Source organism: Macaca fascicularis, chromosome 18 (genome assembly GCF_037993035.2).
Source record: "Macaca fascicularis isolate 582-1 chromosome 18, T2T-MFA8v1.1".
In the NCBI taxonomy this organism is placed as follows: domain Eukaryota; kingdom Metazoa; phylum Chordata; class Mammalia; order Primates; family Cercopithecidae; genus Macaca; species Macaca fascicularis.
Window position 1 is genome coordinate 9756058 of NC_088392.1, and position 546144 is coordinate 10302201.

At 38.7% G+C, this 546144-nt stretch overlaps 1 protein-coding gene, 1 long non-coding RNA gene and 1 pseudogene across 3 annotated transcripts; 1 reads left to right on the forward strand and 2 right to left on the reverse strand.

Annotated features, from left to right (window-relative positions):
* Window positions 1-34310: 34310 nt before the first annotated feature.
* LOC135968203 (uncharacterized) lies at window positions 34311-467805 on the reverse strand. Of its 2 annotated transcripts, XR_010582796.2 has the most exons (4): window positions 467675-467805; window positions 442575-442716; window positions 399276-399368; window positions 34311-34435 (listed from the first exon to the last, which is right to left on the reverse strand). It is a non-coding gene; the product is annotated as an uncharacterized lncRNA (long non-coding RNA). The 2 variants fall into 2 exon arrangements; XR_012427191.1 differs by lacking the exon at window positions 442575-442716.
* Window positions 280297-300199, forward strand: LOC102144127 (Gilles de la Tourette syndrome chromosome region, candidate 1). Its single transcript, XM_045377970.2, is given in 6 exon segments — window positions 280297-280363; window positions 283903-283920; window positions 284005-284021; window positions 287516-287620; window positions 287622-287692; window positions 300034-300199. Coding segments are annotated over 6 exon segments (408 nt in total). The 3' UTR covers window positions 300164-300199.
* Window positions 467806-503749: 35944 nt separating the features above from the next.
* LOC141409045 (small ribosomal subunit protein uS5 pseudogene) lies at window positions 503750-504643 on the reverse strand (annotated as a pseudogene).
* Between the last annotated feature and the right edge of the window lie 41501 nt (window positions 504644-546144).

A 546144-nucleotide genomic window follows, 5' to 3' on the forward strand; every position in this document is an offset into this window, starting at 1 on the left:
AAGGAAGTAATTAGGGAACTGGACAGGAACCACGATTTGGAATGAGACTGGAAGGAAAGAAGCAATTGTGAGTTATTGTGTGGTTACAATCCAGAAAATAGCAATGGACTAGGAATGCATGTAGTTCAAAAGGGCTAAATAAAAGGTTAATATGAAGCTTTTGAAATTAAGTGCCTGAGAAGATATTGTCAACTTTAACAGAATAATAATTCAGAAGGGATTGTTGATTTGGGGTTGCACAGATTAATTATTATATAATGTTTGTTATTTTTTTACATTTTGACTCAGCAAAACTGTCTAAGAAGGTTTTCTCTTAGAAATTCTTGTCACAGTCCCTGAGACGTCAGGATTACAGAGAAACCTTTCTACTCCTCAAGTTGATTATCAGAATTGAAAGCAAATTTGAACAGTGGAAGAAAGCAATCCTAGAATTGAAGGTGCTCCCTAAAATCTATCTCAGGAAGACATCTTCAATGGCATTTGTTATGTCCATGCTATTCTAAAAAGAAATCAGGTACATCGAACATTTACAGTGCATTACTAGTTATGTAAAGAAAAATCAACAAACAATTGCAAATCTGTTTTGACTGATACAGTGACAGCATGCAATATATTCAAGTTAGTGTGAAATACACAAAGGCACTTTCTTTTTATATACACAAGTGTGGATAATAACATGGACCTCATCCATCACATCATATTATTATTGTTTTATGGTATCTTTAATGTACTATTAATGCAATATGGGAAGTTTCGTCTCCATTCATCAAGTTCTATTAGTATTGTTCCTTGTTATTATTGTATTAAGTTAACATGATACAGTTCTTAATATAACATCATCAAAGTCCATACTGAATGGTAGCATTAATATTAGGAAATTTTCAAGTGCATTTCCACACTGCTTGTGAATCTTTTATGTGCCAAGATGTAATAAGAAACTCAGAAATATCTGTTGAGACTGCAAGAATATCCATGAGGGAACATTATGAATGTATTATTTTTCGTGTCTGCTTACATTCCCATGGAGGCATGTCCCACATGAGCCAGTTAATGTACTTGAAGGATAAACAACATTTTCTACCCCAATTCTCATATTGGAAGAAATAACTTTATATTATAAAAAATGTAGGTTGTACATTTATCCTTTTAAAGCCTATTTGGTTTTGGTGCCTATTTACCATGTAGGGAATTATAATCCAGTTCAAAAGACAAGAAATGCAAACATAAAGTAGTTAACTACTCAGTTATCAAAATGTTAGTGCTAATTATTGGAAAGACAAACAAACCCAGACGTAGTTGGAGCTATGAAAAATAATTTTAATACGAAGGAGCCTGTAATTTTATAGACATCTGAATAACTCCCCATATAATGCAGCATGATACTCATACTTTAGAAATCTAAATAATTTTTTTTGCAGATGAAAAATGATAAGTTACATGAAAGAACAATGTGGGTAGGATGACACAGGAAGAAGGGTTAAGACTAATTGTGGTCCTTTAGTTTATAGTAAAGAGACTAGCTTGTTACTAAATAGAAATTACAGGGAAATAGGAAATACAGAACTAGATTGTAGTTTTTGAAACTAATCCTATAGAAATCTGTGAAGCTATCTGAAGATTATTAGTATAATGTAAAGTATATAAATAACTATCTTAGGTTGACAGATATGTCTGTGTTCTTGTAAGTAGGAAAAATATATAAGAAATGAGGAACAGAAGAAGAAGAACAATTGCTAAGACTAGACGAGAGGAAGTAACAGGGTGGGGAGAAAAATAAAAGTTATTTTGGAAAAACGATTCACATATTTAAGAGCTAGGAGACCTTTCCAAAGTTATGTGTGTTGAACTTCTCTGTTTATTTACAAGGTAATGTTGTATTGAACATTACCAGAATTTGGGGCTATTTGTGTATTGCTAATAAAAAATACAAGGCACTTATTAAATATATATGTAGATAGATAGATAGATAGATAGATAGATAGATAGATAGATAGATAGATAGATAGATGATAGATATATCACAAACTCTGAAAAGAAATGATGGTTAAAGAAAAGAGCATAAATTCTCCTCTGGAATATTGATGGAGTCATATTATGCTGATAAGATGAAAACAAATTTATGAGGTAAATTGTGGTTGTGAACATTGATTTTTGAATCCAGTGACAACTGTAGTCATAAGTTAGCATCAACTCAATTGCAAGCGAGCATTAAAAATATAAGAGCAGAAGGTTGAGGACGCTTGCCTCCCATTTATGGTTTCACAATAACATAATTTCTGATGCGAAATGGAAATCAAACAAAAAGACAAGGCTCTGTAAATTACACATTCAACATGTAGAGTCAATACTGAGATATTTCTAAACCAGGTACATAATGTGTGAGGCTCAGTTCCAATCATAAAACTGGAAAGCTCCTGTAGCAGAGAAAAATCATCATATTTTATTTTCATCATTTTCAATATTGACCTGAACAGAAAAGAAAGAAAAAAAAATCCCTGTGATAGCCCCCATTTCTTTTAGGGGAAAAGATTTGTTTTCACATTTTGACATTTATTTAGATCAAGACTTTGTGTGAGTGTGTGTGTGTGTATATATACGTATTGCTTACATAGTCCACTGGGTACGACGCCTTTTCTAATGTCAGGATACATGCTATATCTAATCAGTTCTGCCTTCTGAAGAACATGTTCAGTCAAGTAGTAGGAGAATTCCATCTGGTTGAATGCATTTGGGGGGTAGATGGTTTTCTGCACAGCTGATGCAGACAGAGCCCTCACAAGATGACTGAAGTAGTTACAAGAGAAATTTATCTATATATCTCTTGTCATTTAAAACTGGAAACATTACCCTGGAAGCAAAGGACTAAGAACCTATTTTTCTAACATCTCCAGTATGTACATGCATATATATATATATATATATATATATGCCCAATATGTGTGCATATATGTATGTATATGTGTACATATCAAAGATCTTAAAATAGAGATTTCCCAGAGAGTGTGTAAATTTGAACTTTTGAACTGTTGAGGGAACAATCCACTACATCTTTATTGTTCCTATGCAAGAGTCATCTTGAAGGTGTACCTACATCCTAGCCTTGAGTTTTGCCATAAAATCTCAAATTAAATTTTTATATTCTCTTTACTTCTGAAAATTAGGGGCATGCGAAGACGTATTAACCATGCAGCTTCTTGTATAAAACATTTTTCTGAATGTAACTTGATATTGACCATGAGTTAATCGTGTGTGTGTGCATGTGTGTGTGTGCGTGCATGTATGGGTGTTTACTTTTAGGATACAGTTTATTCTACCAGAAATATTGTGCATACCTTTTCTATTTGACATTGGCCTCTTTTTTACTGTCTTTTAACCAATTTTCATGATCCCTTCTCTATTGAATTCCTTTTTCTACTCAATTGTGTACTTTGAACCAATGCTCCAAAATGTTGAACAGTTGCTTTTATGGTTCATAATTTCCAAACACATACATGCATGCAATGAAACACTTACGTTCCAAATGTAAGTTCATTTTAGTGAACATTCACAAAGTATTTATTACAGTAATTTTTTTTCTAAAACACATATTGCATGTTTATCTTTCATTTCTCTCTTTTGTCTATGTCTATAATTATACTCAGGCAAGTTCATTGGTTATTTTTTTATCCTTTATGCTCTCATGAAAATGACCAAGTCCTATATTTCTGTCAAATTATCTCATTTCGTTAAAACTAAGATGTAACTCAACTTGATAGGGATAGTGCATTCCCATATGTATTTTGTTGTGGCAAAGGGAACAGTCAACAAAATGAAAGGTAGCTATATTTGTGGATTGGAAGAGAATATTTGCAAACCATATATCAGATAATGTGTTAATGGGTTAATAACTACAGTATATAAGAAACTCAACCAACTTGATAACAAACATACTCCCCCCACACACACACACACACGCACACTTGAAAAACTGGGCACAGGACCTAAATAGACATTTTTTCAAAGAAGACATAAAAATGCTCAACAGATATATTAATATAAAAAGATTCTCAATATCACTGATCATTAGGAAAATGCAAATAAAAACCACAATAAGATATCACTTCACACCTATTGTGACGCTATTATCAGAAAGACAAGAGGTAACAAGTGTTAGTAAGGAAGTGGAAAATGAGAATGAAAATTGTTACTGCCATTACATAAATCAAAATGGAGATTCCTCAGAAAATTAAAAATTTAACTACCACAGACCCAGAAATCCCTCTTCTGGATATGTGCCCAAAGGAAATGAAGTTAGCAGCATGCAGAGCTATCTGCATCCCATGTGCATTTCCCATGTGTTATTCCAAATAGCCAAGATATGGAATCAATCTAAATGGTCATCAGTGAATAAATGGATAAAGAAAATGTGGCATTTGTCTATACAATGGAATATTTTTCTGCCTTAAAAATGGAGGAGATCTGTCACTTATGACAACATAGATGAACCTAGAGGACATTATGCTAAGTGAAATAAGCCACACACAGAGAAATAAAAGTGATCTGACTTATATCTATAATTAAAAACAAATCGTAAACAAAAAACTCAAATAAATAGAAACAGAATTGAACAGGAGTCACGAGGGGTAGAAAGTTGGAGGAAATGGGGAGATGTTCATTCATTAAATGGTACAAATAGTACTGTTACATAGAATGGAGAAGTCTAGAGACCTAATGTGCAGCATAGGGACTATGCTTAATATCATACCCCGAAAATTTGCCAACAGAGTAGAGTTTAGGTACTTTTACCACACACAAAAAATGTTAACAATGTGAGATGATGGTTATGTTTACTTGTTTCACTGTAGTAATTATTGCACTAGGTATAGGTATAACAAAACATTATGCTATACATTTTAAATATATGTTCAAAAATTTAAAACTTGGAGTGATTTTATATACATTTTATGTACTTTAAAGGCATTTCAAAAGTTTATGTAACTACAATATCAAGATAGTGAAGCTGCTGTAAAAAACAGTTTGGCAATTCCTCAACGAGTTAAACATAGAATTGTTATATGGCGCAACAATTCCTTTTTATGTATGTACCCAAAAATTGTAAGCAGGGACTCAAATAGATATATGTATCCTAATGTTCACATTAACATTATTCATAACAATCGAAAGATGGAAAGAACCTACATGATCATCAGCAGATTAATGAATGAACAAAATGTAGTAATATACCTACAATGTACTCTTATTTGTCCCTAAAAAGCAATGACGTTCTTAAACATTGAAAAACCGTAGATGAACATTGAAACCATTATACTAAGTGAAATAAACCAGACTCAAAAGGACAAATATTATCTGATTCCTTTTATGGGCAAATTCATTGAGACAGGAAGCAGACTAGAGAGCTACAAATAAAGGGAATGGAGAGAGATTCTGAAAGGGTACCAAGTTTCTGATTGGGGTAGTGAAAAGTTTTGGAAACAATGATTGGATAGTGATAATGGTTTACAACATTGTGAATATAATCAATGCCATTGAATTACACAATTGTTAAAATTGGAAATTGTATTCTATATATATCTTACCACAATCATACATGCTATGTAAATAATAAAAAAGTTAATAGAATCTTTGAAATCAAATTTTCAATTTTTCATTAAACATTTCAGCTAACTAATTGTTGTCAGTCAGGAAAATTAATTTTAAATAGACTAATTTACATTGTTGCTGCTACTATTTCTTATTTAGTTAAGAATTGTCACAGAAAATCATCTTGTAGTCACTACAGATAGATGTAAGTGTGCTGTCTCCAACCCCACTCCTCCAGCAGACTCCAGTTGTGACCACCTCACTTGTATGAGGTTCAACAAGTGACTTTGAATCTATAAAACACACTTACTAAGTGGAGTGGTCATAATCACTATGTCTGAAAAAAATTAGAATATCATTAAACAATGGTAGTCATAGTTAGAAAGGAAAACTACCACTTCTTAGTAGTTAACAGGAAAAAAATTACAATCACCCCAAAGTGCATACCCCTGAATAAGAAGGAAAATGATAGCCAGGTGCCTGCAGTCCCAGCTACTTGGGAGAATAGCTCAGGCATTCGAGGCTGCAGATGGTTACCAGACTTCAGCCTGGGCCATACAGTGAGACCTTGTATTATAAAATATAAACACATAAGAAATAAGAAGGCAGGGAAATGGGAAATGGTACCTAAAGTCATTTATGCTGTTCTTTTTTTTTTCTTTTTTTTTTTTTTTTTTGAGTTTTGCTCTTGTTGTCCAGGCTGGAGTGCAATGGCATGATCTCGGCTCACTGCAACCCCTGCCTCCCGGGTTCAAGTGATTCTCCTGCCCCAGCCTCCTGAGTAGCTGGGATTACAGGCATGTGCCACCATGCCTGGATAATGTTGTATTTTTAGTAGAGACAGGGTTTCTCCATGTTGCTCAGGCAGGTCTCGAACTTCCAACCTCAGGTGATCCACCCGCCTCAGCCTCCCAAAGAGCTGGGATTACAGGTGTGACCCACCGCACCCGGCCACTTATTCTATTTGTATTAAGGTGATCTTATGCAGAGATATCATTTGTTGGAGAACTGCAAGTATTGACCATGAAGAACTGCAAATTTGGAGCCCCTTTTGCTGAAATAGGATCATATTCCCTTGAGCAGCCAGCGCCGTCTGTGAATAAACCTGGGTCCGCATCACTTTGAATGGATTATTATCCACAGTGCGGAGAAGAAACAACAGTGTGGGACTGATCAAATCTTTGTTTTCTCTCTAATTGGAAGGTAGAAGCTGTATTGGTTCTCACTCCTTTGAAATATAATGGCCTAGATTTCCTGGAAACTTGTGTGAAACAATGGAAATCAAGAGGATTATGAGACCTGTGACAAGAAGGGCTTGAGTACGTGAACAATCATTTATGGAGAAACAGTGAATGAGGCCCATTTGTGTCATATCCTACAGCTGTTCCATAACATGTGCTGAAGTGTGACACTTTAGGAACAGTACAAGAAATATCCAATTCTCATTTTACCTTGGAGCAGGCAGTCATAGAGGAAGGGCTATATTGAAAGACATTACACATACAAGCTTCTTTATTCAGATCAATAACTGTAGCTGGTGATTGATGCTGCATTGCATCTCTTGGTGTTATTTGGATTTCATAATTTTTTTTTCAATTAACTCTAAACCCAGTTAGATACAATATGTGTCATAATCTGTATCTTATGTGTTTGGATATATTTTGAACCTATTAACTTTTGACTTCTCTAAGTATCATGAAGAGTGCAATATTAATCATTGTATCTCCAGTACATGAGAAGCAGAAGCTTTAGATTTGTTTAATTTTCATGATAAAATATGTGGCTACGCTTGATTTTTTATTTCTGCTTCAATTTTAGCAGAACTTTGGCAGGGTTGAACTCTCTCATTTCATGACAGAGTTGGCTATGCCCATGTGTCAGAATGACAGCTTTGCGCTTCTTATGAGAAGGTAGACCCTTCTACCTAATATCAGCATTATTCTGTTAGTATGTGTTCATGTTAAAATGGAGAGAGATATGATGATTTTGTGTGTGTGTGCATTTGTGTCTATGTTTGTATATATATGTCAATATGTATACATAAATATAGACAGACTAAAATATAAAAGATAGCTGAAGAAAATGTATACAGTATTTTGCCTTTTGCCTTAAATAGTTGTAATTAATTAAATAATTATTAAGTCTCTGGTAATGGTAGTGTCTACATAGTGTCAAATGATGCGGAGTATATTTCCTCTCACATTAACAAATGTGCAAATTATTAGATTTCTTTCGTGATACAATTCTGTTGAAAACTATCTCTTAACAATACATGTCCTTCTATCACATAGTAAGACCATTTCAACTTTTTACTTCTAATGTTTTACCTTGCTTAATTGTTGTTTTTTATGAAGTAGCAACATTTTTCACCCAGGATGGGTGGTAAATTTTAAGCAACATTTTTAACCCAGGATGGGTGGTAAATTTTTGCAACAGCAAGTAGATAAACCATACCCAGCTTAAGGTGTAATTGTAAAATGGTGACATTATGCTTTCAGGGTAAGTGTTATGTGATGCAGCTCAAAAAGAAGCAGATTTGAATTTTCCTCATAGTAAAGTTATGAATAATAAACTTAAATAATTCTTTACATTCATGCTAACACTTTGAATATCTAATTGCTCAAGTCAAAAAATTAGTGTATTTTCAAATTATTAATTTTCTCACTTCTGTTTAATTGATGTTCTATATACTCATGCTCTGTACCAAAACCTCCTGAATTTTCTGTAGAAATTGCGGCTATTCTACATTCTTTTTCTGTTGCAGAAGGGTAGAAATAAGACAGATTAATGTGTTCATTAATTTGTTCAACAGTTAGTAAAATAGTAAAAACCAGGAGTGCTTACATGGAGCTTATATGTCTACTGCAGTGAGAGAGAAACCGTCAACAAAGTGAAGAATTATAAAATATATCAAATGGTGATAAGGCATACAAAGAAAAAAACATAGGTTAAATATAAGATGTGATACAAAAGGAAAGGAGGAAAAATCTATATTTTGTATAGCAAAGTCATAAAAGATTCAAAATAGATGTGGAGAAGTAAATTATGAACACATTTGCTTTGCTTGATTTTTTTGATGTGATAATTATTTTCCACAGTTTCTTTATCTAAGAGGAAAAAGTTTGAATTCAGTTACAAGAAAAAAATGTAGAAAACACTGGCTGCCAGTTATGAGAATAGCTGATTTTAGTATGAACGCTATCACTCTAAGCAGCTGACATAATAGAATGGTGAGATGGCCTATTGAAGATTGAGTGGCAGCACCAGATGTTGATAGAAACTTGCCCAGTGCTGTCTGCTAAGGTGGAGAGTAAGTTTTCACCTTGTGACCCATATATAGTGCCATCTTTTCTAGAAGAACACTTGGCTCTGCAAATCAAGCAATGGAAGAGACGGCATAACTCTTTTCCTTATCGTAAATCCTCACATCTCATTTGCAAAATTTTTCTTTTATCTTTGAGATTTGTGGTTCTAGATGTCATAGTAATCAAGGAGAAATGCTTCTGTCAGGGGATCCAAAATAGTTGAATGACCCCTGAAGCTGGGACTGATAAACTGGCCACTTTGGTCTCCATATACTGTGCTGTCAAAAGTAAACGTGTGAGGGATGACCGTACAAACTGGGATGACTGATTGTGATTATCTGGAAAAATAATGTTGGTGTTCTGAGCATATCTGTAAGCCAAGGTATTCCCTCGATTCCTGTGAGCATTGGTAAATATTACTAAAAGACAATAGCAAACCAATTTAGGTAGAACCACGGATGACTTCTTCTATTCAGGAGCAGGAGTTTGCAGTCAATGTGCCAGAAAATAAAGTGTTGTCAGCTGAGGAACTTGCTCAAACCAAAGGAAACATTGATTGGGTAGGGAAAAAAGTTATACAGACCAGCTGTTGTCATAAGAACAGTTACAAAGAAGAGAACTGCAGGACTACAGAAATACATGTATATATTTAATTTCTCTCTTTAAACTCACACATATATACATCTATGTATACAAATGTTTATATATTGAGCGATTGATGATAGTATATTTAATAAATTTGTAATGTTTGTATTTTAATCAGCGTTTCTTTTTTTTTTTTTTTTTTTTTTTTTTTTTTTTTTTTTTTGAGACGGAGTCTCACGCTGTTGCCCAGGCTGGAGTGCAGTGGCGCGATCTCGGCTCACTGCAAGCTCCGCCTCCCGGGTTCCCGCCATTCTCCTGCCTCAGCCTCCTGAGTAGCTGGGACTACAGGCGCCCACCACCGCGCCCGGGTAATTTTTTGTATTTTTAGTAGAGACGGGGTTTCACTGTGGTCTCGATCTCCTGACCTTGTGATCCGCCCGCCTCGGCCTCCCAAAGTGCTGGGATTACAGGCTTGAGCCACCGCGCCCGGCCTTTAATCAGCGTTTCTAACAACCTTCCTCTACTCTTCTATAAAGCACTGCTAGTGATTAAACGTATAGCTCTGTCTTTAAGTTGCTGGATATTTGAAAGACATCATGTAAATGAGATAGAAGAAAATAAAGAGTACTCAATGAGATGTATAGTGACTCATGAGAGTGCAAACTTTGCTTTTTGAGATGGAGTCTTGCTCTATCACTCAGGCTGGTGTGCAGTGGCGCTATCTGGGCTCACTGCAACCTCTGCCTCCTGGGTCCAGGCAATTCTTGTGCCTCGACATCCCAAGTAGCTGGCACTACAGGTGCATGCCACCACACCCTGTTAATTTTTGTATTCTTAGTAGAGATGGGGTTTCTCCATGTTGGCCAGGCTCGTTTTGAACTCCTGACCTCAGGTGATCTGCCTGCCTTGGCCTCCCAAAGTGCTGGGATTACAGGCGTGAGCCACTGCTCTCAGCCAGCCTTTGCTTTTTGAAGAAAACTTACCCATATTTGGCAGGCACAACATGCAGTTTTTAATGGTTTAGTAGCTGAAATGTTGTTAAAAGTTCATATATGGATGCTGAATTGACAAAGGAATGAATTGTGCTGGGCTTTTTATGGTTACCCAAGCATTTCTGACACCCCTATTTAGAGTCTCCTCGGATGGCTGAGGAGAATCTAGGAAGAATCTTTCTCAGTATCTGATTTCCAGCGTAGGTCCAGATAAGATTCTGCCAATGAGAGGGCTTCACATGAGATTTAGAAAACGGAAGAAACAGAGAAGGTATTATTATCTGAACTCATTTGCAAGCACCACCACGCTTGCACATAGCAAGTCACTCACACCAGTTTGATGTTGCAAGGTGTTAAGGGTGGTTCCATCTAACCACCACCACCGCATCCCCAGCACTAACATTCAAGAGTTTCACAAAAGCATCTTAGTAAGCGTCTAAAATAGTGAACTCCTATTTATAATATTGTCCTTTGTTTTCACTCAAAGTCATTCTAATAGTGTGTAATAAGTCTCCAATTATCTGCCTTGAAACAGGGTCCACTTGGAATACTTATAGTGTTTTCATTTTCCTTACCAAATCTCAACTGAAGCATCTGTGAAGAGCATTGCAGGCAGAGGAAAATGCTACCCCCACACGACCCCGCAGAGGGAGAATGCATCAATTAAGGTCCTGTCTCATTTTCCTTTCACTTGGCCTTAAATGAACTTCAAGTATCACAGCTTCTTTGAAGGTATTCGGTAACATATTTCCTCAGGCAGAGTACTTACAGGATGTTTGCTGGATTCTAACAGTGGAAACTGTAGAATAATTCTGTACTTCATATAAAATAGTTCTGTTTTAGCCAAGCCAGTTGCCTGCAATATCAGAACCATTTTCTATGACATAAATAAGCTACTTCTCATGTCTCAATGTGATGACCAAAACTTCTGATTTGAGTTAATACGTGACTTCTTTTAGACTTAAATGAGACAACTGGACTGAAATGTTGTAGTTTTGTCAGTTGACACCATGAGCATATTTGTCAGTATTCCGAGTAGATAAACTGTGCTTATTGGATTGTTTCAGCACACTAATGACTACTCTGATTGCATTAAAAAAGGTGCTTATTGTCATGATGGCCAATGGGATTATTTGTCAGTATCTGCATTCCAACCCAAATAATTGTTGTGTTAAAGGAAATTTCTTGATTTTAAATGGAAGATACCCAGAAACACTCCTTCGTCATATTATCGTAAATAATTTCAAGAATTTTGTTACTGGTGGTGTCAATTGTGGATGAGTAGATATGGAAGGCATCTACATAGCAAATTACTTAATTAATATGCAGAATGTTACCTTGGAACTCTCTATAGGCTTTAGAAAAATGAAGATATCAGCAGAATCCAAATGGTAGTTAATAGGTTTACCTCAGTGTCAGGGGTTCAGAATTCATAAGATTATGTGTCCTTGTCTATAATTAGTGTAGATCTTACTTACTGTTCATTCGTTATGATGTGGGAGCCATCTAAAATGTGCTACCTTATTGAATGCAATGTTTGTTTGATAATGATTGTGTGTAAAAATTTCTGCTTTTAGACTCACCAGGGATCCAGTACAAAGTAGTTAAAGTTTTACTGCACTTAAGCATTAAAGGCTTTATCTGATAAAGAACATAAAATAATCAACATTCTCTCTACAAATTAATTCATCTGATGTAGCTCACTCTTAAATTGAATTTGAAGCCATTGAGTACCAGAAAGATTGTAATTTATATCCCAGAGCTGGTTTGCTCAGAATAGAGCTCCCAAGAGGATGATACTCAGGAGGGAAGATATGGTTTTAGTCCCAGTTACAAGAAATCAACATAAAACATGTCCATGCTGTTGGAAATTTTGACCTACAATTGGAGTCCAGTTTTCAAATATGTGCTTTTACTAGAATGATTATATCACTTCTTTATTATTTGACAATAAATATTGTTTATGAGATACTTCTGGTATCTAATGACACAATATTCTTGTCAGTCTACAATTGCCCAATCCTATTTTCTACTACTATTTACAGGCAGTCTAGACTCCAAACAATGCATTACTACATAAAAGTTTGGATGTCCCATATCCTTAATTATTCTCATTTCACTCCCAATACTGACAATAGCTTTTTCTGTTTAATTTCTTTCTATTGAACTTCACTCATCTCTTAGATTATTCAAATTTTATATTCTCTACTCAAATAATTCTTTGCATTTATCTGTCATCTTAATTGGTTAAGCACTCACAATACCCTTGACATATCTTGCTGTGTGTTATTTGTACAAAAATTGATACCACTCCCAGTAGATTATACATTCCATCTAAGTATGAAGGTTGTATTTTATATATATGTGCTTTATAGTGCACTAGTGTAAATTATTATTTTTTTTTATTTTTTAAATTGACAGATACAGTTATTTATTGTGGACAACATAATGTTTTGAAGTATATATACGTCACGGTTGACTAAATCTAACTAATTAACATATGGATTACCTCGCAGAGGTATTTTTGTGGTGAGAACACTTAACATCCACTCTCTTTGCAATTTTCAAGAATATATTGTTACCTACTATAATCGCCATGTTGTACAATAGATCCCTAATAGAGACGCCAGAAATAAATCCATCATTTATAGCCAACTTGTTTTTGTTAAAGGAGCTAAGAACACACAATAGAGAAAGGACTGACTCTTCAATAAATGGTGGAGGAAAATTTGGATATCCACATACAGAAGAATGAGACTAAACTCTACCACGCCGTGTTACAAAAATCAACTCAAAATGTATTAAAGATCCAAACATACATTATTCTTGTATTAGGTACATTCTAGCAACATAAATTGCAGGATCTAGAGCAAGATAAAAATTCAGGACCAATGCTAGGGCCAGAAGTCAATGTCCTCTACTCATTGTCCTAGCCCAGAGCAGACACAGGAAATTAAGGAATTGCAATCTCCACACCAAAAACTCTCAGGACCTGTATCAGGTTTGGATGAGGCCCCCATAAAGTAGCCCCTGTGAATGTACTGTGTCAAGGTCAACCTGGAATGAGGACAGGCACCGCCTTTTCCTGCCTCTGCCAAAACATGCAGGGGACCCAAGTCTGTTTTGCATCCAAGCTCCCACTAGGGGTAGAGGTTAATGACAGAACATGAGTTCCCTGCTCCCAGGTGACCTAATTACCTCCTTGGGCAAAGGCAGGTGGAGGTGGTGATGGGGCTGGAACAGGTAATAGAAGGGCAGGTGGGACTTGGGAGTAGAGGCCATGAAACAAGCAGCCGAAATCCACCTGTGAGACTCTGGGAGGAAATATTATGGTTCTGAGGGACTAGGATTCAAGCTCCAGAAAATGCACATTGTTCCATCAAATCTCACCTTCAAAACTCAAGACAGTGACTTAGAGCCTTAAACTCAAAGCAGAAGCCTTTTCTGAGTGCCAGGCCCTGGGTGACCACACAGGCGACTGCTCTGAAACGGACCCTAGAGTTGATATGAAGTAAATAGTGGTTGCTTAGGGAAGGTGTTTGTGGGAATTCACCTTATCTGAATCCTTAACAAAGTATATAATGCAATTACTGAAATGCAAAAATATTTGCACTTGACAAGACGAACGCATATTTTTATAATTCTTTTAAACTTGACTGTTGCATAAGGAAGTATCATTTACAATTACTTCAGATATATTGAGGCCAGCAGATTGTGAATAGAAGATTAACTGAAAAAATTACCTAGAATAGTGTCATAACTTTACTAGCACATCATCTTATAATTCTGATATAAAATGATGAAAATAAAATCTGGGTTGGCAAACTTTGAAATAATAATTTAACTTCTGTTTACAGCCTTAGAAAGTGATAGCTCATTTTAGTTATTAGATGTCTTAGGTCTAAATAAAACGATTTTTTTTTCAAATATTTTTGACAATGCCTGCTGACACAGATTCACTGTATGTGAAGAAGTAAATATAGACTTAGCTGTAAAGAGTTCAAAAATTAGAATTTCTTCAAATATACTCTATCTTGATAATCATTAAATTTCATTAATTTATAGTTGTGAATTATATTGATACATAATGTTTTCACATCACCTGCTACCCTTCCCACACTGTCCGTTCTTTCTACATAAAGAGCCTTGCTCTTACTAACAGAATGATTAGGTATCAACAACTACAGGATATGTTTGTGGTCAATCATGTCTGCCATTACTTATCTAAATACATACATATAATGGTTATATACATCAAGAAGTATAAATAGGGGTACAGCATTTGTGTTAAATATAAATACATATTACTTATAAAATTATATATAAAATATATATAAAATATAATATTAAATACAGATAAGATTTGCCACAGAGTTAAATTTGACTCCATATATTATGTATACCTCATTGCCTAATTGACGAGAAGAGAATTAATATAACTCATGTAGCCCTTTGCTCTAGATTAATTTCAAAGTACTGAGGAACCACTAGTATCAATGTTGTGTTATATACTTCTTATGCTCCGATATATTTGTCCCTTTGTGTGAAACTTTATTTTATGGTTGAATCTGCTACCGTTGTATTTTATAATTTATATCTATTAAAGTTCCATGTGTTTATTATTTTGATGTTTCACTCTAATCAAACCTTTATTTTGTAGCAACTTACCTATTTTTCAAAAATAATATTTAAACTACTAAATTTTAAAGCTATTAAGCTTATTATTTTGGATTGTTTTAAAATAAAACCTGCCATAGCTATTATGAATATAGAATTTATTAGTGACTGGTAAATTCTTTAAAATAGAATTTAAGAAATTCTGAGAAAGAAAACTATGTTATGTATAAATTTATATTTTTGTCATTGATGGCTAATTGTTATTTTTCCTATGAATATGAGTTAAACTAGCTAATCAGAAAAATCAGTAATCTGAATATAATAATGTATAAGAATCCAATCCCAATTAATACACCAATTCAATTATTTATTTAAAAAAACATATCGAGTGCTATATGCCAAGAATGTGCTAGTAACCAGGACGACAAAGTCAAAAAAATGTCAACTAATTGATTCTGAATTGTTAAGAAAGGCAGACAAATCAACTAACAATACAGCACAGTGTATAGTGAGAGCGCATTTCGTACTTGAGCAGGATCACCTGAGACTGACTTTGAGATCAGGATGGAAAAATACCATGCCAAAAAGGAGACTGAAATTAAGTTACCTAGCCAAGTAAGTGTTAAGGATATTAAGGTTGATTTTACCAAACTTAAAAGAAGATCTATTAAATTTGTTTGTATTCAGCAAAGGGAAAAAAGTAAACACAATAAATTAACCTTTAATAAAAACAACTTACCTTAGTTTGGCATCCCCATCTATAATGCTGAGTGTGACTGAAATGTTACCCCAAAAATTATCTCTCCGCTGATGGATAAGGTTGATTTAAGTAGCGTGACCAGCTAGACAGCTCCAGAAAGTCAAATCTGTGTGCTATTTATTACATATGTTTAGCTATCAGAGTGTAGGGCATTTGTAAAAAGAGTGTCATATTTCCATTTTTAGTAATTTTATATTCTCGAATACGTGGTCTTTCTGCAAAGTCTAGATTGTTTTAAGATTAGTTGAACCCTGAGGGCAGTGCGTATTTTTATTTGATCGTGGATTAGGAAAAATGTGGATAAAGTTTTGCAGCTTGTTCAAAACTGTATCCCATGTATCAATGAAGAAAATATTCCAAAGACGAAAAAAGTAATGTCACTAAAGTGTTTGTATTTTTTTAAGCTGCTTTTATTGGTTTGTATCTCTTCATAAGGAAACGGCTCCCAGTTGGATTCCTCTAAGATTGAATGCTAGGTCTTTCTTGGAATTAATGCGAAATCTCTGTTTGGAAGATAATATGTCTGATAAGTCAGGCTGATTCCAAAAAAAAGAATATATTTTTATTACAGCTCAGTGACCCACCCTCAAGCAGTGGTTAGCAAATAGTCCGTTGAAGCAAACAATGACCCAGTTCCATGCAGAAAAACTTACTGCGTTTCCGAGGGAGGAAAGCAGAGAAGCTTATTCCTGCGTATTACCCAGAAACTTCTGATAAACTCGTTAGAATTTCGTGGGGTTTTTATTTTAAGCATTTTCCTTGTACCCAGGCTTACTGTTTTATAAATCCTGCTTGTTCTCTATCCCCAGATTCATTAGACTCTGAGAAGCTCAGACTAAAAAATGCAGAAAATCTTGGGAAGAATATAAGTTTTCTGTATTTAGTTATTTTTAAACTTTATGCTTTGCACACTGAACTGATATTAAACTAAGAAGAATGCAGGTGAGAACACTTGTTTTAAATATATGCTAATGACTGCAGTTTGGCCCAAAATACACTGCTGTTTCTATATAACACTTTGTTACTGCTGGGAAGATTTTCTCCTAAGTGGTTCTATAGTTAATTATTATCCTCTTCATATCTTCATTTGGATTCTATACTACCATTCAGCACCTTTTCAGGCTTCCAGTATCTAGCAAACTAGTTCGTAGTTTTATTACCTACAGTGAAAAGATTTAGAAAAGAAATTAAGGACCATTTTCTTCCCAGATTTGATTTTCATGCCTTGGAAAACGTTTCAGAGAACATTAGAATTTCTAATATCTTGTTATATTACCTTGAAAATTGGAATTTAAAATAAAAGCCAAGACTTTGAACTAAATAGAAAGAGTGAATATAATCTAAAAACCCAACGATGATTGGTCCAACCTCCATGAAATGGAAATGAATGAATAGAAATTTTCAACATAAAAATTATTAAAACAACTTTTACACTTTTACTTATGGAACCTGAGGGTAGTGGTAAATGTTTGCTTTATCTGTTGTGGGACTTAAGCTAAATCTGTAGAGCCAAAAAAAAAATAGATTATTTTAAGCTGTTTTATACTGTACCTTGTTTTTTGCTTAGTGTTGCAATAGAACTAGGAATAAATTATGCCAACAGATTCTATGCATGGAATTCCTTATAATTGTCTCTGAAGAAGTTGTGGCATGGTGAATCTGTCAGTCAATAGACCAATTTCTAAACTTTCTTCATAAGATAACTCTACAATATGCATTCGAGAGGAAACTGAAGCTCTTTTGATCTCTAGTTTCTCCTGTGTTAAATGAGGAGAGAAGAAAGAGAAGAGGACTGTGGGTGAAGGGAAGTCTTTCAAGTATTGATATTTCATGATTAGGTACAAACCATGATTCTTGTGTTTAATTTTTTTCTATTACATTTTTGTGTGATTGGTCTTTTTCAGCTAGCAGGATGCCTGCTATATATTGTCATCTATAAGGAAAACTGAATGTTGAAAAATTTTGTGTCTCCTGGAGGAACACTGAAATGTTATTTGCCGTTAAAACACAACATTACACTACACATGAACACAGTGTATCTATTCCACGACAGGGAACACAACTCTGGCAAAGTCTATAGTGATGAATCTCTACCTACACATTCCTTATTATAATTTGCACTAAGAGCTTGTTTCAAGATTGGACAGGAACAATGTAAGTTCTCACTTAAGACTAATTAAAAAGCTCAACCGAGGATATATGGATCAAGTAGTTTATTATTTAAAGGATATCTTTCAGATGTTCATATGTTGCTAGAGATTGGTTATATGCAGGAAATAAGTCATAAGTGTTTGTAAAAGTAGTAACAGTCTAGCTGGCTGAGGAGAAAGACAGAAAACATAAGTGTAAGCTGGGATGATATATGGAATGATAGAATCATACATAGTGTAAAGTGGCAGTATGACGAAGCAAAAGTCGAAGCTTCCAAAAAGTCCAAGTAGTATTTTTCTCTCAGGTGATCAAATGTTTGGAAAGAGCTGTGACAAAAGACAAAAAAAAAAGAACAACAACAAAAATGAGCACTGTTGAGGATACAGAGAAAAGGGAACTCATACACTATTGGTGAAAATGTAAATTAGTACATCCGTTATGGAAAGCCGTGAGGTTTCTCAAAAAACTGAAAATAGAGCTACATGCGATCCAGCAATCCCATTACTGGATGTTTATCCAAAGAATGGAAGTCAGTCTGTCAAAAGGATACCAGCACCTCTATGTTTATTGCAGCACTATTCATAATAGGCAACATATGGAATCAACCTAAGGGTCCATCACAGACAAATGGATAAAGAAAATATAGTAGGTGTACACAATGGAATCTTATTCATCCATAAAAAGAGTTAAATCCTGTCATTTGCAACAAAATAGGTACTGATGGTCATTATGTTAAGTGAAAGAAGCCAGTCACAGAACAACAAATATGACATGTTTTCACTCTATGTGAGGGTGAAAAATGTTGATCTCATAGAGATGGAGAGTAGGATAACAGTTATCAGAATCTGAGAAGAATAAGTGTGGGGAATGAAGAGATACTGGTTAATGGGTGAAACACACAGTTAGAGAGAAGGTATAAATTCCAGTGTTCCCTAGCACAATTAATGACAATTCATTGTATATTTCAAAATAGCTAGAAAAGAAATCATAAATGTTTGAGGTGATGGATATCCTAAATGCCTTGATGTGACCATTACACATTGTGTACATATATCAAAATACATGTAACCCATAAATTTGTATGTTTAATATGTACCCATTTAAAAAAAATTAAAAACAACTGTGAGGGTCTGAGATTTTACCCTACCTACAAGCTAACAAGTTAACATGCCAGCTTCACAGATGCTGGGAGAAGTAAGGTTTCTGGTTTAGGGAAAAAGTAATGTATTACTCAAGGCAAAAAAAGTTCGCCTGAGCAGAATATTTGTGTCAGTTTCTCTTGCACCAAAATCCCACAAGGGCAATGCAGAATGGTTTCAATGAATGTCCTCACACAAAGCAGGGTGAGCTTTGGAAGAGAAACCTTGAGCATAGGGAACCTGAATCTGTAATAATATGCAATAAGCATGTTTGCCCTTCGCTCCAGAGGTAAACACTGTCTCTATCTTTCCAGGCTACAGGCCAGCCTACCCTTCACCCTAATGGGAGACACTACCTCTGCCTTCCATGGCTGCTTCCTACATAGATGTTCCTGCAAAGATCGTTTGGAACAAAGGCAGCAGGTGGCTGTTCTAAGACTTGTAAAAATGGCGATAGACCCACACAAATTTGTCTTTCAACAAGTTGTAGGCACTTTAAGTTCAGCAATTCAGAAGCAGACCTGGACCAGAATGGTGTGTTTTAAGTATGTCATGATCTATATGTTGCAAAATGGATAATCTTAGATGACTCTAAGGTGATGGAAATAATTAAATTTTATTTTGGTTCAGGAAAATGGCATGATACAATTCAATAGCTATGTGCATTGAAGGTAAAATTTTCATAATAAATTTCATTCTTTTCTGTTGATGAAGGTAAACTACAAGAATTCTATTAAATTGTAAGCTTAAAATTTGAGATATAAAAGTAGCAATAAGTAGCTAATATAGATTATTTATATAGGCACCGTATTGAGACATGATTTTCTTTATGATTTTTTTTTCTTTGAGACTGGAGTCTGGCTCTGTTGCCCAGGCTGGAGTGCAGTGGCACAGTCTTGGCTCACTGCAACCTCCGCCTCCTGAGATCAAGCAATCCTCCTGCTCCAGCCTCCCAAGAAGCTGGGATTACAGGCAAGTGCCAACATGCCTGGCTAATTTTTTTTTATTTTAGTAGAGACGTGGTTTCACCATGTTGGCTAGGAGGGTCTTGATCTGATCTCGTGATCTGCCTGCTTCAGCTTCCCAAAGTGCTGGGACTACAGAGGTGAGTCACGGCGCCAAGCCATTTTTTTTCTTTTGAGACTGCAGTCTCACGCTATTGCCCAGGCTGGAGTGCAGTGGCACAATCTCGGCTCAGGGCAACCTCCACCTCCTGGGTTCAAGCAATCCTCCTATCCCTGCCTCCCAAGAAGCTGGGATCACAGGCATGTGCCACCATGCCCGGCTAATTTTTGCATTTCTTTGTAGAGTCAGAGTTTCACCACATTGCCTGGGCTGGTCTTGAACTCCTGAGCTCAGGCAATCCCCCCGCCTCAGCCTTTCGCCTTTCAAAGTGTTGGGATTACAGGCATGAGCCACCATGCTCAGCCTGAGACATAGGATATTTAATGAAAACAAACAAACCAGTAGTTACAAGGAAGCTGATTGTGAAAAGCTTTCCACCAGTGCACATGCATTGAGTGCCTGTATACTGAGTGTACATTCTAGGCTTTGGGAAATTGGGAGAAATAAGAGAAAAGAAACCACATAAATATTTTCTACATTTTGTCCAGTTAGAAGGAGAAAATGGGAAGGCAATGTTGTGCCAAATGCGGGAAAAAAAAAAAAAAAAAAAAAAAAAAAAAAGTCGGACATGTTGTAGAATAGTCTATCAGTGTTATGGACATGAGAAACAAATGAAAGCTAAAATGATAAAAGTTTCAGAGAACACTTGACATCTAACTGAGCCATGAAGGAAAAAAGATGATTTAAAGAGGCAGAAAGAAGCAGCAAAAATGACATAAAAATTAAAAAGCACAGCATTGTAACTATTAAGGGGAGTGACTAAAAAGGGAAAATATCATCGCTTGAAAAGATTTATACAGTGTAGAATTGAACTGTAAATGACCTTGATGGAATCTGGCTGTACTTGGACATTCTCTGGTGGAAATTAAGAGCCACGGAGAGTGCATTTTGCCACAAAGGCTCGTTAAGCTTATATGTACACAGTGGCCTCTTGTACAATGTAATTCACAATGTGTCCACATGGTACAGTAATTTTGTAAATTTTGCTAAAACAACATTTTTGTAGCCCTACTTTTGGAAATTCCACTGCCAAAATAACAATGAATAAATACATAAAACAAAATGAAAGACTTCAGTTCCCTCAGAATCCTGGATGTTTTTGGAAAGAAGGTAAAATATTAAAATCATTGGTCACGATTATAACTGAATTAGGTAAGATACCATTTGTGTTTCTTTAGATTTTCAGGGCCTCAGATGTCACTCTTCCTTTTACTATGCTTGTGAAATCTTCTGAATTAGATTGTATTCAACTTTTAGAAGTTCAGTCATTTACTTTTTTTTATCTTCTTAATTTTTGAAAATGCCCAAGAAAAATTCACAGGACTTAACAAAATGTTCTACGTGTTTCTTATTTCCCTGGATGGAAATCTCCCACCAAATGTGAGAGCCTATTCTTGGGCTCATCCTTTGCTGACTGAAGTGGGTACTGTGGTGATCTGGGGACACTCCTTGTCTAGGACAGAAGCCCTCATTCCCTCTCCTTCAACAGAGCCCATATTCAATGTGGGGGTACAAAGTCTTTGAAGGGCCAACTCAGTTCCTGAGATCTCCACTGGGCTTCCATTAGCCAAGAAAATGTGCTCGATGATGGCAAAGAAGAAAAGCAGTTGAAGCATGCGGGGCAACTGCAAGCACACCTGTGAGACATTGCCACCCAACAGCAACAAAGTCAACTTCACAATAAAGCTAGTCATACGTTTCTGGGTGTTCCCATGCATACCAAAGTTATGTTTGTGCTACACTGCAATCTATTAAGTGTGCTCAATCGGTATGTTCAAAAAACGGTGTACATACCTTAATTATAAATACTTCATTGTTAAATTATGTAAGTAATGAAGGGAGCCTTCAGCAAGTCATAATCATTTTCCTGGTGGAGGCTCTCACCTTGGTGTTGATGACTGCTGGTTGATCAGGCTGATGGTTTGCTGAAACTGGGGTAGCTTTGGCAATTTCTTAAAATAAGACAACAATGAAGCTGATTGATTCTTCCTTTCACGAAATATTTCTTGGTAGCATGTGTTGCTGTTTGATAACATTTTACCTACCATAGAACTACTTTCAAAATTGGATTCATTCCTCTCAAATCCTGTTTTGCTTTATTGACTAAGTTTATGTAATATTCTAAATCCTTTATTATCATTTTAACAATGTTTACAATGTCTTCACCAAGAGTAGATTCCATCTCATGAAATCACTTTTTTGCTCATTCATAAGAAGAGACTCCTCATCCATTAAAGTTTTGTCATGAGATTACAGCAGTTCAGTTGCATCTTCAGCCTCCACCTTTAAGTTCTCTTGCTGTTTCCACCATATCTGCAGTGACTTTCTCCATGAAAGTCTTGAAGCCCTCAAAGACATCAATGAGAGACAGAATCTACTTCATGCAGATTCCTGTTAATGTTGACATTTTGACGTTCTTCCATGAGGCACGAATGTTCTTGATGGCATCTGCAATGGTGAATCTTTTCCAGAAGGTTTCCAATTTACTTTGTCCAGACCCATCAGAAGAATTACTATCTATTGCAATTACAGCCTTATGAAATGTATTTCTAAAATAAAAAGTTTGGAAGTCAAAAATACACCCTTGATCCATTTTTTTGCAGAATGCACATCCTGTTACCAGCACAGAAATTATGTTAATCACCAAATGCACATCTACATCAAATATCTTGCGTATTCTGTTACATTATCAATGAGCAGTAATGTTTTGAAAGGAATCTTTTTTTCCCTGAGCAGTAAGTGTCAATAATGGGCTTATAATATACAGTCAATCATGCCATAACAGATGTGCTGTCATCCAGGTTTGTTGTTCCTTTTATAGAGCATAGGCAGAGTAGAGTTAGCATAATTTTTAAAGGCTTAGGATTTTCAGAATGGTGAATAAGTATTGACTTCAACTTAAAGTGACCAACTTCATTTGCCCCCAACAAGAGAGTTGGACATCTTTTGAAGCTTTGAAGCCAAGGACTGGCATCTCCTCTCTAGCTATGAATGTCCTAGATGGCAACTTCTCCCAAGAGAATGTTATTTCATCTACGTTGAAAAGCTGTTGTTTAGTGTTGCCACCTTCATCAATTATCTCAATTAGATCTTGTCAACCATTTTGCTGCAGCTTCTGTATCAGTACTTGCTGCTTCACTTTGCACTTTTATATTATGGAGATCGCTTATGCTCTTAAACTTCATTTAAAAACCTCTGCTAGCTTCATACTTTTCTTCTGCAACTTCCTCACCTCTCTCAGGTTTCGTAGATATGAAGAGTTTTAGAACCATGCTCTGGATTAGGCTTTGTTTTAAGGGACTGTTGTATCTGGTTTGATATTCTATCCAGTCCACTAAAACTTTCTGCATAGCAGCAGTAAGGCAGTTTCACTTTCTTAACATTTGTGTGTTCATTTGAGTAGCACTTTTAATTTTCTTCAAGAAATTATTCTTGCCGGGCGAGGTGACTCACGCCTGTAATCCCAGCAATTTGGGAGGCCGAGGCAGGTGGATCACCTGAGGTCAGGAGTTTGAGACCAGCCTGGCCAACACAGTGAAACCCCGTCTCTACTAAAAATACAAAAATTAGCCGGGTATGGTGGCGTGTGCCTGTAATATCAGCTACTCAGGAGGTTGAGGCAGGAGAATCACTTGAACCTGGGAGGCGGAGGTTGCAGTGAGCCGAGATCACGCCATTGCACTCCAGCCTGGGTGGCAAGAGCGAGACTTTGTCTCAAAAAAAAGACATTATTCTTGCATTCACAACTTGGTTAACTGTTTGTCCAAGAGGCTTAACTTTTGGCATGTCCCAACTTTCAACATGCCTTCCTCATTAATCTTAAACATTTCCAGCTTTTGACTAAAGTGAGCGATGTGTGACTCTTCCTTTCGCTTGAACACTTAGAGGTCAATGTAGGGTTATCCAGCAATCTAAATTTCGTATTGTTCTGTGTTGGGAATAAGAAAGCTCGAGGAGAGAGGTAGGAGAAGACCCTGTCAGTGGGGCAGTCAGAACACACCGGGCAGTTATCTGTTAAGCTTGCTATGTTACATGGATGTGGTTTGTGGAGTCCCCAGACAATTAGAATAATAACATCAAAGATTATTGATTACAGATCATCACAACACATACCATAACATATAATAGTAATTTAAAAGTTTGAAATATTGTGAGAATTGTCAACATATGACAGAGACATGAAGTGAACACAGGCTGCTGGAAAAACAGTACTAATGTATTTGCTCGACACAGGATTGTCACAAATCTTCAGTTGGTAAAATATCCCCACAATACCTGTGAAGCGGAATATAGCAAAGTACAATAAACCAAGGTTCTCCTATATTGACTGGGGAAAATTTTGTTCCAGACTGAGGAGCCACGTGTACCAGGGCCCTGCCAGGAAGTGTTGATTAGTGACAGATTTAAGTGAGGTGCCCCTGTACTTCCCATGCAGGTAGAGATGAACCTGTCATGAAGAGCCAGGGACACAGACAATCACTAGAAGGCAGAGGCAGTTGTTGTTTAGCAGAGGTACTTGCCTTAGGCAAAACTGCATCAAAAAACATTGGAAAATAATGTCATATGCCACAACAGCATCATGTAATACAAGAAATAGTGAAATTTTATACACACACATACATATAATGTCATAAAATTAATATTTTCTTTTGGAATAATGAACAGAATCCATTAATAAGAATTTAGTATTTGACTGTAAAGGTTTAATTTTAATTATGATAGGTTATAATGTCATAAAATTAATATTTGACGCTGTGAGCTACCTTGGTAAGTGCAGATAAGGCAATGGGGTGGAAGATAATGCTACAATGAGGTAAAGGGTGAATAGAATGAAAAGATTTAGGGGCAAAAATCAGATCTCTCCAATAGGGCAAATTGTTCTCACAAAGGAAGTTCCAGAATCTGTTTTAGAGAATGCAAGAATGTAGTGCACACCAGGCCGTTCTTGAGCTACAAGCTTATCACTTATGCATTGATACTTATTAGTTCATTTACTTTTCCTTTCAAATGTTTACATCTTTTGTTTCGGCCTGAATATGGCCCCCAAAGTTTGCATGTTGGAAACCTTATTGCCATTGCAACAATAGTGAGGTGGGAGCTTTGGGAGGTGACAGCGTCATGAGGTCTCTGCCCTCATGAATGGATTAGTGCCATTATGGTAGGAAGAGGGAGCCCCGTAGAAAGATAAGATTGGCCTTCGTTTGCTTTCTTTGTGTTGTGTGCTCTTTTTCGCCTTCCATCCTCTGGCCAGGACCTTCCCCAGGTGCCAGCATCATGCTCTTGGACTTTCCATCTTCCAGAACTGGGATAAATAACAAATCACTTCTGTCTATAAATTACTCGGTCTGTAGTTTTCTATTATAGCATCAGAAAACAGGCTAAGACACCCTTGTATTAGTTTGCTAGGATTGCCATAATAAAATACCATAGATTCGATGGTTTCATAAGTAGATGTTTATTTTCTCATAGCTTTAGAGCCTGAAGTTCAAGTTCAAGCTGTCAACAGGTTGGGTTTTATTTGAGGCTTATTTCTTTGGCTTGCAGAGAATACCTTCTCACTGTGTCCACGCATGGCCTTTTTTTTTTTTTTTTTTTTTTCCTGTGAGCATGATCCCCTGGTGTGGCTTCCTCTTCTTCTAAAGACGCTAGTGCTTTGGACTAGGGCCCCCCTCTTATGACCTCATTTTACCTGGATTACCATCCTAATGGCCTAATCTTCAAACACAGACACTTTCGGGGAAACGCAATTCAGTCCATACCAATCCTTATTTTCCTTCAACGTCTACAGAAGACAATTGAACCATCAGTATTATTTTCTTTTGGAATAATGAACAGAGTCCATTAATAAGACTTTAGTATTTGACTGTAAATTTTATGTACTTCGTAATTTATACCAGGTTATCTAATATTTATCATTTGTATATTTATCATTTTATATATTTTTATCATTTTACATATTTTGTAATTTATACTGGGTTATCTAATATTTATGTTCTTCTGAATATTGGTCATGATTAAGGGTCTTCAACATATTTTTTAAATGAAGAATCAATATGATTATATTTATTATTAGAAGAGTCTCTGAGATACAATCTGCTACAAAACTCTTAGTGACTTCCATTCCCTTTAACTGGAGTTTAAGATATGTAAAGTGGTGAGAGACTGAATTGACCACATAGGTAAAGCCTGGGTGTCAAGGAACTAGAGAACATTCTAAGGAAGACACAAGTATCCATTGAGATGCTGAATTTCAATTTAGGAAAGAAATCAGTAATTAGGTCGTAATTTTCAAAGTGGTCATAACTAAAGGGCATAAGACTTACAGTGAAACATTTCCAGGGAAATGAAAACTAACCAGAAGTAAACATTTTTATTTCTTATGCTTATTATAAAATTATTCAAAACAACAATGTTTAGTCAATGTAAAGTGTTTCTAAACTAAACCTTGTCTTAAAAGCCACATCACTACTAGTTAATGAATCATTAGGAAAAAAAAAAAAAAAACACTAACATAGAATCATGTAAAAGTAAGTGAATATTTATAGCCATGCATTAGAAACTCTTGAATCTTTTACAACAATGCCAAAATGTGAATGAGAAATTATTGATGGGATCCATAACCCAGTAGGTGAGATAACCGTATCACTCCGATTCAGCCTTTGTTGATGCCTGTATTTCTTGTAGTAGATATGAAGAGCCAGGAGTGACACTCACAGTGCCCTCCACCCCCTTGGAAGTGTTATACTCATTCACTTGTCCACATCTTGTGTTCACATAGGAACTCTCGCTGCAATGCTGAAGGTGGCCCGGCACAAGTCACAGCCTGCTTTGGACGCAGCAGTTGGGGGTCCATGGAGATGTCTACCTGAGGCCAGCTGGAGCGATAGATGCTGCTTCAGGTAAGTTGAAGTTCCTTCTCGTGGGGAATGTAGGCTCAGTTTACTGGTCGGGTTCTTAGCGAGGTTATGCAAGCTTCTTAGTCTCATGAGGGCTGAGGAGCCAGCCTTGAGTACTCAGGCTCTCTAGCTTCCTGGGCTCCTAAACAATGCCTGGGCCCACCCACCTAGCTTCCTAGACAGTGTATCTAATCACAGGCCTGTAATGCTCTCCAAACTGTTTTCTTGTGTTTTCTAAATATACTATTGCTTCTGGAGTGCTAATGAGAAGAATAAAAAACAAGTGACACAAATACGCTGAAATAGGTTGGACAGCTACATCCAGCTACGAGAGAAGAACACCAAGTATTTCAGCCACCTTGGCTCTGGTGGAGCTCTTATGTTTTCTTTCGTGTAAGATAATAATAATAATGGTGGAAGGAATGTCTTTTTGTATTCATGGTATTTGGGATTCAAATGTAATTACAGATTAGAGTTATTTTTTTTCACTGTCTCATGGAAACAGATATTGTGCTAAATCAAGAAAATTACATAAATAGGGAAAATGTCCTATTTTAAAAACCCTAACATTTACAAGAGTTGCCTCCAAAATTTATTATTTTTATCCCAGAGTAAACCAGGTTACTTTGAAAAGCAAAGTCAGGAAGTCTCCTAAGGCCCACATCATGAATACTTTCTATCGGCCATTTTATGACCCAAAATAGCACTCATAATATAGTGTAGAAAACACTAGAGATCTTAGGTTATTTGAATTTTACAAATGCCAGGGTGGGTTCTCGGCCAAAATATTTTTAGCTTAATTCATCAGTATCCTTCAACAGAGCCAGGAATCAAAAAAAAAAAAGTTAATTCAGGAAAGGGTTAGTACTTACGTAAAATTAGTATTTTATTTCACTACCATACACGAATGATAGGTAGCTTAGATTACCATTCAGCAAGTAAGGCATTTCTTTTTTTTTTTTTTTTTTTTTTTTTTGAGACGGAGTCTCGCTTTGTCGCCCAGGCTGGAGTGCAGTGGCCGGATCTCAGCTCACTGCAAGCTCCGCCTCCCGGGTTTACGCCATTCTCCTGCCTCAGCCTCCCGAGTAGCTGGGACTACAGGCGCCCACCACCTCGCCCGGCTAGTTTTTTGTATTTTTAGTAGAGACGGGGTGTAAGGCATTTCTATAAAGGGGACAGTGAAGAAGCCGTTAAGAAGTGTTAAGATGGACTATTCAAAACTGCTTGTTTTACACTGACAACGGTGAATATTTGTCAAATAGATGCCCTCAAATGAAAGTTTGACCAAATATTAAGAGTTTTTCCAAGGTAAACCTGCATCCAAGTCTTTAATATATTTAAAAAGATAAATAGACTGGGCACAGTCACTCACGCCTGGAATCCCAGCATTTTGGGAGGCCAAGGCGGGCAGATCCCTTGAGGTCAGGAGTTTGAGACCAGCCTGATATTCGAGACCAACATGATGAAACCCCATCGCTACTAAAAATACAAAAAGTTAGCCAGGTGTGGTGGCACATGCCTATAATCCCAGCTACTAGGGAGGCTGAGACTGGAGAATCATTTGAACCCAGGAGGCAGAGGTTGCAGTGAGCCAAGATCACACCACTGCACCCCAGCCGGGGTGACAAGAGTGAAAACTCTGTCTCAAAATAAATAAATAAGAAGAAATAACAAAATAATATATTAAATACTATTTTTCAGTAAAGGTTATGACATTTAAAACTTTCCTTTAATATCATAATACATAGGCCCTTAGTGACTTAGGAGAATGTTTGGGTAGGTGCAAAATAAAAGCTGCTTTATTTAGCTAACTAATCAAGTAAGTGACTTTCAATTTGATGCAGCTGTACATACAGTGAACATCCCACATCACTGAACAGTTAATGCTACCTTTTATCCTTTATCATTTTCTTTATGAGCTAAGGGATTGCTCATTCAGATTCTTCTAATCCTCATAATACCTGGGCCATTATTACAAATCCTTGCTGTTCAGATAGCATCCAATTTCTTATGAATCTCATGAGTATTAAAGATATCTTGTTAAATGAAAAAGGAGGTATCACATCTTGCCTGGAATTTCATTTGCAATTCAATAGTTTAAGTGCTAACATAAAGAGAGGGCTCACTTGAAATGCACACTAATGTGTTTCTTTCTCTATCTGTAGGTATGACACATTTAGAGGACTATCTCTCATTCAATATGCAACAACCAGAAAAGTATTACTTTTGAGCCCTTTTTCTTATCATGAGTAAGACTAAATAAACTAGAGAATAGGGGGTAGGGAGAGGGATTAAAAGAGTTTGAAATTCTAAGAGATATACATATATGCAATCAGTGCAATAAAATGTGGAATGTGGAATGTTGTAGTTGAGACAAGTTTACTTAAAATAGCCAAAATATACTTATGCTTATGATCATACTTCAGTATAAGCATATATATGGTTATATATATATGCTTATATATATGTTTACAATGAAATATGATCATAAGCATAAATTATATATGCTTATATATGCTTATATTGAAGTATGATCATAAACATAAGTATATTTTGGCTATTTTATATATAGGCATAGATATACAGCTGTTATAATATATATACATATATACATATGCTATAATATATACATATATACATATATACTATTATTATAATATATATACATATATACACATATATATAAGCATATACCTACAGCTATTATTACCAGAGAGGGGGAATAAAGTTTGAAGCCTATGCAGTTATCAAACCAGATAGACACTGACAGCATCATCAAATTCAGTCATCATCTAATTTAGGGTTTGCCGTATTTTAGATTTGAAAACTAAATTTTGTCAATCTACTAGAGTTAGATTGATATATAGCCTGTATCATATTCAGTGGTCTTAAAAACTATAAGGGGAATGTCAAGCTAATCCTAAGTCTCACACTACTTGATCATCACGTTATATTCATGTAGGAAAAATGAATGCAGAAACAAATGATTATTGGAACATTGCACAGTAACATCTAAGCAAAGGGAATATTACAGTGACTAATGTTTTATGTACCATTTTCACAGAGACATATGTGACAAGGAGAACACAATGCTTGCATCTTTACCAAGAAAATTCTTGGATGAACAAATATATACTTTGATTTCTGAGTTCAATTTAATAGATATAATACAGGTCCTATTACTTTAGATTCCATTCTTTTATTCAGAAAATTATTTAACATTTCTTAATTACTATGACTTTCTTGTTAAGTTTAATCTAAAGAGGGTCACCTTCATTAAATATTGGGAATTTCAAATGATTGTATATATTAATTCCTTTCCCTAAATTATATATCTGAAATCAAAGGAGCGTACTAAATATTCCCATCGAAATATTTCACATGCCTCAAAAACTTGACATACACAGATATAAACTGTTCCCTGTTGAATCCAGTTCCATGTCATTATAAAATGGCAGATAATTCAGTTCAGGAAATAGTGAAGCCAGAAAGTGAACTGGAATCTAGTTCATTCCAGATTCCACCAACCTGTTTCCTATTCTCCTCATCTTGGTAATGACACACTTTCCTTGGTACTTAGGCAAAGAACTTAAAATTTTTCTCCACATCTTCTTTAGATTTAGTGCCTTTGATAACTTTCTCATCCTGATAAAGAATATCTATGAAAAATACACAACTAACGTAATATTTCTAGGTTACTGTCTGAACCTTTCCTTCTAAGATCTGGACAAAGATAACAATGTCTGTTATCTTCACTTACCTTCAAAATTATATTGGAAGATAAAAGTAGAAAAATTAGGCAATAAAAATATTTAAAAGTATCCAGATTGGAAATGGATGAATAAAAATACTTCTATTTGCAAATGGCATATTCTTGCATATAGAAAATAGTACAGATTACACTAAAACTTACTACAACTAAATAGAAAGTTCAGCAAGATTGCAGGATACAAGATCAATATTCAAAAATCAGTTTTCTGTATAGTGGCAATGATCAGTACATCGAGGAAATTACAAAATCGTTTCAATTTACAATAGCATTGCAAATAATAAATATGTAAGAATAAATTCAGCAAAATATTTGCAAATCATTTACATCAAATAATATAAAACATTAGTGAAATTATTATAAAAAGACATGGATAAAGGGAAATATATCTCATGTTCACAACTAAGAATACTTACAATCTTAAGATGGTAATATTCATCAAATTGATCTATAAATTTGACATAATCTGTATTATGATCACAGCTAGCTTCTTTGTATAAATTGACAAATGATTCTAAAAGGTATGGAATGCAAGGAAATGTATGGAATGTAATGGAAATGCAAGGAATACAAAATATCCAAAACAATCTTGAAAACGGAAAACAAAGAGGACTAATAGTAGCATATTCCAAAACTTATTACAGTGCTGCAGTAATCAAGACAGTGTGTCACTGCCATAAAGAGAGACATGCATGTCAAAGAAATAGAATACACACTCCAGAAATAAAATTGTACGTTCATCTTCAATTGTATTTTTGAAAAGAGTGTCAAGAAAATTCAGTGGGAAAATAACAATCTTTTCAACAACTAGTATGGGGATAACCACATGCAAAATAATAAATGTGGATCCCTGCCTCACTGTGTCCAAAAAAATTAACACAAAAGAAATTGTAGACTCATATTTACAAGAAAAAAATCAGAAAACTCTTAAAAGAAAACACAGGATAAAATCATAATGAACTTAGGTAAAACTAAGTTTTAATAGACAACAGTAAAAGTACAAGCAACAAAAATATACATAAATTGGCTTTCATCAAAAAAATTTTAAAAATTATTCTTTGAAGACAGCATCAAGAAAGAGAAAAGCCAAACAATGAATAAAACACATTATTGGCAGATCTTAGCTATAGGCTCCCTGTTGCTGCTGTAGCAAGTTAACACAAACTTAGTCGGCTAAAAGAACAACAAATGAAATATCTTAGATTTCTGGAGGTCAGAAGGTTGCGTTCCACCTGCATCTCTGGAATATCCATTTCTTTACCTTTTCCGTCTTAATAGAGGCTGCTCACATTCCTTGGCTTGTCTTCCAGGCAGCAGTTGCCTCATTTCAAACTCTGCTTCTGTCCTCACGTATTTGTTGTAATCTCCTGTACACTCATTTCCCTTCTAAGCACCCATATGATTATCCTTTCCATCTCAATATCCTTAAGTGAATCAAATCTTCAAAGTCTGTTTTGCCATATAAAGTAACATATTCAAAGGTTCTAAGAATTACCATGTGGGCACCGTTAGTCAGGGGAGGGCATTCTGCTCACCACACATCACCTATCTGGACTTTCATCCAGGATATGTAAAAAATACTTGCAACTCAAAAATCAAAATACTTATGGTCCAATTAAAAGGTAGACAATGAGTTTGTGCAGACATTTCTTCAATGTAAAAATAGCAAGTAAACACATGAAAAGATGCTTAAAGTGATTAACCATTAGGCAAATGTGAATAGCAACCACATTGAGACACTTCTTCATAACCATTTGACTATCGAAAAGAGATCAGACCTCCAAAAAAAATTGTTTGTTTGTTTGTTTAGAGGGAGACAGTTATAAATGTTTGCAAAAATGTGGAAAAATTAGAACCCTCAGATATTGCTTAAGGTTACATGAAATTTTACAGCCACTTTCGATAATAATCTAGTCCTTTCTTATAACATTCACTATAGTGTTACCTCTTGACACAGTAACTGCATTCTGGATATATACTCAGGATAAATGAAAACATGTTCACAAAAACTTGTTCACATATGTTTTAACATTGTTATTCAGAATAGTCAAACTATAGGAAAAATGCAAATGTCTATCAACTGATTAATAGATTAACAAAATGTGGTAAATTCGTACAATGGAATGTTATTTGGCAATCTTAAAATTAGAAGCACCAATACACATGTTGACATGGATTAACCTTGAATACGTTATCTAAGCAAAGAAAGCCAGTCTTAAAAAAGCATGTGTTATGTGATTCCAGTTATAGGAAATGTCCAGAATAGCAAACTTAAAGAGTCAGAACGTAAACAAGTGTCAGCCTAGAGTTGGAGTGAGTGAGTTAATAGAGAGAGACGGCTAATGGATATGGGCTTTCTTTTGCAGTTAATGAAAATATTCTAAAACTGATTGTGGTAATGGTTGTATAAATCTGTGAATATACTAAAAGCATTGAATTACACAATTAAAATGGATGAATTATTTGATATGTGAACTGTATCTCAAAAAAAGCTGCTTAAGAAATGGAGAAACATGGAAGGTTTTCACAGTCAAGAGGTTGCTGAAGAATTTGATAAAATTATAAAGGATACTTAGTACAAGAGAACTGTGGCCATACAGAATTCGCTTCTACATTCATAAATTAATGGGGGTGGTGGTAGGAAAATAAGTTTATAAATATTACTGTCTTTAAAAACACCTCCTATATCCTTTAACGCCAATCATAACATTTCCAGAACAATTTTCCTCATCCTTCAGAAAAAGCTTGGAGGTATTTCTCCAAGGTGGCATTAGTCATTTGTGTCACTGAAGCCTTGATTCTTTTCCTTGAATTGATTCAGTTGTTACTTCAACATGTATTTATTCAGTACATAAATCCTAAGTAACCAACTGGAGGTGGAAGGTAAAATAGTGAGCGAATGCAGGTATGTTCCTTACCTCTTGGAGTGTCCCATCAAGCACTGATGACAAACATTGTTCATTCAACGATATTGACAAAAGTATCACTGAAAAACGAATTTAGAGTTTCTGTGGAAACACAGGCTGTTTAGGGACTGGACTTCATAGGAGCATATTTCTAAAGAAAAATGTGTTCATTGGAGAATTACTGGCAATTGAAAGAGGTGAAAGTGGGTGTCTACTGATCTGTGAGGGGAGGTATCCAGGCAAAGGCAAGAGTCAGTGGAAAGGATTCTGCCTAGCAGGAGCAGGACATGTTCAGGGAACTGCAGTAAGACCACTGAAGCTCAGTACAGCAAGCAGAGAAGCAAGCAACAAGAGGAGTCCAGCAAACTAGGCAAAGATGAGATCATTCAGTGCTTAGTCGTATATACTTAAAAATGTCTTTATTTTGAGAACAGGAAGCTACTAAAGAGTTCTTGTCAAGTAAAACAAACTAATGTTTAAAATTTCTGGCATTTCCACATCCTCTGTCATACTTTACCTTACATTTTGGCTCATTTCTGGTGTGCTCATTTTCTCAGAGAGGGAATATAACACTGACCAGGCTAATTTTTTCTCCCTAAAGTATAATCACCTATAAAGAAAAGAAAGGACACACGTAAGCATTTGGGATTATACATAATAAACAAAGCAAAAATCCCCTGCCCCAACCTGCCCCATGCCATGTTGTGGCAGGGTGAATACATGGATAAAGAAGGGAATGCGGAATTATTATAGCACACAGTTAGTTGACTCCTAAGGAAGACGTCACAAGCTTTAGATGTCAGCCTCTACCCATGAGCATTCTATGAAAGCAGAGAGCAGAAGCGGTTTATAGGTCATAGTCTGTGTAGATTCTTAGGTAATCGCCAGATCCCAAAGTTCCATAAGCATTTCACAGACCATGTTTATCCTCTTATGCTCACCAGCGCTATGTGAGTGGGATACATAGTAGTCTACTGGTCTGTCCCAACATCTTTGAAAATGATCCTTGATCTAAAATCTCTGAGGTTCATATGCTGTGCATGACAAACCTCAGTGAAAAGTGGCAATTGGTGGTACAGCTTCTTATTAAGGAGCCTACACATTTTACAGTAGATTTCAGGAATGCATTAGGGGCTTTCAATAATGAATTTCCCAACCTCGCATTGTCGCTTTCTTCTGAAGACATGGAAAGAAGCATGTAACACTCAAGGTTGACCCAGTGCTTACAAGTCTTCTGGATTGGATGCTCATGGGAACTTACAATTCCATGGCCTGAAATATGCGTTTTCAGGGAAAAAAAATAATGACTTCTTTGATCAGCAGTACATTTTTTTTTTTCTGAGAAATTCATAGAGGAGACGGTTTGAGGGTAGAAGAAACAGAGGGCAGCAGAAAGGGACACTCTGTAAAGCTACAAGAAGGGAAAGCAAACTGGAAAACACGACCCCATTCTCTCCTCCAGTCCTCCAGGATCCTTCCTTTGTCCAGTATTCAGGGAAACTCATAGGGAATCATCTGAAAAAGGAGAATGTAGTCTGCAGAATAAAAGTCCTGGCATTTCAGAATGATTCGTTTAGAAGTGAAGGAAACTTAAAAGGAGCTCAATTTTAAGACTGAGAAGAAGTTTCATTGTAGGCCTTGGAACAAATAAGAGGAGAGGGTGTGAAAGAGGAATTGCAATGGTATAAATGAACCTGGGTAAACACACACACACACACACACACACACACACACACACACACACACACACAAAATATAAAGAGGGATTGCAATGGTATGAATGAAACTGAATAAACAGACACACACACAATATAAAGAGGGACTGCAATGGAATGAATGGACCTGGATAAACACACACTCTCTCTCTCTCTCTCTCTCTCTCTCTCTCTCTCTCTCTCTCTCTCTCTCTCTCTATATATATATATATATATATATATATATACAAGTTACACCAAGTAAGTGGACCCCGGCCTTGGTCTGAGCTAGGGAAACACAGTAAGTGCCACCATCATCTTCTCTCTGTGAGTCCTTAAGGAAGAGCTTAAGAAAATTGAGAAAGGAAAATAGGTGGCTTCTTCCTTTTGTGTCTTGAGTTTTACTCTCCTTAGTATGACTGACCTTTAAATTGAAGTGAAGATAAGAAAGTCTTAATGTAACACAACAGAATGATATTGTTGGAAGTTAAATAACGCTGCAGGCTAGCCCTGTTAATAGGGACATCCCTGCTGCTGGGATGTGTATTAATATCAGTGTGCTATGTTAGGGCATCAGCCATTAACACAGCACTGTTGAAAGAACATCAGCTTCCAAGTGAGTGACATAGTCTGAAACTTACTGGTTCTGTGCCCCGTAGGCAGTTATTTAAATCCTCTGAATTTAGCTTTGACTCTACATTGGGGGAAATTATGTCTACCTCACAGTAGTTTTGGAAGTATTAATTTATATAATTAATATAATATATAGAGAGCAGTTTGAGAGAACTTAACACTACATATTCAGTGAATCATAGCTGTTATTATTATAAATGGAACCAGTTTTTCATATTAAATAATTGGCCATTAAAAGGTTTGTGAAGGAATTTGCAATGGGTAAGTGAATTTTTAAGGTGTGTATAGAGCCAGAGAGAAAAATTGCTGTATAAAACAGGCAGAATAGCTAGCTAGTGTAGGTTCAAGTAGGCACAGAAACTCAATGGTACGTAGGTAATTGGAGGCTCCTACTGATAACATAAATTAGATGCCTAATTGAACTAATTATATTAATGAAGAGGAGAGACCAAAGCACAAGAAGGGAAACATATTCACTAATTTGGCAAATGGTAGTTTTGCTTATATTTTTAATTAAAAACTACTTTTAATTTTGTGAACAGTACCAAACTGAGATAGCTAATTATCTATCTATCTATCTATCTATCTATCTATCTATCTACATACCTACCTGTCTATCTAATATATCATATGTACCAATATAATAGTTCTATAGATGTATAAAAAGTTTTCAAGTAAATTTATATTAGGATTAATCTAAATAAAATTTTAGATTATTTTAAATTATTCTAGGAGAGACCTATGTACACAGAAATTCTGTTTTTTCTTCACTTTGGACTTAAGGTAAATATTGGTTGAAATATATAATAATACAATTATCTTATTTAAAAAAATTTCATTGGCATCATTTGAATGGCTTTATCTTCCAAAATTTTCTTGTATATTCACTATTTAAAAATAACATAAAATAATAGCCTATTAAAGATATCTTGTCATCAGCATTATCATCATTATTATCATCATTAAAAAATAAAATGAGAACACACAAAATATTTGTACCACTAGGTTAAGAAATAAAACTCTGCCATATAATATAAAATGTCCTTATGTATTTGTATCCATTTTGTGTAACCTATCCATAATTTATCTGTAACTATTATGCAGACTATCATAGTATTCTTTCCTAGCATTTTAAATATATTTTATCACTCAATTGTGTACCACTTTTATTCCTATTCAGTTTAAAATAACTTGTAAGTCTCTTTTAACCAATAAGTTCCCCTTCATTTCTATCTTTTTCTTAAAATTGCTTTTTAAAAGAACCTGAGGTATTTGGCATCTAGAGTCTTCCACAGCTTAAATTTTGTTGATTACACAAGGATTTCCTCTGTTTTCTTTATTTTTTTTCAAAGAACTACTCAATCCAAAGAATCCAGCAGACTCAGGTGCAATTTTTTTCGTGAAGGTCAAATGTTGATGAAATGTCATCTTTAAAGTATAAAAGAAAGAAAACAACAACAAAGAGATAATATTCAATCTAAATTTTTTTCCAAGAGAAAACGTAATTTAAATATAAAGTTAAAAAACTCATCAAATTTTAAAAATTAGATAAATCATTGTTAGCGTATTCATACTATAAGAAATACTAAGCTATATGCTTTTACATATAAAGGAGAAATAATACCAGAGAGAAATTTGGATTACATAAGGGAATAAAAGTGATTTGAATGATAAATAAAACATAAATATTAAATACTTATTCTTAACTTTTAATTACTTAAAAAGAATTTTACCCATTCTAATTATAATAAATAATTTTCACTATTTATATTAAAAGTATTGTAATGGTTTTGGAAGTTTATAGCATATATAGAAGCAAAATATACTACAATAAAAGCACAAATGAAGAGGTATAACTTGAACGCAGACTATGTTAGACATGCACATTGTAAAATACATAGTTAAGTGATTGGTGGATATTAAAACAGAATAATAAAAGAATTTCCAAATTCAGACATTAATAGAAGGGAAAAGAAATAGAATCATATGGCACAAATGTAAGATAAAAAAGACACATTTTTAAGTCAGATGTCTTTATAATTATATTAAATTTAAATTGTTGACACATACCAAATAAAAGGTGGAGATTATCAGATTGTATAACAATATAACATCCCTCTACTCTGTAGAAGAAACTATTTTACATATAAAAATGTATCACTTTCAGACAGTTTAAATTTAAAATAGTGAAAAACATATATATCATAAAAACACATTTTTAAAAACCGTAATGGACATATTAAAATTATATTAAGTGGAATTCAGATATGAAGCATGTGCAGAGATAAAAGAAATATTTTGTAATGATAAAAATATAAATTCACCAATAAGTCATACAATCATATATATGTATGCATCTAATAACAGTCTCAAAATATGTGAGGTTAAAATTATTTTTAAAACTAGAGTGTGAGAGACAAATTCAAAATACTTGGAGGTTTCAAAATGTTTCTCTATACAATATATGTATTCAGTATTCAGGTTACAAAAATTATGTTTCTTGTATTATTATATAATTCTTACATCATCACCATATAATATGTAATATATAATTCTTGTATGCTGAGTACCAAAAACATTATTGGGAGGAATTAAGGAAGATCTAGTAAACATAGAAATGTGCCTGTTTCATGATGTGTAAGATTTAATATGTTATAATATTAATTTTCCATTTGTCTATAAATTTAGTGCAACCATAATAAACATCCCAGCAAATATTTTTACAGAAATTTATACGTGAATTTAAAAATTCACTTATGAGAACCAAAGGACAAGAAAGCCAAAATAACTTGGGGAAAGAGTTTTACATTGGCTGTCTTAACCTAACTGAATTCAAAATTAACTTTAAACTGAAGTAATCCAAACTATTTGGAATTGGTATAAGGATAAACTTACAAGCAAAATACAAGAAGGGAGATTCCAAAGTAGCTTCACACATATCTATTCAGTGGATTTTCAACAAAGGGATCAAAGCTAATTCAATGGGAAAATCAGTTGTTTTTTCAAGACATGTCTTGGAAAAGTTGGATGTTCATTTTCAGAAAATTGAACCCTGATCATCATCACACCCTATCCACAAAAATTAACAAAAAATTGGTCATAGATCTAAAGCTAAAGCTAAAAAATTTCCAGAGGAAACTTTGTGAGAATGTCTTTGTGATTGAAGGGGTGGCCTGCCCCTCCACACCTGTGGACGTTTCTCCTAAGGTGGAACTAGAGACTTGAGAAAAGAAATGAGACACAGAGACAAAGTATAGAGAAAGAAAAAGTGGGCCCAGGGGACCCGCGCTCAGCATACAGAGGACCCACCCCGGCACCAGTCTCTGAGTTCCCTCAGTATTTATTGATCATTATCTTTACCATCTTAGAAAAAGGGAAGTGGCAGGATAATAGGATCATCGTAGGGAGAAGGTCAGCAGTAAGACATATGAATAAAGATCTCTGTGACAGGAATAAGTTTAAGGAAAAGTGCTGTGCCTTCATATGCATATGCAAACATCTGCATAAACCTTTTTAGTGCATAAAGAGCAGTACTGCGCTAGCAAGTCCCACCTTTCGCCCTAAGGCGATTTTCTCCTTTCTCAGTAAACAGAACATACAATCGGGTTTTACACCGAGATGTTCCATTGCCCAGGGACAGGCAGGAGACAGATGCTTTTCTCTGTCTCAACTGCCAAGAGGCCTTCTTTCCTCTATACTAGACCTCCTTAGCACAGACCCTTCACTGGTGTCAGGCTGGGGGACGATTATGTCTTTCTCTTCCCACGAGGCCATATTTCAGACTATCACATGGGGAGAAACCTTGGACAATACCCAGCTTTCCTAGGCAGAGGTCCCTGCAATCTTTGGCAGTGTACGTGTCCCTGGGTACTTGAGATTAAGAGAATGGTGATGACTTTTCACAAGCATGCTGACTTCAGGCACTTGTTTAACAAAGCACACCCTGCACAGCCCAAAATCCGTTAAACCTTGAGTCACCACAGCACATGTCTCTTGCAAGGACAAGGTTGGGGGTAGGGTCACAGATTAACAGCATCTTAAATACAGAACAAAATGGAGTCTCTTATGTCTACTTCTTTCTATACGGACACAGTAACAGTCTGATCTCTCTTTCTTTTCCCCACAGTGATCTTGAATTTGCCAGTTTTCTTGAATAGGTGAAAAAATGAATAAAATTGGAAGATTAAGAAAATGAAAACCATTTGTATAGTCACTCTTCCAAATAAAATCTACAAATAGAAATGATGCACATATTAAGATTATCAATCACATGACTTGTCATTATGGAAATTCATATTAAAACCACATTGGAATGCCACTACACACCCGATAGAATGCCTGTAGTTAAAAGGACCAGCAGTACTACAAAGTGCTGGTGAGGATGTGATTCAGTTGGAACATTCGTACCTTGTAGATAAAAATGCAAAACCGTACCACACTTTGGGAAATATCCGACTACTTTCTATAAAGCTAAATATACATGTGTCATGTGAACCAGAAATTCCACTTTTAGGTATTTACCCAAAAGTGGTAAACATGTATATACAACACACAGACTTATTCTCAAATGTTCATAATCTGTGTCAAAAGGCAAAAGGGGATGCTCATTAGCACTGTGGTCTAGTGAGTAAAGTGGATTCCTACAGATGTACAGGAAACTAAGCCTACAACCACTTTGTGTATCTTGGAATTGAATAATTAAGTAAATAGATGACAGACGGTGGAAGCCTAGATTCCTACCCTTCAAGTGGGAAGTTAACGACCAGGAAGGGAAGAAGCTAGAATCACTGGTACAGTAATGAATTAAAATTGAAGACATTAGTACGAGCTTGTATTGTGCATAGTACAGATACGTATGGTTACATAGAGGATGTTCGTAGATGCATGTGTATGCCAGTTGGTACACAAACATATATTTCCTTGCTCTGTCAACTGAGAGGGTCCACAAGCAATGGCACCCAGTACCAATAAGCACAACTAGAGCCTCAATCTTGGTTTTTAATACTATTAATATCCTCCATCAAAGGAACTAGGGCTCTTTGGAGAAATGGCTGATTCTATGACTGGAGAAGACAACATCCACAATAGGCTGAGATCTGTGTCATCTCAGAAAGCAAAAAAGTGGCATTTTTTTAACCAAAAAAAAAAAAAAAAAAAAAAAAAGCAAAACTATGGAGCCTGCCAGAGACCTCAGGAGCCTACTCCCACCAATAGACTAAGCTGGAAAAATTTAGGCAACAAAATACTGTATCGTAACTCAAAGTATTAATATAAACATCTGTGAGTTATTGCTGATATATGAATGAATGAAAAATAAATAAATATGGAACAAGAGACAAATACCTCATGCAGAATTCCAGATAATATGTGTAGCTATGTCACTCACAAGAAGCTGGAATATAACTCCCTCTTTCCAAGTGTGAGTGGTGTCTATTTACTCTTTCCAAAGAGTGCAGTTGTGGCAAGAGGGGTATGAATAGTGTTAGAGTGGAGAAATGTGACAAGTAGTCCCTCAGGGGCATGATCAAGGTGAACAGCAACCATCCACAGCCATGTTCATAGCACATATTCTTGATATGATTAGACTAAAATGTCACTATTCCTTAGTGATCTTTTTTTCCACGAACCCATAGTCCTAGTCTAATCATGACAAACAGACAAATCTCACTGTCGTGATATTCCACAAAATACCTCATCTGTAACTCCTGAGACCTGTCATGGTCATCAAAGGCAAGGAAAGTGTGAAAATTGTCAAGAATGAAATAAGCTTAAGACAAAATGACCAAAAGCAATGTGGTATACTAGACAGAATACAACAGCAACAAAAACAAAAGATATATAGTAAAAACTAAAAAATAATCTGAATAAAGTATGGACTTTTTTATATAATAGCATATCAATATTGGTTGGTTCCTTAATTTCGACAAGTGTACAATACTAATATAGAGCAATATTAATAGGGATGAATTGCTTTCAGGTATATAGAAACTCTCTGTATTATCATCTCAATTTTTTTAAAAATAAAAAAAAAAATCAGTTTTTGTTCCCTCAAATATTTGTTTTCCTAGTATCTTTTTTTTTTTTTGAGATGAGGTCTTACTATGCTGCCCAGGCTGGTCTTGAACTCCTGACCTCAAGGAATCCTCCTGCCTTGGCCTCCCGAAGTGCTGGGAATACAGGCCCTCAATATCTTTTACCTCCAGCTCTTCCATGGCATGCTCTTTAATCTTTCTAACTAGAAATTCAACTGCTCTACCTACAAAGTTTTCACTTTCATTTTTGAAATGGTTTCTGCAATTAATATTTTGTATAGTTTTCCCTAATTCCTCACTTCTCATAAATGTCTTGTCTCCTACTATGTAGTTACTACTTTCACCACCACATTAAAATAGCTAGGGTGACGGCCACACCTGACATCCTTTCAATATCTTGCCCAACCTGCCTGTGGCACTTGGAATGAATTGGCTCTCCTCTACTATTTTCCAAAATCCTATTCTTTGGTTTTCCACTTGGCTCTTTGACTTCCTACTGCAGTTCTCTATTTTTTCCCAAGATTCTCTTATTCCATTTTTCCCAAGCATGTGTGTGATCTCTAAAGTTGCATGAACTCTGGACACTCTAGTCTTATTTCCCAGTAATTGATAATCACTTTTAGGAATAATCCAAAATCTGGAATTCTGGTCTCATATTTATCTTTTGATTGCTAAACTTTTATAATTAGTTGTCTGATTTTTCCAGCCCCTTCATTCATAAACTGATTATTAGGGGACTATTAAAATGCAAATATTTTATTCAGAGTTCGTTTTGCATAACTGCAATACTTTCATTAGTGCATCAGAAAATGCTGATAAACAACACAGCAGTGTTGACAGCTAAACAAATAGGTGATTGCCATGCAAGAGCTTTGCATGACTTTCACAAAACAAAAGTTAGTTATTCCTCTCAACACACTGTAAATAATGCTTCATTGTCTTGAAGATTAAGTGTTCTTGCTAAATTTGAGAATAGCATGCTATGCAGCCATCAGTACTCAAGTCCTAATCTTGTCAGGGTACCTAGTTTTTAAACTTGATTATCTCAAATCCTTCTATTCATCATTTCAAATAAGTTAACCAGAGCTTGTATAAATTATTTTCCCTTTCTATTTTAATATGTATTTTTCACTAATCTTGCAATATGTAAAAATGTTTTACTGTGTTTCTAGAAAAAATGTTACTATTAAGTTCACAGAGAAGTATTCCATTGCATTAAGTAGGCTTTCTACTTCAGGGTTCTCAATTATTATTATTATTATTATTTTTTTTTTTTTTTTTTTTTTTTTTTTTTTTTTTTGAGATGGAGTCTCACTCTGTCGCCCAGGCTGGAGTGCAGTGGCGCGATCTCGGCTCACTGCAAGCTCCGCCTCCCGGGTTCCCGCCATTCTCCTGCCTCAGCCTCCCGAGTAGCTGGGACTACAGGGGCCCGTCACCACACCCTGCTGATTTTTCTGTATTTTTAGTAGAGATGGGGTTTCACTGTGTTAGCCAGGATGTTCTTGATCTCCTGACCTCGTGATCTACCTGCCTCAGCCTCCCAAAGAGCTGGGATTACAGGCGTGAGCCACCGCGCCCGGTCCCAATTATTTTTTATGTTGGATGATGCTTGCCTATGCTGTTATTTTAGGGTTTTGTCTCTAACTGGTCCGAGAGCTTTGTTATTTTCATGTGGATTCATCTGTGGTTCTATTAAGTCATTCTTCTATGTCATGAATGAGATTTTCAGCTGCGGTTATTCTATTTCATATAGTCCTCTTTGTTTCCTATTATTTTTATAATCCTATTTTCCTGACTGTGTTCCCCTAGCTCTGCAATCTCTGTCTCATTAAATTCTACCATTTATCTCATTTTTAAATTTAGATTTTATTAAATTATTCAGAATTTTGAAAGTTCCTTTTTTGTATGAGACACAAGTGTATACACTCTTCATTTTTTATACAACACATCTTTTTCAAAATTAATTTTACATGGGCTGCCCATGCCAGCCTTGCCTTCTCTCCTGCCTTCCTTGTGATGCAGAATTTTTCCTTGACCCCTTTGTGGAACTAGCAACTAGGGTACCCTGTTTACTCAGCCTGCCACATTCAACCACTTTTGGGAGGGAGCACAGAGCAAATGAGTGCAGGAACTGGATGGTCGCTTTGGTGCTGGCAGGAGCAAACACTGTGGAGGCCCCATGGCAGCATACAGGTGTCTGTAACCTCGAGGCCCCCGAGGGACTGTTACAACATTCTCTTAGCTCCACTGTCTGTGGACAGCAATGTGTTATCAGCTCAGTGGGCCCTTTGCCTCATCACACGGGCAGCTGCCCTCCACCAACAAGAGCAAAGGGCCAGTGTGACAGCCCTTTTGGGTATCTGCACTTGGTAGGGCCAAACTCTTGTCTTGTGCCTAAGAAGAATGAGGTCATGCAGATGAACTGAAGGATGGTGAAAGCAGAGAATGTTACTGAGCAATTAAAATGGCTCTCAGTGGAGATGGGGGCTGAAAAGGGGACTGGAAGGGCAGGTCACTTTCCCCTGAGGTCAAGTTGCCTCTCTGCCTCTCTCCTCCAAAGTCAGGTTGCCTCTCCCTGACATCCAGTGGCTTCTTCTCTCTACCAGCTGAGTCTGGGGTCTTTATAGGCACAGGATAGGGGGCAGGGTGGGCCATAGGTAGTTTTAGAAAAGGCAACATTCGATTGGTAAAAAGGCATTATTCAGAAAGAACCAACTGGGAAACAGCAGGCAAACAGGGATAGTTGTTCTCACTTTGGGCTGCGAGTTTCAGGTTTTTTGGCTTGAAGGTAGGATTTTGCCTGAGTTCCACCCCTATCTGCCTAGAGTTTCTCTGTCTCCTGCCTCTATCACTTGCTTCCTCCCTTTTTTCCATCTTTTCTTTTTTCCTTCTTTTTGCTTGTAATATGTTTGCGTGTCACACCAGCCATTTCATTATCTTCCTAATATGTAAAATGGCATCTCTTTATATGCCATTCATTTGTGCTCATGGATTAAGGATGGATCTCTCTGCATTCTCCCAATTTATCTTAAATCTTTTTTCTATTTTTGTGAGAGTTGTAACCAGGCCTATATTATAATATAAAAATCATAACATATTCGTTGTACTTATTTTCATTTTTTTCCCTTTCCTTCCTCCATGGTGGGTAGCTTACACTTAGTCATTCAGTAGAGGGTGGTCACCATTTGACTAATAATTATTACCTTCATATCCTGACCCCCAGAGGCTGCCCACAATGGTGAATGAACTTGTTTTTCTTCCAAATAACAATGATCCTGAGGTCTTGCAAACGTCATTAATTACATCCAGAAGTTTGATCAGTTGAGGGGCATAGGAAGCCTTGATCATTGGGATCCCACATTCCTACCTTACTCATGAATCCCCAGTTATTTTCAAAGGCAGGAAGGATTTGAGAGTTTGCCTCCCTTGTCCTTTTGCTTTGGCCAAATTGAGTAAACTTTTCTCTGCTCCTAGGTGCTGCTGTGCCCACGTTTGACGAATTGAGCTTTGGGTATTTGAGCTTAGCCTTTGGGATTCTACAACGGCTTTGTAGTTTATGAACCAATGCTTTTGATTTCCCAGAGGAGGTATAGAAATTGGGCAGACTTAGCCACTGTTTGTATGCCAAAACTTGGAAAAACTGAGCTCCAGAATGTTTCCTTTTCTACTGATCTGAGAAAGTCTGATTTCAAAGGAAGTTACCTTATATTTATGTATTTTTACCCAAAATGAACATGAGACTGGAGAATCTTTTGCATCCATTAGAGAAAAGCTAAGACACTTTTTGTCTGTGTTCCCAGAACTAAAGCAGGATGAAGACACGTGAATGTTTCCTTTTGGATCTTGCTTCAATAGTTTATAAAAGTGGGGAAGGGATTATAATTAGAAGCTCTTTCTTCCCCCTGCCATTCCTAAAAGAGATCTTATTTTTGACTTTCTTTTGTTAGCCGTTTTGCTACATTTCTGTTTACTATTGGGGATCTTGCCTGTAAACAAGTTTTACTTATCTCTTTCATTTTCCTTCAAGTAAAAAGTCATAAAAATAGCCCTTATCTGTTGTGAATCAAAATGGCCAAGCTGCCTCTTTTTTTCTTTATGGAAAATGTTTAGATTATGAATTGTCTACAAATTTTCCCTTCTGCTTATCTTCTAAAGCCCATTTGCTTGCCTTCACTTATGTGGAATCTAAAACAGTTGAACTTATGAAAGTAGAGAGTAGAATGGCAGTTACCAGGGGCTAGCATGGGGGTGGGGTTGGGAGGCTGTTGGTCAAAGAGTCAAATTTGCAGTTCCACAGGAGGAGTAAGTACAAGAGGTCCATTATACAACATAGTGGCTACACTAAATAACAATGTACTGTCATCTGGAAAATCACCAGGAGAGCAGATTTTAAGTAGTTTTACACTCCCCCACCCCCCACCAAAAATAAGTATGTAAGGTAATGCTTCTGTTAATGAATTCCATTTAGCTATTCCACAATGTATACATATTTCAAAACATCATGTCACACATGATACATATCCATACTTTTTATTTACCAATTTTAAAAGTACAATTTACTAATAAATATTTTGTGAGTACTTTGTTTACTCACCTGTTTCTTACATGCTTCTGTGCAGGAAAAGTTAAATTCCAAAGAGTTATACAAAGTTGTATTGTGCATAATTTAATTTGTTATTTAAGTGTATATGCCACTTATATTTAATGTAGTTACAGAATGTTTTTTGCATTTAAATATGTGATCATACTTCATTATATCATCTATATAATTTGTCTTCACTTTTGCATTCTTTTGATTTGATTGAGAAGTACTTTATTTTGTTTCACCCCTAAATAGGTGTGTTAGTTGTACTCTCTTTTGTTTTATTTGTTTGTTTACTGTGCTTTTAGCATATTGGATTCTTCTTTGTGCTGCTTCCATTAGAGAATTTGTAACTGCTATTTATTTTCCTTTCAATTACCACCTTTATGCCTAACTCATCCCCCATAATCCCTCTGGACTGCCTGCTCCCATAATCCCATGCCTGCTCTTTCAGAGATACTATATCTCTGATACAAACATGTTGCTACTTTCACTAAGACCTTTGAGTACATTGCATATTTTGAACATGGCAATTTCTGACATTTTTCCAGGTAAAATCTTCATTTCTTTTTCTCAGAGCCTAGTTATAATTTGATGGATTCAAGTTGGATTTTTCTTTGTTTCTTTAAAAAATACGTGAAGCCAGTATTCAAGACAAGATAGGAATAATTATGTCCTCATCTAGCAGGAATGCTTCCTGAGTCACAGTGAATCATTTAATGGTATCTTACGGAGTGTGTGTTTGTGTGTCTTTGTATGTGTATGTACATATGTGTGATTATACCTGTATCTACCTCAGTGAAAGCAAATCTGCTACAAAGCTTCTCAGCATTCAAACACTAGGACACTTATTTTCAGAAAGCTTCTTTTATGTGTAAAGAATATACATTTTCTCAAGCCCTTCTACATTACCAGGTAGTGTCAAAATTAACTTTAAAAAACATATTCTATGCAACCGATTTTTCCAGAGTTTGTTGGTTTTACTCAAGGTACGGTACATCGCGCAGTTTATTTATTTATTTGAGATGGAGTCTTGCCCTATCGCCAGGCTGGAGTGCAGTGGTGCAATCTCAGCTCGCGGCATCCTCTGCCATCCAGGTTCAAGCAATTCTCCTCCCTAAGCCTCCCAAGTAGCCGGGACTGCAGGCATGTGCCACATGCAGTTTTTAAATGCATTTTATCACTTTATTTGAGAGATGCAGCTACAGTCTTCCATTAGTGATACTCTAATTCCTCCAACTGAGTCTCACTGGCCCTGTAGTCTTTTTCCCATGGAATAATTTAAGGTTACTAATATCAAAAAAATTTATTGAAAGCGGAATTTCTCATTTCTTTTATTCGGGGTTAATTTCCTAGAGATAAATACTCTTTATTCTAGTAACTTATAATTAGAAAGTTCCTTTTTTTTCTTAAAATTTATTTATATCTGTATTACCACTAAATAATTTAGATGTAGTACATAGTAGATTACAAAATGGGTTGTACTTTAAAGTGACTAAAATGTCTAGTTAAATTTTGTTACATAATTTATTGATAATTATATGTACTTAAATAATAACTTTAAAACTTGTAGAATAATTAAACAGATTTTATCTATCATCCATCACCTCTACAAACAGGTAAATAGTACCAACACATGTACACTTAAAAAGACAAAATGCATCTGACTTGCCATTTTGCAAAGGGATTTCTTTTTTAGGAACTCAGAAGAAAATATTTTGGAACCAGATAATTGAATAAACCCACACACTTGTTTATTTTGATTTGATTTTTGTTTAAATAAAAATATCTTACGAACAAAATATATTCAAGACTGTTTCTGGTAAACTGAACTAAGTCTCATTAAAAAAAAGAGAGAGAGAAGAATGTACCAAAACAACAACAAAAATGAACTTGAAACATTTCTGATATAAGCTAACAAATTTACTGTTTTCTCTTCAATTATAAATTATTGTTACAGCTCTATTTTTCTGTGGTCCAACTTTCTCTGTGAAGTAAAATTTGATGGTTCTATACTTCTTGACATTTTAATTCATTAGAATTACCTAAATTAATAATCATGTATATCCTTCTTAGTACCTGGAGGAATTGGCAGGCGTCATTCTTTTCCCTGATGCTGTGCTATAGATACTAGATGTAATCATTTGAATGTGCCCGTTGGGCCACAAATACCAAAAGTAGGCAGGGGCAGAAACAGAAAAGATATATGCTTTGCACATAGTGGCTCTCCAGTACTTATGTGTTTAATCAAATATAATTACAGCTGTATGACCTATCTTGATGGGATATTAGAAAGGGATAATATTACAGGGTGGGTTAAATTAGTTTTGCCTCCTGTGAAAGCTGTACAGTCTCACTGTAGGGCACTGAAGGCATGCTGTCACTCATAGAACTTGAGCTGCACTGTTATGCAGGCCCAACCACTGTGCCAATTGGATGGAGATCACTTTGCCTGAAGCATACAAATGAGGTGTGCTGGTGATTAGATGAAAATGAGAAAAATGAACAGTTTATTGCAACTTGGTTAACAGTTAATCTATGAAGGTTAAAGACATTAGTTCTAATTTACAAGAAAATGTGAAAAAAAAGAGTAGATTTTAACAGAAAGAAGTAAGCTAGTCAAAGCTACAGGAAAAAAACAGATAACTTTGGAACTTCAGTTGAGATTCTAGTAAAGGAAAAGTAACCTTTTGGACTTGTATACTCTTTTTGTAACACACAAAATATAGGGCATGAAGTCATTAAATATTTATGCTCCTTAGCTGATGTTTCTGGGAGAATATTTAATTATAAAAGAAGTGTTATTGTCCAGCACAGTTGGGGAAAGGTTCAGTGAGACAAAAATATTTGGCAGAAATTAGGGTATAGATCATTTCTACATAGTAATGAGTGGCCCTTAACTGAACAAGCAAAATATTTTATGAAAAAATTTAAGGGTATTATTTTGACTAACACAAGGATAATCTTTAAAATAACACATTAATTTCTATTATGTAATGTCAACAGCGGTGCTAGCTTTAAGTCCAGCTGTAACTATAGGGACAAGCATACACGCTGAATTGAAGAACAAAATACAAGGTACTTGGCACAGAGCACATTTGGTTTGTTGCTCATTGGTGTACTCTTTGTTGTTACTGAAGACCCCCCACAGGAGATGCAAATCACAGTCTTGTGGACACCAAAAAGGTGACTTCTCTCTCTGCTGAAGGAATGGCACTTGGGCACCATTATGGAATTCATGATGGAGGCCACATCGTCAGGTCTGCAGTGGTCTGACTGCTAGGACACCTGGTGACAAGAGAGTTTGCACCCAGTCCCTGTGTACCTGGCCTCACGTCTCACATACACCTCATGTTCTCCCTCCTCCTCATGCTGCTTCCAGGAACTCTCCAGACACCCACCCTCTTGCTCTTTTGTGAGGATATGCAAAAGCTGACTACAGGTGGATTCGTGATTTCAAGAATACATAGGAGTTAAATCAAGCTTACAAAATACAAAAGAAGAAATAATAAAAGATTGATAATGTCAACTGCTTAAGGGTAAGAACTTCTGTTCTCCTAAATGAACTCCCTATTAATAACCCAATTTATAAAGAAGGAAGAAAGAGACAACTTCAAGCTGGTGATACACTCTTTCTTTCATGGGACATTGGGAGAATGATGCATCTGGAAAAGACATTATTGGAGACTTGCAAAAGTGACGCTTATTAGTAGAATGATATCACATGAGAAAAAGTTTTTAAAAATCCATTTTGTAAAAAGAAACCTGCCTGTTCTGATTAGATTGCCTATTGCTTTAAAAAACTAGAATTTATAGCTTTATAGACAATAGACATTAGTCACAAAGATATTTTCTATCTGTTTGACTAATGTAGTATAGAACTAGGAAGCCCCCCAAACTGAACAATATTCCTCTGAACACAGCACTTCACAACCAGCATCGGGCCTTCACTTGTTACTAGAAAATAAAAAGGCATCATAGCATGAGAAAAATGAACATGATTTGGAAGCTGTATCAGATCTGTCTCCCTTGCTGACTCTGGTCCTTCTTGAAACCCATGAATTATTGGTAATGTTTATGTTGAATGAGATCCATGTTTCAATGGAGTCTGCTTTCATAATTTATCCTATTCAGGCATTGAAATAATCATGCCCTGTAAGTCAACAGGAATTTAAAAAAAAAAAAAAAAAAAAAAAAGGCCTCACAAAAAAAACAAGAAAAGGAAAATAAATATTTCAAAAACAAAAAAATACAGCTTTGAAAAGATGTTCAATTCTTTATGAATCAATATAGTACCAATTCTAAATATTGGCAAAATAACCAGTACAGGTTAATTTTTCAAATATACTGATAAGAAATTCATGCGAAATAAAGACAAATTGTAGAAGAAAACATATAACACTGGCATAAAGTTAAAAATTAGAAAACCAGGAAAGACCAGACAATATATTGCAAAATGAAACACATGTGGAATCGAACTATTAGGAAAAACAAGAGAATTACACACATGAATTCAGAATTATGATTATCTCGGGGTGAAGGACCCTGTGGCTACAGGATGCTGTATAGCTAGCTAACGTATGGCAATGTCTTGGTCTTTACCCTGACATTAAAGGGCTCAAAATTCTTTGTCATGTTACTTTCCATAACTTATATTTAAATGTTACGCACATATTATTTTGGTATTTTCTATAATCATGTTCTGAATAGGTCTAAAAGTATCTTCTTTCAGGTAAGGTTACCAACAGAAATGATATTTGTCAAACTTGGCATTTATTAAAAGACACACACACAGAGACTCATTTTCCTACTCCTAATTGTTTTTCCTTTTTTGGATATATACTTCCAGGACAAAAGGAAATTTTTACTTTCAAGAAATATTTTGTGTGCCTTGCCAACATTTCTGGGAAATATGTCAAACTTTTCACTTTTTGCAAATCTCCCCAAAAAATGTTTCTGACAGGTTTGAGGAAGTTTTTTCTTTCCTTTCCTTGCAGCTGTAACTAGACATATTTTCAAATCACCAAACATGCTATTCCAATATATCAGCTCAGAATAATCATGTGTGAATAAAAGTATAATTTTAAAATGTTCACGGTGGTATCTAATATGGGTAAAATATACATTATTAAATAGTTAATTTTAAAATATATATCTACATGTTATTTATTAGAAGTTTGAAGACTAAATAACATTTAAAGCTGATGTCCTGAACAGAAAAAATTAGATGCTGGCATAAAAAAAGAATATTTGTACCATGTTTTAAAATTACTTTTATTTACTTTTATGATTAAGTATAACTAAATTTGCTTTTCATGCAAATTCAGAAACATTTACCTTCTTAAATAGAAATAATTGTGTGCATGTATATCTGTGAATATATATATAATTTGCTAATAAAGTATAGAATAAAATTATAACCCTCACAAACCATTCCATAATTAGATATTTTTATAAGACTTTTAGTAGACAGCCAAGAAGCTAAGGAATTTTTCATCAGCATTTGCTAATTGAGATAATTTTTATAGTCATAATGCTGATTTGAGAATTTTGTTTTGTGATTGACCTGATTCTGTGGGTTTTCTCATCATTAAACATTGTTTTTGGCAAGTAAAATATTTAACTTTTGGCAAAATTATTTCTAAATACTTTTAATTTGTCTTTGTTATTTGGCTTTTTACTTTTTACAAATTATTTCCACATCACGTGGTTATTTGTTGAACAATTTGATTGACTTGTTATGTTAATTAAAAAACAAAATAAGGCCTGGCCTGGTGGCTCATGCCTGTAATCCCAAGAGGGAGGCTGAGGAGGGCAGTTCACTTAAGGTCAGGAGTTCCAGACCAGACTGGCCCACATGGTCAAACCCCGTCTCTACTAAAACTACAAAAATTAGCCGGGTGTGGTGGCGGGTGCCTGTAATCCCAGCTACTCAGGAGGCAGAGGTTGCAGTGAGCCTAGATCATGCCACTGCATTGCAGCCTGGGTAACAGAGCAAGACTCCATCTCAAAAAGAACAAACAAAACACACAAAATAAAACAATTACGTCCTATATTCAAGAACTTATGCCTGTATTCATTGGCAAGTAAATCACTTTCATAGCCACAAGTCCACGGTGGTCCATTTAAAAGACTTATCTTGCAATGTCTACATCTGTCGTGGTGGTTGTGAGGGATGAGGACAATTAAGATGTTCATTATTGTTAGGGTTTCTGAATCCAATCAGATGTATATCCTGAATGGAATGCAATATAGCAGTTAGCAGCATCAGCTTTACCCTAAGAAACATATGTTTAAACACACACACACACACACATTTTGTTGAGAAAAATCACACTATTTACCAAAGGTGCTATTTCAGTGAGACATACCAAATGCATGAAAACAAACACCTATGGGGAGTAGGTATCAGGCAGGAGGGAATGATGTTAAAAAGGAAGGAGCGATTTCCAGTTAAAGCGGAAAGACCTCGCACAGACGTAATGTAATTCAATGTGTTGGGAGCACAATTAGTGCAATGCCTTAAATCTGATTTTAAAAAATAACAATAAAAAAGAGGATCAAACTATTGATGATAGAAAAGCTTTGAGGAGAAGCAAAACTGTAGCAAAACCTATAATGCCCCTGTTTGAAACTATATGGGACAGAAGATCATAGCAGCCTACAACTGAGAAAGTTTCTTGGGACATATTATTGTCAGGTCAACTTTTCATTTAATATTCAAAGTCTTAGATATGCATGATATGGTTTACATCTGTGTTCCCACCCAAATCTCATGTCAAATTTTAATCCCCAGTGCTGGAGATGGGGCCTGCTGGGATGTGATTGGATCATGGAGGTGAATCTCTCATTAATGATTTAGTACCATCCCCTTGGTACTGTCCTCAGAACAGTGAGTGAGTTCTTGAGAGAACTGGTTGTTTAAAGGTGTGGGCCTGGCGTTGTGGCTCATGCCTGTAATCCCAGCACTTTGGGAGGCTGAGGCGAGGGGATCACAAGGTCAGGGGTTTGAGACCAGCCTGACCAACATGGTGAAACCCCGTCTCTATTAAAAATACAAAAATTAGCCGGGCTTGGTGGTGCATGCCTGTAGTCCCAGCCACTCAGGAGGCTGAGGCAGGAGAATCTCTTGGACCCGGGAGGCAGAGGTTCCAGTGAGCCAAGATAGCACCACTGTACTCCAGCCTGGGTGACAGAGTGAAACTCTAAGAAAAATTTTGAAAAGAGTGTAGCAAGCCCCCGCTCCCCTCCGCAACTTGTTCCTGCTCCCACCAAGTGTGACACCTCACTCAAACTTTGCCTTCTGCCATGATCAGAAGCTTCATGAGGCCTTCCCAGAAAGAGAAGCTACTGTGCTTCCTGCACAGCCTGCACGGTCACACCAGTTAGGTCTATTCCCTTTGTAGATTCCCCAGTCTCAGGTAGTTTTTTATAGCAATGCAATAATGGATTGATACAATCTTAGAGAAATGTTCAAGACGAGCGGTGAGTCTCTTCTCCACACAACAGGAATTCAAAGAGCTAACTAGAGGGTCATAACACAATACAGTCAGCATTGAAGGGACCAGAATTCAACAACAACCAAAAGACCAAGAGGAGAATGAAGAGTATCCCAGGGAGCCTTTCTGTCCAGGAATGTGTGATGGTTAATTTTATGTGTCATCTTGACTGGGCTAAGGGATACTCAGAAAGCTGATAAAACATTGTTTCTGGCTGTGACCATGAGGGTATTCAGGGAGGGTGTTTACTGAGCATGTGAGTCAGCAGACTGAGTAAAGAAGACGTATCCTCACCGCTGGGGAAGCACCCAAATCCCTTTAGGGCCTGAACAGACTATAAAGGTGGAGGAAGGATAAATTCTCTCTTTGTCTTCTAAGCTGGGGCACACATCTTCTCCCGCCTTTGTAGCGTCTGATTCTTACGTCTTTAGAATCAAACTGGGAGTTAACACTGTTCACTCTCCTGGTTCTTGGGCCTTCCAACTAGGACTAAATTATATCATCAGTTTTGCTGGTTCCCTAGTTTGCAGACAGCAGATGGAGAGATTCTTAGGCCTTCATAATTGCTTGAGAGAATTGCCATGACACACAAACACACACACACACACACAAACACACACACTCTTTGTATACATACAAATAATAAATGCCACATACATGCACGTATGTATACACACACATCTTATTGGTTCTGTCTCCAAACAACCCTTACAAATAGAGAACATAATAAATAGCACATATTAACTTTGTCATAAATATAATTGAGAAATAACTATAGTCAGTTAAAATATTGCATGTTCACATTAAAAATTAAAATAGAAAACCAGAGCTGGAAAAATTCAGATAAAATTTCTTTTGAACTATAACATTAAAAATAATATAATTATATATGCAGCATACAAAATTCAACACTTTTATAAATCAGATGTATACTATTCAAAAACTGTTAATTTTTGTCAATGGAGACATTCTGCTGAGTGTGGAATATCATGTTCTTTGACGTATTTGATAAATACTATGTCATATCATTCAATAGCTTTGAAACTTTGGATCGCTTCCTTTTCCTGAGCTGATCTATTGGATAACAAGTTTAATGATTTGAAAAGATATATCACTACAAATGAAATATTGGCTCATATATTTTGGCATAATTATAATTCTATTGAGAGCACATGTACAAGTCATTTAACAATATTTTTAAACATTTTATGTGCAAAATTTTAAACATAGCAGTTTAAAATATGTGTTACAAATATAAAAATAGTACAAACAACTGCCATATGTACTTCACCCAAAGAGACTCATTATTATTTTACTATTTGTTTTATAGTTTGAATACTATTTCACACATGTGTATGTGCATATATATTTCTGTTTATATACAAATACATACACATAAATTTTTTCTGAACCATTTGTAAGTTGCACCCTGGACATTTTCCCCTAAATACTTCAGTATGTGAATTTCCTAAGAATAAAGAATTTTTTTATATAACTAAAATATTTCAGTATATTGACATATTTTATTTAATCTATCATTCATATCATCATTATTATTATTATTATTACTATTATATTGAGATGGGGTCTCACTCTGTCGCTCAGGTTGGAGTGCAGTGGAGTGATCTCGGCTCACTGCAACCTCTGCCTCCTGGGTTCCAGCAATTCTCCCACCTCAGCCTCCTGACTAGCTGAGATTATGGGGGTGCGCCACCATGCCCAGCTAATTTTTGCATTTTTAGTAGACAGGGTTTCACTATGATGGCCAACCTCATATTGTTTTTAATTGGACATATATGCTTTGTAGCATTTTATTTTTCTATAAGTCCAAATCTGATCTAGGATTAAATATTACATTTCACTGCCACATAGTTTTTTTGCTCTTAATCCTGGAACATTCCCACAATGTTTCTTTATCTTTCACAGTATAGTACTTTAAAATAGACTCATTCTCCCTTTTTTACTTTTAATATAAAATGTTTTTATCAAGGATTTGTATGACATTTCTTCATGGTTAAATTTACGTTCTGCATTCCACACTTTTATGCTGCATAAGCTATGTTGTGTCCTCAGAGAATCACATCTGGAGCCACAGAATGGCCCTCTGTCCATCACTGATGATGCTAATTCTGATTCTCTGGTCAATGTTATTAGATCTATCCACTCTAGACTTTTCTCTCATGTAATTAATAAGCAATACATGGAAAGACATTTTAGGATTGTGTGCATATCCTCATCAATATATTCCCTGAAATTTAGCATCCATTAATTGGTTTCCCTGAGCCAGTCTTCATAGCAATGTCACAAAATAATATTTTTCTATTTCAAGCCTTCTCTACAAATTTACTTATTGGCACTCAAGTTTATGTTCTATAAATAAGAGTACTCTTAAGTCACCATTTAATTGAATATTATTTATTTACTTATTGTAAATTAAAATGCACAGATTTCACATATTTAATACTTTATAATTTATTACTGTACTGACTCATGATATTGCTCAAGTTGACCCAGATGTGGCTAGCTCCTGTGTCCCCCTGGCATGTCCTCTTCGTTTTTAGGTCTTCAAATTACTTTTTGTCATAACCAAATAATCCAGTATTATCTTGTATCTATTTTGCCTTGGTCCATTATTCAGCCATTTCTCCACGGAGTCCTACTCAAAGCATATCTTTTAACCTTAGAAAATCAGAAAATTGTTTAGAAATAGTTGTAGATCGTCTATATCTTCATAAAAGACCCACTACTACATCTGAAAAGGTAGATAATCAAATGCCCTGCATACATATATATATATATATGCAGTATTTTATATATATATATATGCAATATACATATATAAAGTATTATATATATAAAGTATTTTTTATATATATAATACTTTAAGTTCTGGGGTACATGTGCATAACGTGCAGGTTTGTTACACATGTATACATGTGCCATATTGGAGTGCTGCACCTGTTAACTTGTCATTTACATTAGGTTTGTCTCCTAATGCTGTCCCTCCCCCTGCCCCACCCCATGACAGGCCCCAGGGTGTGATGTTCCCCACCCTGTGTCCAAGTGTTCTCATTGTTCAGTTTCCACCTATGAGTGAGAACTTGCAGTGTTTGGTTTTCTGTCCTTGTGATAGTTTGCTTAGAATGATGGTTTCCAGCTTCATCCATGTCCCTACAAAGGACATGAACTCATCTCTTTTTATGGCTGCATGGTATTCCATGGTGTATATGTGCCACATTTTCTTAATCCAGTCTATCATTGATGGACATTTGCGTTGGTTCCAAGTCTTTGCTGTTGTGAATAGTGCTGCAATAAACATACGTGTGCATATGTCTTTATAGCATCATGATTTATAATCCTTTGGGTATATGCCCAGTAATGGGATGGCTGGATCAAATGGTATTTCTAGTTCTAGATCCTTGAGGAATTGCCACACTGTCTTCCACAATAGGTTGAACTAGTTTACAGTACCACCAACAGTGTAAAAGCGTTCCTATTTCTCCACATCCTCTCCAGCACTTGTTGTTGCCTGACATTTTAATGATTGCCATTCTAACTGGTGTGACATGGCATCTCATTGTGGTTTTGATTTGCATTTCTCTAATGGCCAGTGAAGCATTTTTTCATGTGTCTGTTGGCTGCATAAATGTCTTCTTTTGAGAAGTGTCTGTTCATATCCTTGGCCCACTTTTTGATGGGGTTGTTTGATTTTTTTCTTGTAAATTTGTTTAAGTTCTTTGTAGATTCTGGATATCAGCCCTTGGTCAGATGGTTAGATTGCAAAAATTTTCTCCCATTCTGTAGGTTTCCTGTTCACTCTGATGGTAGTTTATTTTGCTGTGCAGAATCCCTTTAGTTTAATTAGATCCCATTTGTCAATTCTGACTTCTGTTGCCATTGCTTTTGGTGTTTTAATCATGAAATCTTGTCCATGCCTATGTCCTGAATAGTATTGCCTAGGTTTTCTTCTAGGGTTTTTATTGTTTTAGGTCTAACATTTGAGTCTTTAATCCATCTTGATTTAATTTTTGTATAAGGTATAAGGAAGGGATCCAGTTTCAGCTCTCTACATATGGCTAGTCAGTTTTCCCAGCACCATTTATTAAATAGGGAATCCTTTCCCCATTTCTTGCTTTTGTCAGGTTTGTCAAAGATCAGATGGTTGTAGATGTGTGGTATTATTATTGAGGGCTCAGTTCTGTTCCATTGGTCTACATCTCTGTTATGGCACCGATACCATACTGTTTTGTTACTGTAGCCTTGTAGTATAGTTTGAAGTCAGGTAGCATGATGCCTCCAGTTTTGTTCTTTTTGCTTAGGATTGTCTTGGCAATGTGGTTTCTTTTTTGGTTCCATATGAACTTTAAAGTAATTTTTTCCAATTCTGTGAAGAAACTCATTGGTAGTTTGATGGGGATGGCGTTGAATCTATAAATTACCTTGGGCAGTATGGTCATTTTCACAATAATGATTCTTCCTATCCATGAGCATGGAATGTTTTTCTGTTTGTTTGTGTCCTTTTTTATTTTGTTGAACAGTGGTTTATAGTTCTCCTTGAAGAGGTCCATCACATCCCTTGTAAGTTGAATTTCTGGTATTTTATTCTCTTGGTAGCAATTGTGAATGGGAGGTCACTCATGATTTGGCTATTTGTTATTGGTGTATAGGAATGCTTGTGATTTTTGCACATTGATTTTGTATCCTGAGACTTTGCTGTAGTTGCTTATCAACTTAAAGAGATTTTGGGCTGAGACAATGGGGTTTTCTAAATATACAATCATGTCATCTGCCAACAGGGGCAATTTGACTTCCTCTTTTCCTAATTGAATACCCTTTATTTCTTTCTCCTGCCTGATGGCCCCGGCCAGAACTTCCAACACTGTGTTGAATAGGAGTGGTGAGAGAGGGCATCCCTGTCTTGTGCCAGTTTTCAAGGGGAATGCTTCCAGTTTTTGCCCATTCAGTATGATATTGGCTGTGGGTTTGTCATAAATAGCTCTTATTATTTTGAGATACATCCCATCAATACCTAGTTTATTGAGAGTTTTTAGCATGAAGTGTTGTTGAATTTTGTTGAAAGCCTTTTCTGCATCTATTGAGATAATCATGTGGTTTTGTCTTTGGTTCTGTTTATGTGATGGATTACGTTTATTGATTTGCATATGTTAAACCAGCCTTGCATCCCAGGGATGGAGCCAACTTGATCATGGTGGATAAGCTTTTTGATGTGCTGCTGGATTCGGTTTGCCAGTATTTTATTGAGGAATTTTGCATCGATGTTCATCAGGGATATTGGTCCAAACTTCTCGTGTTTTGGTGTGTCTCTGCCAGGCTTTTGTATCAGGATGATGTTGGCCTCATAAAATGAATTAGGGAGGGTTCCCTCTTTTTCTGTTGATTGGAATAGTTTCAGAAGGAATGGTACCAGCTCCTCTTTGTACCTCTGGTAGAATTCGACTGAGAATCCTTCTGGTCCTGGACTTTTTTTGGCTGGAAAGCTATTAATTATTGCCTCAATTTCAGAACCTGTTATTGGTCTATTCAGGGATTCAACTTCTTCCTGGTTTAGTCTTGGGAGGGTGTATGTGTCCAGGAAATTATCCATTTCTTCTAGGTTTTCTGGTTTATTTGCGTAGAGGTGTTTATAGTATTCTCTGATGGTAGTTTGTATTTCTGTGGGATCAGTGGTGATATCCCCTTTATCACTTTTTATTGCATCTATCTGATTCTTCTCTCTTTTCTTCTTTATTAGTCTTGCTAGCACTCTCAATTTTGTTGATATTTTCAAAAAACCAGCTCCTGGATTCATTGATTTTTTTGAAGGTTTTTTTGTGTCTCTGTCTCCTTCAGTTCTGCTCTGATCTTAGTTATTTCTTGCCTTCTACTAGCTTTTGATTGTGTTTGCTCTTGCTTCTCTAGTTGTTTTCATTGTGATGTTTGGGTGTCAATTTTAGACCTCTCCTGCTATCTGTTGTGGGCATTTAGTACTATAAATTTCCCTCTACACACTGCTTTAAATGTGTCCCAGAGATTCTGGTATGTTGTGTCTTTGTTCTCATTGGTTTCAAACAACATCGTTATTTCTGCCTTCATTTTGCTATGTACCCCATAGTCATTCAGGAGCAGATTGTTCAGTTTCCATGTAGTTGACCGGTTTTGAGTGAGTTTCTTAATCTTAAGTTCTAGTTTGATTGCACTGTGGTCTGAGAGACAGTTTGATATAATTTCTATTCTTTTACATTTGCTGAGGAGTGCTTTATTCTAACTATGTGGTCAATTTTGGAATAAGTGTGATGTGGTGCTGAGAAAAATGTATATTCTGTTGATTTGGGGTGGAGAGTTCTGTAGATGTCTATTAGGTCCGCTTGGTGCAGAGTTGAGTTGAATTCCTGGATATCCTTGTGAGCTTTCTGTCTCGTTGATCTGTCTAATGTTGACAGTGAGGTGTTAAAGTCTCCCATTGTGTAGTAGTCTAAGTCTCTTTGTAAGTCTCTAAGGACTTGTTTTATGAATCTGGCTGCTCCCACATTTGGTGCATATATATTTAGGATAGTTACCCCTTCTTGTTGAATTGAGCCCTTTACCATTATGTAATGGCCTTCTTTGTGTCTTTTGATCTTTATTGGTTTAAAGTCTATTTTTATATTTTTATCTTTGGATATTCATAAAGAGCAACTTTCATTATTTAATATGCCATCTAAAGTTCATAGAAGAAGATAATATCCATGATGTTATTGTAGACTTGTAACCATTTTGACAATTTAATTTTTTAAGAAAAATGGCAAGTCACAAAAATTATCAAAAGGCCAACACCATCTAAACCTGTAAAATTATTTCAAATGCCAGTTGCCGTCAGATGTAGTTTTATGTCTTTTTGCATTAAAACCTGTTATCGAACTGTAGAAATAAATATTCCTTTTCATTATCACATTTTATGTAGTGATTCAGAAAGCAGTTGAATTTTGTCATTTGATTGTATTAGCAATTGTATAAAATTCAGGGAGACTCTAGACTTTAATTCAGACCCTGGGGCAGTCTGTATTTGTCAGAACCAACTCTCAGGTAAGGAAAATCAGCTTATTTCAGTAGGAGAACTCATTTTTTTTTTTTTTTCGAAATAAGTAGACATTGACTTGCTCTATTTCAGGGTCACAGTTTTAGCAAGAGACGGAAGCAACAAAGGCATCTAAACCTAAAAATGCTTCAGGAATCTTCTCCAATAAGCCACTAAGTTGTATGTTATGAGTGAGACAAAGGCAGCAATGGCTTCTCACCACCCCACATATACCCAGCAGGTTGTGGGCACCACCACAGCTATGTGCTATGGATGAAAATGACTGTATTTGAGGGCTGCCTAAAGGGTGGGGTACCCCCTGGTCAGATCAGGAAGATCATGGGCTGATCTTTGCTGGTATATTTTTATTGAATGTGAAATATCTGTGTCCTAAAAAGAAATAGTGATTTAGGATATTTGCAGGTTAATTAACTTACATTTTTAAAGGAAATAAAACCAGGTATACCTGCTTAAACAGGTATCTGTTCACCCGTGTTCATTGCAGCACTATTCCCAATTGCCAAAATGTAGAATAAATCTAAGTGTTCATAAGTGGAAGAATATGTAAAGAGCATGTGGTACCTATACACAATGAAATAATATTCAGCTTTAATAAAGAAAAAATCTTGTTATTTGGGACAACACAGACGAATCAAGAAGATATCATGTTAAATGAAACAATTCAAGCCCAGAAAGAAGCAGGGAGTAGAATGATGGTTACCAGGGACTGAGGGTGAAGAGAGTTGGGGACATGCTGGCTAAAGAAGGGGTCCCCCAAGCTCCAGACCACAGACCAGTATCAGTCCATGGCCTGTTAGGAACCAAGCCACACAGCAGGAGGTGAGCGGCAGGTAAGTGAGCAAGCATTACTGCCTGAGCTCTGCCTCCTGTCAAACCAGTGCGACATTAGATTCTCATAGGAGCATGAACCCTATTGGGAACTGTGCATGTGAGGGATGTAGGTTGTGTGCTCCTCTTGAGAGACTAATTAATGCCTGATAATCTAAGGTGGAACAGTTTCATCCTGAAACCATCCTCCCAACTCTAGCTCTATTTGTGGAAAAATTGTCTTCCACTAAACCGGTTCCTGGTTGGGGACCAAACCAAAAAGGTTGGGGACCCCTGGGGCAAAGGATACAAAATTTCATTTGTATAAGAGGAATAAGTTTTAAAACTCTATTGTACAGCATGATGACTATAGTTAACAATGTATATTGTGTTTGTAAAACTTGCCAAAAGAGTAGGTATTAAGTGCTTTCATCACAAAAAAATGATAAGTATGTGAGTAAAGCATACATTAATTAGCTCAATTTAACCACACCACAATGTACCCGTAGTATAAACAACATGTATGTGATACATCTATATAATATTTTTGTCAATTAAAAATTAATTAATTAGAAAATGAATTTCACCCTTTCTTTCCACCCTATCCTAAATTCCCAAACTCATAATCCATGCAGTATCATTATACTCACTCCTGTCCATGATACTTTTCCCCCTTGCATACAACTTAGTTTAACTTTTTTATTCCTTTACCATGCTCTCTTGGACAAGCCACACCATTTTTAAATGTATCTCTCTGACTATTGTTATCAATGGTCTCAAAGCTGAACTTGGGAAAAAATACAAAACCACGAGGACTGCTCTCCCTGTCAATTTATGATCAACAACTCCAACGAGGCACTCAAAGTTTCTGGCAATCGGATGATCCTTCTGTAGTGCTTCCTCTCTCTCACTCTGCCAGAAGACTGTTAAATGATTCTAGCCTTTCTACAAAGCTCCCCTTCTCTTAGTTTCAGTTGCTCATCAGGTTTCCTACTTAGCTAAGAATTTTTTTTTTATTTTTGTATTTATTTATTTATATTATTATACTTTAAGTTCTAGGGTACATGTGCACAACGTGCAGGTTTGTTACATATGTATAAATGTGCCGTGTTCATGTGTTGCACCCATTAACTCGTCATTTACATTAGATATATCTCCTAAAGCTATCCCTGCCCCCTCCCCCTCCCCACAATAGGACCCGGTGTGTGAAGTTCCCTTTCCTGTGTCCAAGTGATCTCATTGTTCAATTTAAAGCAGTTTAAAGAGAACTTTGAAAAACAACTAACCACCTGCTGCTGAGCCCACATATTCCCCCATCACTCTTGGATAAATTTTTGCCATGTCCACGTAAGATCCACATCTCTGATTATGCAGAGAACCATCGTCTCTTGTTCGATAAAAACCTCTGATCTTCTGCTTTAACGTTTTTTATCTCTTACTGAATTATTCACATTAGCATACAAAATGCTGCTATGACTTTTATTTAAGATGAGTGGCTTCTGCTACACTTCCCTTTGAGCCACAACTCCGTTTCTCTAGTCTTTTTTACACAAAAGCTCTCTCTAAGAGTAATGTGTATTTTTTCTTCCTATTTTTTTCTTGAACACATTCCATGCATGATTTTTTTCTTCCACTAGAGCAAAAATGCTATTGTCATGATTAACATTGCCCAATCCTTTAATAAATCCAACATTAATTTTTAATTCATCATTATAGTTTATTTATAAGCAATGGTTGTTAATTATTCCCTTCTCATTGAGTCATTTTTTAAAAGTTTTGCTTCTGAAATGCCATATTTGCCTTCCTACCACTTTTGTTTTTTAAAAAGATTTATTTTTCCTTTAATGTTTCTTTATTATCAATCTGACCTGTGTATTTTTCCTTTAATGTTTCTTTATTATCAATCTGACCTGTGTATTTTTCCTTTAATGTTTCTTTATTATCAATCTGACCTGTGTATTTTGGAGCACTTCAGGATTCTGTTCATGGACAGTTTCTATTTTCTGTCTACATTCAGTCCCTAGGTGATATTATTCAAGCTCACATTTCAATTTTTGGATTACTCGTGTGGGGTGTGTGTGTGTATGTGTGTGTTTAATTATATATCTCCAGTCTAAATCTTTTCTCTGAACTCCAAAATAACCACTCTTCCTTCTTTTCCTCAGTCATAAGCCGTGGTATCATCCTCAACTCTTCTGCTTGCTTCCTACCCCACCTGTAGTTTATAATAGTATACCCTCTCAATATATCAAGGATAGGAACACGTCTCTGCCATCACTGCCTAAACCCTCATTCAAGTCACCATGAGATCTTCTTGCCTGAAATATTGCAAAACCTTTCCAAAGAGTATTCCTGCTTTTAATACCTGCTTCCCTTCAGGATATCCTCAAAATAGAAGCCACAGTAATCATTTCAAAACATATGGCAAATCATTTTTATTTCTTGATTCAAAATACTCCCAAATGTACCCAGAAAATAACAAGAGCCAAAGTTATTAACATGACCACATTACCTTCCATGTCTATGTTTACTATGACCCTTTTCCTTTTTCAATTTGTTCTGACAAAGTAATTTTATCCTTACTTACTCTTTTGAGGTAAAGTAAACGCCCAATAACTTTTCTTTTTTTTTGAGATGGAGTCTCGCTCTGTCGCCCAGGCTAGAGTGCAGTGGTGTGATCCTGGCTCACTGCAAACTCTGCCTCCCAGGTTCATGCCATTCTCCTGCCTCAGCCTCCTGAGTACCTGGGACTACAGGCACCTGCCATCATGCCTGGCTAATTTTTTTTGTATTTTCAGTAGAGACGAAGTTTCACCCTGTTAGCCAGGATGGTCTCGATCTCCTGACCTTGTGATCTGCCCACCTCGGCCTCCCAGAGTGCTGGGATTACAGGTGTGAGCCATCATGCCCAGTCTAAACACCCAAGAACTTTCTAGAACTCAGTGTCTGTTATATGTTTCTTCTGCCTGGAATGCTCCCTGACATCACTCAACTCTTTTTTCTGGTCACTTTCTCTGCAAAGATTGTGCTATAAGCCCATTCTAAAATTTCAATACTGCCCAACTTGCTAATTCCCTTCCCTGGTTTATTTTTTTGTTTAGCTTTTCCCACTGACATATTATAAATATTCACTAATTCACTGCATATTATATGCATTTCACTGTCGAATATAAGCTCAATGAGGCCAGAAAATGTTGTCTATTTTTTTCTCTTCTTGTGTTAGTCTGTTTTCACCCTCCAATAAAGACATACATGAGACTAGGTAATTTATAAAGGAAAGAGGTTTAATGGACTCACAGTTCTACTTGGCTGGGGAGGCCTCACAATCATGGCAGAAGGCAAATGAGGAGTGAAGTCACATCTTACATGGCAGCAGGCAGGAGAGTGTGTGCAGGGTAACTCCCTTTTATAAAACCATCAGATCTTGTGAGACTTATTAACTATCATGAGAACAACATGGGAAAGACCAGCCCCATGATTCAGTTGCCTCCCACTGGGTCCCTCCCACTACATTTGAGGATTATGGGAGCTACAAGTCAAGATGAGATTTGGGTGGGGACACACCCAAACCATATCACTTCTATAACCCTGCCCTTATAAAAGTACCTCGCTCAGATGTATTTGTTTAATTAACTACTTAAAATTAAATAGACAACACATACTTTATTGTTATCTTCTAACAACACTTCAAGCAAAATGTCCTTTGATATAATGTTTTATACCATTGATCCCTTATCCAAAAAATGAACACCTCCACCCCACATTATATATCTCTATCAGATTTGGGGAGCTCTACCAACATTCACTGGCAAGTATTTAACTGAAAATAATGCTGCTAGGTTTTCTCAGTCTGTGTTACATGTGAGGAACTCTTGAGTTATAGATAATTTTTAAGCCACATTCAATTGTATGACTGTTTGATAGCTTATGGAGAAGACTACCTTGAAGAACATTAGATTATTTGTTATTGTTCTTGATCTTTACATGACCTTTGTTTCTAAGAAAAGTAATTGCTTGCAGCCTAAGTTCGACTAGCTAAATATAGATTCCCACTAACTTTATCATGGACACTGATGTACTACTGCAAAATTATGAGCCAGTAGGAAAGTGTTGGGTATATATTTCAGAATTTGTGGGGAAGGAAGGGTCCTGTCTTGCCCTGCTGTTCTTTCCACTTCCTCTCACCCATTGTTTATTTTTTTTGGATAAGGTAGCAGGACTGGACTTTCTAACACCAGCATCAAGATAAATTTATAAACATTATTGTTTTTATGTTTCCCAAAAGTTACAGATACATAAATGTTCTACTAGATGTGGAGTGAAGAGACAACTAAGACCCTTGACCATCCATGAGCATTTGGAAGGAATAATTAAAGATCAGCCATTTCCAAGATTAAATTACTATTTTGAGATCCTGGTAGTGTTTAGCTAACTTAGAAACTTACAGACTGTATGATCTTAAACTATTACACTGTTCACTTGATGCATATTTTGCAAAAAGTTTTTCCTGGCCAGTCAAGCAGGAAGTTGCACTTTCCTAAGCTCAGCAATCTCTGGTTGATTTATTTGGAATTTGGAATGAGATCCTAACTTTTTTATTTTGGATGAGACTAATGTCTAGTTCTACCTTGTCAGGATTAGACTGACATAAATTTGATGAATAGATGAAAATAATGTAAAATGAGGAATACAGTGTTGCTTAATTCTAGTTTCCTCACATGGTTACTTAATTCACTGATGAAGCTTGAAATATTTTCAGTCCTCAAATCTAACAGATGCCTATATTTCAAATATACCTTTGCAAATGAAATAGATTAAGAAACACTGGGCTGCTGGATGATGCTACACTGCTTGCCACCAACATTTACATAAAATAATTATTATACACATATGCAAACACTCCTATGCTTACACATTTTCTTATGTTGTAATGTATTCATCTAACTGAAACTTTATACCTGTTGAACAACAGCCCTGCATTTCTCTCTCTCCACCAGCACCTAGAAACCATCATTCTCCTCTCTGTTACTATGAGTTTACTTTTTAAAAATTTTTTATTTGTTTTTATTTTTTGAGATGGAGTCTCACTCTGTCACCAGACTGGAGTGCAGTGGTGCTATCTCGGCTTGCTGCAACCTCCACCTCCAGGGTTCAAGCAATTTTCCTGCCTCAGCCTCCTGAGTAGCTGAGACCACAGGTGCCTGCCACCACACCCGGCTAATTTTTGTATTTTTAGCAGAGATAGGCTTTCATCATGTTTGCCAGGATGGTCTCGATCTCCTGACCTCGTGATCCACCCACCTCGGCCCCCCAAAGTGCTGAGATTAAAGGTGTGAGTCAATTCCCCCTTGGTGAGTTTTACTATTTTAAATACATCTGATATGTTTGGCTTTGTGTCCCCACCAAAATCTCATCTTGAATTGTAATCCCCAGGTGTTGAGGGAGGAAACTGGTGGGAAGTGATTGGATCTTGGGAGTAGTTTCCCTGATGCTGTTCTCATTTCTCATGAGATCTGATGGTTTATAAGTGACAAGTTCCTCCTTCACTCACTGTCTTCTCTCCTGCCCCCGTGTGAAGAAGGTGTCTGCTTCCCCTTCCACCATTATTGTAGGTTTCCTGAGGCCTCCCCAGCCATGCAGAACTGTGAGTCAATTAAATCTATTTCCTTCATAAATTACCCAGTCTTGGGTATTTTTTATGGCAGTGTGAAAACAGATTAATACAACATCATATACACAGAATCACGCAATATTTGTTCTTCTGTGACTGGCTTATCTTACTCAGCAAAATGCCCTCCAGGTTAATCCATGTTGTCACTTACACAGGATTTGCTTCTTTTGTAAGTTGGAATGACATTCCGCTCTATGTATATACCACATGTCCTTTATTTATTCATCCATCAGTGGACATTTTTAATTCAGTCAATGCCATCTTGTTTTCAATCTTTGGTGCCTAATTGTCTTACACTTAGAATTTCCCCACTTTGAAATTACTTAAGAATATTTAAAATATTTTATAAGGTTTTAATATTTTAAATCAATATGATTTAGTCAAAATTCAAGTCTTAGGTAAAATCTATAAACAGTAAAAAGAGTATTGTAAGTGTACAGATTAACGAGTTTACAGAAATGTATGCAACACGTAACTATACCCTGATCGAAATATAGAAGATTCCTATCACCCCAGGAATATTCTTGACTTTTTAGATGAATGCCAAAACAATTCTAGTATTTCATTTAAGGGAATCACGCTGTCTTTACACTTCTGTGTCTGGCTCCATTCATTCTGCATTAAGCTTTTGAAGTTTATCCATGTAGATGTGTGTGTCACAAGTTCAATACTAAGTTGCATTCTGTTTTAGGGATAGACCACAATTTATTTATGTATTCACTGGCTGGTTGACATGTGGGCTATTTTCAGATCAAGGCTTTTAAAAATAAAGTTTAATGAGCATTCAAGTCCAGACCAGTATAGTATTTCAAGTATGGTATTTCAGTACATATTGAAAAATACCCTCATAATGTATCTAGGACGTAATTGCCTTTCATGACAAAAAATAAATATTATCTGCAGATGTGATTAAATGGACAACCTTGAGATGAAGTAATTATCCTGGATTATCTGGATGGGCCCTAAATTGCCAAAACAAGTGTCCTTATAAGAAAAAAGCAGTAGGGGCTGGGCATGGTGGCTCATGCCTGTAATCCCAGCACTTTGGGAGGCCGAGATGGGGGGATCATCTGAGGTCAGGGGTTCGAGACCAGCCTGGCCAACATGGTGAAACCCAGACTGTACTAAAAATACAAAATTAGCAGGGTATGGTGAGCGTGCCTATAATCCCAGCTACTCGGAAGGCTGAGGCAGGAGAATCACTGGAACCCAGGAGGCAGAGTTTGCAGTGAGCCGAGATCATTCCATTGCACTCCAGCCTGGGTGACAGAGCAAGACTGTCTCAAAAAATAATAAAAGAAAGAAAGAAAGAGATAAAGGAAAAAGAAAGAGTCAGTGTGAGACACCATACACAGGCTGAAGAAGATGCAATGTGGCCATGGAGGTGATGGAGGTAGAAGTTAGAGCACTGACAGCCATCAGTAGTGGAAGAAGCAAGAATCTAGCATTCTTTACTAGAGCCTCTGGAAGAAGTGCAGCCTGATTTTGGCCCAGTGAAACTGATTTCGGGCTTCTGGCCTCAAGAACTCTGAAGGAAAAATAAATCGTGTTAAGCCACCAAGTTTGTGGTAATTTGTAACAATAATGTGGAAAAGCAATGCATGCATGCATATTTTTATCTGTCTGGGGTTCATACCTAGAAGTAGAATTTTTGGGTCATGAACTTTGACAAGAAACTATAAAGCTGCTTTCAAAAAAAACAAAAACAAAAAAACAAAAACAAAAAAACACAAAAAAACATGAACGTACCAGAAGCAAAGTGTGAGCACCAGTTGCTCCACATCCCTGAAAACTACACATAAGCTGAGAATACAAGTTGACCAAGATAAGCCACCACGCAAGTCATTAATCCTACTTCTAACTGTTTACCTAAGGAAAATTAGAACATACATTTTCACAGACGTACATGCGAACACTTATAGAAGACTTAATAGCCAATAGCCCGTAATTGGGAAAAAAGGTCATCGACTACAGAATGGATAAACAATGTTTAAACACATAAAATATCAACATAGCATTTTGATGTTGACCTTGATCTCTTGACTGAATAATTTTCTAATTGAAGTGCTTAGATTATTTGCACATGATGTAATTAATACTGAACATAAAAACATTATCATACTAGTAATTATTTTTAATTGACTCATCTTTTCTATTTCCCCCTTCACTTTTATTTTGTTTAAATTAATTTTTTATGGATGATTTCCTTACTTTTGATGATTTACCAGCAATTTCTCCTTTTTTGTTGTTTTATACTTTAAATTTTATAGCATTAAATATAATTTTAGATTATGAAGTAATTTGCTTATTGTACTGCATTTACAAAGAAAGGAAGTAATGCACTCAGTAGAAATAATAATGGGCTGGGCACAGTGGTTCACGTCTATAATCCCAGCACTTTGGGAGGCTGAGGTGGGCGGATCATGAGGTCAGGAAATCAAGACCATCCTGGCCAACATGGTGAAACCTGTCTCTACTAAAAATACAAAAATTAGCTGGGTGTGGCTTCACGCGTCTGTAGTCCCAGGTACTTGGGAGGCTAAGGCAGGAGAATTGCTTGAATGCCGGAGGTGGAGGCTGCAGTGAGCCGAGATCGCACCACTGCCATTCAGCCTGGGCGACAGAGCGAGACTCCATCTCAAAAAAAAAAAAAAAAAAGAAGAATAAAAATGTATTCACGGGTCTATCTTTAAAGGACAGCAAATAGAAATCCTTTAGTGAGCTCATGGCAATTTGTCAATATTGTAATTAAGCTCAGTAAAGGCGTATGGTGTACTTAGAAGATCACGTTCTACAGGTGTGACTTTCTACCTCTTCTAATTCATCTGGTTCCACAGATGACAGGGGGAAAGCCCTCATTTGCTGGAGAAGCATTTCCAAATGAAGTTATGGGTTCTCTCTCCTTATTAAAATGTCCTGTCAACTGTGAAAACAGGGCCTTTTGTTTGTGTGTTTTTTGGTCTGGCTATAACCCCCTGCTGACATTTGGAACCCAGCGTGCATGGCCTTTGAGCTGGCCACAGGTGACTCTTCGTTTGAACCCCTTTCAGGGGAAGAGCACACTCAAGATGAAGATCACATTGCATTGATCACAGAACTTCTGGGGAAGCTGCCTCACAAGCTCACCGTGCCAGGGAAACATTCCAAGGAATTTTTCACCAAAAATGTGACCTGAAACACATCACAAAGCTGCAAAGCTTGTTTTTATTTTGAGGTTCTAGTGGAGGAGTATGAGTGTTCTCAGGAAGAGGCAGCTGGCTCCACAGAGTTCTTACTGCTCATGGTGAAGCTGATCCCTGAGAAGACAGCCATTGCTGCCAAGTGTCTCTGGTGCCTTTGGCTCAACTCCTAAGCCCCTGCCCAGCACCAGAGCAGAGATCAAACACTGACCCTCCACCTCCCCTCCAAGCATTTTCCTCTTCCCTTAGCAGAGTGAAGCTCATCCTTCAAGGGTATATACAAACACACACACACACACATATATACATATATGATACATACATACTTTGAAGAAAGGTATATATAGGAAGGTATAGGGCATCTTAGGTGAATTTGGCCTTAATTGGGCTCTGCCAAAGACTAGTGAAATCAAATGTGAAACTGCTTCTTGCCCTGTACCCTTGCCTTTCCATTAGGACTTCCTTTAAATTATGAGCATCCTGTTTAAGAAAAGCTATGAAGATTAATGAGCCCATTCTTTTATTCATTGACTCTAAGAGTCAAGTTTTCTAGTGCAGATCATATTGCCAGCAGAAGGATGAGGAGGGAAAGGGTGTTAATTCTGTGTACAGCATTAACAGGGACATTAAACTCGCTGTGTCTAGGCTACAGTATAATTTTTAATTTATTGCAGTCTTTCTTCAAGGACCATTGTATCAGTTACAGTGTAATGAACTTACAGCTGTGGACGCCATTTTCTCTCTCAGCACTGTGCTATTGTGCTCCTACATGCTACTTCTTTGTAGGTGCCAAACACAACAAAAAATATTTATAGTTCATATTTTTGGCTCTCTTTGGTTAATTATCTTTTAAATACTTTAACTAATGTTAATTTATTTTCAATTTACCTGTATTAAGACTGTGAGGTAGTTTTCATTCTTTGTGCATGTACATGTTTCCATCTGATGTCGTTTTCACTCTATTTAAAAGACTCCCCTTAACTGTTTTTTAAGTACAAGTGTACTGATGATGAGTTTTTTCAGCTCCAGTATTTCTAAAAAAGATTTCATTTGGCTTTCTCTCTCGAAATCTGTTTTTTCCTGGTTCTGTTTGGTTGTCCCTCTCAGAAACTCTCAAGCACTAAGCTAGGGCAATTATAGGGCTCATTTTGTGAGTTTCTCTTTGCTCAGTAATCTCTGCCTTGCTCTGACTGATGTCCAAGGTCTGAAAATTATTGTGTAATGTGTTTTTCCAAATTGGCTTGCTGTTTAACAAGGGAGAGTACATCCACTTTCTGTTACTCCATCTTAGATACACCGGGATTCTCTCCCTTCTAGAAAGTTCTTATTTAAAAACTGGACATTCCAGGTTATGTGTTGAGACCATCCTGGGCAACACGATGAAACCCAGTCTCTAACAAAACTACAAAAATTACCTGGGCATGGTGGCTCGCGCTTGTAGTCCCAGCTACTTGGGGACTAAGGCAGGAGGATTGCTTGAGCCCAGGAGGCAGATGTTGCAGTGAGCCATGATCACACCACTGCACTCCAACATGGGTGACAGAGTTAGACCCTGTCTCAAAAAAAAAAAAAAAATTCCACTTCTTGCAGTTATATTTGGAGGTTGCTTTCAGCTCCCAGATGCTGCCCCTACTCCCTGCTACTGTAGTCCTCTCAGCAACAGTGTGTCAATATACTTCTTGTGCTTGCAACCTCTGATTACACCTCTCTGACTGGCCAGAGGAAGCTCTCTGATTTCAAAGGTCTTGTGTGATTAGGTCAGGCCCAGTTGTGTGATCTTCTTGTCTTAATAATTTAGTTTCATCTGCAAAATCTCTGAACAGCAACACCTAGATTTGTATTTGATTGAATACCTGGATGAAGATGTGTGAACAATAGTGGTTGGAAATTTAGGGACCATCTTAGAATGCTATTTACCATGCACCTCCAAATTCTACCAAACATTGTGTTCCATATACACACACAAGGTTGTGTCCTGAGATGGCTTTTTCCCCTGCGATACACGACAGAGGAGCTCTGTCCTGTATTAGAATTCAATCACAGGACTGAATCTAACATCCTCATGGAAAGAGCCAACTTCCATAGTTAAGCCTCCCTGGGCTTAGGTCCAAAAGAACACAAGCACTTACCAGAGCCCAATGTGTGTCTCATTTTACCTTCTTAATAAATATGGCTCCCACAGGCCCTTAGTGAAATATTTGGTCTTCTTGCTTCAGGATAGAAAAACTCTGGCATAGCATATGGAGAAAACTAAGTTGCTAGTTTTCTAAATGTTTATGTATTTTCATTGACTAGTTTTAAGATACCTGTTCTTGGAATCAATAAAGAGTATTTTATAACATAAAGTGTTTAAAAGACAACTAATACTCAACTCTTGGACATACAGAGTTTAAACCAAAGGTATTTACAAGAAGCTAACATAAATTATATTTTTAAAAATCACATGGAAATTCAAGGGCCTCATGTTTGATATTTACATGTATTAACATTTAGTAATATCCTACTGCTTTGTAATTGGAGTTGACTCCCAAGGGGTAGACCATAATTGCTCATTTTGTAGATGTGGCACTTCTGGATCAAGAAGTGATTAAAATATTTATATTGCACAGCTTGTTCCATTCACTTATATTATCAGATTAATTTACTTTGATTCTCCGTGCATCAATGTTTTCACTTTTTTTCCTGTAAAATGGCACTTGAAAGAAAATAATTTTTCACTGTAGTTTTAATAGCACCCAGTTGTGCATCTGGAATAACTAAAATGATGATAGATTAATATTGAGACTTTTCTACATTAATATATTACAAATAAATTTTCTATGTACAAGATATAAAATACAAAGGGACTAATAGTAAAAATCATGTTTAGTAGGACTCCCCTAATAGATAAAATTTGAATTAGTAATTTGCTAGTGATAGATTATTTCAAATTTTTTATCTATGTTAGGAAAATTTATTTTCCACGTTTAAAATATTGCTAATCATAATGAAAATTAAAGAATACGAGGATATTTTATTGTCTTACTTTTTGATAATATAATGTGAATATTGTTTCAGTTCTTTTCAGGTATGTATCTTTGCATATTTGTCCCAGAGAATATTAAAAGTGAAATTTGTATGAACACTTTTATAGCTTTAATAAATTTATTTTTATAAATATACCACCAAAATCACACTGAGCAAAGACCTGTATTTGAAATTGGTTTTCAAAGGGCTTCATTTCATATTACCTGTGTTACAAGGTCAAAAGCTAGTAAGGAAAATAATTATCCAGGATGGAGAATGTATAGCCAAGGCATCAACATAGCTAAGAAAATTAGCTTTGGGCACTTCTGACTTGAGCTAAAATAAAAATGAAGTTAGTATGAGATGCTTAATTAAGTGACCAAAACACAAATCCGCTTTAAGTAATTTGTATAAAACTATACTACTGAAAATCAAATCTGCTCACAATCAATTTTACTGTCGTTTTTGAAGTATGTTAACAAAATACAGACTTCAGCCTAAGGGCCATTGGAGGCAGTGAGTTTATATCTTTGAGCCCTAAGGAGAGGCACAAAAGATGGAAGAACTGTCAGAACTCCAGGCTCCCATTACTGTTAAACATTCACTGCCCGCAGTGTCTGACAACATGAAAGGAAAGAAAATAAAAGCTTGTCCAGTTAGACCCTAATATCTTCTAGACGACATTGTTGTAGTCCCTTAAGCAAAATAGAAAACAAGAATTAAGTTAGGAAAAGGGACATGCCAAAATATGAACGCACAAAATCTCTAGCCAGCGAAAGACCTTTCGGTCAACCATTATTGATTTCACCTGGAGGCACAATTGTCCTTACTGTAACAAACTAACCAAAAGAGTAATTTCCAAAAACAGAGGGAGAAAAAAAGCCTGTAAAAGATGGGGTGGGAAACATCTGAATATAACCAGATAACAAGAAGGAATCTAGTACAAAAAAAAAAACTTTGAAAATCAACAATCAACACTTCAGTGCAGAGATGTAAGCCAAATTTGTCCTCACTTTGAATACGCAATCTGTCATTATTCAAAACAGAGTAATAAAGCAAAATTAAATTCAGTTACAAGTCACTGCTTACTTGGGTAGAAAGTTCAAGCCAACACTAAGACAAACTTCGCAGTTTCTCTGAAGCCCCAGTGCTTCCTTCAAGCTGGAGGAGAAGAACACACCAGAGAACCTGTCTAAACCTCTAAGAAATCTGGATAATAGATCAGTGCCTCCAAGGACAACTGACGTGTTGAATGGATCTCTCTTCATACGCATGGGTGCATGCACATCAGCGCCAGTTTTCACGGAGGATAATAGCGAGATGTAGGTGACTCTTGCCCCACCCCAAGACATAGATAGTCACTCTCTTGCCATTACTACCACCATCATGGCCACCAACCAGCTACAGCTGGTTATTTCTGCCTGTCTCTACCGCATTGCTCTGACATTGCCTTCAGTCCAATCACTTCTTCCATGCTGTCACCAGAAGTTGGTAGAAACTGAAAAATGTACCATAAGGTACCAGTAGATAATAAGCTCTCTTAAAATAAGTCATGTCCCTAATCTTTGCCATTTGCTGATTTCCATGGTCTAAACACTGACTATGGCTAATGGTAGGCTGCCAAGCTGACCTCACCAAGGTGGAGCTGGGAAGAGATGTGCACAGCTTCCTCTCAGGAGGAGCCACTGCAAGCTGGCTGCAGCGTACTTCTGAATGTAATCAGGGTTCCATTGAAGGAAGATTCAGAAATTAACCACCAAGAGTTGAGTGCCGTATTCGTTAGGGTTCTCTAAAGGGACAGAACTAATGGATAGATGTATATATGAAGGGGAGTTTCTTAGGAGAATCGACTCACACGATCACAACGTGAAGTCCCACAAGAGGCCCATCTGCAAGGTGAGGAGCCAGGAAGCCAGTCCGAGTCCCAAAACCCCAAAAGTAGAGAAGCTGACAGTGCAGCCGTCAGTCTGTGGCCAAAGGCCCGAAAGCCCCTGGAAAATCACTGGTGTAAGTCCAAGGGTCCAAAAGCTGAAGAACCTGGAGTTTGATGTTCGAGGGCAGAAAACATCCAGCATGGGAGAAAGATGAAGACTGGAACACTCGGCGAGTCTCCTCATTCCACTTTCTTCTGCCTGCTTTATTCTAGCCATGCTGGCAGCTGATGGCATGGTGCCCACCCAGACTGAGAATGGGTCCGCCACTCCCAGTCACATGTTAATCTCCTTTGGCAACACCCTCACAGACACACCCAGGAGCAATACTTTGCATCCTTCAATCCAATCAAGTTGACACTCAATATTAATCATCAGAAGTGCCATCAAAGGCTTATAAAGATTATAATCCAGACTTGCTTTCTTTTTCACAGACTGGTGCAGGATTTAAACCTCTTAAGAGGTTATTTAATGAATGCACCTCCTCAAGCTGCATCAGCTGTCTTTGGAAGTGTGTGGTTTTTATTGGGAATGTACAGACCTTGAGGACGGCCTTTATTATCACCCTAAACAAACATCTCTGCACAAACCCCTTTCTTTACTGGAGATAACAGCATGCATAGTAAGGCAAGGGGAACTGACCTGTATAAATGCCATTATTGTAAGACACCAAGCTAAGCATTTTATCTCACTCAGTTACTCCTCATGCCTGTATTCATTTAACTCTTCAATAAATACATTTTAAGAAACAGAACTAGTGTTTCTTCACTTAGAAGTTTTTTTCAACTTGTTTTTGTAGAGTTCTTTGTTGCTTCTTCCACACCCCTGCAGATCCTTTTTTCCACTACACTAAAACTTGTAGTGCACTGGAATTACTTAACAAAAGGAGACTGTAATCTGTTTAAGAATAGGAGATATCGGCCGGGCGAGGTGGCTCAAGCCTGTAATCCCAGCACTTTGGGAGGCCGAGACGGGCAGATCACGAGGTCAGGAAATCGAGACCATCCTGGCTAACATGGTGAAACCCCGTCTCTACTAAAAAACACAAAAAATTAGCCGGGCGAGGTGGCGGCGCCTGTAGTCCCAGCTACTCGGGAGGCTGAGGCAGGAGAATGGCGGGAACCCGGGAGGCGGAGCTTGCAGTGAGCTGAGATCCGGCCACTGCACTCCAGCCTGGGCGACAGCGAGACTCCTTCTCGGAAAAAAAAAAAAAAAAAAAAAAAATTGGAGGTATCTTTCACTTAACTTTATATGCTCAGAGTCTAGCACACAGCCTGGTGCAGAGCAGTAACTAAAATACTTTGACCAAGGCTAGTAGACAATGGAATATGCACCATCTAGGAAGTCAGCAGGTCTGAGTTCTATGCCCAGCCCTGCTGTTAACTGGTTTTAATTACTCACCGTCTTAGTCCATTTGCATTGCTATAACATAGGCTAGGTGGCTCTAAAACAACACAAATTTATTTCTCACTGTTCTGGAGGCTGGGAAGTCCAAGATCAAGACATTAGCAGATTCTGTGTCTAATGAGAGCCATCTTCTTGATGTGTCCTCATGTGACGGAAAAGGGAACTTCAGATTCTTCCGTTCCTTGTAAGGGCACTTATCCCATTCACTATGGCTCCACCTTCATGACCTAATCACCTCCCAAAATTCCCACCTCCTAATTCCATCACCCTGGGAGATAGGCATTCAAGATTTGAATATTGATGAGATATAAACATTCAGTCTATAGCATTAATTTCTCCTCGGGCTCCAGTGACTTATTTATAAAATGAAAAGATAAGCAGATACTTCACAAGGACACTTTTAATATTACATGTTTACAAATTTAGTTTATACTTCCATCAGGGATGACATGAATATGTAATTTAAAAAAAAAAAAAAAAAGCCCCTCTTTCAAATCCCACTAAGAAAACAGATATTGTCAACTGACACTGGAAATAAATCTTATAATTCTCAACATTATGTGATTTTGGTATTGTACAGCCTCACACTGAGCATAGCCGGTACACACAAAAAGAATAATGGCATGTGAGAGATATAAGCAGGACCACCTTCAATTCCTTAACCAACCATCTGTGCTTAAAACTGGCTGAAGCTTTGTCACAGTTAAAGAAAAATCATTGCCAAAACATCAATCTATATTCTTGAATCAGCTTTTATTTTTCCACAGCCAGGTAAAGGAATCAGATGAACCTCATCTCTTGTATTTGATAAAAGACACTATCCGAAAGTCATCTTTCAAAAGTCAAAAATATGTTTATGGATATCAGCTAAAATAACTTATTTTACATTTTACATGCATATATTTCCATATTTTTTTAAGCTGGGATAACTTTTACCTTGTAAATAACCCTGAAGGAGTTAACTCTAGTGGTATGCTGCTGCAACCCCATGCTGGAGGAGAAAATTAAAATTCGTGATTTGTAGCATCGGCCATTTCCATGTTGTAAATATTTCCATCAGAGCCAATTTCAATGTAACAACAGCTTAATAACTGGCTCAACAACATTTCTAAATATTTTGCAAGGGACTCACATAGGCTGGTATAACAAGGCTTCAGCCTACCACTGGAATATAACTCAGAGACTTCATCAAATTGTATACATTGCTACTCTGAACTTCTGCTCTATCATCTTGCTGCTCACAGTGCAGTCTCTGAACCAGTGACATTGGCAGAATTTAGGACAGGTGTCAGCAACCTTCAGCCACCCTGGACCATCACTTGTTTGTAAGTAAAGTTATACTGGAACAAACCATATCTATAAATGATTGTAACTAATATGTTTTCATGTTGTCTATGTCTGTTTTTGCACTGCAATAGCAGAGAAGAGCAGTGCTAACAGAAACCATGTGGTCCACGAAGCCTAAAAAATTTACTACCAGGCATTTTGCAAGCAAAGGCCACCAATCTACAAGCTAGGAGACTGTTGGCAATGCAGATATTCAGGCCAAACCCCAGACTAAACAGAATCTGTATTTTTCAAGATCCTCAGATGCTTCTCTGTAAATGAATGTTGGGAAGCACTGCTCCAGGGCAGGCTTCAAGGGAGGAGCACACTGAGGACCTAAAAAATTAGAAGGCATTTATGATCAGGCAAACTTCACCAGAGAAGACAGAGCCAGAAGGAGATGTGTGCTAAGATATATACTTTAAGGAACTGGCTTATAAGACTGTGGGAGCTGGGAAGGCAAGTCCAAAAAATACAAAGCAGGCCATCAGGAAGGGCTGGCTGGAACTCTTGGGCATGAGGGTAGAGCTTCTATCCAAAGGCAGAATTTCTCTTTCCTCAGATAATCCTCAGTTCGACCCTAAAGCCCTTTCAACTGACTGAATCAGGCACACTCCAATTATTTAGGGTAATCTCCGTTAGTCAAAGTCAACTGATTTGGGACTTTAGTTGCATCTACCAAGTACCTTCATGGAAACACCTAGTTCATTGTTTTGCTGATTAGCTCAGGACTGTAGTCTCACCAAGTTGATACATAAAAGTTGTCATCCTGGTGTAGGATAGGAGAGTTTGCATTAGAAAGAGCCAATTGAAAAAGAATATATATACAGGATATACAATAGAATAAATGTGACAGGGATAACTAGCTAAATATCTCCTAATTCATAAGATTTCCGAGAGACAAATATGACCCTCTTGGTCTGAAACAATAAATGCAATTATTTTCCCACTGAATTTTGATATCATAAAATGATTTGAAACAAAGTATGGTATAAATTCTAATAAACCTTGGTAAAGGTAACCTTTCAAAGAAACTAGGTGGTAAAAAACAATTTAAGAAACTGGGCCCTTGAAATAGCTATGGCCTTCAAAAAAATTATTTTTTTCCATGTAAAGAATGATAGCAACTATCTCTGTCCATCAGATCAAACATAAAATATATTTTATTTAAAGAAGACACTGATCGTTGCTAAAGCCCAAAGGATTATTCTTGGAACCAAAGATCACACACAAAAAATTTGAACTTCCAAACAACAACAACAACAAAACAAATATTTTCAACAAGTTGAAATATTAAAAGTTTTTTGTTCATAATGAGATGCTAGTTGAAATAACTCTTTAGATTTCTCCTAGGATATGTACTTGCCAAAGACAGACATAATATTTTCTCATTATTAGCCCTGCAGCAGAAAGGAAACTGGATAGCATGTTCTTTTCCATCTCACTGAGAAAAGGACATTTTGCACCAGTAGTTTAGAGCGCCAAAAAGAAGGAAAGATGGCTACAGAACTTACAATGATACATAATTAGTTCTCTGAAAGAGACGGGCTGTGAATACTTGTGCTGATTGCTTCAAGAGGTGTTCTCCTGAGAAATCTGATTTAGGAAAAGGGAAAATAACTGGAACAACTCTCATGCCAAGCACAGACACCTCATTTCTTTATTGTGTCTCATGGTGCTGTAAGAGGATATTTTCATGACTACCAAAAGGAGATGTTAAATAAACCAGAGTATATTTAAATTAAGTCATCTTCCCACATTTCTGTGTGTGCTAATCTCCCTATATTTTTTATACAGAAATCTACATCGTTTGAAAGACTATATATATAAATGTGTGTATATATACACATATGTGTGTGTGTGTGTGTGTATGTATTTTTTTAGGCCAGAGTCTCACTCTGTCACCCAGGCTGGAGTATAGTAATGAGATCTCGGCTCACTGCAGCCTCAGCCTCCTGAGCTCAAGTGATTCTCATGCCTCAGCCTCCTGTTTAGCTGGGATTACAGGCATGCGCCACCACACCTGGCTAATTTTTGTAATTTTGGTACAGATGGGGTTTTGCCATGTTTGCCAGGCTGGATTCGAACTCCTGGCCTCAAGTAATCCACCTGCCCTGTCCTTCCAAAGTGATGGGATTACAGGTATGAGCCAACATGCCCAACTGACACCAAATATATTTTAATATAGACGTTTCATCTTTAGGAAAATTTCACATTCATCTTAAGATATAATTTAAGGATTGGCCCATGTGCTGACTTACATAGAAGAAATCAAAAGGACTAGAACAGTGGTTGTCAGTTGTGACTGTACAATGGAATCTGCTGGGGCACTTCATACAATAGGAATAGCTTCTCTGTATCACAATCACATTGACTTCTAGGGTGTAGAGCCCAGGGTCAGGAAATTGGAAAGCTCTCCAGCTGATTGCAATATGTAGTTATAATTGCCTGGTGGATTTGTCTGGCCTGCTGCACAGATAAAACCAGTTCACTGAGACAACAGTACTGCAGTAGAGAAAAAGTTTATTAATTGTAGTACTAGCCAAGCAGAAGGACAGAAGTAAGTACTCAAATCAGCCTCCCTGAAAATAGGAAGGGTAGGACTTTTCAATAATAATTTGGGGGCCAGGAGGCTAGGGAATTGGGAATGCTGATTGGTTGGGCTGGGGATAAAATCACAGGCATTGAAGCTGTCTTCTTGCGCTGTGTCAGTTCTGGATAGGATTCACAGGACCAGGACCAATTGAATTCTGTCCTTGGTATAAGTCAGGGGTCTGAGTGGAGTCAGTTGTTCACGAGAACGCAAAAGTCTGAAAAATAGCTCAAAGACCAATCTTAAGTTTTGACAATAGGGATGTTATCTAGGGAGATTTGGGGTAGTCACAAATCTTGTGACCTCTGGTGCAGTAAATGATTATAGAAAGGCAAGCTGGGGAACAATGGTTGGTTACTGTTCACACCTACACCTTAGCAGAATTTAGAACCCTCTCATAATATTAATCTTGTGGGGTCTCATTAGTTTTACAAAGGTGGTTTTTGTCCCTGAGCAAGGAGGGGTTAGTTTTGGGAAGGGACTGTTATCGTTTTGTTTTAAAGTTAACAAAGGTAGGTAGTTTGTGAGGTTAGAAGATGGAGTCAATTAGGTTAGATTTCTCTCACTGCTACAATTTCTGCGAAGGCAATTTCGCAGTCAAGGTGGACCAGAATAATTCAGTCAATAGCCTGAAAAGTATGGAATGCTCCACTTTTACCTCTTAATTGTTGCTTTTTAAAAGGAGTACCAGAAATTCCAACTGCCCTTCAATTAAGCACTAAATGCACACAATCTTCAGATAGAAGCCAGGATTTCTGAAGTGTACTGTTTATGAGCACAGGCATTCACTCCAGATAGATCAGCCCCTGCTTCCTATACTTTCATTGCTGCCTTGCTTCTCATCTCTGAATTTTAGCACGTTGCATCCCCTCTTACTTCCCCTGCTTGCTCTTTTCTACACTGTAACTAGAGGGCTGTTTTTAGAATGTGAATAGGATCACATATCACCTCCCTCTAACTATAAATTCTGCAATTTCTCTTTATTGCTCTTGGACAAAGACCAACAGCTGTAACATTACCTACCACATGCTCTTATAGAGCCTTAGCTCACAGGTCAACCTTAACTTTCCTCCTCACTGTATACTCCAGCCACATGAACCATCCTTGCATTTCTCAAACTCAGCCATGAGTCACAATGACATGTAATCACATGAATACATAAAATTTAAATTGTATAAAGGTTACTTACTTTGTCTATGTTTCCTTTTATATTAGAATGTACTGTCTAACTGATTGCTATTAGCCAAACTATGGCAACCTTAGGGTATGAAAAAGGGCAAAGCAGCTTACCTGAAAGAACTTTCAATCTGTGTCAATTTGGGCAAAACAATAATAGTAATGAATAATATCCTATAGTATAGAAAAGAATCCAGGAGAACATACTAGTGTAAATAAATAATAAGCAATCAATAAATGCAGGAGAAAAGACAAGTCTGTCATGTAAGAAAAAATCTAATTAGCAAATATAAAAGGAATGATCAAAATTGAAAAAAAAATCACCATTTGGGAACAGTCACAGTAATGATTGTTTCAGACAAGAATAATCAGGAACACTGAAGTCAGTTAGTAAGGTAATCTGATGAGATACAAGATATTTATATTATCCCAAAGAATCTCCGTATAAGAGACACTTAATAATTACAAAGAGAGAAGATAAATTTAGAGTAGACTAGGCAGGTAACACCTTAACCAAGTGATCAAAGTTAGTACCACTATTAATTGGACAAATCAATGTCATATGTCTCCTGATATAATGCACTGAAAGGGATATATCATCACTTTGTGATATTCTTGTCAAAAATGTGTGACATGAATTTAATCACAGGAAAACATCAAACAAACAAAAATCAGGAACATTCTATCAAATAACTGGGCCAGTACTCTTCAAAACTCCAAGGACTTAAAAGACAAAGGGTGAGGAATTGTTCCAGATTAAAGAACACCAAGAAACCATAAAAACTAAATGCAAGATACAACCCTAGTTTTGATCCTGGTCCAGAAAAGGATCATTACTGACAGTGGGCAAAATTTGAATAAGTTCTATAGCTCAGCTAATAGCATTTTATCAAATGATGTTTTTGTAATATGTTAATGTTTTGTGAATCTGGATAAAATTTACATCACAAATCTTTATACTTTTTTGGGTTTTCTAAAATCACAGGTGCAAAACAGGTGTGTATATATTTATGGGGTATGTGCGATGCTTTGATGCAGGCATACAATAATAATCAAATCGGGTAATTGTGGCGTCATTTTGAAATTTTATGTAAGCCTGAAATAATTTCAACCTTAAAAGCTAAAAGTGTTTCTTTAAAAGATACAACTCAACAATAAGAAAACAATCTGTTTTTAAAAACTGGCATCTCTGAGCAGACATTTCACCAAAGAAGATATATAGCATCTAATAAGGTGCTCAACATCATTTGCCGGTAGGAAATTTCAAGTTAAAACATCAATGAGATAAAACTACATACCTATTAGAATGGATAAAATCCACAAAAAACTGATAATACCAAATTGCTGGCAAGGATGCAAAGAGGCAGTTACTCCAAAATATTGCTGATGTGAATGCACACTGGCACAGCACTTTGAAAGACTTACAAAACTAAACATAGATTTACCAAAGAAACCAGCAATTGCTCAGCTTGGCATTTATCCAAATGATTTTAAAACTAATATCCACATAAAAATCTGCATGAGAATGTTTATAGCAGCCTATTCATAAAACTGCAGTCAACCAATATGACCTTAAATAGGTTAAAAAAAATCATGATATTATATCCATGCAGTGGATTATTCTTCAGAAATTTTAACAATAAGCCATCAAGCCATGGAAAAGCTATATACTATATGACTACAATGGTATGATGCTCTAGTCAATGCAAAACTGTAGATATAAGCAAAGATTAGAGGTTTCCAGGTGTTTGGAGGGATAAAATTGAATTGGAATAAGTGAAGCGCGCACACACACACACACACACACACACATATATATATATAAACAAAGCCCACAGTGATAAGGTATGTGAAAGGAACACAGGAACCAACTGAAAGAGCTTGCAAAGACCAAAGCTGAAACAATATGATCAACAAAATAAAGTATTATTATAACACAGCATAAAATAAATATTCACAAACACATGGCATATCATATTGATCATATATGCTTTTGATGTGATCTGATGAGAATGTCACTTTATGGTCTTCCTCTGAAAAGTGTACTACCTTGGCGTAATCATTCAAAAAGAATCAAATGACCTCAACAGAGGGGCCAATATTACTGACCATTAACATTATATATGTGTGTGTGTGTGTGTGTGTGTGTGCTCTCCCTCTCATTCTCTCTAGTTCTCTGTCTATATCTATATATAGATATAGCTAATTTTTGTATTTTTATTAGAGACAGGGTTTCACCATGTTAGCCAGGCTGGTCTCAAACCCCTGACCTCAGGTTATCCACCTGCCTCAGCCTGCCAAAGTGCTGGGATTACAGGTGTAAGCCACCATGCCCAGCCCACGTTGATAATGCAGCAGAATATATTTTCATGTTGAATATGGGACATTAAGTTTTTGTTAAAATCCACAGAACTTTACAGCACAAAGAATAAACCTTAATGTATACTTTTTTAATATTAGGAAGTTGGGGTGCTCCACAATGGAATAAAGAATGTGTCAAAACAATGTAAACGTGTTTTTAAAAATCACAACCTTTTGACTTAGGTCAGCACCTTTTTCCGTGACCCCCTTCAGTTCACAACCTTACTGAAGGCAGTCAAGGAAAAAGGTACTGACCTAAGTAACTTTGGAAATGAGTCTGTCAGACTAAAGCAAAAGGAATTATACATAAGCACTATATTCTACTTGATAAAGTTGTTTTCAAGAAGGGTCTGGATTAACAGTTCTAAAACCACAATGCAAATACAGTTGGTCCTTTTTACCTGTAGGTTTTGCATTCGTAAGTTGAACTAAATGCAGATCAAAAATATTTGAATAAGACTATACCTGTATTGAACATGTATAGACTTTGTCTCATAATTATTCCCTAAATGATACAGTATAAAAACTATTTGCATAGCATCTACATTATATTAGGCATTATAAGTAAACTAGAGATGAGTTATATAAATGAGAGGATGTATACAGGCTATATGCAATATTATGCCATTTTATAGCAGGGACTTGAGCATCAGCAGACTTTCCTATCTGTAGAAGGTCCTGGAATGAATCTCCACAAATACTGAGGAATGACTATATACTGAAATTGAAAAAAAATACGTAAATGGATTTCTCACTGTTGGAGTCAGGTGTCACGGACAAAGAAGAGAGGAGGATAAAATTATTCATGTAGTAATGGATTAGATTTGAAGCTTAAGTATACACTCCTATTTAGGACACAATATAGACACAAAGGATTAAGTTGAGAAATATCTATAGATATGTATATATTCATGGGTTACTATAAACACATATATCTCCTTGCTTTCTCAGCTGAGAGGACCTAGAAGCAACAATACCCAGTATCAACTAGCATACCTAGGGCACAAATCTTTGTTTCTAATACTATTCTCCAGTAAAAGAAACTAGGCTCTTTGAAGAAATTGTTGATTCCAAGACCAGGGCAGAAAATATAAAAGATGAGTGTGTAGCATCTTATAATGGCAGAAATAAGAAAGGACTAAAACAAAGCCCACAGTGATAGGGTATGTGAAAGGAACATAGGAGCCAATTGAAAGACCTTGCAAAGACCAAAGCTGAAACAATATGATCAACAAAATAAAGTATTATTATAACAGAAGCATAAAATAAATATTCATAAACACATAATATAGTACATTGACCATATATGCTTTTGATGTGATCTGATGAGAATGGCACTTTACCTCTATGGTCTTCCTCTGAAAAGTGTACTACCTGGGCGTAATCATTCAAAAAGAATCAAATGACCTCAACAGAGGGGCCAATATTACTGACCATTAACATTCAGACTCAAATTAATTTCTATAGCAATAATTAAAAATTAACTAAAATAAAACATTCTACATCTGCTAAATTTCTCTTCCACAGACATGAATTTCAATTCCAGCTTTGCCACATACTAGCTATGTAATCAGAAAAAAAATTCTTTAAATTATCTAAGAATCATATATCTGCCTTTGAACAACAGGGATAATAATTGTTTGGAACTTCATAGATTTGTTTAAAAGTTTAATTGATATAATTCATGCAATTCACTTAATGGAGAGTCAGACAGTGGTACTACACATGTGATTTATTGTTTATTAATTTATCAATTGATATCTTTACATCTCCAAAGTATAATATCAAGTCAGTGAGAATTATAAAGCTAGAAAAGCATAATGGAGTATCTAGTAAAATTCTGCTTTATTCTAAATCAAGATAATTTTTGAGGTTAATATTTTAACATATTCCTAAATTATCTACAGATAAACTTTTATAGTACATGTAAATAATGTATGATATTTTCCATCAATGGACATCTCATCTTACATACTATTAAACGTGCCTGACACAAATAATTTGTCAATACATGGTAGTTTGATGAAGAGAATGATGATAATAATTACAATGACAATGATGAGGAAAGATTAAAAATGTGGAGGAACATGGCAGGAAAAGAAACCATAGGACATTTTCCCCAGTTATAGTTATACACATTCTAGTCCCACAATAAGGAATTGTGAGAGTTATAGTCATTGTAATGGACAGTCTATAACAAACTGGCAAAATCAATTCAGTCATAGGAGACAATTTTCGAGGTAAAACATTTCCTTTGTGAAAGTCTTTACAAAAAGATTATATTTTAAATTATTAATTGAGGCTTTAACATCATTCTTTCTAGCATTAGAAAGCCCTTTCATATTAGAGATCCTGAGGGTTAGGGCAACTATTCCTGATTCCCAACTGAGAGCATTAGTCAGAAGTGGTCTTTGCTCTAGAACTGGCATTAAATAATTAGGAACTCTCACAGAAATATTATACTATGATTACAAAATCTGTCATCCTTTCTCCAGGAAAGATAAATATGCCTCCTGATGCTTAGTCAGGAATTAGAACACCCACCCCACAGTGAAGAATTCTATAATTATTCCAACTCACACCACTTCAAATGCATAGCAGGGTGATTGCATTAAAAATCCCAAATAGGGGGTCCTAGCCAGAGCAATCAGGCAAAAGAAAGAAACAAAAGGCATACAAATAGGAAGTATTGAAGTCAAACCACCTCTCTTTGCTGACAATATGATTCTATACCTAGAAAATCTTAAAGAGTCTGCCAAAAGGCTCCCAGAACTGATGAACATCTTTGGTAAAGTTTCAGGTTACAAAATAAATGTACAAAAATCAGTAGCACTTCTATACACCAAAACCTTCAAGTTAAGAGCCAAGCCAAGAACACAATCCCATTTATAATAGCTACACACACACACACACACACACACACACACACACACACACAAAATACTTAGGAATGTATCCAACCAAGAAAGTGAAAAATCTCTACAGTGAGAGTTACAAAACACTGGTGAATGAAATCAGAGATGACACAAACAAATTGAAATTTGTTCCACACTCCTAGATTAGAAGGCTCAATATTGTCAAAATGGCCATACTGCCCAAAGCAATCTACAGATTCAATGCTATTTCTACCGAACTATGAAAGTCATATTTTACAGAATTAGAAAAATGTATCCTAAAAATCACATGAAACCAAAAAACAGCGTAAATAGTCAAAGTAATAGTAAGCAAAAAGAACACAGCTGGAAGTATCATATTACCTGACTTGAAACTATACTATAAGGCTACAGTAACCAAAACAGCATGGTACTGGTATAAAAATAGACATATAGACCAATGGAACAGAATAGAGAACCCAGAAATAAAGCTGCACACTTATAGCCATCTAATCTTTGACAAAGTTGACAAAAATAAGCAATGGTGGAGAAAGGATTCCCTATTCAATAATTGATGCCAGGATAACTGGCTAGCTATACGCAGAAGAATGAAACTGGACTCCTTGCTTTCACCATATTAAAAAATTAACTCAAGATGGATTAAAGATTTTAATTTAAAAACCCCAAATCTATAGGAATTCTAGAAGAAAACCTGGGAAACACCATTCTGGACACTGACCTTGGGAAACAATTTATGACGACGTCCTCAAAAGCAATTGCAAATAAAACAAAAATTGGCAAGTGGGACCTAATTAAACTAAAGAACTTCTACACAGCAAAATAAGTTATCAATAGAGTAAACAGACAACCTACAGATTGGGAAAAAATATTCGTAAACTATGTATCTGACAAAGGTCTAATATCTATGAGGTCTAATAGTAGACCTAGTTGTAATCCTATTACTGGATATATATACAAAAGAAAATAAATTGTTCTACCAAAAAGGTACATATACTTATATGTTCATCACAACACTATTCACAATAGCAAAGACATGGAATCAATCTAGGTGCCCATCAGTGATGGATTGGATGAAAGAAAATGTGGTACATGTACACTATGGAATACTACATGGCCATAAAAAAGAATGAAATCATGTCCTTTGCAGCAACATGAATACAGCTGGGTGACACTGTCCTTAGCAAATTAATGCAGAAACAGAAAATCAAATACCACATATTCTCACTTTAAAGTGGAAGCTAAATATTGGGTACTTATGGACATAAAGGTGGCAACAATAGACACTGGGAACTACTACAGCTGGGAGGGGAGCAAGGGCTGAAAAACTAACTCTTGGATACTATGCTCACTACTTAGTTAATGGGATCATTCATATCCCAAACTTCAGCATCACACAATATACTCAAGTAACAAACATCCACATGTACCCTCAAAATCTAAAATAAAAGTTAAAATTATAAATAAATAAAATAACACATGTTCCATGTATAGTGTTGATTTTAATTTGGAACATGTAAAAATTTAAATATTATAGAAGAACTGTAGACTCTAATTATTTGGTCTGAGTCAGGCTTGTATTTGCCTTACATGTTACAATAATCTAAAAATTCTAAATGTAAAACACATATAAGAAGATAATAAGTCCAAATTAAGTCAAGTTGAGACTATTTTTTGGATAAGTATAAAAGCTAAAATAAAACACCTCAAACTTTGAAGAAAATAAAATTTGACAATCCCTCAAATTGAAAAAAATAAATCCATTTTAACCATGACCAATACAGTATATACATCCATTTGACATGCGGATGCAGTGTTTATTATGATGCTGTATTAGTTTTTTACATTGTTGATAAAGACATACCCAAGACTGGGCAATTAAAAAAAAAAAAAAAGACATACCCAAGACTGGGCAATTAAAAAAAAAAAAAGACATACCCAAGACTGGGCAATTAAAAAAAAAAAAGGTTTATAGGACTTACAGTTCCACATGGCTGGGGATGCCTCATAATCATGGCAGAAGGCAAGGGGGAGAAAGTCACATCTTATGTGGATGGCAGCAAGGAAGAAAAAGAGCTTGTGCAGTGCAACTTCTGTTTTTAAAACCATCAGATCTCATGAGACCCATTCACTATCAAAAGAACAGCACAGAAAAGACCCGCCTCCATAATTCGGTCATCATTTACTGGCTCCCTCCCACAGCATGTGGGAATTATGGGAGCTAAAAGATGAGATTTCAGTGGGAACACAGAGTCAAATCATATCATTCCACTCCTGGCCCCTGCCAACTCTCATATCTTAACATTTTAAAACCAATCATGCCTTCCCAACAATCCCCCAAAGTCTCAACTCATTTCAGCATTAACTCAAAAGTCCACAGTCCAAAATCTCATCGAGACAAGACAAGACCCTTCCATCCATGAGCCCACACAATCAAAAGCAAGTTAGTTACTTCCTACATACAATGAGGGTACAGGAATTGGGTAAATACAGCCATTCCAAATGGGAGAAATAGGCCAAAACAAAGGGGCTACAGCCCCCATGCAAGTCTAAAATTCAACAGGGCAGCCAAATATTAAAGCTCCAAAATGATCTCCATTGACTCCATGTCTCACATCCAGGTCATGCTGATATAAGAGGTGAGTTCCCATGGTCTTGGGCAGCTTTGCCACCAGGGTTTTTCAGCATACAGCCTCCCTCCTGACTGTCTTCATGGGCTGGCATTGAGTGTCTGTGGCTTTTCCAGGGGCATGGTGTGAGCTCTCAGTGGATCTACCATTCTGGTGTCTGAAGGAGTTGGCCCTTCTCTCACAGCTCCACTTGGCAGTACTCCAGAGGAACTCCATGTGGGGTCTCTGACTCCACATTTCCCATCCACACAGCCCTAGCAGAGGTTCTCCAATGAGGGCCCCACTCCTGCAGCAAACTTCTGCCTGGGCATCCAGGCATTTCCATACAACTTCTGAAATCTGGGTGGAGGTTCCCAAATTCCAATTCTTCACGTTTGTGCCCTTGCAGGCTCAACACCATGTGGAAGCTGCTAAGGCTTGGTGTTTGCAACCTCTGGAGTCATGGCTGAAGTTCTACGTTGGCCCCTTTCAGCCACAACTAGAGAGGCTGGATGCAGGGCACAAGTCCCTAGGCTCCACACAGCATGGGAACCCTGGGCCCAGCCCATGAAAACATTTTCTCCTAGGCCTCTGGGCCTATGATGGGAGAGGGTGCTGTGAAGACCTCTGACATGCCCTGGAGACATTTTCCCCACTGCCTTGGGGATTAACATTCAGCTCCTTGTTATTTACGCAAATTTCTACAGCCGGCTTGAATTTTTCCTCAGAAAATGGGATTTTGTTTTCTAGTGCATTGTCAGGCTGCAAATTTTTCAATCCTTTATGCTCTGCTTCCCTTATAAAACTAAATGCCTTTAACAGCACCGAAATCACCTCTTGAATGCTTTGCTGATCAAACATTTCTTCTGCCAGATACCCTAAATCATCTCTCTCAAGTTCAGAGTCTTACAAATCTCTAGGGCAGGGGCAAAATGTCACCAGTCTCTTTGCTAAAACATAACAAGTCACCTTTGCTCCAGTTCCCAAGTTCCTCATCTCCATCTGAGACCACCTCAGCCTGGACCTTATTGTCCATATCACTATCAGTATTTTTGCTAAAGCCATTCAACAAGTCTCTAGGAAGTTCCAAACTTTCCCACATTTTCCTGTCTTCTTCTGAGCCCTCCAAACTATTCCAACCTCTGTCTATTACCAGTTTTAATACCGCTTCCACATTTTCAGGTATCTTTTCAGTAGCACCCCACTACTGGTACCAATTTACTGTATGAGTTTGTTTTCACACTGCTGAAAAAGACATACCCAAGATTGGGCAATTTACAAAAGAAAGAGGTTTATTGGACTTAAAGTTCCACATGGCTGTGGAGGCCTCACAATCAAGGCAGAAGGCAAGGAGGAGCAAGTTACATCTTATGTGGATGACAGCAAGCAAAAACAGAGCTTGTGCAGGGCAACTCCCATTTTTAAAACCAACAGATCCCAGGAGACCTATTCACTATCATGAGAGCTGCACAGGAAAGACCCACCCCCTTAATTCAATCATCTCTCACCAGGTCCCTCCCACAATACATGGGAATTATGGGAGCTACATATGTGATTTGGGTGGGGACATAGAGCAAAAAATATCAGATGCTAAATAAAGAACATGGAAAGATAGCTAAATAGATGTTGACTCATGTTATTAATAACTAATAGGCAATATATAAATAACTTCCAAGTTATATTTCTACACCTTTGATTCCCAGGGCCTTAAAGAATGACCAATAATCACACTGCTCAAGGTGGGAATATGTGAAATTTAACCTGACCAATCTTTAATACTGAAATAATAGTCTACAAATTTAGCTGAGTCCTGAAAACATATGAGTTTGAAGAGTTTGTCTAATTCTAATATGTTTAAAATTCAATTGTAATAAAATGCGATAAAAATCAGTAATTTTACTTTCAATTTCTATCATAGAGAATACAATAATTTTTACAATAAAGTTTTCATATTTCATTTTCATATTTCAATAAAGTATGAAAGTTTTCATATTCATATTTTACCACTTTTAATACTGTGATATTTATTGCTGTTTTCAAAGGACAGCAATTAGGACATTCAAAAATAACTCCAAATACACTGAAAGCTCTTGGATCTATATAGTTATAAGTTGTGAATAACAATGCCAAAAATTACATATGTCAATAACTAACTTATTATACTATTCCAAGATTCTGAATCCTGGATAGTATGGAAAACATATAACATTCAGAAATTACAACTACCTGAGAAACAAAATAATGTAAAACAGCAAGAGCAATAACGAAAAGATGAAAATTTTCTTCTAAAAGCACCACTTATTTTTGGCCTTACAAAACTTTCACACTTGGTTTTGAATCCAAGAGGGAATAAAAAGAGACGAGAGAGAGTGAGAATGAGAAAGAAGAGCAGGCAAGACCCAGAAGATCCTGAAAGGAGGAAGCATAAGAGAAACACCAATTGCCTCACTAAAATTGTCTTTCTCAGCACATTGGTTAAGCCTTGCATTTCTTTCTTAAAAGGATTTGTTTTAGAAGTCCACATTTGAGCAAGGAGAAGGAGAACCTCTGACATGTACAAGGTAATGTAAACTTGTCTCTCACTGCTCTTCTCCACTAAGCACAAAAAATAAACCCTGAAGTAATGCACAAAACAGCAAAAATGGAACTACAAAAGGTGGAAAGACAAAGGCAAACTAGTTGGAAACTCAGGATTGGAGAAATGATATAGCAGCAGGGCACTTTATGTTGTCCCACCCAACAGAAAAAAGAGACCCAAATCACAGAAGGCAACCTAGCAACAGAAGGCAGCCCAGGTGTGCCCATCCTTCCATAGGATTGAGTAGGAATCCTGCGAACAATGCCAGGCAAACCCAGTTCCTCTGGCAAAAGTGATCAATAGTCACTCAAGACAATGTTCTCCTTCCCTTTCCTCCACTAGGCCTGAGACTCCCTTCCCATGCTAAGAGACACAGGGAAGCCAGGGTCACCAGCAAAGGAAATTCTTTAATGACAAGTCCATGCCTGGGAAGTTTACTTTATACTCCACAGGCAGAAGGGTCCTTCTAGTCAAAAAGCACCTGTACTGGGAAACACGATTTTTCCCTGTGGGCCAGAGACTCCTTTCCCCCATTTAAAGGCAACAGGCATCCCAGACTGAGAAAATCTGCTTTGGCTGCTACCTCAAGCATCACTAGCATGGACCAGTGGGAGCCGATGTGGCACAAGATAAAGCAAGCAGACAAAAACAACATGACAAAGTCTGAAAATTAATTGCCATTAGGACTACAGCCAACAAAAACAGGCCAGGGCCTGTGTGCTAAACCTAAACAAGTGAATGACTGCTGAGAAGATAGATAGATAGATAGATAGATAGATAGATAGATAGATAGATAGATAGATAGATAGATAGATAGATAGATAGAATCCAGATTGTAAGAGCCAAAATTTGCAGAATACATATGAAAATCACCTATTATACAAGGAACCAGGAGAATTACAAGATAAATTTTAAAAGATAATAAACTGATATTAACACCAAAGTTACTCAGATGCTCAAATTGTCTATTGAGGATTATAATGCAATCATTCTAAATATAATTCAGCAAGTAATCACAAATTCTTTTGAAATAAATTTTCAAAATAGAAAATTTTAGCAAAGAAAATGAAGTTACAAAAGAAGAATAAAATTGAAATTGTAGAAATGAAAAAAATAGAAATTTTTAAAAATGCAGACTCACTAAATAGGCTCAAATATCAGAATGGAAATAACAGAGAATATAATCATTGAACTTGAGGACAAATCAATAGACTTCACTCAATCTGAACAACAGAACAAATAGAGTAGAAAAAAATTAACAGAGCCTCAGGTGGGACAACAACAAAAAGTCCACATACATGCATTAGACTCTCAGCAGCAGAGGATAAAGTGAGTGGGCTTAGAGTATTCAAACATATAAGTCTGGAAACTTCCCAAATTTAGCAAAAGTCATACACACACAGATTCAAGAAGCTAATCAAACTCTCTATAGAATAAACCCAGAGAAATCCATGTCAAGACTCATTATAAGTGAACATCTAAAAACAAATGATAAAGAAAACATCTACAAAGCAGCCAAAGGGAAGCACATATTACCTATAGAGAAACGCAATTTTGAATAACAGCAGAAATTATCTGAAACCATGCACCAGATAATGTAGCAAAACAATTTTCAAGTGCCAAAAGACCTGTCAACTACAAACTCTATATCCAGTGAAACTATCCAAATGAATGAAGGGAAACAAACATTTTCTCTGATGAAAGAAAACCAAAACAAAACAAAAGGCTAATAGACTGACCCTTAAAGAATGGCTAAAGGACTTTGTGTAAAAAGAAAAGATGTGATAAAATAAAGAAACTTGGAGCTTTTTCGTATTAGTCCATTCTCATGCTGCTATGAAGAATTTCCCAAGACTGGGTAACTTATACAGGAAAGAGGTTTAATTGACTCACAGTTCCCCAGGGCTGGTGAGGCCTCAGGAAACATACAATTATGGCAGAAGGGAAAGCAAACACATCCTTCTTCACATGGTGACAGGAGAGAGAAATGAGTACTGAGCAAAGGGGAAGGCCCCTTATAAAACCATCAGATCTTGAGAGGCTAAGGTGGGCGGATCACAAAGTCAAGAGTTTGAGACCAGCCTGGCCAATATGGTGAAACCCCATCTCTACTAAAAATGCAAAAATTTACCAGGCATGCTAGCTGGCACCTGTAGTCCCAGCTACTCCGGAGGCTGAGGCAAGAGAATCGCTTGAACCCAGGAGGCAGAGGTTGCAGTGAGCCGAGATCATGCCACTGCACTCTAGTCTGGGAGACAGAGTGAGACTCCATCTCAATTAAAAAAAAAAAAAAAAAAAAAAATCTTGTGATAACTCATTCACTATCATGAGAATTGCATGGGGGAACCACACCCATGATTCAATTACCTCTCACTGGGTCACTCTCACAACAAATGGGAATTATGGGAACTACAATTCAAGATGATACTTGAGTGGGGACAGCCAAACCATATCACTTCACCCATTGCCCCTCCCAAATCTCATGTCCTCACATTTCAAAAACACAATCATATTCTTCCAACAGTCCCCCAAAGTCTTAACTCATTTCAGCATTAACCCAAAAGTCCAAGTCCAAAGTCTCATCTGAGACAAGGCAAGTCCCTTCTGCCTATGAGCCAAAACAATGAATCTACAGGTCCCATGAAAGTCCGAAACCTAACAAGGCAGTAATTAAATCTTAAAGCTCCAAAATGATCTCCATTGACTCCATGTCTCACATCCAGGTCATGCTGATGCAAAAGGTGGGCTCCCACAGACTTGGGAAGCTCTGCCCCTGTGGTTTTGCAGGGTATAGCCCCCTCCCACCCAGTTATTTTCACAGGCTGGTGTTGAGCATCTGTGGTTTTTCCAGGCATACAATGCAAGATGTTGGTGGATCTACAATTCTGGGGTCTGAAGGATGGTGGATCTTTTCTCACAGCTCCACTGGGCAGTGCCCCAGTGGGGACTCTGTGTGTGGGTTCCAAGTTCATATTTCCTTTCTGCACTACACTAGTAGAGGTTCCCTCTGAGGGCCCCACCCCTGCATCAAACTTCTGCCTGGACATCCAGGTGTTTCCATACATACCCTGAAATCTAGGTGGAGGTTCCCAAACCACAATTCTTGACTTCTGTGTACCCACAGGCCCAATATCATGTGTAAGTCACCAAAGCTTAGGGCTTGCACCCTCTGAAGCAACAGCCTGAGCTGCACCTTGGCCCCTCTTAGCCACAGCTGGAGTGGTGAGGATGCAAGGCACCAAGTCCCAAGGCTGCACAGAGCAGGGAGGTACTGGACCCTACCCACAAAACCATTTTTTCCTCCTAGATCTCTGGGTCGATGATGGAAAGGGCTGCCATTAAGATCTCTGACATGGCCTGGAGACATTTTCCCCGTTGTCTTGGTGATTAACATTCTGCTTCTCATTACTTATGCAAATTTCTGCAGCAGGCTTGAATTTCTCCCCAGAAAATGGGTTTTTTCTTTTCTATTACATGGTCAGGCTGCAAATTTTCCAAACTTTTACCCTCTGTCACCTCTTGAACACTTTGCTGCTTAGAAATTTCTTTCAACAGATAGCCTAAATCATCTATCTCAAGTTCAAAGTTCCACAGATCTTTACGGCAGGGAAAAAATGCTGCCAGTCTCTTTGCTAAAGGGTAACAAGAGTCACCTTTGTTCCAGTTCCTCATCTCCTTCTGAGATCATGTCAGCCTGGAGTTCATTGTCCATATCACTATCAGCATTTTGGTCAAAGCCATTCAACAAATCTCTAAGAAGTTCCAAACTTTACCACATATTCCTGTCTTCTGAGAACTTCCCGCCTTCTGGGAAGTTCCAAACTTTCCCACATTTTCCTGTCTTCTTCTGAGCCCTCCCAGCTGTTCAACCTCTGCCTGATACCCAGTTCCAAAGTTGCTTTCACATTTTTGTGTATCATTATAGGAGCACCCCACTCTTTATGGTACCAATTTACTGTATTAGTCTGCTCTCACAATGCTATGAAGAAATACCTAAGACTGGGTAATTTATAAAGGAAAGAGGTTTAATTGACTCACAGTTCCACAGGGCTGGGGATGCCTCAGGAAACTTACAATCATGCAGAATGGGAAGCAAAAATGTCCTTTTTCACATGGTGGCAAGAGAGAGAAATGAGTGCCAAGAGAAAGGGGAAGCCCCTTAAAAAACCATCCGATCTCATAAGAACTCACTACTATCACTAGAACAGCATGGGAGGAACTGCCCCCATGATTCAATTACCTCCCACTGGGTCCCTCCCACGACACATGGTGATTAAGGGAACTATTTAATTCAACTCAAGATGAGATTAGGGTAGGGACACAGCCAAACCATATCATTTGTTAAGCAAAAAACAACAGAAATAGGAGAAATATATGTAAATACAATAGACGATCCTCCTTATGAGCTTTCTAAATGAGTTGTGATGTTAGCAACAAAAATTATAACACTATCTGATACTGATGATGTTTAAAAGGGGGGACCTTTACCCTTACCTAAGGGGACCTAAATGAAAATAAGGTTTCTACACTTCACTCAATGTGGTAAAACACTGACACCATTTATATCTGTGTTACAATATTTAATACATAGCATAATCACTAAAAATATCACTTACAGGATATGCACATTAAGCCAAATCCTTAGTTTTCAAGATCTCCATGACAACTTTAAGTCTTATTTATGGCTAGTGTATATGGTTTCTTTATGGTTCAAATGAAACTTCCTCTCTTTCCAAAATCTTCTTAAGTAATCCCAATATCTGAAGATAAGTGAAAGTCTATAAAAGAGATCATCTGCCCCACTCACATCAGCAATATTGCATGATAATGTAAACTGTTATCCTTTTTTCTTATATGTCCTATATTCCCAACCAGTTTGGAAATCTTTAAAATATAATTGTGGAAAATGTCTTTGTGAATCCTTGGTGCTCATCATGGTGTGAAGTATGCACATAATCTATATTTAATAAATGTGTGATAACCAAGGAATGAATGGATGCCAGTGTTTGAATGACACCTAAATATTATCTAATAAAACATCTCAAATTTCAGAGATAGAGAAAACTGAGGCCATAGAATTTTTTATAAGAATATAGAGTTCAAGCAGAAAAGTAAATAATACAAAATGTGTAAGACTTTAATAGTGAGATAGGATCTCAGCAGGGTACCTAATCATGGTCCAGCTACCCTTCATTGTGGTGACATTGGATCCAGCAGAGGCTGGGTAGGAGCTGTGGCCTTGGTGTAAGTCCTACCATCTGAGACTTAGAAGAGGCTGAAAAACTTGGATCATTAGATAAACAGGACAAAATCTAAAAAGTACCAACCATAAAGTGACAATTTCTTCTGCATAAAAGGTTAGTACATACCCTGCTAGTTTTTAAGTGTTTTATATATAAAGCATGTTATAAAGATGACGTTACATTTCACATTTCAAAAGTACTTTTATTGACAAGTCTTCCAACTTAGTTATGAATGAAACTGGGTGAATTTTGGGGCTTGAATGCATAGCATGGTGACTATAGTTAATAATACTCAATTGGGTACCTGAAATTTGCTGACTGTATGTTCTCACCATAAAAAAGTAGTAACTACGTGAGGTGATGTATTTATTAATTATTGTGATAATCATTTCATCTTAAATATGAATATCAAATTGTCATGTTGTATACCTTAAATATATATATTTAGTTTTCAGTTATGCTCAATAAAAATATAAACCAATACATTTAGAATTGCTTTGTTCACTTAATATATTAGATAATGCATTACATTATTCTTCAAAAGTAAAATAGTATTAATTTTATATATGATTGTCATCAAAGGAAATAATTTCCTTCCACCACATAAACTATACTTATGAATGATGAGATGTAAATAATATGAGTAGAAACGTGATTTTAATCAAGTATCTATCACATCAAATTACCCAAGAGAGAGGCAATAAAAGAAGAATGAGAACATAGAAACATTCATTTACATAAAAAAGTGATGATCAATATATAAAGTAGACAAAAGAATAAGTAAAGCATTTGCTGAATGCAAAAGGAAACATTGGAGCTAATAATCAATTCTTCTGAAGTTGGAGTGGATATAGATTACCATTTTACTTCTATTGAAGGGACTGATCCAGAGCCTAACTTATAAAGATGCAGCCCACAGTACTCATGTTTCCAGTTTCATGATGTGTTAGAGAGGGATACAAATCAAAGCACAATGAGAAAGTCTCAGAGCAGAAACAGTTCCATGTCTGTCTTTGGATAAATAGATACACAGTAATTGTGGGTGATATTTTGCATCAGGTTTTCTGCTGAAATTAAAGGCAAATGATATAATGTTCTCTGAGAAATAGCAAGTAAGAAATTGAATTTAAGACATAACATGATTTTTAATATATTTAATCAAATGCATTCTTTTTATACTTTTCATATGCTTCGATCTCCAAATCATGCAGGAGAATTGATGTGCTACAATATCATCAGCACGGGCAAAGAAAAGCCACTCAAAGGCCTCCTCCCTCATCTGTACTACAGATATCTTTAAAAAGCTACCTGAATAATTTCTTGCAGCAAGTTAATTTTATTTTATATTGAGAGTGAATGGCTAACATGACAACTTTATGTATCACTTCCTTTCTAAACCTGGTGTTTGTTACTATCAGCCTTAAGCCAGAACTGACTTAGATTCCTTTGGGTAGAGGTTGGTATTTGCTGAAGAAGTCTGCAATGGAGGAATGCTAACTACTCCTCCACCTACCAAATTATAAGCAATGCCACACAGAAACACAATTCTGCCAGTCAAACAGGGATTTGCTAACTAAGTATTTATTATCAATTTGGCATAAAAGGTAGTCTTATAGCCCATTCTGTAAACTGGAGAAAGTTCCAGGTTTTTGTCTTTTTAACTTTTCTAGTCACCAGATCACATTAATTGTTCAGTTAGAGCAAATACCCAAATCCAGAGAAAAGATGTGTGTGCCTTAAAGGCTGGGTAGGATCAAGCAGTCAGAATCCCCAAGATTACTTGGCTGGCATTGGGACCATTTAGGGATTCAGCCTGTAGCATTACTCTCATGGGTTGGACATAGACACTTTAGTTTCCATCCATGCATAGGTGGAATTGCCTTCAAAATATTTTTACCCAACTCTGTATGTAAAATTTTCTTAATGTCACCAAAAAGAGCCCATTTATAAAATTCATCATGCTAAGTAATAGGTCATCATTTCAACAACAAAAATTCTGCTTCAACATTTGTCATGCTAATTAGCAAAGTGGGATGGTGGATGGAACTACGTCAAATACACTGCTCAGAACGGCCCCTTCAGAAGTTATGTTCCTCCTGATTAGAACCATCCTAAATTCAAACACCCTAATTTCCTGATTAAAACTTAGGTAACAAACACATAATTTCACACTGTGTATGCTGAATCATCAAAAGTAAATTATGCAACCTATAGCAAAAGTTTTAAACTAAAAAGAGTAAAATATGCTCATAATTTTACCCCCAGATATGGTATATGATCACTATTAATGTTTTGACATTCAACAAATACCCATGTACACTCATATTTTGGCATATACAAATATACTTAAACATGCACACAAATATAAAAGTAAGCACTAAGTGACCACATTTTTCACCATCCTATGTTTACAAAGGATGTCATATTAATGTGCAAATGAAATTTTGCTATCTTATGAGTACCATCTGTACTTACAGGGGCTTGAGCTCTCTTTTGAGGATGCATCTTTGACGCCATTATTTCTGGAGTCCCTAGGTGTCCGTCACATGAGATCCATTTTCATTACTTTGCTCTTGCTATTTTCTTATCATTTGACTTAGACTATTTACCTTACAGGTCTATTAATTCTCAAACCAGAATTCTTGCCAGAGGGCTCATCTGCCCAACACCATAATCTGAGAGAAAATTGATTGGTCAGTTGGTTGATTGTTTCACTCATTCATTCATTTATTAAATTTGCAAATACTTATTCATCTCCTACTATGGTATTGTACTGTTCGAAACCCTGGGGCTGCAACAGAGAAGAAAACAGAAATAAATTCATTATTTTCTGGAGTTCACCTTTGGGGTAGGTGTGAGAGATGACAATAAAAAAAAAGAAAAAAAAAAAAACTAAGTAAAACAGGTAAAAACAGGTATCATCTCACCCAGCAACAAGTAATAAAGAGAAAATTTAAAAGAAGGAAAGATAATAGGGAGGGTTGGGATTAAGACAAGTTCCAAATTCAAATAAGGTGACCAAGGGGAACCACACAGAGATGAGATTTAAGTAAAATCCTTTAGAAAGATGGGGAGCGAGGCACATAAAATATCTTGGTAGCTGGATCGAAAACCTGTGTACAAAGGCTCTGTGTCCAAAGCACATGTGTTATGTTCAAGGAATAGCAAAGAAGTGTGTGTGGTTGGAGCAAAATGAGCTGGGAATGAGTAGAAAAAAATGAGGTCAGATAAATTGGGATCCAGATTACACAAGGCTTTGCCAGCCATGGGGGACTTTGGCTTTTATCTAGATGAGATGGAACCATTTTCATCAGAGAAGTTACATTTGTGTGGTTTTACCTTAAAAGATCAACCTACCTTTTCTATGAGAATATAAAGAAGAGAGCAAAGGCAAAACAGAGAAACTACTGGACTAATAAAGCAAGAGAAGATGGTTATATAAACCCCATTGACAACAGTGAAGGTAGTGAGGAGTGACTGCATAATAATATAATACAGTTTGAAGGTTAAAACCAATAGAATTTACCAATAGATCAGATAAATAACTTGAAAGGAGGGAAAGATTATGTTTGATTTCAATATTTTTGCTGCAATTTTAAGACTGGACTTACCATCCATAGAAATTGAGAAGACTGCATTTAAAGGCATGAGACTCTGTGAGATTACCAAGAAAGGAAGGGAATGCAGATAAAACGAGAAGTTCATGAGCATAACTTGTGTAAAGCAAGGGAGATGACAAGGACCCGGTAAAGAGGATGGAGAAGGAACTGCTAGAGAGCTGAGAGAAAAATCAGGAGAATATGACTGTCTTCTCTCCATCCATGCCTTCTCATTCATTCCCCAGAGCACAGTTGAGATCAGGTTTTAATGTGTTATGTAACTTTGCTAAAAGCGCAATGATACGAGAATGCAAGTTACAAACAGGGGTTAAGTAAGAAGGGCTACATTACCTGATGGATGCACATGAACTCAGGTGCAGTTATCTTTATGAGGAGCAGCAGTTACAGTTATCTAGCACCCAACCCACTTGTATACAGGACAATACGCTTTTCCCCATTGGGCAAAAACTGGAGTACATCCAGACTCCCCGAAAATAAGACCAGAGAGAAGGTGAACCCAGTGGGAGAAATGAGTTGCATTATAATGTCAGCCTATTGCTTGAGTCCAAGACCTCATTTCTTAAAATTCAAGATATATCTTGCCCCACATAGATTAATAGTAGAAGTTGATTCTTTTGTCCTCCATTTGCAGACCTTCATATATGAGCCTACTTTTAGAATAGTTTTTCAGAACACAATGGACAATTCATAAGCCTATGGTTAACAGGGTAAAAGTATTGTCTTCTATTTTCTCATTCTAAATTTAACAATAAAAGGAAGGAAATGCCTTTGAGTGTCAGCATTGCTCCAAGTCCTCATTGTGTCATGTTTAATATCACCACATGTAGATATCACTTGTCCAGACTGGGTCCATCTTATTTAGACCTTCTTCCAGTCTTATATGAAGATGACAATTTAACTTCGCTTCTGCAGTAAAATGACAATTGGACTTTGGTCCCTTGACTGCTGATATCCTGTAAGTCACATCACAAACATCCTCACAGGAACAAGCCAAACTTTGCAGCCATAAATTCACACCGAGGAAAGACACCTTTCTCCCCTGGGAACATAGTCTTCAACAGTATATCTGCATATCTTGGAGGGGAATCACTTTTTTGAGAGGCTCTTAGTAAAATTTCTCTTGATAGGTTTCAGCCCTCTTACTATACACCATATACTTGTTTTATTGTTCCTTCATTGGAAAAAAAAGATGAAGATGACAAATTGATACTGTTAAGTATTATCCCTGGTAAGTAAATAAGTTTTTTGCATACCATTTAAACATGAAAAAAAATTACCTTATTGTTATAAATGAGCATATAATGTTTGGAAAGCTACCATGAGAAATCACTTTTCAAAACTCGGGCCGGCATATTGTTTAATGTTACTTCTAAAGTGCATCCATTCATTCATTAACTTACTCCGGCTACTCTTCTCAGTGTGAGGATAATGCAGTGAACAAAACAGACAAAGCCTGTTTTCCCTTCTAAATGATATTTTAGTGAAGAAGGGAAAGTGCCAGGAATCTGTCTCCAATGAGGTAATGGTTGTCTGAGTGCAACTCACAGCACTCGTTCGTGTGTGCCTAAAACTGGATGGAGAGAAAGCTTATTCGCGTGTTAGTCCTGGCCCTGGCTGAGTTAAGGAGGCATGAGCAGTTGGATAGTGTCCTTTCTCCCTCTTGGGTCGTTCGGTGATTGCCTCCTGGTGCCCTGGCAGGGAAATGAAACCCTGACAACTGCGACACGAGTGGTGGGTCCATTCATGAGACCCCACCTTTGTATCCAGTCACTTGGCCCCAGCAGGAAGCAAAGAGAAAATAGCTGCTCACAGGAGCTGAACCATTAGAGACAGAAGACAAGAAGTTGAAGACTCTGGACAGGAGCTTAAAGGAAGGGATTGTGCCAGAAGATGGCAGATGAATGTGGAGCAGGCACCAAGGGAGCTGCACCATCAAGGCCCTGTGCCTTATAATTTATCTGTTGCAGGGTGGAGGCCATGTGAAGATAGGGGAGAGTTGGTGCTTCTGTCACACACGAAACTCCAACTGAGAAAATACCTAAGGAAAGACTCTATCCAAATATCAAAAACTCAGAATGGAAACCTGGAATCACCAAGAAAGGAAACATCGAGGGGTCCTTCCTGGGCTGGGGGGGCGTGAAATGCATGGAAAGGGGTGATGAGATCCTGTTTAGGAGTTAATATAAATGCCAAATAAGGAATTCTGACATGAAAAAAGACATATGGAAAGTACATTTTCAGAATATTTTGGAATTAACTGAACTAAAATATCAAAGCAAAACCTCGGATGTTAGGCTGCAAAGAAAAGGAGGAAGTAAAAGTGTTTCGAAGTTATCCTAGAGTTGGAGAAAAGAATGCAGGAAATCATCTTATTAAAAAGGTACTGTCTTTCTAGGCTCAGAGGAAACAGTGGGAAAGCTGTCACCATGTAAAGAGTTGTTTTCCTTCCACACTATACTAAGGAAATCCATGTATGATTATAAACATGGGGAAAGAGAAGGTCATCGGTAAGAATAAACGGAATGACTGTGTAACACATCGTCTACACAAGAGCACCTCTGAGAGTGAAAGGGGGCCTATGTTAGTGATCGTCCTGCTAAGGTGATGATCGCCTTAGCAAAAGGGACTGTTTCTGGGCAATCTAGATGGATGACTAACCAACAAAAATGCACACACACACACACACACACACACACACACACACACACCCCTCATACGTTTAACGTTTTATCTTTCCTGTTTCATTGGGGAAAAAAAGATGAAGATGACAAATTGGTATTGTTAACTATTATTCCTGGTAAGAAAACAAGTTTTTTGCATACCTTTTTAAAGGAGAAAAAAATTGCTTTATTGCTATAAATGAGCATATAATGTTTGGAAAGTTACTATATATACATATATGCACATATGTGTATACATGTATGTATGTGTATGTATACTATATATACATATATACACATATCTATGTAGCAAAATGAATTAAAGAGCTATTTTAACCAGCCCCGCCCCCACCCCCAAAGAAGGATGTGGAAGCCCAAAGTAGCATCAGCGAGAAACAAGGCAAGAACGGAGAATAAAATTAAGTATACTGGACTTCACATATATTGTAAGCAAAAAAAAGAAATTATATTCAGAGGCAAACTGTTACACTGGCTTTAAAAATAGCTATTTTTAAGAACTACATTGAAAAGAAACTATCAAGAAAAAAGGCTGAAATAGTGAGATGGACAAATAGATATCAAAAAATTAAAACAAAAGAATGTATGAATGAGAATAGTAAATCAAACAAAATTAAATTAAGGTCAGAAACACTAAGTATAATAAAGAGATATCATATAGTGAGGAAATAACAGGCACCCTGAATGAAGGAAATGTAGCAGTCACAATACCCAAAAGAGGAGAGCAGTTGTTTACATAAAAGTCTTATCTAAACAAAGAACACTCGGAAAAAGTACACCTCCAGAAGGGGATTTTAGTACCCTTTTCAGAAATCCGGAATAGTACAATAAACCAACCTGAATTAATAGATAAGTAGACCCTCGAAATGTGTGAATGATTATGTGCCTGCTTCAGTGAGTCTATGAAATGTTCAAAAAGTTAAGATACTTTGCTACAAAGAACAATTTAACAAAGTACACATTTTCCAGTCTAATTTCTTTGGTGGAATCCAATAAATTAGAAGTACGTAATATAGTTCAGATAAAAGATATTAATAATAACCTTGTTGACCAAGCAAAAAATACATGTATGTAATATAAAGGTGACCAAATAGATTATTTTGATATCTAAAAACTTGCTCCTAAATTATTACGTATAAACAAATATTCATACTAAAAGAACTGTGCTCAGGAGGAAATAGTTGTAGAAGGCTCAATAATTAAAGAATAAAAATTAAAAATAAAAGCAATGGCACTTAAACTAAGAAACAAATAGAAAATAAATAATAAATTACACAAAAAGAAGTAAATAAAAGGGAATAAGTATAGCCAGATGTAGAAATTGATAAAATAGATTTTTTTTTTTTTTTGAGACAGAGTCTCACCCTGTCACCCATGCTGGAATGCAATGGTGCGACCTCAGCTGACTGCAACCTCCACCTCGTGGGTTCAAGTGATTCTCCTGCCTTGGCCTCCCGAGTAGCTGGGATTACAGGCACACACCACCACGCCTGGCTAATTTTTCATTTCTTTAGTAGAGACAAGGTTTCCCCATGTTGGCCAGGCTGGTCTTGAATTCCTGACCTCAAGTGATCTGTTCACCTTGGCCTCCCAAAGTGCAGGGATTACACGCGTGAGCCACCGCACCCAGCGTATTCCCTGTAATTTAGTTTTTTTAAATGTGATTATATTATTTCTCCTATTTTTGTTTTTATTTTCTATTAATCTTTACTTGTTAAATGGTTAGCCTTAATTTTCCAGGTTTTCTTCTTTTACAGAAACATTCAAATGTATAAAACATCCCTTTAAAGTATCACTTATCTTCATCCCACAGTTTTCATTTATCCTAATTCCTTCAGAAATGTTTCTTTACTAATACTCTATCTTTGGGTCTAATCTATCCTTCACTTCCTCCTATAATTTTTTTTTTCTACTTCTTAAGGTTGTTTTCAGTTATTTTCCAATTCTTCTTAATTTTTGGTAATCTTTTATTCCTTGCTTGTTGTTTTATGCTATCTTTTATTACTTTAAATATTTCATGTCTGGATGATTTATTCACTCATTTTTAATATCTGCAGTCCTTGAGAATCTGTTTATTTTTCCTAATAACTCTCACTTATTGTAACTGAATTTCTTATGTTTTTGGTGATATTTGACTGTTAACTCATATTTAATTAAATTAATTCTTAGAAATCTGTGGAACAAAATTGGAGTTATTTACCTCCTGAAAAAAAAAAAATGTACTTGCTTCTGTGTGGTGCCAGATTGTTGACTGACCTGACACGGTATTGGCCAGTTATTTTGGGTAAATATTGGTGTCATAGAGAAACCAGCTGTATCCATCTGCTCAGCCTTCTTTAAACAATTAGACTGTACAGCTTAAATAGCAAAAAAATCATTTTCTCATAGTTCTGGAGGCTGTGGAGTGTGAGGTCAAGGTCTGGCAGGGCCAGTTTTTGGTGAAGGCTGTCTTCTTAGCTTGTAACAGCCACATTCCTTCTGTGTCCTCAGGTAGGATGAAGTGTGGGAAGAGAGAGAGGAACAGGGATGCAAAGACAGAGAGAGGGAGAGAGAGAGGGAGAGAAAGAAGGAGAGAAAGAGAGCAGTAGTGCCCCTCACACCCTCTTGTCTCTTCTCATAAGGGATTTAATCCTATCAGATTAGGGTCCCACCCTTATAACCTCATTTAACCTTAATTACTTCCTACAGGTCCTGTTTCCAAAGACAGTCACACTCAGAGTTAGTGCTTCAATGTATGAATTTGGGGAGTAGGTGAGACACACACAATTCAATCCATAGCACCAACAGAACATTGCTGTGGGCTGAAGCTTCATGTTTTAATCTCAGTGCTGAAACTCATCCATGTCTCAAAGACAATCTTGAGTTTAGCATTTACTGACTACTTTCCATTCTCTTAGTTTACTTTTTGTTGTTGTTTGCTTTCTTTTCTCCCCTGGGACATTTACTTCACGTCTTTATGAGCCTAGATATGCTATAAAGAGTATGTTTTTGCAGTGTATTCAAGAACTAATTATATTGTGATGGAAGTGCCTTTGAGAATATTTTGTTGATAGCACCGCTGGCAGAAGAAGAGTTATAGCCTGTTGAAAGCTTAGAGGATGCATATGCAAGTCTAACTTAAACTGTTGCTGTCTGATGTGGAATGTTATTAATAGTCCAGTCCATTTTGCTCATCTATTCTATAAGCATTGTAGTGATCCTTAATTCTGTAGTCACTAATCATTCAGAAAATATGATAAAAGTTACCAAACTCATCTCCACAAAAACATGCAAATGCATATGTGATTAATATTTTGCATGTAATTTCACAAAGGTTGCAGGACACTTGAAGCCCATCTGTGTACCCTTTATGGTTCCAGGTCAAAAGACACTAGATGGGAAAACTAATGAAGTTTATAAAATTATCGTGAGTGATGAACTTAAAGAAGATGTACGGTCAGTATGTAGAAGGGAATAAGAAACTTGTTACCCTCAGATTCTATCAAGGGTTTCTTTGAAAGGCAAAGTAGAGTTCAGCAACAGTTTGGATTCTTTACATATGAAATCATATAAGTTGGATCGGCTTTACTATATATGATAATGATTTCAGGAAAGAACAATTTTATCTCCCCTGTTTTAGGCAAATAAGAATCAAAGTCATTCATGTGCCAAACCAGATTTTAATACTGAGACTCAAAACTGTATAGTGTTGGCATTTAAGGGACTGATTTGAGGAGTAAATCAGGGAGAAAAAAAAATCTAAGATAGTTTGCTGGATATCCTAATGGATACCCTTCCATTTAGCCAAAACCATGGTGCTATCATCAGAAGGAAGGTAAGTACTTCTTCGTCAAGGGCTTCGATAATGGAGGCAGCAGGAAATAGATCGATGCATAACAGAACAGGTTGCAGAAATCACTAAGCCAGCACTCGTTATGTGCGGCCAGGAGGCTCTAGTATCAAAGTCAGGGAAGGAAAAGTAAAGTGGATGCCAGAGTGCTGTGAGAGCATCCAAAGGGTCTCTTAGTACAACAGCACCTTAATTAGCTCAGTCATGGGAACAATTGCCATAAATGAGTATCAATTCCTATTTACAGATTTTTGAATCAGGGGTGTATTGTAAGGAACCTGCAATTATGAGACTATAGCTTGTGAGTGACTTATTGCTCATGTAAATTATAGTACATTCAAGACTGTCTCTTGAATTTACTTGTATTCCAATATGCCTTTTTAAATAGGAAAGTATTTCAAAACACAACCTGAAAGAAGGCTACGAAGTCTCACTGTTAGGTGCACGGGCCTCTGGAGTTGGGATGCCGACATTCAACTCCTGGCTCCCCTACTTCATAGCTGCTTGGCTTAGGGAGACGATTGACAAAACTGAAGCAATAACTATGAGTAGCAGATGCATTTTTTTGTAATGCAAGCAGCTTTATTTTATTCTAATAATCAATCAATGACCAAATATAACATTACCAGGTCAATGATACTAATTATATGAAAAATACAATTATAAATCTAAGCACGATGAATTTTGAGGAATTTTCATGTAACACGCAGAATTCAGTCATCTTGCAGTGAATTTTCAAGCAAATGGACTCCATTATGTTATCTTAATATTATAGGTGACAAAAAGACCCCGGCAGGGTTAGGCTCTGTCAATGTGTATATACCTACTCTAGATGCCTCGATGCTAATTTTACTGAAACCACCTTTGCAAAAAGTATAACAATAAGAAAATTATGACAGTGAAAAAGATCTGACCTAACAGACTCCATCTTGCCTTAACCTCCAAACTGCCCTTGTTCATTCCAGGGCATGAGCTGAGCTACCTATAGGAAGAATTTAGTTTATAGTTTAACTTTGAAACGACGATGGTAGCTCTTTACAAACACAAAGGGAGCAGACAGCCTTTGTAAAACTAACAAATTAGCTTGGGACTAGACAGTCTGTGTAAAACTAACAAATTACCCACAAGATTAGAAATTATGGTTTAGGAGTCATGCAGCCAGAGGCTACAAGATTCCTAACCTCAATTGCTTCTATGGATAACATCACTATTATAAAATCTAATATTAGTGTTTGAGATATTTTTCAGACCTTGCATTCTGATGCACCAGCTGGTGCTAACCAGGCTGGTAATCTGGCTCTACTAGCTCTGGGATCTCACCAAGGAACACATGACAGCAAGAAGAACCCACTTTGACTCCCTATGATTTTATCTCCAACCCAACCAATCAGCACCCTCCACTACCTAGCTCCATACCTGCCAAATGATTCCTTAAAAATTCCAGTCCCCAAATTTTGGGGAGCCTGATCTGAGTACTAATAAAATTCTAGTCTCCCATTTAGCCAGCTTTGTGCATATTAAACTCTTTCTCCATTGCAATCCTTTGTCTTGATAAATTGACTCTATGTGAGCAGCAGGCAGGAAGAATTCATTGGATCATTACAGTAGTACTGTGCTGTACATATATAGTTATACAAAAATACTTTTTGTGTTGTCTTTAATCAATAGCAAATCATCTCAAATCATAAAGCAACCATAAGACTTACAGATGAGTGACACTTTGTAGAAAACAAAATCTCTTCATTAATACTTTAAGACAATTGAAATATTCCTTTATTAAATGGAACTAAGAAAGGATAGCCATATAAGGATTTCAGGAGGAGTGGGATGTTATGGAAAGATAATATTGAGGAAATCTACCCTTACATTTGAGTGATCCAAGTTATTTTTGAAGAAAGTTTGGCGACTCATCTGCCTTATGAAAATAGGAGAGCAAGAAACATTCTCTGCACAGTGTGAAGTTCCTCTGTCTTTCATATTTCTAATTCCAGGCAGCATGCTGTCTGCTCCAAAGAACAGGAAAACAAATGCCAAGCTTTAATCAGAGTGGTATGGGCTGTGTGGGGACTTTCAGATCCTTTGCCCATTACTAACAATGTCATGCAGATTCCCATCAGAATATCAATACCTAGACCTTTGCCCTTGCTGCAAAGGGAAGGTTGCAAAACACTGAAGAGCAGCAATGCTGGATTACCTTAACATTCCTTCTCTATGTTGAAGAAAAAAAAAAAGGAAGGTAACAATTTCAATCTAATTTAATTCTATAATGAAACTAGGAATTAGAATCTCTGTGGTGTTAAGCTAACCTTTTTCAAGGATCAGGCTTTTTTTTTCCTTCTTCTTTTTCTTTAACTGTATCTTAGTAACACTGATAGCCCAAGGGTATCCAAGGAATTGGGGGAAAAAAAGTCTATTAGTAAGAGAAATAGTTTAAATTCTCTTGAACCTTAAAAAGCTGCCTTTTAACAAGGATCATTATTTTTGAAATGCTAAAGCACTAGTTATTTTTAACAACAAAATCTTTGATTATTTTACTCTGTCTATTCTTTGGGAAATTGGTGAGAGATGTTTTTGTCAGAGGCCTGTGAACCAGAGCAACTCCATCTTGAATAGGAGCTGGTTAAAATGAGGCTAAAACCTACGGGGCTGCATTTCCAGATGGTTAAGGCATCCTAAGTCACAGGATCAGATAGAAGGTCAGCACAAGATACAGGTCATAAAGACCTGGCTGATAAAACAGGTTGCAGTAAAGAAGCCGGCTAAAACCCACCAAAACCAAGATGGCCGCAAGAGTAACATCTCATCATCTTCACTGCTACACTCCCATCAGCATCATGACAGTTTACAAATGCCACAGCAATGTCAGGAAGTTACCCTATATGGTCTAAAAAAGGGGAGGCATGAATAGTCCATCCCTTGTTTAGCATATCATCAAGAAATAACCACAAAAATGGGCAACCAACAGCCCGCAGGGCTGCTCTGTCTATGGACTGGCCATTCTTTTTATTCGTTTACTTTTTTAATAAACTTGCCTTCACTTTACCCTGTGGACTTGCCCTGAATTCTTTCTTGTGTGAGATTCAAGAACCCTCTCTGGAGATCTGGATCAGGACCCCTTTCCTGTAACATTTTTACAAGACTTGAAACCTCTGTTTCTCCACAGCACATAACTTTGAATTCTAATATGATTTTTTTGGATGTATTATGTCCCCTATGATGTTATATTTCTTGTCTCCCAATACTATTATTGGAGTTCTATTTCTGTTGAAATAAAATTTATTTTTTTTTCTATTGTCAAAGAAAAATTGCACCAGGCAAGTTAAACAGGAAAGGGAGACTTTATTCAAGGTTATTTTGATAGGGGAGAGAAACTGAGTTCAATTCCACTGAAAGAAACTGTCAGGAGGTTTTTAAGCACTGGCATGAATTTGTGGGAAAGTCCTGGAGGACATTAGGGTGAAGGCTGGTCACTGTGATCAAGCCATCTCTGTTTACTATTTGGTGCTTATTAGAGCTAGGCCCCTGCTCCCCATAGAGACTGAGAGATGGAAGCCATATTTTCCTTGATGATTCCTTTTCAGGGAAGGCTCCCAGGTCCTTCAGAAAGACATTCTGGTGTCATAAAATGATTGACAAGCTTTTAAAAAGAATTACATCTCAAAGGAATTTCCTTAAAGGAAAGAATTTAGAGTTTCAAGTTTTCTAAAATAAATGTCCCAAGAAGAGGAAGATCAGGTGCCTGTAGTCAGAAAGAAACCGATTTAAAGTTTAGTCAAGGTAAGGGAAATGTTAAGGCCTTTTAAATTTTTAATTTAATTTAATTAATTTATCTATTTTTGAGACAGAGCCTCTCTTTGTGGCCCAGGCTGGAGTACAGTGGTGCGATTTCAGCTCACTGCAACCTCTGCCTCCCAGGTTCAAGCCATTCTCCTGCCTCGGCCTCCCAAGAACTGGGACTACAGGCATGAACCACCACGCCTGAGTAGTTTTGTATTTTTGGTGGAGATGAGGTTTTGTTATGTTGGCCAGGCTGGTCTCGAACTCCTGGCCTCAAGTCATCTGTCCACCTTGGCTTCCCAAAATGCTGCGATTATAGGCGTGAGTTACCACACCAGGCCAGGCCTTCTTAATCACTATAGTCACTGTAAGATAAAAGAAATTCTGCTTCAGGTTAATATATCCACTTCTGTGTGCTAAAACTTTAATTAAGATGAAGTCATTTAGGAGATGTTATAGGTTTGAGAGATAACAAAATAAGCTTCCAAATATTTCAGTCTTAAATTCAAATGCTTAAAATATTTATATAATCAAATTAGATAATATATAAAACATGATATATTCTATTACTTTAACAACATATTACAGATTGTGTTTGAAGTTTGATTTTTTAATGTAGAATATCATAAATACTTCATTTATTTAATTTAGGATTTACCTTTACAATAAAATAGCATATTCACTTTACAAATTATGTAATTCAATATAAATCATGCTATATTCAGGACCATTTGTGGTTTGTTAGTTTCTAGTTAGCTACATCTGGTATGCAGCAAAGATGGTATTTCTAAATGATATACCATGAGTGTCTTATGTAATGAAAACACCATACATAAGTTTATGGTGGCTTTTAAAACTTATATGGGATTTCTTCTGCTAGTCAAACAACAAGAAGCATAGTTTAGAGACTTGGTTAAGATGACATGATCTTCTGGTGATTGAATAAAGATGTAAGAAGCTTCAGGAGTTTAAAATTTCTTACCAGATCTATTTGATCATCACAGTTTTTAGGCCATTTTTATGCTTAGATTGTATGGTTATTGTTAGATCTATGGTTATTATTGTGTTTGTATTTGGATTAATTTTTATTATTATCCTGTTCTATAAAGAATTAGAGTAATTGATGAAAAACATAGCAAATTGTGGTTTCCTTTCCATTTTTTCCCATTAAGAAGGAGAAAAGAATATGGAACGAGAACATATCTCTCTTTGGAATGCATGTCTGGAAGGACAGCTCCCCAACAATGTCCACATCTTAATCCCAAGAACCTGTGAAGATGTTACACTATAAGACAAATATAGTCTTATATACTGCATATATATATAGCATATATATAGTGTATGTATATTGCATATATATATAGTATATATATTTTATATATAGAGAGAGAGAGAGAGAAAGAGAGAGTAGCTATAATTAAGATTATGGACTTTAAGATAGGAAGGTTATACTGGATGACCAAACAAGGCCAATGTCATATCATAAACCTTTAAAAGCAGAGAACTTTCTCTGGCAGAAAAGGAGATGTCGGAAAGATCCAAAGAATCCGAGGACCTCAGCTTATCCCCGCTAAAGGGAGCCCCGAAGAAGCATGGGGAGGAATGTGGGCAGCCTGTCAAAGCAAAGCAAGGAAGTGGCAAGCTCAGCCCTAGAATGTAAGGAACTGAATTTAGCCAACAATCCAAATGATCTGGTAAGGAGATTCTTCCTCTAAGCCATGAACAATGAACTAAGCCCTGATGACACCTTGATTTTAGTACTGTGAGCCCTCAAGCTAGGAACCATCTCAGTCACACCATGCCCAGGCTTCTGACCCACAGAAATGAAGGTATAATTAATGGGTATTGTTTTTAAGCACAAATTTTGGGTAATTTGTTGTGGCCACAGTGGAAAACTAACATGGTAAGTATATATAACTTATCTCCACATTGTCTTTTATCTTGCTTTATGAATCAACTATATTTTCAAACATTTTACACATAACAAATATACCTTGCAATGTTTTCAGTTTTCTTTCACCTCTATTGCCCTGCAAAATTAATGCACAAATTTGCTTGAGGAAAAATGATACTCAAGGTAATTTAAAATCAAATATGGGCTAGGCACAGTGGCTTAGGTCTGTAATCTCCACACTTTGGGAGGCCAATGGAGGATGACTGCTTGGGTCCAAAAGTTCAATACCAGCCTGGACAACCCTGCCCCCACAAAAAGTTTCTAAAAAATTAGCTAGGTGTAGTGGGGCATGTCTGTAGCCCCAGCTACTTGGGAGGCTGAGGCAAGGGGATAGTTTGTGTCCAGGAGTTTAAGGCTGCAATGAGCTCTGATTGTACCACCGCATTTCAGCCTGGGCAATAGAGTGAGAGTCTGTCTCTAAATAAATACATAAATATCAAATTAATCCAAATATGTATGCTTACTTTCAACAACTTCTTTTCTGTAGATTCTCAGGTGATAGTAATTTTATTCTATTATGCTGAAACTTAAAGCTTCAAATAAAAAAATAACATATTGATTTTTTGTATTCCTTTGTAGACTCAAAGATTCATCTTTATTCTTTGATCAGCTTTTTATGAGATTAATATCTCTGAAAAGCCACCTCCAAAAGATGTGAGTTTTATAAATACATTTGTATTTGTCCTGGCAGTATGCATTCCCTCACCAACTCTGCCAAAACTGATGAGAAGAAACAGCAACTGAAACATGCTGTTATGCTTAATATACAAATAATGAATCAGGAATAGGGTATTTTAAGTAACTTATGCTATCATTTAAGTCAAAGTACCACAGACTGGGTGGTTTAAACAGCAGAATTTTATTTTCTCACATTTTTTGAGTCCAGGAGGCTGTGATCAAGGTATCAGCTGAGTTAAGTTTCTTTCTTTCTTTTTTTTTTTTTTTTTTTTTTTTTTTTTTTTTGAGACAGAGTCTTGCCCAGGCTGGAATGCAGTGGCACAATCTCAGCTCACTGCAACCTTTGCTTCCCGGGTTCAAGCGATTCTTGTGCCTCAACCACCCGAGTAGCTGGGATTACAGGCGTGCGCCACCACACCTAGCTAATTTTTGTATTTTTAATAGAGACAGGGTTTCACCATATTGTCCAGGCTGGTCTTGAACTCCTGACCTTGTGATCCACCCACCTCGGCCTCCCAAAGTGCTGGGATCACAGGTGTGAGCCACCGCATCTGGCTGAGTTGACTTCTTTTGAGACCTCCCTCCTGGGCTTGCCTATGGCCATCATCTCCCTGTGTTTTCACACGGTCTTTCTGTTATGTATGTCTGTGTTCTAATTTCCTTTCTTAAAAGGACACTAGCCATATTGGATTAGGGTCTACCCTAAATGACTTCATTTAAATTTATTCACTACTATTACGACCTTATCTCCAATTATAATCACATTTAGACACTGGAGGTTAGGATCTCAACATATAAATGGTTGAGGGACACAGTTTACCACGTAACAGGACATAATGGCAAGTTACTTTTCTATACTTCACTCAAACTAAAATTACAGCAGACACCATAAGTTCTGTATATTTAACATCTAGAACAATGACTTAAAATGCTATCCAAAGAGATACACTCAAATACACCACATACAAATCAAAATGAAATACTAAAAATTGTTCAGTTAAGCCATAGGAGAGCAGGAAAAAAATAAAGTATTAAAAGAAGAGAAACAAAACAAAATGGTAGAGTTAAACTATAAAACACTAATAGTTAAATTGCATATAAAAATACTAAACACACTAACTGAAAATGGAGATTAGCATAGTGGACTAAAAACCATTACCCAACTGTAAGCTCCCTATAAGAATTGCATTTAAAATATCATGATAAAGGCAAGTTAAAATTTAAAGGATGGCAAAGAATATTTAACACAAACAAGGAAAGAAAAGCAGGAATGGCTATATTAGTATCAGATAAAGTAGAATTTAGAAAGAAAGATCACTAGAGGCAGAAAGAGACATTCTATAGTGGTAGAGGGCCATACATCAAGAAAACATAAAAATCATAAATGTATATGCATTTATACATTTATAAACAACAGACCTACAAAATATGTGAAGCAAAAGCTGATCTACTGACATGAGAAATAGCAGAAAAATCCCACAGTTATAGCGAAGGCTTCAAGACTCATCTTTCACAAAATTGAAGAGAAAATCTAGAACTCAACAACACTGTCAACCAACAAGATCCGATCAACATTTATAAAATAATTCACTCAACAACAGCAGAATATATATGCTTTCTTTATATGTCCGCAAAATATATAACAAGATATGCCATATTTTGAGCCATAAAACAAGCCTCAACAATTTTTTTAAAACTAATATCAGACACAGCATTTTCTGTACCAAAATAAAATAAAAGCAGAACTCAGTAAGAGAACGATGACAAGAAAATCTTCACATTATTGCAAACTGAACGACACACTTGTAAATAACCTTTGGATCAAAAAGGAAGTCTTAAGGAAAATTTAAAAACACATAATGAAGATGAAAATACAGCATGCCAAAGTATGTGCAATGCAGCTAAGGCTATGAGAGGAAAATTTGTAATAATAAATGCATATATTAGTCTCAGCTCAATAATCTAAGCTACAATGTTAAGATCCTGCAAAGAGAAGAACAAAATACATTCAAAACAAGCAATAGAAATAAAATAATTAAGATACAAGCAATTTCATTGAACAGCTACAGAATATAGTCTTGTCATCAGCATGTGGAATGTTCTCCAGGATAGACCATATGTTAGGCCAGAAAAAGTCACAACAAATTAAAAAATTGAAATCATATTAAGTATCTTCTCAGACCACAATAAAATAAAATTAGAAATCAATACTAGAAACTTTGGAAACTGTACAAATACTTGGAAATTAAACAACATTTCCTGAATGACCATTGAATCAATGAAGAAACTAAGAAGAAAATTTAAAAAATTCTCAAAACAAATAAAAGTAGAAATACAACATACCAAAATGTATAAGATACCACAAATGCTGTACTAAGAGGAAAGTTTAGAGCAATAAATGCCTATATCAAAGAAGTAGAGAGATTTCAAATAAGTAGTCTAATGCTGCACCTCGGGGAACTAGAAAAGCAAGAATGAGCCAAACCAAAAATCAGTAGAAGAAAAGAAATAAGAAAGATCAGACAGATCAGAAGAAAACTAAACAAAACAGAGGCTGAAAAAACAATGCAACAGAACAACAAGGCCAGGCCCAGTGGTTCATACCTATAACAATTTGGAAGGCCGAGGAGGGCAGATCACTTGAGGTCAGGAGTTTGAGACCAGCCTGGCCAACGTGGAGAAACCCCATTTCTACTAAAATACAAAAATTAGCCGGGCATGGTAGCAGTTGCCTCTCATCCCAGCTACTCAGGAGGTTGAAGCACAAGAATCGCTTGGACCTGGGAGGCAGAGGTTGCAGTGAGCTGAGATCATGCCACTGCACTCCAGCCTGGGGGACAGAGCAAGACTCCATCTCAAAAAGAAAAAAAAAATTTTATTTTAAAAACTTTAAAGAAAATTAGCTGGACATGGTGTTGAACTCCTCTGGTATCAGCTACTTGGGAGGCTGAGGTGGGAGAATCGCTTGAGCTCAGGAGGTTGAGGCTTCAGGAAGCTGAGAGTGTGCCACTGCATTCCAGCCTGGGTGACAGAGTGAGATCCTGTCTTTATTTAAAAAAAGAAAATCAACAAAACAAAAAGTCAGTTGTTTGAAGAGATAAACAAAAGCAAAGCACCATTAACTAGACTAAGAAAAAAGTGAGAAGAGCCAAATAAATAAAATTCAAAACAAAAAATGAAACATTAAAACTGATACCATAGAAATATAAAGGATCAGTAGAGACTGCGATGATCAACTATTCGCTGTTAAATTTGAAAACCTAGAGTAAACGGGTAAGTTTTGGGACACATACAACCTACTAAGATTGAACCAGGAAGAAATAGAAAACTTGAACAGAACAATAACACCTAACAAGATTGAGTCAGTAATGAAAAGTCTCCTAAAACAAGAACAAAAAATTCCCTAAGGACCTTACTCCTGCATTCTCCAAAGCTTATAGAGAACAAACACCATTTCTTCCTAAACTATTCCAAAATATTGAAGAGGAGGGAATTCTCCCTAACTCATTCTACAAGGGCAGCATTACCAAAACCAGATAAGGACAAAATAAAAAAAAAAAAAAAGGCAATATCTGTGAAGAACATATATGTAAAAATCATCAACAAAATATTAACAAACCAAATCCAACAGCACAACGAAAAGATTATACACCATGATAGAGGGATTCATCCTTAGGGATATAAGGATGGCCCAGCACACACAATTCAATAAATGTGATCCATCACATCAACAGAGTGAAGAACAAAAACTATATGATCATCTCAATAGATGCAGAGAAAGCACTTAATACAACTCAACATCGCTTTTTGATGAACAAAAACAAAAACAAACCTCTTAACAAATTAGATATGAAAGGAAACGATCTCAACAAAATACAGGTCATATATGACAAACCCAAAGCTAGTATCATACTAAATACAGGAAAACTAAAAGCTTTTTCTTTAAGAACTGGAAAAACACAAGGATGATCACTTTCACCACTCTTATTCAACATGGTACTCAAAATCCTAGCCAGAGCTCTCAAGCAAGGGACAGAAACAAAAAGCATCCAAATTGAAAAGAAGGAATTCAAATGATCTGTTTGCAGATGACATGATGTTATATGTAGACTACACCAAAAAACCTCTTAGAACTGATAAATAAATTGAGTAAAGTGGCAATACTACAAAATTAACACATGAAAATTAGTAGTGCTTCTATGTATCAATAACAACTGAAAAAATAAGAAAGCAATCCCATTTATAACAGCTATAAAACCAATCTAATAAAATTAATCAAACATATAAAAAAAACTCTACAGTGAAAATTACAAAACACTGATGAAAGAAATTGAAGAGGACACAAAAAATAGAAAGCCATCCTATTTAATGGATTGGAAGAATTAATATTGTTAAACTGACTAGCTATACTATCCAAAGCATCCTAGAAACTCAATGCAATCCATATCAAAATACCAATGACATTCTTAACTGATTGAAAAATAAAAAATCCTAGAATTTATATGGAACCACAAAAGGCCCCAAATAACTATGAAGGGAGAATAATTGGATTTCTCTGAATGGTTCTAAGTTGGAAACAAAGGCAAAAATCAAGGAAGCTGGAAGTTAATGTTCATATCTTGGCTGTTTTGAACCCAACTAATGCTAGATTATGGTTTGGCTTCTTCCAATGGTTGCTGATGGTGTGGTCCCGAGTTCTATTTTTAACTATGATCTGGCCATTGTCCACTTGTGTATTCAGTTTCTCATACCTGCTGTCCATCATTTTCTCATATTATAGAAAAACCCTTTCCTTCACTTCTAGGATGCCACAACCCTCCTGGGTGTACTTTTGATCCCTTTTAACCTTCTCCTCCATGGGAAAATCCTTTCTCTGCCTATTAATTTAATTTTGCTGTGAGCCAAATGGCTCATCATGGCTTGGAACCTTCTTCTCTTTAGCTTCATCTCAAATTCTTTTTATTGAATTCTGTTCCAGCAGACTGAGTTGCACAAAGTTGCAGCTGACTTGAAACATCTTTCTCATCCTCTGAGTCTCTACCTCCTCTTTATTTGAAAATCTCAGTTTAGATATCATCTCCTCCAGAAAACTTTCTGTGAACCTGCAAAATGCCCACGAGCTGTCATAGTCCCCACTCTTAGGACGCTGCCTTTCAAATATTTATGTCATTGTATTTGTCATTATCTATTAACTTACGTTTTCTTCCTCAAACTCTAAGCACCTCTGGGAAGAGTCACCAGTATAGTGCTCTGTACAGCAGACAGCCAGTAAGTATTTATTGCAATAATAATTTGATCCAGAACAGAATAAAATAAACTAAAGCAAAGTTCCAGAGGTTTGTAGAATCCTTTGTCAGCTGGAGACGGTGGGAGAAGGTGCACTTCATAGAAAGCTTGCTTTCTAAGCTTATGGACACTCATCATCAATTAGATGGAAACTGGACATTTAAATCTTTGGAATATAAAGCAAATGACTTTATATGATTTTTGAAATGTGGAACCAAATTATAAGGCAGGTACGTGGTGTGCCCTGAGGCCAAGTTGAAAACCAAGGAGAGCTGAGAGGGCCACCAAGGCACCTGCTCTTCTGGCTTACGCTCCCTTTGGTTTTCTAACCATAGAGACCTGCCAAAATTAAAGGCTCACGATAAGCACTGTTTACCAAATTTATTTCACAATACATATTTACAGACAGACAGATAGACTAATGTATTACATATAACAATATAGCGGTATCAACAAGGGAAAGCAATACCTGTCTTCCATCTCAAAACTGTTTCTAAATGATTCTCAAAGAAAAAGACCCAGGGATCAGTGGAGAAATGGCTAATTCTAGGATTGGGGCAGGAAATATGTGAGATAAGCATGGGACATCTTGTATATCTGAAAAGTAGGAAAGTGCTAAAAAAACATTCCTGCAATTATGGATGTTACGTCAAAGACAGGAGCCAAACGAAAGAGCTTCCAATGGTCAGTGGGAAAAATCTGAGTTAGAAAATGGATGAAGTAGTATTGGATCAGAATACAGAATATAAAATAAATATCAGGCATACTGATATAAATTATTATGTAAGTAAATGAAGAGAAAGAACAAATTTCTCCTGCAGAATAATTTAAATAATGTATGTAGATACTACACCCTCAGTGGGGAATCACAAATCCTCACCACCTCTGCGTAGTCTGTGCATTGTGACTGCTTTCTAAAGAGCAGAGAATGAAGGAGGGAGGAAGAGAGTAACCTCACAGTGAAAAATCCTGATGGACACTACCCAGCCAGGGGGGCAAGAACATCCAGTGATAAACCCTGTTGATAGTACGTACCCTTGAGATGACGTAGTGAAAATGATACTTTATCTCTGGGCTCTTCCTGCCCCAAACCCATAATCCCAGTCTAATCATGACACCCAAAAAGACAAATTTTAATAGAGAAGCGTCCTACAGAATACTAGACCAGTACTCCTCAAAACTGACAATGTCATTAAAAGCTAGGAAAGTCTGTGAAACTGTCACAGCCAAGAAGGTCTAAGGAGACATGAAAACAAAATAGACTATTCTGTACGGTATCCTAGAAAAGAATATTCTGTATAGTATCCTGGGTAAAATAGAAAATCTGAATATAGATTTTAGGTAATAGTAATGTATCGATATTGGTTCATTAATGATAAAAAAATAAAAATTCTAATATGTTAATAATAGGGGAAACTATATGGGGAGTACATGAGAACTCTCTGTACTATCTTCTCAACTTTCTGTAAATCTAAAACTGTTCGGAAAAACAGAGTTTACCAAAACTAAGTACATAAACACAGTGGTCAATTCAAAACACGACACACACATGCACACACCCGAGAAGGTCAGCGCTCTGCCCTGCCATGGTGCCTTTCTTTCCTCTTGGTGCTTTACACTGACAATAGACTGTTTAGCATCTCAGTATGTGCCATATTGGTTGCCAGTGGTGTTGGGCCATGGACTCAGCTGGTTCGGGGATGTAATTAATAGGTGTTGCTCTGAAGTTCTGGCTTTTGGCTACTCACAAAATGCTTCATTCCAAAGTGGGAAAGCAGAGGTTTTCATATCTGAACTTTTAAGTACAAACTAGCATTTTATTTCAATAGAAAGTTGTGCCAGTTTTTTGGTAAAACATATAGCAGATAATCAGTATTGTTTTCTATAATGATTTTAATTTGAGGAAATATTAGTGTGAAAAGTGTTTGTCATCCATTAATTGCATACATGAGTAAATGCTTTTTTTGAAGTAATCAGTCTTCATTATCACAAAGGATGTTTGTCACTTGTAATTTACATATACCTTTCTGTTTGCTGCACACAAGTTATTAAGCGAATACTGTTCTAAATATGTATTCATATGTAAATAATGTCATTCCATTCTCATGTTAAAGTAGCCATGCTTGTGTTACAATGTGGATTATCCAACACAGAAAAAGGAAATATCTGATGATTTTAAAATGTCAAGAAGTGAATCCATCCTTTAGGAGAAAAAAGAATTAATTATGTTGCTTAGGTACAAGACATTCCCTATTTATTATTTTTCCCTTGCTTAAAAATATCTTCATATATAAAATTAGTCATCTTTTATTCAACAATTTCAATATTCTTTCTTAACACTGTCATTAAGATAATTATATTTATGTCCTTGTTGTCCCAAGCTAATAATCACAATACATAAAACAGAAAATGAAAACAAGTATGTGTGTAATTTTTAAATTCAAGATTCCTTGTGTTTAACCTTACAATATATTTAAAAAGTGAGGAATGTTTTGAAAAGGTCTCAGAAATACATTATTCTGCTATCTGTTAACTATACCAGATAATTTAGGAACGTTATTAGAAAATAACTGCCTCCATATTTTGCTCTCTGACAGGCAGCCAATCATCTATAAATTACAGTAACTCACTCATTAGCACCCCTTCAAGGCATTTGTTTCACAAACATTTATCAATGTTTAAAAGAACAAAATAAAAATTAATAAAATACATGTATAAATACCTTATAATAGAAAAATTAGAAAAGAGATGATTGAGATGAAAATTATAAGTAATTGATTTTTTAAAATATGTTGTTAAGTCAGTCCTCATCCTGCATTTTAAATTTCTTATCCAGGAAAATCATTTTTGACAATGTATCCTGACAAGGCATTTGCATATTGTATCCTGACAGGCATATCCTGTATCTCTATATCCTGTATATCCATACAGGTTAATGTATCCTGACAAGGCAGAGCCCAGCCAAGGAGCCAGGCAATACGGGGCCTGTAAAGCAGAGGCAGGCATGGAAACGGGGACACCCCAGCAAAGGGAGGTCAAGGCAGAGATGTTTATCAGGACCCTAATGGAAAACAGCACTTCAGGGCCTTTGAACCAGTACAAGTCACCGAGTCAGTAACAAAGTCGGCCCTCGGATTTCAGTTTAGAGTGTGAACCCATCCATACCACAGTCATGGACTCAGAAACCCACAGGCCCTGGAAGTCAAGGGAAGAGCATATCTATTTCACATGAGGAACTGAAAAGACTCAAATACTAGAAAAACAAGCGGAACGAACTCAGGAAATTCCCAGTACCTGAAAGGGTAAAGCGAGGCAGAGGGAGAGCTCACAGGGAGTGGCTCTGGTTCTAGGCAGGAAGTTGACTCCAGGTTGACTGTCTGGTGTGTGTTTCCTAGAATCCCTGAACAGTCTCGGCTTAAAAAGGTGAGGCAGAAAAGCCCACAACCAACCAGAGCACCACAAAAGGGAAGCAGAGCTCGCACACTGCAAAGTAATAACGTTCCTAATTCCCTGCATCACCCCACGAGCTGATTACAACAGGGAGAAACTGTGGAGCTCAACCACATTGCCCAGATTAACCCACCCAAGAGAAATTGGTGTTGTATATCTTTTCTTCTCAGAGGTTTATCTTCTCTTAGAAGTAAAACTCTTCCTAAAGCCAAGCTCCTGGATGATGAACGGTAACTTGTTCATTGTGCTCCACTATATGATCTCTTTCCTTTTTTGTTTGTATCTACAAACAAAATAAATTGAAGAGTAATTTTTTGTGAAGAGTGACTCATACCACAGGACTAAAGCAATTCAAATCATCTAGAAGGCACTGAAGATAACAAATCATAGGATATTCTCTGTGCTGGAACAAAACTTTTTAGCTATTTTCAGATAACACATTTTAAAATTTCTAACAAACTTTTGAGATGGAAGACAAGTAGTGCTTGCCCTTCACAAAGACACATATTTTTTTTTGTCTGTAATAAGCATGATGAGATAAACCTGGTACATAGAGTGCTTATTGTGAGCCTTCAATTTTGGCAGCTCCCATGGTTAGAAAACCCAAGAAGGGTAGGTGCCCTAAACCAGAGGGCAGGTGCCTTGCTGGCCCTGTCAGCTCTTCTTGGTCCTCAACATGGCCTCAGGGCTCACCACATACCTGCCTTCTTATTTGGTTACATGTTTCAAAAATAGTATTAAGTCATTTGCTTTCCATTTCAATGGTTGAAACATCAGGTTTTCCATCTCATCGATGACAAGCTTCCACACACTTAGAAAAGAAAGCTTTCTGTGAAGTGCACTGACTCCCACCCTCCTGGAGCTCACAAAGGATTCTGCAAACCTCTGAAGCTTTGTTCTAATTTCTCATATTCTGTTCCAGATCAAATCATTATTGCAATAAATACTTACTGGCTGTCTGCTGTACAGGGCACCATACTGGTAACTTTCCTAGAGGTGTTTGGAGTTTGGAGGAAATATATGTTAACAGACAATGACAAATACAATAAGATAAATATCTTTAAAAGCAATGTCCTAAGAATGGCGACTATGAAAGCTCACACGCTTTTTTAGGGTTTGCAGAAAGCTTTGTGGAGGAGGTGATATCTAAGGTTTTAAATCTCTAAAATAGGTTTTAAAAAAAGAGGAGATAGTTACTCAGATGGAGGATGAGAAAGATGTTTCAAGTCAGCTGAAACTTTCTATAGTTTAGTCTGGCTGGGACACAGAATTCAATACAAAGAATTTGAGATGAAGGTACAGAGAAGAAGCTTCTAAGCCATCATTAGCCATTTGGCTCACAGCAAAATTAAATTAATAGGCAGAGAAAGGATTCCCCCACGAAGGAGAAGGTAAAAAGGGATCAGAAGTAGGCCCAAGAGGGTTATGGTAGAGGAAGTGAAGGAATGTGTTTTTCCAGAATGTGAGAAAATGATGGATAGCAGGTGTCAGAAACTGAATACACAAATGGACAATGGCCAGATCATAGATAAAAATAGAACTCAGACACACCGGCAGCAATCCTTAGAGGAAACCGAACCATAATCTCTTCAGCAGTTCGTCTAAAGCAGTCAGGACATGAACAGTAACTACCAGCCTCCCTGATTTTTGCCTATATTTCCAACTTAGAACCAATCAGAGAAATTCAAATATTCTTCCCTTGGCCAATTATATAAGATGACCCACTTCTACTTAGCCCACCAACAGCTTTCCCAGAGCCATAGTCTCCAATTAGTGCACACGTGAAGTCTTCCTTTTTTTAATTTTTTTAATTTTTATTTTTTTACTATCTGGGTAATTTATAAAGAACAGAAATTTATTTTCTCACAGTTCTAGAAGCTGGGAAGTCCAAGATCAAAATGCTAGCTGGTTTGGTTATCTGGTGAGGGCTGCTCTTTGCTTCCAGTGTGGCCCAGACCCCCTTGTTCTGTCTTGACCCTTTCCTTAGAAAGCAAAGCATAGTAATTAAGGCATGAACTTCATACTCAGCCTGCATTCAAAATTCCAGCTCCACCACTTGCTAGATATGTTCCTTTAAGAAAGTCATTCAGTATCTCTGTTCCTTGGTATCTCTCATCTGTTAAATGGGGATAATAATAGCACTCGCATTTGAAGCTGTTTTGAAGTTTAATTTCTATTTGTAGAAGCATGTAGTGCCTGGAACATATTAATTGCTGTGCAAGTCCTTCTTTAAGAAATAAAATCATTCCCATCTTATATCTCTAAGTTTATATCTTATAAACTCATATCTCCAAACTGGACAAATCTTCCAGAAAACATTGCAGTTGTTCCTATATCTATGAAATAGGTTACATCGAATAGAAACTTCTACAGTAATGGAGAAGCACTAGGATCACATCTCGAGGTTTCCTTGAAAGCTACTTTCCTCCATCTCCATAGGAAGTTGCCTTCGGCTTCCCCAGCAGGTGTTGTGGGAGGGAGTGAGGGAACCTTTAAAAGGGTAGGAAGAACACTATGGGAAATGCCCTGGGATTTTTCATTATTAAGTACATACATGCTGATGAGAATAGTGTCCAGTTGTTATGATCACTGATGTACTAGACGCTGATGCAACGCTGATGCAGTTCTGAGTGGCCTCCCAAGTCTTTGAGATTACTTTTCTAAAGTCGCCTGTGTGGTGATTTCATATCCTCAGATGAATGACAAATTTGAACCAGGATTCTCTATTTCCAGCATGCTCATTAGGCTCCACTATTTTTTCTAATCTATAGAAAGACACAAACACCAGGCTGCCCTTCGTGCTGCATTTGCTCGCTCTGTAAATGGCATCAAGAAGGCGTCAGGTTGCCCTTGCACAGACCTGCCAGTCACTCCTGAGCCTACGCCTTCACATCCAGTAACTTTCTCAAAATGCTTTTCAACTCAGCTTAATGTTTCTCCAATTCTTCCATTTCTTGTTTTGTCAAGGCCACTACCTTGATCCAAGCCACCACCATCTCTCACCATCACAGCTCCTGTGTTCATACTCCTGCTCCAATTTCTCCACTAACAATCAGAATATTTTAAAAATCAAATTTCACCTTGTTCCTTCTCTGCTTAATACCTTTAAGAGCTCTCTATTTCTCTTAGCATGAAGTACATTACTACCCTTTGCTCATCCTAAATAATAGCCTTCAAAACCTGGCCCCTGCTTTCAGCACAGGTCTCTTACTGTTATTGCATTTCTGCCTCAAGGACTAGGCATAAGTGGTTCTTCATTTCTGAAGTGACCTCCTTGACTTTGTCTAATTAACTCTTTTCAACATTTCAATGTTCACTCAAATGCTGCTTTCAGCAAGAAGACTTGCACCTCATTCTTTTACTCAACATGACTTATTACAACTGCGGTATAACAATTTATCTGCCATGCGTGTTTGATGCCTGTCTCTTCTTCTAGACTATTAGCCCCTGAGAGTCACATCTAACCTGGACCGGGTATTTTTAAAAGGTTTGTTGTATAAATAAGAGAAGGTTATGGAGAAGAAAGAAGGATTTGGACAGAGAGATGATGACACATCATGGAACAGTGTTAAGGGTCTGCTTTAGGCTGGAGCATAATTTAGAATGACATCTGCAGGGTGTGGCAGTTGAGACAAGTGAGGAAGGGTTGAGTGAGTGAGTGTACTGGAGCAATAACAGAGCAAGATAGTTAAAAATCTGTCAACAAATACTAAATTGATGGAGCACGGGATTTAAGAAAAATGAATAGCTAAGGAAAAAATCTGTTTCTGGTCTCATACATTTTTGACTTAGTAGTATATGTAGATACATACATTTGGTGGAGAAACTTTAAATTTTATTTCAAGTTAGACCACAGCAGATAAAACTGTTGAAGAAAAAGTGATAACATCTCTGTTTTTGAGACTGTGTTTTAAACATCTATTGATCCAATACAGAAATAAGTATAGTAAAATCAATAAGAAAATAAAATTGCTCACAAAGGAGATAATGATGATTAGATTACCTATTTACCTACAGACTGGTTGATTAATATAAACTCATTATTAAAGTTGTAGATACAGACACTACTAATCTTTTTTTTCCTCTCAAATAGTATTTTTTAAATAAATAGATATAAATAGTGTAATTTACTTTCAGGTTGTCATTTCCAAAATGATATGCATAAAAACAAATTGTTTAAAAGACCACTCTGGTCAATGTTAGATTAAAATTCTATTAATTGCCTACACCAATGATATTTTATTTAATACTAAGAAAATGCTCAATTGGTTATCAAATTATTTAGGTATTTATGGTTAGGAAACTAATTTTACTGGAACAGCTGATGTTGTACATTCATTTAAGAGAGCCATAGGACAAGTAAACACTCTACCAGATGTTTTGTGTCAAAGCGACTGGGTTTTGTTTTAGCTGAGCCCAGCAACTCTTCCAGGCTGTCCTGGGAGGTGACATCTCATGTAGGGCAATATATGAAATCAGGTGTTGAGCACACAGGGAGTACAATTTACTATAAACAGTTTTAACAGTCTCAGCAAAAAAATCTGTCTCATGAAGAGAAAAAAATTCAACCAACCTCTCCTTGCAAAAGAGGGTGTTAATAACTTCAGAAGATAAATGCTTGCCTTTCTTTAGATTTCATGCCATTTTTGTGCAGGCTTTGGGGGATTTATAAATGGGATTTTAAACTCACTTTTTGCATCTTGATGTCAGAACCCTTAAGCCCCTCTCCTAGAGTCACACATCTACATTGTGGGGCAGGGAGGAAGGAACATGGCTAATCTATACGACTGTTTAAATTGTCCAACAGCACTGAGGAAATAATTTTGTAGATTTCCTTTTCCATCCCTTTCATTTGTATGATCTTCCTGCTCTACTGTTCCCTACTTCAATTTCAGGAAAATGCCTGAAAACTGACATCTATCCAGAACATGAAAGCACCTCAGGCAGTCAAGCAATCAAGCTGTTTACATGGTGACAGTAGCTATCCAAATACCACAAAAAAAGCTATCATAAGTTATTGTGTCATGCTGTAATTCTACTTTTTGCGGGGGCATTGAGCAATCTGGCAAGAAAATCACAAGAGATAATAACGTATTTATGTTACTCAGTCTGGCTCAAAATTACAGCTGGCAGTTAGTAATATCTTAGCTCATTTGTGTAACTCTTTCTGGAACTCTCCAAACTCACAACTGTAGCAGTAGTAAAGTAAAAAATGAACCCACAGATTAATTTCCTCAACATTTCGGAAGATTGGAAGCTCAGAGTAAAATGAGCAAGAAAATTTTTTAAAATTGTATATTTTGAGTTACTGACAATAATGTTATATGTATCAATGTAATCTCTCTCCAAATAACCTCTGTTCATAGTCTAAATGAGAAGGAATTTTAAAGTTTATTCAGAAAGAATGTAGACAAGTGTTTAGGTGTACGTTTTAGTATAACATTATTTTCTCTTTAGGAATATACAGAAAATCATCAGGAAAGAAGGAACAGACTAACCCTAAGCTGTTTCTGTAGCACAGAGAAAAGGCAGCAATTCATAGGCCTGATCTGTGTATATGAGGTTCATAAAGGATTGTTATAGGTTAAATTATGTACCCAAAAAGATATGTTTAATCCTGCACTTGGGAATGTGATCTTATTTGGAAACAGGGTCTTTGCAGATGTAATCAAGTTAAGATGAGGCCGTTAGTATGGACCCTAATTTAATAAGACTAATGTCCTTATAAGAAGAGAAGAGACAACCAGATATGCACAGAAGTTGACGTGCAGATACATGGGGAGAACACCAGATGACAACCAAGGCAGAGATTGAAATGACGCATCCACAAACCAAGAAACACCCATGACTGCTGCAACATCCGAAGCAAGAGAAAGGCCTGGAATAGACTCTCCTGGAGCCGTCAGGCAGTTTAATTCACGGCCCTGAAGACACCTCAATTTTGGGCATCTCACCTCCAAAACTGAGAGAATTTCTGTTCTTTTTAGCTACCTGGTTTGTGGAGATTTGTTTTGGCAACTTTAGGAAATATGAACAGGGTGTGTCCTTAGAAGCAACACTCATAGGAAGTTAGGACAGCAGAATGGACAAGGAGAAAAGAAATGGAATACAGCCACCACAGGGGCTCAGCCAATCCCACGAGGAGCTCTGGGGCTGCAACGGCCCTTCAAAGTTGCCCCAGTGGAGGACAGGCAGCTAGGCCTTGTAACCCTGAGCACTCCCTAGATGTGGGCTACACCAGCATGTTAATCTTCCAGCCCAGAATAATGCCCAGAAACTATATCATACTGAAACATTTTGACACATACATTTTTCAAGGTAATTTTGTTGTTATTTGTGACTCTCAGATGTCAACAGATAATTGAGGAATCCATCTCTAGGCACATATCTTAAGTGTGATCCTTCAGACCCCACCGTGAGCAATAAGGCTGTACCTGGCAGATCTCACAAGGGACGCTGCCCTCGGCACAGGAGACTCCACGCACAGCCGGTGCATTGTTGCTTCCAGAGGGAGTTGCAGTCAAGGATCAGCCCCACCCCAACTCCACCCTCCCCATCGCCACCCCCATCCCAAGACCTCCGTGTCAGAATTGGCCTCTGCTGAGATTGCCTTATTCAGGAGACTTGAAGATACCTTTCTCCACTAGACCTCAGTACTCAGGAGTTTTTCTCTCCTAGTGCTTCTCCCTTCCTTTTGTGTAGCCTCAGGGTCCATAAAATGTTAGGGGCTTTTGTCTGGTGCTCTCTCAGCCCCAAAAGGGAGAAAATCTCTATCTGCATGGGCACACCTGACTCACACACTGGTGCAGTCACATAGGTGAAAATGAAACACAAGAATATCTTGTTTCAGGCCTCCTACTTATACGATTGCAGTGAGTAAGGGCTTGACCATTACTTTCAGTTTGGCTCTTTTTTTTTTTTTTTAACCTGGTCAATTTTTTTTAATTGGCACACAGATTTATGGAGTACATAGTGATGCTTCGATGCATATAATGTATAGTGATTAAATCAGGGTAATTAGCATATCATCATCTCAAACATTTATTCTTTGTGTCGGGAATATCCAACATCCTTCTAGCTGTCTGAAAGTATATATGATTGTTAACTATAGTCATCCTACAGTGCTACAGAACACCAGAACTTATTCCTCCTATCTACCTGTGCTTTAGTTGACCACCTGGCAGCTCAGCTGTCTCTCAACTACCTCTCAGCTCTTGACAGTGATAGAGTTTACCAAATCTTTTCTTGGATGTTTGAAATGATAATATGATTCTTCTACTTTAATCTGGTAGTATAATTAATTGCATTAATAGCTATCTTAATGCTGAATTATACTTGCACTCTTGGGATAAATCTCAGTTGGTCATGTGCATTCTTTTAAAATACAGGAAAATTAGCTTTTTCTATTGTATTATTTAGACTGTTTACCTCCATATTTATCAGTGAGACTGATCCATGGTTTATTTAGCTTAGTTGAATCTTTCTCTCTGTACAGTCTCCTTGTTTTGGTGCCTTTTACACCCAATGGACATTTCCCACTTGGTCCATGTTCTGAGATAAGTGAAAGAACATGGTTATTAGAACTTTTATCATGCAGTTGTGTTTGTTATTGAGGTCCATTCATAACATGTGGGATATTGGCTTTCATTTTTGATTTTCATTTAAAACCATCTGAGAATCTTTGTACTTTAATGGGGAGGTTACACCATCATTTTTTTTTGAGAGCTGAACCTTCGAACCTATTTTTTTCAATTTTTGCATTTATTGTTCATGTAAATATTATTGTTTCCTTCCCCCTTCCTTTTTTTTCCCCAGCATGTTTTTTCTTTATCTTTTTTTGTCAGTATTTCAGTCATTAAATATAAGATTTCTATTTTTTTTCCAATTCTCTTTATATAATAAAACTTTTACTTCAGCCTATATTTTTCTACTGATGTTGAGAACTAATCAGTATCCATGCTCAACTCACCAAATAGAAACATGCTTTTACTTAACATCACAAAAGTTGCAAAAAGTTGCATGGAATTATTTGGAACTTCTTTTTTTTGAGAAGGAGTCTTGCTCTGTCGCCAGGCTGGAATGCAGTGGTGTGATCTCGGCTCACTGCACTCTCCGCCTTCCTGGTTCAAGCAATTCTCTGCCTCAGACTCCCGAGTAGCTGGGATTACAGGCACCCACCACCACACATGGCTAATTATTATATTTTTAGAAGAGACAGGGTTTTGCCATCTTGGCCAGGCTGATATTGAACTCGTGATCCACCCGCCTCAGCCTCCCAAAGAGCAGGGATTACAACCATGAGCCACCACAGCCGGCCTATTTGGAGTTTTTATTGGAGACTTTTTTCCTATTATTCTTTGGCCATTTTAGAAATCCTTTCTTAACAACTGCAATAGACTTCATATCACCCAGTGTCAACAATTACTTGCTTTGTATAAGGACTTTAAATTTCAATGCACTGTGTTCTTGGCCATGTGCCCTTTCCTGTATTCCATGATATCCTTTTTCTTTCACTCCTTTTATGTTTGGTTACTTTCTGTAATTTTGTTTTGTTCCTGCTTTTGCTTTTAGGCAGTGTATAAATGGGAGGTAAAATTTAAGATTCAATACACATTTCAATTTTTTATACAAATTAAGTGACAATTTGCTGGAGTACAGCATTGTGAGTTGTTCATATGCCTGAAACAAATTAGAAAATTTCACAATGCAAAATATATGCATGTATGTGGATATAGGCAATAGAAACCCTCATGCACTGACTTTGGAAAGTAGACCAGTGTAGTCATTCTGGAAAACTGTCTAGCACTATTTAGTCAAGTTGATTGTACAAATAAACTATGACCAAGTAATTCCATATATATATATATATATAAAACAATGAAAATTCTACATAGGGCCAAAAGGAGATGTGTATAAGTAACTGTCCACAGTGTTATCTGTTGTACTATTCAACTAAAGGCAAATAAGTAATGCACAATGGAATATCACGAAGAAGAGACAGCATGTACAAATAACCATAAAAGTAGACTTTAAATATGTCCTGCTTAGTAACAAGCAAGGTAGGGGAATGAGATACATAATATGAATAATGCTTATGAGAATTCATTAAAACAGCTACACAAAAATATATGTAATTTAAAAATACACAGGAAACATATCAAAACAATGGGAAAGAGGTAAGTAAAAGGACATGGTTATTAGAACCTGTTATAAGGAAATTGTCTCAGGTCCTGTTATATTGAAGCAGACTCTAAGACAAGAAACCTTGTGCAAGTGTGATTGATCAAGGATGTGCTTCCAGAAGAAACCATTAAGAGATGGGAAAGAACAGGATGGGAAAGGGTCAGAAGCCAATTGAGGGTGTGATTCTAGATAAGATCCAGTTGTAACTAACCCGAAAGGATGGATACTCCCAGTGCTATGTTTAATAGCAGTGGTGAGGGAATATTGTTACCTAGTTCCTGATCTTAAAGGAAGAGTGTTTAGTCTCTCACCATTTAATATGATGCCATCTGTAAATTTTTTTGTAGTATCCCTTCTCAGGTTAAGGAAGTCCCTTTCTATATCTAGTTTGCTTAGAGTTTTCTTTTTTATCATAAAGGAATGTTGACTGTCAAATTCTTTATCTCCATCTATTGTGATGATCAGTTCTTTGGAGTGATTATATGGCCTATGACATTGTTTCCAAATGTTGAACCAGCCTTGCATTCCTTGGATTAACTGCATATGGTTGTGATGCATAACCTGTTTAATATTTGACTGTCAAATATTTTGTTTAGGATATTTATGTCTAGGGTTTGTGAGGGTGATTGAAATGTATTTTCCTTTTCTTGGACTGTCTTTATCTGGTTTAATATAGGTTAATTCTGGCTTCATAGAAGTAGTTAAGAGACATTCTTCTATTTTCTGAAAAGTATAAGCAGTATGATTTATTTCTTAAAATGTTTGGTAGAATTCACAGTGAAATTATCTGAGTCTAGAGTCTTCTTTTCTAGAGGGCTTGTACAAACAAATACAATTTATTTGATTAATATAGGATAATTCACATTATCTAATCCTTTTTGAATTTTGGCAGTTTATCTTTCAGAGAATTGGTCCATTTCATCTCAGTTTCAAACATGAGATCTAGAGTTGTTCACAGTATCCCGTTAACATTCTTTTAACATCTATTGGATTGTAGTTATGTTCCTTCTTGTCTTCTTTTTGTTTTTTTCCCTCCCTTTGAAGCCTGGCAAGGGGTTTATCAAATTTATTCACCGTTTAAAAGAAACAGCTTTTGGTTCTGTTGATGTTCTCTATTACTTCTGTTTTTAATTTATTGATTTCTTCTCTAATCCTTATTAACTTCTTACTTTTGCTTGTTTTAATTTGATCTTTCTCTAGTTTCTTAAGGTGGAAATTTAGGTGCTTCTGTCTCCTGAGTTTGAACAAGTCATTTGTTTTGTGATACGAATTTTTTCTTGGGTTCAATAAAAGTTATTAATTTGCATACAGTTTGTCTGTCTTTCCTGTAGTATGGGTGGAAATGACTCTCTTTCTAGCTTTATATCTCCTAATGAAAACTGGAAGTCTAGATTTTGTCTCACCATAAAAGATTGCCTTTTGACTTTATTTTATTGAAGTCATTTCATGTCTCTGACATGATTTCATGATAGGGATAGTTTTTCTAATATTAAAACATCTTTTCTTTTACAAATAAAACCTACCTGAAATAGAAAAATGTATTTTAAAAAAATTTCTATTATCATATCCCATTTATTCAGAGACTTGAAGAAAAAGATTGTGAAAAATATTTTCACAAGAACCTTTCCAATAAGAAATATTGAACGTGTTTTAGAGTATGATACTTGTTTTCATTCTGGTATATACATTTGGTTAAACAAATAGATATTTGTTTGCCTGATTATGTGTTTGTTTGCTATAGAACATTATATAATCAAATGAGTTTATTTTGAAAACTTAAAGATCTAACCCAATAAAAACATTGAGTTAATTGCCTTTTTTCAAGATTTATTTATTTATTTATTTATTTATTTATTTTTGAGATGGAGTCTTGTTCTGTCACCCAGGCTGGAGTACAATGGCTCGATCTCCTCTCACTTCAACCTCCGCCTCACAGGTTCAAGCAATTCTCCTGCCTCAGCCTTCCGAGTAGTTGGAACTACAGGAGCACACCATTACACCCAGCTAATTTTGTATATTTAGTAGAGATGGGGTTTCATCATGTTGGCCAGGCTAGTCTCGAACTCCTGGAGATAACTTTGTATCACTGTTTTAATTTATTTCTGCGCATAAAGTGCTCAGTGTTTACTTTTTATCTGGACCCACAACTATGTATTTTATTACTATTTTATTTCAAATCTGCCTTAAATTTTGCATAAAATTGTATATTTTACATACCTTTAGCTCTTTCTTTTATGTAGTTTTTCTTCCTTTCTTATTCCGTTTTTTTGTTTTTTTTTTTTTTTTTTTTTTTTGAGATGGAGTTGCACCCTTGTTGCCCAGGCTAGAGTGCAGTGGTGGGATCTTACCTCAACACAACCTCTGCCTCCCAGGTTCAAGTGATTCTCCTGCCTCAGCCTCCTGAGTACCTGGAATTACAGGCATGTGCCACCACGCCTGGCTAATTTTGTATTTTTAGTAGAGATGGGGTTTCTCTAGGTTGGTCAGGCTGGTCTCGAACTCCCGACCTCAGGTGATCCTCCTGTCTGGGCCTCCCAAAGTGCTGGGATTACAGGTGTAAGCCACCACACCTGGCCTCTTATTCTTTAATTTGCATATCTTCAGGGTATTTTATGAGTCTTCTCAAAAACTTATCTGTCTTAAATGAGATTTCAAAACTGTTTTTAGATGTACTTATCAATTTCACCTTATAAATGTTTTATTATCAATATATTACTTTTAATTCTTTATTAATTTATTCATCCTTCAGAGGTCATTTATGAGGATTACAGAAATAAATCCTTCATATTAAAATTATTGAAAATAAAATATTAGGGGCGGAGCAAGATGGCCAAATAGGAACAGCTCCAGTCTCCAACTCCCAGCGCGAGCGACACAGAAGACCGGTGATTTCTGCATTTTCAACTGAGGTACTGGGTTCATCTCACTAGGGAGTGCCGGACAATCGGTGCTGGTCAGCTGCTGCAGCCCGACCAGCGAGAGCTGAAGCAGGGCGAGGCATTGCCTCACCTGGGAAGCACAAGGGGAAAGGGAGTCCCTTCTCCTAACCAGGGGAACTGAGACACACAACACCTGGAAAATCGGGTAACTCCCACCCCAATACTGCGCTTTAAGCAAACAGACACACCAGGAGATTATATCCCACACCTGGCCGGGAGGGTCCCACGACCACGGAGCCTCCCTCATTGCTAGCACAGCAGTCTGTGATCTAACTGCAAGGCAGCAGCGAGGCTGGGGGAGGGATGCCCGCCATTGCTGAGGCTTAAGTAGGCAAACAAAGCCGCTGGGAAGCTCAAACTGGGTGGAGCTCACAGCAGCTCAAGGAAACCTGCCTGTCTCTGTAGACTCCACCTCTGGGGACAGGGCACAGTAAACAACAAAAGCAGCAGAAACCTCTGCAGACGCAAACGACTCTGTCTGACAGCTTTGAAGAGTGCAGTGGATCCCCCAACACAGAGGTTGAGATCTCAGAAGGGACAGACTGCCTGCTCAAGTGGGTCCCTGACCCCAGAGTAGCCTAACTGGGAGACATCCCCCACTGGGGCAGTCTGACACCCCACACCTCACAGGGTGGAGTACACCCCTGAGAGGAAGCCTCCAAAGCAAGAATCAGACAGGTACACTCGCTGTTCAGCAATATCCTATCTTCTGCAGCCTCTGCTGCTGACACCCAGGCAAATAGGGTCTGGAGTGGACCTCAAGCAATCTCCAACAGACCTACAGCTGAGGGTCCTGACTGTTAGAAGGAAAACTATCAAACAGGAAGGACACCTACACCAAAACTCCATCAGTACGTCACCAACATCATCAAAGACCAGCAACAGATAAAACCACAAAGATGGGGAAAAAGCAGGGCAGAAAAGCTGGAAATTCAAAAAATAAGGGCGCATCTCCCCCGGCAAACGAGCACAGCTCATCGCCAGCAACGGATCAAAGCTTGACGGAGAATGACTTTGACGAGATGAGAGAAGAAGGCTTCAGTACATCAAACTTCTCAGAGCTAAAGGAGGAATTACATACCCAGCGCAAAGAAACTAAAAATCTTGAAAAAAAAGTGGAAGAATTGATGGCTAGAGTAATTAATGCAGAGAAGGTCATAAACAAAATGAAAAAGATGAAAACCATAAACGAGAAATACGTGACAAATGCACAAGCTTCAGTAACCGACTCGATCAACTGGGAGAAAGAGTATCAGCGATTGAGGATCAAATGAACGAAATTAAGCGAGAAGAGAAACCAAAAGAGAAAAGAAGAAAAAGAAATGAACAAAGCCTGCAAGAAGTATGGGATTATGTAAAAAGACCAAATCTACGTCTGATTGGGGTGCCTGAAAGTGAGGGGGAAAATGGAACCAAGTTGGAAAACACTCTTCAGGATATCATCCAGGAGAACTTCCCCAACCTAGTAGGGCAGGCCAACATTCAAATCCAGGAAATACAGAGAACGCCACAAAGATACTCCTCGAGAAGAGCAACTCCAAGACACATAATTGCCAGATTCACCAAAGTTGAAATGAAGGAAAAAATCTTAAGGGCAGCCAGAGAGAAAGGTCGGGTTACCCACAAAGGGAAGCCCATCAGACTAACAGCAGATCTCTCGGCAGAAACTCTACAAGCCAGAAGAGAGTGGGGGCCAATATTCAACATTCTGAAAGAAAAGAATTTTCAACCCAGAATTTCATATCCAGCCAAACTAAGTTTCATAAGTGAAGGAGAAATAAAATCCTTTACAGATAAGCAAATGCTTAGAGATTTTGTCACCACTAGGCCTGCATTACAAGAGACCCTGAAGGAAGCACTAAACATGGAAAGGAACAACCGGTACCAGCCATTGCAAAAACCTGCCAAAATGTAAAGACCATTGAGGCTAGGAAGAAACTGCATCAACTAACGAGCAAAATAACCAGTTAATATCATAATGGCAGGATCAAGTTCACACATAACAATCTTAACCTTAAATGTAAATGGACTAAATGCTCCAATTAAAAGACACAGATTGGCAAACTGGATAAAGAGTCAAGACTCATCAGTCTGCTGTATTCAGGAGACCCATCTCACATGCAGAGACATACATAGGCTCAAAATAAAGGGATGGAGGAAGATCTACCAAGCAAATGGAGAACAAAAAAAAGTGGGGGTTGCAATACTAGTCTCTGATAAAACAGACTTTAAACCATCAAAGATCAAAAGAGACAAAGAAGGCCATTACATAATGATAAAAGGATCAATTCAACAGGAAGAGCTAACTATCCTAAATATATATGCACCCAATACAGGAGCACCCAGATTCATCAAGCAAGTCCTTAGAGACTTACAAAGAGACTTAGACTCCCATACAATAATAATGGGAGACTTCAACACTCCACTGTCAACATTAGACAGATCAACGAGACAGAAAGTTAACAAGGATATCCAGGAATTGAACTCAGCTCTGCAGCAAGCAGACCTAATAGACATCTATAGAACTCTCCACCCCAAATCAACAGAATATACATTCTTCTCAGCACCACATCACACTTATTCCAAAATTGACCACATAATTGGAAGTAAAGCACTCCTCAGCAAATGTACAAGAACAGAAATTGTAACAAACTGTCTCTCAGACCACAGTGCAATCAAACTAGAACTCAGGACTAAGAAACTCAATCAAAACCGCTCAACTACATGGAAACTGAACAACCTACTCCTGAATGACTACTGTGTACATAACGAAATGAAGGCAGAAATAAAGATGTTCTTTGAAACCAATGAGAACAAAGATACAACATACCAGAATCTCTGGGACACATTTAAAGCAGTGTGTAGAGGGAAATTTATAGCACTAAATGCCCACAAGAGAAAGCAGGAAAGATCTAAAATTGACACTCTAACATCACAATTAAAAGAACTAGAGAAGCAAGAGCAAACACATTCAAAAGCTAGCAGAAAGCAAGAAATAACTAACATCAGAGCAGAACTGAAGGAGATAGAGACACAAAAACCCCTCCAAAAAATCAATGAATCCAGGAGTTGGTTTTTTGAAAAGATCAACAAAATTGACAGACTGCTAGCAAGACTAATAAAGAAGAAAAGAGAGAAGAATCAAATAGACGCAATAAAAAATGATAAAGGGGATATCACCACCGACCCCACAGAAATACAAACTACCATCAGAGAATACTATAAACACCTCTCCGCAAATAAACTAGAAAATCTAGAAGAAATGGATAATTTCCTGGACACTTACACTCTTCCAAGACTAAACCAGGAAGAAGTTGAATCCCTGAATAGACCAATAGCAGGCTCTGAAATTGAGGCAATAATTAATAGCCTACCAACGAAAAAGAGTCCAGGGCCAGATGGATTCACAGCTGAATTCTACCAGAGGTACAAGGAGGAGCTGGTACCATTCCTTCTGAAACTATTCCAATCAATAGAAAAAGAGGAAATCCTCCCTAACTCATTTTATGAGGCCAACATCATCCTGATACCAAAGCCTGGCAGAGACACAACAAAAAAAGAGAATTTTAGACCAATATCCCTGATGAACATCGATGCAAAAATCCTCAATAAAATACTGGCAAACTGGATTCAGCAGCACATCAAAAAGCTTATCCACCATGATCAAGTGGGCTTCATCCCTGGGATGCAAGGCTGGTTCAACATTCGCAAATTAATAAACATAATCCGGCATATAAACAGAACCAAAGACAAGAACCACATGATTATCTCAATAGATGCAGAAAAGGCTTTTGACAGAATCAACAGCCCTTCATGCTAAAAACGCTCAATAAATTCAGTATTGATGGAACGTACCTCAAAATAATAAGAGCTATTTATGACAAACCCACAGCCGATATCATACTGAATGGGCAAAAACTGGAAAAATTCCCTTTGAAAACTGGCACAAGACAGGGATGCCCTCTCTCACCACTCCTATTCAACATAGTGTTGGAAGTTCTGGCTAGGGCAATCAGGCAAGAGAAAGAAATCAAGGGTATTCAGTTAGGAAAAGAAGAAGTCAAATTGTCCCTGTTTGCAGATGACATGATTGTATATTTAGAAAACCCCATTGTCTCAGCCCAAAATCTCCTTAAGCTGATAAGCAACTTCAGCAAAGTCTCAGGATACAAAATTAATGTGCAAAAATCACAAGCATTCTTATACACCAGTAATAGACAAACAGAGAGCCAAATCAGGAATGAACTTCCATTCACAATTACTTCAAAGAGAATAAAATACCTAGGAATCCAACTTACAAGGGATGTAAAGGACCTCTTCAAGGAGAACTACAAACCACTGCTCAGTGAAATCAAAGAGGACACAAACAAATGGAAGAACATACCATGCTCATGGATAGGAAGAATCAATATCGTGAAAATGGCCATACTGCCCAAGGTAATTTATAGATTCAATGCCATCCCCATCAAGCTACCAATGAGTTTCTTCACAGAATTGGAAAAAACTGCTTTAAAGTTCATATGGAACCAAAAAAGAGCCCGCATCTCCAAGACAATCCTAAGTCAAAAGAACAAAGCTGGAGGCATCACGCTACCTGACTTCAAACTATACTACAAGGCTACAGTAACCAAAACAGCATGGTACTGGTACCAAAACAGACATATAGACCAATGGAACAGAACAGAGTCCTCAGAAATAATACCACACGTCTACAGTCATCTGATCTTTGACAAACCTGAGAGAAACAAGAAATGGGGAAAGGATTCCCTATTTAATAAATGGTGCTGGGAATATTGGCTAGCCATAAGTAGAAAGCTGAAACTGGATCCTTTCCTTACTCCTTATACGAAAATTAATTCAAGATGGATTAGAGACTTAAATGTTAGACCTAATACCATAAAAACCCTAGAGGAAAACCTAGGTATTACCATTCAGGACATAGGCATGGGCAAAGACTTCATGTCTAAGACACCAAAAGCAACGGCAGCAAAAGCCAAAATTGACAAATGGGATCTCATTAAACTAAAGAGCTTCTGCACAGCAAAAGAAACTACCGTCAGAGTGAACAGGCAACCTACAGAATGGAAGAAAATTTTTGCAATCTACTCATCTGACAAAGGGCTAATATCCAGAACCTACAAAGAACTCAAACAAATTTACAAGAAAAAAACAAACAACCCCATCAAAAAGTGGGCAAAGGATATGAACAGACATTTCTCAAAAGAAGACATTCATACAGCCAACAGACACATGAAAAAATGCTCATCATCACTGGCCATCAGAGAAATGCAAATCAAAACCACAATGAGATACCATCTCACACCAGTTAGAATGGCGATCATTAAAAAGTCAGGAAACAACAGGTGCTGGAGAGGATGTGGAGAAATAGGAACGCTTTTACACTGTTGGTGGGATTGTAAACTAGTTCAACCATTATGGAAAACAGTATGGCGATTCCTCAAGGATCTAGAACTAGATGTACCATATGACCCAGCCATCCCATTACTGGGTATATACCCAAAGGATTATAAATCCTGCTGCTATAAAGACACATGCACACATATGTTTATTGTGGCACTATTCACAATAGCAAAGACTTGGAATCAACCCAAATGTCCATCAGTGACAGACTGGATTAAGAAAATGTGGCACATATAAACCATGGAATAATATGCAGCCATAAAAAAGGATGAGTTTGTGTCCTTTGTACGGACATGGATGCAGCTGGAAACCATCATTCTTAGCAAACTATCACAAGAACAGAAAACGAAACACCGCACGTTCTCACTCATAGGTGGGAACTGAACAACGAGATCACTTGGACTCGGGAAGGGGAACATCATACACCGGGGCCTATCATGGGGAGGGGGGAGGGGGGAGGTGGGAGGGATTGCATTGGGAGTTATACCTGATGTAAATGACGAGTTGATGGGTGCTGACGAGTTGATGGGTGCAGCACAGCAACATGGCACAAGTATACATATGTAACAAACCTGCACGTTATGCACATGTACCCTAGAACTTAAAGTATAATAATTAAAAGAAAATATTAAAAAATCATAAACAGTTAAGAATTCTTAAACTAAATGCAATGTAATGACAATTCTTTTTTTTGTCCCAATTTTATTTATGTTTTTAATCTTCTGTTTCTGAAGGTTTGCCTAATATTAGTATTTTCGAGGAGAAGGCGAAGAGAAATAGAAAAGAGAAGTTTTTTTTTTTTTAAGGCAACAAATATTTATTGAACAATAATATGCAAACAATGACAATAAACATTTCCCTCCAAAGACCTCGTTATGAACAGGCATATGGAGGGAGAAAAGATCATTGTAACCAATTACTTTGGAATTAGGATGTGTGTTTAAAGAAATGAAGTGTGTGAATAATCCTGAGATGAGCATTTAGGGAAAATGTGATTACAATTTATCTCTATAAGTTTACAAACTACATTTATTCCTATTGCATTTTAAAAGGAATGGTGTGCAATTATTTCCATCTGACAAGCATGGATTAATGCAAGCCAAATATAACCTCAAATACTACTTGCTATTTACATAAATAATTGTAAATAATAATTTTCATTTAGAAAATAGGTGAATACGAGACTTCACAAAAAAATCACTTCTTTCTCCATGGATATCTGAATAGTAGAAGAAAATCTGTCTCAAGGTTAATTATGTTTTCAAAATGAAGTAATAGTGGAATGTTTTTAAATGTGAAAAAGAGGCAAAGAAGAAAAATGGCTCCATGGAGCTCTGAAGCTTACCGTCAGAATCTCCGCAGGAAAACCATTGTGTACAAAGCCATTCCACCAAAATGGCAACCTAAACTATCTCACGTATTTCCCATTTTCACTACCATGTTTTAATTTTCTCCATAAGATATATCATAGCTGTCATAATATATCGGCAGCCTAAGGTAGTGATTAAAAGCACCCCATAGAGCCTCCTAGATGCACGTACTTTGATTTTTAATGTGAGTGAAAGAGGACACATCTGAGGAGCAGAGAAATGACGTGATCAGACTTCTATTAGAAAAGGATCATTGGATGCTCTGTGAGAATAGTGGTAGTGAGGCAAAGGCAGAAGCAAAGAGACCAAGCAAACAATGTTGCAAGCAAGAGGTGATGTAGATTTGGAGCTGGCAGTGGCAGTGGAGGTCTCAGCAGTGGATTCCATCTCTAGCATCAGAAGCAAAGACAACAAACAGCCTTACAGAGACTGTTCAACCAGCCCCCACAATTACAGAAGAGCAGATCCTTGTGACAAATCTCTTTCTTAATAAATGGGAGATGGAGAAGTGGGTGTGGGGGACAGTGAGAGAGAGTAGTGAGGAGGGAGAAGGAATGTATCTCCCAGTGGTTCTACTCTCTGATTGGATCCTGAGTGATACAGGTAGTTAAGTATGAAAAAAAGATTTCAGCAAAATTTAGGAAGTGAAATAAAAATAAGCTAATTGCTGACTCATTGGGACTCTGGAGGTCTAAAGGTGATGGAATAATTGGGCATGGCTGGCTGAGATGGCTGGATGGGTGGTGGTGGCACTTAAGAAGTCATACTTTGAGAAGTGGACAGTTTACAGAGACAGGTCCCTATTTGAACACATTGATACTATGGGATGTTCAGGTGTTAATATGTATTAGATTGTTGTATAGAGAATAAAAGGGCAAGTTGGAAAATTAATATTCTAAGGGCTAAGAAAAGAAGCAGGAACAAAATGGCATCCAGAAGTCAGAGACACAGGATTTAAAGACAGAATGGTGAGCAGTGTCAGTTTTAGCAAAGGGTTTAAGTAAGGAGGAAATTGAAAACACCAATAGTTAAGGAAGAGCAGTCCACAAAATGGGTGCTAAAGTGTCTTATTTGTGATTTTAGGTGTATTACTTTTCTTCTCAACTGGATTGTATGGATCTTAAATAGAAAAATAAAAAAAGAGGTTTATACTCTGTATTTCCCTTGGGTATCAGCATAATGCAAAACATATACAGTGTGCTCAATATTTTAGACTTGATAACTGCTATGTAACTCTGGGCCCCTTCTTGCACTTTTCTGCATTACTTTTTCTTTTCTTTCTTTTTTTTTTTTTTTTTTGGTAAAGATGGGGTCTCTCTCTGCTGCCCAGGCTCATCTTGAACCCCTGGGTACAAGCAATCCTACCACCTTAGCCTCCCAAAGTGTTGAAGTTACAGGTGTGAGCCACCACACCCAGCCTGTGTTGCTTTTGTTTTCACCTTGCTGTGCCTTATTTCCCACATATAGTCCTGACCTTTTGATTTTATCTTTCTATATTTGCAAGTTATTTTCCAATTTTTAAGCAACGTATTTTACCACTGAATACTCCAACACTAATAGCTCTTCAAGAGCTGAAGGCAATGTCAAGAATTTTGTTTCTAATGGTAATTTTTCTTTTCTTCTTTCAATAAGCCATTTTATAAGTTTCAGTGATTCGCCACAAAATTCAAGCTCATTCTTTAGGGAATATTATTAGACATAGTACAGATTTTCTTAAAATATATTGACTAAATTTTATGTTTTCTTATGAAATTGAAATCAAATACTATACAACAATATTATTAACAATAAAATACTATGTTAAACATAAATACTATGTATTAAGAAACTGTTACAAATATTTATATGTATTATCTCATATACTTCTTGTTACATCTCCAGGAAGATACCATCTCAAAGCATAGATCAGCAAACTGAAGGACAGGTTAAATAAACTTTCTCTAATTCACAACTAGTAACAGTTTAAAAAATCACCGAATAAAGTCTTCTGACTCCAGAACCCAGAATATATATTGTCATCTATATGAATGTGTATTTCAAAATAAAAAATAACTATTTTGGAATGTATGTGAAAATCATCAATCAGTGGACAGAATGACTTGTATGGCACCAATAAAATTTCTATTCATTGGAAAAAGTTAAACTTTTATTATCATTAGGAACACAATTGAATTTTCTATAAAGGTGAAACATACATTCCATATCTGAGATAAAGTAAATTGGATCACAGTCCTTGATATCCTCATAAAAACATAATCATTTTAGATGCTAAAATCTGAACAGTAACCAAAACTTTCCCTGGCTACAAAATACATCTTTCAAACTACTTATGAAGACTTTTGAAATTCCCAAGTAATGCACTCATCTTTATAGATTAGAATATATCACACATAACAATGGTGTGTAAATGTTGAGGGAATGGAGATGCATGTATTCAGAGAAAGGGCAGAGTGAATATGTACTTGGAAGGAAAACTAAGGAAAACAACAAAGGAAAAAAGGTCGGGGGGAACGTAAATTTTCCCTGGGGAAATTGGAGAGGAAAGAGCAACATTTGTTCCCAATTTCTGAGAAAACATGAAATGCAAACACACAGCAGTCGGGATTTTTATCCATAGATGCAACCCAAGGATCCAGATAACTGGGCTTCATGACAAGGACACAGACACTTTAGAATGGGACTGACCTTAATGCTGCACCTTCCTCCTTCCTCGACAACTGTGGACTGCTGCACAAACTTTCAGAAGCAAATACTAAGGTATGCAATTAATTAGCCACACCATGGAGGCCGCAACTAGAAAGAGAATCCCAGAGATTAATCATCTGGTTAACAGTATAAGGATGTGATCCTTTGAGTTAGTCTATGGACAACTTATAAAACAGGGCAGGATGACATGGAAATATTATCGGTTCCTAACACCTTGTTGTTGGTTATTTTAACAAAAATGACCTCCTTCAAAGGAAGCAGTGAGAGTTCTGAAGAAGAAAGTGAAGGTTTCATTCTGTAAGATTAATCAATGTCATGTGGAGTGGGTGATGCTAACAGTGAGCCAGAGACTTGCATCGGCCAACTGTGACCATCAATGTCTCGCTGAAGATAAAAATCATTGGGAAAATGAGTTCCCGCAAGTAAGAAGGGTTAAAGTTGGTACAAATTTCTAAATCAAAATTTGGCTAAGAAGAAAAATGAAAATGTCTAGAATAGGAAACACCTTTGAGCCAGGTCTGAGCACAATGGGCTACTCCCTTCTGCCAGTAAATAATCAGAGCAAAAGATACTCCCAAGATGAGGATGGGAGAGAGGATGCAGCTCTGCTGTGTCTCCCTCATGCCTCAGGGAGGCTAGTCCATCTCATTGTTAAATTGTCTTATGTGGGAAGAACCTGATGAGGGGAGAACAGAGCTGGGCTTCCTGCATTTCATATCATCAGCCATGGAAGGAATCATATCAATAAAGCATCTTCTCTAAAACCATGTAAGGATACTGTTGCCATCCTATTTTGCCTATTTATTTTTAAAATTTTCTTTTATTTTTTAGTAGAGACAGGGTCTCACTGTGTTTCTAAGGCTGGTTTCAAACTTCTGGGCTCAAGTGATCCTCCCACCTCAGCTTCCCAAAGTACTGGGATAACAGGCATCAGCCACCTTACCAGGACTATTTTACACAGTTCTACGTTTACCTTCTTTCTGGAACAAAAATCTTAGAGATGTCCCATCAGAAATCAATCTATAATTACCCTGACCTATACAGCACTGTTATGATCAGTTAATGTCCAGCTAAACTGTATATCCTGTCTTCTATAACATAGTGTTGTACTGAATCGAGTGTAGAGGCTAGATTTTGTCTCTAGGTTACGCGTGTCACTGAACAAAAGTGAGGCGAGCCACTTTTTGTTCTGCCTCGTAAAATGCCCTGTGTGCCTCTGCTCCAGCTGTTTTCTCTCTCTGTTCCCCCAGGGTGACCTTAGAAGCCATTTCTGAAATTGGTAGCACCCCTAACTCCCACCCCCGCCAACACCAAAGCCAGAAAATCTGTGTAGAGGGATACCTTGCTGACCTAGTCAACCCTCCCAGTATTTTAAGTGAACAGTAAATTAACTTCTATTGTATCTGAGTCATTCTTCACCAGGGGGTCAATTTCTTAATGGATTCACGCCCCCAACTAATAGAAACACGTACAGCAATATGACACCTTAACGTGTACAACTGCCTCTGTGTCTTGATCATCAGTGGGAAGACTGCCAATCCTGGCTTTGTTTCCTTTGTGATGGGGCCTCACCTGTTTCATCACCAGCACAGGTAGTTAGAGATGATATTGCACTGAAGAAATTGAGAAAGGCTCAGGGGGGGTCATTTCAGAAAGATTAAAATAGACTACAGGATGGGCAGGTACTCTGTTCCTCGACTCCCATAAACGAGAGTTATTAAAACCAATGACTATCATTAGTTGCATAAGGGCAACTCTCTGACCCAGGGGAGATGGTAAAAATCATCTGGCTTCACTTACAACTATTTGGCTTCTGCTCTCCAGTGACTTTTCAGAACGACCGATTAGCCCTGTGGGAATGTAAATGGAGATATAAGCATGACAGAAACATTCAAGAGATACCTTTCATTTTCTTAAACATCCGTTTTTGGTCCCAGCAATATCATGCCAGCCATTTTGGTCTCAAAGGGAGAGAGGTGGTTTCACTGGCCCCCAAAAAATGCACTTAGCTGCAGGCACAGCGTGTATCATCACACTGTCTGGTAATGCCTTTTTTCTGTCATTTTTCCTTTTTCCTGTTCTTTCCTGCATTCCTTCTCACCCCATTTGGTTTTAAATTTGCCTGTGATACAGTCCCTCTAATCTCATCTATAAATGAAAAAAAAAATTTAAAAACGTCTCAGTGTGACAAAGCATTGCTGTAAACCGTGACGCTTAACATGGGTGTGATTTACTCCTCTGCCAAAATCCCTGCTGCTATGGCTGCCGCTAATCAAACATTACCTAACCCAGTCAAAGAGGCCCTGCTGCCTATGATACCCATGTTTGGGTCGTCAAAACACACAATCCCCCTTTTTGAAAATTTTAACATCTCCCCCAAAGAACTTTACCTTAGGCCACCCCGTCACATATCTCAGCTGCTTCAAAGACTGACAACTTACTCAAGAGGGTTTCCTGCTTGATGAAACGTAATGTCTGCCTCAAAGCATGGGCCACATGGACTCTCTTTCCCTTGTTCTGTGCTGATATCACAGTAGCAGGATCGATTTTAGAATCAGGATTGTGAAGCTTAAAGGGATCTTATAAATGATATAGTACAACTCTCTCTGGGGTCTAGAGGTTAAGTGACTCACCTGAGGTCACCAGATTAAGTAGTGGCAAATCAGATAAATTAACCCAAGGTTCTCCGTCCCCTGCCTCACTCTTTTCCCTGTGCTGTGCTATGAAGATTGATAGTACAAAACCCCACACAGTTTTAAAAGAGATTAGGTCGAAGATCAGTTCTCTGCCTGAGCTGCTCTATTCCCAAGATTAATCAGGGTGTTCTTTATGGAGTTTTTGTGTCGGCGATGCCACACAGCTCACTTTATGCAGTTAGATTTCTCTTGAATTTAGTTTCCAGCTGGAAACCTAGGAAAGTCTCAGCCCCAGACATTCTGGTGTGTCCTCTAGCATGTCACCACTTTATAAGCACACGGCCAGTAATGCATCAAGATAAAATTTTACAGGAAGGAGATGTTTTAAAATGTAAATCTATGTGCCTATTAGAATAGCTAATATCCAAAAGATTGACACCAAATGCTGGTAAGAATGTTGAGCAACAGGAACTCTCATTGCTGGTGAGACCTCAAAATAATACAGTCTTTTTAGAAGAGAGTTTGGCAGGTACTTACAAAACTAAACTTAGGTTTACCATATGATCCAGTAATTGTGCTCCTAAGTATTTACTCAAATGAGTTAGTCACACAAAAACCTTCAGACAGATGTTTAAAACAGCTTTATTCATAAATATCAAAATTGGAAGCAACCAAGATGACTTTTAATAGGTGAATAAGCAAATCATGATACAATCTATGCAATGGAATATTATTCAGTGATAAAAGGAAATGAGCTAAGAAGCCATGAAACTCTGTGGAAGAACCTTAAGGTACACATCACTAGGTAAAAGCAGCCGGTTCAAAAAGGCTATCTACTGTATGATTCCAAGCGTAAGGCATTCTAGAAAAGACAAAATTATAGCAACAGTTAAAAATATCAGTGGTTGTCAGGGTTTCAGGGGGAGGTGAGAAGGGAAAACTAGGTGGAGCAAAAGGCGTTTTTAAGGTGGTGAAAGTATTCCATGTAAAACTGGAATGGTGCATACATGATATTATGCACTTGTCAATATTCACAGAACTGTGCAACACAAAGAGAGAACCTTAATATAATCTATAGACTTTAGATAATATGTGTTAATATGAGTTCATCAGTCAGACAAATATGCCATACTAATGGAATAGGTTACTAAGAGGAGAAAGTACATGCTGGGGAAGGAAAACAAGGAAACTGTACTTTCTGCTTAATTTTTCTACAAACACAAAACTTCTATAAAATAAAGGCCATCTTAAAAAATGTAAACACTGTATAGTCAACAAGAAAAAGATCATTATACTGATAGAGTTTTTGCTGACAATATTTCAACTGAAAGTTTCCTCATAGTTTGATCCAGGTTAGTGAGACCGTCTCCAAACCTTCTCAACCACTTATCATTTATTGGTTAATGAATACTATTTAAGCCTAAATCACTGCCCTTGTGGACATTATAGTTTAGAGATAGAAGTTTCACACATTATGTATTGCTGACATTCTTGCCAGATACATACAGTTCTGAGATCTTTGTGTGTTTTAATTCATTTAATACTTACAACAAAACTACAAGGAATAGATTTTTGGTATAATATTTATACAGACATGAAAACTCAGGCTCAAAAAAGCTAAGTAACTTGCTTATACTTAGAAAACTACAAAACACATGTAAATTCAGGCCTTTTGGTTCCAAAGTATTAGTTTGTAACCACTATATCACAGCAGATAAAATCAAGGAAAAACTTCTGAATCTAACAAGTCACTTCTGTTTTTCCAAGGAAGCCCCAAACTCAGTTGCAAGAACTAAGTGAAAATGAACAGAAGAAGATTAGGACCTTGGAGGAACTCGCTATCAACTAACAATAAACCCTGTGATAAAAGCCTGGGGAACAGCAAGAGAGAGGCCCAAAAGACACCTTGGGAGGTCAGAGAAGACTTCATAGAGAAGATTTCAGCCAAAAGTTCCTTAAAGGCAGGAGGTGGACCAGAGGGGCATGAAAGAATACTCACATTTGGGGAACTGCAGATAGTGTGATAAACACACTTGAGCATAGGGAAGTGGCTGCAGATTGAGCTAACCTTGGCCTGATCATGGAAAATATTTGATACTCGTGGTTCTCCAAGTGTGGCCCCTGAACCAGCAGCATTGACACCACCTGGGAACTTTTCAGATGTGCAAAATCTCAGGCCCCATCTCAAACCTACTGAATCAGAAACTGAGTATGGAGCCCAACAGTCTATTTTCAAAGTTCTCCAGTGATTCCAATGCATGCTAAATCTCGAGAACCACTGGTCTAAGTCATTCTCAAGTGTTTGGACATCATTTGTTAGAGGATAGAAAGCCACAGAGGGTCTAATGAAATGGAAAAACGTAATAGGCGTAGCAAGTAAAATCCTTAATTAAGTAGTCAAAATGGAGTCCTAAGGTTGTTTCAAGATGCTTTAAAAATATAAGATTGCAAGATTGATCAGTTATTTACATCTCTAACTTCTAAAACGGCTGTCTCTCTTGCTGTTACCAAAGTAAAGGAAAAGACTTTTGGCCATAACTAACACCTGACGGCACTCACGCCTCAGCCACAAACATACAGAGGTATACCTTTCATTTACAAGAAATGCTCTGATAGGAACCCAGACAACATATACACCAATGGAAATAGGAAATAATACCGCTGGGAATCAAGAAAGCAGCAGTTGCTTTGTTCCTGTATTAGTCCTTTCTCACGCTGCTAATAAAGACATACCTGAAACTGGGTAATTTATAAAGAAAAAGAGGTTTAATGGACTCACAGTTCCACTTGACTGGGGAGGCCTCACAATCATGGTGGAAGGTGAAGGAGGAGGAGGAAAGGCATGTCTTACGTGGTGGTAGGCAATAGTGCCCGTGCAGGAGAACACCCCTTTATAAAACCATCAGATCTCATGAGACTTATTCCCTATCACCAGAACAGCATGGGAAAACACACCCCCATAATTCAGTTACCTCCCACTGGGTCCCTCCCTCAACACGTGGGGATTATGGGTGCTACAATTCGAGATGGGATTTGGGTGGGGACACAGCCAAACCATAACAGTTGTCTTTTATTTCTTTTTCTTTTTGAACTCCCCATTTTAAAACTGGATGTCTAGAGTCTACATCAATTTTAGAAAGAATCTATCCCCTTTGAAAGTTCCAGAAAACCTAACTGGTCCACGAATGAGATCAGGATTGGGTTTGGGAGGAAAGGGACATTTATGTTATTCACATTTTTTTCCTCTACTCTTTTGAAAGAAAAGCTTTTGTTTTGCTCCAGCTGACTGAGGATTTAGGAACTTGGAGGCTTCAACAACTAATTTTCAACAACAACAAAAGGCAGCTAAGTTACTCTTTATGTAATAAGTAACTACTATGAACCATGTTCTGAACTTGTTGTTCTGGATATTCTTTAACAAATTAAGGACTCAATCTATCATAATTAAATCAAAATAAATCAGACTATGAGTAAAATCACTTTAAAAATGGATTCATGATTGAATAATATAGATACATGGAAATAATAAAATTGTGATTGTACTAAGGATAGAATTGAAAATTATAAAATATCACCATCCTGTTGCTGGTAATTGTAAGGTATGTGTAGGGGAATTAGACACTTCCTCTAGGAAAAAGATATGTCAGCTAAATTTTGAGGAAACTATTGTCATCATGATCAAAAATCAGTTCCCATCTGTGCTATTCTTGTTTAGCCAATGTGTTAGGAACCTACTGGAGACCCTCAGAGTTAAATGGCTATGTAATTAGCTAGGTTGCTTCCTTATATGAGCCATTCCGTTTGTTCAGACATTTTCAGTTTGTATGCCTAAAGAATTATGGGGAAACTGAAGCATGTACTTACCAAAAAATGATCCATAGTAAAAATAAATTCATCATTTTGTTTTATATGATTTATGGGGCCACTAGAACAGAATTTGCTCTCTCACTGATGAGTACCATGAACTTCCCACCTGTGCTTTCAAAGCTGCTTTTGCTTAAAACACAATATGCTCTAAGCCTCAAGAGTCATTTTTCAATGTCAGTTATTCAAAGTGTAGTAAATTTTACAACACACATTAATAATATTCAGCCCCCTTGCCTCTGGTCTACCTACTGAAGAAACATCAATCCCACTTTCTCCTTTCCTATCCAGGGTTTCAAATAACTATATGCCTACTTAACTGGGTTTTTATTTTTACTTTAACAATTAATTTGCCATGTGAATAACAAAATAATTTATCAAAATAAATTATGTGAGTGATCTATAATAATTACTACTTTTTAATCAACCATGAAATAGACTTGATATATAATAAGAAAGCAAATATATGATTTGCTCTGGAAAAAAATATGGATTTTAGAACACTTTCTTGCAACCTGGAATAAAAAACCCATTACTAGGATGTTTCAAAAAAAAAAAAAAAAGCAATGTGTAAACAGAACTTTAAATCATACTACATTTTTTGAGAGACAAACAATTATGTAAAAATATCTGCTCTTTAGAAAAAGTTGGGTCATGTGTGGTGGTTCACGCCTGTATTCCCAGCACTTTCGCAGGCTGAGGCAGGTGGGTCACCTGAGGTCAGGAGTTCTAGACCAGCCTGGCCAACATGGTGAAACCCAATCTCTACTAAAATTACAAAAATTAGCCTGGTGTGGTGGTGCATACCTGTAATCCCAGCTACTTGGGAGGCTGAGGCAGGAGGATCATTTGAACCCAAGAGACAGAGGTTGCAGAGAGTGAAGATTGAGCCACTTCACTCCAGCCTGGTGAGACAGCGAGACTCTGTTACAAAAAAATGTCAAGAAACACAATAAACCTCTCCAAGAAATGTTATTTACCATTTTTTGTTACAGAAAATCTAAAACTAATGCCAATATTTCTTACATTACTTTGCTTTTAATAACACAATGAAACTTTTAGAGTCAGAGGCAAATAAATGGCAATAACATTCTTGAAATACAATTTTGCAGAACAGTATTATTATCACCTTTATTAAATCAGGTATTATTTATGTTGCATGCAGACATAGGATCCTAATGTAGACTAACTTTTGAGACATATTGCATATATTATTAAGAAAAGTTATAACAGCACAGAGCAGCATGGTTATGAAAACTATGTTTACCAAATTTAAACTTTCATCAGGAACTCCACAGAATTTTTAATAAAGTGACCAAAAATTCATGAGCTCTCACCACTCTTTTATTTGGTTTGACTTGTTAGAAAGTTCTTCCTCATACTGACCTCAAATTAATTAAATTTCAATTGTGTTGTTTCTAGTTCTATCATTTGGAGCTGAATAACATTTTTTTTTTAAGAGTATTATGTTCTCTTATTTTCTTCTTTACCAACTAAGGATCTGTTTTTTTAAAAGAAATTGTTTTTAATGTACCAAATCTTAGGCCATTTCATATCCTTGTCAATCACTTAAAAAGAAAACATATTATTTATTTAATTTAACTTTTATGTCTGGGATGCATGTAAACGTTTGTTATATAGGTAAAGTCGTGTCATGGGGGTTTGTTGTATAGATTATTTCATCACCTGGGTATTAAGCCTAGTGCTCATTGGGTATTTGTCCTGATCCTCTCCCCTGTCCAACCCTCCACCCTACATAGGCCCTAGTGCGTGTTGTTCTCCCTACATGTCCATGTGTTCTCATCATTTAGCTCCCACTTATCAGTGAGAACATGCAGAAACCATTTTTTAAAAATAATGCCATTAAAAACTGAAAGCAACACTTTCAGTTTTGCTGGAAAATCAGTTTTGAAAACAAACAAACAAACTGATTTTCCCTTTACATATGAGTAATCACAGTGTTGTGAACCATGTTCTCACCTTGGTGTTCTTGGCATTATTTAACACATTAAGGACTCAGTCTACCGGAATTAGATTGTAATTGTGTTAGAAGCTCAAGATCATTTTATCTTTCTTCTAGCTCTTTTACATTCTTCCTCAGATTAGACTCAGAGACAACGATAAAGAATTTTTGTCTATTTTTAAGCCTCATCTCCCATATTCTGTACTTTAAGATGAACTAATAGTAGAAAAAGTCAGTTCATTAAAAATAATTTATGAAGGTAAATAATGATGGGAGAGCTACAAAGAAATAGTGTTTGCAATGAGGTTGAGGTAAATTGGAACAAATATTTGAAAGTCAATTTTTCAATATGTATGTATGGGAAACATAAAAGTGTTTAATACCTCTTGAACTGAAACTTTCATTTTGGGGAATCTGTCCTGAGGTAATACTGAAAGTAAATGCATAAAGATGGAATAGCAAAATTTTAATATCAGATTTCTGTTTAAAATCTCCTTTTTTTTTTTTTTTTTTCTGGGCCCAATGGCTCACACCTATAATCCCGGCACTTTGGGAGGCCAAAGCAGGTGCATCATCTGAAGTAAGGAGTTCAAGACCAGCCTGACCAACATGGTGAAACCCCGTCTCTACTAAAAATAAAATAATTAGCTGGGCGTGGTGGTGCGCACCTGTAATCCCAGCTACTCAGGGGAGTTGGCAGGACAATCCCTTGAACCCGGGAGGCAGAGGTAGCAGTGAGCCAAGATCGTGCCATTGCACTCCAGCCTGGGGGACAAGAGTGAAACTCAGTCTCAAAAAAAAAAAATCTACATTTTTTTTAAATGGGCATCTACAATAATTACAACTGTGTAGCAGACATTAAATTCTGGATGGGAAAACAATGACAACAAATGGTTACTTTAGTTATTTTAGATTTTTAGTTCATTTTTTTAATAATATTCCATTCATTTAATATTTTATAATATTTTTATTACATGTATTATTATAAATTGTTGCCTTTGGAAATCATCAGAATCATCAGAAATCCCAGCTCTTCTATTAACCAGTTGAGCCAAGTAACTAAACTATTTTAAGCTTAGTTTCCTTGTCTCTAAAGTTGAGATAATGACAAATTATTTGACAATGTTACAGTAGCTAAATGTTTTTGTTTCTTTCTCTAAACTCTAAAACACTATATCAGCATTTCCCAAACCTGCATCAGCACGACTAATGAGATTTTTTGTCTTATTTTGGTTTTGTTTTTTCCTAAAGATATTACTATATAAATATGCCTTCCAAATAAGACAACTGCTGTTTCTATTTACTTTCCATCCCTCTAAAGTTCCCATTGAAAGAGCAAAAAGAAAATGTAAAGGAAAGCGGAAGAATCCTAATAAAACAAGGCTAAAAAACATAAAGTGGAAAAACAGCAGACCAGGACAATAAAAAACAGGCTGATGGGAAAAACAAACAAACAAACAACAACAACAAAAACAGAACAGGAGAAACATCAACACTCCCCTAAGACAGCAGAGGAACGAATGTTCTTCCTGAAAGAGCTCTGAGCGATCTTCAGGCACGGGATCAACAAACAGGAGGAACGGCTGTGGACCACGGGAACAACAAAGGGTAATTACCAAAGACCTTTATTGAGGGCAGCCGCCCCGGCCAGAATGACCGCTCCCCATTCCCACATTATGTGGAGAATGGAGAAAAGCTTTAACTTCTTGAATAAAACCTGATGACCTCTTTCCAAAAGTGATTTGTACAGGTAGCAACCTACTGCCAGTTGTTTCTTGAGTTCTTGAAGATCAAGAACAAAAAACAAAGCTTGAGGAAACACTGTGCTAAAGTACAGTATACCAGATATACTAAGTACACAGACACCAAAGTATCAGATAGAGTAAAATATAAGCAGATCTTCTCCCCAAAGGTTAGGCCGAGGTGGGAGGATGGCTTGAGCCTGGGAGGAGGAGGTTTCAGTGAGCCCTGATCCCGCCACTGCACTCCAACCTCAGGGACAGAGTGAGACCCTGTCTCGGGGAAAAAAAACAAAAAACAAAAAAAACTCCCTTATTTGGGGATCCACAGCCTGACTGACTCTCGCTGTGCTCCAAGCCCACACCCATAACCCCTTTTTAAAAACATCCATTTGGTCCTTCTTTTGAAAGAAATAGACTGTCAGGAAAACAGATCTACACAGTTGCAAAGGAAAGTCATCCAAGTCACCTAAACTCATCAACCTAATATTTCATATCAACAAATTTCAAGGGGTGATGACCAGGTTTCTGAGGAAAAGTAATAGCATGAAAAAAAGTATTCAATCAGTTCCTAATCCAACAGTCATAGCTACAGCATTTAAAAATTTTGAGCACAAAGAAACTATGACATGTAGAGTTCATCAGATGTCTCACTATAATTGTTATACCTCTGTCCTATAAGATTTCCTGATCTACACATTTAATATCCTTGTCAAGAAAAGACATTCAGGTCACCTGATGTGACATTAGACCTAGTTATTATCAACGTATGTCCTGCACACACACGAACATTCCATGCTTTAAATAATACACATAAAAATTCTGCCGAAGATCACTGTTAAGCAAACTAATGTGTGCTTTTCTGAATTGGATATTGCCCCCACTTTAAAAATCAGAATAGCATTTTCTTGCCATGTCTTCCATTTTCCATGTTTCAAAAATACCCAGCTCATTCAGCAATTTCCAGTTCCCTCTGCCAAAGTTTTTGATAGGAAGAAATTTGAGATAGAAACTGGACTTAAAAAAAAATAACATTCTGTGTATCTGCACAGGAGTTGTACATTTATTATTTCTTCATTACCTACAACAAACTACGGGTCAGGTATTTCCCCTCCATTTTCCAGATAAGAAGAAGGATGCTCACAGAAGTAAGGAATGATCTACAGTCACAGAACTAGGGTGAATAGTGCCAGGTTTCAACCCATTTCTGTTCAGGGAAAAGTCGTCCTTTTTCTGTGTCAGCATCTTCTATTCATCCTTGAATAGCGAGTCCACAACCTCTTCTCCATCTCGTGCGCATTATTTCAGAAATCTCACCTCAGAGAGCTCTCCGCACAAGCAAGCACACTGGCATCTTTAGATATCTCTCATCACACAGAAGTTAAATAATTGCACATTGAATTGCCTTTCAAGAGAAACTCAACCCTCTCAAGCTATTTCCTTTCCAAAGACTTGTTCTTTGAAAAGGAGATGACATTTCACTTCAGCTTTTGAAATACGCCATCATATAGAAGAGCAAAGGTGACTGGTGATTCTCAGTTTTTTCTTCCTTACCCACAGGGCACCCTTGGGTAATATGGTCACATTTCCTAAAGTTCCTTCACCACTTCTGTTCGATTGCATTCAGGGAGAAGGTGTAGTCATTGGTCTCCCACGTCCTTTCCGTTTTCAAACTTTAGTGTATATAACTATCCCTGAAGTACCACCAAGGTGTCTGATTTAAGAAAATCAGAAACTTTGGTGTCATAGAAGTCACTGAATCTGTGCAATACCCAAGTATATACTATAAAGTATACACTGTAAGAATTTGTTCTGAGTATTGCATATTTTTATATTAAAAAACAATGTTCTGCCTTTTAGGAAACAACATTTTCAACAAGGTGCATCATGATTCTCCCACATTCTCTACGCTTAGCCAAAGAAGTGATATGACTAATGTCTAGAGAGTGGACGCTCTGAGAGCTTGCCTTGAGCCTCTTCTGCACCTGTTATTCATGTTATCTCTTTGTCCATCTGACCACATAGCTCAGTTATTCTTCTATAACATTTATTAATGGCTCTATTTTAATCCTCATGTGTTCACTGATATCTGCAATTTTCTGTGCAGTGTGGACATTTTTGACATATAACATCACTCTGCCTTCTCCTTAACAGTTCTTTGTACAGTATATACAGTTTCATTGTGACTGAACCTCAGAGATTTAGGATAAACCCTAGGAAATAGTTGTTCAATAAGTTGAATGACTGAATCACCATATTTAACTCTGAATCCCATTCCACAGAATCTTGGATGTAAGTCAAATATCTGCTATCCTGGGTCAAAATGTTAAGTCTTTTTTTCAACTCACATTTTACATGTTTTAATTGTGTAACAAGATATATTTTATACAGGATATCAAAATGAAGTAAGACTATAACCAAAACCAGCAAGAACACTGAAGAGTGACCCCCCTTTTTTTTTTACTGTAAATATGTTCCAAAACAGATATTAAACCTCTAATTTTCTTTCAGAAACTTCATTTAGTTTGTATTAGTAAGTCACTCCAATTCAGTGTCAATAATCAACACAATATATAAAATAAATGAAATTTCGATATTATAATGCTATCAGCTGTGACTAAAATGATTTGAAGTTGGTATTGTATTGTCCTCTTTACAGACATATAGAACAAATGATGGAATACACTGAATAAAGTCAAACTGCAGGAGCTATATACGTTGATGAAAATATACCAGAGCCATGTGTTTCTATATAAGGAGTTCATTGAAACTTACTTTACTGCCAGGAAAATGTGCAATCTGCAGTGATCGCCTTATTCAAAAATCAAAACGATTAAAGTTATAGTAGCAAATATGCCTGTGCTTAGATTTCTGAATCGTATCTTGTCCCAACTGAGCTGCTTAGCTCCATCTCCTTTCACATGAATTCATAGAGATATGTATGTACAGGGAAGCTGGGCAAAAGCACATTCCCGTTTATTATTCTAATGCTTTTGTATGATTTTCTGAGCCTCACTGAATAATCTCTGCAAGGCTAAAGGCCAAGGACTAAGGTGAACTCAGCATCTTCCTCTGCCACCTTCTCCTAGGCCTATCCTCTAATCTCCAGTCTTGCTTTAATATTGAAAATAACCTCCAAAAGGGCATGCCACACCTTCTGGCTGTAGTTTTTTTATCCAAAACTTATGCGAAAAAGTAAATTTTACTAATGTTTAGCATATGGATTGAAAATGGAGGACCCTCCTTCAGTTTGCATACAATGCAGAGAATGTGCAGAATCGTGAGAATAGTGTGTTCACTCCACAGCAGGTGGTTTACAGTGGAACCATTTCCCTGTGTCCGCTTTCAGTAAGGTACAATCTATGACAGTTTGCATGAGCCTAACTTTGCAGTTATACACTATAATATTTCCTAGTTTTTAATTAAACCACAAAATGGATAGCTGATCCTTAAAAAATGTCTGTAAAGAAATCACAGTTGAAAATAATATTAATATGCAAGGATAACTTAAGAGCAAAAATATTAGATGTGATAGTTGCACTGTTCTAGCAAAAGCTCTTTCTTTTTATAAGCTTAAATATAATAGTGAAATAATGTGCTCTGATAAAAATTGGATCAAAAATATTTATCAAAAATCCATTCATCATTTGCAATATGCTACTGTTTATTTTTAGATATTAGATAATAATCAGTAATTTTAAAATTCAGTCCCCAAAACATGAAACCTCTCTTCGCAATTTTTAGCAAATAATAATGTAATACTTTACAAAATTTCACTGAGCCTAGTGGTAAATGCTTAGAAGCCTCTTTGGAGGTTTCTCACTTAAAAATAAAGACAAAACCTCACAAATTTGGAAAACACTTGTTCTTTTGTATGCAGTAAAAATGACTGAAATGATACATAAAAGACAGTATAATGGCAAAATAAAATGCATTCCTTTGTCAGCAAATGCTGCTAGAACACATGGAAAGCATTCCTAAAAATTGAGAAAACAATGTTAGAAGAAATATGTGATGTGGGAAAACTGTTATACAGTCAGATGAAAATACAGATGTTGTTAATGCATCAGATTTATAGCATTTTGGTATATTATAGATTCCCCTTTAATAATGAAGCACATTGAAAAGCTACATTCTTGTGAGCCAACAAAAGAAAGAAGTACCAGAGAAGACATAATCTCAATGCTAAATTATTGCTTATATAGAAAATAATGTTTTGTGGGAAAATTAGGCAAACAATCATTCATAGAACAGCTGCTCTGGCTGAAATAGAGAATTCCAGACTGAGTCTGTGAGCTAGCAACACAAGTGAATTTTCGTCACTGCATTATTCATAAGCAGACAAAAGCAGTGAAATCACAATGTGTTGCAGGACATCACGGATGTGGTTTATTTTCTACAAATGACACATTTGAAGTGCATTAAAATCATTACAATATTTGTAGTGAAATGGCAAATGACCACAAAACTCTTCTATACCACCAGAGGTTCAGTGGTTATCTTGGAATATATTAATTTGGTTGTCAAATTCCAAGATTCCAAATTTACTGACCTTTTATTGTGAAGATAGATGGCTGTATGGATATTCTTCAGAGCTGATGTTTATTTTTTTATTTATTTACTTACTTTTACAGAGATGGGGATCTTGCTATGTTGCCCAGGCTGGTCTCAAACTCCTGGGCTCTGTGCCTGATCCCAGCTGATGCTTAAACACTCATGCAAATATATATACACACTCTCCCCTTCAAGGCAAAAGTGATATTTTAACGAGGAAGAAGGTTGAACATTTGTCTAAAGAAACTTATGCCGCAGGGTTGACATTTTTAAAAGAGTTGTTTGGAAACCACCTGGTTTCCAATCATCACTTTGGCACTTATTGGCTGCATTGCATTTTGGCAAATTATATAACATCTTTGTGCCCCTGAGTCTTTATTTGTGAGGGAGATAATAAAACCTCTGTCATGGGATTCTAGTCAGGATTTGATGAACTATAGTACAGTAATGACATAAAAAGCTTAGCCTAGTACCTAACACATTGTAAGGATTCATTCAATAAATGTTAGCTACCACCAATATCACCACAACTACCAATATCACCACTACCACCACCACCACCTTCACAAGTTTTACAAGCTGTGGCTGCTCTGTGAGTGCCCACTCATCCAGGTGGAACTACATTCTGCAGACGTTTTTTGTATTTCTGGTGAGTGTGGGCTACTGGAGAGATTCTGAGAGCTTGTGAGGTTGGCCAGGAGGCAGCAGCCACTGTGTAGCACATGTGCACTGCTGCTTATCTGCTGATTCATCCCATCTGTCCAAAAACAACAGCTGGGCCATGTGTGTCTCGGCTCCATGACAAAGGGCTCCAGCTTCCACAGGATACCTGATATGGTTTGGTTCTGCGTCCCCACCCAAATCTCACCTCGAATTATAATAATCCCCATGTGTCATGAGAGGGACCTGGTGGAAGGTAATTGAATCACGGGGATGCGTTTTTCCCATGCTGTTCTCATGATAGTGATTTTATGAGACTTACTGGGGCCCCCACACAGAGTCGCCACTGGGGCACTGCCTAGTGGAACTGTGAAAAGAAGGCCACCATCTTCCATATCCCAGAATGGCAGACCCACCAAGAGCTTGTACTGTGCACCTGGAAAAGCTGCAGACACTCAATGCCAGCCCATGACGGTAGCTGGGAGGGACACTGTACCCTGCAAAGCCACAGCGGTGGACCTGCCCAAGACCATGGAAACCCACTTCTTGCATCAGTGTGACCTGGATATGAGACAGAAGGGACTTGCTGTCTCTCAGATGAAACTTTGGACTGTGGACTTTTGAGTTGATTGGTTTTGAAATCTGAGGACATGAGATTTGGGAGGGGCTAGGGGCAGAATGATATGGTTGGGTTCTGTGTCCCCACCCAAATCTCACCTTGAATTGTAATAATCCCCACATGTTGTGGGAGGGGCCCAATGGGAGGTAAGCGAATCACGGGGAGCAGGTTTTTCCCATGCTGTTCTTGTGATAGTGAATAAGTCTCACAAGATCTGACAGTTTTATAAAGGGCAGTTCCCCCGCACACACTCTCTTGCCTGCCACTAGGTAAGATGTGGCTTTGCTCCTCCTTCACCTTCCACCACAATTGTGGAACCTCCCCAACCATGTGGAACTGTGAGTCCCTTAAACCTCTTCCTTTTTATAAATTACCCAGTGTCAGGTTTGTCTTTATCAGCAGCATGAAGATACACTTGCACAGTACCCTTCTCACCAAGCTCAGAAGCAGCAGGAATGGACATGGGTTTTAGTCCGTTGTTGGGGGATTTAAGTTTGTGCTCATGGATTCCACCTTCCTCATTCTCATCTCTTCCTGACTTCTTGCCCTGTGGACTCAAGGCTGCAGCATCAGATGTGGAAATAGATTCTGAAGAACTAATTAACCAATCCCTAACACTCTGTGAACCAATTCTATAAATACAGGCACAGGTGTGTGTGCATGTGGACATGCACACAGACACACACACACTATTACTAGTTCTATTAATTTAGTTGAACCCTAATGAATACACCAGTCAAATGACAAACAAACAAAAAGAACAGAATTTTGCTCCAATACTTTGAACTAAAATGGGTACAGCATCCCATTACAGGGTTTCCTGGGTAGACACTTAGAGAACCTTGCTAGCTTGTAGGTAAACCCAGATGTGCTAGCTTGTAGGTAAACACTGATGGAAGGGGTAGAAGTCCATAGTTGGATATTAGGATATTAGAACTGGATATCAGTGGTTACAGGGTGTTATGAGGTGAATTGTGTCCTGCAAACATCAATACATTGAAGTGCCGTGTATATCAGAATGTGAACATATTTACAGAGAGGGACTTTCAACAGGTAATTAATGAGATCATCTAGGTGAACCCTAATCCAATATGCCTGGTGTCCTTCTAAGAAGAGGAGATTTGAACATAGAGGCTACAGGCAGATCTAGGGATGACCATGTGAGGACACCGTGAGAAGATGGTCACCTAGAAGCCAAGGAGAAAAGCCTCATAAGACTCCAAACTTAATACCTTGATCTTGGACTGTAAGAAATTGACTTTCTGTTGTTTAAACCACCTGAAATTTTGTTATGGCAATCCTAGAAAACTAGTACAGAAGGTAATCCCAAAAGTCAAACCAAGAAATAAGACAGAACAATGGTGTATATGTGCCACATTTTCTTAATCCAGTCTATCATTGATGGGCATTTGTGTTGGTTCCAAGTCTTTGCTATTGTGAATAGTGCCACAATAAACATACATCTGCATGTGTCTTTACAGCAGCATGATTTATAATCCTTTGGGTATATACCCAGTAATGGGATGGCTGGGTCAAATGGTATTTCTAGTTCTAGATCCCTGAAGAATCACCACTCTGTCTTCCACAATGGTTGAACTAGTTGACAGTCCCGCCAACAGTGTAAAGTGTTCCTATTTCTTCATATCCTCTCCAGCACCTGTTGTTTCCTGACTTTTTAATGATCGCCATTCTAACTGGTGTGAGATGGTATCTCATTGTGGTTTTGATTTGCATTTCTCTGATGGCCAGTGATGATGAGCATTTTTTCATGTGTCTGTTAGTTGCATTCTCAGCAAACTCTTGCAAGGACAAAACACCAAACACTGCATGTTCTCACTCATAGGTGGGAATTGAACAATGAGAACACTGGGACACAGAAAGGGGAATATCACACACTGGGGCCTGTTGTGGGGTTGGGGGAGGGGGGAGGGATAGCATTAGGAGATAACACCTAATGTAAATGACAAGTTAATGGGTGCAGTTCTGCCCTTTCCTGATCATTGTTCAGCTATTTTTAAAGACATGCTTGGCTCCTGGAACCCAAGAAGTACCAACCTGACTCTATTTCATCATCAGTTTTCAACAGCTTCTCCCCGATCAAAGTCATGGGCACCAGGGAAATATGTAGGTGAGACTTTTTTTCTCTTGTTTGGTCTTAATCTCTGATCTCAGATTTTTTATATTCCTGTTTGACATGGTTCTCTCTCTCTCTCTCTCTCTCTCTCTTCTCTCTCTCTGTGCTTATCCACATCTCTCTGCATTAATTAACTACTACTACCTCTTAAATTATTCCCGCTTTTCCCTTAGCATGCCTCATAATTAGCACTAATCATATTCCTGGTAGCTTATAGAAACTTACAGGATGGAATGAGAGAGACAGAAAATACAAAGAAAAACAGAAAGACTTGAGATATACTTACCTGGAGTAGAAGGCTCTGGTCACTATAAGGCAAATGATAAAGGAAAGAATAGACATTTTACTAAGGAAAATGCCTCGAACTATTAGGCCAGATGATGGAAATGAAGGCTGGTTCCATACAGAGACAAGAAAATTGTCATGGGGTGAAGATTGAGTAGTTTGTTCACTGCTTTCAACTAAAGCAATTTGAAAAAAAGCAACAACTTTGTTTCATCATAGTTGAGAACATGAAAGATTCGGTCAGTACTGCTGCAGTCTCCTTGCTCCTTCCCTCCTCGCAGGGCTCTCCTATAGCCTATAATTCACTTCCAAGACATTGATGGCATTCTTATAATGGTTTTCTCAAAAATGTTGTCATTAGAGTTTATTTACAAAGTCAGATTGGCAGAAACCCTTTAAGAATGGAGGCATTGTCTCAAGCGTCACAAGCACTATTAGAAAAGATCCACAACGTCTAGGAAACAATTAAAGCCCCTGAAACAGACTGTGTAGCTATTCATTCTCATTAAGAGATGGGGAAATACAGGTTGAATTACCCTACAGAAAATTAGACGGGAAAGTGGAAACCATAATCATATCATAAAAAGCCACATTAACTCCTCCCGTTTTTCAGAGTACACTACTGATTGTCATTCCAGCTTCCAGAATAGACGAACCCTTGAGAGCCAAAGCAGAGGATGGCTGCAGGATTAGAAGCAGTATTTTCTTTTTAAGTTTCCCTACATCCTTCAATGAAAGTCCAGCTCAGAAAATCAAGAAAAGAGGAGCAAGCGGTGGCCACCCACTCTGTCACATTTCTGGATTGTTTCAGGTGTCTGTACAGCAGAACCATCTCTTCTACTTTCTTATATGGAACGAATTTCATGCCCCGAATATTGGTGATGGGAGCTGAACAGAAAACATAATTTTCTATTCCAAATCCTTGAAATACTTAAACATAATGCATCCACTTCATTGTTGATTAAGAGAAAATAAAATTAACTGCAATATAATTTATTAGTCTTTTAAAGTTCAACAATTTATCTTGCATAATCTTTTACCAGTTGAATGTGATTTGCAGCCCCCAATTTTAAGGTTGCTGACCACTCTTGGGAACTACAATTTAAAATCTTTTTAATTAAATCTTAAATATATTAGTAATTGTATTTCATAATGACCTATGATCAAAAGAACAGACGAGCCATGGACTTCGAGAATGACTTACTGTAATTTACTAATTTAGGGTTTATTTCATTTTCTCAGTATCTCATGCTATTTGTGACTCCGATCTGTGGAATAAACACTGCCTTTCCTTGAGAGTGACATCTCAGGTTTTAGCCACTCAAGCCATCATTGCTGCATTTATTCTGTAGCGCTAGTTTATAATTTAGTTCCATTCAGGTTTTTACGTAGCAAACAATAAGGCAAAGAGTGTGTCACCTGAATGGTCTGCTGGCTCTTCAGAAAATAATGCAGCTAAATGTTCAGGCTCATATTTCAATTGAGGAGGCTCACCTCTTCAAACGTCACTCTCAGACGAATGTTTTTGGCTTGTCTCCTTTTCTGAAATTTGTAACTTGTAAAGGATGGGTCATAGATTCCATTAGCACCCATCACCAATCGATCAATCAAATGCAATCCATTAGAGAGTCAATGAATATTTACAGTTTTTAAAAAAAAGTCAGAAACAATAAATTACAAACAGAGTCAGTTAATACACAGAGTGAGAAAATTAACTCCTAAACTACAGATAGTCACTGAGTTCTCCATGCAAGCTCTCACAAGGCTGAAATCAAAGTCTTGGCTGAGCTGCATTCTCACCTGGATGCTTGACCAGGAAAAGATTCACGGCAAAGTGTCTCGCGTTTGTTGGCAGAATTTGTTTCCTTGCAGCCACAAGGCCGAAGTCTTCATTTTCTTGCTAGTTGTTATCTGCAGACCACTCTCATATTCCCTTTTGATTAATTTAAAGGGGATGACAAAGGACATTTTGCAGATGTAATTAAGATCCCCTGAGGGGATCCCCTTTGTCATCTAACCTAAGATATCACAGAGTGACATTCCCTCACATACATAAGTTCTGCCTACATTCAAGACAGGGGGTGAGCGAGTAAGCAAAATATGTACACCTGGAGGTGGGAATCTTGGGGCCACCTTAGAATTCTGCCAAACACAAATTTATTATAGGATGTCAGCCTCTCTCTCACTCTCTTAATTTTTTTTTACAACAAAGTTTTGTCTGTTCTTTGATGGAGTCCCCTCACCTGTGCCCATCATCCAGACTGTCATCAATGGTCTCCAGGCTGGATCAGCTACATGGTTTCTCTCCCACACTCTCTCCTTTCCTGTGTGTGCATGAAGGCTGAAGTCAGTAGGAATCTCTCTGTATCCCCTGCTGATAGAACCCCCCTCAAGACATCAAAAACGACCCTGGACAATATGTAGAAATAGAAGATAAGACTCTTTCTTTAGCTCTCACTCCACTTCATTTTTGGGGTCCTTTAGAAACACTATACTGGTTCAGTCTCAAGACTTTCCATGAGAATTAGTCCTTTACCTTTTTTAGTTGTTCCTGTGAAAACAGAAGCTTAGGCGAGTTGAACAAGTCCCAAAGAAGACAGACACTCTGCTGTCTCTCCATCTTACTTTCCGTGTCTGCATTCCTAACACATCAAGGAAACATTCTCTTCAAATGCCCTCCAGAATATGAATGAATGGAAAAGGACCCCCCAAGGAAAAGGTACATTCCAGAAACATCTCAGTTGCAGCCAAGATACTATATGACACGTGAGAGAAGCAGAAACTCATTAAGGGCGGAGGCTAAGTAATTTGCTCAAGATGACAAAGATAGTGGCTACTGAGCTAAGTGTCCTGACTATAAAATCTAAGTTATTTTCACCTGCTCTCACGTCAAGTGTTTCACAGACTTGATGAATCAGGAAAGGGATGTTAAAATTTGAGGTTAGAAAATTAATTATTTTGGAAAAATTAATTGTATTTGATTTATAGTCACCAGGAGTATTTGTTGGATAAACACTGACTCAGATGAACTTAAGCAGTAAAGGAGTTTATTGTAAAGGGTCACCTCCCAAAACAAATTGAAAACCTAGCAGAATAGGCTCGATAATAATTGAGGGAGAAGATGCTTAGCTACTTTTCCTGACAGAGGAATGGTCAGTTCGGCATGTGACTGCAGCTTCACTGCCTGAACACTCACCTCCAAGCCACTGGACTTGCTTCTCCAACATATTTGTTACTAACCCTAAAGGAACCTCTACACCTTCAGAGCATCTCATTCACTGTCCACGGGCCATGTGCCACTAGGGGCTGGAAGGAAAGATGGTTTCCACTTCTCCCTTCCAGACTGAGTGTCAAGCAGTCCAGTTGCAAATGTTCACTGCAATATTCATCACAATGGAACTACTAATCAACTTCCTTCGCAATATAAACCTTACTAGAATAGTATCCTGTCATTACACAAAAAATTCCCCTCAATTTCCTCTTGAGTTTTCAAATCTTATTCATCTTTCAAACTGCCTGTCCTTCCCTTCTCCCTTCTTTTGATCCCTCACTTGTCATACAAACCTTAAGAAAGATAAAATAGACAAAACTCAATCCAACGTATACATATACCACTTACAAGAGAAGAAAAATATGGCATAATTTCATCCTCCAAGATGTTCAACTTCTAATTAGTGGTCTCTGCTTTCTTCCCTTTCCAGTTTTTCTCATTTCTGCGATTACTCTCTTTCTTTCCTTTACCTGCTATTGTTTTCCTCCATTTCTGACATTTACTTCTTCTGTAACCTCCAAAGTTTTCATTTACAAGCAATCCTGGTCACATACAACGACCTTGGCTTCCATGTAAGAGGAAGGAATACATTCAACAGACACACATGTGTATATATTCTGAAACTTCTCCACAAATCTTTCTCTACCATATATAATTTGGCTTAACCAACTGTCTTGAAGCACTTCATTGTCTTCTGGGGTCTGTAATCCTCCTCATTTCTTAGAATTAAGTTAGTTTCTTCCCACTTTTTTTAAATCACTCCCTGTGAGGATAACTGGATCTTTGCAGCAATAATTCTAGAAATTGTCCGGGAAAGAAAGATAGATAATATAATTAACTTTTAAAATCTCATAGGAAAGCAAAGTTCCTCCCCTTAAGATAAGATTCAATAAAGGGAGAGCTGGTTCATGGCAGAACCAGAAGCGGGTCTCCCAATGTCTAATTCAGCCCTGTCCCCACTACTGTGGCAACCGAGTACAATAAACTTCTGACCCAAGGCGCTATTATTCAGGAATTGATTTGAGAGTGAAATAACTTCAATTCACTGAGGAACTATAAGTAAAATTTCATTTAAATTGCATACACAGGTTCTATGAAAAGAAAACTATACTAAAATAGTTTATACTATTTTATATCATTTATTCAGCTCCTACTGTAAAGATAAATTAATTTCCCTCAGGTGTTAACGATACTATCTGCCAGGTGATTAGCACACATTAACTCTTTTGTCTCTCAACAACTATATGGAAAATGTGTAATTAGTCCATTTTTAGAAGAGAAATATAATATTTAAAGAAGTTAGGTTACTTTTCCAAGGATACTCAACATATATGAGGCTTCAATAGAATTCAGCTCATATACTCTTTTCAAGACACTGGAAGAAAGAAGTGAAGGAAGAAAGTGAGAAAGAAGAAAAGGAGGAAGGAGGGAAGAAAGGAGGGGAGAGACAGCAGGAGATAAGAGAAAGAGAAGAAAAAGAAAGATACACAGAGAGGTTAGCAAGGCCAAAAGAAACAAGGTAGAGAGGAAGAAAAAGAAGAAGGAAAAAAGAAAAGGAAAAGGGAAGGAAGAAAAACAGGGAAAGAAAGAGCTAAGAAGGGACAGAAGGGAAAAGGAAGCAAACGAAGGAGGGAGAAAGGGAAAGGAGAGAGAGGTGGCAAGGAAAAAGACTAACGTTAGCAATCATAAACTGCTAGAAGACAGGATGTAGCAGGGCAGCTAGGAAACACTTGCTACTTTAGGGACAGCCGTAATTATTTTAAAATACAGATGGTGCACAAATCTGAAGGGAAAAAAGAAACTCCCATTCCCACCTTAACACTGGGAAATAAAAATACATAAGGTAGAAAACGTTACAGATAATCAAGCCAAGTTTGCATCATCCTGCTTTCAAATGGTATTGCCTAGGAAAAGAGGTCTTGACAGTGCATATGGATGGAGGGTGAATCACAAGGTATAATCAGGAAAAATACTGGCTATCTTCCTATTTTATGAGCAACACCTTCACTATCTTCAGAGTCTACCAAAAAGCAGACATTAGTGAAAATATTAAACATAAAAGGCTTTAAGTTGTTGCCATGGAAACAATAAAAGCAGTCTTGCTTGGGGTCTCTGTCCAAGTCCACTTTATCCAGGCATTTCCAGATATTTCCTTAATTTGTCAAACAGTAAAAGACAGCAACGAACATTACACTACTTAGTGCACGGAATAGCATACTATTAATAGGCAAATTTCTACTTGTCAAAATGAGCAGTATGACTAATTAACCTCTAATTTATGTAACACATGAAGTTGAAAACAACCCTGAAATTGAGGCTGTCACTCATCAGAGCCCTGGCTCAAAACCAACCTGACCTCAGCTCGTGATTGTGCACCCTTTACCGCCATCTAGAGTTGAAAATCCCAAACAACAGGCAAAGCCACCCGGAGGATATGGAAATTAGCCTAAATTAATAAGAGGGGCACAGTATCTCCTGCATTGTCCACGTTTTGTTTTTTTTGTTTCTTTGTTGTTGTTGTTCTGCATTTTTATCGCCCAACTAAGGTAACAGCCTGCTTATGGAAGCTGTCTTAAGTACTGTGACAAGCTCTGTGTGAATCACTTCACAACGATGGTTTTGAATTGCAGCCCATACAACACCCTCTAACTCAAGCACTTTGTGTCATAGCAATACACTAGTTACTAGGACATTCTAGAAACACAAATAAGATCATTTTTATGAGGAGAGAGGTATTATTGGAATCAAAAGGACAAGACTTAGTCATTCTTCTTTTTTTCAAATCAAGTACTACAAATTGCATAATTCTAAACAAAATGGTGATTGCCGTGTTGACAGAGCCACTGAAAGGATGGTCTTTTTCTTTTGAGACGGAGTCTCGCTCTGTCGCCAGGCTGGAGTGCAATGATGCGATCTCTGCTCACTGCAACCTCCGCCTCCCGGGTTCAAGAGATTCTCATATCTCAGCCTCCCGATTAGTCGGGATTACAGGTGTCCACCACTACGCCTCGCTATTTTTAAGTAGAGATGGGGTTTCACCATGTTGGTCGGGCTGGTCTCGAACTCCGGACCTCAGGTGATCCGCCCACTTCGGCGTCCCAAAGTGCTGGGATTACAGGTGTAAAAGGATGCTCTTCGATTCATTACAATAAACAACTTGCCTAATCTTGATTCCTGAATCAATTAATTCTTAAATTGCCCTATTATTGGGTAAAATGTTTAGCCTATCAGGAGGAATATGTTACTAACATAAGATCAAGATTGCTATAGAAAAGTGCAGTCCAACTGCATTTTTGAAAGAATCTTCAGGTTTAATTACATCAGTGATTTGACTTTAATCTATGGAGAAAAGATGTCTTTTATTATATATGCAATGATAGCCAATGAAAACTAACATACAGTTCCTTGATGCTCATACCAGAGAAGGTCTGATTATGTAAAAAGGCAAAGGATGTTACTACTTTACATAGATAACTTGGTATCTTCTAATTTGCATTACTCAGTTGGAGTTTTAATCCACGGAATTTTCGTATTTCTTATTTGTCTCATTTTCCAATACATAGAGCACTTAAGCAAATACTATTATCACTGAGCATCAAACAATAAGCAATGTATTTGAACAAATGTGTAAACACATACATAGCAATATGTTGTGAGGTTTTATTTTTAAAGAACAATGTATCCCTAAATTGTCATTTATTATATTTTATTATTATAAGGCCTATTTAATTTAAAAAATACAGAAGTAGTACAAAGATAATAAATCACCTGCTGACCTTGTACCTAGAGGTAATTCCCCCACAGAGAGAGCTCACCATTGAGTCATATTGCACATACATGGCTATAACCTACTTTGTTCTTCTAAAAATCTATCTTTTAATGTATGACCACCCTAAAATATAAGCAGTAATTAGAAAATAATAATACATCTTAAGGCCAACAAATTTAAAGCAAGGGATGATTAAAAACAAAAAATCTAGAAAATTTTGCTTGCCTTATTCATCATTTTATTCAATCTCTTAGCTACAGTTCTAAATCTTACTTAGTTGCACAATAAGGTATAATTGGCATCAATGGAAGTGAATAAATTTATTTAAAACATATCTGAAAGATATTTAGGACCCATAAGTGACCATTGCATGTGCAGGTTACAGACAGGACTTTGTTTTGCACAGAACTGAGTTCTAGCCTCCCCACTAAAATGTCAGCTTCTTTCTCAAGTCTGACTGTACATCAGAATCAACTGGAAAGCTTCTAAAATGTATTTTTTCCTGGGACCCACGGCAAACCAATAAAATCAGAATATTTGGGGTCCTTGACAGTCTTTATAAAAGCGTCCAGGTTAAGATGTAATGAGGGTTAACATGCAGTAATGAACACACAATGAGAATTGATAACCACTGGTCTAAATGATGTTTAAACCACGAGACTAAATGAGAACATCGAGTGATTAATTATAGATAGAAAAGAGAAGAGAACTAAAGGGTGATCTCAGGATTATTTCAGCTTTTAGGAAGGTTGGAGAGATAAGGAAACAATAAAGGATATTGAGAAGGAGCTACAAGGGGGTTTTAGGAAACCTGGGAGAGGATGGGGTCCTGGGAGTCAAACAAACGTGTTATAAGGAGGAGGGAATGACTACCTGTGATGGTGTGATGTAAGAAATACATATTTTGGTCTTCACCCCTAGCTCCTGGCCAGAGCTCCTGGAACCTATGTTGCTCCTATGGCATCTTCAGCATAATGTTTGGTTTTGTCCCCAGCTTCTGAAATATCTCCAGAGCAATAAAGGAGAAAGGAGTGTGTTTTGAGACTCATGCCAAGCCCCTTTCAACCTCACGTTAGTTTATGTTAATGAGGTGACTTTTGGAAAGCCCCTAAGAGTGGAGAGCTGCTTGTCGTGAAAAACCAACCACAGGATTACAGGGATGGAATCTTCAGACCACCCCAACTCAGACCTCTGGGGAGGAGAAATGGGCTGGAAACTGGCTTAACCAGTGACCAATAACTTAACCAACTATGCCCATGTAATGGAACCTCCATAAAAAGTCTAAACAATGAAGTTCAGGGAGCTTCCATGTTGGTGAACACTTTGAGGTGCTGAAAAGATGGTGCACCCAGAGAGGGCATAGAAGCTCCCCACCCTTCCCCATACTTTACTCTAGGCACCTGATCTATTTGGATATTCCTGGGTAGCATCCTTATAATAAACTGTTAAATGTAAGTAATGTGCTTCCATGAGTTCTGTGGGTCATTCTAGAAAATTCTTGAACACAAGAAAGAGGTGGTAGGAACTTCCCAATTGATAGCAGGTTGGTCTGATATGCTAGAGAACTGAGCTTCTAACCTCTGGAGTTTTTGTTAGCTCGGAGTAGTTAGTGTCAGAACTGAGTTACATTTTAGGACATCCAGTTGATGTTTGAAAAATCAGAGAATTGCTTGGTGTGGAAGAGACCCATCCATGTGGTGTCAGAAATATGAGAATGTAGAGAGTAGGGAGAACAGAAACAGAGCTTTTATCTTTATTACCCATGACAAATGATAGGTCAGGAAATCCAGGGATTGAAAATTGACCATTAAATTTAGCAAAATAGAGGACGAAGGTAACCTTGACAAAAGCAGTTTTGCTAGACTGATGGAGATAAAATTTGATTGTAGCCTGTTTAAGCAAAAATGGGAGGAAATGAATATATTAAAAAAAATCTTTCAAGGATTCTTGTTATAAATAGAGCAGAGAAATAGGATGGCAATAAAAGGCAGATTTCATATCAAGGCAAACATATTTTTAAGGGGTAAATGACCACAAGCCTGTATTCTTACAAGAATTATCCAGACAAGAGAAAAATAAGAAAAAGAGAAAAAAAATAATAAGTCCAGAAGACTGAGGAGACAGTTGTTGAAACACTGTTCTTGAGTTGTGTATGTGGCCAAGGCTGGCTCAGCAACAGCACAACACAGGAGGAAGCATGGCAGTATATATGGTGTGCACGCATGGAGGCTGGGGTGAAGAAATGGGAAAATGCTTTTTGACTGCTTCTTTTTTCTCTGGGAAGAAAGAAACAAGGTCATCACCTTAGAATAAGGATGAGTGTGGTGCAGATGGAGGTTTGAGCAGAGGGGAGTTATAAAAGAGGCCCTCAAAAGAGAAAGCAAGTAAACAATCTTGGTAAACGGACATTCCCTGCCAGTGCTACTGTGATATTCTGTCCATCGTAGTTGCCCAATAAATATTTATTAGGTTAGGAAATGAATGTGGTTTTTTTTTTCATGACATGTTGCTCGAATGTAATCTACATTTTTTTTTTAACCACCTAGGTTAAATCATTGTATCCACCAAAATCATCAGAAAGGTTCTTAGACAGTATTTTCTTGCTGTCCTTGAATGACAATTTACTATTATATTCCTTCATTTTATGGAGGAGCAATAAAAGAGTCTTACGATGCCTATCCCTTTTCTAATCAGAGGTTTTGTGTTTGTTTTTATTTTATGGAGTTTTTTTCTTTTTTTCTTCATCTTTTTTTTTTTTTTTTTTTTTTTTTTTGAGGTCATTGTCTTTAAATGGCTTAGTGCCTCTTCTATGAAGTCCCAAGTGAAATTTTTATTTTGGAGATGCTAGAAAATCGACTTATACCTCATATTCAAACAAGCACAGTATGCCCTCTCAAATAATGAGAGCTGTGTAAATGAATGATTCTCTTTTTTTGTTATGACTGTAATTTAACTCAAAGTCAAATTTGTGCCTCAACTATAACAAATATGAGAAGCATATTGTTTGCACCGTTCAGTTCCAATTTCCCTCCAACTCTACTTCCTATTCTAATTCACATTTTTCTGAATCCTAATTTTATTCAGATTTATATTTTACCATTTTTTCTAAACTATCATGAATCTATTATGTAAAGTGATGTATAAAGATAAATAGGTACAGAAATGTAAAAGGTTGGAATTACAAATGTGATTTGTTTACAAAATTCTGATAAATTATTATACTGCATAGTTCTTGACCCATTTACATACTTTTAACTTATGATCCCATTCTGATGCTCCTCTTAATCCTTGAGTTAAACAAAACAATTAAGATCACCTAAGTTAAACCTGAGTTCACACTTGAATTACCTTCTTACCCATCACTGTAGCTAGTGTGTGCTTAAATTCTCACTAAGACATACAGACCAAGTTCTCCACCCTGCATCTGGTGTTGCTGAATCCTCACAAGCTGAAGAGGTTAAAATGCCTGCTCTGAAACTACAAGTTGAATGTAGTTTTCCAAAGTCATATTTCAATCTTTCTTTCTTTCTAATATGAAGTAATAAACAGGCAGCTATCTCCTGCCAACATTGACCTATTGGTATAGATTTTCTTCTTTGTATTTCTTTCCTGATATTAACAGTTAGCTTTTCTCTGCACATATTTTTAATGCTTTTGTTTTTCTGTTATTTGCTTGCATTTCTGGTATTTACATCAACATTACACAAATAGATTTACAAACATGCTCCTCATACCCCGAGATTATTTGCCTATTTTTACAGAAATATCTTGAGGAAGAATGAGAGGGCTTAGAAAAGAAAATCTCCCCCAAGTGCACACAGATATATAAAAACGAACAGAAAGTGACAGTGTCCTTTCATTTTGCTGACATTTAAAGGACTGCATTTCTTTTGGTGACCCCCCTAAAGGCTTCCAACCCACAGATTCATGGACCTTCATCAAAAGATGTTATCATGTTGTGTCGACCAACAAAAATAGCACTATCACATAAAAACCGGGCTGTGCAAAACTCACTCAGCCTCAAAGGCACAATAAATCCAGAGCCGTTTTAATATTGAAAGTTCCAAACAATATTTTCATTCTAGGCTTTAAGCATACATTTTTATAGGTACTAGTTTAGCGCTTCTTTTTACAGTTCACGCCACACAGTGCTGTCTGTAAATTCCCACAGGGGCCACTGAGACGCCTATGTCAAACTGCACCATGGCTGTTAATTCTTAACATCTGCAGTAAATGTGCGTGACTCAGGGTGAGTTCTAAGACTTGACCATGGAAAACGATGAAGGGAAGGAGAAGGAAATAAAGGGCAGAATAGACCAAGAAAAAAAAGGCAAACACAAAAATTAGTATAAGAAACTTAGACCTGAAGGGAAGTTAAACTCCTTAATTATACTGTTGAGTACACTGGGGTCCAGACAGTTTGCAAGACTGATCTAAAGTCGCTGGGCTGTTTTATGCCAAAGGCAGGGCTGTTTTGAAATTCCCATCATATTACGTCGCCCTGTCATAATAGAAAGAGTTAACTCACTGAAGGAATTAAAAATGAAAATGCAAGTGTTACCATCGTGATGATGATTGAAGTTTCATGGTGTAATTAACATTTTATCCAAAACGCTGTTGTTGAGTGAGAAGTCATTATAACACTACATTAAAATGACTGGATTTTTAAATGAAGAGAAATTTTATTCCCCAGGAGAAAGGTCTCGATAATGGAGAGCAATTGAGACCTACCACAAATCTCTCTAGAAAAAGCAAGGATGCAACATAAAACATTAAATATCAGCCAAGGAAATCTCAAGATTATCAGAAATACGAAACTTAAAAAAGCAATTTGTATTGTAAAATAATTTACAATAAAAGGATATTAAAAGTAAAGTGATCTGTCATGTTTAACAGCTTGATTCCAGCATTCTGAGCTTGTTAATTCTGATATTCATTTCTCTCCGTACTATGAATAATGGTTTGGAGGTCAAATTTTCACCGTCTCTAACAAAAATTGAAGAGAAAGCAAAGCCCTTTCTTGTGACAAAATATTTCCCAAAATGAGAATCAAGTCTCATATGCCCATATCACAATGGGATGACAAGTAATGTTTATGTAAATTTTCAAAAGGTTGAAGTATAAGAAATCTTTAGTCACAAGAGGCTTTCCCTGAGCTTATTCATTTTAGAGTTTGTATGAAAACAAAAGTTAAAAAGAAGTGAAAATGAAGTAATAAATGAACAGTGTTGTATTGCGGAAGACATTATCACTATGAAAATGAAAATTTGTAATGAAATCCAATATTGCACTGAGTTTAATAAAGCCAGCAGTCACTTCAACTTAACAATAAAGGAATCTCATGGAATGATAAATTGGCAATATATAATACTTTTTAGCTACTTTTCATAGGCAATAAAAACTTGCAGGAAGCTATGGTATTTGTATTCTTTGATGTTTTGGGTAATAAAAGTGTTTAGCTTGTTTAGCACAGATGCCCCCTTCCAAATAACATGATGGACATTACGTATGCATAGCTTCATTTATATAACATACAGTTACCAAGTGCTTATTGAGTACATGCTGATAAAGAGAGACGCATAAGTATGATTTGCAGATAAGCTGGATTTCCTATTTATTAGAATAATGACATCAAAGCTATATCATCATTGTACATGATATAAATTATCTCTTCTGGAAACTATATCGTATAATCACATTATATCAATATACAGATCCTCAGAGTAACCCAGAAAGAGTAACCAATATATTTTCTAAATAGAAGGCTCCCAATACAGTTACCTTATTTAACTACAAGGTCCTGAAGAATCCAGTGATAAACACATTCGTGCTCAATAAAAATTACAAACTAGACTGTCAGTACTCTGGCCTTTTTATTCTATTCCTTGTTCACCGGCAATCTCATCCTCTCCCAGAGTTCGAACTGCAAACTACATTCATATGATGCCCACATTTGCTCTAGAGCTCACACATGAGCTCTGGGTTCTCACGGCTCAGACACATCTTGGAAATATCTACCTCCAGACCCCACAGGCACCTCCAGCTTTAAGTGTTTAAAACAGAACTTCTATCCCACGCCTCCTGAACTCGTTTCTCCTCCTGCATGAACTCTTTCAGGCCGCAGCCTCACCGTCTCACCTGCCATTCCAGCTAGAAAGTTTGTCCTCAATTCGACTCTGTTCTCTGTCTCAAGCCTCGTGCCCAATCAACCAGCAAGACCTAAAAGTTTTCCCTCCTAAATGGTTTACAAAAGCATTCTTTCTCCTGCATCCCTATCCTGGTTCAACCCAGGTCATTTCTCAACTGAGCTGCTGGAATGGCTTCCTCGCCAGTCTCTCTGCTTCCCTTCATGATAGCATCTGCAGAGGCTCCACCTGCTCTCTCTGCAATTCTGGGTGTGTCTGCTGTGAGTGCCAAGGAAGGCCACCTCTCACAAGTTGGCCTAAGCATGATCTGGCCCTGTCCTGTTTTGTAAACTTTACCTCTTGTCACGCCCAATGACACTATCCTTCACAGTTTTTTTTGTTGTTGTTGTTGTTGTTGTTTCATTATTTGTGTTTTGGGTTGTGTCTTTTTTTTTTTCCATTTTGTTCATGTTCTTTTTATCCACCTGTACCCTTCTTGACTAAGCAAACTGAGCTAAGACTTTTAGACTCAGATCTTACAAAAAGTCTTTTCTGAAACCACAGACTCACAGAGATGCCTGAGAAAACATAAAGGAACACATTCCCACTTCAGACTCAAATGAACCAAAGATGTTACCCATTAACAGATTTTACTAATAATTTTAAAGATATAGGCAATCGAGAGGCTCAAATGGAAATAAATAGAGGCCTGGAGTTTGGAGAATGGCTCCCACATCTTTCTTTTTGACATCAGACAAGTGCTCTGTGGCCCACAGTAATAAATATTATGTCCTCGAAAATTAATTCAAGATGGATTAGAGACTTAAATGCTAGACCTAAAACCATAAAAAACCTAGAAGAAAACCTAGGGAATACCATTCAGGACATAGGCATGAGCAAGGACTTCATGTCTAAAACACCAAAAGCAATGGCAACAAAAGCCAAAATTGACAAATGGAATCTAATTAAACTAAAGAGCTTCTGCACAGCAAAAGAAACTACCGTCAGAGTGAACAGGCAACCTACAGAATGGAAGAAAATTTTTGTAATCTACTCATCTGACAAAGGGCTAATATCCAGAACCTACAAAGAACTCAAACAAATTTACAAGAAAAAAACAAACAACCCCATCAAAAAGTGGGCAAAGGATATGAACAGACACTTCTCAAAAGAAGACATTCATACAGCCAACAGACACATGAAAAAATGCTCATCATCACTGGCCATCAGAGAAATGCAAATCAAAACCACAATGAGATACCATCTCACACCAGGTAGAATGGCGATCATTAAAACATCAGGAAAAAACAGATGCTGGAAAGGATGTGGAGAAATAGGAACACTTTTACACTGTTGGTGGGACTGTAAACTAGTTCAATCACTGGGGAAAACAGTGTGGTGATTCCTCAAGGACCTAGAACTAGAAATACCATTTGACCCAGCCATCCCATTACTGGGTATATACCCAAAGGATTATAAATCATGCTGCTATAAAGACACATACACACGTCTTTATAGACGCTTTATTGCAGCACTATTCACAATAGCAAAGACTTGGAATCAACCCAAATGTCCATCAGTGACAGACTGGATTAAGAAAATGTGCAACATATACACCATGAAATACTATGCAGCCATAAAAAAGGATGAGTTCATGTCCTTTGTAGGGACATGGATGCAGCTGGAAACCATCATTCTTAGCAAACTTTCGCAAGAACAGAAAACCAGACACCGCATGTTCTCATTTGTAGGTGGGAACTGAACAATGAGAACACTTGGACACGGGAAGGGGAACATCACACACCGGGGCCTATTGTGGGGGGCGGGGGGATAGCATTAGGAGATATACCTAAAGTAAATGACGAGTTAATGGGTGCAGCACACCAACATGGCACATATACACATATATAACAAACCTGCACGTTGTGCATATGTACCCTAGAACTTAAAGTATTTAAAAAAAAAAATCTACTTAAGGCAAAAAAAAAAAAAAGAGAGAGATTATATCCTCACAGTGAGGATGTTCCATTTATGAAACACGTCCATTTTAAATCCCAGCTTATGTGACATATTGATTGTATTTCTGGGTGGATAAAGCTTTGGGAATAGCTAGAAGTTGGATGGAAATGATTAGGGATGTCTGTTGCACCCACTGGCAATTTTAAAGTCATCAAAATAAATATCGAAAGAGTAAGATCAATTTTTTTATTTAAACACAGCATTTATCTGTCACATCCTTTAATCTGCATTGAAATTTTCTAGTAATATGTATATTCATAATTATGTTTCTGATTTTCAGGTATGTCAAAAAATCCTAAGCTTCTTCATCAATATATGCCTCTAATTTTCTCTCCCAATTGAAATAGATTTATCTGATAGTACAGGTTCTCTGCTGCTCTCACTAGTAAAGGATATTCATTTTTATACCTCAGAGCCCTCTAGTTCCAGAGGTGGTACTGGAGTCTCCCCTACTCCATGGTGCAATTCACATCCATTTGTGCAAGAAACACTTGTTCTTTTAGGTCTCAAGCTTCCTCAACTATTAAAATCTACTGACTTCTAGACACTCCTTCTCTTTTCAGTTATAACAGATTCCATTTCTTGGGTTATTTAAGGGTAAGTTGTTTAAGTTTAAAACATTTTGGTATTGCCTGTCTACCATTTTGTTTTTATGTCTAGTTTATTTGAATTACGGTCAATAGACATGCTCTGCAAGCTTTTAATTGCTTGAAATCTGCTGACTTGCTTTGCAGCCCTAAATATGGACAATTTAGTTAAATAATCTGTGAGTACTTAAAAGGAGTACATCACTGAATTGCTGGGTGCAGTATTTTATACCTATCAATCATGCTGTGAAACAAAGTGTTTAGCTCTTCTACGTCCTTATCAATATTACGTCTCTTTGTTGTATCACTGAGACAAGTGTAAGTTTGTATATTTTTCTATTTGTATCAATTTGGCTTTATGTGCTTTTCTTTATATATGTATACTATTTGAGCTACGCAATCAGGTTTTTATTTTAATTAAGAATTGTTAAGTCTTCCTAGTTGTTTGACCCTTTAATTATGATGAAATGTCAACTTTTATCTCTAGTAACGCTTTTTCCTTAATATAGACTTAATCTAATATTGGCATATTCAAGGTAGATTTGTTTTGTTAGGTTTTTCTGAATATGCTTTTCCATACGTTTATTTTTAACCTTCTGGTTTCTTATATTTAAGACATATCTCTAGCAAACAGCATATAATAGTAAGATTTTCTTTTTTATCCAGTGCCACTGTTTTTTAATGTGTTTAAGTAATTCATCATATAACAGGGTTTAAATCTACATTCTTAAAATTTGTTTTCTATTTGTTTCTATTCCTCTGCTATTGAATAGCTGTACCATTTAGAACATACACCACTTTGGTCAATACTCTAGGGAAAGAATGACATGGAGACCAGCCCGGATGACATGGTGAAACCGTCTCTACTAAAAATACAAAAATTAGCCAGGTGTGGTGGTGCACGCCTGTAATCCCAGGTACTCAGGAGACTGAGGCATGAGAAGTACTTGAACTCAGGAGGCAGAGGTTGCGGCAAGCTGAGATCATGCCATTGCACCCCAGCCTGGGCAAGAGAGTGAGATTGCATCCTAAAAAAAAAAAATTTATATATATATAAAATATATATATATTATATATATATAAAAAACATAACGGTGGTTTAATGGGGATAGCATTGAATCTATAAATTGATTTGGGCAGTATGGCCATTTTCACAATATTGATTCTTCCTATCCATGAGGATGGAATGTTTTTTCGTCTGCTTGTGCCCTCTCTGATTTCCTTGAACAGTGGTTTGTAGTTCTCCTTGAAGAGGTCCTTCACTTCCCTTGTTAGCTGTATTCCTAGGTATTTTATTCTGTTTGTGACAGTTGTGAATGGGAGTTCATGATTTGGCTCTTTGCTTCTCTGTTGTTGGTGTAAAGGAATGCTTGTGATTTCTGCACATTGATTTTGTATCCTGAAATTTTGCTGAAGTTGCTTATCAGCTTAAGAAGCTTTTGGGCTGAGACTTTGGGGGTTTTTACATATAGGATCATATCATCTGCAAACAAAGGTCATTTGACTTCTTCTCTTCCTATTTGAATACACTTAATTTCTTTCTCTTGCCTGATTGCCCTGGCCAGAACTTCCAATACTATGTTGAATAAGAGTGATGAGAGAGGGCATACTTGTATTGTGCCAGTTTTCAAGGGGAATGCTTCTAGCTTTTGCCCATTCAGTATGATACTGGCTTTGGGTTTGTCATATATGTCTCTTATTATTTTGAGATCTGTTCCTTCAAAACCTTGTTTATTGAGCGTTCTTAACATAAAGGATGTTGAATTTTATCAAAGGTCATTTCTGCATCTATTGAGATAATCATGTGGTTTTTGCCTTTAGTTCTGTTTAAGTGATGAATTACATTTATTGATTTGTGTGTGTTAAACCAGCCTTGCATCCCAGGGAAGAAACTGACTTGATTGTGGTGGATAAACTTTTTGATGTGCCGCTGGATTTTGTTTGCCAGTATTTTATTGAGGATTTTTCCATTGATGTTCTTCAGAGATATTGGCCTGAAATTTTCTTTTTTTATTGTTGTGTTTCTGCCAGGTTTTGTTATCAGGATGATGCTGGCCTCATAAAATTAGTTAGGGACCATGTATCAGGGCCAATGTACCAGAATCTCTGTGACACAACTAAAGCAGTGTTAGGAGGAAAATTTATCGCACTAAATGCCCACATCAAAAGGCTAGAAAGATCCCAAATTGACACCCTAACATCAGAACTAAAAGATTCAGAGAACCAAGAGCCAGCAAACCCCAGAGCTAACAGGAGGCAAGAAATAACCAAGCTCAGAGCAGAACTGAAGACGACAGAGACACAAAAAACCCTGCAAAAAATCAACAAATCCATAAGCTAGTTTTTTGGAAAAAAATAAATAGACCGCTAGCTAGACTAATAAAGAAGAAAAGAGAGAAGATTCAAATAAATACAATGAGAAATGATAAGAAGGATACCACCACTGACCCCACAGAAATACAAATGACCATCAGAGAATATTACAAACACCTCTGTGCAAATAAACTGGAAAATCTAGAAGAAATGGATACATTCCTGGACACATACACCCTCTCAAGACTGAAGCAGCAAGAAGCTGAATCCCTGAATAGACCAATAACAAGTTCTGAAATTGAGGCAGTAATAGCCTACCAACCAAAAAAAGCCCAGGACCAGACATATTTATAGCTGAATTCTACCAGAGGTACAAAGAGGAGCTGGTACTATTTCTTCTGAAACTATTCCAAACAACTGAAAAGGAAAGACTCCTCCCCTAAATATTCACCTCTCAAGTTACTTAGTGTATGAGGTTTGAATCTCCCTTTCTACATTTCAATGGCATGACCCTGGGACCCCATATAGCTCCTAGTACAAATGTAAAATGAACTATCCCTGTGTTATTCTCCATCAGTGATTAATCACTGTGACACATTTTAGTTTGCTTTGTATTTGGGCTATAGCTTTGGTTTTACCATTGTTTTTTCTGGATTTTGCTTTAATTTCTCTGTCCTCTCTGTTATATCATCTACTAAGTGGAGTCTTCTCTCCTTCCTCCCTGGAGGTCTCTATCTTCATGCTTTCATCTGAACTCTGGTACTGCTATGAGCTACCATTCTGGAAACTCCTGCACTCGCTCATGTGGGTTAGATCCATTGTTTCCTAGGTCCTGGAAGTCAGGCAAGACTTCTCATTTGCTATAGTATTTAAGTAACTTTCTAAGAAAAGCCATAGGGAGAATAAATATTTTGAGTACTCAATGTCTGAAATTATGTTTTCTCTGACTTCACACTTCATTGGCAGTTTAGCTCTGTTGGAATTCTGGGTTCCAAATGATTTCAGAATTTTGAAGGTATTCCTCTGTTATCTTCTAACATTGGATTTTGGTGATTAAAAAAATCTGATGTCGGCCTGATTCTCATTTCTTTGTAGATAATCTGATTGACTTTTTCTTTTGCAATATTTTAGAAGGGTTTATTTTTACTCTTTTTTTATTCTTTAGGCTCTTTCAGTATGAAGATTTGGGTCTTTCTCCAGCACTAAAAAATTATTATTTTTAGAATTTATTTGAGAATGTCCTTTTTGTTCACGATCTTTTTGCTTTGATTTTGACCTTTTTGTGAGTCAGATGCTGCATCACTAAATCATCAATATTTCTGGGGCAATTCTATCTAGAGGACCCTGAAGGCCGACTTGCTCTCTGCCTTGATAGCTTAGCAGAGAGCAGGATCAGGATGTCAAAGTTAGCTCAACAGGAAAACAAACAGACCAACACCAGCCAGTGGGTTCTGACAACTCTCCACTCCCCACACCCCACTTCTCAGCAAGACCACTTATGTGACCAGGGAGGTTCCACTGTTACAAAGACACACAGATGTTCTTTTGAGACACACATAAATGCTCTCCATGGACGTTAGGGGGCAGCCTCTCTCACCTGCAGCACTGACCATCCTCACACTGGCCTGGGTGAGGCGCACTGAGAGGGTGTGGAATGCACACTCTCTACTACTTCTCTCGCGGTGAAACTCCCCACACCCCACACAGCAATCCATTCTACTTCATGTCAGCACTCAGAACAGTCGCATGTTTTCATTTTTTAATTTGTTGCTCCATGTTCTGGGGAGTTGCTCAAATTTGTATCTTGATTTCTATGAATTCTTTCTTTTTCTTGAATTATTCATTTTCCTGTGCCATTCTGTTCTTTTTACATTGACTGCAGAATCTTCTTAAATTTGAGAATATGTGAACAGTGGGATTTTCACGTGGGATTTTCTGATGTATTTCAGCTCCATTTCGTTCTCTGTAGTATTTCTGTCTTCTCACCATCAGCTCCATTGCTCATTTGTCTTCATTTCTCTCTTCCATGCTCTTGCTCCCCCTCATATCCCCAGTGACCCTTGAGAGCTGGCATGGATTTCCTCCGCTGATCAGTTAATACGTCTGTTTCCACTTGAACTTTCTCTCCTGAGACAGGATTCTGCTGGGAGTCCTGTGTAAGAGCATAGACTGGCTGGCTCTCAGGCGGCAGATCTGATATACTTGTTCTTAAACATGAGGAGATTGACAGCAACATAGGAAAACAGTCCTACAAATAGTATAATCAACATGCAAATTCACAGTATGACTGGCCAGCCAAGCATGGCCCAAAAGGCACCAATGTACAAAAGGACCACACCGAGGGGTGAGCAGGGCTATACCCTGAGACCTTCTGCCAGCAAAGCTGCTCCCTCTGGCGGATGCTGTGCTGGGAGTGCTTTCTTCTCACAAAGGCACCAGGCTGTGTACCTGTGAGTTGCATCCGCCCAGCGAGGGAGCCTTTTCTAACTTATTCAAAGACACCCCATCAATACACTAGCTGTGGGCCTGAGGCTTGCTAGTGTCGGTGGAATACATGACAGAGATGACAGTTCAAGCCACAAATCCCAGATGTGGCTAAAAGATAAAGTGGGCCTCCAAAAAGATTTTAAAAATTTATATCAAGTATTTCTCTTTATTTTGCTTCTGAATAATATTCTTTTCTTTCCCATGTAAAATGAGACCTTAGAATTTAAAATGAGACTTTTAGAAAAACCTGAGGAATTGTAGCAATTCTTTTCCTAGACCTCCTTGGTTTGTGAGGGTCCCAGGAATACTGAAATCTACTCTTTATTCTCTTCTTTAGTACTAAATGATAAGGCTTTTAGAGTGATTTTTTTTTAACCACAAAACTACATTTTAAATATTAGTTTAAAAGAAAGGCCTTTTCAGCCAAAGCACACATTTGTGAAAGTTACAACCTGAAATCTAAAAGGTAAATGAGAAGTTTAATTAGCCATTTTCCTCTTAACAATCTAAAAAACGTATTTGCTGAGCATACGTTAATAATCCACAAGTAATGAATTAATTCTCATGTCAGTGGGATATCCACAAAACCTCCTTTATATAACTCCAAAAATATTAATTTCCCACCCCAGGACCAGGCAAAGGGAGCTCCCTCCTCTTCTGTGCAAGCGGCCTCCTCGCCTGACCTTTGGGGCCCTCCGTGAAACATGGCAGGGAGCTGCTGGGAGGAGATTGCGCTCAGCGTGGGCGGCTCATTTTACAGGAGCCTCTAAACCCGGAGGCTGGGGCTTTAGGGCATGTCACCACAGCTTTCAAAGACCAATCTTTAGCTTGAAGAAAAAGATAAATTCATAACTTGTAAACTAAGAATATCATGTATTAAGTTGGAGCAAAAGTAACTGCAGTTTTTGCCATTGAGAGTAATGGCAACCCAATGTTTACCTACCATCAGCTACATGTGCTTTCAGTTGAATTAAAAACAATTATACAGGAATTAACTCTTTTTAGAAAAATGATGCAGTTTCTCTGAAATTATCTAGAAACAAATTGAGATTTTAAAAAAATCAGTCAGAAATCAGTAAGCTAAAAAAATTGTGTTTAATCATTTCTCATTAAAGGCCAAGTACTGAAAACAGATTGCAGTAAAGAAAAACTGTCTTATAGTATTGGGCTGCATGCACACACACACACACACACACACACACACACTCACATGCACATCTAGAGATCTCCTGGCATTCTATCAGTGCCAATGATATGGACATCAAGTGAACTTTCTGACATAAAGATGTTCTATATGCTTTGAAAAATATGTCTCAGATTTAGGGTTGAGGAGAACTACAACAAGACATTGAGAAAATGTAAAAAGGTCATCTGTAAGTGTGGGGGTGAGTGACTTGAAAATAACAGTCAATTCAACAAAGAGAGTGAAGAAAAACAACAGGCAATGACTAGGCTTCTTAGAATACAAGGCAAAAAACTATAAAATGTTAAAAGCATTTAAAAATCAATGCAGACAAACAAACAACATACAGGAGTTAAGGCAACCACTTTGACAAGCCTGTAAATAAATAAAAACAAAAACAACAAAAGTAGTATATATTTTTGTAAAAAATAAGGTCTTCACTTAAGTGTAATTTGATTTCCTATAAAGAAGCAAATGTGTACAACAGTGAACTCATTTTCCTGTTCATATGTGGCTCTTTTGAAAACATAAAAAACTAACCCTGAGAGGAGGTCCTCATTTGTTTTGACCCATAGTTGATCAGTGTAAAAATCTTTCACTGTCTTCAATATGCTTTGAAATTTCAAATAAAAATATGTTGCTATTTAATCCATTTATAATGATAGTAACATAAAATTAAAAAATGCTCACTTGGGCCTTTGGAGACACTGAGTTTTTCCTTCGAAGCACGTGCTACTAACCAGTTTCCCAAACCTTTTTGGAATCGCCACCTCACATGACCATAAGGAGCACAGTTCTCCCACATGACAACTGGAAGCTTACTTTGTGGTTTTGTTTTCATGGCATAAACACAAATATCCCAAATCATCCAAATAAGATCTTTACTGTAAGGTGCATAACTGTAATTGTTCCTGCAAAGTCGCTTTTGCCATGTGACAGTGTATTCACAGGTCTGGGTGTTAGGATATAGAGGTTATTAGGAGGCCATTCTGCCTACCACAAATACAGTTATTGGGGCAAGATGATAAGTGATTTTTTTAAGTGTATTAATTTTCTAGGGTTGCCACAGTAAAGTGCAACAAACAGGGCAGCTTGAACAACAGAAATGGATTATTGCATAGTTTTGGGGCCAGAAGTCTGAAATCATAGTGTTGGCAGGGTTGACTCCTTCCAAGAGCTATGTGAGAAGAATCTACTCCAAGCCTCTCTCCTTGGCTTGTAGACGATCATCTTCATGCTCACATCCCATTCTCCCTGCGTGTGTGCCTGGGGCCAAATAGTCCCCTTTTAGAAGGACACCCTTATAAGGATGAAGGGTGGATTAAGGGGCCACCCCACTCTAATGACTTCATCTTAACAACTAATTACATTTGAAATTATCCTATTTCCCAAATAAGGTCATACTATGAGGTATGGGGTGGGAAGGGTTAAAAATTCAATGTATGAATTTTGAGGGGGACACTATCAATCCATAACAAACTGATAAGTGATATTTCTTTCAAATTTAAAACATTAATCATAAAATAGTTTGATGATGTTATTCTTTTCTGACACATACTCTTGAGCATTCTGGGCCATGAGAAAGAACCATCAATGAAGAATAGAGGAATATGTATGTGGCGATGGATATATGCATATACGTGATGGATATATCCATATACGTGATGGATATATCCATATGTGTGTGTGTGTGTGTGTGTGTGTGTGTGTGTGTGTGTATATATATATATTCAGTTTCATAAAACCACTTAAGGGAGCTACCATTTCACTCCCTGAGAAAAGTTGCTCTGGTGAAATTAAAAAGTCAAACTTCACAGTTAATGATTCCTTGATTATTAGAACTCTGGCCTCAAATTTTTCAAAAAAAATTAATTTCCTTAATAGACACTTTAACATGATATGTATATTTCAAAAGTAAATTATTCCTATACAAAGAAATGCATTGCATGTCCTTGCTTGGCTTTGGGGCTGGTAGAAGTCCTGAGTTTCATAGACATCAGACCATTTATCTCGGGACACATCCTCGGAGGTAGGTGTCTCAAGCACAACTTGACTGCAAATCCCTGGGAGTTAGTAAATAACTGAATCAGCCTGATAACTGCCCAGAGAGTCACAGCTGCCTTCAGCTTTAGGGTAAATCCTACACTTGATAAGTCTTTGTACTTTGTGCAGAGCAAATGCGGACACAGGCTTCTAGAGATAAAAAAAAATAGGGGCCACCTTCCCTCCTGTGATGCACAGATATGGTAGCCCCACTTATCAGAGATATTCTACAGAGTAAGCCTTGCGCAAGGCAAGGGTACCACAAGTTTAAAAAAAAAAAAATGAATAAAGACTGAGCCTCAGCACTCAGTGACATAATCCCAAAAACTTACAATAAAATGGCTATTTGGGTCATTCATTCATTCATTTGACAAACCTTTATTGAGCACTGAAGATGACAAGTACCGCAACACGAGATGATGGAATGAATGGGTGAGGTGCCCCGATCTTAGCCATGGTATTGCTCGGCCCTACAGGATTAAAAGGGAATCTGGCAAAGAAATCCCCCTGTTCTCTGAAGCTCCATTTTAAATTAAAAGGTCCAACTCAGAAAAACAATCATCCTTCTGTGTCAACAGCCTGCCTCTTTTTATATTTCCACCGAACAAAACATCCAAGGGTGAAATCTGTTGCTGAGATAATAAGAATGAAGGACTCTGCAGCAGGTGTTAAATGAATGGAAGCATGACAGCATTACCTATGGCTTCCAATTTTCCAGGGTGGGTTTTTCTGGCTGGTTAGGCATCAAAGTAAAGGCAAGGGATGGAACGACACGTTTTGCCGAGTTTAAAGCTGTCTCAGAATATATTTCTTCAAAATTTTCAACAGAGTTCAAAGCTTTCAGTTTCCAAGGATTTTTTCTATTGAGAAATTGGAGCATTTTTGTAGAAAATGAACCCCAGAAAGTGGAAAGATAGGTGGATAGATGTTTTCCATAAAATAGTTTCTACATCAATACATTTCATCAGACACTTAATCCATTAAATCTTAACATAGCAGGAATATTGTGTGGCTTTTCTCCTGCTGCCCTAACAGATGACCACAAGTGCAGGGACTTAACACAGTATGTGGTTTTCCCTCACAGTTCCTGTTAAGCAGAAGACATCCGGGCACAGTGGAGCTCAGCTCAGTCCTCTGCCTGGCGTCTCCCAAGGCCAACATCAAGGTGTTGGCAGGGCTGTATTTCTCTCTGATGGCTCATTAAGGTTGTTGGCCAAATTCAGCTTCTAGGAACTACAGGGCATGTTTGGCTGCTGGCCCCTCAGGGCCTCCTGCATTCCCCATCAGATTGCCCACTCCATTTTCAAACCAGCAGCAGGGCCACATCCTGCTCGGCTTTAGGTATCTCTCTTATACCTCTTCTCTTTCCCTTGTGCCTCAGTTGCCTTCTGCCTTCAGGCCAACTTCTCTGTTTTTACAGGTTCATGTGATTAGACTAGGCCCACCCAAATAATCCAAGATAACATCTCTATTGAAAAGTCTAAAAACTTAATTGCATCTGCAAGTCTTTTTTCCGTGCAATGTAACATTCACAGGCTCTGAACATTAAGGGGACATCTTTGGGAGGCTATTCTGCCTACTATAAAGACAGTCATCAGAGCAAGTTGATAAGTAATTTCCTTTCAAACTTAAAAACTTAGGTATAAAAATATTTTCATAATGCAATATTGTTCAGATATATGTTCTTAAGTATTCCGAGTCATGAGAAAAAAACCCTAAGTAAAGCTGACAATCTTACTTTTGGATCGAATTTTTACTCACTGAACTCAAAAAATTACCCAGTAACTGTTTAACTGTTTTATATCACTTATTTCAGCCTAAGGAATAATGTAGACTATATCACTAGCCTTATTTTTGAAGCAGACAGTGGTTGAGTGACTCATGAGCTATCATTTATCAATGGCTTCCATGTTTTGGCTATATGATTAACGGGAAAGTGGGCTTATGGTATTTTTGTTGGTAATCCAGAATAGAAAATATTCAATGTAGCGAAAATAGCTTCCATTAATTAAAGGTTATCCATAAGAAAACAGTGGATGGTGGCAATGCTGAGAATAGACTTCAGTCTACCGGGCTAGAGTTCAGAAAAAGGAGAGAAAGAAGATTCACTGTCCTGATATTTGTTTTCCTCTCCAGGTGTAGCATGTGATGATATCATGGAAGGCTCTATCTCCAGGTCTTTGAAACTCCAGGAACAATACAATCAAATAATATGTGACAATGTGTTAGCACACTGTTAGTAAGAGTGGTATTGGCAATAAACTACTAGCACCCTGGTCACGAACATGTGTATTTGTGGGTATTGCCTGAGACCGTAAACATAGGTGTAAATATATTTGCATATTGTCAAGAAATTCAGTAACCTTTTTTGTTTTCAAACAGAACTGCATGAGGTATTCCTACATATTAGAAACCATGGGAACAAATATAAATTGGATCACTTGGATATTTGGGTTTCTAGTTTCCTGTCATATTGAAAAATAAGAAGCACCACAGGACTTCCAATGTCCACCTCTCTCCACTTGATGCAGAAGGCATTTTGATCCATAATTAAATCTGTGCTCTTTCTTGCTAAGAGAATTGAAATATCCTACAGTGTTTTCTAAGAAGGTTTGACATTATCTTTCCAGTTAGAGCCATGTTATGACAGCTCACAATTTTCTTTCTAAAAGGGCATTAAAAACACATCACACACTAATAGAGGCCATGCATAATCAGACAAAAATCAGGTCCTCTTGGCCAGACTGTGGTATGGTAACTCTAGATGCATAAGTGAACTAAGTCAAATTACTTCCAAAGTAATACAGGTAAGTCAGTATATTTTGTTCTACTATCTATATTTCTCATTATGAAAGTCACTTCTTCCTTGTTTTCCTCTCTTCTTTCTCTTCCTTTTTCATGAACAAAATAGTGTGATCTCAGATCAATGAGATCTTATGGATATCTAATTATATGTATTAACGTATCTTAAAAAAAAAAATGTTTCAGCACGGAATTAAATGCCCACTCACTTTCACTAGCTCTAAATGAAATCCAGAGTCAAAGCACCCCTGCTACAGAGATGAAGCAGAAATTTGTAGTTTAGGTCATTGAAATCTTCTGGTTCCATTGATGAAATCATTCCTGACTACTGTTATGAATGAATTAATTCAAATCATTTTGTTCATTTCATTCTTTTAACCTTTCAGCAATCACTTTACAAGAAGCTACTACATGCAAGCATTGTGGTCAGTGACTGGGGATAAAATACGGGCAAACCAGATTCAGTCCTCACCCTTGTGAAGTGTAGAGTTTATTAGGGAGGAAAGATAGTCATCAAATAATCACACTGAAAGATCATAGCAAATTAGTATACATGTTATAAGGAAAAGAGCATACAAAGGGGTTCAGGGTGGCTGTCCTAAGGATGAGATCTTTTAGATCCTGAGCCTGAAGAATGAGGAGGAGTTAAAGACAATGGAGAGTGGAGGTAGGGTAGAGAGCACTCTAGGTCGACACTGAGGCAGGAAGGACATGTGTGTGTGAGAGGGGGAAGAAATAAAATGATATTATAATGCTTGAGAAAGAGTGAACTACTAAATTTCCATTAGTTTCAGGAATGGTTCATCAGATGGGTCTCAGAATAGGGGGGAATTATTCCTGTGGTTTGGAAGCCTTTGGTTGAGCAATTTAGGTTTATCAACATGGGTGGGCACTAAGTTCATGTGACGACTGCCAAGAAGAGAGAGAAGGAATGGTCATGGTGCTAAAGTCACACCAGTGCCAAAGCAGAAAATGTTCAGATATTCAAGGTCACTCACAATCTCACTTCTCGGCCCACAGAGATTCTGAGTCTCATCAGTTGGCCATATGTTGTTGCTGTTGTTGTTGTTGTTGTTGTTTTCAGAACTCCTGATCTACACCACTCCAAGAGCAGCCTCAGCCTGGCTGTTGATGACTGTCATCAAAGCGTCTTGCAATGGTTTTCTTTGTAGTTACATATATTTCAATCATTTGTTGAGTGAGTGGCTGCATAGCAGCATTTAAACCCCTGGAGAAAGCAGAGCCAATGACTAGGGAGACAAGTACAAACAAGAATAACCAGTAATGTCTGTTAACCAAGACCCAGGCTGACCTGGGATGCACAGAACAGATCTCCTGCCCACATGAGTCTATGGATAGGGAGGTTTGAATATTAATAGGTTTGTGTAATACTGATTTACCCAAAATGGCATGATTAGAGGAAAAACCTTAAAGAATCTCATTTTTACAATCAAAGTTATTAAACCAACACAGAGAGAAAATGATAGTCATGAAAAGAAAAATGAAAGAGATAAAGACAGAGGTGGTGATTAATTATTTCTGGTATTAATAGGCTTTGATCTGAAGTTCTTGAGAAAAAGATCTACTTTATAATGGCATCAGCTTCTGGAGAATCCCAAGAGATTCCCAGTGCTAGATTTTACATGGGCATAGATAGCTGGGAGATGGGTATATGCTGACTTTTTAACTGAGACGTGAATCCAAGAGGTAGTTCCCAGGAGCTTCATTGCACGATTTGTGGTTCCAAATCCCATCTAATCAAGTTCAAGAACGGTCTTACATTGGTCTCACTTTCCATACAGTAGATTTGCTGGCTGAAAGTCATGCAATGTTTTCTGTGACTTATGCTTGGGAAAAGCCACAAGGTCTCATTGAAAATGAGTTGGCCTTAAAGTTCTACAGCATTTGGCTATATTGGCCTGTGAATAAGCACAGTCAAAAATTGAGGGTGATATCCCCGTATGGATGAGCATCCAGCAACCAGCTCATTTGGGGATAATCTGTGAGTTCCTGTTACAATGGGCCTAACAGCCAGAATGCTGAGAGTGAACCTTTGGCTGCAGCATCTAAAGTTGCTCAGAGAGTTTTGCAAGTTTCCATTTTAATGGGTCTTGATTTCTCTGAGGACTGGGGGTGGTAGGAACGGTGAGGTTTTAGTTGACAAGCAAAGCTTCATAACGTCATAGAGTGCCTTAATTAATGGTCTTGTGACATGGGTACCCCAAAACAATATAAATAGATGAATATTACTCAAGTGAGAAACACAGATTTGGAAAGTTGCTTTGCTACTGTTAGATGAGTTACTTTATGGAAAGGAAACAATCCCAGCCAACCAGAAAACACACACTATTCTGTGATTAAGAACATATTCATAACCATACAAGGGAATAACTGAATGAAATCTATTTGCAGATATACTCAATACCCTAAAAGTTTTGGCTCATGTCCTTGTCCCATATTTAGGACAAGGTTGGCACAGGATTTGGGGGTTTGATGGAAGATACAGCAAAGACATGATCTTCAATTTTGTTGGGGCTTCCCCGTTGATACTTCTTCAGGATACATTTTAAATTATCCTTTCCATGTACGGTTACAGCCAGTTTTTTTTTTTTTTTTTTTTTTTTTTTTTTTTTTTTGAGAGAATCTATTTCAGCATCTCAATGAAGACCAAATAGCTGTCTTGGCACCACCAGATGCCTTCTGGGTGAAGCAAACAACCTGATTTTTCCAGTGTGTTATTTCAGAATCAGGTGTTTGATTCTGAAATTGACTCAAGGCCTAATGCCAATAATCAGGAATTCATTTTGGCTTTGAATTTTGGACTTGCTTGGCAGTTTGGATGTGTTAACACAGATTGTTTAGTATATTAATCTGCTGCAACATGAACTTTGGCTTCCTAAAATTGCTTTTATGTTTTTCCTTTGTTTAATTGGAATATACCAGCTGTAATTAAGAAGTGATATTTCTTCCAAAGCATACCAAAATCTTGCACCACTACAAAAGTGTTTCTATATAGGCATTTCTCTTTTATCTCTAGTTAACTGGCAGGACTTAGTAAGAGCTATAACTTTGGCAACTTGTGCAGATTTAGTATCTTGAAGAGAGTTGAATTTGAACAAATGTTAGTGTATTCTGATTGCATGCCCAGCTTGATAGTGTCCTTGCTCAGTTCTCAAACAGTTTATCCACAATACTTCACAATTTAGGTAGTTTAAAAGGGTTTCAAAGTGGCCAGGTAACAGCAAGAAAAACTCCCAAATAAGTACATAACAGTCATATGGGAGAGGAAGAGGAATAGCAGATTTTAGGATTTTGCAACAATGGATAGAAATGTCTATAGGTAAAGAGATTTTTTTATAGCTTTACTGAATATAGATTGATATACAAAAAAAAAAAACCATGCTCATTTAGTGTGCACAATTTGATGAGTTCGGACATATGTATACACCTGTGACATCAACACTACAATCAAAGCCATAAACATATCCACCGAGAATAAAGGATTTCAAAGGAAACCTGTCTAGTAACAGAAGAATTGAAGGAGTTTTCAGTCTGAAGGAAGGTCTCAATGATATGATGAACCATAGGGTTAAGCAAAAATCTTAAGATTAAGTCATCAGTTGCCTCAGTTGACCTTGCACTGCTGCCACTGTGTGCAAACAAGGAGGGCAGGCTTTTTGTCATGAAATCAATGTGAAGATATAATAGGCAGTGAGTCTCTGATGCCCATTTTCTTGTTAAGTCAGAATCCTCCAAACTTGTCTCAATGTACTAATAGAAAGAAAGATGTATGATCATTGGAGAGTTATTTAAGTGGTAAAAGACATTCTCTAGTGAGTCTATAATGCAGGATTGTCAGTTTTCATTAGCTTACAGGAGGGGGCAGCTAATCCAGAAAAGTTAGGAATCCATGTCTACAATATCCTATGGGAATAAGAAATTTTCTAAGATGTCTTTCAGTAATTGGCCAGGAAAGTCGGGAATAACCTGCGGTCTTTGAGGGAAAAGACTCTTAATTTTTGTTTGATGTCATGGCCAAGAAAATACATGTGGGGCTGACAAAATTGTAGTTTATCCCTAGAGACTTTGTGTGCCTGCACACTAACACTGTCAGCAAATGGAATAAATCAATTCTGCAGGACTCTCAATTTAGAAAGCAAACAAGATCATCCATATATTGTATAAGAGTGGAGTCCTCAGGAAACAGAATGTCTCTAGTCGTTCAGGTGTCACTGAGTATTTCCAAGAAGTAAGAGGGTGTTTCTGTAAATCCTTGGTCATAATTGTTCGTGAGTATTGTTTCCAAGTGAATGTAAATAGATACAGTGAGTCTGGAAGAAAAGAATTACTAAAGAATGCTAAGCATGGATCTGCCACTGTAAAGTAAGCAGCAGTTCTAGAGATTGCAGATAGGACAGTATTTGAGTTGGAGATAATAGGAAAGCAGGAAAGTAAAATCTTGTTAATGGCCCTTAAATCTTGTACAAAGTGGCAATCATACGAATTTGTGTTTGTGACAGAACGGAAGGATCACAAGGGCTAGTATAGGGATAATAACTCTTTTCTGGAGGTATGTAGAGATAATGGACCACAGTCTTTCAATGGACTCCATTTTTCAGTGTGAATTGGGCAGTTTCAGGAAGAACACAGCTAGATTTACTCAAACATTTAAGGGTTTAGCCTCTTGTATATGCCCCATATTTGAACCATCTTTGGTCAAGAGGCTATTATGGACATGTTCAAAGCCTGGGATGTCCATAAAGAAGGCATCAAGGAGTTGTAGTTAAGCTGTGGCATTATTAGGTTGTAAGCCAAACATACTTCTGAGAATTTCAGCAATACTCTATCTGGACCACATTTAATAGTAGCACCCCATTTACCATGTAAGGCTCATCACAACAGATTTCCCATCTGGTTTCTATAGCTCCAGTGCCCCATTTCTCCCCACAGAAGATAATGACCCATCTCTATTTCCATCACTCGTCCTCCCAGTCTTGGCCTGCCAAGGAGACCCACCACTGAACTTCTTGGTGATGCTGGTGACCCTACTGCCACCGAACCATTAATGCCTTGGATAAATGCTGCATCCTCTAGGCTCTCTTGGGGTTTTCTGGTCTCACCTAATACAGAAACTAGAAGCATGGTTAGTGCTTGAGAGGAGTCCATGAGAGGAGTAGGGACATCTCCTGAGATAGACAGCTCTTGCTTTGCAGGGGAGAGGTCTCTAGTATTTTCTAATAGGTGTTGATAGAGAATGATGGGCTGCTCTGTAAGCTCTGAGGTTTTAGTGTCTACGGTGCTAAAATCTTCAGAGGCATCCATCCAGGCGTCCTTACTCCATATTTCAGGCTCTCACATTATTCCAATCATGGTCCTGACCTACACGTTACAGGCCTGTCTTGGCTAAGGTTTCAAATGTCTGAAGCTCTGCGAATTTAACTACAAAATTTTTAGTCTGTTATTCAACTCAGTCTGTCCTTCCACTGTAGGAGAAATGGCTTCTTTCTAAGGCACCACATAGGCTCTCCAGCCGTAACATTTAGCCTTGACTTGCTTGTTTATAGCCCCCAATTCTTTATTATCATTCTGCGGGCATATCAATGCAAATTACCCTGAATGAGCTGTCTCTGCTGTCTCTGTAAGCATTGCTATCCTTCCCACCCATTTCTTTTAAATGCTGGAGTGACTGCACCTGCAAGACACCACTGCAATTGGGTTGCCATCAAGTGTCAGGTATTACCCAGGCCCCATCTGCCACTCAGGATATTGTATCCTTCTGCTCAGGGGTGATTAAGCACATCCCAAGTCTTCAAGTTTCTGCCAGGTTTCCGAATGAGTCTTGGTACCATTTGCATCAACTAGATCCTGACTCCAGAAGGCAGACACCACGATGGTTTTAGATGGGCAAGAGGTTTTTCGACAAAGGGAAGAAGAGAAGGCAACAAGAGTCTTCAGACTTCAGTTGAAATCTGATACCTATAGAAGGAAATAGGGAAGAAAGGGACACTGAGTAGTAGAAGGGTTGGACTGAAGAGCAATTCAGGAGTTAATCCAGGTCAATAGAGAGTCCCCATACCATAGTCACTCTTAGGATGAGTCCTGTGTCTTCCCAGAATGAGCCTGTCACCCTAAGTTAATTATGCCCCTGCAGCAGATCAAGGTAGTGCGTTTTCATGGCCACCACGAGTGCCTACTCTAGATAAGAGGTCTGTTCTTAAATGAGTCATCAAATACACTCTAACAAATACAAAAATACAAAATTTAATTTAATTAGCTTATCGAAATTCAAATTAACCTGTACAAAACAGGAATGTAAAATGATCTTTGAATATATAATGTGATGGCACATTTGTATTTCATTATATTTATTACTCTTCTTTTAAAAATCATCTTCCAGGTCTACAATCACATTTGCATGCATGAATAGTTGAATAGATGGGATGTCAGAGGAGGCCCCCTCTGCATACCTTGCTCTGTGCTTCCTCTCTACAGATTTTAGTACCTCAGAAACTCAGTCATTCCAAAGCTCGCACTCAGAAATCATAAGCATTTCACAAATCCTGTGAGCTACAATACCATGAAGTTTCATTCATTCACTTATTCATTCTTCCAGGTTCTCATTTATTCAATGCCACTATCCATCTTCCATGTACTAGACACTGTGAAGCCCTGAGATCCCATAAAGCTGACAGCTTGTAATTATTGAAAACACAGAATGAACGAAAACAAAACATCTTACATCTCAGAGTCCTTGCCTCATCCACAGCTTACTACAGGTAGGACTAAGTTCTTTCTAAATTATGGAAGCTATCCCATACTAAGAAGCACATCAGACACCATCAGAAGGAAGCAATTTCCAACTGCTTTTCTCACAAAGAATGCACATGAATATTATGCCATCAAGCTCCTAACTACGCAAATAAAACCTATGTTTTCCTCAAGAAAGATTTTCTAAATGACTTACTGAGTCAACCTTGGAGGTAGTTGCAGCATATTACAAACCAAGAAGAGAAAATTTCATATCAGAATAACCTTGGGGCAGGTAAAAAGGTAAAAAATATTCCTGAAATTATTCTACTGATATTCAAAGAAACTGACAATTAAACCTTACCTCCAGTAGGGTCAAACTGAAAACCACAGAATATAGATACCACGTTAGTGTAACAGACCTGCAAGCTAGCTGATGTTTTGACGTTAATTGAAAAGAACGTTGTATTTGCTAAGGTTCAAATTTTGGAGACTGTCAATGCACTAACTGAAAATTCATTTGAGAATTCTCTTCTGATGTCTGCTTAACCTGGGTTTCACACCCCCAGGAAAACCACTGTCTCTTTATCTATAGCTTATGCAGCAGGAGGCAAGACACTTAATAAACTGAACAAGACTTTAGAGAGGCAGAAGTCTTAAATTTGAATTCAACCCATGGCTTACTTGCTACAGACTTTCTTTTCCTGGGGAAACCTCAGGCTGTTACAAATGAGAAGCAAAGGTGGTAGCCTCCCCCATCACATACAATGTTTCCTATCTGTTCCAGGGCTGCAGTTGACTGATTGGTTTCTCCTAAGGCCAACCATGAGCAGAATCTCTCCATAAAAGCAGTGGCTTGAAAGTGGTGACAGGTCAGAATGATGACGACAATCACAGAGTACAGAGGAATACCAATTAGCAGAAGAACCAATTAATTTAAAATGAATAATTTCAAAGATTTTAAATTTTGTAGCAATTAGCTAAAATTTTTCAAGAGAGGGATTTTTTAATTTGTGGGTCACTGAACAAATAAATAAGGTTTTCTCTAAGTCATCATCACCCTTACAATCCCTCAAACTTGTTTATACAAATGAATTGATTCAGATATTCATTCATTCATTCATTCATTCATACATTGCACTCCTTGGTTGAAGAACATTAGGAACACTCATGAAAGATGTTATTCTTGAATGATTGCCACTTCTAATGCTAAAAAGTCAACGGATTTTGTAGGTCTCCTTCTAATAAGAGAGTATGGGCAGATGCTGAAATAAGTCTTTGAAACAATGAGACCAAAACCAGCCTATTTCGCTTGAGATCACTGACAAAATAAATCTATGCTGTGATTTCAGGTCAGACATCCTGGCTTTATAAAATAACAATAGATTTGAAATGCTTATTCAGATTTTATTGCGTCAGTGGTCTGAATATTACCCATACAATTTGGTATCTGTAAACAGTATGGAAACATGAACATTTAATGCCCCAACTCTGCCATACTGCGACTGTAAAACTATACTTCATTCTATACAGTCAAGGTCAAAAGAATAAAATCAAATTCGAATAAAAATTTTTCTGAAATCCATATGCACCAAGAAACTCTAAAAATCCCTGGGGTAAAAAGAACTCTTTCTAGCCTGGCTTTGTATTTCCTCTCTGTTCCTAACTGTTCAGAAACATACCCAAACGATTCAATATCATCACAGGCTACTCACCTCCACATTTCTACCTTTCAAATAGTTTATACCATGAAATCACAAAGGCACTGATTGTCATTCTCAAAAGACAGAATCACTTTACTATCACATCAAAAGCATTTGAATAGTTCCTCTAGTTATGAAGAAGGTTAAAGCTAAAATGTTGAAACTGTTGCATTATTTTGAAATGAAACAGGAATCACACCATAGTTCAATTGGCATAGATTTGTGCATGCCCAGAAAACTAAAGACTAATGCTTAGACTATACTCCACATCTCTTATATGTGATTTATGTTTATTATCTATGTCCAGATCTCCATATGTCCTAGCTTTCCATTAAAAAACAATAGGAGAGTCCTTCTGAAGCTAATTTAACACCTGTGAATTCCCATAGGCTGTAACCAGAGAGAGTAATCTGATTAAGTGACTACCTTAAATGTCAAACGTATTAAGTTCAACTTCTGCACTGGGACTCTATTTTCACATGTTCATTTTTAATTTTAGTGATTATATGCAATGGGATGGAATTACTGTGGCTAACAGATATACATGTTAAATTTCCTTATAATGGAAGCATCAGTAGTTCCTCAACTTTGACATCAACGTGACTTTTTGAATTTCATACATTACCATACATGTAGAATAACGAGCACTACATGGGTTAAAGAACGAAAGATTTGGGGGCATGGCTGCACGTGCCTGTAGTCCCAGTTACTTGGGAGGCTGAGGTGGGAGGATTGCCTGAGTCCAGAGATTCAAGGCTGTGGTGTGCTATGTTTGTGCCTGTGAATAACCACTGCACTCCAGCCTGGGTGACATAAGGAGACCCTGTTTCTAAATAAATACATAATCATTAATTACTTGCTTTTTAAAACTCGGTGAAAAAAACTCTTAAAAATAGTTTGGATCATGAGACTTACTCACATGGGTCTTTGTGCCTGGATCATTTTAAATATATGATTCTATATAAAATACAGCATATTTCCTTTATTTTTATTTTTATTTTTATTTTTTGATTTATCTTCTTGCTAAGTAAGAGTCAGAGTGCTTTCCCTAAGCTTTAACTAATTCCAACAACAGGCTTCTAGGGTAAACTCCCAAGTACGGCAGGCCACTGCTAGTCTCTTTTTCTGGTTGTATGAATTACCTATGGCTACTATGAAAGAGGGTCGATTTTTCTCTATGTCCTATAGCACTGAGCCAGGCTATTGTGGCTACTACCGAGGAACTTTCTCTTAAAGAATTTATACAATTGCAATGAAATACTAATATTTGCAAGAGTACAATATTTTCCAGAGGGCCGATAGTTAGTTTAGGGTTTTCTTATAAACTGAAACTAAAAGCATAAACTTCTGTCTGTCTGAAAAGAGGCTACAGCGATGTTTCTCTGCCTTTTTAACTCACTCTGTCTTCTGCAAACAATCCATATCAGTTTCTGTGATTAATTACGATTTGGGAATAAACTAAAAGCTTTGTAATGTGAGAGTGAATTTTTACCTTCCACACATCCCCTACCATGCTGGCCACTTTTCCCCTGTCTTTCTTTGTGAGCCATTCTCCCAGAAAATGAAATCACAGGCGTTATAACAGGAGCGAATATATCCTATTGTCAAAACTGGAGAGAAATCTGCAAGCTGCATTCAGCTAAGGAATGTATTATCCACAGAATGTAAACTAACAATATAGGTCTCCAATATGATTAATATAATCACAAAATATTGACCCATGAGAATGTATTAAAGGACACTAGCAATGAGTTACAGGCGTGATATTTTAGAGTAAAGCACATTAAAGGGTAATCTTCTAAGAAAATCCATTCTCTGTATCTTTACAAGCCTTATTGCTTCCCTTCACTCAGTTCCTATTTAAATGTCACATCGTCAGGGGGCTTGACAAGAGTATAGTATCAAACGTAGCACCTCTCCCCTGGCTACGTCATTCACTATGCCCCAGGTTTTCTTCCTAGCAGGGATTATTACCCAACTTTATATTATGTGTTTGTTTTCTGATTATTTCTTCTACTAGAAAGTGAGCTCCCTGAAAGCCTGCTCTGTTAAACTCATCTCGATTTCCAAGTATTTGGAAAGTGGCATTCAATACGAGTCTGAAAAAGGAATGAATAAATGAATTCCAACTGAACCAACACCCACATGCGATTAGCACAATCACCAAATGGGGGGAAAATGGACTAGGATGAAAAGTCTTAACCCAATGCTTCTTCTCAAACCAACCAACAAACAAAAAACAGATATTATCACAAGGATTATGTCCCAAAACTTAGAGAAGCAAATAAAACTAAACTTTGAAACTTCTAAGACATATATAAGTATGCTAATTTATATTTTCCTACAAGCATAGAAATCCATTGTTTCAAAACCACTAACATCATTTCATATAATTATTTCAGAAACTATGCTTAAGACATATGAATAAGCTGATTCCAACAATTTATCACTAAAAATGTAGATTCTCTAGCTTAACATGTGCACCTGAGATGGTTCTGTCACATTGATTACTACAATGATTTTAGGCCTCCAGGAAGGAAAGCTGGGATTGAGAACTGCTTGGGTCAAGGAACAAGTTGCTAAGATTCCTAGCTGATTCTCTATCCTCTGAGAGTGAACTTCATTCTCTACAGCAAACTTTCTAAGGCTTTCTGGCTTAAAATTGTGAGTTCTGGTGATTCTCGCCCTTGACTAATCAGAACTTCACCACCAGCAGGTATGTCCTCTGAATGTCCAGATTTCTCCTGAACCAGGGACAGAACAGCAGCTCTTACATGAATCTCTGGTGACCATACCATCATCCCCCCCTATTTCATGAGACTGTTCTTGTGTGAACATTTCCAGCCATTATTATTGGGTGGGAACACAATTGGAATAAATAATGAAGAGAAGCTTTTGTCCCTTTTATTTACTATCTTGTGTGAAAAGATAGAATGCCCCAAACTTTATATTTTTCTTTTACACTTCAGTGTTACATAAAATTTCAGTAGCATTAAGTAAATAAAATCATTAGTAACAATTATAAGTTATTTTGTAGTTTCTGATTTGATGCATCCCAAAATAGCTATCTTTTCATGGTGTTATTAAGATATTCCAAAGGTTTCTTCCTAGGCAGCCCAAATAAGGACTTTCTTTCTTCTCAATTTATGTCTTCACCAAACACTCAATTTAAGTATCATAGTGCCCTTGCACTAGCTTGCGGTTATTCTCCTTCTAATTTTTCTTTGTTGGTTGGTTAGGTTAACCTTTATTAAAAGTCTTATCTCATCTGGATTCCTCTTCCATCACTTGGGGAAGTGCTGTCTTCTTTAATATTTCCACTTTTAGCACCTAATTTTATTACATGGTGTTAAAACATAAGCCCACATGCCAACATCTGGTAAGTTGTCACTTTGTCTCTCTCAACACACCTCAAAGCAAAGTGGTCTTAGCCACCCACTTCAGATGGTCTCAGGCCTCATTTATGGACCTGACACAGCACATGTAAATTCATGAAGAGCCTACATTTCCCCTCAGGTCCTACATGTGGGCATTAATAGAATGAGCACTTGAACCCTTAACTGCTAAAACTGAAGTAAGAGCGATCCCCAATTTCCCAGAGCAAATTCTTGAGGAAATTAGCTGCTGAGTAATTTTTTATGAAGGAGAAGAGGGTAATGAGAAGCAAGTAATGTAGATAATGAAATTGGAGGCAGTTTCACCTTGGGATAACCTGTTTCCATTGTTTAATTAAAAATATACATTTTGCAGGCTCTGTATAAATGATATGGCTTCATCGGCACAATAGAATCTTTCACGAAATAGATCTAATTATATTGCAGAATTACCTGGGATCCCTACAGTCAAAATGAATGATTCCCAATCTTTTCAATATCGTATAGCAAAGATGGCTTCTTGCTTTAAAATATCCCTCCACGTTCTTTGTTATCTTGGCAGTGAAAGCCAGATGTGCCTGCTGTATAAACAGACATCATTGTTTTCAGGGTCTTATAGTACAGAACAGCATTGTTCATAAAATAAAATGTAACTCCCATTCACACAGAGAAGGGAAAGAAACAGCAAGCATGTAGCGAATGATTCCTGACAGACAAATAATTAACAGCCGACTGCCAATAAGGTGTGATGATCTGGAGCAGTGTAATAATTATAAGTCATTCTGATGAGAGGGCTGTTTTTATTTTTATTTTTTCTTTTTTGAACCCCGAGCAAGTACACAAAGGCATATGCGGGAAAAAAAAAAAAAAAGCGTATTTAACACAATCATCCCCCACCTGTTCATCACTGCACTTCCTGTTGTCACACCTTGTCGGTACTCAGAACAGCTTCATGGCAGCAATGAGAGGTTTCTAAATAATACATCAAAACGGATTTCATCATTTTCCTTCATCCTTATTTTTCTATGTCACCAAGTTGGAATTCTATTCTCATGTTCATTTCAAATTGCCATTGTCATCCTGGGCTGCCAAGTTGGGTGGGGTTGGGAGGGTGAAATAAAGAGCCCTATGAAAGAGAGAGAATGTCATGTGGAAATAATTGTTTGGGATCAACAGGCAAAAAAAAAAAAAAATGCAAATTGCAGGTGGAAAGAAAGATGCTCATTACCCCGTGACACAAAAATGTTTGTCTTTCCTGTCTATACATGGCTGTGGTCCACGGCAACTTTGAGATCATCAGTTGAGTTTGACATTGTTCTGTCATAGCTGTAGAGAAACGACTGTAATGTGTAAACTATATAGGGAACAGCACCTGATAGATGGAAATAAAAACTCCTATGAAATAACTCTTGTAAAACCAAGCCCCATCAATTATGGCTTTGAGTGTAATTTGCATTTCAAACCCTATATTAGTATTTTCCAAAAGTTATTTTTAACTATGTCATAAAGTATTCGCTTGACCAAAAAAAATCATTTGAGTATTCTCAGAACAAAAGTCTTGATAAATCTTTGAAATCACACTGTTCTTTTCATGTATAGGTATTCTTTCAAGAATAGTGACACAATCAGGAAATTGAGAGTCTAATAAAATGCTCCCAATAATAATTTGTATTCCTTTTACTATACTGAATATTTTCAAATCATCATGTTCCTATCAGGAAATCTGGAGCATAATCAAAATAATGATTTATTTTCCAAAAAGTTTTTACCTTAACATTATTTAATGCCAAATCTGCTTCCTGCTAAGATTAAAAATATATTCATCAATATGAATTCTCACATAAAATAAGAAAGAGAAAATAAGGGGGAAAAAACTTCTACTAGATGACAAGTCTAGGATTTTGTCATATCTAAATCAAAAGCACTGCCCTAGAAAATTCTTAGGGAAAAGGAAAAGACTTTTTCCAGCTCAAGTAGAAATGCATTTTAGTGCTTCTCCCCCTGGTATCCCCTCAAGTGCTTAGTTTCCCTTATCCTTAAGTGTCCCCAGAATAAAAATATACAGGTACTGTGTGAACAAAACCACCTTCATTTCTGTTCTCCCACAGCCATACAAAGGGCTTTTATGTCTCTGCTTTTCATAACGAAGAATCCAAGCAGGCTATCCAAATGTAAGTAACAGACTACTCTATTTGAATTTACTATTTCAAGTTAAAATGATATTAGTAGATAATTACTATAATTATAAGAAATTTTAATGTTATTATTAGTATTGGACAATAAGACCCAAAGAGGAGACTGGTCCCTGCACATCTTATAAAGGAAATGTGTGTATTATTTCAGCAATTTAATAAAATATGATATTACATTTTACACAGCAGATTCTAAAGTCTTTAAGAATCTTAAGGGTAAACACATATATTAAAGTCTCTGAGGGCATAATCAAAATTTCTAGAACCCTGAGGAAAACATGTCTTCAGTGTTTGCTGAATTGATATATGTTTGATGTTTAGTCATCAGGTGGATTAAAGCTGAGCTAGATAGCTGGGGTTCAAAACATGGTTCCGGCCAGGCAAGGTGGCTCATGCCTGTAATTCCAGCATTTGGGAAGGTGAGGTGGGAGGATCTCTGGAGACCAGGAGTTTGAGACCAGCCTGGGCAACATAGCAAGACTCCATATCTACAAAACTTAAAAATTAGCTAGGTGTGGTGGCATGTGCCTGGAGTCTCAGCTACTCAGGGAGTTTAGGTGGGAAGACCATTTGAGCCCAAGAGGTCAAGACCGCAGTGAGTTATGAATATATCACTTCACTCCAACCTGGATGACAGAGACTTTGTTACTCAAAAAAAAAAAAAAAAAAAAATACAAGGCTTCATCCCTTACTCAGTGTGTGACCTGGGAAAACTACCTATATTAGTCAGTTTTCACACTGCTGATCAAGATATACCCAAGACTGGACAATTTACAAAAGAAAGAGGTTTCATAGACTTACAGTTCCACATGGCTGGAGAGGCCTCACAATCATGGTGGAAGGCAAGGAGTAAGTCACGTCTTACATGGATGGCAGCAGGCAAAAAGAGAGCTTGTGTGGGGGAACTCCCATTTCTGAAACCATCATATCTCATGAGACCTGCTCACCATCACAATAACAGTGTAGGAAAGACCCACCCCCATAATTCAATCACCCCTCACAGGTCCCTCCACAACACGTGGGAATTCAAAATGAGATTTGGGTGGGGACACAGTCAAACCGCATCACTACCTACCCCTTCCAGGCCTCAATTTTCACCATTATAATATGTATTAACATACCACTTGTATTTGTTTAGCTGGGGTGATAATCAAATGAGATCATCTGTAAAATGTACAGAGAGTGATGCCTGGTACAGAGTAAGTGTTCAGTGAATATTTCCTCAAGAATAGTGACACTATTTTTATCATTTTTATATTTACACTGGCTTTTATTCTAAATAGGATCTAATTTTTTAGATTTTAATATACTGCATAAATTTACTTCAAGGTAATCTTGCTGTGACATTTTTCTTTAAAAATAAGAATTCCATTGCCTTATACAATAAAGACAAATACTGAAACATCAGAAAGAAAATGTGACAGAAATTTTTAAGAGGTTTCAAATTACATAAATAATTACATAATATTTGAAGTAGTACTAGCTTAGCATAATTTTCCCCTATTGAGAACATACTAAATTTTCTATGAGACACTGCATCATATCCTAGAAAAATAATAAAATACCGAACGTATCTTATGCTTTCAAAATCTATTGAGTGGATTGAAGCACAGTTTAGTATCTTACCCAAGGTCAGCTAGTTAGATCTAAAGCCAGCACTACTATTCAAGCAACCTGACCCTCAATACTCACTGTTAATCATTATTCTTACTGGTTAAGTAGTATCTTGAGTATTACCATACTAAAAATGTGCTGTTGTAAACTACCTATAAATACATTCACCTGTTGCAATTATCTGCAAAGAAAACTAGAGACGCTGCCGACACTTAATACGATGAAACATCATTTGCAGGAAAATAAATGCAAGTTTTCTGATAAGAATTGCATTAAAATTCCAAAAAGATTTCAATTATCTAATCTCTTTAGAATACTTTTAACACAAAAAATAAATTTGCACACATAATAACATAAACATATTGTTATAGCTTAAAATGAAGGAAGAATCTTGGGAAAGAAAATAGTTGTTGATTTCAAAGAAAAATATCAAGCTCAAAAACTGCTACCATCATAAGGAATACCAATAGCTAGGTAATAAAATATTCCTATTCCAATTCTTTAAAATAAAAAATGGAAACGCCAGAACTTACAACAGCCTAGGTTGGAGAAAACTCTTTTTAGTAGTGGAAATGTAAAGTCAACATGTCAGTGGCTCCAACTGTGGAGGATTCTCACCCCCAAATTGGTTCTTTGTTAATCCAACGTAGACATATCGACTCATTTCATTACCATATTAACATCAACATGTTAAACTCAGCCAGAGAAGATGATTAAAAATTGTAGATCTCCTAGAAGCAGTAATTTAGGTCCTTCCACAAACACATGGCATTTCAGGTGAGCACAGAATTCCAGTGGTGTTGGAATGACTCTTCATGTGATGTAACAGTTATTACAAGGACAGAATGGCAGAGAGTGGAAATTGGGGAGCCTCCAGGATCCTGGGTTTTGTTGCTTTTTTTTTTTTCAATTGTCATTTTCACTTCAATGTAAACTCTGGTTTTCAATTCAGCGACATGAAATAAAAAGTAAAATAAAATGCTAGAGTTTGATTTAGTTCTTACTCTAGGAGGCAACACAGGCATACATTGTATAGCGTGCTTCTTTAGATATTCAACCATCAACATCTACAGGCATCAGAAAAATCTTTTTGTATCAAAATACCATGAAAAAATTAAGGATTGTTATTAATCTCCATTCTACAGTTGGTGTTTTAATGGATTCATTATTACTACTGGTATGTTAAGGCCAACAGATCAGGAAACCACTGTCATGGAAAAGATAAATTATTCTACTTAGAGTTCTCAAAAGAGGGCGTAAATGTCATGCCACCCGCATGTGGGGACACACAGAGAATCAGTAGAGTCAGTCACAAAACAGAAGGAGGGGAAGACAACCTTTTGCTGTGGTTTCTATAGGAAGGAACAGGTGATGCAGGGTAAGTCAGCTTAGGATTGAATGGTTTGAATAATTTCAGAGGCCTCTGAGGCATAGAGGTTGTCCCTAGCTGTCTGGTACCCGGCCTGGGATGATAAGCGCAGGTAGATGATGGCCCAGAGTCCAACAGCCCAATCGGAGAGGGGGTTGGGAAGTAGACTTAATTAGCTACTACCCAAGGAGAAGGACTGACTGGCCTCTAGCCAGGGCCTCAGAACCGGGTCAAGAAAGCATTTTAAAAACTGTATCACACATCATTTAATGAATTCAGAAACAGGTCTTCTAGTTCATTGTAGTCCATGAGAACCCCAGACATTTTTTTAAATGGAGAAAAAAAAGAGATTTTTAGCAACAAGCCTATAGATTTCCTCTCTTAACTCACATCAAATGTAGGAAAGTTACCTCTCCCAAAAAGTTATGAAGGTCATTGATTTTATTTTGGCTTCTGCTCAAGATTTAACTTGACACATATAAGCATTTATATTTAATCAAAACTTGTGCAGTGAATATTTTTATAAGAAAATGTAGTCACCCTTTCATAGAATGAAGCTTTAAAATAGGATTTGTATTTCCTTCCGAGGTCAAATGCTGTGCCAAATGCCTTGCATATCTTGAATCCAATCTATTATTATCTCCATTTTGCAGATAAGAGGTCTAATAACGCTCAGAAATGTCAGAAAACCACTCACTGTCCCTCAGTCATGGTGATTCAGAAGGGTATTCAAAACTGGGTATATCTGGCTTCAACATACTCTTCTAACTGTGCCAAACTGCCTCTCAGTTCCACGTAACTATCTCAGTATGCTTACTTGAATCAACAGCTACCTGAGTGTGTCTACACCAAAAAATATTGTTTTCTGCTCTCACAATTGCAGCAATATTCTCCCTTGAGGATTTTTAAACAATCAGTATTATACGGATCACTCAGTTTAATCCTAAAGAAATTATAGAGATACTGTTGTCTCTCTCCATAATAATAACTCAGTTTAGTCCAATCCGTGTTTTCAAGTCTATGTCTAGAATATCCACGTCAGGGGGCTCAAGACATGATCCAGACCCACAAGGAGACTACCCTGAAACAGTGGACAGCTAACTAACAGACCATCTGATCTCCCTTGCTCCCTAGGAGGCTGAGATCTGGAATTTAAACACCTGGCCCTTTGTGTCTGTATAGCTAACGGCCAGTAGGCCTCTCTTGGTGCAGATTCATGTTCTTCCCACTAATGTGTTATGCTTTCAGAAAAATGAAATTTTCCCCAATAGTAGCAGTGCCAAATCATTTTCAAATTTCAACTGAGTAAAACTGTAGATTAAGAAATGTTATTTTAGAGTCAGATCTCTTTCTGGCATCTGAGTATTCAAATAAGACGTCCTCCACTATTGAAAGGACCAAAAAAAGAAGCCTGCCCCACCCCATTCCTCCAAGTCATCCAAGGTCGTGGCCAGACCACTTCCCAGAGAACCGAGCTGTTCCATCATCACACATCAGCATGGAGTATAGCCAATGGAACAGCTGCATTTTTAGTAGCCCAACCCACCTTTTGCCTTGAAGGTACCAAGAAATCAACCACAGCAAGTGTGAGCAGGATGGGGTGGTAGAGCAGACAATGAGGAGAAAGGAGGCAAAATGGAATCCTACATTGTGTTTTACGTAATCCTCAAAAGAGATGTGTAACATGGCATTGGTATGTGCTATCGTTTAAATATATCCCCCCAAAAAACATGCTTGAAAAACGTAATCCCCAATGCAACAGTGTTGGGAGGTGGCACCTAGTGAGACGTGATTAGGCACTGAAGTCATGAGAGTGGATCTCATGAATGAATTAGTGCTACTATCATGGAAGTGGATTAATGATCACAGAAGTGGGGTCACTATAGAATGGTGAGTTTGGTTCACTTTCTTTCTCTGTCTTGCCCTCTATTTGCCCTTCCACCTTCTACCATGAGTTGAAGCAGCAAGAAGGCCTTTGCCAGACACTGGCCCCTCAATCTTGGGCTTCCCAGCCTCCATAACTGTGAGTCAATAAATTTCTGTTCCTTGGCTGGGCATGGTGGCCCACGTCTGTAATCCCAGCACTTTGGGACGCTGAGGCAGGCAAATCAAGAGGTCAGGAGATGGAGACCATCCTGGCCAACATGGTGAAACCCCATCTCTACTGAAAATACAAAAATTACTCAGGTGTGGTGGCACACACCTGTAGTCCCAGCTACTCAGGAGGCTGAGGCAGGAGAATCACTTGAACCCGGGAGGCAGAGGCTGCAGTGAGCCGAGATCACACCAATGCACTTCAGCCTGGGTGACAGAGTGAGACGCTGTCTCAAAAACAAATAAATAAATAAATATAAATAAATAAATTTCTGTTCCTTATAAATCACCAGTCTAGTATTCTATTATAGCAGCAAAAAACGAGCTAAGACAGTGTGAATGGTTATATGACAGAGGAATGCTAGAAGCCACATGCCATTTACATGTTCATATTTGTAAATATAAACACACATAAATATTAACTCGAAGTTCTTTTCCTCATAAATGTATCCATGCCTAGAGATGCATATTAAACTATCCATGCAGTTATTCTATCCCTATGTTTAGAATCAATGATTAAAAATATTTAATTCATATGGATTATTGTTTGATAAGATAACTGACAATTGCAATGGATGTGAAGAAAGACTACTGAGAAAATACAAACTGAGAACAAATAAATTGGGAAGGCATTTCAATTATTAACAGAAACTGTTCTCTGCAAGTATTACATTTTATAGATTGGGGCCAACTGTCTAGTTGCTAAATACCTTACTTAGTGGGTAATTAAAAATCTAACTGTGTCTATTTGTCATAAAACATCTGGTCGGCCTGGTAAAAAGAAGAAATTAGTCAGACCTTTTCCAAGTATAATATAGACACAGAAACCAAGGGTACTATTTATAGGAAACTATAAATTTTAACAGCAGTTAGTCTTTTATGAAAAGATAAAAGGCAGTGTTGGAGGCATGAGTGAGACACAGTCTGACATTTATTTAGTAATATTATTAGACACTGTGAAATCACAACATTGAAAAGTAGAGTTTTACTTAAGGAAAAGAAAAGCACTTGTCTTTTTTTTTTTTTCTTTTTTCTTTTTTTGGACCAACATGGTTATATTTTCTAATTTAAATCCTCATCTCTAATGAAAACATGTTTTGTTATGCTACTCTTTGACATCTTGACTGGTGGAGGCACAAGCCAGAAACTGCTCAGCACCCTTCACAGCCAGTGTCTACCCAAGGGCTTATCTACGTCTATAAAAGGCTCCTTTCCCCCACCACCCCCATCCATGGCCCCCCTACAGGATATTCCAGCACTCTTCCTTAGAAAACAGCGTTCTCTGTCATTTGTACCTCCCTAACCCCAGAACCCAGCCCTTAGCATTTCACCAGCTCCTTTGACTCGTGGTATAGGCCCAGGCGCCCCGGCCAACTCAAGGACGGAAGAAGGAGCTTCTCTTTGTAATCTCAAATCAGAATAACCCTCACCTTCAAACTGACCCCGAAAACCCAGTTTCACCCCAATATCTTCTCATTGCTCTTTCACGATTAGCGTTCAACAGGAAATTGTAAGACAGGATTGTTCATTGGGGAGAAAAATTAAGATTTAAATTTCTATAAATTATTCAGATGAAAGTTATTCCTACTTGGATTTTACACTGAACTGGAATTTTTTTTTATCATCCAGAAAAGTTTCCTTTGTGGAAAAAGGAGCCTGGAATAGTCCTACCAAGGCTCTCCTTGGTAATTCCGCTAGACTCCGTATAAAGCCATTCATTTATTTACTCACATATTCATTCAACAAGGATTTATTAAGCTCCTGTTATGGCCTAGGCTTTATGCTAAGCATCGAGGAGCCAATGATAACCAAATAATTGCCACCTCTGCTGCTGTGGAGGTGACATTCTACTTGTGCACCTAACTAATAGTGTAAAATAGGGGCTATGGGTGGAATTTTCTTGGCAGGTTTCAAAGAAGGAAGCAACAAACTTTGAGCATAAAAGGATTATTATTATTATTATTGTAGCTAGATTAGACCGTCAGTGGGACCTGGGAGGGTTTGAGAGTAGAATCAGAGAGGCCAAATAGGAAGTAGTTTAATTAAATAATGGTGACTTAAGAGAGTGTGGGAGTGGTGAGCAGTGGTAGAATTCAGAATTTATTATAAGGTGTAGCTACCAGTATTTGCTGATAAACTGAATGCAAAGTTGGAAAACAAGAAAAGTCAAAGATAAAGGATGACGGATAGAAGATGAAATATTCAAGAACATCTTTTTGATATTCATCAAATCAGAAGAAAGCCAGAATGCTCGCCGAAGAACTCAGGAGAAGGAATCTGAGGCACAGTTATCCAATTGCTGCCAGTAACTTGTGGAGAAAGCTTGAGAGCATTGTTTCTGAGGAGGCCTGTCAGAAAATTTAATAAGGTTCTATGGCGGTAAATACATGTAGTCAAAATTTGTAGCTACCTATCAATGCTAAAGCTATTTTTTTAAACTTCCAGGCTTACAGTTTAAATATAATGTTTTTTTAAAATTATAATCCTGACTTCCCAGAAAACAACAACATGTTGACGGTACAGCAAAACACACAGGCTTTGGATTCATGATAGCGTTCTATTGACAATGTTAAATAAACTCAGATCTAATCCTGGATCTTCTTTCATTTAAAAGGTCTACTCTTGTTGTTTCATCTAGTTCCTCGTAAATTTTACCTTAGATATTGAAGTTATTAACTTATGACTAAAAATGTATAGTAAAATATATTAAAAGATAAACATACATTAAACAACCCTCTCCAACCCCCAATCCCAATGAAACCAGCCTTCAAAACCATCTGTCTAGCTTTCTACCTACTTACCTCTCAAGGAGTGTCAAGGGAAGACACATATGTGAGATATATGGTTCTTGGTTTAAGATATCAGAGCAGTGCTCAATAAAAATAAATGCATGCTGACAGTAAGTGTGCCTGGGCTTCTCCTCTCAAATGGTGTTTATTGCCATACTTTACCACCAAGTTGCTGCAGTGGGTCCCACTTTCGCAATATCCTGCTTTTGCTGAAGCCTGCCCTAGCTTTATTTAAGTACAGAACTAGTTACGAAGCATTTGGGCAGATATGGACCTTGACCTCCTTTACAGGCACTACATGGGAACTAGATCCTCTGCAGCCACATAAACCTGGTATCTCAGATGTGTTCAAAAAGAAACAGAACCTGGTGCTCTATTTCACACTGTTCATATGTGACAGAATGACCTGAAACCGGTCGAGTCAGAATCATTGCACGACTCAGACAATGCTAAACGTGTTTAATTAAAAGGAGTAAAATGATTTTTACTAACGTTTTCACAACAGAAAATTTACCACGGAGGGGGTCTTTTTATAGAACTGTTAAATATCTGAATGTTCAACCAATCGTTTAGTTTCTTATGAATAATTTTTTTTAAATGCCACCAAGAACCAGGCCTTCTGAGCACTGGCCAGTAACTTCCTTCTGGAAATACACAAAACGTGTACATATCTCTATACCAAAAACTGGTGTAAAAATTTCCACAACATAAAAGCGCTGCTTTGTGTATGTTTTCTGATCCCCAGAGAAATGCTAATACATTCACATTCAAAGGACATTATGTTCATTCTACTTCTATAAAGTCTCCTTCGGTGCAGTTTGCCCCAGGGGGAAATGTGCCAAACTACGAAAAAATATTTAAAATATCATCATTCTCGTCTGCCACTTCACTTTAACTTTTATTGAAACATTCAGACATTGTTAAAAGACAAGAAAGTTGTTTGGGGATGTTTCTGTTGTTGGGAACGACACCTAGGTAAGTGAGTGCCATTAGTAAAGGTAAAAACTCTTCACATGAACTTCTTTCTCTAGCCTTGCCTGGCAATAGACTGCTATTTTAATGACTGCACACATTAAAAGTGCTGAGGCTTGATAGATAAATGATAATATAGGATGAATTAGTTTCAGAAACTGGTTAGGATTTAGCAGAGCAGGGCGCTAGCTTTCTAACTTCACCCACCTGACATTTTCAGAGGTGTTGTATCATTTGCTGGATAGAACATAGTATCACTTGGCCAGGCGCGGTTGTTCACGCCTGTAATTCCAGCACTTTGGGAGGCTGAGGCAGGCAGATCACTTGTGGTCAGGAGTTCGAGACCAGCCTGGCCAACATGGTGAAACCGCACCTCTACAAAAATACAAAAATTAGCTGGGCATCGTGGCGGGCACCTGTAATCCCAGCTACTCAGGAGGCTGAGGGAGGAGAATTGCTTGAACCTGGGAGGCAGAGGTTGCAGTGAGTCGAGATTGTGCCAGTGCACTCCAGCCTGGGTGACAGAGACCCTGCCTCAAAAAAAAAAAAAAAAAAAAATAGATAGCTAGATAGACAGACAGACAGTGATACTATATCTATATCTATATCTATCTAACACACAAAGAACTTCGCAAACTTTCCATGGTCTCAAATGGAAGGGTGTTAAAAAGGCAAGAGAAAAGACTGACCACTCTGCTTCAAAGACAGCTACAGGCCCTCATGTAGGAAAATCCATGTGGGGAACACTGACTGTCTTCACTACCTCCAAGGGCAAAACTAGCCGCAGAGCCCAGAAACACAAGGACTGCAGTTTGGATCATGGTTAACAATATACACAAATCCTTACAAAAAAGCTAAACTGTTTATATTATATAGTACATGTTAGTTAATGACCACTGAAAAATCATCAAATTAGTAAAAAAAAAAAAAAAAAAACTTTTCCTATCATATTATTCTTAATGTAATGGATCATTTATAAAGCTTATAAACTTCGGTGTTGGCATTCAATACATTAAAGTGGGATTATTTAAAACATCACAGAAAAAAATACTCTATATTTAATCTTTCATTCCAAAGCTAACTGTGTTTTTTATAATACCTCTTATTATTCTGATGGCTCCAAATTACGATAGCTATGTAAATATAATGTAAGAGAAAATATATGAGAAAAAAAGCAAATAGAATATAAGAGAAAAGGGGGTGGGGGGGATTTTTTCAAATGACTTTATAGTTTCCAAAGTGCTCACTTTCACTTGCTAAGGCTTCAAACAAAGCTATGCCTGAAAATGACCAAGCTCCAGCTGTGCCAGCAGTTTCTAGCCTTAGTCAAATGCCGTGTGTGGTAACAGCAGCTATGCTTGACAATTGAAGCTCTAGACTTGGCCCTCCCCGGCCCTTGCCGCATGGTGAATTTCCCCTGGGAGTGGTTTTTGCTCTCATTTTTGTTCAATGATCTCATTCATGAGTCCTCAAAATGGAAATGTCTGAAACTCAACTACTTTCTCTCAAAATACCCCATGGCCCCATCTACAGATGTGCCAAACCTCACTTTGGCAACTTTCAAGTTCTCCATGTCAAAGACTAGGAGACATGGGGACCCCACCCCCGGAACTGCACACCCCAGTCTGTAATATCGGAGCCCTTTATTTCACCCATGGATGTGTTACTCAAGCTCTTTCCATCCGTTTTCCATTCTCTGTTCTGTATCTTCAAACTTCATTAATTCAATACTTCCAGTTTGTGATGATACTCCCTAATTCTTAACTCTTCACTGAACTCTGACGTCTATTCCCATCCATCTGTTGAAATTTCTTTTCCTGAAGCCACCAATAATAGCTAACGTGATGTCCAAATGATCCCTTGTATTCCTTACTTTTGCTAACATTTTAGAGGCACCTTGCTTCTTCTAACACTATGCCTTTGGCTTTGCTGACATTTCTTGGTCTTCTCCTTCCTCCTGAGCCACCCCTCCCCTCCACCTCCTGTAAAGGCTCTTTTCATCTACCAATCACTTAGACATTGTTTAGGATTCTCATCTACCCTGTTTGTGGGGCACAATCAACTACAGCAATCGCATTTATTATTAAGGCTTGAATTATCTTCTGTGATAGTTCCCAAATATATGTGTAATAGACAGTGTACATACACAAACACACCAGTACAGATGTGTCTTTTGAGTTTCAGACATGAAGACATAACTATATACTGAAAAGTCACACTTGAAGGTCGTATCTATTCAAGATAAAGCCAATCATTTCTCCCTTCAAACTTTCTCATTCCCTACTATGCAGCTATAAAAAAGGATGAGTTTGTGTCCTTTGTAGGGACATGGATGCAGCTGGAAACCATCATTCTTAGCAAACTATCACAAGAACAGAAAACCAAACACCGCACGTTCTCACTCATAGGTGGGAACTGAACAATGAGATCACTTGGACTCGGGAAGGGGAACATCACACACCGGGGCCTATCATGGGGAGGGGGGAGGGGGGAGGGATTGCACTGGGAGTTATACCTGATGTAAATGACGAGTTGATGGGTGCTGACGAGTTGATGGGTGCAGCACAGCAACATGGCACAAGTATACATATGTAACAAACCTGCACGTTATGCACATGTACCCTACAACTTAAAGTATAATAATAATAAAAAATAAATTAAAAAAAAAAACTTTCTCATTCCCTTGAGTACCTTTGTTTTAGCAAAAAAAAACACAAACAAAAACCATTTATCCACTTCTTGAACAAGACACGTGGAAGTTACATCAGCTCCCACCCTTTTAGACATGCAATGGGTCTGCCTTCTAAATATCCCTTGGATTTGCACAGTTCTCTCCATTCAGACTGTTTATCCCTAGTGCATGCACGGGCCATCTCTCTCATATACTGCAAAAACTACCATGCCTCCCAACCTCCCTTCTTGCTTGCCATTAATCCACTCTCTACCCTATGACATCATGCCACTCCCTGCTTGAGATTTTCAACAATTTTTCCATTGCTACTAAGATAAAATCCAACTTAAGCCCTTGAGTTTACTATATGGCCTCTACCTGTAGATTCATCTCCAGATTGATTTCTGGATACGTTGACACATATTTTATTCACAAAATGTACTGAAATTCTTTCACTCTCTCCATCTCCCTCAGCTGTTCGTGTTCTTGGCCAACAATTTTCTTTCTGCCAAGAATCCTCCTCCTTCTTCACATCACCTTCTTCTGGCTAAGTCGACTGCTCCTCCAAGTCTCAACTGAAGCATAAGTTTCTCAGGAAGAACCTCTCTAGCCCAGTGAAGAGCATAAATTCCTTAGCACATGCCTGAACACCACTCTGCATTCCCCCATTATAACACATTTCCCAGTTTATTGTCATTATTTATTTGCTATCTCTTTCCTCACTATATATAAATTCCATGAGAAAAATGATGATAGCTATCTTCCCACTGAAGTTTACCCAAGACCCACCTTCACACTTAATACAAAGTAGGTATTCAAAAAATAATGAACAAATAATAAATATGGCAAATTGTACATCCTAAGGCTTTCTTGCCTTTTAATAAATAAGCATAGAAAAGACTTATATAATCAACAGATTATACTGAGGGAATGTGTAAGCATAAATCCTATGGCCTAGTACCCTAGAAAGTGGAAGATTTGTGGAGGGCTACTGAGATACAGATCCCCCATCTGTGTTCTCACAATGAGAGTTGGATGTTTATTTGTTCTTCTTGTCTCTGCTTTCTCATATTGATCAGTGCAATATTTAGCTGACCCACATTAATCATTTTGAAAGTCTTTGGACATCAAAGAGCTGGGCTTATGTACAAACACTTTTTGCTTAAATTGGTTGCAGATGATCATGCTAAAAAACAACCTATTTTAAGAAGAATCAACTATGAGTAATGTGAGAAAGTGAGGAAACGAAGACTTAAGCTAAACAGAGAGGAGGGAATTTACAAGGAAATCAAGGTAAGATGCATTAGTCTGCTACAAGAGTTTTGTTTTTCTTCCTAGTAAATGTAATGTCAGCCTAATAACGAACATTTAAAAGGTTCTAAGTACATCACTGAGGACACCAGTGCTATTCATCGCATTTATTTAACCACTGTCTGATCAGATTCCGAAATAGGGAAGCTCTAATGGATTTAAATACGTGTACCTGAAAATCAGTTTTATGATTTCTGAGCCTACTTTATTTCCCTTTACATTAAACTCTCATTCTCCACACTAAAGAAAGTTCAATGAGCTAAGTAGTTATTCAATTGCTCATGTCCTCCGGATTTATCTGCGGTTTTTTTTGTTTGTTTGTTTCCTTCATAGTGTGTAACTTGCCCCTTTAAGTATGTCTAACTCTTTGATATTTCCCACCCCTAACACTTTTTGACCTCATGACTTAGGCAATTGATGATGCTTACCAAGAATCAATGTCCGTGAAAGCCATCCTGTCCTTACCTCTCATTAAAACCTCAAGTTGTACGCTGTTGTGCCTTCCTATAACCTGACCTGTAAGCATTTAGACACCATTGTCATTAAGTAATTGCTCTTGGAATGCTACTTTTTCCCATCAGACTAAAAGCACTATGAGTGAAAGGAAAACTACAAATGCTGATCAAGCAACCTTCCTTGTTCTAAAGAATGCATGTGCACAATTTCATAAAAATTAATTAGGCAAACATCGTATCTTTTCACTTGTAAGTGAGAGTTGAACGATGAGAACACTGAGAACACATGGACACAGGGAGGGGAACATCACACACTGGGGCCTGTCGGTTCAGGGGGTGCTAGGGGAGGGAAAGCATTAGGAGAAATACCTAATGTAGATGATGGGTTGATGGGTGCAGCAAACCACCATGGCATGTGTATACCTATGTAACAAACCTGCACGTTCTGCACATGTACCGCAGAACTTAAAGTATGATACAAAATAAAATAAATTAAATTATTAGGCAAATCTTTGACCATGAGAGACAGATCAAATTGATTGCTTCTGCCTTTTAACTTTTACTGACAAAACAGAAGAAGATCCTCAAGATTTGAAATTAGATTTGACTAATTAAAAGACAAAAGTCTTCTCCCCATAGGTGAAGTAGCCATTTCTGTTTTCTTCCTAACATTCTTGATCGTGTAATTCATATAGAATTATTTCAGGAGCCTCTTATTTGCACTTCCAGAAAGAGCTCATTTTGGCCTCAAACTGAACTCTTTGTTTTTGCAAGCTCAATCTTCTTAGTATAACACTTTATTGTGTCCGAGCAATGTTCATTTTTTCAAATACACATATTGCCATTATAAAATTAAAATATTGTCCAGATATTAAAGGTCTTTCACAATCTAACTCAATCCTATTATCCATCCTTGCTTTGAACCATTCTGAAGATCTTTCTACTGTAATCAAATTTATTTGCTTCCTGCTCCTTCACACCTATTTGCACAAATTCTTCAGTGATTTTTATCTTATTTTCTCACACATATTGATACCTGATGTAAATGATGAGTTGATGGGTGCTGACGGGTTGATGGGTGCAGCACACCAAGATGGCACAAGTATACATATGTAACAAACCTGCACGTTATGCACATGTACCTTAGAACTTAAAGTATAATAATAATAATAAAATAAATTTTAAAAATAATAATTTAAAAAAAAAGAATATCAACCTTTACTTCAATTGATTCAAATCCTATCCCACCCTTCAGGAGTGCCCAGTTAAAATCCATATATGCTAAAAAGTATATTTTAGAATATTCAGCCTGAAATAAACTCTTCATCTTTTTCAGTTTTAAAAAAAACTTTTGTGGCTTAAACATAGAAGTTTATTTCTATATATTGAGCCAGTTTACTGGTCTTCAAGGTCAGCAAACCGTTCAGTGACCTAGGAGACAAAGAGTCAGTGCTCTTCAGTGTATGGCCTCTACGGTGGCCTTGGCAGTGGTCTGCATTCCAGATCACCAGAAAGGGACAGAGGGTGGAGAGGCCCTTATAAGAGAGCTAGCCAGACTTTGAAATGGAGAGTATCACATTTACTCACAATTCCATTGGTGAGAACTCAATCACATGCCATTTCTAATTTCATGGGAAACTGGAAATGTCGTCTAGTCATGTGGCCAGAAAGAAGGACATAGACATTTCCAGGCAGCTGCCACAGATAGAGTGCAAGGTGTTTGTTCATATACTTGGGACATTTCTTCTTTAATTGCTATTTGTATCATTTTTACTACTTAACATTTTACATATGTATTTCTTACTTGCTTCAACCCACATTTCTTTACAAATATCAGAGATCTTCAACAAGATTTTCCTAGATCCTGGCTTGTAGTCAGTTCCTTACTAAATTCACTAACAGGGGCTTCTAAGTGAAGATATTTTGAGATATGGTAAAGAGCGAGAACCATACATTTTAGGCACCAGATGTAAGGGGACAGAGTTGCCATGACGTTGTAAAAGTTGAAGAGAGAGAGTTGTGTTCTCAGCCAAACAGAGGACTTATCAACTCCAGCAAGGAGGTGGGATCTAAGAGAGGAGGTAGGCAGAGCTACACTGTTATTCTTTTCAACCATTCAAGCTGTCTCATTTATAGATAAAAATAACATTATTACCTCTAAGAAACATCCTATTTTAAGAAAAATGGTGTATTCTCAGAGACCAGTACATATCATCAGCTTGAACAGGTGCATGAATTAGGGCCACTTGATAGAGGAAGTAGTTGAGACTGGTAGGAATGTAATTGACAGTGATCAGTTATTTATTTTGAGCAGAGAGTTGTTCTGATTAGGGATGCCTGAGCATGCAAAGCCAGACTGAGAATCAACAAAGAACCCCTAGAGTCTATATAGTTCTACTAATTTAATGTATAACATATAACAGGACACACAGCACTATTCGTATTGCAAAACCAACTTTCACTGAAAATGAGAAACACTTTTCCTAGACAGTCACCATTAACCCATGGCATCTCTCACTCACAGGAGCTTCCATCTTTCTGTCTAAATATGCTTAACTTGGGCATCATCAGACACACGCGTTTGCCCCTCTACTCAACCAAAATGTTCATATCTGTTGTGAAATACTTTTTAAAGATAAAAGAAGTAATGGGAAAAGAAGAAATAAGAAGTGCCTGGGCTGAATTGTGCCTCTTTCCCACCCCTAGAAAAGCCCTAACCCTCAACGTGATGGCATGTGAAGGTGTGGAAAATTGGGAGCTAATTTGAGTTAGATGAGATAATGAGTTTGGTGCCTTTATAAGAAGAACAAGAGCACATACTCTCTCTCTCTCTCTCTCTCTCTCTCTCTCTCTCTCTCATGCTTCCTGTTAAGCCTACAGACTGTGAGTCACTTACAACTCTTTTCTTTATAAACTACTTAGTCTCAGGTAGTTCTTTATAGCAGTGTGAAAATGGACTAATATACCCTTCAAAAATGTTGGAAAAGACAGTGCCAAGAGCTGGTTGGGTGGCAGGTACAAGTTCCAAGATGGCAAAAGGGGAAACTGCTGCAGAGAGCAAACTAATGGAAATAACTCTTCCCTCCATATACAACCAATTGTGTATTATTGATTCCATCTCTAGAACTGGCCCATCACCACGGCACAAGTGCAGTCTACACCACTATCTGCTTTCACCTGGAATATTAAAAATACTCCTTATTGGTCTTTCCATATTTACTCTTAATTCCCTCCAATTGACTTTCCATACTGCAACTAGAATGATCTTTAAAATTGCTGTATTTTTATGGATTACTCATACAATAAATGCCAAAAAGAGAACTTGGGGCCGGGCGTGGTGGCTCACACCTGCAGTCCCAGCACTTTGGGAGGCCAAGGGTAGCAGATCACTAGGTCAGGAGTTCAAAACCAGCCTGGCTAACATGGTGAAACCCTGTCACTATTAAAATATATATATATAATTTATATATATAAATTAATTTATATATATATTAATATATTATATATATTAATAATATATATTATATATTATTTGTTATACATTATATATAATATATATTTTATATATATATATAAGCTAGCCATGATGGCAAGCACCTGTAATCCCAGCTACTCAAGAGGCTGAGGCAGGAGAATTGTTTGAACCCAGGAGGTGGAGGCTGCAGTGAGCCGAGATCATGCCATTGTACTCCAGCCTGGATGACAGGGCAAGATTCTGTCAAAAAGAAAAAAAAAAAAAAAAAACTTGGATGTAGGCAATCTGCTTGGGAAGGGATCGCAGGATGCACACAGGTGAGGGGGTGTGGGAAATGAATCATGCTTTTAACACTCTTTATCCTTATGGTTCCACAGTCAGTGTCTGATCTGATCTTGCCCACTCGATTGTAAACGCCATGAGAAGTTTTGTTTGTCTTGCTTCTCTCACATCTAGCCAAAGTGTCACACAGTAACCCCTTAACTAATAAGTATTGATGGATGGATGGATGGATGGATGGATGGATGGATGGATGGATGGATGGATGGAAGGAAGGGACAACTTAGAGCTAAAGTATAAGATCAGAGAACAATTGGCAGAGCTATTTTGATCTGAAATATTGAGCTAGTGGTTAGGGATTGATTTTAAAACCAGAGGTCAGACTCAGACAATAGGAAAGAGAAAGAGGTCCAGATATGAAAATAGAAGACAGCCAGACTTGGGGCAGAAAGCATGCATTCCAGCAACTGCCAGCCAATAGGTGCAACTGCTCATTACAATCTCCCTGCAGGGAAGACAATATTAACATGTCATTAACACAAGCAAGCACATTTTATCTTCTCATTTGCTACAACATTAATTCAACAGATGCTCTTTGAGGGCCTGTCTAAAAGAGTCAAAGTTCTTTGAGGAAACTTGTTAAGTTTGCAGTTCTCAAAGAGTTCACAGCTTCATAACACAGAACTCAACCTTTTTATTACATAATTTGGATATGAAGAAAATAAGCAGTATTAGGACATAACTGCCTTTGTAATAATTCAACATAATTATAGTATTTGTTATTTTTACCTCTTTTTTGTAATAGAATTATGACAAATGCATTAAGGAATTATTAGCAGACTAAGATGTATATTTGAATGTGTCATAGCATTTACAAACTATAAATTTAAAGGTTTATGTTATTTTGACAGACAAGATAAACAAAACACCATTTCTGATTCTTTTCAAAATAATATAAAAGGAAGTACAAATGAAATTCTTAGTACAATAGTTGCTTCGGAAACTTTGCGCTTTATCAAGCATTCAATGCCCTGGGTGAGTAACAGCTATTTTGGTTGCCTTCCCCTTTTCAGGCTACCCTTTAAGTATCAAATTCTTATGGCTTGAGTATTTATAAAGCCAGGAACATGATTATTTAGAAGAACCAAGATTGATGGAACTGCAGAAAGGTTACAATCTGTTTAACAGATACTCAATTAAGTAAGGAAATGCATAGAAAAGAACCCAATATAAAAAAAACTGTGCAGCAGGATTAATTTTCCATCCCTCCTCATACGAGTACTAGTGAACACTCAGCTGAGACTGGTTACTGCAGAGACTGTCATGGCTCCTGTCTAGATCCATTTTTGTTGCCTTCCTGACCCTGAGGCTCCAAACCCAACGTGTACACAGGTGCAACTCCATACCAAAGCTGATATTGACATTATTGACCATTCTGATAGATTGTTGCTGCCACCAGTTGCATATCTGTTGCGCTATTATTTCTACTTCTGTCTTGCTATTACAACAATTCAGGATGTATTAATATAAAGAAGGTGTAGGAAAGAGTATATGCTTTGGCAACACAGAGATCAGGACCCAAATCCTTGACCAGAAACACGTTTACTCAGTTATCTTTCTGATACATTTGAACTTTAGTTTCTCACCTGGAAAGTGGGGAGGAACATAGAAGAAACACCCTTACTTCCACACAATGGGCCTTCACGCGTGTCCTGAACCTTCACTATGCTTTCATGCAGGAAACAGGAAATACATTTCTCCTTATGAATGCTCACATCTGCTGTGAATTAGTTCTGATTTGTGTCTGTGGAGTAGAAAAACTGATTCTCGTGGGAATAAAAAATATATTTCAGAAAACCCAATCTTACTTTTTTATAGATAGAAAGAAAATATATAAGTAATATGGGAAGAAATTGAAACAAAGCAGAGTATCTATTGATTCTTTCCTGGGCGGAAATATATCTACAAAGATAATTGGGCCAAATAGTATAGAAAGGATTTAGGAGCATCAGTCAGGACAGAATCTCAACAATTTTCACTACACACTTCTCTTTTTCCAATTTTGTGTGTGTCTCAGTCTTCTCAGGCTGCTATGATGAACTACCATAAACTGAGTGGCTTATAAATAACATAAATGTATTTCTCACAGCTCTAAAGGGTGGGAAGTCCAAGACCAAGGTAAATTCAGTGTCTGGAGAGGACAAGGTGGCACTCTGAGGCCTCTTTTACAAGGAGACTAATCCCATTTATGTGGGTTCCAGCTTCATAATCTAATTACCTCCCAAAGGCTCCATCTCTTAATATCATCACATTTGTAATTAGATTTGAACATATGAATGGGAGTACAGGGGCACAACATTCAGATCATAGCAGTGTATTTCAGAGCACATATATTAGTGAATAAAGAAAATGAATCACAGCTGAGGTCTTGCCAATATGAGATCAACGACACTCCTCCCCTTTGCCAGAGCACATCTTATGGTGCAGTATGCAGGACAATTTGTAGCTGTCCTCAACTTGGGGACTGGAAACTGGGTCTAATGCAACTATACCACTACCTAGTTCTGGGCCTTTGGATAGGTGGTTGTAGTGGGTTGAAATGGTGGACCTCAAAAGATCTATGTATACAGTAGCTCAGATTGTGACTTATTTGGGAAAAGGTGCTTTTTTTTGTAAATGTGACTAAGTTAAGAATCTCATAATGAGATCTTCCTGAATTTAGGGTGGGTTCTAAATTCAATGACATGTGTCCTTGTAAAAGACAGAGGAGGAGAAATCTCAGAGAAACCCTGGGAAGAAGGTCATGGAAAGACAGAGGCAGAGATTGACATGGTATAGCCCTAAGCCAAGCAAAGACCGGAGCTATGAAAAGCTGGAAGAGGCAAGGAAGGACTCTTTCCTGCAGCCTTCATCTTGATCTCTTGACAACATCTTGATCTTGGACTTCTGGCCTACAGAACTAAGAGAGAATAAATTTCTGTGGTTTTAAGTCATCATGTATGGGGGTAATTGCTTTCGGCAGCACTAGGAAGACAATACAGTGAGACTCAGTTTCCTCACATATGAAATAATAGTGTTGGAGTACATGACCTCTAAAGGGTCTTCTCACTTGGATTCATTGACTATGATTAGCTGGCATATAGGCAGGCTGAAAAAAAAACTCCTGAGGCTAGAGGGAGGTTATTAAGGAATCTGAGAAATTCTCATTCCTTTGCCAATCTCCATATCCATATAATCTCACCACTCTGAGTGTATGCAAAGTCCAACTCAGAAATAAAACAAGTTTAAAGGCAAAAAAAAATATCAATCTTGTCATGATGCAGGATGCACATCTATAAATATCACAAGGCATTTATACAAACACTGTTTCCTAGCTGAGAAAATGTATTCTAAGGCCTGCCGCTTAACACTTTATAGTTGTAGTGAAAATGAGTTTAATCTGGTATTTTCCCTTTAGTTAAGTGATCACTTAAAATTCATTTAATCATTCAAAAGCATTTATGGAACATTTACTCCGGCAGGATATTGTAGGAGGTGCTGGAGATACAGAAATAATCAATGACAGCTGTGTCCTCCAAAAATAGAGTTTAGAGGGAGCAACAGGCAAGTAAACCAAATGTTTTCTTATAATACATTGTAATAAGTGTGATAACTTCTATTTTAGAAGTATTCTCAGAAAGATATAGAACATAAGGGATGAGCATTTAATTCAACACATGGGAATCAGGAACAGCTTCTTGGATGAGGAGATATATAAAGTATCCTAAAAGATAAGTAGATGTAATCAGAAAAACAGATTACAGTGAAGTGCAATTACATGGAATGATACTGAGACCTGGACGTCAGTGAGCTAAGCCAGGGCATAGTGTGCATGCGGTGGTGTGGTGGGAAATAGAGATAGGCAAAGATCATCACATAATAATCAGATGTGTCTCAACTGAGTTAAGGCAATGGGATAGATAGGAAGAAAGTTGACCGAACCTGGTGACTGAGTCTGGTTGGAAATAAAGAAAGCAGAAGAATAGCTGTTGCTGACATAGTGACTAGTAGGACTAGTAGGATATGGTGACTAGTAGCATCATTCCCCACAAGGCTGGAACAGATTGGGCAGAGGATATGGGATGTGGGGAGTTCAGGCTACAGGTACTTGCAAGGTATCTTCATTCAGTTGTCCAGTAGTGAGATAAATCTAGAGTAATAAATTTGAATTCAATACTGACTGTTCCATCGTCAGTGGGTGACATTTCTCAGGCAGAGTATATAAAGAACCAACACAGTAATTCTAGGGAACATCAGCACTTGAGGAGCAAGCTCGGGGAGGAAAGTCCATGAGTGAAAGAGAAGGTACTGATATACATGTAGGAGCAACACCAGAAGTGTGTGGACTGGTAAGTCAATAGAGGAGGCGATTCACAAGAAAGAAGATTCCAGCAGCATCAGATACTCTGAAAGATAAAATAAGAAAGAAGGAAAGGCATCCATTAGATATGGCAATTTAAAGACTGGCAAACATAGAATGAATAGTTTTAGTAGAGACTTGGCAAAAAAAAAAAAAAGAAAGAAATATTCAGATTACATAGCAATTCAGTGAAAAAATAGCCCAGGAAGCATGGCACATGCTTGGCAGAAGTGTAGCTCTAAAGAGAAAGAAGCATAGTGGGATTTGCAGACAGAGGATGGCAAGAGTCAGGAAGAAGAAAATGAGAGCAGGGACATTAACCTTGAGTATGAAAGAGCAGTTGATGTTAAGAATGCAGGTTAAGGCCAGGTGTGGTGGCTCACTCCTGTAATCCAAGCACTTTGGGAGGCTGAGGTGGGTGGATCACCTGAGGTCAGGAGTTTGAGACCAGCCTGGCCAACATGGAAAAACCGCATCTCTACTAAAAATACAAAAATTAGTCAGGCGTGGTGGCACACACCTATAATCCCAGCTACTCAGGAGGCTGAGACAGGAAAATCGCTTAAACCCAGGAGGCAGAGGTTGCAGTGAGCCGAGATTGTGCCACTGCACTCCAGCCTGAGTGACAGAGTGAGACTCCATCTCAAAAAAAAAAAAAAAAAAGAATGCAGGTTAAGATCTAGGCAGGGAAAGCGGCACCTTCCAATAAAACAGAGAATGAGGGAACAGTGGCCAGAGATGAAGTTCTATTTCTAGCCATTGTAATAATGCACACTGTAAGGAGGAAGCTCTTGCTGTGCCTTGGTTTCCTTCTTTGAAAAAAGGAATAATAATAGTATCTATCTCACGTTTTTAGTGAAAATTAAGTTAGAGAATACAAATCAACATTTCTCAAAGAAGTCATACAAATGGTCAACAGACATACTAAAAAATGCTCAACACCACTAGTCATCAGGGAAATGCAAATCAAACCTACAATAAGACATCATCTTACCCCAGTTAGAAAGGCTGTTATCAAAAAGACAAAAAGTAAGAGATGCTGGCAAGGATGCAAAGAAGATAATGTAAATTAGTAAACCCATTCTGGAACACAGTATGTGAGTTCCTCAGAAAACTAAAAGTGGAACTATCATATGATCCAGCAATCCCAATACTGGGTATTTCACCAATGGAAAGTAAATACCTGCACCCCCACATTTATGGCAGCACTACTCACAATAGCCGAGATATAGAATAAACCTAAGTGTCCATCAACAGATGAATGGGTAAAGAAAATGTGGCACATATACACAATGGAGTACTATTCAGCCATAAAAAAGAAGGAAATCCTGTCATTTGCATCAACATGGATGGAACTGGAGTTCATTATGTTAAGTGAAATAAGCCAGGCTCAGAAAGATAAAGACAAATATCATATATTCTCATTCATATGCACGAGCTGAAAATGTAGAACTCATGGAGGTAGTGGGTAGAATGATGCTTACCAGAGGCTGGGAAGGGAAATGGAAGGGGAGATGAAGAGAAGCTGGTAACAGGTACAAAGATACAGTTAGATTAAAAAAATAAGTTCCAGTATTACATAGCACAATAGGGTGAATATGGTTAACAGCAATATTTTGGTTTTTTCAAAGTAGCTAGAAGAAAAGATTTGGGATGTTCCCAACACAAAGAAATGATAAATGTTTGAGGTGATGGATATCCCAATTACCCTGATTTGATCATTACACATTGTAAGCTTGTATCAAAAATATCACATATATACAATGTACACATAATATGTACACATAACTAGGAAAATAGTCATCTGTCTTCAAAAAACACTACAGAATCAACTGGAAACCTGTCATCCCAGTTGGTGACTGGAGGTCATACATTTGTGATTTTCTAAATTGGAGAAAAGTAGGCATGGAAGGAAACAGGTTGGGATGATCTAGAGCTGAAACAAGGCAGTGTGAACACAGAAGGAACAAAAGCAAACAAACTCAGAGGCTGCCAATAGAGTTCTTAGTTCATGAACCATGAAGCACCCAGGTGGTGAAGGAGTAAATTGGGCTCCAGGTAGGTCTGGGATAAATTTGAGTTTTTAAAGGATTTTAAATGTATATCTTTCAGAAAAACAGATAAAGTATTAAACAAAGGTATCTTGAAACCTGAGATTTTAAGATTAAATAAAAACTGTAGAGGTATAGTTATGAAATTGTTGTTGAGGCAAAGGGAAAACAAAGCACACTGAAGCTAAAAGTAGGGGCTGTGAGGCTAAGTTTCCTATGGATCAGGTGTTCTCCACACTAGATGCACATTTGAAATCAACATCCATTTTCCACTCCCAGAGTATCTGCTTTAACTGTTCTGGGGATGGGATCCAGCTATCGGTGTATTTGGAACTTTCCCTGGGTTGATTCTTATTTGCTGTTAGGGTTGCAAAGCATTGTAATAAATACAGCTTTGAAAAGCAAAATTAATTCTGGCTAAATCATTATGGCAATTGATGATGGTGGTGGTGGTGGTGGTGGTGGTGATGATGATGATAGTAATAATAACATAATTCTAGTAGTAACAGAGCAGCAGTAGTAGTAGCTGACACTGAACTTATACTGATATTCCAGGCACTCTAAACATTTTTAAATCCATTTTGAAGTCATCCCTATTTTGCAGGTTAGAAAATTGAGCCACAAAGGCAATCATTACCTTTCCCAAGGTCATACAGTTAGTGAGTGGAGAGCACGAACGCGGGCACTGTACTTAAGAACTGTCATTTTTAACCATTATGCCACACTTTGACAACTTAACACTCAAAATTGCCAGTCCTTAAAGACATCTTCAAGGTTAATGTGCAAGTTGGCATTAAAAAAACAGATTAGTTTTCTCAGGAAGCTAAAATGAGCTAAAGTGAGACATACATATAAATATACAGTTATGTGCCTCATAACATTGTTTTCCTCAATGATGGGCTGCATATAGAACAGTATCCCATAAGATTATCATGGAGCTGAAAAATTCCTTTTCGAAGTTTAGATATGCTTAGATACACAAATATTTACTATTGTTTTACAACTGCCTACAGTATCCAGTACAGTAACATGCTGTACAGGTTTGCAGCCTAGGAGCGGTAGGCTGTACCATATAGCTTAGCTATGTAGTAAACTATACCATCTAGGTTTCTGTAAGTGCTCTCTATGAAGCATTTCTCAGAACTCATCCCTGTCATTAAGCAACACATGACTGTATTACACCAAGGCTGATCTACTAGTGTCTACTAGAAATAAAAATGAAGATTTTTAGTCTGATTGATCTCAACCTATTCAATTAGTGGCTTTCTTTGAAAGAACACAGTTTACCACACATAAAATTAAATAGGTGAAAAAACAACCTTGTCAAATTATCATATACAGATTGCACCGAGAGCTAAGATGTGACGTCAAGATTAAAAGGTACGCACATCCAGAAGCCAACAGAATCTTCAGGGTTTCTGTGGATAATTTTTTTAATTGGTTCTTCCATTTATGACTAAGACCTCAAAAGCAATTGCAGCAAAAACAAATATTGACAAGTGGGACCTAATAAAACTAAAGAGCTTCGACCAGGCACTGTGGTTCACACGCCTGTAATCCCAGCACTTTGGGAGGCTGAAGTGGGCAGATCACAAGGTCAAGAGATCAAGACCATCCTGGCCAACATGGTAAAACCCCGTCTCTACTAAAAACACAAAAATTAGCTGGGTGTGGTGGCGGGCATCTGTAGTCCCAGCTACTCAGGAGGCTGAAGGAGAAGAATCACTTGAACCTGGTAGGTGAAAGTTGCAGTGAGCCTAGATTGCGCCACTGCACTCCAGCCTGGTGATAGAGTGAGACTCAGTCTAAAAGAGAAAGAGAGAAAAAAAGAACAAACAAACAAACAAAACTAAAGAACTTCTGCACAGCAAAAGAAGCTATCAACCAAGTAAACAGACAACCTACAGAATGAGAAAAAATATTCACAAACTATTCACAAACTATGCATCTCACAACGATCAAATATCCAGAACCTATAAGAAACTTAAATAATTTGACAAACAATAAACCAATAACCCCATTAAAAAATGAGCAAAAGACATGAACAGACACTTCTCAAAAGAAGTCATACAAGCAGCCAACAAACATGAAAAAAAGCTCCACATCACTAATCATCAGAGAAATGCAAATCAAACCACAATGAGATACCATCTCTCACTAGTCAGAATGGCTATTACTAAAAATTCAGGCCAGGTGCGGGGGCTTGCGCCTGTAATCCCAGCACTTTGGGAGGCCAAGGAGGGCAGATCAAAAGGTCAGGAGTTCAAGACTAGCCTGGCCTTTATGGTGAAACCCCATCTCTACTAAAAACGCAAAAATTAGCCAGGTGTGGTGGCAGGTGCCTGTATTCCCAGCTACTCAGGAGACTGAGGCAGAAGAATCGCTTGAACCCGAGAGGCAGAGGTTGCAGTGAGCCGAGATCGCACTACTGCACTCCAGCCTGGGTGACAGAGCAAGACTCTGTCTCAAAAACAAAAAAAAAATTCAAACAACAGATGCTGTCCAGGCTGTGGAGAAAAGGGAATACTTATACACTATTGGTGGGAATGTAAATTAGTTTAGCCACTGTGGAAAGTGGTTTGGAAATTTCTCAAAGAACTTCAAACAGAACTACCATTTGACCCAGCAATTCCATTACTGGGTATACATCCAAAAGAAAACAAATCATTCTACCAAAAAGACACATGCACTTGACTGTTCTTCGCAGCATCATTCACAACAGCAAAGACATGAATCAACCTAGGTGTCTGTATTAGTCCATTCTCACATTGCTATAAGGACATACCTGAGACTGGGCAATTTATAAAGGAAAGGGGTTTAACTGACTCGCAGTTCCAAATGGTTGGAGAGGCCTCAGGAAACTTAATATCATGGCAGAAGGGGAAGCAAACACGTCCTTCTTCACATGGTGGAAGGAAGGAGAAGAATGAGAGCTGAGGGAAGAGGAAAATGCCCCTTATAAAACCACCAGATCTTGTGAGAACTTGCTCACTAGCACAAGAATAGCATGGGGGAAACTACCCCATGATTCAAGTACATCCCGCCAGGACCCTCCCACAACATGTGAGGATTACAAGAACTAAAATTTAAGATGAGATTTGGGTGGGGACACAGCCAAACCTTATCAGTGCCCATCAGTGGTGGACTGCACAAAACAAATGTGGTACATATACACCAGGGAAAACTATGAAGCCATAAAAAATAATGAAATCATGTTCTTTGCAGTACCCGGATACATGTGGAGGTCATCACTCCAAGCAAACTAATGCAGAAATAGAAAACTAAATTCCACATGTTCTCACATATAAGGGGGAGCTAAACATTGAGTACCCATGGACAAAAACATGGGAATAATAGATACTGCAGACTACTGATGGGGAGGGAGAAAGGAAGGCATGGGTTGTAAAACTATCAGGTACTATGCTGAGTACCTGGGAGACAGGGTCATTTGTACTTCAAACCTCAGCATCATGCAATATACCCAGGTAACAAACCTGCACGTGTACCCCCTGAATCTAAACTAAAAGTTGAAAAAATAAAAGTCATTTTTTCAAGGCAGAACTCCCTAGGAAGGACTGTGAGTTAAGAGCCACAGAAATACCTTTCCGCCTTATGTGTACAACACAAAGTGATTGGCACCTCAAGAAACACTCTCCATTCTATATCTGGGAGAGAAGAGGAGTCAGAATAAAATTAATTCAGAGAATTTCAGCTGCATTCTGCTTCCTAAAAATAATAAGCACCTAAATAACACCTGGAACCAAAGATACCCCCATCTATCAACACATTAAGCTCTTTTTGTGAATGTGCAATTTACTTTATTATTAAATATGAAGATTCATTAATGAAACTAAAACAGAATGTATATTTAAATTACATTGAGTTTATATATATATTTAGACATACCTGTATATGTATATATAGTATGTAATAAATAATAGATATGATTAATGTATAATTGTATAATTTATATATTATAGGTTTATATATACTTCCACACTGTATCTAATACATAGTGTATAACATATACTATACATAGTCTCAGTGAGTGAGTGGTAAAAATGTGCTAAATATACAGTGGTTAAACTCATGTAGTGTACATAATTTCAGTGAGCTTTTAACATTGTTATTATACTGTAGGAGTCAAGCCTTGGACCTACAATACCAAGGAGCAAGATTTTTTAAATGAAAACTTTGAAACCAGATCCACACTTAAAAATTGAAGAGTATCCAAACAGATGAATATGCATAAGAAATAACAGCATATATGGTAATGAATATACATCTACTTTTCTTGGTAGTTCTCATCCTTTGGCTTCTATTTTCATCATTATATTTACCTCATTCATACTCCAAACATATTTCCTTTCATAACTTTGGCTTATCTTTATCTTCAAAGAAATACATAATTGTTCATGACACATCAAAATCAGGAAAGTGTACAGATTGAATTAAAAGAGATGGATTTTTATTAAGCATGAAGTCCTGCACCTAAGAAGGGTAAGACAGTCATGTGTCTATTCTTAGTTGTCACAGTAAAATATCTCACTGTCTAAACTAGGCAATTTGATAACGTATATCTGAATTTACTAGAGGTTGAAAAAAGGAAATGATAATTCTCATGTTTCATGGCTAGTTTAGATCTTAAAATTTAAGTTGGTATTGCATCATTCAACTACAGTGCTTTCTTTAGGTTGAAACAACCCTTTATTATCCAAAATAAAGCACTATTCAGAATGCTCACAATTTGTCTTGGTAATGAAGCTAATTGTGTCATCAATTACAATCACATGGAATATGGTGATTTTAAGAAGTCTGATCAACAATTCAGTCCTTCACATTAAAATGAGACAAATTATGGAACACATAAATAAAATTTGTTTTCTCTTTTTGACGTCCAACCAGCTACTGATTAAACCATGATGCTGGCTGATTAAATATGTATATGAAAGTGTGTGGGTTTTTTTTTTTTTTAATTTCAAAATAGTTACTAGTTTTCTAGGTAAATATTTGTGCTGAATTGAAATCCCTATTGAATGATCTACTAGTCATTGCTAAATTTACTTAAACTTAGAAACCTGTGTTTACATTTTCTCATAATCTTCCAAGGAACCATATCTCACCTAATTCTAGTATGTTTGATGCAACCTTATAAATAATATAATAAGATGGTAATACTAACCACAATTTTTATAGGCCTGAAAAGTGGCATAACTGATGCTCTCTTTATAGTCTGTTTCTGCACAACAGTCATCCACAATCTCATATACAGATCCATTTATTAATTTATTCGATGAAGATTTATTCTATTAATTATGTTTTAGGCACACCGCTGAGCATTAAGAAAACAACATTCAACAAGATACACGTGTTCCATATCCTCCTAGAGCTTAAATTCACAAACCTGCTGGTGTTAGAAGAATTTTCTCAGCAGTAGGACTAATTTGCTGAATTCACCAATTTACTGATTTGCCGAGAATATAGAGAAGTGCATTTCGCATTTAGTAAACTGAATATGCTTATTAAAGCTGTTAAAACATTGTTTTTAAGTTAGTAACAGTCTTGTTAAAGCTATTATAAATAACTTTTTGTTAAGTCAGTACATTTTATAAATGTGGTGATTGGGCCGTTTGACAACTTCGTCATTCAGTGAATAATTTTTAGAACATTAAGTGTTGCTGAATTCACCTAGAGATGCTTCTTCCTACCCATGTTGGTGTTCAAATCCCAGGACTAGCTTGTAAATGCATCTCACTGAACCTCAACACAAAATTGTGAGGCTGTTGCAGAAGGAAATTACATCTGCTTTGTGGATGATGATACAGAGTCTCAAATATCTGACTAAAGTATAACTTTATACAAATAAAGTTAGTATCATGCATGGCTGTGCATCTTTCAACTCAGCATGCAGTTCTTTTAACAAGACTCTCTGCCATGAATTTTTTTTCTTGGTGTTCTACTGATATCATGTGGATTAATCATGCTGCTAGTCTCTAAGAGATATCAGCAAGCAGTCGCCCCCCAGGAAGACTCCACACGCAGCCCATATGGTTGGAAATTTCAGAGCTGAAACCCGACACCATTTTGGTGCTTAGGCTACCTTTGGATTCACAACGCTGGGAACAGAGTGAAGAAGGGCAGTGGGGGTTTTGCAACCATGACACATTCTGGCAAGTCAGGTGTAAAGTTTGCACAGCAGCAATGCTGACTTTATACAAAATTGTGAGGATGGAGCTGCTGTCAGATAACCCATTTGGCTTAGAGTTTTCATTTATCCAGCAAATACGTTAGTTACACAAAGTTTAATTATTAAATTTTAACAGGGCACAGCCATTGCCTTCAAAATTGTAAATATCAGGAGGAAAAAAATGTTATATGACCCTCGGCCGATTTTAAACTTTTGTGCCTCAGTTTTCTCAACTACTGGAAATTGGAAATTACAGTGATAATTATCCCATCCAGTAGTGATGAAAACGAAATGAGATAATACAGATTAAATGCCTAGAACCTCCTCTTCAAAGCTTATACCTGGATTATATGTAGAATGAGAAAAAAGGTGAACAGATATTGAGAATGGCATATGCCCAAGTATATGCCTGGTATATAAAGAAAGGCACATTCAAGGAGCTTCCAAAAGCTTGAGATATCTGGGTCAGGATCCTTACAGAGGAGTGAGTAGAGAGTTAGGAAAGAATCAGATCACACAGGCCTTCCAGAAAAACTGAGGACTCCAAATTTTATCCTCTGGGCTTTGAAGAGATACTTGAGAGATTTTAAGTAGGGAAGTGCTATAATGAGAAGTACATTTTAGATGGATCATACTAGTAATGGTGTGGATGGTTCGGTATAAGTATAGAGACAAAGAGAAAGAGAGAGCTAGAGACAGAGAGAGATAGAGATATAGACAGACATAGATAGAGATAGAGATATGGCATTTCATCAAGGAAAGAAGTTTCTTCCCTGTACCAGGCTCAGTTCTAGGCACTTCACATAAATTATTTCAGAAATTCACAAGAGAGCCTCCTGGCCCTCAAGGAGCTCATCTTCAGGAATGAGGGAGGTTTTTGTCATGAGACATTTCAGAGGAATGATATTGAAACTGAGCCTTGGGAGGCGCAGGAGGGGTAGCAAGGGTTGCAAATGCAGGAGCAGTGTGGGCAGACCCAGGGTTAAACAGCACATTCTGCAGCATGCACCATGCACTACATCCACTACCTAATATAATGCCCACAGTCAATATTTGGGGAAGCTAGGGAGGAAATGTTATAGAAGAGGAAACCACAGTCAATGGGAGGCATTACATGAACTTAAGGCAAAGAATCACACATTCTGATTTTCTTTTTGGATTAAAAAAAAAAATTGGCAAGAGTAATCTGAGTGTATGTCACTCACTTTTTTTAAAAAAGAAAAGGGTACAGATTGTAGGAATATGACCTCGAAGTCAAGGAGACCAAACTCAAAATAATTGTACTGGTTCAATGCCAAAGAATGAGGTAGGGAGAAGTCAAGAGAGAGACAGCAAGCTAGAATGACTTCCAGACAACACTTTGTGGGCTGGGTAAAGAGGCAAATAGGGAGCAAAGAAGAAAAAGCAGGTTTGGTGGAGGTCATGGTGGAGATGATTTCAGCTTTGAATATTTTGAGAATGAGACCTATCTGGTTATCCTCATGGAGGAACCATCTGGAGACATGGGTCCCAACCACGTGGGTCATCATCGTACACCTGGCAGTTGAAGCTGCAATGAGGTTCCATATAGGGAAGCCCAATGAAAAGTAAGTGATGGGGAAGGTGTGAACTGGTACCTGAACAGATGTGCCACCTTTCCTCTTGGAACACACCTGTGATGACGGAGCCTGGCAGGCTGCACAGACTCCAGGAGGCAAAAACATGAAACTGGCAAGAAAACAAAGCTCTTTAAGGGATTATGATAGGCAGCTCCACACAGCCCGACACCATGAACCAATAGAATGTACTGTGATTTCCATGAGACTCAAATCTAAGGGAGGAAGTTACTCCATTAAAAGCAAGACTTGGAAAGTCTGCTTTGCCGCAACCATGAAGTCTTTGGGAGGGCACACAAATTGGCGGCAGCAGCTAGAGGTGGTGAGTAAAGTCAAGCATATGAAGATTGTTGTCTAGTTGGTCTTTCTACATCCATGCTTCATAATCAGCATCAACAAAGACAGTTTTAACCAAGACAGTTTTAACCAGCATTACACAAAATTTTCCAGTATTGTTCTGTCTTCTCTGAATTATCAAAATAATACACTTTACTAAGAAACAGGCTAATAATACATCATTTTCCCTTACTGTGAAAATATAGCATCTGTGTCCTGAATATCCTACATTTCAAAATCATTAAATAAAAAGTTTTCTAAATCCATCGTAATAAAGTCTGTTAAATCAAGACAAACTACATTCAAATGAGAACAGCAGTTGATGACCACTTTTATTTAAGAAGTTAACAGTATTTTTCCCTTGAGTTTAAAACACTTGGAAAACAAAACCAGCATGCTGTCCATAACGAAACAGGATCCTCCTGGTGCGGAGTGTATTAAGAACTTCTGAGAATAGATTATTACTATGTTTTGGATCCTTAATTCAAAGCATGTTTAAATGCTTTGAGGCTTACAGGCAGATTTTTCATTATTATGTAGAGGACTGTATATAAAAAGATTAAAAATGTGAAATAAACAAAACTGCCTCTGTGAGTGAAGGGCAATGTACAATCACCAGCCTCAGGAAGAGAACTAGTGAAAACACAGAGAATGACAGATCAGTGGCCTGAAGTCAGTAGAAAAGAAAACGATTTTAATTCCCACTGCCATGCAACTCCAAATTCCCCTTTAGTTACCAGTGATGAAGGCCATTCAAAATTTAGGTTAATTTTTAAAACAAACACATATTGATTAACTTAACTACCTTTTCCATGTGTTTCCTTAGTATTTTTGTAAATATCATTACTGTATTCTATTGAAAGCTTAGAAGAGACATTTTTAATAACATTAATCTACGTCCTGCTAACTATTGCTTTCTATTTGTAAAGCTACTTTCTTGTTTACCATATGTTTCTCTAACCCAAACTCTCCATTCCTAAATACATACCCACACAAATATACAAACGTATCCACAAACACACATACTATTGTATGACTTGGTAACAACAGGTTCTGGATGAATCTTTCCAGTCTGTTAAAAGTATAACTTTAGTCCCACTAAGGGTAGTATTGACTCTGGTCCATGTGTTTTGCTCTCTGTAATTCAGTAACATTAGAAAGATATCTTTAAATTATAGAAATTTTTTTTTTGGTGTAGAAAACCACATGAAGTATAGCTAAAAAGCTCAATGCTCTTTTGGTCACATGACTTCATCTCTTCTCCCAGATAGTATGGTGAGCTTAGAGATATTTTTAACACTTAAAATTGTAGGGGCCAGGTGCGGTGGTTCATGCCTGTAATCCCAACACTTTGGGAGGCCAAGGCAGGCAGATCATGAAGTCAGGAGTTCAAGACCAGCCTGGCCAATATGGTGAAACCCCATCTCTAATAAAAAATACAAAAATTAGCCAGGTGTGGTGGCGGAACCTGTAATCCCAGCTACTTAGGAGGCCGAGGCAGGAGAATCACTTGGACCTGGAGGTTGCAGTGAGCTGAGATTGTGCCACTGCACTCCAGCCTGGATAATAGAGCAAGACCTTGTCTAAAAAAAAAAAAAAAAAAAAAATCAAATTTTAAGGTGATAATAGACAACATCTAAAAGTCCAGCACTTACCCAAGACGTGGCTGAGTCCCCAAATCCCTTTTTTTTTTTTTTTTTTTGCTCTGTTATGCAGCTCTCCAAAACAGTAAGTGTTATTCTAGAAGCTGACACTTCTAGACACTTCTAGAAATCAATAATCTATTATTTTAACTAAAAGGTGGCTAGGATTTCTTCAGACTTTTATGATATTTGGGTTATGTGTTTGGTATACACTGAATTATTTTAGAATAAAAGTGTTTTAAGTCCACTACTTAGTGATAGATGATAGATCGATATGAGAAAAATCTAAATATTTTCTTTGACTATATAAATACCAATCTCAATGCACATATATTCCTCTAATTCTAGTTGGTTGGTCTTAGAGGGGCTTTTAAATAAAAAGTGTAGTTACTTATTATCATTAGCATGAGTTCTTAAAGGACTTATGGACATCACAATCCAGTTGTATTATAATTGCTCGTCAATCCAACACACTAACAGACGCAAGTACACAATGTATATGTTAAGAAACAACAGAATATCATTCCATGGCAAAACAAGCTGGGAAGTAATCTTCAAATACACACACAAAAAAAATGGTGTTAAGGTTTTTAAATGCTTAAAAACTTCTACAACAATAAATGTAAAAGAAAGTATTTAATAGCTCTTATGAAACTGCAAGTTTCAATCAAAACATTCACTTGTCTGTTTATGTGTGTGTGTGCATGTGTATACACATAGCACATAAATACACATATATACTTGTTATATATACACACATATATTTGTATATAGATATATATACACACATACACATCTATACACATACATACATATACTCAAGTATATATAACTATAGAAGACATTCAAGATTTAGTCATAGTTATTTGGCACTTTATAGACAAAACAAAAAGCAAGAACTAGGTTTGAGACCTGGTACAGTGAGAACTCTTGTCACTATTGTTCTTCCTTCTTGTCTTAGTTAGATCAGGCTGCTATAATAAATTACCATAGACTGGGTGGCTTAAACAGACATTTTTTTTCCTTGCAGTTCTGAAGGCTGGAAGCCTAAGATTAAGATACTGGCAGATTAGATTCCTGATAAAGGCCCCTCTCCTCACTTATAGAATGCTGCTTCTTACTGTGTCCTCACGTGGCAGGGAAACACGGAGAGAGAATGAGAGAGAGAGAGAGAGAGAGAGAGAGAGAGAGAAAGTATGTGCTCTTGTTTTTCTTATAAAGGCACCAAACTCATTATCTCATCTAACTCAAATTAGCTCCCAATTTTCCACACCTTCACATGCCATCACATCGAGGGTTAGGGCTTTTCTGGGGGTGGGAAAGAGGCACAATTCAGCCCAGGCACTTCTTATTTCTTCTTTTCCCATTACTTCTTTTATCTTTAAAAAAATATTTCACAACAGATATGAACATTTTGGTTGAGTAGAGGGGCAAACGCGTGTGTCTGATGATGCCCAAGTTAAGCATATTTAGACAAAAAGATGGAAGCTCCTGCGAGTGAGAGATGCCATGGATTAATGGTGACTGTCTAGGAAAAGTGTTTCTCGTTTTCAGTGAAAGTTGGTTTTGCAATACAAATACTGCTGTGTGTCCTGTTATATGTTATAAATTAATAGATTATATGCATGAAATTCATTAAAAATATGCACAAAATGCACATGAATGGTAGCAGTTATGAGCACACTCCAAAGCCAAGCAGTTTGGGTTTGAACACCCATTCTGCTATATGCTAACTGGATAACTTGGCCAGGTAAATTGATTTGTCTGTGCCTCAGTTTCCTCACCTATAAAATAAGAACAACAGTATCCATCCCCTCAGTTTCCTCACCTATAAAATAAGAACAACAATATCCACCCCACTTGATGGTTGTAAACATTAAACATATCAAATTACATATATAAACATGTATAGACACACAGACACAGAACAATTTCTGGCTTTCAGAAAGTACTGTATGTTTATTATTATTCTCGATGAATGAAAGTACTAAACATGAAGATGAAACCCAATGCATGCTTTCAAACGAGTTTCAATTATGAATAAGACTGAAAAGAAATATAGAATTTACTGCCAAGTCACAGAACAATAACCCTCAAAACACAGAGAGTTTCTGAATTGGTAGTCTCATGTCATTTTTTTTAAATTTTATTTTTATTTATTATTATTATACTTTAAGTTCTAGGGTACATGGGCACAACGTGCATACTTGTGCCATGTTGGTGTGCTGCACCCATCAACTCATCAGCACCCATCAACTTATCATTTACATCAGGTATAACTCCCAATGCAATCCCTCCCCTCTCCCCCATCCCCATGATAGGCCCCGGTGTGTGATGTTCCCCTTCCCGAGTCCAAGTGATCTCATTGTTCAGTTCCCACCTATGAGTGAGAACATGCGGTGTTTGGTTGTCTGTTCTTGCAATAGTTTGCTGAGAATGATGGTTTCCAGCTGCATCCATGTCCCTACAAAGGACACAAACTCATCCTTTTTGATGGCTGCATAGTATTCCATGGTGTATATGTGCCACATTTTCTTAATCCAGTCTGTCACTGATGGACATTTGGGTTGATTCCAAGTCTTTGCTATTGTGAACAGTGCCACAATAAACATAAGTGTGCATGTGTCTTTCTAGCAGCATGATTTATAATCCTTTGGGTATATACCCAGTAATGGGATGGCTGGGTCATATGGTACTTCTAGTTCTAGATCCTTGAGGAATCGCCATACTGTTTTCCTCAATGGTTGAACTAGTTTACAATCCCACCAACAGTGTAAAAGTGTTCCTATTTCTCCACATCTTCTCCAGCACCTATTTTTTCCTGATTTTTTAATGATTGCCATTCTAACTGGTGTGAGATGGTATCTCATTGTGGTTTTGATTTGCCTTTCTCCAATGATGACGAGCATTTTTTCATGTGTCTGTTGGCTGTATGCATGTCTTCTTTTGAGAAAAGTCTGTACATATCCTTTGCCCACTTTTTGATGGGGTTATTTGTTTTATTCTTCTAAATTTGTTTGAGTTCTTTGGAGGTTCTGGATATTAGCCCTTTGTCAGATGAGTAGATTGCAAAAATTTTCTCCCATTCTGTAGGTTGCCTGTTGACTCTGATGGTAGTTTCTGTTGCTGTGCAGAAGCTCTTTAGTTTAATGAGATCCCATTTGTCAATTTTGGCTTTTGTTACCATTGCTTTTGGTGTTTTAGACATGAAGTCCTTGCCCATGCCTATGTCCTGAATGGTATTACTTAGGTTTTCTTCTAGGGTTTTTATGGTATTAGGTCTGACATTTAAGTCTCTAATCCATCTTGAATTAATTTTCGTATAAGGAGTAAAGAAAGGATCCAGTTTCAGCTTTCTACTTATGGCTAGCCAATTTTCCCAGCACCATTTATTAAATAGGGAATCCTTTCCACATTTCTTGTTTCTCTCAGGTTTGTCAAAGATCAGATGGCTGTATATGTGTGGTATTATTTCTGAGGACTCTGTTCTGTTCCATTGGTCTATATCTCTGTTTTGGTACCAGTACCATGCTGTTTTGGTTACTGTAGCCTTGTAGTATAGTTTGAAGTCAGGTAGTGTGATGCCTCCAGCTTTGTTCTTTTGACTTAGGATTGTCTTGGCAATGCGGGCTCTTTTTTGGTTCCATATAAAGCAGTTTTTTCCAATTCTGTGAAGAAATTCATTGGTAGCTTGATGGGGATGGCATTGAATCTATAAATTACCTTGGGCAGTATGGCCATTTTTACGATATTGATTCTTCCTATTCATGAGCTTGCTATGTTCTTCCATTTCTTTGTGTCCTCTTTTATTTCACTGAGCAGTGGTTTGTAGTTCTCCTTGAAGAGGTCCTTTACATCCCTTGTAAGTTAGATTACTAGGTATTTTATTCTCTTTGAAGCAATTATGAATGGATATTCACTCATGATTTGGCTATTTGTCTTTTACTGGTGTATAAGAATGCTTGTGATTTTTGCACATTAATTTTGCATCCTGAGACTTTGCTGAAGTTGATTAGCAGCTTAAGGAGATTTTGGGCTGAGATGATGGGGTTTTCTAAATATACAATCTTGTCATCTGCAAACAGGGACAATTTGATTTCTTCTTTTCCTAACTGAATACCCTTGATTTCTTTCTCTTGCCTGATTGCCCTAGCCAGAACTTCCAACACTATGTTGAATAGGAGTGGTGAGAGAGGGCATCCCTGTCTTGTGCCAGTTTTCAAAGGGAATGCTTCCAGTCTTTGGCCCATTCAGTATGATATTGGCTGTGGGTTTGTCATAAATAGCTCTTATTATTTTGAGATATGTGCCATCAATACCTAGTTTATTGAGAGTTTTTAGCATGAAGGGCTGTTGAATTTTATCAAAGGCCTTTTCTGCATCTATTGAGATAATCATGTGGTTTTTTGTCTTTGGTTCTGTTTATATGCTGGATTATGTTTATTGATTTGCGTATGTTGAACCAGCCTTGCATCCCAGGGATGAAGCCCACTTGATCATGGTGGATAAGCTTTTTGATGTGCTGCTGGATTCAGTTTGCCAGTATTTTATTGAGGATTTTTGCATCGATGTTCATCAGGGATATTGGTCTAAAATTCTCTTTTTTTATTGTGTCTCTGCCAGGCTTTGGTATCAGGATGATGTTGGCCTCATAAAATGAGTTAAGGAGGATTCCCTCTTTTTCTATTGATTGGAATAGTTTCAGAAGGAATGGTACCAGCTCCTCCTTGTACCTCTGGTAGAATTCAGCTGTGAATCCATCTGGTCATGGACTTTTTTTGGTTGGTAGGTTATTAATTATTGCCTCAATTTCAGAGCCTGCTATTGGTCTATTCAGGGATTCAACTTCTTCCTGGTTTAATCTTGGGAGAGTGTAAGTGTCCAGGAAATTTTCCATTTCTTCTAGATTTTCTAGTTTATTTGTGTAGAGGTGTTTATAGTATTCTCTGATGGTAGTTTGTATTTCTGTGGGGTTGGTGGTGATATCCCCTTTATCATTTTTATTGCGTCTATTTGATTCTTCTCTTTTTTCTTCTTTATTAGTCTTGCTAGTGGTCTATGAATTTTGTTGATCTTTTCAAAAAACCAACTCCTGGATTCATTGATTTTTTGGAGGGATTTTTGTGTCTCTATCTCCTTCAGTTCTGGTCTGATCTTAGTTATTTCTTGCCTTCTGCTAGCTTTTGAATGTGTTTGCTCTTGCTTCTCTAGTTCTTTCCATTGTGATGTTAGAGTATCAATTTTAGATCTTTCCAGCTTTCTCTTGTGGGCATTTAGTGCTAAAACTTTCCCTCTACACACTGCTTTAAATGTGTCCCAGAGATTCTGGTATGTTGTATCTTTGTTCTCATTGGTTTCAAAGAACATCTTTATTTCTGCCTTCATTTCGTTATGTACCCAGTAGTCATTCAGGAGCAGGTTTTTCAGTTTCCATGTAGTTGAGCAGTTTTGATTGAGTTTCTTAGTCCTGAGTTCTAGTTTGATTGCACTGTGGTCTGAGAGACAGTTTGTTATAATTTCTATTCTTGTATATTTGCTGAGGAGTGCTTTACTTCCAATTATGTGGTCAATTTTGGAGTAAGTGTGATGTGGTGCTGAGAAGAATGTATATTCTGTTGCTTTGGGGTGGAGAGTTCTGTAGATGTCTATTAGGTCTGCTTGCTGCAGAGATGAGTTCAATTCCTGGATATCCTTGTTAGCTTTCTGTCTCATTGATCTGTCCAATGTTGACAGTGGGCTGTTGAAGTCTCCCATTATTATTGTATGGTAGTCTAAGTCTCTCTGTAAGTCTCTAAGGACTTGCTTTATGAATCTGGGTGCTCCTGTATTGGGTGCATATATATTTAGGATAGTTAGCTCTTCCTGTTCAATTGATCCCTTTACCAAAATGTAATGGCCTTGTCTCTTTTGATCTTTGATAGTTTAAAGTCTGTTTTATCAGAGACTAGGATTGCAACCCCTGCTTTTTTTTTGTTCTCCATTTGCTTGGTAGATCTTCCTCCATCCCTTTATTTTGAGCCTATGTGTGTCTCTGCATGTGAGATTGGTCTTCAGAATGCAGCACACTGATGGATCTTGACTATCCAATTTGCCAGTCTGTGTCTTTTAATTGGACCATTTAGTCCATTTACAATTAAGGTTAATATTGTTATGTGTGAACTTGATCCTGTCATTGTGATATTAACTGGTTATTTTGCTCATTAGTTGATGCAGTTTCTTCCTAGCATCGATGGTCTTTACATTTTGGCATGTTTCTGCAATGGCTGGTACCGGTTGTTCCTTTCCATGTTTAGTGCTTCCTTCAGGGTCTCTTGTAAGGCAGGCCTGGTGGTAACAAAATCTCTAAGCATTTGCTTGTCTGTAAAGGATTTTATTTCTCCTTCACTTATGAAACTTAGTTTGGCTGGATATGAAATTCTGGGTTGAAAATTCTTTTCTTTCAGAATGTTGAATATTGGCCCCCACTCTCTTCTGGCTTGGAGAGTTTCTGCTGAGAGATCTGCTGTTAGTCTGATGGGCTTCTCTTTGTGGGTAACCCAACCTTTCTCTCTGGCTGCCCTTAACAGTTTTTCCTTCATTTCAACTTTGGTGAATCTGACAATTATGTGTCTTGGAGTTGCTTTTCTCGAGGAGTATCTTTGTGGTGTCCTCTGTATTTCCTGAATTTGAATGTTGGCCTGCCTTACTAGGTTGGGGAAGTTCTCCTGGATGATATCCTGAAGAGTGTTTTCCAACTTGGTTCCATTTTCCCCCTCACTTTCAGGCACCCCAATCAGACGTAGATTTGGTCTTTTCACATAATGCCATACTTTTGAAGGCTTTGTTCATTTCTTTTTCCTCTTTTTTCTTTAGACTTCTCGCTTCATTTCATTCATTTGATCCTCAATCGCTGATACTCTTTCTTCTAGTTGATCAAGTCAGTTACTGAAGCTTGTGCATTTGTCACGTATTTCTCATGTCATGGTTTTTATCTCCGTCAGTTCGTTTATGGCCTTCTCTGCATTGATTAGTGTAGTTATCCATTCTTCCATTCTTAAGATTTTTAGTTTCTTTGCACTGGGTACGTAATTCCTCCTTTAGCTCTGAGAAGTTTGATGGACTGAAGCCTTCTTCTCTCAACTCGTCAAAGTCATTCTCTGTCCAGCTTTGATCCATTGCTGGCGATGAGCTGCATTCCTTTGGAGGGGGAGATGCGCTCTTATTTTTTGAATTTTCAGCTTTTCTGCCCTGCTTTTTCCCCATCTTTGTGGTTTTATCTGCCTTTGGTCTTTGATGATGGTGACGTACTGATGGGGTTTTGGTGTGGGTGTCCTTCCTGTTTGTTAGTTTTCCTTCTAACAGTCAGGACCCTCAACTGTAGGTCTGCTGGGGATTGCTTGAGGTCCACTCCAGACCCTGTTTGCCTGGGTATCAGCAGCAGAGGCTGCAGAAGATAGAATATTGCTGAACAGCGAGGGTTCCTGTCTGATTCTAGCTCTGGAAGCTTCGTCTCAGGGGTGTACCCCGCCGTGTGAGGTGTGGGGTGTCGGTCTGCACCTAGTGGGGGATGTCTCCCAGTTAGGCTACTCAGGGGTCAGGGACCTACTTGAGCAGGCAGTGTGCCCGTTTTCAGATCTCAACCTCCATGTTGGGAGATCCACTGCTCTCTTCAAAGCTGTCAGAGTCTTTGCGTCTGCAGAGGTTTCTGCTGCTTTTTGTTTAGTTGTGCCCTGTCCCCAGAGGAGGAGTCTACAGAGACAGGCAGGCCTCCTTGAGCTGCTGTGGGCTCCACCCAGTTCGAGCTTTCCAGGGGCTTTGTTTACCTACTTAAGCTTCAGCAATGGCGGGCACCCCTCCCCCAGCCTCGCTGCTGCCTTGCAGTTAGATCGCAGACTGCTGTGCTAGCAACAAGGGAGGCTCCGTGGGCACGGGACCCTCCCGGCCAAGTGTGGGATATAATCTCCTGGTGTGCCATTTGCTAAGATCCTTGGTAAAGCGCAGTATTGGGGTGGGAGTTACCTGGTTTTCCAGGTGTTGTGTGTCTCAGTTCCCCTGACTAGGAAAAGGGATTCCCTTCCCCCTTGTGCTTCCCAGGTGAGGCGATGCCTCGCCCTGCTTCAGCTCTCACTGGTTGGGCTGCAGCAGTTGACCAGCACTGATTTTCCGGCACTCCCTAGTGAGATGAACCTGGTACCTCAGTTGAAAATGTAGAAATCACCTGTCTTCTGTGTCGCTCCCGCTGGGAGCTGGAGACTGGAGCTGTTCCTATTCGGCCATCTTGCTCTGGGTGTATCGTCTCATGTCATTTTATACCAATGTTAAACTTTTATGATGACAACCAGAGCATCCTTCAAATCAAACAGGGGATGTATGAGGACTCTTTTGGTTCATTACTGAGTGCTAGGACTCAACCAATACTGGTTGAACATCGTTATAAGGAAAAATAAGTTCCAAAGGGGATAATACATATATGAGGAATATTTAACATTAACATAATATTACAACAAATTAGGCCAGAGTTTGAAGGAAGCACACCAGATAGCCGATCAAAAATAAAAAGGGGAATTCTGTCTTGTCATTTGTAAAGTCTGGATTCTTAGCATTAAAGAGTGTAACTTAAAACCAAACCCTGGCTAAGTGTATCAAAGAATATGATACTTAAGTGACTTGAATTCACCTACGTAGAACTATCTAGAAGCCAGGTGTCAAAGACATTGTGAGAAGTCCAGGAATAGGTAATAATTAACCACATGCTCCAACAATGCAGGCAAGAGAACTGTCACATATATGCCTGCTGCTTGTTCGGCTATTAAAACCATTTCTTTTAGAAACACCATATGACTCATCTCTGAATAAAATAAAGTCTTCCAAAATTAGGGGAATCCCAGCATGAAAACATATCAGACAAAAAAATTGACCTGTGTTAGAAGCACTATAGCAATAGGACTTTGCTCCATTAAGAACCAGCTCTGCCTTTTACTATTGCAAATCACTATTTATGACTGGCAGCTGTATGTCTGGCCTGTTTTGGTTTTTGTCACAGTGTGACTTTAATGCATAAATAGCTACAGTTCCAAAATCTACAGGTGCTTGGCCATACTATTCAAAGTCACCAGTAGCCTTTTAAAATTCTATTCCCAGAGTACTTAAATGATGTAAAACTTAGTAAACATTTAGGTAGATATACTTTTGGCTCTTTCAAAGTCTTATGAATATACATCTTCTCTAAATGTTAATACTACCAAGTTTTCAAATGTTAATGTCTTTTTTAATTTTTCAAACAACGTAATGAAAGGCTGAAAAAATTCTGTTTATTGTCTCAAGAAAACTGCTAAAAAGAAATGGAAGTTCAAGTGAGCAGGTTTACTGAGGAATGAATGGGAATTGAGAGAGATAGTGACAGCTGATTTAATATATCAGTTGCATTTAGAATCACTGGGTATATTAATAAAAGGAATATTACTAACACTTATATAATTTCTACTGAATCTCAATTTGTAATCATAGAGCTAGACAAAATATGTTTTGAAGAGTCTTCACATACGGCCCCAGTGTTCCTGAAACACCAGTATAGAAAACACTGGTGGATGTGCTGGGAAGGAAAGATCTGAGCAGGTTTAAAAAGAAAAACTGGAAAGAGCAAGATGACAGTGAAATAATGAAAAACAGAAATAATGGGATAATCATTGCAAACAAGGTCTCTCTGAGGACAGGATGAGAAAGGCAGAGAGAGGTACCAGGTTTAGAGAAGAGCGAGCCAACTTCCACATTGAAGCAGAAGACACAAGAGAAAGAAAGAATGGATATGCGATTCAGTCCATATGTTACGTGGCATAAAGTTGACGTTTCCAGACTCTTAAGCCCAAGCCATCTCCTGAGAATGAGGGAAGAGGCAATGAGGACAGATGTTCAATGTAAGTCCAGAAAGCTTGAAGTTGCTGATTGCTTTCTAAATTAAGATACTATATATGTTCTTTGTTTCGGAGAGGTAAAAGAATGAGATATTCACTAGCAATCTCTCAGTATTTCTTAGGTGCTTTAAACTGTTATAACTACCATCAATTCAAATATAACTTCTAGGATTGATGAATTGGTCAGGGCAATTAGAATAGCAGAAAAAGCATATTGAAAGGAATTTATCAATTTCTACCAAGGCAGGTTTTTTGTGTGTGTGTGTGACAGCCTTTGTTAATTTCAGATATCATATCATCCATGATTGCCATCATCTATAATAAATCATCTGTGATTTCCACATCACACCTTATTTTGAAAACAAGAAAAGGAAGGTAAAAAATTATTGTCTCTTCATAATCAATGTATTTTTGTTGAATCAACCCAACTTTTTTTTCTTAGGTGAATTTTGGTCTAAAGAAGATGAATTTGGGACAAATGAAGAAAAATGCCAAAGAGAGGAAGGAAGGGGGAGACTCATTATCCCCCAGCATTTATATGGTGTATGTATTGTTCCTTTATGTTTTCTGAAAAACGCAGATGCATTTAAATTGATTAGTAAGTTAGATATCTCTATATACCACAGGAAATTGTATGCTCAAGTCTAACTACCACCAAAATCAGAATATAGAACTTCTTCAGATGCCAGGAAAACACTGATCTGCTTTCTGTAACTATAGATTTGATTTGTCCTCTCTACAGTTTCATAGGATGCAATCACAGAGGATGTACTCTTTCACATCTAGCTACTTCAGTGTAGTTTTTGCAATTCTCCCATATCATTATCTGTACTTTGCTCCTTTTTATTGTTGAGTAGTGTTCCATCATATGGATGTGTCACGATTTGTTTATCCATTTGGCATTTCATTAATATTTGGGTGTTTAAAGTTCCAAACAACAATAAATGAGAGTTCCATTTCCTTCATAGCCTCACCTCCAATTTGGATTGTCAGTTTAAGAATTTTAGCTATTCAAGTGAGTGAACAGTGGCAAACTATGTTTTTTGTAAAATTTTCATTTCCCTAATGACCAAATGATAGTAAAATGTATTTACTAGCCACTTATGTGTCTTATTTAATAAACTGTTGAAGTCTTTTGCTCATTTTCAATTATGCTGTTTGTCATATTATTGAATTGTAAATGTGGACATAGACATAAAGATATATAAATGACATATATACAGTATAGATATACTTTAGAACCAAGTCCTTTATCAAGTAAGTATATTCCAAATACGTTCTTACAGTCTGTAACTTGTTTTTCCATTGCCTTAGTGATGTCTTCCAAAGAACATTTTTTAACTTTGAGAAAGACTAATAGTGTTAGTTTACTTTTGCTGCGGTAATGAATGACCTAATGACTGGAAACATAATGGCTTTCAACTGCATAAATGTATCACGCGACAGTTCTATAGGTTAGACATGTGGCATGGCCTCAGTGTTCTAAAATCAAGGAGTTGGCAGAGCTGTGTTTCTTTCTGAAGGCTCAGCTCACTGCAACCTCCACCTCCCGGGTTCAAGTGATTCTTCTGCCTCAGCCTCTCAAAGCAGGCTTCCTGCTTCCAGAAGTGGCCGGCATTCCTTAGTTCACAGTCCCCTTCCTCCATCTTCAAAGTCAGCAACTTGATCTCCCTCTGACCTTTCTTTTTCAGTCACAGGTCCTCCTACTTTTAAGGATTTCTATGATTAGATTAAGTCCATCTGAATAATCAAAAATAATCTCTCCCATCTCAAAATTCTTAGTGTAATCACATCTACAAAGTTCCTTTTGCCATGTATGGTAACATATTTAGAAGTTCTAGGGATAAAAGTGTGTACAACTGGCCGGGCGCGGTGGCTCATGCCTGTAATCCCAACACTTTGGGAGGCCCAGATGGGCGGATCACGAGGTCAAGAGATCGAGACCATCCTGGCTAACACAGTGAAACCCCGTCCCTACTAAAAATACAAAAAATTAGCCAGGCGTGGTAGCGGGCGCCTGTAGTCCCAGCTACTCAGGAGGCTGAGGCAGGAGAATGGTGGGAACCCGGGAGGCGGAGCTTGCAGTGAGCCGAGATAGCGCCACTGCACTCCAGCCTGGGCGACAGAGTTAGACTCCGTCTCAAAAAAAAAAAAAAAAAAAGTGTACAACTTAGGGAGGGGAGGAAATTATTTTGCCCAGCATACCGGAGTGCATTCTAAGAAACTTTTACCTAAACCAAGTTTGCAAATATATTATTTTCTAGTAGGTGGTCTGTAGTTTTAGCTGCTATATTTTGATTATCATGTATTTGAATTTAAATCTTGCCTGTGGTGTGAGGTAAGGGTTGTTTTATTTGTCCCATTTATAATTAGTTGTTACACCATTGTAGAAGTGACTATTTCCTATTTGAATTACCTTGGAACTTTCTCAAAAATCAACTTTGACTACATGTGTCTGGGTATATTTCTGGATTTTATATTCTCTTCTACTGATTTGTATGTCTAATCTTACATTGATAATTCTCTTTTGATTATTGTAGCCTTTTAGCAAATCTTGAAATCTCTGGAGCTTTCTCTGGAAGCACAGCATGAATATTATAATATTCTTTTATAATTTAAAAATGAGTAACAGAATTGACCTGGTAATGATAATAATGAATTCCTGCAAATTTGGCACTTTGCCTCGACAGAACTATCAATATCTATGCTGTCAAAATCTCTCCATTTTGACTAAAAGGATTTTAGTTCAATATTTCAAAAATGTACAAAATGTGCCTACTAGGGTCCCGGATGTGGTACAGTAGAAAAATAAGGCACATGTGCAGTGTGGTGAAGAGACAGACCACGTGGCAGCACAGTGCCACTGTCTTTGCAGGGGACTTAGACACCAAGCCCAGCTCTCTCACAGGAGCAAGAGTCCCCGTCCACCTGCGGAGTCAGTGGTAGCTCTACAGAGGATGAAGCCAAAAGCTGTGGGACTTGAAAGACAAATAGGACTTCCCAGCAGAGAATAATAATGAAAGGAGACATTTGAGACATGACTTCCAGCACTTACTTTTAGGACTCAGCTAAAGTTCTTCATATTCATCCTTACTAAATTTAGTATCATTTGTTTTGGATGAATCCCCAGGCTATTGAGTATTTTTTAAAGAATTCTTGGCCGGGCGCAGTGGCTCATGCCTGTAATCCTAGCACTTTGGGAGGCCGAGGCGGGTGGATCACCTGAGGTCAGGAGTTTGAGGGCAGCCTGGCCAACAGGGTGAAAACCCAACTCTACTAAAAATACAAAAATCTGCCAGGTGTGGTGGTGGGCGCCTGTAATCCCAACTATTTGAGAGGCTGAGGCAGAAGAATCACTTGAACCCGGGAGGTGGAGGTTGCAGTGAGCTGAGATCGCACCACTGCACACTAGCCTGGGAGCCTGGGACAGGGCAAGACTCCGTCTCAAATAAAAAAGAATTCTTAATATATGACCCAAGCACATTGGTGTAAGGTCATTTGTGAAGGTGATATGCATTTGTTATATTAGATTGGACAAGCCAAGGGCTATCAGAAGGCCTGCCTTTGTTAAAATATGACCTCAGGAACCAAGAGGTGTTGGTTGGGTGCTGACTAGGTTCTGGTAACTGCTCAGGGTATCATTGAGAAAACAAATACAAGTTTCCAGTTGCTGAGATTGCTAATTACTACCTTCTACAAATAGTTGGTAGAGGGAGGAAAACTGCAAATAAAATATGACTGCCACATAATAAGAGGGTGAAAGACTTTGCTATTATGACCTTGTTGCATGCTGCATTCATTTCCCAGAGCTGCCGTAACAAAATACCAAAAATTGAGCAGCTTAAATCCACATACATTTATGTTGTAATTAGTGCCAGTGGTTAGAAGTCCAAAGTGAAGGTGCTGGCAGGCTCATGCTCTGTCTGACAGTTCTAGAGAAGCATCTTTCCTTGCCTCATCTAGCTTCCAGTGTTTGCAGGCAATCCTTGACATTCCTCGGCATATAGATGCTTCAGTGCAGTCACTTGGCTGGCTTCTTCCTATACCTGTACATTGTTTCCCTTTCATGCACGTCTGTATGTGCCCCAATTTCCCCTTTCATTAGGACCATCAGTTATATTGGATTACGGCCCACCCTAACGACCTCCTTTTAACTTAATTCCCAGTGTAAAACTCTGTCTCCAAATAAGGTCACATTCTGAGGTACTGGAGGCTATGACCTCAACAGATCTTTTCTGAGGCAGACACAATTCAGTCCATAACACATGCCTTTCTAAAATACAAACAGAGACACTGTTTACAACCCTTCATTGATCTATATAGGAAATAAGCCTAATTTGGAGAGACTACTATTGTATAGCTCCAACACACTTCGGAGTGGTCATATTTTTTTCAATAATTACACAGATATCCTATGTTTAATAATCTGCTTAATATTTACAATTCAATTTAATTATTCATATCCTATTTGCTGATGTAAAAACATCCAACAGTTTCCAGAGATAATGGAATGCCTGTTAATTCCTCATTACCACTTCCTGATAGCTAATAATTTTTCTAAATTATACCTTCTGTATTTCACAGCACCTGGTTTTAACTAGTTTTAACCTTTTTTCATTTCTGTTCAAATTACCATTTATAGGTCTCTTGACAAGGATTAGGACTCTTCATTTCTAAAGCCAGTGTTTGGAATTTTCATAGTGGGGATGTTTTTAAAAATCCATGGTAAAATAGAATAAATGGTATTTTTACACAAAATAAAATAGGCATATTTACTCTAAAACACTTCAGTCTTTTGTATACAAGTATATATTGAAAATCATGAAGAAAATGATATAATAGGCAATGCTGAACATATTTGTTTGCCCATGGAATACTTTTATCATATCGCACATGAGAAACACACTTAATAAATCACTGCCTCTAAGCCACAGACCTACAATAAATCAATTATAAAATCTTATTCCTTAAAATCATCTGTGTGCTCAGGTATTCACTTTTCTTCTTGTCCTTTCTCTTTGGTTTCATGACCTTCAACCCAGAAGAAGAGATTAAAATATTTTCTTTATTTTCTGTTAATATCATCTTCTACTTAGTAAAAAAATCACTAAAGTTTTCTTTTTCTTTCTTCCAGCTAATCAATTAAATGTTGGTGTGCTTAAGTAGACATGTAACTGTCTACTTAAATCACTTCCTTTGGGAAACTACCTTTCTCTCACTCTTCAAAATACTGCTCAGTCAATTAGGTTTTGTCAGGGCTAACCCTACCCAAGAGAGAGCAAAATAAAAGTACTCCACCTCTTTAAGTCAGAATTCCACACATGAAAATGGGAGGAGAAGAAAAAGAAAGAAAAGGAAAGAGGAAAGGGAAGGAAAGAGGAAAGGGAAGGAAAAAGGGAGGAAAGGAAAAAAGGGAGGGGAGTGGAAAGAAAGGGAAAGGGAGGGGAAAGAAAGGGAAGGGGAGGGGAAGGGGAGGGGAAGGGGAAGGGAAAGAGGAAGGGGAAGGGACTCGTGGTTTGCCTGAAACTTCAAACTGTAAAAATCACAGCAGTGTTTCATTTCCAGAACCATTATGCTCATATTCTTTTTGTTTAGGGAAGTTTGAGTTAACTTTCTGTCTCAGGCCACTGAGAAAGTAATACTAAATGCTTTTTAGTTGTTAACAAGTCATCAATGACTCTTATAGTTCATACTTAGCCAAATGATACCCAATATAATTGAATGTTTCTCCATATAGAAGCAACCCCAATTTTGCACAGAAATGAATGATAATTAACTTTCTCCTCTAGTCCCATTTGTTTCCTCTTTAGGAGCAGTGTTTGCCATTCCAGCAAGTCTCTTTCTTCAGAGAGTGGGTTGCCTAAAAGAAGAGAAGATGCGTTGCCTTTTTTTCATTTTTCACAAATCTCAGCCAAGTGTTCAATAAATATTTTTTAAACTACTTTTTTGATATATTAGATAATGTATCATAGTTTATTTTTTATAATTAATTACTCCATCTCCAATTAAAATTTGTTCACTGTAACTCAAATAGCATACCCATCTTAAGATGTTTTATGTAAGTTGTATTCCAAATTGAATATCATGTTAAAGAATTTCCTTTGCCCTGGCTTCTAGCAGTCTGCTTTCCCTTAATGTGAAATATTAGCCTCTAAAGACGACTTTCCTTTGAGCAGATTATCAAGATTAACAATCATTCTGCACTTTCTCTTCTACAAGGAAGGCTTTTTGCTCAATTTCTTCAAGAAAACAAATGCACTCACTACTCTTTCTGATTTGTCGGGTTAGCTTATGTCATTTTGTTATTGGTGTTGCTGCTGTTGTTTTTGTTACATTGTTCAGTTTTTGGAGTTAAGCTTTCTGAATAACACTGAGAACATCCCCATAAAGCTTTGATTTTTTCTTGAAATACTAGTGAACAGTATTCTTACAGAAACTATAGGACTGATCAATGGTGAAAATTCTTTTAATAAAAGAAACTCTAGGACCAAGATGACCTTTTGGTGCCTATATTTCCACTGTATTGTAATATAAAGATCTTATTTCACCCTAAGATTCAATTAACATAAGCTTTAACAAACATTATTGTTTAATATTAAGCTATTAACATTACCATTATTTAACGTTCTATTAAATTTAACATTATTTAATGTTCTATAATTTAACATTAAACTTAATAACAGAAACATGTTCTATTATTACAGGAAAAATGAGAAAATTATTGAGGATAAATATTGGTCTCAACACTCAATAGAATTTATATACCCTCTTTTTCCTTTGCATTCTGACACAATTCACTGGGTACATGGTTATTAATGAGTTCCTTTTGAAATTATAACATATTCTACCTATAACAGTAGTTTATCCTTGGTTACAGAACAGGTCAGTAGTTGTTAAGAACCGTAATTTAAGATAAGGTTTTACAGTTAAATTTCCTTTAATCACTAGCAAATAGCTTCTATTAAAGCCAAACTCTCTGCTGCAGTTATCTTAACCAACTGCCCAGGGATTCCCAGGAGGTATGAATTTAGGTCTTTTTCTCATTAATTGAGCGGATCATCATATGGTAAGTAATCCTCAGCTTTGGAATCCAGAGGTTATAACAGACACCTATAAATTCTATGTAAAGTGTTATCTCTTTTCTTTTTTTCCTTTGGCTTCCAGAAATACTTACTGTGCCTCAATGGGAAAACAGAAGAAACCCAGTTGTGATAACAATATAATTGTAGCCCAATTCGTTCTGCTCATTTCAATATTGCCTTTATTATTAACACCCTCTCATTACTTTTCACTTAACAAATGATAAGACTAAAGAAAAGAAATTACTATGGGATATGATTGGGATTTTTTTCACGTACTCATACAAAGGTGATATCAAAAAGGGACCACGTGTTCAAAAGATGTTAGGGTAGACTTTAGGGAGAGAAAGTGAAATAGTTATCAGCAGCTGTGAAAAAAGAAAGATAGGAATTGTTTTAACGTTCGTAGGATATCCCAAATAGCAATGAAAAATCAGGATGTAAAAACTGGTTTTGCATAGTAAATGTGTTTTATGAAACAGAAGTATTGCTTTGAAATGAAGGTGCAAGGTACATCAGCTCTAAGTGCCTTATCCATCACATACAAAGCTTCCACAGTCAGGCAGCATTAATTCTACGGTTTTGTATTGCAAGTCAAGCACAGAATACATATTATTTTACAAGAAAATATTGGAAATGGTTGGAAGTGCTTGCAAACATATACTAGAGATGGAATAATGATGCATAGCACATTTACTGTACACACAGAATTTAGATAAGTGGAAGGAGAAGCCTTGTTCATCTTAAAGGCTCAGCTCACCAGTCCTTAGGTAAGGTTTATGCACTGGTTCAACACATTTACCTTATGTAGGAGGAGAGGAAGGTACACCAAACAATTAATATAAAACCTTGAAGAACATGAGCATCCTGTTAATGGCCTATAAACAAGAGAGCCTCCTCTCACCATGGTAACCAGGAAGAGCTGTCAGAGTTTTCACAGTTGAGGCTTCTGTTGCTGCTCAAGGGAATCCTGTGGATGCCTTAATTTCCTCTGCTTCTAGACATGTTTTCTAAAGGTTAAGGCACTTTTTTGAGGGTCATGTTTAAGGTTCTTTTACAGTATCAAGAATAAAATCAAATAAAGTGGGCCTAATTGAACACTCTGTGCAATGCATTAGAACTTGCTAAACAAGGTGGCTTCTGCAATCTAAAGCTGTGGTGCAAGGTGTGAAAAACTGGCATGGTGCCCTAGAAGGCAAGAACAGGTATGAATATGTGAGTGCACAGGGACTCAAGGAAGCCCATAGTTGAATTTATTATACACGTGTCATTTTCATTTTCTGGGAGAAAAGATGGCTAAGAATTGAAAGTGCTATATGATTCTAATGGAGGGGCCATCTCAAAAAAGAATGTGCAAATGTTCAATTTCAGTCCAAATGGACAATGGAGAATCATGAACTGTCCATTAAAGAAAGGTTGGGTCATGGAGATGCATGGCATGTATATCGTCAGGAGATGACAATGACTACTTCTCACATGATCCACTTATGAAGAAACTTTTTTTCTCAAAAAGAGCTGCTCTCGTTTACACCTGCTGGACTTGCTGTCTATGTTCAATCTCAACTCACCAACTCCTTGCATTTATCTTCTCAGTATTAATCCTTAAGTCTTATATGTGATATCCATGTTCTCTGCTTGGGAAATTGATATTTTCAAATATCTATCATGGTGACAACTGGGGCCAGTGGTCTATCTAAAGGGTCTGTTATTTTATGGTCAATGTTATATGTCAATAGGACTGGGCTAAGGAATACCCTGAGAGCTGGTAAAACCATGACTTCTGGGTGTGTCCATGAGGGTGTTTCTGGGAGAGATTAGCACTGGAGTCAGTAGACTAGTAAAGGACTGAATGACACTGACCTACTGCCCTCACCAAGATGGTGGGCAGCATTTGACCCACTGGAGGCCAGCATAGAAAAGACAGAGGAAGTGTGAATTCACTCTCTCCTTGTGCTGGAACATCTATCCTCCTTCCCTTGAACATCAGAGCTTTTGGTTTCAAGCCTTCAGACTTCAGGCCTTGAAATTACACCAACAACCCCACACCCTTCCCCCTTCCCTTTACACACCAAACTCCCTCCCACCCCCGTTCTCAGGCCTTTGGTCTCTGACTGGGAGTGACACCATCAGCTCCCTTCCTTCTCAGCTTTTTGGACTCAGACTGAATTACACCACAGAATTCCTAGTTCTCATGAAGACTTGTGGGAATTCCCGGCATCCATAATTCCATGAGCCAAGTCCCATAATTAATTTCCTTTATAGATCTGTATATATCCTATTGGTTCTGTTTCTTTGGAGAACCATAATGCAAAGCCCCAGGAAATATTCTCCAGAATCAAACAATGAGAGATGGTTGCAGAGCCTCAAGGAAGAAGACATGCCAGCCATGCCCAGTTATCTCAGACTCCTCTCTTCAATAATCTTATAACAACTATATTTATAAGCTCAAGATTTGAACATGTAGACATACTGTGTCTCAGTTCCCATAGGACACGTGAAAAAAAAGATTTTTTTTTATAATATACTGATTGAGCATCCCTAATCTGAAAATCTGAAATCCAAAAAGCTTCAAAATTCAAAGCCTTTGAAATCTTACATGATACCACAAGTAGAAAATTTCACATGTAAGTACTTAACACAATTTTTTATGCACCAAATATTGTATAAAATTACCTTTAGACTATGTTTATACGGTATATATGAAACATAAATGAGTTTTGTGCTTAGACATGGGTACCATCCTTAAGATATCTCATTATATATGCAAATATCCCAGAATCTGAAATCCAAAACACTTCTGGTCCCAAGGATTTCACATAAGGGATACTCAACCTGTATTGATAAATATACACTAGAATCAATAGAGTTACATATACACATAGCAGGGTACACAACCTGCCATGAAAATCTTAATCAGTGGGTTGATACAGAAATGTTTTAAAAGAGACAGAAAAATGTTTTGGAAATATTTCAGAGTTTCACTCTTGGCTTATTCTGTTTAACACAGAGATATAAAAGATTTTTTATTCTAGAATTTGGATGTCAGATCTCAGAATAATAGGAAATTGATCAGATGTGGTAATTATCATTCAATATTATCCTTTTAATGTGGAATAACAGCTTGAAATATGGAATATTAAGCTACCAAAATAGACATTTGACATTAGTCCATATGGAAAAGGGTCAATATAAATCAACATAGGAATACAATATATAAACAGTAAATGTGAAATAAGGCTCAAATGATGGAAACAAAGCAGTAGAATCAAGAAATATTATTCATTCACTAGAATTCAAAAGGCCTTTAAGTACCTATGTACTGTGAACATGATCAAGATTTAACATGTGAATGAGGCCTAGATGTGGGGAAACTTTCAGCATGACAAGTCTGGTGGGAGAGACAGACTTATAAACACAAATGTCAGGAAGAGTGATATGCAGAGCTGACATTCAACAGCGCTGCCCAGCAACATACAGGCTTGCGTTAGCTCAGACTAGTGATAGATACCATGTAACACTGATTAAAACATACTTTTAATATCACCTGAAGTGGGTGATAAGGCTCCATAATACTGTTATGCTTAAAAATAGGCAGAATTTCTAGCAAGAAAGGAGCCAGGAAATGACGCTGAAGACTGAGGGAGTATCATGGAGCACAGAAACATAAAACTTACGGTAGTAGATGTGACCGGACAATAAAGGTTGGTGAAAGAGCTTTGATGGGAGACAGGCCTGGAAGGGTAAGAAGTGAGCCCAGGGATGGATTTGGGAACCACTCACATGGACATGATAGTTACAATAACAAAGATGAATAGTAAATGGAAAACAGTAGAAGGCCCTATTAAGCAAAAATTGGATTTATATTTCAAGAGAAGTTAAAAAAAAAAATCATGAAGCTTGGTAATGTAGAAAAGCTAGGCTTTCATAGAAAACTAGAGGGTAAAAAACTCAGAGAGTACAGTTCTGCCCTGTCCTCTACATCTGGGTTCTTGGAACACAACCACGTACAGAGGACATCATTGGATCAAGTACAACAGAGCATAAGGAATCAGAGGATTTCCTTTGTCCTATTAAAATTTCCAATGCTGTTCACGTTGGAATATATGACCCCACATATTCCACTGAGAAACTTCAAGATTCAGTTTGCTGTCCATGTGTCTCTAGCTAAATTAGGCTAATAAGTTAGCCTAATTTATTCTTTCTGAGGGCTTTTGTGCTTAGTAAAGGAAACCTGAAAGCATAGATTTTTCACTCTTTGGTGTTAGCAACCTTCTTATCCCAACATCATCCTTGGTAACCTTGCTAATGTTGGAGGAGAAAGAAAATGAAGAAAAATATGTGATAAGATTTATCTCAGAAGCACCCTAAATGATAAATTATGATTTTCATGGGCATTCACAACAGTCATCTGATAGGAGCTTCATGCTTGGAAAATGAAAAGGTTCGTTTCTGATACATCTCCCTGGGCCGTCTTGCAGCATTCCTTGATCTTCCCTTCAATATGTTACCAGTCACGCAGTAGCACTCTGTCACCTAATTTAATGGTGCACCTGAGAGAAACTGCGTCTGCCTTCCACAGACAGAACATTAGCAATAACGGGGAACCACAAGTCTGTTAGGAGGTCACAGTCAGGCAATTTTATTGCTATTATTGAGGATGGTGATCAGAGGCTCGGGAGTGAACATCACCCTTGACAGAGATTGTTCTGGAACAACCACAATTTCATTTTATGGCTCCTTTTTCAAAAGTGCATATATTTAAGAAATGGCTCTTATGAAGTTCAGCACAATCTTGATGGAACAGTTCTGCATTGTTGTGTGATGTGGTACAGTGGCAGAGGCTGAAAATATCTTTAAATCAAAAAGTGATGCCAGTTGCAATTTTTTAGTTAAAAAAGGAAGAAATGCTTCCCAACAATAATCCCTCATGCCAAACCAACTGTTAGAGCAGAGATTACTATCCTTACTGCAGTTACCGTATGCTTACAGAATCTGCTCCAAGCACAAGTAACAGCTGTCACTCCCATATGTGGGGTTGGTGAGAGCCCAGCGGTGCTGTGCTGCTATTTCCATTGCATGTCTGGGTGTGCATACTCATGTCTGATTCAGGTTCACATAAACTGAAGGTATGTGCCTCACAGGTGCCGCATTTTTCTGGTGGCATACACTACGAGGCCCAGTCATGTCTGTGTGACAGCCCACAGGTTGAAAATGCAGGCTGTGGCATTTGCAGAGAGCTTATTTTAAATGGATTTTGCCCCCTCTAAAGGTACTGCCCCAGCATTATGTAAAGTCAGAAAGTCCTTCGATTCATGGGCACAGAACCCCGGGGCTACAGAGACTCACAGAACTTTCATCAAAAATAATTTTCAGTTCTCAATTGATTAAAGAGATCACTTGTGTATAGGTTTTGTCAGTTACTTGTGGAATTCATGGTAGTTAAATCTAAAGTTCTGTATCTCACTTCCAGTGGTTCTTCAAGACCCCTCTTGACTAGACATTTTTATGGCATACATTGTTGGTGGTGAACAAAGAAGTGTAAAATTGTATTATATCAGAGGTACAATCTGATCCAACATCTAACTTGGTTACTTCAAAGATGAAGAAGCCAAGTTAATATTTTATTATTTTTGTTTATATCTTTATTAGGCCATTAGATTTTTGTCCTTCAAAACCTCACTGCCTTTTTGTGACTCCCTGTTTCCCTGGAAAATTCAAGGTTTACGTAAGGTTTGTAAAAATACGTCAGCTTCATCCTCATGGATGTTCTTATTATGATGTTCTTTTTGTATCTATTCTATCATCTGAGAAAAGGCACAAATGAAATGTTAGCTCTCCTTTCTCTCATGCATCAAGTCATTTTAAATTGGAGAAACTGTGCAACAGGGAGTATCACAGTGTAAAATTTACATACATATTTTTCCACTTTATATTACCTACTAGGAGAACCTATAAAGAGGAGGATTCATGGACAAATTTTAGAAGCATAGAGTCTTCCAGATCACTATTTTAAATTAAGGATTTTTTAAATCTCCAATTTACATACAAGTTTAGAGCTAAGCAATGAATACTAAAGGCATTGACCTCACTGGAAATGGACTTCTTAGATGGAAATGTTATAAAATACTCTAGGAATTGCACTATCAGCTTAGTACAAGGTCTGCATTAAAAACCTAAGTAGTTAGAAGCCAGGGGCCGTGACCAGAATCTAATCCCAGAACAGTCAAATGAATAGAGTTGGGTCATTTAACTTTGAGAACTATGCTGTCCACTTTAAAACAAATAGAATGATACCGGGTGATTGAAAAGGGTATCCTGGGGGTGCAGTCATCGATGTAGCTGAAGCCTCAGCAGGGACAGAAAGTCCACATGACTAAGCTGAGTTCAAAGACGGATTCTAAACACTCTTCCTGATTCAGCTGAACAGCACTGGGTGTGGGCATTGTTTACCTGGAAATTGAGTTTAAAGCACATACGACCTTAAATTCATGGTGGTCTTTAAGGATTCTCAAGCAATTCAAATTCTGTGATTCTAGAATACTCATTGAGAAAGACGATGTTCACCTACTGCAAGGAGTAGAGATCGCACTCCAAGGCTATGCTGAAGGTGCTTTTTCCATTACATAGAAGTTCCCTCAATAGAATGAGCTCTTAGTGTGGCAGCTGAATTTAGTGGTAGCCTTGATCTTATTTGTTTTTTATTTTTATGAACAATACTGTGAACTCCACATTGCAAGTTGTGTAGAGATAGACCAAACTGTCCTTAGCTGCGGTTCCAGTGAAGTTTATTATTTTCATACTATTTCTTTTCAGAGCAATTAAGAGAGCAAAACAATACAGACAACAAAGCCCACACATCTTGGCATTTTTAAAGAATAGCTAACAGAGACAAAGACGGAGAAATAGGAGGTCCCCAGCCATCATCCCCATATAGAAACAACAATTTTCCAGCCACCCATGGATAAAAGGAGCCTTGGGATCCAGGTAGGAGGTTGTGAAACCCTGATGGAGCCCAAGAACAAGAAAGACCACTTTGAAAGGGCAGGCCCATGCCCTGGTGATAGGCCTGCTGACAATAGCCCTGGCTATGGATTCAAAAGCACCCCATGCCCCTGTGGACTTGGCTTGAGCCCCACTTGGGGTTCAACCACCATACACAGCCAGGCATGATGGCTGTGGCAGGGCAGGCAGCTCCAGGTGCCAGCATGGGTGCTGGCTCCCTACAAATCTGCAGTTGGTCCAGGCGTACCACAAGCAGCTTCCACAGGTAGCACCGGGGAACCAAGTGGCACCTGGAAGCTTGGAGATGCCAGGAACTGCAGGGTCTGAGAGCTCCTAGGTCTGGGCTCGCCAGAGGGCTGCAGCTCTTCTCTCTTCTCTCCTTTTCATCCACAATGTGATGAACAAGGGGCATGTTTCAATTCGTGTTACAACTCTTTTAGACCTGCCATGTGGTAGCTCCCAAGTTCTTGTCCTGTGTCCAGGAAGAATGAGGTATGCGGACAAGTAGAGGGTGAGCATGGTGAAAAGAAGCTTCATTGAGTGATAGAGCAGCTCAGAGGAGACCCGAACTGGGTAGCTCCTCTCTGCAGGCAGGGTGTCTTGATGAGTGTTCAGCTCTCTGCAGAAAGGAGACCATGGAGTGGGTAGCTCCTCTCCACATCTGGTCAACCAATCATCTCTTCAAGTCTGGCTGAGTCCAGGGTGTTTATGGGCCTCAGAGTGGGGAAGTGCACACCGATTGGTCCATGGGTTGCCATAGATGGGCCTAGAAAAAGCATCACAAGTTCCTACTCTGGTCTGTGGGACTGGCAGCCTGGGTCCCAGGCTTTAGGCCCTATCCAGCATGAAGGTGAGGCTTCACTGAGGACCTGCCCTTTCTACCCAGGCACCTGTCTGCCTCCTGCCCCCATTCATGGAGACCAGGCTGTTCATGAAAAGGGGTCCCTGCAGGCCAGCACTGAACTGCCCTCAGTCCCTGCTTAGCCTTCCTCCCGTGCTCCTTGGTACCCAAAGTCTGGAGGGGACTGAGGCAGCAGGGGACTGCTGTGTCAGCACTGCCCTGAGCATGTGCACACTGGGCTAGGTTGCAACAGCACCTGGGCTCAGCCCCAACCTTGCTCTGACATTGGGGAAAGAGTCAGGAGCCAGGAGAAGCCATGCAGCAGGAGCAGACACCTCCAAGCTTGCAGGGGCCGCAAGGGCCTTTCCAGGACCCTGAGAGTGCAAAGATGCCTGGGTCCACAGCTGAGGCTGCACCTGGGAGGACAGGGGGGCTCTTTCCTGCTCCCAGCCCCCAAGTGCATAGGGAGGCCCAAGCCACAGCCACGACTTGGGCAGCTGTAGGTGCACCCAGGAGAGTGGGGCTCCTGCCTGCTCCATGGAGCACACAGCCCCACCATACCTCCCCCACTGCAGTCGGTGTCATGGCAGCAGCCACTCCAGATGAGACACCACTGCCACTAACAACACAACCAAAGGAAACTGGTAAAGCTCCAGTAACTAACCCTAAGAAAATGAAGACCTACAAACTGTCTGAGACAAATCAAAATAATCAGCTTTAAAAAGCTCACTGAACTACAAGATAACAACTAAATAAAGTAAGCAAAGTAATACAAAATGTTAACAAATATTAACAAAATATTTCTTAATAAAGAAATAGAAACCACAAACTAAAACCGAGCAGACATCCTGGAACTGAAGAAATCAATGGAAAAATACTGAAAGCTTCTCCTCTAAGATTTGGTGTGAAACAAGGATGTCCCCTCTCACTACTTCTATTAACCAGAGCAAATAAACAAGAAAATGATTAAACATTATTTAGTATTAGTAATTTAAAGTTATTTATTATTAGTAGTAGTCCCAGCTACTCAGGGGGCTGAGGTGAAAGGATCACTTGAGCCCAGGGGTTTGAGTCTGAAATGAGCTATAATTGTGCCACTGCACTGCAGCCTGGGCAACAGAGCAAGACCTCATCTTTTAACAACAAGGAGGGAGGAAGGGAAGGAGGGAGGGAGGGAGGGAGGGAGGAAGGAAAGAAAGAAGGAAAGAAGGGAGGGAGGGAGATTTTAACAGGCAACTAATAGGAAAGAAAAAGTAAAATTATCTCTATTTACAGACGAGATGATATGATCATGTATAGAGAAAATTCTGAAGTCTATAAAGACAACAAAAAATTATTGTCTTGGCCGAGCATGGTGGCTCAATCCTGTAATCCCAGCACTTTGGGAGGCCGAGACGGGCGGATCACGAGGTCAGGAGATCGAGACCATCCTGACTAACACGGTGAAACCCCGTCTCTACTAAAAATACAAAAACTTAGCCGGGCGAGGTGGCGGGCACCTGTAGTCCCAGCTACTCAGGAGGCTGAGGCAGGAGAATGGCGTAAACCCGGGAGGCGGAGCTTGCAGTGAGCTGAGATCAGGCCACTGCACTCCAGCCCGGGTGACAGAGCAAGACTCCGTCTCAAAAAAAAAAAAAAAAAAAAAAAAATTATTGTCTTAATAAATTCAGTAAAGTTGCAGAATACAAAATCAGCATACAAAAAATCAGTGAAACTTTTATGAACAGATAAAAAATTATCTGAAAAGAAAAATTTTAAAATAACTCCATCTACAATAGCAATAAAATACTTAGGAATAAACTTAACCCTGGAGTTAAAAGACTTGTACACTGGAAAATAGAAAACATTGATGAATAAAATTACAGAAGACACAGTGAAATGGAAAAGCATCCCATGTTCATGGACTGAAAGAATTAATATTATTAAAATGTCCACACTAACCAAAGAACTCTACAGATTTAATGAAATCCCTAGCAAAATTCCAATTGAATTTTCCTCAGAAATAAAAAAAAATCAATTCAAAGGTGTATGTAGAACCACAAAAGACCCCTAAATAGTCAAAGGAATCTTGATAAAGAAGGACAAGGCTGAAGACATCATACTACCTGACTTCAAAATATATTATGAAGCTATAATAATCAAGACAGTATGGTATTGGCATAAAAGCAGACACATAAACAAATGGAACATAATAGAGAGCCCAGAAATAAATCCATGCATTTACAACAAACTGATTTTTGAAAGGGTGCCAAGAACACACAACAGGGAAGAACAGTCTTTTCAATAAATGGTTCTGGGAAAACAATATTCACACACGAAACAATGAAATTGGACCCTTTTCTCATACCATATACAAAAATATACTGAAAATGAACTAAAGACTTAAACACAAAACCTAAAACTGTAAAACTACTAGAAGACAACATAGGGAAAAATCTCCATGACCATTTTTTTTTTTTTTAGATATGATTAAAAGCACAGGCCACAAAAGCAAAAATAAACAAGAGTGATTGCATCAAACTAAGATTCTTCTACAAAACGAATGAAAAGTCAGTGGAGTGAAAAGACAACCTACAGCATAAGAATATTTCCTAATTATTGTGTGTCTATATGTATATGTATATATGTGTCAATATGTATATAATAATGTATAACTCTACATACATATATATAACTTATATATATAATATATAATATATATATTATATATATAACTTATATATATTATATATAATATATTATATATTATATTATATATTATATATATAACTTATATATATTATATATATTATATATAATAACATATATAATAACTCTATACATACATATATACATGTATTATATATGTATATATAATACATATATACATGTATTATATATGTATATCTAATAAGAGGCAAATATCCAAAATATGTAAGAAACTTAACTCCATAGCAAAAAAATAAATAACCTGATTTAAAAATAGGCAAAAGACCTGAATGCATATTTCTCAAAAGAAGACATACAAAAAAACTAACATGTATGAAAAGGTGCTGAACATCACTAAGCGTCAGAAAAATACAAATCAAAATCACAATAACCACACTATTAGAATGGCTATTATCAAAAACACAAAAGGTACCAAGTGTTGGTGAAGATGTGGAGAAATGGGAAACCCTTATATACTACTGGTAGGGATGTAAATTGACACAGCCATTAATGAAAAAAGTATAGAAATTCTTCAAAAAATAAAAAACTAAAAAGTAGAACTGCCATTTGACCCATCAATCCCACTTCTGAGTATATATCGAAAGGAAATAAAATCAGTATATTGGAGAAACATCTGCACTTTCATGTTCTTTGAAGCATTATTTACAATAGCCAAGATACAGAATCAACCTGTGTTCATCAAAGATGAATGGATAATGCGGGAAATATATATATATACACATACACACACACACACATATATATATATGGTTAACAATCTATACTTTCAAAGCACTAGCTCAGTTAAAGTTTAAAATATATACATATATATAGGGGATATTATTCAGTCTTTATAAAAAGAAATTCCTGCCATTTGCAACAACATGGATATACCTGGAGAACGTTAGGCTAAGTGAAATAAGCCAGACATAGAAAGACAAATAATACATGACCTCACTTATATCTGGAATCTAACACAGTCAAACTCAAAGAAACAGAGAGTAAAACATTGGTTGTCAGAGTTGGGGAAGGAGGAGTAGAGGAAAATGGGGAGATGTTGGTCTAAAAGTATAAAATTTCAGCTATTCAAGATGACTAAGCTCTGAGATCTAATGGACAACATGGTGACCATAGTTAATGCTACTGTATTGTACTCTTGCCATCTGATAAGAGGGTAAATCTCAGGTGTTCTCACCACAAAACAAACAAACAAACAAAAAACAGGTAGCTAGCTACATGAGGCGATAGGTATATTAATTAGCTTGACTGTGGTAATCATTTCACAACGAAGATGTATATTAAAACATCAAATTGTATACCTTAAATATGTACAATTTGTGTCAGTTATATCTCAATGGAGCTACAAATAGTAATTAATAGAACAGTGATGCTTGACTGCATTCCAACTTGGAGGTAAAAAGCTTAGTATGTGTCAACATTCTGTCAACGAATTTATTCACTGTCTCAGATCTGTAGTAGATGGGTAACTGCAGAACTGAAGAAGTGCAAATGAATGCCAGGCCCTATGCCAAGTATTTTATCAACATGATTTTACTTAACTCTTAAAACACATCTTTAAGCAAAGCTGTAAAAGAGCAACAAATCTTTCCCGTCACAAACACAGTCAAAGGCAGAGTTTAACATTCTAACTCATATGTGTCTCACTTAAAACTCTATGATCTTTTGAGTATACCACTATTTTGAAATATATATTCTTAAATATTATAAAATATTGAAATATAGAGAGGTTACAAATTTAGATATCTGCTCACTCTACTGTGACCACTCAACTACGTTAAGAAAGGAAGATCACACAAATCTGTCATCTGTACGGAAAAGGATGAAAATCTTCCTTTGTTACACTGGAAGTGTTGGTGTTTTTGCTACAATTAAATCCACAGAACCACCCTGTTCAAATAAAAATCAACTCCTCTATGAGTTGTCATATATTCCCATGCCTCAAGTAAGGCCCATTCTTCACATTAAACAAAATGCTGAACTAAGTAGATTAGCAGGAGTTTTATTTTTTTCACTTATTTATTCTTTATTCATTTTGTCTCATTACATATGAAAAATTCTCTGCTGCAGTTTAGAAAAAAGCTTTTCAAGTCAAATAACATACTATCTCAAGTGAGCCAAGAAGGTTAACAATCTATACTTTCAAAGCACTAGCTCAGTTAAAGTTTAAAATAACCCTTTGAAGACAGCAGATCTCGTTATCATGTTACCACTGTGCAGATGAGGCCTAAAAATTTTAGTTGCTTGCCCAAAGTCAGAAGGCTAGTGAGTGTAGCCAGAGTTGCTTTGAGGGAGGAGAACGTCTCCTTGCTTTAACAATCTGTGAGTTGGGATCAGTTTTGACTCTGCTATAATTAAAATCAGTCCAGTGAAAATTTGTGTTAGATGGGTTAATAGTGATAATTATTTAATATATCACACTGATAGCTAGTCAATTCCCTAAACATTAGTTGGTGTGCTGTCAGGACCTATATGCTAACTTTCATCTTACTATTTAAAAAAATTCTAAAAACACCTAACAGATACATCAAGAAACCAAATATAGATGATTTCAGATTAGGCTTGTAACTACTCTCAGTTGATTCTTAAGTTTTAAAACAATTGTAGATAGAGGTAAATTTGGGGTTAAACAATAAACTCTGTTGCTCAGATTTCATTAATTTGATGTAGTTTTTCTTTCAAGATTAAATTTAATTCATATGACTAATTATCAAAGAAGAATAATAAATAAAATATATTAAAGTATATTTGTTTATAAGTATAGGTTATTGCAAGTCTCATTTGGCTACAAAAATTACTATTTGCCAAGAATTAAGCTTGCAACTGCTCTCAGTTAATTCTTAATTTCTTCTACCCAAAAGGAAAATTGAAATGATTGAATCAGATACATCACCATCTATCTTGGCAGCACATACAAAAATTATCAGACCACATCCATTATTCTACGGGTTCTGGTTCGTGTTGTTTTTGCTTTCTGATAGCTGACTCCTTGCTTATGAAATGTTAGAGAAAGTTCGCATTAAACTTCAAAAGAAACTTTTCAGAAATAAATAAATCTGTCCATTTCACTGGGATCTTGGGAAACAGATTTCTTTACAGGTCTAGGCCATTATACTGTGCACTAAATTTGAGAATTCAGAGCAGCTATCAGAATGCATTTTGTGTAGTTATTATGCCTGTGGAGTCTAGACAGAGAGAGGGTGAGCCATTCCTTCAATTGCTCCCACCCTCTCTCAGATGGATCAGGGTTCGTGCAGGAAGGGACACAGCATAGTCACAGGTAACTCAGAGGAGTTTTACAAAAGGAGAATTTACAATGCAAGGAGAACTAACAAACATTGATGAAGCAAGAGCGGATAGTCTACCATCAGGAAGAGGCCTGCTAGGTAAAGGAGAGAACACTGTTGGACCCCTGAGGGAGAGCTGTGGCCAGGAATCCAGGTACTGGCCCCCCATACTGCCTGGCATAAGAGATCTGACTTGCTTGCTCCCAGCTCCTGATGACACCTCCCACTGGCCAAAACCTATCAGAAGCCAGAGGGTGGCAGCATCCCTTGCAGCCAATAAGAGTCAGACTCCCGGGGGACAGTCCAAGGCAGAGAAGGGCAGAAAGTAGGTGTAGAGGGGCCACTGGAAAATAACCAGAACCACCCCCCACTAAGAGCACCCAGCAGTACAGAGGTTCCCAAACAGGTTTGGGAAAGGTGTAAGGAGAAGGACAAAACCACAGCCAGTAATGACAATGTGAACATAGTGGGAAGACCAGGTTATACTTTACCAAGCTTTGCATTAAGATGATGAGTTACAGAATTGGTAGAAATTATCATTCTTATTTTATAGATGAGATAACTGAGGTGCAGAAAAGTTAAATAAATTGCCAAAATTAATACAAGAAGTGGCAAAATTGAGATTTAAATTAATGCTTTCTGATATCAAATTATGTGCTTTTCAAGCAGAGAACCCACACCCCTAGCAATATGTGAGGAGCCATTTTATTTCACACTGGTCTGAGAGGTAGCCCTAGTAAGAAAAATCAGATGTTATTCCACCCTGCTTGCATTTAGATTAGAAGTAACTGGAGGTCCTTCAGACTTGAGTAACCAAGAAATCCATTAAATAACATGAACAACAAGACTAGTCCTGGAAAGTTTGCTTTTTCTTTGCCTTTCTTTGAAAGAAAATTTGCCACCGAGGCATTTTTTTCTCTTTGCCAGAGGCATTTCTAGCATTTGAGAGAAAAGACTGTCATTTATACAATCCTGGAGTGGTTAATATTTATGATCAGTTGCTTGCTACCTTCTTCCCCAGGATATCTTGAGCTAATTTTTAGAATATAATTCTCAAAATGCTTTCTAAAAATAAGAAAAATAATATGTCACCAATCTGTTTTTCATTTGGCCTCAGTAAACTCCTCTCCACTAATACCTTTCAATTGTCCAACTATTCTTCGAAGAAAAGACAATTTCTTTTATCTTTCTCATCTTAAGGAAAACATTCATATTAACTGGATTTATCACTTTGTGATCCGACCATATAATCTGAATTAGGAAACTATTTTGGCAAAAAATGAAAAGAATTGTTTTTTGTTGTAATTTTCGTGGAAATATCACTGTGGAAATTCCTTTCTATCTAACAAATGAGGAAGGTCACCTACTGAGACTCTAGTACTTATATGTCATTTGCCTGAGAGTGCACACATTAAATATCTCATTGGTCACATTAAATATCTGAACCTTAAATTTTGGGTTGATTCCATTAAGTCTTTCTATAGTCATGAAGGAGCAACATGGATATATAATACTACATATCTCTACGATAGACTTATGTTAAAATACTGACTCTGTAATGGTCATTGGCTAGGTACTGTTGGGAGGTGAGGACAGAGAAGACATAAGGAATAAAACAAATGCACACACATGAACTCACACACATATGAATTCACATGTGAGCACATAAAGAGCACACAGGTGAACACACATGCATATGAACACTTATGGACCACGCACAAATCACCTTGGAACTAAAGGACTTCACCATCAGATGGGGTGAGTGAATCTCTCCTTCAGGCTAACACACAAGTCACATACACAATCATTAATTTGTAGAATAACACATGCACCATTATGTCATTTCTGTAACTCACACAAAAGATAACACGGTCCATTTTATGTGGGGCCGTGTATATGCGTACAGAAATAAAAGTGGCCTAGTGGGATATTCCCACACTGAGAACAGTGGTTCATCCAAAGAGCGTGGAATGGAAGAATGGAGAGAAGAGATCAGAGATTTGACCCTTATCTATGCTACTTCCCCTTTTGTAAGAAGAAGAAATTTTCTTAATTTTGGTGTATTTTTTGAAAACATTTGCAATAAGCCAAGTATTCTAATAGTGGTGTATACACGGTAATGTCAGCACAGATGAAGGAAAGGTTAAATGTTTATGCATTCTTGGAAGCCATCTTAGAGGAGGTGCTATTTGAATTCAGTCTTAAAGATAAATAAGAATTTTATTATAAGAAATATGAGGGTGGGAGCATATCCAAAGAAATGCAATAAACTATTGAAAGACCAAAAAATGGGACAAAACATGGTGTATAAACATTTTGGTGTGGCTCACAAGGAGACTGTGTATGCAGGGGAAATGAACTAGTGAAGAAGAGTTACTGTATTCGAAAGAGGCTTGCCTGTCAGATGAGACTTTAGAATCACTTTTAACCCATGACCCCTTAAACAGAAATATCTCCTGCCTTCTTTTAATGTTAATTGAAATTGCACAAATAAATATTGCAAATTAACAGTGAAACAAAGGAATAGTAGCTTTAGAATCTCACACACACACACACACACACACACACACACACAAAACCATACTATCTGCTTTTGCTGGCTACAAGTTTTCTATTCTACGCATCACAGAAGAAAGAGAAAACAGTTAGCTGACATGCAATATTGAACCATTTCTACTGCTTTATTTCCATAGGGACAATGAACACAGAGCAACTTCCCAATTACATACAAATTAAAATAACAAGGCAATACCCAAAGCCTGCCAGAGCACACATTTTACCTCATCAAATCCTAAAAAAGATTTTCTAGAAGTTAACTATATCAAATGAATCCAACATTAATTTTTAAAAATTAAACTTCTCTGGGATATTGACAAAAACTTGGCATCTCTGAGGAGAATTTTGCATGAGCTTCCTTCTCGGCCAGAGCACGTGAGGTCATGGATTCATTCTCTGGATTTCGCTTTCCCCACCTGAGCTGTGCTTTTCTCCCTTTCAACCATTGTCAGATCTCTTTGAGATCTTCACTGAGGGATGAGACATTTGGTGTTGTGATTTTGTTAGCTGGGGCTGGAGCTTATATATGGATGCTGTAGGGCTTTTTTCCCATCAGTTTCAGTTTCAGCATATTTGAAGCGTGAATATATTTGCCAAATTTGCTAAGCTCTTTTGAAAATTATCATTTTTGGAGGTTTGAAGCATTTGGTACTTTTCCCTGGTGTTCTGAAACCAGAGCAACTTCAGGTCGCAAATCTGGGCAAGCATCTTTCTATTTGACAAGGTTGCAGCGTGTTTTCCATGAGCTAATTTCAATAATGTATAAGCAGTCTAGTCCGGGTCCCTTGAGCCAAGCTTTGTGGTTCACCAAATTAAATATATATGTGTGCGTGTGCAGGTCTGTGTGTGTGTGTGTATAATTTATATATATATTAGATCTTTACGAAAGCAGCAGCAGCCAGTGCATAGAATGGATGGATGGGCCCGAAGCAAGGATCCTGGAATAGTTCTGCCACCTAGTTCCCTCAGAGTCTCATCCACACTCTGTTCTCACAAGCCTAGGCGAACATTGCTTCTGGAGGAATCCGTGTTAATAGCTCCTCCTAGAACATGGCTCAGCTGTGCAGATGGCATCTTATCAACCACAAGCAAACATGGGGGTAGAGAGCTGTGTGTCAGTGAATCCTGCTCATGGGAAAATTGTTCTATCAGCCACAGTAGTATGTAGCAGGGCTACATTTTTTTTTTTTTAATAGTGCCTGCCCTTCTTGACTGTCCAAGCAGAACCAAATTCTCACTGAACCAGTAAACTAGCCAAGGAAGCGTGTGTCAATCACATTAATGACTTATTTCTAAGACTCTTGCTGAGTACAAACGTTCTAAGTACGATTGGTTAAACTGTTATCTTACTTAGAGGGAAGAGCTAAATAAATCAGAGTATTCTTAAGGAGTTATCGTTTGATTTATAATAAATACATTGGGACAAAATATATTTATCATCTCCACTCTAAAAATGAGTAAGTTATTGGTTTCATTTTTCCCCTCCCTAGAATACAGAAAGCACCTTCAGAAGAAATTCCCAAACACAGTGGAAAAAGAGCTTCATTTTAAAAATGTTCAGGTCCAGTGGGACGATATTCATAATCTGAAGTTTTAAAATTCCGATAGACATTCAAATGGCATCATTGTGGAAAATAAGCAAATTCTATTTGTCATTCAGGATCCTCACATTGTAATGTGAACAATCTACTAATCAACAGTTTTTAATTAACTGCATTACTCACAATGGACTCTCACCCTGGATCACTAAACAGGGTTTTCAAAGCTAAAATTTGGTAACGAATGATCTAATCCATTCCTGAAAGAACAACTTGTTTCCTTCCTTTGACTTTCCACCAGAAATCCCTATTACAAAGCCAGCAGAACTGGCATTTTACCAGCTCACGCTCCAATCAGGTTTTTTCTAAATTAATTCATTACATCAAAGAATTTTATTCAGCTGCAAAGCTATCATCAGCTTTATCGTAATCTTCAAGACTTGAGAAAAATTCAGATATTTTTCTACAGATTTTTTAACCACATATGCTATGCATATACTAGCAGTTGGGGAAAAACTGCTTTGCTATAAAATTCATCACAATAAGTAACATAAGAGTAATAATGTCATTCCTGGCATATCTTACATTTTGATATGCTAAATTATTAATTCAGTGGTTGACATTGTGATGATTGATTTTATGTGTCAACTTGGCTCAGCCTTGGTACCCAAACAGTTGGTCAAAAATTATCCAAGGCCAACGTGGCAGCTCACACCTGTAATCCCTGCACTTTGGGAGGCTGAGGTGGGAAGATTGCTTGAGCACAGGATTCAAGATCAGCCTCTACAATATGGCAAGACCCAGTCTCTATTTAAAAATTTAAAAATTAACTGGGCATAGTGTTCCATGCCTGTGGTCCCAGGTACTCAAGAGGCTGAGGCAGGAGCATTGCCTGAACCCAGGAGTGTCAGACATGTAATCAGTAGACATAGAACCAATAGCGTGTGTGTGTGTGTCTGTGTGTCTGTGTGTCTGTATGCATGTCTATATATAAATTTTGATCTTTTTCAAGAAATTGGCTTGCAATTTTGGAGGCTGGCAAGTCTGAAATATGCAGAGTAGGCTGGCAGCTGGAGGCCCAGGAAGAGTTGATAGCGCAGTTTGAGCCTGAAGGCCATCCGCTGTCAGAATTCCCTCTCTTCTTTGAGGTTAGTCTTTGTTCTGTTTAGGCCTTTAACTGATTATATGAGGCCTCTCTACTTATAAAGAGTAATCTGCTTTACTCAAAGTTTACTGGTTAAATGTTAGCCTTATCTAAAACATACCTTACAAAAATATCTAGGATTTTTTTTTCTTTGAGACAGGGTCTCACTCTGTTGCCCAGACTGAAGTGTAATAGTGTGATCATGGCTCACTGCAGTCTAAAACTCCCTAACACAACTATATATCCAGATAAATTCATATTCTGGAATTTCTTCACAATTTCCACTGCAGGTAAAATCTGGAAGCCATTATAATAAATTTTTATGAGGTTTCCTCAGAAATACGGCATTTAAAAAATTGTTTGTAATTAGAAGTGGACGTTCTCAAATTATATCTTTAAATGTGGTTTGCACAAGCATGACTTGAATATTATTCAAGTAGTCAAGAGGGCTATGCAATATTATTGTGTAGAACTTTTAGACTAAAATGTTCCCCAAACCACAATCCTTTTCTTGTCAATACATGTGAATCAATACTGGATATAAGCTTTGAAAATTTTTTTAATTGTATATTTCTATTATCAGCTACCTAAAAGAAAAGGGGGATTGTAGGAGTAATGACCGGTCAGTCTTACAGAAATCATGCTAGCTGTTGCCAGTGATAAGTAGAAGTCTTCCAAACATGCACTCTTTTCTGACCCATGGAAAAGAAACTTTGTGTTTACTTTTAGTGTATACCTAAACCCACAGTCTATTACTAATCAGCAATTGGTAATGCCCCAAATTAAATATAAATTATTTTATGTTGACAATCTTCTGGCATTTAACCAGCAAAGCCAAGGATGAAAACTAACTCCTGAGGAAGATGGAATAAAATGCAATATGCTTCTCAGGGTCCAAAGATGCTTTATAGGTACCTAATTAGAATAGAAATAGTAAATTTTAACAGAATTTTTTAAAAACTTGATTAATGCTGGTTATGTGCATAGGAATATTTGTAATTTGCTAAAAAGAAGTCATTTGATTGGCGGTCATAGAGTTGATTCAATGGTTCAAGGCCGTCAAACTTAGGCTCCTTCAACCTTCTGTTTTAGGGTGTTGGCTTTGTCCTCAGGCTTGAATCCTCATTGTCACAAGATAGCTGCTATACCTCCAGCCATCATTCCCAACACAGGAAGCAAAGAGGCAGTCAGATTTTCTCATAACAGAATTGCAATATTTCTCTCAAGAAGAAATATTTTTCTAGAGAAGCCCAGAGGACTTCATAGATCACTGCCCAGAACTGGGTCACATGGCCCCCTAGGACAATCACTGTCAGAGGGAACTAGAATTACTAGCATTCTCTGAGACTCACCATGACTTATCTACCAAATTCAAGCACTTTGCCACGTGAACAAAACTTGAATTTTGTTAGTAAGAAAGAATTGCAGCATAGGCCGGGTGCCGTGGCTCACGCCTGTAATCCCAGCACTTTGGGAGGCCGAGGTGGGCGGATCACGAGGTTGGGAGATGGAGACCATCCTGGCTAACATGGTGAAACCCCGCCTCTACTAAAAATACAAAAAACAAAAATAATAATAAAAAAATAAAAATAAAATTAGCCAGGCATGGTGGCAGATGCCTATAGTCCCAGCTACTTGGGAGGCTGAGGCAGGAAAATGGCAAACCCAGGAGGCGGAGCTTGCAGTGAGTCGAGATCGTGCCACTGCACTCCAGCCTGGGCTACCGAGCAAGACTCCATCTCAAAAAAAAAAAAAAAAAAAAAAGAATTGTAGCATAAACATTGGGTGGGCAGCCAATGGGCCCACAGTAACTCCCTGCCTTAAATCAGTCACCTTGTAGATGCATAAAATCCTTATCCATAATTAACAAACATGACACACTCTTTGTAATAGTAGGGTTTATATCAAATATTTTCTCATTCTACATTCAGCATATTTCCACTTGCCATGAAAATGTTGCCAAGCGTTACTTCTTTTGTTTTTATTTAGCATTTTAGTGTTTTAATTCGTATAATGAAATTGTGTAAGATTTTACTTGTATAAAATATAAATTAATCCAATTTACTAAAATTTGTCAAACCACTCTATACCTTTATTCAGACATGCATTTTCCTTGCCAGCTAAAGAATAATTAGCTCAGAATGCACCCTAATATGATGCCATCTGAGGCTTTTGAGTGGGAAATGGCAAAAGGTGAACCACAGACATGGAGGAAGAATCGGAGTTAGAAAGATAACTCCACCAAGGGACAGGCCAAGGAAGCTGCAATAAAAATAGGGGGAAGGTCAGGTGTGGTGGCTCACACCTGTAATCCCATCATGTTGGGAGGCCGAAGCAGGCAGATCACCTAAGGTCAAAAGTTCAAGACCATCCCGGCCAACATAGTGAAACCCCGACTCTACTAAAAATACAGAAACCAGCTGGACGTGGTGGCACATGCCTGTAGTCCCAGCTACTCATGAGACTGAGGCAGGAGAATCGCTTGAACCCAGGAGACAGAAGTTGGAGTGAGCTGAAGTTGTGCTACTGCACTTCAGACTGGGCAACAGAGTGATACTCCACCAAAAAATAATTAAAAATTAAAAAATAGGGGGAGAAAGCCTAGAAAGATATTCAGGAGCTCAAGCGACATAAATTTTTGACCAGATAGGAAGCAATTACTGCACTATACAAAGCCTGGGCTTTGGGTGAAGTACACCTGAGTATGAGTCGTGATCTTTCTGCTCACTAACTGAGGTTTTGAACAAGTGATTTTTCTTTCCTAAACCTGAGTTTCATCCAATATGAAATAGGAATAAATGAGAATGCTTAGTAGTAGTCAATACTAAATGACATATATTTATTTATATATTTATAACATGTCTGGCCCCTGTTGAGTATTGAATAAATAAAATAGTAGCTGAATATGATGGTGATCATGATGCTTGTTTCTAGAATAGAAGACAAGTAGATGGTATTCAATTAGGATATGAAATACAGTGGAAGATGAGGCTGAGAAGGAACTGTCACAAGTTCAGTTTTAGCCTGCATTGTATTTTGTTTGTGTTTATTACATCCTTGTAAAATGTAGAACGCAATGTTGGACACAGAGGATTCTCTGTCCAGTGCACCTCCCTGACTCTGAGAATGCCACCCCTCCCAGCTGACATGGGTCACTCTCAAGTTCACCCAAGTTATAACAAGAGAACTTGGCCACCCTAACCCTCAGTTTCTTCATCTGAAATGGAGAAAATGTTACCCAACCAACAATATAAATAGAAAATGTATATAAAACACATAACTACCAGCTGCACAGACAATCAATTAAAAAAATTCTTCCCTTTCTTTCATCTTAAATGCACACCCCAAAATTTCCAGTAGATTTTGAAGGAGGAGTTCCAGTTGACCCAATTTATAGACCAGTAAGAGTTCTAATTCCAGAAGTTTAGGAGTTCTAATTCCAGTTATTTACACAGGGCCTATGCAAACCAAGGTCCATATGGATTGTAATACAACTAATGCCACGTTGTTAACACAATTAATACTTTTTCTACTACTTATTAAAATTGATATCATGGCTTTTAGCTATCCCTTACATTACATAATTTGTGGACCAGTTCTCTCACCAGGCTTGCAAAAGCAGTTTACTGTGATCACGTTCACTTTCTATAAATATCCACCAAATTTGCTATAAGAGGAAGCCTGCAATAACTAATCTTGCTGATAAACCAATGGGCAGGTCTCATATCTTCTTATCCGTGTTTTTCCCTACCTAGTGCCTCACTTATAATAAACATTCAACAAATGCTTTGCAAATAAATGAGGCAGATAACTTTTAGAAGAAACTTCATCCCAAAAAAATTCAATTCACAAGTGGAGCAATATTTCAAAGACCTAAATGCAATCTAAGGTAAAGGGAATGAATACTACTATATCATTTCCAGCAAAATGATTCACTATCATGAGACTATCCAAAGTAATTAACTAATTTAAAAAATACATGCATCTTTCAAATTTTCCATTTTTTAAACCAGTAATACAAGAAGGTAAATCATAACCATTGATCATTCCCAGGTAACATTTTGACTTGCTAAAACAGCAGTCCTTCATATTTTCAAAGGACAAAAATCCATTGGTGAAAGGAAATTCTTCTATACCACAAAATTTTGAAGAAAAGAGTATTAAGGCTGTAAAAAATTGTATAGAATATTCCCATATCCCTTTATTCCAAATTGATATAATTAATGTTAACAGTAATAGCTAAATAAAGAAAAACAATTTTAAAGAATGCTGTGGATATTCTGGGTATAGGAGTGGCCATTAAAATAGTTGCAACTAATAATGAAGTATAAATGATAACAGGTATTGATAATTACATGCGAAAAAGAATATATCACTGTCACTGTCCACCTGAGCCTTCATTCCTGAAAGCACTGAAAGCAAGAGCCAAAGCTACCTATTGAAGAGGCTAAAAAACGATTGTCAAGTCAGGAGTAAGCTCCCATGTCATGCTGATGTTTAAGATTCTAAATACTAAAGAATACATTAATAATGTACTGTCTTGGTTCATCTGGTTTAGTAAATTTACTCTCTTGAATATGAAATTCTATTGATTATATCAGCACCAGAAATATACAAAAGTGATTGAGAATGAGGCTTTAAGATATCCCCCTAATAATACGTATCTGATTATGATATGCCACATCCCACTTTGCAACCCGTATATCTATAAAGACAAAATCTGAATCACATATAAAAGCAAGCTATTAGTAAACAGTTTGCGTGAGTCTGAGAAAATTTCTAACTATAAAGTAGGTAACACTTCAGTTTTAAACACAATCAGTGACTTACATCCAACTTGTTCTCAGAAATGTCATCTTATAAGTTGGTATAACTAACCCAGTTCAGAAAGATGGAATATACAACTTACAGGAAAATGGTTAGCCATATTCAACTCTTTGCATCCAGCCATGCTCTACCCTCTTAACCACACTATAGGTACTGTTTTCTGAGGTAGTCAAAATTGACTGCCACTCATTTTTCAATATCTGTTCTGTGACTGCAAGCTCTCAAAGACAGCAATGCAGAAAGAGTAGGAGCCTGAGTTCTGCATATGGGCTCTTCCATAAATCAATGTTATGAAGGACAATATAATCTCTTATCTTGCTGAAAATTAATGAGCAAGACCCATGTCATATTCATATTGTGCCCTACTTAGTGTCTCACTCATAACAAACACAACAAATGCCTTACAAATGAAGAAGATAACTTCTATAAATCAATGTGATCAAGGGCAAAGACACCAGCCCTGGTGATTGGAATTTCCCTGGAAGAACTACAACATGACTCCAATTATTTGAAAAATGAAATAGCCCACTAATATCCAGGTAAGACTGAATATTAGTCAGAAGGCCCACATTAAACAAATGCATTCTAGACCCAATTTGGGCCAGGCATGTACTCATTAGTTATAATTCAGCTTCAGATCTGGGGAAGGAGGTTGCGGGGTGAGGAAGGGCAGGGACTTCTTCTTTTACTCAGATGTACCGAGCAAAAGGCTAAATCCAATCCATACAGTACTCTCAGTCATTTGGAAACATAAAATCCAGGAAGGCAAGGCCAGCTTGCCTCTCCTTACCATCTGTTCACTCTCCCAGCTTCAGGGAACTTCAGGGAACAGTTAAACCAGGTACATCACAAATGTCTGACCTCAGCCTAAATCTCTTCTCTGAGACAGGACTGGAATATCACACTGTTCACAGGATATAGTATTTTCAAAACTAAATGTTTTATCTTCCCTCAACTGCATCTTCTCTCATTGTTAGCTACCTCTGTGAATGCCACCAGCATCCAATAAATAGCTCAACATAGAGACCTAGGAGTTATCTAAGACTCCTCTACTGCCCCAGGTTACATATCCAACCTTTACCAATCTTGTCCATTTTACTTCCCAAATCTCTCTCATTTTTCTCCATTTCCATTACTCCCACAGCAGTCCAAGCTAAGGTCATCTTTCTCCAGTAATATGCCATCACTTGCTAACTGATCAAGCAATATCCACACTGCAAACCTCCTTCATATGATCTATTCTCCCCTGCACAACCAGAGTGGCCCTTTCAAAATTCAAATCCAATGTTACTACCCTGATATGGTTTGTCTCTGTGTCCCCACCCAAATCTCATCTCGAATTGTAACCCCCACATGTCAAGGAAGGGACCTGTAATCCTCAAGTGTCAAGGGAAGGAGGTGATTGGATCATGGGAAGTTTCCCCATGCTGTTCTCATGACAGTGAGTGAGTTCTCATGAGATCTGATGGTTTATCAGTGTTTGACTGTTCCTCCTTCACAGGCTCTCTCTCGCCTGCCGCCATGTAAGACATCCTTCCTTCCCCTTCTGACATGATTGTAAGTTTCCTGAGGCCTCACCAGCCATGCGGAACTGTGAGTCAACTAAACCTCTTTTCTTCATAAATGACCCAGTCTCAGGCAGTTCTTTACAATAGTGTGAAAATGGACTAATACGCTATCCCATCTCCATCCCACTGCCATCTTCCCTAAAGCCCTACAGTAGATTGCTGTTACTCTTAGAATCAAGACCAGACTGCTTCCGGGGTCTACACCACTTTCTGTGGTTTTGTCCCCAGCTAGTTTACATCACATGCCCCTCCTCTTCCTTTCTCCATCATATTTCACATTTGCCATTTACTTTTTTTTTTTTCAGCCTTCCTTTACTTTTACCCTATCATGCTCCCTCACCCCATAAAGCTTTTGTACATTCTGCGTCTCCTTCCTGGAGCATTTTACATCCCTCTGCATCTAGGTCTCTGCCTGAGCTCAGGTTCCCTAAAAAGACTGGTCTGAGGCAATGACTAAAAAGGCTCCTATTTTGTTTAAGGAAGTGCAAACTCATGGCAAGAAGGTGAGGAAAACAGCTTCGGAGGGGAGGATGAGAAGCAATGCAAAGTGACATATACCATCCTGGCCACAGCTTCCCAAGTTGGGTCCTTTGCTGGGTGCATCGCTGTGGCCATGAGGGACATCTCAGAGAGGCTGCAGAGGTAAGCAAGATCTCTTTCCTGAAACAGTTTGTTCACCAGAAAAAGGGAGAAGAGGAAATGAATCTTCCTAGCTCTTTCAAAGTCTTTTTTCCTCATTACTCAATTTTCCCTGCACAGGAGGTTAATTCACTTAGTTTCAGATCGTGACTTCCAGCCTTATTATTTGGGGAGCCAGGCTACAAACCATAGTAAATTATTTTATCCAAACCTGAAGTAATGGGGAAAACATTTTTTAAAAAAAAAAGAGACTCGGGTGCATGGCGGGTTAGACTGGCTGTAGGTGGCAGCCAAGGGGAAAGCCTGGCCTTCTGAGGTGGAGGCTGGTCACCTTTAGCCAGGAGCGCAGGTCAGCCGAGGCTGTGGCCTAATCAGAGGATACAGTGGAGCATTAAGTCAATGGTGATGCACTCTTAGAATGTGGCTACACCCCTCGTAACCACAATAACGGCATTTACAACCATTCTAAGGACACAGAAAACTTGTTCGTAGTATTAAGAAAAAAATGGCATATAAAACTGTGTATAAAGTATGTTTCAATTATAATCTTTAATTCTGTTAGAATTCTTTTTTCCCAAGAGTATGCATTAACTTTACAGTTTTCTTTTTAAAAAAAAAAAAAAAAAGGAAGAAAACAGTATCACAAGAAGAAGGGTCAACAGATTCCACAGTAATGACTCAGGAAAGTGCAAGCATTGCAGTGATCAGAACACCCAGGCTGGCAAGAAGCCAAAGCAGTAGGGAACAGGGAGGGGCACAGTCCCAAAGCAATGTTAGGAGGCTCTGACCACTTTCTGAAGAACCCTGTATCTCCAAGACCTTCGCTTCTCCATCTGTAAATTTCAAACAAGATCTTCATTTGGGTATGAAGAGAAAGTGAGGACATGCATCTGAAAGCTGACTCAGAGACTCTGACGCCCTTCCTACATTTCCTAACTGCTGCCACATGGAAAAATGTCCTATGTCACTTTCCCTCACAGAGACTATGGCCTTTTACAAATTTATCTTTTTTTCTGAAACTTCTCTGTAACTAACTTTATTTGACAATGCAGTACTAAATAATAGATGTGAAGCTTTTCACATCTGTACTGGAAAAAAACAGGTTACAAAATAAATGCCTCCAGCTATCATTACAACTGAACAGCAGAGAATATTTCAAAATATTTTGAAAAAAGATTGTTACGAAAAATTCGCACTTCAACAGTGGTTTTTCTTTTAGTGTTGGGATGTTTCTGCACTTTCCAAATTTTCTACAACCACCATAAATTTCTCATATTTCAAGAAGTATCTATTCTTCTATTGTCCATAATGAAATGATCTATCAATTTAAGATATATTTTTAAATGATGATGGGCAATACTAATAGCATGAGGTGGCTCTGGCATTCTCATAATATTAGAAAAAATATCCAGTCTATTTGGGAAACAATTAAGTCTACTTGGGAAACAATTGGAAAAGTGCTTATCACTTTTAAATGATTACATTCATTGGTGCAGTAAATTTTTGTTTCTGTTGTTTGTTTTTTTGTTGTTTTTTTTTAAACAGACTCTCACTTTGTCGCCCAGGGTGGAGTGCAATGGCACAATTTCAGCTCACTGCAACCTCCACATCCTGGGTTCAAGCCACTCTCATGCCTCAGCCTCCCAGGTAGCTGGGACTACAGGCATGTGCCATCAAGTACAGCTAATTTTTGTATTTTTAGTAGAGACAGGGTTTTCCCATGTTGGCCAGGCTGGTCTCGAACTCCTGGCTTCAAGTAATCTGCCCGCCTTGGCCTCCAAAAGTGCTAGGATTACAGGCCTGGCCTGGTGCAGTAATATACCCCCCAAAATTCTCCCCCCAGAATAATTTTAAATGTTGGTAAAATTTCATGCACAGAGAAATGTGGATTGCCATACCTTACATGATCTTGAAAAATAAAATTATATAAATGTGCCCAAATTGTATAATATAAACGATTACATGAATATATCCTTATTGTGACCATCATAAAGCCATTCAAAATTAAATTTATAGAAAAACTTTAACTTTTAATCTTGGAAATGTTTAAATATATGCAAAATACAGAGAACAGTATAATAAATTCCATAATTTCCATCACCTAAGTTCAACAATTATCAACACAGTACCAAACTTACTTCATTCATACTCCTACTTACTTTGCCCCTCTCAAGTACATATTTTGAAGCAAAATCCTGACATATTATTACATCTCTAAATTCCTCAGCATGGGTGCTTCCAAGATAAAAACTTTCAGAATATGACATTATTATCACACACAAAAATTAATAATTCTTAACATAATGAAATATCTAGTCAGCATTACAAATAATTATCATTTTTCTCTATGACAGAGGAATTTCAATTCTTCTAACGACATGGGAAATGCATAGAAGGGGAAATGCCAGACACAAAACTGTATATACAACATTATTTAAATACACACAAACAAGTGTGGAGAGAGATTATACACGGGCCTTCTACAATTGAATATCTGTCACTTCAGCTGTCCACGAGCCCTCTTGTCTTCTCACATTTCTGATCTGGCACATGTCCTACCTGGAGTCCCAACCCTCTGAGTTTATATGTTAGTAGGTGAACATGAGTGGCCACTCAGGGGGTGAACCAAGCCCATCTTCCAGCATGTGCCTTCCAGATGAGTTTTGCTGTTCTCAAAATCATTGTATGTGTACTTTATGGAAAAATATATATGTAGATTTGGGGATTTCCAAAATCTTTGTAAAATTTTCTTCTCAAGTGTCACAGACCTAGTGCAGCAAAATGTTTAATAAAGTTAATCTTCTGTTAAAGAGATAATGCTTTCCAATTTATTTATCAAATGCTTATTTTTTCTTCTATTTAAAAAATCAGAGCCAACATATTATTGCCACACTAAATTGTGAATCAAACTAGCCAATGCTTGCCAGTCACCTACTATCATACCTGCAGCACAGAGAACACACTAGAAATAGAGGTAATTATGGGGCCATGTTTTATGTTTATCCCTGAAGATTAAAAAAACGAATATATGGCACTAGCTTTCCATCTAAGAGAAACAGATTGAATAGATTTTATCTATCTTCCCTACTTTACCACATATCTGAGCATTACTTTTTACGCATATCAAACTATATGATTTAATGATAAGCCACGTATAAACAACCTGTTTTCTTTTTAACCAAGCCTTTGTACTCCTTGCCTATATAGTTTTGAGCTTAACCCTCTTAAATCGTCCATGTTTCTCAACTACTAAGTTTCTCAAATACTAATGGTATTATTTCACCATTCCATATAACATCCAACAAGGTAATCTCTGATATTATATGTATGTTCAAAATTGAATTAAAAGGCAAGTATAAGTAAAGAAAATTAGTAATGAGTGACTAGATACCTTTTTAAGCCATAATCCAGGTTTCTCCAACATGAACCTAAATGATAGATGTGTTGTCTGCAAATAATTATTTTAGATGAAGATATTCTAAAGACCTATATTTAACATGTATCTAGCTATAATATGCACTATTAGTGAATATAACATGAAAGACAGCTTAGATTTTGAGTTTGAATTTTTAAAAAATCTATTATTAAAAGAGAAGGAAGAAATCAAAGGTCGTGTCCCAGCCTTTGTTCTCCCTGTATGAGAGAGCACTTCCCATGAACCAGACTTCCCTTCAGCGCCTTATGACTCAATAGTGACTGTGAAGGACATCACTATCTATTCAATATACTATTTTTGGATCATGAAGCAAGTAGGGTATGCTGTCGAATATAATTCAGAAAACGCTAGTGGTTTGTAAATACGACTTTTCAAAATAGTACAAAATAAGTATATTCTTAACAGTGCTTGTCAAGAGGAAAAAGAAATTACCAGCCTGCTGTCTTTAGAAAGCATGTGTGTCATTAATAATTTAATAAAAGACAGCTCTAAAGAGGGAGGTTTCACAATGACTCTCAATAGATGATGTGCTTATATGCACAAAGGTGCTGTGTGTGTGTGTGTGTGTATGTGTGCGAGCACACGTGTGTGTTGTAGCAGGAGAGGAAAAGGGGTATTTAGCAGAATCATTTGGAGATATTTCAAAATATACCTTCCTTCTTTCAATTAGGGCCTCATCTAACAAAGGTTTATCAAGTGTCCATCAGGTACAGACAGCTTTTAGTATGTGCAACACCCCTATCCTTTAATATCACCCCTTCAACAAGACACACATTCGTGGATGTGCTGGCTCTGTCTCTGGAGGTGAGAGATAGTGTATGCTGTGCTTAATCTGTTTACCTCTACAAAAGTCTTCCTTATCTTTAACTAATTAAAGACTCTTCCATATAATACCCAAAGAAGCAATCTATTATCGCATCTATTTTCGAGCTATGAAACAACAAAGTGAGACACCAAAAATTTGAGAAATTCTCCAAGATTACACAGCTAGCCATTAGTAAAGGTAAGATTTGAGCTCCAAAGAGATGAGAATGCATGCCATGGACAGGCAGATGACCCTGGGGGAGAGAGAAAAAGGAAGCTGTCAGGACTGAGCCAAGCATGGCCAGTTCCTCCTTCTCACCAGTCAGGGAAGGGACATGCCTCCTTCTCCTGGAGGAATGTCCAGGATGAGGGGCAGAGTAAAGCGGAAGTGTTACCCAAATACAAGTCCCTCCAGAGGGAAACACGAGCCCATGTTTTAAGATTCTCCCTAAAAGCAAATACTTGTTCTGAGGGGAAACAAGTGCCTGGATGAGCACTAGAGCAGTGTGAGAAGCAAGGTTCAGTTTGTGGATTCTTCTTGAAAGACGGAATGCATACTTTCTCTAGCCTCCCTGTTTAATCATGCCTTATTATGCCAAGTTTACATGACACTTAAGATAGAGAAAACTTCAGAAATCCAAATTAACACACTTAGCACAGCCTATCTAAGGAAGAAAATTCAGTGTGTCCACGTGGCTGAGCTCTCAGCTCCTTTCTATTGATTGTACACAGTGCACACATCATCTCTCCATCTCTCTCCTCACGCCAGTGCACAGCAAAACACGCTGGCTCTCCCCCATGGGACTGTCACAGCCATGTCAAGTTTATCCTCCTCAAGACTGCTTTTAAAACCCCAGTGTGTGCGCGCGTGTGTATGTTCTACTCTGCACACATCATTACCTCCTTCTTGTTTTCTTCTTCCTAATTTCCTTTTTTTTTTTTTTTTTTTTTTTTTTTTTGAGAGAAAGTCTCACTGTGTCACCCAGGCTGGAGTGCAGTGGCACAATCTCAGCTCACTGCAACCTCCACCTCCTGGGTTCAAGCGATTCTTCTGCCACGGTCTCCCAAGTATCTGGGATTACAGATGCACACCACCACACCTGGCTAATTTTTGTATTTTAGTAGAGATGGGGTTCCGCCATGTTGGCCAGGCTGGTCTCCAACTCCTGACCTCGAGTGATCCACCCGCCTCAGCCTCCCAAAGTGCTGGGATTACAGGCGTGAGCCACCATGCCCCGGCCTCCTCTTTAATTATTATCAGAATTTCCTACAGCGAATTTCACACTACAAATCTGTTTTCTTCTCCTTAAAAAATGTGCAAATAGGCCTGTTCAGAGATTCAAAGAAAATTGAAATCTTCCACAGAGGTTAATAAAACAGTTGTTATAACATATAAAAAGGATGGAGATTATCCATTGATTTTGCATAATATCCATGGCAGTTAGCTCAAGAATTCTGGAATTGGCTTCTCAATTACTTTCAGGCTAATACTGAAGCCTAAAAAGAAGAAAAAAATTAAAACCTTAACAAATCAGAAAATTAATAGATTAATAAAATTTAAAAATAAATTAAAATTTCATTTATTTAAAAAATAAAATTTAAAAATTAAAACCTTAATAAAAAGTTGTCCTCCAACTAAGAAAAAGCTCCAGGAGTCCCAATGACCCCACTCACTCACTCCCATTAAGGTAATCTCCATAAAGTGCACTGAATGAGTGACTTAAATGAAAAATAGTAATAATTCCACAATTACAAAATAATAGAAATTGTATGCAAATTTTTGTAGGCTCTTTTCCCAGAGCTAAACTGAGCCTCTGTCTAAACCCTATTGGTTTTCTCCTCCCCTGAGACAATGTACAACGTCACAGCATGAATCCAGCAGGGTGCAGGACATCACATACGGAGATCGTTGCTTCTGAAGGGTTTTCAGGTGCACAAAGACAGGCTGCAGGTGGTGCAGTAAACTTCAGAAATGCATGAGAGTATCATGCATCCTGATTCAACCATCCCATCTGTATATATTTAAAAAATGGGATCCTTGCGGAGCATAAATTGATTCGTTTCTATGCTGATTCTTATTTTCTCAATGGCCTACGGGCATATGCAAATATTTTTAGCTAGGTCAGTATCACACGCATACACACCACACACGGCAGACAAAAACTGCCACCTACCAACCTTCTTTAAATAAACAAATTCGACAAGTCAAAACCAAAGACCGTCAAGGAAAATAAATGTGTTGTTATAATTAGGTGATGCTTTTGTAATTCTATTTGGATATTTTCCACAAATTGCAAGTAGGTTAAATCCCCCAGTAAGATCTACATTTCTCCCAAATGTATGATTCACAGGTGTAGCTGCAGCCTAAGGGAGAGGGCATCTTGCTGGTGCAGCCAGTCCCCAGGAGGTCTGCATCCACCCTGTGCCAGGTCTCACTCCACTCCATTCCAAGAAATCCCCAGCCAACCTGAGAAAGAATCACATAGCCTCTTTTCTGAGAAAATAATGAGCCAAACAATTAAATTAGAGGACAGCAAATTTCTCTTCATTTCATTGCAATCTGAATGTGAATTATCAAGTTGTCTAATATGTTAAAGTGTTCATGTTTGCATCCCTGTGTTATCTCCATTGATTTTACTCTTGTCATTGGTATAATCATTGCAGGACTGAGCCAAAACTTCTGGAAAAAAGCAGAAGATTAAGTATGGATCTCCTCTAAATTTTTGTTTACATATCATATTTTTTTTTAAAAAAAAAAGCACATTCATCAATACAAAATTTTGTAACTAAACATTACAAAATAAATAGTAAACATGGACTACTTTCAACTAGAACTATATTAATGCAACTCAGTTCACAGTCCCCATTTTACTTTGTCAGATCAGAAAAACTCATCAAAATGGAGACCTGCAAATAAGAGGAGGAAGAGGAAGGAGAGAGAACACAGAAATCTTCCAAGTGGCTTCAGTGACAGGAGGGGAGGAGCCAGTCACTACCTGCCATTTGCATGTTTTTGTTCCTCTTGTGTATTTCTCCTATTTATGTACATGTGTGCAGGTATGTATTAGCTATACCAGAATTTAATTTTCTTTTTTTTTTTTTTTTGGAGACGGTGTCTTGCTCTGTCCCCCAGGCTGGAGTGCAGTGTTGTGATCTCAGCTCACTGCAAGCTCTGCCTGCCGGTTCACGCCATTCTCCTGCCTCAGCCTCCCAAGTAGCTGGGACTACAGGCATCCGCCACCACGCCTGGCTAATTTTTTGTATTTTTAGTAGAGATGGGGTTTCACCGTGTTAGCCAGGATAGTCTCGATCTCCTGACCTTGTGATCTGCCCGCCTCGGCCTCCAGAATTTAATTTTCTATATATAATCCACACATCCCACAAAAGGTTTGAAATACGTGCCATTCACATTAAAGAATGTACATACGTCACTCCCAAAAGCTGAGAACTTTCTAAACACACAATAAAAGGGTACCTAGATGTAGAAGTTACCCAAAACGTGGTCACCAATGATTGGACAGTAAGAATCAAAGTAGCTCAGCAAAGAGGGTTTATTTCTAGCCACAGTGCTCCAGAAGGCATAACAGAGAAAAGGGGGCTGAGAGGACCCTGACGTGATGTTAGGATAGGTGAAGAAATGTGTAGAAAGAAGACAAATGCCAAATAGTTGAAAGACAGGAAAAAAAGAAGTACATGATTCAAACATTTCAATGTGGTCACCATTATTTTCACTACTTCTACTACTATTTATATTATTTATGTACATTAAGGACCTGTATTGAAACACATTCAAGGCAAAAACTGAAAGCAACAAATGAAAACATTAGTGTGATTGGAGCAAATGGTTTGTGGAAGGAGTGCTAACCAAAAATAAGGCTAAAAATAAAAACTGGACCCAAACTTTGGAGATTTGGAAATCCAAAATAATAATGTGTTTAGATTTTAACCTATAGGTAACAGGAGTAAAAGTTTTTATGCTGTAACCTATGTAAAAGAGATGTTTCTGAAGTATTCAATTGGTAGTGATGTTAGGAGGAATAAAACTGGGAAAAGGAGACAACTTCGATCACATAAATGAGGTGTGTTCATTCCAGTGCAAGACAAATAACATTTTTATGAAATTCTCTACTTCGGTTTTGAAAAAGACAAATGGATGTTGACAAATCAAGGCATAAAACAAAGTCGGAGGCATCAGGGTCAGAAATATGTCTGTGGTATTTCTTTTAGTCAAACAGTTCAGAGGCAGGGCCGTGTTTAATAATTAAACATTTGTTCTCAATGCACTCTATTGTGTCACTCCAGAATATCCAGGAAGCAAAAAAGTTGATTGTAGGTCACCCAATTTCAATTGGAAGAGAATTTTGACCAATGAAGTAAGCACGCAAGTAACTTCTCCCAAAATATTGCAGAGTAGCTAGAGTCATTGTTGCGAGTGCAGCTGAGAGCTATGATGGGCACACCCTGTGGTGGCAGGTGTTTGTCCTGCATGCTGCTGCACATCAGGATTCCAAATCACACACTTGGGAGGGAACTGACACCTTATCCTGAAATGACAACGCCAGCATGGCCAAGGTTTCTCTTGCATGGCTATGACCCAGAAGGCACAACTGGTCAGACACAAAGCTGAGCTTTCTGCTAGGGTCAGTCAGACAAGGAAACACTGTTTTATTCCATGCTGCTCAGGGCCTCAGAGAGCCTCACATTTACCCAGCTTTGCCTAACACCTCCCATTCTCCAAAATGATCTGGCAACACTCCCACTCATATCCCAGCCATGGCGTCATCCCCACTTCCATCTGACTATATCCCTTCAGGTATTAGAAAGGAAACAACCTATTTATTTTTAATTAATTATGAAAAATACTTAATTTGTTATTTACACCATCATCTCATTACATGAAGGACTTGAGCCAGATTTCAGAGATATGTATGAGAAAATGGGACAATAAATAAGTTGGAAATTTGAAGAAAAAAATATGAAGGAAGGAAAATAAGATGATAGAAATAGAAGTCATAAAAAGATGATATTATAATATAAAGTATATGTTGAAATTCCACTGAGTAGGGCTCACTGGAAGAGACTGGTTGTTAAAGCTTTAGAAACAAGTAAATGTGAGATTGGTTGATAAGTCTATGGACCTGTATTCGCTGCAGGTCATTGGAAGAACTGAATTGAAAGTAAAACATGAGTCAGTAAAATGCCCAGAATAGAAAGAGATAAGTAGTTAAGATAAATGAGAAAAAGTAAGCAGAGCTTGCTATTGTGATTGTAGAGAAAGAGGAATCATGATGCTCTGCATTCTTGTGGGGTCAGGGACCCAGCAGAAACAGCTCTGCCACAATTCACAAAGCAGGTGGGATGAAGTGGAATTTGAAATTTTACGAAGATGTCTATGGCTACCTTGTCCAGGTCACAGGTTAGGAATTTAAGTCTAAAATTTTGCAAATTTCTCTCTGAGCCTCTTGGCAACCAAAACACAGTAAAGAGGAAAATCACGAAACTGCAGCAGCATTTCACAAACTGGTATCTGCTTAATGCTGTTCTGCCAGATCATAATTGAAATGTCCCACATACCACACACATGATGTAAGAAATATTAGCAAATTCAGGATTTAAATAAAGTTAATGTTTGTTTCTTCTTAACTGTTCAACCACACAGAGCCGTTAATGTGATGATTACCATATAAGGGGTCAGAAAGCTTTTTCCATGTGCCACTTACCAGTCTGCTTAGAAAAAGACTGCAGAACACAGTTTGGGGAGTAATGACTTAAAAAACTAATGATGGAAAACCCTCAAAAAACTGTGTCTAGAAGAAATATACCTCAACAAAATAAAAGTTATATATGACAGCTAGTATCATACTGGATGGAGGAAAACTGAAAACTTTTTCTCTAGTATCTGGAACATGACAAGAACGCCCACTTTCACCACTGTTATTCAACATAGTACTAGAAATCCTAGCTAGACTAATCAGACAAGAGAAAGAAATAAAGTGCATCCAAACTGGAAAGGAAGAAGCCAAATTATCCTTATTTGCAGATGATATAATCTCGTATTTGGAAAAACCTAAAGACTCCACCAAAAACCTATTAGAATTTATTCACAAATTCAGTAAAGTTGCAGTATACAAAGTCAACATACAAAAATCAATAGCATTTCTCTATGCCAACAGTGAACAATATGAAAAAGAAATCAAGAAAGTAATCCCATTTATGATAGCTACAAATAAAATAAAATACCTAGGCATGAATTTAACCAAATAGGTGAAAGATCTCTGCAATGAAAACTATAAAACATTAATGCAAGAAATTGAAAAGGACACACAAATATATGGAAAGATATTCCATGTTCATGGATTGGAAGAATCAATATTGTTAAAATATCCATACTATCCCAAAAATCTACAGATTAAATGCAATTCCTATCAAAATACCAATGATATTCTTCACAGCAATAGGAAAACTAATCTTAAAATTTATATGGAACCCCAGAAGACCCAGAATAGCCAAAGCCAACCTGAGCAAAAATAACAACACTAGAGAAATCACACTAACTGACTTCAAATTATATTACAGAGTTATGATAACCAAAACAGCATGGTACTGGTATAAAAACAGACACATACATCAATGGAACAAAATAGAGAACCTTGAAGGAAATCCATACCTTTACAATGAACTCATTTTTGACAAGGGAGCCAAGAATATACATTGGGGAAATAGTCTCTCCAATAAATAGTGCTAGGAAAATTGGATATTCATATGCAGAAGAATGAAACTAGATCCCTATCTCTATCCATATACAAAAATCAAACCAAAATCCATTAAGTACTTAAATCTAATACTTCAAACTATGAAACTACTACAAGAAAACATTGGGGAAACTCTCCAGGATTGGTCTGGACAAAGATTTCTTGAGTAATACCCTACAGGCATAAGCAACCAAAGCAAAAATGAACAAATAGGATCACATCAAGTTAAAAAGCTTCTACAGTAGCAAATGAAATAATCAACAAAGTGAAGAGACAGCCCAGAGTATGAGAGAAAAATATTTGCAAACTATTCATCTGACAAGGAATAACCAGAATATATGAGAAGCTCAAATAACTCAATAGGAAAAAATTCAATAATCCAATTTTAAAATGGACAAAGATCTGAATACACATTTCTCAAAAGACATACAAATGGAAAACAGGTCTATGAAAAGGCACTCAACATCACTGATCACCAGAGAAATGCAAATCAAAACTACAATGGGATATCATCTCAACCCAGTTAAAATGGCTTTTATTCAAAACACAGTAAATAACCAATGCTGGTGAGGATATAGAGAAAAGGGAACCCTTGTACACTGCTGATGGTAATATAAATTATTACAAGTACCTCAAAAAACGAAAAATAGAACTACTACAGCAATTCCACTGCTAGGTATATACCCAAAAGAAAGGAAATCAGTATATCTAAAAGATATCTGCCCTCCCATGTTTACTGCAGCACTATTCCCAATAGCCAACATTTGGAATCAACCTAAGTATCCATCAATGGATGAATGGATCAAGAAAATGTGGTACATATACACAATGGAGTATGATTCAGTCATTTAAAAAAATGAGATCCTGTCATTTGCAACCACATAGATGGAACTGGAAGTCATTATGTTAAATAAAATAAGCTGGGCACAGAAAGACAAACTGCACGTTCTCACTCATTTGTGGGAGCTAAAAATTAAAACAATTGAACTCGTGGAGATAGAAAGCAGAATAATGGTTAACAGAGGCTGGGAAGGGTGATGGGGATGGGATTGGAAGTGGGGATGGTTAATGGGTACAAAAGTATGATAGAATGATTAAAATCTAGTATTTGATAGCACAACAGGGTCTCAAGTCAATAATTTTTGTACATTTTTAAATAACTAAATGTGCATAATTGGAATGTTTATAACACAAAGACATGATAAATGCTTTCAGTGATGTACACCCCATTTGCCTTGATATGAATATTATATATTGGATGCCTGTATTAAAATATCTCATGTAGGCCAAGCATGGTGACTAACTTCTGGTTTCCTAGCACTTTAGGAGGAAAGGCAGGAGGATCACTTGAGGCTAGGAGTTTCAGACCAGTCTGGGCAACATGGCAAGACCCCCATCTCTACACTTTTTTTTAAATTAACCAGGCATAGTTATCTGTAGTCCCAGCAACTTGAGAGGCTGGGGCAGAAGGATTCCTTGAGCCTGAAAGGTCACTATCCTGCTGTGAGCCAGGATAGCGCCACTGCACTTCAGCTGCGTGACAGAGTAAGACCTTGTCAATAAATATATATTATATATAATGTATCCCATAAATATGTACACCTACTATGAACCCATAAAAAATAAAATTTAAAAAGATGAACAGTCAAAAGGAAAAGAAATGTTCAGGAAAAGTTTAGTTTTCCTTAGGTATCAATAATTAGGAAACACAGCATTCTTTCATAAAAAGAATTGGGCAACACACTTTCCATAGGGAATATGTTCCAAGTCCCTCAGTGAATGAGTAAAACCTTGGATAACACTGAACTCTTTACATACTGTATTTTTTTTCAATACAATAAACAAGACAGCTACTAAGTGACTAACAGGGGGAGGTAATATCTACAGTGTGGATATACTGAACAAAAGGATGACTCATGCCCCGGGTGGGATGGAGCAGGACAGCATATTTCACCACACTACCAAAAACAGCAGGGAATTTTAAAATGTATGAATTATTTCTGCAATTTTCTATTTAATATTGTTGGACCTCAGTTGGCCTCGGGAAGCTGAAACCACAAAATGCGAAAGTGCAGATGAGAAGGGAGGACTACATTTAGGCTGGGAGCCCCCATGAAGGTCACTCTGTGAATGTGGAGCACAAAATCCATGACCTCGACCTTACAAAAAAATGTCCTAATATCATTTCTCTGACAACATCCCTTGACATGGTCATATGCATAAAACTGAAGAAAATGTGTACATGTAGTTTAAAAAAAAAAAAAAAAAGCGTGGTCGCAGTGGCTCATGCCTGTAATCTCAGCACGTTGGGAGGCCTAGGAGGGTGGATCACCTGAGGTCAGGAGTTTGAGACCAGCCTGGCCAACATGGTGAAATCTCATCTCTACTAAAAATACAAAAATTAGCTGGGTGTAGTGGCAGGCACCTGTAATCCCAGCTACTGGGGAGGCCAAGGCATGAGAATTGCTTGAACCCAGTAGGCAGAGGTTGCAGTGAGTCGAGATTGCACCACTGTACTCCAGCTGGGGGATAGAGTGAGACTCTTGTCTCAAAAAAAAAAAAATATATAGGCCAAAATTATTGTCTGATTCTCTAAACATGTGGTTTTCTAGTGGTCTAACTTGATCCCAGAGTTCTAAAATTTAGAACAATAAGAAGAATAGATTATCACATGTACTTCAAGTAATCTTGAAGAAATGTTCTAGCCTGATATCTATGCTAAGATATCCTACAGCTAAAAGTTAAAGCTCTTTGGAAAGTATTTGCAGATAATCTACACCACAAATTAAAGACAGATTGATTTATTTGTGCACAAAGAAAAAGACTCAGATTTTAATCCCTTAATAAAAGTTATAGATTTATGCTTTAATAGAAAGCTCTGAAACTTGTCCATCAGGTAGGTAAAGGAAAGGTTGGAGAAAAGGTCAAGTATCTTAACAGCAATATCAAATCCACTCAAACAAAAAGTCTCAAAGTTTTACATTATAGAGCTTATAAATAAGTATTTTATACTAGAGAATTTTTAAAGCAGGTGTTATAAAATGCCCATTTAAAACTTCTTTCCAGATTGCAAAGAACATCTAATTTTAATGAAGGTAACTTCTTGGTGTACCTCCAAGATAAATTGAATACAAAATGTAATCCCAAGTAACTAAATGAGTTAACCTGCTAGATAGGATTTTAGTGATAAGCCAATTATATTTAGAGAATGCCTGCCAAAAAATAATGACTAGATTTTCAGAAAAATTGATCTTGAGCCATTCTTACCGATGCAACTTTGAGAGCAGGGCCACATGCCTACTGAGGAACGGCCAGTTTTTGACAGTCACACCTTGTTGTCAGCACCAGAAGAGTCTCCCTTTTTATTCTCATGTCAATAAAGCATCCAGCATTCAGAACAGCGTCATATCATTGAGAAATAAGATAAAAATAGAACCCTAATATGGTTCTATTTGCCCCTTTTAAAACTGCTCTTATCAAAGAGAGAGTTCTTACTCAGCTAGACATGTGTGGAGGCTTCTATCTGAGCCTAAAGAGTTGACCACGGCCCAGAGTGGCAGCTGTTATGAGCTCTTACACCCAAGCTCATTCTTCCCTGGTGCAGAGTCAAAGACTTACCCACCATCTGCAGGGAACAGTCCTATCTGTCTTACATTATTCTCACACTTTGTGTGTTGTCTAGTGTCAATATTGGTGTTCCTACTTAACAGGGAGCCTATGCTAAGCTGCAGCCAATGGCTACAATCAGTCCACATGAGCTCCCTGCCTACCTCAGCAGAGATGATCATGAAACTATGCCCATTCCTCTCAGCTTCACATGAGATGGAGGAGCATCAGTCACTTCTTCTGAGTGAGCATAACCAATGTCCCCATTCTGCTGCAATTGTCAGAGCCTTTAGGTCTCATTCTCTGATTCAGGGCCCCTGCTATTATTACACCAGGAATCAAAGAGTGACCAGAAAAACAACCAAAGGTATATTTTGTTTTTAACAAAATAAGAATAAAATTATGTAGCAAAAGACAACATACAATGATGTTAGCACTCAGAAATGGGTTTTTTTGCAAGCTGATACTCTGAAATATGTCCTGAGGCTTGTCTTGGATAAGATCTACAAACTGGTCTCTGGCCAAGTTGCTGTGAATCATTGTAGGAGACACTGAGGTCTAGGTTCTAATCTTGCTATAACTCCTCTGCAAAAGCAGCCTATCACACAGTGCTCTTGCATTCTTTGAGCTTCTGAAACAAGTGAAAAGGAGCCACTGATGTACTAATACTTTCTAGGGAGTGAATTGCCACCCCCAACATGCTATCTTCCTTCTTATTCATCAGTGCCTTCTGTACAAACTAAGCCAATGATAAATCCACATATGTTGAGCTCCTGTCAAATTCAAAGTGTTCTGTCGAGGAAGATGGATAAGCCATTCGTCCCACACCCAGGAAGCTAAAAGGCAATATTGGGGTAATACATTTTATATATATATTATATATATATAAAATATATACACACACAGTATGTATGTTATATATAATTATGTATTTATATATATTTTTCATATAAAATATGTTTATTTTTTCATATAAATATATAACTATATATTTTATAATGTATATATAATATATATTATGTACTATATATTACCCTATATATATGATATATAAATATATAGGTTTTAGATTCAGTCTTGGGCTTAAATCTAGGCTTCATCACATGCTGCCTTGGTCAGTTTGCTTAACCTTCCATACTTTAGTATAAAAGGTGTTCGGCACAGTGTTTCGCCCAAAGTAACTCCTTAACAAACTGTAATTATTATCTATAATATATCCAGAAAGTAAGGGGACTTTGAGGATCATTGTTGGCTTAATATACACCAGTAATTCTTGTAGACACATATTTTATACATTGACTCCTTGGTAAGTCTACTTAGGCTGTAGGTGTGTGTGTGTGTGTGCGCGCATGCACGCATGTGTGTGTGTAGTCATCCCTTGGAATCTGGCAAAATTCCCATAACTTATAAATATTATAGCAGAACTGGGTTTAAACCCTGACTCTATCTGGCCCAAAGCCAGATACCACCACAGAACACTGGTGCTACAGTCTGAAGCTACCCTGTCCCAATGTGGGAGCCACTAGCCAATATGGCTATTTAAATTTAAATTCTAATTAGTTAAATTAAAAATCAAGTTCCTCAGTTGCACTGGCCACACTTCCATGGCTTATGGCCACAGTGTTGGATAACAGAGATATTAGAACATAGCTATCAGCACTGAAAATTCCACTGGATAGCACCAATCTAGATAAAAGGATGAACACAATAAACATTTTTTATAGGCCAGAAAAATGATGGTGTCTGTTAAGTTAAAGCAATGATAGGCTGGGCGCGGTGGCTCAAGCCTGTAATCCCAGCACTTTGGGAGGCCGAGGCGGGTGGATCACGAGGTCAGGAGATCGAGACTATCCTGGCTAACACGGTGAAACCCCGTCTCTACTAAAAATATAAAAAACTAGCCGGGCGTGGTGGCGGGCGCCTGTAGTCTCAGCTACTTGGGAGGCTGAGGCGGGAGAATGGCGTGAACCCGGGAGGCGGAGCTTGCAGTGAGCCGAGATCACGCCACTGCACTCCAGCCTGGGAGACACAGCGAGACTCCGTCTCAAAAAAAAAAAAAAAAAAAGCAATGATAGAATGAAGGCAGTGATCATTCTGTATCCCTGAGTGGGTTGTGATAGTTATAATGAGCATAACTAAATAAGACTCTCACCTTCACCGTTAGGTCTCTAGTACGCTGGAGTTAGGAAGCAACTAAGTTCCTAGAAGTTGCTGTTATCTGTCTGGTTAATATGCTTTCATCAAGCTCAGAGAAGGGTTCTGTTAATGTAAGTTTGTCTCCATTTATTTAGCCAACTGTTACCAGTAAAGTAAAATTGTGTGGAACAGTCAAACAAGGTGTTAGGAATATCACTGCATACACATGCCAGTATCAACTCCTTTGCAAGTTTATTTAAGCTGTTAGCTCTTTTCTTTGGTGCTCAGTTAGATACTTGTTTGGGCTTTTTCTACTTAAAACAATAGTAGAAATGACCAAGTGTTTGAATTAGCCTCCTTTTCAAGAGTTCAGTTTAACCAGCTTAAAAAAAAAAAAAAAAATACTTGTAGAATAGAATTTTCATTTCATTTTTATTCATTTGCTTAATCAATAAATATTTGGAAAAAAATAAATATTTGCTTATCACCTACTCTGTATCTATCTGCTGCTGAGCTGGATGCTAAGGATGAAAAAATTAACCAAAATAAACAGGGCCCCTAATGCCACGGCATTTAGAGTTTTCAGTCTTCTCTTACCATAGAATATTTAGACTTTACTACAAAAGATAAAAAAATATATAGGAAATAATTTGACTTACATAACTTAGCAAATGATGACACATCCCAAGTATGACAAATTAATCACCACTGGAATATAAATTCTTGTTCACCATTCTTTCTCTTCCTTACTATGCCACTGTCTTATACTACAAGCCCTGTAAATATTACATTTATTCTCAGAGAAAATTTAGATATAAAGTGCTTAATTTTTTTTTCATGGATTGGAAGAAAAAAGTACAACAAAAAAAAACACAATTGTTGTTTCAAGTTTATACACTACGTAGAGATCCTAGAAATAGATATCCTGCCTGGCAAAGAAAACCAGAACTGGACAGAGGTTAAGGTTAAAGTTGTGAACACAGATTCTATTCAGGAACAATTGCAAAGGAGAAAGAAAACCAGGCTCAATTTCAAATATAGCATGGACAAGTGGGGATTTATAGCCAAGGAGGAGGGTGAGGTCAGTGGATGGAAAATTACTGAGAGGAAACATCAGATATAATGGGAATTCTGGCTAAACCGACCTCATAGGATTCTTGGTGAAGGTGGGCCAGAATGATCACATACCAAAGGTTATGGGGATGAAAAATTTGATTGTAAAACCACATTCAGATCTTTGAAAGTCTGCTTTCTATGTCACTATATTTAAATTATAAATGCAAGTGAGTTGTTGGCAATGCAGCATCCGAAAGCTGAGTTAACTAGCCAGGAAGACTCTACAAGTAAGAATCCTTTCATTTTATCGAATTTGGCCAAGAAGAATTCTTAAAAAGGTGAGCCTACAAAAGCCAGTGTGATTGAACATTGTCTCATGGTCTATGCAGTCAATTTGCATCTTCCTTATGGCCTGAAGACAAGTGGCCATGAGCAGTGAGCATTTTTTACTGGAGTCTAAGAACCCATACTGTTTCTAAATGCAATCTAATGGAAAATTCCACTGGGAAAGAAAAATCACAAGTCAACCTAAACCAGTAAGATAATATTAAAAGACCAGAGAATGGACAATAACAGTAACTTCATTTTTGTGTAACACTTATCTCTATCATGAAAAAGCAAATTGTCTTAGTATTGCCTAAAACACTTGGAAGACTAAGGACATGCTAAGGAAGAACTAGTCCTGTTAAGAACATTCAGAACAGAAGCTGCCAATCTTAATAGCAACTGTTCTTTTCAAAAACTGTATATTCAACGTTCTGTGTATTTTGACTTTGGTTAGAAGAGGTAATAAGAAGATGACTGTCTATTTAAATATGAAATAAAGTAATGCAACAATTGTGCATTTCTTTCTTTCCCAGGACCTCACACAATCACTTCAAATGCTGCCATCAAAAAGGAGAACATTTTGGTATAGGAAGAAGATTGATTTGTAAAGAAAGATCAGGGTGCGGTTTGCAAGAGATACAGGTTCTACATTTGTTTTTCTATGTGAAAAATACAACAGTTATGTTGCATTGACTATAGATGACAAGACAACTAAAAGAGACCCACCAGATTTCTCTTCATAGGTCTAATTTTACCCTCAATTTTTCCTTTTCCAAATATGAAACTTAAATTTTTGTCTTCTTCCTTTAAACATTCTTGGTCATGCATTAGTGGTTTCCAGTCAATACTTTTCCTCCTTAATTTCAAGTTCATCAAGTTTTAAATTGATTTTGAAAACCTTTTTCCATCAAATAAATGTTTTAAACTCTTTCTGGCCAATTAACTTTCTTTGCTCCCAAATAGTTCTTACTAGGGTAGCCCTTCTTATTCATCTAATCATCCTGTCATCATAAAACTCTAGTATTATTTTCTAACAGTTGAGTACAATGCATATTCCTTCCCCCAAAGAATTCACAATTGACTTTAAGAGGTAAATGATATACACATGTTATGGTAAATAACAATACAAATCAGTAAATTACACATTCACCAGAGACCTTTTAAGGATGGTGTTTACTGTACAGCTGAGGTAATCAAAAAAGTCTATTTTTAGAAAAAGTGAACTTAATCGGGTTCTAAACAAAGGAAAGACTAGAGAGGGAAGACATTCGATACAAAATAAATGGAGATCACAAGCAGAAATAACATGCACATGTTATATTTCAGAAGACAGTGACAAGCCAATTTGGCTATATAGAAAGGTTTACAAAACTTTCTTAATCACTGAGTTTTACTGGCCTTCTTTCTAGAACATTCAGGACTGATAATAACTTCCCCTCAGTGATGTAAGTACATTCATGTAAAAAAAATTAGACCCAGAGAAAATGTTCATTGTTTCTAAACAATATTTCTATATTTCAGGATCTTCAAAATCCAGGTAAGAAACACAGTGAGGAACTCATCCACAGCAAGCTTGGCCCCATCCATCAGTCCCAACGAAGAGCGACAAATCGGGATAGAAAGACATCACTACCGTCTCTATTGTCAGTGATATTATGGGCTGATGAATAAAAATAACTGCTTTACAGTGTTCTACAGTGTTCTGTAGCGATTTCATCTACTCCTTTCATTCTTGCAATGACCCAAATTTAAGTGTCGTGTTTAAACCTAAGTTAGGCATACATTAATACCTCTATTTTACTAACAAAAAAAATCCGAGGTTAAGTGATTTATCCTTGGTTGCCTTCCTGTCAATGGCAGAACCACACTTTTTAAACCTGGTCTTTGGAAACCACAAGTGCTCTGCCACCAGTGCCCCAAAGATCAGCAAAGATCCTAGAACTGCTTAGTAGTAGCCGATGAAGTCACAAGTTTCTTTTCTTCAGATTCTTCCCTAAATGACGTCACTCATGGCTATAATGCAGAGCTAAGTTAATCATCCCAATCAACTGCACAGCCAATTAAATAAAAATATTAGAATGTCGTACTTGACTGTTCTATAATCCATGCCGTCACTATGCACTTCTGCCTGGTCAATTACATGCCTCACTCATAACGTCACTCACAAGAGGCTGGATTGCCACAATTCCTCACCATTGCAGGGAGATGAAACTTTTCCTGATTTTTAATCAGTAGGTTGTTTTTAATAAGAGTACCTGAAGATATAAATGTAAATATACTTCTACCTAGAAACATGTTCCATTATGATCTTGTACACACACAAAAGACCTCACTTTGTTGCACATTTCTTCCATTAGCTGTCCAATACACTACATTTACAGAAATAGTGGTTAGGGAACCACTCAAGTTGCCGCTACTTTGCAAAATGATTAAACAATCTCAGGTTTTGGAAAGACGTACCCAGCATACGTTAGATCTCCTCTTATTTGAGTGCTTTCCTCGTGGTCCACGCAGCAAGGTCAACTCTCCACATAAAATTAAAGGGTTGAAATACACCTGTCTTGGCTCTGAAGTTGCCCCCTGAGCCACATCTAGAGAGTGCATGCTGAAAACAACGGCCAACGAAAATCAGGGTGTTTCCCCTGGAAAAATCTATACAATTTAAGAGTGAGAGAGAGGGAACGGTAGACTCCTAATTAAAGTTTGAAAGGTTTCTTAACTTTCTTAAAGAGTAATAGCATAGCACAGACTGATTTTCAAAGGGGATCGTTAATTTTCCTTAATTTTAAACTAAATCTCAAAGGATATTTTATTCATATTCAGAAAAGGATAAATGGAAGATCAAAAAGCAGTAATGCAGACCTCACCAGTGCCCAGCCCCTGAGGGAACCATTGCACTGCATTTTTTATGTCAGCCAACCTTTCCTTTTTAGTATTCATGAAAACTTAGCAAATAATCACATTGAATTGATTTCAGGGACATATATCCATTGCTTCCTGCCTGAAACGTGAAGCTCAAGCACGGTTATCTGACACAGGAATGCCCTTTCATTCTGTCTTCTGTAGGAGCAACTGTACAGAACAAGTAAATGAGCGACCCGATGAAATCTCCCATCCCACAGTCTGCTCTTGCCTTGCTATTCAATTCATCTCTCTTCATCTGCACAGGGCTCTTGTTCTCCTTCAAAGCAAACTCTGGGGCTATGGAGGAAAATTCAGGTGCAATGAACAGAAACCACTTCACGTGTTAGCCAAGAGGATATTTAAGGTGCTGAACAATGAAAAGTTAATACAATGTACTATTCGGTCTCCATAAATCACCACCAAGTTTAACATCGTAAAGGTCCTATCAGACACCATGCCCTGTGTTTATGCTGTTTACCCGTATGTCATTCATGAGTTTCATGATGACTTCCTGAGAAAAACAATACATTACAATGCAAGATTCAATCGCAGCTATTTATTTTCACTTTATAAGACAGATGGCTAAGAGATAACTTGTTCAAAGGAAGGCAAAAGACAATCAAATGTCATGGGCTCAAGATAAGCCAGCTGGCACTATCAACCACGCCAGGCAGGCTACCAATTTATAATTCAACTGTTGGGATGTTCATCATTGGAATGTTCAACTTCCTGGGGCAAACACTGACTATTTTGCCAGTAATAGGAGCCAAAATGCTATTATATTCCACTTAGGGGTCACAAAAAGATAAAAGGCTAAGCAACCCATCTTACACAAACTCCCACATTTGTCCACAAGGGGCTTCATAATGAGGTAGCCACCTGCAAGTAAATGTGATGTGCTCTGATTTGGAATACTAAGACTTAGTTTATTCCCACGGCCAAGAGGCTTGGATTTTCTTTAACTAAAATCATTAGTTTAGCTTAAGGTGTCATTCTCTACAATGCATTTTCTAAAATGTGTGACTTAGTATTATCCATGCTGAACCAATTTAAAAGGTATTGACTTGCTTCTCAGCAAAGCAAGAACTGGACAGGTGTTTTTAGGATGCAGCTTGTTTGTAAATTTTCAGAGTTCAGAATGCTACAGGGGAGAGCACCGGGTGACAACTGTTACTATAGGGTCCTTGTGCAGCCAAAGGGGATCAGAAGAATATATAGTTCTTCTTGGAGCAAGGAAACACTGTAAGTAAATGCTTTTTAAAAATCAGAGAGCCGAGCACAGTGGCTCACACCTGTAATCCTGGCAACTCAGGGGGCTGAATCTGGAGGATCACTTGAGGCCAGGAGGTCGTCACTAGCCTGGACAACATAGAGAGACCCCATCTCTATAAAAAAATTTTTTTAATTAACCGGGCGTGGTGGTACGTGCCTGTAGTCTCAGGTACTTGTGAGGCTGAGGAGGGAGAATTGCTTGAACCCAAGGAGAAAACTAGAAAGGTTCTCACTTTTGGCCTACTTTTGATTTCTGTCCCAATCTGTAATAATTATAAAATTCAAATTTCCACAGAACTGATGAACTGCAAGATTAAAAGAGAACCACCACACACAGTGAAAAGACTAACCCCAGGTGGGAAACAAGGAGACCAAAGGAAAACAGCATGTCAAACAGTTTAGAAATCAAGTTCAGGAAATTCAATATTCACTGTTAATTTTCCCATGAGTCCCTTATATTGTTTTATTTTTTGTCTCTAGCCAGCTGTGCTTTTCAATAGGACAATTGTTTGTTATTCAGGTGTATTCCAATTATTTCTTTAAAAAGAAAAAGTTCTATAGGATTATCAAGGCTGTCCATTCAAGAAAATTTTTCTCCACTTTTTATTGCTTCATGTAGCATCCACAATGTGATTTTGATAAGTTATTCATTGTCATTAATAATAATCACGTTAACAAGATGCAGATCGTTTGTAGCTCTAGTTCAAGGAGAGATAATGAGAGCTAAATAAACTTGATATCAATTGGAAATTGGACAAAATGGATAAGGCCACAGGGTAAGCAGTTCCCAGAGTCGTGGCCACAGAATGAATAACTCAGACCTGAGTGCTCAGTCACCACAAGCTGCAGCACAGCCTGTCTCCTCTGAAGATGAGTTTATTAACTTCCAACAAGGCCTCCAGCTGCTCATTAGCTGTGATACTCTGGAGAGGAATACAAGGAGCTGCTTCTTTTATTATTCCCTTAGAGAAGCTAAAATATGGTTTTCAATGTGATGCAGACTGGAAACCCCGATTTATTCAAATAATCTTGTTAATGTAAGCTACTTGTGCTTTTGGTACAAAGGACTTTGAGCTTTGTGTGTGTGTTTTAATGGCAAAATTCTCCACTGGTGTGCTTGGGCCTCTTCTACCTGCAAGCATAATCAATGAGGAAAGGTACTTGGGGACTTTTCTGTCTACAAAATTCAGCTAGTGCCACCATATTTATTTCTCATCAATCTCTTTTAATGGGATTATCGACATGTTTACACACAAAAGTGACTTTCCTAGCGTGATTCATTTTTGCCTCTTCTTTAGATGAGAAAACCATCAAATCCCTGATGAAAACAGTGCAATGATATTACACTGATTATAACAAGCTTACTTACTTCATTATTCATTGCGTTCTCTAGATGAATCATATGTTTTCTATTTTTAAAAGTGCTCTGGAAAAGTCAGGTTAAATCATAAGTGCCCTTTAGTGCTTACCTGGAGAGAAGCAGAAAGCAACTTTCCCACCACAATGCCCTGGGAAATAAGGGAATGTCCTACTTTTCACCAAATCAGATGGTGTTTTTCTCATCTTCATCCTTCTTAATATTTTTGGCATATCAAACTGTTTACCACCCTCTCCTTGCCAAAGAGCTTCCCTTAGCTGATATGAAACACACCAACTTAGTCTTCCTGCCTCAAAAACAATTGTTTCTTTCTCCACATTTGCTCACTGACCTTATACCATGTCCCAGTCTCTGAGTATGTTCCCCCAAATCCAATCATCAATCTAACAGTCTTCTCTGACACTTTAAGAAAATCCATCCTTGATTTAGTCTCAGGCATCACCTCTGTGTATTTGAAAATCAAATCCTTCTTGACAACTCATCCTTCACTCAATTCTAGGACTGTATCCTTATCATTCTATCACATAGACTTTCTAGAAAAAAAGAATGAGGTTGTCATTCTTAACAGAACAACATATCCAAATGATTAGCTTCCCAAATGTGTTATTTTTCTATTGCCCTCCAGGAAAAAAGTACAACCAGAAAATTAGTCAAAATAGAAGCAACAAAATATCAGGTTCACAAGGGATTAGACTATATTTTTCTTAGCATTCACTGTATTTGTTTCTAAATCAAAATCACTAGGGTTCATAGGTGGCAGAGATATTCCAGTTTCTATGAAATTTTGCATGTGAACTATATGCCCTGACATTCCGTATCTCCTCTTCCTGACCTTGAAATCAAGAATTCAGTCTCAAAATACGGTCTTTTACAAAGAACACTGAGCACAGAGGTTGCCTTAACAAGAAAGCATTCTAATTCTGTCATAAATTAAAGGTAGCACTTCAGATAACAGAGCATAAACTGCTGCCACTCCATTCCTGAGAGAGATCAAATGATCCTTTCTGTAAAACCTGTCTTTCTATTACCAGGAACTAGAAGTTCAACAAATAACCAATGCAAGATTTTAAAAGTTTCATGTGTGGATGTCCTGAAACACACCCTGGGTGGGTCTGAAATGTTGTGTCTTCACAGAGTCTTCTTACTTCTCCAGTCTTGAGAAAGTCTCCCAATATGCACATTTGCCATAAATATTCCTTTCTAATTTACACTGCATTCAAATCAGCAACCATTTACTGAGTAGGTGCTAGAGACCTGAAAACAAATATACCAGAACCTCTGCAGGCCGTGATTCTAAAGGAAGTGTTCCAAGCCCAGCTCCACCACTCAGCAGCTATGTCCCCTTGGGCAAGGTGACAATTCACCTCTCTGCCCACATTTCCTCTTCCGTTCCATGTGGAGAATAATAGTACCTATGCCATAGGCGGGACGGTTCTGACGATGATAATGAAACAACTCATATAATGCGAGTAATGATATTATCTTCCTCTTGAGGCATTGAGGGAATTAAATTGCTGGATACATTTAAAACAGAGAGAACAGTTTCGGACACACAGTGCACATAACATTTACACCCAGTAAACGGCAGTCTTCATTGTCGTCGTTATTGCCTGGTATCATACAGTTAAGGAGTTTCAACAAGATTCAGTGCCAGGAACACAGAGCAAGTCATCCTGAGAAGTGCTGTGGCACTGATCACCAGTGCTCAAACTCTCCCAATAGGAGTTTCAGGGAAATGACAAAGAGGAACTAGCCCTTGAATGGACCCTGATCCAATGAGCCCCATGTTCCAGGCAAACAGTAGAGAGGCGGTGGAGGGCAGAGGCGTCCCAGACAAGGAGGCAAGGAAAAGCATGCGGCCCTTGCCGGGAGGAAGGGCTCACTCACGTTGTTAGAGGGCAGGGAACGCAGACAGCTTAGAAATCCCTGTAGGGACAGACATGCACCCCAGTAGCAGCCACACCAAGGAGTGAGCCTTTCTTCTGGAGGTAACAGGACACAGGTGAGTCATACGGTCAAGTCATTTTTCCCCCATCACAGCTGAAGGTGAAGAGATCAGTGAGGAAGCTGTGCAGCAGCCACGGCAGAGCACGAAGACAGCCTGACCTGGGGCAATGACTCCTCAGCAGAGTAAGGCACGAAGACGCAGAGACCATCAGCCGAACAGATGGACACTGGCATGATGGGCCTGAGTCAGAAGACCAAGTGTAAATACCTGATCCTCTCATACTGTGATCTGGAACATGAACGTAGTCTCTTTAACAGCTCCCGTCTTGGAAAAGGGAGTGCTAATGTGTACACCATGAGATCATCATGAGCCACAAAATACATGATGTGAGTGGCAATCATCTGCAATCTGCGAAGGTCTGTATGGATGTGCAACGTACATTATCTCCAAAGTACATGATTTCCCTGGAATGATTTGGGATGACTGCCTCATGAATCAGGGCTCCACACTGCTCCAGTGATACATGACTTTCTCACTTCTAAAGCTATGAATTATTTTTCTCAGGGGGACTTCTTGGAAGGATCTTCTCATTTTTTTTACAAAATAAAAAATATGTATCTTTGGTCTTCATAACTGTCCACTCTGGCTTGCTAGGTCCCTTCTGTGTCTGACATCATTATGCTTGTGTGTGCATAAATGCATGCTATTCCTCCTGCAGGCTTCCTTGTGATCTCAATCGTTATCTAGCTTCTAATAAAACCAGTCAGCAGAGGATGACCGGGGAGGACTGAATGGGTTCTTAACACTATATAAGGTCTGAGTGTAGACAACTCTTCTACATTTTCTGGACAGCTAACATGTAATGGTCAAAAGAGAGTAAAAGCTACTTAGGAATATTTCCTGTTCCTTCCGTCATTGTGGCCATGGCAATGCACGTTCAAATGATTTAAAATGTGACCATTTAGAAAATGATCCCTCACAGCTTGTAGTTGTACATGTGTATATGTAGTTGTACCTCATACATAGATATATATGATATAGGCATACAGAGAGATCATGTATTTGATGTATGTGTATCTTTGAATTACTGTTCCTCTGTATTCTTTATGGCATTATAATTCCACCAAAAATGCTCCAAGAAATTATTCAGGGGTTAAAACACAAATAATGGACATTTTCAGGTATGATGGAAAATAGAAACATGTTCATACCTTTTGTTTGTTCACTTGTCAATATAAATCTCTCTGTACCAGTTTTTACTGGTCTCTTAGCTCACTTCTACTTATCAGTTCTCTGCTTAGTAAGGCTGGAGCCAGAAAGCCATAAGTACTTCCCCGGTGTCCTTGTGATGTGGCCTCCTGTTGGATAGGAGGCAGCAGCAAGAGAACAGAAGGCTAGCAGATGAGAAATACCCTTGTCCTTTCTCCCTCCCTCCCTCTCTGCTTCTCTCTGCCTGCCTGTGCCTTTGGCGGGGTCTCTGGAAGTTGCTGTGTTGCTGGCACTTCTCTGAGGCCCGTCCTCCACGGTGCCAGCACTGGCTAAGGTGTCCTTGTGGTCAGGGGCCCCTTCTTACAAGTTTCAGCACCCATTCGGGACCCCTTGCCGCATGCAGCATGTGTGCGTTGGACTCTGATAACACCAGCTCCTCCCTTTTCCTCCCTGAGATCTGTGGGCAACAACAGCTTCCTGCTGTTACCAAGCTCTTGCTACCCACTTTGTTTTTTCATCTCCTCCTATATTTTTTAAGCTATTCCCTTGATTAAGCACCCTCCTTTTAGAATATCTAGGTTTTTATTTCCTGTAAAAGACCCTGACTTATATAGTACTCAGTACCAGCAGTGATCCCAGGAAACAATCACTCAAAACTGAATTCCAGTATTGATCTGCTGACCTGTTCAAGCTTGCATAGAATGACCTCCTTATTAGCAGCGGAAAATAGGTATCTAGTAAACTGAGACTTGAAGTGGCATTATAATGACTTAATCACCTCTGGTAGCTTGAGGTCAAAATTCTACTAAAGACAAGGCTTTGGGAAAGCAAGGGGCCACTTCATTTAACTGTAACTTTTAGTACTGAAGATTCAAAGGGCTACAGTGTGGGCAGTTACTTCTAAGTGCACTGGAGATACAGGGAAAGAAAAGGATGCACTCAGAGGTTAAACGCTCAGTTCAAGGTATGGTCAGAAAATCAAAGAATGTCTACAGTAGTGAAGACGTAAGGGTTTTTGTTTGTTTGTTTACGGTAGCTCTAAAACAAATTTAAAAACCTCACATCTTATAGTCAGAATGCATTTAGGGCTGAGATTATGCTAAAAACTAAATAGTAAGTTGCAGTACAGATCTGAGAGATGGTCACATAGTGGACCACAGAGCCAGAAGCGCAATGCGAATGTTTCAGCCGTAGGGGCCAAGGGAAAACCTCCCATTCACCTAATAGAGTGCAGAAGCTTATATACCATCTTGAAATTACAGAGTGAATGGGGGCTTTGATCATGGCAAAACAAGTTATGGGAGAAAGAGAAGAGGAAGTCTGGCTAGCAAGGTGGTCTTGCTATATAAATGAAACCTCAACAGGCAGCAGCCCTCAGAGAAAAAGGATGGTAAATATTTCTTTCCGACCTTTAAAAGTGTCAGATTCAGTTTATCTTTCCTAGACCTGGACAAGGGGAGACCTGGCTGCATCAATAGAGACTCTACAGACGCCACTCTCCCCACGAAAGACAGCTTTGCAGAGCCACTTCTGTTTGCTGGCTCAATGAATAACCATCTCAAAGGATGTCAAAGAAGTATATTTGGTGGTAACATATTCGATTATTTTCACGACTCACAGGGATCACTGGTGGTACCCAATAGACTTGGAAAAGAGAGAGATGAGCTGCCTATTGGATCATTACCTGGCCTGTGTAATTGGATACTCTCCAGTCTGGTGAGCAGAAACTAACTCGAGTGAGGACAACAGAGTCAGTCTCTTACCCAGTATCAGAACAAGACCATCTCACAGAGCACAGTCCTTTTACTGGAGGGGAGGCTGACTCCTTTTGAGTTTGAATCCTACTACACTGTCACTGGTGTCCATGATCAATCCTTCTAAGCTTCCTCAAAGGGGCCTCTGTCATATTCTTGAGTGGTTATACGTTGGGTAGACAGAATCACCCAGGGTTTAGAATTTACTAAACACTTGCTATGCACTGACACTAATCTCTAGGGAAAGTCGTGTTGGCTTATTGTCAGAGAGGAAACCTGTAGAGTTTAGATAATAATAGAGTTTTAGCCCAAGTCTTTCTCATAATAGGTCCACAGACTCACCCTGCAGGAATGTGTATAGCTGCTGAAGGTATAATGGGTTATACACACTTAGCAGCTGCCGGAATCCTCACCGTGGTTACACGACCTAAGCTAAGAAGGACCAAGTGGATGACCCTGAGATATCACCACACTGTTACCAAATAGTAAAACAAAAGCAATATTATGCCCTTAGGGAAACTTATGAATTTAGTCATACCATAAAAATACCATAAAAGACTTGAAAGAGGCAGTACTGATCATTAATTTTACATCTCCATTTAATCCCCTTCTTTGGTCCAGACAGAAGTTAGATCATCTGTATAAACAATAGGCCAGGCGCAGTGACTCACGCCTATAATCCCAGCACTTTGGGAGGCCGAGGCAGGCAGATCACAAGGTCAGGAGTTCAAGACCAGCCTGACCAACATGGTGAAACCTCGTCTCTACTAAAAATACAAAAAAAAAAAATTAGCTGGGCATGGTGGTGCGTGCCTGTAAACCCAGCTACCCAGGAGGCTGAAGCAGGAGAACCACTTGAACCTGGGAGACAGAAATTGCAGTGAGCCGAGAGCGTGCCATTGCATTCCAGCCTGGGCAACAGAGTGAGACTCTATCTCAAAAAAAAAAAAAAAAAAAAAAAAAAAAAAAAAAAAAAAAAAAAAAAGAACAGTTGCACCTTGCTAGATGATTTTTTTTATTGACCTAAGATGGAAATTTGCTTATGAATAGAAGGCTGTGTATGGATTCCTAGTGCCAAAAAGATAGGTTGTTTCAATATGTACCTGTTGGCTTTCAAACCCATATGCCCTCTTATATAATTGGCTCTATGACACTAGCACTAGAAGTCTGAAAACTACATTTCCCAGACTCCCTTGCCTGTTGGCTTGCTGTAAATGTTGCCATTTCTGGGAACTAGTAGAACACCCAAAGACTGAAGGGAGGAAGGAAGAAGCCTCTGTTTATGCTCATTCTCCCCACCCACCTCTCTCCTTCCGACAGTGTCTCTGAACGGTTTGCATCTCTCTGCAATCCTACTGTGCGCAGTAGTCTCTCCACGGTTATCACTGGCCACATAGCCCCTTTACCATGAATCCAGCATTGGCCCAGAACATCCCCACCTTATAGGCTGTGACACTGGCCCGTCAGTCTCAGTACCTCACGTGGCACAGGCAATACAAGTGTGCTTCTGAATTCTGGTAAAACCACTTTCTTCCCTTTTGCCCTCTGAACTGGTATTTTCTGGGTTACATCGACTGCCCTGTTTTAATCTTTGGTTCATCCAACACCTTTGGGACTTCCCCATCTTAAGTCTCCTGCATTTGAAATGCATAACATGATGTCCACTTTTCTGATTGGACTCTGGCAGGAAAATCCTCCATTTAAAAAATGTCTTCATGGAAATTACGCATACACATCCTTTCCCAATCCATCTCTGCTTTCCGTGAACTTCCTGCTGCCCTATGCTAGGCTGCTTAATGAACTCTTGCAGTATCCTTCTCCTCAACACCATAGTTGTACTCTATGTCAACTGGGCTTTATAACATAAAAATGATCTGACCAGAAAAATACGTTAGACTTACATCACACTGTCTTTATGACATAGGACATCCTCTATATATCAGCTTTCACTACCAAGGAGCTGCTTTCTCGGTCACTGCAGTTAATATGACCTCCCTGAGGACAAGGGATTCATTTGCATGTCTGTCTGTGTTTCCTCACCACATTTTTTAATGTTCAGTTAATAGTATTGAGTAAATTGATGGATAAAGTTTCTGTATACAAATGCAGTGCTGCCAGTCAAATTCAGAAAATCCTCATGTTAAACAATTCAATTTTTTATCTGTTAATAGAACCAACAAGGACTAGTGTTGGAGCCTTTCTCTTCAGACCAATACTATGTGTCCAGGTCACCAGAAGAAGAGCATTCTGGGAAAGATGCCCCCACGCAAGGCTGCAAGCTCTGAGTCAGAACCTGGATTTCTTGTGACTTGAACACACAGTATTTCTGCTATCATTGTACACATTACCCATAATTTTGATACATGTATTTAATATGTCAATTAGCGTTCTCATGTTTTACCGCAAAGACTAGGTTTACATCATCAGAAAGCACAAAAAGGCAGGATCATGTTAGTGGTGTCTAAAAGATTTTATGAAACTTCCTTCTGAAGCACAATTGGTATTTCACTTTAAGAAGCTAATAAATATTTTAGAATGGCATTTCATTTGTTTTACAATGACATTTGGTATTACAATGAAGGAGCTGGAAAAAGAATATAAAAGGTTCCCTCCACTACTCACTGGATTCCTTATATTTAGAGACCAAACTGATTTATAGCATTCATGAGTCACTGTAAATCATTAGCAATGGCACTAGGAGCTCAACCAGTGGGAGAGGTGAAGTCCATTGAATCCTAAATACACAAATCTACAGTTGACACTAAATGGCTTTCAAATTTATTTATTTAGCATATTGTATTGAATCATATCTCAACACTATTCATCATCATTCCAGTGGGAGAAATGCCACTTCACATACACATAAGAAATTGATGATATAGAAAAATTATTTTTAGTGAAATCATATTTTTAAGAGTCACTTGCCCTAAGTCCTTGAATGCACAGGATATGCAACCTGAGGTCATTCCCAGAACAACACAAGCCTCACAGAGCACAAGCAAGGAAAAAGGGAGATCAGCAGAATTCCAAGGCAGAAGCTGTACAGGATCTCTAAGGCAGTGGTTCTTGGCTCTGCCTGTCCATTAGAATCACCTGGGTGGATGTCCTGCCTTACATCTGTCATTTAAGGCATTAATATGTATCAGGAGTTAAGTCAGAGCAGTACAAGGGTCAAGGGTGAGTGCAGGGCTAAGGAAAGCAGGTGAGATTAACTAGTCATTTCTCTCTCCTCCTCTTCTCCCACTAAACCTTCAGGGCTAGAGAATCACAATCTAAGGACTGACTGGCTTTGTTTATTTTGCTTGGGGTCCCCATCCTGAATTTCATTAACCCTCTGACCCCCAAAGCTCTTTGGTGCTGACATAAACAGGGGCTTGGTCACAAACCAAAGTAACATGACAAGAGCACAATCACCACAAAAGAAAAGCATCATACTGAAGATGCACATTGCAACAGGCAACAATATTATAATAGATAAACTGTGAACTTTAAATTAACATAATATGCAAATTAGATGGATGTGAAAGGACATTATCAATATGAAAGGATAAAAATGACAAAGTGAACCAAGCAGAAATATTACGTGTGAGAAATGTAATGATTGAAGTAAGAGACACAAAAGATCAATGTCTTGGGGCTCCACACAAGACTTGTTTTGGCACAGAATGCAGGGCTCAAAATATGCTTGTAGGGTAGAGCTTATGCTCTTGCTCTTTTGCTATCAACATGAGAAGAATATGTCCCTGGGTAGGCCACTAGCCCCAGGAAGAAAATGAGAGGCACCAGGAACAGTGCCACCCAGCTGACCCAGAAACTCATGACTGAAAAATAAATGCTTATTGTTGTATGACACTGAGAGTGATTTTATACACATACCATTATCAAGGCAATATGTGGTTATATAAGTAGCAAAATGATACAGCTGAAGAATGAGTTAATAAACTGGAAAACCAGATTTAGGAAATCTCCCAAAAGGAAGAAGTATAAAAAGTTTAAAGAAAATAAAAAGGAAATGAAAGTTCAAAGAAAATAAAAAAGACATGAAAAGTAAAAATAATATCTAAATGATAGGAATCCAAGAAAGACACACAAATATACATGAAGGTCAGAAGAAACTTGAAAAAATAATGAAGATAAATTCCCCAATTGGGGGAAGGGGAACAATAAAAGACCTCAGATTGAAAGGGCACCAAGAATGCTAAAGAGATTTTTTTTAAGTTGAAACTATACACATTATAAAAGAAAAACAAATTCTAAAATCCACAGAAAAGAACAGCTCACATACAAAAGAATGAGACTGATTTCAAATTTTTCCACAGCAATACTACGTGCAGTAGGTAACAAAAAAGCATATGAAGTAAATTCATTAACCTGACAAAGATTACCTATTAAAAAATTTTGGACCAAAAAAGAAAATGTTTAAAGCATTTATTTTAAAATCAGGTACAAATCAAGGATACCAACTGTCCTCATTTCTATTCAACTTTGTATTGGTGATCACACCCAGAACAAAGGGACCAGAAAATAAGAGACTAGAGCATTGGGAGGGCAAAATAAAACTCGTTATTTGTTGACAATGTGATCTTCATATGAAAAACCCAAAGGAAAGGCAAGAGAGATTATTAGAAAAAAAAATACTATTAGAAACAATTTAAGAATTTAGCAATATGGTTAGGTATAAGATGAACATGCAGACATCAGATGCATTTCGAGGCACCAGCAGAAAACAACTGGTATACATGGAATACTGTGCAGTCATAAAAAATAATGAAATCATGTCCTTTGCAGGGACACAGATGGAGATGGAGACCATTATCCTTAGCAAACTAACAGAGGAACAGAAACCCAAATACTGCATATTCTCATGTCTAAGTGGGAGCTAAATGATGAGAACACATGGACACATGGAGGGGAACAACATACACTGGGGCCTTTCAGAGGGTGGAAGGTGGGAGGAGGGAGAGGATCAGGAGAAACAACTAATGGGCACTAGGCTTAATACCTGAGGGATGAAATAATCTGTACAACAAACCCCCATGACACAAGTTAACCTATGTAACAAACCTGCACATGTACTCCTGAACTTAAAATAGAAGTTTAAATAAAGGAAACAACTGATATAATGCAATTAAATAGAGTATTCCATATACAGTAGTATCAGAGAATGTAAGAATGAATCTAACAAAAAATATCCAAGTAGCCTATGTGGCAAAATAATATCATTTTATGAAGGAGATATTTTTAAAATCCTTAATAGAGAGATACCATAAATCACTAGAATTATAGCATAAAATGATGATTCTCATCAAATTATGTATTATAGTCAAAGCAATTATAATCAAAATTCTAGATATTGATTTTATACTAATATATAAACAAACACATGCACATACACAGTCATATACCTAATAATGATGTTTAGGTCAGTTTTGTACTGCATTTACAATAGGGTCCCATGAGATAATAATAGATCTGAAAAATTCCTATCACCTAGTGATTGTGTAGCCATTATAACATTGTAGAACTATTCTTTTTAAATAAATGTAATGTAGTCTAACTGTACAGTGTTTATAAAGCCTGTAAAAGTGTGCAGTAATGTTCTAGGCCTTTAGATTCTCTCACTACACACTCACTGACACCCAGAGCAATTTCCAGTCCTGCATTTATCATAAATGCCCTATACAGGTGTACCATATTTTAATCTTTTATACCATATTTTTAATTGTGCCTTTTCTGTTTAGATGCACAAATACTATATTAGTCCATTCTCACACTGCTATAAAGAACTACCTGAGACTGGATGATTTATAAAGAAAAATAGATTTAATTTACTCACAGTTCCACGTGGCTGGAAAGCCATCAGGAAACTTACCATCACGGTGGAAGGCGAAGGGGAAGTAAGGTGTGTCTGACACAGCAATAGGAGAGAAAGAGAGGAAGTGGGGAGGTGCCATACTTTTAAACCATCAGATCCCATGAGAACTCATTCGCTGTCACGAGAATAGCATGGGAAAGTCCTCCCCCGTGATCCAATGACCTCCCACCAGGTCTCTCCCTTGACACCTGCAGAATACAATTCCAGATGAGATTTGTGTGGAGACACAGAGCCAAACCATGTCAAACACATACCATTGTATTACAATTGCCTACCAGTATTCAGTACAGTCACATGCTGTACAGGTGTAGAGCCTGGAAGCAATAAGCTAAGCCATATCGCCTAGGTTTGTAGCAAGCTATGCCACCTAGGTTTGCAGCAAGCTATGCCACCTAGGTTTGCATTAAGTGCACTCTAGGATGTTCACCCAACAATGAAATCACCTAAGGACACACTGCTCAGAACATATCTGTCATTAAGCAGCATATGACTGTGTATGTATGTGTATGTGTGTATATATGTGTGTATATACACACACATACCATACACACTCATGTAGAAACTGTCAAGGGCCAACCATAAAAAGCACACTTTTGGGCCAGGCGCGGTGGCTCATGCCTGTAATCCCAGCACTTTGGGAGGCCGAGGCGGGCAGATCACGAGGTCAAGAGATCGAGACCATCCTGGCTAACACAGTGAAACCCTGTCTCTACTAAATATACAAAAAATTAGCCGGGCATGGTGATGGGCGCCTGTAGTCCCAGCTACTCAGGAGGCTGAGGCAGGAGGATGGCATGAACCTGGGAGGCGGAGCTTGCAGTGAGCAGAGATTGAGCCACTGCACTCCAGCCTGGGTGACAGAGCAGGACTCCATCTTAAAAAAAAAAAAAAAAAAAAAGGACACTTTTGAAAAACAAATGCAGGGAGTAGTATATGTCCTACAAGTTATCAAGACTTCTTATGAAACTAATAAATAAGGCCATGTAATAGTAATGCAGAAATGCACAAATGTATCAATGAAAAAGGGGAAAACTCATAAACAGTTCCACGGAAATGGGATTTTGAAACATGACACAAGTGACATGTCTGAATGAAAGGATGCCCTACTCAATCAATGCAGCTGGATAAAAGGGTGATTCATAAGAAAAGATCAAATACAATTCTTACTTTAAATCATATTAAAAACTAGAAAATATAATTTCATAGGAAAATATTTCTTAAGACATATAACCGATGAAACATTTTAATAAATTTGCTTATATTAAAATTGGTAATTTCATTTAACCAAAGACATTTTTAAAGGTAAAAGTGTGGCAAACTGGGATATTATAGTCACAAAATGAACAATAAAAAATTACATATGAATAAATAATTCATATCATAAATAACCCTTATGAATAAATCAGAAGATTTCAAATAACCCAAAAGAAACAAATAAACAAAAGACTTCAACTAAGATTTCACAGGAAAGGAAACACTTACGGCCACTAAGCATAGGAAGGGATGTTTATCACTGGAAATCCAAGAAAAACAAATGAAGACCACAATTAAAATAGTGTGCAATTGGGGAAAATTTAAGAAAACTTACAATTTCAAATATGTGAGGGGATATAATCCCATAGAATTTTTTTTCTTTTTTTTTTTTTTTTTTTTTTGAGACGGAGTCTTGCTCTGTAGCCAGGCAAGAGTGCGGTGGCGCGATCTCGGCTCACTGCAACCTCTGCCTCCTTGGTTTAAGAGATTCTCCTGCCTCAGCCTCCTGAGTAGCTGGGAATACAGGCACGTGCCACCACACCCAGTGAATTTTTGTAGTTTTAGTAGAGACAGGGTTTCACCATGTTGGCCAGGATGGTCTCAATCTCTTGATCTCATGATCTGCTCGCCTTGGCCTCCCAAAGTGCTGGGATTACAGGCATGAGCCACCATGCCTGTCCAGGATTTCTTACATATTGCTCCTGGCAACACAAACTGGCAATCACTTTAGAAAACACTTTTAGAAAACACCTACTATTCAGTGACCCAGCCATTCACTCCTACCTTTATACCTGAGAAATTCTTTCACATGGAAAACGGGAGACAGGTACAAGGTTGGTCACAGCAGGATGATGCCAAACAGCAAAACTCAAAAGCAACCTAAATATTCATCAACTGGGAAAGTAGATGAATAAGTTGTGGAATATTACAGAGTAGCACCAATGATCAGACCAAAACATGAAACAATATGGTTGAAACTTAGCAATAAACTGTAACATTAAAAAAGTTTCCAAAAATTACATACAACATTCAAACCCTTTTAATTTAGCTGTAATAAAAAGGTCAAAAAGAAGACAAAATGATAAATGTAGGATTCAGAATGATGGTTTCTTCAGGCAGGCAAAGGTAGGAAGAAGGGATGGAAGACTATATCGTCATGTATAAAGATCTAACATTTTGAGACATAAGAAGGAAATTTTGTTTTACCATTTTTAAAATAACAAGGCTGGGCACAGTGGCTCATGCCTGTAATCTTAGCACTTTGGGAGGCCAAGGTAGGCGGATCACCTGACGTTGGGAGTTCGAGACCACCCCGACCAACATGGAGAAAACCCGTCTCTACTAAAAATACAAAATTAGCCAGGTATGGTGGTGCACGCCTTCAGCTATTCGGGAGGCTGAGGCAGGAGAATCACTTGAACCCGGAAGGTGGAGGTTGCAGCGAGCCGAGATTACACCATTGCACTCCAGCCTGGGCAACAAGAGCGAAACTCCGTCTCATAAAATAAATAAAATAAAATAAAATAAAATACCAAGTATACAAATAAAAGCAAGCCATGTATTGATCAATGATGAAAGGGTGTCCTAAGTCATGGATTGTGGTTAATTCATTTATTTGTTTCTAATGTCAAATTAGTAGGGCGACAAACTATTTTTAAAAGTCCACTTTGGGAGGCCGAGGCAGGCAGATCACGACGTCAGGAGATCGAGACCATCCTGGCTAACACGGTGAAACCCTGTCTCTACTAAAAATACAAAAAATTAGCCAGGCATGGTGGCGGGCGCCTGTAGTCCCAGCTATTCGGGAGGCTGAGGCAGGAGAACGGCATGAACCTAGGAGGCAGAATTTGCAGTGAGCCAGTATCACACCACTGCACTCCAGCCTGGCCGACAGGGCGAGACTCCGTCTCAAACAAACAAACAAACAAAGTCAGAAAGTATGAAGAGAAAGAGAAAAGAGAGATCAATATGGACCACAGTTGTGAGGAGGGGTTTGTCAGAGAAGGTAGAACTTCGGGAGAGGAATGAAGAGGATCTCCCAGCCCAGGTGATCACAGGAGCAAAGACCAGCAACAGTAGAAGGACATGAGGTTTTGGAGAGCCATCATAGACAGACAGATACTAAAGTAAAGATACCACAGTAGTGGAAGTGAGAATGTGAAGACAATTTACAGGGGGATCTTAAAGTCAAGCAGAAATGAAGCTTATTTAATGGGAGTTTCTGAAGGCTCTTGGGGAAAGGGCAATCGTGATGAAAACACCATTTGGTTGATTACGATGGCCTCGAGATGGGTGGAAAAAATGATGTGTGCACTTGCAGGAAGGACTGGAATTTAAGAAGTCTTTGGAGTCATCCAGGTAGGAGATGGCACAGACTGGATTAGGTTCTCCATAGTAAAAAGAAGAAAGACAATGTTGGATTTGGAATACACTTTTAAGAATGAATGTGTGAGATTGCTACAGATTGCTACTGATTGTAAGGCTGAAACATTGTGAGCCTAGAAGAATAGTAATAGCATTAACAGCAGTGGGCAAACTGAGAACAGGAATCCACATCATAGGGAATGAGTGAAATAATTAGTTCACTTGCAAAGAAACTGATCTTGAGAAAACTAGGATATTTAATTCCACTAAATCCATACACACAGGATTATCAGGTTAGATAAGTATTACATTTCAACCAGTTGCCAATGTCCCTGATTCTGCCTGAAACCAATCAAAAAAATCTGTTGAGAGATGGATGGGATGACCAGTATCAGTTTAGCCTACTGGAGGGTCAATTGTAGAGCATTCTTAACCCAAGCCCACATCTTAGGTGGGAGTTTTTAGATCAGCTAAAAACATGAAATCAAATGTACCAGTTTGATGAATGCACACACATCAAACTGTACAACACATAAGATGAAATAAACATAAGTCTTTATTTTTCATTCACGTACAGCAACTATTAGAGTGCATTATTCATGTCAGACACGCAAGGTCACTGTTAATTCTGTTTCACAACAAGGTCCTTCTCTTAGGAAGTTGTCTATCCACGACAATTCTTATGGGAAAAAAAATGCCCCTTAAAAATTTCAAAGGAACATCCAAATGCTCCATGATTTTTATGTTGTTCTTATTTGTATTGTTAAGAATTTTTGAGTGATATTTGAAGACAGTTTTCCTAACTTCTCCATTTAGTAAACTGGTTACTATAAACACCATGTCCTTTTAACCTAAACAGATTCAAAGTTTCTCAGAACACAAGGATATTAACAGAGAATCACCAAGAAAAATAGACATAATGTTCATATTATGCTGCAATGTTTCTAAAATTTAATGTAGTTATACACAACTGTATGATCTAGTATACCTTCTCATTCCCACTTCAAGAACACCCTGAAATCATATCTAATAATAAACTTTAAATAGAACAATGAGCTCATTTGAAAAGCATAGATGCTCTTTGTGTTTGAGGAAATAGCCCAATAAGATCTCTGACAGTCCTTCATTACCACTCAGGTGATTTTACATAAATGTCAATCAAAGCTCTTTCCTTTTCCATCAAATATTGTCATGTCGGCCTAAGCAAGAAGAGGAAGGTCGAGATTTTCAGTGACCTCTCAGCAGCTGGGCTAGCTTTCATCAGACAGCTCATTAGTGCAAACAGGCTGATTGACAAGGTTACCCCAAACGGAGAAGCAGGAGCCAAACAGATCATTTGCATATTATATTAATGACATTCAGAGTACCATTTGGTGTTCCTAGGGGAATTGAAAGAGAACAAGCTGTAATTTTCACAATCATTAATTGTTTAAAGGAAATTGCAGATTCTTAAAACACTTAGGATGGTTACGGGATTTCAATGTAATGTAGACCAGGAGGAAAGCTATATAACTGTGGAACAGAAAGCCTGCTATGTAATTATTTTACTTGAGGTTAACTCTGCACAGCACCAAGCACATTCTACTCGAGGGAAGACACTGTTTATTAAGGCGTATTGGACAGCCTCTTGTCCTAATGACGGATAGGAGTTGACAGAGAGATGTGGATGCATGCCAATAATGACAATTGTTTGTACATTTTATCCCTCAGTGGATCAATGTGAGTGCAAGCTAGAGTGTTAGAATTGAACCTGCCGCATTCCTTGCCTCCAAATTCCTGCAGCTCCCACAGTTAGATCTGCTTAACCTCAGCCCTCAGCCTTGCTCCTACTGTGGATTCTGGGACTAACTTGGGCCCTAGCAGGGGAAATACATGAGTCATCATAGTGCCTTGTCACTTACTATTTAGTCATATTATTAGTCCTGCCTCCATTTCCCCACTAAATCCAGGAACCAGGTTGTATTACTTTCCTAGCACCGTCATAATACTAGAAACTGGGTGGCTTAAAACAACAGAAATTTATTCTCTGTGTCATCACATGGCCTTCTCATAAGGACTTCAGTCACTGGATTTAGGACCCATCTAACTCAAATATAATATGACGGCATCTTAGCCAATGTATTATAGGAATAATTTGTGCCACAGGGGCCAGAAGTGCAATTCTTCCATGTACGTAAATGCTGGAGAGCCTAAAAATATTTGCTGACCTGAATGAATAGCCGGGCACACCCAGAATTATGGACATTAATAGATCAGTAAAGCCCAATCAGTGAGATCAGTGGAAAATAGATATTAAAACCAAGGCATTAGCAGGGCTGCTTTCATTTCTGAAGGCTCTGGGGGAAGAATCCACTTCCAATAGGTTGTCTTGTTTCTTTGCATCTTCATTTCTCATCTGGTTTCCTTTGATGAATTCGTCCTTGCTTCCCAAATTTGCCCAGAAACTAAGGAACAGTACTTGAACCTTAGTACCTGGGACCAAGACCTAGGTGCTGATAACTATCTCTGGTATCCATCACCCTCCTTTTGATGTCTGATGTCAGCGTCTCAGGGCACATGCTCCCTACAGTGCAGTAGAAGCCCCTGGGGGTTTCTGACACTGCTGAGTGTCTGCTGCCTGCACAGCAGGTTTTTTTCACGTTCGTTTATGCTGAGCTCATCTGCACCATGATAATTGCCACCCCAACACTATCTAATGGGGAGGCTGGTCAGGTAAGGCAAAATCTCAAAAAAGACTTCATAAAACCTTTTCTACATAAAATTTGTTTTCTAAGGTTTGTCAGACTGTTATGCTTCTCATAATCTTTTTAAAAATTCATTTAATTATGAAGTATTTCAAGTACACAGTAAAGTTTAGTAAACAATCTCCAAATCTCAGTTTTATTTCTTGCACAAACTATAAACTTTTCCTGGTTTAGCTGCATGCTCTCTCAGCATTGCCTTTATTCTGGGACCCAGACTGCTAGAGTAGCCACGGTCTGGAACATCACTGGCCCTGGATGGTCTTTAACTGATAGTTAAGGGATTGTTTTTGCTCATAATAATTCACGGAACCAAATTAATCCCACAGCCCTCCTCAACCACAAGGACCAGAAGTGTAATTCTTCCACATATGTAAACGCTGGAGAGCCTAAAAATATTTAGTGACCTGAATGAATAGCCGGGCAAACGCAGAATTATGGACATTAATAAATCAGTGAAGCCCAATCAGTGAGATCAGTGGAAAAATAGATATCACAAAGAAGGTGTTAGCAGGGCTGCTTTCATTTCCGAAGTCTCTTGGGGAAGAATCCAGTTCCAAGCTCATTCGGGTTGTTGATAGAATTCAGTTTCTTGTAGTTGTAGGACTGAGGTCCCCATTTTCTTGCTGGCTGTCAGGTAGTGGGGTGGTCTCTGCTCCCAGAGTGAGCGGGTCTACTTCTTCTCATGCTTCAGTCTCCGTCTTCTCCCAGTGCCCCATCTTTCTGACTCCAGCCAGAGAAAATCTACAACTTTTAAGGGCTCACGTGCTTAGATTGTGTTCACCAAGATAATTCAGGATAATCACCCTGTTCTGCAAAGTCCCTAGGGCAGGGAGGTAACATATTCACAGGTTTCAGGAATTAGGGCCTGGACATCTTTGGGGGCTATGCTATCTAACACTCTCGTTAGCATTGTATCTCTGCTTTCTGTTAATGTCTTTTCTTAGGTTTCTTATTTTTTCCACTTTTTTCCCATTACAGAGACAAATTTTAAATGTTTCAGTATGTACTTGGAAAGAATGTGCATACTTATATACACTAATGAATGTCTCCTCATATTTTTACTTCATGGTATATAGAGAAAAAATGAAATTTTGGGGAGTACACTGCAGTAAACTAACGGCATTCAGGGGCATCTAAATGGAGCTTGGCAGAAAAAAAAAGTTTGATTATCTTATTATATAGTTATTTTAGAAAAAGTAAGTATTAGGGAAGATATTATAGACTATGTATAGAATTTCCAAATATTTTCAAATATATAAATGAGATTCTTGAGACCATTTGGTGTATTTTGCTTTAATATCAGGTTTAATGTTTGAAATATGTATATGCAATTTCTAAACAAGACCTTTTAGTAATGATCTCTTCCAATTTTTGATAGTCACCTTTGGACAAGAAACTTTGTTCACCACAAGTGGGTGGTAAAAATTATTTTTCTAAAACTTGAAAAACATACAATAGTTAAAATTACATTTAAAGAATTTAATAGCACTTCCATTTCTTTCATTGACAAATATATTGAAATTTCTTGAAATATGAAAGCATTCTGAATCTAACTGAACTTTTTCATGTCAAGTATTTCAAAATAATGATGAAGCTCTCATTTTCAAAATCCACATGCATTATTGGAGGAGTTGGTGGCTAACTCAGATACCACTAATAAAGTCACAAATAGGGGAGAATCTAACATACGTAAAAAGGAGATTTAGAGCTGCTCCAGAAAATGTAACCACTAAAAATCCCCTCCCATTTCACCCTGCACATCTTTACTACACCCAACCATGGAACCAGCTGCACCAAGGGCTGCATGCCATGCTCTTCAGGACCCTAAACGCCAACTCCTGCAGCAACTCCGGGGTGCCTTGTCGATGATGGAGGGCAGTGCACTCTACTGTTGATGCAAGTCAATGTGCAGTTGTTTGGGTTCTTCCAAGATGTATTCAACCTGATGAGACTCCCCAGGCTCATCATCTATGGAGACCACAGAGGCCCCAGGTATAACCCACTCACTACATCACACTCTTCTAAGGAGCCCAGTAAGAGGTTTCTTGTGACTAGACACCATTCTTTCCTTATGGACTTCAGAATTTTCTTCACTGAGAGTACTTGATTAGTAACCACTCTGAAATTTTTCTGGAAAATGTCTCTATTTGCCCTCATTTTGAATCACAGTTGCTCTGGAAATATATTCTAGGTTGACTGCTATTTCCTCTGCGGTCTAATCATTTTCCTTTGTAGGTCATTTGTCTCTTCTCTCTGGCTTAAGATTTTTCTCTTTGTCTTTAATATCCTGCCATATTATTTTGATTCACCTAGCATGAATTAACTTTTAATATATGCTGCTCTGACTCAGGATGCAACTGGTTAATTTTTTTATTGAGGCATACTTTTCATACAGTGAAATGCACAAATCCAAAGGATAGTTTGATGAGTTGTAGCATGTGGAAAATCCACCCTCTAATCCTTATCGAACAATTTATTATCAAAGAATGTTCCTCTGTGCTCCCCTGAAGTCAAACTGACACATTAGAGTCAGTCACCATTGTGAAGTCATTGTTACAGATTAGTGATGCCTGTCCTATAATTTTTTATAAATTGAATCATATAATTTGTTCATTTCTGTGCCTCACTCAATTTGTCCAAAACACTTTGAGAGATTGATCCATGTTTTATGTTTATCAGTAATTCATTGCTTTGTATTGCTGAATGTTCACTCATGAATACGTGCCAGAATATTTTGTCCATGTTGATGGACATTTTGGTTGCTTTCATTTTTTGGCTATTATGAATACAACTACTCTGAGCATTTTATTCAGTATTTTTTGTAGATAATAAGTTTTAATTTTCCTTGTATGTATACATAGAAGTAGAATTGCTAGATTGTAGGGTAGAGAAATGTGCAATGTTATAAGAAACTGTCAAACATCAAAAAAGTACCATTTTATACAATTATCTGCAAATTATGAGAGATCATTGTTTTGCATTCTTGTCAATATTTTGTCTTGACAGTCTTAAAAGTTTTAGCCATTTCTGGTGAGATTTTGAAGCTATCTCCTCATTCATATTTGCATTTCAATGATGACTAATGATATTCATCATCTTTTAATGTATTTACTATCCTTTCATACAACTTTCTCTGTAAACTATTCAAATTTTTTGAAAAGTTTTAATTAGGCTCCTATTTTTAATCTACACAGGTTCTTTGTACATTCTTGACATGATTCCTAGATCAGATACACACTTTATAAATATTTTATCCTAGTCTAACTTACATGTCCATTTTTTAATAATTTTTAATAAGACAATTTTGATGAAGTCCAATATACCAACTGTTAAATATATTTTCTTTCCCTTTTTTTGCACCCCAAAGATATAAATATATGATCTATGTCTTCCCCTACAAGATTTGAGATTCACATTTTAAATTTAAATGAGATTCACATTTGAGATTAAAATTAATCTCAAATAATTTTAGTGTATATTATAAAAGTCATCTCTTTTCCATACAGCTTTCTAGTTATTTTAGGAATATTATTGAAAATATTCTTATCTCCACTGGATTCCTTTGGTAACTTTGCAAAAAGTAATTGGTCATACTAGTGTAAGTCTGTTTTTGGACTCTACTCTATTCTACTGATCTATTTGACTAGCCTCACTGTCTTGAAATTAAGTACTATAATTCTTCTAACTTTGTTCTTTTTCAAGATCATTTTATCTCTGCTAGCTCTTTTGCATTTTCATATATTTTAGAATCAGCTTAACAATTTCTCCTTCAAAAACAAAAGCCTGCTGAGATTTTGACTGGAATTACATTGTATCTGTAGAGTAATTTAAGCAGAACTTACATCCTAGCATTATATGAAGGATTCTGACTCATAAACATGTAACATGTTGAATATCTGTATTTATATTTTAATTTTTTACTGTAATATGTTATGGTTTTTATTGCAAAAGTCAAATACATCCATGAAAAAATTATTCCAGGCCAGGCATTGCAGCTCACACCGTAATCCCAGCACTTTGGGGGACCAAAGTGACAGGGTTGTTTGAGGCCAAGAATTTGAGAGCAGCCTAGGCAAGACAGCTAAACCCCATCTCTACAAAAAAGAAAAAAGCTGGGCACGGTGCCACGCACCTATAGTTCTAGCTACTCAGGGTACTGACATGGTAGGATTGCTTGAGCCCGGGAATTCAAGGATGCAGAGAGCTATGATTAAGCCACTACACTCCAGCCTGGACGACAGAGAGAGATGCAATCTCATAAAAAGAAGAATATGATTCCATATGTGCCACAATTTCAATTCAAAAGCTCAGTAATGAGTAAAATGTTCTAGTGTCCTTCTGAATGTAATGGGTGTTAACTACTGATATGGTTTGGCTGTGTCCCCACCCAAATCTCATCTTGAATTGTAGCTCCCATGATTCCCATATGCTGTGAGAGGAACCCAGTAGGTGAATCATGGGGGCAGGTCTTTCCCATGCTGTTCTCATAACAGTGAGTAAGTCTCACGAGATCTGATGATTTTATAAAGGGAGTTCCCCCTACACATGCTCTCTTTGCCTGCCACTATGTAAGATGTGATTTTGCTCCTCCTTCACTTTCCACCATGATTATGAGGCCTCCCTAGCCATGTGGAACTGTAAGTCCTTTAAACCTCTTTCTTCTATAAATTACCTCGTCTTGGGTATATCTTTATTAGCAGCATGAGAATGGACTAGCACAACTACATCAGGATTAGAAGATAAGAAAACTCTATTTTATGTCCTTTCCCCAGAGGTCAAAATTATTTAAAAGTCACATTCCACTAATGCAGAGGGTATTTTTCCATTTTACATTGATTAAATTTCATTACTGTAGGAGTCAGCTGAACAGTAAGATTCACTAAGCACTCAGTGCAAAGGGACCTGAGGTCCTGAAGGGCTATAACTCACGCCCCTCAGGACCTTGTATCATAAACAGGAAGACAGGGTTGACACACAGAACACACAAATAGCATGAACTAGCACAAAAGGAACATTGTAAATTCGATTTGAAATAATGAGGGACTATGATGTTCCTCTTCTCTCAGAACAGAAGAAAGAATATTGAGAAACATGTGCCCTTTTCACATTAAAATAATTAAGGTAGGTAGATTAAAAAACTTACCGAGATGCCTTTTAGAGCTAACAGTTTATGATTACGAAAAATTATCCAAAACAAATTCAAGATTAAATGTTTAGAGATAGGGAAAAAAAGGAAATGGAGAGAAGAGATCTACATCAGTGAGGTCGGATCTTAGGCTCCTGTAACTCTGGTTCATGACTCCCCCACAATCCCTCTCTCCTCAATCTTTACAGTGGATATTTGAGAAAACTTTTAGGAGTCTCTATCAATGATTTCCTGTAAATCCATTGCTTAGTGTATTGAAACAAAAACCGTATTTATTTAACTCCACAGCTAAAGAAGACACAATGAAACAATATTAAAAGAAAAGCAAATGAATCTCATGTCTCTCAGGTTATTTTCCCCGACACTGTAGGGCTGCTGGCTATTCACACATTCATTTGTTCCCCACATTTAGCCAGAATGTGGAGGATGCATGGAAATAAACAAGTGCAAAGAGCAATCAGAAGGCTTCCAAGTTCTCTGACCACTCATTATTCTGTCTCCCCAGACCCAGGATAGAACTATTTTAGATGCACAGTTGGAGACAAAAACATGAATTAAAATCTTTTTTTTTTTTGTCTCTGGATGGGGAAAATTGTAGATATTAACACGTTTTGTTGAGATTGGAAGCATCTCATGATCTATCATTAAAGAATATAAAAGTCAAAATGTTTAACTTCTTTCTGCCAAATCATCTCATATGTAAATACTCATTTAAAAAGAGAATTTCACTCAAAATTCAAATGACTTTTTTACAGAAATAGAAAAATCTACCTTTAATATGGACTCTCAAGGGGTGTGGAGTAGTCAAACCAACATTGAAACAGATTAGCCAGGCATGGCCTGTAATCCCAGTACTTTGGGAGGCTGAGGTGAGAGAACTGCTTGAATCCAGGAGTTCAAGACCAGCCTGGGCAACATAAGGAGACCCCATCTGTACAAAAAATTAAAAAATAGCTGAGCATGATAGCACACACTTGTAGTCCTAGCTACTTGGGAGGCTGAGGCAAGAGGATCGCTTGAGCCCATAAGGTCAAGGCTGCAGTTAGCTGTGATTGCACCACTGCACTCCAGCCTGAGCAACAGAATAATACCCTGTCTCAATTAAAAAAAAAAAAAAGAAGAAGAAGAAGAAATGAAAAAAAAAATAGCAAGGTTTGAAGTTCCCTATGTCATGATTTCAAAACTTACTACAAAAATACTGTAATCACAACAGTGCGCTACTGGCATAAGGAGGACAAACAGACCAGTGGAACAGAATAGAGTGCACAGAAATAAACCCTCATATATACAGTCAAAGGATTTTTAACAAGGCTGCCAAGACCATTCAATGGAAAGAGGACGTTCTTTTCAATAAATAGTGTTGAAAAAACTGTATGTCCACATGCAAAAGAATGAAACTGTACTCAAAGTATACCATATACTAAAATTAACTCAAAAATTGATCAAAGACCTGAATGCAAGAGCTAAAACTATAAAACTCTTAAAAGAAAACATAGAGGAAAAGCTTCATTACATTGGGTTTGGCAACTTTTTCTTGGATATAACACCAAAAGCAAAGACAACAAAAGAAAACGCAGGTAAATTGAAGTTTATCAAAATTAAAATCTTTCTATGCTCCAAAGGACATTATCAGAAGAATGAACAGAAGACTCAAGGAACAGGATAAAATATTTGCAAATTATATATGTAATATAAGATTAATATCCAGAACATATATAAAGAACTCGTAGTAGCCCAGTACAGTGGCTTGAGACTGTTAATTCCAACTACTCTTGAGGTTGAGACTGGAAGGTCACTTGAGCCTTGGAGTCTGAGGCTGCAGTGAGCTATGATAGCACCACTGTACTCCAGCCTGGTTGACAAACTGATACCTCATGTCTAAAATAGAAAAAAGAAAGAACTCTGACAGTTCAACAACAATAACGACAACAAAAGAAACTGCTTTAAAAAAATAGTCAAAGAACATGGATAGACATTTATCCAAAGAAGACATACAAATGGCTGATAAGCATATGAAAAGACAACATCGCTAATCATTAGAGAAGTACAAATAAAATCACAATGAAATACCATATCACACCCATTAAGATGGCTGTTATCAAAAAAATAAAATAAAATAACAAGTATTAGTAAAGATGTGGAGAAATTTAAACCCTTGTGTATTGCTAGTCGGGTAAAATGGTGCAACCACTGTGGAAAATAGCATGGCAGTACTATATGGAATTAACATATGATATGGCAATTATACTTCTGGGTAAATATCCAAAAGAATTGAAAGCAAGGACTCAGATATTTATACAGCTAGTTCATAGCAGCATTCACAAAAGTCAAAAGATGGAAGCAAATCAGGTGTTCGCTGGGACACAAGGAGGGGAACATCACACACTGGGGCCAGTCAGGGGTTGGGGGCAATGGGAGGGAGAGCATTAGGACAAATACCTAATGCATGCAGGGCCTAAAACCTAGACGATGGGTTGACAGGTGCAGCAATCCACCATGGCACATGTATACCTATGTAATAAACCTGCACGTACTGCACATATATCCCAGAACTTAAAGTAAAATTTAAAAAAAAAGAGAAAAAAAGTGGCATATCCATACAGTGAAATATTACTCCGTTTTTGAAAGAAAGGAAATTCTGATATATGCTACAACATGGAAGAACTTAGAAGACATTATACTAGGTGAAATAAGCCAATCACAAAAGGGTAAATATTCTAGAATTCTTCTTAAATGCGTTACCTAAAGTAGTTAAATTCATGGGGATAGAAAGTAGACTGGTAGTTATTTACCAGGGGCTGGGGGAGAAGAGAATGGGGAGTTATCATTTAATGGATACAGGGTTCCTGTTTGGAAAGACAGGTTTTGCCGAGATAGATAGTGATAATGGCTGCACAACAATGTGAATGTATTTATTGCTACTAGACTATACATTTAAAAATGGTTAAAATGGTAAGTTTTATGTACATGTTAGCATAATAACTATCTATCACAAAAATAAAAGATTTTTGCTGGGATATACTAACTTCTAAAGGCCAAGTATAAAATGTTAAGATTTATAAGTATGTGACACTTGGGTATTCAAACACTCAATTATCATAAGTTGAGATATTTATCTTCAAGTTTGACAGAATAGAGCTACCTGACATCGTACACTGACTCTCACATTTGCATTTTCCTGAATACCACTAAATTATTTTATTGAAGAAAGAAATTTTTTCTTATCTCTAAATTGCATTCTACTAATTCTGTTTTCCATATGATTGTCCGTCATTTTTCAGATAAAAAACTGTATGGATAAGATGACAAACATTTTTGAAAAGTTATAATTAAGTTATCTTTGTCACCTATATCATAACAGTTATAGCATTATTGTCAATATTCTGATGTAAACATATATTTTCAAAAAGATGTTAGAAAACTACCTGTCACTTTTTCACTGTGCCTACATACAGTGTAGACTATAACCTATTCAGCCAAAAACACTTTCTAAGCAGAAAATCTGATCATACTTTGTGACAAAAGAACTGGGTGTATGAAAAACTTATGACATTTTTCACAATTGCAGGATCTTCAGCTGCAGATATTTTCTCAAAATGTCAGTAATAACAAAAATCTACATTTGTCAATCTGTTACTACTTTTCAAGGGGCAATGCATGCTTATGAAATTTCAAAAGTTCTATTAAATTAGCATCTCCAAAAATCTTGAAATTCCCATTTCTGTGCTCATATCTTTGAAACTAATATGCCTAAATTCTTCTTGTTACAGTGTGTATTAGTCCATTTTCATGCTGCTGATAAAGACATATCCAAGACTGCGAAGAAAAAGAGGTTTAATTGGACTTAAAGTTCCACATGAATGGGGAGGCTTCAGAATCATGGCGGAAGGCAAAAGGTGCTTCTTACATGGCACTGGCAAGAGAAAATTAGGATGATGCAGAAGTGGAAACCCCTGATAAAACCATCAGCTCTCACGAGACATATTCACTACCATGAGAACAGTAAGGAGGAAACTGCCCCCATAATTCAAATAATCTCCCACCGGGTCCCTCCCACAACACGGGGCAACTATGGGAGTACAATTCAAGATGAGATTTGGGTGGGGACACAAAGCTAAGCCGTATCATTCCACTCTTGGCCCCTCCAAATCTCATGTCCTCATATTTCAAAATCAATCAAGCCTTCCTCACAGTCCTCCAAAGTCTTAACTCATTTCAGTATTAAACCAAAAGTTCACAGTCCAGAGTCTCATCTGAGACAAGGCACGTTCCTTCTGCCTATGAGCCTGTAAAATTAAAAGCAGGCTAATTACTTCCTAGGTACAATGGGGGTACAGGTATTGGGTAAATACAGTCACTCCAAATGTGAGAAATTGGGCAAAACAAAGGGGTTACAGGGCCCATGCAAGTCCAAAATCTAGCAGAACAGTCAAATTTTAAAGCCCCAAAATGTTCTCCTTTGAATCCATGTCTCACATCCAGGTCACACTGATGCACGAGGTAGGTTCCCATAGTCTTGCGCAGCTCTGCCCCTGTGGATTCTGCAGGGTATAGCAGCCCTCCTGACTGCTTTCATGGGCTGGTGTTGAGTGTCTGTGGCTTTTCCAGGCACATGGTGCAAGCTGTCAGTGGATCTACCATTCTGGCATCAGGAGGATGGTGGCCTCTTCTCACAGCTCCACTAGGCAGCGCTCCACTAGGCAGCACCCCACTAGGGACTCCATGTGGGGGCTCTGACCACACATTTCCCCTTTCACACTGCCCAGAGGTTCTCCATGAGGGCCTTGCCTCTGCAGCAAACTTTTGCCAGGGCATCCAAACATTTCCATTCATCTTCTGAAATCTAGGTGGAGGTTCCCAAACCTCAATTCTTGACTTATGCACACCCGCAGGCTCAACATCATGTGGAAGCTGCCAAGGTTTGGGGCTTGCACCCTCTAAAACCATGGGCTGACCTGTACCTTAGACCCTTTTAGCAACAGCTGGAGCAGCTGGGACTAAGGGCACCAAGTCCCTAGGCTAAACACAGCATGGGGACCCTAGGCCGGGCCCATGAAACCATTTTTTCTCTCCCAGGCTTCTGGGTCTGTGATGGGAGGGGCTGCCATGAAGACCTATAACATGCCCTGGAGACATTTTCCCCATTGTCTTAGGGATTAATATTCAGCTCCTTGTTACTTATGCAAATTTCTGCAGCCAGCTTGAATTTCTCTGCAAAAAAATGGGTTTTTCTTTTCTACAGCATCATCAGGCTGCAAATTTTCAAAACTTTTATGTTCTGTTTCCCTTTTAAATCAGAATGCTTTAACAGCACCGAAGTCACCTCTTGAATGCTTTGCTGCTTAGAAATTTCTTCCACCTGACTGGGCGGTGGCTTATGCCTGTAATCCCAGCACTTTGGGAGGCTGAGTTGGGTAGATCACCTCAGGTCAGGAGTTCGAACCAGCCTGACCAACATGGTGAAACCCCATCTCTACTAAAAATACAAAAATTAGCCAGGCATGGTGGCAGGTTCCTGTAGTCCCAGCTACTCAGGAGGCTGAGGAATGAGAATTGCTTGAACCCAGGAGGTGGAGGTTGCAGTGAGCCTAGATCGCGCCACTGCACTCCGGCCTGGCAACCGAGCAAGACATCGTCTCAAAAAATAAAAATAAGAAGAAATTTCTTCCGCCAGATTCCCTAAATCATCTCTCTCAAGTTCAAAGTTCCACAAATCTCTAGGACAGCGACAAAATGCCACCAGTCTCTTTGCTGAAACATAATAGGAGTCACCTTTGCTCCAGTTCCCAACAAGTTCCTCATCCCCATCTGAGACCATCTCAACCTGGACCTTATTGTTCATATCATTATCAGCATTTTTGTCAAAGCCATTCAACAAATCTCTAGGAGGTTCCAAACTTTCCCGCATTTTTCCTGTCTTCTTCTGAGTCCTTTAAACTGTTCCAACCTCTGCCTATTACACAGTTCCAAAGTTGCTTCCACATTTTGGGGTATTTTTTCAGCAACGTCCCACTCTACCGGTACCAATTTACTGTGTTAGTCCATTTTCACGCTGCTGATAAAGACATATCCAAGACTGGGAAGAAAAAGGTTTAATCAGACTTATAGTTTCCATGGCTGGGGAGGCCTCAGAATCATGCCAGAAGGCAAAAGGCACTTTTTTTTTTTTTTTTTTTTGAGAGCTTTCGCCCAGGCTGGAGTGCTATGGTGTGATCTCAGCAAACGCAAGCTCCGAAAAGGCACTTCTTACATGGTGGTGGCAAGAGAGAATGAGGACAATGCAGAAGCAGATCTCATGAGATCTCATGAGACTTATTCACGACAACGATAACAATATGGGGGAAACTGCTCCCGTGATTCAAATTAACGCCCATCGGATTCCTCCCACAACATGTGGGAATTATGGGAGTACATTTCAAGATGAGATTTGGGTGGAGAAACAGAGCCAAACCATATCACAGTGTTAATAACTTCACTGGATGAACATTTAAACTTTATGCATATTTCATATGTTGACTCCCCTTTGGTAATTCTAAAATATTTTTAAATTGGTGATTTTAATAATTTTATTCAGCAAATATGATTAAATGTTTACTATAACCAAGATGCTATGTTAAATGCAAATTGTACAAAGAATAATCACATAATCAATTGTGTATTCATTAGAGGTGCTTTTCTTTTACAAATCCATAAAATTAAAGAGAAACTAATATAATTAAACAATTCTTGCTGTATGGAAAGTGAAATATAATAGTAATTGAGAGATCTTGTTGTCAGTTTCAGCATTATATACCATTAAAACTGTTTTAGCAAAAACGGTAAATTGTTTTTTGTTTTGCCCTCTTTATTTTCACTGACCACTCGCTGATGAGTATGTTGAAGAACTGAAAAATAACCCAAAGATTAGCAGCCAGGAGCTTAAAAAACAAAACAAAATAACAAATCTCAACAAGGAATTTTAAGGTAGAATGAAGAATATCTCTAAACCTGTTCATTGAGACACTTTTATAAGCATCAAGTCACACTATAACATGTTTTTATTAATACCATAGAAGCTTTAGAAGAGCAAATGTTTCTGACAGAGCGATACTTTAACTTGAAAAGACAAGCTCGCCTTTATAAACAGAAATGTTTCTTTCACACTGCTACAAATGCACAAAATTTAGTTAGTGGTTTCTGAAAAACATCGTTAACTCTTTAGCACGTATTCCTTTTCCACAAGTTTAACTCCTCCCACAAAGGATCTAAACAGCAATAGTCATCTTTGAAGCACACAAGCCCTTTGACTTCAAAGGCCACATGAGGCAATGTGGTTGCCATTAGCGTACATATCAAACAGTGTTGGAATATGAGCTTTAAGAAAAACAAGACATTCTAGCCCTGAAGTTCGACTTTTCACTCATCTTAAACATCCTTAATGTTTACAAATCTGATAGAGTCAAACACAAGTCAATGAACTTTTCCTTTGCTTACAAATACTATGCTTCACTCATAAATGAGTTTAGTGCATGTTCATTGATTTATAATATCCTCTGTCGCCACACCAGAATCATCTCACATATTTAAATCTGCTAATGCTTTATAAATCCCTATATAGTACATAGAAACTAAATAGTTGTTTAAACAACAGTAATCAGAATTTATAGCTATTTTGGCAAGGGGCAAAGGGTTTGAGAATACAATAAAACGTGTTCCCGAGGAAACAGTTAGTAAATTTCTTTTCTGTCAAATATTACCTCTTAGATGTAACGTTCAGGTTCAGTTAAATAAGATGATCTCATAAAGATAATGAAAAGATTACCTTTGTAGGTATTTTCTGTATTAACATCATTTTCTGCTGTTATGAGTTCTTTGTATCTTCATATTAAATGATTTTTAGAGAGCCAATTTTGCCTATTGCTAACAAATTACTTTTTGGCTTAAACCCATCCATTCATTTTATTTTATCTCACCTTGTGGGTGAGGAACCAGAGCCAGGCTAGGTTCTCAGGCTCCACAGGGCACTGACAGCTGAGGTCCCTTTGTGGTACTCAGTTGGCAGGGAGGCTAGTCCCGAGGATCCCAGGCACCTTCACTCACACATATGGACCTTGGACAGGATAGTTAGGAGTCTGAGAATAGCTGGGATGGTCAATCGAAGGACCTACAGGTGGTCTCTGCAGCATGGCAGTGTCAGAATATTTGTCCTTATATGGTGGCTCAGGATTCCAAAAAACTGTCCCAAAAAATAGCAGGTAGAAGAATTATCTTGGTTTTATTAGTACTGCAGGAGCTTAATACTCCAGTGTTTATACTATGTTCACTACTGTGAGTTTCTTCTAATCAAAAACAAACAGAATATAAAAAATTAAAAATTTCAGTATGCATTTGCTAACTTACAGAATGTGTATTTTTAATAATAAAACAGGCATATTTGTTGGCATGCCTTGACACTCTCATGATTCGTGTATCAATAATATCAAACATAGAAATCATTTTACTAATAAAGAAATAGGAATGTGTTTTCAGGTTCAATAAATTATCATCAATTTGTCAGGCAGCATTGTCCCATTTAATGAACTGAAAGCTGAGGCCTATTAAAATTAAGTAACGTTCTCCAGGTCACCCAGCGGTTAGATGTCACGGCTAGGACAAGCCTCCCTTGTGGCTGAGGGCATACAGTGCATCCGTGCAATTGAGTTACATCAATATTTTCATACAGAGTCCTACACTGACGTTCAGTGCCATTTATCCTCATTCTCTGTGAAACTTCAACATTCAATATTTAGAAGTTCTTGTGATCGTGTATGCACAGTGCCTCTTAAAAGTCTAAAGCATTTATATTCAAAACCGCACCCCTGAGCCCTAAGGATATAATAATTTGTATTTATGCCCCATACAACTTGGAGATGATGACATAGCAGTTGGGCTGTTTTTTCTAACTACCATGCTAATGTTCGGTAACTGCACTTTTGACAATCCACTGGTATCTAATTAGGAAAAAACATCTTAGTAGATGCAAACATCATGCCCATTTGACAGACTGGAGTTAGGCTATTTAAGAAGAGGGAAGAATAAATGAACACTCAGGTAACTGTGTTGGTGTTGGTTTTAATATGCCACCTAAGCACAATAATCTAATTTTTAAATCTACAAAATGTTTTATTATTTAATGAGAATCACATATTTGTTAAATGTTAAAATAATGGCCTTTAAAAGGCATATTTCCAATATCACCAGTATGCACAATTTTTTAACACTGTTGGTGCATGAGGTTACTGTAAGACTCAGAGGATTTAAATTATAAATTATACATATTCCTGGACTATATCTAATAAAGAAAAGCAAATAGATGTAAAATGTATAAATTGCATAAAAGTTACAGTAATACATGTATTTAAATAAATAGAAATAAACAATCAATTGGAATAAGCTTTTCATTGGCATGAATCAAAGAATTTCTAAAGTTGGTCCTTGAATTGACCAATAAGAAATAGGCAATAAATTTGCTTGCTACTTCTTTAATTAATAAATAAAATCCCCCAAAGTTCATAAGCTATTTTGAAAACTAACAAGACCATATTTCTCTTTTAAGAAGGTTTTTGGTGACAAAATTTCAGCAAACATTTTTGTTTCTAAACTATTTACTATAGAAAAATGTAAAACAAATACAAATATAAAGAAGATGGTATTATATACCCCTTTTTACTCATCACCCGCACTCAGTATTTTATCAAAATTTTTATCACCCAGCTTCAACATTTTTCATAGCCAATATTCTATCCATACTCTCACCAACTCCTACACTTTACTGTTTTAACACAAATCTCAGATATCATATTTCACCTGTAAATGGGAGAAGAATTTAAAATTTTAAATTGTGATAGTTTAGAATACTTTACAAATTTAATAAAGACTGAATTGACATTTTAATCATTTTTGAAAACTTAATAAGAAATTGGTATTTTGAGCAAATCTGAAATAAAAATAATTATCATACTAGGGCAATTGCTATTTTCAAGAAGTTAGGGGGTATCACTTGGTAATAAACAAATAATGCTTAAGACAAAACCATTGCTATTAATTCACTTGTGACTCAATACTGATGTAGCTTAAGCTACTAGGTATATTTTTTATTGTTTACACCACACCTGATTTCAAAATACTGAAAGTCTTGTATATATTTAAAATAACGTGATTTAATTTTTTAAATGTGTACACTAATTCAAACTAGTCCCTCTCCGGTAGTCAAAAACACTTATTTTATACTAATTACAAGTTAAATCTTTAACTGACAAAATATAGAAATGTATCATAAGTCTCTTTTATAAGTAAATTCATTCTTCCAACAACTATTTATCTGGCACTTATATGGCAAGCTGTTCCATATATTAAAGATAAAATAGCAAACAATAGTTCTCATCCTCATAAAGATTATGGTCAAATAGGAAAACAGAAAATTGAGAAATAGAATTATAAATGTATCATAGAACACGATGCAGCCATAAATGCTATGAAGAAAAAGCCAGGTAAGGTGATACTTGGTGACTTGGGGGAGAAGCAATTTCATTTCTAAAGAAAATCCCTATGTGTAGTCACTTGAATGAAGTAAGGACTAAGTCTTACAATGATGTGTTAGCCCATTATCACACAGCCATAAAGAACTACCTGAGACTGGGTAATCTATGAAGAAAAGACGTTTAATTGACTCACAGTTCCAGAGGCTGTACAAGAGGAAACATGGCTGGGAGGCCAGGAAACATACAATCATGGTGGAAGGGTAAATGGGAAGCAAGCACATCTTCATATGGCAGCAGGAGAGAGAGAAAAAGAGTAAAGAGGAAAGTGCTACACACTTTTAAACAACCAGATCTTGTGAGAACTATCACAAGAACAGCAAGGGGGGGAATCTGTCCCCATGATCCAATTACCTCCCACCAGACCCTTCTCCCCAAAGTTGGGAATTACAATTTCAACAAGAGATTTGGTTGGGGACACAGAGCCAAACCATATTAAATGGTAAGGAAGAATAGCAAGGGAAACAGCTCTGATGGGGAAATAGGAGTAATGTCTTAAAGGAACTGAAAAAAGCAGCTCACAAGGAAAAAGGAAGGTATAAAGCTGCAAGAAATGAGGTCTACCAGATAGGACCGGTAATCATATAAGATCTGACAAGCTGAGAAAAGAACTATGGGTTTTATAACACACTGTTGAAAAAATTTTGAGCAAGGAAGGGAAATAATCTAATTTTTAGGTTTTAAAGAGTACTCTGGCTTTTGCAGGACAATTAACTGTAGAGCTACCAATATTGAAGAAGGAAGATAAGTTAAAACGTAATTGAGGGGGTAGGACTTCCAGCACTATAGTACAATATAGGCTCAAAACTCTTCCTCCACCCACAGACACACATAACTACACATGGATCAGTTCCCTCTGAAAACTCCATATACTATTTGAGAGCCTCCTCTATACCGGGTGACTGAGAAAATTCCCACTTTGAAATGAGTAGGAAAGGCTGAGACATATAAAGCACATCCCTGCCACACCACACAACTGGTGGGGAATTCTCATCTCCCAATTTCTTCCCTAGAAGCAAACAATTTGAACCACACCTCTAGTGCCCCACCTTTTACAGTTGATACCCAAGGGACTAACTCCCAATCTGCCCATCTCTGGAAGCTGATGGGACCTGGCATTCACTAGTCCTCCAGGACCACAGAGAACAAAAAGACAGTGTTAAACAGCCATGTGAGCACTTCCTATGCCTCTTCCCCTTGACTGAGTGCAGTGCTGGAAGCTAATGGGGCATGCAATCACTAGTTCTCTTAGAGGTTGTACAGTCACATGGGAAAATCCCATGACTTCTCCACTGAGCCCACTCCAGTGAAAAAATCAGTCCTCCAACTTCTCCCTAGAGGGGGCTGGATTTCTCATCTAGCCCCCTCACAACCTTTCTGGTTGCTACCTGAGGGACTGGCCTCTAAACCCATGTGTATTTGAGAGCTAAGAGAGCCCAGCATTCACGAGCTCCCTGGGGATGACAGACAGCAAAGCAACAGTTTGAAAGTGCATGCCATCTACTAGTGTACAGGCACTTGTCACTGTCCCCCACCTCGCCAGCTCAGTACAGAGTGAGCAGACAATAAATTCCACCTCTTAGCCTACCTTGAGAAGAAAAAGAATTGGACCACATATCTACCACCTTAATTTTCCTGGCTGTTATTCAAAGAACTGGACCCTATCTCACTTGTCTCAAAGCACTGATGGTACTTGGGAATACTATCATGGCTGCCACTAAAAACAAAGACAGAATTTTTAAATGAGCACAAACACTTGAGAGACACCCAGAATCTCTGGAAAGGCAGATAGGTGAAGATCATCTTTGATATGAGGTCAGTCTGTGAGAGAAGTGGCTATTTTATCTAATAAAAACCAACACACAGGGTCATGAAAAGTGAAAAAATTTGGTAAATGTATGTTCATTAAAATAACTACATAAATATACAGAAACCAACCCAAATTAACTGGAAATATGTGTTCCAACTGATTATAAATAATCATTATATAGATGCTAATGAAGGTCAAGAGACCAATATCTGAATGAAGCAATCATTTTAACAAAGGGATAGACAATAAAAAAGTACCAAACAGAAAACATATAACTGAAGGATACAATAATTGAATTAAAAAATTCAATTAGAGAGGTTCAACAGATGACTAGATAGGCAGAACAAAGAATCAGTAAATTTAAAGAGAGATCATTGGAAGCCATCCAGTCAGAGGGGCAAAAAGAAAAAAAAAAGTTTAAAAGAATAAAAACACCATAAAGAAATTATGGGGCACCAGCAAACAAATGGATATATATATTATGAGAGCTCTAGGAAAAGGAGAGACAAATGAGTAAAAAAAATTCAAAGAAATAATGGCTGAAAACTTCCCAAACATGGGAATAGAGATTAACATCTTGATCCTAAAAGTCCAAAGAATACTAAATAAGATGAATACAAAGTTACCCAGACCATGAGACGTTATAACAAGTTAAAAGTTAAGGACAAGGAGAGAATTTTTAAAGCAGCAGGAAACAACTTGCTACCAACAAGGGAACCTCCATGAGATTATCAGATTTCTCATCAGAAACTCTGCAGGTCAGAAGGGAATGGGATGATGTACTCAAAGTGATAAAATAAAAAGACTGCCAACCAAGAATACTGTACCTCATAAACCTTTCCATTACAAATTGAGAGATTTTCTCAGACTTTCTCAGACAAACAACGCATTGGGATGTCAATCATCTCCACTATCTCTCCTGCACAAAGAATACTAAAGGAAATTCATCAACTTGAAATGAAAGGATGCTAAAAAGCAACACAAGAGCATAAAAATATAAAACTCATTGGAAGGGTAAACATACAGAAAAAAAACAGAATACTGTATTACTACAATGTTAGCACAATAAATCATGTTTAATTCAAGTACAAAAGTTAAAACACAAGAGTGTTAAAAGTAACTATGACTAATTCTTATTAATGAACATACAGAAGTAAATTTAAACATCAATACCATAAAACATGGGAAAAGGAGAGGTAAACAGAGTTTTGTATGCAACTAAAATTGTTACCAGCTTAAAATAGACTATTATAACTAATAGCTATGAAGTGTTTTATGTAAGCTCAGTGGTAACCACAAAGAAAATATCACCAAAAAAATAGGGAGAGTCTGAGAAAGGGAGAAAGGAAACAAACCCTATCAATGCAAAAATATAACAAATGCAAAGGAAGACAAAACAAGGGAGAAAAAGAGAAAAAAAACATGAAAGAAAACAGTTAACAAAATGGCAATAGTAACTTCTTCCCTATTAATAATTACTTTAAATGTAAATAAGTCAAGTTCCCCAATCAAAATATACAGAGTGACTTAAGAGATTTCAAAATCACAATCCAACTACGTACTGATTACAGGAAACCCAAGGACGTGCATAGGCTGAATGTGAAGAAACTGAAAAAGATATTTTGGCTGGGCGCGGTGGCTCACGCCTGTAATCCCAGCACTTTGGGAGGCTGAGACAGGCAGATCACAAGGTCAGGAGATCGTGACCATACTGGCTAACAATGTGAAACCCCGTCTCTACTAAAAATACAAAAAATTAGCTGGGCGTGGTAGCGGGCACCTGTAGTCCCAGCTACTCGGGAGGCTGAGGTAGGAGAATGGTGTGAACCCAGGAGGTGGAGCTTGTAGTGAGCTGAGATCGTACTACTGCACTCCAGCCTGGGCAACAGAGTGAGACTCTGTCTCAAAAAAAAAAAAAAAAAAAAAGAAGAAAGAAAGAAAGAAAAAAAAAGATACATCATGCAAATGGCAGCTAAAAGAATGTGGAAATAGCTATATTTGTATCATACAAAGTAGAATTTAAGTCAAAAACTCTCTCTAGAGACAAAAAGTTTAAGTATCTAATGTGAAAGGGGTTAAATCAAGCAGAAAATATAACAATTGCAAAAGTATGTATTCAGTAAACATCAGAGCACCAACAATATAAAGCAAATACTAAATGCTCAAAAAAGAAAAAATGACAGAAATACAATAGTAGGAGATTTCAATATCCTGCTTTCAATACTGAATAGAATATCCAGAGAGAAAATCAATAAAGAAACAGTGGACTTGAACAATATTACATACCAAATAGACCTAACAGACATATGCAAAATTTCCTGCCCAAAAGCAGATAAACACAGACTCTTCTCAAGCACACACATAATATTCTCCAGGACACATCACATGTTAAGTCACAATTCAAGTCTTACTAAGGAAGTTGATAGGAAGATTGATATTTTGTGAAGTATCTTTTTCTATCGAAATGTGAATGAAATTATTAGTCAATATCAGCAAGAAAATTAGAAAATTTACAAATTCCTAGAAACTAAAAACTCATGAACAATCAGGTCAAAGAGAGGATTAAAGATAATTTTTTAAATATTTTAGGATAAACAAACATGAAAACACAGTATATTCAAACTTAGACAATGCAGACAAGAAAAAAAAAAAGGCTTCCAAATCAGAAAGTAAGAAGTAAAATTGTCCCTGTTTGCAGATGACATGATATACAAAATTTTACAGCACCAAAAAAACTGTTATAACTGATAAAAAAAAATTCAGTAAAGTTTCAGGACACAAAATCAACATATAAAAATTGGTTATATTTCTATACACTAATATTGAACTATCAAAGAAAGAAGAAGAAAACAATCTCATTTACAATATCACTAAAAAGAAGACGGGAATAAACTAAAGTAAGGTGGTAAAAGATCTGTACACTAAAACCTACAAAATAATTTAAAAATTTAAGATAAAAATGAAGGGAAAAATATCTCATGTTCATGAATTGTGAGAATATTGTTAAAATCTCCATACTACCCAATACTATCTACAGATTCAATGCAAATCCCTATCACTTTTTTTTTTTTTTTTTTTTTGAGACAGAATTTTGCTCTTGTGCCCCAGGCTGGACTTGGCTCACTACAACCTCCACTTCCTGGGTTCAAGAAATTCTCCTGCCTTAACCTCCTGAGTAGCTGGGATTACAGGCGCCCACCACCTCGTCCACCTAATTTTTGTATTTTTAGTAGAGACGGGTTTTCACCATGTTGGCCAGGCTGGTCTCAAACTCCTGATCTCAGGCGATCTGCCCACCTTGGCCTCTGAAAGTGCTGGGATTACAGATGTGAGCCACCGCACCTGGACTCTATCATAATTTTTATAGAAATAGAAGAAAAATCCTGAAAATTACATGGAACCACAAAAGACTACAAATATCTAAAGCAATCTCAAGCAAGAAGAAGAAAGCTGAGACCATCACACTTCCTAATTTTAAATTATGTTACAACACTACAGGAATCAAAACAATATGGCACTGGCCCCAAAACAGACAAACAGACCAAAAGAGCAGAATGGACAGTCCATAAGTAAATCCAAGAGTATTTGATAAACCAATCTTTGATAAAGGCACTATAAATAATGAGAAAAGGATAGTCTATTCAATAAATAGTGCTGGGGAAGCTGGATATCCACAGGCGAGAAAGAGGGAGAAGGAAAGGAAAGGAAGAAAGAGAAAAAGAAAAGAAAGCTATTGGTCCTTAATTCATACCATATATAAAAATATAAAATGAATTAAATACTTTAATGTAAGACCTGAAACTGTAAAACTCCTAGAAGAAAGTATAGGTAAAAAGCTCCATGACAATGATTTTGCCAATAATCTTTTTGAAATGACACCAAAAGCATGGGCAACAACATCAAAAAAAAAGAAGTGGTATAAATTTCATGTGATCATAGCATATGATCCTTTTCATGTACTATTGAATTCAGTTTGCTTATGTTCTGTTGAGTGTCTTTTGCATCTGTATTCATCAGGAATATTGGCCTGTAGTTTTTGTTTCTGTTTTTCTTGTAGTGTCCTTGTCTGGCTTTGGTACCAGAATAATGCTGACCTCATAAAACGAGTTTGAAAGTGTTCTCTCCTCTTTAATTTTTTACAAGAGTTTGGAAATTACAAGAGACTGGTATTAATTCATCTTTAAATGTTTGGTAGACTTCACCAGCAAAGGCATCAGGTCTGGGATTTTTCTCCATTCCTTTAATTTCAGCCTACATGTGCCTTGGAGTTGATGTGAGTCTCCTGATTCTTTAATTCATTTCGCCACTCCACACTTTTTGAATAGAGTATTTATTCTATTTGTATCTAAAGTGATTATTGATAGGTAAGGACTTACTATTGCCATTTTTTTCATTGTTTCCTGACTGCTTTGTAAATTCTGTTCTTTTTTATTCTTTTTGCTGCCTTCTTTTGTGATTTAATGATTTTTTAGTGGCATGCTATGATATCTTTATCTTTCCTACACATACTAGAGGGTTTTGCTTTGTGGTTTCTATGAGGTTATATAAAACATCTTATAGGTATAAAGGTCTATTTCAAGGTTATAACAACCTAACTTCAATTGCACACAAAACCTTTATACTTTTAGTCCCCCCTCCACATTTTATGTTTTTGATATCAGAGTTTACATCTTTCTAAATAGTGTATCAATTCATAAATTTTAACTGATTTACATATCACCATTGCAGCATTAGAGTATTCTAAAGTTGTGTGCTTATCTTTACCTCTGAGTTTTATACTTTCATGTTTTCATGTCATAAGTTAGTGTCCTTTAATTTCAATGTGAAGAACCTCCTTTAGCATTTCTTCCAAGGCAGTTCTAGGGGTGAACTCTCTCAGCCTTTTTTTTTTTTTTTTTTTTTTTTGAGAAAGTCCTGATTACTCCTTCCTTTCTGAAGGATAGCTTTGCCAAGTATTCCTGGATGGCAGTTTTTTGCTTTCGGCACTTTGAATATATCATCTTTTCTTCTGGTCTGCAAAGTTTCCACTGAGGAATTCACTGAGAGCCTCATGAAAGTTCCCTTGTATGTGTCAAGCCTCTTTTCTCTTGCTGCTTTCAAAATTCTTTGTCACTGATTTTTGACAGTTTGATATAATGTGTGTCAGTAATATCTTCTTTGGGTTTAATTTGTTTGGGGAATTTTGAACTTCATGTATCTGATAGCCATATATATTCTCAGATTTAGGAAGTTTTCAGCCATTTATTTTTTTAAATAAGCTTTCTGCCCCTTTCACTCTCTTCTTTGGCATGTCCACGATGTGATTGTTAGTTTTTTTGATGGAGTTCCATAAATTCCGTAAGCTTTCTCCATTCTTTTTCATTTTCTTTTTTCTACATTGACTGGATAATTTTTTAAGTTCCGGGGTACAGGTGCAGATGTGCAGGTTTGTTACATAGGTAAACGTGTGGCATGGTGGTTTGCTGCACCTATCATCAACCCATCACCTAGGTTTTAAGCCCAGCATGCATTAGCTCTTTTCCCTAATGCTCTCCCCCGTCACCCTCCTCTGGCAGGCTCTAGTGTGTGTTGTTCCTCCATTCCCTGTGCCCACATGTTCTCATTGTTCAGTTCCCACTCATGAGTGAGAACATGCAGTGTTTGGTTTTCTGTTCCTGCATTAGCTTGCTGAGGATAATGGCTTTCAACTTCATCCATGTTCCCTGACAGGATAATTTCAAATGACCTGTCTTCAAATTCACAGACTTTTTCTTCTGTGCAATCAAGTCTGCTGTTGATTCTATCACATTTTTCATTTCTTTTTCATTGTATCCTTCAGCTGCAAAATTTCTGTATGATTCTTTATGATTTCTGTCCATATAGAACTTCTCATTTTGTTCATGTACTGTTTCTTCTGATTTTATTCATTTGTCTGTTTTCTCTTGTAGCTTGCTGAGCTTCCTTAAAATGATTATTTTGAATTCTTAGGCAATTCATAAATCTGCATATCCTTGGATTTGTGTACTAGATCATTATTGTATTCTTTGGTGGTGTCATGTTTCTTTGATTTTTCATGTTCTTTAAAGTCTTGTGCTGCTCTCTTTGCATCTCAAGAGGCAGTCACCTTCTCTAGTGTTTACTGACTGGTTTTGGAAAGTGAATACTTTCAACAGTCAGCTCAGTTAGGAATTCTTAAACTCTCTTAAACCTTTTCTATGAATGTACACAATCCACACCTCTTGCTCCCTCTTCGGGAGAAATCTTGTTTTCTCCAAACCCCACAAAACCAGGTCAGATGATGCAAGTCTCCTGTTTTCCCTAAGGTTGTATTCTATAATGCTCAAGTTTGTGTGCCTTCTCCCAATCCTACAGGGTTGAAGCAGCTATCTTTGTGAGACACTTGAACTCTCAGTCCTCAAAGGTGCACTCAGGGACTGGTGGGGACAGAGTGAGGTGTCCAAAGAATTTGGGTTGCCCATGGTCCAGTTGGGGTTTTCTGCAGGCAAGGGTGTCCCAAGCAGCTCATCAACTGACCTCTGATGGAGTCCATAGACGAGTTAGCAGGGTTCACATCCTATCTTTTCTGTACCCATTCTCTCTCAACTACTCAGCCATGCTAATCATGTCAGTAATCTGAACGAGGTAAGAAAGAAGTGGGCAAGTAGGCCTGTTGGACAGAATCTCACATAGCTCAGGGAGCTATGTGCTCACTCACTACAGTCTCACTGTTCTCCATGGGAAAAACTGTGGGCCTTACTTGTCACTGAGCTGTGCCACCTTAAGGGAGAGGTGACGTGGGTAAAGTGAAATTGTTCTTTCTACCCTTTTGGTCCAACAGTGTGCTGAAACTTTTCCACTGGTCTCCTGAACTCCCACAAAGTACTCTCATCTATGGGTAGTTATCAAAATCAATGCTTCTGCAGGGAATGTTGGTAGAAATCTCCTATTCTGCCCTATTGTTGTCATCCATGAATATATGAGCATACATACAGAAGCAGTTACACTCATTCCGTTAGTCTTTTTTGCCTTGTTTTAAAGAAATACCCGAGACTGGGTAATTTATAAAGAAAAGAGGTTTAATTGGCTCATATTTCTGCAGGCTGTACAGGAAGCATAGTGCTAGGCATCTGTTCAGCTTCTGGTGAGGCTTCAGGACGCTTACAATCATAGCAGAAGGCAAAGGGGAAACCAACATCTCACATGGCAAGAGTGGGAACAAGAGAGACAGAGGGGAAAGATGCTACACACTCTTAAACAGCCAGATCGCATGAAAACTCACTATCAAAAGGACAGCACCAAGAGGATGGTACCAAACCATTCATGAGAAATACGTTCCCATGATTAAATCACCTCCCACCAGGCCCCACCTCCAACATGGGGGATTATCATTCTACATGAGATTTAGAGGGGACAACATGCAAACTATATTACTCATGAACTTAAAGAAATAGGCTATATGCATGTCTGGCTGGTCTGTCTACTGCCATGATTCTCAGTTAACAAACCATAAGCACTAAAAATAATTCTCTTTTCCTGAGCAGCCACTTCTCTTCCTGGTCTGAGTACCATGCTTCAGGTTTGGGGCATATGACTTACCCAGTGATACTTTAAAAAAAAGGGGGGGGGCGGTTCTCAAAGCCGAGTCCCCAGACAAAATGCAGCAGTAGCATCACATGGGTACTTCTTAGCAAAAATGGTTTCTCGGACTGTACCATAGACTAACTGGATCAGAAACTCTGGGTTGGGGTCCAGTAATCTGTATAATTAACAGACCCTCCAGGTATTCTAATGCATGCTGAAGTTTTAAATTCACTAAAGTATGAGGGAAAAGTTGTACCAGAATCTTCTAAAACTATCTCTAACCCCATGGCTTCTGAGAAACCACACCCCCCAAATTCACAGGCTTGCTATCAGCAGCAGCCCCTGTGTAAGTACTTGTCAGCACCAATCCATCTCCCCTAGTGACAGGCTTCAAAGGCAATAGTAAAGCTTCAATTAAAAATTACCCTTTCTAGTCTATACCCTTTGCAGTGACCATATTCATGCTGGTAAACACTGGTTTTATATTAAAAGGCAAACTTTCTCATTTTTATGAAAACTCAGTTATACTTCAGCAAAGAGCTATTTGACAATGGTTTATTTTTTAAAATTTGTTAGCAAGCCAATTCCTATTAATATACTTCATGTGCCATAAACATAAAATACATATATGTTTCTGAAGATGAATATTATAATTATCTAGGTATAAACTATCACTAATAAGAGCAGGTCATTTTTTTTCCTGGCCACTGCTATTGGAAAAGGAAACATCGATATTGGCTCTTTGGGGAAGACACGGGAAAGTAATGAGACTCTTTCTATGACTTGGGGCAGGAAGTTTGCATCTTGTTTTTCTAGGACTTCAGAAAATAAATTCTTCTGGAGACTTCAAAGTCTGTATGAATAGGTGAGTGTAGTATGTATCTGAAAGATAAGCTTATCCTATCAAGATGGTATTTAATTTTTATTCTGGCTATCATCTGGATTGATCAAATTTTGAATGTAAAGAATTGCCTTTTTCTCATTTTAAATGTTAAAACTCATCGCAGTAGGAAGTATTATAAACTCTGTTTAATGTGCTTCCTTTACAACTTAAGCATCATTTTTGTCATATTAAAATCCATTTCTTTTTAGTAAGATAAAATTAAAAAGAACTCCAGCCAAATATAATTAAAAACTTGGACTATATATCTTCCAGGAACCACGTGATTTCTGCCCTGTGGGGAGTCCTACATTCTTCCCTACTGTGGATAAGTTCATAAGTGTAGTTGAAAGGCTCCGTGCTGATTATAATTACATTCTAAATTAGCCAATATTAGCACTGTGCCAAATAATTCACATAGCATGGTTTCCATGTGGGACAATCAATTACACTTCAGATGAATCCATGCAAAAATCTATAGGTTTTACTTAGGATCACAGTTTTTGTAATTTAACATATTATTACAACAGAGCCTTCAAAAGGTCAGGTAGAACAACGGAGAGTAATTTCCAGTTCGTAAATGTTCCTTTACTGTCACAAGAGGGTGACTATATCCATGTGCTTGATAGAATCAAAATTCTAACTTATTTTGACATTCACCTTATAGCACACTTAAAGTAGAGAGCAGTTTTATCCAAAAACCCAATGAAAATTAATACAATTTTAGCATGAAGATCTGTGCCTCTTTTTGAATTTTTCTGTGTTAACCACCTCATTGGGAGATTGCAGAGCTATAGAAAAAACACCACAGAGAGACTATACCAGGTAATTGAGTACCTGCCTAGCGGCCTAGTAGAGAGAGTTTTGTATTTTTTCAAACTTGAGAACTTAGTAGTTTTTTGCTGCCCCCAAGAGTTCTACCTATTGCAATGGCAAAATTAGCTCATTCCAGAAAATTCTGTAGTTTTTCTTCTCCATACCAATGCATTAAAGACCTGAAGAAATAACCATTATTTTTCTTTTTTTTTTTTTAGTTTTTATTTTTATTTATTTATTTTTGAGACAGAGTCTCACTATGTCACCAGGCTGGAGTGCAGTGGTGCAATCTCGGCTCACTGCAACCTCTGTCTCCTGGGTTCAAGCCATTCTCCTGTCTCAGCCTCCCAAGTAGCTGGGATTACAGGGACGTGCCACCATCCAAGCTAATTTTTTTTTTTTTAAGTAGAGAGGGAGTTTCACCATGTTGGCCAGGGTGATCTAGATCTCTTGACCTTGTGATCTGCCCACTCTGGTCTCCCAAAGTGCTAGGATTACAGGCATGAGCCACTGCACCCAGCCAATTTTTCTTTTAATATGTACAGCATATTTTAAGGTACCAAACTAATAGGTTAAATTTAGTTCCTAAATTTCTCAATTCAGCAAAACAGAAAAGCAAAAATTTTTTCAAGCATATTGAATCTTGTGATACATTAACATGTAATAGTAACATTGACAAGTTTTCTCCAAGATTTCAAAATTCACAATCACCAGAATCATCATATTATTGAGTAATCTGAAAAGATACCCCCACTGAAACTATATATCCACAACAAAGATGACACAAAACAATACAAATGATTAAGAAAATTAATTGGACTGTGCAAGCTGATTCTTGTTATTTAGGGCAGGGTGTCCTAAATATCATTTTAAATGTTAAATGTAAATGTACATTGAAATTGCATACACACAGATATCTTATTCTCATGCTTTAATATTTAATCATCAAAGCCCCTCCTTGGAATTAAGGCATCATCTGGGAAAGCTTCTGTTAAACACTTACTTCCGTGGGGTTAAGAGAATAAGTATTATCTCCTAACACATTAAGCTGGTGTTTTCTTTTGTAATGGCTGAGAACCAGATTCACAAATAAAAAGATACGTGTAAAAGATGTAGACATGGGGGAAGAAGAAAGAATGATCAAGACCATCAGGCCCAATTTGAGAGAGATAAGCTCAAAGGGATACTTCATCAGAAGGTGTGAATAGCACAAAGGCAGAGGGCACTGTCAGAGAAAAGAGAAGGCGGCAATTTCCCTTCAAAGGCAATGTACTGTAGAGGATGAGAGCATGGGTGCCAGGCCCAGAATGCCCCAGATCAAATCTCACCTCCTCCACTTAATAGACAAAGGAACAAGAGCAAAGCTCTTAACCCCTCTGTGCCCGTTTGCTTCTTCTGTAAAATGGGAATCATAGCAGCCCTCCGCAAACACACACTGGGTTGTTGGAGGGGATCAAATTTTTAAAGCCTTAGGTCAATACTTGGCATGTGATAGCAACCACAGAAGTGTTTGCTCTTATTATTACCTGAAGTTGTTCCTGTCTTAAAATCAAAGATACATTTTCTAAACCTACTATACAGGCGAGAAGGAAAGAGCCCATTGCTGTATTTGGTTTTATCGCTGCTGCCATTTTTTGAGTGTTTGGGTAGCAGCAGCATCTTGGTTACGTTAACTCCAGAACGCTGGTGAAAGAAGTGAGCCACATGGAAAGCTGGTTGGGTGGAGTTTACCTGAGTAGCTTAGGTAAATAGTTCCACTATCTGCTATTCTCTAGAAGCATTCCTACTGTACCGTAGGAAAAAAGTAGCCAAAGGCAGCTTGAGAAAGTTGATGTGCCTCCCTCAGCACCAAGATGCTAGCAGGGAGTAATTTGGGTACAAAGTGGCATTAATCCAGCTCATTAATTGCTCAGAATTACTAACTAAGCTCTCTTCAACTGCTGCTTTGTCTCCTTTGTGCTGTGTTTTTATGGTGGTTGCCTTTTCAGGAATTTATATTTTGAGTTTAAAAAGTCTAAAATGCTTAAGAAATATTTCAGTAAGTTCTAGAGACCTGGGCAACATTGTGCCTTGTAGTTAACAATAGAGCATTGTGCACTCAAAAACCAGCTGAGAGAGCAGATCTCATATTAAGCCTTCTTACCACAATAAAATAAAAATTAAAAAATTAAAATATTTCAAGAAAATGCAATGTTTGTAAGTTGTAAATATACACTAATAAATATATAAAACAAATATATAATAAATATGAAGGTCTTTCCCCTTTGTTCTACCTAAAGAGCTTAGAATTCTGCCTTTTAAGGACAAATGAGGATATCCTTATCAAACTAACACAGGAACAGAAAGCCTAATACTGCATGTTCTCACTTCTAAGTGGGAGTTAAACGATGAGAACATATGGACCACAGAGAGGAACAACACACGCTGGGGCCTAGCAGAGGGTGGAAGGTAGGAGGAGGGAGAAGATCAAGAAAAATAACTAATGGATACTCGGCTTAACACCCGGGTGATGAAATAATCTGTACGACAAACCCCCATGACACCCATTTACCTGTGTAACAAACCTGTACATCCTGCACATGTACCCCTGACCTTAAAATTTAAAAGAACAACAACAAATGGAGAAGAAATGAGTTATCCATAGCTGTGAAACACAAATGGAAAACGTGTACCATATACAAAATATACAATTGGGGAAAGTAGATCTTTTTTTATAATGTATAATTCACTGAATCCATTTATTGACATTTACTCAATGTTTATTGAGTGTCTTTTGTGTGTTGGATGCTGTCACAGGCACTGGTGATACAGCCATGAACAGAACAGACAGACCCCTGCCTGCATGGGCTCATACTCTACGGAGTGTATCTACCTGGGTGTCGGGGATAGAGGGCTGGAGGTTGGAACCCAAGAAACAAAATAAGGGAAATGCCTAACGTAATAGATGATAATGATATCTACATAGTTAATATTGAACATGCACAGGGAAAGGGGAGAACCAAGAGTTTTATGTAGTAGGAGGAAGTGGCAATTTTCAATAGGAGAAAATGAAGTAGGCCACGGCAAGAGAAAGTGACATTTGAGCAGCCTGGAGAAGATGGCAGAGAAAGCCATGGAGCTATCCAGGAGGCGATCAGTCCAGGCAGAGGGCGCTGCAAATGCACGCATCCTGAAACGGTGCAGGCCTGGGGTCAGGGAGGTGATGTCCCTAGAGCAGAGCAAAGAAGGGGTTGAGTATCAAGGGATGAAGTCACAGAATATTGGGGGAGGCTTGTGATGTAGGGCCAAAAATGCCACTGTATAGATATCACCTTTACTCTGAAGGAGGTGAGAAGCCAGCAAAGAGAAGAGAGAAAGGGAGTTGCTGGACTATTGTTCCAGGGTGAAGGGAATGAGACCAGGGTGCAGCAGCAGAGATAGAAGCAGAGAGAGTACAGACACAGTTAAAGAATGGAAGGCAAAGTGCATGGTACCACTGCTGGCGGGTGGATAAATGTGATGATGAGAAATGGTGGAAATTCTCTTCTGACTGCATTTATTTTCTTAATAAAATATAAGCACAGTCACCAATAAAAACATATATGCATAAAAATACCCAATAATTTACACATTTACACAGATTTTCTAGTAACTTCTGTATTTCTTGAAGAAAACTTGAAAGCTAAAGTTCAACATCAGAAATACAGTCTAATAAAGTTAACCCATCCAAAAATCCAATTATGATACTGAAAAAGCTAATAGTAAGGCAGCCTCCGCTATAGAGGAAGGACAGATGAAGAGCATTCTGGGAAATTTGCAAACAGTGACAAGCATATGTGATGAGGATGGCATACACTTACATCTCATCTAGTACAATGGTGCTGTGTGTTCAGTCATCTCATTGCTACTTCTGAGGTCTCGACTATGAAGCAGAACATAGGATATTGGCTTTAGCTACACAAGATAAAAACAGTGGAGATTTTATGCAGTAATTTTTATCAATAAAAATGACTACATTCTAATTGTTTAATCCAGTTCCTCTTCTCTTCACATGGAATAACTTTAGAGAAAATACAATAGAAACTATTCGCACCATGAGAAGTCCACCATGGCCTATTGCCTCGTGGTCCCCAGCCTTCTGTGAAAGCGTAATGCACACTCCCACAACTCCACTGCAGAGAGTCGTATCCTCCATGTACACGCAGACAAATTCTCCCAGCTCCCTTTTGCAACACAGCACTTACTGGGGCTTAGTTCTTTCAGGGAGAGACATTTCCAATCCTCATATCAGTTTCATCGGTATGAATATGGTTTTGTTGCCTCCCTCATTTATTTCTTATTTCTTGCAAATAAGATAGAAAGGTAAAGCCTGATTTTTTTCCCAAGTCCCTAAATATTAGTCATATAGGTCTTTAAAATTAGCCTGCAGAGTCATTTTCTTGTCACCCTATAATTAGGATTCACTTACCATCTTCCAAATGTACTCAGACACTGTTTCCCCACTCCTGTGTTGTCAAATTGCTCGTGTAGCCCTCCACAGGAGCTACACTAACGAGTCTTTTTTAAAGCAACTTTATATGGAGCAGGAGTGTCCCTATGTAATACCAGGGATCTCCAAATATAATTACCTACTATCATTGTTTTATTGCTGCTGCAATAAACTATATGAGCTTTCACTTGTGATCTATACAAGTTGTGAACTATACAAGTTTACACTGCATGAGCTAACATAACTCTTGTATGTTTGCCTCAGAACTAAGACATTGCAAGAGAAAATATGCAAATGGCAATTCATTAAATTAGTTCTTAAAATTTACTTGCCACATATTTGTGATTTTTATATCAGTGTTGTACTTTTTAAAGTAACTTTGTATTTTAATACATATTTCATTAACTTCCCCATCTCTGCCACCATTATATATAATTAAACTGTAAAATATCTGGTCATCATCACTTCATTTATGGCTGTCCAGTTCTCATCCTCAAAAGATAAAATTATTAAAGAGGTTTCTGCCGAGACTCTACAAAAATGGGATTTGAAAATAGATAATTAGATATCCAAATGAGTCATGGTGATTATTTCAATTTTTCTTTAGTCATTAATGAAACTCAAAATAATCACATTTCTGGCTTTGTCCATATGATCAGAAACATTTCCAGGCAAATAGCAAATGTCTTAAACATTATTTGGGTCTAGTAAGGACAGAACTTTGGAATTTTTAAGGTCAGAATCAATGAACACATGAAGACAGAATAGAGTCAAAAGCTTGTTTCGGCAGTTTCGATCTGTCGGTCTTTTAGAGATGACATATTTTAGAACACCAAACACACATTTGTGCTAGCAGAGATTTTTAATTAGCTTCCGGCTTAACAGCAATAATGGAAGGAGCAGGGCTTGGGTCACCACTTAGTGTGTTTGGCTCCTTTGAAAATGGACTTTTGTTCTCTTTTGAGCCATGGCATCGACTGCCCTGCATCTCTCCGTAGGAGTTTTGCAGAGTGACAAATCAGCTGTGGCACAAACAGTTTCTAATTAACAGTGACAGGATATTGATGGGGCTAACAATTGCTTGATAAAGGCCAAAGGAAAGTTTCAGGGCCATGAACTTTCCATTATATTCAGAAGTGATTATTCTCTCCAGATTTTAGCTTGATCATTACCTTTCTGTCACAAATATTGGAAAATCCCTTTTTAAAAAAATGTTACTGTTGGAGCTCAGTTGGAGGAAATGAATGAAAGGTCACTGATCAATGATCATTCTTACGATGAATCAGCTCTTCTACTTCTAGCTAAATTTTATAAAATGCATTAATTACAAAGTTGTGAAACAATCAGTAACTGGACAGCTTCCCCCACCACCCCACAAAGTTAGTGTCTTGTTCTGAATTCTTCTGCCTCGATTTTTTCCTGTTCTTTGACACTACTCTTTAGTTTTATCTTTACATTTTTTATTATGAAAACTTTCTGCTGGGCACAGTGGCTCACGCCTGTAATCCCAGCACTTTGGGAGGCCGAGGTGGGTGGATCATGAGGTCAGGAGATCAAGACCATCCTGGCCAACATGGTGAAACCCCATCTCTACTAAAAATACAAAAATTAGCTGGGTATGGTGGCATACGCCTGTAACCCCAGCTACTTGGGAGGCTGAGCCAGGAGAATGGCTTGAACCTGGGAGGCAAAGATTGCAGTTAGCCGAGATCGTGCCACTTCTTGAACCTGGGAGACAGAGATTGCAGTAAGCCAAGATCACACCACTATACTCCAGCCTGGTGACAGAGCGAGACTCCATCTCAAGAAACAAACAAACAAACAAACATACAGGTGTAGACAGAAGAATATTTAATATAATGAATAACCATATGCCCATCGCTGATCTCCAAAGGATTTTCTTTTTCCTCACCTTCTAAGTTTCAGCGTACATGTGAAGGATGTACAGGTTTGTTCCTTAGGTAAATGTGTGCCATGGTGGTTTGCTGCACAGATCAACCTATCATCTAGGTATTAAGTCCAGCATCCATTAGCTAGTCTTCTTGATATTCTGATTCCCCCCATCTGCTCCACAGGCCCGAGTGTGTGTTTTTCTCCCTATGTGTCCATGTGTTTTCATCAATCAGCTCCCACTTACAATTGAGAACATGTGATGTTTGGTTTTCTGTTCCTGCATTAGTTTGCTGAGTATAATGGCTCTCAGCTCCATCCATGTCCCTGCAAAGGACATGATCTCATTCTTTTTCATGGCTGCATAGTATTCCATGGTATATGTGTACCACATTTTCTTTATCCAGTCTATCATCAATGGGCATTTGGGTTGATTCCAAGTCTTTGTTATTGGGAATCATGCTGCAATGAACATACATGTGCATGTATCTTTATAATGTAATTATTTCTATTCCTTTGGTATATACACAGTAATGGGATTGCTGGGTGGAAGTATTTCTGCCTCTAAATATTTGAGGAATTGCCACTTTGTCTTCCACAATGGTTGAACTAATTTCCATTCCCACCAACAGTGTAAAAGCAATCCTATTTCTCCACAACCTCACCAGTATCTGTTGTTTCTCGACTTTTTAATAATCGTTATTCTGAATGGCATGAGATGGTAGCTTATTGTGGTTTTGATTTGCATTTCTCCAATGATCAGTGATGTTAAGCTTTTTTTCATATGTTTTTGGCACCATTAATGTCTTCTTTTGAGAAGTATCTGACAGTACTCTTTAAACAGTGTGATGCTGATAATGAAAACAATAGCTAAACAATTTCCTAGCCCCCCAAGTAGCTAGATTGCTTAAGGTCCCTTGAAGCCAGCTAATTCAATGAGTCCCCAAGCGATTTCCCAAACCCCAGAGGGAGTATCAGTTTGAGTTCCTAAATTCCCTCTATTGAATATTACAAATCCATACAGGAAATATTTGATTCCTGCTTTTGTAGATAATTTTTGTCAGGAGAATGAATATACTTAAGAATTCATTCCCAATTTTACAAAGAAAGATCAGTCCATCATAAGTTGTTCTAAAAGTAACCTTTACTCGAGAAATACAGCTTAGAATAGTAGCTGGGCAACTGTGCTTCATCAAGCACTCAGGTTCTGAATTGACTACAACCACCTCCTCAAGGAGGAGACATGGAAAAAGGAAATCCGTGTTGTTAAACTTCAGAAACCTCCCTGCCTTGCTTTACCCAAAGAACTTCACAGGTGCCAGTCAAAGTATTTAGCAATTGGTTCCCATAGGTGTCCTCTATATAATGGTGTGAGCCCATGGGTACTTATTCAGCCTATCATCAGCCTTACTTTAACCCACTTGTACTGATTTTCTGTACTGGGCATGAGGTTCCAAGTAAAGTTAGTAAAAACTGTTCACTGATAAAAAGAAAGTTTTGTGCAATTCCTACCTATGAGTGAGAACATGCGGTGTTTGGTTTTCTGTACTTGTGATAGTTTGCTGAGAATGATGGTTTCCAGCTTCATCCATGTCCCTACAAAGGACATGAACTCATCCTTTTTCATGGCCGCATAGTATTCCATGGTGTATATGTGCCACATTTTCTTAATCCAGTCTAACATTGATGGACATTTGGGTTGATTCCAAGTCTTTGCTATTGTGAATAGTGCCGCAGTAAACATACGTGTGCATGTGTCTTTATAGCAGCATGATTTATAATCCTTTGGGTATATACCCAGTAATGGGATTGCTGGGTCAAATGGTTGGGGTGGGGGGGGGAGGGGGGAAGGATGGCATTAAGAGAAATACCTACTGTAAATGATGAGCTAATGGGTGCAGCACACCAACATGGTACATGTATACATATGTAACAAATCTGCACGTTGTGCACATGTACCCTAGAACTTAAAGTATAATTAAAAAAAAGGAAAAAAAGGAAAGTTTTAGAACTATGTGTATATAAGATGAAAGGTATCCATTTTGACCTGTCACAAATGAGCTGTTCAGCACCCAGTGAGAAGTTATAAATGGCACACAGTACATAATGAATTTCTTCCATTCATTAATAAAACCTCAGCAGAAGGCACTTTACCGACTAGTTCAACTATCCCTATGATACTTGAATATCCTCCATACCATCCCAGCTAAGAAACAACTAAACTTAGCGATGATTTCAGAGGTGGAGGCATCCCGGGGATAAGGAATAGCAAAGGAAAACATAGAAGCAGACCTGGAATGTTTGAAAAATAGCAAAAAGGCCAGGTTACCAGAGTGGAGTGTTGGGATAGAAGGAATAGAAGATATGACTGGAGGCAATGGTTGGAGCAACAGATACTGGTGAGGTTGTGGAGAAATAGGATTGCTTTTACACTGTTGGTAGGAATGGAAATTAGTTCAACCATTGTGGAAGACAAAGTGGCAATTCCTCAAATATTTAGAGGCATATTGGCTCGCCATATTGGCATAATGGCGAGCCAATATGTAAGGCTTTGTAAGTCACAGGAAGGAGTAGAATTGTTATTCTGAATGAGATAGAAGGAGGCTTGGAGCAAATGAGTAACATAAGCTGACAACTTTTAAAAGGATCAACTGGCTGCTGTGTTGAGGACAGACTGAGGACAGGACAAGGTCAGAGCAGGAAACCTGTGCTATTTCAATAATCCAGGCAAGATTTGATGGAGGACTAGACCCACAGCATTAGCAGAGGAGATAGTGAGCAGTAGTTAGATTCATAAGTTTCTTTAGTACAGGCAATAGAATTTTCTGATGGACAAAATGTAGTCCTTGAAGGAAAGAGAAAAGTAAAGGATGAATCCAAAGGTTTGTCTCAAACAACTGGGAACGTTGCCATTTACTGAGCTGAGGGAGATTAAGGAAGGAACAGGCTTACTGCGGTTATATCAAGAGTTCCATTTTGAACAAATTTAGTTTCAGATATCAAAAATAGAATGTAGGCCAGGTACAGTGGCCTCCACCCAGGGCTTTGGAAGGCTGAGATGGGAAGATCACCTGAGGTCAGGAATTCAAGATCAGCCTGGGCGATATAGCAAGGCCCTGTCTCTACAAATAAATAAATAAATAAATAAGAACAAATTTTTTAAAAATTGAGTAGAATATGCAATCTGGCACTCAGGGGAGATGTCAGGTTTGAAATTTCAATTTAGAGTCATAGACATATAGACAGTATTTAAAGCCAGGAGACTAATGAGATTAGCTTGAGAATAGCATCTCAGAAAAGAAGTACAAAGACTGAGGCCTGAGAACTCCACCAGCTAGAAGTGAGAGAAATGAGGGAAAATAAGCAAAGGAGACTGCGAAAGAATGGCCCAAAAGTCAGGAGGTAAACCAGTGTTTGCTGCCAAATGAAGACCATGTTTCAGGGAGTAAGGACTGATCATCTGTGAAAAATGCCACCCTAGCTAAAGATCTGAGAATCCAGCATGGGATGTAACAATGCAGAGGTCATGGGGGAGTTCACCACAGCAACAGTGGGGGCAGCACTGACAACCTGACAGAGGGGGAAGGAAAAAAATGGAGAGACTAAATATAGATGACCTTTTCAAGATTTGCTCTAAAGGAAGTTTATCTCATTTTATAATGACAAGATTTGCAAATATGTGGTATGAGACTCATTTGGCTGTTGAGGAAACAGAAGCTCTGAACAATTAAATTAACATTCTAAGGTCATGGAGCCAGTCTTCAGAGGTGATAGAAAAGCAAAGCCTTCCACCATATCATACATATCCAGTTTTAGCATCTCCCTTTCCATTAAATCAAAACTGTGCTTGCATAACTATCCCAAAACATCTATAACCAATAATGTGAACTTCAATCTCATTCCTCTCTTCTTCGTCTTGTACTTGTGTTGTTTAAAACTTTTTTTTTTTTTGAGATGGAGTCTCGCTCTGTTGTCCAGGCTGAAGTGCAGTTGCATGATCTCAGCTCACTGCAACCTCCACTTCCCTTGTTCAAGTGATTTCTCCTGCCTCAGCCTCCTGAATAGCTGAGATTACAAGGATGCACCACCACGCCCAGCTAATTTTTGTATTTTTTGTAAAGATGGGGTTTCACCATGTTGGCTAGGCTAGTCTCGAACTCCTGACCTCAGGTGATCCGCCCACCTCGGCTTCCCAAAGTGCTGGGATTACATGCGTGAGTCACCACGTCCGGCCAGAACTTTACTTTTGTGCTAATCAATTTTCATTCAGTTACAGCCATTGCATTATTCTTGCTTGTAAACTTTTGGAATCCTGATTCTGTTGTTATACATTTACTACTTGTTCCCTATTCTGTATAATCTAAGTAAGAGAAATAGATGTAATTGTTGTTTTTTATAACAATTCAATGATTTACATTTCATCTCAATTTTTCTTAATCAATATGTAAATATCCAGAGCTTTTCCATCTGACTAACCTAAAATTCTTACATTAAGTCTCATTCTTACCTGCATAATACTTAAGAATGCTGGGTCTTTCCACATATCATGAAATATTATTTTGCTTAAAAAATTTTAAGTGTAGGTATTACCATCTATCATCCTTCCAACTTTGAAAAAGGAAAAGGAGATTTGCTTTTCTTCGTATTTGAAGAAATACATAATTTTTGAGTTGCGTTACCTCCTCATAGTCACACAACAAAACATACCTCCAGGAATCTGAATTAATCCACTTGGGGTTGGTGGGAAAGAGTATGCCAAGAACAAAGATTTGGTATTGAGTAATATTGAACTGTTTGTTCTGCCCATAATTAGAAATGGAAATCTTTGTTTTCTGAAACTCTTTCAGATAAATAATAGTAAAAATCTTCCTCAGCATGAGCTGTATTCACCCCCTGCCCTCTAACCCATACATTCATTTACAACAGCAGAAGTATATGCATGGAGTTTATCTAAAATATTTGTAGCAGGATTTTGACATGCTCATGACTCCTCCAATTTTCTACCAAAATGATTCAATTATTCAAACATTAAGAGAAAAACATGCAACTTAAGAGACAGCCTGAGAAACTTGATAGCCTGGCTGCTAGAGACGGAGTCCCCTTGCAGGCATCACCTTCTGCGCACAGCCCTGATGAAGTTTCAGATCTCCACCAGGCAGACTGACAGAGAAAGCTATGCCCTTGCCACAGGATCACAGTTTACACTAACCAAAGAGCCCAGAGAGTCTACAGGCCCCTCTGCACACTTTAACTAAAGACTCTCAGCCCATCAGCCTTTTGAGAAACAGAGTATCTCCTATCTTCTCAACATCTGAGAGACACAAGCAGGACCTGAGGAGTTGCTTAGGATAACTGACATTTACTTACCTCTACTGACAATGCTGGTATATCTGTGTGTATGTGGACAGGGTGAACAATGAAAACAGATGTGTAACCAATAAAAGTGTTTGGAAAATGATACTACTTTCAACAATCAGGAGTGTGTGAGTAGTTCTGAAGTAGATTTAATGGAAGAAAAATAAATTCATTTCATAGAGAAAAAAATAAATTATTTTATTATAAAAAAAGCAAGACAGATCTCTTACTCAAGCAACTCATTATATATAAGAAGATACTGCATTGAATGTCAAACAAGACTGCCACAATAGAGAAGCAATTTGTAAATTTTTTTAAAAAAGAACTTGGGACAAAACAGAATTTCAGAAAGAAAAATTCAATAGAGTCAGTAGAAAAATGAAATGGACACTGAGGAAACTTAATTAAGTATTAACAATATAAACTTGAAGACTGTTATATAACACAGAATACATAAAAATGAAAAAATTTGATTAAAATATAAGAGGCATTAAGCTTTGACACAGATATAATATCCAAATAGTTTTATACGAAACTAATATAGAAAATAACTCCATAACTTGCACGTATTAAAGAAGCAATTACCAAAGAAATAAGATACCCCTCAGTGAAAGAAAGACATGATGTTCCAGATTCAAACGTTTTACCAAGTGTAGAGAAAAAAAATAGTAAGGAAGAGGTGAGAAAAAAAAAAAATAGATCAACACCTGGACCAATCCTAATAAAATGGTCTAATAACAAAGACAAAGAGAGGATCAAGCATTCAATGGTAGGAATAGACATTAACAAAGAAAAGATTCATAAAAGTTTTCACATGAAACTCTACAAACCAGTGGTACCATCTTTCCAGTCTTTTCTGAAATCCTATACTCAACCATGGTTTCAGTCCTCCAAGAAGACCAAAGATAACACTAGTTTAACTTGTAGTGAATCTTATAATATACCACACACTTAGCATTAAGACAAAAAAAAAAAAAAAACCTGAGTAAATATAACACTACTTACATATATACATAATGCAATTTCAGCAAGAATCTCAATGTAAATGGGGAGAAGAAGACAAAAACTTTTTTTTTTTGAGACACAGTCTCACTCTGTCACTAGGCTGGAGTGCAGTGGCACGGTCTTGGCTCGCTGCAACCTCTGCCTCCCAGGTTCAAGTGACTCCCCTACCTCAGCCTCCCAAATAGCTGGGACTACAGGCGCGTCACCATGCACCCAGCTAATTTTTATATTTTTAGTACAGATGGGGTTTCACCATGTTGGCAAGGATGGTCTCGATCTCTTAACCTCGTGATCTGCCCGCCTTGGCCTCCCCCAAAGTGCTGGGATTACAGGCCTGAGCCACCACGCCCAGCCAACAAACACATTTTACAAACCATTAATAATAACCACCTGAGGCCGGGCTCGGTGGCTCACGCCTGTAATCCCAGCAAATTTGGAGGCTGAGGTGGGTGGATCATGAGGTCAGGAGTTCGAGACCAGTCTGGCCAACATTGTGAAACCCCGTCTCTATTAAAAATACAAAAAATTAGCAGGGTGTGGTGGTGTGTGCCTGTAGTTCCAGCTACCAGGGAGGCTGAGGCAGGAGAATGGCATGAACCTGGGAGGCGGAGGTTGCAGTGGGCCAAGATAGTGACATTGCACTCCAGCCTGGGCAACAGAGCAAGACTCCATCTCAAAATAATAATAATAATAACAACCAACACCTGAAAAAATAAGTATGTGAGATAGTAGAAAAATTAAACAGAAGAATACATGGGAATTAACCTTGTAGATAATAAAACAAATGATAATTTGATATACATAGAGCTAAACAAATAGGTTAGTGGATGAGAAAAGAAATTATAGAAATACATGCAAGCATATCAAGAAATTAGTATATGATAAATTAGGTAATTCAAAATGGTAGGGAAATGACTGATTATACAATAAATGCAACTGGAACAATTAGGTACTCACTGTGAAGGGAAAAAACTTAAAATCTGTACCTCACTCCACATATTTAAAAAATGCCAAAAAAGTTTTAACTCTAAATATTTAATCTATAAAATAAATAAATGAATAAACAGAAAATAGATTAATAACATTAACACAATGAACAACTAAATTTTCCTCCTGGGTAGGCTCAAATTCTTAGAAGTAGGCAGAAAATATGTAATAATCATCAAAGGGCAGTTCCAAGATGGCTGAATAGGAACAGCTCCAGGCTCCAGCTCCCAGCATGAGCGACACAGAAGACAGGTGATTTCTGCATTTCCTACTGAGGTACTGGGTTCATCTCACCCACTGCGTGTCAGACAGTGGGTGCAGGACAGTGGGTGCAGTCCATCGAGCGAGAGCTGAAGCAGGGCGAGGCATCGCCTCACTTGGGAAGTGCAAGGGGGAAGGGAATTCCCTTTCCCAGCTAAGGGAAACCCTGACACACAACAACTGGAAAATCGGGTCACTCCCATCCTAATACTGCACTTTACCAAGGGTCTTAGCAAATGGCACACCAGGAGATTATATCCTGTACCTGGCTCGGAGGGTTCTACGCCCATGGAGCCTCCCTCATTGCTAGCACAGCAGTCTTCAAAATTAAATAATACTCATCAAAATTAAACAATAGTGTTGTCAGTCCCACACAAAATCCAAACAGCATATCTTTAGAGTGACTGACACATTGATTCTAAAATACATCTAGGAGATAAGATGTGCAAAGCTAGCCAAACACTGTAGCTGAGGAAGTAGGGTGGGAACTTGTTTTTAATTATCAAAGCATGACATAAAGCTTTAAAATAATTTTAATTCTAATTTCAGGGCAGAATTTAGAAAATAGATCAACGCAACATACTAGAAAACTAGGAAAAGACCAAGGTTTAATATAAATTTAGTGTATGATAAAAGTAGCATTTCATTTTACCTCAACAGGGTAATAATTCAACAAATGATGGTAAGACCATTCACTATCCATTGGGGAAAATGTAAGTTAGATGACAACTTTACGTCAAACACAAAAATTTATTCCAAATAGTTTGAAAAGCTAACCCATAAAAATGGCATGAGAAAATAGATAACACGTTCAATATCTTGTGTTATAAAAATAATTTTTAATCAGTGCATAAAGTATAAAGCCATAAAGGGCAAAAAATTATTTTGATTGCATACATTTTAAAACTTAGGTATAACAAAGCTACCACAAGCAAAGTTAAGTAACAAGCAAAAGCATAAAACAAAGTATTTATAATATATATAACACAAAAAAATTCAGAATAGCAAAAGAGCTACTATGAATTACCAAAGGAAATAAACAATGAAATAATAAAGAATATTTATAGGTAAATCAAAAAATGAAAATACAAATGATTATTAAAAATTTAAAAAGCTGCTCAACCTTACTAGTAGTCAGAGAAAATCCAAACAGAAAACAATACAATGCAGATTGCAAAGAATTTTAAAAATTCATTATAGCAAGTATCAACAGTAGCATGCAGCAGTATAAATGCATATATACCATCTTTGGAAGTAAAAAATAATACTCTATTTGGAGCCAGGTAGCTTTATAATAGCTATCGAATTTTGAATGTGCAAACCTTTCTGACTTAAAAATCTCACATCTAAGAATCTAGCTATAGTAGCGTGATTTATAATCCTTTGGGTGTATACCCAGTAATGGGATGGCTGGGTCGAATGGTATTTCTAGTTCTAGATCCTTGAGGAATCGCCACACTGTTTATTGCAGCACTATTCACAATAGCAAAGACTTGGAGCCAACCCAAATGTCCATCAGTGACAGACTGGATTAAGAAAATGTGGCACATATACACCATGGAATACTATGCAGACACAAAAAAGGATGAGTTCATGTCCTCTGTAGGGACATGGATAAAACTGGAAACCATCATTCTCAGCAAACTATCGCAAGGACAGAAAACCAAACACTGCATGTTCTCACTCACAGGTGGGAACTGAACAATGAGATCACTTGGACACAGGGTGGGGAGCATCACACACTGGGGCCTGTCGTGGGGTGGGGGTCAGGGGAGACATAGTATTAGGAGGAATACCTAATGTAAATGATGAGTTAACATGTGCAGCACACCAACATGGCACGTGTATACATATGTAACAAACCTGTATGTTGTACACATGTACCCTAGAACTTAAAAAAAAAAAAATCTAGCTAACAGAACTACTGGCATAAGTAAACCACAATGTATCTAGAATATCTTTAAAATTACATATAAACAGATAAAGATATCTAAGCATCTATCAGTAGGGGAGCAATTAAATGGAGACATCTGTGCAAAAGAGTGAAACCTTAAAAAATTAATTTACATGTGTATGTTCCAATTGGCAAAGATGGCCTTTAAAAGTCACGTTAAAGTGTAAGTTATAGTACAAAATACATAGCACAATCCAGGTTTGTTCTAAAGGAAAGAAATAAAACAATCTATATGTATCAAAAATAGGCAAATAGTTATTTGTGCAAATATATATTCTATATATGAACACTGAGGACTATAGTTAATATAGATTTTAGAAATATTATGAAATGACTGAGGGGAACTGTTAACAGTGGTTATGTATGATCAATGTCATTGTGAGAGCAAAAACATTACATGAACTGTCATGTTTGTACATGTGCTGTTGAAATATTTAAATTATGTTTTAAAATAAAACACGAATTCCTGACCTACTTTTCAACAAGCTTTATGGTGAAGATAAAAATGGGTGAAATATTTCTCTGCAACATTGTCTCAAGTGCTATAAAATTCGGAGTATTGTTATTATGCCTTTAGCATGAATAATATATTTATGAAATCCTTTAAAAAAAAAGAAACTAAATGCTACATAAATAGACATTGTAATCAGATCAGATGATCATTTCTGCTCACTCTGTTGAAGTGGTGTTAGCAAGTAGGATTTACAAGAACTAATAACCCAGTGTCATTACATAGTTCTTTGGCTTTCATCCATATATTTTCAGCCAATGAAACAATGATAGTTTGTTGAATACTGCAAAAACTCTTATACTTTTCAAAGTAAATTCTCAATTCCTTTTTCACTACTTACTGAACTCTTTTAAAAATATTTTCATTTCATGTTACATTTCATTTCTAAATTTATCACTCCAAAAAGCGCCATCTACTAATTTCATTTTTAACTACATCTCAGATTTCTTGGAAATTCATGCAAACTTTATAAAAACTAATATATAACAACATAATATATTTTATAACACATACACATAATATAAAAATTATATACATATATATTCCCACATACACATACATATACCTCCATACAAACACAGAAGATATTCAATCTTTGTGCTTACTGCCGTTCAGAAGAAACCAATATGCTTTAGTAATATGCTCTTGAAATTGGTTTTATAAAAAACATAAAATAAAATGTAAGAAATCAATACTAAAACAGATTGCATAACTCGATGGCATAGTGCATCTTGTCATATGTATTTATACATTCAGAGAATAACCAGTTATCCTGTTGGAACTCCTATTAGTGCTTAGACCCTACAGTAGAGTCTTTTAAGTCATTTTACATTGTTATACTTTAATTTGACAAGATAAAATATTAGAGAAACAGCTACAAGTACTATAGCAATCATATTATAATTTTGAAATTGTCGTATATGATTTTACGCTTTTTAAGGCAATAATAAAAACAAGAAGCCATTTTTGTAATGCAATTTTCTGCTTGCCTGACAATTATTATCAAGAAAATAGCACCTCAGCTGGGAACTGCTCTGATATTTCTAATAATTTTGTAAGTTCTAGTTTTATTAATTGATCATTTTTTCCTATCATTTTTCTAATTTCTTAAAGAAGTTTCATAACTAATTTCTTAAGGAAGTTTCGTAACGAATTTCTTAAATTTCTTAAATGAGATCCTAGAAATTAAATAGGAAAGTCAAGTTAATGAAACATATTTTAAAACAATAATTATTTTTACTCATCTGCTATAAATATATATTTCCTATACTCAGAGAACTTATTTTTAAGGTCTTTATAATGTTATGGTTCTAGTAATCTTATTATTAATAGGATTCCAGAGGAGAAACAAACTAATAAGGATTTTTAGTGCTTCAACCTCTAGAAGGCTTCTTTAAATATGAAAGATCCTCATTTTTTTGTATGGTTTAACAGTGAGAGCGGAAGGTACTAGATGGCAAACCAAGGTCATCTTCCTCCTAGATTTATATGGCAGCCAAGAAACAACCAAAATAACTTTTCCACAGGAATAGAAATGTACAACTGGTATTTGTGGTCTAGAATTGCCTTAGGAAAGCAATGTTCTACTTTGCTCAAAGACTGAAAGTGAAGCATTTTTAACCCCCTGCCAATTCTACCACTCAGATACCCTATTAAACTGAACTATAATGAATAGTATTTAAAATATCATCCAAATGTGTCCAGATATCCAAGGAGTCTCAAATAATTTAAATATTGAGACGGATTATAACCAGCCTACAGGGAAACTTATCAAGACTAAAAGAAATAGGCACTTATCAAAAGGTCAGGGTTCCAGATGTCTGACAGAGTAGAATAATCAACCACTGCTACAGCTTCTAAGTTCCGTAATGATTGAGGGTGGAGTAGGGGGAGATGAACATAAGTCTAAAAATTTGGATATTTGAAGTCAATCTTTTTGGCTTTATTTAATCCAATTCTCTGGATTTACTTTCCCTTGGGTACTAGAACTAGCTATATTCTAAGACTTAATCCTTGCAAGTCTCACTCTGGAAAAACTATTAGATGTGTCAGTATCATCACCGGCTGTATTAGTCCATTCCCATATTGCTTTGAAGACATACACAGTGCTGGGTAATTTATAAAGAAAAGAGGTTTAATTGACTCACAGTTCTGCCTGGCTAGGGAGGCCTCAGGAAACTAACAATCATGGCAAAAGGCAAAAGAGAAGTAAAGGCACATCTTATGTGACAGCAGGCGAGAGAACCAACAAAGAGGGAAGAGCCCTTTATAAAACCATCAGATCTTGTTAGAAGTCACTCACTATCACGAGAACAGCATGGGGGAAATTGCCCCTGTGATCCAATCACCTCCCACCACATCCCCCCTACCACATGGGGATTATGGAGATTACAATTCAAGATGAGATTTGGGTGGGGACACAAACCCAAACCATATCACTGGCTTTTCGTGTAACATTTCTGTGAGTCATTCAATTTACATCTGAGGAACTAAAGTCTCTCACTATAAAATAAGAGATCATCCACAGTACAGTTTGAAGTAGGAAAGATTCTAGACCATGCCTGAACCAAGTCATTGTATCGGAGCAGACATCAGTAGAACTTTAAGCAGGTGAGAATTCTCATAAATAATCACCAGGTAAGGCACAAGAAGGAAATTACTGGGGATACTCTGCAGACACAAGTCCCAGGAAGGCAAGAAGCATATTACTGTTTAACAGTTTGTGGGAATTCCAATCACTGGGAGAGCTCAACCTAGGAACTCATTTTTCTTTCATTGAGCCCTCAAAGTCAAGCAAACTTGCAAGGAGAACTTTAAGGAATTATCAAGTCGTACAAAGGGCTAAATGTTTATGCCCTAGGTACACTACAACCTGAATCACCATAAGTAAAAACTTCCCAAACTGGCTTTCTGTTTTTATTCTAGACAGACTAGTAGAACAGATATACCCTTTGATACCTCTCTCTGATTTCTCTGAAAGACCAGAGCTGGCCATCAGTTAACGAAGGGGATATCTTTTTGCTAGGTTGTCTTGAAGCAAGAGGGCAGTTGTTGTTGTACTATTTTAGTAACCAAGGTAAAAGTTCTTTAAATGGGCCTATCCAAATAGAGGTATGACTAAAAATCCCTATCAGGAATGACTCTAGTCCAAGCCACGTTTTGTTTGCCTTGTATAACTCCAGGAGGTAGAGGAAAGCCACACTGCAAAATGAAACTCTTTAAGATGCGCTAAAATAAATGCAGACCAAACCAAAGTAGGCATATGAGAGACCACCGAATGTAGAAATACTGCTACAAAACTTGCACAAACCATCTGGTGCCAGTCTTCTATATTGAGTCAATTCTTGTACTTCATGGTGTTTATGTGCTAGAAAGTCACCACGAACACTTAAACTAGCAAATACTGAATTATTGCTCAAGAGGAAAAACAGGGTTAGGCTCCTTGAGCCTAAGGTATTTATCAAGAAATCCAGGATTCCCTGATCATTTTCCAAATTCAATTCAAAGTCCTTATGAGATGGATTTACCTTACTGTTAAATTTAGATCTTGCTTATTTGTACTTCCTGCCATTCCACATGCTGATACAGTTTTCCCAAAAATCTAATGTTTTTATGTCATAAAACATAGCTTAACATGATTTTGCACAGAAATGGAATCACCCTCAAATTCAAAGAATGACACTGTGCTAGAGCCAGGCTCACGGCTCACGCCTGTAAACCCAGCACTTTGGGAGACCAAGGCGGGCAGATCACAAGGTCAGGAGATCCAGACCATCCTGGCTAACACAGTGAAACCCCATCTCTACTAAAAATACAAAAAATTAGCCGGGCATGGTAGTGGGCACCTGTAGTCCCAGCTACTCAGGAGGCTGAGGCAGGAGAATGGCGTGAATCTGGGAGGTGGAGCTTGCAGTGAGTGGAGATCACACCACTGCACTCCAGCCTGGGCAATAGAGTGAGACTCCGTCTCAAAAAATAGTAATAATAATGTAATTTTTACTCCTGCTCTCACATAAGTGGGAGCTAAACATTGAGAACATTTGGACACAACGGAATGAACGACAGACACTGGGGCCTACTTGGTGGACAGTGACAGGAGGGTGAGGAGTGGAAAGCCTACCTATAGTGTACTATGCTCATTACCTGGGTGACAAACTAATCTGTACACCAAAACCCCTGTGACATGCAATTTACCTGTATAGCAAACCTGCACAAGTACCCCAGAACTTAAAAGTTTTTTAAATGTAATTTTTTAAGAAAAGATAAAACTGTTTAAAATGAGTTTAATTAAAACATAAAAGTATCAAAAGATAAACTGAAAGGTTAGAAATGAATGAAAAAATGTGAAAGCTAAGCATAAAACATGAAGAAAATCAAATATGGATGATTCAAATACCTTTAAAATAAGAAAGATCTAAAATGTTTAGAAAATTCAAGAACGTAAAAACAAGCTATTGATTAGTTCATGGTTATAAAATACAGTTAGCTAGAAGGAATAAGATGCAGAGTTCAGTAGTACAATAGGGTGATTATAGTTGATAATAATGTATCATGTAGTTCAAGTAGCCATAAGAGATGAATTATCCAGATTTGATCTTTACACGTTGTATGCATGTATCTGGATATCAAATCTGGATAATTGAGATATCCATCACTTCAAACATTTTTTTTTTGTTCTCTACATTGGGAATACTCCAATTCATCTCTTATGGCTACTTGAACTACATGATACGTTATCATCAACTATAATCACCCTATTGTACTACTGAACTCTGCATCTTATTCCCTCTAGCTAACTGTATTTTATAACCATGAACTAATCTCTCTTCATCCCCTGTTACCCTACCCTTCCCAGCTTCTGGTAATCAACAGTCAACTGTCTTCCTCCATGAGATCCACATTTTTAGTGCCTACATATGAGTGAGAATGTGCAGTATTTGTCTTTCTGTGTCTGGTTTATTTCACTTAACATAATGACCTCCAGTTCTATGTTGACAAAAATGATGGGATTTCATTATTTTTATAGCTGGATAATATGCCATTGTGTACATATGCCAATTTCCTTTATCCATCTGTTGATAAACATTTAAACTGATTCCAAATCTTGGCTCTTGTGAATAGTACTACAGTAAACATGGAAGTACAAATGTCTTTTTGATAAACTGATTTCCTTTCTTCTGGGTATATACCCAGTAGTGGGGTTGCTGGATCATATGGTATTTCTATTTTGTTTTTTGGAGGAACCCTCATACTGTTTTCCACAGTGGTTGTACTAATTTACATTCCCACGAAGAGTATACAAGTGTACAAGTGCTCTTCCTCCTCTGCATCCTCATCAGCATCCATTATTTTTTTATCTGTTTGATGAAAGTCATTTTAACAAAGGTGAGATGGTATCTCATTGTGGTTTTGATTTGCACTTCCCTGATGACTAGTGACGTCGAGCAATTTTTATATACCCACTGGCAATTGGTATGTCTTTCAAGAAATGTCTACTCAGATCTTTTGCCCATTTTTAATCTTTTAATGAAATGAAATAAAGGGATATGGCTGAAGAATGGAAAAAATTCATGCCCATAAAAACACATAAGTTGGATGTGTGCTCACAGAATTCATCTGAGTTCAGACCACCTCCTTCTTCAGCATAGAATCCTTGCAGAAGACTCTTAGAGCAGAATGCAGGCAAAGCCTTCATCTCCCTCTCTCACCCTGGGCACACAATGCAGCCACTACACACTCCTATGCACTAAGAGAGCACATCCCACAGGAAAACCTTGGGCCAAGCAGTAAGCAAACACACAAGTTGCTCCTGCACAGTACAGAGAACACCAAACGAAATTATCCATGGAAATGAACAACACTAACAAGCCAGCACTGTGAAATTTTCACATGAAACTACTGAGGACTTGAGATGTTCATGGTGATTATTCAAACTCTCATGAGTTTTCACACATGATCGTATTTTTTAAAGTTTGTACCGAACAGCATCACATTATTAAAGTAAGAAAATTATTTTTATTCCATAACATTTATCAGAATTCCAGATGAAATCAATTTCTATTAAATGAAATCACTGCTCCATAGCACCTCAAATTCAGAGAACTTTTAAGGTCTTTGTACACACACAGACACACAGACACACACACCACTAAGCAAACCTACCCTGTGAACAAGAAAATAAATATATCAGGCCATAGAGTGGATAAAGCGAAGCCCAAAACTCAAGAAGCAAATTGTGCATGTAACAAAACAGATAGTATTTCTCTTTTTAGTCCTTTCCATACACAACCTAAATATTTCCACCTATTCATGAATAAAATACAAATACATTCAAGATTAAAGCATAATAATATGGGGCATATTACTCAACTACCTCCAGGCATTTGAATTTAAGATTTAATAATATTCTTTGTTCATTAGGACACAATGGCATTGGCTAAAAAAATGACTTTCTCCATGACTGTATGGTTCTTTGTAATTAGCCTATGTAGGAAACTTAAGAAACAGCTAACGTGGTTATCTTTTTTCCCCATTGAGCAGATACACAGGAGAAACAAATGCAGATGACTATCATAAATGTAAGGCCCTTATCATACTCAAAAAGAGATTTAACCCTTCAGCAACTTACTCTCCATTTTGAATGCTTATTGACTTACTTCTTCAATTATTCCCAAAGGAAAGCTCTCTTTGGTCTGAAATTTTATGATTTTCATCTTCCGACTGTCCTTTCTCTTATATATGCATTAGTATGAGAGGTGGTACATTGAAGTGGAACACATGTGTGATTTGCAGTGATACCCAACCTTGGAGAACTCCTCTATCTGTTACTGTGCAACACTGGCTGAGTCATCTAACCTCTCAGTTTCAGGTTCTACTCATATATGGTAATAATATCATAGATCTCACAGCATTATTTTTTTCAAACATTTAATGTACATGAAATCCATGTGTTTTTATATTTTGAATATTATACTACCAAATGGATGGGAGAAAAATTATATTTTATTGTTTTATGGAATGTATTGAATACAACATGGTTGTGTAATCTTCTAGTTCAATATTTTTATAGTAAAAAGATACATATACAATGACAACTACAGACAGCAGCTGCAACTATAATACACAATTAAGATTTTAGTGGCTGGAGGTTACTCAGGTGGTTCAGAGGCTGGTAAGGACATCCACAGAGGGGAAAAGTGGGATGTACCAGTTCTGTGATTTTAAACAAGCAAGCTGCTTTCGTCATTTGTCCTTGATATTATATCCTTTCTTACCTAAAAATAAAATTGTTGGAGTGAAGTCAGCGCTGTTATAACAAGCTGATAATTCCCTGCCTTTATATTTTTCAAAGCTTCATTCAAGAGCCTTTAGAAAAACACCCTTGATTTTCCATTAAAATTCAATTTGTTGATTTAGGTATTTCAAAACGGAACTTCAGAGATCATTTTAAGAAATCAAAAGCTCTATTTTTTGAGACATGATTCTTTGAAAAGTCTGATCCATTGGGTACATACTGGTTTTCAAATTTGATTGCTGGTTCCTTTAAAAAATATAAATTCCCTAAGATAAAAAGTATTCCTGCATGGGTTCACTTTGAAGACAGATCTTTTCAATATCATATTCTTAAAATGGCAAATTCATCTTTTAACTGATCTAAAGAATTCAAAGGAAGTTAACATATGCTTTTTTTCAAGATCATAAATGTTTCTTTTTCACACAACGATCAGAAGAAAATCCTGATTGCCAAAAATACTTTTAAAATTCTACTATATATGTAGAGATTGTAGGGAAAGAAAAGGTCAAAGTCATGAAATTTTTGACAAGATAAAACAGATAAAAGAATACACTGTAGATTCATAGTAGTTGTGGCCACCACATAAACATTAAGTGCCCAAATTAAATGTCATCAGACTCATGGGTCACTTTTTACTGTAGAGAGTTGTATTTCTTTTGTAGGATTCATAAAAGAAAGCCAACACCCAAAAGGTTCCTTGGTCTGAATGATTCTTCAGAGGAAAATGCCTAAGAAGAGGTGCACATTTTCAAGAAAGATAACCAAATCTATAGATAAGGCAGAGTCATCAGATGTATTTGTAGAAGTGGATTTCTAAGCCCCAAAAGGCAAATTCTTTTCTAACAAGAGTTATTGTTACAAAAAATGGGTTCCCTAGGTGTAAACTCATTTGTTCCTGATTCAAACGAACAAACACTAAAAACAACACATAAAGGCAATTGGGATAATCTGAACACTCGATGCTTGGTGACATTAAGGAATCATTGTCATATTAGGAAATCATTGCTAAATTTTAAGCATAATGATGGTACAGTGGCTTTATTTTTTTTTAAGAAGATGGTTTCCTTTAGAGATACACACTGAAATATTCATAAAAGAAATGCTATCACGTCTGGGATTTGCCTCAAAGTAGTTCCCCAGGTGAGGAACGCTGATAATTATTTAAGCCAAATGACTGGATACGGGAGTTTACCATGACACGATCTCTAATTTTATAGATATCTGGAACTTTCATTAATAAAAATGTTTAGACATATTTTCCCTTCTCTAACATTTTTATCTGTGACAAATATTTTTTAATTTGAAAACCTTAAATGCATTCAATGACATTAATCCTTTAAGCTCTATACAAAGATAATCACTAATACATCATTCTTCACATGGCAGCTTACCATTCCCAGTAGGTAATTGCAAGAAAGCATTCACATTGCTCTCACCTTTAAAAATTAGCATAATATTGTCATGCCATCTACAATAAAAACACTTGCAAGTATACAGTATAGTATACCATACTATGTATGCCACGCTATACTTCAAATACTATAAATCACAACAAATGGAATTTAAAATATTTGCATATAAAAATGGATATAGTCTATGATCTCTAAAAATATCTAATCATATTCTTGTATAAAGAAATGCAAGGAGACAAATGCCTTGGGACAAAATTCCATCCAAAACTCATTAACCATAAACTCTCACCCTTGAACTTCACTTTACTTTTTCATTTCATCAACTACTAAGGTACAGTTTTTAAAGGAAACAACGGTATTACCAAGAACTTTCTACAAGGGTCTTATTTTCTGCTCAACTTTGATGCTCCCTTTGGCAACTGACTCCATTTATTTTCCTATAAACACTAAAAAAACAAAAAAAAAAATGAAAACAGGACTAGGAGAGCTGTCGCTTCACTCCTGGGAAGGGTCTTTTACAAAAACTGGTCAGTGGGCAATGTGATGAAAACATGAGCATATTGAACAGAGCGAGCTGGAGCCACATGGTGGATAGAAAAGTTGTTTCAGTCATTTTTAGGCTGTCTCAGTTCTTTTTTCCTCACAGTCAATTTCTGATCTGCATCTAGCCACCTGCTGCTGATCCTGTGTTTCTGTTTTCCTTCATAACTATTAGCTTCTTATATTGGAGGTAACTGTATTTAAAATTAAAGCTTGCCAGGCATGATGGCTCATGCCTATAATCCTAGCACTTTTGGAGGCTGAGGCAGGCAGATCGCTTGAGCCCATGAATTCAAGACCAGCCTGGGCAACATGGTGAAATCCTGTCTCTACGAAAACTGCAAAAATTAGCGGGGAATGCTGGCAGGCACCTGTAGTCCAAGCTATTCAGGAGGCTGAAGTAGGAGGATCACCTGAGCCCGGGAGGTCATGGTTGCGTGAGCAGTGATTGTGCCATTGTACTCCAGCCTGGGTGACAGAGTGAGGCCCTGTCTCAATCAATCAATCAAATTAAAGCTTGATGTTAAGCAATAAAGAAAGTAAAAGGTGATAAGGAAAATCAAGGGAGTAACTGAAATTTAATATAGTCTATATGGTACCCATCTACATAAAAACTTTGAAATCATAAATACCATCAAGTCATTTCAAGACATGCAATTTTCTTCATATTTTTCTCTAATTTAATTAAGGGCCCTCTAATTTATACACTTGAATTCTGCCAGTGGGGAAAATCCTAGTGGGTACCATTGCACAGTGAAATATTAAATGAAAACCAAATAAGAGGCCAAAGTTGAACTGAAAATCACAATATTTCAATTATCATTTTTAATCATTATATGGTATAATTATACTTCCTCTAGACAGATTAACTCATTATGCAACTCTCACATTTATGAATGGGAGAAGGAAATTCATCCTTCATTTAGCTCATCACCTGCTCCATTTTGCATGCAGTGTAGCCTACAGAATTGTATGTGTTATTTTCATTTCTCCCCATGCTGCAAGCAACTGCAGGAAACAAACTGTTGGGATTCATCATGTAATCAATATCTTGTACATTAAAACCTCAGCATCTCTCTATGTAGCCATGGAACATTTCATCACTGTCACCAGCCCTGTGTAATTCTAGAGTGTACAGTGCACTCCTCAATAAATATTTGATCCTTCTTTTTAGAGGTTTATTTCTATTATCTCTAAAATACCTGGGAAGTAGTCTTTTTATTGTTCTTTCCTTTTGCAAAGCCTGGTAGTAGCCAATAGTAGTGTTTATCTTCTACCTTAGAATGAATTTGATTTTGTGATTCTTGGTTTAACGTATCAATATGAGAACAGTTTTATTTTGCCCCTATACCTGCCTCCAAAGTGCCCCACAGTGGTTTCGTCTTGCAAAAATTGTTTGAATAATGTTTGAATTATTAACAGCTCCTCAGAGGACTTCCCGCAATGGTTTTGTTGTTTAAGAGTGTCTTGTCACAATCATTTTTAAAGGTATAGTAGTGAATGTGGAAAGAATGGATCCAGTCTTTTCACAGATGTTTTACTAAATGCCCGTCAAACTTCAGCAAATAAACCTTAAACCACACAAAGCAAAAGTAAGATTAAGTCTAACTTGCCCTTTGATTTTAAAGAATGCAATAGTAACCAAAACAAAGAACTTTTTTTTCACTAAAAATTTACTTGCTAAGACCTTGTGAATGAGGTAGCATGTGGTTAACAATTACTGCTGTAATTCAAAGCAGCTCCTATCTATCTGTGATTCATTTTGAATTTTTTCTTTACAGAAGAAATCCAACACGTTGGATTTTGATTTTTAAAAATCCACGTATTTTATCTGACAGTTATTTGAAGGTAAATAAACTAAAATGATGATGTCCACTGGCTTCTGTTCTCTTTTTATGCACCCCATTTGCCTTGCACTAAATAGTGGGAGGAAACACAAAGCATCTGACTCATTAAGCTGGAAACATATTGTCCATACAGCAGGATGGGATGGTAATTTACTATACCCAGCCAGGGAAGACACACTTTACAACACAGATTGCAGCTTTTAACCTGGAAGCTTCACAGCAAAGGCAATTCGGCTTTACTTTGTTTCCCTTAGAATCCCAAAGAAAGCAATATCTACTTTGTTACAAAACAGAGCAGGCAATATTTTATATTGCCATAGTCAATTATGTGAGACTGTGTAACCTTTTCCAGTTATTACATTCTTCAAATCTTTCTGTGCTAATGTTGCCAACAATACAGAAGCAGCTTCAAAGCATCTTTGCAGTGTTCGAAAGAGAAGACAGCTGGCGCTGCTTAGAAACTAAGCTGAGATGACCAGATTTCTAATTTATAAAACTGGAGCAGCACACGTCAGGGGAACGGCGGCGGTGGTTTTGTGAAGGTACCTCTCCAGCTATTTCCTTTGTCAGATAAAGATTTGTTTACTGAAACAATAAGAAAAATTTCTAAAAGATTTTGCAGCGACAAGGTTAAAAAAAACTTTAGTTAAAAAGAAGGCTACAAGATTAAATATTCAAATTCAAAGCAATATGGTGCTCCAATGTACAGATCTGAGAGAATTCTATCAGGACAGATAGAGAAGCCTGTGAATTCATCAGTCTCGTCTTCAAAACCCATCAGACCTTAGAGATAACAAAACATTCACCACAGGAAAGAAATGATACAAATGTAAAAATCACGGACTTCCAATTGTTAGTAACTACTTACAACTCTTGGGTTACTCCGACAATTAGGCTGCATCTGATGTATCTTATGAACTACCATGTAACTCCCTATAGCACCAGAATATCAACCTCTGAGAGGAGGAGATGGATAATTTAGGCCAAAGTGTGGAAACCACGGGCATGAACCTGGGGATGGAGGTGGGCAATTGCGCTAGGGGCAATTGAGAACATACAACAATTCACCTTTGTGAGATGGAGTCTTGCTCTGTCACCAAAGGTTGGAGTGCAGTGGCGCGATCTCGGCTTACTGCAAGCTCCGCCTCTACGGTTCAGGCCATTCTCCTGCTTCAGCCTCCAAGTAGCTGGGACTACAGGCGCCCGCCACCATGCCGGGCTAATTTCTTGCAGTTGTAGTAGAGTCAGGGTTTCACCGTGTTATCCAGGATAGTCTCGATCTCCTTGTGTCCGGAATTGGTGGGTTCTTGGTCTCACTGACTTCAAGAATGAAGCTGCGGACCCTCACCCTGAGTGTTACAGTTCTTAAAGATGTGTGTCCGGAGTTTGTTCGTTCAGACATTCAGATGTGTCTGGAGCTTCTTCCTTCTGGTAGGTTCGTGGTCTCGCTGTCAGGACTGAAGCTGCAGACCTTCGTGGTGAGTGTTCCAGCTCTTAAAGGCAGCGTGTCTGGAGTTGTTCCTTCTTCCCAGTGGGTTCCTGGTCTCGCTGGCTTCAGGAGTGAAGCTGCAGACCTTCCTGGTGACTGTTACAGCTCATAAGTGCAGCGTGGACCCAAAGAGCGAGCAGAACCCATATTTATTGCAAAGACTGAAAGAACAAAGCTTCCACAGTGGGGAAGGGGCCCTCAGCAGGTTGCCACTGCTGGCTTGGGCAGCCTGCTTTTATTCCCTTATCTGGCCCCACCTACATCCTGCTGATTGGTCCATTTTTACAGAGTGCTGATTGGTGCATTTACAATCCTTGAGCTAGACAGAGTCACAGAGTGCTAGTTAGCTAGATACAGAGTACCAATTGGTGTGTTTACAAACCTTGAGCTAGACACAGAGTACTGATTGGTGCATTTACAATCCTTGAGCTAGACACAGAGTGCTGATTGGTGCACATATGATCCTCTGGGCTAGATACAAAAGTTCTTCAAGTCCTCATCCAGTTCAGGAGCCCAGCTGGCTTCACCCAGTGGATCCTGCACCAGGGCTGCAGGCAGAGCTGCCCACCAGTCCAGAGCCACACCTGCACTCCTCAGCCCTTGGGCTGTGGATGGGACCAGGCGCCACGGAGCAGGGGAGGGCACCCGTCGGGGAGGCTCAGGCCGCATAGGAGCCTACTGCAGGGGGAGGAGCTCAGACATGGCAGGCTGCAGGTCCTGAGCCCTGCCCCGCAGGGAGGCAGCTAGGGCCCAAGGCAGCTAGGGCTCCCCCGCTGGCACTGCTGGGGGAGCCGGGCAACCTCCGCAGCTGCTGGTCCAGGTACTAAGCCCCCTCACTGCCCTGGGCCGGGGGCGCTGGCTGGCTGCTCAGTGTGTGGGGCCCGTGGAGCCCCTGCCTGCACCCGCCGGTACAGCCCGCAGTCCCGGTACCCGCCAGCGCCTCTCCCTTCCACGCCTCCCGGCAAGCAGAGGGAGGAGGCTCTGGCTCAGCCAGCCCAGAGAGGGGCTCCCACGCTGCCGTGGCAGGCTGAAGGGCTCCTCAAGCGGGGCCAGAGGGGACGCCGAGGCTGGAGGCTGAGGAGGCGCTGAGAGTGAGGGCTGCTAGCACATTGTCACCTCTCATCCTGACCTCGTGATCCGCCCACCTCGGCCTCCCAGAGTGCTGGGATTACAGGTGTGAGCCACACACGCCCAGCCCATTCACCCTCTTTTCTACATTGACTCATTAACTTTTCATTATGTGTATAGACTATTTTTTTAACTTTTAAATTCAGGGGTACAAGTGCAGGTTTGTTACATAGGTAGACTTGTATGATAAAAGTTTATCATACATATTATTTCTTCACCCAGGCATTAAGCCTAGTACCCATTAGTCATTTTTCCTGGTCCTCTCTCCTCCTTCCCTCCACCCTCCAGTAGACCCTACCGTGTGTTGTTCCCCTCCATGTGTCCATGTGCTCTCATCATTTAACTCCCACTTTTAAGAATATGTGGTATTTTTCTTTTCCTGCATTAGTTTGCTAAGAATAAGCCTCCAGCTCCATCTATGTTCCCAAAAAAAGACATGATCTTGTTCTTTTTCTATGGCTGCACAGTATCCCATGGTGTATATGTACCACATTTTCTTGATCCAGTCTATCACTGATGGGCATTTAGGTTGATTCCATGTCTTATAGTGCTGCAATGAACATGTATGTGCATGTGTCTTTATAATAGAATTTATTTATATTCCTTTGGGTACATACTCAGTAAGGGGATTGCTGGATCAAATGGTAGTTCATCTTTAGGTCGTTGAGGAATTGCCATGCTGCTTTCTACAATGGTTGAACTAATTTACACTCCCACCAACAGAGTATAAGTGTTCCTTTTTCTCTGCAGCCTCACCAGCATCTGTTATTTTTTAACTTTTTAATAGCCATTCTGACTGTTGTGAGATGGTATCTCATTGCGGTTTTGATTTGCATTTCTCTAATGATCACAGATTTCCTATTTTCAAACACAGTGCCATGTAATATTGTCTTTGATTTTCACAACTTGGGAGAATGTTAAGTAGATGCCAACATTCTTTGAGATTTGCCCATCTCAAAGAGGAAATTTTGCTTCAAGTAAGTTGTATGACTTGTCTGACGTCACAGCAAAAAAACAGAATTGGGCCCAGAATTTTCATCCTCTAATCCTTAAGCCAATGCTCTTAACATCTTGCAAGTAAATTTGGGGAAGAACAAATATTAGCATTACCAATCTACAATCCTATAGGGCATCATATTTCACATTTTCCCAGGGGAAAGCAGAGGAAAATGGTGCTGAATTGTGTATGAATTAGATAGAGTGGAGCTTTCATAGCATGATTTTGAGCTGTTTAAGCTATATTGCTTTGTTCTTGCAGACACATTACTAACAACTTATATAACAATTCCCTAGGTCTTTAGAAAAAAGAAAAATGCAAAATATTCATCATGAACCACACTAAAAGCTATGTTAAATGGAAATGCCTAACGCGGCTGTGTTTAAGCTCTGCGATATATTAATGTTCAAAGGCCTAATTGAGGAAATAAATCTCAAACATAAGACAGATTCACAATGGGGGACCAAAACAGATAAACTTTTAGTCCTCACTATTAAGGTTTTTGCAAAATATAATGAAATAACCAAGAAGAAATCATGGCCTGAGAGTCAGAGACTTTCATTTACACAGCAAGGGAGATACTTTTCTGGGTTTTTTTCTTTTTATATTATTATACTTTAAAGTTCTAGGGTACATGTGCACAATGTGCAGGTTTGTTACATATGTATACATGTGCAATGTTCGTGTGCTGCACCCATTAACTCGTCATCTGCATTAAGTATTCCTCCAAATGCTATCCCTCCCCCATCCCCCGTCACCCCCCGCCATGACAGACCCCAGTGTGTTATGTTCCCCACCCTGTGTCCAAGTGTTCTCATTGTTCAATTCCCACCTATGAGTGAGAACATGAGGTGTTTTTCTGTCCTTGCGATAGTTTGTTCAGAATGATCGTTTCTCCAGCTTCATCCATGTCCCTACAAAAGACATGAACTCATCCTTTTTTATGACTGCATAGTATTCCATGGTATATATGTGCCACATTTTCTTAATCTAGTCTATCACTGATGGACATTTTGGTTGGTTCCAAGTCTTTGCTATTGTGAATAGTGCCACAATAAACATACGTGTGCATGTGTTTTTATAGCAACATGATTTATAATCCTTTGGGTATATGCCCAGCAATGGGATGACTGGCTCAAATGATATTTCCAGTTCTAGATCCTTGAGGAATTGCCACACTGTCTTCCACAATGGTTGAACTAGTTTACAGTCCCACCAACAGTGTAAAAGTGTTCCTATTTCTCCACATCCTCTCTAGCACCTGTTGTTTCCTGACTTTTTAATGATCACCATTCTAACTGGTGTGAGATGGTATCTCATTGTGGTTTTGATATGCATTTCTCTGATGGCCAGTGATGAGCATTTTTTCATGGAGACCTTTTTTAAGAGGCTCCTCACACTTTGTTGTTGTTTTGTTTGTTTGTTTGTTTGTTTTGCACAAAGCTGGTGGATGAGGCCTTGGCTTACACATCAAAGCTTCTCTGATGGATTGTTCTTTTGACAATACGACTATCGTTCCGTGAATGCCAAACAACAGAAATATAAATGTTACATTGAAACTGGTTGTGGTTTCACCTACAAGTTGCCAGCATCACCTAGAAACAAAGATGGCTCTTAACTTGGTAACAAGTGAATATCTTAGAGTTCCCTTTGTTCTTTTGCCTTACATTTTTGTGGTCTTCAATGAAATGGTGAAAGTAAACATTGATCCCAACTTCTATGGTATGTAATATGAGATAATTCATTTACAATAATATATCAATAAATGGAAACACAATAGCAATTCTACATAATAGCAATTCTCCTTGAGTAAGAGAACAACTGCTAGCAAGCCCCATTAATATGAAAATCATCACATCTTATAATCCAATCTACAAAAAAAGTTCACCTGGAATATTAGTCAGGGTTCTCTAGAGGGACAGAACTAATAGGATAGATATATATACAAAGGGGAGTTTATTAAGGAGTATTAACTCACACAATCACAAGGTCCTACAATAGGCCCTCTGCAAGCTGAGGAGCAAGGAAGCCAATCCGAGACCCAAAGCTGAAAAACTTGGAGTCCAATGTTCAAGGGCAGGAAGTATCCAGCACAGGAGAAAGATGTAGGCTGGGAGGCTAAGCCAGTTGAGCCTTTTCACATTTTTCTGCCTGCTTTATATTCTAGCAGCTGATTAGATGGTGCCCACCTAGATTAAATGTGGGTCGGCCTTTCCCAGCCCACTGACTCTAATCTTAATCTCCTTTGGCAACACCCTCACAGACACTCTCCAGATCAATACTTTGCATCTTTCCATCCAATCTACACTCAGTATTAACCATCATACCTGTCTATGAACTCTGATCATCCAGGTTGGTTCTGCTCATCTGCTCACCTGCCTGGTCAGTACACTCTTCTTCCTTCTTCATAGTCCATGGATGTCCCCCTGAATTTGAGTTCTTAATTCCACGTGGAAATATTTTAAGACCACTTGGGATTCATCAGTTTACATTAGAATTTGGTGACATAAATGTCTGAGGATCTACATAGTATCCATGAGTTCAGCACAATTATAACTGGTGTGCTATTGTCATTCTATAGGATGTGAACGTTTGTACTTCCTCCACACATGAACTTAGATACTTTTTTGGACGTTGGTGGTAACAAACTGAATCAAGGAACTAGCTAGAATGAGATCAGAGGGAACTGTCGGATTGATTGATTTTGAGATGGAGTTTCGCTCTTGTCGCCCAGGCTGGAGTGCAATGGGGCAATCTTGGCTCATTGCAATCTCCACCTCCCGGGTTCAAGTGTTTCTCCTACCTCAGCCTCCCGAGTAGCTGGGATTACAAGCACGTGACACCATACCCAGCTAATTTTTGTATATTTAGTAGAGACGGGGTTTCACTGTGTTGGCCAGGATGGTCTCAATTTCCTGGCCTCGTTATCTGCCCGCCTCGGCCTCCCAAAGTGTCAGATTTTTTTATCCCATGCCTTTCTGATATCACTTTTCTGATATTCACATTATCCCATCCCACTAGATTTCAAATATTCACAGTTTTATCAGTCTCCAGTTCTTCATCTGAGCATTCCACAGCTTTCTAAAGCAGAAATTACAACTGCTTTAGAGACTCTTCAGCATTTGCGCATTAATTCAAATAAATGCAAAGAGAACAAATTCCTTAATTTTGAGCTTACTAATGTTTATTTCCTGGAATTTAAGAATCTGCAAATATAATTTTTATTATACCTATTGTATCTCTACATTCAGTAGATTGCAACTTTATTTCATTCTCCAAAACCCACCTGGATCTGGGTCTCAAAAAGTATTTTCTCTCAAGATAATTACTTCTGCTATGGACTATGGAAGTCAACTTTGCAACTTGAAAAGCTGAGAATTTCTTTCTCCTTGTGTTTCTGTGGTACCACTATTCAGTCAGCAGTAAGCACAGAAAGATGATAAAGGGTAGTGGGAAGTATTGATTTTTTTTGTAACGGTAAAGAGTCAATAAGATTGTGGCTTCACATCATTGCATATCCTCCTTAAAACATCCTTTCAATCACAGTCTATGACACTAGAAGGCCATATTTCACTAAAGAAGTTTAAAGTATCTCTTTAAATGTCAGACGAGTCACGTGATTCCCACTGCCTAACAGGAAGTCTCATTGTCCTCATGAGATCCTTCTCCCTGCTCATGGCACATACCCCCCCATGTACAATATGCCTGAAAAGCATAAGGTCTTACTTAATCCGATGAGAGCTCAGTCCTGTGTCCAAACAGGTACTCACTGAATTCACTGCTGCTGTTGCTTCTCTTTTCCACACTGTGTGTGCTGTGAGTGATCGTACAGCATCTCATGTATGACGCTTGTCTACTAATGCCAGGATGACTTTTTTGGCACAGGTCCCAAGACAAACCGCAACAGAAGACTCAGGTTGAATGCTGGGACAGCAGTTTATTTTATTTCATACCCTCATGTGCGGCTAGAGGTCCAGCCACTGTGCTATTTCACTGTGGCTGAAATGAGAGAACTTTCTAGCATCAGTTGTATTGGAACAACATCACAGTTTGAACTCTTAGATTCATCCCTTGAGTTTGAGTCCCAAACTTTGACTTATGCTTTTCTCAAGGAAATTGTGTTTCAAGATCTTTCATTCCCTTTCCTGTCATTGGACCTCAACTAGTGCTACCATAATACACATCGACAAATCTCCTAGCTGGTCTTGGGAAGAGCTGTGGTAACTGAACTCTCTAAAGAATACAATTTCCAAGTGTAAACTGATCCATTCCCGCCCTCCTGCTACCAGCCACCACCACAGCTTCATATATTAGATTTCTCCACAAAATGCACTCCAATAAACTCATGAGAGGTGTTGGTTGCACCAAATCCCAGAAAAAAATGGCTGCTAGCCTGCCAGTTTTTGCAAAACCGAGAGGTATGTCTAAGTAACACTCCCAAGGACAAAGTCCCTCATTTCCCCAACACATAATCACAGAGTGAAAGAAGTAAATGTTTGTATATGTTACAAGGTTTTAAAAAACTATGGGAAAGATTTAGGAGCCTACTACTTGCATAAGTACAGTCATATAAATAGCCACTCCTAAACTTGCCCAGACAGAATAATAATCTATTCCAACTGAGAAGCTAAGAATTCTGATTTCAGATCAGAGATTAGGAAAATGGCAGATAGAAGGCAGGACTAAATCGCAGCTCTCGCTTGGACATAAAGATCAATGTGTGGAGACTCACATCATGAACTTTTGCTCTAAGAACTACTGCAGAAACATACCAGGAAAGCTGAGGAAGTCCACAGACCCTTTGAAGAAAGGAGATTGCTCCTGTAGACCATGGGAGACAGACCAAACACTGCAAGTGCCCAAAGCGTGGAACTGTGAAAGGGGATTGCCCACCCCTGAACATACACCCTCACTAGGGAACCTGAAGGTCCAGATCATGGGAGAAGAATTTTGCCTTACCTGGAGCTGAGACAATTTTAGAGAGCCAACTGCAATACAGGGGTAGAAGAAAAAGCAGGAAGAGCCTGGTGGGCCCTCTCAGTCCCCAGGGAAACCATTTCTGACTTTGTCTCACAGAAGTCCTTGGGGAGGGCTGCCAGAGGAACTGGGGAAAGACCACAGGGAGGAGCAAATTTCCAGCTGAACTTTGCAACAATCTCAACCAAATGGGAATTTTCCTGAACAGAACGTGGGGGAAGGGGTGAATCCAGACACAACACAGAAGTGAGGCGCAAAACCTGAAAGCCCTGCTTGCTTTCACAGACTGGAGGCTGGTAGCCTTGGGCAAAGTTCTCAGTCCTGCTCACCCGCTGCCTAGAAACAAAAGGTGATATTAGGGCAGGGCACTGTGGGAGTGAGACCGGCCTTTTGGGCTGTGTGAGAGCTGAGTGAGGCTTGTAACTGCTGGCTTTACCCCACTTCCCTGGTGACCTGCATGACACAGCAGAAGCAGCTATAATCCCCCAGGAAACAGAACTCTATTGGCCTGAGAACCACACTCCCATCCCCCCACAGCAGCTGCAGCAAGGCCTGCTCAGATAGTCCTAACCCCACCACCACCTGATGGTCTTTCTCTACCAGCCCTGGTAGCCAAAGACAAAGGACATATTCTCTTGGGAGCTCTAGGGCCCCACCCACCACCTGATCATCCCTATACTACCACAGCTGATGCTCTCTTGAAAGCGCCACCTTCAGTAAGGAGGTCAACCAGCACAAAACTAGTGCAATAAACAAAACTATAACTAAAGATGTTCACAGAGTCCATTTCACTCTCCTGCCACCTCCACCATAGCAGGTGCTGCCATCCATGGTTGGGAGACCTGAAGAAGGTTCACATCATAGGACTCTGTGCAGACACCCTCCACAGTACCAGCCCAGAGCTTAGTAGCTCCACTGGGTGGCTATATCCAGAAGGATACAACAATCACTACAGTTTGGCTCTCAGGAAGCCACATCTCTAGGAAAAGGGTGAGAACATGACATCAAGTGAGCATCCCATGGGACAAAACAATCTGAACAGCAGCCCTTGAGGCCCAGATCTTCCCTGTGACATAGTCTACCCAAATAAGAAGGAGCCAGAAAAAAAAAAAATCTGGTAATATGACAAAATAAGGTTAATTAACACACCCCCAAAAAATCACATTAGCTCACCAGCAATGGATCCAAACCAAGAAGAAATCCCTGAATTGCCAGAAAAAGAATTCAGAAGATCGATTATTAAGCTAATCAAGGAGGCACCAGAAAGGTGAAGTCCAACTTAATGAAATTTCTTAAAAGATACAAGATATGAAGGGGAAAATCTGCAGTGAAATAGATAGCATAAATAAAGACAATCACAACTTCTAGAAATAAAAAACACACTTAGAGAAACGCAAAATGCACTGGAAAGTCTTAGCAATAGAATCAAACAAGCAGAAGAAAGAATTTCAGAGCTTGAAGACAGTTTTCAAATCAATCTGACAAAAACAAATACAAAAGAATTTAAAATAATGAACAAAGTCTCCAAGAACTTTGGGATTATGTTAAATGACCAAACCTAAGAATAATTAGTGTTCTTGAGGAAGAAGAGAAATCTAAAAGTTTGGAAAACATATTTAAGGGAAATAATCAAGGGAAACTTTCCCAGCCTTGCTAGAGATCTAGACATCCAAATATAAGAAGCTCAAAGAACACCTGGGAAATTTATCACAAAAAGATCATGGCCTAGGCACATTGTCATCAGGTTATCTAAAGTTAATATGAAGGAAAGTATCTTAAGAGCTGTGAGGCAAAAGCACTAGGTAACCTATAAAGGAAAACCTATCAGATTAAGAGCAGATTTCTCAGCAGAAACCCTACAAGCTGGAAGAGTAGGGCCCTATCTTCAGCCTCCTTAAACAAAACAATTATCAGCCAAGAATTTTGTATCCAGCAAAACTAAGCTTCATAAGTGAAGGAAAAATAGTCTTTTTCAGATAAACAAGTGTTGACCAAACTCACCACTATCAAAGCCAGCACTACGAGAACTGCTAAAAAGGAGCTCTAAATCTTGATACAAATCCTTGAAATACATCAAAATAGAACCTCCTTAAAGCATAAATCTCACAGGACCTATAAAATAAAAATACAATAAATAAAAGGAAAACAAGGGCCAGGCACGGTGGCTCATGCCTGTATTCCTAGCACTTTGGGAGCCCAGGGCGAGTGGACTGCCTGAGCTCAGGAGTTGGAGACCAGCCTGGGCAACACAGTGAAACCCCATCTCTACTAAAATACAAAAACTTAGCAAGGCGTAGCAGTGTGAGCCTGCAACCCCAGCTACTTGGGAGGCTAAGGCAGGAGAATTGCTAGAACCTGGGAGGCAGAGGTTGCAGTGAGCCGAGATGACACCACTGCACTCCAGCCTGGGCAACAAAGTGAGACTCCATCTCTTAAAAAAGAAGAAAAGAAAAGAAAACAAGGTATTCAGGCAACAAAGATCATGATGAATAGAGTAGTACCTCACACTGCAATATTAACATTGAATGTAAGTGGCCTAAATGCTCCACTTTAAAGATACAGAATTGCAGAATGGATAAGAATTCACCAACTAAGTGTCGGCTGTCTTCAAAAACTCACCTAACACATAAGGACTCACATAAACTTAAGGTAAAGGGGTGGAAAATGATATTCCATGCAAATGGACACCAAAAGCTAGCAGAAGTAGTTATTTTTATATCAGAAAAAAAAAAAACTTTAAAGCAACAGCAGTTAAAAAAAGACAAAGAGGGACATTAATGATAAAAGGACTAGTCCAGCAGGAAAATGTCACAATCCTACATATATATGCAACTAACACTGGAGCACCCCAATTTATAAAACAAATACTACTAGACCTAAGAAATAAGATAGACAGTAATGCAATAATAGTGGGGGATTTCAATACTCCACTAACAGCACTAGACAGGTCATCAAGACAAAGTCAGCCAAAAAACAATGGATTTAAACTATACCCTGGAACCAATGGACTTAACAGATATTAACAGAACATTCTACCCAGCAACTGCAGAATATTGATTCTATTCATCACCACAGGGAACATTGTCCAAGACAGACCATATGATATGCCACAAAACAAGTCTTGAGAAATTTAAGAAAATTGAAATGATATCAAATACTCTTTCACATCACAGTGGAATAAAATTGGAAATCAACTCCAAAAGTAACCCTCAAAATCATGCCAGTACATGGAAATTAAATAGCCTGCTCCTGAATAATCTCTCAGTCAGCAATGAAATCAAGACAGAAATTAAAATATTCTTTGAACTGAACAATACTAGTAATACAACCTATCAAAACTTCTGGGATATAGCAAAGGCAGTGTTAAGAGGAAATTTCATAGCCCTGAATGCTTACATCAAAAAGTCTGAAAAAGCACAAATAGACAATCTAAGGTCACACCTCAAGGAACTAGAGAAAAAGGAACAAACCAAACCCAAACCCAGCAGGAGAAAGGAAATAACCAAGATCAGAGCAGAACTAAGTGAAATTGAAGGAAACACACACACAAAAAAAAACACAAGATAAACAAAACAAAAAGCTGGTTCTTTGAAACGATAAATAACATTGATAGACTATTAGCAAGATTACCAACCAACAAAGAAGGAAGATCCAAATGAGCTCCACTAGAAACAAAATGGGAGATATTAGGATCGATACCACAGATATACAAAAGATCATTCATGGTTACTATGAACACCTTTATGTGCATAAACTAGAAAACCTAGAGGAGATGATAAATTCCTGGAACTCTACAACCTTCCTAGATTAAACAGGAAAGAAATAGAAACTTTGAATGAACCAATAACAAGCAACAAGATTGAAATGGTAATTTTTAAATTGCCACCAAAAACAAGTCCAGAACCAGACAGATTCACAGCTGAATTCTATCAGACATTCAAAGAAGAATTGGTACCAATCCTATTGACACTATTCCACAAGATAGAGAAAGAGGAAATCCTCTCTATATCATTCTGGCTTCATAAAGCCAGTATCACCCTACTACCAAAACCAAGAAAGGACATAACAAAAAAAGAAAACTACAGACCAATGTCCGTGATAAATACACATGCAAAAATCCTTAACAAAATACTAGCTAACCAAATCCAACAGAATATCGAAAAGAAAATCCATCATGATCAAGTGGGTTCCATACCAGGGATGCAGGGATAGTTTAACATACACAAGTCAATAAATGTGATACACCACATAAACAGAATTTAAAAAAATCCCACGATCATCTCAATAGCCACAGAAAAAGCATTTGACAAAATCCAGCATCCCTTTATGATTAAAACTGTCAGCAAAACTAGCATACAAGGGACATAGCTTAATGTAATAAAAGCTATCATGACAAAACCACAGCCAACACAATACTGAATGGGAAAAAGTTGAAAGCATTCCCCCTGAGAACTAGAATAAGACAAGGACGCCCACTGTCACCACTTCTCTTCAACATAGTACTGGAAGTCCTAGCCAGAGCAATCAGACAAAAGAAATAAAGGGCATCGTAATCAGTAAAGAGGAAGTCAAACTGTCGCTGTTTGCTGATGATATGATTTTATACCTAGAAAACCCTAACAACTCCAGAAAACTTCTAGAACTGATAAATGAATTCAGCAAAGTTTCAGGATACAAAAATCAATGAACACAAATCAGTAGCTCTGCTATATACACCAACAGCGACCACGCTGATAATCAAATCAAGAACTTAACCTCTTTTACAATAGCAGCAAAAAAATAAAATAAAATACTTAGAAATATACCTAACCAAGGAGTTGAAAGACCTCTAACAAGGAAAACCACAAAACGCTGCTGAAAGAAACCACAGACGACACAAACAAATGGAAACATACTTCATGCTCATGGATAGCTAGAACCAATATTGTGAAAATGACCATACTGCCAAAAACAATCTACAGATTCAATGCAATTCCCATCAAAACACCATCATTCTTCACAGAACTAGAAAAAAAATCCTAAAATTCATATGGAACCAAAAAAGAGCCTGTATAGCCAAAGCTAGACTAAGCAAAAGAACAAATCTGAAGGCATTACATTACTCGACTTGAAACTGTGCTGTAAGGCCTTGGTCACCAAAACAGCATGGTACTGGTATAAAAACAGATATATAGACCAATGGAACAGAATAGAGAAACCAGAAATAAAGCCAAATACTTACAGTCAACTGATCTTCAACAAAGTAAACAAAAACAAAGAAAGGACACCCGATTCAACAAATTGTACTGGACTAATTGGCAAGCCACACATAGAAGAATGAAACTGGATCCTCTTCTCTCATCTTATGCAAAAATCTCAAGATGGATCAAAGCCTTAAATCTGAGACCTGAAACCATAAAATTTCTAGAAGGTAATATTGGAGACACCCTCCTAGATATTGGCTTAGGCAAAGACTTCATGACCAGGAACCCAAAAGCAAATGCAACAATAACCAAGATAAATAGATGGGACATAATTAAACTGAAAAGCTTCTGCACAGCAAAAGAAATAATCAGCAAAGTAGACAGACAACCCACAGAGTGAGAAAAAAATCTTCACAATCTATACATTTAACAACGGACTAATATCCAGAATCTACAAGGAATTCAAGAAAATTAGCAAGAAAAAAACACAATCCCATCAAAAAGTGGGCTCAGGACATGAATAGACAATTCTCAAAAGAAGATATACAAATGGCAAAAACATATGAAAAATGCTCATCACTAATGATCAGGGAAATGCAAATTAAAACTACAATGACATACCACCTTACTCCTGCAAGAATGGCCATAATCAAAACATCAAAAAATAACAGATGTTGACAGGGATGTGGTGAAAAGGGAACACTTTTACACTGCTAGTGGGAATGTAAACTTGTACGACCACTATGGAAAACAGTGTGGAGATTCCTTAAATAACTAAAAGTAGAACTACCATTTGATCCAGTAATCCCCCTACTGGATATCTACCCAGAGGAAAAGAAATCATTATATGAAAAGGATACTTGTACACACATGTTTATAGCAGCACAATTTGCAATTGGAAAAATATGCAACCAGCCCAAGTGCCCATCAGTCAACAAGTGGATAAATTGTGATACACACACACACACACACACCATGGAATACTACTCAGTTATAAAAAAGAATAAAATAATGGCATTCACAGTGACCTGGATGGAACTGGAAACCATTATTCTGAGTGAAGTAACTCAGGAATGGAAAATCAAATATTGTATATTCTCACTCACAAGTTCTCACTCATAACTATGAGAATGCAAAGGCATTAGAATGATACAATGGACTTTGAGGACTTGAGGGGGAAAGGGTGAGAGGGGGTGAGGTATAAAAGACTGCAAATTGGGTACAGTGTGTACTGTTTGGGTGATGGATGAACCAAAATATCAGAAATTGCCACTAAAGACCTTATTCATGTTAACCAAACACCACCTGTTCCCTAAAAACCTATGGAAATAAAAAATTAAATTTTAAAAAAAGAATATTGATTTCATTTATTTTGCTACCCAGAAACCCTGTTTCCAAAATGGGTCCTAGCCCCACACCCTGGAGCCCCAGAACATCTATTTTGTTCACCCACAACTATTTATTTATTTTAGTTTACAAATAATAAACATGCATGGCAACCCCCTTGTTCTTCTTCATGAATATTGAAATGTGTGGCACTATTAGCTTGCCTGAAACATAAGCCAGAACCACAAGGAAAGCATTTTTCTAGATTTTCCAACCAGAGGGATTTAGTATTGAGGACAAGGAGCATACTAAACACTTACTTGATGTGGCAATGAAATATCTCAGGCTATTTGAAATTAGAAAGGGGCCTTTGCTACAATTCAACCCTCTTGATGCTTTTTACCTCTCTCAGTCTTATACCTAACCCAGAGAAGAACCAGCTCAAGGTCCAGTGTGGTGGCTCAAACTTGTAATCCCAGCACTTTGAGAGGCCAAGGCAGAGCAGGTGACTCGAGGTAAGGAATTTGATACCAGCCTGGCCAGCATGGTGAAACCCCATCTCTAGTAAAAATACAAAAATTTAGCTGGATGCAGTGGCACATGCCTGTAATCCCAGCTACTCAGGAGGCCGAGGCAGGAAAATTGCTTAAATCCGGAAGGCAGAGGTTGTACTGAGCAGAGATCACACCACTGCACTCCAGCCTGGGCAATAGATTGAGTGAGACTCTGTCTCAGAAAAAAAAACAACAACAAAACACCAGTTCAGCAAACCTCCAAATAATTATTTAATAGGAGTGCATGAAAGCTTGATTTGACATACTAAAGGAAAGCTTCAGGACAAGGGAAATGTCAGATAACAAGAGAAAAAATCTTGAAGCCTATACTTGTAGGAAAATAATAAGTTGTTTGAAGAAACCATGTAATTGGTGAAATGTGGTGGCTCATGCCTGAAATTCCAGCACTTTGGGAGGCCAAGGTGGGTGGATCACTTGAGGTCAGGAGTTTGAGAGCAGCTTGGCCAACATGGTGAAACCCCATCTGTACTAAAAATACAACAATTAGCCAGGCCTGGTGGCATGCACCTGTAATCCCAGCTACTCCGGAGGCTGAAGCAGGAGAATCACTTGAACTCGGGGAGGGGTCACAGGAGGTTACAGTGAGCCAAGATCAAGCCACTGCACTCCAGCCTCGGTGAGAAGAGTGAGACTCTAGGAGGAGGGAGGGGGAGAGGGGCGGGGGGAGGGGGGGGGACGGGGGGGACGGGGGGAGGGGGACGGGGGGAGGGAGACCGGGGGAGGGGGACCGGGGGAGGGGGACCGGGGGAGGGGAACAGTGGGGAGGGGAGAGGGGAGGGGGACAGGGGAGCAGCGGGGAGGGGGAGAGGGGAGCGGGGGAGTGGGGAGGGGTAGCGGGGAGGGGGAGAGGGGAGGGGGAGAGGGGAGGGGGAGAGGGGAGCAGGGAGGGGGAGAGGGCAGAGTTGCATGTCAACTACATGCAACCCAGTCTATAGTTTTATTTCTTATGGTTCTGAAGGCTGGGAAGTACAAGATCAAGATGATGGCAGATTTAGCATCTGGTGAGGGCCTACTTCCTGCTTCACAGATGACACCTTCTTACTGTGTCCTCACATGATGGAAGGGGACAAGGCAGCTTTCTGGGGTCTCTTTTATAAGAGCACTAATCCCAGTCATGACAGTCGTGTCCTCATGACCTAATCTTCTCCCAAAGGCTTCACCTTCTAATATTATGACATTGATGAGGAATCTTCATGCATGCATTTGGGGATGGACAGACATTCAAGTCACAGCAACCACCTTTGACAATACTGCTTCACCTCACCCTCCACATAATAAATATCTATATAAATGTACTCCCTGGATTCCAATTACTAGTCATTTTGTATATCAGGGACATATCAATTGTGAAGAAATAGCTTGCATACAGTCACCTTTTGACTCCTATTATGCATAATGCCATTTAGCTACAAAGAGAACTTTTGTTAAAAAATGAAAATTCTGTACAGAGCATGTAATTGAAAGAGAAAAACAGACGAAAATAGCTTCCAAACACTATAGCCTTGGAGAAAAATATCATTGAGCATCTCAGAATTTCCATAGCATTCGTCCCACAAGAGCTATTCAACAAGTAGGAACCTCCCGTCTCCTCTGAACCACCACATAAACCCTTCATTCTTGGCCTACGTGTCACTGAAAGTGTTACCTATAGTTATCTTGCCACAAGCCGAGAAAGAGGTGTACTCCGAATTCATGTCACTATTTCCATCACCTAAGTGTGATTCTTATGTTTCAAATGTTAAACATCCTAAATGGTCAAAAAAAGAGGGAGACAATGGATTATACTTTTTAAATATGCAAGCCCAACCACTCAATTATACTTATGCTTCAACTGCAACTTAGAACACTGAAATAGTCCTTCATTTATCATGCACTCACAAAAGGGTTTTTGTTTTTTTGCTTTGCTATATTTTTTGGGGGGAGGTGGGGGGACATGTACACACAGGAAGCTTTCTGCCTCCTTTATTTTCTCATGGAACTGTAGGGTTTCTTGTTTTGTTTTGTTTTTTCCAGAACACCCCATGCCTGCTTTTATAGAAGTCACATAAACACCACCTAGTCTCACTGGAAAATGATGGAAACTTTGTCAGCAGAACTTCATGAAAAAAAATAGATATATATTTCTTGCTTAGAAAATAAGTCATGATTTTAAAGGACCAGCAGCATCTGTGAAGAAACCCTGTCAGTCAGAATCCTACACACATGCAAAGATTTGCCCACCTCAGCCCTGTGGGACTGATTCACTCAGACCATACTGCTAACCCTGTCACCAAGCTTTCGTTCCTCTCTCCCTTTCTCTGTGCCATTTTACCTCCACAAAGTTCAAATTATTTGTCTATATAATCCTGAGTTAAAATAAAGTTTCAATAGAAGTAATAAGACCAAATTAAGTATAACAAGGGAGTTTTAAAAAAATATATAAGATCCACTAAAGAATTTACTATGACAGGGGAAAAAATATGTATTTTGTACTAAGTTCCACAAACTCTCTCAGGGGTGCACTGAAAACCATGTAACACCATTGACTAGACACCTTTCTTGACATCCTGGAACTTGCTTATAAGAAAGAGGGCGCGGTGGCTCACGCCTGTAATCCCAGCACTCCGGGAGATAGAGGCGGGCGGATCACAAGGTCAGGAGATCGAGACCATCCTGGCTAACACAGTGAAACCCCGTCTCTACTAAAAAATACAAAAAATTAGCCAGATGTGGTGGCGGCGCCTATAGTCCCAGCTAATCCGGAGGCTGAGGCAGGAGAATGGTGTGAACCCGGGAGGTGGAGCTTGCAGTGAGCCGAGATCCGGCCACTGCACTCCAGCCTGGGCGACAGAGCCAGACTCCATCTCAAAAAAAAAAAAAAAAAAGAGGTATACGTAAGAGGTGTACTTATAAGCAAGTTCCAAGATGTCAAGAAAGGTGATTAGAAAGCATGGGAAGCATAATCAGTCATCATCATGATAGAACTTAATTTTCAGGTATATTGTTGAGCCATGATTCTTGTTTCAGAAAGTAGATAGCAGGGACCACTTTCCCTGTCCAAGTTGGTAATGCGAAGGAACAGTTCTGACTAGAAATGAGGAGGATTGACGGGCGTTTTTGACACCTGTGCTCAGTCCATTCCTCCTCCTTCCTCCAGACTTTTTGCTCTGTTCATAGGCAGTGCGGAGATAACAGAAGATCTGCATGGTTGACTGCGACTTCCTGGTTATGTTGCTTAAGATATCTGAGTGCAGGAGGAGTAAGCCCTGCAAAAAGTCCAAGAAATCTTCAGTGTTTCTAGTTTTCTGCTGCTCTAATTAAACATTTGAGATAAATTAACCGACACATAGAATAAAATCAGATACCTTCTCTCTTGTAATTCGTAAAGATTACATGTCTGAGAACTCAATATCTAGCCCAAAGCCCAGCACATGCAAAGGCAAAATAATGAACGATTCAGTAAATGAACATGCGGTAGCTGGGTAACCAGTTACCTAGAGACAAGCATTCACCTGAGCAAAGTTTACTGTCCAGGGAGTTTTGCTCGTGGTCATATAAAGAAAGCATTACAGTTATTGAGGACTATGTACTAAGGCTTTGTGACAGGCTCTGTTATTGTCTAGTGAAGAGGATTCTGCCATTTAGAATAGGAAGGTGTACAATGTTAACTATTTTATGATTTTATTTAGTGTGGTTTTTCTGCCAATTGAAAAGTCATTTTCTATATTGTAACAACTTCAAAAACACACACATCATACTATTCCTTTTGCATTAAGAAATCTGCAAAGTTATGTTTCAGAATATGAATTAGATTGCTAGAAACACATTCTCGATACACATATGGTATTTAAAGTAATTATAATATTTTAGCCATTTAAAATTGTTTTCATTTTCATGAAGTAAACTCAAAAAGCTTTCCCTATCAACATGAAGAAAATGTAAGAGTATCCAGTTTCTGCATCTCTGCTATCTATCTAGTCATCTATATGACTCCAGCACACAATTTGTATTATTAGATTATTAGGGTCCTTTCGCCCTGTGATGCACAGGAGAAAAGAATGAGGTTCCCTGAAGAGAAGCCGTTCACTAGGTGGCTGCTATGGACTGAAATGTATACCTCACAAAATTCCTGTGTTGAAATCCTAACCCCTAATGTGACTATAATTGGAGATAGAGCATTTAGGAAGGGAATTATGGTGAAATGAGGCCACAAGGGTGGAACCCTAATCTGCTAGGACTGGTGTCCTTTTAATAAGAGGAACGAACACCAAAGCTCTCCCTGTCTCTCCTCGGGAGCAGAGGAAAGGCCACGTGAGGACATAGCAAGTCAGCAGCCCTCTGCACGCCAGGAAGAAAGCACTCTCCAGAAACCAGCCCTGCCAGCACCTCAATCTTGAACTTCTACCTCCAAATCTGGACAAAATAAATGTGTTGTTTAAGCCACTCGGTGTGTGGCATTTTGTTACAACAGCCAGTGCTGAAGAACACACTTTGCAATGCATGGCTCGGAACTGGGAAAGAATGAAACTGTTTTGATTACATATTCCTGTAAAGAGGACTATGGTGCATCATGTGGTATGAGGAACAGGATCTTAGAGGCATTGTTTCCATTTACAGCAGGAAACACCTTAAAAATAACACAGGAACAAGACAGTCTCTTACTCTAAATTGGCTATTCTGTTCGTGTAAAGAAGGAAATAGAATAAAAGTAGGCTACAGTATCTAGTTTGTTTCGACTCCAATATTTCTTAATAAAGCAGAAAGTCACACAACTAAGGTGAAAATTCACAAGTGTACAAAGCCAGAGCCAGAAAATGAGTCAGATATGAAATCCATTATTGGAAAAGACAAAAATATTGAAAGATTTCAGAATGTCTCACTTAACCTAATCTAAATTTCCTATCAAGTATTTTATATTATTTACTTGTTCTGAGATAAGTGAGGAAATTGTTCATGGGTTTAAAAAGACATGTTTGATGTTTCTGTTGTTTTTTACCGTTGAAAGCACGAGAAATAGCAGGAACTGGAATTCAACACCACCTCACAAATTTAGGCATTGATGATTACACTGATGCTAAGAAAAACTCATCATCTCAAAGTAGGTGACAATACTCTTTCTCTCCCTAGGGAATAATCCCTTGTTCAGACATACTATGACTACAAACTATATGCAATGCAGCTGGTCCTTTTTGCCCATGTACCAGATTTTGTTGGGTACACATAGTATTTTGTATGTTTATAGTTATGTTTCAGTCTTATTTAGTGTCCAAACAATTGGGTGGTTTCACAAAAATTTAGATTTCTGCCTTCTCTTTAAAACTCAAAATACCTGGCAAGTATTGTTAGAGCTGAGCAGCAACTGATCCTCTATTTGGGAACCTCAGCTCCCCATAAACTTAACCAAGGCCATTTCACTAATATTTGTTACCTTCCTGTCTCTTCCAGACATTTTAGTGTATAACCTCTGCTTTAATATTGGGAGATTTTCCACCATGGCACACATTTGCCTATGCAACAAACCTGCACATCCTGCACATGTACCTCAGAACTTAAAAATACACACACACACATGCGTGTGCGGAGGTTTTGCTTTTTTTAAAACCAGTATCTGTGTCCTGTTCTTCCCTCCCCATCAATACTTCTATTCTGATAAAGCAATCTAACTATAGACTGCAACACTGGGATGACAACTGGAGAAAGGGAGGGAGGAAGAAGAACAATCATAAATTTCATCTTGGAAAGCACAACCCATGCAAGAAAACTCAACCAGAGAGTGAAAGACAGGGAAGATGTGCAATAATGCACATTTTCATTTTAAAATTTTAAATAATAGGTATATGCTATATATACTCCATATGTATGTTCAGTGTCAGAACAGGGTTAGAAGAACATCCTGTCTTATTTATCAAAGTTATACCAGATTTAACTTCTTCTAGATTCTGGGGTCTGGGCTAGGAAATATATATCTCAACCTACCACCCCGCTCTGGATTGAAGAGTATTCAGTAGCACCCAAGCTGATATTGAATGAGGCCAAAGCCCCAAATGCCAAGTCTGTATAGGTCCATCCATCTCTTCTAATGTGAGAATAAGCAAATGAAAAGGTAAAAAGGGAGAAATACTAGCGGGGCTCACAGCAAAAGAAAATGCAGAAATGTAGAAAAGAGATATTATCCCAAAGATTCTGAACACAGACGTAAAAATAACTTAGCAAAAAAGAAGAAACATATATATATATATGTAAACACATATATATGTAAACACATATATATATGTAAACACATATATATGTAAACACATATATATGTAAACACATATATATGTAAACACATATATATATGTAAACACACATATATATGTAAACATACATATATATATGTAAACATATATATATATGTAAACATATATATATATATATATATATTTTTTTTTTTTTTTTTTGAGACGGAGTCTCACTCCGTCACCCAGGCTGGAGTGCAGTGGTGCCATCTTGGCTCACTGCAAACTCCGCCTCCCGGGTTCACGCCATTCTCCTGCCTCAGCCTCCCCAGTAGCTGGCATTACAGGTGCCCACCAAGTGGTTGGCATTTTTTTTAAACACTCAAGATCAGATACATTTACATTATTGTGCGACCATCAACACCATTCATCTCTAGAACTTTTTTCATCTTTCTCAACTGAAACTCTGTACTCATAAAACAATAACTCCCTTTTCCCTCTTCCCCAACCCTTGGCAGCCATTCTGTCTCCTTGAATTTCACTACTCTAGGTGATATGGGAGCGGGACAGGGAAGTGCTGGGTAGAGAAGGCAAATCTAAAAGAGTTTGGTAACACATGCCCACTTGGGCTTCGGGAGTCACAGACACCCATCCCTAGATGCTGCCACGGGGCCTGAGCCCAAAAGCCCTCACCTGGGCCTCTGCACCTGCCTGTCTGGATGCTCCTACTAGGGGTATGAGCTACGGGACTACCAAGAAGGCAAGCCACACCCCCGTCACACGTCCTGCGAGGGGAATCAGGGAACTCTCCCGTTTCACAAGTACCTCATCCCAGTAGAATCATATCATATTTGTTCTTTTGTCATTGGCTTATTTTACTTAGTACTGAGTAAAATGGTAAACTTTGTTATGTTTATTTTATCACAAAAAAAAAGGCTCAAGAAATCACCTTCTTTATGAAATAGGAGTAAAATGTCATGAGAGGAAAATTAAGCAATAGGCTATAATTAAATAAAAGCCAACAGGATAGGAGATAGGTAGAATAAGAAAGAATTGCAAATAGATTCCAAAATAGAAAAGGTCATTATATTTGGTACTGGGAATTGGCAATGATTTCTTGTACGTAATACCAAAGGTACAGACAACAAAAGAGAAAAACAGACAAATTGGAGCTACTGAAAGTTTAAAATTTTGTGCATCAAAAGACACAATCAACAGAGTAAAAAAGCAACCCCACAGAATGGGAGAGAACATTTGGAAATCACATATTTAATAAGGGATTAATATTTAGAATATGTAGAGAATTTTTATAAATCAACCAAAAGCAACCTGATTGAAAAATGGGAAAAGGACTTAAAAAGACATTTCTCCAAAGAAGATATACAAATGGCCAATAAGCATGTGAAAAGATTCTCAACATCATTAATCATTGGAAAAATGCAAATCAAAACTACAATTAAAGTTTCACACCCATTAAAATGGCCATGATCCAAAACAAAAAACAAACACAAAAACCAACCCAGAAAACAACAAGTTTTGGTGAGAATATAGAGTAATCAGAACCCTTGTGCACTGCTGCTAGAATTATAAAACAACATAGTCACTGTAGAAAACACTATGGTGGTTCCTCGAAATTTAAAAAAAGGATTGCCATATATCTAGCAACTCTCTATACATGAAAGAACAGAAAGTAGGATCTTAAAGAGATATCTGTACCCCAATACTCACAACATTATTCACAATAATTCAAATGTGTAACCTACTCAAGTGTCCATCAATGGATGAATGGATAAGCAAATTGGGGGATATACATGTGTATCAGTCCGTTCTCATGCTGCTAACAAAGACATACCCAAAACTGGGTAATTTATACAGGAAAGAGGTTTAATTGACTCACAGTTCAGCATGGGTGGGGAGGCCTCAGGAAACTCAATCATGGCGAAAGGGGAAGCAAACATGTCCTTCTTCACATGGCAGCAGCAAGAAGTGTCTAGCAAAAGGGAGACAAGCCTGTTATAAAACCACCAGATCTCATGAGATCTCACTCACTATCACAAGAACAGCAGCATGGGGCTAATTGCCCCCAGGATTCAATTACCTCCCACCAGGTCCCTACCCCAACACCTGGGGGTTATGGGAACTACAATTCAAGATGAGATTTGGGTGGGGACACAGCCAAACCATATCACCATGCAATGGAATATTATACAGCCTTAAAAAGAACAAAAATTCTGTCATGTGCTACAATATAGATGAACCTTGAGGACCTTACCCTAAGTGAAATAGTCCAGTCACAAGACAAATACTGTATAATTCCACTTACATGAGCTACTTAGAGTCATCAAAATCATAGAGTCAGAAAGTGGAATGGTGGATGCCAGGGGCTCAGGGAAGTGAGGAGTTACTGGTAAGTGGGTATAGAGTTTCAGTTTTACAAAATGAAAAGAATTCTGGTGATATGGGGATGGTAGTGATAGTTATACAATAATTTAAATGTACTTAATGCCACTGAACTATACACTTTAAAAATGGTTTTGCTAAGTTTTGTTATGAATATTTTACAATTAAAAATTTAGAAAAAAATGTTGATACTGGAAATAGCATACAGCTAAGCTGCTGCTATAGAAAAAAAATGGATGTGGAATGTAGATGACAAACATAAAATAATTCCATAATGTGTGGAAAGCATTGCTCCTGGCACCCAGCCATTATTCAAGAAAAGGCAGCCATTATTATGTTTGGGGAAGGGAGGCATAAGAAGATCTCTGTGATGAAGAAATAATAAGTTATTAGACAGGGAGAAGATGGGAAGGTCCTATGACCCACAGCCTTCTAAGAACTAGAATATTCAAAAAGGGTAACCACACTCCAGGCCAAGCCAATTCAAACAAAACAAAGGAACCACAATAATTTTAATGGCAAGGATATTTTAAAAATCCACAGCATAGGCAAAGATAAATAAAAGAGATTACAGGCCGGGCGCGGTGGCTCACGCCTGTAATCCCAGCACTTTGAGAGGCCGAGACGGGCGGATCACGAGGTCAGGAGATCGAGATCATCCTGGCTAACCGGGTGAAACCCCGTCTCTACTAAAAAAAAAAAAACAAAAAACTAGCCGGGCGAGGTGGCGGGCGCCTGTAGTCCCAGCTACTTGGGAGGCTGAGGCAAGAGGATGGCGTAAAAACCCGGGAGGCGGAGCTTGCAGTGAGCTGACATCCGGCCACTGCACTCCAGCCTGGGCGACAGAGCAATACTTCGTCTCAACAAAAAAATAAAAATAAAAATAAAAAATAAAAGAGATTACCTAAAGAGAAATAAATGTTTTCCTATTTGCATTTTTTCTTCTATACTAAATACCATAAGACAACAGGACAACAGGCACTGTATTTAATGATCATTCCTTTCACAAAATACTGAAAAATCAACTCCAACCAAGAAAGAATCAAAATTGAGAACTCAAGATCAGAAAAATTAAAGTTAGGAATAAAAGCTTTAAAAAGGAATGCATGAGATGAGGGGTTTTGATAAAACACCCACAATGGTTAATTTTATGTGTCATTTAACTGAGCTAAGGGGTACCCAAGATAGTTGGTAAAACATGATTTCCAGGTGTATCTGTGAGGGAGTTTCTGGACAAGATTAGCGTTAGAATCGGTGGACTGAGTAAAAAAGATCCACCCCTGCCAATATGAGTGGGCACCATCTAAACCAGTGTGGGCCTGAATAGAACAATAAGGCACAGGAAGGGTGGATTCTCTTTTTCCCTGAGCTGGGACATCCATCTTCTTCTGCCCTCAGACACTGGAGTTTCTGGTTCTCAGACCTTGGGACTAGGACTGAATTACACTACTCATTTTCCTAGTTCTCCAGCTTGCAAACAGCAGATCATGGGAGTTCTCAGTCCCCATAATCACATGAACCAATGCCCATAATACATCTCCTCCTCTTTATCTATCTCTCCATCCATCCATCTTTATCTATCTATACCTATAAATCTGTGTCCTCTTGGTTCTGTTTCTCTGGAAAACCCCGACTAATACAACACCTAATTACAAAAGTCCTGTTTGGCATCACCACCTAAAACTACCAAAACTGACTGAATTAACAACATTAAGGAACCTAAAAATGTAGACAAGTTGATGCCGTCTTCCATAATGGCTCCTTTATCAAGATTTAAAGCAAAATAACAGCAAGAAACAGCAACCATGATAAGTTACCTTGTTATTGAATGCGAAACTTTCCTCTAGAAATGCCTCTTCCCCACAGAAGTTTACCACAAGATTCAAACTCAAATCAGTGAGTAGGTCTAGTATTGGAAGTAGAGGATGAAACACAGGAGTTTATCAGATTATTCTCTCCATCCATGTGTGGATTTGAAATTTTGCATAATAAACAGTTTTTTAAAAAAGAAAAAATATATATACAAACACATAAAGAAAAAAAATAGAATACTTAGCAAAGTGAAGGTAGCCAATTTGTCCTTCCAAGTAAGAAATGCAAGTGAATTGTGCAAGTTCTTTTTCCTAAATTTTAAGTGTTATACTTACTTAGTAAAGAAAATAAAATTTTAAAACTATGTTTAAAACAATAAATTATACTTAAGAAAAAACACTGGAAGGAAACTTAAAACAACTTCTAAAATCAGATTTTATTGGGTAATGGAATTGTTAATAATTCTCTCCTATTTGTACTTTCCAAATTTCCTTTAATAAGAATTATAAAATTTAAAATGAATAAATTATTTTAATATCTGAGCTTGCTTTTTCTTGCACAGCTCTCTTGGATATATCGGAGAGAAATGACTTCAGTGTAAATGATATTGTATTTTGTTATTTATTCATAGCCTGTCTTATTAAAAATAAATATATTCTCTTTTAAAGTCAGTACTTAAACTGGGTATGAAAATATATTATCAAGCTAACTTTTTAAACTCAAAACTTTTACAAAAGCAACTAAGAGTCACAAAATGACAATAGCATAAATTGATAATGTTGATTTTTATGGATCGAAATTTAAAGTACCATAAGCCACAGGTTTACTTTCTGTATTACTCCTTTATTATTTTAATGCCAGTTTATTATTGAACCTGTAGTCACCTTGCTCTTTAAAAGCTCTCACCAAAAAAAAAAAAAAAAAAAAAAAACCCAACTCATCTATTTTATAATGAGAAGCACTCAATCTTTAGTCAAACCACCAGATTCAAAACCTCTATTTTTTAAAAAGCATACTATCATTTTAGCATTTTACTTGATAAAGTATCTGCTTTATGATTTGCCTCAGACTTCAAGCTATTTTCTTGTTACACACTTTTTAATCTCATCACTGCTTCTCCTTGTAATTATTTCTTGTGCTGTTGTAATTTTCCATTAGTCTTTTTTAATTCCACTGTGTGTGTGAGCTGATAGCACACCTGACCTTTCAGGCATCCATTCATTTTGCAGTAAACTCTGGCACCTGTATTTCTCCTGCCTTCCTTTTCCAGGATGTTTTTATCCTTACTTCTTGCATCCCTCCACATTTTGCTCCAAAATAATTTATCATCCCTGTTGTCCTCAGGAATAACTTTTGTTCCAATTGCGAAGCTAAATTAATTGGACTCCTTCACTGTCTCTTTGGAAAATTGTCTCTCAGTTGAACATTTCTAATTATGGCCTAAATAGCTCCTAAAAATTAAGGTCAGAACCACTCCATTTCAAGAATGCTCAGAGTATTGTGAACACAAAGAAAATCTTTTTTATGTATAAACAAACCTTTGGCTAAGTTTTTACCTATATAATGTAAAGGATTTTCCATGAGCACTTAAATTTTTTTTTTTTTTTTTTTTTTTTGAGACAGGGTCTCACTTTGGTGCTCAGACTGGAGTACAGTGACATGATCTTGGCTCCCTGTAGCCTCTACCTCCTGAGCTCAGGCAATCCTCCCACCTCAGCCTCCTGAGTAGCTAGGACCACAGGTGTGTGCCTCCATGCCTGGCTAATTTTTTGTATTTTTAGTAGAGACCAAGGTTTGTCGTGTTGCCCAGGCTGGTCTTGAACTCCTGGGCTCAAGCAATCTGCCCACCTTGGCCCCCCAAACTATATATAGGGGTAAGCCACCGTGCTGGGCTATCTTTAAATATTTTGACTATCAGCACTGCTATCCTCAAAACAATGGAAGACTGAATATAGAAACAGACAATGACTGAACCACATATAAATACAGACCTCTGACCCACAGTCTGCAGCAGCCAGCCCAGAAAGCCAACCTACTCCCTACAAGTCCGATTTGCAGAAAGTCAGACTGCTGTCTCTAGCAACCAGTCCAGGAAGCCAAACAATAGACCCTGTAACAGCTGCACAGGGCCAGGCCTTGATTAATAACTAACGCTTCCCCTTTTTTTTTTTTTTTTTTTAAAGTTGGTGTCTCACTCTTGGCCCAGGCTGGACTGCAGTGGTGTGATCTCGGCTTACTGCAAGCTCCACCTCCTGGGTTCACACCTTTCTCCTGCTCAGCCTCCCAAGTAGCTGGGACTACAGGCACCTGCTACCATGCCCAGCTAATTTTATTTTTAGTAGAGATGAGGTTTCACCGTGTTAGCCAGGATGGTCTCGATCTCCTGCCCTCGTGATCTGCCCGCCTCAGCCTCCCAAAGTGCTGGGATTACAGGCATGAGCCACCGCATCCAGCCACAGCTTCCCTAATTGTTGGCCTCACATCCAACTTAGAAACATCAGAGAAAGTCAAATATGCACTCCTAACCAATCACATAGGACACCCCCTCCTCCAGCTTCCTGGTGCCAACAGTCTCCAATCAGGGCATTCCTGGAGTCTTCCCTTTCACACTACAAAGCTTTCCCCTCACCTGCCTGCCTTCAACTCTCTGTCAAATGCCAAGTGATGGTGACTGACTCCCTCACTGGAGCAAGCACTGCACAAATAATCCCTGCTTGCTCTCGTTTGGGTGGTCTTCACGTACAACCACACTTAGCTTTCAAAAACTCAAATATAGCTTAACTTGTAGATATGCTATGAGGGCTAAAATGTCCATTTTCTTTGCTAGTTTATTATTACTGGAGATGTAAGGCTTAAACTTCTAGATGTGTACTATGTCTTTTCCATTAAAAGCACACTTACTATACTGGCTTTGTACGTAACATAATTATTTGCCTTTTTCTCTGAGGATTTCTGTGTTGATAAACTCATTTATTGAGTGCTTGCTCTGTGTCAGACATTGGGGAGTACATGGGTCAAAAGACATAGTATTAACTAGGTGTTCAGTCTAGTGCAGAGAGGACACTGCCATCACTTTGTAATCCATCATTTATTTCACTGAGTATCAGACCGTCACCTATTGCTCTTACATGTCAAATTTAGTACAAGGTGGTAGATGAATTTTGTATCTAATAGGGAAAGAATGGGTTTTCTCCTCAGGTTTCTACCAGCTCCCACCTGGAGAAGTGGTTCAGGAAGATGAAAATAGTGTGGCCTTCCTGACAACTTAGAACCCCACTGAAATGGTTCTGGTTTCCAGAAATAGTAGTCAGAGAGCTGAGCTGAAAGGGAGCAGATCACCAGGTGCTTAATGGAAACACAGAACTCTCCATCCTCACCAGGAAGTTTCATTTTTATTCTAGCCAAATATAGGGCTTTCCTTTGGGCTACTAACAAAGTCTCTGACAGCAGGACCTAGATCGAAGCTCAGAACTGGTTTAAAGAACAACAGGAAAGCCATTCTGTACCTGCAACTTTTCCCATCTAACTGGCAGACCGTGCTGGCTAGTTCTCAAGGGAACCGTCTTCTCTCCAGCGGTTCAGCCAGATGGGAAACTCCCGCAGGTACCAGTGACATGAGGACTTAGCCATGTTTTCACTCCTGCTTGAAGATATTCAGATTTATGGTTTCCAATTTAGGACAAGAATTATTTGTTCCTAATTTACAAGAGAAAAACAACTCCATTAAAAAGTGGGAAAAGGACCTGACAGACACTTTTCAAAAGAAGACATTTATGTGGCTAACATATAAAGAAAAGCTCAACATCGATCATTAGAGAAATGCAAATCAAAACCATAATGAGATACCATCTCACACCAGTCAGAATGGCTATTACTAAAAGTCAAAAAATAACAGATGCTGGTGACATTGCAGAGAAAAGGGAACACTTATACACCATTGATGGGAGTGTAAATTAGTTCAACCATTGTGGAAAGCAGTGTGGTGATTCCTCAAAGACCTAAAAGCAGAATAACCACTCAACCTGAGAATCCCAAAACTGGGTATATACCCAGAGGAATATAAATCATTCTACCATAAAGACACATGCACATATATGTTCACTGCAGCACTATTCACAATAGCAAAGACATGGAATCAACCTAAATGCCCATCAGTGACGGACAGGATCAAGAAAATGTGGTTCATATACACCATGGAATACTATGCAGCCATAAACAAAGAATGAGATGTCTTTTGTGGGAACATGGATGGAGCTAGAGGCCATTATCCTTAGCAAACTAACGCAGAAACAGAAAACCAAATACCGCATGTTCCCACTTATAAGCAGGAGCTAAATAAGAACTTACGAACACAGAGAAGGAAACAAGAGACACTGGAATCTACTTAAAGGTGGAGGGTGGAAGAGGGAAAGCAGCAGAAAAGATAACTATTGGGTACTAGGCCTAATGTCTAGGTGATTAAACAATCTGTACAACAAACCCCCATGACACAAGTTTACCTATGTAACAAACCTTCACACGTACCTGTTGGGTGATCAGACCCAACACCAGGTTGTGGGGATGACAAAGTCCTGCAGAGTCAAAAGATTGAGAAAAAGACAGTGAGAGAGAAAAAGGTGGGACACCAGGGAGCCATCGCTAGTGTACGGAGGCTGCAAAGGCTCCGAGCTCCGGGAACCGACGCTATTTATTGATAATCCAACAGAGAAACAGGTGGAGAGAATGTGGAGGTCAAAAGGACACGCTGCATTAAGCACATGACTTACAGCTGTGATCATTTAGCATTTATATGGAACATGTTCTGATACTTGAGATAATGGGAATAGGAGCCTAAGAACCTAGGAGCAAGGAGCCAGCAAGTCTAGACACATTCCAGAGGACATTATGCAAGCCCCGCCTCAGTTTCCCTCCCAACACTCAGCTTTTTCCCAACATGTACCCCAAACCTAAAATAAAAGTTAAAATAACTAAAGAAAGAAATCTTTGTTCTTCCACACCCCACCTTAACTATTCCACCATTTGTGAGAAAGGACTGTTTCTCCACGTAAATCTCCATATTTATATACATGGTTGAGATGAGTGTGACAGCAGCCTCCAGGCAGGGGTATCCTAGAACCAACAGCATAACAATAAGGTTGAACCAGTCTTGAAAAAAAACTAAGTCATGACAATTAAGAGGAAATGTTATGTGGCAAAGCATCCTGCAGTTCAATCCCAGGGTTCTGCCAGGAGTTCGGATAGAAGAGAATTAGTAATTAGCCTGTGTGCTCCATTCCCGCATTTGTTTTGGTTTCCATTTAACCTGACTAGAATGTAGAATTCCCTGCTTGAGATGGCTGCTAATGAAAATTGATCAGCCTTCTCATCATGTATTGTGTGGGAATTTTTCTTCCTTCCAAAACTACCCTTCCAGGGGCATATGCTCCTGGCTGCCTAGCTGAAAAGGAATATTTGTAAATCTCAGTTACAAGGCCCAAAATGAGCATTCAAGAATATGCTAACATCAGGCCCAAACTTCTGTGGGCTTTTCAAGTTAGGGCATAAAACTCAAACCAGAGTCAGATTCTAAAATGAAAATGTTATACAAAAATTTTCCATTACCTACGAATCCCCACAGCTACTGTGGGGTTATTTGAAGGTGTATCATTAGAGATTACCTAAGTGAAAGGAGGGTTTTCTAATCATTAACATAGGGCTGGAAGATACATTCAGGAGATATTTGTTTTCTTTTTCTCTTTCCGCATGAATGACAGTCTACTCTATCTTTCATGACCCCTGGGAAGAATGTGCCAGGTGCCCTCAGTGACTCTTCATCAAGTCCTTGACATACCTGCCTCCCAGTAGTTTGCTATTAGCTAATGCTTACGCTGAGACTACAAGTTCATGCTTCCGGACTCTAAAAATTAGGTCATGAATTATGCTTAAGGTGATACATTTACACGTACACATAAATCCTAATTTGAAGGATTTAATTATACATTCCTTATACCTGTAAACTGAACCAGAACAAGATATTTGTGATCCCTGCACAAGAAAATAAAGAAACCTGATCTTCAAGTCAGTTCTGTCTCATATAAACCGTGATTTCACCATTTTAATGACTGGAAGCTGATTCAAACTTCCTTTCTACTAAACCTGCAAAAGCATTTTATATTCTTCCAGATTCTTTATAGGCTTGTACTTGGTAATTAATCCCCCAAGTGTAATATAAAGTGAGGAAAATACAAATATCCAGGCTCCTGGAAGCAGCCGGCTGTGCAGGTGACGCAGGTAAACAGATCAGCATCTAGAACCTGATTGGAAAATCAGGGCGAGGGATGGGGTGGCAGGAGGAAGAAGAAAACAGGGCTGCAAAATCAACCAAGCAACACTTCCATTTCCAGAGAAAGCAGAATTCACTGGCTAGATTAGAAATGGTCAAGAAATTTTATTGCCAGCTTATTTCCACAATGTAAACATTATTAAATGAAAAGAAACAAGAAACCAATTCAGTTCCAGGGTGAATGTAAATAACAGTAATAGGCAATGCAGCAGCACACCACATCTGACCCCCTGGGTCCCAGGCTCATAAACCTCCTCTGCTTATGATGACAAACGCTCCAGGGTATAGTATACCCAGGCCCAGTGAAACTGCATACAAAATTGAACACCTTCCAGTCCATGACTCTTGTTCATTTTTTGTGGATCGCAATGTATGATTAGAAGACTGCCTTCTCAGATTTTTGCTCTTATTTCAAATTCTTTCTGGAAAAGTAACTTTCTAAGCAGAAGAATGATTCTCAGTTCTTATCATTGATTGGTTCAGGGAAAAAAAAAAAAAACTGCAAAAGCAAATTCTGTCAAAAAGCATATGTTCCTTATAAATCTTTTTAGAATTATTAGAACCAACTAATATGATAATTAACATGCTAAAATAATTCCAGTCTATGGAATAACTAGATCAAATGGTTACTAGAATGGTTAGTAGATCAAGTGTTTACTGAAAATTACAATCTCATAATTAAATCATTTGTGCTAAAAGAATAATTTTGAAACTCTGCCATAGTCCTTATGCAGTTTATAATCTGGGGAGAAAACAAGACATCGATGGAACAGGAAAGATAGCACAAATGCCTTACCTGTGTAAAGAGACTGCAAATCTATTTTCAGAGAAAAGGAAAATTTTTAAGGAAAGGAGTATTCAAGAAAGACATTTATGAAGGCAGCTAGGTTTTCAGCTGGCCTTGAATAATGAGGAAGCTATAGAGAAGTGGCAGGGAAACTGCAGCTGTGCAGAGTGGCGTGAGTGAGGTGCAGGTCATAAAATGGTTGCACATAAGATTAACAAGAGAAAAACCAATAGCTTCCCTCCATACTTAGACCAGCCAAATGAACAATATCACAATAAACCGCATTCACAAAAGCCATATTAAAAAACTGTAAAGCACTTATAAATAAATCTTTCAAGAGCAGGACATGATCCAGATACATATACCTGAAACTAAGTGGAGAGAGATATCCATTCTTATATAAGGAAACTTAATGCCAATATTGCTGGTAATTTTCCTTAATTTATATATTCAATGAAAGTTCAATCAATACTTTAATTTTTTTAGAACTTTACAGAACTTCAAAACCTGATCCTAAAAGTCATGTAAAAGAGAAAAGCAACATGAATAGCAAAGAAACCCTGAAAAAGAAGAAATGAATGCTGGCTTGGTATTATACAGCACTGTAGGAAATTAAACAGTGTGAGTAAAGGTTCCAGAGATGATAAATAGATCAGTGAAACAAAACAAAGTATTCAGAAACAATCCCAGTTATTTAGAGCTGAAAATATTAAAAGGTGGCATTTCAAAGCAGTGGGAAAGGATATACTATTCAATTTGCCCATGCTGTGTTGGAACAATTGGCTATAAATTTTTCTTTTAAAAAAGTAAGGTTAGATCTCTGCATCACATTAATAACACACATCAATCCTCAATGCACTAAAGGACTCAATGTGAAAAACAAAATTCTGGTAGTGTGGAAAAAAACAGAATTGTTTATAACCTTAAAGGGAGGTGGGAACCTTTCTTAAATAAGACACAAAGCAGAGGAGCAATAAAGGGGAAAAATGGATAATCTGCCTACATAAAAACTTTAATCTCTACTACAAAAGAAAAGCCTAGTCTGGAAGAAAGTGTTTGCAAAATGTAACATGTACAATGCACTAACATCCAAAATTTTTAAACTTCCAGAGGTGTTCCCTTCCCCTACCCAAATTCCCAATACAAGCAGAGCCCATAAATCAGCAAGCATCTTCACTCCTCCTTCTTGTAAGAACTGGGGAAAAACAATCCTGAGCTAGAACCAGAGCAACACAGAGGGCAGCATAGCTCAGACAGCACGAGAAACATAACACTTCCAAACACGCAGGACAGATGTTCAGGGTAAGATGTGTATCCCTTTTTTGGCAACACAGTTGTGAGAAACTGGTTAAGCTAAGCTGCTGAAACAAGCTCCATAGGACACAGCTTTGTTTCAAAAACCAGGTGAGATATGGCTACAAATAAGTCATAATTTCCAACGCAGAGGAAAAGAAAAAGCACCAAGAATGAAATTCTGCTCTAGTCTAATACCCCACGGGAAACTTGCCTTCCTTAGGTGGTCCAAGAAAGCCCAATTTATTCAAAAGTAAGCAAAATAAACAAAAGAAACAGGCAGGGAACCAATGTAACAATGCAATAAATGAGAGAGAAGAGGCCAGTAAAACTCATTATCAGATGAGTAACAACAAAAATAAATAAAAACGTTGCCAAAGAAAATAACAATCTGTAGCCAAACATTTTGTGAGGGATTTAAAGTGTAATGGCCTCTAGAATGAAGCCACAGAAATATAAACCTTATAATATCAGAACTGCTATACAATTCACACATGTGTGCGCACATACACACACGCACACCGAAAACAGAAGGAAGCAGAGATCTCATTGTAAAATGCTTCTTAACATGTATAAAACCAGAAAATATATGAATGCAGCATAAGAGAACTAAGACCAAGTTTATCTATCACATCAACAACTATAAATGAGCGAAACTCAACAATTTAAGAAAGAATTGATAACTAAACAAAAACATTTTGTGTGTGTGTGTGTGTGTGTGTGTGTGTGTGTGTGTGTGTGTGTATGTATTTTAAAATTTAAACAGAACGGAAAAGGTTGGCCATAAAAAAGAGGGGTAAGAAATGAAGCCCGGCCAGACACGGTGGCTCACACGTGTAATCCCAGCACTTTGGGAGGCTGAGGCGGGAGTATCACGAGGTCAGGAGACCAGCCTAGCCAATATGATGAAACCCTGTCTCTACTAAAAATACAAAAATTAACCAGTTGTGCTGGCGCGTGCCTGTAGTCCCAGTTGCTCAGGAGGCTGAGGCAGAAGAATCGCTTGAACCTAGGACACGGAGGTTGTAGTGAGCCGAGATCGTGCCACTGCACTCCAGGCTGGCCACAGAGCAAGACTCTGTCTCAAAAAGAAAGAAATGAAAGAAAGAAAACCCAAATAAAACCAAAAAGAGGCAAGAAACAGGGGAAAAGAGAGAAAAAGAGAAAGAAAGATCATGATGTTATTAAGAAATGCTATGAAAATCAGAGCCAAAAACTTTTTTTTTTTTTTTTTTTTTTTGAGACAGAGTCTCGCTCTGTCACCCAGGCTGGAGTGCAATGGCAACAGCACAATCTCGGCTCACTGCAACCTCCATTTACCGCGTTCCAGCGATTCTCCTGCCTCAGCCTCCTGAGTAGCTGGGACTACAGGTACACTCCACCATACCCGGCTAATTTTTGTATTTTTAGTAGAGACGGGGTTTCACCATGTTGGCCAGGCTGGTCTCAAACTCCTGACCTCATGATCCACCCACCTCAACCTCCCAAAGTGCTGGGATTACAGGTGTGAGCCACTGTACCCGGCCACCAAAAACTTGTAAAGATCAAAAAAATTACAAGGACAAACAGGTACTTCAAAATGTTTAAAGGTGGGATTCACAATGAAGATAATTTCAGAACACCTATGCTCTGAGCAGCTTGGCCCCAACGTCTCTAATGCAAAAAACACAGGAGACACAAAAGACAGATACAAACTAGTAGCAGGAAACGCATACTTTCAGTCTAAAGCAAATAGATGAAAACAAATCCTACAAGTCTAAAAACTTGCTGTTGCTGGTAAGTAAAATCTTAAGTATTCTATGTTCAAACACTTTTGTTGAGAGGATATTTGGATTAATGTCATCCCATTGGACTGACACTAGAAACCAGGGTAATGTGGGCTTGAGAAGAGGAGAGCCGCAAGTCAGAGTGAATTTTACATTTGGCTATATTCAGTTTTACCACCACATAAAAGAAAAGAGGAATATCCTAAAGCTGCAGGCAGTTCAGAAAAGTATTATTAGAAAGGGAAATGGAAAGAGAAAAAAATATTCTTCTGTATCATAGAAGAAAAGATGTCATCGTTATTTTTTACTAAATGTAGAAAATATGCTTAGTCCTATTAATGTTTTCCTTTTATATTTCATTTTGACAGATATATTTGTATTCATAATATCCATGTCATATTAGTATTATAGTAGGTATTGAATTTAGAAATAAACTATCTTTATGTATTGGGGAAGTCAACATTTAAACAATTTAAATAACAATGAGTAAGTTATATCTAACATATATATAAAATTCAGAAAACAGTGAAGACAACATTCTTGTTCTTGTTAAGTATCCATGAGCAATTCATAAAAAATTAGCTGCATATTTGACCCCAAAACATGAATAAACATAAAAGCACCAAACTGACAGCCGAGTTGGGTAGGCGGATTTCTGGCTTTCAGCCTTCATCCTGGGTGTCACTACCACAGTTACATGACAAAATGTTTCATTTAGGTTACCAACAAGTCAACTTGTAAATAGTGAGATTATCCTGGATTATCCAAGTAGGCCGAATGTCATCATACGAGCCTTTAAAAGCAGAGCTTTTTCCCTACTGAGGGCAGAAGAGGAATTTGAAGAAATGTAGAAGACGTGGAATATGTAAAGTGGGTGAAGGATTCGAACCTCGCTGGCTTGAAGACGAAAAGAGCCACGTGCAAAACACATGAAGGAAATGAATTCTGCTAAGAACCGCTGAGGTTGGAAGAGGACCCCAGGCCCTGCTGAGAACCTTGATATCAGCCTTGTGAGCCCCTGAACAGGGAAATCAGCCAGGCCCACCAGAATGTCTGACCTCCAGCACTGAGATCATAATTAGGTGCTGTTTGAAGCTGCTAAATTTGTGGTAATTTCTTACACAACAAATTACATGTGGTTATCTCTGAAAAGAGAAATGGGCCAGGCGCGGTGGCTCATGCCTGTAATCCCAGCATTTCGGGAGACCGAGGGAGGCGGATTACCAGGTCAGGAGTTCAAGACCAGCCTGGACAACATTGTGAAACCCCATCTCTACTAAAAATACAAAATTTAGCCAGATGTGGTGGTGCATGCCTCTAGTCCCAGCTACTCGGGAGGCTGAGGCAGGAGAATCACTTGGACCCAGGAGGCGGAGGTTGCAGTGAACTGAGATGGCGCCACTGCACTCCAGCCTGGGTGACAGAGTGAGACTCTGTCTCAAAACAAAAAGAAAGAAAGAAAGAAAAGAAAAGAGAAATGAGACTGGGGTCAATGGAAATTTAGATTCATAGGAACAGTTTGAACTTTAAAAAATAAGAATATATTTATGATACTTGCAAGTTCAGTTTAAAATTTTAAATTCTAACCTCAGCTCAAGAAGTAAGGCTAAATCTGTACACTGAGAGTGGGCCGAACAAGAGAGTAGAATAAAAAGATGAGATAACTATTTCTCAGATTTTAAGTAACAATATATGGAGATTTGTTTGGTGGTTAAGGATTATTTATTTTGTTCTAAATCTATTATTAAACATATGGATAATCTATAAATTTGAAAAATGGATTGATCTTTAAAGGAACTAATAAGGTTTTCTCAGAATTTATATCTCAGAGTACTTGGTAGTGTTGAAAATATTTCATCCAAAGAAGTAGAATATCAATAGCAATAAAGAGACTTGTCTTTTTTCCCCCAAAGAGTCAATGAGAACTGTAGGCAGTGATTTATTTGACCACTTTTTATAGTAAAATGCTGCCAAAGTAGAAATAATTACACTTGGCCAGCATATTTTACTGCCATTTAGGTGATCACCCACACATGAATTTATCTTGGCAATCGTAAGTAATATAGTTTTAACATTTTCATACATTTCATACTGGAATGAGTCTCACACACCTAAAATTGCCATATCAGAAGCTATTTCAATCATTCAGACAATAGGAATATTGAGAGTACTGATGCCTTCAGAATTGTAGCCCCCTGCCCAAGGACCTAACAGTTTGGTAGTATCAATGTACTCAGAATATTTTTAAAGAATTTAAGTTGAGTTTAAATTTACTTTACTAACGTGACTAACCTCACCTTTATTTTATGACTCACTATAAAACTAGTTAATCTAGCTTTTCAAAAGACACATATAAACTTCATAAATAGCCAGTTCTACTCTGAATTCTGGCTTTTCTCACACACATTTTATCAAGAGTGCAGACTCCCAAAAGAGTTCTGATAATGATGTCCCTTTGATTCATTCTCATGCAAATTATTATATGGAAATAGGTCAAATCAGTCTTTTATTTCGGAATTTTGTCCTCACATGATGACTCAAAGAATGAGCCAATCTGTTACCTATTCATTTTTGAAATGTTTATTTTTCTTACACAGAAATTCTGACATAGATATTAGATCACAAATGGGATAAGAGAGGAAAATACTTCCTTTTTTTATTTTTTTGAGACGGAGTTTCGCTCTTGTTGCTCAGGCTAGTGTGCAATGGTGCAATCTTGGCTCACTGCAAGCTCTGCCTCTCGGGTTCAAGCGAATCTCCTGCTTCAGCCTCCCAAGTAGCTGAGATTAACGTGCCTGCCACCATGGCCAGCTTTTTTTTTTTTTTTTTTTTTTTTTTTTGTATTTTTAGTAGAAATGGGGTTTCACCATGTTGGCCAGGCTGGTTTTGAACTCCTGACCTCAGGTGATCCACCTGCCTCCACCTCCCAAAGTGCTGAGATTACAGCCGTGAGCCACTGTGCCCAGCCAATACTTCCTCTTTATATAACTTTTTAAATTCTATTAAAAAATTAACCAGGGCTGGCTGAGAGAAAAGGAAAAAATGTATTTTTTAACCATCTGAAAATAACGACCAAAAAATACAAGAAAATATATGAAAACATATGAAACAAGAATGACTAAACAATACAAAATAATCAGTTAATAAAAAGTATACCCTAACTTTGAATATTTTCTAAATTGCTAAACATTAAAAAATACATGAATAGCTTTGAGTTGCTCTTTTCTGTGGGTTTTCCAGCTTACTTGCTGATAAATCATTTCTAGTTTCTCCACAGGCATTTACTTGGGAAGTCACAGTTGCTTTTAATATATTTCCTCAAAAAATAAAAAGCAAACTGTTTTTAAATATACTTTAGATTTTCTTGGTATCTAAGTCTGTATGTTTAACTATTTCTTGATAAAATCAAGCATGTCTAGTACCTGGTATCTAGTAGGCACTTAGCAAATTTGGTGAATATATGAATCTAATAGACATTTTGTGTTTCTGAAATCAGAAGGCATAGAATTATTTAATGTCAGTTAAGGATACCTGATCAGAGACGGGACTAAGAAACTGTGGCACATATACACCATGGAATACACTGCAGCCATAGAAAAGGATGAGTTCATGTTCTTTGTAGGGACATGGATAAAGCTGGAAACCATCATTCTGAGCAAACTGTCACAAGGACAGAAAACCAAACACCACATGTTCTCACTCATAGGTGAGAATTGAACAATGAGAACACTTGGACACAGGATGGGGAACATCACACACTGGGGCCTGTCATGGGGTTGGGGTAGCGGGGAGGGATAGCATTAGGAGATATATCTAATGTAAATGACGAGTTGATGGGTGCAGCACAGCAACATGGCACATGTATACATATGTAACAAACCTGCACGTTGTGCACATGTACCCTAGAACATAAAGTATAATAATTTTTTTAAAAAGATACCTGATCAGGAAATAATCCCATTGTCTTTGTACTCTCTTGTCTCTGACTATAACCCCACCAATTCAGAGACTAAATTTTAGGTAATAATAATGCAAAATACCAGATTAGAAAAAAAAGCAACAGGTGTGCTTTATATCAGAAGTAATACAACACACACACACAAACACACACACACACACACACACGCCAAAAGAAGCAGAGAGCTCATAGTATAATACACTATAATTTCATGATAGTTGGAGTGGAAACATTCAGGTTATCAGGGGTAGGCATTCCTTCATCTCTCCAGCTAGCCTCCTTCATTCCAGAAAGAGGTAGGTGGGTGAGTGAGTGAGTGAGTGAGTGAGAGAGTGAGTGAGTGAGTGAGTGAAGAAAGATGCAGAAGAGCCTGGAACTGCTGTTAAAGAGACCCACACAAGCTGCGCTTAAGACCTAATTGGAACCAATTTTTAAAAAGCCATTTATCCTACATAAGCTAAACCTGGAGGATTTAGAGTAAAACAAACATATTGTTAACTCTAATTATACTGTTAACTCTAATAAAGAATTTAAAAGATTTTTTCCAACTACTGTTAGGAACACACGGAGGCTGGAAATGGAGTTCTGTTCTGGACAGATCCTTCTCTACACTGAAGTAGAGATGTCAGGTAGGCAATTGGATACATGAATTTATAGCCCAGGGAAGTATTAATAATTTGTGCTGCATTAAAATGTAAGGGTATGAGCATGCAAAGAATCCTTAACACCTTGCTCTAAATGATAGTGTAGAGAAAGGCAGTTGTCAAGGAATGGAAAATCCAGAATTAAGCCTTGGTGCATCCCAATATCTAGTGATCATAGAGGTATCAAAGAAGAATCAAAAAGATGACGAAGATGGGGCAGGCAGGTAGTCACAGAGAAGAAAGAGTGGACCCTGATTTTACAGAGGTAACATGGACGTGTTTACAAGGAGGGAGTGACAGCTGCACTGAATGCTGCTGCTAGGTTGAGTAAGTTCAGCATAGGCAAGTGTTTTAGGATTTAACAACAGGAGAGGTGGATGATTTTGACCAGAGCAGCTTCAGGAGAGGAGCTGAAACGGAAGCCAGATTGGGGCAAGTTTAAGAGGAGATGCAAGAAGTTGTCCTGCCTTTCCTCCCACTAAGCCTGCTATGACTAATTCATTCATTTTCTGCCTTTTCATTTTTTCCCATGATTGGCCCTTTTCTGGCCCGCGTACTTCCTTATTTAGTGCAGACCATGAGGCACCTGAGCCACTTCCTCAACAATTCCCACAAATCTCTCACAACCCTTTTTTCTGTCATGGTTGCCCTTAATGCCCCAACTCTAGTTCACCCCTACAATCTGCCTCCACTGCTCTCACACCCTGGGCTCCTGGATGCTGGTGCATGACAATGCTACAGTGTAAACAATGTTGCTCCTAAAGATCACGTCATAATTTGATGACCCTTATATGTGTTCTTGGTGAGGTTCAGCCCCAAAGCCCTCTGATTATGCTTCCTATCAATGCCCACCTTATCATTCCCCTTGACCTTGCTCCTACTTCAGTAAGGAAACTGAGGTCCTTGAACATGAACTACCTCCATTTCCTGCTGTCCCTACACCTGGATGAATTTGCCTAATGTAAGGAGCACTACTGTAAGGTTCTGCTTTCGGTCCAATGCTCTGTGCTGTGGTCAAGGACAGGCTGAGGTAGGATGTTTACACTTTGTGTGACTCAGCGAGTTTAGAGCACAGGTGTAAAACTCCACTTGTTATCACAGGCATGTAGCCATAACATGGGAAGGCCACCACTTGGCTGTAAACCACTATTGTCTGTTAAAGGTATAACTGCCCTGCTGACACTGTACATGTGCTTGCGTTGGCACCCAGAGAAACAGGGAGAGCCAAAGCTGTCCATTTTGCAGACGGACAGGGGGAGCCAGGGCACAGCCCAGCTTGGCTTATGCCCAGAGAAAGAAAACTGCTGACCCTGAGGGCAGGGGAGAGTCGGCCATGCAGCGGTGTGTGTGGGAGCCGGTGCTAAGCCAGACAGCCAGCCAAGACAAGGCGGGCAGTGTGAAAGAGCTAGTGTGAGTAAGCTGCTGCTGAGAGAGCTGCTGAATAAAACTACATTTCACCTGCTTACAACCCCCTGAGTGTTCTTTCAGCTATCTGCTCATCCACCCATTCCCTTCAGACCTCAGCATGGGCTGGAACCTGATCCCAAGCAGGACATTTGACATAGTCATGAACCTGACACCTGCATACTTACTTTCACCATTCAGAAAATAAGCATCCCTCTTCCTGTCCAAGCCAGTTCACCTGCGAGTCCTCTTAATCCCATTCATTTCTTTTTCTCTTGGACTGGGTTATTTCTCAATGAAACATATTTTTAAAATCAGCCCACATTCCCCATCTCCCATCCACTGCTTCGCTGTCTCAAATCTAGCTTCAATTTCTACCATTCCCATGAAATTGCTCTCAGACATCAGTCACCTCCATATGAACACTTTTGAGTTGTAATCTCATGCCACTTTCCTGCTACACTTGACTTATTTTTTTAGAGATGAGGTCTTGCTATGTTGCCCAGGCTGGAGTGCACAGGCTATTCACCGATGCAATCACACTTCAGCATGGGAGTTTTGACCTGCTCCGTTTCTGGCCTGGGCCAGTTCACCCCTCCTAAGGCAACCAGGTGGTCCCCCACTTCCAGGAAATCACCATACTGATGCCAAATTTAGCATGGGCACCCAGCATAGCACACTACAGCCCAGACCTCCTGGGCTCAAGTGATCCTCCTGCCTCAGCCTCCCAAGTAGCTGGGATAACAGGCACATGCCATCATGCCTGGCTTTACTTATTATTTTTCATCCCTTGAAATGTTGTGCTTTCTCAGGCTTCTGAACTCTAAGAGTATTTCCTTCTACTTTCTGACAGTTCCTTCTTGCACATATCTTCATGTTGGCATTCCAGGGTTCTGCTTTCAGTCCAGTACTCTTTCTGTGTTCTGTTTTGAGTGCTATCATCCATTCTTATGGCATTGATTACCACATACACATTGACAGTTCCCAGATCTAAATATTATGTGTCCCCTTTGTGATTTCCAAATCATGGATCAGTTATCTCCCAGGTATCAGATGTGACAAGGACAAAACAGAATTGTCTTTCTCCTGCCCAAACACCTGGCACTCATTAACATGATCAGGGTTTAATTAATGAATAAGCCAGATCCAACCTAAGAATATGTAGTCCAGGCAACTCAGCTAGAGATAAAACATTTAAGCACCTAGAGGTTATTCTCATAGTGTTCTTTATTCTGGCTTCAGTTTTAAATAATTTGCCAGGTGACAGTCTAACATAGGGTGACACTTTCCTATGTGGAAAAATAGAGTTTTTCTAAGGAAGGGTTAATGATTTGGAGTCTTGTAAAGGAGGTGGCACATGGGCAGAGAGAGGAAAGAAGGCAATAAGTACTTTAAGTCCTAATTCTCTGAGGACAATAGTCTATAGAAGTCAGGCCAGTTCTCAAATGAGGAGACAGACCCATGGTCAGTGTTGTGAGGATATGGTGTAGCTGGTCCAGTAGCTGTGCTGGGTTACAGAGGTGATGACATGAGACAGTGGCCAGCAAAAAATAATGTCTTCTATTAACTATCACAAACTTAGACTGTATACCTGGCATAGATTATCAGCAACGAGGGATGAAGAAACTAAACTTTGTCTGTACTATACCAAGGAGATGCAGTAGGAAAGTCAAGGTCCAAGGACAGAAGTACAGAGAACCCACTGTGTTCAAAAGGACTAGTGGTAGCATCTGTGTATCCTCTCAAATGCACTGGCCTCTACATGACTGCCGTGGAGTAGCTCTTCAGTGAGGCACAAAGTGCCAAGGAAGTACGTGCCAAGTTTCCCACTACTTTCTCAAAAGGACAGGGTAGAGGAAGGTCAGTGGAGCTTAGAAAATTCCTAAAAATATGAGGTTGTAGAAATTGTTTATGAAGTGGAAGAAAAAGGAACCAAACAACGTATCCTGGAGACCCAGGCCAGGCTGAGGGATAGGTTATAGACATTCCTGCTTAGCAAGCTCATGTTTCATGATGGCCTGAAGAACCTTCTAGTTTACAGTGAAAATGCAGCTGACACATGAAAAAGGAAAGACAGTGATAAAGGTAATACACACTTAAGGGCTAGGGTAAGCCCAAAGAGCCCTTGTCTCAAGTTCAGGATCAAGTTTTGTTCACAGATGCCAAGGTGAGTCATGGCAATAAAAGACTGAGGTATGGCCAATGAATCTATAGGCATGGAGGATTGCAAACCACCAACTTCAACAGCGAGGACAAGGACACAGCTCAGCAAACACATGTGGGTTTCTGCTGCTGCAGTGGGCAGGATGCCATATAGAGGCAGCATGGGCCCCACAGGCAAATGTGTGTGGGGTTGTGTGTGAGCCAAAACAACCCTTTACAAAATTAGGCTCCACCCTGCTAGACAGCTCAAACAATCCCCCTCCTCAGACAGGCAAGGCCACAGGCACAGGTAAGAACAGAAGAATCTGATGTAGTACTGGATGAAGGGGACAAATGGCTACCATCTTCCTATAAGCAGCAATTTTCCCATGACCCTAACAACTGTCAGGGTTAGGTATTGGTGGGTTGAATGCATCAGCTTATTGCTCCCTGGGGGAATTTGGAATTTTCAGAATAAGGAGTATCACAGTTCTCTCAGGATATTCTGATCCATCAAGTCTGCCAGTGGGAGTTCACTACACAGGCATTGTCCTTGAGGGTGCAGTATCTGCACTAAACCTAAGGCTGATTGTGATGGTTAATTTTATGTGACAACTTGCCTGGGCTAAGGGATACCTGACAGCTGACAAAACTATTTCTGGGTATGCCTGTGAGGGTGTTTCCAGAAGAGATTAGCATGCAAATCAGTAAACTGAGTAAAGAAAATCTGCCCTCACCATCCCACATTGTGAGTGGGTACCATTCACAATGTGTGGGTACCATCCAATACATTGAGGGCCAGATAAAACAAAATAATGAAGGAAGGATGAATTTGCTCTGTCTTCTTGAAACATCTGTCTTCTCCTGCCCTTGGACATTAGAATTCCCAGTTCTCAGGACTATGAACTGCAGGACTTACTCCAGCAGCTCCCCCAATTCTCAGGTCTTTAGACTCAGACTGAATTGTACCACTGGCTTTCCTGGTTCTCCAGCTTGTAGACAGCATATCTTAGGACTTCTTGGTCTCTATATTTGCGTGAGCCAAATCCCATAATAAATCACCTCTTGCACATTATATATGTATATCTATAGATCTTATCAGTTCTGTTTTCTGGAGAACCCTAATATGCTGATGTATGATGCTGTGACCCCAGTGGTTAAACCCCTGGAAACCAAGTGGTGGAGCAAGTTTGATCCTTCTATCCACCCATCTTGCAGATCCACTCGGGTAATTTATGCTTCCCAGCTCTGCAACCTTAAGGTTTGCTTGATTGAAGGTCTTGGTTCCCAGCATGATGATCACTTACAGAAGAGGGCACAGTAACCTTCCATAGAATCAAAACCTACAGCTCCTGCCTGGCCACCTTATCTCCTTATGTTGGTGAATTAAGAGACTAAAAAGAAGGCAGGGCTGCCCTTGCTGCCTTTTTTTTTTTTTTTTTTTTACAGACACACGTACAATTTTATTCATTGACATAACATCCCACACAACATTGCCTCCTAATCAAGAAACTTATTTTTATAGGAAAAAAAGTATAATGGGTTTATATCTATAGGATTGACCCGTTTATCATGGATTCAAATACCTAGAAGCAACTGGCTTAATAAAATGGTGGAATATATTATTGAACACTCAGTTATGACACCAAATGAAGTACAACATTATCTGGAGTTCATTACTACAATATGCAAAATATACTCCAAGCACGTAACCGATATCAGATGCCATTTTTTTTCCTCGTGATACATAGGTCCTTAAACAAGGAGTGGAATGGGAATGCCTCATCTCAGTACTAACCTTTTTTTTTATTATTATTATACTTTAAGTTCTAGGGTACATGGGCATAACATGCAGGTTTGTTACATATGTATACTTGTGCCATTCATACAGCCAACAGACACATGAAAAAATGCTCATCATCACTGGCCATCAGAGAAATGCAAATCAAAACCACAATGAGATACCATCTCACACCAGTTAGAATGGCAATCATTAAAAAGTCAGGAAACAACAGGTGCTGGAGAGGATGTGGAGAAATAGGAACACTTTTACACTGTTGGTGGGGATGTAAACTAGTTCAACCATTATGGAAAACAGTATGGCGATTCCTCAAGGATCTAGAACTAGAAGTACCATATGACCCAGCCATCCCATTACTGGGGATATACCCAAAGGATTATAAATCATGCTGCTATAAAGACACATGCACACGTATGTTTATTGCGGCACTATTCACAATAGCAAAGACTTGGAATCAACCCAAATGTCCATCAGTGACAGACTGGATTAAGAAAATGTGGCACATATACACCATGGAATACTATGCAGCCATAAAAAAGGATGAGTTCGTGTCCTTTGTAGGGACATGGATGCAGCTGGAAACCATCATTCTCAGCAAACTATCACAAGAACAGAAAGCCAAACACCACATGTTCTCACTCATAGGTGGGAACTGAACAATGAGATCACTTGGACTCGGGAAGGGGAACATCACATACTGGGGCCTATCACGAGGAGAGGGGAGGGGGGAGGGATTGCATTGGGAGTTATACCTGATGTAAATGACGAGTTGATGGGTGCAGCACACCTTGCTGCTTTTAACAGTGAATAGGACTTTGCAGCCACCAACTCTAGCAAGAGAAAAGAAGAAAACACATCCCCAACCCCAGCCCCTGGGACAAAGCTTGAATCCCCTCAACTCTGTAGGGCTGACCAGCTAAAATGTTAACCAATAATTAGAGAAAGCAGAATGGGTGGTATTCCCAATTATGGTCTCAAGAACATCTAAAGTAGGGAGTACTACTGTTTCTTCTACTGCTAACCCATGGTATGAGTCAATTTCAGAGAGTGTAGCTGGCCATTACTTTGAGAACTCTTGTCATGCTTACATGAGTGGATCTCAATGGTTCACAGGGCAGGGGAATTGTATTGGGTGATTCTTCTGCTCCACTGTGAATCCTCTCACTGCCACCTCTGCCTCCAGCTCCTGTTGCAGAGCATGCCTCCCACAGTCTGCACCTAGCTTTGTGCAGGGGCAGCCAGGCAGTGCCTCGTCCTCGGGCCATATTGCATTGCTTCTCCCTTCCAGATCCACGACTTCTAGGTCCCCCAGCAAAGGGAAATAGCTCTAAAACTGTTTCTGACTGTTACTACCAATCTCAGAGAGCTAAACCACTTTGCAGTTTCACTCAGTGTTGTAAGACCAAACCACTCAAGTTTAGCCCTGCCAAATCCCTCAAGAATTGGACCTCAAGCTACTCTATCTATGCCAGAATGCCCTCTGATGTAGACATTTCTGGGACAAGAATGGAGACCTGGCTTCCCACATGCTACAGGAACTGGTGGAGTGATAACTGTGTGCCCTCAGCAGGCATCTTATTCTGGTTTTTGCTACCCTGTACCAGATAATGCACCTTAAGATGCTTTGGGGTCATCTTAATCTTCTCTGATGGTGTGGGCGTCATAAATGGATTCAAAGGGAGATAAGGAAACTGATTAAACCCTTCAGTTAGAATCAGTTTCAGAACTGGTTCAGAATGCTATTCATATGAAGTTCAGAGCATGTATATGGACAAGGTACCTTCTCAGGTTTAGACTGAAGATCACCTGGTTACGGATGGGCTCACCAGTGCAGATTGGGTGCCACCAAGCAGGACCAAATGGCCATGCTGACTAACATTGGTACTCTACACCAACCCAGACCCAGCCACAATGCCAAGGCTCTCTGAATGCACTCCCTACCCAATTCCAGCTTATGTTATCAGGCCAGAAAGAAGGCAATGTCTACAAAGCATACCCACTCTTCAATAAGGGGCATGGCCAAAATTAAGGATTCACCTGAGATGGATCACTTCTTCAGTCAGGGATGGAGAACCAGCCATAAGCTCAATTGAAAGACCCCAAACTAGGGAGAGGGAAAATGCAGGCCCTCCCTGGGTGGCACGGCAGGGCTTTTTGAAAGGCCTGAGGTCCCTGCTCTAGCACAGGCCACAACTGGTGCTGGTTAATGAAATGCCTGTAAAAGGATTATAGGAACTACTGATTTCTTCCCCTAGGCTTGCCCTATGTCATTGGAATTAATGCAAATCTGAAATGGCAGAGGATGTTAAAACGAAAGGCAATCCTGTGACTCCTCATCCCAAAGAGCTATTTGAATAGGCAACCTATTAGGGGCCATTCAACCCAGCATCCTGTAGAATGTGTGTGATATATTTTCCATCCTTGGCAACAGGCAGGGAGGACGTCGTCAATACTCTCATGATGATGGATGGCTTTACTCACTATGTCCAAGGGTATCCCAGCAAAGAGCAAAACGTCTCCATCGCAGGCTGAGTTCACTACGAAATACTTGTCAGAACACATAAACCCACATAAATCCACTCAGGTCGAGAGAGACTGTGAGGATTGGCTGCCACACACAACATTGCACTGGACAGGGTTACAGCAGCATTTCTATTCTAGGGGTTGATAAATCCACCCTGCAGACTGATTTTAGGCAGCCTATGAGCTAAGAAAGGTTTTCACATTTTTAAATGACTGGAAAACAAAAGATTTCATGATGTGTGAAATTTGTATGAAATTTAAATGTGTCCATAAAGTTTTATTGGAACACAGCCACATTCATTCATTTATGTACTGCCTGGGCAGCTTTCACACTAAATGACAGAGATGAGAAGCTGTAAAAGCTTAAAATATTTAGGATATATCTTAATATGGACTGAATTGTGTCCCTCCAAAATTCATATGTTGAACTCCTAACCCCTAGTACCTCAGACTGTGACTTTTAGAGATAGGCCTTTAAAGAGGTAATTAGGTTAAATGAGGCCATGAGTAGCCTCATCCAATATGACTGTTACCTCTATAAGAAGAGGAGATTAGTACACACGTGTGGGCACACAGAGAAAAGACCACGTGAGGACACAGAGAGAAGGCATCGGTCTGCGAACCAAGGAGAGAGGCTGTGGAGGAACGCAACGCTGCCGGCACCTTGATCTTGGACTTCTAGTGTGCAGAACTGTGAGAAAATACATTTCTGTTGTTTAAGTCATGCAGCCTGTGGCATTTTGTTATGGCGACCCTAACAAGCTAACACATGTACCTTTATGGAAAACGTCTGCCCACCCCTGTCCCATGCTATAATATCCTCCTAAAATTCACCTGAGCCTTGGTAGAAAGTTTTATGTATTTCTGCTATAATCCAGGGTGTCAACAAGGGGACCAGACAGGGCATTACCCTTTCATCTCCTTCCAAGTCCCATGGAGAAGGAGCCTGAGGGTTACTGCCTTTCAGGGAGGATCATAATGTGCTGTCAGGGTTGGCTACCTACCGCCACCATGGGTGGCATCCAGATCACCCAGCAGACCAGAAGAAGGACTGACATCTACAGAGTTCTGGGCTGAGGTAGAGACAACTGGGGTCTGCACACCATCCTTCCATCAGTCCTGTGCTTCTGCCCGCTAAAGCTCTGCCTAAATGGTTCTAAGCTGTTTCCCTTCCTGCGGCCTCAGCAGCTCCAGGATACTGTGCGCTCAAACAGTTCCTCAGGCCGTGATATTTAATCCTCTTACAGCTGTTAGGACGAGATCCCGGGCTTCGGTGTCTTTCTTCCCCTCCTCTCTCCCAGAAAGACATGAAACATCCTGGGCCGTTTTGTTATCAGGACTGTGTCTCTCTGCATGTCTCATTTAAAAAAAAAAAAAAAAAAAAAACACTGAGTTGTTTGCCTGTTTCCTGCTCTAAGAGGACCGTTTATCAGCATTCGCTTGCTTTGCTGAAATGTGCTTCACAGATATGCAAACCTCACTTGAGAAGATGGCACCTATCCTAACCCTCTCTAAAACACAGCAGTCCCTTCAGAACTGCAGCTGCCTTTCATGTCAGCGCCACAATTATCAAGCACAGCCTTCTACCAAGACGGAAAGTGCAACTTCGCTTCTGCTCTTACCTCCAAAAAAGAGAAAATGCAAAGACAAAATAAGGCTATCTTGAGAAAAACTCTATCATGTTTGGTAAATACATAGATGAAGATTAATGCAATTTATTAGTTATGAATTATTGGTATTTATCTATATTTCTAAATAATATCAAATATGCATTAAATACCAAGAAAGATAAGTCCTTTTTCTCAGTCATTGATAACTACATTTAAAATAAGAGAAGAGCAAACACAAACACTTTGACTATTAAATGTATTTACCTTCTAGGCCATTAGTATTATACCATAGCCAACAGTCCAGCCTAGCAATTAATATGAGGAAAAGAGCTGGTCACATGCCCACATGTCTCTGGTATTTATGCTAAGTACCAGAGCTAATTAAGATATGGTGTTGCCTCAAAAAAGTTCACAGTATCATGGAGAAGATGTGAACATGAAACCGCCATGCAAGGTGAGAGTAGCTAACACGACAGAGAAGATGCTTCTAAATGAGGTCCAGAGAAGCATGGGCTGGATGGGGTGAAGTGGGGGTGAAGAGCTGAAGAATTCTTCCTGGACATTGGTGTCACCTAAGCTGAATCAAAAAGAGCACAGCGGGTTTAGTTGAGTAAAAAGCAGCACAAATAAAATGGCAAATGTGCATCCAAGTAGAATAAATGGTTCACATGCAACATAAGAAGTGTTTCTATGATAACATAAAAGTGCTTGTTACATGACATTTTGAAGTGGAAAGTGAAGCATCTATTCTTTACAGCTCAATCCTTGTCTGAAATCTCTACCTAGAAATGGCCTGATAAAGCTCATATCTACACACACAAAATCTTGTTTGCTTTCTCTATTCTCTATTCACTTGGCCAACAAATGCTTTTGATCACCTACTCTGTGCCAGGCACTGTTTTAGGCACTGAAAATGCAACAATGAGCATGAACTACCCTGTTCCTGCCTGTAAAGAACTAATATTTGGTGGGATTAAAAATAAATAAATACTTAAAAAAAAAGAGAGAAGTCACATGCTATGGAAAAGAATCCATATAGATAAACCCTGATGATAAATGACAATCCATTGATCTAGACCTGCCTGTCCAGCAAGGTGCCACCAGTCACATGAGGTTATTCACATTAAATTAGTTAAACTTGAACAAAATATAAAATCCGTTCCCTCAGTTGCACTAGCCACATTTCAACTGCTCAGAAACCACATGTGGCTAGTGGATACCATAGTGGATAGTGCAAATAATAGAACATTTCCAAGTACTGAAGGTGCTGTTGGACAGTGCTGTTCTAGAACAGCTCCTATGGGAAGAAAAAAAAAAAAAAGTCTCCCATAACTGACAAAAAACTAAATAAGGATTTTGTCAGGGATCCATTGACAGCTGATTCTGTACACTAATTCATGAACAAAAGTCTCCCATTACCTTTAAAATTCAGCCCAAATCATAATCCTTTCTAAATTGTGATTTCACCAAATTAAGATGTAATATACCTTGGATATAAACTTCATATGTGACATTTTATACTTCGGACACAAGACTGAGAACGTGTTTTTATTGCCCCCATTTCTCAGACCTCATTAGCATAATACTAAAGGAATAAAGTTCCACGAAAATTTTATTTTTAATGGAATGCAGATTTTGAAAGTGATTGTAAGATTGTATATGCAAGACAAAGTGCAGCAGGAAAATTACAACTTAAAAGATATGGAACAGAGGTCTCAGTCAAGCTGGTGGCTGATTTGGAGAAATTAAAGGCTCAAAAGTACCAGCAAACAAGGAGAGAGTATTGCTGAGACATGGGAATAAAAACAGCCTGTAGGCCAGACGCAGTGGTTCCTGCCTGTAATCCCAGCACTTTGGGAGGCTGAGGCGAGTAGATCACCTGAGGTCAGGAGTTCAAGACCAGCCTGGCCAACATGGTGAAACTCCGTCTCTACTAAAATACAAAAATTAGCCCAGCTTGGTGGCACATGCCTGTAATCCCAGCTATTCAGCAAGCTGAGACAGGAGAATCACTCAAACCTAGGAGGCGGAGGTTGCAGTGAGCCGAGATCACACTACTGCACTCCAGCCTGGGTGACAAGGAAAAATTCCACAAAAACAAACAAACAAAAAAACAAAGCCTATAAATGTTGATTTTTTTCATCCCACCTCTAACTTTTATGTGCAAACCACCTGGCAACCTGTTTTAGCAATACAAGTCACCCCCAGGTCACCACCTCCAAAAAAGGAAGATGATCTTTTTAATGAAACTGGCCACAATATTGGGAAGAAACAGAACAGTCATTACAAGAGACATAGCACTAAGCAAAGCCATCTGTAATTTGGTGTTTTAGAAAGTATCAAGAACTAAGCCATGAAGGATGGAATGTGGGATTCTTTCAACACACTGGCCCACGTTAGGGGCCTCCCGTACCCTGCATATATAAGCAGAGAGTACAAGTTAAAAGTCACAGAATGGAAGTTGGTTTGAATACGCTTCATTTCATTTGTTTAGTTTTTCAGCTATTTTTGTTTACTTACATGTATTGCTGTGAATACATCCTTGTTAAATTAAAAACAAAAACAAAAACAAAAAAGTAACCCATGAAGTCTGGACTGTCAGTCAGAAGTTTTTAGTGCCTCATTCTTAAGTATGAATGTGCAATCAAGTGTCACCAGATATTTTGGGAAATCCTGCAACATAAGGACCAAGATTAAAAAGACAATATAAAACCCAAGATTTAAGAAAGTAAATAAATTAACCCCAAGGGTGAAGTGAGGAGGAATAAGAAACAATAAAGGAAAAGAAAAGAAATTTTTTTTATTATTATTATACTTTAAGTTCTAGGGTACATGTGCATAATGTGCAGGTTTGTTACATATGTATACTTGTGCCATGTTGCTGTGCTGCACCCATCAAGAAAAAATTTTAAGTGATATATTCAAAGACCTCTAAGGAGATAGTCCATCCACAAATAATAATATTTGTTATCAAAATGAAAAAATTAGAGAATCAGAAAAGACTCTTAGGAATTAAAATATGATTGCTAATCGCTTGGAAGACATTCAATGAAGAATATCTTACAGAAAAGCAGAATATAAAGAAGAGATGATAGTCATCAAATAAAATTGGATGAAATCAAGTTTGTTTTGCATCAAACTAACAGATTACCAACAGAGACAACACAGAAGAAAAAAAAAGAGAATAATTAGATAACTTTTAGAACACTGAGAATAAAGAAAAGATATTAAGGCTTCCAGAGAAGATGGGAGGAAAATCATCTGCTAAGGAAAGAGAATCACTAACATTGGAAGGTAGATGACAATGTAGTAATGTCTTCAAATTTCTCACGGGAAAATCAATCTCAATGGAAAATTCTATATAAGCCAACCACTTAATCATTTATAAGGGCTGATTGAAGACATTTTCAAATATGCATGACTCAGCATATTGATTTCCCTCTTAGGAAGTTAATGAAGGGTGTAATTCAGCAAGATGAAGCACTAAGAAAGAAGAAATTAGGGAATGTAGTAAAGAGATGATCCAACTGAGAAAAGCTATGAAGGAGAGTCCCAGAATAACAGCTGTGTAGGTATCCTAGAGAGCAATCAGTTAAAAGCAGAGAAAGATAAATAAAATAAAATAACAAAATAAAGTAAAAAGATATAGAGGTAAGTGTTGGGCAAAGGGGATATCAACAGAATAGATGGTACTATATTGAGTTATTTCAAAATGAGGCTATGGTAAAAGTATAGGGTAAAGTAAAAAATAAAGGCAATAGAAACTCCATGTAAGACAAAGAGTTAAAAAAACAAAGAAAATCATTGTGCATTACATGGTGCTCTAGAGAACAGTAAGTATCTAGTCAAATCAAGAAAACTATTTCATTTCCAAGTTATTATCAAACTCTTGACAAAGAAGACAATTATGGTTAAAGAATGGAATCAAAGATTATGTTGACAAACAAGTAAACAAGATTTGGAAAGTAAGTAGGAAGAGTTGAAAGAATAATGTTATTATACTCATATCACATCATATCACACTGTAGGTAATCAAGAGATACTGTCTATATATAATGAAACAAGAGATTAAAAGGTAAAATATTACTTAGAGTTCAAGGTAATTAATCAAGGAACTAAAACTAGTAATACAGTCATCCCTTGACACACTAAATCCGAATCTGTAGGGTGGGACCCAGCAATCTGTTTTAATACTCCCTCCAGTAGAGTCTGATGCTTACTAAAGTTTAAGAACCACTGTTACAGACATAGAAAAATAATGGGAAGAATAGACACCCAATTATTAAGAAAGAAAGCCCAGAGGAGCAAGACTTCTGTGTTCTTGATTTTTAATGAGCAAGTGTTATTTTCATAATATAGTTTACATTGTGCAAATATGTGTATTACATATGTGTAGCAAAATATGGATACAGTTTACAGAATCATCAAAGTATGTTTTACTTCCCCAGAAAAATAGAGGAAAAGTCTTAGATATGCTCTCTGGACACTGTAAGAAATCCAAGACAGAGTTGAACATATGTACAGATACAACAAACATTCTAGAACTTGGATCAAAATTCTAAATGAGTACATATATAGCAAAAGAAGCATTTCCCACAATCTCTCTCCAGCATAATATTGTATGTTTCTGATATTCCTAAGTGCTGTATCTACATAAAATACACTGGCAAGAAAAGTGTTAAATAATCAAAGCAGATTCAATTTCTTCCTCACAAATCTTATTCTAATTCTGGCAAAAAGAGCCCAAATTATTTCAAATATGTTCATTATACTGCTAATCATCTTTTGTTTTCACAAATCAAACTGTAAATTAACATACTTAATCACAGCCTTTTTAATCCAGTAAGTCCATTCAACTCAATATTTTTGGATCATATCCTAAAGAAAATCTATATAGGTTAGAAGAGTTCTCAGTACTTGAGATAAAAGCTATTTGTGTATGAAATACTTAGGAAGAACATATAAGGTACAGAATTGAAATAACTAAAGCAAAACTAAAGGAGAAAAAAGACTAGATGATGTGATTCAAGTTCAAATTAAAGAATAAAGCAGATATAAAAGGACAAGAATGCAGAAAAAAGACAGAAGAAGCCTGCCTGTCACCAAAGAAACCTGACGACAAAATCATAAAATGAAATGGACCTGGAGAAAACGGTGACTTAAAAACCATCATTACATTTGATTTATATAATCCAGTTTAACTGCCTGTTAGAAAAACATTTGGTGCACATCTAGTAGCAATTTTTTTAGCCATTCTTTTTTTAGAAGATTTATTTGCAACAGCAAATACTGGTTAAAATTCTATAGCAAAGGTGAAATATGAGTGTAAATATTCTCTAGCTCAAAATTCTGAAAAATTATTTCTCCCCTTGTTTGGAAGATGAGAAAGTTCTGAGTTTTTTTTTTAATAATAAAAATGTAAAAATAAAGCATTTATTAAAGCAAATCAGAGTAAACCTACTTTAACTCTCCAAGGCCAAGTCATGGTCATATTAAATGTCTTTTTTAGATGACTTCCTTTTTAGACCATGAAGAAATACTACATAATATTTGGAATATATCTGTGTTCATAGAAGTACAAGTCACTATACAATATTCTTTCTGTTTTACTAATAACATTAGTAAGTCATGAAACATTAACCTATATTCAGGGATTAGAACCATCAGAGGCTTCTTCTGTTATATGGCTATTTCTTCCCCTGTCTCATATATCAGTACATCACGTGATCATTATTAGTATTGAAATTTCAATGCAACATTTATATCATTACCATTTAAAAGCCTTAAAGTTTAAGTGCACATTTTATAACAAAATTATAGCCAAACATTATCTAAATCTAAAATTGCCTTTGACTATTTAATAAAAATTATCTATAACATATCCATTTCCTCTGTCATCACCTTATAGATAGGACATTATATTTCTCTTGCTGATCCAGTAACAAGCTCCTGCTCCTGACACATAGTAGGACTCCCAAAATGGTGGTTGTACAGAACTGAAACCAGATCCATGAAACTGTTTTCTTGGTTTTTCTGTATTTTATCTATTTATGTCTCAATAAATGAAGTTTACTTGATTATACGTGATCCTGGGGTGTTTAGTCATCAGCAAACATAATCACTCACATATTTCTCTAGTTTTAAAAAGCCTTGGTTGAAAAGAGACCTGAATATATTAAGAGTAGAAGAACTGCATCTGAAATTGAGGTACAAAATTAAGGTAATTGAAGCACAAATACGCGAATTGAAAAAAAAAAAAAACTGCTCATAAATTGCAAGAATAAACATTAACCTAATGGCTTATTTACCTTTTAATTCAAAAGGTAGCCGGTCTTCCCTGGAAGCACAGAACAATGAGAGTCACAGCTTACATGTGACCGCTCCTACCCACAGTCCCAGAAAAATCTCAGGCAACAATGAGTGCCAGAATCTCCGGCAAAACAGCCTCTTTTGCGGACAGGCCGGTGAAAAACATTTATTTTAAAGCATCTCAGTCTCTTTGCTTGGAATCCATGTCTATTCACAAACCTTACGATTAAATTTTTGTTTCCACCCTTAGTCAATTAACGTTATGATTTTACAAAAATGGGGTTTATTCACCCAGTTCAAGAGCTTGACCAACGGGACACCTTTATTCGCAGGAATAAGGTGATTCAAGGACTCCTGTCCTCGGACAAGAGCAGCTCCGGCCGGGTTTATGTCACAGGATCTGGAGTCCAGGCCGCCAGGGGCCCTCTTTGTTTCTGTGACCGTTTGTTTGAAGCTCAACTTCCTCACGTCACATGGAAGGAAAAATATGTATTTTATGTCCCATTTTATCAGATTAACTGTTAGAGTTTCAGGGAACTTACATTTTCCAAAGGAAGAGTCCACGGAGGTATGGAAATAATCAGTGACCGCCTCAAATCACCGTCGCGCTCTAGCCTCGTCCATTCTGGGGCCAGACACGCAGGGAACCGGCTCGCACGGCGCCCATGGCTGCCCGGTGTCAGGTGACGGGCCCCACGGCGGCCAGCGACGCACCCTAGCACCTGAGGTCAGCCTAGGGCCTCGACTCCCGGAAGTGAGAAGGCTGCGGCTTGGGGGACAGCTGGCTGGGCAAAGTGCCCGGGGCGGAAATGCCTTCCACGGTGCCCCCAGCCAGGGCCCAGCGGCAGCTCCCCGGAGACCAGGGGTTCCGCCCTCAGAGACTCAGAATACCCCCGCCTGCGGCGACCTTGAACATCCTGACTTACTGAGCCTGGTGAGGCCTGACCACGGGGGCGTTCACAGCTCCCTAGGGGACTCCACTGAGCAGCCAGCTTGAGGCCACCGCTTTGGAGCCTCGCCTCAAGAAGTGGCTGGGCTACAGCGATTTCGGCAGGGAAGCGGAAGTGGTCATGCCGACCCCATCCTGTGCAACACCCGACACTGCCATTACCCTGACGTAGGAGCGGCTGTTTTTCCTTCTAACCTCAAACAGCTCCACGGAGAAGGGCTCATGCTTTCCAGACCGTGGGCCTCAATCCTGAAGGAATCTTTGGTATCATCGGGACCCAGCAGCCCAGGGGAACAAAGTCAGGAGCAGCAGGAACAAGGCCTGGGCACCAGAAAGCAGCATGGTACAGAAGGAGAATGAGAGGGAAGGCAAGGAGCCCAGAGGCAGTTCTGGAACTTAGGGCACCTCTAAGCCCACAGCACCAAGTCCAGTAGGGACTTTAAGGGTGGCTGGCACAGCCAGGATCAAGAATGTGCCTTGGCCCAGCCATCCTTGACTTGGGGTCTCTGGCTCCTTCTAGCTCCATTGGCTGCCAAGGTATCCAGCCAGTGGGTTGGGGTGAGTTGCCCCAAGGGGAGGGGCAGATAGAAATTTAAAAGTTTACCCTATTAGTCACAACCGTGACTAGAAATGTTGTGACCTCATTGCACTGCAGGAAGCCACTCCATCTTTGGCAGGGAGGGATGTCATACAATACTGGGGACATACTTAAACTGGAAAAAATTATTCCTACAAAGCTGAACGCACTCTTACCATACAATCCAGCTTTCAAACGCCTAGGCATTTGCCCAATGAATTTAAAGCTTACGTCCACACCAAAATCGGCACACAGGTGTTCATAGTAGCTCTATTCCTAATTCCAAAACTTGAAAGCAAGCAAGATGTCGTTCACCAGGTGAATGAGTAAGTCAACTGTGGTACATGTAGACAATGGAATATTAATAGGATTCAGGGCTAAAAAGAAATGGGCTATGAAGACATAGATATGAAGGAAACTTAAATGCACATTACTAAGTGAAAGTAACCAATCCAAAAAGACTGCATACTGTACAATTCCAACTTTACAACATTCTGAAAAAGGAAAAACTATGGAGGCAGTAAGAAGATGGGTGGTTGCCAGGAGTTCTGGGGAGAGGGGAATGAATAAGCAGAGATTCAAGGATCATTATGACTGTGAAAATACTCCGTATGATACTATAATGGTGGATACATATCATTATACATTTCTTAAAACCCATACAACACCAAAAGTACACCACCAAGAGTGAATCCTAATGTAACCTGTGGACTTTGGGTGATAATGATTTTACAATATAGTTTCATGAATTATAACACATGTACCACTCTGTTGGTGGGGGATGCAGACATGAGGGAGGAGGGTGGTGAGGAGTTATACAGGAACTCTTCTGTATTTTCTGCTCAGTTTTGCAGGGAACCCAAAACTGCTCTAAAAAAAAAAAAAAAAAAAAAAAAAAACTCAATTAAAAGTGAAAAGAATTATTCTTTGTTGATCTGAAATTCAATTTTAATGGGCATCCTGTAATTTTACTTGCTAAATCTAGCAACCCTGTTGGAAGAGCACTAAATTTCAAGTTATATAAATTATAATGAATATTTTATTTAATATATTGGATATATTTTGAGTCCCTACTCCCCCTCCTCAGCAGGCGGAAGCCCCAGTTGAGTAGAGGGAGAGATTTAGATGGCCTGGATACCCCAAATACCGGATTCAGTTAATTTGCTAAAATTTAGCTCCCTTTAATGAGCCCAAGGATTAAAAAGAATATTTTTACGTGAATTTCTAGTCTCCTAAACTAACATTCTTTGTTTGCATAGGGCTTATATTCAATCAGAGGCTTTTTTTGTCTACATGTGTGTTGTTTCAGTAATTTCATTAAATCTGTGAAGTCAGAAATGGATTTCAATTATTTCAGTGCTCACCAGTAACCTAAAGTGACATCCAAAAAAGGCTCTCCATGAATACTTGCTAAACTCTTCTTCTTCTGTCTCAGATATTTTAAAAGTAGTACATCTGACCTCTAATGCAACGTGCTTTCTTCTCATTAATAGGGCTCTTTCTTAGAAGCTCATTTACATATCAGTATAAATTTTATATTTATTCAAGGAGCAGTCTCCCCCAAACTTTGCAGAGCCATGATTAGAATCTCTATATTTCTGAAGTCACCTGTCGACACAACTGTGCTTGAATAATTACATTTAGCAATCTATAACCCCAGGCAATTCCAGTTGCTACAGCTATGCCTATGCTGAGATTTTAGGTATCAGCACATCACCAAGATGACAATAAAGCTCATAAAACTGAACCTATTATCTACCAAACATCTCTCTGGATACTTGCATCTTGGAGAGAAGTCTATTATAGAGATACCGACACACATCACAGCCCCCACCGTCCCCACTACATACTTACAATATTATTATTGACAGTAAGCGATGACTAAGGCTTGTCATCTACCATAAAGGGCTGATCTGCCTGCAACAGATTTAATTTACTGACATAAAGCATTCTCATTTTCTGCCTACCCAGGTTAAGCAGATGCCTGAGAAGTGACAGAGAGTAATAATTCCCACCCTGGCGGCTGACTATTGGTCACTGATTATAACTGGACATTGGAAATTCTTTGCTGCAAAATATCTATTATGAATATGAAGGGACTTTCAAGTTATTCATAGTCTTTCTTAGCGGCTTTTATTAGAGGCTTTTCCAAATCCAAAAGCCAAGATAAAATAGCTCAGCATAGCATTCATTTTTAATGACTCTCAGGCTAGAATGTAAATCCCTGTTCGGCATGCATTGACTCTCATCAGGATTTTGACAACTGGCCTAAATCTTGCCTTGCCCACACTGGATGGGAACGCTCAGCAGTCACGGTGGTGCCAGGCAGGCAGGGGCTGAGAGCTGCAGATCTGATAGCCACTGACTAGAAATAGGAGAAAGCATTTGCAATTGTAAGCATGAGGCCAGCTGCTTCACTCCGAGCGCCCTGCACTGGACCTCTCCACTCACTAACCCGCCTTCGCAAGAGAGAGACAAATCAAGGACTTGGCTGTTTATTCTCAGTGAACAGGGAAACCTTCAGGGGAGTAAATAAGTGGCCAAACATTAAGAGCAAGTGGTGCAATTAGAAGCCAGAGTTTTGATTTTAAGGGTCTCTGGAAAGAAAATCTAGAAAATACATAATTTTCTGTAGCAAAATCTGAGAACTCAGACCCAGACATCTCCCCTCTATCTCATTTGGTGAGCCCTTGGAAGAAAATAGAGCAATGCCCAGGAATAAAAATAAAAATTAGATATCCCATGATAGTATAAAACACACTCAAAGACAATAAATAGAACTTATCAACATCGATCTTTGACATGATGGAATCAATTAGTCACACCATATTCAATGAGTGCAAGCATCACACGTGTCTACCTGAGCAATATCATGTAAATATGTCCTCTGTGTGTAGGTGCCTTTGGAGAATGTCCACTAGTATATACAAAATCCCACCAGAGGATAAAATAAATTATTAAAAATAAACGAAAGTTCCATATCTTGTCTGCAGAAAGAACGAAAATCTGTGCTTTGTGGCTCACATGCACAAACTTGCTAAAAAATATGTGAGTGTCTGAAGGTACCTGGGACCCTTGTATAAAACCAAACTTAAATTTCATGTCTGGGACGCTAAACATTCACTGCTCAGGAATTACCTGCTGTGGAGCATGAAGCACCTCTGGAACTTTTCCCTTCATCTGCCCTGGTGAGTAAGCTGTGTGCCCCTTATGAATACTCCGTGATGAAGCTCAAAGAAAGTGACTCAGAGAGCACAGTGGAACTGTTCCTTAAATGTGGGCTGCCTCTTATAAGGAGGAAAAAAAGCAGGTTACTTTAGCTAGCCATTTTTATTATTATTATTATTATTATATTTTATTTTATTATTATTATTTTTTGAGACAGAGTCTTGCTCTGTCGCCCAGGCTGGAGTGCAGTGGCGGGATCTCTGCTCACTGCAAGCTCCACCTCCCGGGTTCCAGCCATTCTCCTGCCTCAGCCTCCCGAGTAGCTGGGACTACAGGCGCCTGCCACCACGCCCGGCTAATTTTTTGTACTTTTAGCAGAGATGGGGTTTCACCGTGTTAGCCAGGATGGTCTCAATCTCCTGCCCTCATAATCTGCCCGCCTCGGCCTCCCAAAGTGCTGGGATTACAGGCGTGAGCCACCGCACCCGGCCCATTTAATTATTTTTAATTAATTAGCCTCCACATGCTACTCTCCCTTTGACATCCCTAACCTGCACACATGGGTATAAGGCCTAAAATTAAGATGCAGTTTTGTATGCTGTCTTGACATCTGGGAAACCAGGAGGGCCTTCAATGGCCTTATCTCAAGTTCCCCTCCCAACTCTGCTCCTGTGGGAAAGATCCCCTAGCTAAAGGACACTCCTTATCATGGGACCACACATATCCCTGAGTAGCAGGCTTCAGTTTCCTGCCAGCCCAGGGAGTTATCCAAACAAGCCAATCACATCCTCCTCCTCTTGTTACTACAAAGCCTGCCTCCCCCATTCCCTGCTGGACACCTGTCCGGTGTCAGGTGCCAGGGGATTGGTCATCTCTATAACCCTAGGGTGGGAAACTCTCTTTCACCAACAGGGTGAAGAGGAGGAGGTACGTAAAACAACTCAGTTCATAATTGATTGATTGAAAATTACCTTGAGCCCTCCCCACGTGCACTCTGAGCTGCTGGGACAGGTCTTTCAAGGGCAGGCCTTTCCTTATGATGCCACAGAATGAATCTCTGATCCTCTGTTTTTCAATTTACAACAAATTGGCCTGGTGAGGTGGCTCATGCCTGTAATCCCAGCACATTGGGAGGCCAAAGTGGGAGGATGTCTTGAGCCCAGGAATTCAAGAGCAGGTTGGGCAACAAAGCAAGACCCCATCTCTAAAAATTAAAAAAAATTCAAAAAATTAGCCATGCATGGTAGCACATGCCTTGGTCCTGGCTACTCAGGAGGCTGAGGCAGGAGGATCAGTCGAGCCCAGGAGTTCAAGGCCACAGTCAGCTATGTCATGACACTGCACTCCAGCGTGGGCAACAAAGTGAAACCATGTCTCTAAAAAAAACAATAAGTAAGAATAATTATATATTAAATCTTTTTCTCTCCTTGAATTGAACAAACAATTTCTCTGAACACATGAGTTCATGGAAGAAACATTTTTCCTCCGTTAACAAAAATCTTTCAGACAGTTTTCTTTCAGGTCGCTTTTATACCAAACACTATTCTTCTTTCTTTTTTTTTTTAAGCTTATAATGTTGATTTTAGGAGTAACCTTCACCACCACCTACAACACAAATTATACTCCCTTACCCCGCCAATGAAAATTCTAAAACTTCCCCTGCAGCAGTCATTAAATAATAAATACTTTACTGCCATGATTTTATCCATAAACACTCGATGGTTTACAGATGGATTTATAAGGATCCCCAGGGAACTACGACTGATCATATCCTATGGCAGTTCTTCTCCACATCCCCTGACCACACTAACTCTTCTCTAGGCAGAGATGTGACAGTCACCACTGAGCCATCTTCCTGGGAGCACAGGGGTCCCCTCCTGACAGCAGAAGTTGCTAGAACGGCTGGAAATACGCATCCCGCTGGCATCACCACCGACGCATGTCCGTGGCCCAGTGCAGCTCCCTGGGAAGCATGTTGTTGCTGCACCGTAGGCTCCGCAGCAGGGAATGAGCTCCCAGGAACACCAGACCCTTCAGGTTCCAAGAAGAAAGCAGGCCAATAACTGGAATCACTTACGACAGCCCTGTGGAAACCCTGTCCCTTAGCACCACTACCAAAATAAATGCTATTGTAGTCAATTCAAAAGTTCTTCCTTTCAACTTCTCTTACTTAGACAAACACTTATTGAAGAGCTATTATTTAGCAAGTGTTGTCCCAGATTCTAAGGCTACAGTGCTGGATATATTGCAGCATTCTTCCTCCATTGGCTCACAGTAGCGGGCGACACAGGAAAGGAAGCGGTTAAAATACTATAGGAAGAAAAGGTGAGTGGACAAACTATGGTACAGCCAGACAATGAAATATTATTCAAAAATAAGAAATGAGCTATCAAGCCATGAAAAGACATAGAGGAACCGTAAATGCAAATTTCTAAATGAAGGAAGGGAGCCAGAAAAGCCTTTCTCCTGCGTGACTCCAACTGTGCAACATTCGGGAAAAGGTAAAATGATCCAGAGAGTTAAAGGACCAGGGAGTGCCAGGAGCAGCAGAGAGGCAGGGAGAACAGGCAGAACACAGGGGATTTTTAGGGCAATGAAAATATTCTGTGTAATATTACAGTAGTGGAGACATGTCTTTATTCATATCAAAACCCATAGAGTATACAACACCCAGAGTGAACCATAATGTAAACTATGGACTTTAGTTAATAACCATGTATTCATATTTGTTCATGAATTATAACAAATGTCTCACGTTAGTGGAAGATGTTAATAATGTTAATAACAGAAGAAACTGTGTACAAGGAAGCATAGGTGACAAGTCTCTGTACTATTTGTTCAATGTTTCTGTAAACCTAAAATGGTTCTGAATACTAAAGTCTATTAATTTAAAATCAAAAAAAATGTATAGGAACGGCCCATTTTAGCACCAATAACTAATAATGACTGTTGAATGTTTCATAGGCCTGTTGGCACTTAATCTTCACAGCAACCTGTTACTCTCCCCAGTAGGCAGATGATAAAATGAAGGCAGTAAAGTTGAATTTTTTGCCTGGATTCACAAAGTTTGCTAGTGGCTGGCCTAGGTTTGACTACAGAACTCAGGTCTTAACCGTAACAATCTGCGTTTTGCCTCTTCCCTAAAAGACACCATATAAACGCTTGTGAAATGGGGGAACTATTCCCCTTGCCTTGCGTGGAACTGAGGTGGAATCGTGATGTCCTTACTGTGTTCAGAGTACTAATGTTATTTAGACCATAGAAGATTGGAGTGAATGCCAGTCATGCCCCCGTGTAAAATAGATCAGGCCAGAGGTGGTTAGGACTATATATGATGACTCTTCTATACTGAACCTCTTACCAGTCATTGTTGATCTGGGACAAATGGAGAAAGGATCTTTGATAATAACAGTATTTTATGAGCGATAATCACTTTAAATCAATGAGTAAAAATTTAATGACTTAAAGCTGATCTTTAGAACATCAAGCTGCCGGGCGCGGTGGCTCACGCCTGTAATCCCAGCACTTTGGGAGGCCGAGGCGGGCGGATCACAAGGTCAGGAGATCGAGACCACGGTGAAACCCCGTCTCTACTAAAAATACAAAAAATTAGCCGGGCGCGGTTGTGGGCGCCTGTAGTCCCAGCTACTCGGGAGGCTGAGGCAGGAGAATGGCGTGAACCCGGGAGGCGGAGCTTGCAGTGAGCCGAGATCGCGCCACTGCCCTCCAGCCTGGGCGACAGAGCGAGACTCCGTCTCAAAAAAAAAAAAAAAAAAAAGAACATCAAGCTATGATGTATCCCCTCCAAGACTGTATTACTCTTCCTAGTGCTGTCTGGTACCAATATCCTACTTGTAGATAATGAACCGGGCTCAAGTAAGTCCTATTCCAGTAGCCTCACCGATGCAATGCAAAATGGAAGAAGCCCCAAAATACAGTAGTAGAGCAGACTCTATCCGCATAAAGATGCATGGCCACAAGAGGGCACTGCAGACACAATGTGGAATGCAGATGCCCACAGGTACCCAGGCGGTCACTCACTGCAAAGAGAACCAACGGGCAAAAGTGAATTCGCTTTCCAATTTTAAAAGACGAATCATGACTTAATCTACAGTAGTGACTTAATCTATATTTAAATCCCAACATGCTGCAGAGCTATTTGGTATTGTTCAGAATTAGAATTATTTCCCATAAAAACTTCCAAATATTTAAATACTATTAAACTGTGTCTTACTTACACAGTTAAGTGTATTATATACCAAGAAATAAACCTAAATAAAATTGCTAGTCAAGCTGAGCATGGATTAAGTTATCAGAGAATGTCATACCTCTTCAATTCTGCCCAACGCTTGTCAGAGCACCGTTCCTTCACTTCGGAGGAACATGTTACAAACTGTCATTAAATATATCTGATAAATTAATAATCAGAATCATCATCAGGACACATCCTACAGTTTTGGGGATAAGGGATTTTTAATATAAAAATTTTCTTGAGTGTTTTCCTACTGTAAGAAATTTTTAGTAACTTTTCGCCTGTATTTATATGATTCAGGCTTTGATCCCAGGAGACTGTCTTAACTCTGCAAATGCCAGGAAATCCATATTTACATCATAGAGATGGGCTATGGCAAATCAAGTCAGTAGCATTGGATGGGGCCAGTTTCGTTTGTTCCTTAAATGAAAAACACAAAGGCTGTGCATTAACTCACGGGACCAGCCATGCTAACAAAGAGGTCTCCACATGGTTAAGGTTAAGCAAGAGGAAACGGGTTTTAAAACACACCTTTACATTTTTATAATGGGGAGATAAAGAGAAGAAAATTGTGCGTCAAAAATGTTTTTGAATCCTCACATGCATATGTGGAAATATAAATTAAAATATGATTATAAGAAGTTATAAAAAGAATTTGTTTTGAAGCACAACATTTTGATACTATTCAAACAATAGTATCTATCTTGATGTTTGAAAGAAAGTATAACATTAGGCATCAGGTTTTTTTAATTTTTAGTTTATGATTGAGAATTAAGCCACAATATAAAACCAACAATATTTTCAAAGAGAATTTAGAAGTTATGTTGATTTATGCAAGAAGTAGTGTTATCATATTATTAATACATTAATTAATACAGCTACATTTAAAACCCGGTAGACGTGGGTGTACATACCAATATTTTTCTCTTTATTAACAAATAGAGGGAAATTATATGATACTGTTAATCTAATTTCCTGCTCCACAACCCTCTTTTAATTTCTGACATATGTTTACGTCTGAAACAGAGGAGCAAAGCACTTGCAAACACCCCTGCGTTAATCTGTAACCCTTCTGGAACCCTTGAGGATTTGAGCGACTGGTGTGGAGAAATTGTCAGTATGCAGCGCCCTCTGCTGGCCAATTTATTAAACATTGCGATAAACAAAATTCCCGAGTGTTAATGTTACAATGTGGGGGAAAAAAACTAAGATTCTTTTGGAATTAGCCCTATAATTCCGGAGAGTTACCATTCACTATTATAGTGCCTTAGTGAATAGAGATTTACTTTTATGGAACAAAACAAGCGCAAAGCTACCTAGTACAAAGAAACATCCCCTACAAAGAACGGAAGACATTTAGAGAATGAGACTGTTTATGCCTGCCCAGGTCTCAGGTCCAAAGTCACCCCATCTGTTACCTCTTTCTCAATCTTACTGCCCCTCCTCCGTGTCCCACAGCCTCTCCGTGCTTTCACTTACCATTTCTGCTGCAATCTTTCAGCCTGTATCTTCTCATTGGAACTGGGAGCTCATCCAGCAGGGATGTGTGTCACTCCTCCTGGAAGCCTCAGACATTACAAAAATTCAGTAACTGTCTGTCCAGTTTGGGTGTTTTCAAAAGCTGTAGAATTAATCATTGGGCCAGAATCAGCAATGTTGCAATGCAGTTCCCGGTGATGAATTTAGAAAGTTGTCCTGGACCCCAGAAGCGAAATTTTTAATCATGAAGAGTGGTGAACACAATGTGTGTGGCATAATAAACCTCTGGCTGTGTATTCATTAATTTTAAAGAGGGAAAACGAGTACAACACTACTACTACTACCATTTCCATTTGGGTTCCAGGCCAGATTCTTGGGTTCAGAGGCCACTAAGAAGGGGGAAGGAAGGGAGAGAAGGCAAACTTCTGGGCCAAGGTTTGGGGATGTGGAGGCAAACCTCTGAGACAGAGAGAGGAAGACAGTCCTCTGAGACAAAGAGAAATCATTCTGGGCTCCTCTGTAGGGCTCAAACTGACTCGGTTTTATCTGGAGTAAAGCAAAAGCAGTCATTTTAATAAATCCTTGAAATTCACATCTTTCCAGGTGCTGTAAGAGCACTGGGAAGACAGAAAGATTAACTAAATCTTTGTCAATGAATATTTAAGCAATATACCAGGAGGCCCTTCAAATTAGAAACAAAACCTAGTAATTATAAAGATAAAATTGTGCAATTTTACTACATTAAATAACAACCCTTTACTGTACAAAACAGCGTTACCTAAATGTCAAAATACAAGTAACAAACTGGGAAAAGTATCTGCGACACATGTGGAAAGTCTACAGTCCTTACTATGTAAAATGCATTTATACAAACCAGTAAGAAAATGAATGCCAACAACCTAATACAACACACGTGAGCAATTTTCAAGAGAGGTAGGAGATTGTGTCTAAGCACTTGTCAATATGGTCAACCTCACTAATAATAAAATGCAACTATTTTACCTACTTGTTAGATTACCTACTTAATCTAACAACTATCAAATAGGAAAAACTAAAAATATTTTATAAACTTTCTGTATTAAAGCAAATGACCCCTCTAATATACTGTTGGCAAGAAAATTTAATTCTACAACTTTCACACAGAACAGTTTGGCACTATCTATCACAATGCACCTTACGTGCATGCCCAGCCATGTCTAGGCCTTTTCCCCAGACATCTATTCCCATTGGTAGAAGGATATTCATAGTATTATCATTTTTTAATAGCAAAAAAAAAATCTGGGAACAACCTAAATGTCCATGAGTGGAGGCTGAATAAAGAAATTGTGGGCTAGACGTGGTGGCTTACACCTGTAATCCCAGCACTTTGGGAGGCCAAGCCAGGTGGATCACTTGAGGTCAGGAGTTCAAGACCAGCCTGGCCAACATGGCAAAACCCTGCCTCTACTAAAAAATACAAAAATTAGCCAGGCATGGTGGTATGAGCCTGTAGTCGCAGCTACTTGGGAGGCTCAGGCAGGAGAATTGCTTGAACCTGGGAGGCCCCAGTGAGATTGCAGTGAGCCAAGATTGTGCCACTGCACTCTAGCCTGGGTGACACAGCGAGACTCTCTCTCAAAAAAAAGAAAGAAATAATAATACACCAACATTTACAGCGTATCAACATTTACAGTGAGAGTAGGATTACATATAGTAATTCAGAGAGATTGCTGAGACATTGTTTATTGGGAAAATGTGCAGAATGAAGATGATCATACACTCTCATCTTGTGCTTATAAAGAACATATATGTGTTTATTTATCAACAGCTTCGCTCTGGAAAAGTGTGCAATGACCTCTGGGAAATACGGCTGGGAGAAGACTGAGTTGCACTACATAGAATATCCTCTGGCACTTCCTGTTCATGTTTGACCATATCATTATATTACGCTTTCAAAAATAAATTTTAAAAACTGTGTTTTGGGAGGCTGAGGTGGGAGGATGGCTTGAGGCTAGGAGTTGGCAAAAACCCTGGGCAACATGCTGAGACCCTGTCTCTATTTAAAAACAAAACTATATGAAAAAATAAACATTTCCAGCAGTTTCATCTACAATGTGAATTGCGTATGTGCAGTAACAATAAAGTCCTTCTGTCTAGCTTCTGATTTGTCAGACACAGCAAACAGGGTGCAAGGATGTTCAGACTGAGAAGACGAGCACTTGGCTCCCCAGGCAGGGGCTCACAGTGACTGGAGAATGAGGACTGGATCATAGACTCTAGGCAAGGCTGCCCCCCGCTCCCTGTCCGTACTCACTTGGGAGTGGAGCCTTCTCAGCAGAGGCGCCAACCTGAACTCAGGTCATTCAACAGGATGCAGGGGTCTTGAAAGGCAGTACAGACAATGACTCTGGGTCAGACATCCTCGATTGCTCCTAGGCAGATCACTACACTCACAGCAAACACCCAGGATCTTCCTGAGAATGAGGAGGGTGTTTCTTCAGCACGGCTTACAGAGAAGCCCCTGAAAGGCCCATGAGGCCACTGCTGGGGTGTGGAACAGCTGCACTGGTCACACAGGTGGATGCCTGTGGCCAGCAGTGCATGAGTTTTTTCTAAAGGTGTCTCTATCCAGGTAAAACACAAAGTTAGATGGGCTGAAAAACTGATGAGGTTTGAGCACCACTTTTCAATGATTTAAAAGAAGCAAACTGTGCTGACAACATAGGAGTGTACGCAAGTTATTTCAGATGAGTTTATCAGCAGTCTTTGTATTAGGCCATTGTTGCATTGCTATAAAGAAATACCCAAGACTGGTCATTTACAAAGAAAAGAGGTTTAATTGGCTGACAGTTCTGCAGACTGTAGAGGACATGATTGAACATGGTGTCGACGTCTGTTCAGATTCTGGGGAAGCCCCAGGGTGCTTACAGTCATGGCAGAAGGCGAAAGGGGAGCAGACCTCTCATGTGGCGGGAGCAGGAGCAAGAGCAGCAGAGAGTGTGAGGTGCCACACACTTGTAAACAACCAGATCTCACGAGAATTCACTGTCACGAGGCCAGCACAAAGGGGATGGTGCTAAACCATTTATGTGAAATCCACCCCCATGATCCAATCATTTCCCACCAGGCCCCACCTCCAACCTTGAGGATCACATTTCAATATGAAATTTGGGTGGGGACACGCCTCCAAACCCTATAAGTGTTCAAACTTTTTGATTATGGGTCCTACCATAAAAAAACTTTTGAGCATGTACTTACATTCTGTGCATATTCACAGAAGCATATAGACTTATCACTGTACTCAATACTGTGCACATTACAATCAAATACAAAACAGAAATGCTTCAAGCGTAACATAAACCACAGTTTTCCTGCCCTCATACTCACCATTTGGAAATAACAGCTGTGAACGGTGCTTCTCACACTTCAGACATCTGCACACTGTTAATGGGTTTTGGGTGCATATGGGGACTGCCATGTTTAGTAAAATCTTAAGAAAAGTTATAACAGTGTTTAAGACTAACATTAAATGTGAAATAATCTCTCTTTCCTGCCATTGAGAAGCCTGAAATCCAGTCCAGTAGAATGCCCAATTCACAGGACAGCTGGTTACTCTACTTCTGGTAAATAGAACCTTCTGATGCAAATTCATGGTCCTCTTGGGAGTCAGTGACTGTTTGGTGACTCTCAGCTAGTTCTATACATTCAGCTTAATCATGATCATGGATAAAGAAATTGTACAGAAATTCCTATGAAAAATCACTCATAGGAATGGAGACATGCTAAATGGAAGGCCTGTCAGATTCAAAAACTGGAAGTTTGAATTATGTAAATTTAGGAAATCATGGAAAATAAATTCCTCGTCCTCTCTTGGATTGATCTGACTGTGCAAAGTATTCTTTCATTATCAGTGGCAGCATTAGGATGTGGTTTATAAATATTCCCAATAACACCTCATTGATTTCATTTTCTGGGTAGTGAAGAAAATCATGAAGTATGGGAAAGAGTTAGGCTCCCAGTGTGCCCGAGTTTGGTCTCTAATAATTCCTAATATTACAACCTCAACAGTAAAAACTGTAATCATTCAGTTGTAGGTGACAGGTTCAGGCTAGGCCAAATAGTAATATATTCCCAAACCACCACATATCACAAAATCATCTTTACTGGTTTTATCAACAACATGAAGAAGTGATTTTACCTCTGTGTAAATTTATGCAAACAGCTTTTCTATTAGCAATGTATTTTGGTGTTTTTTTAAATGCAGTTTCATAGCCCACTTCCTCACTGAAAATATTGTAAATAAAAAACACCTTATGTCTAAGATTTCATCTTCTCCACAATTTTCACTATTTCCTTTAACAACCAGAGTCATGTTGTTGACTGTGAACCTTTCTCTTTGAATAAAGACTGACTATTGGTGGAATCATTTGATTTTTATATAAAAGCCCTTGTTCATTGAACATATTTCAGCCATCTTAAAAATACTAGTCCCCATGCAGGGAACCCCTGGCTTGGGCCCACAGCACAGACCCTCCATCCTGGACTGACTACACTGAGTGATTAACAACCTGCATTTCTCTGAGGTGGAGTCCCCAGGAGACAAGCAAAAGACCCTTGGACACAACCACTACTAATGTCCCTTGCTCTGCTGCATCCAAGTTGGGGAGGGAACATAAACCCTGAGATCACCCCCAAGCTATGGTGGGTAGCTCAGGAGTGCCAAGCTGCAATCTACAGCCAGCACTCAAGTGGGAGCAGAGCCCAAACTTTCAGAGCATTGAGAGGGAGCATGGCTGCAAGAGTAAGGAAATATAGAGAAGCCACACAACTGAGCCAGAGCTTACCAACAGACTAATATGCCTGAGCACCACCTACTGAATCACACTCCAAAGCTTCAACCCCCAAAATACCTCACTAACATATCCTGCTGTGAAACCAAAGACAAGCAGTCAGCTACAAATAAAGATGCTGCACAAAGCCTTAAACCTGTGAAAACATCCAGAAAAGAAGTCAATTGACTGTACTCAATATACACTGCAGTTAAAGGAACACCCACATGCAGAGATGAGAAAGAACCAATGCAAGAACTCAGGTAATGCACTAGTTCTCCAGCAAGGGTTCTCTTCTCTTCTCTTCTCTTCTCTTCTTTTTATAAGACAGAGTCTTGCTCTGTCACCAGGCTGGAGTGCAGTGGCATGATCTTGGCTCACTGCAACCTCCGCCTCCCAGGTTCAAGCCATTCACCTGCCTCAGCCTCCCGAGTAGCTGGGACTACAGGTGTGTGCCACTACACACAGCTAATTTTTGTATTTTTAGTAAAGATGGGGTTTCACCATGTTGGCCAGGATGGTCTCAATCTTTTGACCTTGTGATCCGCCCACCTCGGCCTCCCAAAGTGCTGGGATTACAGGCGAGAGCCACTGTGCCCGGCCCCAACAAGAGTTCTTAACCAGGCTCAGTTGGCTGAAAAGACAGAAATATAATTCACAATATGGATAGGAACAAAGATCATCAAGATTCAGGAGAATAGCAAAACCCAATCCAAGGAAACTAAGTATCACGATAACATGATACAGAAGCTGAAAGATGGCATAGCCAGATCCTAATGGATCTAACAGAGCTGAAACACACACTACAAGAATTCCACAATGCAATTGCAAATCTCAACGATAGAATAGACCAAGCTGAGAAGGGAATCTCAGAAATTAAAGACTGCCTCTCTGAAATAAGACAGTCAAATGAAAATAAAGAAATTAGAATGAAAAGGAATGAACAAATCTCAAAAAATATGAAATTATATAAAGAAGGCAAATCTACTAACCACTGGTGTCCCTGAAAAGGAAGGGGAGAAAGCAAACAACTTGGAAAATAAATTTCAGGATATCATCTATGAAAAATTCCCCACTCTTGCTGGAGAGGCCAATAGTCAAATTCAGGAAATACAGAGAACCCCTGCAAGATTCTACACCAGAAGATCATCCTTAAAACACATAATCGTCAGATTTACCAAGGTTGAAATGAAAGAATGGTAGAGGCAGCCAGAGAGAAAGGGAAGATTACCTGCAAAGGGAACACCATCAGGCTAACAGTCCGCCCCTCAGCTAAAACCCTACAAGCCAGAATAAACTGGAGGCCTGTATTCAACATTCTTAAAGAAAAAAAAAATTAACCAAGAATAGCCAGCCAAACTAAGCTTCCTAAGTGGAGAAGAAATCCTTTTCAGATAAGCAAATTTTGAGGGAGTTTGTTACTACCAGATCTGCCTTACAAAAGACCTTTAAAGGAAAACTAAACATCGAAAGGAAAGACCATTACCAGCAAATACAAGAACACACTTAAATAGACAGAGCAGTCACACTATAAAGCAACATAATAACCAGTTAAAAACACAATGACAGGATCAAAGCCACTCATATCAATACAAACCTTAAATGTAAATAGGCTGAATGCTCCCCCGCCCCCCACTTAAAAGGCACAGAGTGGTAAGCTGAATAAAAAAGCAAGACCCAAGGATACGCGGTCTTCAAGAAACCCATCTCACATATAATGACACCCACAGGCTCAAAATAAAGAGATGGAGAAAAAAATCTACGAAGCAAATGGAAATCATAAAAAAGTAGATCCCAAATATCACAAATACATGCACCCAGCATAGGAGCACCCAGATTCCTAAAACAAGTTCTTAGAGACCTTTCAAGAGACATAGACTCACACATAATAATAGTGGAAAACCTCAAAACTCCATTGACAGTATCAGACAGAACATCAAGACAGAAAGTTAACAAAGGTATTTAGAGCCTGAACTCAACATTGGACCAATGCTAGAGCTCTGCAGAACTTTCCACCCAAAAACAACAGAATATACATTCTTCTCATCACCACACAGCACATTGACCACATAATCAAATGTAAAACAATCCTCAGCAAATGCAAAAGAACCAAAATCATACCAAACACATTCTCAGACCACAGCAAAATAAAAATAGAAGTCAGGACTTAAAAATTGCTCAAAACTATCAATTACATGGAAATTAAGCAACATCCTCCTAAATGACTTTTGAATAAATAATGAAATTAGGGGAGAAATCAAGAGTTCTTGGAAACTAATGAGAGCAAAGATATAACATATGAGAATCTCTGGGACACAGCTAAGGCAGTGTTAAGATGGAAACTCATAGCACAAAACATCCACATCAGAAAGTTAGAAAGAACTCAAATTAACAACCTAATATCACAACTGAAACAACTAGAAAAGCAAGAGCAAACCAACTGCAAAGCTAGCAGAAGACAAGAAATAACCAAAATCAGAGCTGAACTGAAGAAAATTGAGACGCAACAAATCATTCAAAAGATCAACAAATCCAGGAGTTTGTGTTTTGGAAAAAAGTAATAAGATAGACAGGCCACTAGCTAGACTAATAAAGAAAAGAGATAAGATCCAAATAAACACAATGAGAAATGACAAAGGGGGTGTTACCACTGACCCCACAGAAATAAAAATAACCAGAAGAATCTACTATGGACACCTCTATGCATGCAAACTAGAAAACCTAAAAGAGATGGATAAATTCCTGGACACATACACCCTTCCAAGATTGATTTTCCAGTGTCAGCCACTGGTACTATGCAACCTCCAATGCTGATTCGAATGTTCGATCATGGAATTTTGTCAATGGCTAGATTGCCATGTTCCCTGGATGAAAACCAGTCAATTTTTATAGCTGGTTTTACAAGCATCTTGTCAATCAAATTTGTGAATTGTAACCATTTTTCTTTAAGGAATTCGCTTTTCCATAATCTCTCTGTAGCATTGGTCATTTATCTACCACTATTGAGGGGGAAGAAAACGTCCATTTAAAAAATTGAAAATATTTAATTTTTTGTTATTCTAAATATCTGCAATTGGCTTACCAAAAAAGGTGATGGGGTTTTGTTTTTAAAAGGCCTCGAAGTTTGTATGGATTGGTGCCACACTTTGAAAGAATTCTAGCCCAGACATCATGCCATAATAAACAGGGATAAATGGATTATATATCTTAAAAAATCCACTGTGAGGGCACTCACACATGACCTTTTGACTGCTTGTTCAAAATCTTCACGCTCAAAAAGTCGACATTTATGAGCATACATAGATTCACATTTTATATTTACCTAGAAACCCACTTACTATTTGCATTTATGAAACTATTTTGACTTTAATATATGCACTGCTATTTTCCTCACTACGTTTATTATTCAATGAAACACTTTTAAGCCTTTGATCCATTTGTGAGTATGATACACCACAATACTAATAACTTAACATGCAAATTTAACAAATCTGAATAATACCATGCAAATAATACAAAAATATGCTGGTTGAGATAACTTCCTGTAAATTGGAAGTTAGATAAGGCAGACCAATGGAATTCATAGAGTTCATGCACAGCTTTTTAAAGTATTATTAAGAATGCAATGGCATTTCTATGAAAATCGTAATGAAACGTATGTTACAAATATGTGAAATGTTCATAGGATGTTTTTAAACTTTTTCCTCTAAAATCACCAGTGGCACAGCTGTTAGTCCACAAGAGACCATGAACGTCCAGAAAACTAAACGTTGTGTTGAGATCTGGATGTGGACATCCCTTCCCAACGTCAAGTTCTGCAACATCAATCTCATTGACAGCTTGAAATTGGCCATGGTGGAGTCTTTTATACTTTGAATATGCCCAATCACTATGAATTAAGACTTTTGGGGGTGAGGGAGTGCTGTGGTGATACCCAATTTACCAGCACAATACTGGGAAGGCTGCATTCTTAGGAGCCCTGCTCTAACCATAGAATCCCTTCTTCCCACATTCAATCAGTTGCCAAATCATTCATCCAGTCATTCAACATATACTTGAATATACTGTAGAAGATGCATTGTTCAAAGCCCTGGGTCTAATTGCAAGGGAGTGAACAAAACAGATGTGTTCTGCTCTCATAGATGTATAATCTGGTAGTTGAGACAAAACTGTAAATTAGTTAACAAAAAAAATTATAATATAAAACAAGGGCTATAAAGAAACAGAACTGGGAGTGATGATGCAGTAATAGAAAGGAAACAGACCTGACTCACACATCAGGGAAGGCTCCTCCGAAGAGGGCAAGAGGATGAGGCTGTCAGTTTCCAAAGAGAAGGAAGAGCTCTGAGGGTTCTGAGTGAGAAATGCCCACCATGTGCATCCCAGAATGCAGGCAGTGGCTGGAATGCTGGGAGAGAGGAGGGCAAAGGAAAGGAAGCTGAAGAGATGGTCGGGGTTGCATCCTCCTGGTCCTGAAGGCCACAGTGGGGAGTCTGAAGTTTACTTCCAAGAAAATGGGAAATAATGAAACTGTTTTAGGTAAGTGAGCAGGATGTTATTTTATTTTTATATATATATATATATATATATAAAAGAATATATTACATATAATAAATATGTCTGTCATATGTATGTCTATAATAATATATATTACATATATAATACAGACATATCTGTTATAGCTGGATGGGGAACAGAAGCAGTAGGAAAATTTAGGCAAGATGGAGGTTTGGACTCATGTGGTCAAAAAGTAGATGGAGATTGGTGGATAGATGTGAGACGTAAGACACGAAAACAACAGGATTTGTTGACTCACTGTCAGGAAAACAGAAATTAAAGATAACAGTGTCCTGGCTTGAGTGACTTAGATGATGATACAACTCATTAAGATTGAGAAGACAGGTAGAGGAACAAAACTGTGAAAGACAAGGGGAAAGAGAAAGACTGGTGGAAACATCCTGTTTGAGAGGCCTCTCAGCAATCCAAGGGCAAGGCCAGGTCGGCATCTGGATACTTACAATGCTTCTCCTTTTCTATTACCATTAGCTAAAACCTTCCAGGGATATTTTGTCATCTAACAATGCCCCCCTCATGGAAGCTATCCCATGCAACACTGCTGTATTTGCCTTCTTAAAATGTCGTGATTGTCGATTCTCTTTTCAAAAATTGTCCATGCTTCCCCAGATTAACTTCAGCTTCAAGCTCCCATCTGCTCTTACCTCTTGCTACGTCTCTACAAACACCAGCCAAGTTAAAACATTCTCTTGTCACTCCCCGGATTTTTCTGATTGTACATTTCTTCATGTCCTGCTCTCCGCTTGTAGTTCTCCCATCACCTCTTCAGTTTCCACTACCTCAGACCATACTTATGCACTGTGTAAAGAATCCTGTCAGATGCCCTGATCTTTGTGACATCCTCTCAATTCAAACATGAATATGAATGTGTACCACTTAGGAAGTTGTGTGATGGGTTTTGTAAAAGGAACACACACTTTGGCATCAGAAGCCCTGGGGTAAGTGCTATCCCTATCATTTATTATCTGTGTTTTGAAAAACTTGCTTAACATATTTGGGTTTTGACTTATTCGTTTATGAAATGGAAGTACCATGTGTGTTGTGGAAATTCAAGGAAACTGAAAACAAAAACGTTTTCAAACTTTCACACACTGTAACTATCTCCATTAGTTTATCAATTTTTAACCCATGTTCCCTTTTGATAAACACAATAACAATGTTTAGCTTCTGAGTATAAATTCATGTCATAATGTTGAATATTTTTGTAAATACTCATCACTGCCTGGTGAATCTTGCTTCTTTGAATGCGATGCAACCATCCAACTTATACCCACTAGTTAAAATTCCTGTTTGAAGGTAAAAATATGATTGGGTCTACCACTAACATTTATGTATATGGCTTATCATCTTTATTAAATAACATTATCATCTTACTCATTTTTGCAATACATAAGTATTTATAATACAATCTACCTAGTAAAACCTCAATAAATATTAATTGAATCAATTAATTGATTGGTTTCAATTGCAAATTATTGAGCATCACAAAGAAATTATTCTTGATGTTGAGAAAATTGAAAATAAGGACCTGGGGAGGATTCTGGGGAGAAAGAAAGCATTGTATACAACATATACAATTCATTTCTTCAGTCACCCTTCATCACCTGAGACACACATTATCTATCTCATTCTACCACTTAGTGGTTTTCACCTTCCATAAATCATGTCTCTGTGTTTTTGCTCATACTGTTCTCTCTGCTAGGAATGCTCATCCCATTCCCCCGACCAACTCTCAGCACAACCCTTAATCTGCCTAGAGAAAACCTAAATTACAATAGCTGGAACCCAAGGGAGAGTCAGCACCAACAATGCAGGAGAGAAAAAAAATGGTGGAAGAGTGTCATGCCAATGCAAGACTTCCTTTTATGATATACTGTTGAATGTACCAGCGATCAAACTTGACTCAATCCATAAATTACACCCTACTATCCTTGAATCAATAAAACTCATATTCTACTTAGGACCACATGTGTGTAGGGCAAATTCCTTCTGAATCCTCTCTTAAAATGTCTTGGAAACACCAACAGGGCACAGTGGCTCACACCTGTAATCCCAGCACCTTGAGAGGCCGAGGTTGGCAGATCACCAGAGGTCAGGAGTTTGAGACCAGCCTGGCCAACATGGAAAACCCCATCTCTACTAAGAATACAAAAATTAGCCGGGTTTGGTGGTACAAACCTGTAATCCCACTACTCGGAAGGCTAAAGCAGGAGACTCACTTGAACCTGGGAGGCAGAGGTAGCAGTGATCCAAGATCGCACTATTGCACTCCAGCCTGGGCAACAAGAGCAAAACTCCATCTCAGAATTTAAAAAAAAAAAAAAAGGTCTTGGAAATACCAAAGGCTGTAAGAACCAGTCCTTGTCAAAAATATATATTCTCCTTCTGCCTGATGCCTACTTCCTCTGACCCATCATTTTGACATCCAATAATAGCCCCCAAGAATTGCACACATTTATTGAGAATGTACACACATTTATTGAGAATGTACACACATTTATTGAGAATGTACTGCTTGCCAGGAACATTATCCTTTAATCTTCAAAGTAATCCTAAAATGTTGGCACTTTCATTGTCCCCATTTTAGGGATGGGGAAACTGAGGATTAGTGAGGTTGAGTGGTTAACTAAGGATTACACGGCCAGTACGCATACAGTGGCAGCAAAATTTGAACCCAAGTCTGTCTGGTTCCAAAGTTCAAAATGTTACACATTGGTTTATGATACCAGTGGTACCATATGATTCTGCTCAGGGGGGCTTTCTTCAGTTTGCCCCAACATGTGTGTTCCCTCTCCTTATTACCCCCATAATTACTAACCACGAGTTTCAAGATTCAGGTTCCTGAACTTCTAAGGTTAGAATCTTAATCAAGAATAGTGCCTAGGCTGGGTGTGGTGGCTCATGCCTGTAATCCCAGCACTTTGGGAGGCCAAGGCAGGTGGATCGCCTGAGCTTAGGAGTTCGAGACCAGCCCAGGTAACATGGTGAAACCCTATCTCTACCAAAAATATGAAAAATTAGCCAGGTGTGGTTGCACACACCTGTGGTCCTAGCTACGTGGGAGGCTGAGGCGGGAGGATTGCTTGAGCCTAGGAGGCCAAGGTTGCAGTAAGCTGAGACCATGCCACTGCACTCCAACCTGGGTGGCAGAGTGAGACTCCATCTAAAAAAAAAAGAAAGGCCTCTAAATTAATACCATCTTTTTTTTTTAATCTAGAGGCTAGTTCCAAAAATAATAGAGATTTTAGACTACAACATTTTTTTCTCTCTGTAGACTTTAACATCTCAAGTATCAGTGATGATTGCTTGTTAAGATGGAGAAGAGAATAGACACAAAATGCTCCTAAACATTTGCCTGCAGTAAAATGCATAAGCTGAATGATGATTAGTAAATAAGATGACCACATTACAGAAAATAGGTTTAATAAAATGTTGATGAGCTTCCTTTCTTCAAAGGTTAATAACCAGGAACACTTCCAAGCTAGTATTTCATTGGTAACTCTGAGTTGTAAACATGAAACTTACTTCCCTAACTCTGATATTACTCATCAACCAGAATTCAGTGCTCCTTAAATTAGTGTTGCCTTGTTGCCATTAGTGCCAATTTAAAAAACGTTTACATTAATCATGAACATAAGCTGATCAGGGAATGCATTTCTTCTAAATCATATGGGACACAAAAGATTATCTCCTTATGAGAATTATAATTCTATAGAATTATTAGCTTTATTTTTCTAAGTGAGCATCAATTTTTCCTTCAGGACATTTGTGTCTTTGGTATTGAAGAAAGAACTAGATTAATCCTATACTAATCCTGAGAGCTGTAATCCTCTTTTTATTTTCAAATCCATATCAGTGCAATGTGACCAGCATTTAAACGACCATTCCCTGTTCTATTTGCCAGTGATTTACATGCCAAAGATATTTTCCCAAGGACTCCTGCCATTGTAAGATCAAACTTACCAAGGTCTCCAAGTCTTCTGAATCGATTCAAAAGTAGAGAGAATTGGGTTTGAGAGTAGCTCCTAGGCCTGGTCATCAGAAGTGACTGCGAGGCAACCTGACACAGTGTGGAGTAGCTTGGGAGTTCCAGCTGCCAGTGGTGGCTGCCAGTGCCTTCACTCACTCCCTCTGGAGCAGGAAACTCCTACTTAGTGTATCAACTGTAACTGCCAGCAGGCATTCTGCTGTGGACAGGAGTCTTAAAAGTGCAATAAGAGAACTGGAACTGGCAGAGGCCTCCTCCACATAATTGAATCTGAGCTTTCTGGGAATTCACTACTTTGACTCCGGACCACAGGCATGCTTGACCTTCTCCTCCACTCAGGTCCATAATTGAATCAAGTCTTGTAATTTCACCTGGAGCCATGCCAGACTCCATCTGTATCTTACAGTGGGGACTTAAGGGAAGCAGCTTCCCTTCCACTGGCAGGACCTCTTGAAAAACTGACCAGACCTTCACGAGCACCAACTCTTATGATATTATAGTGGTCATCAATAGCAAACTATTTCGGAGCAAGGTAGCCTTCTAGGATTTCCCGAGGACCAAAGTTTAGCAAATCATCTATGACTCTCAGGGGACTTCTCAGTTCATGTCAGGTATAAACACATAGGCATTTTGTTTTACCTCCATCAGAATCAGCTGGAGAGAAAAGCTTTCCTGCTTTATCATTCAGACCAAATTTCAAGAAAAATTCTTATGGGAAATTGGGGAAAACCATCTCAGCCTGCAAAATGGATTTTAAATAAAGATAACTTATCTTTATCATTAGTATGCACGCTAGTGTACCCTTACAAAATCTTAGTTTTGAATCTCCATCATTTTACTTTATTCTGACTCTATTAAAGAACAAAGAGCCATTCTTCTTAAGATCACCAGTGAATGATGAAATGCCTCTGCCCAGTTTGAGAGCTTGCAGGGAGGCAGTCCCTTGAACAATGTGTATGGGAGCAGACGCCAGTTATCACTGGCCCTTTCATGCACATGGTATTAGGAAGAGCACGTTCACCCTCCCCACCTCCACATCCTCACGTAAATGGTCATAAATGTAAAACGACATGCTTGATTACTTGCAAAAACTACTACCTTTAACACTCTGAGGGTATAACTCAGTCTCTCTAAAAGTTTTGTGACTGGATGTATAATCAGTTGCATTTGTCCTTCACCAAAGGAAAACAGGCCTGAGCCTCTCAGAGGGTTGCCCCATCTAAAACACCTGGAAAGTTTCCTTTGTCCTATTTACCCCCATTGTCAGAACTGGATACAAGTCATGCCTAAGGATCCCAGTTAATATGGAGCCTGCCTGTCTGGTAACTAACTCAAGCCACTTCCAAGGAGAAGGTAGCAGAGCTGGAGGCTCACATAGTCCACTCAAACATAGGCCTCCACAAGAGCTTGGTTTGCAATCTGAGATTGGCATCATTGATGTCTTTTACCACTGGATTGATCCAAGAGCCACCCTCTCCCATCCCTATTCCAATTCTTCTTTCATCATCTACTACTTTCTTATCTATACCCAGTTAATATTTGGCCTTAGCAGAAGAGCCACCCCCTGCCTTCTCCCTCCTTCTCCATCTAGGCCCAGTACATTTTCCCCTCAGTTCATGCAGTGAAAAGGGGGTATGGTCACACATCTTTCAAGCCTGTATCTGACACAGCCCAGAGAAGCAGAAAAAACACACAGGTGTAGTTTCAGACCTCGGTGAAATTCTCACTCTGTCACAACCCGACAGCTACACCTTCAGAAAGACAATCTCCCTGCATATAGGGGTGTTTCATTGTGGTTGGGTTGGTTGGTTGATTTCTAAGAAAGCTCATACTAATGGAAGTCAATTGTACAACAAAAGTCTTGAATTAAGAAAAGGAGTCATTCTCCAAGGGGCCGCTCCTCATTCTATTTTGCATTTTAACATTGACGATCCTTAATCTTTGTTTCGGGTCTTCTATTTAGAACAGCGGTTTTCAATCTTGGCTGTACATTACAATCACCTGGGGAGCATTTAAAATGCACCATGCCCTGGCCACAGGCCAGACCAATTAAATCAGACCCTCTGAAGGTGAGACGCAAGCATCAGTAGTTTTCACAGCTCCCAGGTGATTGCAACGTGTATCCATGGTTAAGGCCCACTAGATGAGAAGGCCCTTCCTTAACTGGCTTTAACTGTCTTGATTTCAGGAATTTTACATATGCTGCCATATATTTTCTTCATATAAAAATTATATTAAGTATACTCTGCTGGAGGAATTAGATATATAAAAGTTAAGGATGACTATTTCCATCAAAATGAAGTACAACGTAAGCATTCTTTTTTTTTCTCTGGAGAACCCAGACTAACACAGCGACTGTATTACTTGGTTCTCATGCTGCTATGAAGAAATACTCAAGACTGGGTAATTTATAAAGGAAAGAGGTTTAATCGACTCACAGTTCCACATGGCTGGGAAGGCCTCAGGAAACTTACAATCGTGGCGGAATGGAAAGTAGATATGTCCTTATTCACATGGCAGCAGGAGAGAGAAGTGCCGAGCAAAGCGGGGAAAAGTCCCTTATAAAACCATCAGATCTCGTGAGAACTCACTCACTATCATGAGAGCAGCAAAGGGGTAACTACCCTCATGATTCAATCACCTCCCGCTGGTGCCCTCCCACAACACACGAGGATTATGGGAACCAACAAAAAAGAAAAAAAGGTGGGAAAAAAAAAAAGAATTCAAGGTGAGATTTGGGTGGGGACATGGCCAAACCATATCAGTGATCGTGTGTTCTAATTTGTAAAATGAGGAAATAACATCAGTTAATCTTCAAGATCCCTTTTATTTGTATAGTCAATGATGTTTGAATAATGACTGCACCTCTGATTCAAACAACTTCTTTGGAAAAACCTTTGAACTAGAAGTTCAATGTCTTAACAACTAGTAGCTCTAAGACTTTGAAGAAATTGCCAGCCTCCTCTGATCCTTAGTTTCCAACCAGAACACATATCTGTTATTAACAAGCCCACTTACAGCATTAGGGCTTTCCAGAAACATGCCCTTTTGACATATAGATCTACTTTACATTTACCACTTTTTTTTTTACCTTTTCTTAAATTATTTAAAACCTATAGATTTTAAATACAGACCTGGCAAAATGAACTTTGTTATAATTTATTAGTTTGGAAATAAGAATAAATGCTATGCTTAAAGCTACATTGTGATTCGGTTTTTAGCAATATATTGTAAAAGGATAGATGGATTACTCCTTATTGGATTCCCCCCTCCAGTCCCTTAATGTCTGTATATTCTTTTTTTTTTTTTTTTTTTTTGAGACAGAGTCTTGCTCTGTCGCCCAGACTGGAGTGCAGTGGCGTGATCTTGGCTCACTGCAAGCTCCGCCTCCTGGGTTCACATCATTCTCCTGCCTCAGCCTCCCGAGTAGCTGGAACTGCAGGCACCCGCCACCAAGCCTGGCTATTTTTTTGTGTTTTTAGGAGAGACGGGGTTTTACAACGTTAGCCAGGATGGTCTCGATCTCCTGACCTCGTGACCTGCCTGCCTTGGCCTCCCAAAGTGCTGGGATTACAGGTATGAGCTACTGTGCCCAGCCAATGCCTGTATATTCTTTTAAAACAAAAACATACCAAAAAAAAAAAAAAAAAAACCCCAGCTCAGGCCTACTCACCAGATTATGGAGTTGCACATGCATTGTCCCAGTCTATGTTGTAGCAGTTGAACTATTAAGACCCACTGTTCAAAGAGATGCTTCTCTCTTGATCCATGCAGGAAAGATCCAGTTTTTCCAGAGGTCTGTGGACTGCTGGGACAACTCCCACCTGCCTTCTCTGCCTTGCATCCATCCTAAGAAGCTATAAACCTTTACTTCCATACTTGGCTAAGAATCCTTCTTTTCCTTTCTGTTGGGTCTTTACTCATTCAGTCAATTGCCTATTGAGTATCCTGTGCCAGGCACTGGTCAGAGTGCTTGAGATACATCAGTGAATAAAACAAAGCAAGACTCCTGCTCTTGTGCATCTTACATCCTAGTGAGGGAGAGAGAGACAACCTATATAATACATCAATAAATTATATAGCATACTAGAAGGTGGTAAGTGCCAGGGAAGAAACAAAATGTTTAACAAGGTTAGACTGGGAATGCAGGAGGGATTTGGTTGGGGCCAGAAAGGAATGTGATTTCATATAGGACAGTGATCCCCAACCTTTCTGGCACCAGGGACCAGTTTTATGGAAGACGATTTTTCCTTAGACAGGGGTTGAGGGGGATGATTTAGGAATGAAACTGTTCCACCTCGGATCATCAGGCATTAATTAGACTCTCATAAGGAGCACACAACCTAGATCCCTCACATGTGCAGTTCACAATAGGGTTCGCACTGCTGGGAGAGTCTCGACCCATCGCTGATCTGACGGGAGATGGAGCTCAGGTGCTAATGCTTGCTCACGCGTCGCTCACCTCCTGCTGTGCAGCCTGTTCCTAACAGCCCACGGACTGGTACTGGTCTGTGGCCCGGGAGTTGGGGAACCCTGATATAGAGGACCTTGTTCCAGGTCTGCAGTCAGTCCCATAATTAAGTGACCAACCTGGCCACCCAAACTAGTTACACAGATCTTACACATTACTGTAGGTCGAATATCCCTTATCTGAAATGCTTGGGATCAGAAATGTTTTGGATTTTGGAATATCTGCGTATATACAATGAGACATCTTGGGGATGGGACTCAAATATAAAAATAAAATACACATACATTTTATATACATAGGCCGAAGATAATTTTATACAATATTTTTAAATACTTTTGTTCATAAAACAAAGTTTGTGTCCTTTAAATCACTGGAAAGTAAAGGAAGCGAGCATGGAATTTTCCACCTCTGGCATCATGTCGGGGCCCAAAACGTTTCCAATTTTGAAGCATTTCGGATTTCAGAGTTTTGAATTAGGGATGCTCAACCCATATGTGTTTTAAACCATAAAGCAGTATTAAAATAGCAGGATCTATTATCATCATCATTAGTCCGAGACTAACTTCAGCTTATGAATAAAGGCATAAAGAATAAGTGGAGACTCTTCCTCATTTACTTTCACTCGCTCTCACACACACATACATACACACCCACACACCACACACACCACATACACACACACAGCACACACATACACCACACACACCACATACATACACACACCACACACTACATACACACATACACCACACACACCACACATACACACATACACACACACACCACACATACACACACATAAACACACACACCACACACACACCACACATACACACATACACACACACACCACATACACACATACACCACACACACACACCACATACACACATACACACACACACACCACACACACCACATACACACACACAGCACACACATACACCACACACACCACATACATACACACACCACACACTACATACACACATACACCACACACACACACCACATACACACATACACACACACACCACACATACACACACATAAACACACACACCACACACACACCACACATACACACACCACATACACACACACCACATACACACATACACCACACACACACACCACATATACACATACACACACACACACCACACATACACACACATAAACACACACCACACACACACACACACACACCACACATACACACACCATGTACACACATACACACACATACACACCACACACACACCACAGACACGAATACACACACACACACCACATACACACACACACCACCCACCACATACACACACACAGCACACACACACATACATACATACACACCACATACACACACCACACACACACCATGCACGCACAAACACAAACACACCACATGCACACATACACACACACACCACACATACACACACATAAACACACACACACCACGTACACACACACCACACATAGACACACACACCACATACACACATACACACCACACACACACTACAGACACGAATACACACACACACACACACACACACGGACTTCTTTTGTTATTGTTGAGACTGGGTCTTACCCTGTCACCCAAGCAGGAGTGCAGTAATGTGACCATAGCTCACTGTAGCCTCCAACTCCTGGGTTCAAAGCAATACTCCCACCTCAGCCTCTTGAGTAGGTGGGACTACAGATGTGCACCACCACGCCCAGCTAATTTTGTTGTTGTTGTTGTTGTTGTAGAGATGGGGTATTTCTGTGTTATTCAGACTGGTCTCGAACTCCTGGCCTCAAGCAATTCTCCCACCTCAGCATCCCAAAGTGCTGGGATTATAGGTATGAGCCACCACATTGGGCCACACCAGACTTCTTTACCCAAAGTATTTTTTCAAAGCTACATGTCACCTTTGAGGAAGCAATTTTGTGCATTTTCTGCTGCTTCTATTTAAAAACCTTTGACCCTCATCCTCATCCCTTCTGAGGCCAACATCTCTGCATTTAGTTGGCGTTTGATCAAGAATGGAAAACCACTTTCCTGTTATATCACACTAGTATAGCGAGGAAGTGTTTATGGCCTTTGAAAACCAAGCTACGATTCCTTTTATATCCCGTTCTTTCACGTCAACTTCAACAGGACTTCCGCTCAATTTGAACAGGTAAACGGGAATTGGGAATATTTAGGATTTTTGTTTCATAACATGCAGGGAATATGTTTGATCGTTTTTCCATCTCTAATCTACCAGTGATTATTGCCATAAGCATTGTGCTTCTCCATCGTGATGCAGCTGAGCTCTAAGATGACGTTTCTTTTACCTGGCAGGTTAGGGTTGCCATTATTTCCCAGAACATCTGATTGCTCAGCTTACATTTCAGACATGTTTCCACTGAAACTCCTGATGGCTCAGACCCCTAGTTCAGCTCTCTAGTTCTCTCAGCTCATTTGCTTTTTAGTGCATTTTAAACTTCAGAGACTTTGAACTTTCCCTTCCTTTTGAAGTGACCGTAACCTGTTATATGTAACAACATTGATGCTGACATGGATAAAGAAGTAGCCCTGAGGCTGGTAAAGTCCTGGAGTTCCAAAATCCCCACTAATAAGACTACCCTGCAGTTAAACGGTGATAACAAACAGCAATCGTCTGTCCACATCCATTATACAGCAGAAGGCCTGCTGTTTTATTGACTGGCAGAAAACAGTTCCCATTTCATGAAACCATAAAAATTAAATTGAGTGTAAACTCTCCCAAGGTCACTGCCTCTAACCTTATAACATCAGAAATGAGGGCTGTAAACCCCACCGTGAACCATGTGATCTGGAAGAAGCCAGAGAGTTGATTCCTGGGCTCTGGGTGCAGCACCCCATGGGCACTTGGCTATGCGCAGCCTCCCACGTTTCTGGTTGTCAGGACATGGCAGGAACGCTCTTCCTCCCCAGGTCTGACAGATGCCTTCTTGATGGCAACTACTGCCTGCCCAGCCCACTGAGTAATGCAGCGTGTGTCTATGTCATGCTGAGGGTCATCCTGGCAACCTGCACTGCTGGTGGCATAAGCAGTCATCACTCCTGGTATGAACTGTCCCATCAGCATAATCGCCACCCTCCAGGATTTCCTTGGCCTCTCGTTCTTGTCTGGGTTACCCTGTGGATTTCCTAGGGAGAACTCGGTAAAATTTTAACAACTAACAAATTTCTAGCCACAAGTTTCTCAATTGCAAAGACCCATCTTCTCTGCATTTGTATCATAGAGCAAATATGGAGTGAATGCTGAGATGAAAAGGGAAATTGAAAGTTTATCCCAACTCCCTTCTTCCCACCATAAATGTCCCAAAACTATCCCAGTTAAAAGTATCAGAATTATTAAAACGTGAGAAAATGTACCAATAAAATAAGTAAATTCAGTGAAATCCCTATCAAAACTACAGCAGGTTATATTGTAGAAATTGACAGACCGATCCTGCATATTTTCTTAATGCAAAGGACTTAAAACAGCTGGAACAATTTTGAAAGGTTAGAACAAAGTTGTAAGATTTGTACTACCCCATCTCACAATGACTATAAATTCACAGAAACAACAGAGGGTGGTACTGGCATAAGGATAGGAACATAGATCAATAGAGTCTAGAAATGAGTCTTTACATTAACGCCCAACTGATTGATGTATTTATTTTCTTTTTCCTTTTTTTATTTTCAATGGAGTCATGCTGCAGTGTTCAGGCTAGAGTGCAATGGCCCCATCTCGGCTCACTGCAACCTCTGCTTCCCAGGTTCAAGCAATTCTCCTGCCTCAGCCTCCCGAGTAGCTGAGACTACAGGCATGCACCACCACGCCCAGCTAATTTTTATATTTTTGGTAGAGACGGGGTTTCACCACATTGGCCAGGCTGGTCTCAAACCCCGGACCTCAAGTGATCTGCCCACCACAGCCTCCCAAAATGCTGGAATTGCAGGCGTGAGTCACCACACCCAGTCCCCCAACTGAGTTTTGACAGAGGTACCAAGGCATTTCAACAAATGGTACTGGGATAATTATATAGCTATACGCAAGAAAAAATGAACAGAGACCCTAAAACATGCCATATGCAGAAAAAAAAATCAAAATCATTTATACATCTTACTATAAAATCTAACTCTATAAAACATCTGCAATAAAACATAAGAAAAAATTATAGTGACCCTAGGATGCACAAAAATTTCTGCTATAACACCAACAGCATGAGCCATCACAGAAAAAAATAATTGTGCTTCATCGAAATGTGAAACTTTTACAATTCAAAAGATAGCACTAGGAAAATGAAAAAACAAGCCACAAACTAAGAAAAAAATAATTGCAAATTATAGTTCTCATACTAGAATTGCATCCAGAATAAAGAATTATAATTCAATAATAAGAAAACAAGTCAATTTTTATCTGGACAAAAGATTTAAACAGACGTTTCACTAGACATCTGAATGGTTAATGAGCACATACAAAGATAGTTCATATTCTTACTCTTTAAAGAAATGCAAATTCAAACCCCACTGAGAACCACTACACATGCTGGAATGGCCACTATCAAAAAATAGACAAAAACAAGTGTTGGCAAGGATATAGAGAAACTTGAACCTCGTACATTGCTGGTGGGAATGTAAAATGGGGCAGCCACTTTGGAAAACAGTCTGGCAATTTCTTAAAAAGTTGAACAAATTTACTATACAACCCATCAATTCAACTCCTAGGATTTTCCCAATAGACATGAAAATATGTGTCCATACAAACACATGTGCATGAATGTTCATAACAACAGTATTCATAATAACCAAAAACAGGTGAATGAGTAAGCAAAATGTGTCATATTCATACAGCACAATACTATTCTGCAATAAAAATGAGGCCAAGCACGGTGACTCATGTCTGTAATCCCAACAGTTTGAGAGGCCAAGAAGGGAGGATTGCTTGTGCCCAGGAGTTCAAGACCAAGAGAAATGAATTCAAGAGAGAACTCATCTCTACAAAAAGTTTAAAAATTAGCCAGGTGTGGTGGCATGCCTGTAATTGCAACTACTTGAGAGGCTGAGGTGGGAGGATCACTTGAGCCCAGGAGGTAGAGACTGCAGTGAGTCCTGGTCATACTACTGCACTCCAGCCTGGGCGACAGAGTAAGACCCTGTCTCAAAAAATAATATGAAATCAAATAAAATAAAACTGCTGATCCACGCCACAACGTGGATGATCGTCAAAAACGTAAGCTAAGTAAATGAAGCCAGACACAAAAGGCTACACTTATCTAAAATGTCCAAAAAAGACAAATTTGTAGATACTAAAATCATGTCAGTGGTTATCTAGGGCTGAGTGTAGTTGCAATGGGCAGGAGGTTACACTTAGAGGATGGAATTGTTCCCAAACTGGATTGTTGCGATGGTTGCACAAGTTTAAACAAACACTAAAAATAATTGAACTGTATATTTATGATTGTGGAATTATGGTGTGTAAATTATATGGTTTTTTTTTTGAGACAGAATCTTGCTCTGTTGCCCAGGCTGGAGTGCAGTGGCACAATCTCGGCTCACTGCAACCTCTGCCTCCTGGGTTCAAGTGATTCTCTTGCCTCAGCCTCCCAAGTAGCTGGGATTACAGGTGTCTGCCACCATGCCCCGCTAATTTTTGTATTTTTAGTAGAGACGGGGTTTTGCCATTTTGGCCAGACTGGCCTCAAACTCCTAACCTCAGGTGATCTGCCTGCCTCGTCCTCCTAAAGTGCTTGGATTACAGGCATGAGCCACTGCTCCCAGCCTGTAAATCATATTTTAATAAAATTGTTTAATAAAAATCAAGGTCTAAAATCTCAATATGTACTATATCTCAAATATTATATTAAATATAAATATGTGTTCCAAAAATAATAGAAGAGAATAGTTCTAACATATTAACTATGGTTACTTCTCTTTCATGGACTATTGAGTGACTTTCGTTTGCTTGGTTATATTCATCTGTGTTTTTCAAGTACTCAGTAATAAGCATGTATTGCTTTTGTAATCAGAAAAATCAAAGCATATTTGTTTTTTTTTTTTTTTATGGAAGACATCCCTAGTAAAAGTAATATCAGGAAGTAGGTATGTTACAACTTCCTCTAAACATGTCTAGTATCTGGTAGCTAACCCAATGTTTGTGGTCAGTCCTACATGTTGGTATAATACCAGTTCCCCAAAATATTTTAAGAATCAGTGTGCCATTCGTGCCACTCCCTCCGCTGCAAAGTAAAATTTATTCGTGTGAAATCTGCCTCCGCCAGCCCATCTGCCCTCCTTGCATCTCCAGGCTCCACTCTTGAGAGCTCACCCACTGCTCACTCCGCCCCTCCTGGATGCCAGGACGGAGGGAAGAGGCAGTAAATCAAAAGGAGACTTTGCTGATCTCCCTGGTCAGGGCTCCAGGAAGAGTGGGGGCAAAAGGGACAGGTTGGGACGATTGCAGCCTCTGTTGAACAAGAGCACACCTGGTTGCTGCCAGAGGGACTTGGGCAATGCCTCTGATGCCCTGGGACCAGGGAGGTGGCCAGGCCGCTACACCAACCCTGCATCAGCCCTGCACCCGCGCTGCACCACCGCTGCACCCACCCTGCTTCCGCGCTGCACCCACCCTGTATCCGCGCTGCACCCCCGCTGCACCCACCCTGCTTCCGCGCTGCACCCACCCTGCTTCCGCGCTGCACCCCCGCTGCACCCACCCTGCTTCCGCGCTGCACCCACCCTGTATCCGCGCTGCACCCCCGCTGCACCCACCCTGCTTCCGCGCTGCACCCACCCTGCATCCGCGCTCCACCCCCGCTACACCCGCCCTGCATCCCCGCTTCACGAGCTCTGGCCGCTCATTACTCCCGCAGCCTCCACCTCCCCCTCGCCCTCCCGCAGCGCCTGGTGCCTTCCTTTACCAGCCCTAGAACCAGTGGCTTTCCCCATGGCCTCCAGGGAGGTCAGACAGTGCAAAGAGTGTGCGCTCTGCCCTGCAAGGCCAATCAGAAGCTGACACTGCAAACGCCGGGCAAGCACCGCTCCCCCGACCCCCGCCCTGCTGCTCCGACGGTCCTGAAGTCCCGTTCGCTGCTGGCATCTTTTCTCGTCACAGCCTTAGCGCTGCACGGACAGGCTGCGCACAACTTCAGCTTCCTGAGCTCCAACACTGATCACCACGGCAGAATATCAAAGACCAGACTGTATTTCAAGCCAAGCACCGATTTTTAACGCTTTGGGAAAACATTGTACCTTTGGCTGATCCTGTTTTAGTTCTTGGTGTGACTGGAAGGTAAACGGCCTCGACTGGCGGGAGGCTTGGCCAGATCCGGCAAAGGAGGCACCCCTGCAGGCTTCGGCCCGGCGGCCTCTGCTGTCCTACTGTTTTGGCGCGATGCCAGCAACAGAATTTAACACCCGTCCCCAAACCAAGTGCTAAAATAAATAGTCTGGGCCGTTTTCAAAGGGAAACGGTCACCCCCACAAAAACTCGATGCACATACATTGCTCATTCCTGGGAGAAGAGAGTACCAGAAGCCAAAGAACACTTTTTGTGAGAGCCTTGCAGATAAAATAAAACTTTACCAGTCTCTAATATATATATATATTTTTTTTTACTATTTTAGTTTTTTCATAGGCTCACAGTACTGTAAGTGTCCCAGATAAAAATCAGCATTACTACTAATTCACAGTGATTGACGGCTACTTTGAACACAGGGATGGGGACAAGAGAACAGCCCACATGGTATTGTTTGTACTTACACGGCCTGTGACCCAAGGGGAAGCCACAACATATATCCCCAAGAGGGACAAGCACTCCAACACCATGAAGACTTTGCAAACAAATAAAGAGAGTTTATGGATAAAAGTGTAAAAGCATCACCATAATGTTGTGGGAAGAATACAGAAGGAGGGCTCTATAAAAACCTTCATGCAAAACCTTGAATTTCCACTTGCTACTCATGTTCCCTTGACCAAGTCCTCACCTGTAAAGCAATATAACCTCTTTCCTTCCAAGACATATGGTGGTGTTATAAGGACCAAGTGATGTAATATAACGTGAACAATTGGGTTACTAAAAAGCATCATACAGATGTATAACATTTTATTTTAAATATACTTTTCAGAGGAATTTTTCCAAAGCACACAAAAAGAAGAAACTCTTGTAATTCTTCTATGCTGCATTTCTTCAGTGCCTTGCCTGGTATTAAAAGATCTATTGATTTATTAGTGCTGATGAAGATTTAATGTAGGATTTTCATATTAAAACATTAACCTTTAGTAAATGAAGGCATATTTCAAAAGAAAAGAACTTAGGAGTGTTTTTATGCTAATAGTAGACATTCTGAGCTGTGTCTGTTCATTAAAATAAAATTTTCCAAGGCAACAAGCTGAGAATCCTTTATTTATTTGTAAGTTCCTAGTACTGTCTAAGAACTATCTGAACATTTTCATTAGAATAATGTTTGAGTGTTAATGTGGCCAAGATCTCCTAATTTGTTCACTAGGAATAATACACTAAAAGAAAGCTGCTCTGATCCTACAATTTATTTAGTGGATTTCTCACACCGCCATTGGAAGGAGTTTTAAATTAAGAGTAGATTTCACATTAAGAGTAGATTGAAAAGCAATTGAAATCAATCTGCTTCAAATGGTCACATTTTTAAACCTTTCTGAGAACAAAAAAAAATTACCTCTCACTTTTTCCTTCATGAGAGATTTTGACACTTTAAACACGACTCATCATTGAAATCAATAGTGCAAGGCCCATCTATAGTCAAAGTTATGAATGGCAGCAATTCATTTTTGTATTCTCAAGTGTTAAAAATTGTTCCCCTTCTTCTTACATCTAGCCACTACCCACAGCTGGCACTCTAATGTTTTCTAGCCTTCTTGGTCTCACCCACTGATTCACACAAATCCTCTTAAAACGCTGTGGGGCATCCCAAGAGTTGCATGGGAAAAGAAGGGGCCGGAAAAAGTCCTGCTTGGCATGAACAATGAGGACAGTAGCATTTCAGTCATGAGCAGGAGAGGACCATTAGGGTGCAGGGAGAGTTGCAACTCTCCAGTGATAACAACACTGTGTAGCCACATGTCTGAGGTCCCCCTAAACAGCCACGAACTAATCTGGTGATGGTGAGAACAGGCATCCAGGTCTTAGTTTGCTCATCTGCAAAAACTTTTAATACTTGGGGGTGGGAGAATCCACAACTTGATCCAGTTTTGCAATTTACCATTGTAGAAAGAGCAATAAGACTAAGGCAAAGTTTTAGTCAATTTATATGAGTTTTTCCACATTGAGGCAACCCACACTTGGTCTATTAAATTGGTATCAAATACTTTCTCGCTTTTTGTTTGTTTGTTTAATCCATTTGGTATATTACTCCTATGTTGTTTTATTTTATTTCTAACTCAAAATATCCTTGAATTCATGGAAAACAAATGGGTTTGGGGAAATAATTGGCAAAATAGCTTAGTATGCTTTCAGATTTTCTCCCACCAAAAGTATCTCTGTCTCTGACAGTTTATCCTAAAACGTGTTGAACTCCTTGAAGCAGGATGAAAGGCAATCATTTCTTACCCCATATCGTAAATAATGCATCATGGTGTAAGGTTCAGGGAAACAATTCTTGGGAGGGGGGATTATATAAGTTTCCATTTCAAAGTGAAACATCCCCAACCCTATGAGAAAATGTCTGAGCAATAAGAATATAAAGCTGGCAAAGTTGGGTGTTTGTGTTTAAGGTATAAGTTTCATCTCTTCACAAAAGACTAATTTCTTTTCCTTTTAGCTTTGTTGCATGGCAGTAAAACATTCTCTAAAATAATAAGCCATGAGACTGGCTGCTTCCCTTTTCCTCAAAGGAACAATGAATTCATAGACTATAAATGTATACTGTTATATAGATCATTTTTAAAAGACCGAAAGCTATGGCGAATCCCCTTGTCTGATTATTGTCTCACACACTCTGGAGAAACTCAGAAAAGCAAAGGACACAGACAGTCTCCTCCCCACACACCACCCGACCCCAAAATCCACACAGCCACCCACATAGGCACACATGAACACATCTTCCTTAAAGGAGAAGAGTCTTTTCCAGGAAAAGGGATCAATAACAGCTCTGCTGACCACATCCTGGGTTTGGGATCACCTTTGCAAAGGGAAAGACTTTGCCCAAGAAATAACATTAATTTTAAATGTCTCAAATGCTTTTAAAATTAAATGTTCGGATTTTTTAAAAATACCATTCTCTGGCATCTACACAGAATAGATTAGTGGTAAGTAAAAATCATTCCGTGAAATAATGTGGCAAAAATACATAACAGTCGAGGGCAGCTCCTATCCTCGCTCACAGTCAAGGGCAGATGTAACACAGTCAGGCAGGAAAGCAAATATAGTGAAAGACCCAAAAGACACATGCTGTGAACAAGCACTCAAAGGACAGGCCCTGTGGCTCCTAGATTAGAAATCTGATTTTTCAAGACTATGAAAGGTGATGGGATAACTGTTCTGTAATTTTCATATGGATTCCATAAAATAGGCTTTTTCAGAATTGCAGCGGAAGGGATTGGAGTGGACCCTGAGAATATGTTACAGGAAAGAATGCTGCTGATGTCACAGCACAGGCCAAGAGCCTTGGGGAGGCCGCCCCACACTGGAGACCCGGCAATGTTGAATAGACACAGAACTTGCTGATGGTTTCATTATAAGCACTCAGGGAACTAAACAGGCACTCCTTTTCTTATAGTAAAAAGTAGATAAATGCTTGGGTGTGGTGGCTCATGCCTGTAATCCCAGCACTTTTGCAAGTCCAGGGCAGGAAGATTAGGAGTTTGAGATCAGCCTGGGCAACATGGTGAGACTCCGTCTCTACAAAAAAAAAAAAAAATTAATTAACTGTGCATGGTGGCACATGGCTGTAATCCTAGCTACTCAGAAGGCTCAGGTGAGAGCCTGGTTCAGCCTGGGAGGTCGAGTCTGCAGTGAGTTCTGACGGTGCTACTGCATTTCACTCCAGCCTGGATGACAAAGTGAGACACTATCTCTAAAAAAAAAAAAAAAAGTGGAAATAGTCTAGAAAATCTATTTTTTCCCTCCTTTCATAGGTTTCCCTCACAAAGAATTTGGGGTTTTAATTTTTATTTTAATTTCCTTTTTTTTTTTTTCTTCAGACAGAGTGTCGCTCTATCACTCAGGCTGGAGTGCAGTGGCGCGATCTCGGCTCACTGCAACCTCTGCCTCCTGGGTTCAAGAGATTCTCCTGCCTCAACCTCCTGAGTAGCTGGGATTACAGGCATGTGCCACCACACCTGGTGTCTGTATTTTTAGTAGACATGGGGTTTCACCATGTCGGCCAGGCTGGTCTCGAACTTCTGACCGCGAGTGATCTGCCTGCCTCGGCCCCCCAAAGTGCTGGGATTACAAGCATGTGCCACCACGCTCAGCCTAATTTTATTTTAATTTCAATACTTTTGGGGGGTATAGGTGGTTTTTGGTTATGTGAGTAAGTTTTTCAGTGGTGATTTCTGAGACTTTGGTGCACCCATCATCCAAGCAGTGTACGTTGTACCCAAAATGTATTTTGTCCCTCGCCCCATCCCATCCTTTCCCCACAAGTCCCCAAAGTCCATTCTAACATTCCTATTCCTTTGCATCCTTATAGCTTAGCTAGCCCGCACTTAATAAGTGAGAACATACCATATTTGGTTTTCCGTTCCTGAGTTACTTCACTTAGAATAATGGCTTTGTTTTTTGGTTTTTGTTGTTGTTGTTGTTGTTTTTAAGGAGACAACGGCAGCTGCCTAAGGGGCCACCTATTCCGTGTTCATTCTGTCAAGTCTGCTAACGCAACTGGAAATTGTTCAAAAATCATCAAGTAAGGCTAAAGTTTAGGACCACCTGGAACAGTACGTCCTCCTACATTTGAGATTAGAGAATGGGACAAAGATGCTTGTCTTTCTGTCTTACTTCTTACTTTCTATTCCCTTGGATCCTGGCCATCACATCATAGAGGCCTCGGTGGGTGACTGATTTGACAAGTAGCTTATGAGTGCAGCCCTGATTTTTTTTTTTTTTTTTAATCCCAGGCTCTGTAAAACCAGGCTCTCCTTTTTCATCTTTTCTTGACATTTTGCTCCTAAAATTAGCTTTTTGATGAGAAAATTGCAGTGAGTCATACCAAAGCCAGCTAAAGGTGAGACAAATGCCTGAGATTGAAATTGAGTTGATTCTACTTTGCTGTGCTGATTGTGCCTAGTAATTGGACATTGGAATTAGAACTGCCCTGACCTTTCACAAGAAGAATGAATAAAGCTCTGTTCAATTTGCTGGACTTTTTTTTTATATGTGAAGCATTTTTGTTGAATGGAGTAATTTACTCTTATTTTTAAATGAGCACCACCAAGAAGCCTGATTCTCACATTGCTCTGTACATTTATTCACTAATTCTAGTTCTTAAATCAATAAAAACCAATCTTTTTCTCACTTTCCTGTCATCTCTTGCTCTGCTCCCAATTTCCTGCCCACCTCGCCTTCCCACGTCCTCTGTTTGTGGAACTTACTAGAGCCAGCCTGGTGCATGGGAAGCAGGACTTATCTTCCCAGCTGTTGATGGTTCTCAGCCACCCACCGAGAGGCCCCCAATTCTTAGAGTTACTCCACCTAGTGTCATTTCTTCAGTGGCACATTCAGATATATTGTTTAGAGTTATTGTTTTAAAATGGGATGAGAGAGGAGACATGGAGTTCCAGCTTCCGATTATGCACCAAAAAACAAGAACAGGGCTATGATTTATTTCTCCAAAGCACATTTCACTGATGTTACATAACTCATCCTTTTTGTTTCTGCATTTAATCATTTCACAAACATTTTTTGACTGTTGCTATATGGTCAGCCATATCGAGGTACTTAAATAAGACATAGTATTGCTCGAAACAGGAAAACAAACAAACAAACAAACAAGCTCCTGGCCCTCATGAGGCTTGTATTCCAGCGGTAGAGACTAGCAATAGTAAACATAAGTGAAATACATTAATAAAAGTAAGTTCAAAATTTGTTTAAATGTAAAATATGTAATATATGAGAAGGTGCTAAAAGCAATGAAGAAAAAAATTAAAAGCATAGAAACAATAAACTGAAAGCTTTCAGAAGGAAGACCAGGAATTCATTTTGAACATGACACAATTCAGATTCATGTCAGACGAGCCGAGATCACCCAAGCAGAGATCCTAGTAGGCAGCTGGATAAGCAAGTATGAAAATCAAGAGATAGATAGGGACTTAAAATATAAACTTGGGAGTCATTTCCAGAAAGATTATATTTAAATCCGTGAGACTGTATCGCAGCAGCAAGAAGGAGCACAGATTTTAAAAAGGGGAAGCCCAAGGATTGAGCCGAAAGTACTTCAACATTTAGAGGCCAGAGAGATGAAGAAAAACACAGTACTAGAAAAACCAAAATGTTTCCCAAGGCAGCAGGTAGTCAGCTGCACTAACTGACACTGACAAAACAAATTTAAAAAAAAAATTTTTTGGCCGGGCGCGGCGGCTCAAGCCTGTAATCCCAGCACTTTGGGAGGCCGAGGCGGGCGGATCACGAGGTCAGGAGATCGAGACTATCCTGGCTAACATGGTGAAACCCCGTCTTTACTAAAAATACAAAAAACTAGCCGGGCGTGGTGGCGGGCGCCTGTAGTCTCAGCTACTTGGGAGGCTGAGGCGGGAGAATGGCGTGAACCCGGGAGGCGGAGCTTGCAGTGAGCCGAGATCACGCCACTGCACTCCAGTCTGGGCGACACAGCGAGACTCCGTCTCAAAAAAAATAAATAAATAAAAAAAAATTTTTTTTTGAGACGGGAGCTCTATTGCCCAGGCTGGAGTGCAGTGGCTTAATCTCGGCTCACTGCAACCTCCACCTTGCCTCCCGGGTTCAAGCAATTCACCCTGCTTCTGCCTCCTGAGTAGCTGGGATTACAGGCGTCCACCATCACGACTGGCTAATTTTTGTATTTTTTAGGAGAGACGGAGTTTGGGCATGTTGGCCAGGCTAGTCTTGAACTCCTGACCTCAGGTGATCCACCCATCTCAGTCTCCCAAAGTGCTGGGATTATAGGCGTGAGCCATCGTGCCCAGCCTCTCAAATTTGATAAAGAAAGGAAGTTGGCTGGTGGCCTAATTTACATGGAAGTCATTGATGAGAACAATATTGAAGCAGGAATGCAACTCTGAGTACCTGTTACACATCTGGGGATGGAATCACATCCAGGCCTCCAGGGTGATTAGGACAAAACAGTGGTTAAGAGAATGGGCCTTGGTATTGCCTAGGTTTTCTTCTAGGGTTTTTATAGTTTTAGGTCTAACATTTAAGTCTTGAATTAATTTCTGTACAAGGTGTAAGGAAGGGATCCAGTTTCAGCTTTCTACATAGATGTAGCCAGTTTTCCCAGCACCATTTATTAAATAGGGAATCCTTTCCCCATTTCTTGTTTTTGTCAGGTTTGTCAAAGATCGGATGGTTGTAGATGTGTGGTGTTATTTCCGAGGGCTCTGTTCTGTTCCATTGGTCTCCATCTCTGTTTTGGTACCAGTATCATGCTGTTTTCGTTACTGCAGCCTTATAGTATAACTTGAAGTCAGGTAGCGTGATGCCTCTAGCTTTGTTCTTTTGGCTTAGGATTGTCTTGGCAATACAGGTTCTTTTTGGGTTCCATATGAACTTTAAAGTAGTTTTTTCCAATTCTGTGAAGAAAGTCATTGGTAGCTTGATGGGGATGGCATTGAATCTATAAATTACCTTGGGCAGTATGGCCATTTTGATGATCTGGATTCTTCCTATCCATGAGCATGGAATGTTCTTCCATTTGTTTGTGTCCTCTTTTATTTCATTGAGCAGTGGTTTGTGTTCTCCTTGAAGAGATCCTTCACATCCCCTGTAAGTTGGATTCCTAGGTATTTTATTCTCTTTGAAGCAATTGTGAATGGGAGTTCACTCATGATTTAGGCAATACCATTCAGAACATAGGCATGGGCAAGGACTTCATGTCTAAAACACCAAAAGCAATGGCAACAAAAGCCAAAATTGATAAATGGGATCTAATTAAACTAAAGAGCTTCTGCACAGCAAAAGAAACTACCATCAGAGTGAACAGGCAACCTACAGAATGGGAGAAAAGTTTTGCAATCTACTCATCTGACAAAGGGCTAATATCCAGAACCTACAAAGAACTCAAACAAATTTACAAGAAAAAAACAACCCCATCAAAAAGTGGGTGAAGGATATGAACAGACACTTCTCAAAAGAAGACATTTATGCAGCCAACAGACACATGAAAAAATGCTCATTATCACTGGCCATCAGAGAAATGCAAATCAAAACCACAATGAGACACCATCTCACACCAGTTAGAATGGTGATCATTTAAAACTCAGGAAACAACAGGTGTTGGAGAGGATATGGAGAAATAGGAACACTTTTACACTGTTGGTGGGACTGTAAACTAATTCAACCATTGTGGAAGACAGTGTGGCAATTCCTCAAGGATCTAGAACTAGAAATACCATTTGACCCAGCCATCCCATTACTGGGTATATACCCAAAGGATTATAAATCATACTGCTATAAAGACACATGCACACGTATGTTTATTGCAGCACTATTCACAATAGCAAAGACTTGGAACCAACCCAAATGTCCATCAGTGACAGACTGGATTAAGAAAATGTGGCACATATACACCATGGAATACACTGCAGCCATAAAAAAGGATGAGTTCATATCCTCTGTAGGGACATGGATGAAGCTGGAAACCATCATTCTCAGCAAACTATTGCAAGGACAGAAAACCAAACACTGCATGTTCTCACTCATAGGTGGGAATTGAACAATGAGATCACTTGGACACAGGAAGGGGAATATCACACACTGGGGCCTGTCATGGGGTGGGGGTAGGGGGAGGGATAGCATTAGGAGATACACCTAAAGTAAATGACAAGTTAATGGGTGCAGCACACCAATATGGCACATGTATACATATGTAATGAACCTGCACATTGTGCACATGTACCCTAGAACTTAAAGTATAATAAAAAAAATATGTCTTTTTTAAGATTAAAAAAAAAGAGAGAAAGAATGGGCTTTGGAGTTAGGCAGCCCTGGGTTCACATCCCAGCAGCCCCCTTCCTTCTGAATTGTAGGACTCTTGATAAGTCCTGTAAATTCAGTGTACTCTTACTTCTTCCTTTATAAAACAGGGTGTTGTTAATGCCTCAATTTAATTGGCCTCCAACTATAGGCAAGGTATAGCTCTAAGTGTCTTATTATTTTATTCAATGCTCACTAAAGTAAGAATCATTATTTTAGTCATTTGACACAAAAGAACCCAATACCAGAGACATCAGTGACAGAGACAATGACCCTGGCAGCCTCTGAGATGTCCTCAGGAACCCCAGCATCCCACTATTGCCTTCTGTTGAATGTGAGCTGGACCTAGTGCCGCACATGTAACATACGAAATGTGGTAAAAGTAATGGGATATCACTTTTAAGATTAGGTTACACAAAGGCTCTAACTTCTACCTTTCTAACTGTCTCTGTTCACTCTCACTCTCTTTCTCATGCACTCTGGGAGAAGCCAGCTACCATGTTGAGAGCCGCTCAGTGGAGCATCCCATGTGACAAGACACTGATGTCTCTGGCCAACCTGACCTGAGGCCTGCCAACAGCTACATGTGTGAGCTTATCAGCGGGTTCTCCCCTGCTGAGCCTTCAGATGAAGCCAGAGCCCAAGCTGACACTTTGACTGCAGCCTTATGAGACACCCTGAGCCAGAAGAAGACCCAAGTAAACTATGCCTGGATTCCTGAGCCACAGAGACAGTGTGATAATAACGGTATGTTGTTTTTAGCTTTTAAGTTTTGTGGTAATTTGTTACATAGCAACATAACTGATCGAGGTAGTAAATGGCAGGCTGAATTAAAATCCAGACATTTTGGTGCCAGAACCTGCCTAAAAAGAGAGACAGGTATAGAGCAGAGTGCTGTTAGGCTCCTTATGTGATTACAGAGTTTGGTCATTCTCAATGCGTCCTCTCCGTTGCCTCTTTAAAGTCCCAATTCAAGACAAGACAGTACTTTGGAGTGAAGGGAATCCAAATTACAATTATCTTCAAGATTCTCTTCTCCAGAGTGATCACAGGTGGGCAGTAGCCTCCAACCATTCACAAATGGTATGAATAAGCACAGCCCCTGTCCCTGATACTGTTATCGGTGGAGGATGTCCAGGTTCTTGGCGTCTTTAACAAAGAATTGGACAAAATGCACAAACAAAGCAAGGAAAGAATGAAGCAACAAAAGCAGAGATTTATTGAACATGAAAGTACACTCCACAGTGTGGGAGTGGGCCCAAGCACAGAGGCTCAAGGGCCCTGTTACAAAATTTTGGGGGGTTTAAATGCCCTCTAGAGGTTTCCATTTGTTACTTGGTGTTAGCCCTATGTAAATGAAGAGGATGAAGTAAAGTTACAAAGTCATTTACTCAGCATACGCCCTGTGTAACTGGAGAGGATATTTCCTGTCATAGCTGAAGTGTGAATTGCCCTATGTTCCCTGCCTCCAGACCCTATTTTCCTGCCTCAGATACCTTCCTCTTCTAATTAGTTAAAAATACCTTAAATTTATTTTATCAGGCCCCAGGATTTAATACATATGTGTGTGTGTATATATATGTATGTGTGTGTATACGTGTGTGTGTGTATATATATATATATATATTTTTTTTTTCAAAAACACTCATAGAAAGTTCTTCTAAATATAGGATTTAAGTTTTGAAAATAATCAAAGCCGACTAGCACAAATTGCACTATGGACTTCCCCAATATATGAAATTGAATTTTTAAAAAGTCAACAAAATCAGTCCTGTAGGAAAATAAGGGAAGGGGCATTCATAAAAATCGTGAAGCTGTATCAATCAGTGACATAGGATCAATGTGCTCTGCATGGAGAATAGTTGAGTGCAATAGGTTCAGTATAATGCAAATTACTTTTGTGAGCACCACCTGACTTCCTTCTTTCCTCCCAGAAGCTGTGCTGTAAGTCACTGCCCTACTCCCCCAAACCTGGTACTCGCAGTATTTGAGGTTCATAAAGAATAAGGCCCTGAGCCTCTAAACCAACCGCCCTGATTATTTCTACAAGTAAGCCTTCATTTAGTGTCCTCCAAAAGTAGTATGTAATAATATAGTCTGGGCAAAATTGTATTTTAAATGATCTCTGAATGACCTCCTAATCTAAATTATTCAAACAAGGCAAAACCTTGAGGGGCATGTGGAAAAGTGTTATAGAAATAGGGAACTATAATGGCAAAAAAGTAAGAAGTTGTCAAGAAGCACTTTTAACATTAGTTTAATTACCATACCAAAAAATCCAGAGTTATAGCAAAGCTCAAAAACCAGATATTCAGTCCACGTGAAATGCATTAATGTTCAGATTTCATTGTCTGATTGAAATATGGATGTTTTAAAGAAATGTAAAGCCTATGTAGCTCCAATTTGCTCTAAGGTATCTATAGCTCTCCCGTATGAAATTTTCACTCAAGCAACTTAATTTCCAAATAATTTCATCCAGCATTTGAGTATGAGCTTATAAGGTGTTGCACAGACTATACGTTTTAGTGGTTAATAAGAAAGCCTTCAGAATTTATTTTCTGAGTACAAATAAAGATAAAAGGAATACTATACTATTAACAATAACAGCAATTTAAAATACTTTTGTCTTGAGAAAAGTGCATTTTAGAATTAAATATTCAAGTGTTTAAAATCAAGCAAGTGCGAAGATTTGGCACAGACTTTTGGCAGTGATTTGATGTTCAGTGTTATTAAAATGCCTTCAGTCCTCGTATGAACCTCAGTCTGTTCCAAGCGACAGGCTTCATCCCTAAATTTAAAGTGGAAAGAATAGGTCTTAGGCTGGACTAAACATTAGAGCAAGAGAGAAAAGTAATTAAATTAACAACATGAAAAATAGAATAAAATATCGTTTATAAATCAAATTAACTTTGTCCTTGAAACGTTTCAGCTACTTAGAATGAGGAAATGCATAGAACCGCCACAAGGGGGTGCTACTGATAAACCAACAACGGCCCTTCCTTGGCCACTCTGATGACTAAATAGTCCTCCAGCCTCCAGCCCAGTGCACTGTCAAGACCAACTCAGACAGTTCACAGCAGGAGAGGAGAGATTTTAAAACAGAAATATGTTCGAGAACATATATCCAGAAAACAGAGCTTCAAACAAAAACAAGTTATCAAAGGGCAAACAGAAGAGAATACCAGGCCTTTATTTTCCCTTATCCCTCATCACAGATTTAGTTATTTTAAAAAGCAATCTTTGCTGCTTTTCAAGAGAGCATTAAACTTGAAATATACTTGCTCTTCATTCTCTTTGGGGAGCAATCCACTTAAAAACAACTCCAAAGCGGAATATCCTGGGGGAGTCCTTCCTGCGGACCCCCCACCACCAACCCAGCCAGCCTCCAATTACACGACCCATCATTTCAGCTAAAAGCGCTGTCTTTTCACATTGCATCCTCAAGGGCTACGTAAAAAAAAACCAAATGCAAACAAACAAAAGTCCTTACTCCTGAATGTTTAAAATGCAAATCGAGTTTTGAAAGTCTAAGTCTTTGTTGTGCTCAGAATTACTGCCACTTTTTTTTAACTTCCCTGAAGTGAAGTCACCAAAGAAAGAACGACTGAAACTGTAGTACTAAAAGTTATTCGCGGTTTTATTATTGAGCTTAAGAAGCTTTTCCGGTGAATGGCAATACAAAAACAAAGGTTCTCTCACAGCCCTGGGTTTTTGTCTTTTCAATGAAAACATATTCAATTAGTAAGACCCACAATACCTTGAGAGTCAATTATTTTTCAATAATTGTTTTTCATAGTGAGTCACAGAAGTTGTTTTCTTCCATCTTGCTAGCCTAACCTGCTATGCCCAAACCAACTACAATTTAGCTATTTTGGGTACTTCATTTCTTTTCTTGCTGCTCTAAACTTTAATGGACAAAATGTTAATTAAATAAGAATAAAGTAAAATGCATGACAGGGCCTAGCATGTACTAGAAGCAAAATGATTGTTAGTTCTTCCCGGTACTCCCAATAGGCATCCTTTTTTGTGTGGAGGAATACCTTTTCTTTCGCCTACACATAAGAACTTTATCCATAGATGATGTTACCTAACTGTCTACTTGCTGTGATGGAGAATTCTGGAAGGTTCTCCCATCCAAGGATGTCTTATCGCACTGATGCCTGCCATTCTCTCTTGGACAGTTCCTTTTATGTGTTGCACTGTGTGAGGCACTGAGGGGCTGCCAATGGCAGATAAAGCACGGTCCTTAACTACAACAGCGTAAATAAATCCTGAGCCGGTGAAACACTGAACCTATGCATAAAGAGTATGTGATCAAATAGGAAATTTAGTGGCACAAAGTGATTGCACGGTAGCACAGCCTGGAAAGGATGCAGGCTTGATAGTGAGACTGATGTTGTAAATTGAGTAGCACCCCCCAGAAAGGTATGTTCAAGTCCTAACTTCCATGGCTCGTGAGTGTGACATTACTTGGAAATAGGGTCTTTGCAGATGTAATTAAGGATCTCGAGGATGAGATCACTCTGGGTTTAGAGTGGGCCCTAAATTCATTCCTTATAAACGAAAGGAGAAGGAGATTAAGCATAGATCGTCACAGAGGGAGACCTCTGTGAACACAGACGCAGAGATGGGTGTGAATCAGCTACAAGGCCAGGAATGCTGAGGCTTGCTGGCAGCCACCAGAAGCTGTTCCAAGAGGGAGAAGCGTGGAACAGATTCTCTCACTGAGCCACCAGATGGAACCAGCCCTGCCAACACCTTGATTTCAGACTTCTGGCCTCCAGCACCGTGAGATGATAAATCTGCTGTGTGAAGCCACCTGGACTGTAGTGATTTGTTACCACAGCCTAAGGACACTAACATAAGTGACCTGGGTTCAAATCAATGCATCCCCAGCCTGTGGCCCAGGGCATCAAACTTTGAATGTCCTCCTCTGTAAACTAGAGTTCCTAGTAGATACCTCGCAGATAAATCGAAAAACAGTCAAGACTGCCGTGATCCCCTCTTCACCCCTTACAGCTTCTTTGACCAAGGGCATGAAACTTAACACCTTGTGTCTCAGTTTCCACATCCATAAAATGGAGATGAAAATAGCAGCTACCTCGTAGACTGGCATGAGAAGTACAGGAGATGCTGCCCAGAGACCACAGAGGCGGGGCACATGAGGCCCTCGGCCCATGCAAGCTGCCTGTGCTGACCTGTTGTCATGGTGACCGCCATGGGAACTGAACTGACCGGAAGACCAGTAAGGTTTGGGATGAGCAGGAAGCTTCCGTAGGAGGAAAAACCTGAAGTGGACCTTGAAGCAATGGTTCCATTTGGATGGGTCACAGAGAGGGATCGGCATCTGGGGCGGGGTTGGCTCAGGAACCTAAGAAAGGAGTGGGACACACTGTGCGTGCATGCGCGGACCTCTCCACGTAAGCAGAGGCCCGGAGAGCCTGGTGAGCTGAATTAAGAAGAAGGCTGGACAGCTGGACTGAAATTAAATTCGCTAGAAACCCCACAGCGAGTTTAGAACATGGGATATGGTTTGGCTGTGTCCCCACCAAAATCTCACCTTGAATTGTAATCCCCATAATCCCCGGGTGTCAAAGAGGGCCCCTGTGGGAGGTAATTGAATCATGGGGGTGCTGTTGGGAGGTAATTGAATCATGGGGGTGCTGTTTTCATGGTAGTGAGTGAGGTCTGATGGTTTTATAAGCACCTGGCATTTCCCCTGCTGGCACTCATCCTCTCTCCTGCGGCCCTGTGAAGAGGTGCCTTCTGCCATGATTGTAAGTTTCCTGAGGCCTCCCCAGCCTCGCGGCACTGAGTCAATTAAACCTCTTTTCTTTATAAATTACCCAGTCTCAGGTATTTCTTCCTAGCAGCGTGAGAACGGACTAATACAACATGATACAATGGAAGACGAGAAAACATTAAAATCGTTGCGTAAGGGAATAATTCACAAGACAAAGATGTTTAGGAAGGATTAACCCAGGAGGACTGAGTAAAGCTGTGCTGCTCAAACCTTCTGTGCTGAAGGGCGAGTTGTCTTCCAATCCATCACTGACCAGTGCTGCTGGAACAGACGGTAGAAATAAATTGCTAGAACATGAAATGGAAACAAGATATCAACTACAAAAATACAAGCCAAATTTTTTACTCTTAGATCCAAACATACATAACGTTGCTCTAATTGTCATAAACATTTTTGAACTCTTATCCCAATTTCTGCCTGATCCTCACAGGGCCACAAGGTCAGAAGACAATCCATGGCGGGGTGCTTCTGAAGAGGAGAGGGTGAGCCTAGCAGGGAGGGAAGAGGAGGAGAGGAGCAGAGAAGGCGCCCAGGAGGCCACCGCCATCATCAGGGAAGCAGAAGACAAAGGTGGTGAAATGCAGATGGCGGAGAGAGCCACACGTAAGGTATTTTGAAATGTAAATTGATGGTGAGGACAGTGGGCTATAGCTAAATAAGGAGCAGCGATCCCCAATAAAATGTGATGTTAATAAAATGGCGTTGTTTATAGAAATGGGAAGAACAGGAGAAAGGTGCCCCAAATGGGAGAAATAACCGCATACTTAGAGTGAACACACCTCAAATACTGTATCTTCTGGACTCCGGGGTCTTACAACGTCGGGTTGCATTTCCACCCCCGCCCCACAATTGACAGAGAACAAGAAATTACTTTGCTAAATATTGCCTTTGTGACTAGAATTATAGACTGAAAATATCAACACTACTAAATTACAGTAAATTTTGTGGGCTGAAAATAAATCCTGTCATGATAGAGAAAGTATTACAAGAAAAACTCTTGGCATATGTGTTTTACAACTTCCTAGGTAATTCCGACGTGCACCTCAGCTTAAAAAGTCACTGCATTACTTTGATGAATATTAGGTAAGAGTAAAAAGGTAGTGGTCAAACGGATATAACTTATTTTAATGTACATATGTAAATCGATATTCCAAAAAGATAACAATCTTTGTAAATTAGCAAACTAAGAAATGCAAATAAGTCAATCCATACCTCTCTATGGATACAAAAAAAAAAAAAAAAAAACTCTCTTGCTTAAAAAAAAAAAAAAAAGTGAGGAAGTCTCCTGGCCACAGGGGGTCAGTATTGCTTCAAAACAAAATTACCCCAAATCTCTGGGGGCATAATGGTCTTTAAAAACATGATTATATTTTCTTCTTAAAAAAAAAAAAAGGTTAGTTTTTGATATATCTGATTTCTAGGCTTTACTGAGTGACAGATGGTTATAGCATGTGAAAAAATATCAACTTGTTAAAAAATCAACTTGTTAAAAATGTGTATTTCATGCAAAATTGAACTTGGAGCCTCCTCATTTAAAAGCAATCCTAGAAATTAAGAGAAGGGAGAAAATTATATATATGTCAGAGAGGATGCATGTGTTCAATTCAACACAGAACTCAGTGCCAAGGAAAAATGAGAACCATGTCTTCAATTTCTCACTTTGTAACTGAAGAGGTCAGATACACACTCATGACATCTTTTGGTAAAAATACAAAAATGAAAAATAAATGCTGTACTGTAGACAGTGATGGTAGAGAATATTATTGACTGAATCGTTGCAACGTCCTCATTATAAGATTGAGAGAAATGAGGGGTAAAGACGTGGCAGAGGGAAGGAGAGAACACCGTGAACATACGGGTGAAAAATTATAAGTAGCCTGTTGAGAAGATCTTGTGGGGATGATTGGACCAACATTTGGGCATGTTGTGTAAGACAGAATCACACACATTGCCCAAGTTCCAGTTTTATTTGAAACATTCTGATATTCATTCATTCATTGCTCTAGACAAAGTGATGGACAAAAACAAAGCGCAGCCATCATGGAGCTGTGTTAAGTGAGCAAACAAATTCCTGGATATGCAATTCTCTACCTTGTGATAAAGGCTCTGAAAGAACAGGGCTAAGTGACCAGAGAAGGCTTCTTCAAAGAAATGCCATTTCACCTGAGACCTGAGGACGTTCAGGCCAAGAGATGGGGATCAGACTGCAGGTCCTGAAATCCCAAGGCCAGCGTGACTGATGCACAGTGAATTAGAGGGAGAGAGAATTCTGGGTCTCAAGGAGTTTTGATATTATCCTAAATGCAATGGGAAACCACTGGATGAAATTGGAATTATGTGATCCAATTTTCACACTTTTTAAAAAGTATTTTGGGCCAGGCACAGTGACTCATGCCTGTAATCCCAGCACTTTGGGAGGCCAAGGTGGGCAGACCACATGAGGTCAGGAGTTCAAGACCAGTCTGGCCAACATGGTAAAACCCTATCTCCACTAAAAATACAAAATTAGTTGGGCGTGGTGGCGGGCACCTGTAGTCCCAGCTACTCGGGAGGCTGAGGCAGGAGAGTCACTTGAACCAGGGAGGCGGAGGTTGTAGTGAGCCAAGATCTCACCACTGCACTCTAGCCTGGGTGACAGAGCAAGACTCCAACTCAAATAAATTAATTAATTAAATTTAAAAGTATTTTGGCTGCTGTGTAAGTGAATGGGAAGGGGATTCAGCAAGAATGGAAATGGAGAAACGTACATGTGCTTAGTAGTGTGGTTGTCCAGGAAGATGATGCCTGGGAAGAAGAAAGCAAACAGATTCCTGGCATTTAGAAGCAGAACCAGAAAGTCTTATTGGTAGGACAGATGAGAGGAGTCATATTTTTGTTCACCCCATATAAGTGTATGCATTTCTGCTTCCACTGCTGAAACCTATAGAAATATTAACCTTTCCTCTTAGAAGTAAAATTATTAAATGATCAGTTTATACAAAGAAGTATCAAATAATAAATCAGTGATTGTATTGATTTATGTACATAAAATAATATCAATTAAATGCTATGACTTTTTAATGATAATGGAAACAAAATTATATTCAGCCAAATGCTTTTAGAATTAAAGTTTAATAAAGAAAAGATTAAAAGTGAGTATTCCTTTGATATTCTGATTTTATATCCACTGTTCAAAGTCTCTGTTGATTTTTTTCTCTTAGAAATATTCACAGAAAATGAATATATTGAGTTCAAAAATATTCACCTTGAAATCTATAAATTAAAGTCAAATTTCATTTCCATCCTACAAGAGCATTTTCAACAACATGCAGGCACTGTGATAAGAGTATCCACCTCAGCCAGCTGACTACCAGGGGAGATGATGTGTCTGTGGATGCTTCTAAATCTTATCTAAAGTACAAGAACTAAGATGCTTCACGTGGGCAAAGCTAGTCTCCTAAATTAGTTCTGGACTTTCTAGTGAAAATGGAGGTTACCTGGGCAAGCTGGGTTTCACTAAGCAGAACAAGATTGTCAACTCTTACGCCTGGAATCTTATTTGAATAGATTTCTTTCCTTTTTTTATTTTTCTTTTTTTTTTTTTTTTAAGACGGAGTGTCCCTGTGTTGCCCAGTGCAGTGGCACAATCTCGGCTCGCTGCAACCTCCATCTCCTGGGTTCAGGCAATTCTCTTGCATCAGCCTCCCAAGTAGCTGGGACCACAGGCATGGGCCATGACGCCCAGCTAATTTTTGTATTTTTAGTAGAGATGGGGTTTCACCATGTTGACCAGGCTGGTTTTGAACTCCTGGCCTCAAGCAATCCACCTGCCTCAGCCTCCCAAAGTGCTGAGATTACAGGCGTGAGTCACTCCTACCCAGCCAGTTTTTGTATTTTTAATACAGACAGGGTTTCACCATGTTGGCCAGGCTGGTCTCAAACTCCTGACCTCAGGTGATCTGCCCACCTCAGCCTCCCAAAGTGCTGTGAATACAGGTGTGAGCCACCATGCTCAGCCAAGTGAATAGAATTTTTTTTTTTTTTTTTTTTTTTTTTTTTGAGACAGAGTCTCGCTGTCACCCAGGCTGGAGTGCAGTGGCAATCTCGGCTCACTACAACCTCCGCCTCCCAGGTTCAAGCGATCCTCCTGCCTCAGTCTCCCGAGTAGCTGGGACTACAGGTGCGTGTCACTACACCCGGCTAATGTTTTTGTATTTTTTTAGTAGAGACGAGGTTTTACCGTGTTAGCCAGGATGGTCTCGATCTCCTGACCTCATGATCCACCTGCCTCGGCCTCCCAAAGTGCTGGGATTACAGGCATGAGCCACCACGTCCGGCCCAAGTGAACAGAGTTCCAAAAGTGTTCCTGGCAGGTGCCAGGTGGAGACTTCAATGTGTGGGGGTTTGGGGCACTTTTAAACTATAGAACATAATGATAATAAGGCAATTAACTATAATGACTGTAATTTTCCTGTAGAAGAGTTGAGCACAGAAAGCAAACAAGGCACTGAGCAGTCTCTGTTGAATGCCAGGGATGCATTTAGAACCACACTACCGCCGGGCGCGGTGGCTCACGCCTGTAATCCCAGCACTTTGGGAGGCCAAGGCGGGCGGATCACAAGGTCAGGAGATCGAGACCACGGTGAAACCCCGTCTCTACTAAAAATACAAAAAATTAGCCGGGCGCGGTTGTGGGCGCCTGTAGTCCCAGCTACTCGGGAGGCTGAGGCAGGAGAATGGCGTGAACCCGGGAGGCGAAGCTTGCAGTGAGCCGAGATCACGCCACTGCACTCCAGCCTGGGCTGGGCGACAGAGCAAGACTCCGTCTCAAAAAAAAAAAAAAAAAAAAAAAAAAAAGAACCACACTACCTTTAAGCTTGGTTCGCATAACACTTACCTGGATCTGGTCCCATAAGACTCCCTCTTATGCCCATACGTTGTACACTGCCTTGTCCACATCACTGTCTCTATTCTAAGGAACAGCCCAATAGTTCTTCACTCTTCTCGTTCATGATTGTTACAGGAGCAAACTGGGATAATGGTTGTAAAGTGCTTGAAAAGATGAAAAGTGCAACAGAAATGCAAGACGTTATAATTAATTATAAGTTTTTTATGATTTATCTGTTACATTTTATCATGGTTATCAACCTTATTATCTAAGTAAAGAGTAGGTATATAATTATAATTTTATATTATGTAACAGTACAGATTGTTTATTCTTAGTCCTCAACAAAGAAATGAATACTAAAATCTCCTTAAGAGATTTTTTCTTAACTATAGCTATTTTGGCTTTATCCCAAATCCTTAAATCTGACTTTCTAAGGGTGGGATAGAGGCATATGTGTTTTTACAACTCCCTAGGTAATTCCGATGTTCACCTTAGCTTTAAAAAATCACCGCATTACTTTGGTGAATATTAGGTAAGAGTACAAAGGTAGTGGTTAAATGGATATGACTTATTTTAAAGTGCACATATAAATTGATATTCTAAAAAGATACTCTTTCTAAATTAGCAAGCTAAGAAATGCACATGATATCAATTAATCTATACCTCTCTATGGATTAAAAAAAAAAAAAAAGCTGTGCCATATAGATTGTGCTTCTCTGCTTCTCCTGTCACTCACAACTATAGTATCTCTGTATCTCTGTTTCGCCCCTAAAAGGGGAACTCTCCAGAAGGCATCTCACAGGCAATCAAAGCACATTCCCATCTACCATTGTGGCAACTTCTGTATTTCTGCCCCTTTCCAATGCCTCTGCTGTGTGTGAGTGCTCCTGGCTGCCACTAGCACTGTCACCCATCCATGCCAATTAAGATCCCAATGCCAGTGCTGCAGGGCACTGAGTCCTCGCTTGGAGCCAAAGCCGCTGCACTGCACTGGCCCCAAGGTCACTGAGATCTGTGTGCTGTCCCCTGAGTGCACACAGCGCTGCGATATCCTGTGTTATGCAGTGACGTGGAGAGAATCCCTCCCCCCGCCACTGCCACACACACGCGCCCCCCCGTCTAGGCTTCACTTCTGTGTTGGTTTCCCAAAAGTGCTTCTTTACACTCCCAGTGCCTCTCCAAGATTTTTATAAAATTAGCTGTATCTGTTTTTAGTCCCCAGACTTGAAAACCTCATGTGAAGGATGGGTGTGTAGACAGAGGGAGAAGATCTGAGGCTAAGAGGGTGAGAAGAGCTGAGACAGAGGGCTGAGGGACAGCTGACATCTGGAGCGTTTCTGTCCTGCCTCGTTTGGCTCAGTCTGCTCCTCCCTTTTGTCAGGAGCTGCTCCTTAGAAAGGGCTGCTCCCTGGGTCTGGCAGAAATGCTTGAGTTCTAATGTGACCACAACATGAGTTTAGGCTGTGACCCTGTTAGGAAAGGGGTCTCAATCCAGACCCCAAGAGAGGGTGCTTGGATCTCTCACAAGAAAGAATTCAGGATGAGTCCATAGAGTAAAGTGAAAGCAAGTTTATTAAGAAAGTAGAGGAATAAAAAATGGCTACTCCATAGACAGAGCAGCCCTAAAGGCTGCTGGTTGCCCCATTTTTATGGTTATTTTTGATGATATGCTAAACGAGGGATGGATTATTCATGCCTCCCCTTTTTAGACCATGTAGGGTAACTTCCTGACATTGCCGTGGCATTTGTAAACTCTCATGGCGCTGGTGGGAGTGTAGCAGTGAGGACGACCAGAGGTCACGCTCGTGGCCGTTTTGGTTTTGGTGGGTTTTGTCCGGCTTCTTCACTGCAACCTGTTTAATCAGCAAGGTCTTTATGATCTGTGTCTTGTGCCAACCCTCTATCTCATCCTGTGACTTAGAATGCCTTCATCATCTGGGAATGCAGCCCAGTAGGTCTCAGCTTAATTTTACCCAGCTCCTATTCAAGATGGAGTTGCTCTGGTTCACACACCTCTGACAAACCTACCCTTGCAGATGTCATGTTCAGCGTCCCTGATTTGCCGTGGGAGAGAAATCTGACAGGCCAGTAATATCATAAGAAAAAGTATGGGAAAACCTGTTTTATTTACAATTAAGCATATAATTTAGCCCTTATATACAAAGAAATGTTCCAATATTTATCTTTCAGTTTTCATAAACGTGATAAATCTATACTGGCATTCTTTTCCCCTTCTTCTTCTACCCAACGACAACTTTGTTACGGACTCAAAAAATTCTGACCACTATGTAGGTCTATTAACAAAGTATGGGCCGGGCATGGTGGCTCACACCTATAATCCTAGCACTTTGGGAGGCTGAGGCAGGTGAATCACCTGAGGTTAGGAGTTCGAGACCAGCTTGATCAACATGGAGAAACTCCAACTCTACTGAAAAACAAAATTAGCCAGCCATGGTGGCGCATGCCTGTAATCCCAGCTACTGGGAGGCTGAGGCAGAAGAATCACTTGAACCCGGGAGGCGGAGGTTGTGGTGAGCCAATATCACACCACTGCACTCCAGCCTGGGCAACAAGAACAAAACTCTATCTCAAAAAAAAAAAGACAAAAGTGTGTCAGGCCGGGCTCATGCCTGTAATCCCAGTACTTTGGGAGACTGAGGCGGGCAGATCATGAGGTCAGGAGATCAAGACCATCCTGGCTAAAACAGTGAAACCGTCTCTAATAAATAATCAAAAACTTAGCCAGGTATGATGGCACGTGCCTGTGGTCTCTGCTACTTAGGAGGCTGAGGCAGGAGAATGGCGTGAACCTGGGAGGTGGAGATTGCAGTGAGCCAAGATTGCACCGCTGCACTCCAGCCCTTCAGCCTGGGTGACAGAGTGAGACTCTGTCAGGAAAAAAAAAAAGAAGGAAAGGAGGGGAGGGAGGGAAGGAAAGGAAAGAAAAGAAAAGAAAAGAGAAAATAAAAGAGAAAAGAAAAGAAAAGAAGTCAATAAAGCCTTCTTTGTCAAAGTTGATCTTTCCCGAGGTGCCATGTCTCCTGGCTCTGTAGTATAGTAGGCACCCATATCAGACATTATTGGTCAAGCACCATCTGTACTTATTCCTGATCTCTGTGGGAGAGGCAAACTCTGGGCTAACATCTCATGAATGAATGCAGAGTTGGGGAGTGTAGGGCTCCCAGTTGCAGCTAAGCATCAGAAATGCCTCTGACCATGATGCAGATCTGACTGTCCCAAAAGCTCTCCATTGGGCTTACCCCATTAGGTAACTGGTGTCATTTCCCAGGCTGTGACATGTATGCAAGCATACATCTTAATTTAGGGAGAAGGGAAAGAGAACTATAAATTGGTCTGGTAACTCCCCCATCTGGCTACAAGTCAGAGAAGATGCAAGCGTGATCTCAGTTTACAAAAAAACATATTTTGAGATAATTTCAGACTTACAGAAAAGTTGCAAAAAAAAGTACCATGAATACCCATACAGACTTCAAGTGGATTCCTAAATATTGACATTTTATCATGTTTGCTCCATCATTCTCTCTGTGTCTTAATGGGTTTTTTTCTGAACAGTCAAGGAGTAAGTTGCAGACATAATGCTTTCCTATTCCTAAATATTTCTGTCTTACTAACCACAGTACAATCATCAAAATCAGAAGTTAGCATTGATATACTACTATTACCTAGCCTGTAGATCTTATGCCAATTGTCCCACAAATGTCCTGTGTAGCAAAAGGAAGAAAATACAGTGTTTTAAGGCTTTTGAGTGGGATCACAATGGCTCTGAGACCTTGTCCAGTAACAGGGACCACGAGAACTGCTAGGACCCAGTCTGCCACAGTCCTGATCTAAAATACCCTTTGGTCTTAAGGATGTGGACATCTGCTGACCTTTTCTAAACTAAAGAGAGAAATTGAGGACACAGAATGTTGGTTATATGCCTTTTATTTTTTTCTCTGTTTCTCTTTTGACCAACATATTTTAACACAGCAACTCCTCACAGACTGCCTGATATACCCAAGGCACTATCTTTAGTTCTGGGGGATAGAGAGTTATATAAGATGTGGTCCCAATACTCCTGTGAATCAAAATGTTATTAAATAATCAGTAACTAAACAGAAATGAAATAGTAATGTTAGGAATGATAAATTCCTCTTCGAAAGGTTTAATTGTGTAATGTTCTTGTTCTTTGTTCAAAAGCCCAACCTCCTTGTACTCTCTTGTTTCTAGCCTGCAAACCCACTCTTGTTGCACCCTGACATGCCCAGCCATGTCCAGACATGCCTTTTACTATAATGGACAGACTACTCCTACCCCCTCCTTTCTTACAAATCACATGCTTACCCTATTTAGAAAAGTTTAAGTCTTAGCCTACTGGGATCAGTTTAGATTGTGCACTCCAACCCTAGCCTATAAGGGAATGACACAGGGACAGGAACTGTGTTAGGGTTAAAAATCCCTTCCTTTGTTCAGTATGCTCTTGTGGTCAGGACAGATGTGAGCGGCACCCTTCTGCAGAAATAAATGTGCCTTGCTGAGAAATTCTCTAAGTGCTGGTTTTTCCTTGTGGCACTGAGCACTTGTTTCTAACAGTAGTAATGTTAACGGTGGCAGAGAACCGAGTTACACCAAGTTGCCAGCAGTGAATCCCTACAGGTCCTCAGCAACTTCAGCCCTTGCCTCCTCAGAAGAAGGAAATTGGCTGAGAGGCATAAGGCAGAAAAAAAGACTGAGGCAATTTTCAGAGCAGGAGTGGACATTTATTTTAAAAGGCTTTACGAATGATACAGTGGACTTTGGGGACCAGGGCAGGGGGAAGGGTGGAAAGGGAGCAAGGGATAAAAGACTACAACCTGGGTGTAGTGTACACTGCTTGGGTGATGGGTGTACCAAAATCTCACAAATAACCACTATAAAACTTACTCATGTAACCAAATCCCACCTGTTCCCCAAAAACCTATAGATATAAAAATGTTAAAAAAAAAAAAAAAAAAAAAAAAAAAAGAAAAGCAAGAAGACAAAGAATAATAACTATGCTGAAAAGAAATCTATGAGAAATGAATTTCAGGTTTTCTGGAAAGTTCTGACTGAATGACTCCACTATATTATTAGAGTGGTTTATTATATAGTTCAAGACTATGTAATTATATAATATTCCAAATTGTCACCAATAAAAATGCAACATTGTTGAAAATAGAAAAAAATAAAAAATAAAATGAGTAAATAAATAAATTTTAAATATAAAAAGGCTTTAGAATAGGAAAGAAAGGAAAATTCACTTGGAAGAGACCCAAGTAAGCTCCTGAAAGTCCAAGAGAGAAAAAAACAAAAGGCTGGGCATGGTGGCTCATCCCTGTAATCCCAGTACTTTGGGAGGCCCAGGCGGGAAGATCACCTGAGGTCAGAAGTTCGAGACAAGCCCGTCCAACATGGTGAAACCCTATCTCTACTAAAAATACAAAAATTAGCTGGGCATGGTGGCACAGACCTGTAATCCCAGCTACTCAGGAGGCTGAGGCACGAGAATCGCTTGAACCCAGGAGCCAGAGGTTGCAGTGAGCCGAGATCGCACCACTGCACTCCAGCCTGGGCAACACAGCAAGACTCAGTCTCAGGAAAAAAAAAGAAAGAAAGAAAGAAAGAAAAAAGAACAACAAACAGCACTTTAACCATGGTCCTGGGACTTTATAGGCTCGCCTCTTTCCCATGATTCTCCCCTTAGGGTGGGCTTCCTGCATGCACAGTGCTTTCCTTACCCTTTGGACTTGAGCACCGTGTGTTTAGTAATTTATACACATGCCCATCTGAGCATTTCTTCCCTTTTCCCCTTTTCCAGTGGTGTGTATCCCACTCGGAACATGGTACTTCGCCATTATTGTCTTTTAACAGGCATGCTCAGTAGCTTCTTCCTGTGGTCTGCATTCAGTTAACATTTTGATGTTAACAGGTGTGGACCATCAGGAAATGGCCTCTCCCTGGCTGCCGAATTATCATTTTTTGAGAGGCAATATGATAATTGCCAAACCATCACCCGACATTCCCAGTGGGTAGGGGTGAGGGAGAGCCCTCTCCTGCCCTGCTCATATGTAACTACCTGTAACAGGAAGAAGGAAGAATACAATATGTGGTCGAGTGTTTGATAGACAACATGTCAAATGATTTATATACATATTTATTTTTTACACAAATATGGTGACATTTGGCATTATTATCTCTATTTTATAAATGAGGAAATAGAGGATCATAAAAATCAAGAAATCTGTCCAGCGTCTTCACACAGTGAGATACAGAGCCAGGATTTGAACCAAGGTCGACCTCCAAAGCCCAAGCTTTGTTCCACGAAAACAAGAGGTATAAACAGATAACACAGAGCAAATGTGAGAAGAGAGAAGTGGACACAGGAAGCCTTCCCAGGTCTCAAGGACAAAGGTATATTTGAGCACAGACTGAAGAATGGATGAGATTTTGAGAGTAAAGATGAAAGAAACAATCCAAAGGGGGAAGCCAGCGGCTTGAAGTAGCTGACTGCAGTATCCAATGCTTTGACTCAGCAAAACAGCCAGATCAGGTTCCCATGACAGGGCAGAGGATACACGGCTTCTTGAAAGCTTGAGTGTGCCCAAGGGTCTTTGCAGTTAACAGCAAAAAGCCCAGACAGATAATTCCTACCATTAGGCAGGAAACAGCTTCTCCTGGGGACTCGGTGGTTGATAAGCTTTCTTTTCAGCAGGGAGCTTCTTCTGATTTCTTTTCTTAGGAAGAAGACTTGCCTATTTAAGATAAAGAGTAGAAGGCAGTACTGGGAGCACTTTTCTAAATTAAATAACTCCTCAGGGTGCCAGCCTGTTAAGTGTGGACAAAGAGGCAGGACTTGCTGGGCTCCTGCCCATTCGTGAAGCAAAAATTGCAGAGTTCCCCAGGAAGCCACGCAGTTTTGTTGACATCTAAATTTCTGGCATAAAGAGATGCTATTTGTTTACTTTTTGCATATTCTAAGGAATATGCAAAAAGTAAATATTCTAGGGAAAGACAGTAATGCATGATAGATTCAGCAGGACATTGCATCCTGGACAAAAAATTTATACTATCACTAATTTCTCCTGAAAAATGACTATAGTAGCCTAATTGAATAATTTTCTATTATAAATATTCAAATTATATGAATGACTTAGATTAGCATTTTTTGAAAGATGCTCCTTGTGAAGTTTGGAAAGGTACACGAAGTTCAGCTTTTTAAAATTACATTTAAGATCCAAGGCTTGGGCCGGGCGTGGTGGCTCAAGCCTGTAATCCCAGCACTTTGGGAGGCCGAGACGGGCGGATCACGAGGTCAGGAGATCGAGACCATTCTGGCTAACACGGTGAAACTCCGTCTCTACTAAAAAATACCAAAAAACTAGCCGGGCGAGGTGGCGGGCACCTGTAGTCCCAGCTACTAGGGAGGCTGAGGCAGGAGAATGGCATAAACCCTGGAGGCGGAGCTTGCAGTGAGCTGAGATTTGGCCACTGCACTCCAGCCCGGGCAACAGAGCAAGACTTCCGTCTCAAAAAAAAAAAAATCCAAGGCTTACTCCTTACAGTGGCTTACTCCTGTAATCTCAGCACTTTGGGAGGCCAGATGGGAGGATCACTTGAGGCCAGCCTAAGCAACATGGTGAGACCCTGTCTCTACAAAAAATAAAACATTAGCCAGGTGTAGTGTCACGCACCTGTAATCCCAGCTACTCAGGAGGCTGAGGCAAAAGGATTCCTTGAGCCCAGGAGTCTGAGGCTGCAGTGAGCTATGATCACAACACTGCACTCTGGCCTAGGCAATAGAGTGCAGTTTATCTGACTTTAACTCAGCTTCAAATATAAAGGAGAAGCTTTGGGTACCCTAAACTGCCATGGGCTTAACCGCTTACACGCTGCTACCTCTGGCCACTAAGCCAGGAGAGAGAAGCAAGTATGCCTCGTTACATCCCAAGCTCCCTTCAGCTGTGAGACATAGGTTAGACTGTAGTCATTCCCCTCCCTCCAAGTTCCTGAACACTGCCTGCCATTTTTTGGAGGTAAACTACTAATTTATTCATCTTATAAAATCATGAATGAATGAACAACTAGTGATGATGAAAAGACATGTATTGTCCTATACAGGAGACTGAGATCACCAGCTCGGGTGGAGCCGAGAGGAATTTTGCCAGAAGCCCTGTTCACGGTATGTTTTCTATTTGTCTCTCCAATGTCTTCTTACATGTCTAACCACCACAGTGCAAGGATGGGAAGAATACGAAGATCCTTCCCATTCACTCGTCACTACGAAAGAGATTAACTCACATTCCCATTTAATTCAGGGGCAAGAATGCCCCATATGAAGGATACCTAATAACATTTCTACTTAACCTAACTAATACAATTAAATTGAGAAAAAGAAATAAGTGGTACAAAAAGTAGAAGACTGGAGATAACATTTCTATAAAATTCCTAATTTGTAGAAAATGTGTCACCATTAAAAATGCAAGCAAAACTGTTCAAAGAGTTCAGCAACTACTTTAAACAAATAGGCCAAGCGCGGTGGCTCAACCTGTAATCCTAGCACTTTGGGAGGCGAGGCAGCTGGATCACTGGAGCCCAGGAGTTCAAGACCAACCTGGGTAACACAGCGAGACCCCCATCTTTACAAAAAATACAAAAATTAGCTGGGTATGGTGGTACATGCCTATAGTCCTGACTACTCAGGAAGCTGAGATGGGAGGATCACTGGAGCCTGGGAGATCGAAGTTGCAGTTAGCCATGATTGCACCACTGCATTTTAGCCTGGGCAACAAGGAAGACCCTGTCTCAAAAAAGCAAAAACAAAAAATCAATAAATAATAAAATAAATGATATAATTAAGCTTATTTTAAGCTTATTTTTAAGCTTATAATTAAGTTATTTTATAACTAAGCATGAACTATAATAGAACAAATGGAGGAAAAAGAAATAACATAAACCATAAGATTCAAATGAATAAATCTCTTTAAAAGTGGACAAGACCTTTATAGAGAAAACTAAAAATATCCTCGAAGGACATACAGTAAAGGATTGTGAATAGTAGAGATGTGATCCATGTTAGTCAATGGTAAGACACATAGATACATTAGAATTTTACTAAAAATATCAGTGAAATTCCAATGTTTAAAATTGTAAATAAGTTTTTTCTTATAACTGAACATGTATATTCTTAATATAGAAGAGCAAAGACATTTCTAAAGACAAAACATGGCAGGGAAGGATAAGATCTTGCCTATTAGATAATAAGGATGATTACAAAACCATACTTAGTTAGGAGAGTGAGTTTGTTGCAGTACTAGGCAGTACTAAGTAGATCAGTGTTTCAGAGAGGCTGGACACATACCAGTCTTTTCCATAAATCTGAGAAAACTGGTCATCCATATGGAAAATATTGTATCCCTCACTTACATCATATACAGAAATAATTCAAAGCCTACTAAAACCCCAGGCATGAAAATCAAATCCATTAAAACATTTAAAAGAATTATAAGAGCAAGATTTTATGACTTTATGGTAGAAAATGATTTTTCAAACAAGATCTCTTTAAAAGAACAAATGATAAAAAAAAAAAGGTATATTTGACAACATAAATTTTTTTAAAACTTTCATGAAACAAAAGAACCATAAACAAAGTGAAAAGACAAGCACAAACTGATACAAAAGATGCAATACTTAAAGAAAGGCAAGTGTCGGCCAGACGCGGTGGCTCATACCTGTAATCTCAGCACTTTGGGAGGCTGAGGCAGGTGGCTAATCTGAGGTCAGGAGTTTGAGACCAGCCTGGCCAACATGGCGAAACTCCATCTCTGCAAAAATAAATAAATAAATAAATAAATAAATAAATAAATAAATAAATACTACAAGGCCAGGCCTGGTGGCAGGTGCCTGTAATCCCAGCTATTTGGGAGGCTGAGGCAGGAGAATCACTTGAACCAGGAAGGTGGAGGTTGCAGTGAGCTGAGACTGCACTCCAGCCTGGGCAACAAAGTGAGACTCTATCTCAAGAAATACAATACTTAAAGAAAGGCAAGTGTCTAGAATCCACAAAGGGTGATAAATAAGAAAAAGATAAACTATCCAATATAAAGAGAGATGGGGGTTACAAACCCACCGTTCACAGAATAGGAAACAGAGTCAAGAAACATTTGACAAGATGCTTAATTTCACTAGTAATATGAAAAATAATAGTTAAATGGAATACTGAAATTAAACCACTTCACATCCATCAGAGAAGCAAAAAATCCATACTCTAATAATAATAAGCATTGACAAAGACATGGACAAACTTCATTTATTTCAAGAGGAAAGACCATGGTTACAGCCACTCTGGAGAACAACTGGGTAAAATCTCATAAAGTTAAAGGTATACTCAGAAATCCCAAAACACTCAGAAATTCCACCTCTAGGCATAGACAATCGAGAAATTCTTGCACATGTGGACCAGGAGATACACACAGCTCATAGCTCTGTTGGTTATGATGATGGCAAAGCATAACCACCCTACAAATCCATCAGCAATCAAATAGATAAATAGATTTTTTAATTAACATAGGGCAATTACTATCAGGAATGTTCTACTGTAAGAATGTTAAAAATATTAACTTATTTAACTTTCAAAAGAACTCTATGAGGTAGATAGGTTTTTATGAATTTTAATACTTCCACTATTTTTAGTGACTATTTTCCCCATTTTACAGATTAGGATATTAAGACAAACAGAAATAAGCCTAAGGTCACACAGCTGGTTAGAAATAAAGTCATACAGTAGAACACTACAGAACAAAGGAAAGGAATGAAATAAAATTGTATGTAGCATTATGGATAAATATCAAATCCTGAGAAAAAGGAGGTTGTGGACTGATACAGTCACATACCATTACATTAGTCTGAAAGATGCAAATCAATACTGCATCAGTTGCCTAGGGCTGCCATAACAAATTAGCACGAACTGGGTAGCTGACAACAGAAATGTATCCCCTCACACTTTTGGAGGCCAGAAGTTGGAATCCAAGGCACCAGCAGGCAGCACTCCTTCAAAGGCCCCACGGGTTCCTGCCTGGCCCTTTCCAGCTTCTGGTGGCTCCAGGACTTCCTTGGCTTGTGGCCATATCACCCCAGTCTCTGCCTCCATATTCACACGCCCTTCTCTTTTCTCTCTTCTAAGGACACTTGTTATTGGATTTAGGGTCCACCAGATGGTGCAGGATCATATCTTTTCTGTATCTGCCAAGACACTTTCCAAGTAAGGGCACACTCACAGGTTGCAGAGGATCAGGATATGGACATAGCCTGTGGGAGGGCCAGCATTCAACCCTCTGCGAATATTATCTGTAACTTACAGGTATTTACCTAAGTAATGAAATGCCATTAAAAAAAAAAAAATCTCATGGAAATAATAAACACTAAACCCTCCTCTGGGAAAGAAGGGAGGGAGAGGGTAACAGGAGAGGAAGGTATTACAGAGGGGGTAAGTGTCTCTGTAATTTGTTCTCATTTTAAACCTGGAGCAAACATGGCATTTTAAAGTGTCCTCATTTCAAATCTAAAGCTAATATGGCAACATGGTGAGCTTTGATAGGGCCGAGGAGCAGACACACACCTGTTGGCCATGATTTTCTCTCTCTTTTTTTTTTTTTTTTTTTTTTTGAGACAGAGTCTCACTCTATTATTGCCCAGGCTGAAGTGCAGTGGTATGATCTCGGCTCACTGCAGCCTCCGTCTCCCAGCTTCAAGTGATTCTCCTTCCTCAGCCTCCCGAGTAGCTGGGATTACAGGTGCCTGACACCGTGCCCAGCTGACTTTTGTATTTTTAGTAGAGACAGGGTTTCACCATGTTGGCCAGGCTAGTCTCGAACTCCTGACCTCAGGTGATCCGCCCACCTCAGCCTCACAAAGTGCTGGGATTACAGGTGTGAGCCACCGCACCCGGCTGATTTTCTCTGTAGCTATTTATAATTAAGAAGTAATTCATAATTAAACAATGCAAAGATGTCTTCTGCCTTAACTCTATCACGGTATTTGGAAGAGTTACTTTTGACAGGTCCTTGTTGAACCTTGTCTGCAAGCTGTTATTAAACGCCTATCGTATGATCCACTACTTCTCTCAGTCCTATTCGAATTGGCTCCAAGTCAGAGCTCCTCCATGCATTCCCAACTCACCTCTTAACATTTACAGACTTTCCTCTCCACCATTTAGTTCGCTTTAGATGGTTTTTTTTTCCCTCATTAAGAACACCACTGCTCCAATAATGATGATCTGATTTCCAAATATCAAAGACTAATCCAACACAGAAATATCAAAGCCTGCAGATAAGCAACATGGCTTCCTCATGATGTTTGTTGTGCTTCTAGAAAACAACTTTTCTCACCAGTCTTTTAAATCATGTTTTACCTTTTCAATAATGAGTATTCTTGCCTACTTTGAGAACATCCTCACCTCTCTCAGAGAAGTTGTAGCATCAGCAAGTTGATGGGCTGAGACTTCTTTCTCTTGGGGTGACCTGCCGATAGCAGAATCATTAGCATAATCTCCTCTAAAGCACTAATTTTTTTCAATATTCTTTTAAAATTCTCCGGCCAAAAACGACGGGAACCATGATTATTCCTGGCCATGCCATCTGTAAAGTGGAGTTACTCTTCTTTCTATACCCAGCCATATAAAATCAAGACAACTCACTGAAATATAATTACTGATGTTTTGAAAAATAAACAGTTAAAGTAAAGCTACAGCAGTTTTAGTAATGTACTGTTTTATTTTAGGTGATGGGAAAACCAAAAGTTACACAACTATTTACGAGGTTCAATGATGAAAGTAACACATTACTGAAAAAATTAAAATAATCTGAGCAATCATAATAGTATGGAATTTAAAATCAGAGGCAGGGTGAGGTGGCTCAGGCTTGTTATCCCAGCACTTTGGGAGGCCAAGGTGAGTGGATCACTTGAGGTCAGGTGTTTGAGACCAGCCTGGCCAACATGGCGAAATCGTATCTCTACTAAAAATATAAAAATCAGCTGGGCGTGGTGGCACTCACCTGTAATCTCAGCTACTCAGGAGGCTGAGGCAGGAGAATTGTTTGAACCTGGGAGGCAGTGGTTGCAGTGAGCCGAGATCGCACGATGGCTCTCCAGCCTGGATGACACAGCAAGACTCCGTCTCGAAAAAAGAAAAAAAAAAAATTTGGAATCAGAAGACTTTAATTTAATTCCTGGTTCTTCCAGTGACCAGCTGCGTGACATTGGACAAGTTAGTTCCATAAACCTCAGTTTGCAACATTGGGCTAATGACAGTAGCTACCTGATAAGATTGACACAGACATTAAAAAATAATAAACAGGCATTCCATATATCATAGCTCAGGCTGCCATAACAAAATATCATAAACAGGGTGACTTCCACAACAAAAATGTATTTCTCACAGTTCCATAAGCTGGAAGTCCAAGATCAAGGTGGCCACAAGGTGGTGTCATTCTGAGAACACTTCTCTTGGCCAGCAGATAGCAGCCTTCTTGCTGTGGGCTCACGTGACCGCTTCCTTCTGCGCCTGTCCAGGGGAAAGAGAGAGGGCTCTCTGGTATCTCTTCGTGAAAGGACACGATATCTATCCAGAGCCCCACCTTTCTGACCTCATTTAACCTTAATTACCTCCTTATAGGTCCTGTCTTCAATTATAGTCACAGTTGGGGGTTAAGGCTTCAACATATCAATCTGGGGGAGACACAGTTCAGTTCGTAATACCTAGGTAATATTAGTACTAGGTATTAGGCAGCCACAGGACTGGGTGCGGTGGCTGTAATCCCAGCACTTTGGGAGACCAAGGCAGGCGGATCACCTGAGGTAGGGAGTTCAAGACCAGCCTGACCAACATGGAGAAATCCCGTCTCTACTAAAAATACAAAATTAGCCAGGCGTGGTGGTGCATGCCTGTAATCCCAGCTACTAGGGAGGTTGAGGCAGGAGAATCACTTGAACCCAGAGGCGGAGGTTGTGGTGAGCCAAGATCGAGCCATTGCACTCCAGCCTGGGCAACAAGAATGAAACTCTGTCTCAAAAAAAAAAAAAAAAAAAAAAAAGGCAGCCACAGTACTTCTTCGATGCATGTTTGTTGTTTTTTATTGGCCTGCTAGAAAAACCCACGAGAAATAAAAAATGAAATACTAAACCCTTCAACTCACTGAATGGACCCCCTCTTGGCCCAGGAGACCCCAGAGTAACCTTGAAAACTGAGTTCTTGGCCATGACGGGATGGGGTAGACACACCTCAATGGGCCCCTCCCTTGCTGGCCAGCATTAGGCTTTCTTCCCTAAGAGCGAAACAGAAACCAGTCTTTCAAATGACTCCACTACTATTGACCAACCTGACACTGCCCCTCCTTTTTGCCTGATAAGACACCACGGACCATGGACTCTACAAGGAATGTGCAGTTAGGATTTCTGTGTCCTCTGGTTCACCTTTTGAAGTCAGAAGGCCGAACACTCCGTCCTCTGATCATGCTAACATGGCCATTTTCTGAACATGGATCCCTTGGAGAAGCAGGAAGCTTTATTGCTTATGCATATGTTTCCTCATTCATAAAGATTCATGACTTCTCCTGTAGCTTATTAAACATGTATACTGAGGCACCTCGTTCAGCATATATTCCTGTTCCTGTTGCCCCTCCCTCAAAATGTCTGTTTCTGTGTTCCCAGCCTGTCAGATGGCCACCCTGCAGGCTGCAACCCTTTCCAGATTTATGAACCTTGTCATTCTTCAGTTGACAACCATAATCCCTATACCATAACTTGCACTGTATGAAAATTATATTGATAGGTGTAACCAAAATAAAGAGAATCTTCTCATGTTTTTTATTAAGTTATGTAATTAGAGGTATGTGGAATTTTTCACTCTGCTTTCTCATGAAACAAAGCATAATCATTATTTCAATGCTCCTACAAAACACTTACAATCACCACTGTCATGTCTTAATGTTTTACAGTTGAAATAGTAAAAACTATGTCCCTGTAATATACTAAAGTGCTTACCTAAGAATATCTTTTAATGAAAGATGTTTGTTCAAGTTTCCGCCTCAGCCTCTGAGTAGCTGGGATTACAGGCACCTGCTACCACTCCTGCCTAATTTTTGTATTTTTAGTAGAAACAAGGTTTCACCATGTTGGCCAGGCTAATCTTGAACTCCTACCGCAGGTGATCTGCCTGCTTCGGCCTCCCAAAGTGCTGGGATTACAGGTGTGAGCCACTGCACCTGGCCCATTGTACCATTTTATTGCTATGAAGATGTTTAAATTGTTTTTATTTGAAGTTCCTGGGCAATAAAAATAATAAGTTACAGTTTTAAACACTGCCATATATATTTATATATTATACTCTTTGAGAAGGCAATGAATGACAGCTCACATCAGTTTATACTTTTATCACAGCAGTGTGAGCTGACATTTCCTGATACCCTTACAAATACTGATCATTATTGTTCCTTTCTACTCTCTGCCAAATTGGCAAGTGGAAAATTACTTAACATTTTTATTTGCCTTTCTTTGGTTTCTATTGAGTTCAACTTTTTTTTTCTTCTTTTAGTTGGAGTCTCACTCTGTTGCCAGGCTGCAATGCAGTGGCGTGATCTCAGCTCACTGCAACCTCCACCTCCCGGGTTCAAGCAATTCTTCTGCCTCAGCCTCCCAAGTAGCCGGGACTACAGGCACTCACCACCACGCCTGGCTAATTTTTGTATTTTTAGTAGAAACAGGGTTTCACCATGTTGGCTAGGAAGGTCTTGATCTCTTGACCTCGTGATCTGCCCGCCTTGGCCTCCCAGAGTGCTGGGATTACAGGCGTGGACCACTGCGCCTGGCCTGAGTTCAACTTTTTTCACACTTCTTGTTGTCCATCCAAGGTTTCATTTGTACAACACATATCTCTGATTAGTAGAGTTTTATTAAGTACATGATGGTATCTGCAATCTTGGAAAAGGGACTTTATGGGAGGTAACTTCACTATTCCTAAAACCTCCCAACTTGATTCTTCTATCTTACACTCAAAATATTATTAAATCCCATACTGACCCTGCACTGCAGCATCCTGAGAAAACTCCACCTGCACCCTCTGGATGTGACACAATTCCTACATTCCATTGTCAGGCAGATAGTGAAGATTACTTAGTACTAGGTGGGGGGATGTTTTATGGCAATTCCTGGGCTTCAGTTTCATCCAGTGTTGAGTGCCAAACCCTCCAAGATGACACTTCCTCTTTCATCATGTGGATTTTGCATCCTTAAATCTTCTTCTAGTGTGTTGCTGTGTAACCCTCCTTGACTGAATAAACAGTTAGGACTGTATTTCTCAACTCATGGAGAATTCCTGTTGCCTGGTGTCTGGATTTGTCAGAAGTCTCACCCAGCCAATTATAATCAATCTTTATTTTAGAAGCTGTTCTTTTTTCTTTTGTTCCCCCACAGGCTTAATTCACTTTACTTTTTGTGTATAAAACTCTATGTTGTAGCCACAGCTGGAGCCTGGGTCCTCTGCACGGAGACTGGTGTGGGTCTTGACCAGGTGGTCAGTGAATTCCTAATAGGGAGACTTAGTGAGTAGGGTCTCGTTCCAAAGGTCAAGGGTCAGGTAGCTGTAGATCTTAGAGATGGCATCAAAGGTGGCCTTGGTGAAGTTGCCCAGGGTGGCAGTGCAGCCCCTGGCTGAGGTGTAGCAGTAATCGACACCAGCTAACATGAGCAGCTTCTTGGGCACAGCCGCCGAGAGGATACCAGTGCCTCCGGGCGCGGGGATGAAGCACGCCAGCACAGAGCCCCAGCGGCCGGTCACCTTGCAAGCGATGGTGTGGGGCTTGCCTATCTTGTTCCCCCCGTAGCCTCTGCGCACGGGGACAATGGAGAGCTTGGCCAGGATAATGGTCCGCGAATGGCAGTGGCCACCTCCTTGGAACAGTTAACACCCAGACCAACGTGGCTATTGTAGTCTCTGATGGCAACAAATGCCTTGAACCTGGTGCGCTGGCCGGTGCGGGTCTGCTTCTGCACCTGCATAATCTTCAAAACCTCGTCCTTGAGAGAGGCCCCCAGGAAAAAGTCAATGATCTCAGATTCCTTGATGGGCAGGGAGAATAGATACATCTCCTCCGGGGACTTGATCTTCATGTCCTTGACCGGGCGGCCTAGCTTGGTGATGGGCGCCCACCCCCTATCCTCGCCCTTGCCTCCATAAGCTCCGCGGCCTCTGCCCGGGCCTGGTCCACTGAGAGCCACTACCCCCGCCCCGGATGCCACTGCGGAAACCTCCGCGGAAACCTCGGCGGAAACCACCGCCAGTTCCGCATCCCAGGGTCCCCCGGGGCTTCCGGCCTCCGCTGCACGGGTGTCATCCGCCATTTGGTGTTTTCGCGGGGAAGACGTAGAAGCTTTTCTTGTTCGTCATCACTAGGTAACATCCTTTGTTTTAGAAGCTCTTCTGTGTTCCTCATCACTACGTAACTTGTTTGTTTTAGAAGCTGCTCTATGTTCATCATCGTTACGTAACATCCTTCGTTTCCTGTTCTTAAGGGCTTCCAGAGAAAACCCGAAGTTAGAAGCACACGGGCATCCACTTTCGGCCGCCCTGCCTGAATATGACATAGACGGGTGTGACCAACATAAGAGTCTTCAGGAGGCTCGGTTTGGTAACTTAGGCATAGTTAATACATCCACATCATTTTTCTGAATTCTATGTTTTTTCATCTCTTCCTCCACATTTATTCATCTAAAAATGGAGGGAGAGGTTCAAAATTTTTTTAAAAACACGCTGAAGAATAGTGAGCCTTCTTCATTTGGAATTCATCCCAGTGTTAAAACAAATGAAAGAATATTGTGCAAATTTCCAGGAAAATGTCAATGATGACTGGCTAAATTGGAACAAATATCGAAAGACTCCAAAATGTTTACATCCCAGCTGGAGGCAAGTATTTCATTCCAAGTCAGGGACGAGACAAAGTGAGACTGCAGCAGGGGAATGGGCACAGTGTGGGTCCCAGCCCTCAGCATCACCAAGGTGCATTCCTCCCTGAGGACACCAGAGTTGTGACGAGTCCTGTTCCTTTAGTTTTAGATGTTTCCTTGCAGAAGCCACCCCCATTTTGACCACTCCAATAATACTGTAGGTGGAGTTCAAAAGCTGAAGCGGGTACACCGTGCCTCCAGGTTGTGTTTGTGGATGATACCCTATCAGAGTCTGACTGTCGTCTGACATTTGCATCATTTCCCTGAAAGAACATGTGTAGACAGGCCAGCCAGTGGCCCTGTCTGTATGGCAGTGGCTGTGGCACTCAGTGTTGAGTGTGGAACTAGGACTGTGTGATCACTTCCCTGTATTTCCCTTTCCTTATCTTTTGTTTTTTTTTCTTTTTTGAGACAGTCTTGCTCTGTAGCCCAGACTGGAGTGCAGTGGTGTGATCTCGGCTCACTGCAACTTCCACCTCCTGGGTTCAAGCCATTCTCCTGCCCAGCCTCCTGAGTAGCTGGGATTACAGCCACCTGCCACCATACCCAGCTAATTTTGTTTTGTATTTTTAGTAGAGACAGGGTTTCACGACGTTGGCCAGGCTGGTCTCAAACTCCTGCCCTCAGGTGATCTGCCCACCTTGGACTCCCAAAGTGCTGGGATTACAGGCGTGAGCCACCACACCCAGCCTAATTTTTTGTATCTTTAGTAGAGACAGGGTTTTGCCATGTTGGCCAGGCTGGTCCTTAACATAAAGAATGATAATGACTTCCTCACAGACTGTTGAGAGAGTTAAATAAGTCAACACACATATAGTGCTTAGAGGAGGGAGCAGTAAATGTTAGTTTAATGATGTGAACACACACAGGCATACTTGATAAAGCCTAGTGAATATTTGATCTATCAGTAACAAAATATTTAAAAAACAGCAATGAAGATCAGCAGTTTATTTTATAATTCGGGAACTAGATAGCCACAAGCAACAGTTTCACTTTGACTTTCAGACACCACTGAAACACCTGTGCTAGTATTCAGGCTAAAGCTCTTGAAGAGGGTAACATATTTTCTCTACCTACCTACCTCTGGCCACAAGCACTTATGTGAATTGGAACTCAGGAAATGGTCAAAATTGATGTACTCACCCCTATTTATATGAATGTTGATTTAAATAAATTATTGAGATAATTTAACACATTGATTGTTCAGATTAGAATTAAACAGAGTGACCTTTGAAAATTTCATCTCATGATTACTCTTCATGGCACCTACCATCAACTCTTTTCTTAACCATTGCTCAATACTTAATCCGCACTCCTAGTCCTACCTTCTAGCTTGAAGTTATCATTAAACTAAATAACAACCTTTAAATGAAAAGCAGGATGATACAGTCTCATTATCCCAATACATAAATCATTTGGTTGTAATGCCACCAAAATCCATCACCACAGTAGCAGCGCCTTTCCCTTGTAATATGAACATTGTTTCTAAGTACTTATTCTTCTAAGTCAGAAATGCTCTTCCATTATTACATACATCTGTGACAACCATTTCTGAATTCAGGTTTTGTTTGTTTGTTGGAGACAAGGTCTTGCTCTGTCACCCAGGCTGGAGTGCAATGGTATGATCTCAGCTCACTGCAGCCTCGACCTCCTGGGTTCAAGCAGTCCACCCACTTCAGCTTCCTGAGTAGCTGGGACAACAGGTGTGCACTACCATGCCAGGCTAATTTTTGTATTTTTTTTTTTTTTTTTTTTTTTTTGTAGACATGAGGTTTCATCATGTTACCCAAGCTGGTCTTGAACTTCTGGGCTCAAAAAATCCACCTCCCCAACCCTCCCAGAGGGCTGGGATTGCAGGTGTGAGCCACCGCACCTGGCTGAATTCTTGTTCCTAGTGGCTTTTGTCCTAAGAAACGTCTGTTTGTTTGTTTGTTTCTTTGGAGACAGGGTCTCGTTCTGTGACCCAGGCTGGAATGCAGTGGCTCAATCACAGCTCAATCTAACCTAGAACTCCTTGGCTCAAGTTATCCTCCTACCTTGGCCTCCCAAAGTGCTGGAATTACAGGCGTGAGCCACTACACCTGGCCCTTAGAAACTCTGTAAGCTATTCCTTAGGGTGAACCTGGAAGCACCTTAGTAGATCCATTAATTCATTTATTCAGCCAACATTTGCTGAGCCCCTGCTGTGCTTTGAGCTCTCCTCTAGGAAGCATGGCAATGCATGCAGGGGCAAGTCTGCGTTCTCCCACGTGAGTGAGGGCTTCACCATCTCGAGGTGAGGTGGAAATGCAAGGGGCTAGGGACAGGAAGAAGCAGATAAAGGAAGGGGACCTGCTCTGCTGGCTGCAGGTACACAGTCAGCAGCTCTGACACGGGAGCTCTCCATCAAGACATCATCGCAGAAGAGATGATTCTTCCTGCGTCTAGGACAACAGCATATACAGTCTCTACCAGATGGCACGGACAGTTTATGGAGGTGGATGTGTAAAGCAAACATCCTCCTCACCACTCACACCCCTCCCCTCACAAGCCTCAAAGCAGCTCAGAGCGTTCTGCAAAGAGGAGGCTCTGGTAGTGCCGCAAGCCCTTGCCTCCTGTTTACATGGCAGCGACTGTCACTCTTTTCCCCAGAAGAAATTTTGCTGTACTCTTCGAAAAGCAAATTAGGAAAGCATTCCTGCTGGCAAATGGAATGTGTCTTCCTGCCATTGCCAGCAGTGCCAGGGAAAAAGAATTGGGGAAGAAAATCAGGGTTTTTTCCCCACAGCCTCACCTAAGCTTGGGTGTTGGTACCCACCTAGAAAGAAGAGTGAGTTTAGTGCTCAGTAACAGTCAGTTTGACCCAGAGCTGGTGGGCAAAGGCCTAGATGTCTGGCCTGCTTTGTCTAATTCTAGAGCTGAGGCTAGAGGAGAAGGCCCTTTCTCTGCATCTTACTATATTCCTCCAACCCAATATGACAATAAAACACACTTACTTATTTACATTGTTTGGATCTGCCCAAATCTCATGTTGAACTGTAATCCCCAGTGTTGGAGGTGGGGCCTAATGGGAGGTGATTGGATCATGGGGTGAATTCCTACCTTGGTGCTGTTCTCCTGATAGTGAGTTCCACCTCAAAAGGAAGCTACCTGGTAAAACTGTCTTGCTGCCTATCAGGGTCTTTGAACACATTCAGTGTTGAGGAGCAGTGTGACCAATTTTGTGGCAAGAAAGTCCCTCCCTGTGAAAGACCATCATACCTGGCCTGACAGCAAAGCTGCCATGACTTTTCAAAAGCCAGTCCAGGCCGGGCGCGGTGGCTCACGCCTGTAATCCCAGCACTTTCGGAGGCCCAGGCGGGCGGATCACGAGGTCAGGAAATCAAGACCATCCTGGTTAACACGGTGAAACCCCGTCTCTACTAAAAACAGAAAAATTAGCCGGGTGTGGTGGTGGGCGCCTGTAGTACCAGGTACTCGGGAGACTGAGGCAGCAGAACGGCGTCAACCTGGGAGGCGGAGCTTGCAGTGAGCCAAGATGGCGCTGCTGCACTCTAGCCTGGGCGACAGAATCAGACTCCGTCTCAAAAAAAACAAAAACAAAAACAAAAGCCAGTCCAACTGGCAGCCAGGAGGAGTGTGTGAGTCTCTAGTACCCCAGAAAGGTAATAGAAAACAGGTCTTTGAAAATGATACATTTTATGTTAGAAAGGCATTGGTATATACTAATGTTTTAATTCTTCAACACGTGATGCCACAGCCTCCTAATATCTTCTGGAAAGACCTCTGTCACTCACAAGCATGGTCATGGCCAGAGGAATTTAATCAGAGGGCATTTAGCAATTCCTACTGCTACAAAGAGGGCACCACTCATTGCCTACCAGACCCTCATCCAAGTGCTTTCATTAATTCATGTCATCCTCCAGTCCACCCTATTATGTCAGCACTTTATAATCATCCTCATTTTCCGGTAAGGTGACTGAGGCTCAAGGTTAATGTCAACTGGAGATACTTACACCTGGAACATGAAGGGAGAGAGAAACAGACATAAACAGAAAGAGATCTGAAGATAACAGAAAAGCAAGGAAATACCAGTAACTAGTGTCATGTTACCTCCCTACCAACTGAAGGAAAGTCCATTCAGATGATTAAAACATCTTAGGTATTCAATAGCTTATTTCTAAATTATTTTTTATTTTAAAATACAAATAGAAACATAAAATAGACTAAAAACGTAATTAGTAAAGGTTCTTGTAACTGCCTTTGGATGTGTGAATTTGGTGAGGCTACAGTCCCCAGTGATTCAGTCAAACCCTACTCTAGGGGTTGCTGGGAAGGTATTTTGTAGATGTGAGTCAAGTCCATAGTCAGTTGACTTTATTTGTTAAGGGAGATTATCTGAGATAATCTGAGGCAGCCTGATTCTGTCAGTTGAAGGATCTTAAAAGCAGAACTGAGACTTCTCTGAAGAAATTCTGCCGGTGCATAGCAACTCCAGCCCCTTCTGGAGACTACCCTACAGATTTCAGACTTGACTATCCAGCCCCGTGGTTACATATCCAATTCCCTGCAATATGCCTCTTAATAACTATGTCCTGCTGGTTCTGCTTCTCTGGTTGAACCCTGACTGATACAGTTGTTAAAATGTTATTGTAATTAATGTATAAGAATGAATTAGTAGTATATTGTGCTGCTAATAAAAGCTAGTACATTTAAGTGGTTTTAAATTTTTCCCTGCGTTCCTGTTTACCTATGAACTTACACTCTCTCAGAGGAGGGACTCAGAAAATCATCTGCTAAGCCAAAGTAAACTCTAAATGTAAATTCCATCTGAACAAATTATGAATGAGTGGAGTCGTAATAAAGTTGCAGAATGTCAAATGAGAGAGAGTGAAAGATGCACCTTCCCTTTGATTTAAAGCACGTATTCACACACACACACACAAACACACACACACACAAACACACACACACACATTTTAGAAGAGATCTGCTTCCCATGGATATTTTCATTTATTCTAACAGCATTCACTGAATGCCAGTGACATCCTGAACACCTTTCAGCTTTATGACTCTATTAGTCCTTTCTTGCACTGCTATAAAGAAATAGCTGAGACTGGGTGATTTATAAAGAAAAGAGGTTTAATTGGCTCCCAGTTCTGCAGGCTCTACAGGAAGCACAGTGTCTTCTGCCTCTGGGGAAGCCTCAGAAAACTTACAATCATGGCGGAAGGCAAAGGGGGAGCGAGCACTTTGCATGGCGGAGCAGGAGGGAGAGAGCGGGGAGGGGAGATGCCACACACTTTTAAATGACCAGATCTCACCAGAACGCACTCACTATCAAGAGAACAGCACCAAAGGGGAAATTCACCCCCATAATTCAATCACACCCCATTAGGCCCCACCTCCAACATTGGGGATTACAAGTCAATATGAGGTCAGGGTGGGGACACAGATCCAAACCAAATCAATGACTGTGCATGTCATTCAACATCTCTACATCTCAGGTTCCTCATCTGTGAAATAGGGATACAAATTGTACCAGCCTTGTGGGACCACAGTGATGATTAAGTTAGTTAAGGTTTCCAAAGTGCTTAGAATAGTCTGACATGTGGTGTGCAACATCTATTTTGTGGGCTGGGGAAGCTGGCAAGGACTTCACAGAGGAGGTGGTGCTAGAAAGACTTGGATTAGGGAAGGAGCACGAGGTACTATCCTGAATCATGGGCAAACCGGTTGAGTGAAGCTTGGAGGCAGGAAGGAAGGAAGCTTGTGATAGTAACCCTAATTAAACCAGCCTGCCTGCCGTGGATGGTTCTTACTAGAATCCCCAGGAGAGAAGGTGAGGGCCAGATTTTGAACAAAGCAAAGCCTGGATTCTACCTCTAAACCACATAATCAAGATATCTTAAAAATGACAGTTCATGTTTTTCAAAAGGATTTTGTGGTTAAACAAGCTTGGAAAACAGGGTTAAAAAAAGGCTAACAGGTTTCTTTCAAGCAGGATTTCCCCCAGTGACCTTAATCTGCTAACACACTGCCAGAGGGGGTCCACAGGCAGCAGTTCCCAAAATAGAGGACAGAATCCTCTCGCTTCGAGCATCTCCCAGGAAAACTGTTCCAAGGTGCACACTCCTGCAAATGAGGTTTATATTATCTATATTTTCTGCATTCTTGATGCTCTGGTGTCTGGGCCTTGCTGACAGGGGAGAGACTGCCCCTCTCGGGGCTTGCCAATTCTTAGGGATAGCAAACAACTCACCTTGGAGCTCATCCTTCATATGGAAACTAACAATCCAGAGCCAACGCCCACCGCATCTTCCACCTGGCACACATACCCTGGAGACAATGCTCCTCTGCACTAATCATCCAAGAGCCAGGTACCAGACAACTAGGGACAACCTCTGTAGCCCAGAACCCACTGAAATTATTCAGGCTTACCAATCCTAAGCCTACCTAGCCTTGCCTTTCCTGTGGAAGCCACAATAAAGCTTCTTGCCCACACTCTGCTCCCCCTCTCTCCTGCCTCCGGACCCACCCTGGTGTTTCCTCGTGGGGCCCAGCAGGACGCTTGCCCCCTCCTCTTGGGAACTGTTAGTAACAAACTGTCTTTTCCATACCAATCATCTCCCAACCTGTTGGCCTTACCATAGCTCAGTAACAATAAAACTACAATTTGAAATACTGGTGTTGGCAAGAAAGGGCTTTCAAAGACATGTAAGCAGAAGAGTAACATCATTATGTTGCAGAAATATTCATCTCACACATCCTCTCTACACCTCATTTTGAATTCCCAGAGCATTATTAGAGCCCCAGGAAGCCCAATATCAAACTGAAATGTTAATGGAGAGACACAGAGGGGTCTGGGGAGCCTGAACCCCCACATATTTGGGAGAAGTCCTACTAAATGTGATGAGACTTTGGGAGTACAGCACATCTGAAAGAGGGCTGTCCCCTTGACCCACCTGGGATACCCCGTAGCCAGTTGCAGCTTCTCCACTGTGTTTAGGTGATTCTAGAGGTCAGAGGTCATCAGAACTTGTGATTCATCTGCAACTTTGCAAATGGAGGTACCCCAAGGACTTGCGAAAGAAATCCTACCTCTGAGCACTTCATTGCCTCATTTTTCTTATCAGCAATATAAGGAGGTTGACATACTTTGTGAAATACCTTCTGGCTCTGAAATTCTGTGATTCCTATTCTCTCTACAGAGCTACTAATTCCAGCAAATTTTATAATCCTATAAAAATCACTCTAAGTCACAAATATCAGGATTGCTGTAAAACTTTTCTATGTCCTTTTGTTCTTTTCTATATGATGCCAGTTCTCCAAAGGGCACTTCTCTTTTGTGAGTTACAATTACCCCTACTATTTATTGTGAGCCAATTAAAATAAATACTGTACTTTGGAAAAGGAAATGTACTTTTTTCCCTAGACCCATGCCAACCTTCATTCCACATCTTACCGCATCATTTAATCAACTGTGATTTTTATCTACAGTCGGAAAAGACATTAGGGAATTAATGACTCACCGCCCAACCAGAGCTCTTTTAGGTCAAGAGGGCACAGGCTGCACCCCTCCCCCATGCAAAAGAGCACTTGGCAGAGCCCTGAATGGGGACTGCAGTGAAAAAAAAAACAAGGAAATGAATCACTGGGCTTGACCAAGACTTACTAGTTCTGTCTCCAAATGAAGAAACAATGACAAAACTGCTGATTGTCTGATAAACAAATTAGAGCCAAGAGTGGGAGACAGAAAGATTTTAACTGTTATCTTCTAAAGGGAGAAGTTTGCAACCTGATAGTAGGTGCTTCCCTGGACTTCCATGAAAACCAGCTGCCTGTCATTTGATCTGTGTGTGGATCTCAGGTTTCTCATACATAAAATGTCAGTTTGGAGACAAGTGGTATTTCAAATTAAATGTCTTCGTTAGTCGTTAAATACGGAGCTCGATACTGAATCCTTTGACCATGCTCTTTTTTCAATACAGAGAATAGATGCCCAGGTATTGCTGGACTGTAACAAAGCTACCAAAGAAGTATGCTCATTGCTCAAAGATTTGTGCAAAGTGGGAAAAATAGCCTTACGGTCAGGAGCATTATTCCCACCTAAGCCAGTCAACATTGAAATGCTTGACAGCACAATTTGAAGGAGAAGGATATGAGCAAAGAAGATGACGACTGACATTTAGCTTGGCCAGTGGGTTATTAGTCATGAGAAAGAAAGGCAAAAGCAATAATAAAGTAGAAAAGATTTGCCCCATTAGTCAGCAGTGTAAAGAAGCAGGTGTAAATGACAGCACTGAACATTGGAAGATGTGGACCATGCCAGAGAGATTGTCCCTGCGGAAGCATTCAACTGTTGTAGCTAAACAATGTTGTAATTATTCTTACACTCTTGTAGGGCCATCACTATATCTATTTATTCAATATTTATTTATTGAACATCTACTTATACATAACTACCTTAATCACTTTAGTGCCTATAGAGACAAATAATTTCTGCATTTAAGAACTTTTCTGACTGGGCGCAGTGGCTCATGCCTGTAATCTCAGCACTTTGACGGGCTAAGGCAGGTAGATCACCTGAGGTCAGGAGTTCGAGACCAGCCTGGCCAACATGGAGAAACCCCATCTCTACGAAAAATACAAAAATTAACTGGGCATAGTGGCGGGCACCTGTAATCCCAGCTACTCGGGAGGCTGAGGCAGGAGAATTGCTTGAACATGGGAGGCAGAGGTTGCAGTGAGCCAAAGTCATGCCACTGCACTCCAGCCTGGGTGGATGACAGAGTGCGACTCTGTCTCAAAAGAAAAAAAGAACCTTTCTGTCAAGTAAGGGAAACAGCTAATGACAACCCACTATAAGTACTATTGCGCTTATAAATAAAAAGAACAATGAGCAAAAATATTGTTACCAAAAATCTTATGCTCAAGGTGAGATTAAAGCTTGCTTCAAAGAACAGATAAGATTTTAACAGGCATGTTGAGAGGTAAACTATTATAGGAAGATTAAACAGAAAGAGCAAAGGTATTCCTTAAAATGGTTTACAAAACCCTTCCAAAGTTGACCTCACCACTCACAGTGCCTCACTGTCTGTAATCCCAGCACTTTGGGAGGCTAAGGTGGGAGGACTGCTTGAGCCTGGGAGGTTGAGGCTACAGTGAGCCATAATCTCACCACTGTACTTCAGCCAGAGTGACAGAATTAGAATCTGTCTCAGATTTAAAAAAAAAAAAAAAAAAAAAAAATGCTGATCTCCACTTAAATTTTCTGCTTATAATTCTCCCCACTCACCAAACTTCTTGCATCCTCCTATTTGTCATGTTTTCTGAAACCTCAGGACCAGAAACAGTTTTTTTTCCCCTAAACTTCTATACCTAGAAAACTCCTGATTTCCACTAGAACAGAAAGTAATTATTTCAGGCTTTGAAGTCTATGCTGTCTGACTCAACTATTCAATTCTGCTGTTATGGTGTGAAAATAACCATGAACGATATTTAAATGAATGAGCAGGCCGTGTTGCAATACAACTTCCTTTACGAAAACAAGAAGAGGATTGGATTTGGCCCACAGGTCGTAGTTTGCTAACCTCTGCTATAGTGCAGCATCACTCTCTCCTGGAAGGGAATGATGTGCTTAGTCCCATGAAATATATATGCCCACTCTATGCAATGCAACTGTCTCATGTACTATTGGTTGTTTAATTGAAATTCAAATTTAACTGAGCGTCCTGTGTTCTATCTGGCAATCCTAATATATGTCCATCAGAACTTCCTGTCTTCATAACAGCAATGCCAAAAATCCTAAGTGCTCAATTTCTGGCAAAACATGTGCGTCTCTCGCTTTTCTCCAGCGGACGTTTCCCCCATCCCTTCATCTTCGATTCCCATTCCCCCAGACTCTCTCCCCTCTGCAAGTTTGTGAATTGTTTTTAGAGAATGAGAAAGTAATTTTCATTTCTTTAATGGGTGTTTAAAGAATTAAGGAACATTTGTCATTTCAGATACAGAAAAAGTCTCAGGATTTCCTCCTTCCCTGGGTTTTACACCGTTGTATTAATCTAAAAGTTACCCATTTGATCATCTCCTTATAATTCTCGCTGATGATTCAGGAGCTGTACTGCCTGTGGTTGGATTTGCTGTGATAACTTATCTCCATAGGACAGGAATTTATTAACTGGTTGCATCTAGATTGGAGCTGTTTTCAAGAGTCTCCTCATCTTTTAGACTAAACCTCTCATCTCCAATGCAGAATTAAAGACTCTGCTTCTTATGAAAGAAATCACAGGCACCAGCTACTCTTGAATAATGTTTTCTTGTTGTGGGAGGTGGGCAGTGGGACAGGAGTTAGGAACTGAGCGGAGAGGAAACTTGGAACTCGCAGGCTCTGCCAGCCACAGTTCTCTTGGCACCTTCTCAGCCGCTGGGTCATAGCTCTTTCCTGTGTGTCCTCCGCATATTCAGGTAACTCTCTCTCTGCCCTCCTGGTTGTTCACACTAACATACACCATTTATATTGTAAGGGAGCTTTAGTGTGTGTTTTTAATGATTAACTACTCTAGCACAGGTGCCTTCTGGCCGCTTCCACCCAAAAACTCCTTCAGCTGAGACGCTGCGACGTCTTCCTGCCCCTCCTATGATGGTGGTCATAACAGTAACAGTGCGGCTGTTGGGAGGTGGCAGGGGAGGTGGCAGGGGAGACTTAGGGTCAATCCTGCTCTAAATCACTGTCATATTCGCCTGCAGAATATAACTAATATTGAAACCCACAGACCACAGAGATGAAACACCCACATTTCCAACTCAGATTATAAAGCACTAATCCTTCTGTCTCATCTCCCACCTGCCTCCCACCTCACCTATCCATAAGCTGCCCTTCATGCTGCTGGAAGAATATTCTTTCTGAAACATCAATGCTCACCGGTCTCTCCTGTGCCCAGGACCAGCCCCAGTATCTAGTGGCTGCAGGGCGGAATCAGGCTTGCCTTCACGGTCTTCTCCTTTGGGCCTCTCTACCGTCCCAGCCTCATTCTTCAGTGCAATCCACAGTCAACTTCACATGGCTGTGCGATCTTCAAGTGTGAGTGTGTTTTCTGTGCCACTCACTCTTTCATCCATTCAGTCAACAGATGTTAACTGAATATCTGACTTAAGCCAGGCACAGTGAAACACACTGGGGATAAAGTGGTGGAATGAACTTACAGTCCATTGGCGGATGAAGAGAACTGAACAGGGTCAGAGTGATGGGAGCCCAGGGAGCACATAGGAGGAACAAATAATTCAGAGAGGGAAGGACGTTCTGATTTTTCTTTGCTACATCAGACAACTGTGTGTGTGTGTGTGTGTGTGAGAGAGTGTGAGTGTGTGTGTGTATAACTCTAACTTGTAATGTGGAGTCATCCCAGCAAAGATGCCTGATCGAGGTCTCCCTATTTTTATCTGTGTCCTCTTGTGTTCCCTACTTTATCACTGCCATTTTGCCTATTACCATTAAATTGCTTTACAAAAAACAATACACCTATTCTCCAGATTACCCCCCAAAACACATTTAAATACACTGCACCTAGCCAGCTGCAAATTTTCTATTTCTACTTGGGCCTGGGAATTATAGTATCCACCAATAACAGTACATACAGATCCCTGACATTTGTATTACAGATGGTAATTTGACACATTTATTGCTCTCAGACCAAAGGTATTCCTGGAGGAGTGAATTTTAATTTATTTCTAGCTATTTTTTTTTATTACCAATAGACAATTACTTAGATAGCATCTTGAGTGAACGCATCCCTTGTATCCTAAGCATCCTTTGTAGCCAGCTCAATGGATGAGCAAACACGTTGCCTCCTCCGATAAATGTGTTGCCCTTAGATCCCAGCATCACGATCCATCTCTCAGGCCTGCAGGAAACTAGATGCTATCACGTCAAGCATTTGCTTTATTGGTCTGGGGAAAATTAGCTCTTCAATTTCAAGCTGAAGGCTCCCAGGCAGGGTTGTGTTCTAGAAAGATATATTGCTCTGTGTTGCATTGAACCTGAATCCGTAATCTCAGAGGAGGGTGGGGCCAGCCGAGCCTCCAGAACTTGGCTCAGGCAACAGCTCCATGGCGGCAGGACAGCAGGTGGCACCTCTTACATCTCCTGAGCCTCCTCTCCATGGGACTCTCATCGATGAATTGACCAATAACGTTTTTTCTAGTAAAATAAAATCATTTTAATGAAATAATAAAATAAAATTGGGGAAGGTTTTTGAGATTATTTTCTTTAACCAGAATTCCAATACTTTCATATACTCTATAATTTTAATGTTGTCTTAATTGTCTTTTTTTAGTAGTAGTAGTAGTATTTTGGGTTTTGTTGTTGTTGTTGTTGTTGTTGTTGTTGTTTTTGAGACAGAGTCTCGCTCTGTCACCCAGGCTAGAGTGCAGTGGCATAATCTCGGCTCACTGCAACCTCCGCCTCCCGGGTTCAAGCGATTCTCCTGCCTCAGCCTCCCAAGTAGCTGGGATTACAGGCGTGTGCCACCACGCCCAGCTAATTTTTGTATTTTTAGTAGAGATGGGGTTTCACCATGTTGGCCAGGCTGGTCTCGAACTCCTGACCTCAGGTGTTCCACCCGCCTCGGCCTCTTGAAGTGCTGGGATTACAGGCATAAGCCACTGTGCCCAGCCCAAAGCCACCGCGCCTGGCCCTGTTCTCCTAATTTTCAAAAATAAAACACTCCCAGAGATTTAAGGATATTAAAAAGGTTTTGAAGATAAATTCTAACTGCGGCTACATCTGGAGGGAGAGATTATGGGATTAGCTCTACTTTTTTATTTTCTATATTTTGTATGTTTGAATTTCTTTTAGAGATAATATACTTTCTCAGAGTACACACACATTTTTTGCAACCAGAAAAAGTAATTTTCGCAGGTTGCAAACTTCCTAATTCCTGTTCTATGTAAAGCAAACTCTCAGTGAATGTGCATCACATACATTTTTGCCTACACTATGATGCCATGCTCCGATAAATGCTCCATAAATATTAGTTGAATCAAATACTCAAGAAGGAATCAGCATGTTCCTGTCACCAGGAGCATCGTGTGTAGAGTAGGTCTGGCCGTCACTGTCTGGTCATCGCTGCATAGCTGAATGCAGCTAAAACGAATAGAAGCGAAGAGAGGAGAAACTACAGAACTGGAGTCTCTGAGGGCTGTGCCGAGCCTCTGCCCCTCACATCCCACAGGCCAGCACTAACTAGGTCACACTGGAAGGCTATGCCTGAGAGTGCCTTCGGGTGTTTGTTTGTTTCTTTTATTTTATCTTATTTTTTTAGACAGGCTCTTGCTCTGTTGCCCAGGCTGGAGTACAGTAGTGTGATCATAGCTCACTGCAGCCTTGACCTCCTGGGCTCAAGTAATCCTCCTGCCTCAGCCTCCCAAGCAGCTGGGACTACAGGCCACACCAGCACACCTGCCAATTTTTTTGTTTGTTTGTTTAATTTTTATTTTTGGTAGAGATAGGTCTTACTACGTTGCCTGGGCTGAACTCCTGGCCTCAAGCAATCCCTGCATCAACCTCCCAAAGTACCACCCTGTACAGCCCTGGCTTCCTCCCCGTTCCCTGATCGCCTGGCAGCCCTGATTGTAAAACAGGCTTCCACCCTTGCTTCACTGTCACCATCACTGTCACTGTCACACCTGGAGTGGAATGAAGCACGACTTCAAATGACACCACCACCACCACCTCCTGCTCCCCATCACCCAGGATGAGCCCCACCTCCTGTGGAGTGTGGTTACCTGGGCAGGAGCTTGGCCAGCCTGAGTCACCCCCTAGGGAGAGGCTCACCTCCTCTGCCTGACTACTTTGTTGAAGAGTTTGCTGAACACCTAAGTAGAGAAAAATAACGAAATGAAGCAGAGTTGTTACCCTGATGCTTTCAGCTTTCTATTTTATAAAGACTCTGAATACAGCCTAATAAGTATTCTAGTAACAGGTGTACTTTTTCTGCTCAATGTTTATTATTCTGCTTGACTTGATTAGGGAACTCATTAAATGTATTAAAATTTGAAAGTAAAGTAAAAATAATTTTATTTTATTTTATTTTTATTTTTGAGACGGAGTCTTGCTATGTTGCCCAGGCTGGAGTGCAGTGGCCGGATCTCAGCTCACTGCAAGCTCCGCCTCCCGGGTTCACGCCATTCTCCTGCCTCAGCCTCCCGAGTAGCTGGGACTACAGGCGCGGCCACCTCACCCAGCTAGTTTTTTGTATTTTTTAGTAGAGACAGGGTTTCACCGTGTTAGCCAGGATGGTCTCGATCTCCTGACCTCGTGATCCGCCCATCTCAGCCTCCCAAGGTGCTGGGATTACAGGCTTGAGCCACCGCGCCTGGCCTAGTAAAAATAATTTTATTTTGGGATGCTCTAAGTTTTGCTACGTCACTTCTTAACCTTGAAATTAGCTAATTTAGAATTGCTTGCTGATTTTTAAATATATTTATCATGATTGTCTTTACATGTGACATAGAAACATGACTTGTTTTCATATATGTAAACTTTATAGCAATAGCTTTCATTAATCTTTCCATTAATTTCACTCACATACTTTGAAATGCTGAATACTGGATTGATCTCTGACCGTTTTGCAAATAAAAATATGTACATAAACACACAAAACAAGAAATATGAACTAAAAACTTTTAAATGGTATTTTCAGAAGATAATATTTTTCTATTTCAATTCCTTATTGGCTAGATTTTAATTAGCATTATGAGAGCTCATAAGACATGTCTACTAATGTTTCGATGTTTTGAAGAAAATCCTGTTTAGGCCGGGCACGGTGGCTCACATCTGTAATCCCAGCACTTTGGGAGGCCGAGGCAGGTGGATAACCTGAGGTCAGGAGTTCAAGACCAGCCTGGGCAATATGGTGAAACCCTGTCTCTACTAAAAATACAAAAATTGACTGGGCACAGTGGCGCGTGCCTGTAATGCCAGCTACTTGGGAGGCTGAGGCAGGAGAATCACTTGAGCCCGGGAGGTGGAGGTTACAGTGAACCGATATTGCGCCACTGCACTCCAGCCTGGGAGACAGAGCGAGACTCCATCTCAAAAAAAAAAAAAAAAAAAAACTTGTGTATACTATGATAGGTACAAAACCATCCTGCCCCCTAAACTTCTCTTTTTTTCTAGTTAGAACAACTTGTATAGCTCACATCTGCTGAAAACCAATATAATATTCTTTGCATATTTGAAAAGCCACTTTCATTCATATACTTTAGTTCACATATTTATGAGAAGCAATGTGTTAATGAACAAGTTAAAGTTTTAAGTAGTTTGGTGTCTTTAAATGAGGGATTTGTGAATGTTTCAATATCTTGACTGAAACAAATGCCATTTTTCAGTTAATCTAAGATACATACTTGGCAGCTAACTTATATCATCTTAATTGAATTTGGAAACAACTCATTTTTTCTAATAAACTTTTTTCCCACACACACACAAAGAGCCTGCAGAGCACTAGCAAGCATGCTATTTTTACTGAAAGCCTGGGCACAAAACGAAGCTAAACCTGATTAGGAAATGATGTCAAGAGATAAAAGAAGTGCAGGATTTGCTCTCTGGTAACTCCAAGGAAAAAAGTTCTGCAGCCCTTCAGTTGTCTAGGAGAGCATCACTGAGAGGCTCGATCAGTGACACCTGCTGAAGATTTCCATGGGAGAAATCAACCCCTGCAGGCTGGGCAGCAGTGGCCTTGGCACCCCTAACACCAACGCGAGGCACCCCTGACACCAACACCAGTGCAATCCATGCTGCCCTGATCGCGGGGGCCCAGTCTAGATGGATGGAAGAGATGCAAGCAGAGGATGGGGAGAGACTTACATCAGCATCCATAGGTTCTGGAAAGTTCCTTGGTTCCCACATATCTAAGGCAATCTGCTGCCAAATCTAGAACAACCAGGGACCGTGGTGAATAACTCAAGACCCTGATGGAGTTTGGGTAGAAAACACCAGAGACAGCCCTGAGTTCCTAGAGCTCTTGAGAAAGAGGAATGATAGTTAATGCTTTACCAACAGAATTTTATAGGCTCCACAGACCCCAACCTCACCTTTCAGGGACAAGCTCCCGTTTTCTCGACTTTACATGAAAACATGTTGAAGACCTAGTCCACATGTCCATCTTTCGGTGGTGGCTTAAAGTTTTTTAGAATTGGAGCCTAAAGCTAAAAGGAGGGTTAAAGGGTTGTGAGTTGAAGGTTAGGAGGATGATCCTGAAACACTGAGTTGGAGCCCAAGTGGCTGTCCATCCAAAAGGTGGCCCTGGTCAATGGCTGGCCTGAAAAGCCGGGATGTCCTGTGTGACCAGGGCCCTAGGTATGCAAGTCTGCGGAAACCCTTTGTCAAATCCAGGGAGAACATGAAAATGAAGAAAATGTGTCCACTTCTTTTTTCTTCTCCCAACTAATGATTGCAGTTCTGCTTGACCAAGAAGGATAGGAATTCATTGTTACCCCACCTGTATTTGTTCATGTCCCAGTGAGTGTAAGTGTGGGAGCTTGGCAAAGCCTCCACTTCCTGCTCCTTTTACTTTTTCTTTTTCTTTCTTTCTTTTTTTTTTTTTTTTTTGAGATGGAGTCTTGCTCTGTCACCCAGGCTGGAGTGCAGTGGCATGATCTCAGCTCACTTAGCCCACCTCCCGGGTTCAAGCGATTCTCCTGCCTTAGCCTCCCGAATAGCTGGGATTACAGGCACGCATTACCATGTCAAGCTAATTTTCATATTTTCAGTAGAGATGGGGGGGTTCACCATATTGGCCAGGCTGGTCTCGAACTCCTGACCTCAAGCGATCCACCCACCTCGGCCTCCCAAAGTGCTGGGATTACATGCATGAACCACCATGCCAGGCCTCCTTTTACCATTTTACTGGCATCAACTCCTTCATCTTGACCAGTCACTCCTGTTTACTAAACCCTGCACTTTGTAAAAACAGACACATTTTATGCCCTTTGAATGAAACTTGTTTGTTTGCAAAATTCTCCCTTTGCCTCTTGTTTAGAATTACAAACCAAGCTTACTGGTAAGCTGGGCTTGTTACTGATACTATCATAGGCTTAAAACTGGCTCTAAAGGTATATCTGTGTGTGTTTTTTTGTTTGTTTAATTTTAATGTTCAAAACACATTGATTTACTAAATCACTTGCAATTGACTTATATAAGACAATTTCAACAAATAAAATGTATACTGAAAAATTATTGTATACAATGGACCTGTCTCTAGAAAAAAAAAAAAATAAGTCTTATTTATCAATTGAGGAACAAAAGTATTCCTTTTAGTTTAATGTAGGTTTTAGAAAAACATTTCTTGGCCAGGTGCGGTGGCTCACGCCTATAATCCAAGCACTTTGGGAGGCTGAGGCAGGTGGATTACCTGAGGTCAGGAGTTCGAGACCAGCCTGGTCAACATGGTGAAACCCCGTTGCTAGTAAAAAACACAAAAATTAGCCGGGCATGGTGGTGGGGGCCTCCCAGCTACTCGGGAGGCTGAGACAGGAGAATTGCTTGAACCCTTGAGGTGGAGGTTGCAGTGAGCCAAGATCAAGTCATTGCACTCTAGCCTGGGTGACAAGAGCGAAACTCCGTCTCAAAAAACAAAAAAAAGAGAGAAACATTTCTTATGGAGTCCTGCCACAACAAAAGTGAAATTCCTAAGAACAACTCGAGTATCCAGTGAAATATTAACAAATGAACTGTAATTGCTTTCAGTCATATTCAGAAAATCTAATGTGTTTACTTGCTTGTTGAGTATTTGCCAGTCTAATCTTTTTGGCTTTGGTGATTAACTTTCAGTGCTTCTTTGCAAGCTTTTCCTGAGGCTGATCAAGTCGGACCTGTCTGTCAACTGAAATCTCCCGGCGATGCCTGTCCTGACCATCAGGAAGGACCCTGAGTTTCCAGCAGTGTTTCTGTTTAATTTCTGCATATGCATGTATTACTGCTTGAACATTCTCAGGAGTTTTAAACCTAGCCTGGTATTCTGTATCTCCTTCTAGAAATCAATATAAACAACTTCCGGGATCACTGCCAAGTATTCTGTACAAAATCACTCCTGACTTAAAATTCGTGTAAAAATCGTTCAACTTTTTAGAATTCATGAAAACGTTTCATCAAACCTACATGAAGCTTAAGTTCCTAAACAGTTCAAGAGCTCTCAGCTTCTCTGTGTGCGTGTTTTAAGGCAAAAGAAATATCTGAAAGAAGAGTTGCCGTCAGTCTTTTGCTCAGGAGACCCTCCCAGGGAGGGATACCGTAGCCCATGGTCTTGGGAAGCCTGCACGCCGGGCGGCATGTCTGAGGATGGGCGGCCCTTCCTCCTGTCTCCAGACTAAACTATCTGCTTTTTTCCTTCACATTCCTCCATTAACTTAACCTTCTCCCCTCTTCAATATTGGAAAGCCCAAAGTCTCCAGGTGCTGGATATCCAGGCATCACTTTTGTCTTCTTGTCCCTTTCCTCCCCTTCAAGCCCAGCAATTACAATGCCAGGCTACAGGGAACAGCCCTGGGTCCTAGGAAGACGGAAAGAAAGGGAAAGATGCTGGATTACTGATGCTCCCAGCACCATGAGTGCCTTAGTCTATTCTGGCTGCTATAACAAAAAACCACAGACTGGTGGCTGGACATTCATTTTCACACAGATCTGGAAGCTGGAAGTCCCAGATCAAAGTGCCGGGGTTGGTTTCTGGTGAGGCCTCTTTTTGTGGTTTGCAGACAGCTGCCTTCTTACTGTGTCCTCATATGGCCTTTCCTCTGAGCTTGCACAGAGGGAGGGTGGAAGCGGGACGGAGAGAAAGAGAGAGGTGGGGAGAGCATGAGAGTACACCAGAGGGTGCAAGCAGACTCTGGTAATCTTTTCTTCTCTTTTTCTTTTCTTTTTTTTTTTTTTTTGAGACAGAGTCTCACTCTGTTGCCCAGGCTGGAGTGCAGTGGCACGATCTCAGCTCACCTCCAGGGTTCAAGCGATTCTCCTGCTTCAGCCTCCTGAGTAGCTAGGATTACAGGTGTGCACCACCACGCCTGGCTATTTTTTGTATTTTTAGTAGAGACGGGCTTTTGCCATGTTGGCTGGACTTGTCTCGAACTCCTGACCTCAGGTGATCTGCCAGCCTCAGCCTCCCAAAGTGCTAGGATTACAGGTGTGAGCCACCTCACCTGGCCTTTTTTTCTTCTCTTAAGGAGAGTCATCCTATCAGATTAGAGTCCCACCCTTACGACTTAATTTGACCTTAATTTCCTCCCTAAAAATCCTATCTCCAAATACAGTCACGTTAAGAGTTAGAGATTGAGTATGTGAATTCAGGGGAAGAGAAATATTCAACCCCTAACAGTGAGTGAACTGGAGAGGTTCTGGGCACGGTGCCAAGGGTTCAGGAGTCAGATTCTTGAACCTTTCGCTGTCACACGCAATGACTACAGCGAGGAGGATGCTGAGGGCAATGGTGATGACGGTCGTGGTGAAAGTTCACAGACATTAACTAAGCAACAAAATGGAGAGGAAAAAATTACAGCTTTGATCTCACCATGTGAAATTAAAACCAGTATTAAGAATAGTCATTTACTTAAAATTGTAGTGCAATTTGAAAAGGAAGAGTATGAAGTAGCCTCACCCAGTTAAGCCACACTATTAATATTACTCTTTATTGTACTTTTTAAGTCACACTGCATCACTTGATGGATTGAAAAAAATATTGAAAGAATTAACTGCTTAAAAGAGGGATCTGTGAATAAAGGCAGCTGGGGGAAAAATGAGAGCGTGGAATGTGGTAGGGTTCATTCATGCACTGCTTACATGGAGGGAATATGGCCAATGAAGCCTTACATTTCATTCATTCATTCATTCATTTCATAATTATTTATTGATTGTCTGTTGGTGCTTGATTAATTAGGCAAATTAAATCAGGCTAGCAAGATGACTGTCTGCACCCTGGAGAAAGGATGGGAAGAGGCAGGATTGGAGGTAGGATGGGTGAGAGGGTTCTGTAGCAATCCTGGTCAGAAATAATGGTAGCCTGGACTGCAGTGTTGCCCGATGACTGACAGAGAAATAAGCAAATGCAAGGGGGAGATATTTGGGAGTTAGAATCAGTTCCTGTGGAAAGATTATTCTTACAATCAAGAAGAGAAAATTAAGCTGTTTACATTCTCTTCAGATCAAGGTGATAATGGTAGTTAAGACCACATACTTTGCACTTCAAGACAAGGGGTGTTAGCAATAACGGAGTTAGGAATGTGTGTTCAAATCCTAGCTCTCCCTCACTAGCTATGTGACCCTGAAGGAGTTCTGAACCTCTCTGTGCCTGTTTCCTCGACAGTCCTGTAAGGATTAAAGGAGTCAACATATCCCCTTGACTTCATGCACTTTTGCGTCTGGTCATCTAGCACATTATTTCTCTGACCTTAAGACCCACTCACAAGGTGGGAATGAAGAACAAGGTAGGAACTCAAGCAACTCAGAGCAATAACACCAGCTCCTTAGAAAATGGGCAGAGGTCCTGAATAGACATTTTTCAAAGGAAGACACAGAAATGGCCAACAGGTGTATGAAAAATGCCCAATCTCACTAATCATCAGAGAACTCCAAGTTAGAACCACAATGAGATACCATCTCACACCTGTAAGAAGGGCTATTACTTGAAAATCAAAAGATAAACGTTGGCAAGGATGCAGAGAAAGGGGAACTCTTGAACACTGTTAATGGGAATGTAAATTAGCATAGCCATTATGGAAAACAGTATGGAAGCTCTTTAAAAAATTAAAATTAAAATTAGAGCTACCATGTGATCCAGCAATCCCACTACTGGGTTTACATCCATATCAATCTGTCATAGAGATGTCTGCACCCCCAAGTTCACTGCAGCAGTATTCACAATAGTTAAGATGTGGAATCAATCTAAGTGTCCAAAAACAGAGGAATGGATTATTGATTTATTTATTTAGAGACAGAGTTTCACTCTTGTCACCCAGGCTGGAGTGCAATGACACGATCACATCTCACTGCAACCTCTGCCTCCCGAGTTCAAGCAATTCTCCTGCCTCAGCCTCCCAAGTAGCTGGGATTACAGGTGTGCACTACCAGGCCCAGCTCATTTTTGTATTTTTAGTAGAGACAGGGTTTCCTCACGTTGGCCAGGCTGGTCTCGAACCCCTGACCTCATATAATCCACCCACCTCGGCCTCCCAAAGTGCTGTGACTACAGGCATGAGCCACCACACCCAGCTGGATTTTTTTAAATGTAGCATATACACACAATGGAATACTCTTCAACCTTTAAGGAGAAGGAAATTCTGTCATTTGTGACAACGTGGATGAACCTGGAGACATTATGCTGAGGGAAATAAGTCAGGCAAAGAAAGACAAATATCACATGATCTCACTTATATGTGGAATCTAAAAGAGTGGAACTCATAGAAGCAGAGGAAGAATGGTGGTTACCAGGGGCTGGGGAGAGTAGGGAGTTGGGGAGATATTAGTCAAAGGATATAAAATTTCAGTTGGAAGGGATAAGTTCAAGATATCTATTGTTCAACACGATGACTATAGTTATTAACAAGATACTGTATACTTGAAAATTGCTAAAAGAATAGATTTTTTTCTTTTTTGAGACGGAGTCTTGCTCTGTTGCCCAGGCTGGAGTGCAGTGGTACAATATCAGCTCACTACAGCCTCTGCCCCACAGGTTCCAGCGATTCTCCTTCCTCAGCCTCCTGAGTAGCTGGGATTACAGGTGCACACCACCATGCCTGGCTAATTTTTGTATTTTTAGTAGAGACAGGGTTTCACCATGTTGGCCAGGCTGGTCTTCAACCCCTGACCTCAGGTGATCTGCCTGCCTCAGTCTCCCAAAGTGCTGGGATTACAGTCGTGAGCCACTGCACCCGGCTGAGAATAGATTTTAATGTTTTCACCATAAAAAATAAGTATGTAGGGCCGGGCGCGGTGGCTCAAGCCTGTAATCCCAGCACTTTGGGAGGCCGAGACGGGCGGATCACGAGGTCAGGAGATTGAGACCATCCTGGCTAACACAGTGAAACCCCCTCTCTACTAAAAAATACAAAAAACTAGCCGGGCGAGGTGGCGGGCACCTGTAGTCCCAGCTACTTGGGAGGCTGAGGCAGGAGAATGGCGTAAACCTGTGAGGCGGAGCTTGCAGTGAGCCGAGATCCGGCCACCGCACTCCAGCCTGGGCGACAGAGCGAGACTCCGTCTCAAAAAAAAAAAAAAAAAAGTATGTAAGTAAATTATATATTAATTAGCTCAATTTAATCATTCCACAATGTGTACATATTTCAAAACGTGTATATTATAAATATATATAATTTTAATTTGCCAATTAAAAAATAAAGCATAAAAAAAGAAGCAAGGATATCAGTAGTATAAATATTATTAAAATTGTCCTGGAGTTATTAACCAATGAAAGTAGGCAAGTGAATGAGATATAAAATATAAACATTTAAAATAAATTACATTCAAAATTATCTTCTGATGATGGGCTTGTATACAAAGAAAACCTAGAGAATTGACTAAAAATTATCACAAACAATAAGAAAAGACATAGAATTAATTTTTTTTAAACTCACTTACCCACAATAAACACCACCAAGTTAAAAAAGATGATGGGCCGAAGAGGTGGCTCACACCTGTAATCCCAGCACTTTGGGAGGCCAAGGCGGGCAGATCACTTGAGGTTAGGAGTTGGAGACCAGCCTGACCAACATGCTGAAACCCCATCTCTACTAAAAACACAAAAATTAGCCAGACATGGTGGCACATGACTGTAATCCCAGTTACTCGGGAGGCTAAGGCAGGAGAATCACTTGAACCTGGGAGGCGGAGGTTGCAGTGAGTTGAGATCGTGCCACTGCACTCCAGTCCAGGCAACAGAGTGAGACTCTGTCTCAAAAAAAAAAAAAAAAAAAAAAAGATGATGGAAGAAGAGACTCACTTCTGCAACAGCAGCAAAAATGATGAAAGATCTAGTGATAAACATAGCCAAGATATACACAAGGCCTATTCTTTTTTAAAATTTAAATGTGCCAGTTGAGGTGGCTCACACCTGTAATCCCAGCACTTTGGGAGGCTGAGGTAGGTGGATCACCTGAGGTCAGGAATTCGAGAGCAGCCTGGCCAACACGGTGAAACCCTGTCTCTACTAAAAGCACAAAATTAGCCAAGTGTGGTGGCGCATGCCTATAATCCCAGCTACTCAGGAGGCTGAGGCAGGAGAATCACTTGAACCAGGGAGCTGCAGGTTGCAGTGAGCCGAGATCACGCCATTGTACTCCCGCCTGGGCAACAGGAGCAAAACTCAGTCTCAAATAAAATAAAAATAAAATAAAATAAAACAAAATAAAATAAAATAAAAATAAAACAAATTTAAATGCTACTGAGGGCCTGTGATAAAAACTGCCATTTGTTCCTCATGTCCCATCAAAGGGTACAAAGTTTCAGATAGAAAGGAGGAATAAGTTTTGAGATCTATTGGACAACAGGCTGATTATAGTCAATAATAATGTATTATCTATTTCAAAATACCTAAGAGAGTACATTTCAAATGTCTCACTGTAAAAAAAAAAAAATCAGTAATCAAGGTGATGGATATGTGAATTGGTTTGATTTAGTCGTGCCAAATCATATACATATATCAGAACAACACATTGTACCCCAGAAATGCACATAATAATGATTTGTCAGTTAGAAAAATGTAATGCAGCTCCTATATTTTAGCTGGGTGTATAGACACCCAGAATTAAAACTGTGCTTTGCAACCTTGCTTGTAGGTAAGTATGACCTTTAGGCTAAATGCTAGAGCACAGGGTTTAAGTGGAAGTGGGATGTACTAAGGCTGGGAGAGGGCCTTCAAGACAGGAGGTAGGCCCCCTCCACTCTCGTCCTCCAGGCTGAGCATATGAAGGTGGAGCTGGAACAGCCATCCTGCCTGTAACGTAGAGGCTGTGCTGAGGATGCTGAAGTAACAAAATAGAAAAATCTGGGTCTCCAAGGATGGTATGGGGCAACCATGGAGCCCTAGACAAACCTACATTCATGGGAAAGTGGCTCTTGTTTAGGATTTGTTACTTGGTGCGTCAATCAGTCACAGCTGAACTTAATTTTGATCCGGAACCCCAATAAAAGACTTGAAATCAAGACAAGCTGACTCAGCTGTGTCCTAAAAGCACTCCTTTTTTGTGTTCGCTGATTTCACACCAATTATCAACTCCCATCCCTCCATCTCCCCATTTCTCACAAGAATATTTATTTCTATTTTATTGTATTATCCGTGAAAACATTTAAAAACAAATAACAATTTCTTAACTCATCTTCATGACTCAAGAATCCATCTTCCATATTGCTCTAAATTATCTTCCTAGATTAAAAATTTGACCCTAAGGCCGGGTGCGGTGGCTCACGCCTGTAATCCCAACACTTTGGGAGGCCAAAGCGGGCAGATCACGAGGTCAGGAGATCGAGACCATCCTGGTTAACACAGTGAAACCTCGTCTCTACAAAAAATACAAAGAAAATTAGCCGGGTGTGGTGGAACGTGCCTGGAGTCCGAGCTACTGAAGCAAAAGAATCACTTGAACCCGGGAGGCGGAGGTTGCAGTGAGCTGAGATCACGCCACTGCACTCTGTTGCCTGGGCAACAGAGTGAGACTCCATCACAAAAAAATAAATAAATAAAATAAAAACTTTGACCCTGCCAGTCTTGTGCCTGAGATTATTCATCAGTGCTCCACCATTTACAAACTTCAATCCTTCATCATCCGGCCCTTGGCTTTGTCTTCCACTTGCCCTCCCAATTTCCCTACACAACCTTCCCTAGATTTCATCCAAATAGAATCCCTGATGGCCGGGCGCAGTGGCTCACACTTGTAATCCCAGTTCTTTGGGAGGCAAAGGCAGTCAGATTACTTAACGCCAGGAGTTCGAGATCGGCCTGGGCAACATGGCGAAACCCTGTCTTTACTTAAAAAAAAAAAAAAAAAAATTAGGCATGGTGGTTCACACCTGTAATCCTAGCTATGTTGGGAGACTGAGTCATCAGAATTGCTTGAACCCAAGAGGTGGAAGTTGCAATGAGCTGAGATTGAGCCACTGTACTCCAGCCTAGGTGACGACGCAAGACTCTGTCAAAAAAACAAAGAGAATCCCTTGCAATTTTCCCAGTGCACCGGGCTCTTCCTGCCTCTGTGGCTTTGCATGCAGTTCTTCTCTCCCCCATGCCCGCTCCGCTCTGACCCGCTCACCTATGCATCACTCTCAGCTCATGCTAGTAACACTTGTAGGAGAATCTAGGAGAAGCCCTTCCACGTCTCTCTCTGCCCACCCTAAACTGAGCAGATGACCCTCCTTCATAGTTCATTTCTGGATTTCCTCAATCCCCTGCCATAATTCCCAAATATAGTAGTCTCCCCTTATCCATGGCGCTGCTTCCCTCAGTTTCAGTTACTTGCAGTCAACCCTGGTCCAAAAACAGGTGATGTAGTACAGTGAGATATTTTGGAAACACATTAACATAACTTTTATTACAGCATACTGTTAGAATTGTTCCATTTTACTTTTAGTTATTGTTCATCCTTTACTGTGCCTAATTTATAACTTAAACTTTTCCATAAGTATGTAATGTATTATAGGAGAAAACATAGCATATATGTGGTTGGCTACTATCCACAGTTGCAGGCATTCACTGGGGGTCTTGGAACGTCTCCCTCGAGAATAGAGGGGAACTGCTATATCGCAGACATTGGGTTTTCATCCCTCTGCCTCATTAGAACATAAATTCCCTGAGAACAAAGACTGGACTTTGTTCATGTTTGTGTTTCAATAATAGAAACAATTTGGGTGACACAGTCAACTTTTAAAACAACTATTGAGCTAATTAATCAATCTCTAGAGCAGTTTTTTTCATACTTGAGAATTCACAGGCCAATGTAGAGTACTGCTGTTCTCTATACCCAGTGTGGGAAATACTACCTTCAAGTTACATAGCATCACTTTAAATGATCGGTGAGCATCAGTTCCATTGTTTAAAAATACAAACACAAAAAGCCTGGGCATGGTCATTCATGCCTGTAATCCCTGCAATTTGGGAGGCCGAGGCGGGCGGATCACGAGGTCAGGAGTTCAAGACCAGTCTGACAACATGATGAAACCCCGTCTCTACTAAAACTACAAAAAATTAGCCGGGCGTGGTGGCGCATGCCTGTAATCCCAGGTCCTAGGGAAACTAAGGCAGGAGAATCGCTTGAACCCGGGAGGCAGAGGTTGCAGTGAGCCCAGATCACACCACTGCACTCCAGCCTGGGTGACAGAGCGAGATTCCTTATCCGCCCCCGCCACACCAAAAAAAAAAATACAAACACAGGGCCTAGGGTGGTGGCTGACACCTGCAGTCCTAGCACTTTGGGAGGATGAGTTGGGAGAATCACTTGAGACCAGGAGTTTGAGGTCAGCCTGAGCAACATAGCGAGACCCCATCTCTACAAAAAAAAATTTTAAAATTAGCCAGGAGTGGTGGCATGTGCCTGTGGTCCCAGCTACTCGGGAGGCTGAGGTGGGAGGACAACTTGCACCTGGGAGATTCAGTGAGTGGTGATGGTATCTGAGCTCTAACCTGGGTGACAGTGCAAGACTGTCTCAAAAAAATAAAAATAAAAAACACAGAGGCTAAAACTGAATAGTAGTACTGGGACATAAAAAGGTCACCCAGATAATCATGAACAAGACTGTGGGCTTTTAAACATTATCCAAATAAATTATTCAAGTATTTGAATATTAACTCAACATCCAATTATTATACAAATAAACACAATGTTAAAATATTCTCATTTATATTGCATATCCCTTAAAAACATAACTGTGGGTTTCAATTTGAAAAGCGAGTTAATTATTATTTTTCTTAGAAGTCATATGCTCCTTATCCCAGAAAACTGCAAATTTTGTAGCATGTATATGAACGTGGTTTCATAAATGCCTCAACCCTATCATGAACCTCAAGTTAATTCCTACTTTAATGAAATTTCCTAAAATGCCTTCATCTGCAGCTTACTCTGGGAGGTCAGCCTAATTTAAATACTGGAGAACACTTGCCTTTCATCCAAAACAGAATCATTGCATGGCCAAGGAACCCTTAGGAAACACGCCAGTGAGTTTAACAGCCTCTTCATTTTTACTAAACTGTCTATGACTGCCTGAAAAGATTGCCTTCAAGGCTAAAATCCCTGTGAGGACTTTTTTGTTCCAGGCCTGGGCTGACTGGACCTTTGGCTTGAGTTTAACCCAGCTCCTCTGCAGACATTCTTCCAAAGACACAGAAAGTTTTAAGCTCCTTGCTGCAGCTCTCCATCAGTACTCACCTCCAGGCCATTTGAGGTCTGAGAAACTCAAAAGCCGAACAGTCTCTGGGGGTAGCAAGTGTGGAGAACCTATCCAAAAAGAGTTTGCAACCATGATGTTGGAATACTTTTTAAGACATGAGATTACCCTTGGGATTCCCTACAGACACAGCATCAGTGCCTCTTGCCTGCTATTTGCAAGGCCCACACTTTTTGAAATAAATTACCTAGTTAGGGGAGGGGGCAGGGATAGCATTAGGAGATATACCTAATGTAAATGAGTTAATGGGTGCAGCACACCAACATGGCACATGTATACATATGTAACAAACCTGCACATTGTGCACATGTACCCTAGAACTTAAAGTATAATAAAAATAAATAAATAAATAAAATAAATTACCTAGTTAGAAATAATGTAAGAAAAAGCAAAATTGCCTCCTGGAAGAGTCACCAGAGGAGTGTTCAAAATTAATGCTGGGTCTATTTGGAAGAAAGGAACCTCAAAAATGTGAAGGAATATTTTGACAGTTAACATGTAGCTAATTACAGCATGTTTCAAAAGAGGAATCTGCATTTTACAGAAGTAATTTTCACAAAATTACTCCTGCCGGGTGCAGTGGCTCACACCTGTAATCCCAGCCCTTGAACCCCGGAGGCGGAGGTTGCAGTGAGCCAAGATCACGCCACTGCACTCCAGCCTGGGCAACAGAGACAAAAAGAAAGAAAGAGAGAGAGAGAGAGAAAGAGAGAGAGAAAGAGAGAAAGAAAGAGAGAGAGAAAAAAGAGGTACATGTATATGTAAATGTTAAAAGAAAGCAAAATTGAGTGCAAAGAATGGGTACAAGTTATGGATACATAAAGGAAAAAAATGTGGAAAGACAAAAGAAGGGAGAAATTGAAGTGCAAAAAAACAGAAAGTGACACAGGACAATAAACAAGCATTCATGCTAAATGTATCTTACTTCAGGATGCTATAAAAAAGTTAACATAATCCCAGCACTTTGGGAGTCCGAGGCGGGCGGATCACAAGGTCAAGAGATTAAGGTCATCCATAGTGAAACCCTGTCTCTACTAAAAATACAAATATTAGCTGGGCGTGTTGGCGCACACCTGTAGTACCAGCTACTCAGGAGACTGAGGCAGGAGAATCACTTGAACCTGGGAGGCAGAGGTTGCAGTGAGCTGAGATCATATCACTGCACTCCAGACTGGCGACAGAGCAAATATGCGTTTCAGAAAAAAAAATAATAATAATAATAATTAACATAGGCTGGCCCTTTAAGTAACACACATTTGTTTCTCAAAGTTCTGGAGGGTGGAAGGTCCAAGATCAAGGCCCCTGAAGATCTGGTGTCTGGTGAGGGACTGCTTCCTGGTTTGCAGACAGACAGAGAGAGAGAGAAAGAGAGAGAAAGAGAGGAAATTTATGAGAGGAATTGATCCATATGATTATGGAGACTAAGAAGTCCCACAATAGGTTTTGTACAAGCTGCAGAACCAGGGAAGCAGGTAGCATGGCTCAGTTCAAATCTGAAGGCCTGAGAAGCAGGGAGACTGATGGTATAATTCTTAGTTTAAGGCAGACGGCCTGAGAATCCAGGGGGCCACTGGTGCAAGTCCCAAAGGTGGCAGAACTAGAAGTCTGCTGTCCGAGGGCAGGAGAAGTAGGCGTCCGAGCGCCGGGAAAGAGAGATGAATTCAGCTTCTCTCTGCCTTTTTGTTCTACCTGGGTCCTCAGCAGATTGGATGGTGCCCACCCACATTGGTGAGTGCAGTTCTTCCTTACTCAGTCCTTTGATTCAAAGGCCGGTCTCTTCCAGAAACATCCTCTCAAACCTACCCAGAAATAATACTTTACCAGCTATCTGGATAACCCTTAACCCAGTCAAGTTGACACCTAAAATTAACCATCACGAACATACAAATAAATATATATATATAGGAGAAATCCAAATAAATTCTATGAATGGCACTGGTGTACTTACATTCAATGTAAACACTGGGAGAGGCTGGGGGAAGGGTTCAGAAGACCTTCCTATTCATTTCTTTGGAAAACCTCCTGTGAATCTATAATCATTTTTTTAACTATGAAAAATTTAATAAAAGGATTTTCAAAGTATTATAAGCTAATCAGTTTAAGCACACCTTTATGGATTCTACAGACATCATTCTCTTAGTTATTCCTTTTTCTACTAATTCACATTTTACACACACAAAATTCAAGAAGGTGACACTGTTCTTCAAGAAAAAGGACATTCATATGCATTTTAATGAAGTGTACAAGACTGAGAAAAGTCTTCCATATTTTAATGCCTCATTTTTTTCAGATAAGTGATATTCACCATTGCAAAAATAATCATATGGCTCTTACTCAAATTATTTTTATCAGACAAAAGAAATCGGAAGTGGAAAACCAACTCGTGGTCAGAAAACCAATGGCTGACATTTTCCGTGGGGAGCCCGATTTAAGTGGCTGGAGTCACCTTTTTAAGTCTATTAAACAGAATCTGTATTCACTGCTGTTAAGCTCACTCATCCTAATTGATAGAATTTGAGTGTTAAAGGAACTCTGGTCACCTACTAGTTCGATGAGATTTAACATCATATTTTTAAACTGTCGTAAGTCCAACTGTGCAGTGTGATGAGAGACTCTTTAGACAGATTAGAGCATCAGAATAGAAAGGCCCAAAATAGACTCAAGTGTTGTATGAGCATATAGTAGAAGATAAAAAGCATATCTGTGCAGATTTGTCGGGTTGCTTAATAAATGGTGTTGGGATAGGTTTACCGTTAAGATACAAAAAGAAAAAAAATTAAAAGGTAGCTGTCCCCCACCTTCCTGCAGGCCTAGGGGAACATGGCAATTCTGCTCCATACAGAGAAAATAAATAGGAGGTCTAGGCAGGGGCCACAATAATATGAGGGCTCATAATTTGGGATGCTTTGAAGAGAAATCTCTATTTTTATATGAAGTCTTCCAAATTTTAGCTGTTGGCAACCATGTCAAATATTTTTAAAACAGTGTGTGAAGTGAGCTGCATTTAGTTTCCCAGCACTGCCATAGGGAATGACCAAAAACTGGGTGGCTTCAAACAGCAGAAACTTCTTCTCTTATGGTCTGAAGTCAAGAAGTCAAAAGTTGGCCGGGCGCGGTGGCTCACACCTGTAATCCCAGCACTTTGGGAGGCTGAGACGGGCGGATCACGAAGTCAGGAGATCGAGACCATCCTGGCTAACCCGGTGAAACCCCATCTCTACTAAAAATATACAAAAAAAAACTAGCCGGGCGAGGTGGCGGCGCCTGTAGTCCCAGCTACTCGGGAGGCTGAGACAGGAGAATGGCGGGAACCCGGGAGGCGGAGCTTGCAGTGAGCTGAGATCCGGCCACTGCACTCCAGCCTGGGCGACAGAGCGAGACTCCGTCTCAAAAAAAAAAAAAAAAAAAAAAGAAGTCAAAAGTCAAGGTATTGGCAGGGTTGGTTCCTCCTGGAGACTGGGGGAGAATCTGTTACCTGCTTCTCTCCTAGCTTCTCATGGTTGCCAGTAGCCCTGGCTTGTAGACGCATCAGTCCAGTCTCTGCCTCCTTTATCCTGTGGCATTCTCCTCTCTGTGTCATCTGTGTCCAAATTTCCCTCTTCTTATGAAGAGGTTACCTTTGGTCCTTGAAGCCTTTGATTTAGAGGCAGATCTATGCCTACTTTTCCCAAGGGGAAGGGAATGCTACTTTGGCAAAGATTGTAGAAACGAAGAATGTTGATTGTTAGGAGCAGAAAAATCAATGAAAACAAACAAAAAACAATGGAAGAAAAGTTAGGAGTGGAAAGTAAAGAAAAGGCTATTAATGAAAGGTATCAAATCTAAAAGTATGTGGTAAGTGGACCAATTAGTGGATCATCTCTTAGATTGGCCAAAAAAAAAAAAAAAATCAGTTTTTTGTGTTTTTGATTTTTGGGGAGGGGGAACAGGGTCTCACTCTGTCATTCAGGCTCGAGTACAGTGGTGTGATCATAGCTCAGCCTTGATCTCCTGGTCTCATATGATACTCCCATCTCAGACTCCCAGGTAGCTAGGACTACAAGCATGTGCCACCACAGTCAGCTAGTTTTAAAAAAATTTTTTGTAGAGACAGAGTCTCACAATGTTGTCCAGGCTGGTCTCAAATTCCTGGCCTCAAGTGATCATCCCATACTGGCCTCCCAAAGTGCTGGGGTTACAGGCATGAGACACCATGCCTGGCCCCAAAAATCAGTTTTAACGGATGATCCGAAAATGAGTCAAAGGACTGCTTTAATTCACTCATCTATACTCAGATGACTCTACTCAGAGAAATAAGAATAAAGAAACGAAAGTAACAGAAGCAGCAGACGTTCACCCAGAAATCTGCATATTGTCAAATTTACAGAATCATGCAACAAAATATTCGTTTGACTTTCACCAAAAACTGGATCACTTGTACTGATATAGATACTGATATACACTAAATACAATAGAAAGTTGTGTAATAAGAGATAACCGACTCACATTCATGGATTATGCATTGTATAAATGCTTCATTGTTAGTAGAACCAAAGCTTCCCAGGAAAATAACGTCTAATTCCCTTTGCAATAAAATCCTACTTACATATATTAAGAAACTTCTCAGACCTTCATTCTCTTTTGAATAACCTAAAAATAACTTTATTATTTTCATTTTTCTGCATTTCTTGTGTGAATTTCCACTAAGCTGAATGAAACAAATCATTTACTTCTCAGTATATGTGAGACAATTGTTATATAAATTGTTATATAAAATGAAAGACTATACGTTTTTGATATCAAAGGCACTCAGGTTTTGGAAATTATTTGTGAAAGTTTAAAAGAGGATAAAATAAGAAATTGCTACAAAATCAACCAAGTTCATTCAGTTTCAGCCCATAATCACTTCTCAAGTGTCTGTTTTGCACTAGGCGTTGTGCTGTGTTCAGAGAATTCTAAGACGAATACAGTACATTCCCTCTAGAAGCATATGTATTAGGGGGTAAACAGACACGTAAAATAAATAGAACATTTCTACGTAATGCACAAGTGCTACGACAGAGGCATCGGTTGAAATTATAAGTATTCAAATAAGGGAATTTTAAAAATCCATACACAATACATTTTCAATCAAACAAGAAGCAAGGGAGATATATAGGGTTTTTTTTTTTTAATACTTGTAATAGACTGAACAATGGCTTCCAAAATGTCCACGTCCTAATCTCTGGAAGCTGTGACTATGTTAGGGTACACGGTAGAGGGGAGTTAAGGCTGCAGATGAATTAAGGATGCCACTCAGATGACTTAAATTAGGAAGACTATCTTGAATTATCCAGCTAGGCCCAATGTAAACATCCTTAAAATCTTTAAAAATGAAAACAGAAAGACAGAAGGAGTCAGAATCAGCCAGAGGGTTATGACTATGAAAGAAAGGCACAAAGAGAGGCAGCACTGCTGGCCTTCGAAATGGAGAAAAGGGCCACAAGCCAAGGAATGCAGGCTGCGTGGAGAAGTTGGAAACACAGTGGAGAGCGTCTCCCCTAGAGCCTCCAGAAATGAACATGGCCTGGACTTCTGTCCCCAAGACCTGTTTGATAATAAATGTGTGGGGTTCTTTTTGTTTTGTTTTGGAGATAGTGTCTCATTCTGTCACCAAGGCTGGAGGGCAGTGACACGATCTTGGCTCACTGTAACCTCCGCCTCCCAGGTTCAGGTGATTCTCCCGTCTCAGGCTCCCGAGTAGCTGGGATCACAGGTGTACACCACCACGCCTGGCTAATTTTTGTATATTTTAGTAGAGACGGTTTCACCAAGTTGGCCAGGCTAGCCTCAAACTCCTGGCTCAAGTGATCTGCCCACCTCGGCCTCCCAAAATGCTGGGATAACAGGTGTGAGCCACCATGCCTGGCCAGATATGTGTTGTTTTTAAACACTAATACAGTAATTTATGACAGCAGCAGCAGGAAACCAACACAATACCCAAGAGTGATGAGACCTACAGGATTCTATTTAGCATCCTAAGAAGTTTTCTGAATTTAAAATTTCTGAGGTCATGATCTACTCTCAGTTCTTTTTCACCTTTTCATGGTGAGCTTTTGAAGGAGGCAAGGAGACATGGGGAAGGGAAGGAGAAACTCATACCTGTGTCCTAAGTACTGAGTGGTGAGACAGGAATCTTCCCCTAGATTATCTCACTGGATCCTCACATAAAGTCCTGGAAGGATGATTTTATTGTCCCATCTTCACAAAGAAATGGAGATTCTGAGAATTAAAGATATAATGCAGCCGGGTGCGGTGGCTCAGGCCTGTAATTCCAGCACTTTGGGAGGCCGAGGAGGGCGGATCACTTTGTCAGGAGATCGAGACCATTCTGGCTAACACGGTGAAACCCCGTCTCTACTAAAAATACAAAAAATTAGCCGGGCGTGGTGGCGGCGCCTGTAGTCCCAGCTACTCCGGAGGCTGAGGCAGGAGAATGGCGGGAACCCGGGAGGCGGAGCTTGCAGTGAGCTGAGATCCGGCCACTGCACTCCAGCCTGGGCAGCGGAGGGAGACTCTGTCTCAGAACAAAAAAAGATACAATGCTGATACACTCCTCTCAGACTGCAAAGCCCTTGCTCAATCAACATGCCAGGCTATTGCAAATAAAACCCTAGGCTCCAACACATCGTGGGTTCAGGGGCCTAGGAAAGACCACCATCCTGCCCAAAGGCCTCCTCAGTCTTTTGGTAGCATAGACAAAAAGAGACTATTTTCTATTTAAATATCATATCTCATCAATACTAGGATTCACCTTTGACATAGTTTGTGATATGGTTAAACTTTGTGTCCCCACCCAAATCTCGTCTTGAATGGTAATCTCCGTAATCCTCACATGTCAAAGGAGAGACCAGGTCGGGGTAACTGCAGCATGAGGGTAGTTTCTCCCATGCTGTTCTCATGATAGTGAGTTCTCACGAGATCTGATGGTTTTATAAGAAGCGCTTCCCTTTTCACTTGTCACTTCTTCCTCCCGACTTGTGAATCACAAGGTGCCTTGCTTCCCCTTTGCCTTCTGCCATGATTGTAAGTTTCCTGAGGCCTCCTCAACCATGCTGAACTGTGAGTCAATTAAACCTCTTTTCTTTATAAATTACCCAGTCTTGGGCGATTCTTCATAGCAGTGTGAGAATGGAGTAATACAGTTTGGATACTTGTCTCCCCAAATCTCATGTTGAAATGTCATCCCCACTGTTGGAGGTGGGGCCTGGTGGGAGATGATTGGATCATGGGGGTGGATGGACTTCCCATGAATGGGTTAGCGCCATCTTATTGGTGCTGTCCTCACGATAGTGAGTAAGTTCTCATGAGATCGGGTTGTTTAAATGTGCAGCACCTCTCCCCCACTCTCACTCCTGCTCTTGCCATGTGAGGTGCCTGCTCCCCCATGTGATGTTCCTGCTCCCCCTTTGCCTTCTACTATGATTGGAAGCTTCCTGAGACTCTCACCAGAAGTAGATACCGGTACTATGCTTCACTTCCTGTACAGCCTGCAGGACTGTGAGCCAATTAAATCTCTTTTCTTTATAAATTACCCAGTCTCAGGTTTTTCTCTTTCTTTCTTTCTTTCTTTTTTTTTTTTTTTGAGATGGAGTCTCACTCTGTCGCCAGGCTGGAGTGCAGTGGCACGATCTAGGCTCACTGCAACCTCTGCCTCCTGGGTTCAAGCGATTCTCCTGCCTCAGCCTCCTGAGTAGCTGAGACTACAGGTGCACACCACCATGCCCAGCTAATTTTTGTATTTTTAGTAGAGACAGGGTTTCGCCATGTTGGCCAGGATCGTCTCGATCTCTTGACCTTGTGATCTGCCTGCCTCGGCCTCCCAAAGTGCTGGGATTACAGGCGTGAGCCACCGCACCCAGCCTCGGGTATTTCTTCATAGCAATGCAAGAACAGCCTAATACAACCCTTTTTTCTGTCTCCTTTTTTTTTTTTTTTTTTCTTTTCAGGGAGGGCCTCACACTTTCACCCAGGCTGAAGTGCAAGTGGTGCAATCTCAGCTCACAGCAACCTCTGCCTCCTGGGCTCAAGCGATTCTCCCACCTCAGCCTCCCAAGTAGCTAGGACAACAGGTGTGCATCACCACGTCTGGCTACTTTTTGTACTTTCTGTAAAGTGAGTATTTCACCATGTTTCCCAGGCTGGTCTCAAACTCCTGGGCAAAGCAATCCACCTGCCTCAGCTCAGTGCCACAAAGTGCTGTGATTACAGGTATGCACCACTGTGCCTGGCTTTGTTTTTACTTTTAATTGAATTACCATGCATCTTATGCTCATAAAGCCTTACAAGTATAATTGAACATCATTTTTTCCTTCTTAGTGATATGTATAATTACAGTGTGTTTTACAATGGAGACTTCTCAGGGTCAGTGAGTTAGCATAGAATGCATCCCTCAGCTAAGCCCTGGACTATTTTCAATATCAGGAAACATAAATCCCTTGCCCTGCAGCACAAAGAAAATGGTCACCCATTTTTTTAAATATCAACTCACAGATCAAAATGTGGGTGTTTTTTCTCAGAATCTACTCTGTGCTAAGCATGGGCAAGAATCCTTAAAAGGTCACAAAAGAAATGGAAGATGGGGCCTCTACCCTCAAAAAATCCACATAAGAGGTAAAACTAACATGAAAAGTCATATGACATATGACATACCCAGGGACCTAACTGGCAGCAACTACACAGAGAGATAGGATCGATTACATCTACACAGTGTGTGTTCATTTTGCTTTGTTTCTTATTTTGTTTTGTTTTTAGTATAGTCTCATCATCAAACTTAGTTCATTAAACTCATTAAAAGCCTATGTAAAAATACTTTCAGGCTGGGCACAGTGGCTCAAGCCTGTAATCCCAGCACTTTGGGAGGCCAAGGTGGGTGGATTACCTGAGGTCGGGAGTTCAAGACCAGCCTGACCAACATGGAGAAACTCCGTCTCTACTAAAAATATAAAAATTAGCCGGGCATGGTGGCGCATGCCTGTAATCCCAGCCACTCAGAGGCTGAGGCAGGAGAATCACTTGAACCCAAGAGAAGGAGGTTGCAGTGAGCCGAGATCACACCATTGCACTCCAGCCTGGGCGACAAGAGCAAAACTCCGTCTCAAAAAACAAACAAGCAAATATATATATAAATATAATATATATATATTTATATAATATATATATTTTATTATATATTATATATAATATATAATTATATATTATATGTTACATATATTATATATTCTATATATTATATATATATATAGAATGAAGTAACTTGGTGTAGTGACTAAGTTAGCATGAAGTAACTTAGTGTAGTGACTTGACCTGTGTCCCCTAATAAGATGTTGAAGTCCTAACCCCCATGCCAGTGAATGTGACCTTATCTAGAAATAGGGTCTTTTCAGATGTAATCAAGATGAGGTTATAGTGGTTAGAGTGGGCCTTAAATCCAATGACTGACATCTTCAGAAGAGAAAAGAAAGGGAGATTTGAATGTAGAGACATGGAGGAGGCATGAAGAACATGGCCCTGTGAAGATGGAGGCAGAGATCAATGTGATGCAGCTACAGGCCAGGAATACCAGGAATCACCAGTATTCACCACAAGGCAAAGAAAGCTTCTTCCCTGGAGCCTTTAGAGGGAGCATGCCCCCACCAACACCTTCATTTCAAATTTCTGGACTCCATAATGGTGAGACAATACATTTCTGTTATATTAAGCCACCAAGCTGATGGAACTTTGTTACGGCATTGGGTCTGAGAATGGCTCGTACAGATAACCCACATGAGATTGATTAAAATTAAATAAAGTGTTTTTGAAAGAAAGCACTTAACCTCAAAAATAAATTGTTAAAAGCTAAGGGACATGACTCAACTCTTAGAACTATCCAAATATGGCAGGAAAAAAACGTGAAAATCACACACAAAAAAGTGAGAAATTCATGTAGATGTGAATTTATCCAAAGTAGGAAAAACAAATTGTGCAAAAAAAACCCACAAAAAATTAAACAATAAACAAAAAAAAACAAGGTGGCACCAAAAAAGAGCTCTTCCTCGCCTAAACTCAGGTACACATTAAGTCAGAAAAAAAAAATTAGCAACTATAGCAAACTACATTAAAACTAATGCAGTCTTATTAAAATTATATAAAGCTATATAATAAAACTTCATAATGAAACTATAGTTTTACTGAACAGAGACTGGTCAATAGGAATTTACTGAGTATCTGCTACTTCTGTCTCGAATATAGAAATGGAGGAGTATATACTTAATTTTTTAAAAAGGAAGAAAGAATTTTAAAGTAATACTATGTGCTAAAGTACAGAGAGAGCAATACTCTAACATGCCGGTAAGTGCAAAAACAACGCAGAATATTGGACTAGTGCTAAAGAGAGACAGAGAAGTGACACTGTAGCAGTGTCTGACAGATCTCTTACCTTATTATTATAAATACATAACAATGTTTTTCCAATAAATCACAAAAATGGCTGGGCCAGCTGCAGTGACTCACGCCAATAATCCCAGCATTTTGGGAGGCCAAGGCAGGAGGACTGCTTGAAGCCAGGAGTTTGAGACCGGCCTGGGCAACATAGTGAGATCATTTCTCCACAAAAAAAAAAAAAAAAAAAAAAAAAAAAGTATATAAAGTGCCAAGATACAATTCATGGAAAAAAAATTTAACCATTAGATTCGTTTTTTTCTAAAAGCAAAACCTCTGATAAATTCTTGACATGCCTCAAGAAATACCGTGAAGATAATTCATCAATTAAATGTTTGAAAACATAATAAAGCCATCATCAGTCTGGAATTATGAGTGACTCAGAACTAGTTGGGACTATGAACATGATGGAATACTAAGATGAATGTGAAAATGTCACATCAGAATATCACAGTTTAAACTAGAGCTACTTAAGCCTTTATTTATGTCTCCTTAGACCACATCAGCATGAATGTTCATGGAGGCACAGGAATAATAAAATTCAGCTGTCCCCACCTCTGTCTCCTGCCCTTGACATGACTAGGATTACTAGGTTCTTTCTTTTTCCAAGCTGTTCAGTGAGTTGATTCACTTGTACACCCAAACATCTATGACTTCATTTCATGTTTGGTGGTTAAATTTGCCGTTAAACATTTGCTGATTATTTTTAGCTGTCCAAACTCTAGAATTAAATGCGCAACATTTGGCTCTGAAACTCCTGTTTGGCACCTTAAATTACCACTGAAAACAAGTCAGCCAGTTCACATATGATGGCTTCTGGGCAATGAAAAGATAGACAGGTGGAATCTGGAGGATGTCCGGCCTAGGACGTCTTAATTTCAAAAAGGTATTTAACATGGTAATGCATTAAGGTACACTTAAAGCCACATGGACAAATCCACCCAGTTAGTGTTAATTAGCTGGAAAAGTGATCCAGGATTCTGTACTCAAGCCCATCCTGCTCAGAATTTCAGTTAATGACTTAGATGATGGTTTACAGGATGATTATGTCAAATTTGCAAAGGAAGCAGAAATTAAGGCTTGGCGCAGTGGTTCATGCCTGTAATCCTAGCACTTTGGGACCAAGGCGGGTGGACTACCTGAAGTCAGGAGTTCGAGGCCAGCCTGACCAACATAGTGAAACCCCATCTCTACTAAAAACACAAATTTAGCTGGGTGTGGTAGCACGTACCTGTAATTCCAGCTACTTGGGAGGCTGAGGCAGGAGAATCGCTTGAACCTAAGAGGCAGAGGTTGCAAGGCTGAAGTGAGCTGAGATCGCACCATTGCAGTCCAGCCTGGGCAACATGAGTGAAACTCCATCTCAAAAAAAAAAAAAAAGGCCAGGCGCGGTGGCTCACGCCTGTAATCCCAGCACTTTGGGAGGCTGAGACAGGCAGATCCCATGAGGTCAGGAGTTCAAGACCAGCCTGGCCAACATAGTGAAACCCCGTCTCTACTAAACATACAAAAATTAGCCGGGCATGATGGTGGGTGCCTGTAATTCCTGCTACTCAGGAGGCTGAGGTGGGAGAATTGCTTGAACCTGGGAGGTGGGGGTTGCAGTGAGCTGAGATCATACCATCGCACTTCAGCCTGGGTGACACAGCAAGACTCCTCTCAAAAAAAAAAAAAAAAAGGGAGAAGTATAAAGGAAGGCACCAGAACCAACTGTAGCTGGAGAGAAGAAACTGAGGGACAAAAACTAGCAATAGAAATGCATTATTATCTATATTTAGTAGCAATAGGAGTGATAAGAATAGTAAATATTAGTAATTAAAATAGGAATAAAGGTAAAGTAGAAAATTTAAGGTAAAAATATTCAATTGCATAAAGACAAATCTTGAAGAAAACTAGAAACTTACATTTTTTTTCAAATGTAGGTTTAAAATTAACTACATATTACTCAGGAATGGAAAACCCTATCGTATATTCTCACTGATATGTGGGAGCTAAGCTACGAGGACACAAAGGCATAAGAAAGATACAATGGGCTGGGCACGGTGGCTCACGCCAGTAATCCCGAACTTTGGGAGGCCAAGGTGGGCAGATTACCTGAGGTCGGGAGTTCCAGACCAGCCTGACCAACATGGAGAACCCCTGTCTCTACCAAAAATACAAAATTAGCTGGGCGTGGTGGCACATGCCTGTAATCCCAGCTACTAGGGAGGCTAAGGCAAGAGATTCACTTGAACCTGGGAGGCGGAGGTTGCAGTGAGCCAAGATCGCGCCATTGCACTCCAGCCTGGGCAACAAGAGTGAAATTCTGTGTCAAAAAAAAAATAAATAAATAATGATACAATGGACTTTGGGGACTTGGGAGGCAAGGGATAAAAGACAACAAATATGATGCAGTATATACTGCTCGGGTGATGGGTGCACCAGGATCTCACAAACCACCACTAAAGAACTTACTTGTGTCACCAAATACCACCTGTACCCCAATAATTTATGGAAAAAAAATCTACCTTTAGCCTAATGTGAAGACTCCTCAGAAAACAACAGAATAATGGGAAGCTCTAATTTTTATATTACATAAATAAAAATAAGTGCTATTCATTTTGCTGTTAAAAAAATTAACTACATATTTAATATGTACCATTTCCATGTCATACATAGTTTTTTTCGAAGTAAGAGTTTTAGTATATATTCATAGAAGTATAGTATATTTATTGGCCAGGCACGGTGGCTCATGCCTGTAATCCCAGCACTTTGGGAGGCCGAGGTGGGCAGATCATGAGGTCAGGAGTTCGAGACCAGCCTGACCAACATGGCGAAACCCCGTGTCTCCTAAAAATACAAAAATAAGCTGGGCGTGGTGGTGGGCACCTGTAATCCCAGCTACTCATAAGGCTGAGGCAGGAGAATCGCTTGAACCCAGGAGGTGGAGTTTGCAGTGAGCCAAGATCGCACCATTGCACTCCAGCCTGGGTGACAGATTGAGACTCCATCTCAAAAAAAAAAAAAAGAAGTATAGTATAGTATATTTATTAAAGGTAGTATAGACTCATTATATTCAGTATTG